Source organism: Mercenaria mercenaria, chromosome 6, assembly GCF_021730395.1.
Source record: "Mercenaria mercenaria strain notata chromosome 6, MADL_Memer_1, whole genome shotgun sequence".
NCBI classification, from domain to species: Eukaryota; Metazoa; Mollusca; class Bivalvia; order Venerida; family Veneridae; genus Mercenaria; species Mercenaria mercenaria.
Genome location: NC_069366.1, coordinates 63,235,807 through 63,730,680, shown reverse-complemented (window position 1 = coordinate 63,730,680; position 494,874 = coordinate 63,235,807). Strand labels below are relative to the sequence as shown.

At 35.1% G+C, this 494,874-nt stretch overlaps 13 protein-coding genes across 45 annotated transcripts; 6 read left to right on the top strand and 7 right to left on the bottom strand.

Moving 5' to 3' along the window:
- Positions 1-15,399: 15,399 nt before the first annotated feature.
- On the top strand, positions 15,400-33,210 carry LOC128546167 (uncharacterized protein CXorf38 homolog). 3 transcript variants are annotated; one of them, XM_053546148.1, is made up of 7 exons: positions 15,400-16,184; positions 16,666-17,258; positions 18,914-19,072; positions 19,365-19,637; positions 19,819-19,909; positions 30,473-30,703; positions 32,184-33,210. In XM_053546148.1, the coding sequence occupies exons 2-6, from the start codon at positions 16,716-16,718 to the stop codon at positions 30,478-30,480; spliced, it is 1,074 nt and encodes a 357-aa protein (XP_053402123.1). In that variant the 5' UTR covers positions 15,400-16,184; positions 16,666-16,715; the 3' UTR covers positions 30,481-30,703; positions 32,184-33,210. The 3 variants fall into 3 exon arrangements, with proteins under 3 accessions (XP_053402123.1, XP_053402122.1, XP_053402124.1); XM_053546147.1 differs by having other exon boundaries at positions 30,473-30,796; XM_053546149.1 differs by lacking the exon at positions 15,400-16,184 and having other exon boundaries at positions 17,117-17,411; positions 30,473-30,796.
- Positions 33,211-50,141: 16,931 nt separating this feature from the next.
- LOC128557801 (uncharacterized) lies at positions 50,142-66,905 on the top strand. The gene is made up of 2 exons (XM_053546146.1): positions 50,142-50,227; positions 62,971-66,905. The coding sequence occupies exon 2, from the start codon at positions 63,490-63,492 to the stop codon at positions 65,548-65,550; it is 2,061 nt and encodes a 686-aa protein (XP_053402121.1). The 5' UTR covers positions 50,142-50,227; positions 62,971-63,489; the 3' UTR covers positions 65,551-66,905.
- Positions 66,906-71,573: 4,668 nt separating this feature from the next.
- LOC123548595 (PRELI domain containing protein 3B-like) lies at positions 71,574-89,535 on the bottom strand. Its single transcript, XM_053546155.1, has 6 exons — positions 89,375-89,535; positions 88,396-88,564; positions 85,656-85,742; positions 82,634-82,704; positions 80,879-80,981; positions 71,574-76,068 (listed from the first exon to the last, which is right to left on the bottom strand). The coding sequence occupies exons 1-6, from the start codon at positions 89,404-89,406 to the stop codon at positions 75,958-75,960; spliced, it is 573 nt and encodes a 190-aa protein (XP_053402130.1). The 5' UTR covers positions 89,407-89,535; the 3' UTR covers positions 71,574-75,957.
- Positions 89,536-99,195: 9,660 nt separating this feature from the next.
- Positions 99,196-230,295, top strand: LOC123548596 (hydrocephalus-inducing protein homolog). Of its 24 annotated transcripts, none has more exons than XM_053546126.1 (98): positions 99,223-99,321; positions 103,242-103,312; positions 107,470-107,620; positions 108,261-108,386; positions 111,206-111,253; positions 112,925-113,044; positions 113,435-113,569; positions 114,436-114,635; positions 115,187-115,513; positions 117,265-117,391; positions 117,881-118,380; positions 118,757-118,824; positions 119,090-119,426; positions 119,651-119,834; positions 120,397-120,513; positions 120,993-121,145; positions 124,160-124,263; positions 125,190-125,324; positions 125,642-125,786; positions 126,151-126,263; positions 126,648-126,798; positions 127,064-127,201; positions 127,485-127,613; positions 128,177-128,322; positions 128,821-129,055; positions 130,461-130,607; positions 131,880-132,077; positions 132,549-132,758; positions 133,409-133,546; positions 133,948-134,271; positions 135,057-135,074; positions 137,457-137,492; positions 141,883-142,082; positions 142,584-142,857; positions 143,087-143,281; positions 143,923-143,946; positions 148,477-148,623; positions 149,119-149,358; positions 149,745-149,847; positions 150,168-150,266; positions 151,139-151,297; positions 151,801-151,959; positions 156,045-156,290; positions 158,574-158,665; positions 160,910-161,050; positions 161,456-161,639; positions 162,302-162,443; positions 165,971-166,003; positions 170,857-170,937; positions 171,253-171,483; positions 172,313-172,441; positions 172,987-173,147; positions 174,342-174,410; positions 176,564-176,614; positions 177,336-177,395; positions 178,701-178,780; positions 179,188-179,379; positions 179,967-180,118; positions 180,628-180,900; positions 182,826-182,870; positions 185,357-185,539; positions 185,903-186,022; positions 186,864-187,023; positions 187,612-187,784; positions 188,260-188,461; positions 188,858-188,957; positions 190,334-190,433; positions 190,805-191,056; positions 191,576-191,743; positions 193,339-193,395; positions 199,644-199,688; positions 201,150-201,239; positions 205,596-205,724; positions 209,509-209,644; positions 211,210-211,380; positions 211,832-212,086; positions 212,563-212,796; positions 213,310-213,400; positions 213,724-213,990; positions 214,666-214,937; positions 215,576-215,862; positions 216,342-216,608; positions 216,970-217,194; positions 217,683-217,821; positions 218,298-218,463; positions 218,798-218,945; positions 219,208-219,415; positions 219,870-220,091; positions 220,640-220,809; positions 221,501-221,699; positions 223,770-224,039; positions 224,176-224,345; positions 224,927-225,062; positions 225,576-226,039; positions 226,455-226,605; positions 227,129-227,359; positions 227,789-228,013; positions 228,939-230,295. In XM_053546126.1, exons 2-98 carry the CDS (start codon positions 103,263-103,265, stop codon positions 229,422-229,424), a joined length of 16,341 nt encoding a protein of 5,446 aa, XP_053402101.1. In that variant the 5' UTR covers positions 99,223-99,321; positions 103,242-103,262; the 3' UTR covers positions 229,425-230,295. The 24 variants fall into 24 exon arrangements, with proteins under 24 accessions (XP_053402099.1, XP_053402101.1, XP_053402090.1 ...); XM_053546115.1 differs by having other exon boundaries at positions 158,511-158,665; XM_053546116.1 differs by lacking the exon at positions 174,342-174,410 and adding an exon at positions 176,108-176,164 and having other exon boundaries at positions 158,508-158,665.
- Positions 230,296-236,906: 6,611 nt separating this feature from the next.
- LOC123548598 (short transient receptor potential channel 4-associated protein-like) lies at positions 236,907-307,684 on the bottom strand. 5 transcript variants are annotated; one of them, XM_053546112.1, is made up of 25 exons: positions 307,530-307,684; positions 289,046-289,165; positions 286,748-286,861; positions 286,175-286,235; positions 285,251-285,315; positions 284,705-284,864; positions 284,057-284,167; positions 282,963-283,088; positions 281,015-281,137; positions 280,211-280,344; positions 279,117-279,196; positions 277,867-277,927; positions 277,131-277,189; positions 275,506-275,561; positions 275,037-275,082; positions 274,400-274,483; positions 273,821-273,911; positions 273,007-273,147; positions 272,049-272,160; positions 268,187-268,207; positions 266,503-266,612; positions 265,777-265,992; positions 243,464-243,608; positions 239,763-239,973; positions 236,907-239,282 (listed from the first exon to the last, which is right to left on the bottom strand). In XM_053546112.1, exons 1-24 carry the CDS (start codon positions 307,629-307,631, stop codon positions 239,774-239,776), a joined length of 2,538 nt encoding a protein of 845 aa, XP_053402087.1. In that variant the 5' UTR covers positions 307,632-307,684; the 3' UTR covers positions 236,907-239,282; positions 239,763-239,773. The 5 variants fall into 5 exon arrangements, with proteins under 5 accessions (XP_053402087.1, XP_053402085.1, XP_053402088.1 ...); XM_053546110.1 differs by having other exon boundaries at positions 236,907-239,973; XM_053546113.1 differs by lacking the exon at positions 268,187-268,207 and having other exon boundaries at positions 236,907-239,973.
- Positions 307,685-307,775: 91 nt separating this feature from the next.
- On the top strand, positions 307,776-313,861 carry LOC123550041 (uncharacterized). Its single transcript, XM_045338479.2, has one exon. It carries the CDS (start codon positions 308,298-308,300, stop codon positions 310,011-310,013), a length of 1,716 nt encoding a protein of 571 aa, XP_045194414.1. The 5' UTR covers positions 307,776-308,297; the 3' UTR covers positions 310,014-313,861.
- A 17,725-nt stretch (positions 313,862-331,586) lies between these two features.
- Positions 331,587-338,873, top strand: LOC123548599 (uncharacterized). 2 transcript variants are annotated; one of them, XM_045336019.2, is made up of 3 exons: positions 331,587-331,740; positions 337,077-337,219; positions 337,779-338,873. In XM_045336019.2, exons 1-3 carry the CDS (start codon positions 331,635-331,637, stop codon positions 337,938-337,940), a joined length of 411 nt encoding a protein of 136 aa, XP_045191954.2. In that variant the 5' UTR covers positions 331,587-331,634; the 3' UTR covers positions 337,941-338,873. The 2 variants fall into 2 exon arrangements, 1 of the variants encoding a protein (XP_045191954.2); XR_008371397.1 differs by having other exon boundaries at positions 331,598-331,740; positions 336,015-337,219.
- Positions 338,874-339,930: 1,057 nt separating this feature from the next.
- On the bottom strand, positions 339,931-344,521 carry LOC128557800 (derlin-1-like). Its single transcript, XM_053546109.1, has 3 exons — positions 344,120-344,521; positions 342,353-342,466; positions 339,931-341,371 (listed from the first exon to the last, which is right to left on the bottom strand). Exons 1-3 carry the CDS (start codon positions 344,188-344,190, stop codon positions 341,239-341,241), a joined length of 318 nt encoding a protein of 105 aa, XP_053402084.1. The 5' UTR covers positions 344,191-344,521; the 3' UTR covers positions 339,931-341,238.
- Positions 344,522-362,310: 17,789 nt separating this feature from the next.
- On the bottom strand, positions 362,311-367,794 carry LOC123550043 (derlin-1-like). Its single transcript, XM_053546108.1, has 3 exons — positions 367,497-367,794; positions 364,659-364,770; positions 362,311-363,498 (listed from the first exon to the last, which is right to left on the bottom strand). Exons 1-3 carry the CDS (start codon positions 367,653-367,655, stop codon positions 363,410-363,412), a joined length of 360 nt encoding a protein of 119 aa, XP_053402083.1. The 5' UTR covers positions 367,656-367,794; the 3' UTR covers positions 362,311-363,409.
- Positions 367,795-370,800: 3,006 nt separating this feature from the next.
- LOC123550044 (probable E3 ubiquitin-protein ligase MID2) lies at positions 370,801-373,867 on the bottom strand. Its single transcript, XM_053546856.1, has 3 exons — positions 373,329-373,867; positions 372,049-372,682; positions 370,801-370,836 (listed from the first exon to the last, which is right to left on the bottom strand). The coding sequence occupies exons 1-3, from the start codon at positions 373,673-373,675 to the stop codon at positions 370,801-370,803; spliced, it is 1,017 nt and encodes a 338-aa protein (XP_053402831.1). The 5' UTR covers positions 373,676-373,867.
- A 14,515-nt stretch (positions 373,868-388,382) lies between these two features.
- Positions 388,383-418,048, bottom strand: LOC128557799 (derlin-1-like). The gene is made up of 8 exons (XM_053546107.1): positions 417,758-418,048; positions 401,498-401,609; positions 401,065-401,129; positions 399,594-399,620; positions 399,191-399,286; positions 398,711-398,763; positions 396,261-396,371; positions 388,383-392,753 (listed from the first exon to the last, which is right to left on the bottom strand). Exons 1-8 carry the CDS (start codon positions 417,914-417,916, stop codon positions 392,612-392,614), a joined length of 765 nt encoding a protein of 254 aa, XP_053402082.1. The 5' UTR covers positions 417,917-418,048; the 3' UTR covers positions 388,383-392,611.
- A 205-nt stretch (positions 418,049-418,253) lies between these two features.
- On the top strand, positions 418,254-461,449 carry LOC128557798 (TBC1 domain family member 31-like). Its single transcript, XM_053546106.1, has 24 exons — positions 418,254-418,511; positions 427,808-427,960; positions 428,886-429,001; positions 431,346-431,524; positions 432,004-432,152; positions 433,112-433,271; positions 436,218-436,418; positions 437,295-437,471; positions 438,532-438,611; positions 439,424-439,570; positions 441,610-441,743; positions 442,521-442,654; positions 451,956-452,135; positions 452,527-452,706; positions 452,865-452,917; positions 453,348-453,500; positions 454,442-454,577; positions 455,083-455,175; positions 455,632-455,772; positions 456,802-456,918; positions 457,341-457,418; positions 458,048-458,204; positions 459,668-459,772; positions 460,257-461,449. Exons 1-24 carry the CDS (start codon positions 418,435-418,437, stop codon positions 460,391-460,393), a joined length of 3,237 nt encoding a protein of 1,078 aa, XP_053402081.1. The 5' UTR covers positions 418,254-418,434; the 3' UTR covers positions 460,394-461,449.
- Positions 461,450-468,058: 6,609 nt separating this feature from the next.
- LOC128557797 (mRNA cap guanine-N7 methyltransferase-like) lies at positions 468,059-491,415 on the bottom strand. Of its 3 annotated transcripts, none has more exons than XM_053546104.1 (10): positions 491,362-491,415; positions 483,407-483,619; positions 480,387-480,518; positions 478,160-478,275; positions 474,103-474,284; positions 473,261-473,431; positions 472,737-472,854; positions 470,673-470,807; positions 469,774-469,807; positions 468,059-469,049 (listed from the first exon to the last, which is right to left on the bottom strand). In XM_053546104.1, the coding sequence occupies exons 2-10, from the start codon at positions 483,585-483,587 to the stop codon at positions 468,901-468,903; spliced, it is 1,218 nt and encodes a 405-aa protein (XP_053402079.1). In that variant the 5' UTR covers positions 483,588-483,619; positions 491,362-491,415; the 3' UTR covers positions 468,059-468,900. The 3 variants fall into 3 exon arrangements, with proteins under 3 accessions (XP_053402079.1, XP_053402080.1, XP_053402078.1); XM_053546105.1 differs by lacking the exon at positions 491,362-491,415 and adding an exon at positions 490,668-490,805; XM_053546103.1 differs by lacking the exon at positions 491,362-491,415 and adding an exon at positions 484,213-485,417.
- Between the last annotated feature and the right edge of the window lie 3,459 nt (positions 491,416-494,874).

Sequence of the window (494,874 nt, the reverse complement as noted above, 5' to 3'; positions counted from 1 at the left end):
ACATGATGATTTCTATAGAGCAATTGTAAGTGAATACATTTATACAATTTATATTTAGAAATACGATGAGTTCTTACTGTTCCTTTTCTAAAACGTGCATACGTTTACTTTTCCTATAAATATATGTATGCCTCTGTACGACTGCTCAATGCAGAACGCTACTTTTCACAGCCTTGCGCTATTAACATAAAAACAACATGAGTATGGTTATATAAACAAAATGTTAGAAGGAAACTTTTATAAATGATAATTATTTTTAATATATAAATTGCCTTTTTTTTTCTTTTTTTTTCTTTTTTGAAAACAATCTGAGATTTTTGACATATTTATGCAGTAACATTTGAATGTAAACAACAAAATTTCTAGATCTAAGCGACCAGATAATAATAATAAAAAATCCAGATCTTAAATGATCAGACATGATATTTGTACAATAATGCAAAAAAAAAAAACTGATTCCAGATCGTAATGATCAGATATAATGCACTGTATACCTAAAATATTTTGATTATAAAAACAAGTACTGTTTCATATTAGACAGCATTGTATTTTTTCTTTAAAATAAGTATTTTCTGTAAGCAAGTATACGGAATATTTAGACTTAACATAAATATAAATAGATAATGATATGAAACCGTTTTTTTTTTCGTAGGAATAATCAACAAATTAAAAAATATCCAGATGTTATTGATCAGATTTATAGCCAATTTACTTATAACATTTGCAGAATAAAACAAAATGAGCAATTTTTTTTCTCAAAATAATAATATGGAATGGGAACAAAACAACCTGACTTTCAGTCCCAGTATGCCTCCTGGCGGCAGGCATCCGGGAAGCCTGTAGTCCAATCCCAGAGGCTGGGGTCCCCACGCTCCTCGTCGGTAATCGTCTTCAGGTCACTGGTCGTTGTGTCTGCATACAGTGCGTCGAAGACTGATTCCAGGACGATTTTTTCTGACGACACCCGTCATAGCCTTTCCAGGGCCATGACTGAGTGGAGATCCGCCGCTAAGTAACACTGTTGTTGTAGAACCGCCATCTTTATAAATGCTTTCGTGGCCCTGGCCAAAAACAGGTTTGCTGTAAGATCGTCCTTTAGCTCCTCTAGGGACTGTTGTAGTGCTTTACCAAAATAGTCTATGACATGCCTCCGTTGTAAGGTTTCCAAAGGATGATCACTTAGATTCAGCGATCCACGTTTGTCGGTTTTATTAACAATCTGGAGAATATTATTCCGAGTTTGATATGTCAAGTACTCTACAATATAATTTAGGAAGAATTTGAAAATGACAGCCTTCATCATGATGAATTAAATTGTGAGATATCCAAATAGAACAGGATGCTTAAGAATGGAAAGGGCCGACTGTAGAATTCTATGAGCTTTTATAGTTAATTTGTTGGTCCACATATGGGGAAACGTCAAGCTTCAAAAGGTGTAGTTTTTCTGTTGTCAGGTTACACTTGCTTGTACACATATGAGGAAATTCTGTAATTCAAAATGGTCTTCCGGATAATGTTTCATAAAGTTTGTACAAAATTTTCATTTTCACATCTATGAAATCTTCTTAATTGATGTTTTAATTTTGATTTTCCGGGTAGAAAGATAGGTCTTCCATAAGAAGGTTACACAAATTGTCATTACTGTTTGATGTGATATCATTATGCAGTTATTTTACTTTAGGCTGTGCTGATTGTTCTTGCAGGTAGATGATATTGATATATTCGTCAATCTGTTGGGACGTGAGGGTACAATCTACTGAGAAGCGACCCGGGAGCTACATCTTTGTTTCCCGTTTGCTGATTGGCTAGCGTGTGTCCATTTATCTGGAAAGTTGTGACGTATTGGTCATTTTCGCTTGACTTCAGGCTGGCGTAACGTGGCGGTGAAATAGATGTTTTATTTTGCTTGCTTTCATTCTTTCGAGTACATTGTCTAAATTTAAAGTAAAATACCACCACAGAAAGGATACTTATAATGGATATCCCAATCAAGATGTAATACCAAAGAGGCCAACCCTGCTGGACATCATCAAGTTGCATACGACGTAAGTGATTTAATTTTTCGATCGGTTGATCCATGGGTATTTCTTTAATATGCTCTAGTTGTTTTGACATGGCAGTTTTTAAGTCTTTGTTAAAGTTTTTATGAACGGGTGACCATATTTTGATATTTGTTATATTCGGAAAGTAGGAAAGGTCGTTGTTGATTTTTATGTTCTTTTGACTGTACTTAGAAAACCATGCATTTAAGGATAGGTGTTCATTATAAGCTCTGCAGTTCATTTCTAATGTTATAAAACCCATAGGAGGTGTAACCACTTATTCGGATTTTTGTTTTCCTAATGCATATCAGATAACAACAACTCTTAGATGTATATTTATTGCAATAACCCAGTGACCTTTATATAAGTATTTAGCGAATGGTAATTTTGTATTTGGCTTTACAATGGTTTTACAAAAGCTTGATATTTTCATCTCGTTTTTTTGTAAACAGAGCTAAAGGGCAGCGCTGGGATAAGGAAATTTGATACATAGGTGAACGAATCTCGCAGAATTTTTGTACCGGGCCGCTACATTTTTCTAATTCAACCGGTGTTAGGGTAGCAAATTTTGTTCTTTCGGTATTTATCATTAATGCAGTTGTAGTGAAATCATATTTTATAATAAGGTATTTCAAAATTATGAATTTTGTAGACATTTAATTTACCATCTAAATCCAAAAGGGGTATATGAACGATTATTGCAATTTGATTATCGTAGAGGAAAGTGTCACACTTTAGAATTTTGTAAAAATCCCATAAATTAGAATCAGCGGGGAGGATGTAAGACGGGGTACCTGGGTCATTATTTCATTTAACAAAGCTCTGAGATTTGCGGGTGTAATGGTAGAGGGAGATAACCTTGATAGAGATAACATATTTAATTGTCTTTCAAAATGTTCTAAGTAAAACTGCGCATGGCGAGACAGACCTTTAACCTCATCAATGATTAATTTTAAGTTATTATACATAAGAGCGTACCCTTGCAAGTCATCAATTTGTTTTTCAAGTTTTCCCGCCATACGATTTAATTTTTCATCAACTTTTCCCAGAGCTGTAATAATAATATTGATAGATTGTCGGTTTTGTGAAATATCATGCCTAGTTATATTTAATATGGACAAATTCGATTCTAAAACATGTAGGATAGATTTTTGGGTATTCTCTAACCGTTTAACCTTGTGTTTTAAAGCTGAAACATCGGAATCTCTAGCAGTGCCGAAAACAAATTGAAATAATCCGGATAGCGGAAGTAATGACCTTTCCTTACGAGTATGAAGGGGCTTGAAACCTATGTAACTTTCTAAAATTGATGCGTAGCTTTGATGAACTGTATTTCATTCTTTAAATTTCCTAGGGAGTCTAAAAATATAGAGCTAGCTGAATCAACTTTGCAGTTATAGGACAAGGGTAGAGAGGGAAATTCTCCTAGATTGCTAAGATGATGCATGTATTTAATATTAACCCCCAAGTCAATAAAATGGACATTAACACTCAGCAGTGGGGCTATAAATTACAACAGTGGTCAAATCTGGACAATGTGTGAAATCATAAGAAGGAATGTGTAAAACAAAAACATTGAGATACCATACAGTATAAAATGTCATAGCTCATGAATTTGAAACAACTCTGTTCAAGCATCAGTGAAATCATTAAAAAAATCAAAGTTATTATGATATACATGAAACAAAAAACTTGTGAATTAAAATACATTTAATATGTAAACTAAACAATTGGAAGTAGACATACAGAAAAGTACTTTAGTTTAAAACTTGTCATAAAGATTCAAGTGTAACTCAGATACTAAATCAGTTATTTTTGAGCTCCGAAATTACGAAAATAAGGGAACATACATAGTACTTTAATACATAACTGTAATTACTTAAACATGTTAGTTTTTGTTATAAGTGTGCACAGTTGTTTTACAAACTGATTTAACATTAGAACACATAAAAGGAAGTGTCTAGGGGTACGGACCTCCTTATTTTTTTTAGAGATTCATGGTTATTTACATCTTAAATTTTTTTGAATAAGAGTAAACCAGTGTTCAATTAAAACTTGGCTCTAAATGGTTGACAGAACCCAGCGTTCACCCGATTGTTTACCTTCTAAATAACCGGGGAACTCCAAATGAATACACTGTTCCATGCCAATTATAAACTGTTGATGGCATATTAAAGAGTGAATCTAATGCTCGAATGAATTATATTTAAAATTTAGCAGAAGAACAAGAGCTGTCAAATGCCCCCCGAAGTAGGCCCAAGAATGCCACAGTTGTATGCGCAAAAAAAACACATATCATTTTGTGACCTTGACCTTGACCTAAGAGGCCTGGGTCATAAGCATGACACATCTTCTCAATATGGTTAACATTTGTGTCAAACTATATTCAAATCCTTTGATAAATGGTAGAGTTATGGACCAGACAAGAAACACCTTTGACTTCTAAGTGTGACCTTGACCTTGGAGCTAGGGGTCTGGCTCTTGCTCTTGACACATTGTCTCATTATTTGGAACATTTATGCCAAGTAATTTCAAAATCCCTTAATGAATGGCAGAGTTATGCTCCGGACACGAAACAAACCCTGTTAATCTTGGACTTCTAAGTGTGACCTTGACCTTTGAGCCACGCGTCTGGGTCTTGCGCATGACACCTCGTCTCATTATGCTAAACATTTAAGTCAGGTTGTCTCAAAATCCCTTCATGGATGGCAGAGTTATGGACCGGACACGAAATAGACCATGTTAACTTTTGACCTCTAAGTGTGACCTTGACCTTGGAGCTAGGGGTCTGGGATCTTGCGCATGACATGTCGTCTCATTATGGTGAACATTTATGCCAAGTTATTTGAAAATCCCTTCATGAATGGAAGAGTTACAGCCCGGACATGAATTTACCGGACGTACAAAAAGACGCACGGACGGACGGACAGTGCGATTTTAATATGCCCACCTTCGGGGGCATAAAAAACCAGAGCTGTCGGATGACAAGGCGCTAGACTAATCAAAGAATTGATGGAAGCATGGGGTCAAAATATTACCACAGATTTTTAGACACTGGCCTTCCAATCCTGAGGTCGGGGGTTCGATCCTCGGCAGCTACTCGGGAATTTTCAGAAACGCTTTTCAGTGTTTCCCACCCAACTAGAGGTGTAGAGGTCAGGAACCCAGGCAATCCTTGCGTGTATCAGTGCTATACACTGGGCACGTTAAAGAACCAGACTGTCTATTCGCAACGAGCTAGGCTGGACAAGCCTGTATCTGATTTCTATTCTCTCTGTCATGGGGGCTTTGTCTCACTCTGTCCCTCTGGTCAGATCGCTCTCTGTCTGTACTGGTAGAGGATGAATTATGCGCCCTGTGTGGCTGCATTTGAACTATGTAAAGCGCCTTTGAACGTGAAATTGATCATGAAAAGGGCGCTATATAAATCTGGTATAATAATAATAATAATAATAACATAAAAGATAGATAAGACAAACATTGTTCCTGTATTTTACTTTGGAGTATTGCACTATAAAGGTAATGTCTGACCATGATGGTAAGCAAGTGTTCAAACTTTCAAAGCCATATATCAAACAGTTTAGACAAAATATGGAATGGTATCAGAGACTTAACTAATTTCTATGTCAGAAAAAGGGCTAAACTGAGCTAAAGTCCTTATCCTATTTATGAAGTCATGCCTACATATGCAGACTATGATTGTAAACGAGTGGTCAAAGTTTTAAAGCCATATGACAGTTTAGGTAAAATATGGACTATAATGAAAACTTTAACTGTTTTCAAATTCCAGAAAGTGCCATAATTCAGGCAAAATAGTTGAGTTTTGTACTCTTGCCTATAGATTGAAATCATGATGATAAATAAGTGTTAAAAGTTTCAAAGCCACATGTCAAATAGTTTTGACAAAATGCTGACTTCTACGAAAAACTGAACTGATTTTCAAGTTAAAAAGGGCCATAATTCAGCCAAAATATTTGTCAGAGTTATGTACTCTTGCCTACAGATGGAAATCATGATGATAAGCATGTGTTCAAAGTTTAAAAGCCATATGTCAAATAGTTTTAACAAAACACGGACTTGTACAAAAACTAAGATTGGGTCACAAATGTGGTCTCTAGAGCGTTCACAAGCTTTTCCTTTGATCTGACCTACTTACCTAGTTTTTCACCCCACATGACCCAGTTTCAAACTTGACCTAGAAATCATCAAGACTAACATTCTGACAAAGTTTCATAAAGATTGGATCACAAATGTGGCCTCTAGAGTGTTCACAAGGCAAATGTTGACGCACGACGGACACAGACGGACGCCGGACAATGACCGTTCACAATAGCTCACCTTTGTGCTCTGGTGAGCTAAAAAATCACTATTATACTGCCCATGCATTCCCTTTCCAGTGTTTTAATCTGCAGCATCGACGATTTAAACTACAGAAAGTTTACTCAATGCGCCAAAACATACCATTTTGTATTTAGAAATTAACTAAGAATGTAAAATGTTTCCAGGGGAGCATGCCTCCTAACTCCTTACACTTCCATTTTGGCCAAGCTACACTTACAGGGGTGTACTTTCTTTGAGGTACAGTAGTTGCCCCGGGGCCTACACTTCATTAGGAAAAGTTTTAAAGTCCTGATATACACCAAAACATGCACAATTTTGTATCAATAATGTAAGAATTCTACAGGGAGCATGCTCCCAAACCATCCTAGGACTGTGGCTTACACTTCCATTTTGGTCTAGTACCCTCCTGAATTATGAATTTCGCCAGAATGCACCATATTTTGCATTTAGAATGTAAAAATCTTCCGGGGGGAGCATGACTGCCCCCTCCCCAACCAAACATCCTAGAACAGTGGCTTACACTTCCATTTTGGCCCTGCTACGTACTTGACACTGGTGTACTTTCTATAAGGTACAGTAGTTGCCCTGGTAAACACTTTATGAAAAAGTTTAAAGGTCCAGATACACACCAAAAACGCACCATTTTGCATCTATAATGTGCAATTTTTCCCGACCCCGCTAAGACAATGGCCTACACTTCCATTTTGTGGCCTAGCTAAACCCCGGAATTATTAATTTTGTTAAAATACACCATTTTGCATCTAATTTGTGCAATTTTTACGTGAGAGCATGCCCCAGAATCCCCAAGACAGTGGCATACACTTCCATTTTAGCCTAGCAACGCCTCTGAATTATGAATTTCACCAAAACGCATCATGTTTTATCTAGAATGTATTTTTTCCGGGGAAACATCCCCCATCCCCTTAAAACAGTGACTTATACTTCCAATATGGTCCAGCTACGCCTTTGACAATGGTCTACTTTCTAAATTGTACAATAGCTTCACCGGGTCTATACTTCATTTTTGAAAAATTAAAAACATAAAAGTCCTGATATAATCCAAAATGCAACATTTTGCATCTAAAATGTGAAAATTTTCTGTGGGTGCATGCCATACCCTCCTTGGACAGTGGCCTACAATTCCATTTTAGCCTAACTACACCCCTGAATTATAAATTTCAAGCTTTAGGTCTTGTGAATCAAAGTTGCATTCATATTATAGTATTATAAAATATTGCCATTTACAATGTAAATTTTATTTTATCACAAGTTACAATATAAAATGATTACAATGTTTATTCTTAATTTCATTATGTAAAACAGTTTCAATAAAGATTTTAATAAAACACATCTCAAAATAAAACAACTATTGAGTAATCACGTTCATTCGTCTTGTGAGACACAAAATTTTACATTGACTAAAGTTTTACAATTATTAAACATGTTCTAAAATTCTCAAACCACCATTAGAACAGGTTCCAAGCTTATCAGATGGTCAGTGCCATTAATTCACATTATCTGATTCTTAATGGGACCTCATGCTGACATGATAACAAGCCTGAAAGTTCCAAATCAAAATTGATTCTCCAGCTACCCCTTGTCCTATAACTGTTTGCGATTGTTTTTCTTGGTCGTATTAATACCAATCAACGAATAAGTGTCAATTATCTGAGTGGAAATATTTTTAGCCGAATTGCTGTCTGTTTCTAATTTATCTAAAGCTTTTTGAAAGATAGAGACATCCATAATTAATGCAATTTTCCATTGTGATTTTGTGGTAGTAACTTCATTAACTTTTTCAAAAATAACATTTTCGTGTACTTCTAAAGTACTTATAATGCCAATTAGGCAAAGCAAAATAGCACACCTAATGGCTGTGTGTCTGAAAATATGACAAAATACACTTTTATAAATAGACTGTCTTTAAAACAGCATTTCTATCCTGATCGAAACAGAATAAAATATCTAAAATTGAAAAACAAAAATAATCTTTGCATTAATGTATAAGGCACTGGCATAACGTATCAAAGTAATATATATACACACATAAGACAGACGATATTATATTTACACAAAATTTGAAGCCTTTATGGGGTTTATCAACATCATAATATAGCGCTAACTGAATCAGGGTAATGTAGTTATCATGTATCAATACTAAGAGTCGTAGCTAATAAAGCTTGTTTCAGAAATAGCTAAAATATCTTTTGCATTAGGCTTTGCATAAGATTATTGTTGCTTTCTAAAATCAGTTGTAGGCATTTCTGTTTTTCTTGTTCTTGAGTAACACCGTCGGGGCGACTTTATTCGTATTTCCACTAGTTCTTTGTTCAGGTACAGGAGCCGTGCTACATAAGTTAATAGGCTCTACTGTCTTAATCATATCAATTTTCATATCACTTTGATTTTCTATTTCAGACTCATTTGACAAGGGTTCTGTTCCCATGTCGTCTGTCTCCATGGACTGAGAAGACTGAAAATCAGCCGATTCAGAATGGGACAATTCGTTAAGGTAATCTAGATGTTCAGATTGATTTTCTACACCATTTGGTGAAGGAACATTTTTAGTGATTTTAGTGAAGCTTGTTGCTTGTTCATTCTCAGAATAACTTTCAGACTCAACTTGGTCTTTGCTCTGGCTTCTTAAATGTTTTCTTAATTGTGCTAATGGAATGTTCTCTTCGGCTGAAGAGTTTTCTCTCTGAAGTTTGACTCTATTTGCCTGATCATGTACCTTAACAGCTTTATTTGTGATTTCAACATCAGATTCATCGTAACTGCTTGACGAATCATCTGGTGGCACTACAAAGTTCGCCCTTCTCTTTGGGTAACCTTGGGGAGCTTTTCGCTCTGGCCATTCTTCTATGTTGGCATGCCTTATCTGATCGGCATGGACCTGGAGGACACGATTATCAAGCTGGCTTTTAATCAGGTATGTTACTGGACCTTTTTGTTCTATTATTCTGAAATGTTATTTCCAACGGTCTTCAAGTTTGTTTTTTCTTTGATAGTTCTTATAATAGACTGCATCATTGACCTCAAACTTGATGTCCTTAGCCTTCTTATCTATCTGTGCCTTATGTGTCCTCTTTGACCTCTTTATATGTTTGTAAACTAAAAGGAATGACCTATGCTGTTCTTGAAGAACAATCTTATGATAGTCTTCGCCATGATATTTTGCCCTAGGCTTTAACAGATTATCATTAGGTAGGATAGGATCTCGGTTATAGACAAGATAGAATGGTGTAAACTTTGAGCTTGAGGACACGTTGTGTCTTATGCCTGCTAAAGACATATTGAAGTGGACATCCCATTCACGAGTATTGCCTTGAATTCTCTTAGCTAATATGTCATGTAGGACTCTGTGCAATCTTTCTTGTTTAGCATTGCTCTCAGGATGATATGCAGTACAAGAAGTACAAGATACATTGTCTATATTTAATTCTTTCAGGGTTTCCGTAAAGGCTGAGCTTGTAAACTCCGACCCTCGGTCATGGATAATCTGAAGAGGACACCCATATCCGATAAATTTCATTCAAAAGTAAGTCTATTATAGTATTTGTACTTTTGTCAGGGGTTGCAAAAGCTACGGGAAAGCCACTGAACATATCAACGAAACAAACAATGTAGCGATTTCCACTAAGTGTTTTCTCATAAGGATCACATACATCTGTTGATACAATTGACCATGGAAATGGGGCAATATTTGTTTCTCGCAGAGGGGCCTTGACCTTTGGCAGGTTCCTTGTTTGACACTCAACACAAATAGATACATAGGCGTATAGATCTTTAAACATGTTTGGCCAAAAATACTTTGTTTTGATAGTTACAAACATTCTCTGAGTTCCCGGATGTGAATCTTTATGATATTCATTTATGACTAATGCTTTCAAATGACTTGGAACATACAGTCTTATCAAAGGCTCTTCATCTGGATTTGAAATGTAGTACAAGACTTGACCAACTTCTAAAAACTTTTTGCATTCGGACTTCTTTGGATCACCATGCTTAAGTTGCATCTTAATCTGCACAATTGCTGGATCTTTATCTTGCTCAAGTTTCATATCTAGTTCTGCGAATTCTGCAACAGGTTCTACGAAAGAATCCTGCTTTTCATATTCCTTATTAGCCACTTGTTTTGGATCAATATCATTAGAATTAATGACATTATTACTTTTGTTTGTATCTACACTTTTGCTAGCAAGTTTGTATGTATTATTATGTATTTCGGGTTCGAACTCTGTCTCAGTCTCAGTTTGTATACTTTCAGATTCTGGCGGTCTAGAGAAGAAATCAGCGATGACATTGTTTTTGCCTGGAAGATATTTGATTTTACAGTTGTAACTGCTTATAGACAATGCCCATAATTGAATTTTCTTGTTATTTATTTGTGAATGTAATAAAGTGCCCAGAGGACGGTGATCTGTAAATATTGTGAATTCTGCATCCCTTAAAAACATGTCAATTTTTTGTAAGGCGTAGAAGACAGAAAAGCTTTCCTTTTCTATTACTGACCATTTCCTTTGAGATTCACTAAGCTTATGAGACAAGAAAAATATAGATCTTTCTTTATTTTCATCAGATTCTTTTGAGTCACAACTCTGAGTTAAGCACGCGGCCACATGATGGTTACTCGCGTCGGTATACAAATTATATGGTTTGTTTATGTCAGGGTAGGCTAATAAGGGAATGGCAGTTAACCTTTCTTTCATAGTATCAAAGCTCTTTTGACATTCTTCTGACCAAATAAAGGGTACATTTTTTCTTGTTAAATTTATGAGAGGCTCAGCTATCTCTGAGAACGAATTAATGAACCGTCTGTAAAATCACGTCATTCCTAAAATTGTACGCATATCTCTAACACATTTTTGAACCGGAAGTGACCTAATTGCTTTAACTTTATCAGGGTTTGGTCTGATACCATCTTCACTTATGACAAAACCTAAGTATTCAGTTTTTGGCTGCATGAACTGACATTTTTTCAACTTAAGTTTAAGTTTATGCTCTCTTAACCTTTGAAATATAATGTCTAAGTGGCGTTTATGTTCTTCGAATGTTTTACTAAAGACCAGACAATCGTCCAAGTACGCGACAGCAAAATCTAGACCATCTAAGACTTTAGACATTAGTTCCTGGAACACCCCAGGGGGATTAACTAATCCGAAGCACATGACGTTAAATTCGAATAGACCTCTGAAGGTGGTAAATGCAGTCTTTTCTTTATCTTTTTCATCAATTGGTATTTGCCAAAATCCGGAGCGACAATCTAGGGTGGTAAAGTACTTTGCTTCGCCTAATAGGGCCAATATATCATCGATATGAGGGAGGGGGTAGGCTGTTTGTTTAATTTTTTCATTTATACGCCTAAAATCGACACAGAAGCGACGACTATTGTCGTTTTTCTTTTTAACCAGTACAACAGGACTTGCATAAGGGCTATGAGACGGTCGTATTATGTTGGCACGCAACATTTCATCAATGGCATCGCTCATGACCTTTCTGTCATTTAATGGAACTCTGTAAGGCCTTTGTTTTATTGGTTCATGCTCATAAGTGGGAATTTTCATGGTAACTGTATCTGTCTGTGACAGTTCTGAATCATTATTTGCAAAAACATCTCTATTGTCTTTAACTAATTTTTCCATATAGGAAATGTGCTCTGTTGGTGCTATTATCTCGCTGGTATCAATGGGCGAATATTCTGTATTTTTATCTTTTGACAGTTTTTGAGCAGTAGTTACTGCAGCTATGCATTTTTCGTCAATTTGTTCTACCTTTGCAACAGCACAACCCTTTTTTAACCTAATTGTCCTATTTGTAGAATTAACTATCATGACAGGAAATGTTCGATGCCTTCGTAATTTTATGACAGAATTTGCTACCATAAGGCCAGGTTTAGTACTTAAATACCCTGTTTCAACGCTCCTCAACTCGTATGTTTTAAAAATTTTAAGCTTATTTCTCCTTTGAAAGTAACCATTACATATCTGGGTAGTCTGTGGTTTAATTATGACATCCTCCTTTAATCTAGCAACTGAAGCAATGTGAATATCTTCCTGTAATGAGACATAAGTATTTCGTACCCTCAGGCATCCAAGGTCAAAATATATCCGTACACCATTTTGAGTTAACCAGTCACGTCCTAAAATTGCTTTTCTGTTCATATTTGAAACTACATAAAATTTATGTTCCATTCGTGTTCCCCCTATTTTGAATTTTAAATTAACATAACCTTCAAAATTTAGCGAATCTCCATTTACAGACTGTAAAGAAATTCTATGATTTTTGTATAAGATAGGCCTTTGATTTAACTGATTATATGTTGTAGACTTATGAGCGAAACTTCTGCCCCTGAATCAACTAATGTCCTAATTTTTATTCTACCTATTTTTATTGTACAAGAATTTGGATTTCCAGCTAGCGCTATAAAAAATGTTGATAACCCGTTGTTCCTATCATTGGCTTCTTTATGACAGGAACGTTCTAGTTTAAAGGCTTAAAATTGTTTGTCCTGTATCTTGGTGCACTCCTACATTCGTTTTTAAAATGACCAAATTTACCACAATTCCAACAATCAATTTGCTTTTTCCAATCATTATTTGTTTCTGGCCTGTTTTGTTGATATTTTTGTGCGTTAACTCCTTGGGACCGAAATGCGACTATAGGCGTTATATTTTCTACCTCCGTAGCGTCGATATCCGACTATACGCGCGTTATCAGGACTCCCCAGGACGGCGATTGACGAGTATAGTCGCGGCACCGAGATCATGCTGATTGTGACATGTACTTGTTAATTTTTGATAATCCTGGCAAAAGCAAAATTATTTTGCATACTGGGTATTATTTTTTATCATTAGTACTAATTAGTTCCCTTGTTAAAATAAGTGTTTGCCATTATGCGGCCATGTAAAGACGAAATTCGCTGTGTTTCGTTCATACTGTATTTCAGAGGAGTAAAATAATGCCGTCTGCCAAAAATCTTTCTTAAAATAAAAAAAAATATTCATTATCATGCAGCTTCTGACATATCAGTTCCGTCCGATGATGATTCAGACGAAGAAATTCCATTATCAGTTAAATGAATGGTCGGAAAATGTTAAGTTTTAGAAGGCTGAATTATTCGTACACTTACATCGAATACGATACAAACTGAAAAACATGAACACAACAAAACATATTTTATAAAATACAAAAACAACGTGACTACATGAATATATGATTGTAAATTTAATAATCTTTCAAAGGTAAATGTATATATTACAACTTAACTGTCATATCGCGTGTCACAAAACGTTTGTGTACATGTATGTATACATCAAAATTAAACAAAGGCATGATCGATATTCACACAAAAACGGGTGTCAAGTTTAAGTATGCTTTTGTACAAAGTCTTTGTTAATATTGTATTTCTATTTAATGGAGTTCAATGTCTTTACATGCGAAAAAGTAAGCGAACCAGAAACATTCAAATATTTTCAACGCAGTAGGTTTGTTAAAATTGTGAATACTTCGAAGTGAAAATATTTTTCTATTTGGATATAGGTTACGGATGAAATAGGATATAAAAATATTTTTTGAAACTTCGAAGGTTTTGTAACTTTATTTTAATTTATTTTAATCACCAATGATTCCCTGCATGATTTCAATTGACTGCATGCGCGTGAGATTGTGATAAGATCAGAAAATGTTCTTCGACGTTAGGTGGTAATTCTTATCTCGCCGCAGCAGATATATTAAGATATCGGCCTCAGGGAGTTAATTGTTGCTTTGTTTTCTGAGGCTACTGCATGGATTTGTTTTTGTCTTGTCCTACATTCCCCGATATTATGGCCTAGTTTTCGACAAAACTGACATTGTTTCTTTGGTCTAACATGTCCTACTTCCACTGGAACATGGCTATCTGAATTATGAGAATTGCAACTTGAATTCCCAAACATTAGATTAAATCGAGTTCTTAAATTTTGCTCATTGGTGGCCGAATTTATGGCAGCCTATAATGTGGCCGGGTTGTCCCGCATAACTTTCATTTTAAGGAAATTTTCGGATAATCCGTCTACAAAATGACCAATACGTTGCCTTTCTATGACCTCTAAATTTGCTTGTTCCCGATTATGACCTTCAAAAGCATCTTCTGCTAATGCCATTAATCTTTCTACATAAGCATAGACATTTTCGCCAGACTTTTGTTTAAAGTTTCGTAATAAATAGGAAGCATGCTGAGCATCAAGAATTTCAGAGAACCTAGTTGAAATAGCAGTTTTAAGTGCTTCCCAAGTACATCCGCGATTGTCATTTAAAAACCTATATATAAAATCTGATACAGGCCCTGTGGCTGTTTGATAACATACCATTTTCTTTCGTTCATCATTTAACCCAGTAAGAAGAGCATATTTTTCTATAGATTTTATCCAAGACCTATATTCTTTAGAATTTCCATCAAATTTTGGTACAACTTGACATACACCCTGAGTGTCTACTGCGGTGGAAACATTTTTTAATTCAGTAGCCAAAACTTGAAAAACTTGCTGAATTTCAGCTTCTGCCATTTTGTTAAATTTTGTCTAGCGAGCAAAATAAATGTACTATTCACTAACCTTTCTTCGTCGTGCCGTATAGTGGTGTTTCTTCGTCGATGTGGCCGGGCAATCTCCAAGGTTCGAATCCTGGTCACGGCACCAAAATAGAATTGTAGAGTAACACAAATATAAGTTTAAAGTTTCAATATCAATTTATTTCATGAAGTATACAGTTCAACATATATATAATTTTTAACCATACATATAAATAACTGACATAAGGTATAAGTAGCCTTCGGCCTATCTAGCTATCTCTCCCGACTCTATCTTATTTTACATCTCAAAACATACGCTTATATATGGAGGAGAGATACTAGACACGCTTGTGCAAGGCACCAAAATAGAATTGTAGAGTAACACAAATATAAGTTTAAAGTTTCAATTTCAATTTATTTCATGAAGTATACAGTTCAACATATATATAATTTTTAACCATACATATAAATAACTGACAGAATGTATAAGTAACCTTCAGCCTATCTAGCTATCTCTCCCGACTCAATCTAATTTTACATCTCAAAACATACGCTTATATGCAGGAGAGATACTAGACACGCTTGTGCAATACAACTTTATTTCCTCGTGCATTTCCGAGTTAAGTCTGGGTATATTTGTTTCTTTCCGTAAATATATTGAATAATAAATATGATATGACCTTGTGGCATATAATATATTGACATAATTGACAGGCGTATTAAACTTTTAGGGAAAACTTTAAACATTTAACATACTTAAATTAATAAGAGAATTTCAAATTTAAACATATTAAAAGTATTTCAATAATATCAAAATCCCTAATATAAATGAAATCCAAAACTCCTTAAAACTTTTATATACTTAAGAAAACCCCATAATGCTACAAAAATTTACAAATGTTATTAACGAGGTTGCTAAACAGTTGTTTAGATGGATGACCGTTTCCATTTTGTCCGACTTCCGTTACCTCAGGTTAGATTTTAGACCCGGTCGTCTACACGGAGCTAGGAAATCGATTTAAGCATATATTTTACATAATAATTACTCGTATAACTGCTTGGTTCTGTAAACATCAGAAATAACCAGTTGAATATATTAAATGCCTTTAAAGTGCATCTACCTATTTTATTGAAACAAAAATACGTTTCAGGGCCACAATACGAAACTTGCCCCTGCCACTTAAACATTAAAGATAACGAGTGTAAGCATGTCAGCTACCATTTTGAAACTGATTCGCTAAAGTGGGGAGGTAAGAAATTGAAATAAACTATAACTGATTCAATGACGCTTTATATGTCAATTTTATCTGTATCAATAAATAATAAGATGTATGTACTTTTTCATTCGATATTGGTATATTTAACTAGATAAATTGATAAATAATAGTTATAACTAAATAATGTAATTCAATGGATAATAGTTATGACTAAATAATGTAATTTAGTACACGTATATGGCGACAGGCAAAACTGTTAAAATCGTTCAACAAGAAACGGTTTCATGTTTACAATGTGCTTTTTAAATTCGATGAAACGAATCCGTATTAATTACGACTAATACAAAAGTTTTTATGGTTATGTCCTCCTACTTTCGTTTTTGTCTAACTATTTCTTTATTTATGTTAAATTAACTCTTTACACATATGTAAAATTATTATAGGCAGATAAAATCAACATATTATCCAAATCTGAAAAGGAATAAAACATTAAATCTCTTACTTTATTGTTTAGAGATATTCTCCGAATACGAAAGTTGGATTAAAGGAAGTAATATATGTGAAATGAGTAACCAAGAAGATTTGGAGAAAAAGAAATACAGAAACTGGGTGAGAGGTGGACTGGCGTTTAAATATCTTAAAGAAGGTATCAAAGAATTTGCTAATGATGTGGTTCAAGAAGAACACAAGAGAATTATTCAGGATGTCATATCCGGACGCAGCTGTAACCAATGCGAAATTAAAAACCTGCAACCATTGCATACATATAAGAAAGATCATGCAGGCAGAAAGAAATGTCCCAGTGGCAAAAACAGCTGTAACTCTCTTTATACAAATCAACAACGATGTCCTGTAAACGTATGCGACGCTATTATGGAAGATATTCTAAAAAATCACGCATCGACACCGCCTTCACCAAACTGGAATAATACAGATATACAGAAGTGGTGTTCAGCTCCGTGGGAGATCGCAAAATGTTTCATCAATGCGCCAGGATATTCTAACAAGTCTACGGCTGACGATATTGACACTTCAGGGTTACTACATGTTTTTATCAACAACTTGAGTCACAGAACACATTTGTCTGACGACGATATATTCGTAAAGGTTCTATAGCGTTATTCGCTGCTAATGGATAATTTTGATCATGGCATTGCTTTAAGAACCTAAGTATGCTTTAGATTTAAAGCTTAATCAGATACTCTGCGACTGGACATGAGCAGCCGTGTTGACTACACGCCCTGGAATGATATATTTCTGGTATTCAAATTATTATACTTACAGGCACTAAACAACACACCACATTTGATTTAGATGGTTCTTTAAGTTATGCAGAAGTTGCCAATGATAATAAGAAAATTGTAGCTGTCATGCCATTTTTATACCGTTGGAAGTAGATTGAGCCATGCTTGGCAGGAATTTATCGTTTTTATTCTTAAGCCGGATTCATTTCACTTCCGTTTGTTGAAAAAAACTAGCATTAGAACTACCTTGTTTTTTTTATTGTCACCAGCAACATCTGATTTTTTAAAGAAGCACTTAAGGTAGTAGAAGTGTAATAGCAATGATTACAAAATAGCATTTGCTCGGTATATTCTTAAAGATGACCGTGTTTCGCACTGTTTTGTAATTTTTTAATAACATTTACCGTGCCGTTTTTTCAAAATTTTGTATAACTTACAATAATAATAATTTCCAGATTTTATTTACAGTATCTCCTCTAGCTCAAGTAGAGACAAATTTCAAAGTGATGACCAATATACAAAACGTTTGCAGAGAACTCATTTTACCATTTGTTTTAATAAAAGAATCATCAAACTACTGGTAAACAATTATAAAACACAACATAAAAATATGAATATCATTTTATCTAGGGTTCCTCAAGTAAATGGACTTAATGATACAGAATTCTAACTTCAACATTGAAAAAATAAGGTCGAATCCTGTCTTTCTGTTTTGAATTTTGCTTACTTCATTCAAAAATGACATTGGGGCAGACGTAAAACCTATCTACATTTCTTCCACAATATGTAATCTAACGAGTGAAAGCAAAATAGAGAACTTTTACCACATGTAACTCAATATTTTTAAAGATGTGTAACTCTACCCCTTCTGTTTAAGTAGTAAATTCACTTTGAACAGCAAGAAATCGCTTATCAAATTATTTTTTTTTCCCATTTTTGTACAATAAATCAATCATAGATGTTGAAAGAAGTAAAAACTTACCAGAAAAAAAACACGGAAAATAATAGAAAAAAAAGTTGGTCCTAGTAGGGCTTGAATCTACGTCCCCGTGAGAATTGCAGTAAAAGTGGGTTTATGTTAGGAATTGAATACTCTTCAAAAAGGAGGTACTCTATTACACCTCTACTACCTTAAAATATTTGTGACTATCTACTCAACGAATTCAAATCACGGCGGGTAGTGAATATGGCGGCTACGTTTCAAACCGCGAGTACCTGCGAGCTTAATCATGACTTAAGTCTCATGACCTGTTGATTTATTACGTGTCTTTCATGATCATGAGTATCATTTCACAACCCGATCATTTTGTTCATGTTCCAGCGTGATTATGATTCTAGTATTCCTGTTGTTTTTACGTCCTTCTTCTGACACGAATTTCATGTTCTCACTGAAAATTATCATCCTCGGCTAAATATCAAGTTAGGAATGATACTTTGACTTACTAAATTTTTCACTATTGACTGCAAAGTTTAGCATATTGAGTGACATGACCATATAGCAATGTTGTTTTTTTTTAGACTCTACACAGAAGAAATGAATTATTCCATTCACCGAACTATGAGATGGAAGACTCTAAGCTAGATGAATGTATAGATGAAATTGTAGCAATTCTTGAGAACGAAAAAGAATTGAAAGCAAGACATGATGCTCAAGACGCAGTCTTAAAACTAAAACAGGTATTGTGTTCAAACTATTGTCATATGATATAATGACTTAAACGAAAAAAAACCAACTCATGATCTTTTACTGTTTTACACAATGTACTCATATTTAAAAGAAGTGGGACTTTTTTTTAAAAGCAGCCAGACAATATGGTTTCTTGAATTGTTGCATGTATTGGTGTACGTTTCTAATTTAAATTCTTCACATTCAGTTGGTGATAAATACGATATTACAACTATCATTTTTGACAGTCTTCAAAGTCATGTAACATCATTGCCGTAATAAACAAAATAATTCTGCTGTCAGTTGAAGCAAGAGAACTTTATCATTACCACGCACAACGAGACCGAGGTATGCAGAGATGCTCTAGCCTCCATAACCTACAAATCAGATGAGCTGGAACAAAAGATTCAAAATGCTAAAGTCGACATTGATAAGAAACAAGCAGAAGCCACTGAAGCAGTAGGTGATGAGGCAAAGAAAGTTTTACGAGACGCTTTGGGAGAATCAGACAATCAGAATGAGACACTGTATGAAAGAGTTAGGCAACTTGAATCAGAGCGTTCGAATACAAGACAAGTAATTGCTTTTATAGTTCGTAATATTAGTGTACAATAATGCGTAAATGTTATTATTTGTGAGTCATTGTATTGACTCGTATTTAACTGAATACGGTTGGTTTTATCGCCGTAAATAGTTACATCATAATTAATGTATTCGCAACGCACCATGTGTATCTGCCACGTTGTCTTTTTTTCAGCGGATTACGTTCCTGGAGAGTAAAATAGACACGCTGGATACCATAAACCAAAGTCACAAAGCAAATTCAGACTACATTGAAGAAAAACAAGGTAATCATGTTAAGTATGCAGAAAAATGTAGAATTGTTTGACAAAGGTATTATGTTTTTCCTTTTAAAAAAGGCCTACAATGATCAGAAAGCAATTAAAATGACTGCATGAATTACAAGGTAAATTTTATACTATTATATACTGAATATACAGAAGCTGTGGTAATTTTGTCCTTTCAATGGTTGAAACGAGAATTTTCTGACTAAAAACTGTATTTTTCAAGCGGTGCAACGGTTAAATTGTTGGACTCAAGCGATCCGTCTTAATAGAGCTTAATGATGCAGACAGTTGTAACTGTAAAGAATCTAATCAATCGGCCATATCATAAGCGATAATTTGAAGACTTTTGATGATAAAAGAGTCAGAATTCCTTTCTAATAGAATTCCCTCGTCTATTAACTTTGAAAAAAGTCTTTCTGCAATAATTCAGTCTATTGATGACTATATTAAAAACTGGTGTCGGAACCTTAACAATTAAACCCTTATTACCTCCTAAACCCGAGTTTTTATTCCGAAGTTTAAAGGAAGCTTTATTCAAGGTACACACGAATTTGGTTTTACTCCTGCAGACAAAGCTGCAAGTATTATTATCATATGACGCATTTACAACACAGGCATATTGCAAAATGAACTGAAACATACAATAACTTACTAGTTATCGTTAATAGATGCGATCAAAAATAACAAAAGGCATGTAAATCAATGTATAAATTTCAGTATTGCACTTGACGACAGTCAGAGGAAGCTCCCTACCCTTTAGTGGATCCTCAAACTTCACAAAACTCCATTAAAGCTCGATTCATTGCAAATTCAACCTTATGCACTACCAGAAAGCATTGCTCTACTTTTGATTTCCTCACTTACTTCAATAAAAGTCCACGTACAGAAGTATTGCTCCAAGGTATATGAGAATTTGGATGTTAATCTGTTTGGGTCCATCAAGAACTATGGAGATGTTGTCAAAAAGCTAAAAAACAAACACTTCAAATGTTCGAGTCTATGGGTATTTTTCTTTTCCAAAATCTGTATTTTTTTTCTCTCTAGAATAAAACGGAAAATTATTTTAAAAGAAAAATATCACTTTAAATGATCGGCTAAAACAAGATCAGATAGGGAAAGTTTGTCTCACTTTTGGTCAAAATAAAATGCCAAGAATCCTTTAAAAAAGGTGTTTGTTATATGTGAGAAATAATATTCCAAAGGGTTTTAGCTTGCGATTGAATATTTAAAAAAGTTGCAGCTGTTCAGTCCTCTGAAGGTAGCTGATCTACGGACACTACTACTAAAAGCATAACGGTGCTGTATTTTCAATGAATACAACACAATTGCAAAAACTGTTCTACCCAATTGCACACAGAAACATCTCTGAACACATTCAGTAATAAGTATCTGCTCTGTTTCAATGCAATATTTGATCCCATGACACAAGAACGAAGGATATTTAAAGCTTAACATTTACTTAATTGGTTCAAATTTAATTAATCCCCCGCCACAAGTGGTGGGGGGTTATAGGAATGGTCTCCTTCCGTCCGTTCTTCCGTCTGTCCGTAACACTTCCGTGTCCGCTCGATATTTCCTAAACCCCTTGAAGGATTTTCATGAAACTTGGGTCAAATGATCACCTCATCAAGACGATGTGCAGAACCCATAAACCAGCATTGTCGGCTCAAGGTCAAAGGTTTGAGCCTTCCATTTTGTGTCCGCTCTATATCTCCTAAACCCCTTGAAGGAATTTTATAAAACTTTGGTCAGATGATCACCTTATCAAGACAACGTGCAGAACCTGTGAGTCAGCCATGCCGGCTCAAGGTCAATGTCACAACTTAGGGAGAAAGCTTTGAGCCTTCTATTTTGTGTCCGCGCTCTATATCTCCTAAACCCCTTGAAGGATTTTCATCAAACTTGGGTCAAATGATCACCTCATCAAGGCAATGTGCAGAGCTTATGAGTCAGCCATGCCGGCTCAAGGTCAAGGTCACAACTGAAGGTCAAAGGTTTGAACCTTTTATTTTGTGTCTGCTCTGTAACTCCTAATTCCCTTGAAGGTTTCATATAAAACTTGGGTCAAATGATGACCTCATCAAGGCAATTTGCACAACTCATGAGTCAGCCATGCTGGCTCAAGGTCAAGGTCACAACTCAAGGTCAAAGGTTTTAGCCTTCCATTTCGTGTCCGCTCTCTATCTCCTAAACCCCTTGAAGGATTTTCATCAAACTTGGGTCAAATGATCACCTCATCAAGGCGATGTGCAGAACTTATGAGTCAGCCATGCCGGCTCAAGGTCAAGCTCACAGCTGAAGGTCAAAGGTTTGAGCCTTTCATTTTGTGTTGGCTCTGTAACTCCTAATTCCCTTGAAGGTTTCATATAAAACTTGGGTCAAATGATGACCTCATCAAGACGATTTGCAGAACTCATGAGTCAGCCATGCTGGCTCAAGGTCAAGGTCACAACTCAAGGTCAAAGGTTTTAGCCTTCCATTTCGTGTCCGCTCTCTATCTCCAAAACCCCTTGAAGGATTTTCATCAAACTTAGTTCAAATGATCACCTCATTAAGAACTCATGAAACAGCCATGTTAACTCAAGGTCAAGGTCACAACTCAGGGTCAAAGATTTGAGCTCTGTATCTCCTAAACCCCTTGAAAAATTTTTTTATGAAACTTGGGTCAAATGATCACCTTATCAAGACGTTGCGCAGAATTCATGAGTCAGCCATGTCAGTTCAAGGTCCAGGTCACAGCTAAAGGTCAAGGGTTTACCCTTTCACTATCCATAGCAGTGGCGGGGATTTAGCTGTCTTTCAGACTGCCTTGTTGCTTTTGCAATTCAACTGGAAAGAACCAATAAAATACATAAATCACAAAACTTGTTTAAGGTGACAAGAAAATACCAGTTTCTAGATGTCTTAAAATCTTAGTTTTAGAAATATGACAAATTCTGTTTGAGTGTCAAATTATCTACGGACACTACGAAATATGTTATATATATATATATATACGCCAATTATGACTTCGGCTACATATGATATGTTAACTAAAATTATTAACTTTTTTGTATTCTACAATGCACTAAGTTCTGTTAATCATAAATGCTTTTCATGACAAATATTATATGTTTTGAAGTTTAAACATTGAGATTGAAGAAAAAACAATTTTAGGTACTACTTACGACAATTTCTTTTGATTTTGAACTCTTTTGGTTAACCTTGCAACTTATTGACATGTAAATGCCTTTTCTAGGACCTAAAGGTAATATCTGAAACAAAATCTGAACAACAAAATAGTCAAATAACTATTGATAAATATTTAAAACAACAGTCCGAAAGATCTACGGACACTATCACAATATGTTATGGTGCGTATGTGTAGGTTGGCAGCCCTTATAAATAGTGGTTTTGCCACTGTATTCATGAGTCACACATCAAGCTGTAATATATCAAGTACCATTCTTAAATTTCAGTTTCCAGATGTTGGGACAACTGCAGTGAAAAGTTCTATCTGTATTGTTTAGTTTCTCTTTGTGTAGAAAGTGCAAATTATTTTTAAAATTCTAACTATATCTATATTTCAAGTTACTCCCTCTGTAGGATGTTGAAGAAAATGAAATACCCATTGTTGATTTCAGTTTCCTTGAATACAGACCATGACCTTTCTTCCTTAATAATGCAGGTTCTAAGTCTGTTCAAGATATCATTTTTCTTTGTATCCATACAGAGGCTACTTTACCAAATGTTGTGTTTACTAAGGATGTATTCAACCTTACTTTCACTTTATTTTTGTTTTCTATTAAAACTGATACCTTTAAAATATATAAGAATCACTGCCTTAGGACTAGGGTAAATAATTATGTTCTAGTAAATTTGGATATAGAAATTTTGTTACAAGCATGATACATTTTAAATGTTTTACAAGGATGTAGATACATTTTTAAAAAAGTGTTGACAACGAATACAGACTTAATGGAACTGTTAATTCTGAATGAAATACTGTATGTAATATTGTCGGATTGTGATAATGCTTTGTGCAAGAGTGTGGTTGTGCTCAAATTAAATACAAATATTTATACAATGTACTTCATTTAAAAGCGACTTGTGGCTACATTTAATTGGAATGTTTTAACAACATATTTCTGTATGCTAGTTCATTTATTTTATTATATACAATTTGATGTTGTGTGATTCATGGACACAGTGGTAAAAGCTTGTTATAAGGGCTGCCAACCTACACAGTGTCATATAAAAAGCAGGTCTTTCTTTTAGCACCAATATCTCTCAAATAAACATGAAAAATACTTTATCTTGAACATATGTAAGCTTAAGCCTAAGATTGTAGTATCCGTAGATCACTAAACCCTGAAACAAAAATGAACTGCAAGAGATTTCTTTTGCAATAATATGTTTCAAACATAAAAACAAGTCCTTTTGAAAACACTTGATGTCATTTTTTTTAAGTTTTGAAGTATATATTAACATGTAAGAAGCAAATGATGCATTAATGCTGATTTATTTAAATGTTAAGCAGAATATATAAGTCTTAGATGCTAAATATGATATATTTATTTGAAAACAATAAAACATATATGAGAACAACATTTTCTGACTCTTATTTGCAAAATTACTAGACTTCAAAAATATGATCTACGGACACTACGATTTACGAACAAATTTGAACCGGTCGCCATTAAAAATGCAGAAAGCTAAGGTTTCAAGCTCTACTATTTTCATTCATTGCCAGAATCTATCACAGAAAACAGTAGAAAGATATCAACAGCTCGCACATTTGTATAGAAAAACATGCTTTAAAATGCTATCTACGGACACTACCAAACGGTGTACTTCGATTATTAGTTCCTCAAGCTTAACTAGAGTTTTGGCAAGTAATTGTTTGTATCCGTTGCAAGGACACATAATCACTGGTGTCATAAATAATGAATATAAACATGATTTGTCAAAGATATTGCTTTAACATTTTCACAAACTCTCCAAATGTAATACCTGAAAAAGCATAACAATGACAACATTTCCCGAAAAGATGCTACCCATGAAAATATTAAATATGGCAATGAATGGCATCAACAAAATGTTACCCGATATGTATAATTATACACTGGTTACCTTAAAATTGGTTTCTTTTCACATACTTCTTTACCACACATGTTCAGTTTTTGGCTTGTTTAAAATGACACAGCACAACATAAATAATTGGCCCTTTTAGCTTACTTTATGCATAATATTTTTAAAACGGTGAGCCGAAACCTAATAGTGTTATACATGCTAAGAAAGCTGGAAACAAGCTCTAAACAATGCCACTCATTATATTATATTTACTTCTTATTGTAAAGAGATGCAAGAGTATAACATCGGCTCATTCTACTTACCCTACCTGATCTTGTTTTAGCCGGATGCCTTATATTGAAAAGAGTTTTTCTCTTATCGTGGAGATTTGAATAGACCAGTTCTTATAAACTATCGAACGTGCATCACGTGAACATTGATATTTGTTAATCTATAAGAGAATAGAGATCTATCTTCATACAACGAAAAATGTTATTTTATGAAAAATAGAAATACATGAATGAAGTTCTCCTCTTAACTTTAGACATTTAGCGCTTCAAACCCAATAAATAAAATCAATCACACAGAAACATGTTTTTCACACATATTTACTTAATAGGTAAATTTTGTGATTGTAACTTGGTAACTGTCAACTGCATGAGATCAAGGTGACACTACATAAAAGTTCGACACTTACTGTCAGGTTTTCAGAGGATTTTTCATGTGTATTATTCCTTTCTTGTCATGAAATGCCGTCCGGTTTTCACAAATCAGAGTATGAGTTGTTTTTTTATATGAATGTACAAGAGAAAAACTTGGGAATTTAAAAATCGTTCGAATTGCATAGGATTCTGGTTTTTGGAGGGTCTTGTTTTCAGATTTTTTATCGTAATTCAGCCATTTAGATGCAATTAGCAGTCGTTGTAAACACATAAAGATCAAGAGAGCCAGTTGCCAGTTCACAAGTCAGTTGAATAACCAACTGCCTATTGGAATATTCTGGTTTTCAGTTTAAAATGATAAACTCATTCAATTTAACCATTGTTTTGTTCATGAATAGTTATGTTCAACCATTACTCTTTACTTGCTAATTTCAAAAATGAACTGGCCCGTCATTCTCAATTTGAGTAGTTAGGGTCATATCTATAGCACAAATTTTCCTTAAAATTCTGTATCTTTATAAACCGCCATTTTGGGGTCGGTGTGGTCAATTTTTGAAATCAGTCGGGCGTGGAGTTAACGGTGTGTTTACATATCTATCCTGTTGTAGAAGCTAACCTTAATAGGTTATAACACACTAAATAGCCACCACTATATATTCTATATAAAATGACAAGTTTTCACAATGCTGCAATACACACCTAGACCCATTTTAAATTTCTTTAACTTACATTTTCTTGTAGAGCAACATTTATACTGTAAAAATATCCAAAGAAAAGTAGGGGTCATGTTTGATGCAAGAAAAATATTTCTGGTCAAACGGACACACCGTAATTTTTACACTGAAATGACAATCACAATTTAGGGTAGGGGTGTATGAATAAATTTCACATGTTAAATCAGTTTGGAGTCTTTTTTCAACATGCAAATGCTACCAGCATGTCAAGTATAGACATGCAATATGATTTCAACCAATATATAGCAATGATTTCAAGGAAAAATCCTTCTTACAGCAAAAAAAAACTGAGAACTATTTGAATCCGCCATTATGCGACTACCATTTTTTCATAGGTGCTCAGGCTATTTAGTGGCTGTATGCCTATAGGCAGCGGCATCCCGGTGTGTTGTCGAGAAACAGCAGAGAGTTTGAGATTTCAACCTTCGCCTTCCCCTTCAACGTCTCTCATATTTATTTTATGCTAACTAATGAAATACTGTATTCTATCGGTTAAATATTTTCATATTTCATCACTCACACTGTGAAAATATGAAATCTATATTTTCACACTGTGAGAGATATAGCTCCGCCCTCTCATACATTGTGTATGAATTTTAAATTATTTTCTTAAAACAGGATGAAAATTGTAGTCGTACTTTGTTCTTTATAGTATATTTCTCGATTCAAATTATTTTACTTAATGAGAATTTCATAACGTTATGCAGCAAAAAATAAAATAAAATGGAACTTTATGTTGTGAGCGTCTTTATAACGTCACAACACGTCTGACGTCATGTCTGTTTACGCGCGTCTGTTTCCCGCGCTTAGATTAAAATTTGTTGCAAAATGCACATTTCAGCGTAATTGAGCATAAAATAAAAAGAAAATTTGTTTGTTTTTCGTGAATATGGAATATATCCTACCTCGAAGTGAGAAAATGTTTGAAATTTTCTCACTTCTCAGTGAGATATAGGCCTATTCCATATTCACTCAAAACAAACAAATATCCTCTATATATTTAACAAATAATCAAGGCCTTCGAGTGGTTTATCGTCTAGTTTACCACTGTTCAGAGTTCAGATGCGTACGAATTGAACCACGAGGGCGTTAGCCCGAGTGGTTAAATACTGAAGCATCTGAACGACGAACCGTGGTAAATCAGACGATAAATCACAAGAAGGCCTTGATTATTTTCATTCTGACATGCTCATTGACATATTTTAATAAATATTATGCTGGACTTCATTTACCCGAGGAGTAATGTATCGGACGTCATGCGGCAATTTGACGTCATAATTGACGTCATAATGCTCTCTTACCGGTCCGCGCGCGTCAACCGTTGTTTATCGCAGAATATACAGAGCTTGAATTCCTTCTTTGTTTAACTGGAAATCAAATCGAGTCATGTTAGAATGTAGGGATAACGCATGTTTTTTCGTGTTATAACGTCTGCAGAATCCCGAGGGATTGGTTGGTGCCCGAGCCCGTAGGGCGAGGGTACCAACGTATCCCGAGGGATTCTGAAGATGTTATAACACGAAAATAACATGCGCTAACGCTATTCTAGCATAAAACGCGAAAAAACGAATAAATGAATACAATATCCCTCAACGTCATTAAATTTCCATGAAATGCGCGGGAATATCCGAGTTGTTTTTTCACGTTGACGTCATTTCCATTTGAATTATCCGTTTTGGGGCCGTAATACGTTTACGTTCTGCAACGGAACGCGCATATATAAAAAGGTGTTATAACAGCACGTGAGCGCGAGAATCTCTCTGTTAACACACGTTTTCTCTCCTGTTAAAACACCCCCAAAAAGTGACAAGAACAGCAGTTTTATGCTAGAATGTAGGGATAACGCATGTTTTTTCGTGTTATAACGTCTGCAGAATCCCGAGGGATTGGTTGGTGCCCGAGCCCGTAGGGCGAGGGTACCAACGTATCCCGAGGGATTCTGCAGACGTTATAACACGAAATGAACATGCGCTAACGCTATTCTAGCATAAAACGCGGAAAAATACTAATAAATGAATACATCCTACCTCAACGTCATTAAATTTCCATGAAATGCGCGGGAATGTCTGAGTTGTTTTTTACGTTGACGTCATTTTGTTTTGAATTATCCGTTTTGGGGCCGAATGACGTTTACGCTTTGCCACGGAACTCGCATATATAAAAAGGTGTTATAACAGCACGCGAGCGCGAGAATCTCTCTGTTAACACACGTTTTCTCTCCTGTTAAAACACCCCCTAAATGTGACAAGAACAGCAGTTTTATGCTAGAATTGGGGTAAAACGTCACCGATATGCGTGTATTTTATTTATATCAGACGTTGCTACTAAAGTTTTCCATGTTATATCGAGTACGCCTAAGACTTCTCTTTATTTTTTACTATGTGAAATAAATAGAGGATATTTGTTTGTTTTGAGTGAATATGGAATATTTATTTTATGCTAACTAATGAAATACTGTATTCTATCAGTTAAATATTTTCATATTTCATCACTCACACTGTGAAAATATGAAATCTATATTTTCACACTGTGAGAGATATAGCTCCACCCCCTCATTACTTTGTGTATGAATTTTAAATTATTTGCTTAAAACAGGATGAAAATTGTAGTCGCACTTTGTTCTTTATAGTTTATTTCTCGATTCAAGTTATTTTACTTAAAGAGAATTTCATAACGATATGCAGCAAAAATTAAAATAAAATGGAACTTTTTGTTGTATGCGTCTTTATAACGTCACAGCACGTCTGACGTCATGTCTGTTTACGCGCGTCTGTTTCCCGCGCTGAGATTAAAAATAGTTGCAAAATGCAAATCTCAACGTAATTGAGCATAAAAATAAAAAGAAAATTTGTTTGTTTTCGTGAATATGGAATATATCTCACCTCGAAGTGAGAAAATGTTCACATGTTCACTTGCGCTACGCACTCGTGAAAATATTTGAAATTTTCTCACTTCTCAGTGAGATATATTCCATATTCACCCAAAACAAACAAATATCCTCTATATCTCACTGAGAAGTGAGAAAATTTCAAATATTTTCACGAGTGCGTAGCGCAAGTGAACATGTGAACATTTTCTCACTTCGATATATTCCATATTCACGAAAAACAAACAAATTTTCTTTTTATTTTATGCTCGATTACCACGGGTGGTAAACGCGCAATACAATTCCCGCCGGGAATACGCTTAAAATGAGTTGCGCAACGTCCGGTGCTGGTGTTGTGCATAAAAAAAAGACGAAATTGAGGTATGTGAAGTTATGTTTTTGCTTAGTATGAGACAAGAATAAATTTTCTCGACAAAAGCAAAATGCTATTCGTCACAAATATGATAATACATCATATGTGTAAAATATTTGGTTTGTAAATTATGATTCGGCTTTATTATCACGAAAACTCGCCTAATAAATTCAAATTTATCAGAAAGTAACCTAGTATTCTCTATATCTTTATTAGAATGTTAAAACTCTAATGACGGAAGGTCAAAGTTACAGCGTCTTTTACAGATCATAGCCGTTTCTGATTGGTCTGTTGTTTCTTGCATCCGATTGATAGAGTATTCTATCGTCAACATCTATTTATAGACACACCAATTCAAACATGCTCTATCGGAAACGCCTTTATAAAAAATGTTACCTTTTTGGTCGTTGTATTAACTACTCTGATCTTTCTCGTGGGTTTATTGTTGCACCCTGACAGCCCAAAGTCAAAGGTACAGGTTTTTGTAAGCATAACGCGTTTTTTCGCATTGTTTTACTTCATCGGGTTTAATCGAACATGTTCTGATAGCGTGAAACAATACGCCACTATTGAAAAATAAACCGCATTCTTAATAGAATTACCTGGAAGCAAGTGTGACTTTGACGTTTCAGTCTGTAAATTGCATAACTATAACAATCACCTCTAAATACTGATTTTTTGCGCCAAATGTTATAAATATGTATGCATTTACAGAAATCTTTCAGAATGGACAAGAGAAACGATTAAATCATTAGCGCGGGGCGACACATTTTTTGTTATAGTGAATGCTTACACAAATTTATAATGCACAAACAAAACTTATACTCGACAAGAAAAGTTAAATATTTAACCACTAATGACGACAATTATTTTCAGAACTCTAGATTGGAAGCACTGTCGACTTAAAGGAAAGACTTTCGTGCGTAGGACCTTTTGTTCGAATAAAGGAAACTGGGGAATTGTGCTTTTTGACTACGTGCGCTACCGATATTGATTATGATGGAGCTGAAGCTTTCCTACCTGCCTTAGGTAACACAGTATCGGGCGAAACCGCATTCAGACATGAACCAAAGATATGTGGCAAGGTTATAGCAACTACACCTAAAGGTATTCCTGTAGCCCTTGTAAAGATTGCAAACGAATGCATACCAACAAAAAGCAAATTCAGATCTTTTACAGACGAGGATCTGGCACGTGCAGGTTTGTTCAGGACCTTTTCAGTCATGATAAACGAAACAAAGGTGACGAAATAAGGGTCTACCAGATTTGTTTTAAATGCGATGCATGTGAACAATATCTTCGGTAATTCTAGGAAAAACACAATTTTAGACTTTATTACTTTTAAACTGTTATGCTCCGTTTTCAAGCATTCTCCTTCATTTGGTAGCAGCATTTGTTTTCTTTTTTTGGGGAGCATAGTGGGGATGAACAATAAATCTTATCATAACCTTTGCTTTCATGAGAATATTCAATTTATCAACATTTTCCACATGCCTTACGTAAGCAACATAAACACAAGCATAGTAAGGAAACTTACCAACTAATGAGAGTAATAGAGCAGCCAGCAGTCCAGTGGTTACACTGTTTTAACTACGAAACCAGGAGCTGTGAAATCGGGCCCCGCTCCTCCACTAAAGATGATTTTTTTCCAGCATCATCAAAAGCACGGGAAAGTCCAATCTGGCATGCAAAATAATTGTAGTATTATTAATAATGATAATCTCTTAAATTTTTAGAAACGTATTATCTGGACAAAATACTGTTGAGATAGGTATTTTTTGTTAGGAAGCTTTTTCACGTTAAAGGATTATTTGCTTACAGTATGGGGAATCTTTCAAAATATCTGCCACACTTAATTTACACATTATACATTTTTTTACTGTGATAAAACAATTGAGTAAAACAAGAACTGGATTTTAAGATAGTCCTTAGGAATGAAGCCGTGTTCATTACCATAGCAGCGGCTGATAAAACAGGCCATGTACGAAAATTCAGCATTAAAACGATTTTCAAAGAATACGCCTGAATAATTTGCAGGAAAACTTGAAATACGGTATAATTACACCGGTACATATAATACATATTAAACATATTGGATATTTCAATCTAAACTGTTGAGCGCACGTTCAAAATTACACAACTGGCACGTGCATAAGTATTACTTTTCCTTCTAATAATTGATAAAAGCGATATTTGATAGCTTCGTTGCAATTTATTTCAACATTACTACATTTTATTGGAGCATCTTGAAATGAAATAAAAGAACACCTTTATTTCGGTGTGATCTGCAAAAAAAATATATTGATCTACATGTGAAGTCAAATAAACTGGTAAAGCGTTCAACGTACGTCATTCTTACATGTATTGCTTGGTATTGAATGAGACTTCCTTCCTTCACACAACAACCAGCTTGTAAGAAGAGGGCATTTTTGTTAAAGGTGAAATTCCTTTAACATTTCAAATGATAGATACATTTTAATTTCTATTAATTGCATTTTGAAAAATGGGCTAAAGAAACGTTCGTAATAAGCATCATCATCTTTAATCAGAACTATTTACGTGTAACGCACCGTTTTCTCATTTTCAGCTCAGCTGAACTCAAGAATCTCCAGGTGAAAATACCGACCAAATAGTTCTTGACATGTGCAAAAAACTTGATGTTGACATTAACATCAATGAAATTGACAGATCCCACCGGGCAGGGAAACGTAGTGACACCGGAACCCCAAGACCCATCATAGTAAAATTTGTGTCGTACAGATCTCGCCAGCGTCTTCTTAAGGCTCGTACAGGATTGAAATCACACGGGCTAAATGGCATATACATCAATGAAGATCTCACTAAGCAACGTAACTTTGCTTTCTATACTGCCCGACTTCTAGTAAGAAATAACAAAATCGATAGCTGCTGGACTTTCGACGGTATGATATTTGTAAAGGACAAGCACCAAAACGTACATCGTGTCACATGTAGTGAGGATCTGGTCAGATTCGAACATTGACTTTTTGTTAGTGTACAAGAGTGTCCTAATTATAAGTGCAAACTGTACTGATAAGTTTTGTCACAGTCACTGAGATCACGTTATATAACAATAGTACAGTTATCCTACTATTTATAGCTATGGTCATTATTATATTGTGTTTCACATGCATTGTATTGTGACTAAATCTCATCAATTTTCGTGCAAGGCGAAATATGCTATATCGTAGTTTTTTTGGGTTTTTTGGTTGTTGTTTTTTTTATTAATACCGATAGTTTTTTTGTTTTTTTTTGTGAACTATTAACATACAATACCGTAAAATATGCATTATTGTCTGTAAGTTTGTGTTTTTTTGTATATATTTTTCCTGTACTCCTGTTCTCTATGTGAACATTTGAGGATCAAATGATCAAAAATTTGACTACTTTTAATTCACAATTACCAGAACTTAACGTGTAATGTATAAATTTCATTAACATTATCCAGTTTGGTAAGAAATTCCATACATTCGCTGTAACGATTACTTGATCACAAACCTTATCTGCAAGCGTTGTTAAATGCCACTTAATATCCATACAACTCACTTTTGTCACTTATGATTTTTGTTTTGTTTTTTTTTTCGTTACAAAATTAAGACTGTAAGTTCGCAGTTACAGACCTCAAGTATCTCCACTTGCAGTATTTTTCGCAGTTATTCACTATAATAGGTTCAAACTCAGTACAAGTTACATTCTTACAAAGTTCATCTTTGTAACTTGAAATAGTAGGTTTCTGATCTGACTAAAGCTGATCTAACGAAATTGAGAACGCTTAATGTTTATATTTGATTTCATTATCTATTTTATTTATCATCAGCGATTGTTCGATTGTCAAAGTAGAAAATATTCAGTTCAGGATCACGGACCCTTTTAAGCAGTACCTACGACTGAGCTAACGGCTATCTGATACATTACGACATAGATTGTAATACAAAGTCATCTAGAGTTATGCAGAGTTGTAAGCTAGCTTGATGCTAGTGAAGGCTCAACGAGCAATGATAGTCGTTTCAATCTATGCGTACGTATAGAGATGTACTAGTCATTGCGTTATCATGTATTGTAATATGTCTTTAATTTTGTGTTCCGCATGGATTGTATTGTGATTAAAACCTTTCAATTTTCGTGTAAGGCGAAATATGCTATTGTAGTTTTGTTTTTATTAAAACCGATAGTTTTTCGTGAACTATTAACATACACATACTGTAAAATATGCATTATCGTCTGTATGTTTGTTTGTGTTTTGTATGTTTTTTTGTTTGTTTGTTTTTTCTCTAGTATTCCTGTTCTTTAAGAGAACATTTAAGGATCTGGTGGTCATAATTTGGACTACTTTTATTCATAAATATCAGAACTTAACGTGTTATGTATAAATTTCATTTATATTATCCATCTGCCAAATATATTTGGTTCGCAAAGTATATATCATTACACAATTAAGACTTGGTCACAAGTTTCAAGCAGACTTCAGTACTTTCTAGAAATTTCTTCACTTTCGTCAAAGTATTTTTTTTTGTTGGCAATAGTTATATCTCATTAAAATATTTAGGTTTTTAATAATATCTAGGTTACAAAAAGTTACATTCTTTGTAACTTGGAAAAATAGCACATTTATCCTGCTTATTTATAGTTCGCATGCATTGTACTCTGACTAAAGTCTCATCAATTTTCGTGTAAGGCGAAACATGCTATATCGTAGTGTTTTTTTTCTGTTGTTTTTTATTATTAATACCGATAGTTTTTCGTGAACTGTTAACATTTACATACTGTAAAATATGCATTATCGTCTGCAAGTTTGTTTGTGTTTTAGTATATTCATTTTTTTCCAGTATTCCTGTTCTTTATGGTCATAAATTGGATTTCTTTTGTCAAAGTATTTTTGTTCGCAACAGTTATATTTCATTATAAAATTAAGATTTCAATCTCTAGGTTACAAAAAGTTACATTTTCTGTAACTTAGAAAACTATATTGGTACCTTAAAATTGTGATCTTATAGCTAACCCCGCGAGTCAATGTATGTTGTGTTATGTGGTTCAGTCCGTTTTTCAAAAAAGTTTTATTATTCTCAAATGTTTATCGTACTCTCTTTTCTGTACTTGACTTTTGTAAAAAAAAATGTTCTTGCTTGCAAAATTTTTATATTTCACTACAAAATCATAGTTTTTAGCAACTGATGCACTACAATAGGTTAATATTTTTTGAAACTCGGGGAAAAACAGTAAAAATGTTGTTTTACAGCGTATCCCAAGAGGCCAGGTCTACTGTTTTTCTCTCATGGCTAAGTCTGTATCAATGTTTTTCTTCTTTTTCCTTTTATCATCAGATGCTAATTGTATGAAACTGTATTTCTTAGTAATCTCCACACTTGTGTCAAAATAAATTTTGTTCGCTTAAAATTATATTTCTTTACAAAACAAGGTTCATATAAATACTAGATTACAAAAATTAATATCCATTGTTATTCTAAAAACTACTTGTACCCCATATTGTTGACTAACGGCACATTTCACAAGACCATATGTTGTGTATGTTTCTGTTATGGCACATCTTGTTTAAAGATGTTTTCTTTTTTATCTTTAATTGTTACTTATTATAGAACACTATATAAGCTTTACTTCCTATTTAGAATTTCACTTTTGTCATTTTATTTTAGTATTGTTCACAAAAAGTATACTTCATCAGAAGTTAAAACTTCAATAATTACTAGATTACATAAAGTAATATTCTCTGTAACTCCAAAAAATGGCGTAAGGCTTAAACTACGAGGTCATGTATGGTATGTCTTCTTTTATTTTTTTTTTTTGTGGCTCATTCTGCAGTTTCAAGCCGATTTCTTTTTTATTATCAACGTTAATCATATGATCTAACAGAACAGGAGCAATACTTTCTATTCACTACTTTTACTTCATAACTAAAACTTAAACATCATAAAACACCATACATTATAGACCTGGAGCGGCTGAATTTCACACCATATCCTTAATTTATACAAAATTAATCCTATTCCTTAAAATATCAGTCAACTGCATTGATTCCAGTATAATCTATCTTCCTTCTCTACAAATATGATTTTACTTTTCTCTTGTTTTTTGTTTTGGTTTCTTTTCTCCTTTGTTTTGACAACAACTCAGTATTGTTTTGTATTGTACTACCTGTTGATATGTTATCCTAAAGTTTTTACCAGGACTTTCTCTTTCATGGTGGCTTTCCTATTGTTTCTTCTGCTGTGTTCTGCAGTAACGTAATTATGAAACGTAAGTCATCTACCACCATGAGAGGAATTTATCTGCCTGTTAAATTCAGATTTCTTTTTCTGGTATGGTTATTGTTTTATTCTTGCTGTGATAGTTATCTGCCATTTGCTATAATTTCGGATCTTTTCTTCTCCTATACAACATTACACAACCTTAAGGTTCAGTTGAACAGTCGCAGATACCCAGTCAGCCAAAAGCAGATTAAAAACATATATTTCTCATCCTTGCTCTTTGGCTCTATTGCTATACTGTTTATATCCGTCCAAATTTGGAATATTCATTCACTTATACTTTTATCAGGTGATGTACATCTAAACCCAGGACCTGGATCGAATGATTCCATATCGTCATCATCCTCACTATCGACCTTTACGGAGCATATTGATCTCTCCAAACACATCTCCTTTATCCACTTAAATGTTCAAAGTATAGCTTTAAAATTAGATTCCCTTTATACAGAGCTAAAGAACTTCGATATCTTAGCTTTTTCAGAAACATGGTTACATAGAGATTTTCCTAACGACGAATTAATTTTGGAGTCTTTTTCACTTCCTGAGAGAAAGGACCGAGCAGACGGATATGGAGGCGTTATTCTTTATGTAAAACAGTATCTATACTATAGAAGAAGGCGTGATCTTGAAATCAACGGTGTGGAATGTCTTTGGATTGAAATAGTAGTTTCTAACAAACATATTCTTTTCGGTACATTTTATAGGCCACCAAATACTGATGCCTTTCAACACTCTTTGATATTAGACTCTATTCATCTTGCTTTTGATACAGGTATTGAAAACATCATTATTGCCGGTGACTTTAATCTTAACATAGCCAACCAGGTTTCTAAGAAAAAAGTCAGTAGTATATGTGACCAGTTCTCCTTGACGCAGTTAATTGATACACCTACACATTTCACTGAGACATCATCCTCAATCATTGATCTAATTTTTACCTCAAATAAAAACTTAATACACATAAGTGGCGTTGGTGACCCTTTTCTTCCTCAAAACGTTAGATACCACTGCCCAGTTTATGGATTTTTAAACCTTAAAAAGGCAAAATTTCCACCATTTTACCGCCACGTTTGGATATTCGATAAGGGTAACTACGACAGACTTAGGCAAATAACATCAACATTTGACTGGGACTCTCTCAAACATGAGGATATTGATAAGTACACGGAAAACATTGCAAATGAAATTATTGAGAATGCCAAAATATGTATCCCGAACAGAAAAGTACTGATCAGAGTGGGTGAACCGTCTTGGTTCACGAATGAAATCAGATTACTAATTAGGAAACGTAAACGTTACTATAGAAAGTCAAGACAAAGAAACACTCCGTATCACTGGGAAAAATTTCGAAACCTCCGCAATCTTATAGTTAACAAAATCCGTGTTGCAAAGAGTCAACAGTTGGATCTTCTTTCTAAAAAGTTAAAATCAGAATCTCAAACCAACAAAACTTGGTGGTCTTGTTTGAAATCTTTCATAAAACCATATTCCTCCTCCTCTATTCCTCCCTTGTCATATGATGATAAAATTATTGAAGATATGCCTGGTAAAGCCAACTTGTTCAATGACTTTTTTGTTGGTCAAACACGTATAGATGAGAACTCAGCACCCCCGCTGCCACACCCACAATCTGTTGATCACGACCTCCTTGTTAGTATTACTATTTCCCCAGATGAAGTAATATCTGTTTTACAATCTCTTCAACTAGGTAAAGCTGCAGGCCCTGATAGTATAAATAATCGTATCCTTCGTGAGCTTTCTCTAGAAATATCCGGCCCCTTGTGTGACCTCTTTAATTACTCATTGCGTATTTCTACAGTTCCAAACAGTTGGAAAAACGCTAATGTTACACCTATTTTTAAGTCTGGAGACCCCTCTCTTGTAAATAACTACCGTCCTATTTCTCTCATAAGTACTGTCAATAAAGTGTTTGAAAAAATCGTGTTCAAACATACTTTCAATTTTCTTCATGAACATAACATCCTCTCTCCCCTGCAGTCTGGTTTTGTTCCGGGTGACTGTACAGTAAACCAACTTACATATATCCACAATTTATTTTCACAAGCTATTGATTCTGGTAAAGAGATAAGGGCTATATTTTGTGACATAAGTAAGGCATTCGACCGTGTTTGGCACAACGGTCTCATTTATAAACTTAAGTCTATTGGAATCTCTGTGTCCTTATTATCCTGGTATTCCTCATATCTGCATAATAGGAAACAAAGTGTTATACTTCCTGGCTGTAAATCATCTCAAAAAGTAATCACTGCAGGGGTTCCCCAAGGATCAATCCTTGGCCCCCTTTTACTTTTAATCTACATCAATGACATAGTCCTAGATATTCAAGCTCATATAAGGTTATTTGCAGATGATACGAGCCTTTCAATTGTAGTTGAAAATCCAAATACTGCTTCTGCTATCTTAAATTCAGATCTTAATAAAATTTCAAACTGGGCATCAAGGTGGCTAGTGAACTTTAACCCTTCTAAAACTGAGTCGTTATTGATATCCCGCAAACAAAATAGAGTCTATCATCCTCCACTATTAATGCAGGGTCAGCAAATAAACGAAGTCCATAATCATAAACATTTAGGTATTTTTCTATCAAATGATCTTAGGTGGACTACACAAATTGAGTACATAACAAAGAAAGCCTGGCTGCGAATAAATGTCATGAAAAAGTTAAAATTTCAGCTAGACAGAAATTCTCTTGAGGTAATCTACAAATCATTCATTAGACCTATTCTTGAATATGGTGACGTACTTTTTGACAATTGCACTCAAAATGAAAAACAGGAACTTGAAAAAATTCAGCATGAAGCAGCAAGAATAGTAACTGGAACAACGAAACTCGTTTCTATTGACAAACTTTTATCTGAAGTTGGCTGGGAAACCCTTGCAAACAGAAGGAAAAAACATAAGTTAGTGCTGTTTTATAAAATGAAAAATAACCTCACACCGTCCTATCTTTCAGACCTTGTTCCATCTAATGTAGGAAGAGACCACAGATACCCTCTTAGAAATGCTGAAAATATTAAGACTATGTCCACACATACTGCATTTTATTACAATTCCTTCCTTCCATCAGTCATACGGGACTTCAACGCTCTTCCAGACGAAATACGTAATGCTTGTTCTCTAGCATCCTTTAAGCGTATGTTAAATAATGACATTCCTACTGTTCCAAAGTACTTTCTGACAGGAGTAAGAAAATCTCAGATACTTCATACAAGGCTACGTACGCAATGCAGCTCTCTATCTTCTGAGCTCTATGCTAAAAACATTATTCAGTCTCCAAATTGTGACTGCGGGGATGTAGAAACGCCTTATCACTATTTTTTCATATGCCCGAGGTATTCTCACTTAAGAATACAATTGTTCAATATCATATCCCAGTTTTGTACTCCAACATTAAATGTTATCTTACAAGGTAGTCCTGCCCTATCAGATGATTCCAACGTAGAAATATTTACTGCTGTTCAGTGTTACATTGTTAAATCCAAACGATTTTGATCTACAAGAAGTAAACATATCAGAAATAGCTTACATGAAAAATAGCATATCAAACCCTTTTAACTGTGTTAAGTGATAGTAACTCCATCATGTAATTGCCTCTAGTATTGTTGTCAATTTCTTACTATTTCTGTTCCTTTTTCTTTCTTTTTTATACCAGTATCTCCTACTACGGATAACTTTATAAATAGTAACTTTACACCTGTGTAATGTTCTTTAGTAAACGTTTGTAATTTTTTCCATGCATTTGAAGGTTTCTATTGCCATGAACTATATATGCACATTGTTGTAAAAGGGAGAGGACAACCTTAAGCTTATAAAGCTTCCTGTCCAATCCTTTATTGTATATTTGTAATCATGTTGTAAATATTGCAAAATAAAATATGTTTAAACCAAGATGAGCTACAGGTATAGGTCGATGGTCCGTCGACTTTCGTCCGACGTCAAAATATTAACTTAAATATCTTCTCCTCTGAAACTACTTGTCGGATTTACTACAAACTACGTCAGTAGTTTTTTGGCATAGACCTCCATTAAGTTCTTTCAAATGGTTCACCTTGGCCCATTTTAGGCTCCACCAGAGCTAAGAATAGAAACGAAAATCTTCATACGACATTAAATCTCACGAACAGCTAGATAGATCTTCTTCATCAGTCTTGGTTTATAAAATAATCATAATGTTACATACAAACTTTGTTAAAGTGGGGGCAATTGGCCTTTTTTAGGGGCCGCTAGAGCTAAAATAGAAATACCGTTAGACAACTTCTCAGATGAACAGATGGATGGATCATCATCAGCCTTGGTTTATAGGATCATTACAAGGTCCTTTCCCAATTTTGTTCAAATGGGGTTTCTTGTTCCCTTTTATTGTCCGCTAGAGCTTAAAATGAAAATATCTTTAATCGACTTTTTCTCATAAACCACTTGGTGGATCTTTATATAACTTGCTATGTAGCTATAAGGTATTTGTTCAAATGGAGACATTTGGCCCTTTTTAGAGGCCACTAGAGCTAAAAGTAGAAATGTCTTTAAATGACATCTTTCCATCAACTGCTCGATAGGTGTTAATGCGGTCAGGTTCGTACCCGCTTGGGTCGAATGCTTAGATGTACGAATCCTTTAAGACGAACGTTATTATCGCCCTTTGGTTATTTGACGCCTTTTGTAACGTCCATTCTACGTTTTCGAGGGATAAAGAAAAGAAAGCCAATTTCGTTAATTCAGTAGAGTTTTCCATAGGGGCAAAGAGTTTTCAAGTGAGCATAGTGAGCATTGTGATTGTCAGCATAGTGAGCATCGTTACGTCTGAACACTACTGATCTAATAAACGTTGAACTGCTTCCAGTGTATAACCTTGCCTTTGTTATTCCATCCGGCCAGGCTGCGCGTCATTCTTTCGTCCCATAAGAAAAGACGACTGGTGGCCACAATAGGTATTCATCAAAATTGGTTTGTAGCATCGTTATAAGGTCCTCTTCCAACTTTGTTTATTGGGAGCAGTTTTAGAGACTGCAAGAGCTAAGAATAGAATGTAAAAACTTTAATTGCCTGCTTTTCATAAAACGCTTGATGAATCTTCATCAAACTTTGTCTGAGGCATCATCATAATATTTTCTTCCAATTTTATTCAATTTTTATTTTTTATTTTATTTAAGACATACCTTTAAACGCATTCTTTTCATGAACCACTCGATTGATTTTTCATCAAACTTGGTTTATAATGTCATCATACGGTCTCCTTCCTATTTTGTATATGGGGACGTTTGGTATTATGTGGGGTCACTAGAGCTAAAATAAAAAAGAAAGAAATACATTGAAGGACTTTTTGTCAAGTTATCTTGAACAGCTTCATCAACTCGGTTTAAAGCATCACTGTAAGGTTCTCTCCGTTTTCAATTTTTGGAGTATGCACTTTTAACGAGTAGAGCCGATAGAGTAAAACACGCACAAACAATTTTAAATGACATCTTCTCATGAAACACCAGCTGGATCTTCATCAAACTTAGTATATTGCGTCATTGTAAGGTCCTCTCCTAATTTTGTTCAAAGGGGGGGATTGTACCCTTTTAGGTGTAAGTAGAAAAAAGTCTTTCATGAACCGTTTGATGGATCTTCATCAAACTTGGTCTATAGCGTCATTGTAAGGTATTTCCCAAACTTTTCAAATGATTCTGCTTTGTCCCTTTTATAGGAAACTAAAACTAAAAATAGGAAACAAATTATTACTTCTTATCCTGAGGTTTGTTCAAATGGTAACGCATTTTGGACCGTCACAGGAAAATATAGAAAAACCTTTAAATAACTTTTATTTTAACTTCTTAAAGAATGTTCACCAAACTTGGTCAGAAGCAGATAGTCAAGGACCTCTAAAGGTGAGCGACTTGGGCCCTTTTGGGCATCTTGTCATTATTATTTCTTATGTTAAGACGTAGTGTCAAAACACAGACAACATGTGTTTTTGCATAAATAAGCATACATTAAAGTCTTTAGTAACATATTCATCAATTCGTTCTTTAATCCTTATGTTTGATATATTGTTAATTAGACATGTACAACACCAAAACATTTTTTATGGAAAACGTTCTCGTCGATGTAATCTAGGGAACTTGGAAAGATATGATGTTCAGAGATATTCCGCTTGAACAATCTAACGGTCAAGGCAGGTTAGCGTCATAGGGCCACTTATTGTGAACCTCTTGTTTCGTTTCAATTTCAAAATGGGTTGTTTTCGGGTTTCACATTTTGGGGAAATATAGATATTTCTTCAGTGCAAGGTATTTGACATTGAATTCTTCAATATAAACAGGGTGTTTTTTTCATCGATATTACTCAGGTAGAAATGGTGGTTTTGTCTCACTCCCATCCTAAGTAGCACACCTTTCGAACTTTTAGTCCTTGCAAGTTTGTGCTAAAAAACTAATTAATATCATAGATACTTTTAATTTACAGTAGTAAAAAAAAACAATCTGACTAAAGTACAGCTCGCACATAGGATCTTAAGACGTGCTATTGGTAGCCTCGTTTTGACGACCCTTACGATAGCCAATCAGAGCCTACTTAGAACATTTTCTAAGCGAAAGTAGAAATGAAAAAAAAATCTATATTTAGCCTGTGTTTTTCATATTTACAATTCTTATGGCGACCACATCGCGACTACGCCTTCGTGTTTTGAGGGAAATCATATGTCATATAGACTTGGTCGCGTAGGGTGTCAGACAGCCGGTGAGCTCAGTCGGTAGGGCACTCATCCTGCAAGCGAGAGGACCTGGGTTCGAGCCCCGTACTGAATGCACATTTTTCTCACCTTTCAACACTGACAGAAAACAAAAAGCAGTGGAACTGTAAATCATCTACAGAATTAAAACGATTTACATCTACCAAGAACGGTAGGATACCCTGTTTGTCTGCTCAATTTACACGAAAGGCAAATCTATCACATCATTTAATCGAGTGGGTATAAGTGTAGAATGTGGCCGCCCACGTTTACTTTATTAAAGCGACGAAAAAGACAAGCTTGTACATCCGTAGCAAGAATATAGCAGCCCTTACATATGTTTGTGTTAGCTTGTTAGTTCTGTTGCTAACCCAGTGCAGAATATGTTCATGAATTGTAAATGTACATACTCGGAATTAAGTTATCTTGACTCCAGATAATCAAGTTGTCCGGATGCAGGTCCTGAATGACTCTTGCATGATCATCACAAAATAATTTTTATCTGTAATATTATCTTTAACATTAGATCTGCAAATCATATTTAATAGATTTTATTGATTTTTTGTTGTTGTTATTTTTTACAGAATTAGGGAGGATCGCGAGAAGATGACAGGGTATGTGAAAAATGTAGTGCCAAATTATCTTCCAGATGATTTTCAGCAAATGTTACGAGTCTCGAGAGACACTTATTTTAAATTGGTTAGTTACTTGTCAAGATTAGAAGAATTCATCCAAGACATTCAAACAGAGGGCGGTCACAGATTCCGTTAGAAAATAGTCTTTTAATGTTATTGTGGTACTTTGGTAGTCAAGAATCAACTTCAAATAAAATAAAATATAGTCTACATTTTACAGATACCAAGAGAAAGTACTGAACTATTTTTGTGCTTAGCAATGTATCCGTTTTATTGTTTGGCCTAGAAATGATTAACGAAATGAAGTTATAAGAAACTTTCAGACTAAGTAAGGCTTTCCTGGTGCGATTGGTGCTGTCGACGGGCCGCATATTCCCATTACACATCCTAAAGATAGACAGGCAAAGTAAATTAATAGACTCTTCCACTTGTTAAATACTACATATTAACTCTGTATTCGACAATTAAAATATTGCTGCAAGATGCAGCAAATAGATGGTCGCACGGCCCAAAAAACAAAGTGTTTGACCCATATTCAAACTTGACCTAGATTTTATTAAGGCAATAATTCTGACCAAATTTCATGAAGACCAATTGAAAAATACTGTCTCTATCACATACACAAGGTTTTTCTTTGATTTGACCTATGACCTACATTTTGGCCCCAGATGACCCATATTCAAACTCGACCTAGATTTTATCAAGGCAATCACTCTGCCTTAATTTTATGAAGATAAATTGAAAAATACAGCCTCTATGCATACACAGGCTTTTCTTTGATTTGACATAATGTCCTAGTTTTTGACCCCAGATAAACCATTTTCGAACTTGGCCTAGATTTCATCAAGATAATCATTCTGACAAAATTTCATGAAGATCAGTTGAAAAATAAAGCCTCTATCGCATACACAAGCTAAATGTTGACAGACGACAGACGCCGGACATTGAGTGATCACAAGAGCTAAAAAAACAAAGAGTACAAATATGCCCCCAAGAGTAAACAAAATAGTGGGGAATAAATTGATTTCAAGGTAAATACAGTATTACAGCAATATAAGTAAATAAAATGCACTTTCATATTTTACCTGTAGATCTTCTATAAAAAAAACTGGAAAAAGTTAACTTCACAACGCGACAGTTTGCACAGCCAGACCAGGATTCGCACCTGGAACCTCCCCAAAACACAAATTATCATACGGTATGTAATTTCCTCAATTTTGGGCTGCTCTGCCAATTGAGCTATCTGGCCAGTGGTACTGCAATATCCTAGCAATATCACTTAAGATAAATGTTCGATTCCTGTTTTTTAAAGCTGAAAGGGAGCATGAAAATGTGAAAAAAATGGTAATGGGGATATTAGTAATCATTCAAGTTTTCTACCAAGTCAACTCTGTATATAAGCTGATTTACCACCTTTTTTTCTATTGAGCCTGCTGAAATTCTCTCAAAAATATTAATTAGAATCCTCTTTTAATATTTAAAACAAGCATTGTCACAAATAAAAACAAATTAGGTTAGAAAAAAGGTTTGTTTTCGGTATCCCGACCTACCCTAAATTTTTGGCCGGACCCTAATTCGTTTTCATTGCCTTGGAGAAGTTTTTTTTTTTAATTTAATGTTTTAACAAAAAGTTGAACAAGAGCTGTCACAGGAGACAGCGCGCTCGACTATTTCGATGCTGGATAGTGAAACTGGGCACATCTGAGGAAACTAGAGCTGTCACTGGAGTGTTTAATGACACCAATTGTGGACGAAGATATTGCACAATAGCCTGAGTCTATGTCAAAAATATCAACTTAAAGTAATAAGAGAGGTAAAGATAAAATGTATCAAAACACTATATAAGTATATCCTAAGCAAAAAGGGGCATAATTCATTCAATATTGGTGCCAGAGTTATGCACCTTGTGTCATATGGTGTGAGTGATGATGTTGAACAACTATTTTAAGTTTGAATCAAATCCTTCAGTAATAACAGAGACAGAGTGAAAGTGCATCAAAATTTGAACCTAAAATTCTAAGTAAAAAGGGGAAATAATTAATAAAATATTGGTGCCAGAGTTATGCGCCTCGCGTCATATGGTGTGGGTGATGATGTTGAACAACTATTTTAAGTTTGAATCAAATCCATTCAGTAATAATAGAGACAGAGTGAAAGTGCATCAAAACTTTAACCTAAAATTCTAAGTAAAAAGGGGAAATAATTCATGAAAAATTGGTCGCAGAGTTATGCACCTTGTGTCATATGATAAGGGTAATGATGTTGAACAATTGTTTAAGTTTGAATCAGATCCATTCAGTAATAACAGAGATAGAGTGAAAGTGCATAAAACTTTAACCTGAAATTCTAAGTAAAAAGGGGAATAATTCATGAAATATTGTGCCAGAGTTATGCATCATGTGTCATATGATGTGGGAGATGATGCTGAACAACTATTTTAAGTTTGAATCAAATCCATTCAGTAATAACAGAGGTAGAGTGAAAGTGCACCAAAACTTTAACCTGAAATTCTAAGTAAAAAGGGGGAATAATTCATGAAAAAATTGTGCCAGAATTATGCATCTTGTGTCATATGATGTGGTTGATGATGTTGAACAACTATTTAAAGTTTGAATCAAATCCATTCAGTAATTACAGAGATAGAGTGAAAGTGCATCAAAACTTTAACCTGAAAATCTAAGTGAAAAGGGAGGATAATTCTTGAAATATTGGTGCCAGAGTCATGGCCCTTATGTCAGATGATGTGGATGATGATGAGGAATAAGTATTTAAAGTTTGAATCAAATCCATCAAGTAATTACAGAGATAAGTTGAAAAAAAGAGAAAGTGTAAAAAAAACTTTAACCAAGCTAGGGACGCGGAAAGACGCCGACGCCGACGCCAGGTCGACTAGGATAGCTCTCCTTATACTTCGTATAGTCGAGCTAAAAACTGCACTTTTTATGTTTTAAACATGGTCAATGATGTTAAAAATCAACTTACTCGGGGAAAAATCAGCAGGGGCTAAGGGTGTAACGATATATCGAAATTCATTTTATCATGATACATCAATTTGGCGATACGCATATCGTATCATAGGTCTGTTATTTCGAAATTCATTTTATCATGATACGTCAGTTTGGCGATAGGCGTATCGAATCATAGGTCTGTTTCACAATACAGAAACGATAAGTGAAAACTAGAAATATTGAATGATATCTTTCATACAATCAGTGTTAAAGATAGTAACTAAAGAAATGTATCATTTATTACAGTTTCTTAAAATTTCAAGTACTTTCCAATCGCATTGCAGATTTTTTTTCGGCGACGCCGTCTAAATTCGTTTTCGTTACCTATGCCACGTGACTTCAGTTTGCAAATCAAACTACTTGATAACGCATTATAGATATTTATCAAAATGGAAGATTTATGCAACACTCTGCCTGATTGGACGAGAGTGTCAATTTCTTTCACTCTGTTGATTGTGCTACGCTGAGTGAAATGTAGACAAAGCGTTTATCCTAAACGACGCTGTTCACAGTTTTAAAGCTAACTTTGGCTCAGTATATTTAGCAAGAATATTGATATATCTCAAAATGATAAGTAAGTTTAATAAATATGATAAAAACCTGTTCAAATACCAACATATATCAAATTAAAGAAAGAGCTGAATACGGTCTGCGTATCACATGAATAAGGGTGTGATAAGAGTCTTTTATGTAGATAAGTGCTTTTTAAAAGATTTTCTTTGTTACAATTGTCGTTTGTATATGAAAAGGTTTCTTGCTTTTTTGACTTATTCAGATTGCATATTAAAATGAGTACTTGCCTTTTGTTTGCTTTGATATATTTGTTATAAATTATTTAACTGATTTATTATATATGAATATTTTTCTTTAGTATGGTATGCAAATATTGAACTCAGTTGAAATCTGTTTTATTATATATATGCTATATAATGACTGAATCTCATTACACTGAAATGAAGGTACGCGCTGCATACAGTTTATCTATGTGATATGACTACGGTCAAACTTTGCTTATGAAACAGATATATTGAAATAATTACAATTGTATGTTTTGCTTGACCTTCACACTTTTATTGGTGTGACGTCATTGTCCAAAGATTCATGAATAGCGAATATGCATTTGTTAAAGCGGGATCAGTTGGCCTATTGTAGAAATAAATAAAAACAATAAATAAAAAAAATCCTTTAATTGATTTTTTCTCATGTATTCTAATCAAACTTGATTTGTAACATCTTTATTAGGCCCGCAGCCAACTTTGTTCAGCTGGGACATTTAACCCCTTTTAGGGGCTGCTAGAGCTAAAACTAGAAATGCCTTTATACAGCGTCTCATGAACAGCTTGGTGGATCTTTATCATACTTAGTCTGGAGCATCATTATACAGTTCTCTTCCAAATTTATTTATATAGGAACTTGGGCCCTATTAGGGACCACTATAGCTAAATGTAGATATGCCTTTCTTCATTCTTCGCATTAACCACTAAAATGTAATGGATTTTTATCAAACTCGATGTGTAACAATATCGTAAGGTCTCCTGCTATTTTGTTACAAATGGGGATAGGGACCAATTTAGCTAAAAATATAAACACGTTTAATGACCTCTTCTCATGAACCGCTTCATGAATCTTCATCAATCTACTGCTGTAATTATTCGTCTAAGGATAAACGAAACAAAATTGCAACCCTACGAAACCTTTGCGAAAAATTAAAAGAGAACCATTTAAATTGTTAAAATGCGGTGTTTAGTTTTGCAATTTGAAAAATGTTAGATGAAAGATGAATGTTAGATGAAAAATTCATAAACTTCTTTCCTTATTATAATTCGCCGACCATCATTTTTAAAGATATTTCTTGTTTAGTTTTACAATAAATATTTCAAAAGAAGGAAAGAAATATTTATCTATGTAAACATTTTATAAATAAATACTTTGAATGAATATATTAAGATAGGCAATAATTTTAGAACATATTACATTACACGCCATGTCCGACCGCAAATGATCAATTTGTTTGTTTTTTTCACAAATGAGTTGGAAACAGTACAGATTTCTCACGTGTATATATTGAAACTGCAATTATCTTTATATAACTTGCACATGTATACATCAAGAAATGATAATTAAGTTTTGATACGGAATAAGAATTCATGACGACTTCGATGAAGGTCAGCGACGCTATGGTATGTAGGATACTTTCACAACTGCATTTTGACTGGTTTTGTTAACCGAAGTATAAATTTAACTTTATTTGATGCTGATATTTTGAAACAAATAATATAATATTGTGCGCTTTCCTAGCATGATCTTGATAAGGGGTGACGAATTTGTACAAGTATATTTTATATTTTCTTATGCAGTTTACAAACGTGTTTTAAGATATGCATGCATGCTCATTGATGTGTGGCAGTGAATATCGTTTATGGTGCATCAGTTTAATTGTATGACTCTGTTAAGAAATACTGCATTGTGGGCTTTAGGCAAGATTAAATTCCGCCATTTTATGTTTCTGGTATGTGGAGTCTTCCATTATCATAAATGGCTCTGGATAGTTGTCAATGTTAAGTCAGTAACTGGTGAAGTTCAGCAGACGATACGAACAACAATAGAGTTGATTAATAACATATATTTTAATATGACTAACAATGCTGTTGACGTCACATTGATGTGATATTTAGCGCCATGTATACATCTAAAATAGCGCTTTCAAATTTAATCAAATGTTTTTCTTAATAGCATGTTTGAAACGAAACGTTACATTGAACAACTGTCTTGATTAATTTACATATATATTAAGTTGGTTATTCGCTTTGCAGAATAATTCGCCATCTTTTGCGCCCAAACTGAACTGAACTCTTCCGTAAGTCGTATTATCATTTCCGGTCCTTGCGTGCATAAACAGAGGAGCGTGACGACCTAACAGTTGGCGCCATGCATGCGTCAGCTGTCATTTTTGATCTAAATTTTACAGTAAGATTTGTATTGGAATCGAAATAATTTATAGCAAAACGATACTTTAACACTATTTATACACGATGGGTGGTTATACGTCGTTCGAAATAATTCATTCGGACTGCACCCTCGTGAAATTATTACGCCCGGGGTATAACCGCCCATCGTGTATAAATATTGTTAAAGCGTCGTTTTGCTATTAATTATTTCTTAAATATTATGATCTTACAGAAAATTCAGATAAACTCCTGTCAAGCTAGCTGTCCTCACGTAAACAACAAATTAGGATTAAACCTTGAGTGCTTATGTTGTATTTCAATGCAATTTCTTGATTCAATAGCTGATAATTTTATGTAATGGCTTCAAATACTCATAAATAAGTTTTATTCCTATCAAAATGTCACAAAGAATAATTCATTTTATATTAATTTTCTTGAAATTCGAACAGTTTGTGACTAAGGGTCATATTTCGTTGAAAAATGTAAATGTGTATTTTAGTGAAATAAGCTCATGAACTTCAGATATGTTTATAAGAAAATGTTTTAAATTATTTAATAAACGTTTACAATGCGGATTATCCATTTAATTAACATTTTTCGAAATATTAAAATGAAAAGCGAATTAAAACTTAAACTTTAAGCACACATCTGTACTTCAGTTCTTTTAACCTGGGCGACCATGATAACTTATGCAGGCTGAACACCATTAAATCCGGCTGTTCTTTATTTTATATACAATCCACTAACTTTAAAACGGTTTTTCGACATTTTCTAGCATATCAGATTTTCAGAGACTTATATTCCCATAAAGAACTATATCGCTACTTTAGAAAAACAAAAACAAAAGGGGGTGTTAACTTTTATATAAGAAAACTACAGTTCGTTAAATACAACCCGCTGAATTTACTCCTTTTCGCTTCTTTCAATTTCTCTTTTCAAAACATTAGATTCTTACGCCGCCATTTTTTACACAGAATGCGATAGGAACATGCCGATTTCGACGGAATGCAAAGTGATACATACTGAAACGTGGTAGGGTAAACGTAAACACGTAACTGTTGAGAAAATATTAAGGCACTAGGAATATTTGGTAGTGATCAGCCTGCAACGAATATAGCCTATTGTCTGTTTCCTAAACATCTACTGTTATACTGAATTGACACATTCATGCACAAAACTGACCGGTTGTATATTGAATACATGCAGTGGTGTAGCTGGCCTCAAAATGTTTGGAATACATTGGCGTAGCTGGTATTGTTAAGCTGTAGCGGAGAGGTGTTGGGAACTGACTAGGGCACTGTGGGTCAAGGGGTGCCTGGTTTTAGCATTTTATGACACATTTGGGCACGTTCTAGATGCATCGTTTTCTTTTTTCAAGGTCCCATAATATTGCATTTTTGGTGTGTTTAGTTTTTCAGTTTCCTTAATCATCTAGCTGTAGGCTAAGGCCTGCTGTGTTTCAGTCATAGCGGCTACGCCACAGAGTCATGCAAATTTTGCCTATATTTTTTAATGCCTAGCAAATATTTAAATGTGCTTTCTGTTACTTCAATATAAAAAAAAGAATAAAACAACATAATAATACATTTAGTAAAGAAATACCGTCTGGTCCAATATATCAATGGAACTTCAATAGTTGGTATCAACATTTATATGGATATTCTTTGGGCGTCAGTGTTAGTTCTTTGGAGGTCGTTACTAGTTTTTCGGTCGGCTTCGGAATAAATTTCAGAAGTGTGGGCGAATTTGTGTAAATTCTAAGGGCGTCAGTGATAGTTCTCGGGGCATCAGTGTTGGTTCTGGAGGCACCAGGGTATTTCAGCCCTCGTACGCCTCCGTTCTTAGTCAGCCTAGTTCACCACTTAACGGCCCGGCCACTGTTTCACCTGCTCCTAAAGCACGGAATATCGTTGTTAAATTTACGTATTTGAAGGACAGAGAAACCGCCTCGGTAGCCTAGTGGTAGATCATCCGCTTTGAGTGCGGGAGGTCGTGGGATCGATCCCCGCCCGCGTCATGCCAAAGACGTAAAAAAATGGTACTAGCAGCTTCCTCGCTTGGCGCTCAGCATTAAGGGGATAGTGCTAGGACTGGTCAGCCCGGTGTCAGTATAATGTGACTGGGAGGGGTATCATGCCACGTGTCTACGGCGTGATATTCCAGTGAGGCAGCACTATAAAGTTGGGCATTGTGCTCACTGAAACAAGTAGACACCGTCGTTTATATGACTAAAAAATTGTTGAAAAAGACGTTAAACCCGAACACACACACACACACACACACACACACACGCATACACACACACGCACACACACACACACAAGGACAGAGAAAGAATTCCTCGTGCTAAATCCACGCTCACAGTTTTGTTTTAGCTCACCTGAGCTAAAGGCTAAGAGTGAACTATTGTGATCGCTCACCGTCCGGCGTCCGTCGTTCGTCCGTCCACACTTTCCTTTAAATAACATCTCCTCCTAAACCACCAAGTCAGTTTTAATGAAACTTTACAGAGATGATCCTTGGATGATCTTTAAAGATTGTTCAAAGAATTGAATTCCATACAGAACTATGTTTTAAAAATCTTCTTCTCCAAAACGACAAGGCCTAGGGCAAATTATCCCCCTAAGGTGAAATATGGCCCCGTCCCAGGGGGGTCACATGATTTATATAGACTTGTATTGAGAAAAAATTTGAAAATCTTCTTGTCCAAAACTCTAAGGCCTGAGGCTTTGATATTTAGTATGTAGCATCATCTAGTAGACCTCTACCAAGATTGTTCAAATTATCCTCCTAGGATATAATATGGTCCCGCACTTGGGGTCACATTATTTCTATAGACTTATATAGGGAAAAACTTTGAAAATCTTCTTGTCAAAAACATAAGGGCCTAAGGCTTTAATATTTGGTACGTAGCATCATTTAGTGGGCCTCTACAAATATTGTTCAAATGATCCCCCTAGGGTGAAATATGGCTCCGCCCAAGGGTATTGGAGTCACATGGTTTATATAGACTTGTATAGGAAAAAAAATAAAAATTTTCTTGTCTGAAACCAAAATACATAGGCTTTTGATATTTGGAATGTAGCATTGCCCTGTGATTCTCTACCAAGATTGTTCAAATTATTACCCTGGGGTGATTAGAGGCCCTGCCACGGGGTCCCTATTTTTACATAGACATATGCAGGAAAAAACTTTAAAATGTTTCTTGTCTGAAATTATTAGGCATAGGCTTTTGATATTTGGTATGTTGCATTGCCTAGTGGTCCTCTACCAAGATTATTCAAATTATGCCCCCGAGTTGAAAAGAGGCCCCACCCAGGTGGTCCCAAGTTTTTACATAGTCATTCAAATTATGCCCCTGGGTTGAAAGAGGCCCTACCCTGGGGTTTCAAGTTTTACATAGACTTGCATAGGAAAAACTTTTAAAAAATTCTTGTCTGAGAGTTCAAGGCCTATGCCTTTGATATTTTGTATGTATCATTGCCTCGTTGATCTCTAACAAGATTGTTTGAATTATGCCCCTGGGGTGAAAAGAGGCCCGCCCCAGGGATCACTTGATGTATGAGTTATATAGCAAAAAATACTTCAAAAATTATCAGATCATATTTCCTAGAATGTTTAATTATATTTACCTGATGACCCCAAGTGATAAGGGGTCACCCAACTGTGACATTGACCTACTGACCTACTTTCTTGTTTTTTAAGATACATTCTTTAAATTTGGATGACATGTACAGTTTTTGCACACCAATATTAATACTGACTTTCAGTGACCATGAATATGACCTAATGAACTACTTTCTTGTTCTAGAAGCTTTCTGGCAATCTCATTTACCGACGGATTGAATGACTAGCAAATTGAGGTACTGATAACTAATAGATCTAACTATTCTGAATGAGCGGCCAAAAGACAATGTGTATATTCAAAAGTAGATATATTTTCTTGGAATTGTCAAGACGTTATTTCAGTGCGACCAACCAGGTTTATGCTCGGCTTTTTCATTAAATGACAATGATTTAATCGGCGTGAAGTTGGCAGTACAGCAGTAGGAGCAGTTAACTGCTGTAACTGCTGGCAGTAGCAGCAGTTAACTGCTCCTACTGCCAGCAGTTACAACAGTTAACTGCTGCTACTGCCAGCAGTTACAGCAGTTTATTGCCTGTCGCAGTTAACTACCACTAGTTACAGCAGTTGATCGTGTTTACTAACACCAGTTAACTGCTACTACTGCCAGCAATTATAACAGTTAATAAAGCTGTATTACCAGATGATTAGAATGGCATAAGGTAATTATTTTGTCAGTGTCCTACATATAATACTGCCAGCAGTTAAATTGTGTTATTAAAATCAGTTTTACAAGTTTCCTTCAGATGTGTAATAGGCCGTAAAACCTGCCCTTCTCGCTTATACATTTGTCCGTACCGTTTAAAGATCATTGAAGCGTTCTTAATCTATTTCTATCATGAATTATCTGCCCTTGAAACTGACTTTCAAGGGCAGAAAATTCAGGATCAAGCCTGGATACCTATGATTTTAATACATATTTTTGTTCTAAACTTGATTCTCAGTAAGTATACAAAGTTTAAAGAAATTCTGCCCGTAGGAAAATTTTTGCCCTATCAAGGAAATTGTCCCATTTACCCTTAAATTCTCCTATAAACTATGTAATACCAGCAGTTAAATGGTTTAAAAGTCTCTCCCGTCGTGACTTTTTATTTAATTCTAAACCGCGATGCATGATGATACGATGACGAAAACGCGATGGCGCGATGGCACGATGGTGAAACAACGATGGTACGATGATGAAAACGCGATGGCACGATGATTAAATCGCGATGGTACGATGGTGAAATGTCGATGTAATATCGCGTTTTCATCATCGTACCATTGCGTTTTCACCATCGCACCATCGTGCCATCGTGTTGTCATCATCGTACCATCGTGGTTTCATCATCGTACCATCACGTTTTCACCATTGTGCCATCGCGTTATCATCATCGTACCATCGTGGTTTCACCATCGTACCATCGCGTTTTCACCATCGTACCATCGCCTTCCGGCTGGAAATGCGTAGTCCCGTGCACTTGTACTTTTGTCAACAATAGATGAATGTATCTCAATGTATTTTGTGAGAAGAAATTTACCATTTAGATTCTGCTGTTTTGCAATATGTTTTACAAAATGTTCAGTGCTCAGTTCATTAAAACTGTGTAAAACCTTCAAGGCCACGTCCTTTGTATTTTATGTATGCATGAAAGTAAATAAAAAGCTGGGTGTAATAGTCACATGACATTATTCAAACTCAGCCTATTCTTGTTAGGATGTAGAAGTTATATAGTGCAATGTGAAAATTAAATTGTATCAAGCCTGTATTTCACTGACACATAAACTGTACCACTGCGCATGACCACCGGAAGGCGATGGTACGATGGTGAAAATGCGATGGTATGATGGTGAAAACGCGATGACACGATGGTGAAAACGCGATGGTACGATGGTGATAATGCGATGGTACGATGATGAAAACGCGATGGCACGATGGCGAAAACGCAATGGTACGATGATGAAAACGCGATGGTACGATGATACGATGGTGAAAACGCGATGGTACGATGATACGATGGTGTAAACGCGATGTTTTGATGATGAAAACGCGATATTACATCGACATTTCACCATCGCGTTTTCGTCATCGTACCATCGTACATCGCGATTTAGGATTCAATAAAATGTCAAGATTGTCCAAACGGTACACCGTAATGAGAGCATGTCACTTCCAGCAGTGAAATGACCAATGAAAGCAGTTTTAGAGTTTTCTGTGTGTTACTGGCAGCAGTCAAATGGTTTATAAGACCAGTATACCAGTTTTTTTACATGTAACTTCCAGCGATTAAATGTTTACAAGGCTCCTCTTACTGCTAGCAGTAAAATGTTTATGACAGCAAAAAGCAAGGCTCCTGTTACGGCAAACGAGAGGAGTTTACCAGTTTCGAATATATTTCTGGTGTATTTACTGCTAAAAGAAAACCACTCAAGCGGCATTCAGCCCCGAGTTCCTAAAAACAAGAGTTATCCTTGGAAACACCGCCCCACCTCGACCCGGGTTTCTCCCAAACAAGAGTTTTCCCGGAATGGCGGCCACCCGTGCCTGGTGGGGGACAACCCTCTCTACAATGGCCACCCGGTCCGATCCAAAACTCAAGGTCTGGGGCGGAGCTGGGGGCGCCCAAACTGAAGAAAATGAAAAATTCCGAAAATGACCTAAAACCAACTTTGAGACCCGCTCACGAGTAAACAAGAGTTTTCCCGGAATAGCCACTATGCTGGCCACCCATAGACCGTCACCCTCTACAACGGCCACCCGGTCTCAACCCAAACTCAAGATCCCATAGGGACCTCCTATTAACTGCTGGAACGATTTTAGGCCACCCCCGCCTCACACCTCGACCCGGGTTTCTCCCAAACAAGAGTTTTCCCGGAATGGCGGCCACCCGTGCCTGGTGGGGGACAACCCTCTCTACAATGGCCACCCGGTCCGATCCAAAACTCAAGGTCTGGGGCGGAGCTGGCGACCCCCAAACTTTTCGCTTTTACCAAATCTCTATGATGCGATAGTACTGCCTCGGTAACGTTCGCCTCTAGAGCGTGAGGTCGTGTGTTCGATCCCTGGCCGCGTCATACCAAAGACATAAAAAATGGTACTAGCAGCTTCCTCGCTTTGCGGTCAGCATTAAGAGGATAGTGCTAGGTCTGGTCAGCCCGGTGTCAGTATAATGTGACTGGGTGGGATATCATGCCACGTGTCTGAGGCAGCACTATTGTGCTCACTGCTACAAGCAGACACCGTCGTTTATATGACTGAAGAAATGTTGAAAAAGACGTTAAACCGAAACACACACACACGCACACATGATGCGATAGATGGCGTCCTAAAACCTAGTTTAGTGTCTTTACGGAGCCAGGAAATTCGATTCCACAGCAAGCAACTGTTTGTTAATATTTATTCCTATCTTCACGTCAATAATCTTAAAATATATCTCATTGAATATATATGCCTATAAAATACACGTACTCATTTTATTTAGAAAACGTGCCCGGGCCAAATACGAAACCATAATTGAACATACATGTAACTATCTAGAAAAGCGCGCGTTTTTCTACTTTCATTTTCATAACGAGCAAATCAAGGGAATTAATTACATCAAACTTGTTAAAACTACTTTACCATAGGCGTAGGAGCAAGGAAGTGTGTGTGTGTGTGGGGGGGGGGGGGGGGGGGTAGGTAGCGCACCCTCTCTCCAATTTTGTGCTTTAAATAACAGTACAAAAAGGAAACATTTAGATGCACTGAATGTACTAATATAGGGATTTACTTGATGTGATGTATATTGCAAAGAAAGTGAATGTTTTTATTTACACAAAATACCTGATGTCAGCAACACCATCAAACTAGTGTAACAGCTTATTAACTGCTGTAACTGCTGGCAGTAGGAGCAGTTAACTGCTGTAACTGCTGGCAGTAGCAGCAGTTAACTGCTCCTACTGCTGCTACTGCTGTACTGCCAACTTCACGCCGATAATGATTTAAGTAAAACGCTAGATATGTAAATTAATGGTATTTCGATGTGACAAGTTCGAAGAGGGTTTTTTGCGTCTTTCAGTTTGGATACATAACTTTTCCGCGAAATGCGCACAAAAATTGACTAGTTTTCATGGCGAGTTTCAGAACATTTGATTTTATAATTTTATAAATTAAATGCATTTTTACAATTGTTTATGTGTGTATTAAATTATTAAAATGCATCTTTAGACCTCTGTAGCAGCATATCGTCTATACGAGTAATTAATGTGACCAACCTCAATTTCGTGACGCCATCTTGGTTGTTCATGTCAAGTTACCTTAAGGTATAGGTCCATGTTTCGGAGAAAAAAGTACGAACGTCATCAAATCATAGAAAGAAAGCATTGTTTTACATGAAATTATAACAGCATATAAAACATTTATATTATTGTACAAAACCATTGTCAATTTATTCATATATGTATTGAATTCCGGAAAGGGACTACATGAAGGTGCCACAGTTCTGGACAGTCCAGCGCCTTTGAAAACTCACCATCTTTAAAAAGCTGTTACATGTCTTCGTTTTGATGCATTTGCAACATCGTGCGAGTGTTTAAACTTTACATAACTAGGTAAAACATCGTTTTGACAATTGTTTACATTTATTTCTTTACAAATGGCAGTCTTATTTAAAGGGGGACAACTCATTCAGAATATTTTAAGTATCCAACTCCGTGGGACAGAATAGTTAAACATGTATTGGACAGATAAGATGTGTGTCAAGATGCTGTTCATTCGCTAAAAAAATCTGTTGTTTTGTGATATACTGCTAAACCTTAATCTATAGTATAATGCGGAAGAAATAAAATGCTAAAGTGTAGTTAGTGCAACTGAGTATGAATTTAGTATGAATTAAATTCTACATGACTGTCGTTCCGTGTAGAAAATTTGTGAAAGTAATACAGTCTAACCTGTACTAACGGTCACCTCCGATCAGCGGTCATTTTATGACGCCCCCGTTGTATAATTTTAACTTCAATATGTTAACATAGTCTGTTTGTTGTCCGCTCCGTAATGTTGCTATTCATCTAGGGATTTTGAAATCGTTTGGCACAAATGTTCCCGGAATTGAGACGACGTGTCATATGCAAGAGCACAGGTTTAGGGCATTTGTTCCATGTCCGGTCCATAAATCTGCAATTCATCAAGAGATTTAAAAGTCTTGTCACAAATGTTCTCAGTAATAAGACGACGTGTAATGGTCAATGTCATAGAGGTCTGTTTTGAATCCGGTCAATACCACTGCAATCCATCAAGGGATTTTGAGATAATTTGACATAAATATTCTCCATAATTAGACAACGTGGCATGTGCAAGATCCAGACCGTAAGGCCAAGATCAAATGCTAAAATGGTCTGTTTCTTGTCCGGTCCAAAATTTTGCCTTTCATTTAGGGATTTTGAAATTATTTGGCACAACTGTTCCCTATAACGACAAAATTTGTCATGTGCGAGACCAAACTCCTAGCGCCGATCTTGTGACAAGACCATTATCTATTCATTTCTCGACGGAATTTTTGAATCGTATCACCCACGAAGAAATTCTTTCTTCGATAGCCTCTTTTATTGTCAAAAAAGACATAAATACTATTCAAATCACAGAAAGTGAGTGTATCATAACACTGAGTTCGGAGCATGTCAAAAACAAGGTCATTCTTCATGGATTACGTATTCAAAACCGTTATATATACATAACAAATGTTGACAAAATTATCACCAGTGTTACAGTTAAAGATGCACCTTACGAAATGCCTGACGAAGAATCGAGGTACCTAAAACGTTTAAATTGTGTTCCTTTGTTACCTCATGTAACGGATATCGGTGGATTACAGTAAGCTTATTCGCTGATAATAATAGAACTAAATGTAAATATTGTGGTGTCACGAGTCATCCGTATTTCAAATCTGAGCGAAGATCAAGTATGCAACCAACCGAAAATCGACAAAAGAAACTGTGTCACAACTGTAAAGGTGGTGATCATTTAAATAAAGACTGTCCGTTCGACATCATCTGCAGATACTCTCAAAAAGGACACTCTCAAAATGAATGTCCTAATGAGAGGTACGGAGAATATGCCTCTGAAATAACTGAAGGTCAGAAGGAAAACGAACTTGAACTCGAAGAAGGGGCCGTTCGCAGGTCTCTTGACAAAATGCCTGTGATAGAAGCCTGTCCATGGGACTCGGAATATACTTGGACTCAGATTAAAGGAGGTTCCAAAACTCAGAAACACATAGATACTTCTGCATCCGCGCTCGAAAACTCAGCAACGGATGAGACACCAAAATCCCCGTCCATATTGGATAAGCCACTTAACTTTATGGAGAATATTGCACTAAGGCAAACACGGGAAAGGAAACATTTTTGATAATTGGTGATTCAGACACAACGAGAATTCATATAAGAGAAGAAAACATTCAAAATAAATTGTGAAAATGTCATAGAGTCGGTCATTTCCCTTAAAGACAGTTCTGTAAATGGATTGATAATTACATGTCTAGAAATGATGAAAACAATGTTGTGCACAAAGCAAAAGGTGCACTTATCAATGCCAGAAAAAAATGGCCGAAGTGTCCGGTTGCTTTCTCCAGCATTATACCGAATATGGGAAACGGCGCTCCAGTCAAGCGCGTCAACTCGGACGCAAAATATGCTAATCAAAATGTTCTTCAATATTGTAGAAGTAATGGTTTTCATTATTTGGACAATGATAAAATTTTCTTGAAAAACAACAAAGTACTACATTCCCTATATGATGCTAGAGATCCGACGGGAATACACACGAGGGTGCGGAACAACTGTACGTTAATATGATTATATAGAGATGGTACCTAAAAAATCAAATTCATCTTTACAGATTTTTTTTCAGAGTGAAATGATAGCTAAGTGCACCAATTTTCTAAATATATTTATGATTTTCCTCTTCTCCATGTAAAAATAGAAATATTTGATAGTTAAAAAATGACTTTTTCAAAATATCTGAAGCAAAATGGACAACTCTTGTATTGACCGTTTTTCAATGATCTTAGGAATTCCCCAATTATAGTCTATATCAAAAGTTTCCACACTATATAAATTCAATAGAATATAGTGTAAGTTTAGCCTACTTTCAACACTTTGAAAGAGCCTATACTGGACTTCCTTTTGTCTTTTGATAAAGTCAAATTCCAAGACTAGCCAAGAGTCTAAAACGCTTGAAAAAATTATGAGTGAAAGAGAATGACATACTCTTTATTATAAGCTTACCAAAACCATACCAAAAATTTACCTGAAAGAAGTTATTAAAGATTTTATAATGTAAACAAACCCCTACACCACTTTACCATCAATATTTTCCACTCATGAATGCACTCAATTCAGGTGATAATTGTTGATATAATTGTAAATGAGAGGCCCCAACAAAACCCTTTTTTTAAGTTGTGTAAACAGTTTAAGTTGTAAATTAATGTTGATATCTGAAGTTACCCGCTTACTTTGTTAAAAACAATAAATAAAACACCTTATAGCTTGTTTAAGGTAGTTGACCTGTATCGAAAATCATCAAATAAAGTAAACTCCATATGCTTTTTCAGCATTTATTCGTTTTTCAAGGAAAGCAATGATCGTGATAGTTCCATCCAGAGAATGTTGAATTGCTTAAAATACATTACATAGAGTCATTACCTATCAACTACCTTCAAATGTTATAATTACAACCACTACCTTAAAACATTGTAATTATATTCGATGACAATGATTTTTTGTGTTACATTATTTGTAGCAAAGTACTCCTGAACAGTAAAGAGAAACTCTTCAAAATGACTATAGCATAAAAATCACTTTCAAAATGATTCATTGAAATGATAAATATACGCAATCTAGCTACTTTTTTACACAAAAGTGATACCAATTTAACTTTTTTTGTTATTTCTCATTGTTGGATATATAAATTTTACATTTTTAATATATAAATTTTGTGTAAACCAATGTATCACTATTGAGAACAATAAATAACTGTGACTAAAAGATCAGAACTTAATAACGTTTCTTAATTTCGTAATTTCGGCTCGGTGAATATAACATTTTGAGGGTTGATAAATCTTGATATCAACCTATGAAAAAGTCAATAATTGTTTTATTACATGAATAAATGTAAAGTCAGTCTTGTTATTACAAGTGTAACTTTGATAAAGAAATAAGGAATACATTTAGACCAAATAAGGTTGATATTGGTTTTCCAAGCACCTACTTCGATCTATTTTTTCTAAAGTAACATGATCTGTTTAAAAGATATTTGGGATTGGCGTGGCCTGAGATATAAAAGCCCCTTAAGAGCTTCCGTAGTAATAACTTTTTGTACCCCCGACAACAAAGTTGTAAGGGGGGGGGGGGGGGGGGGGGTGTATACTAGTTTCAGGTTGTCTGTCTGTCCGTCCGTCTGTCCGTAGACACAATCTTGTGCGCACCATCTCTCCTCAACCCCTTGACACAGTTTAATGAAACTTCACACAAGTGAACAGTAACAACAGTAGTTGTGCATGGGGCATGTTAGGTTCTTTCAACAACAAAAATTGCAGAGTTGCGGGACTTTGTTTTTTGTTACTATACTATATACATAGACACAATTTTGTGCGCACCATCTCTCCTCATCTCCTTGACACACTTTAATGAAACTTCACACAAGTGATCAGTAACAACAGTAGTTGTGCATGGAGCATGTTAGGTTCTTTCAGAAAACAAAAATTGCAGAGTTACGGGACTTTGTTTTTTGTTACTATACTATATACATAGGAACAATTTTGCGCGCACCGTCTCTCCTCATCCCCTTGACACAATTTAATGAAACTTCACACAAGTGAACAGTAACAACAGTAGTTGTGCATGGGGCATGTTCGGTTCTTTCAGAAAAAAAATTTGCAGAGTTACGGGACTTTGCTTTTTGTTACTGTACTATATACATAGACACAATTTTGTGCGCACCATCTCTCCTCGTCCCCTTGACACAATTTAATGAAACTTCATGCAAGTGATCAGTAGCAATAGTAGTTGTGCATGGGGCATGTTTGGTTATTTCAGAAAAAGAATTTATAGAGTAACGGGACTTTGTTTTTTGTTACTGTACTATATACATAGACACAATCTTGTGCACACCATTTCTCCTCATCCCCTTGACACAATTTAATGAAACTTCACACAAGTGATCAGTAACAACAGTAGTTGTGCATGGGCATGTTAGGTTCTTTCAACAACAAAAATTGCAGAGTTATGGGACTTTGTTTCTTGTTAACATGCTATGTACATACAGTCTACATATGTAATCTTGTGCGCGCCTAATCTTCCGAACCCTTGCACACAATTTAATGAAACTTCACACAAGTGATCAGTAACAACCCTAGTTGTGCATGGTGCATGTTACGTTCTTTTAGATAAATATTCTGCATAGCTATGGGACTTTGTTTTTTGTTACTATACTGTATGTATACAGTCTATATACATACAGTCCACATAATTTTGCAATCTTATGTGCGTCAAATTGCAATGTACTGTGTCAGTGCATGTGGGGGGTACTTTCATCACCTTTAGTGATAGCTCTAGTTATTTTTGCGGTAACGACGTGTAAGCGATAACTTACAGTGTGTATTTATCTATTAATGAATTAATTGATGAATTCGTGAAATATATATAGTGTAACCTGGTATTATATCCAGATAAAGGAGACAAAAATACAAAAACTATAAGTACTTGTAGAAATATATTGCTAAAAGAACACAAACTTCCTTGCTACACAATACGTGCTCTCTAATGGTATCCGTCAAGGTCAAACTGTACATAAAGATATTCATTTTCTCGTCAAATATGGCTTTTTTTCCTTTAAATTATGTTCACAGCATAACTTCATTTTTCCACTACAGAGAAATTGTATTATTTTTCATCTCACAGTATAAACATTCATAATTCATTTATGGCTATCATTCGACGAAGGTAAAAGCCATGTTTCTGAAAAAACAACAGGATATCCATTTTTTAAACGAAAATCAGGATAATTTCTGAAAAAAGTGACCGACTTTACATGGGAAACCATATTTTTTCATATACATGTATGTAACTTTATTTGACTTTTTTATTTAAGTTTTGTTTGCCTAGATTAACCTTTTACTCTGCGTTTCCTTTTCAGTACTTAAAGAAAAGTTGATGGAATTATACCAGAATCATTACGTGAGCACATTGATTCACCCCTTAAATTACAAAATAACAATATAAATGTAAAAAAACTTTATGTTCCTCCGGAAATGGTAGTGGAAGTGAAAATAGACAGAAGTGCACCAAACCCGGTAGAAAATTTACAGAACAAACTAAATACCAAAACTTTGACGGGATATCGAGAAATACTACAAACCAATGGTCAAAAGCACAAACAAATCTACATTGTGGGTGATGTTGGGACAGGAAAAAGCATTTTTTGCAAAATGATTGGTGTTCAGCGATAACAGAGGAAAGACCTATTACTGCTGATAACGACAAATTGAAAGACCATCACAAGTCTGCAGTAAGTGAAAAGAATGTCGACCCTGTCAGTGATAAGGATTACACCCTTGTCAGTGACAAAGAGTCCGTCCCAGTCAGCTACAAATATGTCGACACTTTCAGCAACAAGGATGACGATATAACTGCAGATAGTGAAAACATCAACGAAATGAAAAACTTTTCTTTTCTTTTCTTTGTGCCTTTACAGAGAATGTCACGACAAAGCGACATTACTGAAATGATCAAAGCGACTGCAACAATAGTTAATCTTGCATCAACTGACCTAATAGATAGAATATTTCAGCAAAAATCGGAACGTTGTCTTATTGTGGCAAATGGCTTGGATGAATGGACTCCATCGAGGACTAAATCTGTTTTACAACATGTCAGTTATGGTTTAACAAAAAGAGACGGTGCAAAACACGCAACTGTAGTAACATTTTCTCGACCGTCAGCTAAAGGAGTTCTCAACATGAAGTGTTCGGAATGTGATCAAAAAGTAGAATTGTTAGGAATAAAAAGTGGATCTGTTATATGTTTTATTGACAAATACCTGTCAAAATTCAGCAACACAGATCTATCTTATTTGGCATTCATGGAAAATATGAAATTGCCGAAACTTGAACATCTAGAGAAAACACCCCTGCTTTTGCAACAACTTGTATGGTTATATGGCTTCGGTTATGAAATTGGAAAATCAGTCAGCGGTACATACAGCCATCTTGTAAATATCATGCTTGGTTGCTCACAGAACAAAGAAGAGGGAAAAGATTTGGAACAAGGTGAAATTGGCGTACTAAAACAAGACAGACAACAGCTTACCAGACTATTATGTAGATTTCCAAAATGTGAAGCGAAAAAGCATATTATACTTTCGCTGGCTAGCGTTGCATTTGAAGCTTTGACTTCAAAAACTACATCAAACACATTCGGTCGACCCTATATCGAAACACGTGGTGTGCCAGAAGACGCAATAACTTTACTCATTAAGTTTGGTATTCTGACTGAAGAGAATTGTTTTGATCCAACATATGACACTACTAGGTTGGAATTCATCCAACTATCTTATCTTGAATTTTTCGCAGCTGTACATGTGTCTAGTCAGTATAACAAAGATCAGTGCTCAATACATCAAGTGACTGTTTTGGAAGACCTATTTCGAAATTGTAAATCAGCTGCCGACATACTGCAGTTATCAAACGTTCTTAAAATGATGTGTGGATTATCTCCATACATAACATCAGAATTGTTAAAAATAATTTCAGATATTATATCCAGAGATGAAAGTATGATAACAATTAGAAACCCTTTAAAACTGAATGTGTGGTGCAGTCCAAGCCAGGAACTTGAACAGATTCAGCGTCTTATGATCGACTGTCTATCAGAGGGAGATTCCGATGATCAACCAATGATCAGTCTTTGTGACGTTATCATAGACGAAGATACAGAGAATTCCTTTCTACAAAGAATAATACCGGAGAATGGGTTATTTCTTTATGCTAATAAGATTTCTGGTGGAAAAGTAATTAGGTGGTTAGTACGACTGAAACGTCTACAATATCTGTACATTGATTCTACGCGGTTATCTCATAATGAGATGGTGTTGTTATTTTCATTTATACAAGAAACACCTTTAAGGCGTCTTTCATTGTTCAAAGTATTTTGCACCCAGCTTTTATATTGTGAAGACCATGCCATTGATCTTTCTAAACATGATCAACTTCAGGTATTTGAGCTCATAAAATGTCACCGGGTGGTAATTCCTAAAATTAATGCAAAACATCTTGAGATATTACGGTTGGGTTCATCCTTGGAATTAGATACTGTTCTTTTGTTATATGGCAGCCAATATCCGGAACTTTACAGTGATCTTAATTATTTTCTTAGATTTACATACAACAAACAAATGGATACTGTGCTACATACCTTACATCAATTACGGAGACTCAGATTAGAGGAGACAGATATTGACACCAATGCTCTCACTGTTACACCTGAGATGAAAAACCTTGAACACATTGAACTGCAAGGAGTCATAATGAGTCTGGAAACATGGCGCACATTTGTTGATAGTCTGCTAACTCTTCACCAATCTGTATCTATAGATGTACAGGGTACGAATGTGTGTAGTGAAATAGACGACGATAAAGGAAACTATGTAAGACAGAATAAAATGTTTGAAATGATAGAAGATAAAAGGGAGGATTTCAAATTAAGAACAAAGAAATAATTGTAACTAGCTCAGCATTGTTGAGAACTGAAAGTGAACATATTACATTGTTCATGTCGGAAAGTAAAACCATTATAATAATTCTGACTGAAAGTGAAAACTTTACATTATTTCTGTTGGAATGTGAAAACATTACTGTATCTTGCTGGAAGTGTAAAGACAAATTTTCTTTTAAAAAGACAATTTTATTTATCAATATACATCAGATGTTCAAAATTCATTAATTTCTTTACAGTAGTGTCATATAAAATTTGTGTGATTTTAGGATGATGTGATTGATACTTGTGCACTAATCTTCTGAAAGTTGAATAAAATGGAGAGACTAAATAATCATAATAAATTTATAAGTTCTATAAATTATGTGCTGTCACGATTTCATTGTTTAGTTATCATACGTTTAAGTCTTTAAGTGTTATATTAATCTAAGTTTGTCGTATCACCGTTTTCCTCATTCATCATAATCTATTCTAGGATTTCTACTTTTTTCATAACATTGATTAGTTTCATTTACAGAAAAGTATCTCAGCAAGTAAGTGGCAACTTCTCAGCATTTGTAAGAGGTGGGAAAATATCTTCTAAAGCCACACACAGTGCTTGAGACGTATCATATGGCATTTTTCTGCCGTAAGATGCCACCGTATAATCGATTGATATTTATTTTAATTATCATAACTATGCGACCTATACTAAACAGTCGGCGGAGTAAAATATAATTTACATTCAGATCATTATCAGTGCTTTCATCATCATTCATCATCAACAACAGCTTCAACGTCATTTATTATCAGCAACAGCTTCATCATCATTAATTATCAGCAACAGCATCATCATCTTTCATTATCAGAACAGTAACACCATTCATCATCATCATCATCATCGGTCATTATCATTTTTCATCACCGTCATTTATTATCATTCATCTTGATATTTCAATAATCAACACTCGTCACCAACATTCAATATAATCATCATTTTTCATCATCATTACTAATCATCAATCTTCATCAGCATTTGTCATCATCATTGATCACTATTTTCGTCATCGTCATTCTTCATCATTATTTATAATTATCGTTCATCATTCAGTCATCATCATGATTTTTCATCAGCCCTCCTGCTCCTCCTCATCATTATTCATCACCTTCATCTCAGTTTTACTCATTCATCACTGTTATTCATTATCGTCATCATAATTCATAATTATCATTATCATTAATCAGTATTTACCATCGCCGTCAATCATCATCAGCAACGTTCTTCCTCATCATTATCATTCATAATCATTAGTCATCATCATTTTACATCATCCTCGTCATTATTCATGACAATAATTATCGACGTCATCATCATCAAACATCGTGATTAATCATTTATCATCAGAATCCTTTACAGTGTAAGGCAGAGAACTACAAGCCCGCCCGCTTAGCTCAGTAGGTAAGAGCGTTGGTCTACGGATCGCGGGGTCGTGAGTTCGATCCTCGGGCGGGGTGTATGTTCTCCGTGACTATTTGATAAACGACATTGTGTCTGACATCATTAGTCCTCCACCTCTGATTCATGTGGGGAAGTTGGCAGTTACTTGCGGAGAACAGGTTTGTACTGGTACAGAATCCAGGAAAACTGGTTAGGTTAACTGCCCGCCGTTACATAACTGAAATACTGTTGAAAAATGGCGTTAAACCCAAAACAAACAAACAAAGAGAACTACAAGTGTCAATGCATGTATAAAATATTGATGCATTTGAATAAAAAGTAATAGCGTCAAATAATAAAACTCTTGTTGATTAATACGCCATAGAATATGATCTGATATCCACATGCAGTAAATCATATTGACCGACTTCCTACATTTAAATATGATATGATATTATACGGCTCACCGGTCAATTACTGTATGATTCCTTTCCGAGTTTATCTATGCAACTGTCCAGCTTCAATGGTGATTTAAGATATTTCAAGCAACTAAACAGAACCGCCGACCTTCCGCAAGCCAGATGTTTTTGTGGTTGATGTTGGGTTAAGCGTCATCCGACAAAAATATAGGTCCAGTCATTGATAGTTGGGGAAGACCTACAGGTACCCCTTCGAGCAATATTTCAGGCATGGTGAGTCTCTGGATAAAATGGCCGACATTCTAACATGCAAGAATTCTACATCCCAAGCGAGATATCGAACCCACAGCAGTGGGGACATTTAATTCGAATTCAGCGACTTTGCTCACAAAACGACTCAAGAAGGTTCTATTACTAAGGTAATTTGAAGTTCGCAACGTTAGCCCTCGGCCGTGGAGGGTCAGGTTTCATTCATATCAAATCAGTAGTTAAACAAGTTCTAAAAATGAACCTTACAACTACTCGCACAATGTTTGGGTGAACATTTTAGCCGAGTTTGGTATAATACGTACAATCGACATTGAGAATTACCTAAATAAGTGTCAGATATTTGGTAAAAAATAAGGAGAGCGCTATTATTTATTGTTACAGTTATTTTGCAAGTAGATGATATTTAAGCATTTTTTTATCCTCTGGTAACTTTCATAATATTCAAATGTTAATGATTCTTTAAACAATTTAATTTTCACAAGTGTGGACGAGCCGCTTTAAGGGCCATAACAACACCAAAACTCATTCTCTGTTCTTAATCTTAGTATTTCATCTCCCAAAAGTAAGCGGTTTAAACCCAGTAGTCTTTTAAGAAGTTAAAACGATTCAGAGAATCGGCACAAATTTACATACTATGCGTCTCTTACAAAATTTATAGGGAATTTAAGTAGTTATACCATAAGAGCAGGCTTGACTAACTTTCTAAACAGCCTAATGGATAAATAAAGAAGAGAAACGAATATATCTCCCCATACAGAGCAACATAAATACGAAAACCAAAACGAGGCTGCTGTTGAAACAAAGGGACGTTGATGGCCCTAAGCTGCTCACGGTAGGAGGCCATTGACTAGGTATTGCTTCTGACCTAGTTTGGTTTATATCCATGGCACAGTTTCATTAAAAGTGATTCAAAGTTGTTGTTTTTCCTTCCCTTTTATTTTGCCATGTATTTCTCAAAATGCGAAACCATTTTAACAAATTTGGGAGAGGCCCAATGAAGTATGCTATAATTTGAGTTTGTCCATCAGAAGAAGGTGTTTAAAAGTTTTTCTGGTTTTAAGTCTGCTGTGAATACCATAGACCAAGTTTGGTAATGACCCACGTGACCTACAGTGTATTATGAGATTTATTTTTGAAAAAAGAAGGGAAAAATGACGAAATGATGGCATTAAACTTCATGTGAAGAACGAATCAAAAATTAAGATAAAATTTAATTTAAAAAAACCTTGTGATAAATCAAATGTTGAACTTTGGTAATATTTTTGCACCTAAGGTTTCTTATTTTTAGTAATTTTGTTATTAAGTAAAATGTGTACATGCCCTTCTTATTTCTGTATAGAAAATCTGACCGCTATCGATTAGTGGCCGGAGGAATATTCTTCGGTATGACTTTTTCCCTAAAAGGTGTTAAGCGGAAATATTTCAACAAAAAAGGATTGAAAATTTTAACCTTACACAGGTTTTCAGAATAGGTGACTATGGGAAAATTCGCAGTTTCTTGAACAAATTGTGTTCTACACTGTAGCGTATAATATTTGTAGCTATAATATGGTGAAATAAAAAGGTCTGTGTGCTCATTTGTTAGATATTTTTTCATGCACTTTACATGCTGTTTTAGAGAGGTTTTTATTGGAATAATTTAACATGTCACTCGTTTTAATATCATATTTTATCTTAAGAATGATAGTAAAGTTGCGGTTTTAATAAATTTACTTACTGGTTGCCATTAGTTCATAAAACGATTTTTAAATCCAGGCTTTATTATACTTTATCCGTATAAAGTCACACTAGCCTAAATAATTTCCCTATATATTCCATATAAAATTGAAAATTTCCGAAGAGCTGCCTCACATAGCTAAACCCATTTCAGAGAACAAATCCTTACCTCATTTGAAAGCATTTTGATAAAACTGGCTTTAATAAAGAAAAAAAGAAAGGGTTATGGATCTTCTAGAGAGATTTCTCTTGTCATCTTTGCTTAGTGTAAAATCACATCTAAATCACACTGCTGTGACCTAGTAGTACTAATCCTAATAATGCTGTCTTTTCCTTTACCAAATATAATATGCTCTCGCCTTGTCAAAATACATCCGCAATGAAATTAAACCAAAAGAGCTAATTTAGACTTCTGTTGACCGAAGGTATTGACCACGGGCAATCATCCTATGAAATTTAATGCCTGTAGGCCAAAACGTTCTACAGTTATCGATCCTCTTTCTGTATCATGGTAGCTGTGAACTTGACCTTCTGACTCTAAAACGATAGAGATCATCTACCGACCACAAGAAATCATCCTAGAAGTTTGACGCCAAAATTTTCTTCAGGTATCGATCGGAAACCGTTTTCAGTCTCACGGTCACTGTGACCTTGACCTTTGATCCCTAAAATTTAAGGCCCTCTAATGACTAGACGCAAGCATCGTACGCAGTTTGACGTCTTTAGACCTTGGCGTTCTTCAATTATCAATCGCAAACAGACTGTCCGACTACTATAATTAAGCCTCTCCGTTGGGGGTATAAAATTAATGTTCAATAATAATTATCCTCTTTCACGCAACTAGACCAGATGGCTCCCATGCTGGTTCCTTAAGAATAGTCGGCTACAAATAGCGTAACGCCACTACTTCCGATTAATCAAACATGAAAAACTACTTTAAATGCGAATGACCACTTTTGTAGACAAACACTGTACAGTGATCAATCCAGTAGTGTTAAACATTCACAAAATCTGGTACAGATACTGTTGTATTTGAACAAACTTTGTACAGCAATATATAACAAACGTTTACCTAAACCTATGACGTAACTGACTCTGTGTTTTGTATTCAAGGCCGACTAAAGTAATACAAGAGGCACAAATGGGCCTAAATCGCTCCTGAAGAAAACATTATCCATCTGGCCATACTTCTAACTAGGTATAGTGACAACCATTTAAGCCGTTTATTAAAACAAAAGTTATATGGAGTTACAAAGTTTCTTTTTCTGTATTTTGCTGCCAAGCACCAAAATTGCATGAAGATCAGGCGAAATTATTCAAAGGTATTTCTATTTTAACTCTAATGGCCCCTAACAGAGCTGAAGTGCTTCCATTTGTACAAATTTGCAAAGGTCCATGACAGTACCTTCAGAGAAGATGCCAAGTAAAAATATTGACGCAGCACAACGATGGACGCCGGACTATCCACCATTACTAATAACTCACCCTGGACAATGATCAGGTGAGCTAACAAATGGACTTAAGCAATCTATTATATTTGTGAAGATCCATAAAGTGGTTCATAAGCAGTTGTTTTATAAAAGATTTTGCTACTTTTTTTTGGTGTAGCAGCCTCGTAAAAAGGGTCTAAGGTGGACTTTTTAAACTAACTTGAGAGAGGTATATTTCAAGATTCCACAGCCTAAGTTCGACGTTATTTTGATGTGGTTTCAGAGATGTTGATGCAGGGCAGTGGATGTAGAACTATTTACCTGAATAAATGATAGCTTACCCTGAACAAAACTGAAATTAGTTAAGGGAGGAATTGTCCCCAAATCCCCATTCATCTCACAGTGAAAGGGATATTTACTGTGTGACTACAGCGCACAGTAATAGTATGGAAGATGGGCAAACTGAAATGTCAAAGTAGGCGAGGAAAACAATATGCACGACATATAAACTCAACATTTGACATTGGATATATTGCCTACTTGACATTTAATCTCAGCGTATGATCCTAACCTTCAATTGACGAGACTGAAAGTTGTGTTCAGCTCCTCATTTTACATGAAATGGCATTAGAAATACTTTAAAGGAAGTAAAAAGATCTGATCACATCCGGTATCAGCCAACCTTGCAATGTGAAAGTTGCACCCCCACAACATAATGAGACTTGCACATTTCAAAAGCATCTCAATTTTTAGATGATGAATAAGAAAGACGCAATTTAAAGAAAAATAATTTATTTCATATGAATATGTGCAACATGATTTACTGTGACAGATAAATTGCATCAGTTGCTTCAACAAAAATCAAGACAAAAGAAACAAACAAATGAATTGTTTTGTTCAGATTGTGACACTCGACTATTTTTCTCATACAGTGAAATATGGTTTGTACTGTCACAATTCCGATTTAAGGAAAGCCCGTAAAACTTGTAATCACTATGAAATGACTGTAATATCACTAAAGTCCTTCAAAAATACGAGTTTGACCTAAGCATTGTTCATTTCCTAGCTGGTAGATTTAAGACAATAAGTTAAACATGCACAGTTTTTAAATTTCAACTGTTTTTTTATTCATTCATTCACCTGTTTTAATGACATCTGGGCCAAAGAATGTGCACGTAATTTTATTTAGTCCAAAATCATTTGTATGTCAATCAATAAGAAAAGACAGATCTTACATTAATTGAAGAAGTACAAGATAATTTATCATGAAACCAGATTTATAGGTTATAAAGTTAAAAGGAGAATTGCAGGTCCGTTAATTCAGATTCAATACGGTTCTTATAGCAGCATATATGACAAATGTCCCTTCTAGTTTAGAGATTTTCATTGCTGGAAAATTAACAGAAACAAGCAGCTAACACCTGACAGCGTTTTGGGTTCTGTGTTTTCTGAATTAGATCATAATAAGTTAAAGTTCCAATACAATAAATAACCCCCAAATTAATAAGCACTATTGAAGGAAAAAGGGGAAAATGGACGGGCAGAAAATGAATTAATAAGTTTCAAGGTCCTAGGTGAAAAATTTGTGCAGATATTGAGCGGAAACAATTTTCAATGTTCAGGTCTTTGTGACCTTGACCTTTGACACAATGACCCTGAAATCAATAGGGGTCATGTACACATCAAGACTAACATACCTATGAAGTTTCAAGGTCCAAGGTGAAAATACTTGTCCAGATATTGAGTGGTTAAAATATTCAGATCCCTCTGACCTTGACCTTTGACCCAGTGATCCCGAAATCAATAAGTAATGTGCGCATCAAGTCCAACATACCTATGAAGTTACAAGGTCATAGGTGAAATATTTGTCCAGATATTGAGTGGAAACCATTTCCAATATTCAGATCCCTCTGACCTTGACCTTTGACCCAGTGATCCCGAAATCAATAAGTCATGTGCGCATCAAGTCCAACATACCTGTGAAGTTTCAAGGTCCTAGATGGAATACTTGTCCAGATATTGAGTGAACAAAGAAGTCTGAACGACAGCTAAATCCCCCGCCACTGCTATGGATAGTGAAAGCGTAAACCTTTGACCTTTAGCTGTGACCTTAACCTTGAACTGACATGGCTGACTCATGAACTGTGCACAACGTCTTGATGAGATGATCATTTAACCAAAGTTTCATAAAATTCCTTCAAGGGGTTTAGGAGATACAGAGCTCAAACCTTTTACCTTGAGTTGTGACCTTGACCTTGAGTTGACATGGCTGACTCTTGAGTTCTTGATGAGGTGATCATTTGACCCAAGTTTGATGAAAATCCTTCAAGGGGTTTTGGAGATACAGAGTGGACACAAAATGGAAGGCTCAAACCTTTGACCCTAAGTAATGACCTTGACCTTGAGCCGGCATGGCTGACTTGTAAGTTCTGCACATCATTTTGATGAGGTGATCATTTGACCCAAGTTTTATAAAATTCCTTAAGGGATACAGGGTTGACACAAAATGGAAGGCTCAGACCTTTGACCTTGAGTTGTGACCTTGACCTTGAGCCAGCACGGCTGACTCATAATTTCTGCACATCGCATTGATGAGGTGATCATTTGACCCAAGTTTCAAATGAATCTAAGGGAATTAGGAGATACAGAGCAGACACAAAATGGAAGGCCCAAACCTTTGACCTAGAGTTGTGACCTTGACCTTGAGCCAGCATGGCTGACTCATGAGTTCTGCACATTGCCTTGACAAGGTGATCATTTGACTTGTTTTATAAAATTCCTTGAAGGTGTTTAGGAGATAATGAGCGGACACAAAATGGAAGGCTCAAACCTTTGACCTTGAGTTGTGACCTTGACCTTGAGCGGACAAGGCTGACTCATGGGTTGCACATCGTCTTGATGAGGTGATCATTTGACCCAAGTTTTATAAAATTCCTTCAAGGGGTTTAGGAGATATAGAGCGGACACAAAATGGAAGGATCAAACCTTTGACCTTGAGTTGTGACCTTGACCTTGAGTTGACAAGGCTGACTCATGGGTTCTGCACATTGTCTTGATGAGGTGATCATTTGACCCAAGTTTCATGAAAATCCTTCAAGGGGTTTAGGAAATATGCAGCGGACACGAAAGTGTTACGGACAGACGGATGGACGGAGACCATTCCTATAACCCCCCACCACTTGTGGCGGGGGTTTAACAAATAGGTTACCATGAGACTTATTATTTTCATCCATCCGCCCGCCTGCCAAACCTAATCTGCAAGCCGGATTATTCTTCGAAAGCCAGGCCAAAGAGCACTTTCTATTGTTAAAAAAAATGTATTTCTTTATAACTGACTTTGTCTTTAAAGTGTAAACTGAACTAAACAAAAATCAAGCAAAAACGTACAAACATACAATGTACACATGAACAAAAAATATCTTAAATATAACTTGTGGCAATGTGATCTACATTAAACGAAATTACACAGAAAATAGTTTACTGTTGTCTACTGGATTTCATCAAACAATAATTTCTAAATTTATATATCCAGATCAGTCTTTGCTTTAATCTTATTTCAGTACAGCAACTGAATAATCTATTATTGTTTGTCTTGTGTATTTGTCCAGCCCTTAATTCATCGGCATTTAAAATCAGAATCTAGTCAGTAAATATTTTACTTTCCATGGCTTTGTACCATTCATGCCACTAAATATATATTAAAAACATGTCTCATTACAAACTATGTCAGCTTAACAAAGTTTATGTCTAAATTTGAGACTTAAAAATATTTATGAATACAGACACTAGTTTAGCGCAAGGTCTAAACAAGAGTTACTGTCTATTCAATAAACAAGTGGTCTAATGCCGAGGTATTAAGAACAATTTTAGAACACTACAATACAAATTCTAATATCTTAACTTCTTGAAAATGACCAGTACCCTGAAAAGCCATTACAGGTTATTTGGATAAAATATTTTTTTGGAAAAGACTAATGCAGTCAAAATCAAAGACTTTATACAATAAGAGGTGCCAAATGAGAGAATTGTTATGCACATCTCTACTGTGCATGAAACAGTTAACAACTGTGTTATTCCCTTTAGGACATGTTTTATAATGTATATATTCACCTGACCAAACAAACCTCTCTAGAAATGTGAACAATTTGGTACATACCGGTTTATCTGGTACCTCTCTTGTTGGGAAGTTACCACACACATTACATTAACCTTAACAAGCACAGACTATTTTCATGTTGTCTATATAAAGTTTTCATTCTAAAAACCTCTGAAATAAAGTTTAACCATTCAAGTTTGTTGTTAAAATAACAAAATTAAATTAAATGAACATAGCAACAGCAAGCAGATAGAAGAGGGAAGATTTACTATGGCAACAATAAAGAATTTTTTTGAAAATCGATAATAATGAATACACAACTCGTGTATAAACTAAAATGATTAAAATGGAAATTTCACAATAAAGTAAAAACATTAAAACATATCACAGTCATAATATGGTTGTGTTTTCAGCAATCTGTTCAATTAAACACCTGTGTCTAAAGCCCCCATGCGTATATTGTCAAGCAATTAAATACCTGAGACTAAAGCTCTGTTAAATGTGGTAATACAGCTGTGCAAAGGTTGTTTAAAAAAATTTGTTTCAGTCTTTTGTGTGCAGATCTATAATTTTAACACTGTTTCAATTTTTCAAAATAGTGTAGACTTGAAAAATGCCAAGTCAGACTTTTTAAAAATCTCAGCTCTGCTCCAAAATAATGTTTTTTGGTGTTTTTTCAAATTGTTGTTACAAACACATTGCAAATGAATGACATGAATTTATGGTTTGTATTGGTTAGTAAGGCACTAATAAAATACATGTTAGAAAATGCATAAAATGTTAATCTCTATACTTGAGCATCTATGAAACATCAATATTATATGAAATGTCAACACTCAAAGTAAATTAAGTCTTCAATTAGCCTTAACTTTTTCTTAAAGATGCAAATCTAAAGAGTATTCAAAGTTAATGTAAACACCCAGTGTTTATAGAGCGTTGTTATGGCTCTGGCAGAGACAGCAGTTGTAGACCGCTCCATAGAATCAGATCTTGGTCAATCTCTTGCAGATTGCAGATGATTGGAGCATGATTTATAATTGGAAGATCCTAGATTCTTTTGTCATCATATATCGAAATTTAGGTTTATAGATTCCATGGCATGTTTAGCTTCTTTTTGCAGCTCTACTGTTTCCAGTTTTATTGTGTTTATAACATGGTCCATGGCTTCTCTCCCCTGAAAAGTGAATAAAACCTGTTTAATTAACAGAAGTTATACAGCAGTATTTCAGTTATACAACAGTGGTGATTTAAAACAAGCTTTTGGATTCTGTACCAGTGCTGGCTTGTTATCAACAAGTAAATGGCAACTTCTCCTTGCAACCTAGAGGTATGTAGGACAAATTACTTCAGAAATTAAACAAAGATACTCTGTCAAATTGTGCTCTACTCACTGGGACCAAACTATTCTTAGTATTGTAATTTACCAACTAAGATTCAAGTAAATCTTTCTTTCAGACACGTTTGACTGGCAGGGGACTAATAATGTTACCTAAGAAGTTTGGCTAAATTCTAACCACATGTTGCTTAAAGATACGAAATATATATCAGAATTGTACAACAGTATACTTATGTTGAACAATCAAAGGGCAATAACTGGGTGAAGAATCATCTGATGGGAACATGAAGACAATATTGCGCATCTCCTCTTAATAGTGGAGCTTCCTTCGAAGTCTGGTTAAATTTTAACCATTGGTGGATGACAAGAATTGTACTTTAGTATATACTAATTATAAATTATAAATATATCAAAATGTTGAAAAATCGAAGGGCAATAATTCTTTCAAAAATTCTCCACCAGAACATGGGTAGTATGCACACCTCCTCTTGATAGTAAAGCATCCAATAAAGCGGTTGCCCAGAAATACTGTGGACAAGAACTGGGGATGGATGGAGGTTGAAGTGGTGACTGTATAAATGCTTTCCCTTCGGGGAGCATAATAAATGAATAAATTAAAATAAAGTGCACAGCATGAACTAAAGTCAGAAAAAATCATCAGACATGAAAGTCTGCAAATATGCTCATGTCCACATTCTGCAGATCATGCTTTACCTCAAATCACTCTTATGGCTATGCCTTTTTTTCTAGAAATTTGAGCTATTTGTGTGAAATCACATTGAAACTAGAGATGCTTTTGAGAAAAGCACATGTCTCCCACAATTGCCCAATGACAAATGACTACAGTCGACATCGTACTTGCGACCACCTCTATTAAGCGATTTTTGTATTAAACGACCGGTCAAAATCCCTCCCGAATGTTTTCAGTACATAAATTCATTCCATTAAACGACTTTTTTGTTAAACGACTAGCGACCACATTAATGTAGTCCCGACAGGTAAAATATTTGACAAAAGTATCTATTAAGCGACCGGTTACCAAAATTCTACCGGACATTTCTTCATCTGTATAATTAGCGAGTACATTTTTCACGAGACTGAATGCAATTAACCTTTGTATCAGTCGAACTGACAAACAATCTAGCCATAATTTTCACGTTTTATGGACTTGGAAAAGTGTTCACAATGTTAAAACAGAATTTGAAACCATTAACAGTTAAAACTAGAAAATGCTTTTGTAAAAAAGCGCATGTCTCCCCCAATGCAAAGTCCTATAGGCAAGAAGTCAATAGCGGTCAGGAGCGAAAGTCAAAGAGACACTGATGGTTGGCTGCAATAGGGATCATCTACTTGGCATGTCCAGTCAACCCGCTAAATTTCAACACTCGTGGCCTAGTGGTTCTCAAGTCACTGTTCAGGCTCCTGTGACCTTGACCTTTGATCAAGTGACCTCAAAATAAAAAGGGGTCATCTACTCTGCATGTCCAATCATCCTATTAAGTTTCAACATTGTAGGTCAAGTGGTTCTCAAGTTATTTCAAAAAAATGATTTTACATGAACAGGCCACTGTGACCTTGACCTTTGATAGACTGACCCCAAAATCAATAGGGGTCATCTACTCTGCATGTTCAATCATCCTATGAAGTTTCAACATTCTGGGTCAAGTGGTTCTCAAGTTATTGATCGGAACTAGTTATCAATGTTCAGGCCCCTGTGACCTTGACCTTTAACGGAGTGACCCCAAAAACAATAAGGGTCACCGTATTTTGGTGCGTATAGGTCGCACTTTTTCTAACCATTTTGCTGCCTGAAAAAGTTCCTGCGACCTATACGACAGTTCATTGCCAGCAGTTTTTTTTTTCGGGCCAATTTTCTGACCGTAGCTCTCGCAAAATTACGTGCATCTGTTACGAACGAACAAAATGGATAAAAAAATATCAATATCGGCGGCTTTTCAACCAATAGCGATAACTTTCAATTAAATATATCGTAAATAACCCATACAGACTATTAAAATTACGAATGACTTTAATTCAAAGATGTTTTTGCAGTCTGAATTACGTTTGTTCCTACTTTCGTTTTAGTGGACGCCATTGACATGTACACCGGGTTGGATAAAATCCGGACAGATCCGTCCTCCATTCCAAACATTGTTTATACTAATTCTTAGCGTATTAAAAAACTTGAAAGATAATTTTTTACTTTTGATTTTTAGATAAAAGAAAAAATCCAAAAAGAGATATTTTGTTAATCTTTTTACTCAGAATCAAAAGAACGCGGTAAATTACATGACACGGAAAGGTGTTATAATTGCTGTGCAAACAATTCACACTTAAACTTGCATGATAACAGAATGTAAACGCAAACCGTCTGCTGCCAATTAGTGTCAAAAAGCCGCTTTTCTTTGATGTAGTCTGTTACCGATACTACTGTTGGTACGAAACGGTTGGGAACGAAAATACACTGTCCGATTTCCACCAATCAGGTTCTGATAATAATTCAGTCCGCGGCATCAATATGGCCGCCGCCATAACTTTTGTGCCCGTAAATATTAAATATTGCTGGGGGAAAAATCCGAAATTTAACTGCAACTAATACGCTAGAAGTTAAATTTTCCGACCATTTCCAGAGCAAAAATTAGATGCGAACTATACATTACCGCGACCTATACACACCAAAATACGTGACCTTGACCTTTAACGGAGTGACCCCAAAAACAATAAGGGTCATTTACTCTGCATGAACAATCATCATATGAAGTTTCAACATTCTGGGTCGAGAGGTTCTCAAGTTATTGATCGGAAATGGTTTTCCATGTTCAGGCCCCTGTGGGCTTGACCTTTAACAGAGTGACCCTAAAATCGTTAGGGTTCATCTACTCTGCATGACCAATCATCCTATGAAGTTTCATCATTCTGGGTCAAGTGGTTCTCAAGTAACTGACCGGAAATGGTTTTCAATGTTCGGGCCCCTGTGACCTTGACCTTTCACAGAGTGACTCCAAAATCGTTAGGGGTCATCTACTCTTTATGACCAATCATCCTATTAAGTTTCAACATTCTGGGTCAAGTGGTTCTCAAGTTACTGACCGGAAACGGTTTTCAATGTTCAGGCCCCTGTGACCTTGACCTTTAATGGAGTGACCCCAAAATCGATAGGGGTCATCTACTTTGCATGCACAATCATCCTATGAAGTTTCAACATTCTGGGTCAAGTGGTTCTCTAGTTATTGATCGGAAATGGTTTTCCATGTTCAGGTCCCTGTGACCTTGACCTTTGATGGAGTGACCCCAAAATAAATAGGGGTCATCTACTCTTCATGACCAATCATCCTATAAAGTTTCAACAGTCTGGGTCAAGTGGTTCTCTGGTTATTGATCGGAAATGGTTTTCAATGTTCAGGCCCCTGTGACCTTGACCTTTGACGGAGTGACCCCAAAATCAATATGGGTCATCTACTCTTCATGGCCAATCATCATATGAAGTTTCAACATTCTGGGTCAAGTGGTTCTCTAGTTATTGATCGGAAATGGTTTTTAATGTTCAGGCCCCTGTGACCTTGACCTTTGACGGAGTGACCCCAAAATCAATAGGGGTCATCTACTCTTCATGGCCAATCATCCTATGAAGTTTCAACATTCTGGGTCAAGTGGTTCTCTAGTTATTGATCGGAAATGGTTTTTAATGTTCAGGCCCCTGTGACCTTGACCTTTGACGGAGTGACCCCAAAAAAAATAGGGGTCGTCTACTCAAGCAGCCCTACAACCCTATGAAGTTTGAAGGTTCTAGGTCAAATGGTTCTCCAGTTATTGCTCGGAAATGAAGTGTGACGTACGGACGGACGGAAGGACGGATGGACGGACGGACGGACGGACAGGGCAAAAACAATATGTCTCCTGGGGAGACATAATAACTTTTCTTTTCATCTGACTGAAATTCATAAAGAGACCATTCCATTAAGAGACCACTTCTTAGCAGTCCCTTGGGTGGTCTCTTAATACAATGTCGACTGTAGTTTCTCTGGATGGTCTAGACGAATGGATCCAATCAGTAATTCAAGGGCCATAATTCAAAAGTGCCTAAGCGGATTTAGCTAGTTATCAAACTTGGCCGAGGTCTTATGGTCAAACACATTTTGTTCAAGTTTGGTAAAGATCCGATGAGAAATGTTCGACTTAAGAGTGCAGACAAGCTTTGTGACAGTGCTGCCCAATGAAAAATGACTAGTTTCTCTGGATGGTCTAGATGAATGGATCCAATCAGTAATTCAAGGGCCATAATTCAAAACTGCCTAAGCGGATTTGGCTAGTTATCGAACTTGGCCGAGGTCTTATGGTCAAACACATTTTGTTCAAGTTTGGTGAAGATCCGATGAGAAATGTTCGACTTAGAGTGCGGACAAGCTTTGTGACAGACAGACACTAAGACTGGAGTAAATCAATATGTCTCCCACACCACTGTGTGGTGGGAGACATAACTACTAGCCAAGTTTCTAACAATATTTGAAAGAACATTCCTGTTTAATTTGGCTGGATGGTTTCAAAAATACTGTGAGAAAAAAAGTGTGGACAAGTTACAGACATACACATGGACAGAGAATGATCACAATAGCTTTGCTACCGTATTCAAATTTTCACATGTACTCACCTTAGAAGCATTCTTTGATATATGATCACAGACAAAAGATTCAATGTAGCTGCCTAGTGGGACACCTTTAACGTTGATAACAGCTTCTTGCTTCAAACATGTCCTGAAATAGTCAGTTCAAACATGCCCTTAACAGGAGCTCTGCCAAGCGGGGCAATATATGCCCTAAGAGTCATATCAGAGGATGGGAGCAAAATTTAAAGAACTTGACTGTTGAAATAATCAGTTCAAACATGTTCTGATATGGTATGTTCAAACATGTCCTGATGTGGTCAGTTCAAACATGCCCTGATATGGTCAGTCCAAACATGTCCTAATATTTAAGAAATAATTTATAGCAAAAGAGTGCTTTAACACTATTTATGCATGATGGGTGGTAATATGTCGGGCGTAATAATTTCACGAGGGCACAGCCCTCGTAAAATTATTTGAACAACGTATCACCACCCAAGTGTATAAATAGTGTTAAAACACATTTGTGCTATAAATTATTTCGATTCTAATATGCCCTTAATCTAAAGCAGTAGATAAAATATAGAAGTGCTCTTCCTTGGTTGCAACGAAAACTTTGACGTTCACCGCATGTTAATGTGACGTCATTCTAGCGTAAGAGTGTTTTAACAGAGGCAAACATATTAGAATGTTAATTCAAACATGGCCTAGAATAGTCAGTTCAAACATGTCCAGATATGGTCAGTTCAAACATGTCCTAATATTGGTAATTCAAACATGGCCTGGAATAGTCAGTTCAAACACGTTTTGAAATAATCAGTTCAAACATGTCCTTATATGGTCACTTCAAACATGTCCTAATATAGTCAATTCAAGAATGGCCTGGAATAGTCCGTTCAAACATGTTTTGAAGAAGTTAGTTCAAACATGTCCTGAATTAGTCAGTTCAAACATCTTTTAAATAATCAGTTCAAACATGTCCTGAAATGGTCAGTTCAAACATGTCCTGAAATAGTCAGTTCAAATATGTTTTGAAATAATCAGTTCAAACATGGCCTGAAATAGTCAGTTCAAACATGCCCTGAAATGGTCAGTTCAAACATGTCCAGGAATACGCAGGATCAAACGACTTACAGTGACAATTTTAATAACTTTTAATAAGAGTACATTTACATTTTTAACAAAGTCATCATACAGGAAAAAACATAAAGAATTCTTAGATTGATAGCCAAAGTGTTCCTTAATTACTAAACAGATATCATTTTCAGTCTTAAGGTCTCTGTGACCTTGACCTTTGACCAACTGATATCAAAAACTACAAAGCATTCTTTTGTAACTGAGCAAAAACCATCTTCAATTTTAAGCAACTGTGACCTTTACTTTTGACCTACTGACCTCCCGACCCACCCCCACCCCCCAAAAACAAAATAAAACAATTGCAGTCATCTACTGAGCACAGGTCTGCTATCATCCTATAAGTTTGAGCAGTGTGACACCAAGCATTCTCTGCTTATTAGTAAGAAAAAGAATGATTTACCTACTGACATACAGACCAGCCAACCATTAGCAAACAATAAACTTCTTCCAAGCTGGCATAATAAATATCATTTAAATTTGATAGTCTAGAAACAATATTTTCACGGCTTAAATACCACAAAATTCCAGATTGTTTCATCTTGTTTCATATTTTTATCCCGACTGAGCTTTGTGAAAAGCACTCCTATTGATCAAGTTACAAAATGGTGCTCATAAACAACCAATCAGCATAGGTGTTTTAAATATTTAATAATAAAGGAAACTTACTTGTTTTTATCTTCAGGATGTGGAGAGTAAACAAGTTTCTCATCTATGGTTATTTTACTGCAAAATGTCAACTAAAAAGAAAAGAGAAAGGTTCGAGAATTTGGAAATGGAATTTTTACATAATTAGCTGATTAAAGTTGCATTACATTATATATAAACAGGGTTATTATAACAGTAGCTTGTTCTAAAGAAATCCCATTATGACAAATCATACAGAAAATAAAGGCCCTCTGGAGACAACAAACTTTATTTGACAAGGTGACCTAATTTTTCAGCTAACATAACCAAGATTTAAACTTGATTTCATGAAGATAAACATTTGACAGAACTTCAAGAAGTTGAAAAAATAGCCACATAATGACCTAGTTTTTGACCTCTTATAAAAGTTTTCAACTTCACCTACATTTCATAACTAGATGCCCATGTGCAACATGTCGAGCTCGCCTTTTGACCCGTAACTGTAACCTTGACCTTTGAGATAGGAACCTGGGGTTTGCACAGGACACTCTGTCTCAATGATGTTAACATTCATGCCAATTATAAACAAGATTGCTCCATGCATGTCAAAGTTATGGTCTGGACAAACAGATCCTGACAGATGGACGCACACACGCTTGGATCCACATACACCAAACTGCCATTGTGACAACTAAGTTGAGCTCACTGCCAGCGGGTCTTACAAAAACCAACATTCTGACATTATTTTCAGGTAGAAGACTTACTGACTTAGTTTTTGACTTTATATACTTCTCAAATTCTAAACAGGAAAACATTATGACTTAGTTTCATCAAGCATGACATATAATTGCAAGCAACTGAGGAATTGCTGACAACAAGTTAACATAAGATTGTCATAGGGCAGTCAAATTAGTTCATCATGAGCATTTTGCACTCAAAAATATATATTCCAGATCAGCTATATTATATCATTTTATTTAATGAATAGAAAGTCAAACTATAAATAGAAAACATCCAGCCGGTTTCGCCATTCTAATCAATCTCCTGTTCTTTCTATAAGAACAATAAATAGATATAGAGCTGATTTGGTACACTCATCAAGCATGTTTTTGCCATTTTACGTATTCGCATTTTTTGACAGATCTGTACCAGCCCAAACCCGTTCTCCTCAAGTAACTGTTAACTTCTCTACATGAATCAGAGGAGGATGATGAATGATTTCAGAGACAGAATGTCTTCGATAAAAAACGACATGGTGAACATATGCTTAAGCATAGATTGAACTGACAACTCTGCAATCTGCTGGTCTTCACTCTTTCAATTAAGCTAAGTGGGCAGGCATTTCATATTTAAATCAATTCGAGATAAATAATAACAGGGCTGGACACTAACACTGGTCCGCTGGTCCGAGGCCAGTGAAAAGCAACAAGGACCAGTGAAATATTTGGAGGACCAGTAACTGTTTCATTTAAAATTTTAGTGGAAACTGCTCTTCGGACCAGTGGCCCAAAATGGTTAGTGTCTAGCCCTGAATAAAACCTCTTTCAGAAATATTAATGCTCTTACTGACATGCAGTAACACTACTACCGGTATTACATTTTTTTTTCTGTACAAAGTCATGAATACATTTTTAATTGTTTATAAGACTACACAATTTCAAGATTGTCATGTTTGTCCGAAGTCGCTCCAGGGGTTTTCCCATCCTTTTATAGCAGACCCTACATGTATATACAGACATCTTTCCCTAAAAATTCTTTAAAATCACACATTTTTCCAGTTAACGAAGTTAAAGACCATTAAGATGTTTTCCAGATATGGAAATTTTTACACTTGCGACAAAATAGGTCTGACAGCAGAACTGGCCATGACCTTGGGATGAAACTGTCAGAAGTTTTGGAAATGAAAATTTGGATATTTCAAAAATAATTGCATTGTATTTGGTTTCTTTGTAAATGGGTACACGTTCTCCTATGAAAGGCATTTAATAAATGTGGATTAAAGGCAAACTACATATTTATACGCATTTTGTCTTCTTGTTTACAAAATACCACGTGCTTATTATGTTTACACAATTTGGTGATGTCAGAACTCTTGCGTGAACTAGCAGCGCATGTAAATGACAAAGGCATGAATATATAAGAAGGCACGAAGATATAGGAATTGAGGATACAATCTATTTTGAATTTTTGATTTAAATTTCAGTTTTTTAAACATAACATGAGCTAGAGCTGCTTTTGAGAAAAGCGCATGTCTACCACAATTATTTAATCATCTGAATAGTAAGTTTGTCTTATATACTGTTTACTCACAGAAAATATACCTTTGATAATTTTTGAATAAGTTTTTGAGTAAGCATATATGGAGTAAGCTGTCTATCAGCAAGTTTTGGTGTAAGCGGTCAATCAGTAATTCAAGGGTCATAATTCTAGTGTGCCTGGGCCGATTAGGCTAATTATCAAACTTGGCCAAGGACTTATTGGCAAACACATTTTGTTCAAGTTTGGTGAAGATCGGATGAGAAATGTTCGACTTAAAGAGTGCAGACAAGATTTGTTTCAGATGATTTATTTATTTTATTTTGTTGGGTTTAACGTCGCACCGACACAATTTTAGGTCATATGGCGACTTTCCAGCTTTAATGGTGGAGGAAGACCCCAGGTGCCCCTCCATACATAATATCATCACGAGCGGGCACCTGGGTAGAACCACCGACCTTCCGTAAGCCAGCTGGATGGCTTCCTCACGTGAAGAATTCTACGCCTCAAATGAGGTTTCGAACCCACATCGATGAGGGGCAAATGGTTTGAAGTCAACGACTCTAACCACTTGACCACGGAGGCCCCACTGTTTCAGATGAATGGACACACAAAGACAGACAGGAGTAAATCAATATGTCTTCAACCACACAGAGGTGTGGGAGACATAATTAAGCAAAAACAGATAATCATGTATTAAACAAAATGTATACAATAGTGACTTTGACAGTGACCAAAATAACAATATAAGAAAATGAAAAGAAAATACAAGGGAAATATTGAAATCACTATAAAAGTTACAACATACATTGCGGGTTTTTAATTCCATGGTTTTGTTCCTGGGATCAACTGCGGAATGTTCACTAGCATGCCCTACTCCATCAGACCCTATAATCTGTGATAAGAAAATAAAATATACAGAAATAACTTTAAATGTCAAAATTAAGATACTGTACAGTAAAAAGAGGGCCAAAATGGCCATTATACTCTCACCTCAGTAAAACAAAACTTCCACAGCAATGTATGACAACACATTTCTCTGAAAGCAAAGCATTAAGCTCAGGCCAGTCAGGGTCTATCATCTATCATTCAAACAGACAAATAGCATGTAACCAGTCATCAAGAATTGCTCGACTGTAATACACTATAATATTTTAATTTTGATATTTCCAGTTTCCTGGCTTTCAAGAAGCTAACCAGATAAGCAAGAAAATGCATAAAATTTAGTATATGGAGATTTCTCCATAATTTGACCTAATTGACTAGTTTATGACTACAGATGATCTAATTTCAAAACTGCAACAGATTTTATCAAGACTTTCAGACCATTTTTCATGTGGTTCAGTCAAAATAAAAAGTTTCTATAGTGTTAACAAGGTTTTTCTATGGCTAAGTTTTGATCCCAATGACCAAATTCTGAACATTTAGATTTCATAAAGAGAAATGCTGCAACCAAGTTTCAAGTATATAAAATAGGAAAATATGTCCTTCCCAGTGTTGGTAAGTTTTTTCTATGATTTGATAGTCAACAAAAGTGACCTAGTTTCTAAACCCAAAAAGATATTCTGACTAAATCTCATAATGAACTATCAAGAAATGACGATGAAGCTTGCTAATGGCAATATAGAATAAAGTGATTTACTGTAATTTATTAAAGAGCTTCAACTTCGGCGTTTTGTTGCTGTGATCCAAATATAGTTATGTTTGATCTTGTGGACATACTGTTCATTCTTTTACAAAGACAGCCCAATAAATGAACTCCCTAATGCCTTACCAATATGAAAATCTAACTAATTCTAGGGGCAATAACTCGACAATCTTATTCTTACCAAGTATCAAACCATATCAAGATCATTTTACTATAAATTTTGTTTAAGTATCATGAATATTGCTCAAGAAATAGGGTCTTCAATATTTTAACAATAAAACTGTTGACAGACAAATGAGTACGGTAGAAGAGTGATCACTACTACCAACCCTCAAGAGCATTGAGCTCATGCAGGACAAATGGTAAGTATAGGCAAGAGAAAATGTAAATGAAAAAAACAAAAAACATTTATAGTGCAATTTATGAAAATTCAACATGCACAAAGTTAAGCTCAAAGCAGACTGATCAGTTTATGCAATTCTTACTGACTAATAAATATCAATGCCAAAGTTCTTTCAAGATTTCCCATCGTTGATGGTTAGAGCCTTTTTATTCTTCTTAAGTAATATGCTTCCAAATGAACATTAAAGAACAGGTAGGAACTGATATTAGATTCAAGAACTACAAAACAGTATTATTAAAATAAATATTTTATTCTTGCATGCCAGACAGGATTTTTCCCATGTTTCTGGCAGTGCTAGAAACTTGTCTTACACCTCTGTGATCTCAGGCTTTAACTTGAAGTTTCGGATGACTCACATGCTCATTTCTTCTATTCTTTGAAGAATACAGTCAGTATGCAAGAAAAAGAATCCTGTCACTGGTTGAAAGCATGGATGGAAATATCTGGCTCTCAGCTAACAGTAAACTGTTGAACAGTAAGACTCTGTAGAGCAATGTTACCACCTAAACATTTACCTTTGAAACCAGAAATTTCAATCTAAACCTTCAACCAGTGAAAGATTCTTATCATATACATGTATGTATATGACATAAGGTACTCTAACCAACAGCTAAATGTTCATTTTTTTAGATTTAAGTAGAGACAAATGTTTAGAACTGAGAGATTTCTACACATAACTATTATTAACATAAGAGTTGTTTTAATAATTTTATAGATATAAATTTCTTACACCTCACTTAAACACTTGTAGTTTCTTTCTATTGTTAATATTAATGAAATCAGTCTTTCAATTTAAAATTGAAATAAATGTGGATGCACGCATCTTATAAAACAATAAATCTTTCAATGTTTTTTGAATCACACACATTATAGTAACTCGAGTTTAACTGATCAGTCTCCTAGCAAAGAAAAACATATATGGCTCACTTTACACGATTTACTCACATTGCGAGATTTGATACGCATGTAGCAAGCACTAGGATCAACAAGTGATACCTCACTGGCAAATACAAGGCCAGTTGTACCTAAAATCTGCAAATTTCAACAGTTTCTTTAAAAGTATCTTTATGTGACCTTAACCGTAATACTATCAAATTATGATTTCATAAATGTACACAATTTTTGAGAAATATTCCTATTTTCTTAAAATGATTCTAAGCAAATTAAGAAACATTTCTATATGGACAGATTATGACATCTGTCCTGCTGTCACTGTGATCAGGCTGGAAAAGATCTTAATCCTCACGTCCAGTATTTCGGGAGCAGGGAGTTCAGGAGTTGCATTAGTTTTTTTGTGCTTAAGGATTAATACAATTGTTTAAATTTTCCTTTTTTTTTTGTAGGTATTTCTTTAATCATTTACAACTTTTTTAAAGTAATAACTTAAGGCTTTTCTATGGACAATCCAGCACATGCCAGGATTTGAATCAACCCATTACGTAAGATTAGGAAGAATTAAAACCATATGTGTTCAAGTGCTTTCCATGATTAAATTACCTTGGTTGCCCAGTCTGGAATACCCCATCTTGTACTCAGCAACCGATGACTTCTCAATACACCTTTGCTATCAATTTGTCTGTCTACCACATCAATACCTTCCACGGCTTGATTAAATTTGTTTGGGTATTTTCTCCATTGAGCTCTTACTACTAGTTCCCAAGGATTTCTGAAAAAAAGATACCATTTTGCTCTTTCTGCTGAGATTAAAAAAGAAACATCAGTAAGTAAGTAACGACCTTATTTATAGTGGATGACATATTTGGCAGAGCCAATTTACAATATGGTCCACTGTATAAATATGTACAAGTACAATAAACATGATTGTAAACAATAATGAGAGAATCAGTAACTTCTGTGAAGAGACAAATCATCCTATCTGATGAGAATGTGATAATCTATCTATCTATCTATTTTTTGTTTTACTGCCCAGTGATAGTCGGAAATCGACGGTTGGGTGAAAGATGTAGATGTAGATCTATATAATAATGACATCTTCTCTCTATAGTGTTACAGACATGGTGTGCATGTCGACTTGTTAGTTTTCTAAAAGACTGATCAATGCAACATCAGCAAAACGAAGTGTGATTAGAAACGAACAAGCATAATGAACAACATTTTCTTCAAATAGTGTTTTTCCAGAACCTTTCTTTTGGGTCTCTCCACAGTTTAAGTAAATTATTGATCTTCTGTCAAAGTTACATCAGATTGGAGTGTAGGTCACTATCTATAACGTTTTGTATAAACAGTCTGCAGCGAAATATCGATCTGTCTTCTAAGAAAATGCTGTTGTAAAAGACTTAAAATGACACGTCACCTTCACAATAAGGGTACACTTTATGTAACAGAATACCATTGCTGTGGAAATTTGGTGTCACGTTGTAAACCGTGTGACATCCAACAGTCATGTTTGAAGACGTTTTTTCTCAAATCACTGACGTACATTATAAATTTTAATTCATATTCGAAATGTACTTACTCAAATATATGTTCTGAACTCCAAATTTTCATGGTTTTACAGAATGATCTCTCAGGTTTTGGTGAAAAACTTGTCTACTTCCCGGTTACCCTGTCACGTTCGCGACGACCTTAGGTAAAAAGGAAGTGCCTTTTAACAACGTCTACTGTGTGCAGTGGCGTTCAAAAGGATCCAAAAAACAAATTGTTCTGTTGTTTATTTTCTTTCAAGAAATCTAGCTAATAACATTCAGTTAGATAAAAATCGACTAAGCGTATCTTAAAGTGTCTAAATTATTGTGATTTAACGAGAGAAATGGCTGATTCTCTTAATTTTGTGTAATTTTGTCTTACGCAACAATTTAAGGACTACTTTTATATCTGGTACCATATCTCTACCGCCGTCATTTGAACGAAGGAACCAGTTTAATGTAACCGCCTTTCTGATTGGTTCGTTCCTTTGGTCACAGTCTACTAATTGTTTTATTTGTGCGTGCGTGTGTGTGTGTGTGTGTGTGGGGGGGGGGGGGGGGGGAATAATAAATGCCTCCGCTACTGTTTTTCTAGGCTGAACACCACTAAATCCAGCTGTTCTTTATTTCATATAAAATCTACTCACTTCATAACGGTTTTTCGACATTTTCTAGCATATCAGATTTTCAGAGACTTATATTCCCATAAAGAACTATATCGCTACTTTAGAAAAACAAAAACAAAAGGGGGTGTTAACTTTTATATAAGAAAACTACAGTTCGTTAAATACAACCCGCTGAATTTACTACTTTTCGCTTCTTTCAATTTCTCTTTTCGTGACATTAAATTCTTACGCCGCCATTTTTATCTAGCATGCGATAGAACATGCCGATTTCAGTAGAATGCAAAGTGATACATACTGAAACGCGGTAGGGTAAAAGTAAGCACGTTGCTGCCGAGAAAATGCACTAGGAAAGGAAAAAAGATTAGTACTATTTATATTTGGACTACTTGTGACTAGACCTGCGGAGGCTTACATTCTATTTGGTAGTGATCAGCCTATAAATGTATAAAATAAGACTAACAATTTATACAGTGCTAAAGTGCTTTAGAGTAATTTTGGCCCAAACCCATTTGTATATATGACATATTTGATGTATGTGATTGTTGTTTGTGTTTCTGTATATATTTACAATAAAATATGATTAAACTAAACTAAGAGTAAGCGGATAGATTGACCATTATTGCATTTAGACACAGATTATTTTACAAATTTCCTTCTCATTCTTGACAGGCAAAGTGACATATATGTTACAAATATTTGCTTATTGTATTATTTTGCACATGTCATCGCTATCCGTTAAATCAGTATACGTATGCAAAATATACATTAGTGAATGAAAAGTTTTTGATAGAAATTTAATATGTCGAACGTTTCTGAAAAGAGTACACATTAATATGAAATTAGGCTCTGCTTATCTAACGGGAAAACCTGCTCATACGGATTCTTTCTTCTTTCTGCATATATTTTTATTTTATATATCTTCAGTTTTGACAGTACTAAGCCTGACAAATTTGCTCTTGTTATGAAAATTATGAACAAAGGCAAATGTTTTAAAATGTTTGGTTTAAATGAACGAGAGCTAATAATTCTTCAAACGTGTCAAGAGACTGACGATGGAAAACAGTGTTCATGAGTTAAAGATAATAGTGATATTCGGGTGCTCAGAATCTAGTCCCAAAGTGTACTGGTATTTACATACAAGCTAATATTTAAAACTGTCCAGTATACCCGCTTTGGTACATACCTACACTCGGTGTTTTTCACCTCAACGATCATGTCTTTGCTGTAAATTTGTTTCTCTTATACAAATTTCTGAATCCGGGAATGCAAAGTTTCTTTTCAGTTCATGTGTTACAGATAGTTGTTTTTTTTTTAAAGTACACATTAATCCTGCGTAACATCATGCTCAACCTCATGACATCAGCGCATTGGGATGATGTTGGTGCAACATCAAGTCAGACGTGACATTATTCATGCTTCATAGCAAACTTAGAATTTTCTTTTAAAACTTATCTTTTTGAAGAGAAAATGGACATCACAATTAATAGGAATCCGATATGAAATTAGCCTATTAGGTGTTGTCTGAATGACAGAGTTCTCTTGATAAATCAGCATCAATGCCCTATAAAAAATAAGAAGTTGTGTTATCGTAAATGGATGAAAATACCTGGTATTACAGATTCTTTTTTATGAAGTTTAATGTTCTATTAAGTTATTAACAACATTGTTTGCTTTAACGAAAATCCATAATTATTGAATGTAATATCAGTTTGTTATGATTTTTAGACTACATTAAAATTAAAACTCAGTTTGACAAAATTTATATTCTAAATAAAAAGAAGTACGTCTACTACAGCACAAAGATTAGGAGAATTAATCATAACTAAAATATTGCCGCTATACGGTTAACCATATCAATTATGATAACAGAAACCAGTTAAATAGAAAATTTTCTCTTTTCGGGTGAATATAGTGAAAATAGTGATTTAAATTTTTAATGTAGATATTTCATGTTCTTCTAATAAACTTTTGTAGTATAGATACCGGAACTTACATAATCATGTTATCATAAACACAGACTATTGCAATTCTTTTAAATGTCATTATTGTCAAATGACACTCTTTAAGAACAATTTTTGTCCCACTAATTACCTATGGTAAACCTCTTGTATGGTAGAATGACAAACAATCATTTACATGTAAAAATCTATTTCAAATTCGTTGTAAGAAGTTCTTGACCAGAATTTTATCCAGAACACAAGCACTGTTGGTCGAAATTCAAGAAATCCAATTTAGTTAGCAAACTCCTAACAGACTGGGGCCTTTTTGAATGTGATTAAAGGTAATTTCTTAGCTCTATACTGATCTAAGTTTGGGCCTCTCAAGTTAATAGCCAACATTTCGTTCCAAGTGTAACTTTAGTTCTATAAATTAATTGATTTTTGAGAAAGTAGTTGCTATGTACGTGAAAGACTGTGGAAGGGAAGGAAGAAAAGAAACATGTACTTATTCTCTTTGAATTTGAATCCCAAAACTTTTGTTCAAAATTTACAGGCAGAACATTGGTTAACTATGCACATTAATGATTTCTGCACAAATATTTGCAAGATTTGTGATAAATATAAATAAAAAAGTAAAACTGGACCAAAGCAAAACAAAAAAATGAAATGGAAACGAAAAAAAGCCTCCAGCGGGGTTCGAACTCCCGACTTCGCGCATATAAAGCATGTAGGCTAATCATTGGACCACGTGGCTTGGGTCTGAAAGTGGTGATAAAATTGTATATAAATAAATTTACTTACGGCGGCGTATCTAGATTCGTTTTACATTGATATTTTTGTAATTACTGATTTTTCTACATTAAAGAAAAATAAACTGGCGAGGTTTTGTCATTAAAACAGTACTACCTTACAATATTATTCAATATTGGAAACAATAAGCGGGACGCTTGGATCAACAATGAAGAAACCCGAATGACACCGATTCCATTAATACCGCGAATTTTCAACTCGTTAGAATACGATAGAATAAGATTAATTTGTTTTCTTTTTCACATACATTGTATCTATAACGGTAATGCGGTGCCGGTAGGTCTGCTTATGATTTTTCATAAGCAACTTTATTTTTATAGAATTTCGTTCTGAAAATTATTCACTGCGAACACCGCGGCAGCAGTTCCGGGAATTATGGGTAGAAACAACAACAAAAAAACGGTGAAGGTATAGAACATATTCCCAAGTCGAACGGTGTATGGGTTTACTTTGACATATATACACGTACACATTATCTATAGACGGAAAAACCTTCGGTTTTCCCGTATTATTCTGATATATAGCAAAAAGTCTAGGGTTTTATATTTAGATGTGTAAAATAAACATGTTTATATGTTTCATTACACGTAGAACTTTGTCGAGTAGTTTATTAATGCATAGATTTTTTAATACTAAAATGCTGCTTGTAGTGTAATAATTCTGTTAAATGATCAATAAGGTGAAAAATAAATATATTTGTTCTCAGTGCAATAAGTCATGCCTTGTATTACTTGCTCTAATGCATTAAGTCATATACATCGTTACATAAATATTTTTTTATATAAATTAACCCCACTTGAATCGGGTATTATTCACAGACGCGCAGTTAGTGCAAATTAAAAGATTATACAAAAATATTTACGGTAAGGCATCAAAGTGAGAAAAATATCTGCGATTTTTTTTAAAGTATTACATAAATCATACAAAAAAAATGCATCTTGTCGCAATTATTGTATTTTGTCATACTGCCGTCTCTAGAACCTCGATGTATAGCCAGAAGAGCTGCAGTCACTGTAGGTTAAAGTTCACCAATTATTTCCCTATATGCAAATATTTAATTTAAACGGTCTGCCTCAGTATACATATATCTTAAATTCGAATCATATACATCTTCTCTCATTTTGACGATCAAATTCAATGTTGCTAGTTATATTTTCTGATCCTTTTGGATCACGGAGTCCATTCAATACATATGTAATAGAGCTCCGCTAAAGCCGGTGCTAGGGGGATTGAGACTGCTGCACATTCCATTACCTCTCACGAACAGACTCAATCAAACAGATCTACTATTATTCTGCATGGTTGTATTCTATGCTCCCAGAGGATCTTTTAAGATTTTATCAATTAGAGAATAAAGTCAAAATTTCAGCAGGGTTAATACATGTAATACAGACCAACCAAGGAAAATTTTCAGGACTTTTTAAAGATTTCCCCCTTACATTTTCAACTGTTTTCATGGATTAATAATCTTGAGGAACCGCCAACGGTACAAGATTCTACATTTAGATTATTCTCAGCCGACGAAACGCTTCCAATATGTCTTTCACATTTTCTGTGTGACTTTACTCCAGTCTCAGCCATGTTTCCAATGTTAAATTGTTTTAACACAATTTACACTCAGTTCAACAATAAATGTCTATTAGCCTCCATGTTATATTGACCATGGTACAAATGTATTTGTAATGTATTTCACCATTAAAATTTAAGGACACCAGATTTAAAAGGTTTTTCATCGTTAGTTCAAGCATTTAATAAAGATTGCAAAACTTCACTGAAAAGGAACTTTACTCGTTTTCAAGAGCTGTAAAGCACTTTTAAAAGTCAGGAATAAAATCAAGCACTTTCCAGGACGCTTTTATTTGTTTCAGGACGTATTAAAACTGTGTGCAACCTGTTCGTGTTGTGAGTTTTTTTGTTTCTTTGTTTTTTGTTTTTTTTTTCATCTTTGAAGACAAATCGTCAAGAGCAATACAATGCAAACAGTTTTGCTAAATTTTCTTCCAAACATTCTTTTTGACTAACAAATGCTTATTTAACTAAGTCTAACCCTACAACCTGTTTACAGGTCCTGATTTCCAACTTATGTCCATTTGAAATAAAATCTATAAAAAGATCCTTTGGAAGCAGAGAATGCAACCAAGAAGAATAATAGCAGACTCGGTTTGATCGAGTCTGTTCATGAGAGGTACCTCTCACGCCACCTAGCACTGGCTTAAGCGGAACTCTATTACACATATGTTGAATGGACTCCATGATCCCAAAGGACCAGAAAATATAACAACACTGAATCCAAGTACGGGGAGACTTTTTACAGCCGCCACACGGCACTTAAAGATTGCTGTTGTGATAGTTAATAAAATCTATAAAAAGATCCTTTGGAAGCAAAGAATGCAACCAAGAAGAATAATAGCAGACTTGGTTTGATTGAGTCTGTTCATGGCATAGTTATATAAATACATGTATAATATGAGTGGTTATTTAGATAACATCTTGCTTTGATGTTGACATATTATTCATTCCGAAGCAAATAAGAACGACGGTCTTCTTAAAGGACAAGAAAAGCCTGACAATAAGTTAATTTTATCCGAAAGTCATCCTCAAGCCTTTCACAACGCTGAAGGAAATTTTAAAATCGGACAACTATTGAAAAAGATATGACAGTTTGAAATTTAAGAAAATTCTGATCACGGAGGCAGCCATTTTGTGTGTTTATGACGTCATTTACACACTGTTGAATTCTTTATTTAGCAAATAACCTTTTATATAGATTAATTTTATATATGTTTCTTGAGTATAAGATGTAAAACATGGTAATTTCTTTCATTATAGCTGGAAAAATAGATAAATTATTTTACAGAAATAAGTAAATACAGTTCAAGTATGTGTCTAAAAAATTAATAAATTCGCCATTTTGTTTCTGTTGCCATGGAAACAAAATGGTCGCCATTTTGATCAAATATTTAAATGCTCAAAACTTTCTCATTTTTAAGTCGATTTTGAAAATTCTTTCACTTTTTTAAATGATTCAAGGAATCCAAGCAGATATAATTAATATCAAAACAACATTGCCTTTCCCTTTAATCAAGCACCTATATTGACATTTTTAACAGAACACTACTTAGCCATTCTGCTTCGAAATGATACTAGTAATAGGCTAAAGCCGTGTTTGGCATAGAAATGAATTACTGCACACTTCTCTATCATTGCATGACTGTACACACTAGCTGATACATTGTCATTATTACAGTTCTTGTATATGTTAGAGGCCACCAAAAATTCCCCCACATATCCATATTAAAACATTCCGACGAGTACTGACTTCACAATTCTGATTCATTATGCAGAGAACTGTAATACTGATTATCACTGTTTTAAGATGAACTTGGCAATACAAATTAAAAGTGGGTATAAACGATGCATAATAAATAATAATTTCACGACCTTCCAGCTGTTTAAAGCGAAACAAACAGCCAGAATCAATGTTTTACATCAAATGTTCATCTGTCGTAAAGGGCATCATGTATTTTGACTTCAGCATTTAAAAAACTCCTCTGCGGTAAAATTTATCATACGTGTCAATACCCGAGTCTCTTTGGAGGGCCAGACCGTCGGTATAGAAGCACAGTCCCAGTAAACAAAAGACATCATTTTTTGTTTTTAAGACGTCTTTCTGAGACGTCTTTATGACATATTTTTTGTTGTTTCTAGAAAGGTGCGTTCACGTCTTTTTGAAGACGTATTACGTCTTTTTACTTCTTTTTGGTTGTTTTAGAAAGATGCGATCACGTCTTTAAGAGACGTCTTTATGCAGATTTTAAAAAGTTAATGATGTTATACATCTTTTGGCAAGTTTAGCCATTAATTTTGCGCTTGCCACGGATTGACCGTGGCGCCCGGCTCACATACACAGGTATCGACAACGCAGAACAAGGGAACCAATAATGCATATGTGTAACACGAAAACTTATGCATAAATGGCTCCCCTGTTCTGCGTTGTCAATAATTGTGCATGCGAGCCGGGTGCCACGGAAAATTCCAACGGAAATATGATAAGGCCAGCGCAAAATCTTTATCTGTATCTGTATATGGTAGGTGTAGGACCAGTTGCAGTATTTGACACTGGGGCAGCCGCTAGTAATATTGGACTTGAAGCCCTGTACTGTCTTTGCACACACTATATGGTCTTCCAGGTTGTTCTAATCCTGCGGCGTCTTAAAATCAAGACATATAATTGATGTATCACTTCACTGAGACATTGTTCATGGGCTCCATATCGGTCCGACGTGGGCAAATACTAACAAAATGGGACCCAGATGGGACTATTCTGGGAAACGTGTTCTCTTTTGAGAACAAAGAAAACGTCGAAACATTCGAAGAAAACATAAAATAACGAATTTCTATGCTAGTGACGCCACTTATAAACTTAAAATGAATGCATTGGTATATCACATCGCTGAGTTCTTGTATATGGGTCCAATGTGGACAAATTCTTACAATATGGGACCCAGATGGGGCTCTTCTTGGAAACATGTTTCTTCTGAGACCAAAGAAAATGTACAAATATTTGAAGAAAGCTTAAAAAATGAATTTCTATACTGGTGACACCACTTATAAACTTAAAATGAATACGTTTGTAATTCACATCGCTTAGACATTGTATATGGGTCCCATATGGGTCCAGTGTGGGCAGATACTTACAACATTGGTCCCGTATGGTACATTTGCCCAGATATAGCCCATATAGGCTTGCGTGCTGGGATGGAGGTAATGCTGGCACCAGACCCTCAGCCACTTAGAATAAGAAGATCAACCGGTTTGACTCTAGGCGCTGCTGTAGTGTCGGAAGTTCCAGTGTACTCAGCATCCTTGTTACACAGCAAAACAACGGCTAAAGATGAAAATAACGAAGAAATTTGCTGTTATTATATATATGGATGAAAAGATTTTAAAGGACTGATTCGATTTACACCAATAGCATGTGTGTTTGTGTCGGATAAAATTACATAAAGTTGTCCGGAACAAGGTCACTGTATGTAACAATAAGGAGAAATTTTGAATCTTGAGTACATGTATATTTAGGCCTGGTAGTATATTAGGGTATTTTAAAATGCCACCAGAAACTAAGGAAACATGTTGATGTTCGTTAATTATGTCTTTGTGATGGTAATATGCAGATAATTTCTGTCCTGTCAAAGGTAGATTACTATCTAAACAGACTAGAAATAATGACTGTACACAGTTCTGGGTAGAGCAAATGAATTAAGAATTGTACAATTAAAAACTTAAGATAAAAGTAAGGTTACGTAAGAAGATGGTTAACATTTTTAAAGACATACATTTTTGTTTAAGTACAGATAGTTAAATAGGAAAGATCGTGTTTGTATACAAATCCGTTGTATTTTCTATTTTTAGAACTGATAAGACAGCAATCGGGTGGACAGGCGCCGAACGTCCATGTTTTTTGTTGTTGTTTCTTTTTTGTTAACAGTGATGTTTTTCTAACAGTCTAAACTTTCTTAAAACGCAAAGATATCAATAACTTCCAAAATGACTGCTTGCCATTATCAAAGATGATTAACTTTTTTATCAAGGGAAAAGATATAAAACAAGCAATTTATTGATTTACTTTTAAATATTATTTTGAAGTAAAATGGATTTATTATGAACGCTTAACTCACAGTGTTTTTCTAAAAGTTTTGAACATCATTACGCTGCTCTTAAAATTATATGTCATTTCAAACGGTTATAGGAGAGATCGTGTTTGTATACAACTCCGTTGTATTTTCTATCTTTAGAACTGATAAGACAAAGATCGGGTGGGCAGACGCCGAGCGTCCATGTTTTTTTTTTTTGTTTTTTTTTGTAAACAGTGATGTTTTTCTAACGGCTTAAACTTTCTTAAATCACAAATGATATTAATAAATTTTTGATCAATGGAAAGGACATAAAACAAGTAATCTATTGATTACTTTTAAGTATTATTTTGAAATAAAATGGGTTAAATGCTAACAGGTCTGTTGTTACCTACATCAAGAGTACTATTCTTTTTATACAAATGTTAGACCCTGGCAAATTTCATTTCATCAGGAACAGAATTTTCAACAATTGACATATTGATAATAAAAGTAACAGGTAACTTTACAATATAAACTATATAAAAATATTTGTTTTGCCAACCACCAGATAAACAGGTGTTAATGCGTGACGTTACGGCGATCTATCCTATTCATTTAGAAAAGATATTTGAATACGAAAATATGAAAATTGTCGGTGTTTCAAAACTTTTTGAATTTTGAAAATCCGTTAATGAGCGAAAAAGTTATTAAGAATTAAAAATTCCGATCCAATACACAAACATTTGTTTTGCCCACACCACCAGATAAACAGTTGCTGTAATTTAAACACTTTAGCGGTGTACAGCCTAAATGTATTAGTGATGTACAGCCTGAATGCGATATTTGTCGTTTCAGCCAATCATAACTAGTTTTACATAACGTTTAGCGGAGGGATTGTTATGGTTACAACAGCGCCAATATGGCGACTAAAAACACAGCGGCGTAGTGGATGTTATTTTAATTAGAGATATTATATATTTTCCAGGCTGAATCAAGAGCATAAAAGGTAAATTTGAAACTTACTGCATCAATTGTCATTTTTCATTACTCATTTTACAGTATCACAATTACATTTACATAGATTTTCAGAATATCAGAAACAGCAGTTTTTTTCGAGGCCCATAGCCAAGGCATTATCGGTCTATAATCGGGTCGAAGAACATATACTTTAATTGGTATTCCACATAGTGAGAAAGCTTGTGAAAGGCGGTGAAAGAATGTCATTACTGTCGCATACATTATCGTTATTCAAGCCACAGGTGAAATTAACGTCAAATACACTGCGAGGCCATTCCCAGAAGTTCCTGTTACCATTTACCAGAACACTGACATACCAGTTCTCCTTCTTTCCCAATGGAATATGTCTCTGGAACACTCTACCACAGGCAGTTGTCGACAGCCCCTCCCTAGACATCTTCAGGTCCAGGTTGCAGGCAGTCCAGCTCCGATAGATGACCGTAGCATTTTTAACAGCACTGTAATATAGATGTTTTTAACTAGCACAGGACGTTCTTGTTCCACCCATGTATATAACACGGTACGACAATATGCCAGAGAGCAGTTATGTACCTAACTGGAAGAAGAAGAAGAAGAACCCCATGCGGGAACGTAGACGTTTTGCGCTTCAAAATCAAGAATAGAAAGAGTATAGTGATAAAAGATTTAGAGTGGAAGAAACTAAAAATAAATTCAGTGATTTAAAAAGGTTAAAACTTGAATTTGCAGGATAACTAGGGCAAGACATGTTCTAGGCTGCAAACTGCAGCACTGAACTGCTCTAGGGTAGGGAGGTGGGAGACACTGGGGGAAAATGGTTCCAGTGGTGTAACACTGTTCTCAGAAAATAAGGTTGCAGTAATTAACCCATAACTTAGGGAATGGCCATAGCAGACACAACGGGTCATTCGGGTCAGGTAATCTACGATTGGGATAGCAACCAGATCATGACGAATCTTAATATGAAATTAGGTACTACCTAAAAAGCAGAGCTCCCATGAAAAATCACCAGTGCCCGTTAAAAATTAAAGGAGTGGTGCTGGAATTATCTGGAATTATGGATTCGTTTAGGAAGCTTATGTTCTTTAGATCTATCAAAATTATTAATGACAATTCATGATTTCTGAATGCATGTTTTAGACTGCATCAAGATTAATTCTCGACATGTGAAAACTCCACAAATATTTTGTATATAATCAAAACTGCACCAAGATAAAGAAAAAACGTATTTGAATAATTTCTGTTATTCTTATTATAACGTACTGCATCAACAATTTTACATAACTTATTATCATACTGGAAACCAGTCACAAAATGATAACTGCTTCAAATTGAAAAGCTTGAACTTTGAAAATTTCAAACCTAACAGAATCTCATTAGGCCAATAGCCAAAGGAATTCTGTGTCTTTGCGTGTGAATGTTAGGCAATGAGGACTTAATGTAAAACGTTAATGTTCCAATTCCAAAGATAATAGAAATTAGAATTTACGTAATCCTGGAAATGACTATTGTAATTCTTTTAAATGTCATTATTGTCAAATATTGGTTCTTTTTGGAAGGAAGAATGTGTCCCACTTTCAGTCAAAAATACTGCTATAACTGACGCCTGGTATGAGAAAATTACAATCATTTACATGACTGTACAAAGCTTGTTTTAAACCCAAAAGTGGTTAATCTTTTAGCACTATAGAAAAGGGATGGTAGTAAGAACCTTTTTGATGTTTGTTGATAATTCATCGCCAATTTTTTTTTTTTTAAGAGCATTATTTGCTTTTCACAGTTTAATGCCTGTATATTTTGATCCTAAAGCTTTTCTTTTTTTTTTTAAGTTATGTCTACTGACTACTACACAGGCACTTAAGTGGAACCTGACATCAAAACTAAACACATGTTGAATTTCACATGAATGACTTTAGTTATTCAATTTTTTCAAAACTCAAAAAAGTGAAATGAAAAAAAAATCAAAATTAAAAAAAAAAATCTGGTCCAGGTGAGATTCGAACTCACGACCTCTGGATTACAACGCGAATTCGCTAACCATTACACCATCGTGGAGTTATGACGTCATATGACAAACATAAGTATATATAATACAGTTCAGTAATGGCAGCGTGACGAAACTCGTTTCAAAATGAAAATATTGTGTTTTATTTCTTTTTTTCTTCGCAGAAAATGTATTTTGCACTTATTTCTTATTGTCAAACGCTCATTTGCATTTTTATTCAATATTCAATGCAGTAAGCGAGACGCTTTTGTCAACCGTAAACAGTAAGCGTCTACTGACGTGTTTACTGATTAATTACTATGTGCATAGTGTACTTGAAAAAATCCGAGCAACACCGATTCCAAAAAGTACCACGGATTTTCAACTTGATAGTATACACAGTTAGATCTCTCTGTTCATTTTCTTTTTCATACTTCTAACCGTAATGCGACGCTGTCGGCGCCGCTTTGCGGCGCCGGAAGCTCTGCTATAAAAGTATGATAACCTAGAGTCTATATGCCTTAAATCCAGTTGACGAAGGTTTAGGGAGTGTAGCATATCTGTAACACTGGAAGTACGGCCATAGTCGGTCTTCATCCAATGGGTGGCTCGCCTTTGGACGCTTTCAATTTGGTCAATTTGAATTCGGGTGTGGGGTGACCATACCTCGGAGGCATATTCGAGCTGGGGTTGGACTAGAGTCTGGTAAGCAGTGGTCTTAATGGGTTAGGATTTGGCCTTAATGTTTCTTCGTAATTAATTATACTGTCTAGGATACAGTACTGTATGGGTCCATGAGCCTGCAGTGATAGTAGGTGTATAGGCCACTTGAAACAGCCTTGCTGTTGGGTTAACCCTTTAGCAACATGGTAAGTATGTTCGCCTATGGATCATGAGGTCAAGGGTTCAAGCCCCGGTAGGGACCTTGGTAATTTCTCTCCCAGGGTTCACTTTAAGGAATTGCCTGTCCAGTAACTGGACCTCTAGACCCGTACTGTTATGTACTGTGTTGCAAATGTATATAATTGCTGGGGAAAGATATAATTTGTTGTCATATAGTTGCTTCTATTATGTATTTTTAAAAAAAAAATGTTTTGTAAACAGCTCTCACTCAGGTTGGAGACATTCAATAAGAAATTTTATGATGATTTGGTGATTTCCGTAACTTCCTGTTAATTTCGCAGTTAAATAAATTCAACATAGTAATTTTTATGAATTTGACTCAAGTCTATGTCTAAGATACTTAAGGAAAGCATAAGTTTATTATTTTGATCCTTGAGTCACAAGAAAAGCACAAAATTGATAAAGATTTTATTACTATGCACAATGGCTAATTACTATTAATAATTATTTTAATTTGCAATTGTGTTTTTTTGTGATTCAAGGATTATCAAATCCTTCTGTTTCCGGTCACTTGCACAATTTTCCCCTCCTAACAGGCCCTGCAACCATTCCCCTCCAAAAAAACAAAAAAAATGCTGGCCTTAATGTTGGATTGATCGTTTAAAGTTTAGTGATATGGAGGGTTCAGGAGATGTGGGATTCAAACCCAGGCAGGTCTTGGACCTCAGGGTTTTCTCCGTCGGATTTACTTTAATGCTAATGGCCATGTTTGCACTCTTAGACAACCTGAAAATACTGTCATTTGAGTTTTTCTTCAAATTTTATCTTATTAATTTTGCATAAAAATTGAACCAAATATCTAAAATGTGAACCTCTCCCAGTAAATAAACTTTAATCTGAGAAGAGCTCTTTAGTATGGACAGGTTTTATCTCAAGCAAAATATTGCTTGCTTCCATTTACATGTTTGTAAGTTTTGCAAGTTTTAATCCACTGCTATGTCTATAAAGTGCTGAATATGTGCTAAATGTAAAAGCATTTTATTATTGTTTATTGTTAGGATGGTATGTTCCTATAATGTTGATTGAAGTTTATTGTTTTTCAGAAATCAACGGCATTGTTAAAAATGTCAGCAAGCAGACGCCGCTTGCATAAATCAAGTAGCAGAATGTCAGCGTACGTTCATAATCATGCATGCGCTTTTTGCTTCAAAAAGTCTTTTTTTATTTTTACTTTGTAACTGCATCTAAACTCCTGCTCCTGTATTGGTTTGAAAACTCTTACTTAATTTAGCTGATAATTAAAATTTTACTTACTCTCCAGAATGTATAAATTACTTTCAGTATATTGTACCATGTGTACACTTAATTTGTATAATTTCACAATTAGAATAAAGCGAAGCTTTGATTGTTTAAATATACAGGAGCAGTATACAGAGGATGATGCCAGTTCATCTTTTGTTTTAACCTACTTCTTTATTTATCTACAGTTTACTTTGTAACTTATTCTCATACTTTGCAGTATTTAAAAACATCCAGCTTTATACAATAACATTACTGTATATCATGAAAGATTAATGAAAGCATGGGTTAGATTGCTAGCTTTACATTTCCTGGTGTAAGTAGGTATCAGACGGCATGAAAACTTATTCTGGTAGCAGATGGAGGCAATATATAATAGAGAGCAAAATTTCCCAGTGCTTTTAGCATAAATATTAACATCAGGCTTTCCATAAATACATGTATCAACACTACAAAAAAACCCCACTAAATTAGACCTCAGTGATCAGATATCTAGATTTGTAGACTTTATATTGCATCAATTTCAGTTAAAAGTAAAAATAGTGCATATCAAAGTTTTGAATAAATTTGCATGTTTTCGTGACTCAGAAATTTCTGACAATATTGTACGTGTAAGCAAGATCTATATTATGATTCTGTCCCCATTTAATAATTGTCATACAATCCACTTTCACTATTATTACTTTCAATAAAATTTATAATGGTCTACATACATTTTCAGATTATTTTTTTTTTTACTGCATGTAATTTCATTTTGAAACAATATCCAGTTCTTAATTTTCTGATTTGATTGATTCATCCATGTTTCATGATTTTTATATTGTTTTATTCATCTTTGCATACTTTTTAATTTATCAAGAATTGTTCTTAGTTTTCACATACATTTTATTTGACATTAGTTTTTAATGTTCACATACATTTTATTCATCAGATTCTATGGTTTCTTAATTTTTTGCATAAATTATATCCATCCATGGTTCTTAATTTTCATGTTAATCTTTGAATTATTTCATTCATCCATGGTTCTTAATTTTCATATTACTTTTAATTCTTTGATTCAGCCATGGTTCATCATTTTCATATTTATTTTAACTATTTCATTCATCCATTTTCATATTAATTTCAGTTATTTTATTCATCTATTCATAGTACTTAATTTTCATATTAATTTTAATTATTTAATTCAGCCATGGTTCATCATTTTCATATTTATTTTAACTTTTTCATTCATCCTCCATGGTTCGGTCTTAATTTTCATTATGCATTTTAATTTATTTCCTTCAGCCATGGTTCTTCATTTCATATTCATTCATTCATTCATTTGTTCCTTCATTCATTCATTCATTCATTCAGAGTTCTTAATTTTTGCTTACATGTCCACCCTTGGTTTGTTACAGACACTGGTAACTATATTTAAAACAATGTGCAACACCATGCCTTGAACAAACTTTTGTATAGTTATTGTAGTTTTAAAAAACCTCTTAGAATCGTAGAATGTTGAAAATAGTAAAACAGCATGTTTTTAGACTGTTTCTAAACAGGTTATTTCTAGAAGTGTGAAAATGTGAATTGTTGCCAAGCTCCAGATACTGTGATAATAAAAGGTTATAGTTTTATCTTTATATACACATAGAATTTAAGACAGCCCTCTCCCCATCAATGTACCAGCATGCATGACAATGCTTTCTGAATATGGTGGCTGATTTATGCAAGTTTAGAGCAGTTCTGTCACACGTCATTGACAGAATGGTTTCTTTCAGTTTTTTTTTTTTCATTTTGTCATGGTCTTGTTCTTTTACTCTTGCTACAATAGCATTATGAATGACAAGAGAACACTTTTAGAGTGCCAATATTGGCATGAGCATAAATATTATTCTGTTGTACTACATTTCTTGCTCTGTCTCTGTGGTGGAGTGACCTGATGTAACTTGCAGATATCAGTCTCTATAGTTGTTACATAAACAGCTAGATTATCATTGCTATGTAGCTGCTTAAATTCCTTGTATAAGTACATTTTGTATAAATGAATAACTTTTCATGAAAAAAAAATAATATTGAATCTTGCTGGAAGTGAAACTGGTGCTATATGCAATTAAAATGTATTGCTTGGAATTAAATAAAAATGGCCATGAATACATCAGTGCATTGTAACAATATTGAAATATATCAAAATGCAGTATTTGAACAGAGGTTTCTGCTTATATAGGAGAGGTTTTTGTTAATCAAGTCTTTATACAGAGGACCTTCCTCCTCACAGTTATCATTAGGCTGTAATAGAATAATTGCTTGATTTATAATCATCCAAGCTGCCCCCCAATTTTTCATGCCACCCCAACCCTTTATTTTCTGGAGAAAAAGGGGTTTGGTCTTTTTAAAAAAAAAGAAAATTAAGATAATAGCTATATTTCAGTGTTTGTTGTCTTGTTATTTCTACACTTAATTGACAAATCTGCTGTTTTTAATTTTTAAGTTTATCATTTTTTTGAGAAGGCAAACGGTATAATGCAGCATATTCCTGAGCATGGTGTAATAGCCCTTTATTTAAGTTGCATGGAAAAAAAAGGTATTTGTAATACAGTCAAACTTGTGCTAGCGACCACCTGCATAAATAGCGACCACCTGTCGACAACAAAAGGTCTTTGGTCCCCCCCCCCCCCCGCCCATAGAAAAATGCCCATAAAAGGGCCGTGAATAGCGACCACCTGGTGACCGCGACCAGCCTTATTGATTCCCAAGAGACATATTTGCCCCCCAGTAACGACAAAGCTGGACCGTTCCGGGATGAAAATATTTGAAATCCGCCAAATTTTCACGACTTTTGCATTATAGCAAACACAATAATTACTGCTTGACTGAAAATTTGCAAGTTTGCACCTGCAGAATTAATACACAGAACATAAAGAAAGCAAGAAGCTTTTTATCAGCATGATAATGGCTAACTGAGAAGTGACCCTTCCCCCTGTATAAAGACCACCTGTTCCGAAGAGTGGTCTTTGTTCACAGGTTTGACTGTATTACCTGTTTTGTATAAGGTGTTGTTGTTTCTGTGATAAAAATGGTTACTGTTGTATTTTAACACTTTTTAGTTTTATACATGTTAAATTGTAAAACCATGTCTTTTCTCAAAAAGTAAGGGTCTTTACTAGAAACTAACAACAATTACTACTAGTAAGCTTTTTTAACTTTCCTTGTAAATGTAAAATAGTCATTTTTTTTAGAGAGACAATAAAAATCCCCTTGATCAAAATCCCCTCCACTGAAAAATGACAGGGTGTTACAAAATCCCCTTCATACTTTTGCAGGGGGTATTATAATCCCCTCTGTGATTTTTACTTCTTTCCTCAAGTTCAAATACAACTATATGCAACTTAAAAGTCTACTGCATAAAGCACGTAAATACAATGCCTTTAGCAAACATAAAATAATTTGGAGCACTGATATCTATATATCTATAATGTTAATCACAGAGGGGATTATGATACCTCCTGCAAATGTGCGAAGGGGATTTTGTAACACCCAGTCATTTTTCAGTGGAGGGGATTTTGATCAAGGGGATTTTGATATACACTCACCATGTACTGTTAGCTTTCTTGAAAAAATTATCTTTTTATATTTAATTTTTTAAGAAGGTGATTTTATGTTATGTAAATGTTACTGTTTTACATGTTCTGTTGAATAGTGTGTATAAGCTGTTATTAAAAAACAAAAAAACATTTAAGATCATATTGTGTAGGAAAACATGTCAAGTCTGTGTAAGAATTTGTGCATCCGCAAGATATACCCCTGAATAAATGTTCTGAATTCTGCAAAAGGGGGCATTTAATTAGTTTTACTTATTCTTGACATGACTAAAAAAAGTTTTTTTGTTATGGCAGAAAAGGGGTTGGTATGTCAATGAGGGGGAATATAATATTATATGTGTCTGAAAAATCAAAACTCAGTTTACTTTTTAATGGGTGCAGTTGCTTCTAACTTAAAGTTACGATTAGTCTATAAACTGTCTTCTGATTTGTTTCTCTTTAATTTTTGTAGTAGCAGTATGCCATTGGGTCCATTTGGTGAGGTTGTTGGTACAACCGGAACTTTGGAGGCCCTTGGAATTGATGGCAATGCATACAAGAGCAAGGTCATTGCTCCACGGAATCCGAAATTACTAAAACAAGGAGAAGATGAAGGATTCAAGGTTTGTTTTATGATACAGTCGTCTTCCAAAATTTCCAAGAAGAAATTGTTTTTTGAATTATATGGAAAAAAAATGAGAGAGAGGAAATTACTCAAGATAAATTAAAACTTGCATTTCTTTTCCCGTGAAATTTCCTTTACCATTTTAGGATTAATCTAATTTACACAAAGGAAGAATCATTTACACATGACTATATTTATACCTTTCTGTTTATTAAAATTCAGACTTAAATTTACACAGTTGATGAAAATGAGTACCTTTCTTCAGTTTTGAATGTTCATGCAGTCTTCTGTTTTCTGATATAAAAAGGCTTAAAAAGGCTTCTGAGTTTTCAGAAAAGAATGATGTCATTACCGGTATATCAAAATATTGAAACAAAAGCACTTGTAGCTTTCTCAACATTTTTTCGTTTTTTTATACGACATTGTTAAAAATTGCAAACAGATTCAATAAGTTCCAAAAGGGTACAGTTTTTTCAAGTCCAGATCAACAGAGTTTGGAACCCAGCCTAAAAGCATTACCATTTCATTGGTTGCTTCTAAGCATAGATTTAAAATTGACCAATGGCAAGGCAGCATTCCAAGATTGGTCTCCAAACCTAAGAATAAGGACATGATTTTGAATGCTTTTTTAATTACAGATGACACCAAGCAAGTACATGTTTGACATGCAGATGAATACAGAGCAAAAGTTGGCGAACACACACACAATGAAAGTTCCGAGAAAAATTGAACTCCTTGACATGGCTGATACAAGTCTTCAAAAGGTATAATAGCATTTTCTACATTTAATTTTGAAAAATACGCTCTTCTAAGTGACGTCATTTTAAAAATGTTTCTTTTGCTTTTTATTTTACTAACACATGATTACTAACTCATTTTTTGAGAAAACGTTATGTTGTTCCAGTGATGGCATTTAATAACTTAAGAATTAATAAACTACCTCTTTAAAATCATCTCCAAAATGAATGTCTCTAAACTTTGTTTATACCAGTAAGTTCGTATTTTCATATTATAAAATAAGTGTGTAACTTTTTAACATATTGGTTGAAATGATTTGGGTTTTTTTCATGTTGTACAGAAAGTTGTTTCAAGATGACACACCTGGCTGCTAAACTTGCTTGATTTTTTTTCAGCTGTTCGTACTTAGTGAAAATAAAATGAAAACTTAGTGAAATTATAATTTTTAAAATTAATTTGTCTGCTTTGCGTGTTTTCAGAATACTAATAAAACTGATTTTAGGACAGTTATGTATACATCCTTGGAACTTGCTTTTGCTAAACTTTTTTCTCTGGTCATGTTACCTTTTTTAAGGACTGTACAGCTATGTGTATGTAAATAAAGACCTAAATTTAAAGTTGTGTACACTTGAAATAGGAGTTAAAGTAGTGTACACTTTAAGTAGGAGTTAAAGTAGTGTACACTTGAAATAGGAGTTAAAGTAGTGTACACTTGAAGTAGGAGTTAAAATAGTGTACACTTAAAATAGCAGTTAAAGTAGTGCACACTTGAAGTAGGAGTTAAAGTAGTGTACACTTGAAATAGGAGTTAAAGTAGTGTACACTTGAAATAGCAGTTAAAGTAGTGCTCATTTGAAATATTTTTTAAACTATATGGAGTTTTATATAGAAAAGGCAGTGCACATGCAAAAGGATTTAAAGACGTACTGTTTCGATAACATGAGTTTATATGTGTAAAATGTACCAAGTGTGAATTGTCAGTTTAGTGCTATAATGGATAAGCTGCATTGACATAAAGGAGCAGTTACCTAGTTTTTGTGCTGAGGTGATGATATCTTTAAAGTAGGGTTTAAAGCAGTTGACATTTGAAAGGCGGGAAATTTCATACGTTTAAAGCAGCTCCAAATGTTATATATTTAAAGCAATACACATTTGAAAGACCTGAATTTTATAGAGAGGTAAGTATATCAGGGCATGCACAATATATATCCCTGCAACATGTGAATATTATATTTGTTAATATTTTTAGGATAAGTTTGTAAAATATCAACTCTGAGATTAGGATTTATTGTTCAAAGATGTTAAGTTCTGATTAAGCCAGTGGATTACAGTATCAGTATGAATTAATGTAAAGTTTTTTAATTTTATAGGTTTGAAATTTGGTGGTTTTGGCCAAATCAGCTTTTTTTAGGGATATAAATTTATAGATTTTAACTTCATAAGGTAAAATGAGTGGAAAGTTTATTTGTTTGCTGAAATATAATTTAATGGATTGAAACAACCACGAAATTCACAAAAATTAGTTCCCCACGAAAAAACAATGATTTCATAGAATGATAATTATATTTTGCTGTATTTTTTTTTCTGGTTATTTCCATTTTGTAGCCTTAATACTATACTATTTTTTAAGGTTTGTCAAAGTTCATAAGTTAATGTTATGTTATATTTGGCATTGAAAATAGTCTGGCTTACAGTGATACATTATAATGTAGGATTTTTTTAAATTGAAATATATATATATATACAATATTTCTGTCTAATTTTTTTTTTCTGTGTTTTTTATTTGTCATGGTTATACCCAAAGATAATAAATGTATAGAAGAATCTGAACTGTATCAAATATTTGTGAAGCAGAAAATGGTTTTTATTAATTTAAAAGAGTTTATTACCCCTACCATAATTTCCCCAGCTTTGTAAAGAGTGTTGTATTATACAGTATAATGTAAATAAGTCCCACATAATGGATAATATGAACCCAATTGTTAATGTATTTGCTAGAAATTTATCCTCTACGAGAAACCTAGCATGTTTGTTTACCTTCCAGTTGAGATATATTATATTATGATACATACCAGTACTCGTTTATATACTCTATGAAGGAAGTGGATCCAGAATGATAATCGACAAATTATCTATTCTCCGTATGCAGTTTCGGCATTTTCCAGTTCTTACTGAAAGCTGCGTGTGTATTAAGCTAATTTATGACGGAAGAATACGAATTGCCAAAGAAGAGTGCCTTATAAATCACATGGAATTACGGGTCCATAACCTTAAGTTGTAAGGAAACCATAAGACATAATTTTAAGCATCAGTATTTTTTTCTGTATTGAAAATGTAAATTTCATAAAAGGTGTTTGACATTAGTGGCATCATTAATTCATGGTTATATATCACTTCCATAATTTTCAATTTTACTCAGAAAAAAGGAGTGTAAGACTATTGTTAATATATTTTTTTTTTATACAGTTAACTTTGACGATTTAACAATTTAAAGTAAAAAAAATGGTAGAGTTATTTTCAGTGTGTAAGATGTAGAATGGCAAAAATAAATGAATACACTAATACTGCCCTAGGTTATAAATCTGAGCTTGGAGAGCAGTGTAATTATTTCATTGGCCAGTTGCAAGACTGAGCTCAGAATCAGCCAATCAGATGATGGAATTTTGAGACTGGTTTCAAAAACTAAGTTTTATAACTTTTGACCCACTCTTAATAGTTTATACAGCCTCATGAAAACAGCAGAAACTTGTTTTATAGTACCATTAAAGACTTTACCCCCAAAATGATAGCCAGGCAAGATAACTTCTAGTATGTGAAGAACATTTACAAATATTTTTTTATTCAGAGATGGTCACTTTGTTATGGGGAACCAGCAGAATCTGTAATCGCACTGGTAACCAACCAAAGAATTGTTACATTTCCTGTTGAGTTAGAAAAGTTGTCCTTTGGGGACACCACTGTAGTTCATTGTTACTTTTAGCTTGAAAAAATATAGATGTTTGAGCCTAGTTTAATAACTTTAAATAATACTCTCTTTTACATGAAGATGTTTATTAGTCACTGGTACTGTTTACTTTCTGTATTCATCGTGAATTGTTAGAAAACTCTACAATAATCTTAAACAACCTTATTGCTTCTAACAAAAGAAAACAAATATAAATACACAGGGGGACACCAAGACTTTATAAAGAGAAATAAATTTTCATGCTAAGAAATTTCATAGCTATCGGTATATTGATAGTCAGCTTTGGTCTTTATTTTTGATATTCCTTAAAGCCTCAGACCTATGTAATTCCATCTTTTACAAAATACAGTACACCACAGTGAAATTGTGATCATCTTTGCTATCCCCAGTACTGTAGATATAAGTCTATATTTGACAAATTACAGTACACCACAGTGATAATATTTGCTATCCCCAGTACTGCATTTGCAATTCCATCTGTGACAATGTACAGTACACCACAGTGAAACAGTGATAATATTTGCTATCCCCAGTACTGCATAAATTATGCAATTCCATCTGTGACAGTGTACAGTACAGCACAGTGAAACAGTGATGTTCGTTACTATCCCCAGTATAGTAGATAAGGAGATTATAGTTTTAACATTATTTTTTGTTAGGTCTGTAAAAACTAACATGAAAGTAGAAATTAATTACTTAAAGACAATGCTACTGGTTGAATTCTACCCTAGTAGTTGAACATGATTCCCTCAAGTCTAGAGACAAAATGCAAGAGACTTCCATGGTTGATAGTCCTATTGGCCTAGCATTTCCAGCCAATTATTATTTAATACACAACAGTGATTGTCTTTTAATTTATAGTTTACTCAAGAATATAAATTTTTGTACAGTATGCATTGAACTTTGCATACTAAAAAACCTATCTACCTTTTGTTAAAGTCTCCCTAGCAGTGAATTGGGGCTTTTATGCATGCTTTTTCCATGAACAATTAGAACAGTGTGGGTTTACCAGTACCTTAAAAATGTTGGTTATAGTTAGAAAGGAGAGTGATATTGCATGCTGTATGTAGTATAAAGTTCTAAGGTTATTTTTTTGTTACAGTTATTGTTGCAGTTTTGTGATATATTTATCAGATAGAAACTTGATGTAATAAATTTTGTTTTCAAATTGTATTACCGGTATATGATTTATCAGTTTTTATTTGAAGAATTTTCTTTAAAATAGTCTTATTCTGCACCTTTATAAAGAAAAATAAAGAACTTACTTTTTTACCAACAGATATAGATCTCTTAGTATCTATATTATTTATATATTGATAAATAATTTGTACTTACCTAGAGAATGAGAAAAATTTTAACAATAATTTTGTTCTTTCTTTAAAACTTCACATTTAAAGAGCTTCTACTGAAATCATAGATTTTGTCCTCTGATTCAAGAATTTTTTCCATAGGAACATAAAGCCATGGAATAATTTTTCATAAAAATTGCAAAGAAAAAAGTTTAGAGTGTCTTAATGTATTTGAAAGAAATAGTTATATCCTTTTAACAAATATGTTGTAATGAAGTTTATGACACTTACTTGTTTTTTATTTTTCCAGTTTTCTCAAGTGAATATTGACGAGCCGATGTTTCAACCCTTTCCGTCAGAAATCTACTTTCAAAAGTTTGAACCATTTGAGACTTATGAGGTTCCACTAGTCCTCAGAAATAATGATAGGGTAAAGTTGTCTAAGTTGTATATTTAGAACTATATTCTCATGTATAATATATTCGTTCAACAAGTATTTTCTGCCAACTCAGAAATGAAGTGTGGTTAAACTTAAATCAGAGTTATAAAACTTCAGATTTACATGTAGTGAACAACTTGATTAAACTTCTTGGACATTGTTAACAAACTGTACGACCATGCATCGGGGCAGCTAGTGTACACTTAGGCTTACACGTACATGTCCTGAAGTCTTAACCCCTCTAATGGGAGAGTTTTTGTCAGTTATGCCAACTTACGGAAGTTTCTTTGTTATTTTGATGAACAGATGAGTAAATCTTAAGAGTGTGTTACATGTATTTGAATACAAAACTCATTTTAGTCATTACATATCTATTTGTAGGTGCCTCGCTTGGTGAAAGTAACACAGGCAGATTCCCCATACTTTAAAATCATCAGCCCACATGATGTTGGACACAAAGTTGGCCCAGGGCTCCCAACAACATTCAGACTTCAGTTTACCCCAGATGAAATCAAGGTTTGTCACATTTAACCATAGAATGGTCTGTTTAATGGAAATTGGTTTACAACTGAATATAGTCACATAGTCATTAAAAAGATAATAAGATGTAAAGAACACTTTTTGAACTATATGAAATATAGAATGAAAAAGTCACATTTCCACTTTGACAATATTTTGAACACTTTTGATAGACAGGATGTCTGTTTTCTTCAGAATTTTAGAGATAGCTTGTTTGATGAGTTAAATACAAAGTTTTGAATGGCATTGTTAAACACTGTTAAACATTTACTGGTGAAAGAAGTCTATCTGCTTCTTTATATGCACTTACACCTCTTTTGCTCTCATCCTACAAATAAGATCAATAATTTCAATTGTATTCATTGAGATTTGAACCTTGACTTTGACAAAAAAATACTGAAATATAGTATAATCATTGTTAGTGATGTCTCAGAAGAGAATAATAACCAGGTATACCTACTAAAGCTACTTCAGTCAAACTTGCCCTAGGCAGCCAGCCAAGAGAGTGGCACAGTCTGGCTGCTTAAAACAAGTTGAAAATAGGACACATAATCAGTTTGGAAAGTTAGCTGACTGGCCAACAATAATTTGCTATATTTCTTTGTACAAGAATAAAACTTCCAGTTTAACTGTGCTTTTTTCTCGACAGAAGTTACACTTTATGTGAATTCTGTTACAATATAATTCAGACGGTTTTGTGTCTTTATGGTTTTTGCCTTTTCAACAGACATAATTATTAAAGGCTTGATGCTGAATGGCTGCATGTCCTTTATTTCATTTAAGTTACAACCATTTTGCACAAAGCCTTCAAATTATAGTAAACCTTTTTCCTTGTAAACATCATCTTTCCTTTTTTGTTTCAGGACTATATGCATGAACTAGTTTGTATCACAGAGAGAGAAAAGTTCATAGTACCTGTCAGAGCTATTGGAGCTCGTGCCGTACTCGACTTCCCTGACGAGATTAATTTCCCAATTGGACCAGTGAAATACTCTAACACAAAAACCTTGTTGATAAGAAATATTGGCAACAGAGAGGCCAAATTTACAATGAAATGTGAAAAGTGAGTATTTTAATTTTGATACGCGGAGTGAAATACCATAGATCAGATAATATGCACACTAGTTTGACTTTTATCTAATGTTTACAAACAGTACAACTGGCACATTCAGGGCAGTGATGACTATTAAGCAGCATTGTCTACAGAACTATACCAGATACAAACAGAACTTCTTCAGTAACGCAGTTGACTGTGTCTGTCATCTTTCAAATTGCCAAATTAAAAGTGAAAATAAAAGTACACAGTCTATGTATATTATTGCTCTATATACATGTAAAGTATATTAACAGATCTCAAGATATTGATGAGTAATGAGGTATCAAAATAAATACTTCAGAGTTTATGTTTTGTATGAGAATAGATCATTAATAAATTTGTCAAATGGTTCTTAATATTCCTGCTTATTTTTGTCCAGGAGGATATCAGTCCATTCAAATGCTTACAAGTTATGTCTGCCTTTATTAGAGTTTGCTTAATGATACCTACCCAGTAAATGTTTTCATCATATTTATCTCAGAATTGCACATTTTAATGAAATGACAATTTTGTTTCAGGCCATTTTCAGTTTCACCAGAAATTGGAACTCTAGCTGTAAATGACAGCATGCAAGTTACAGTTGAATTTATTCCCGACAAAGTCGGCGACCACAAGCAAGTTCTTGTTGTACATTACGACTCAGGAGAGGATATTAACATCAGTTTGTATGGAGCAGCTCAAGATGCGAATGTGCGACTGGACAAAAATTCTTTACGTATTGAAAACACGTTTATTTCGATGGCCAATCAGAGGACAGTTACTATTAGCAACAGGACTGACGTGCTGGCTCGGTTCAGGTGGACCCAGTTTGCAACAAAAGAGGAAGAAGACCAACAAAAATATAAGTAAGAATAGAATTTTTGTTGTTGTATTTTAAATGCAATATTATTTCTTATATAATAATTGGTTAAAAGGTGGAAATGTGGTGATCATTCTGTTTTTCTGTGGAGGATTTGTAGAATTTTTGTGGCAGGTTAGACTGAAAATAAGTGGTTGATGAAAGTACCGGTAATAACTTATTGAGTTCAGTACTGACCCTCTACAAAAATATGTAAATATGGGGACTCGGCTAATGCCCCACTTTTTAGCTCATCTGATTTTTTGAAAAAAAATGATGAGTTATTGTCATCACTTGAGCGGTTGTCGGCGTCGGCGTCGGCGTCTGCGTCGGCGTTGCCTGGTTAAGTTTTATGTTTAGGTCAGCTTTTCTCCTAAACTATCAAAGCTATTGCTTTGAAACTTGGAATACTTGTTCACCATCATAAGCTGACCCTGTATAGCAAGAAACATAACTCCATCTTGCTTTTTGCAAGATTTATGGCCCCTTTTGTACTTAGAAAATATCAGATTTCTTGGTTAAGTTTTATGTTTAGGTCAACTTTTCTCCTAAACTATCAAAGCTATTGCTTTGAAACTTGGAATACTTGTTCACCATCATAAGCAGACCCTGTACATCAAGAAACATAACTCCATCTTGCTTTTTGCAAGATTTATTGCCCCTTTTGGACTTAGAAAATCAGTTTTCTTGGTAAGTTTTATGTTTAGGTCAGCTTTTATCCTAAACTATCAAAGCTATTGCTTTAAAACTTGCAACACTTGTTCACCATCATAAGTTGACCCTGTATAGCAAGAAACATAACTCCGTCCTGCTTTTTGCAAGATTTATGGCCCCTTTTGGACTTAGAAAATATCAGATTTCTTGGTTAAGTTTTATGTTTAGGTCAACTTTTTCTCTTAAACTATCAAAGCTATTGCTTTGAAACTTGCAACACTTGTTCACCATCATAAGCTGACCCTGTACAGCAAGCAACATAACTCCATCCTGCTTTTTGCAATAATTATTGCCCCTTTTGGACTTAGAAAATCATTTTCTTGGTTGAGTATTATGTTTAAGTCAACTTTTCTCATAAACTATCAAAGCTATTGCTTTAAAACTTGCAAGAGTTTTTCACCATCATAACTGGACACTGTACATCAAGAAACATAACTCTATCCTGCTTTTTGCAAGAATGATGGCCCTTTTTAGACTTAGAAAATCATGGGTAGGACAATATTTCTATTACACAAAAAAAATCAGATGAGCGTCAGCACCCGCAAGGCGGTGCTCTTGTTTTTTTTCATACTGACCCCACATGTGTCCATGTAGGGTCAGTAACAAACCTTACATGTATTGTCAATTTGTCAAAAAGAATTAGTTCTGTTTGCATGCTGAGAAGTTGATAATCTCAGTCTTCAGCTGTACATATGGAAAAACGAAATGAAGTCAATTAGCAAAAGTGAAATTAAACAGGTTTTGTTGTTTTGTGGCAATATTTATAACTCTTTTCACAGATTTTTGCTTGGCTGAAAAATAGATCTGGCATTAAGTTGTACGAAGTTGTACTACCTGAATTTTTAAAATTTGATTTCTGTTGGAAGAATAAAAAACGTCTATATCCATTATGTCTTTGTTGTGAATTTTCACACAGAAATAACACATCTGAAATACCTGAACTCTAGTTGAAATGCCCGTAACCTTAGTTTTTCAGTACCTCTCTCCATTTAGTAATTAGTTCTTTGGCCTTTATCTTTCATATGAATGTCTTGTTTATTTCAGAATCACTGCCTCTCTAGAAGAAGAGGAAAAGACAGACTCTGACAGATTCCTAGAAGAATGTATACAAGATCCCACTCTTCGAGACAAACTCTCAATCCTCGGCAGAACTTTCAAAAACAGAAAACAGGTAACATCCATTTCTATCTTTATAACAGCTTTATATGGATGTTCATTGTCTAAATGATTTTAATTTCTTAATTTATTTCCTTATTTAATATGCTACAGAAATGAGATATATAAATGTGACTTTGACCTAATTGTTTTATCTCTCACCTTTGACTTTGTATTACTTGCCCTTCACTGCCATGGGTTTGAAATCTTCTTTTGTGTGTAGAATTCTCATTCAACTGGCTTACAGAATAGAGGTGATTCTATCCAGATACACACCTGTGCTTGAAATGATGCCAAGAAGGGTACATGTTGTCTTCCTCCACTAGCAGTGGCTTGGAAGTCACAACATGACCTTATGATTATGTTGGCATGACTTTAAACCAAACGAAATAAACTTCCATGATGACTTCCCTTCAAAATGTTTGAAATAATTGCACACAAACAAACATACTCTGTGAGATTCAACAAATTTTTGTTATAATATTTTGTATTTTTATTATTTTAGCTTATACAAAATGATGAGATGCTGTTTAATGATGATGTAGTAAAGATCGAACCCTCTGAGGGTGACATTTGGCCTAACTCTAGTGTTGAAGTAAACATCATTTTCAAACCAAGGGAGGCAAAGAGCTACAGCAGGACTGCTTTCTGTGATGTAACAGGCAGAGAGAGTCGTCTCCCTTTAAGAATTAAAGGAGATGGTATAGGACCAAAAGTTCAGTTCTCGATAGAAACCCTGGATATGGGAAATATTTTCATTGGATCAAAACATTATTATGAAATTGTAATGGCGAATAAAGGAGATATTGATGCCATATATAGCGTGATACCAAACCAGTCCGTGTTTGGACCATGTTTCCAGTTTAATCCAGCAGAGGGCATTGTGATGCCAGGTGGACACCAGGCCATTCAAGTTTCATTCAAGAGTCCATACCTCGGAGATTTTGAGGAAGAATTCTCTTTCCAAGTTGATGGCCAGCCCGATTTGCTAAAAGTTCTATTTACGTAAGTTTCAGTATTCATATGTATGTCTTTAATGAAACAATGTACAGCAGTTGTATTCAGTCTCCATTTAATTATGTTACCCTCCAAAAAACAAAATGTTTGGACAAATATTCAGATACCAGGTGTTTTGCTAAGAAAATTAAAAAAAAACCCTATTTTGTGCAAAGTAATGGTAAGAAACCACTTGCTTGTTGCTAGATGAATGAAAATGTGACCATATGATGGTTAATTAATAAAAAAAAAACATTGTTACAAAGTAATTGAGATCAGTTGTTTCTAAGTGAATGATAAATAGATTATTTGTAGCATAAGATAAATGGAAAATTGACCACTTGCTAAGGCTACATTTATGAAAAAGAAGCTGCTTATATTTCAGTGGATCCGTGATTGGGCCAACCTTCCAGTTTGATGTACCGCGACTCAAATTTGGATCTGTATCATTTGGTATGTTTTGGCTTCCTTACATTGTTATAATTTAAATTTCATACGAAGGGAAAAGAGAGGTGTTGTATGAATTCACAAAATTAAATTTGAAACAAACTTAAGTTTCAGTTTATGTTACCATAGAATTTGAAATACAAGGATCCCCACTGAAAAATGGAAACCATGAAATGTTATGTTAACAAAACAATGTCATAGAATGTATTTTTGTCAAAAGAGTTTTTGAAGGTTTTTACAAAGAGTTAAAGGGAATGTGTCTGTCTTACAGGTTTTTTGAATACCAAGAGTTGTACACTGACAAACACGTCTTTGGTTCCAATGAAGTTCCATCTCAGGGTCCCTGGTGACGGGGTCACAGACAGTGTTTGTGGGACTAGTGATCTAGATAGTGCCCGCAGTGAAATGGCTTCCCCATCTTTGGCTTTAGGAGCAGGACCACCAAGGGAGTTTGAGATTATTCCATCATCAGGAAGTATTCCACCACAGAGTGAAATCAAAGTGACTGTGAACTTTATTTCAAATACAATCAAGAAATATGAAATGAATTTGGTGGTTGATGTAGACAGTGTAGGTGAAGAGATTGTTTCACTGCCAATTACTGCCAAGTAAGTCAGAGTTTTGCTATTTTGTTTGTACAGTTAAACTTTTATTAGCAGCAATCTCTTATAGCTATAGCATATACCATTAAAGAAATTTTTGATTCTTGTTAGACTTCTAGTTTGATTAACATTTTTAAGAAAAATATGAATGGATAAAAAATTAAGGAGGATAAAATAATATTGTAATATGTTGCTATTTATAATTGTATGTAATGTATTTTACCCTTCAGATGTGTAGTACCACTTATCACAGTGTTGAGCCCGATACTGGACTACGGACGATGTTTCCTAAGACATCCGTATGAACATAGTATCAAGCTTCACAATGACTCAGATCTCCCAGCCAAATATGAACTGGTTCAACAGGTCATTGCCATGGATACACCAATTACTTACAAGAGTCCTCAACCAAAGGTAAAATAACACTATTCAGACCTATATATAGATTATATGTAAACTTAAGTTTATCATCTTGAATTAATTTTTGACTTTGCAATACAGCCAGATTTTTCAGTTGTTATTTTATTTATGTGTTGTGTACTTAAGATGTACTGTAAATTGCATGATTTTTACTAAAATGGCTATTTCCTGGGGGTATGAATTCATGAACTTTATATTTTCTGTATAAATTGAGTGGGAATTTATGTGTTTGTTTCAATTAAATCAAAATTAGTTCCCAGCAAATAAATAAAGATTTCACAGTATGAAATGAAGCATTTTAAGAACAGCTCAGCTTCTCTTAAAGACACTTCTAAAGAAAAAAAATACCACCATTAAAATATTTTCTTTCCAACTAGACAAGTTTCTTAGTTAATTGACAACTCTTGGCAACACTTTCGTACAACAACAGATTTCTTTCTTTCTGGCAGTATTCACTTTAAAAAAGGTATTTAATAATTGTAACTAGCAAAATTTGAAATTTTGCATTATAGAGTGTCAGTTGTAATTTTGAAATGAATTTCTATAAATTTTACAGGGAATTGTCGATCCTCACTCTGTATTGGACGTTCCCCTGATTATTGAGGCCCAGGCTTTGGAGGAACAAGACGTTGTAGCACATGTTTCTATATTTGGAAGCCCTGATCCTCCAATGGTATGTACCAAGTTAACACTTGTCAAGAAACATGATTCGATAAATTTCATTATTAAGTTAATCGAGTCAAGTCAAAAAGTAGATATTCTGAAAAACATACTTGACCATTGAAATGTAATTTAACAAGCAGTTTATGAAAGACTGAAATGAAATAACAAAAGTAAGATTAAAGTAACAGAGTATGAGAACTAAGATTTGTAATTTTAATGAAATGGAGAATACTGATACAACTTTTGCCATTAGAATTTATGAGTGAAAATATCAAACTGCTATTGTTTGATTCTTTGATTTCTCTTTTAATTCAAGACAATGTGATTATATCATTCTAGAGAACTTTAAGGGTGGTTTTAGGAACTATTTAAATTGTCAAAATATCTTCATAATTTTTTATTTATCGTTCTTAAAACGTTAACTGCTCAAAAATATTAACTGGCTGATTTCAACAGATGTCTAAAACTATTATCATATGTGTTTTACAGCCTGTACACATTGCCTGTATTGGAGAGGGACCAGTTGTGCATGTGATGCCACTGGACCTGGACTGGAATGTGATCCCTGTGCTACAAGACAAACCCAAAAAGATCTTGCTATCCAATGAATCTCTCATCCCAGCCAGATTCACTGCACACATGGTGAAATAGTGCTTTCTTCTTTATGTCTTACTATTGTAGTATTTTTAACTTGACTTATTCAAGAATAAGGATGGCTATTGAACTCGCTGTTGTATGTTGACCTTTGTAAGGGACAGACATCTGATAGTTTAGGACCTGGTATCCTAGGGGTCAGGGTTAGGGTCACTTAGGGTCACTGTAGTCAAATATTGTATTAGTGTTTGTTAATGTTTTCATTGTATCTTCATAACTACTGCCACATCTCAGATAGTTTCTTAGATTCCCTCCTACTCTTCTGAACTCAACCTACCCAACTCCTATCCCCCCCCCCCCCCCCCCCATCACCACCACCATTCTACATACACCACACCTTCCAAAAAATGTTACAATTTTTCATGGTTGTTTCTAATATTGTTTCTTAGATTCCCTCATAGGCTCAAGCCTGCCGCTTGTCTCTGCATCTCCAATCCATCCTCTAAAAAGAATACTTTTTAAATACAATTTTTAGCTCGACTATTCGAAGAATAGTCTAGCTATTCTACTCACCCTGACGTTGGCATCGGCGTCGGCGTCACACCTTGGTTAAGTTTTTGCATGCAAGTACATACAGCCATCAATTAAAGGCATATAGCTTTGAAACTTATTTTTACCTTTTCTAGGTCAATTACCAACTTCTCTGGGTCAAGTCCCATAACTCTGACATGTATTTTGAGCAAATTATGCCCCCTTTTGGACTTAGAAAATTTTGGTTAAAGTTTTACATGCAAGTTACTATCTCCAAAACTGATGCAGATATTGATTTGAAACTTCACATGTGTCTTCGGGGTTATAAAACTAGTTGATAGCAGCAAGTCCCATAACTCTGACTTTCATTTTGGCCAAATTATGCCCCCTTTTGGACTTAGAAAATTCTGGTTAAAGTTTTGCGTGCAAATACATACAGCTATTTCTAAAAGGCATATAGATTTGAAACATATTTTTTCTTTTTCTAGATCAATTACCAACCTCACTGGGTCAAGTCCCATAACTCTGACATGTTTTTTGAGCAAATTATGCCCCCTTTTAGACTTAGAAAATTTTGGTTAAAGTTTTACATGCAAGTTATTATCTCCAAAACTAATGCAGATATTGATTTGAAACTTCACATGTGTCTTTGGGGTTATAAGACTAGTTGATAGCAGCAAGTCCCATAACTCTGACCTTCATTTTGGCCAAATTATGTCCCCTTTTGGACTTAGCAAATTCTGGTTAAAGTTTTGCGTGCAAGTACATACAGCTATTACTAAAAGGCATATAGATTTGAAACTTATTTTTTCTTTTTCTAGATCAATTACTAACCTCACTTGATCAAGTCCCATAACTCTGACATGTATTTTGGGCAAATTATGCCCCCTTTTAGACTTTGAAAATTCTGGTTAAAGTTTTACATGCAAGTTTCTATCTCCAAAACTATTGCAGATATTGAATTGAAACTTCACATGTGCCTTCGAGGTTATAAAACTAGTTAAGAGCAGCAAGTCCCATAACTGATATGCATTTTGGTCAAATTATTCCCCCATTTGAACTTAAAACTCTTTTGATATTTAACCTTTTTGGGTAATATTTTCCTGCTTCTGGGACAATATTTCGAATAGTCGAGCTTGGCTGTCTTATGGACAGCTCTTGTTATTTTCACATTTCTCACATTTACTTGATATATCTTATAAAGTAATGTCTTTGTAACCATCTTCTAATAGTTGAGCATGCTGTCCTTATTACAGCTCTGTTTTTTTGTGTTATTATTATATTGATGTGCTTTTATATATCTTCTTCAACAGATAGCAGCAATAAATCTTAAGGTTTGTAGTCTGTTTAGAACTGTTATGATTTTATTTTTTCAAGTTGTCAGCATTCGACTATTTTTAAAAAAAAATACAGTTTTCCAAATGTTTACCCAAATTAAATTCTCTGTGTCTGTTTCTCTATTGACTTGAAAAAGAAATTTCCTTTCAGTTTGCACATTTATTACCACATTTCTAGCTATGCTAGAAATAAAAGATACCCCTTCAGAATTTTAAGAGAGTAAGATGAGGTGACCTCACATGACAAGTCTGGCTTGAGATGCTGGACTTTTGAAAATGTTCAAATAATCATGCAAGCTTGTGCTGTCACACATTTGTCAGAATCAGATTCTGCATTACACAAGTTTTGCACAAAAAATTTCTAGACCATTGCTTTTAAAATTCACACATGTCTTTTGTCTCATTGGATGACCTCACAGGATAAGCTGTTTTGTATAACATATGCCCCTTTTAAACTTAGGTTGAAGTTTTGCATGTAAGAATGTCAAAAGTACATACATGTAATTGTAGCTTATATTTTTTTCAAAATTATGCACAAAGATATTTGAGAAAGTACTGTAAACATGTAAGCAGGTATTTTAGAAACTACTCGACAAAATGCTTTCAAACTCGTCATAAGTCTTTGGTATCTTGAAATGATCTCACAGAGCAGGTTTCATAATTCTGTCTTAAGATTTGATGAAATATTGCCCTTTTTGTGATTGAAATTTTATGAAAGTTCCTCAGAAACACCATGACCCAATGTGTTTGAACTTTACATCCATCTTTAGCAACATAAAATCACACATGGCAGGTTTCATAACTCCGACTTACTTTTTGGCAAAGTATGTCTCTTTTTTCATGGTGAAATTTTGGCTGATGGTTTGCGTTTAGCAGGTTTCTGTTACATTGATTGCTTTCGAAGTAATCATTCTGAGCCAGGTTCAATATCTCTAACCTACAGTTTAATACATAATGTCCCTTTTACAACTTTGGTAGGGTTTGTGTATGTAAGCTGGTATCGTGTGGACAAGTTTCAAAGCTTGAGCACTTTTCTCTGTAGACTATTACAGTTTATAGCTAACTTGAAAAACAACTAGTACTACAGTTATAGTTAATAATAATAATAGCTCTTTCGCAATGATTTATTTTTGTTAGAAAAGGGAAAATGTTTAATTGTACATTATGTTGTATATATATATTATGTATGTTTAGGTAAGACCGAAGTCAGTATATCGTGTGGAACCAGCTGACGGGGAGATACCACCTGAGAAGAGTATAGAGATCACTGTGGCAGCATGTCCTGATGACTGTGTCAGGTATGTCTATATCAAAGCAGTCACTTATTGTTATAATGAGCATACAAAACATGAACTGTAACATATATCTCACAGTTGACTCAATGCAGTAAACTACAAATTAATCAGTCTAAAAGCTTCAAGTTTGAACAAGGCAAATTTGCATAGATATTGTAATTGAAAGCTCATATTTATTTAAGCTGGGAATAAACCAATAAAACTTCATGATATAAGATTTCCATGCAATTTCCTTAGAACTTCAGTTTAAATCTTTTCATTTATTTATTGTGTTCATAAAATGTGATTGACTATCATTTTTATCGAGCCTTATTGGGGTGAGCTTGATATAGTGTCCACTTCCGGTGGTTGGTGTATGTGCGTGTGTGCATCCATCCGATTTTGTCAGGACCATAACTTTGACATGCATGGACCAATCTTGTTTATATTTGGCATGAATGTTTACCTCAATGAGAAGGCATGTTATGTGCAAATCCCATGCTCCCCATCTCAAAGGTCAAGGTCATAGTAGGAGGTCAAAGGTCAAAATGAAGTTTGTCCAGATCATTTCTTCTTCATGCATGGTGGGATTTTGATGTAACTTTGCATGAATGCTCACCATTGTAAAACAGAGTGTCATGCACAAGAACCAGGTCCCTTGGTCTAAGGTTAAGGTCACACTTGACAGCTGGTGGGCTCGGCATTCTGCCCGTGGGCATACTTGTATAACTTTGAGATTGTTTATTACATGAGTGTATAGTGAAACATAGCTAGCTTATACTCATTTATTATGTTTGATTGTGAGGAGGTTGCAATTTTTACCTAAGTGGGACTTGATCCGATGACCTTCGGGTTGAGCACCCAGCACCTTAGCAGATAGTCCACCACTCCCCTACATTATATAGATAAGTTCACTGTCAGATATAATTTAAGTTAAATTTTATTTGTAGATTCCACGACAAACTACAGATCAATTTCCTTGAGAGTCAGGTACGACAAATACCACTGGTTTGTTATGGACAGGGGACAACAATAGTCTCTGACCCACCACTCACTCCACATCTAGATCTTGGACCAAACTTCAGGTAAGCACTATTGTCTTTACATTCCTTCAATTTGAATGGGTAGTTGTTTACATTATCATTAAATCAAGGGACAAATGCAAAAGAAGTCAAAGTTTTTCTTTATCCATATGCACTTAGGCTTCTTTCGCATTCATCTCCGAAATATGCTTTGTTTAGACTTTGTTTCAACCCAGAAATTAAGAGACTGGCATCTGTGTACTATAAAATTATAGGTGTTTTTAGTGTCAGGTTTTTCAATCAATAAAAAAACCTCAGACTGATACAAGAATTTATTTAACAAACACAAGAGTTAATATTAATATCTTTCTTTACCTCAGCAACCGGCCATACTGCAAAGTGTTCCATCTAACAAACAAAGGGAGACGACACCAACAGTTGGTTTGGAGTATGGATGGATTCTCTCCCATTGCTAAAGCAAAGAAAGAAATGCAGAATTACAATCCACTAGATATGAAGTTCAGGGTAAGTTGGTCTAGATTAACTTAATCCTATAACGTGACTCCTGAATATTTACATCAAGTTTTCTTACCTTTTCAGTAACAAAAGTTTCTTTTCAAGAATATTTCAAATTTTCCTAAAGTATACCTGACTGTTTTAATTTACTGTTTTAATTTACTGTTTTTGTTATTTTTCAAAAAATAACTCCTTCCAAAACCTCTGATTTCAATTTAAACAGAAACATTTACGGCTTAGTAATACACCATTAAAGTGTAAACATCGCATAATAAGACCATTGCGAATTTTTGCATAATTTTGGTCACACTAAAATGATACATGATACTAGTAAATTGATATTTCAGTATATTTGTAACACTTGATTTTACAGAACCAGCCACCACCCGCACCACCAGCCAGCCCCGTATTTAAAGTGACACCTAACAGGTTCGATCTTCCACCAGGAACCAGTATTGACCTAAAACTGGAGGGATTTGTTGCAAGGTAAACTATTCACATTGACTGGATATAAAACTATTTTTTGCTAGAACAAGTGGAGTTTTTGATTCTACTCTGGTTTCTCCCTTTATCTGAAATGATGCCGAGTTGGGCACCTATGATTCTGCTGTACTCTCAGAACTGTGAAATTGCCATATGACCAAATATGTGTTTGCATGACAGATACAATGGCACAAAAACACTCATCTTAGTAGACTAAGGGCTGCAATTATTTCTTTTCAATATCATTTTTATTTGGCTTCAGAATTATGAAAACTGACAGCATTTAAAGAAGTAATGTTTGTAACTTCGATTACCAAGTATAACTCGTTGTTTAATGATGTTATAACAGGAGACATAACTCTCAGACAATTCTTATTTTTTGCACAGTCCACAGTTTGTTAAAGAACGACTGCTATGTCATGCCATTATTGGACGTCAAGGTGGGAAGGAACTGATCATGAAGATTGATGTCTCCAGTGATTTTATAAGTCCACTCCTCGAATTCTCAACAAAGAGTGTCTACTTTAGGGTGGATAAGGTTGGTACTGCATTTTTCAATTGTCTTCAAAGATTTTATAAGTAGGCTGCAAGCTGGTTTTGAAACTGGCCTTTATTTGCGCTTTCTTTGATTTTTTTCTCTTTTTTTTTTCATTTTGTCAATAGCCTTGAATCTTGTATCATAATAATATATCGTCCATTTTCCCATGTTGTTAATACAGCAATATCGAAACAGTGACAGCTCTACTGAAGACAGTTTACCCTATGAAAACAAATAAAAATCTCATTGTTTTCTTTGTTTTCAGCAACCTGAGGATACATTAGAGGTTCAGACTCGGGAACTGGTAATCAGTAACGTGTCCAGTCTGCCCCTGACCACTGCACTAAAACTGAACCAACCATTCCAGATACTGCTTGAAGATGGATCTGAAGTCTCAGAAACTGTGAGTTATGTCAGAGTTCTTTTTAGGACAATATCTTTTTTAGAATATTTGTCACCAAAAGATTTATGTGGAAACCAAACAATATAATGTTGTTCTACTTTTTGAAAATAATCTGTGAGGTTTGAACAGTTTTCTTCCTGATCTGTATGTTCATAAATAACAGTATTGGCTGCAAAAGAAGGCACAAGTTATGATGAATAAAAAAAAGTGAATAATAACACATACTAGACAAAACATGCATTTATTTATTATTATATATATATATATTTTCTGTTGTGTACAGGAAGTGCACTTAGAAGTTGGTAAGACATATACCCTGAAGATTCGGTTTGACCCGGCATACAAAGAAGATCTTCATATTCGCACCATAGATGAGGTTCTCCACATCACATACAAGGAACATCCTCATATTGTATGTTGTTTTATTTTAGTTTTTAGTTCCATTTTTATTTCATTAATATTTTAGTTAAGGTAATTTATATTTCATCTGGGTTTTGGACTTGAAGCATATTCAGTCTCATCCTGGGAGAAACTTGGTTCTTAAAGGCAGCATGGTAATCATTTTGCAATTCAACATTTCGTGGAGGATAAAGAGAACTTACTTACAAGAAATCACAGCTAGCTTTACTTTTTTATTGTGAGACTTCTTCTGCATGTTTGGTCCCATAAAACACAAAAACAAGTTTTCCAAAAAAAACAACAACAAAAAACAGACTGCATTCTGCACATGATTTTCTCACAAATGAAGTAAGGATCACAGAAAAAACAGCAGAGGCTTTCAGTTACTTTCTCTTCTTTTACTGATACTGTAGTTGAATACTGAAATAGCATTCTGTTATGAACTGTTTCACAAATCTTGCCTGCTCAACTCAAATGCTTTTATCTTCTCTTGTGCATTCGTTGCTATATTGGTCTTTTCCTAACTTATGATATTTAGTTTCATATTAAAGTTATGTGATTTTCATGTTTTTTCAGGACTACATTGCCTTGCGAGGTGAGGTGTATTTCCCGAACTTGGAATTTGAGAAGTCGGTGATGGATTTCGGTTGTATTTTGAATGACACAGAGGTTACAAGATATGTCAACATTACCAATAACAGTCCAATGGTTGTAAAATACAGGTTATATTTGCTTTTGATACTTTTATGGTTTATCATTTATGGTAGATGTTTTTTTAGCTAAACTCATTACTGAAAAAATCTATGAGGTATTGTTGTCACTGGATCGTAAGCTTTGGTTAAGATTTTTGTCCACTTTTTCCCAAAAACTATAAGAGCCATAGCTTTGAAACATTATGCACTTGTTTATCACCATGAAATGAGGAAGTAGGTCAAGAACCATAACCCTAACTTGCATTTTGTCAGAATTATAGCCGTTCTTGTACATAGTAAATTGAATATCTTGGTTAAAATTTTTATAGTCTTTATGACTTGAACTCTTAATATAAAAAAAAATAGAAGAGTTTTTTTTTTAACATGTTCTGTTAGATATCGTACATTTTCCACTGACTATATCTGTTATATAAAACTGTCATTAATTGGGTTATATACAAAAATAAATGAACTTTTTCCTTGCCTTCATCATGAACCTTGCAATGTAGAATATTTCCCTGTTTTCAGATGGTCATTCCTGATTGGTGATGAAGAAAATAAACCAGTTACTGTGATAAATCACCCAGTAAAGCCTCCCAGTCCTGTCATTGAAGAAGTTGTTGTAGAGGAAGAGGAGGAGATTCAGCAAGAGGCCACGCCCCCTCCAGTGGAGGTGGAGCAACAGGTGGAAGTGATTATTCAAGAAGCTACAGAGATAAAAGATGAGGAAACAGAAAAATCTGAAGTCGAACCCACCAAGGAGGTAATATATAACATTCCTTTTTCATCTTAAGAAGGACTTCTCCAATTCTTGAATGATGTTCTGTAATTGGAATCAATCTAATAAAGATGTGGTCCTCAGGTCTTAATGAGCTTTAAATTTCATAATGGATTTGAACACTCACACTGCCTGTACCAGGATATTTACACATCCTGAATAATTCAGTACACTAATCTCCCCAGTACAGATTTTAAGCTCTGCACCCTCAGTGGGATACACAGAAGCTCTCAGTCAAAGTTCTGAAATAACAATGGCGCGTGCTTTAATATCAGGAATATTCCTTGGGACCTATTTATTTAATTATGTACAAATTTCGCTGTATTGATAAAACAAAATTTCATTCTATGTATTTGAATATAACATATTTTCTTATACTTTGTGTATTCCATTGAATTTCCATTAATTTATGTCAGTTGTAATTTAGAGGCAGTCATAATCTAATGATCAGTCGCAAGAATATGTTTTTGCAACAGACAGATCTAGACTTTCTAATCCATTTTTATTTAGGATTTTTATGCCCCCGAAGGGAGGCATATAGTTTTTTAACCGTCTGTCTGTCTGTCGGTCTGTCCGCAATTTTCGTGTCCGGTCCATATCTTTGTCATCGATGGATGGATTTTCAAATAACTTGGCATGAATGTGTAACACAGTAAGACGACGTGCAGTGCGCAAGAACCAGGTCCGTAGCTCAAAGGTCAAGGTCACACTTAGACGTTAAAGGATAGTGCATTGATGGGCGTGTCCGGTCCATATCTTTGTCATCGATAGATGGATTTTCAAATAACTTGGCATGAATGTGTACCACAGTAAGACGACGTGCAGTGCGCAAGACCCAGGTCCGTAGCTCAAAGGTCAAGGTCACACTTAGACGTTAAAGAAAGTGCATTGATGGGCGTGTCCGGTCCATATCTTTGTTATCGATGGATGGATTTTCAAATAACTTGGCATGAATGTGTATCACAGTAAGACGACGTGCAATGCGCAAGACCCAGGTCCGTAGCTCAAAGGTCAAGGTCACACTTAGACGTTAAAGATCATTTTTCATGATAGTGCATTGATGAGCATGTCTGGTCCATATCTTTGTCATTCATGCATGGATTTTAAAATAACTATGCATGAATGTGTGACACAGTAAGACGATGTGTCGCGCGCAAGACCCAGCTCCGTAGGTCAAAGGTCCTAAACTCTAACATCGGCCATAACTATTCATTCAAAGTGCCATCGGGGGCATGTGTCATCCTACGGAGACAGCTCTTGTTCAAATATTTGTAGTGTTTATAAAAACATTGTGTAAACTGTTCCCTTTTCACTTCACATGGTTTGATATGTTACTAAATATTCACAGGAATTTTCACTTCTGTCCAATTAATCTATTTTTATCCTAAAGGAAGGGGAGATAATTGACACAACAGGAACACTGTCACCAGTTAAGTCCCCTGAAACCACAAAGGAAGCAGATGATAACAAAAGTGTAGACCAGAAGACTGGTACACCAAATGTCTCTGAAATGCCTTCAGAGGATGTGCCAGAAAAGGTGTATATCCATGTCTCCAGTCTAACTAATTCTTCTCTATTTCTTTCTGCTTCTCTTAGATAGAAACTGCACTATCAGCATTATCTAACCTATTTCATTTTATCATTTTAGCTGTGTCACATGTTCACTCTATGCTCACCTCAACTTGTTTGTATTTTAGTTCTGTCACACCTTAGCTTTGTTTGTTCTTACCAACAAAAACCACACTGTCATTACTTAGCTGGTAGTTTTAGGATTGTTATACCTTGATCAGTTTTGCGTTACCTAACTTTTAGTACTGTCACACCCATAATTTTTAGTACTGTCTCACCTTAGTTTTGTTTGTTTTCCTTAGTCATCACTTTTGTGAAAAATATTGTATTATCTTACCTTTTTTAACTGACATGCCTTGTGGTGTATTTCACTTCTGATAAATGAAATTTGAAAGTATTAATACCAGTATTTAATTTAGTAATTTAAAAATACTAAATCTAAAGTCAGTGTTCAGATATTAAATGCACTAGTATTGTCAGTAAAATATATAGCAAAAGTCCGACTTTGTTAGTTACACAGTAAAAATTTGATGTAAATTGGTGTTGAATAAAACTTTTATATTGTTATATGAGCCGTGCCATGGGAAAACCAACATAGTGGCTTTGCGACCAGCATGGATCCAGACCAGCCTGCGCATCCGCGCAGTCTGGTCAGGATCCATGCTGTTCGCTAACAGTTTCTTCTATTCCAATAGGCTTTAAAAGCGAACAGCATGGAGCCTGACCAGACTGCGCGGATGCGCAGGCTGGTCTGGATCCATGCTGGTCGCAAACCCACTATGTTGGTTTTCTCATGGCACGGCTCATATGTATCCTGGGGGCATGTCCCTTTCCTTTTCTGTTGTAATTTTCTGCACAGCCATATCATCACTGTTCACAGTTGGAGCATTCTGTAGTCTAGATCTAAAGATTCCGCTACTTTATATCGCTTGTGTTTCTGTATTTTCTGTCTTCTGAACTTTGTAACTTTTTCATCAGAACTTGTATGTACATGTTGATTTTATGTTCCATTTCAATTTATTATATCTGTTTTATTGAAAATAATAAAATATATATGAAGATATATATTAGTGGCAGAAAATAGCATGTTAGTATTAACATATAAGTATTTTGCTTGCTTAGTTTTTTGTTAAGATAGAAAATAATAATTTCGACTTCAAATCTATTTTCAAGAATGTTTCAGTTTTTTTTTCCTTTTAGGAATTATTTGCAATGGTGGTTATTTTGATTTTATCTCCAGGGTCAGTTAGAACAAGAAGGTACATATGAGGATGAAAGTAAGAAGGCTGAGGGTGCTGACACAACAGGGATGAGGCTCAGCTTGGATTCTCTGGATGGAGAAGATTTTGACGAGGACCCCCTGAAGACTAATCGAGCCCTGGCTGCTCTCCTGGAATCAGAAAGAGGCCAGGAGGCCACTCCTCTTGGTGTAGAAGAGGTAAACGCAGTTTTCTGTTACCAGCACCCAATATATGAAAAAATGGTGTTGCCTATTGCACCAAAAATTGCATGAGTTATTTGTCTGAATATCAGTCTTTTGCTAAATGTTTTTATGTCTCCCTTGTGCTCCCTTGTGAAGAGTTGATTAGTATCACATTAAGACCCTTATTTGATCCCAAGCCATCTTCATGACTCAGATTTGTATTTTCATGCACTATTGAACTGGAAGTAGAAAATGTCTCTTTAACTTCAATAGACTTTGGATTTATTTGTTGAAACAATTCACTTTTATACATTATCTGTTGTCCAAGAAACCAGTATGAATACAGAGATAAGATCAATGGATTTTATTTCTTGGTTTGGTCCATGCAACCATAAAATTCACATAAGTAACTTGCAGATAATTATTTTACAGGATACAGTTTTCCTGTTTAAAGGACTACAAATTCAAATTCATATTCTGCTTCAGGTTTTTGATATTCTGCCACTGTATGGAACATTAGAGCCCGGCGACACTGAGCAGGTTACCATGACGTTCTACGGTCATGCCGACATCTGGGGACAAGCAAAGGCTATCTGTGAAGTGGAGGGAGGACCCACATACGAGCTCACTCTGAAAGGAGAAGCCTCATTGGTCAGTTACAGATTTGACTGCAAGGAGATTCATTATGGAAAACAGGTACAGTGTAGGTTTCTTATTATAGTACTATATGGTCTGCACTTTGCAGTCATTTTTGTTTCTTACACTGTTCAGTATTTTAACTTTTTTATGTTTTAATATTGAATGAATTTTTTGTGTATTACTTGCATTCCACAGGTCAGAAACCTCATTTTGATATGACATATAAAACTATGAACTTTAGCACTTTAAGATAATTAATTGTTATCAGCTTTTATGAGAAATGTTAAGAATCTCAAACTTATTAATGCAATGCTGCATTTTATGAATACTAATGAAAACTTAATGTCATGTCTTCAAATTGGATCTCTCCCTGACATTTATTGGTCAATACTTTTGATATATCATTTATACACACTTAGAAACAATACAGCTTAGATAAATTTGGGCATTTAACAAAACAGTTGGAATATTTTGTGAAGCAAAATCTTACGAAATAAATGTAAACAAACTGCATTTAGGTATTTCAGAATATATTTAGATTTAAAGAAATACTGTAGCAGTGGAACGTTTTCAACAGACCCAACTGTCAATCATATTTCCCAGATAGACAAGATCTTCTAAGCTGACTTTTTTTTCTGATATGATAGAGGTTTTGCGGTATCTTTCAGGTGTACTGTTTCTCATTATATAAGATTTTGTATTTTCAGATGTATGATCATGTAGCTACAACAGAAATAACGTTGGTGAACACTGGTAAAGTTGGCTTTGAGTTCTGCTGTCTGAATCTTGATCCTGCCCTTGCCAAGAAGCCCAAGCCTGGCGTACCAATCATGGTCCCTCATGCAGTAAGTTATGGCTTATTCTTTTGTTCTTCATGTAAGAAATATTGGCATACTTTATAAAGAATCATTTTTAATGAATGTAAACTATGAATCCAATTTCTAACAAGCAAATTGATTGCTGATGGTTATACATTACACCACCTCAGAACAGAAAATACCTATATATAGAGGCAGGTAACATCTTTCTCTCTCTTCACCTGTGATTTTGATAGTTGTTTCTTAGAAATAAATATTAGTTTGTGGTTGAATGGTTTTGACTGTTTTTGTCCCTACTTAACAGGAAAGGTCTTGTATATGTGAGAATTAGATATAGATAGGAATGCAGATTTTGATAGAACAAAAATCCAGTTTGATGTTAGATTTTAGGCCCTTTTGTCAAATGACTGTTTGATTTGAATTTTCAGGGTTATATCGAGCCAATGAGTGAACAGAAATTAACCATCAAGTATCTACCAGGAGTTCCAGAAAAGTTCAACAAATGTTTCCGTGTACAAGTGGCACACTTTGAGCCAGATTTGATCACAATACATGGAGAAGGTGTTTTCCCACGGATTTCTCTCGATCTACCTAGAGTTTCAGATGATAAATACACAACACTTGTAAAACAAGCTAAAGAGAATGTTTATAAAAGGACAATGGAAAGTTTTGATCCCAAAGGTAGCCCCAGTATTTCCCACCCACTGGGTCAGCACCTGGCCACAGAAAACTTGCTTGTTGCTCAGTCACAGGTAGGGAGTTTACTTCTCATGTTTAGGCCATTCTTAAAAAAAAGTTTGCTGTGCAAGGACCTGAGTGCATATTGGTGTGTAGTTTCGTTTTTACCGAAAGTAAAAAATACCTACATACCTTGAAACTTCTAGATTTCTTAGTCAGAGCAGAGCAAACAGATTTTTAAGAATGGCCTTATTTTGATATTTTTTTAAAACATTTTCCAGTTTTTATGTACCATTGCATTTGAGTCTATTAACATATGGTAAATGAATACTTGTATATATATACCAAATGTGTTTTTGAAATGGTTGGTTTTAGATGTGATTTATAAACAGTTTCTCATTTCAGTAATAATCTCCTCTCTGTTTACTATGTCTGCTTGTTTACTGTTTTACATATCTTTTACAATTTCTGGAAGAAAAATTAATACCTTAATGGGTAGTGGCAAGTAACATTTTGTATGTTCTCTGCATTTTAGTTGTTAATAAATATAAGGTAGTATAGTAGTTATGCTGGCTCTATTTAGTATTCAGAGTTAAAAATTCACCCAGTTCAGAAATTTAAGAGCAATTTTTAAAAGATATTTTCCAGAAGATGGATTACATGCTCCAGAAATCCCTGCTGCCTTGTACATTTTGTGGAAAAAATGCCTTAGAATCAAAGACAAGTTTTCTTTGGCCTTAGACGTGGAATATTGGTCTTACAAAAATTCAGTTTTTAAGACAATTCTTTTTCTTACATAAAGTAGATGAGAAAATAGACTAGCATATGTACTCAAGATTTTTAATTTTATAAACCTTAGGGCACACATCAGGATTTGGTAAGTGCATTATTAGTTGGGTGTTGGCTAATCTGCAATTCTAATAGTTGCTGTTTGAGAAATATGTTTATTTTGTTGCATTATGTAAATATTTCTGTTTTTCCAATTTTGTGAAAATTTAGTTTTTAAAAATATGTCATGTGTAAAACAGTCATTTAGATTGAAATCAAAGTCCCTATTTATTTGTATTACCATATAACCCCATACAAAAATGGATATACCAGTACCCTATAAATAGTGACATGTGTTGAAAGTTTCCATATTCTGAGAGAAATTGTGGTTTCGGAAATAGAAAGATTAATAAAGATGCTTTTTGATAAGCAGTTAAGAATTGTGAAAAGGTATTTTCTAAGGGAGGGATACATTAACATGAAATACTATGCTTCTTATTTCTTATTGTCATTTTGAATTTTAAAAATTTTATTCTGTGTTGTGAACTTTGTGTAAAATTTTTAAAATACTTTGCAAGTTGAAACTAAAGAAGATATATGGAAACTTTGGCTGTTTGTCATAGGAATCACAACCCAGTTAATGTGTTCAAATTCTGTTGTACCCTTTAACAAACACCTTGCCCATGACTAAACATCCCAGATTTCACAAATAAAAGTCCTACCCGAGTATGCTAACCAGATTTTAATACTTAACAGAGTTAATTATCACAAACGTTTCACATATGTTTTATAATTATGTGATATTTTAATGAAGTGAAAAATATGGGAATAATTTTGGTTTAATTAATAATTACAGTTGATAAGTTTCTGTTATTATTTTTGAAAGGATAAAATTTGTACATTTGTTATAACTCCCTTTTCAAAGTAATGTTTATGGCTTTGCTATTCACCTGGTTGTGATTTTTATTTAAAAAGGAAAAAAAATTGAGTTTGGAAACCAGTCTCTGGATGCAGCTGTCTCATTTGACAATTTCAGTATTTAGATCAGAATCAACCAATCAAATGCTATAGTTTGATGACTGGTCTCTAGACTTTTTGAACCTTGGGTCATAATTATCAAGGTTTTTATTCTGAAATTTATATTTGAAATGCTTGTTTCATTTTTTTCTCTGTGATTTTTAAATGATGGCAAATTATAACAAACTTTGCATGAATGTGAATTGGGGAGATAAAGACAGCTCTGCAAAATTTCATTAGTATAGCTGTGCAACATGCAACTTATTTTCCAGTCTAAGATCTAAGTTTCGGGCTTTAAACATTGACGAATATGGGCCCTAGTTATGTTTTGGACCTAGTTATTAAATATTTAGTATATTGTGTAAAAAAATTGTACCTAGACATGTGTAGGAACATTTTTTAGAGAAGAAAAAGTCACTTTTTCCTTTCTGCTTCATCCTAGTAGAATCATTTTGCTTGCCTATTGTCAGTGATAGATTCTTGTCAACACCAGATTTTAAATTTTCACCTGTAGCTACATCACTGTATAAATATTGCTTCTGTTGTTCACTATGTGAAAGATAATTTCAGTTTTACTGAAGGGACGTATTATGTTATGACGCCGGTGTCCATCTGTAAGTCCGTCCATCCGTAAGCAATTTCGTGTCTGCTCTGTTACTCTTGAACTCCTTGAAAGATTTCAAAGAAACTTGACACAAATGTTCACCACATCAAGATGACATGCAGAGCGCATGTTTTGGATGGCTCGCCTCAAGGTCAAGGTCACACTTAGGGGTCAAAGGTCATATGACTTTGTTTCGTGTCCACTCCATAACACCAGATTTTAAATTTTTTCACCTGTAGCTACATCACTGTATAAATATTGCTTCTGTTGTTCACTATGTGAAAGATAACTTCAGTTTTACATGATAAACAAACAGGTGTTGTTTTTTTATACGCCTGAAGGGACGTATTATGTTATGACGCCAGTGTCCGCCTGTAAGTCCGTCCGTCCGTTAGCAATTTTGTGTCCGCTCTGTAACTCTTGAACTCCTTGAAGGATTTCAAAGAAACTTGACACAAATGTTCACCACATCGATATGACTTGTAGAGCGCATGTTTCGGATGGCTCGCTTAAAGGTCAAGGTCACACTTAGGGGTCAAAGGTTATACCTTCGAGCGTATATTGCTCCGCATTGCATTGCACTTGTTTTGTTATTTCATGCCTTTTTCAAGCTTTTATTCACTCACACAATGTTATGCTGAATGTGCAATGTCCTGCTCAATTTCGTGATGCTATAATGTTTATTGTTGGAGAAAGTTAAATATGTTTGCTTTTACATTTTAACGTTGCATTGGTGTATATCTAATGTTGTAAATGGGTTTATCAGGTGATCTATTGTTATATTTTAGAAATCTACTGTAAAGCATGAAATAATTTAATTTGAGTTGCCATTTTGATTTGTGCTGTAACATGTTTGATAATTTTTGTAAGATGAAAAAGAGACTAGAGACATCTGACAAGAAAAAAGTATGCTACGTGCACAAAGTGTTTGTTTTTTTCTCTTCAACATTGAAGACCACTGTTACAGTAATGTTGTGATGCACTCACATTTTTAGCTCACTTGAGCTATGTTCAGGATGAGCTGTTAGTATAGGTTGATGGTACCTCTGTCGTCCATCATCCTGTGTTAATATTTTTACTTATACATCTCCTCTCAAACCATGTGGTGGAAACTATGAAACCTGGCTTTGATGGACCCCTACCAAATGTGTTCAAAGAATTCCATTCCATTGCAAGCAAAAGGAAAAATTTTGAAAATCTTCTTCTCAAAAACTGCAAGGTCTAGGGCTTAGATATTTAGTTTGTAGCATTATCTAGTGGTCCTCTACCAAACTTGTTCAAATCTTGCTCCAAAGATTCAGTTGTTTTACATTTACTTTATAAACAAAACTGGAAAAATACTCTTGTCTAAAACCTCAATAGATAAAGCTTAGGTATTTAGCATGTAGCATGATAAAGTGGTCCTCTAACAAGTTTGTTCCTATCATGCCCCTCAGATTAAGAAATCTTCTTGTCTTAAACTGTAATGCCCTGAGCTTAGGTATTTGGGAAATAGCAAGCCCCTGTGGTCAGAATTTGCCCAGCCCAAGGGTTCGATTGTTTAACATGGATTTATATAGGAAAAATTATAAAAATCTTCTTCTCCAAACCCATAAGCCCTTGAGATTAGATATTTGGCATGTAGTTTTGTGTAGCAGTCCTTTTCAAAGCTTGTTCAAATCATATCTGTGGGGTTAAAATTGTCCCCATCCAGCAGTCACTTATTTTACTATATATAAGAAAAACTTTAAAAATCTTCTAGTTTGAAGCTGACAGACCGAGAGCTTAGACATGTGGTATGTAGCATAGTCTAAAGGTCCTTTGTGAAGTTTGTTCAAACCATTCCCCTTTGGGCAAAATTTGCTCCTCCCATGGGGGTCACCTGTTTTATATAATCTTGTATAAGACAAATTTTAATAATCTTTAAGATATTTGACATAGCATTTTGTCAATAAATCATGTACTCATTTGAGTCAGGTGAGCGATACAGGTCCATTATGGTCCTCTTGTTTTTTTTGCTTTGGTACAAGCAATGCTTTTTAAATATATTGACATCCCAGAAATAAATTGTATTACTTGCAGCCTTTTATGAAGTTTTGTACATTTTCGGAAACTATGTTCAAGGAGCTGTAACCTAAACTTAAAATCATGCATGTGTTACCCTGTTTACTGGGAATTTTTTACTGACCGAAATGATAGCCCTTACAGAAGAAAAAGGCCTGCTGCGTACTCTTGCTGTGTACATACAGCGTATATGATGCGTACATGATGTGTACTGAAATCAATAGTACGCAGGATATACACCGCACATACACCGATAGTACGTTTGTAGTACACTTTTGACATGCAAATGAGCTCTGCCGCGTACTACTTGCTGCGTACATGCTGTGGACTACATAGTACACAAGATGTACGCTGGAGGAATTTAGTATGCGAGAAATAGTACGCAGCATGTATGCGGCACATACACTTTTCACATGCAAATGAGCCTGCGGTGTACTACCCCTGCGGCGTACATGCTGTGTACTCCTGCGGCGTACATGCTGTGTACTCCTGGCCCGAGTCCTGCGGCGTACATGCTGTGTACTCCTGCTGCATACATGCTGTGTACTCTTGTGGCGAAACTGCTGTGATAATGTAAATTCCTTACCCCACCAACTTTCGTATGCAAATGCTGATCATTTGGACAGAAAAAAACAGAAAAAAGATAAGTGACATGCATCAATACGTATTTACCCTTACCAAAATAATGTAGATTATGTTATCAAATAAATTAGTATGCTTTTCTCCATCCACTTTTCAATGAAATAAATAAATTTTTGTAGCATGTAATTTGGTAAACATTTGAAGAAAATGGCGTAACTGCATCAAGGGGAAACAACTTTAATGCAACTAAATATAAGTGTTATGATTTATTATAGAGGATGTGTGCGTAGTATGTATTTATTTTGATTAAAATCCATCTGAGAACAATCTAGGACTGGAATTATATAAGCATTTATACACTTTTACGTCCGTAAAAAGTAGCGCACCAAAAAATTTTGGATTGATTTTTTCCAATGGGGCAAGCGCAATTAGCCAAAAACGTTCTGAAAATATACGAGCGGCAAATCCGATAAACAACTTTTTAATTTGGTGAGGCCTTAATGAGTTAACATAATGAGCATTAAAGCCTTTATAAAACATGATAGAGTGGTGTTTTGCTTAAGAGTATTCAAATAACAGTGAGAGCTATTAATTCTTCTCATTCGGGCGCTGTTGAGGCATTATCTTGGTAATTATTTCATGTATTACAAAATGTAATGCAACGAAGTTCAAATAAGGCTTTTCAATTATCCAAGTTAGAAAGCTCCAGGATTAATTCAAAATGAAAAAGAATATATTTTTACACTGCATGCAAGGTGCAGCTCAGAAATCACTTAGATGTAAGCTTCACAAATGAACATTGCAAATAGTTTGGCAAATTTTTATTGTTCAGAATACCGGTAATCTGAACTATTCTATGCTATTAAGATAAAAGTTACTCGGAAATCAAGTTCTTGCTTCCAAAAAAAAAAAATGTACAAATCCTTCCTGCATGAAGTCCCTCCTGCGTATATGAAGTTTACTTCAGACTTTAACTTATAAAAAAAAACTAAGTATAAATGCCAAAAGAAATTGTACAAGTCTTTCCCGCGTATATGAAGTGTACTGCACAAATTTCAAAGTACCTGCGGTGTACATGCAGTGTACTATTTTCTTGTACAAGTCCCTCCTGCGTACATGCAGTGTACTCCTTAAATTTTCAGAGTCTGTGCTGTGTACTTGAAGTGTACTAGTGACCTCCTGCGTACATGCTGTGTACTGGTCGAAATAGTACACGGCATGTACGCGGCATGCGATGTATGTAAAATGTACTCCTCTGGCGTACTACTGTGTTCACGGCATATACACAGCAAATACGCAGCATGTACGCCACAGAGGCTTGCTTCTGTAAGGGAGGTCATATCTGCTTATATGTGGTATTTGAAACAGCAGTATTTTTGTAAATCAGGTCATAAGTTAAGAATTCAACATTTCATTATATTTACATTTGCCCTATTCTTTTCCATTGAAATTTATGACATTCATTTTGTATGAACAAGAAAAGGAACAGCGCCAAAGTTATAACAATGCTGCTTAGTGATAATGGGTAGCTGCTTTGACGACGTCCGCGTATAGTCAAGGAGAACGTTCCTTTGTTCTGTCTGGTGAACATAATGGCCGGGAAGCTTTTTTAAATGTTAAATGTTGATTTTTTTAGGCCCACATGGAAGATTGGGAAACCAAATGTGTAGCCCCATTTAATAAAGTTTTTACTTTCTTACTTACTAATGCAACAAATTAATATGTGCAATTTTTTACATAACATAGTTTATGTCAAATGGAAAGGAAATATAATGTAAATTTATATGAGAAATGAATTTTTTTTTTCTGAGTTCATGCGAAATGAACGACAGAATAGGATCAGCAAATTAAACATGATCACTAGCGCGATTCATTGAATTGATCCTGTTTTGTCGTTCATTTTGCATGAACTCTGAAAAAAAATCATTTCTTAATTAAACCATTGTAAAAAGGTGTATGTGCCGAACTTGCTGAAATATTTAAAAGCATTAAATTTTGCTGTGAGGTTGCAGTGTGCTTTGGAACAGCTTTAGTTTGAAAACTGTGAAACGAAACAAACTGTTTTTTGTTCTTCAATTTTCTCAAATTAATTGTTATGTTTTGCATTTACAACAATTTCTTTCTGGGATGCTGTTATCTAAGTTGCATGGAGATTCACAGAATAAGAGAAAAACATTGACACATGCATATACAAGCACCTGGCATTGGAGTTTGAAACACAAGTTTTAAATCAAGTTCAAGTTAATTTTTTTTCTTGTTGCACCTTTTGTAATATTTGTTACGAGTGTTGCCATGTGTGAATTTGGTGATGAGTTCTATAAAAATCATATGTAATCATTTTGTCCAATATTTTGTTTCCATGTAGTTTCCTCTTGAGTTTTAATTACATTTTTATCAAATTTGGTAGGAATGATCAGTATCAGATCTAGATGGTAGGAATTTCTGTTTGATAAATGTTTAGAAGCGCTTTAGGACATTGAATTTTCAATGTTAACATTTGTGAATACATGTGTAACTCCTCATATGGTTATCAGATTTTTAGATTTGGATCAGACTTGGTAGAAACAATAAGTGTGTAGTTGCACTGCTTGCATTTATCACAATTTGAAAAGATTACACAGTTTCAGTTTTATTGAGAGCAGTTGTATATTCAATATTTTTGACATTTCAGGGTGAACTGTGTGTGATGCCATCGGAACTAGACGTACAGTTGGAAGTCGAAAGACTCGCGGTGAGAAATGTTGCTCACGAGATCCAGCAACAAGAGTTTGCCGTACACGAGTCATACGATACAGAACCACCTAACAGTATCGAGAGCAGAGAAACACAGACAACCGCAGACTCTAAAGGAGGTCGCAAAAAGAAAAACAAGTATGTATATTGCATCAGTCATTCTAAATTCTCATTCCCACCACTACTTTAGATCTACATATTTCTGAGAGGGAGGCACAAATTTAAAGAGGACATCATTCCCTTCATACTACCTGTGAACAGATAGTACCTGGCTCAGAAAATCCAGTTTCATTTCTGCTTTAAACTGTTGCAATGTATTTTGAACTGCTATTAAAGACCCCTTGCAAAGAACAAATTCTTTAGGGCTCTCCAAAGCAAGGTCATTTTATTCAGGTTTTTTTCTATAAGCATTTCCTTTGAAAAAATGAATGTGCAAGAAAAGATACATTTTTGATAAGTCTGTACATATATATTTTGCAGCTAAGTTAAAATAGACCACGGTAGCTATTTAATCTTGATGAAAGATTTGGTGCATTTACTTTTAGATTTCTTACATGCTAGAGATGTAGGGATTTGTAAGATATCTAAGGGGTAGGAAAGGTATTCATTTTATTTTAATTTAATTTAATTCAATTTCAGGCCAAGATTACCAGAATACCTTCTAGACTTTGGTTATGTTGTGCTGGGAACTGTCCGCACACATATCGTAAAGGCAACCAACACTGGATACTTTCCTGCCTCTTTCCAAGTGGAGCGCAACGACTTCCATCACCATGGTTTCCATGTAGAACTTGATCGTGTCCGCAATCTTCCAGGTTCACCAGATTACGAGTCTGTTGACTTTGTTGTCAGCTTTGATCCAAGGGGAGCTAACTTACCACTAGGTCCAGTTGAGAGTTTTGTGCCTGTTAACGTAAGTAATATTTTACTAAAACAATTTCTGTCAGTTTTTAATGAGAATCCTTTTTTTAATTTTCAGCCTTTTTAACAGTTCAAAAATATACATTTTTTTGTAATTCAAAAAACTGCGTTCAGGGTTGAATTAAGGTGATGGTCAAGGATGTTGTATAATATTTTTATTACTGTCTAAGCCCCTATGTCTTTAAGTGTAGTCTGTATTTTTTTTTTACTGAATTTCACAGATTTTGAACGGCCCAATGGTGATGATGCATCTTAAAGCCAATGTGACAATGCCTGACATGCAGATTTCTGACGACACGCTAGATTTTGGTGAGGTGAGGTGTGGAGAATGTCGTGTTGTCATTGTACAACTGCACAACTACCAGCATGTGAAATGTGACTGGAACTCACTGCCATCAGAGAAAGATAGAAATAAGGTAAAAACATTAGAGTATCCACATCAGTGTTTGTTTTTCAGGATGGTTAAAGAATAGTTCCAAAAATGATTATAATTGAGCCGTGCCATGGGAAAACCAACATAGTGGGTTTGCGACCAGTATGGATCCAGACCAGCCTGCGCATCCGCGCAGTCTGGTCAGGATCCATGCTGTTCGCTTTTAAAGCCTATTGGAATTGGAGAAACTGTTAGCGAACAGCATGAATCCTGACCAGACTGCGTGGATGCGGCACGGCTCATATACTCTTAGTTCTAAAGTTATGTCTGTCAATTTGTGTGAAAAAACCTTTATGAAGCAATGACAGACTTTGGTCATTGAAAGGGAGCTACCTTGTCCAGTGTTAAAACATCTAAATTTTCTGAATAAATTATTTTTGTTTTGTCCAAATCCATTGTAATAAAGAAATACACAATAATTTTTTTTCGGCATTTTACTTGAACTTTGTTGATATTTTATAATAAAAAGTTTAAATAAGAAGACAAACTGCTATGTACTAGACAAACTAATATGAACTAGACAAACTGCCATGTACTAAGTATTTCAGCTTTATTCAGACTTCATCATGTAAATGTAATTTGTAAGAATCAATATTACACAGAAATGTTTTTCCTTAATTTCAGAGGTCAAATTTTATTCTCGGCAAGGTTAGCATTTACTGTAACAATATGACTTTTTATATGCTCGAAGGGACGTATTATATTATGACGCCGGTGTCCGTCCGTTAGCAATTTCGTGTCCGCTCTGTAACTCTTGAACCCCTTGAAAGAGAAAGAAACATGACACAAATGTTCACCACATCATGCAGAGCGTATGTTTCAGCTGGCCCGCTTCAAGGTCAAGGTCGCACTTAGGGGTCAGAGGTCATACTTTTGGGCGTATATTGCTCCGCATTGCGGTGCTCTTGTTATGTTCACTTTGAGCTATTCAAAAGTCACTTTTCTTCCTCTGTTTTACATTTTGCAGCTGTGTTAAATTTCAGTTTATCAAATGGTTGACTTTCAATTTCATTTTACGTATTATGTTTTTTGTTTTGCTTTTCTGTAAACTTCACGCTATATTATTTCTGGTACTTTTGTTCTTCATATATTTCTTTTCATGTCATTGGTTTGTGCACAGATTTAAAAAAAAGCACCATTGGAAATGACATAGAAATTATTTTTTGTTTTGATTTGATACCAAGACTGTATCAACCAGAAAGTAAAATTATATCTATTCAATAATGTGAAATGTGTAATAAAAATATGTTTTTGTTATAGATTTGCATAGTGTAAATTGGATATTTCTTCTGTTGACTACGTATTTTAATTTGAAAATATCCATTTTTGCTTGATAAAGAATACATGACTTGAAGCTGTTTATATGCTTTGACATTATGCTGGTTCACTGCTGTCTTAAATTCGTGCTTGACACATTTTGTGAATTCTGTGGAAAAAACATAATTTCGTAGGCATGAAATTCTGTAGTTTTGACAGCTACTCCTTTAGGATATGAATTTTGAATTTTCAACTTTTGAAAATAGAATTAATAGGATTTTTTTTTTTTTTGGTTTGAATAAAACTTTGTGGATTGTTGTAAGCTCAAAATTCATGAAAATAGACCATTTCACGGCAAACGTCTAAGCATTGGAAAAGTCATTATCGGTAGACGCATTCTAAGCGAGAATTCTCGAGACGCAACGAGATTTGAAAAACTGGGGGCTCTTCAGTTATTTATCGATTTTTGCAACAAAGTTTTCTGATGCATAAATCGGTGAAAAAGGGTTTTCACTTCACAAAAAAACCCAATTGGGTCAGGCAACAAGTTATTTCAAATGATCGGTATTTAAGTCCTTCCCACAATATTTAACATTCATCTTTTTAAATGAACATTTTAAACCATTGTTAACAAATACGTGCAATTCAGATTTTAAAATAATTCCAGTTTTGAAACTTCAAATACAAATGACTCTTAAAAATAGTCTTTGTCTCATTCATCCAGTCAAAAATTACCCCCGCCCGGAATGAATAACACACTGGTTGGATCGTTCGCCCGTCAGTCGAGCGATCACATGTTTGGTGTCTGGTACGGCCACTCTATCCGTAAGTATTATTTATCAATGGGACAAGTTTAAGTTACTGTGGAAATAGTTCAGTGCTTGCAAAAAAAAAAAAAAAAAAAAAAAAAAAATAAATAAATAACATGTTGAAGAAAACGGGTGTATAACCCTAAACAAACAATAATTATTCCCTTATAAGTTGGTCGAAATATGCACAATCAAAACGACAAGAAGTTAATGTCAGACGTAAAAATTTGCGGACATGAAATAAATAGATTATTGTACTTATCCATTTATGTCCATTATTTGTGTTGGGTTTACGCCGTTTCTCAACAACCTTGTCACGGCGGTTTGCTTACACAACTACTCTCCGTAAGAATTTACATCTTTCCCACTTCATGCAGTGCTGTAGGAAGTCGGGCCCGAACTAACATCTCCAGATTCCGGAGAAAACTGCATTTAGTTATTTATGAAACAGCTGAAACGGGCTTAAACTTAATACGAAAAAATAAAAACAACAACACAAAAAAAAAACACTATCTAATAACGCTACAAGCCGTAATATAAAGGCTGCAAATAAATTAATAAATTCCAAAAACAGACAATATGAACTTGGTTGGAAAATGCGGGAAAAAGACATGTTTAATGTTCCTTTAACTTCCTAATTTTCTTAGCACTGTAGCGTGAAAATGAGCCCGGTAGTCAAGGAGTTTTGTTATCTTATTCTATTCAAAAATATCTCGGGGATCATTTTCAGAAAATTTATAAAAATCTATGGAGGAGAGAACGAGCAGTAAAATGTTTAATAAAAAGTATCATTTTTTCATTACGCTTTTTTGGTGTGTGTAACATGCATTCAGGCATACAAGTGTGACTATAAAAATCGGAAAGAAATCGGAGAATTGCTAACAAAATTGAAGTACGCTTAAAATGAAATTTTTGTTGTTGTTTGTATTTTTCCCTAAATCTCGCGTAAAAAGGATGGAAGGGGAAAATTGAAGACAATACAGCGAAAACAAAGTCGGAGACCCCGCATTTTATCTCTCATTTTTCAGTAAAATAAATTTGTATGAGTTTAGTTGTTTTTTTTTAATTCTATGGAATGGTTTTTACACATTACTTAGTCATTCCGTTCAAAAATAATAATTTCGTAGAAAGATTTTGGCATGGTCTTTGCATGAAGTAAGAATTCCTTCGGCGAATAGTCTGAGTACATATTTGAAACTTACATTACCGTATAGGTTTCAACGGTCCTGTTATAATAAATGAAATAAATTTCTTTTTGATTGAAATGGGCGCCCGAAACTAAATTAATCGCTGTAAAAACAGCAACGTTAAAACTATTTAGGCTCAAACGTGATTTTTTTTCGACGCCATTTGCGTAAAAAGTGTGCATTTGACCTTTTCAATAATTGTACATCGGGTGAAGATCAGCTTTTGCTATTAATTAAACAAGTTATTAAGGACGCAACTTGTGTTTGGAATTCCCGCTCATTACACCTGTCAATAATTTACAGACGCAGCGATTGGTCAGCTATCGTAAGACATTTAAGTAATGCGTTCAGTTATACAGACTATTTGATTGTTTAGTTTCAACGTAGTTCGATCCAAAAATGAAGAAAACTGTCTCAAACTTAACACGCTGTACATAACCTATCTATCTATCTATCTCTTAGCCCCCAGTTTTTGTCTTATCGTTTAATCACGTTAATTCACGGATTAACGGTAATCAGTTTGCGCATGCGCATATACTTCGTGAAATGGTCTATTGGTCCTCCAGTTATGAATCAATTCACAGTATTAGAGAAAGATATAACAGCATCTTCATTTTACTGAAACAATAATAAAATTGGTGACAGATCTCCAACTTTAAAAATATATTGTGCTGCACCAGTTTCGTTTCACTTTTAAAGTGAGGAAGTTGCTTGATTCAAGTAATGAAACCAGTAAGTGTAATTTACAGCTATTACACATTTAAACTGACTTAAAACAAAAATTAATTGTGAGGTTTTAAAAATAAAAAAAATAAAAAACATTTTTAATGTCTGTTATTTTTTACTTCTTACCTTGTGTGTATATATGTACTGGTCATGGAATTGTACACTGAAATTACGCTTGACTGCTTGGTATGTTTCAAGAAATACAGCATCTTGAAATAATACAGTGCGACCTCTTGAGAGGCAAACACCACTTGGAAACTTAAAATGAGCCGCGCCATGAGAAAACCAACATAGTGGGTGTGTGACCAGCATGGATCCAGACCAGCCTGCGCATCCGCGCAGTCTGGTCAGGCTCCATGCTGTTCGCTTTTAAAGCCTATTGGAATTGGAGAAACTGTTAGCGAACAGCATGGATCCTGACCAGACTGCGCGGATGCGCAGGCTGGTCTGGATCCATGCTGGTCGCAAAGCCACTATGTTGGTTTTCTCATGGCACGGCTCAAATGTGTTTTTTGTTTAGGGATTGCTCTTGTGAGATAAATTTATTAATATTTTGTCAAATTCAAAAGAAAATGTCAGCCTTGGTATGGTGGTATTTGCTTCTTAGAGTGGTGTCATTAAGGAGAGGTGTTGTTATCAAGAGGTGTCATTAAGGAGAGGTGTTGTTATCAAGAGGTGTCATTAAGGAGAGGTGTTGTTATCAAGAGGTTACACTGTACTAAAGGTTTTTTACTTATTAAACCAGTATATCAGTTTTTCACTTTTATTATTGTTTTACATTTGAACTCTTTTAACAAAGTATAGAATAGTACTATGCAACTTAAATAAATTTGTATAAAATGTAAAATTCTCCCAAATATCATATTTTTGTTTTCTATTTCCAAGTCAGCAGTACATCAATGACAACTGTTGTGTTGTGTTAATCATATTGAAATTTTTATTTCATCCCAAATTTATTATTGGAAATTTATTCCAAATTATTATATTCAGGGGAAATTTACCCCATAAATTTATCCCCAGATTTCATGATTAAAATTCATCCCCAAATTTCATAATGGAAGTTTTTACCCTGATTAGAACTTCATTGGCAAATTTCATGTTGGAAATTAATCCTCAGATTTCATCATAAATATTTATCCCTTTGTTTAATGATGAAAATCATTATTACAGCAGTTACTAACATAACATTATTTTTACAGGGTGACAAGCATGTTCCTATGCATCTGAGAAGAAAGAGCAAGGCAGATAAGTCCAAACCTCGCCATTTTGAGATAATGCCACCAACAGGGACTCTTATGCCAGGACAGAGACTCAACGTGCAAGTCAAGTTTATGCCAAGCGAAGAGGTACACATTTCCTACTAAACATGTGATCATAGTTAGGGGCTGTTGGTTAACTTCCAAGAGATCATTTCACAAATATGTATAGTTATTTGCTAGAACTGGTTAATCTCAGCAATTTTTTAGAGTCTAAGTATTCTGATACCAGGTATGAGTTACCATTGCTGACTGATTAAGGTTAAATCACATGACTCTCTAACATTTGGCTCAAGATAATGAGCTTAGAATTAACCAATCATAGACTGGAGTCTTAGGCTTGTCCCAGTGTTGAAACTTTTCTCCAAACCCTGGGTTAATAGTTATGGAACTTTGGAGACAGTTCACTGAACTCAAGAAGCCTAATTGTTGTTTTCCTTAGCACAATTTTGAAATAATCTGTAAACCATGACCTTTGCTATCTGCATAACTTCAGACTCAAAATATTACAAAATAATTCTGACATGACAGAGATTTTGATCATATATTATAATTGCTTTTCATAGCTATTGTTGTTTGTTTTAGAAATTCTACGAGCAGCGTATCCCGATCAGGATCGCACAGAGCAGCCAGAGGATATTGTTGCTTTGTAGAGGTCAAGGGTCAGAACCTCGTCTTGATTTTGATTTGAACATGATGCAGTTTGGACCAATTCTGCCTCATAGTGTTGGTGATGAAAAAGAGGTTATTGTGAAAAACCCATGCGCTTTTCCAATAGAGGTCTACAACCTTGAGTTTGACTCTCAGTACCTGGAGGAAGAAAAGGTAAATGCACAAGAAAGCATTTAAAATTATTGTTTAATATATTTTGGGAGCATAGAATATAGCAATAGTTTTATTTTATTGCAATTATTGAATAGAAACACTGTAAGATTCCTGACTCAGAAACCAAGTGTTACAAATTTGCTATCATTGAAATCAAGACAATATCTCATGTGGATACTTTACACCATGTACATAAAAGAACTAAATCAGAAATGCAGTCCCCTGGAATTGGAGCATGTTATTTATCTTAAACTATTCTGCAAAACCTAATATGCCTAACATTGTGGGTGGAAAGAACTTTGCTTATGTTTATGGCTAACTTCCGGCAGCATTATGTATCATTATATGCTTAAACCTTTAAAAACTTCCCTTCATACATTTTTCAGATGCTTCGATTAATGAAAGGGTATGATGAATATAACACAATACTGCTCCCACCCCGACCTCCAGGGGAGAAACTGCCACCAGAACTACTCGAGTATTACGAAGGTAAGAACTGAATGAGAATGAACTTGTAATTTCAGAAATTGACTGTAAAAAATGATTAATTTCAGGGTATCATATCAGTAATACTTTATTATAGTAAATTACTGAAATACGTATAAGTGTAAAGTTTCAGAACAGATATCCTTTGAGACCTTATTTTATGCAATACCAACATCCTAGAAGACCACTTACGTACTCATAACATAATTTCAGTCAACAAAAATTTAACAATTTACAACCCCTGTATTATTCAGCTGATATATGTTATTATCGGTCTTAGAAAAAGAAGCAGAACTGCTACTAAAGTCTGACTTTGATTATAGAGCAAATGTTGAAACTTGAAGAGAGTGAGAAAGCTCGACGTGAAGCTGAAGAACAAGAAGAATCTGCTAGAAGAGAGGCCGAGGATAGAGATAGAGAAGGTAGTGTTAGAGTTAACTCCCTTTCATTTTGTTATTTATTAGTATTTATCTCCCTTTGAGTTACATATGAGGACTTCCACATGGAACTATAAATAGGGCGGACTATGGGAATCAAAGTTTCAGCTGAACATCGGCGGGTCAAACTATAGTGAGACTATGCTCTGATGCATGGTTCAAACTGTAGTCACTAAGTTCCCAGAAGTCAATGGAGCACAGAAACCTAACTATACCAGTAAGATTTTTCAAAGCTGATTCAGTGGATTTGATTGGATATCTGGCTTGTTTTTAATATGCACGTTCCAGCTGACCAAAATTTGTTACAGACCAGACTAAAGCATAGCTTAGAGAGAAAGGCCTCTTTTTATGTTAGTGGATGTGTCCCATCAAAATACTTATATGTGATAAACAGGATAGCGATAGAGAGAATGATATTATGGTTAAAATGCACATGGAATAACTTTTTGTAGTTTTTATACCTGAAAGTACTATAAAGTGGAGTATTTTATTGTTCTTGGACATAATTTGTAAGTTGAAATATCCATTGTATTTGTTTCAGGTACAAAACATTTGATGGATAATTTAAGAAACATTGATATTTGCAATGTTACAGTGCTGTGTCAGAGCATAAAGTAATAGAAGTAATAGAAGTAAATATAAAAAATAATCATTGAAAAGTTAATGTATGCATTGCCTACAGCGTAACCTCTCCAGAGAGGACACCATATAGAGGTTTTTACTCTATAGAGGTTTATTTACTAAGAATTCAATTCAATGGGACAGAAAATGTCTTTGTAGAGAGGTGTTTCACTTTGCTGAGGTGTCATTTAAAGCAGGTTGTACTGTACATAAAAATGATGAATTTCAATCAACAGAAAATGGTGAGGAAGGTAAAGATAAAGAGGATGGTTCAGACAAGACAGACGTTGCTCATACACAAGACGGTACAATCACTGCAAGATCAAGAGCCGAATCTCTCGCTGACACTACCAATGGTCTCGATGATGCCAAATCTAAACATGAATCTGAAGATGGTAAATATTGTTTGACATTGAAATTCTCTTAAATTCAACCAAAATAAACTCTTGTGACAGTCAGTTATACTTCAGTCTCAAAAGATAGTTTGGATGTTACTGCTAGTTTTGAATGTTACTTCTAGTTTCAAATGCTACTTCTAGTTTGGATATTATTTCTATTTTGGATTTTACTTCTATTTTCAAATTGGATGTCACTTCTATAGGATATAGAGTGGTTGCTCAGTGTTTTGTGGAACGACAGTTACTGTCCCCTACATGTCACAAGTTGATAGACGGAAATGACTTTTACCTCTTATTCCTGTTGGAAAATGGTTATATACTTTCAGAGAATAAAGTAATTCATATAAGAAAATGTTTTTCTGTTAATAGAGAGCAAGTTAATTCAGATGAGGAATCCAGTAACACTGTTATTGTGAAGTTATTGCAATTTCATAGCTTGAACACTGTTAGAAAAATTTCATTCAGTCCATATATTAATGTATATAAATTGCCTTAAACAGGAAAAGATACATCCAGCAGTGTAGGTGTAGGGGAGATGGAGATCACACCAGTGTCTAAGGCTGTAGCAAGACATCTAGGAATTGACCTCTCAGATGAGGGCAAGGCAGCTCGTAACAGACGTGGTATCGCTTGCATTGTTAACGGAGCCCCACTTTCAGGTATGTTTCTTTCTGTAAACTAGCTAGAAAGTTATAAAACTATGGTTGGAAATAAGACTCAAGTCTTGAGCATTTGATTGGCTATTTCTGAGGTAATTTTGAAATTGACCAATGATAGTAATTATTCACAGACTGGTATTCAATCTTAGTGTAACCCTTATCATGCTGGGAATAACTGATTCTATCTTTGCGATGAGTGCAGACCAAGATCCATGCAGTCTGATCATGGTCTGCACTGTTTTCTATTCAGTCAGTAAATTTTCAGTGAACACCCCTTCTAATAATAAATGATATTGCCCAAATTGAATGACGGACCAGTCTATTTTAGAAATTCAGCAGGCTAAGCGTTAAAACTTTAGAACCAGTACTGTCAGTCACCCTTTCCTGTAAATTGTTTGTACTTTTAGAGCTATGAACAAAGCTGATATTTAACCAACATCTTAAAAGTCCTTTTTAGCTAACATGTCACAAAGTGACAATGTGAGCTTTTGTGATCGCGCAGCGTCCGTCGTCCATCCTTGCGTCCATAAACTTTTGCTTGTGACCACTCTAGAGGTAACATTTTTCATGGGATCTTTATGAAAGTTGGTCAGAATGTTTATCTTGATGATATCTAGGCCAAGTTCGAAACTGGGTCAACTGCGATCAAAAACTAGGTCAGTAGGTCTAAAAATAGAAAAACCTTGTGACCTCTCTAGAGGCCATACTTTTCAATGGATCTTCATGAAAATAAGTGAGAATGTTAACCTTGATGATATCTAGGTCAAGTTCGAAACTGGGTTACGTGCCATCAAAATCTAGGTCAGTAGGTCAAATGATAAAAAAACCTTGTGACCTCTCTAGAGGCTATATTTTTCATGGGATCTGTATGAAAGTTGGTTAGAATGTTCATCTTGATGATATCTAGGTCAAGTTCGAAACTGGGTCAACTGCGGTCAAAAACTAGGTCAGTAGGTCTAAAAATAGAAAAACCTTGTGACCTCTCTAGAGGCCATACTTGTGAATGGATCTTCATGAAAATTAGTCAGAATGTTCACCTTGATGATATCTAGGTCAGGTTCGAAACTGGGTCATGTGCTTCAAAAACTAGGTCAGTAGTTCAAATGATAGAAAAACCTTGTGACCTCTCTAGAGGCTATATTGTTACGGAACCGACGTCTCCAGTTATTATCAGGGATGGCACGGAAACGTTAGCTCTATAACGTTTATAGGGATAGGAATTACTTCGTATTTAGCATAATCACTTTTAGTGGATATGTGAATTTAGTGGTGTGCAACCTTTTAATAAGCCAATTTTATAATAAACACCAATGGCATAGATCTACTAGATCCTTTGACAGACGATGATATATGCAACAGTTATATAGGTAACGGTTTATCACTGGGCCTTGTATAACACCATTGTATATGACTGTAATGGCTCTTTCAACTGATATATTACATGGATGCTGTATTACCACTGACCACTTTTAATGGTCTATAACCTTGCACAAGAGCAGAATTATAACCACAGGAAATACACATTGAAACTTTATCAACTTTAATAAATAGCAAAACTCTGTGTAGACCTAATATAAGAACAAATGATTACATTATATTTATGAACATTTGCTGAATAAATTCTTTATAAGAATCACGTCTTGTTCTCTTTTACGTAATGAACACTGATTTTATTTTGCCCTTGGTAGACTGAGATGATCAGTTTCAACGATCGCTATCGAGATGAACGCAAAGGAGATATACTTTCAACACCGAACTTCTGCATAAAGAGAGCGGCCGATTTCTAATAATATATTTGCTATAATACACACTGTTCTCTATATAATACTTGCGGGTGCGGAATTAAAGGTGCGGAATCAAGTCTGCGGAATCAAGTCTGCGGATGTTTACACTGGAAGTCGTTGCTACGGAATATTTTTGGCTGCGGAGGCAGCGGATACAAACTCCATTAATAATAACTGTAATGTCTGCGGAGTATTGGTATGCGGAATTGATGCCTTTAATTTAACCTATGGGATCAACCCAACAAATCAGAAAGCCGCCGACTGAGTTCGAACGCTAAATATATAGATAAATGCGTAGGGATTCCGTTCTTTCTAAGGGATGCGGACTATTTAGAAGATGCAGAGTCTGTGACCAATCACAAGAGAGTACGGATTACTGTCAGCCAATCAGATACTCAGAAGTCACTGCGGACGTCACACACATCTAAAGTTGATGAATACACCGAAATCAAATGTTCCGTACCTTGATTTTCAATTCAAAACTATACGATTAATAGAGAAGCAATCAATATAGGAGTTACACAGTCAAGAGGGTGTCCATCTAGAGATCAGGATAGATATGTATTAGAGTTCTCGCACCTTTATTTATTATTTGCACGGCTATGAAATCTACCGATAGAATTCTATCATCTCCGTAGTCAAATTGTCAACACAAAAGATTATTCAGTTCATGTGTAAGTTTTAGGTATCTCCAGCGGTAATATTCATATTGGAAAGATACTTTGAATCCTGATAGTTATTCTCGATAATAGTTTGCTGCTGATTTCTACGCGAATGACACAATATTGGTAAAAGTAACACATTTTCGCGGGTACATATTTCTGTAAAGTAGTTGTAAACATCAAGTGATTTTGCATTTGTGTCGGCCTCTATACTTCCAGACTATAACAATATTTTTCATTGGATCTGTATGAAAGTTGGTTAGAATGTTTATCTTGATGATTTCTAGGACAAGTTCGAAACTGGGTCAACTGCGGTCAAAAACTAGGTCAGTAGGTCTAAAAATAGAAAAACCTTGTGACCTCTCTAGAGGCCATACTTGTGAATGAATCTTCATGAAAATTGGTCAGAATGTTCACCTTGATGATATCTAGGTCAAATTCGAAACTGGGTCACATGCCATCAATAACTAGGTCAGTAGGTCAAATAACAAAAAAACCTTGTGACCTCTCTAGAGACCATATTTTTCAGGGATCTGTATGAAAATTGGTTAGAATTTTTATCTTGATGATATCTAGGTCAAGTTTGAAACTGAATCAACTGCGGTCAAAAACTAGGTAAGTAGGTCTAAAAATAGAAAAACCTTGTGACCTCTCTACTTTTCAATGGATCTTCATGAAAATAAGTGAGAATGTTCACCTTGATGATATCTAGTTCAAGTTCGAAACTGGGTCACGTGTTATCAATAACTAGGTCAGTAGTTCAAATAATAAAAAAACCTTGTGACCTCTCTAGACGCCATATTTTTTATGGGATCTGTATGAAAGTTGGTTAGAATTTTTATCTTGATGATATCTAGGTCAAGTTTGAAACTGGATCAACTGCCGTCAAAAACTAGGTCAGTAGGTCTAAAAATAGAAAAACCTTGTGACCTCTCTACTTTTCAATGGATCTTCATGAAAATAAGTGAGAATGTTCACCTTGATGATATCTAGTTCAAGTTCGAAACTGGGTCACGTGTTGTCAATAACTAGGTCAGTAGGTCAAATAATAAAAAAACCTTGTGACCTCTCTAGACGCCATATTTTTTATGGGATCTGTATGAAAGTTGGTCTGAATGTTCATCTTGATGATATCTAGATCAAGTTCGAAACTGGATCAACTGCGGTCAAAAACTAGGTCAGAAGGCCTAAAAATAGAAAAACCTTGTGACCTCTCTAGAGGCCATACTTTTAAATGGATCTTCATGAAAATTGGTCAGAATGTTCACCTTGATGATATCTAGGTCAAGTTTGAAACTGGGTCACATGCCATCAATAACTAGGTCAGTAGGTCAAATAATAAAAAAACCTTGTGACCTCTCTAGAGGCCATATTGTTCAATGGATCTTCATGAAAATTGGTTAGAATTTTTATCTTGATGATATCTAGGTCAGATTCAACACTGGGTCACATGAGCTCAAAAACTAGGTCACAATGTCAAATAATAGAAAAAAACGACATCATACTCTGTTTAAAACTGGGTCATGTGGGGACAGGTGAGCGATTCAGGACCATCATGGTCCTCTTGTTTTAGAATTTCTCCATGGACTATGTACTTCCTGAAGGATTGTTTCTAACATAAACTTTACTTTAATTATAGGAAAGACAGCCACAGCTATAACGCTTGCTAAACAGTATGAAGCTGCATTGTTAAGTATAGATAATGTCGTACTTGATGCCATCTCCAACGGTAACACGAGTTCCGGTCTCAAGGCACGTGAAATGTGTGCTGAGGCTGCACGTAAACGTATGGAAGAGATTCGTGCATTGGAAGGAGATGATGGAGAGAAGAAAGTAGCAGGAGGTTTGAGCGTGGAGGCAGTGGCAGCTCATACACAAGGTGCAAGTAAGTATAGCTTCAAAATCTGTTTTTAACTGCAAAGTCTTAATATTCTGGAGGAGAGAATAGAATTCTGATGGTTTTCTCATCCATTCAGTATGCTAATCAAGGATAGGGTTAAATATTATTCATGATCTTTTTAAATTTTGAGATGCTAATTGTAAGGTATAGAGTTAAAACCTAAAGTAAGGAAAACAAAGGAGCTATGCCTTGGCACACCAAGATATGGCAAGCACTACCACCCCTGACATATCCTAGTATCACTCTGATGACTAAGAATATATTGTATTAATTTAAAATATTAAATGAATACTTTTCTTGATGGGTAGAAAATGTGCTAGACACTTTAACATAATTTTATGAACTGTTTTTTGCTAAAATACAAGCAAGCATGAAAATTGATAGGTCTGCATGAACTGAAATGATAATGCTTTTATAACATAACAAGTGATACAGCAGATGCTATATGCTTATATGACCAGCCATAAGAGCTTTGAACTTTGTATTTTTAAAGTATATTAATTTGCAAACTTCAGCCTTTGCTTATTTTCATTAAAACTAAAATTCAGTGAAAAGATTGCAGTATGAAATGCTAATTGCTCAGTTGCTAGATAAGATTTTTACAGAATGTAAAAGGAAACAAGAGATGATTTGGAGCGGAGTTTAACCACCTGAAGGGGTTATAAAGTTTTGCATGTTGATAGGTGCTTAATGTATTAAACAGGGTCTAAAGGTTACAAAAATGAGTTTTGAAACCAGTCTCGGAATGAGGTCTTACCATTGGTCAATTTCAAACATGTGCTTGGAAACAGCCAATCAGATGCTGGTGTTTCTGGACTGGTCTTCAAAAGATAGTTTTATAACCTTGGTCCCAGGCATAGTTTTTCACTTACACTGACTGTTGTTACCTTAACACTGCATGATCAAGAATGCAACGTTTCGTTAGTCAGATTTTATTCAGCTGGATACTAATTTTGTGACATGCAATTTGCTTTTGTTTGAAGGAGCTTGCTTAGTGTTGAAATACACAGAATTGTTTGCCAAGATTGCCAAGAAGTATATCAAAAACTTGTAGAACAAAGTCGAAAATAATTTGATTATGTTTTTATGCTTATAAAAATAGATGTTTCATGTTTCTTAACACTGACTGTATAATATGTCTTTATACGAAACCATTTCCAACAATACAAAAAGAATATTTTTCACTTTTGACCTTAAATTTGTTCGCAGTAAAATTAAAATTTAATTGTCTAATGAAAATTTATCAAATTTGGAGGTCATTTGTCAGCATGTAGATGTATTAGAAACATACAGAGTACAATCTTGTTAGAAAATTTATATAAATATTTGATATTCCTGAGATTTCTATATATTATCACCTTATTAACAGATGTAAAATCTTTGTTAGAATAGTCATGTTGAACCAGCCACTAGGCTGTCACATTTTACTAGCTTGGATACTTAAAGGGAAAGGCTTTTGAACCAGCCTTTATGCTATTACATTTTTCTAGTTTGGTTAGTAAAGGAACAGCTTTTGAACCAACCTATATGCTATTACATTTCTCTATAATAAACTTGTGTACTAAGTGAAGAGCTTTTTAACCAGCCTATATGCAATTACATTTCTGTAGCTTGGTTAAAAATTACTAATGGCTGAACTTTTTAAGCTAAAACAGGTCCTTGATGCATTTGTTTAATTTATGAGAAATTCACGGGTAGACAAGAAAGTGTTTACATTTAATCAAGTATTGTCGAAAAGTGTTTCTTCTAAAACAACCCCTGCTAACAGCTAGTCAAACCTGAATATTCTATGAACCGTAAGGAACATAAATCAGCCATACAGAAATAATGATTATTCCCCTTTTCCTATACCTTTCTAATCATCAATGTTCTTTGCTTCCTTTAAAATTGTTCTCTCCATGTGATTTCCTTAATTATTGTTGGACATGGGATTTGCGTGTAAGCAGTGCTTAATTTTACTGTCTTCAAAAGTGGCTTTCACATTGCAAATTATAAGAAATGGTATTTTCACAATTTTCATTACTTAGTACTGATTATGTAAGCATTAGGAAAAAGAGATCTATAAGACAATCATTTGGAAACGTAGAATGCATAGAAGCAAAAATCACTGCTTTTCATAGTAGATTTTAACTGCTATTGAAGACTGTATGTGTGTTGTGTGACTGACCTCTGTGTACATGTGTTTGACCTTTGTGACCCCAGCAGGTGGAGTGAATGTAAGCGCCGCCCACTCCATGGTGAGCAATCGTAAAACAAGTACAATTACAGATGTGAAGGGACTGAAAGACAAACATGGCAGCGTTCTTGGCGGGAAGACCAACATCAACACGTCCTCAATTGAAGGGGGCACAGGAAGTCAGGTAACTACCCACTCTTCTTGTTGCATTTTTAAATCATGTATATGTTTATAATTCTATAGAGAAAGAAAAACAAATCAATGATTTTGTGTATTCTTTTATTTGGAATCGAACCAAAATTGTGAAGGCCAGTATTTAATACCATATTGCAGAGTTTTAAAAAAAATCTAAATGATCTCTGGTTTGCAGCCATTTTAAAATATGTGTGGTTGGATCAAAATAGAGAAAGAAAAAATACACAAACACTTTTGTTATGTCTCCCACCGCATAGTGGTGTGGGAGACATATTGATTTACTCCTGTCTGTGTGTTTGTCTGTCTGTCACTCTGTTACAAAGCTCGTCCGCACTCTAAGTCAAACATTTCTCATTCGATCTTACCAAACTTGAACAAAGTGTGTTTGCTGATAAGTCCTTGGCTAAGTTCGATAACCAGCCAAATCGGCCCAGGCAATTTGGAATTATGGCCCTTGAAACTTGTTTGATAATCAAAGCACTGAAAGTCTGGTAAGGCAGTTGAGGTCTTGATGCATGGTTGGCTCATATACTACTATTCAGATGATTAGGCAGTCATGGGAGACATGTGCTTTTCTCAAAAGCAGCTCTAGTTTGTACTCTTTTGTATTGAAATAGAAAGTTAGTTGTGAAGAACATGTATAATTGTTGTGTTGTTCTATCATAATGAATAATAAGTGGTAGCTTTTGTTGTTGTCTTCGTAATTGAGCCGTGCCATGAGAAAACCAACATAGTGGCTTTGCGACCAGCATGGATCCAGACCAGCCTGCGCATCCACGCAGACTGGTCAGGATCCATGCTGTTCGCTAACTGTTTCTCTTACTGCAATAGGCTTTGAAAGCGAACAGCATGGATCCTGACCAGAATGCGCAGATGCGCAGGCTGGTCTGGATCCATGCTGGTCGCAAAGCCACTATGTTAATTTTCCCATGGCGTGGCACATATATATGTTCAATGTATAAAGGTTTTCCTGGCAGTATCTAAATGGTTGTTAAAGTGTGTTGTAGTAAGTGTAATTTCTTATGTAGTTGAATAAACAACAAATTAGAATGCTTTAAAAGAAATTAAAAAAAAGACTTATGAACACGTGGCCTTGTAACAGAACACACCACCTTAATATTGTTGGCTGGTTATTTAGCAAGGAAGCAAGTCACAGTTGTCTACGGAACCTGCTAGAAGTGGAGGAAGAAAAGCTACTCTTGTTGATTTCACAATTCCCAATTTGGAAAAGGTTTAAGAAGTGAAAGTAGAAACTGGAATTGTAGATGTTTAACATCTCTCATTATATTTACAAGGTGCTAAGGGAGTGGGTTGGGGGCATTGGAGAGGTCAGGTGTCTGTTGTTCTGCAGAATCATTTAATTTTATTTTTGGAGGGAAATAAAAGATTTTGTAACAATTCGAGAATGCTGAAATCACATACAGAGGTTGGGAGAAAATGCAGATTGTTGTTGTGGGTTCATTATCTTAATTGACCACATATTGATCTTTCAGATTGTGAATACCTGCTTGTGTAACCCTTAATACAATAAAAATTAATGTTGTCCTGAGAACAAATCGACACTGGTTTTATTTCAAAATATTTAAATCTGTCCAATACAACAAGGTGTGGTTATCATCCATTTGAATTATGATCTCAAGAGTATAATTTGCACCTTATCAAATATACTGAGTGGAAAAACATTTATTGAAAAAAATTTTCAGTTGGTAGATCAAAAGTAATTGTAGTGTTCCTCTGATTAGTTTGATGTTTCATGTACATTTTAGTTCTTTAGCATCTGAAACTTGTGCCTGTTTTGCCATTTTTATGCACAGTATAAATGAAATCTCGGACTGTCTATGTTTGCTCATTTGTTTTGTTCTTCAATTTAAGTTATGAGTTATCTCCTGTTTTGAACTTTTATTCTCTTCTTAAGTTTTAGTCAAACATTTGTCTAAATTCTTTTATCTTCAATTTCTTTTCCAATGCTTATTATCAAGTAAAATTCTGCCCAGTAGTGCTTATTTCTCCTTTACAAGATGAAAATTAAAACGATTTGAATAATCTTGATTTGATTGTTTGAAAGTATTCTATGACATAGAAAGTCATTACTGCACATGTATTTAATACTAAGAGTCAGTGTGAGTATAATTATGAGGTAATGAAAATCATATTAATGTTTGCTACTCTAGATAGTAAGTACCTTGACGGTATTTTGAAATAACTACTTAAAAATGTTTTTGTATATATACAGGTACCAAGCAGTCCTCCCCCACTGGCAGCCCCTATAGCTCGCAGACTGAGCGTGAGCGCTAGCGTAGCTGGAGAAGAAGGCCTGATGAGCTGCGTATTACCTGAAGAACTTCTTGTTGAAATTCTTGCTGAACGTTTACAGGTACGCCTATTGAATAAACTCATTGGCCATCATTTTATTTTATATGAAGAAATATTGTGAAAACTTTAGTATAGATAATACAAAAAAAGGGTGAAAGCAAAGGGGTGTAGATGTTTTTTCATGTAAAACTGTTTATGAAATGTTACAAACATTTCTCACAGTTTGAAACAAAAGCTTATTTTTAAGGATTATACATAAAGGCCACCAGTACATAAAACTAAATGAAAACCAGTTCATGTGACAAATGCAGTAGACATTATCTACATATTTGTGGCATAAGAACATGAAATGGTACTCTGTTTCAAGGAAATCTAGTAGTTTTTATTGAAAAATTAGTATAATTTTTTCATGAAAAATGCATAAAGATATTTCTGTATCTTAATGTCAAAATCTTGTTGTCTTTAGTTGAATGACTGTCACCGAGGAGTTGTGTTTGATGGGTTGGAGACCCTGTTTGCTCAGAATCAGCACACAGCAGCATCCGCAGTCCTCAAGGCTCTCAACAACAGAAGATTTATCTATTTTATCACTCTCAAACTGGACTACAACCATCTAAAGGAACAAGAAAAGAAAGACAAAGAGGAAAAAGGTAGACTTTATCTATTACACACTGTATTATACTCATCCATATCTGGCCCGCCCGCTTAGCTCAGTAGGTAAGAGCGTTGGTCTACGGATCGGGGGGTCGCGAGTTCGATCCTCGGGCGGGGCGTATGTTCTCCGTGACTATTTGATAAACGACATTGTGTCTGAAATCATTAGTCCTCCACCTCTGATAATTCATGTGGGGAAGTTGGCAGTTACTTGCAGAGAACAGGTTTGTACTGGTACAGAATCCAGGAACACTGGTTAGGTTAACTGCCCGCCGTTACATGACTGAAATACTGTTGAAAAACGGCGTTAAACCCACAACAAACAAACAAACATCCATATCTGTCATAAGATAGTTATGTACTCATACATAGGTCTGTCAAAGGAAAGTCATTTAGTGTAATATATTTACTCATTCATAGGGCTGTCTGGGTCATAAGATATTTAGTCAGTATTGTGTATACCCGGTATACTCATTGCTAGGTCTGTCTTGGGGATAAGATGGTAAACCAGTATTAGGTATATACTCATTCATAGGTCTGTCTTGGGCATAAGACGGTGAGCCAATATTATGTATATTATCACTCGTAGGTCTGTCTCAGGCAGACAAGGAGTCACATATTAGTAAATAAATGAATATATTGAATTTATAACTTTCAGAGCGTCAGGATAGAGAAAGAGAGGAAGAAGAACGTAGACGATTAGAGGAAATGTCAGAAGATGAATATGATGCTCTTACAGAAAAAGAAAAAGCTGAGGTCGATAGGAAACGACTGGAAATTAAGAAAGAGAGAATTAGGAAGTAAGAAATTCAGATTTTGACAATTGCTTTTGATAGTTATACAATCAAATTGTTCTTGAAAAATTCATTTATGAAATTATGGAACCTAAGTGCCTAGTATTTGAAGTAGTATTTCTAAGGTAAATTTTCACAAAGTATGTTTATATTATAGTAAGTCATGAAAGTAGTAGTTTTGTTTATTTTAAAAAACTGATTGTCGTATAACCGCATGTTTTAGCCTCGGGTTTAAATTATGCATGGCAGAGCTTAGCTGCATTTATCTGCTTCACGTATAACTGTGCCTAAAAAGTAGAATAGAATTTTCATGTCATCATATGTATTATATGTGTAGTACTGTTACATATATATATTCAGTTTAACTATGGGAATCAAAACAAGTGGGAATTTCAAATGATTTTTTCTGTTCTAACTCATTTTTTTCTACCCATAGTAGATGCACGGCATAAGCATGATTGATAATTATCTTTACTACATGTTTATCAATCAACATACGTGTTTACATTCATTGACAGATTCAGAGTAGGTGAAGGCAGCACACACTGCCTCTAAAATCCATCAGGCATACATATAGGGTGGCCTTAAAATGAAAATCTCTACCATTTTGGAAGAATTTTTTTCAGTGTGATTCTCTCACCAGCTGCAAAATACTTGCACTAGTATAATATTTCTTAAGTTGGACTCCAAAGACATTGACACCATGTAAATTATTTGAACATTTACAGAATAAATAAAAAAGTTGATGCCAATATTAGGACATCTGAGAAACTAAATATTTGCACTCATGTTTTGGCAAGAGTTCATCATTTGAGTGTATATCTGAATCAAATTTTTTGAAGATCATATTCAGATATCTTTGAGGGGAGCCCACCCCTGCTATCTGAAAATTTGCATCTACCCCTGATTACTGGAATTTCAGGAGTCTGTTTAACAGAAAGTAACTTTAGATGAGTAGGTTATTTGCTGATTTCTGTCCCAACATGTATTATGGTAATATATTAATTATGTATAGTGCATGGTGTTTCAATGCTGTATAAAATAATTACTTTGAAAAATCTTTGTAGAAAAATTGAGAGAGAATTAGATTTAATTGCAAGGTAAATGTTGATATTGTACCACATCATTCCATTGTTGAAGGGACACACCTGCTTCTGAAAAAAGAAGAAAAAAAAAACACCTTTCATTTTTTTTTTCAAATATTTGGTGTTGTGTTTTATTGATAATAAATACACTGTTAGTTGCTTGTTGAGATGTCTTAACTGAAGATCTATGAAAGAAAACAAGATCTGAAACCCTCATAGAGTGAAATCTTGCAAAATCAGAAAACCAAATGAGATCTCAATCATCAATGAGGACCTATAAGATAAAAAAGACCTGAAACTCCCATAAGAAGAGGGGCCTCCGTGGCCGAGTGGTTAGAGTCGTTGACTTCAAACCATTTGCCCCTCATCGATGTGGGTTCGAAACCTCATTTGGGGCGTAGAATTCTTCACGTGAGGAAGCCATCCAGCTGGCTTACGGAAGGTCGGTGGTTCTACCCAGGTGCCCGCTTGTGATGAAATTATGCACGGAGGGGCACCTGGGGTCTTCCTCCACCATTAAAGCTGGAAAGTCGCCATATGACCTAAAATTGTGTCGGTGCGAAGTTAAACCCAACAAAAATAAACTCCCATAAGAAGATAGAATGAAATCTCACTAAACCAGAATGAGATCTCATCTTTTGATGAAGATTCTTTCTTCCAACATTACTTTCTTAGTGTCTAGGCTTTTAATTAATGGATCAGGGTCACTTCACTAGAAAACAGCCAGTTATGAAGGTTATGTCGTTTATAAAAAAAAAATGAAATTTCCATGGTTAGTCGATAAAAATTTCAAGTCAGTTTGCATTACGCTAATTTCAGCGCAGAGGAGTAAGTATTTAGGTCGATTGACAAACAATTTTTATTCTGTTGAACCTTAGTGAACAGTTTTGTTGTTGTTATTTCAGTTCTAACTTCTTTGATAGAGGATTTGATTATCATAAAAAAGTTATTATAACAATGATTATTTCAAATTTTGGTTAAACGTCTTGTAGAAATCACTGCAACCCTTCCAAATTTGCTGTATAAAAATGTTAATAATGATCAGAGAAAAAAACTATATTTTGATTTGATTCTGATTTTCTCAATGCTAAAATTTTGAATAATTTATAATAATTTATCCTCCCATTCTGTTGTCAGTTGTTCCATTTCACATTCCCCACTCTTTGTTCTTTTAGTTAAAACATTTTATGTTTTGTTGTTGCTCAAGGAGAAATTCTGCAGCTGATTTTTTATTAGTTTCTTTATTTATTAGTTGAATAGTGTTTTAAGTGATTTGTTAATTTCTTGCAGCCAGAACATGTGAGTAGATAGGAACAGTCTGGAGTTTTTCAGAAATATTTTGGTAACATAGCAAAATAGGTTAATAATATCATAACAATACAGTATTAAAAAATATTGCAAAGAAATATAAGTATCTTTAAATAGAAAGAAGAGTCTCCTAAATTAATTTGGATAATATTTATTCAGATCGGTCATGTATTTTGCGTATTTAAGTTTTATGTGTTACCAAAATATTTGCATTAAATTTTATTGTTGGAGTTTTAAAAAAAAGATGTTTTTTTTGTGATAGTTAGCAATAATAAGCAACAGTTTGGGATTTACCATTTGACGAGAGTAGGGGAGGCTGGGGGAGGCAAAGTTGAAACATTTCTTTGTTGTTGTTTTCAGAAAAGAGTTGACATGACTAAATAACATGCAACTAATTCAAAATAAAGCTTTACTAAACATGACTTTATCCTGGCTTTTAACTGACTTACTTTGTAGCAGATATTTTGGTCAGACTTATCAAAGTGGCCCCACTTGCCCAGTCAACTCAGTCGGTAGAGCACAAGAGGACCCATTTCCGTGGTCGTCTCTGTCAGTAGAGTGCAAGGGTAACCGCACAAGACACTGCTTTGAATCTAGTGGTCATATTACTAAGCTTGAATTACCTAAAGCTGTCAGTCTCTTGCATTGAACAAGTCAGTATTGGTACAAAATACGGGTAAACTGCTGTTAAGTGACCATTGTTACAAAATCAATCTGCTTTTGAAAATTGGGGAAGAAATCAACTTGCATGTGGCAAGGGGAAATGGGATTATGCAGTGTAGATAGGAACTTTATCTCCGAATAGGGAAGGGGGAGGGGGCATCAAGGACTCAGTTTGTACACATATTTTGTTTGCATAATTTGTATTTTGCAACCAGATATCAATTTAGAATCTCTTGGCAAAAACATTTATTTTGTAATTTCAATGGTAAGCTGTTGTGACACCTGACGTCCTCCACCCCCAATCTCAAATGGTACCTTCCTGTTGAATATTTATGTATGTTTTATAAGTGTTGTTTTCATTGTCAGCAAGGACTGAAAAAAAATTATGCGGCTATAAATTTTGCTTACTCATTGTGAACAAAACATGTCTAAATTTCACAGATAAGGAGATATAAAGTGTCTGTATTAAAATTTCAGAATTTACGGTTCGGCCACAAGTTATAGACGAAAGTAAAATGTGTTTTTTTACTGTAGTGCCATAATGCTTGCTTATTTTAATGAGTTTTGGCTCCGATAATAAATAGCAAGCTTGTGTAAACAATTCTGATCTGGTCAGCATTGGTCCTGTGATGTGTGAAACACTCCTAAAAGGACGTGCTTCCTGATTTTTGTCAAAGTTTTGGGATTTTGAAAGTTCTTACAGTTGCTAGTTTGAAAAAGTAAATATGATTGTGTAAAAATGCTAATTCCCCTTACAGAAGCAAGCCTCTGTGGCGTACATGCTGCGTATTTGCTGTGTATATGCCGCGAACACAGTAGTACGCCAGAGGAGTACATTTTACATACACTGCATGCCGCGTACATGCCGCGTACTATTTCGATGAGTACACAGCATGTACGCAGGAGGTCACTAGTACACTTCAAGTACGCAGCACAGACTCTGAAAATTTAAGGAGTACACTGCATGTACGCAGGAGGGACTTGTACAAGAAAATAGTACACTGCATGTACACCGCAGATACTTCGAAATTTATAACACTTATATTTAGTTGCATTAAAGTTGTTTCCCCTTGATGCAGTTACGCCATTTTCTTCAGATGTTTACCAAATTACATGCTACAAAAACTGATTTATTTCATTGAAAAGTGGATGAAGAAAAGCATACTAATTTATTTGATAACATCAATCTACATTATTTTGGTAAGGGTAAATACTTATTGATGCATGTCACTTATCTTTTTTCTGTTTTTTTCCTGTCCAAATGATCAGCATTTGCATAAGAAAGTTGGTGGGGTAAGGAATTTACATTATCACAGCAGTTTCGCCACAAGAGTACACAGCATGTATGCAGCAGGAGTACACAGCATGTACGCCGCAGGACTCGGGCCAGGAGTACACAGAATGTACGCCGCAGGAGTACACAGCATGTACGCCGCAGGAGTACACAGCATGTACGCCGCAGGGGTAGTACACCGCAGGCTCATTTGCATGTGAAAAGTGTATGTGCCGCGTACATGCTGCGTACTATTTCCCGCATACTAAATTCCTCCAGCGTACATCCTGTGTACTATGTAGTCCACAGCATGTACGCAGCAAGTAGTACACGGCAGAGCTCATTTGCATGTCAAAAGTGTACTACAAACGTACTATCGGTGTATGTGCGGTGTATATCCTGCGTACTATTTAAAGCCCTTGATTTCAGTACACATCATGTACGCATCATATACGCTGTATGTACACAGCAAGAGTACGCAGCAGGCCTTTTTCTTCTGTAAGGGTCATTAAATTAAAAAAGTGTAGTAAGTAAATATGTAGGAAAGTTTTTTACTGCATCAGTCACACCGTAACATTTTGATGTAAAATTCAGTATTAGGTGAAAACTCCATTTTTAGTGTAAGGTGGAATATTCCATATTCAGTAGAGGGTGGAATACTCCATATTCAGTGGAGGGTGGGGAACTCCATATTAAGTAGAAGGGTGGAATACTCAATATTCAGTACAAGATGGAATACTCCAAATTGAGTACAGTATGGAATACTCCATATTCAGAACTAGGTGGAATACTCAGTACAGTATGGAATACTCCATACTCAGTACAGTATTGAATACTCCATATTCAGTACAAGGTGGAATACTCCATATTCAGAACTAGGTGGAATACTCCATATTCAGTATAGGGTGGAATGGATTCAAACACTTATTAGATTATCACCCATGTTTGGTAGGGGCACATACAGCAAAGAATGTCTGAAATTCTATTATTTTTAGAGTTATGGCCCTTTATTGATTAAGAACTGACCCTTAATGAACAGACTGGTGTGTAAAATAGGGGTTTCGGGATGAAGCAACAAAATTCTAGTTTCACACATCTCAAGGAGCATATTTCATAATACATTGTACTTCATAGCTTTTTTTAAACTGACACAGAAAAAAAAACTGATTAATAGAAAAATGTGTAACCTATTATTTCAAATAACATCAACATAACATCAGTGTCTCGTGCTTTATCATTGACACTTTGTTACCGAAACTTGAATTGAAATTATCACAATTTCTTTCCCATTTATGTTGAATTTTTCAGTAATATTTGTCTATGTTGACAGATCACTAAAATTGAATGCATTTTATTGTGATATTGAAGTGTAATTTAATGCAAAAATAATATAAAAACTATTTTTCGGAATGTGCTTGCTTTCAGTGTCTGGCTGTTGTTGTCGTTTTAATATATGTTAACATATGCTAATGTAATATTGATTGTATAATGATATATATTTTTAATATGTTTAATATGTATGGGTTATTGTATGATAACTTGTACTGGCTCATATATTATTACTTGTACAGCTGAATATATGGTTACTTATGATTGTTATGCATAGAATTAACTCGCTGATAATATCCATGTATTATGTAATGATTATATATTTACATTGATATATTCGACATTGCTGTGTAAACAGTGACTTCAAATGTATTAGAGTGATATTTCCAGAAAATATCTTCATTAGTATACCTCTTTTGGAAATCTTGAAATATGAGAAGAAACTACATGTTCAAAATTTGGATAGGGACCAGTCTACTGATCTTCCCTTTGGGATAATGGGTCTGGGATCCCTTTGAGGGATAATGGAAAGTCAACTTAAGGTACAAAGTTTGATGCCACCTGATAAAAAATATGGGGGGCGGGGTCCTATATTGGAGGAGTTGTTGTTTTTAATTCCTTTCTTGAAGTATATCTCCAAAACTATTTAATAGAGCTTGAAATCAATATGTATGTACATATAAATATTCACCATCATACTACTTCCACCAGGGTAGGTCAACATCATACTTGGAGTCAAATTTGGGCAGTCCATTGTTCTGCTCTGTATCAGAGAATTGCCCGGAGGTATTTATCACCTTTAGAGATCTCTGTATTTGGTTTTTGGAACAAGGGGTATCATGGAAGGTTGATAAAGTGCAAAGAGAACTGTTCTTGAAATAAGTTTGGAAGAAGCAGGTATTTAAGTGGATTACGAGGCAGTGAAAGAGAATTCATGGGGAAAGATTTAGTGGAAAATATGGTATGCAGCTTTACCATAGTGCAAGAAAATATACTGGGAAAGGTTTAGGGGAAATACAGGTTTTAACAATGAAATAGGTGGTCATTGTCAAAGGACAAAGACTTCCAAGGGGAGAACATGTGGATCTTTTCTGGATCAGCCAAATAATAATTTCCAGAATGGGCTTTCAAAGTGAAGTGAGAAAAGTTAGAAATAAATTTGAATTTTTTTAAATCTTATATTTGACTGACCATATATTTGACTGACTATAACATAATGTAAATCTGATAATGGTATTCTCAGTTAGCTTTGAAAAGACAGTACACAGGCCATACATCAGAGGATGTTTAGAATTTTGAATAGATGCATTTATTAGTCTACAGAGTTTCAACGAATAGAACTGATAGTACTGACAAACCTATATTAAGTAGCCAGCCTCACTCAGGGCGTTGAACTCTTCATGTGAGGAAGCCATCCAGCTGGCTTACAGAAGGTCGGTGGTTCTACCCAGGTGCCCGCTCGTGATGAGATACTGCACGGAGGGGCACCTGGGGTCTTCCTCCACCATTAAAGCTGGAAAGTCGCCATATGACCTATCGTGTGTCAGTGCGACGTTAAATCAAAAAAAAAAAAGTGGCTGTTTAAGACATGTAGAAATTAGGACAGAGTGAGTCTGGGAATTAAGCTTTGTGACTGCTAAGACATGTCACTGCTTTGTTTAGGTGACTATAAAGGCAGGTTTAACTGTAATCACATTTTTCAAAATTTAAAATTAGATACTGAAAGATAAAGATTTTATGAAAACTTCATTGTTCAGTCCTTTCTTACATGAAAATCAGCTCTCCATATTTTGTCTACTAAAAGGAAAACATTATTCAAGACACAGAATGAATTTTGAAGTGTGTTACGTTTCCATCATTTTTAAGTAATGCAATGATCAGGAATGCTTTAAAACCACAATCCACAGTTTGTTGTAATATATCACTTTTTACCTGTCAAATTTGATTTTACATATTCCTGTTTTTAAATTTTATTTCATTGGCATTAGACTTAGGTTATTCTTACATTCTAGATTGGAAAATATGTTTCTTAGGACTGACATATTAGCTATTAAAACAGAAATTTTAAAATAAATGTATTCTTAATGTCTAGCAATTTTTATCATAATTAATATTTGCTGGTAGTTCTTTGCATGAAACATAACTTAGTTATTCTTTAACATTCCTTATTCAGTTTTAAATATAGATAGACAGATATATTCATATCTAGTATGTAGACAAGCCTAGGAATATTACCAAACAAAGAATAGAGACCAGTCTTGGAAAGCAGCCTTGTCATTGGTCAGTTTCAAGTTATGTGACCAGAATCGAACAATCAAATGCTTGAGATTTCAGACTGGTCTCCTAATGCAGTGTGATAACCTTAGGCCTGTTTACAATATGCACATAAAATAAGACCTGGCAAATTATAAATATATTGGGCACAGTCTATGCGAACAAGTAGTGAAGATATAACAGGTATTTGACTGAAATTTAGACTTAACCTTCAAAATGATATCGTCTGATTGTTCCATAGATATTAATAAATTCTATACTAAAAATTCTTATACAGTCAAAGGCTTTACAAAGATTAAGCAATTTAGATAGATTTTAAAGGATGCTTTTGTTAATTGAAAGTTCGGCAATTTTTAGTCTAATTCTAAATTTCAGACTGCCATTGTAACATGATTTATAAAATGTTTTCAGGAAAGGCAAATTCAGAAGTTGGAAATATTTGTATAAGAAATTGTTAGATATACATGTAATGTTTTGTGTTTTTCAGAGAGAAAGAGGCCAAAGAAGAAGAAGAGAGACTGAGAAGAGAGAAGGAAGAAGAAGAACAAAGACTGAGAGAGGAAGAAAGGTATGATATGAGTATTGAATGATTGGATGTAAGTCAAATATTTGTAGACAGTATCTTGTTTTATTGTTTGCCTTTTGTTTGAATGCTGATAAGTTGATAAGTGCGCAGATTCAAATAAACTTGGTGTAACTGGATTTTGTCAAAAATCATGCAAACATTTGGAGGAGTTGTCATTTACTTCCAGAGAAAAGAAGTACTTATATGATAATTTGGAAAAATAAACTGATGGCTGTTGCCTAAATGAAAAAAAACTTTAAAATATATGCTTAAGCCTAAAGAAGACAAATTAACAAACAACTTGTTTGAATATTTTAGAAAAGGAAAGAAGGGCAAGAAAGCAGCTAAGGATGTGAAGGACGATCCAGGCAAAGATGGTAAGAAAAGTCAGGCTGCTGGAAAAGGTGTTTCCGCTAGTCAGGAGAAAGTCAAGATTGGTGGGAAACATGATATAGACCACACTGTAAGCAAAACAGGATCAAACACAGAGAGACCCGAGTCACATCAGACTGAAAAAAGTGACAGTCAAACAGCCGCAGATGCTGATAAGTAAGTAGTGTTAGTTCTAAAATGGCATATTCCCAGTTTCTTACTAAAATGGCAAAAGCTCAAAATAATGTTTAAAGTTGCATATGGTATAAACTTGTTTAGTTAAAAAAAATTCCAGTTAAAAATCAAATGTATTACAACTTTGGCTAGCAGAAAATTGGAGTTACTACCCAGCTGTCAGCCCGTAGCTGAAATAAAGCTGGGAGGAAAATCAGGAGTCTTTCTTCTAGGACTGGCCCCAATTTCACGAAAAAACTTAAATAATTACTTAGTTAAGTCTGTTATTCTAAAATCATGCTAATGCTTAAGCTATTGTTATTTAATGCTGATTTTTTTCTATACTAGTGTATTTATAGCTAAATTAAACTATTGTTAGTAGTATTTGTCTGCAGTACTTATTTCAGTCACACAAATATGATATTTCTATTTGAGCACGATATAACGAACTTAAGTATTTGCTTAAGTATATTTCTTATTTCTATACTTCATTTTCTATGAAATTCAGAATTGTAGTGTTTTGATCTATGAAATAGTCATATACGGTTCTGAAGTAGATGAAAAAGTCAACATTGAAAATGCATAAAGGGCAAAAACAAGTATCTAAAATAACAGACTTAGTTAAGCAATTATTTAAGTTTTTTGTGAAATTGTTGAAAAAGATGCTTAACCTAAACAGACATACACACTTCTACTGAAAGTTGAAGGGAACAAAATCTTCAATATTCTTACTTAAATTCACAGTAATAAAATTACATGGAGATAAGATGGTTGTCATGTTGGATCAGATACAGTCAAACTTGTGATAAAAACAACAAATTTGTCATTTCAGGAAAGGAAAGAAGGGCAAGGATGGGAAAGAGAAGGGTAAAGGAGAAAAGGGGAAAGACGGGGAAGCAGGCCCGGCTGAAGAAGTTCCAAGAGACCCCATTAAAGAGGCTGAACTCTTGTTGATGCAGAGGTAAGCTTAGTTTTTAGTACTTCATTTTAGTTCAATTGTATATACTAAGTTATTTTAGCTTCACTGTGATGAAAGTTTGAATCTTATTTGAAGCCCTTATGAGCTTGCTTCTGGGAAAAACCAGTATTGGTGTCATATGAGAAGAATTGGTCATGACCCCGGTAGGGCTCAATCCCACAGCTTTTGGTTTGAGCAGTCAAAACTCAAACCACTAGACCACCTCTCCCCTTAAAGAGTTGAGCTTTAATTTGTGATAGCTTCACAGCAAGTTATGCTAATTGGTATAATGTGAAAATTAGTGTGAATGAAAAAGTTCATTTCATTTGAACTGTGTGTGATTTGCTTTTGTCTCTTTACTCCAATTAAAGTGCACATTGCAGATAGAATACCATGATTAAACAGACAGGATGATTTAAATTTCCTGCAAAAAAATATACAAAGGCTCAAAACTATATTGGTTTATTTGAAACTTGTCCATTTGAAAACCAGCATTAATATGATACTCTTGTGATGCTTTAATTACTTGGAACACATTGTCTCTTTAGATTCCGCACATTTGAAGTAAGTCAGAAAGAGATTACAGAACTTGTAGAATATTGGGACCGCCTCACACTAGGACTCAAAAGACCCCGAACACCATCAGAAAGATCAGATGAAGATGGTCAGCACCAGCACCCACCATCTGGCAAGAAGGGGAAAGGCAAAGGTGAGGCTCAAATTTTTTTAATTATTTAACCTAATGAACAATAATATTATTAGACTCCATATTTATTTATTTATTTACCTACTTTTTTATTTATACTATGTTTCTAGCTTTTGTGTGCAATGAATTTATAATAGTTGTTTGATTTAGTTGTCTGTTGCAGTTGAATTTTGCAAAACACCTGTTGTCTTTTTTTTATTTTTTTATTTTTTTGGTCATTATGATTGAATTAATTAATATCATGAAGAATCACTGTATCACGTGTTTGATGTATAGGATTGATATAAAGCCATCACATAACTTTGGTGTTACATTAGTATGATAAAGTTTTGATTTTGGCATTGTTTTATGTTTAGAAGACATTGGTTGAATTGACTTTGATTATTTTAGGAACCGAAAAGGAAAAAAACAAAAAAACTTGATAGTTCAGTAGGAAAAGTTAACATATGATAAAAAGATTATTACATTTGTGTCTGTCAACATTGAATTTATTAAACTTGTTGAATAAAATTGATAAAATGCTCAGCATATCCTTGCATTGTCTGTATATACATTTTTAACAGTAGTTGCATGTGTTTTGCTTGTTTATTTTATTTATAACATTTATTACAATCTTAGGATATATTTGTATTGTGTAACTATGGTGATGGGTAAATGAGCAGTTTGAGATAATTACTTCATAAGCAAAGCAGCTTTAGCTTTCACATAGATCTAACATGTACATTTGTTGCTGCTGATAAAAAAAACTGTAGAAATTCGTCCTTGTATAATAATTAGCGCTTTAGCGGAAATGTGCTGAAAAGAAAGTAATTAACTTGTCTTTAAATGATAAAATGAGCCAAGCCATTAGAAAACCAACATAGTGGCTTTGCAACCAGCATGGATCCAGACCAGCCTGCGCATCCACCAGTCTGGTCAGGATCCATGCTGTTCACTTTCAAAGCCTATTGCAATTAGAGAAACAGTTAGCAAACAGCATGGATCCTGACCAGACTGCGTGGATGCGCAGGCTGGTCTGGAGCTTTGCTGTTCGCAAAGCCACTATGTTGGTTTTCCAATGGCTAGGCTCAAATTAATTCTTCAGAACTTATAAAAAGTGAATTTTTAGCACTGTCTGAATAAGTGACTTTTAAGCATTGTGACTGATCTCTTTCCTCAATATTTCCAACACGGACTGTATATATATTACCTCTGTAGCTGACATAAGCTCCGATGTTCTGAGGGAAAAGGTTAACCGTAGATACTCACTACAGCCTCAGTCTACTGGTAAAATAAGATTCTTTTCTCTTTCCTCACATTTCTGGCCAGAGTATTCTGAATTAGTATTTCGAGGGTTGAAGGAAAACTGTTGTTAATATGAAAATTAACATCATCTTGCAACAGTTTTCATCCAAACTCTCAGGTTGTCTGTACCTTCCTAGCTTTGTCTATATTAATACAAATCAAACCAGAAAATGGATGCTTTATTTCTAAAAGACTTCCTAGCCAATATTCTAATCATTGTGTATGCATTTTCTGCATCGGTTTTCTTTAAGTAAGAACAGTGATGTCAGTTTTTTTCTATCATTGATCCAACAAATATTCTTGTGGCATAGTCTTGGGGTTTTTTTTGTGGTAGGGTTGGGGAGAGGGGGCATAATTGTGGGATAATTTATATTGTTATCATTAGTACTTTATAAAAGTTCTGAGTTGTTTTCTGAACCTGCTTAATTATTAAAACGTTTGATGAAAATTGGCTCACTTTATCTTGTAACAAACCTGACAGAATTTACTATTAGATGTGATCAGATTTTTTTTCCACATGCAGTATATGTTAACTGAAATGATGTGCTTTTTTTATCTTATTTTTCTTTTCTGTCTGTCCGCCTTCCTTCATAAATTCAAGCAAATCTTTAATTCTTCACAAATCTTTGAAAAGGAAAATATTAAAGAAGTTTGTGTTCATCTATAATTAATTTTGTTATTCATACCAGATAAAATTGTTAGTTTTGACAGGATGGAGACTTTTTCTTCTAATTGTTTTCTGTACTTTCACTTAACTGTGTGTTTCATTCAGAAGAACTAGATCAAGGTAAAGAATATGTTAAGCATTGTGGGTAAAAATGTAGATGATTGTGGGTTAAAATATTAAATATTGTGTGTAAAAATGTTAATCATTGTAGGTAAAAACTGTTAAGCATGATTAAAAAAAAAAGTCATTGTCGGTAATAATGTTAAGAAATGTGGATAAAAATGTTAGGCATTGTGGGTAAAATTGTTAAGCATTGTAGGTGAAATGTTTTTTATTTTTAATAGTGATGTTAAAAGTTGTCAGTAATTATTATATTTTTAAGCATTGTGGGTAATCTTGTTAGGAGTTGTGTGTTTTTTGCTGACTTGAAAGTTTTAAAGTTATTGTCTGTTACTTGAAAACATTCAGAGTGGACATGTAGCACCTTTGTATGAGGTATAAGTACAAGTAGTATTGTAAGGAATATACATATCCTTATTACATGTCCGTATGTCCAGTCAATGCAGCAGAAAGACTGCACAATACTACCAAATTCCCACCTTAAATGAAACATATTCTCTATGATAATATGTTTGAAGACATTACGTCTTAAGTCATTGCTCCTCCACCCCTGATTTATGCAAGGAAGTTAAGTACTTGTGAAGAAGTTGTACAGGAATACTGCTGAGGTTTACTTACTCTCAACACTTTGCTAAAATTATTTGAGTTAATTTATCATTTTTTGTCTTTTACAGGAAAAATGTCCTCACTGAAACTTAAATCTGAATTACTTTTTTTGGGAAAATTAATTGCTTATATGGAAATTTATCCACTCTTAATTAGACTCTTTCTTAATTTTGCAAAATTGTTGTCAAGCGAAATGTTCTCATATTTCAGCAGTGAAATATTGAACAAACAAAACAGCTTTTATGTTTGCATTATCTTATTTTCTTCTGTTTTTTTTTAATTGCAGACAAACCAGCTAAAGTAGACTCTAATAAAGCTCTCTTTGCTATTGCTGAATTATCTGGTATTTCTTCTTTCTCTTTTTCCTTTTCTATTTTTTCATGTTCTGTCATTTTATAATCACTTTCATGGCTATCTTTTACTATTCTGGGTGATTGTAGGCTACAACCAATTTCTTTTATGCATTTCTTCTATGAGCTTTATTAACTCACTTCTTAACGAAACAATATACTAGTATTAAATGAATCACAAATTTCTCATTTTCACTTCTGATATATATTTATTTTTTTGTAATGCAATGTTGTTTTTATTTGCTACAAAAGAGCTAAATTGCTCAGTTTTGTTTTTATGTTGTGTTTGTAAATCTACTTTTTGCCAGTAGGTAATGTATACTGATAACATATGTGTTCTGTTAATTTGTATGTACATATAATGTGTATGTATATGTGTTTTGACACTGTAGAGGATTTATCCACAAGTTCAATGGGTCATCGTCGCCGGCATTCTGAATATGGTAATTGTAAATTATCATAGTTAAGGTGATAACGTGATAACTTTTTTGAGCATAATGGAGTTGTCTTAATCGAATTGCTTTACTTTAAAGATTTGACCATGTAACCTATGGAATGCATTTTTTTCATTGGTTCATACAGTATGCATAATTTTTTTTGTTATTAAGTCAGCAGAAGGCTTTCCTATTTCTGGCTTTTTATAATGAAATGTATTTCTTATGAAGTTACATATGCTCAGAAAAGTTTGTTTAACCAAATCTTGGGAACCAAGCTCTGAGATTATAAACTGAACATGAGAACCAGTCTCAAAATGCAGCCTTGTCATTGGTCAGTTTCAGAATTGTTCTCAGAAACTACCAATCTGATGTTAGAATTTTGAGAATGGTCTCCAAACTTACTGTTATAGCCTCAGAATGATTATGTATGGTTCCAGTCTACATGAATCTGGGCATAGTTATGTGATGGGTCTACAGTCATGCATGGCTTTTTGATGTTTTTTTTCCATTAAGTGATACACTAGGCATACCTCTGTTTTGCTTGCTTTTATATCAGAGCTTGATTTGGAAAAGGATACTTTTATTGTAGAGATCGATTATTGATACAAATTTCTTTCTATAGATGTCTTAATAACTTCTGCCTTTTATTAAAACTTTTGTAGTCAGCTATTTTTATGTCTTTTTTTATGTTTTAACTTTTTTTGCTGATGTTTGTGTTTGTTTGTAGAAAGTACCGCCCCTGCATGTGAGACAAGTGTCCCTGCAATAACAGTTCCTTCTTTACCCGGTATCTCATTCTTTCTTTCTTCTTACTTTCTCTTTCTATCATTTCATTAATCTTGACTAAATAATCTTCTTGTATTGTGGGAAAAATGGACTGTAAATCATACTTGTAAGCTGTTTAAAACAATCACAGCTAATTTGCTGCAGTCTGTCTAAAGCGAACATCGTTGGTTGCTGCAACCTGTCTTAAACCTGTCTTAAGTGAGCACCACTGGGTTGCTGCAGTCTGTCTAAAGCGAACATCGTTGGTTGCTGCAACCTGTCTTAAACCTGTCTTAAGAGAGCACCACTGGGTTGCTGCAGTCTGTCTAAAGCAAACATCGTTGGTTGCTGCAACCTGTCTTAAGTGAACACCACTGGGTTGCTTAGAATTTTATCAAACGGTAAAAAAAGTCTTTGGCCTTTGAAGAGAGGTGCTTGCTGTTAAGAGGTGTCATTAAACAAAGGTTATACTGTACATTGATGGCATTAAGCTAAACTTAACCATACTAGAATATTTTTTTTTAGTTTTGTGCTTTATGTTAAAACATGACATTTCCCTTTGTTTCTTTATAAGGCTGTAGAATCATGTGGAAATTAACAATTAAAGATATTTTTTTCTCTATAGTTTCTTTGGAACAATTAAAGATATTTTTTTCTCTATAGTTTCTTTGGAACAATTAAAGATATTTTTTTCTCTATAGTTTCTTTGGAACAACTAAAGATTATTTTTCTCTATAGTTTCTTTGGAACAATTAAAGATAAGATATTTTTTCTCTATAGTTTCTTTGGAACAATTAAAGATATTTTTTCTCTATAGTTTCTTTGGAACAACTAAAGATTATTTTTCTCTATAGTTTCTTTGGAACAACTAAAGATTTTTTTTCTCTATAGTTTCTTTGGAACAACTAAAGATTATTTTTCTCTATAGTTTCTTTGGTAAAACAGCTTCAGTAGAAATATTCATCTTTACAAATAAACATAGTAGCATACTTCTACTGCTAGACCCTGTTTGATTTCCACCCCATAATTGGCAAACAATAAATGCATGAATTTGAGAAATTAAGACTGAAATGCAGATTAACTATATGAAATAAGTCTGTCAGTTGGATGGTCTTATGAAAATTTGTATCAGTAATAAACTGAAGATAGATGGTAACCGTTGAACATCAGAATTCAGTTCTCAAATGGTTAAAATGTTGCGTAATAAATTATAAAGGTAATGCACCTTGGTATAGATGTGGAAATTGATGAAATAGACTTCAAGGTACAGTCAGCCTTTACTGATGTGTTTTGCTATTTAATATGAACAACATCTTTCATTTTACAGACAAGCATGACAAAGAAAAGGCAGAGAAAGAAAGACAAAAGCAGATAGAAAAAGAAAATGCTGAGAGATTGGCAAGAGAGGTAACAGTTTCATATATAAATTAACATATAGTTATACAGGTACTCAGGGACAAAATTTAACTTTTATATTTAGGCATGTAGGGGTTGCAATATCTCTACCTAGTTGTTTGTTTCAGTGTAAAATAAAGATATATTTCAGCACTGATATGCAGCATTTTCATGAGTGGTTCAGTCTGTACTGGAGTTTGTATTTTTACAAGAATTTCTGATTGTTTGTAATTTGGATTCCTCCCCATTCAAGAGTAGTTGTAAACCAGTAAAATTATACTAATGATATTTTCATCTTGAGAATATAGGGATGGAATCCAGTGTTTATGTATGTAACAGACTTACCAAGCTAGAATCATTACTGTTCAGTCATGACGCGTCTCAGGGAAGATGATTTATGTAAGATATATTTGTTACAGGCGGCTGAAGCAGCTAAAGCAGCAGCTGCAGCTCAGGCAGCCGAGGGTGAGGATGGCGAGACCGTTGATGGTTCTCAGGAGAAAGAAGAAGATGTGATTGGTGTTCCACACATCATTATAGATGTACATGAGAGGTCAGCAACACCCAGTCAGAAAGTCCTGACCTCTGGCAGGCTGCCAACTGTAGAAGAGGTACTTTCTTTAAACAATCTTGTCAGTAACTAAAATCTTCCTCAAATTGACCATTATATTTAGTGGTTTTTATGCAATTTACAGATTTTTTTATAATGGAAGAAACGCCATAAGATCAACAAAATAGTTACTTAATTTTGTGTCTGGCCACATAATGGTTTTGGAAACATATTGATTCACTCTTTTCTGTGTGTGCATGTGTGTCTGTGTGTCTGTCCGTCACAAATCTTGTCTGCACACTAAGTCAAACATTTCTCATCCGATCTTACCAAACTTGTACAAATTGTGTTTGCCAATAAGTCCTCAGCCAGGTTCGATAACTAACCAAATTGGCCCAGGCACTTTGGAATTGCGGCCCTTGAAACTTGTTTTTGATAATCAAAGTACTGAAAGTCTGATAAGGCAGTTGAGGTCTTGGTGCATGGTTGATTTATATACTACTATTCAGATGATTAGGCAGTTGTGGGAGACATGCGCTTTTCTCAAAAGCAGCTCTAGTTTTAAAAGTAATTGATTTACAAATCCTTATGCCGCAATGTGGTTATTTTTTAAAAGGTCATTAAATTTTAACATTTTCTTGTGTTCAGGTTCTTGATGGCCTGGGTCTCGGACCTAAGGGACCACCAATCCCTCCACCAGCAAACTTCAGTGTTGTACCGTACCCAGTAAAGAGACGTGCTCCAGGAGTATCAGAGTTTGGCGGCAGATATGTCTTTATTGCATCTTCTCCTGATGATCCGTATGTACTCTTACTGACTTTATCAAACAAATTGTTATATTAGTTTCTCACGTATTTAAAAAAATATTTTTTTATTAAGTTGTTTGTTGTTGAATTATATTTCAGTTAAACCTTTTGTAAAAAATGAAAAGAGTATGTATGTTAATTGATTAATTGAGAAATTAAATCATTGTAGATGTAGCCTGACTTTAACTTGCTTCTGTATGGAAAGAATGGCAGTAAAATTTCTAAATTATCTGACAATTTGTAATTATTAGTACCTCCAATTCAAACTTACAGTGCAGTGCTTTCAAAGATACTGACTATAGACACAAAAATGGTCAAACAATTAGTATTTACAATAGTTGACTGACCAGTGGTACAGTACATGCCTGACATAACATTATTCTTTGAAGGTACAGTATTGATTTTTATTGTGTCATCATGACAGAGGGGGTTCATATGTAAACATGCTTTTGTTCAATTCATTTGGCATGATTTCATATATATGCATGTTTTTTTTTTATCAGGAATATTGGAATGATTGAGACAAAGGAGTCGGAGCAGGAGGAAGAGAAATCGGTGACCCCAGACAAGGGCAAGGATGATCATCCGACCCCTACTAAAGGCAAAGGTGGCAAAGACAAAAAAGAGGACTCGAAAAAAGATGCCGGAAAAGATAAGGAGAGAAAGAAAAGTGCAGAAAGGAAAACAACATCTAAGGGTTCACGTAGAAATTCTATTGTCCCACCCTCACCACCACCAGGACAGACCACGCCTATCTCAGATGGTGATGCTCTAAGGTATGTTTTAATTACCTCGGATACTTGAAGATCTTCTTTTTTTTTGGAGGGACACCTAGGAGCTTTGAATAAAATAAGATTGCAGTGCAAACTTTTTTGGTTTTAGTTATTAATAGCTTATGCTTCCACTTGTTGATAAAAAAAGCACTGACTAAAAATGGATTTTGCTTTTAATTTGCAGTCTGGTTCAATAGATTTTGATTTGCTTGTTTGGTGTATGTTACTTTTTGTTTTTTATCTAAAAATGAAACTATTTAATAGCAGCACATTTTTAGAAGAAAATAGAACAACACAATGATTCTGTGATTTAATACTTTGAAGGTTTTGCTATTCTCACTGATATAAATGAAAAAATCAATGTAACTTGTAGACTTAGAGTTTTATATTTTTAGCTCATCTGAATTTTGGAAAAAAAAAAGATGAGTTATTGTCATCACTTGATTGGCGTCGGCATCTGCATCGGCGTCGGCATTGTCTGGTTTAGTTTTATATTTAGGTCAGCTTTTCTCCTAAACTATCAAAGCTATTGCTTTGAAACCTGCAACACATGTTTACCATTATTAGCTGACTCTGTAAACAAGATACATAACTCCATCTTGCTTTTTGCAAGAATTATAGCCCCTTTTGGACTTGGAAAATATCAGAATTCTTGGTTTAGTTTTATGTTTAGGTCAGCTTTTCTCCTAAACTATCAAAGCTATTGCTTTCAAACTTACAAATACTTGTTCACCACCAAAAGCTGACTCTGTACAGCAAGAAACATAATGCCATCTTGCTTTTTGCAAGAATTATGGGCCCCTTTTGGACTTAGGAAATCAGATTTCTTGGTTAAGTTTAAAATTTGTGTTAAGGTCAGCTTTTCTCCTAAACTATCAAAGCTATTGCTTTAAAACTTGCAACCCTTGTTTACCATCAAAAGCTGACTCTGTACAGCAAGATACATAACTCCATCTTGCTTTTTGCAAGAATTATAGTCCCTTTTGGACTTGGAAAATATCAGATTTCTTGGTTAAGTTTTGTGTTTAGGTCAGTTTTTCTCCTAAACCATCAAAGCTATTGCTTTAAAACTTGCAACACTTGTTCACCATCAGAAGCTGACTCTGTACAGCAAGAAATATAACTCCATCTAGCTTTTTGCAAGAACAATGGGCCCTTTTGGACTTAGAAAATATCAGATATCATGGTTAAGTTTTGCATTTAGTTCAACTTCTCTCATTTACAGTCAGTGCTATTGGTTTGAAACTTGGAGCAGTTATTTGCCATTAAAAGCTGACTCTGCACAGCAAGTCCCATAACTCTACATCAGTTTTTGCAAGAATTATGGCCCCTTTTGGACTTAGAAAATCATGAGCAGGACAATAATTCTTTTATACAGAGACAAAAAAAATCAGATGAGCGTCTGCACCCACAAGGCAGTGCTCTTGTTTATTTCTTTATTACCTGCTAGCCATTTCCTAAATGTAAACACCCAATGCATGCAATATTTTGCCTTGTTAACTTTTACCCTCAAACTTTAGAATAATAAACCTTTTACCTTGATAGCAATGCATGTTATAATTAGATATTAAATAATCATAGTCTGAACATAATTATAGTCACACCTTGTGAAAATAAAAATGTATATAGTAAGAAAATTTAAGCATTGCTCTGTTCCAAGACAATTTTGTCTTGCAAATAAAGAAAAAGCTGAAGTTTATTTGTTATGTTTTGATGGTTAACGTATATTTGGATGGTAGGAAAATGGATATATTTGAATAACAATAAAGGTTTTATATGTGAAAATAAAAAGAAAATGTTTACTAACCACCCAAAAATACAGAGAATTTTAGAAGTTCTTTAGTTGTTTGCATTAACAGCTGTTTGGATCTGTTACGTCTGAGTGGGTAGTGTGTTCCAATTTTTGTGGATTTTAATGTGATTTACAGCACGGTGGGTGATCTGTCGTCATTAACAGAAAATAAAACTGCAAAGTAAGTACAAGTTACAGGGTGTGCACAAAAGTCATTCTATCTAGAGTTTGCAGGCCATCAACCAGTTCCTCTATTTTCCTATATCTTTGAAAGATTTCAGTTTTTTTTACTTCCTAATTCTAGTTCTGCATGTATTTTGAATAATTTTCCCAACCTTTATGAACATCTTACTATAGGTTATCTAATAGTGAAAATGGTGGATCTTCTTAATTACTTCATGTCGGTTTGACAAAATATTTAGGGAATGTCTGCTATGATTACTGCTTAGTAAAATTAAAACTGATATTGACTCTTAAGTCTGAATGCAGCAAAAATGCAATTTCTAGTCAATACAGTCAATAGAGTAGATGTTGTTTTTTTTTTAAAAAAAGGCTTTTTGTGCAACCATTTCCTATATTTTTGTTGATGTCTCCCAATATTTTTGATGAAAATTCTTACATTTCTATCATTTTGTTGAAATTCCTACATTCTTCTTTTAGTAATTTGTGTAAAATGTCCTGTATTTTTCTTATATATCATGAAAATTCCTATGTTTCTTCCTACATTTTTTTGAAAAAGATGGTTGATGGCCAGAGTATGTTTCTGAGAGCTTGCTAGTTCATGTGCTTTTTATGTTGTTCTGAAATACTGTACTTTTCAGAGAGTTCATATTTCCAGTTACTATACTTTGGGACTTTCGGTATAGCAAATTTCACCAAAACCAGGGTGCCATGTTTTTATTTTTGAAGTTATATTCCTTTTAGACATTTTCATTTAGAAAATTTATGAAATAGTTTATTTCCTACAAAATCATGTATGAAACAAAAAACTGTTTAACTGCAAGTTTGTTTGATCGATTAAAATTTGATAAAGATTAAAATTTGATAACAAGTAAGGTCTCTTCAGTCACCCAAAGTATGGTATGAAGTTTTTTGTTGTTTTTCGCTAAGTATTAAAGAAGTTGTCATGTATTATTCAAAGCTTTTAGAATTAGTAAGGTCAGCTAGAAACCTCAGCAGCTACAATGAAAAAATATATCGTTGAATGGTTTTTGCAAGCACACTGTTATGGAGGTGGACTGAGTTAGCCCCCCCTGAAATAACAATTGGTGAACTGTAATAACTAACCTAAGAATAATAGGTTAATCAATGTAAATGTGGATATGTTTTAATCTTTTTCACAAATAATTGCTATAGTCTTTCATATTAACCTAACTGCCCACTCTAACCAGTTTAAAAAAGAAAACTTAAAATAGTTTCTTAATACAGTAGTAAAAGACCAATGAACTGCCATATTTTACTGTAAGGGTAAGGTAATTTATTACATTGTACAGGAGACTCTGGTCATGTTTCGGGGGAGGGGATGGGGGAGAAATTGCTAAAGTCATAACTAACATATAATGGTATTTAGATAAAAGTTTCTTTAGTTACATATATAGTCATTCTTAGAGCATGTGGGCAAAGAAGGCAGTTTAAATTTTAAAAAATGATGTTATTAAATATTAGGTCAAATTGTGTTGACTCAAATTGAAGGAGATCCTACTCCACAGAGTTCTAAAAGCACCATAATATCAGCTTAGAGTACCTGACACAGAGGTCTTTGGTTTGAATTCCACTGAGAGTGAAATGTAATCAAGGTCTTCTTTCTCCATTTTCAAGAATGAATATTGGTCAAAATTCCAGGAAGCTGCCATCAAGTTTAGTTAATAGTGTAAAAATGTTTATGGTTTTTACATGACAGTTTGATTTTAATTCCTACGTGATATGGATATATAATTCGATAGAAGAAAAAGAGGGGCTATTTATTCAGACCAAATGACTTCTGTATGCAAGACAGGTACCATTAAAAACAACATGATCTTCTTTTGTGAACAGTGGCTGTTTATACTCTAATGTATTTCATATTTTTAGTATTTTAATATATATAATCCCTTACTTTTAGTAATACACTTAAGTTACAAACCTATACACATATAATACTCTTGCAGTATACCTTCTTTTATCCTTATCTAATGCTTGCAATATGTATACATAGAATTTCTATACAAGTGTGTTTCTCCCTTTTTGAGTTTTTTTGCAGCAAGATCCTTACCAGCCGTCAATATTCTGAATCTCAGATTAAAAGTTTTTTATAACTTTAATTTTTTGGAAATATGCATTTTAAATAATATAAACAGAATCTGTTCACTTTTCATAGTGAGCAAAAAGGTCAGTTACAATCCAATGTCAAGGATTAGAATCCATTGTAAAAATATCTTACCAAAAATCTAGTTCCATTAAAAAGTGTAATTTAGTGCTTCAGTGGATATTTGTTGTAAAAAATAAGCATAACTTGAAGAATAAGCTATACAAATAACAAAGACAGTAGTAATGACTTGCTTAGGTAACATTTTTTTCTCTGAGGGAGAAGAAAATGAGAGCACTTCAACAGGGAAATTTGCCTCCTGACTTGAAATTTCATAAATGAGAAAGCTTTGTAAGTAGTGCAAAATTGTCCTTGTTTTACAGACTGACAATTTTCCGATGGATAATTCCTGCCCATGGAGATATTACACTGAGACTCCGTTTCCAGTCTGAGGAACTTGGCCAGTTTGATCAGACTCTCAACTTTGAAATTGTGGGAACCAGACGACGGTACCAGCTCTACTGCAGAGGAATATGTGCCTTCCCCACAATCAGCAGGGAACCAAGGTATGACAAAAAGACAGATTCAGCAATATGTTGATTCAGTAAAGCATGTCTTAACTTTCAGAATGTAAAACTGAAAGTCAAATGCGCACAATTTATTTGGCAAACTGGCATAACAAAAAGACTAACAAAAATAATGAACAGATTTCTGTTTCTCATTTAGACCTGGCCTTCTCTATTTGATGTTTTAAAGTTTTGACAGATAAGGGATATGTGGATTAACAGATTGTAAATTGTAAATGTTATTGAAGTTGGTAGATTTGAGGTCTGTGATGTTAAAAGTTTCTCAACTATAATAGCTTTGATGGAGCATAAAAATTGCTTAAATGTTTTATTTCTCTGAATATGTCATTTGAATATTTACAGAATCGTTTTTGCCCACCGTAAGAAGAGTAAGAAGCTTGATGAGATTGTACACAAGAAGTACATCCTGACATCAGAGACATTTGAGTTTGGTCCACTCCTCGTCGGTAGAAACAGAGACAGGTAACTTTATACTTAATGGTTTATTCTTTGACTGGGTGGTTACAGTTCTAGGCTTAGTCATTCACCCGTCTCTCCTTGATGGATTTGAGTCCTACTCGTTGTAGAATTCTTCTTACATTATGACTTGCAGGAGGTTAGTGTCACCTCCTTGTGCCTGAAATAATGCTAGAAGGACACCTCGGATCTTCTGTGATTATTAGGGAATTACATTGTGTAAATAAGAAAATCAATGAAAATGTAGGGCTCATCTTTTTCCATATATAAAAATCAAATTTAAGCAAAATATATTCAAAACTAAGATCTGACTTAAGGTATAGGATCCCTAATAACAGTTGGAAAATTTCCACATGATTGCATATTCTCCGTTTGACATTTGGCATTCTCTTGGATGAACGGAAAGCCAGAAGCTTGTATGTGATACAGTATCATCTGAAGAATGCCAAAACATCGTATAAGAATATGTTATTTCATTGAAATTATTGATCACTATTACAAGTCCTCCTTAAAACATTCTGTGAAAAAAAAAGTTTGTTTAAAGACATTCATTGCACTTGACATTAAATGATAATTTAATGAATTTACTTAAGATAAGGAACTTTTATATACAGCTAACAACTTGATATCTCATATTCTAAGGATCAAGCTTTTTACTTTGAAATAACGGTTTAACTATTAAATATTACTTAAAATGATATTTTGTACGAATGTTTTCGGGAAAAGGCTTGAAATTGTTTTTGAGACAGCTGGAATTTGAGAAAAATATGTTCTAGATTCTGAGTTTCATTTGTACTTAGTGTTGTAATAGAAAATTACTGTAACTATAAAATATTTCATTTTCCAGGTATAAGGAGGGAAGATTTCCAGAGCATATGGAAACGTTGACAATAAAGAATACATCACCACTTGATGCTGATATCAGTTTCTGTTACCTACATGACAGTAAGGGTGAAACATTCCTCCTCGATCCACCGACCATGATGCTGAAACCTGGTGACCAGTCCGTATGTAATCATATATGATCTTAATATTGTTAACTTAGTAATTTTTAGTGTTAGATAGCATTGATATATTCACATTTGTTGAATTGATTCTTGTAACTCTCTAAGTAAAATGCCCTATTACTTAAGATCTTTAGGGAATGAGGAAAGAACTTGGGTTATCCAGGGATTTAAATAATCCAAACATAAAGATATATAAAAAATAGTTGGATACCACATGAATTACTGGAGAGAACACACATGCTTCAGTCATTGATTTTCATGCAAGCAGTTTTTCACTGTACACTTACATATATCATGAAGTTTCCTCAGGCTACTGTCGGGAATACAAATGTACAGATATCAACACTTACTTGAATATGAACATTGCTAAGTACAAAATTTGTCACAGCATTAAGGGGATCCGTGAACATTGATGTCTTGTACTTTATTACTTATTTGTTCAGAAAAAAAAAGCATACCTGTATTATGAAAACAATTCATTTGGATGTGTATGTTTCTTTTCAATAGCCTTTTTTAAGTCTTTGTGTTCTTTAACGAGGAAATAGCATTGCATTACCAAAATAATACATTTCCCTATTTACTTTTAAGGATTTGAATATTTGGGCATACCCGATGGTCCCGAACCACTACGAGGATTCTATTGTGTGTTGTATAAGGGAGAATCCAGAACCTGTGGTATTCAAAGTTTGTTGTGATGCTTTCCGTCCAGAACTTGACCTCGATAGGAAACAGCTGCACTTTGACAGAGTACTACTCCACAGGTAGGTGGTTAGATATTCTTTTCACAAACTATGCGGATTTTCTATATTTTTGTGGCTGAATGGCTATTTAAATTTAGTGAGCTACAAAATTATCCTTTCTGCATTTGACTTTTGTAGTATGATCTAAATTATGAATAAATCCTGTGTGTTTTGTAGACAACAGATATGAAAATGGATATGAAGATTAGCATGCACATGGCATATTGGCTAACATCATGATAAATATTGAGTTTCTTAAGAAAGAAAAAAATGTTATGGCATCACATTTGAAAGCGGATGGTCATAAGCTATGACAATACTAGAAATGATATGGTGGAAGTACTTCAGTTGTTAACCTTTTAGTTTCTTCTTTATAAAAACATCCCATTTTCTTAGTTCCTAGTGAAAATTGAGGTTGAGGAAGCACCAAGCTCATTGTAATAGTGTACAGAGTTCATTTGATCTTTTGTATACTGGGTGTAATATATATTTACAGGAAAGACACAAAGACGATTTACTTAAGGAATAGCACACAGATCCCAGTGCACTGGAAACTGAGTGGACTGGACATGCTGGGCGAGGATTTCACAGTGGCAGCTGATAGTGGTATTGTAGAGCCCAAGTCTGAGTATGCACTGAATGCCTACTTCAGGGCCATGAAACCAGTCAACTCTATGAAGAAGATGATCAGACTTGAAGTAAGTGTGCTGTAGTCTTACTAAAACTAAAATAACCTGCTGGTTCATTTAGGGACTTTGTGGTTGAGTAGTTCAGTTAATTGACTGAATTAGTTGCCCCTCACCACTGTGGACTCAAAAACTCAATTTGGGTGAGAATTCTTTCATGTGAGGAAGTTGGTTTATGGAATATTAGTGACTACCTAGATGTCTGACCGTGCCTGAAGTAACGCCCAGAGGAGCATATGATCTTCCTCAACTATCAGAAAATTGAAAGTCACAATTTGACCTATAATTGTGCCAGTGTGACTTAAAATCAACAATAGCAACTGCTGGTACATATAGTTGAATTAGACCTGATGAATTTTATTCTTCAAACTTGCAACTATTCTCAAACACATATTTATTTATATTTAGATATCTGATGCAGAAGAAACCATGGGAGTGATAAGAACAGAACCAATACAGGTGATTGCAGAAGCATATGATGTTGCTGTGGATATAGCATTCCCTAAAGGTAAGACATGGTTTATAGCTAGAGGAAATAGAAAAGAGGCTTTAAGCAATGTTCTGTTACTCATTGGTTGGGAGGAAGAGGTGTGGGTTGGGAATGACTTATTGCAATGTAATTTATTCTTCAGAAAAGAATAAAAAAGCTGAGGATTAGACAAAAAGTTCAGTTTTACATTCTCTTAATAAAAGTTAATGAAGCAAAATCTTGTCATCAGGTCAAAAATTATGTATAAAATGATGTTAGTAATATAGCTGTATGTTCTGTGCTTGGGAAGTAGATTTGTATCTCCTTTAACTTTTATTTGTTTAATTTCAAGTGTGAGTTTCACTTTTACTTAAAATGGCAGATTTTGTTTCATTGTGAATATTTGCACTTATGCGTTGTAAAGATACAAAGAATTTTTCAGACCAGCTTGTATCTATTGGAGATGATGTTGAAGGTAGCCCCATATTGTGTCACCAAAGTTTGCTTACTGTACATCACAGAATAATGTTGTTATTACATATTAAGATACATTAAATCTTAATGAAATTTGTACAATAGGAAAAAAATCATATGAATTGATGTAGTATTTAACATTAGAATATGTGGCATGTGTTTACACCAGTTTCTCATGTTGTCCAATTTATCTTACTATTTTTGAGGTGAGATGCATGGTAGGAAAAATGCGTGTATATAAAAAACATAATAAAACAGGAATTAGCAGCATTTGACAATATTTCTAATAAACAGAAGTAAGGCCAAAAAAAATTAATGTTTAGTTTCTCAGGCCCCGCCGCATATGATTTTGACCCGCCGCATCTAAAATTTTTATCAAAGAAAAACTGAAGTAATTCGCGAAAAGAGAAAATTCAACAAAAATTGAGGACAAAAGAAGGAAAATATGTGAATACTTACGAATAAGTCGTCAAGAATGGTTCCTTTGTTCATCAATGTTTTTTAAGTGTGTTAAATATGGATGTACATCATTGGATTTCATATAAAACGGGCAATGTCGTTAATAAAAAAGAAAATAAAAATTAAAAAAAATCCGCACTGCCTCATTAAATTTTGCAAAAAGTGGCCTGAGAAACTAAACATTAATTTTTTTTGGCCTAAATGTGACTTTGCTACTGGCAAAAGGATTATGAAAGACAGACATCAAACAAAAAATATGCAGATTTGTTTATAGTTCAATTTTATAAAACGGCAGCTGTTTTTAGCACTGTTACATAGACATTCTTTTAAATTCAATTTAAAACAGATATTAAAACTTCCTCATTTTTATATACTATTGATGAAAACTTGAGGAAATCATTTGTCTCTTTTAAGCTGTACCTAAGTACATAGTGAGTCTATTTGTTACATCACTTTTTTATAATCACCACACACTATTTCAGGAACTGATGGTGGCCTTGACTTTAGTACTATCAAGGTCATGGATGAGGTCAAACAGACATGTACACTGAAAAACAAAGGCAAATATGACATCCAGTTCAAGTAAGTGTCCCCTTTTTGTAATCACCAACAACTGTATGAAAATGGCTACTATAAATTTAAGGGACATGCTTCTAGATGAACATCAAATCTTTTTCAGTTATCTGGTTGAAATGGTGTAATTATTGTTTTCACCTTTTATTTGCAACTGGGACTTTCTTGAAATCAATGTCTTAAACGTTTTTCATGTGAGAAGGTTTCTCAGAAATCTAAACCAAATGTTTCAAATTCTATACATGTCATCAGAACCATGAGAACTGAGATGACCTCATAAGACATCTTACCTAACTGTGGCTTACATTTTGTCAAAAGTACCTATGCCTCTTTGTAACAAAATTTGGTCAAGTTTCTCATTGTTTTTCATTGATTTTCAGCTTCCTTTTTGAAAACTGTGATCCGTCAAATCCAAACGTAACAAGCCTTTTCTCGGTGATTCCGTCAAAGGGTGTTCTTTGCCCACAGGACAGACAGACTGCTGTGCAAGTCATCTTTAAATCCAATAAAGAAGTTACAGTCAAGGACCAGCCAATATTGAAATGTCAAGTCATAGAACCAAACATCGCAGAAGAGGGAGAGCTGATTGCTAGTATACCGGTCAAAGTCTCAGTGAAAGCTGTTTTCAATAAGTAAGTATTTATCTATATAGAGTTTAAGCATTATAAATATTCTTGGTATAGGTAGTTTTACATCTTTGGATGAAAAAATCTATTACAGTGTCATTTTAATTTGTAAGTCTGTAGGCTCAATTTTAAGATATTTACACATAATTAAAGAATATCAAAATTATTTAACACAAAAGTTGTCATTTCTTTGTGTCATGAATACATTTGTTTATGCTCAAATCAAGTCTCAGTATAGGTTATCAAAATAAAAGACATTAAGTCATGATTTCCAGTGTTACAGATTTGTACATATCTTCTGATGTTGAAGTTATCATGTTTTGGAAATTGTCACTTTGATAATTTCTTGCTGATAAATTTTTGACTTGTCATCTGATTTATAGTTTTTCAGCACAAGCACACAATATCATACTAGATGTTTTATTTTGAAGTGGTTAGCAGGAACATGTTTTGGCTTTCACCTTTAACTTATACACACTAAGTACAATTCTTACTGTTTGTTATTCATTTTTTCTTCTTTTAAAGGTACAACATTTTGCCAATGAGTGACATCAACTTTGGTTCACTGTTAGTAAACAGCAAGAAAACACGAACATTTATCATTGAGAACAAGGGAGAATTTGATTTTAAGTATCAGATATCTAAAATGGTGAAGGAACCCGCGCAACAGCCTGGTGCCCGCTCAACAAGACCGTAAGTTTTGTAAAGTACTTTGTGACGTCGTACAAACTTGTTTTTCATTGACTGACATACATGTTAAAATTAAGTCACAAAGAAAGAAAAATGTCCTCTGTTCCCAGATTGATCATTTTCAATAAGATGTTCTTATTAAACTATTTGCCAGGCAATTATTAAAACTTAGTGTCCATAACATGACTTTCATTTTATTGGCTCTCTGAAAGAGTTACCTTTCAATATGTATCACTCAAAATTGACTTTAAATTACTTATTGTCAGCTGCTTCCCTCGGAATTTGCCATTATAAAGAACAATTTTGCTTCAAATATATACCCGAGTTTGCTTTTGGTATTGAAAACAAGGAGTAAAAAAAACCACTGCATTATCTTTTCTGAAAGTAAAGAATGAAAACCTACCTTGACTCAAACTCATCCAAAGTAGTGCTTCGGAATATTTGGATCAATTCAGTTTATAGTTCAGATAGCAGAATCCAGATCTAACATTGCCCCAGTAATCACAAAAAAATAAATGTAAAATTAATTTTTAGACCTCCATGTACGACTTTTTATTCAATATATGATTCGAACTTAAAATTGGTATTATATTATAGAACTGTACTAACATTTTATGTTGTGGTGGATGTAATCAGAATATTGTCACTACCTTTAGCTTTTGTCACCCAATTTTATGTTTGTGTATTTTGCCTGAAAGTTACGATGTATGCAGTGTTTAAAGAATGACCATTTATGTCTTGCCTGTGAATGTAATTCCTAGATTGTGTATAGATACTCACATTTTTTTACACAATCTTGTTTTATACAAAAGTTCACTTTTCACTTAAGTTTTATTAGTACATGAGGTATTGAGTGAGTGAGTGAGTGAGTGAGTGAGTGAGTGAGTGAGTGAGTGAGTGAGTGTTAAAGTAAGAGTGTTTTATGCATTGCCAAGTCAGCTCTGTGTCAGTTTCTGTCCTTGTTTCCAGTAACGAAAAAAAATATAAATATACTACTGGTAGTCTATGCAAAGGCTTATGCAATCCATCTTTGGAATCCTTGCTTCCATGTTATAAAACTTAGTTTGAAGACCAGTCTAAAACCTGGAGCATCTGATTGATTGTTTCTGAGCACTATATTGAAATTAACCCATGACAAAGCTGCATTGCTGAGACTGGTCTGCAAATATTCTATAACCAAGTTGAGGTGTTATCTGGAAGAGATAAGCAATGAGCAATTACTCATTCTCATATATTCTTGTTTGCAATGTCCCGGTCCTGAGCTGGGTTTCAAGACTTGTATTGGCCAAGTTCAAGTTCGAGTTCAAAATGAGTTAATCAGTTGCTGAGGGTTTTAGACTCTGGTCTCGTAACTTGGTTTTGTAAGAAAGGTCACAAAAGCACTAAATTGCTGCGCACAAAAGTCAGTTTTTATTAAAAAATTAACCAATTCTTTGTGTTTAGCTGAAATCGTTAAATTTGACTATTGTCTTCAAAATTCTGAATGTTCTTTTCTGTCACCACTTTCTTATCCCTTCTCCAATATGTGTTTCTTATCTCTTCACATTTTCTCTTGTAATTGTCTTTTCTTCGCACTGTATGTCTTGTCTCTTTTCTAGTTCTGAAGCCTCAAGTTATAGTAGATTGATGCCTTTACGGGGCACCAGTAAAATGATGTAAGTTGTCTACAGCTAGGGATGTCACAGTTAATAATTATAGCACTGGGTTAATCCTGAGCATTTTCCTTCAAGGACTATTCTGTTGTCTGTTGCAACTAAAATTCAAATGAACTCAGTACTAGTTCAAATTATAGTGCAACCCACACATTATTGCATTGATCAAACTATGGTTACTAGTTCACGAAATTCAATTGAGGGGCACCAGTTTTTATGCCCCCAAAGGGAGGCATATAGTTTTTGAACTGTCTGTCGGTCTGTCAGTCTGTCCGCAATTTTCGTGTCCGGTCCATATCTTTGTCATCGATGGATGGATTTTCAAATAACTTGGCATGAATGTGTACCACAGTCAAGGGGGGTATTCGATCTACTCTTTACCCCCGAAACAAAATGGCGGCCAAAACTGAAAATGTGAGTTTTTCTTACTTTTTATCTTTTTGAAGGATTTCTAGACCATTACACATGGCTATCAACCTGCTCCACTGTTTTCTCTATATATCAGTACCTTTAACTTCGGAAACAGTGCTGTAATTTGTCTGGAATGCTGGTCATGGGATTTGAATCGATGGAAAATCCTCCGTTAAACACGGGATAAGGAATAGTGCGATTAGCAAAAATGGTCTTTTTTCCTAATTATTCAAACAGCTGTGAGCTATTTTTTTATTAGAAGTAAAATATCAATATATATTTCCTTCATGGTTAGTCTGGAGCCGATTAAAAGTCGTAATTTTAAATTACACAGTTTTTTGTCTGATGGTAAGGAACAGTGTACGAAAATAAGAGGATAAGGTGCAGTTCACAATTCTTCAAGCGACTTTTTCCTTCGCTCTTTTCAGAGATAATCAAGTAAAATTCTGTTAAAATAATATTTTGGTATCATTTATAACTATCTCTTGCTCAATGTAGTGAGATTTAAAAGGTATCCGCCTGTCTATCAGACACGTGATGTACTGAAAGCCAAAAGTTTAGCAAGTATTTAATATAGTATCCCTTGCTCTGTAAATTTCTTTTTGGTATAGGAGGGTTTACGCTATGTGCTTTTACATTTGTGTTTTGACAAGTGGTGCTTATGCTTCTAATGTTTTTGGAGTTCCCACTATGTGTTAAAGCATACATGTTAATTTCAGGGGTGAAAGCAGTATCATAAAATACGTTTATCAACACATCTAGTTCCATAAGCTTTATAAATAAACGAATCTAAATCTTACTATTATGATTTGAAAACACTACTGCTGACATCTTTTTATGAAAAGGACTACACCTTATTTTCCAGATTCTAAAAAAATTTCTCCTAATGGTATATAATAATTCAAACATTTTAAAAGCTTTTTTGGGGAAGTAATTCACCCAAAATTACTAATAAGGCGTATATAGGTCGTAAAAAGTCTGAAAAAAAATAATTTTGAGGTATACAAGTGAGGTGTTTTCATTTCCAAAATAAAACATACCTAGATTAAACACACAAAAAACAAAAAACAACCATGAAAATTTTCTCTGAAGAAAGTTATGATACATTAAAAAACATCACCACTTTTTCCTTGAGGGTTTTCAAAATACATACGTAACTACACCAGTGTTTAAAAAACAAACTGTTTTCGGGAACAGTTGCGCGGTTGACTGTGTCGGTATGTTTAGTAGAATAGCTGAAAATATACCAGCATTTTAGCTACATACTCATTATACAAACTGCATTTATTTTTTCCGGCTTCATATATCAAACTAACAAGATGAATTGAAATCAAATTTTATTTAAACATTCAGAGTGAACTAAAGCAGGTTTTTTCTTTTTTTCTATGTAATTTAAACGTAATACAAACAATAGTTTTGTCTGAAGGAAAAGTCCTGGAATATTTACAGTCATTCTAACAACTTTGAGAACATTCTATCATATTTTCATCATACATAACACAAAATCGATGAGTATGCTCAAGGTAACGTATGTACCAGTTAAGTAAATTATGCATATACAATGTATTTACCGATACCACTTTTCGTTAATTTAATAAAATCTTTTATATGCCCTTTGAATATGTTTCGATCACATTAAATTTTGTATTACTGTTTATGGGCAATAGTGTATTCTCATTTGAATTCAGTCATCTATGATACTGCCCTGAAATTTATGTACGTCCTAAATTTCTAGTATATTGGTCCAAAACTATAATAAAGGAAATGTTTTAAGATGTTTAATCACTATCAAGGCAGTTATGCATATCATGTGAATTGCAGAAAAGAAGAATCAATATCGCGACAACAAATAGCTTTTTTTCAAAGCAAATACATACGTTACTGCACAATTACACTGGCATGTAACCTCCTGCTGTACAAAAGTAAGAATATGCGTTATGTAATCGTCAAAATTCTACGAAAGGATATAAAATCCATCCTGTACGACTGAATCGAAGCATTAGTATTGATGTAAATGAATTACAGATCAAATGGAACTTGAATTACATTGTCAAATCAACTTTGGGGATAAATAATGGCACCCGGTTTGAACATAATACGAAAATACTTTCCTATCTATTCATATCCTGTAATTATATTCCGAGCATGATATTCAAATAATTGTATTACTACATTACGAATGCCACCAAAAAAAGAAATGTTTTTTATTTGAAATTATACATACGTTACTATTGGATACGTATGTATCACTCGTAAACACTGTATCTTTACTTTTATATACATTAATATACATGTAATGATTTTATTTGAAAATAATAAACATATTCTATATTTAAAAAATATTAGATATGAAAATTTATTACGATGTGATATTATTCTCTTATCATATCTATAGCATACAATTCTCAAAACTGAATTTGTTTACAATGTGTACGTGATATAAGGTTATCAAAATTAAAAGTTGGCGACCTAAAAAGCTTGTAAACATGAAACCCTGCGTCACTGTTGATGTATGCTGACGTAGGAGTTAGTTTTAAATATTTCAGTAACGTATGTATCGATCACGTATGTATCATTTCCTTCTTTGATGCTCATAAAGAATATTCATTGATAGATATTTGTTGCCTAAAGGGTAATCAGCTATCAGATATGACAATGAACTTCGTCTTTAAGAGCATTAAAAAATGAATTAAATTAAATTTGATATTTCTACAATACGGTAACGGATGTATCAATCTGTTATATACGCTTTTAGGTAAGGTTTTCCACGCTGATATGGTATAAAATGTAACCCGAATTAACAGCATGAATGAGCAAGCATAATAGTTATATAATTTACAAACAGACATGTGTGAATGTTTATTCCACCCAGAAACGGCAAAAACATTATCATATTCTTTGGCATTATTTTAAATGATGACTGATACCAAAGGAGTCAGGAAAAATTTGTATCTATGTTTGATTATAAAATAACTTCCTATGTTACTTCATAAAAATATGTGATTTCATTGACTACTGATGAATTTTAACTACAAGAACGTTCATTAAACATAAAAATGAGCTGGCGACAGTAGCGTATGTATTGTTTACGGTAGTTTGAAGCTTCATAAAGTACTAACAGACAAAGGTAACAGTCAAAGATTCGGTATAAAAATCAAACAAGCTTAGTGCTATATGACATGGAGATGAATTACTCTTCTATTGATTTGTGAATAAGATAGTAAACAGTAACATACACATGCGCCTCACTAGTGATTTTGGGTGAATAATTCCTTTTGCATTTTTAAATGAAGACTGAATCCCAGTCCCCATATTTATAGCCATGTTTATGAAAATGTTTACATTTTTCACTTTTTTCATGCAGGCTGATAACGAGACATCCTACTTGGAAGTCTTTCAAGTGAGATTGGATTATCGTATGTTTTAGCATACAGAATAGAGCATTGTCCTGTCCAGAATGCCTGGTTTATATATTTCAAAAGCACGACAACCAGATACTTTGCGGAAATATCATTCATTTTACACATGGAAATGCACAGCAACTGAAAATTGCTACTAGTATTATACTACACGAATTACAGTAAGATGATCAGAGTTTCACTTTAAATATGCAAATGAGATTGTGAAATAAAAAGCAACGGTTCTTGGCCGTCATGAATAATCATAAAAGTCTACCAAGAGACCTAACCGATTTGTAATTTCCAGAAGAATCGTTGTTGTTTATATTTCGTGAAAAGCTTCTGAAGTAGAAATCAAACTTTTGTAGTATATATATCTTCTGAAGAGGAAATTGGTTGCTTTGTATATTTAACCAATGGAAAATTCGGTTACATTTGCTCCCGACCTATTTATATTTGAATGGCCAAATATAAGTTCCTATAAAATGTTTGATTGGCCAAATATCTAGGTCAAAAGTGATATAAGACACCACGTAGAACAGAGAACAACAGTTTTGTTTAATCGACAATCACTGAAAAGTCAAGTGTGCTTACCTACTGACATATCTTGTCTGGTAATATGTTCATTCGGGGATTATGTTACTGTTCTACTCCTCAATCCGACCCCTTCAATTATTACATGGTAGAGAAATGTAAACTGGTTATCTCAGAAACGATGAAAGAAAACTGTAAAATCCGTTTGAAAAAATTGCACTGCACCTTATCCTCTGATTTTCGCACACTGTTCCTTACCATCGGACAAAAATTGTGTTTTTTTGAAAATACGAACTGTGATCTGCACAAAATGAACAGTATTAGATAAGTATGTGGAAATATTCCTTCCAATCAGAAAAATAGCTTACAACCTGCGGTATATTAGGAAAAAAGACCATTTTTGCTAATCGCACTATTCCTTATCCCGTGTTTAACGGAGGATTTTCCATCGATTCGAATCTCATGACCAGCATTCCAGACAAATTACAGCTTTGTTTCCAAAGTGAAAGGTAGCGGTTGATAGAGAAAACAGTGGAGGAGGTTGATAGACATGTGTTATTGTCTAGATATCCTTGAAAAAGAAAAAAAGTAAGAAAAACTCACATTTTCAGTTTTGGCCGCCATTTTGTTTCGGTGGTAAGGAGTAGATCGAATACCCCCCCTTGACAGTAAGACGATGTGTCGCACGCAAGACCCAGGTCCGTAGCTCAAAGATCAAGGTCACACTTAGACGTTAAATGATAGTGCAATGATGGGCATGTCCGGTCCATATCTTTGTCATCGATGGATGGATTTTCAAATAACTTGGCATGAATGTATACCACAGTAAGACGACATGTCGCGTGCAAAACCCAGGTCCGTAGCTCAAAGGTCAAGGTCACACTTAGACGTTAAAGGATAGTGCATTGATGGGCGTGTCCGGTCCATATCTTTGTCATCGATGGATGGATTTTCAAATAACTTGGCATGAATGTGTACCACAGTAAGATGACGTGTCGCACGCAAGACCTAGGTCAGTAGCTCAAAGGTCAAGGTCACACTTAGACAGTGCATTGATGGGTGTGTCCGGTCCATATCTTTGTCGTCGATGGATGGATTTTCAAATAACTTGGCATGAATGTGTACCACAGTAAGACGACGTGTCGCACGCAAGACCCAGGTCCATAGCTCAAAGGTCAAGGTCACACTTAGACATTAAAGGTCATTTTTCATGATAGTGCATTGATGGGCGTGTCCCGTCCATATCATTGTCATTCATGCATGGATTTTAAAATAACTACGCATGAATGTGTGACACAGTAAGACGACGTGTCGCGCGCAAGACCCAGCTCCGTAGGTCAAAGGTCCTAAACTCTAACATTGGCCATAACTATTCATTCAAAGTGCCATTGGGGGCATGTGTCATCCTATGGAGACAGCTCTTGTTCTCCCTGTACTTTTATTTAATTCAGTTTTTGTGGAAGTTAGTATCTAATCATATCACAATATACATTGGAAATGTTTAGTACAAGGATAATTGTACAGATTTGACTGATATGTATATTGTATTGATTATTTGACAAATATTTCTTTCCCAGCAAATGATTTATACTGCTAATGGAACCATGACTGACTGATTTACTCAAAGTAACTGTGACATCCCTTCTATAAAACTCATGCATATATTGTTCACATTACCCATAATACTTTTTTGAATGTTGAAGACCTGACTGTCAGTGTCTTAAATTGTTAAAGAAAACTTTCTTGAATTCTTTTAATTATGAAAATATACTTTACATTATATGTAAACGTCCTTCAATTTTTCTTCATTTCCTGTATATTTGTTTTTTTTCTTACATTCTTTTCTGTTCTTCTTTTACTTCTTTCCTTTTTGATTTGTTCTTCTCTCTATCCACCTATCATTTCTAGAGATTCCTATGCCCATATCCCTGGAATGCAAGACTGGAACCGTGTGTAAGTTTAACTACTTTATCAGATATTAGCTGGTAATATTTTGGATGAAAAAAGTTTAAAAAGATATATGGGAGAGATAGATCTTGATTAAAGTTAGTCATGAGGATAAAAATGTATTAGAATTTACATCCATATCTTGCTTCCTGTTTCTTTTTGTCTTCAACTTAAATATCAGTATTATAGACACCTTGTATTAAGACATAAGTACTTGTATCGTATATATTTGTTTTTTTACATTCACTTGTTTTGAGTGTTCTACTTTCTATGGTGGCACAGAAGGGACATGGAAGTTGGATCTTCTTCAACGTGCATACGGTATAAATCCCATCTCAGCTGCGTGCATCCGCATAAGCTATAATCTGTGAACATGACTGTATGTCACGTGTAGAAACAGACACCATAGTTTTGTGCTGAGGCAACGTTAAATGTATGCTCGGGCTAAAGAGATTTGATCTGCCATGTACCTTCTGGGTCATTGTAATTTTCTCATTTAAGTAACTATATAAATACTTTTTTATAAGTTTTCTCTGCTCTTTGCATACTTTTCAAATTATGAAGTGATATACTTAGCACACATTTCTTATGCAAGGCTTGATTGTATAATCAGAGAAGCTGTGTTAAAATGTTACCTTTCTGTATGATATGAGCCGTGCCATGAGAAAACCAACATAGTGGGTGTGCGACCAGCATGGATCCAGACCAGCCTGCGCATCCGCGCAGTCTGGTCAGGATCCATGCTGTTCGCTAACAGTTTCTCCAATTCCAATAGGCTTTAAAAGCGAACAGCATGGAGCCTGACCAGACTGCGCGGATGCGCAGGCTGGTCTGGATCCATGCTGGTCGCAAACCCACTATGTTGGTTTTCCCATGGCACGGCTCATATATATTTTTGTGTGGCATACAAGCTTAATAAGTTATATTTGTTAATTGTTGCCTCCAAGGTTTAGAGGGAATTAGCTTATACCTTAAAGCCACAAAATTGCACATTTTCTGGAAAAAGATGAGAATTTTCAGTATGATAATGTGTCTTTTACTACTTCTTCAATTCTGTTGTACCAATGATAATAAATCAAGATGGATTAAAAAGTCTATTTTTCTTTAATAAGGCACAGATATGCCCACAGCTGTGCAAAATAAAAGAGAACTTCTGCAAATTTATTTATTTCGTTCACTGTTACTGCCAAGAAATGAGGTTTTGGAATTTGATTTGATTATGTGAATACCAGAGATAAATGGACAGCACTTATGAAATATTAGATGTAGCATTGAAATTTGAAATTTGGTGACTGCGGTGCAAAGGCCTATGTATTAATGTATTTTGAATCTCTATGTAACAAAAAAAAATTGTGCTTCACTTGTCAATATCAACTGTTTGTTCACATCTTTTTCCATTCATAACAATGCACACATTCTTTCCCTGTACCTTATGTAGGCAAAAACATTTCTATTCCTAAAATACAGGCCTGTAAAAGGAGATAAGCGTACAAAGTCTCGTGATGGGTCTAGCTCAGGCAGGTCAGTTGCCAAACCAAAGAAAACTGATTCGACCAGGTTTGTATCCGAACAATGGTGCACTTATTTTTGTTGGAAACTGACAAAAGTTTTTGTAGTGAAGACTTAAAGTGGTAGCAATGTTGTTTTGCTCCGTAACATTCATTTTACTGTGAAGTCGGAAATGTCTGTGCTATATATTTTTTTTTTTCGTGAAAAGTTTAGTTGAAGATTTTATATAGATTAGGACTGCCATGATTCGAGAGTTTTGAACTCATTATATTTGGTGAAGTAAAAGACAGATTAAGTAGGAGAACATTTAATCAACATGTGAGTGAAGCACTTACCCAAGATACAGCAACTTGACCTGAGCTTTTGCTCTGGTTTGAAGCTCTTTCAGCATACTTTTCAGTTGTTGTTTTTTTCATCCATCTATCATCAAGAGAAAAGTTTTTCAGTAATTGAATAATTTTTTTAGCTCATCTGATTTTTTGAAAAAAAATGATGAGTTATTGTCATCACTTGAGCGGTTGTCGGCGTCGGCGTCGGCGTCTGCGTCGGCGTTGCCTGGTTAAGTTTTATGTTTAGGTCAGCTTTTCTCCTAAACTATCAAAGCTATTGCTTTGAAACTTGGAATACTTGTTCACCATCATAAGCTGACCCTGTATAGCAAGAAACATAACTCCATCTTGCTTTTTGCAAGATTTTTGGCCCCTTTTGTACTTAGAAAATATCAGATTTCTTGGTTAAGTTTTATGTTTAGGTCAACTTTTCTCCTAAACTATCAAGCTATTGCTTTGAAACTTGGAATACTTGTTCACCATCATAAGCTGACCCTGTACATCAAGAAACATAACTCCATCTTGCTTTTTGCAAGATTTATTGCCCCTTTTGGACTTAGAAAATCAGTTTTCTTGGTTAAGTTTTATGTTTAGGTCAGCTTTTATCCTAAACTATCAAAGCTATTGCTTTGAAACTTGCAACACTTGTTCACCATCATAAGTTGACCCTGTATAGCAAGAAACATAACTCCGTCCTGCTTTTTGCAAGATTTATGGCCCCTTTTGGACTTAGAAAATATCAGATTTCTTGGTTAAGTTTTATGTTTAGGTCAACTTTTTCTCTTAAACTATCAAAGCTATTGCTTTGAAACTTGCAACACTTGTTCACCATCATAAGCTGACCCTGTACAGCAAGCAACATAACTCCATCCTGCTTTTTGCAATAATTATTGCCCCTTTTGGACTTAGAAAATCATTTTCTTGGTTGAGTATTATGTTTAAGTCAACTTTTCTCATAAACTATCAAAGCTATTGCTTTAAAACTGCAACAGTTTTTCACCATCATAAGTGGACACTGTACATCAAGAAACATAACTCTATCCTGCTTTTTGCAAGAATGATGGCCCTTTTTAGACTTAGAAAATCATGGGTAGGACAATATTTCTATTACACAAAAAAAATCAGATGAGCGTCAGCACCCGCAAGGCGGTGCTCTTGTTTTTCATTAAGAATACTTGAAATATTATAAAAATATAATCATTGAAAATTTTATGGAAGAATTTCATATGTTTTCCAAGTCACAAAAAAATCACAAACTTGTAGTCCTTTCAACAAGTGAATAAATCTCTTTAAAATTATTTGGAATCGTAAAAAGATACTGAATCTTATGTAGGACATTATTATGTTAATGGTATCAATTATCAAAAGTTGCAAATTTTTGTTTTTTTGTGTTTAAGATAAATCCTTCTTGAGCATATATTTTAGGTTGTTAATGCTGTAAAATGTCACACATTATGAAAAGGAAATGTTTATGCCACAGTCCTTTCCCAGTTCACAGTAAACAAGCTTTCATTATTCTAATATCATTTTTTGAACTGAAATATTTGCATAATTTTCCCATTTTCACCCTCAGTTTTATCGAAAACTTTTTTATGGCTAATCTTTTTTTTTCAGTTCAAATCCCATATTACTAACATTTTTCATCAGTTTTATAACATTTTAAAAAAAAATAAGTTGAAAAAATTAGCATTATCACTAATATATGTTGGCGGTAGAGTGATCTATGAAATTTTCATTTGTCAGCTTTCTAGATTTTTAGCAAGATTCCCATGTATTGAAATACTATACAAACTTCTTTTCTCTAATGGGAATATGATACTCTGGTTGAATGTCTGCATGCTAGATTTTTTCCTCTATATCTTAAATGAGTGTGACACAGTATGCTTTATCTGCCATTATTTGTCAACCGTAGATTCATATTGGAAAGTTTGTCAACTACGAGTCTTTGCGTAGAACAAGCAAGTACTGGTAAAGAACCCAGGAACAAGAGTAAGATTAACTAACAACTGATGCTAAAGAGCTGTTGAAAAAAGTCATAAAATCCCAAAATAAACAAACTATACATATCCATCATGGACTTAGTGTTGCTAGTTAATTGTTTTGGACATTTTTATGCCCCTGGTGTCGAAGACCAAGGAGGTATATAGTGTTTGAACTGTCTGTCCATCCATCTGTCAGTCCATCACCCTTCCTTATATACCCTGGTACACAACTTATCCTTCAGTTTTCATCCAGTTGAATTGAAACTTGTTATACATCATCAACATAGAGTGGACATACATATTTTACTGGCACTTCTAGGTTCACTTATTTTTTCTGGAGTTATAGCCTTTCTTTGGACTTGGAAATATTACAACTACATTAATGTACTCCACTCCAACAGTTTCCCTCATACTAAATGAAACTTGGTATGCATCATCAACATGAGGTAAACATGCATATATATTTTTGAGACTTTCATGTCCAGCTATTCTTTTCTTAAGTAATGGCCCTTTTTCAGACTTTGAAATATTACAACTAAATCAGAATATATTTTATACTGAACTCCTCCTGCAGTTTCCATTCATCATTGAGTTCACATGTGCATATTGTCCAGACTTCTACATTTGGTTGTTTTTTTCAGTTACGGTCCTTTTTGGGATTATGAAATGATAGAAATGAGATTTTCTATAGTTTCTGTGAAACTTGTTACACATGGTTTGTATGAAGTGGACATGCATATATTTTTAGGACTTCCATATCCAGTTATTTTTTCTGGAGTTTATTGGACTTTGCGATATGATATTGTGAAGACTTCCATGTCCAATTATTTTTTTCTGGACTTGTGGCCTATTTTTAGACTTTGAACTATTACAACAACATCAGGACTTTGTGTACTCAACTCTCAACTTTCCTACAGTTTACATCATCAGCATCAAATTGGCATGCACATTTTTTCAGAAGTTTTGTATTCATATTTTTGCAACAATGCTCCTTTTTCAATTTATATATTCTGTCAAGCATTTTCAGGGGCATGTGTCATGTTGACATTTTTTGCGGATAGATTTAACTATTTGTTGTTGTTTATGCTAGATGTGTGGTTATTCAGTGTTTGTAATGTTCTGTTAATCAAAATTTTATTGTTATTATGGAAAGATTGTTTAGTAACATATTTCAAAAGTGGCCTTTGTCTTAGAAGTGTCAGATTTCAACGCAGTCTTTGTCAAACAGGAGTATTATGTAATCTAGTCATAATTATGTCAGTGAACGAAAAAGATTTTTTCAACTTTAGAAATTTAATCTGGCTGCTTTGTTTGTTGTTTTTTTTTTTTTTACTAGCTTAGTATACCAGTAAATTAGATACATACTCAGTTGTGAGTCTCTACTAACATTGGGTTTGCTTTGCTTGTACTAACCATGCATGCTGCTAGCAGTGTTTGATTCATATTTTCAGTGACAGTTATATTACCACTTTTTTTTCCAGAAATCAAAATTTAATGAACCTTTAGGTCATATAGCTGTCTATGTATGTCATTGGATCTCAAGCTTTGACTGTAGGACATTTTTGAACATTTATGATGTCCTTGAATATTTAGATTAATGTCCAAATTTGTATTTTTCATAGGAAATTCCTGGTTCATAATCGATATATTGTTTAAGGTATATATTTATATGCTACAACATTCTAAAAGGTTGATTACAATCTGACATCAAATGAAGTATAAATGTCTTAAGTCCCATAATTGCTGGAATTCACTGTTTTAAAATACCACATAGCAGTACAAGCAAAAATCACTTTTATTTCTATGAAAGGTTCAGTAATATTTTCATCAGTTATCTAAACAAGAAATTTGGAGAAAAGACTGTCACTGAAGATGTGAATCAAACATTATAGGCTACAAGGTTATAAAGGTGATTTTGAAGACCAGACTAATTATACAATCTTGCCATTGGTAGTTTTCAAAACTGTACCGACAAACAGCCAATCAGATGCAGGTGTTTCTGGACTGGTCTCCAAAGTTATATTTATGACCTTTATCACTGCTGTACTTCCTATACTAACCATATAGACTGTTTCTTTGCTTGCTGTGTATAGTGAACAATCCCCTAGTGTCATACAGAAACCAAGCATGATCGGTACGCCAGGAAAGTTTGGAAGGGATCAGCCCAATGCTGGTATTAATAGTGCCATGCGTGGAAAATTTAATATGTTCCAACCTAACAGGTAACGGTCGTTTACGAATTGCAGGTCCACTATTATCAATGCTTTAAAAATATATAACTTAAACTTCTATATACATTATGGCATGAAATAAACCCAGATTTTATTGACTCTTTTTAAGCTGTATTATATTAAGTATACGGAGAGCTGTCCAACTCAGACTTGTGCTGACATCTTGTATCTTGTATCCAAATCTAGTTAAATTTTGATGCACTTCCACTGTATTCTTGTAATTATTCATTTGATTTGCTTCAATTTTAAAATAGGCGTTTCTCAACACCACCCACATCATTATGTTGCCCCCACCCACTGGGGGAGACATTGTTTTTGCCCTGTCTGTCCTTCTGTCTATCCATCCATCACACTTTATTTTCGATCAATAACTGGAGAACCATTTGACCTAGAACCTTCAAACTTAATAGGATGGCAGGAATTATGGAGTAGACGACCCCAATTTTGGGTAAATTCCATCAGAGGTCAAGGTCACAGGAGCCTGAACATAGAAAACCGTTTCCGATTAATAACTTGAGAACCACTTGACCAATAATGTTGAAACTTGATAAGATGATTGGACTAGCAAAGTCGATGACTCCTAATTATTTTGGGGTCCCTGCATTAAAGGTCAAGGTCACAGTGGCCAATATGGCAATTCATTTCCTGTCAGTAACTTCAGAACTATTTGAACCTTCAAACTTCATAGGGTGATAGGACTTATAGAGTAGATGACCCCTATTGTTTTTAGGGTCACTCCTTCAAAGGTCAAGGTCACAGGGGCCATCTGTCAGTCACACTTCATTTTTGATCAATAACTGGAGAACCATTTGACTTAGAACCTTCAAACTTCATGTTTGGTACTTCATATGGTGATAGGGCTAACAGATTAGATGACCCCTGTTAGTTTTGGGGTTAGTTTGCGTGTGTGTCCATCCTGATTTGTTTGTCTGGACCATAACTTTGACATGCATGGAGCAATCTTGTTTCTATTTGGCATGAATGTTAACCTCAGTGAAACAGGATGTTATGCGCAAACCTCAGGTTCCTATCTTAAAGGTCAAGGTCTCTGATCTTGACAGATTGTCCGAACCATAACTTTGACATGCATAGAGCAATCTTGTTTATTTTTGGCTTTAATGTTAACCTCAGTGAGACTGAGTATCATGCACAAACTCCAGGTTCCTATCTCAGAGGTCAAGGTCAGTTGGAAGTTGAAGATTATGGTCAGATCTTGACAGCTGGCGGGCTTGACATTTTGCCCCTGGGCACCTAGTTGTTATTTGTAAGCAAATTTGATTTAGACTTAAAATAGTTGTTTGTCATCATCACACTCATCATATGACACAAAGGACCATAACTCTTGTCACCTATATTTCTTGAATTATCCTCCTACGTTTGTACTTGAGAGTTCTGAGGCACTTTCAATCTATCACTTAATGTGTTTAATTCAAACTTAGAACATTTGTTCCGTATCATCACTTTATCATAGAACACAAGGTCCATAACTCTGACACCAAATTCTTATGAACTACAGTACAATCGTGATCCTACGAAAAGCCAAGGGACCGGCCGTTTTTTTCGTAATATCGCATTTTCGTTCGAGCGCAGTATAGGAAATTTCGTTATACAGCACCTTAATATTTACACATCGTAACCAGTGGCATTTAAACATGTGATTTTCGTATCGGAGAACATGTATACCAATTTTATATGTACATCTGGGTTTTCTACAAATCTTATTCGAATTTGAACTCAGATGGTATCAAGAACTTTAAATTGTTTTTTTTTTCACCTTTTTTCACTGTACATAAAAAATATACAGGGTACATTGTTGCACGAGAACAAAAATCGCAATTGCCTATTCCGATTCAACTACCATACACTGAAATTTTCGGAATAATAAAACGACAATTTACAGACGATCAGGACTTAGATTTTTTTAAATTTTCTTTATACAGTGACTGTTCGAGACGTATAGATATCGAAGTAAGTGTGGCTGGTATGCCATCCGATCTGATAGTTATAGGAGAAAAAATTAACCAGTAAATTGTGTCATAGTGTACAGTGTATATATTTCGAAATTAATTTAAGTTTCTTCACTTTAATTACTGTTTACGCCCAGCTAATTGATAGTGACACTTTCCACTCTTAAGCGTTTTTCACGCCGTTATGGAAGGTGTGAAAACTTAGACGATACAGGTATTCGTAAAATCGCAACTAAAACAAGTTGAAAACAGGCTTTAAGGGCATAACAATACATTCGTAAGAGCGCATTTTTCGTAAAATTGCATTTTCGTAAAACCGCGACTTTGTAACATAAAAATATGAAGGAAAGCAGCCGGGACCACAACACCTTTTCGTAGTATACCGGTATTTCGTTAAATTGCGATTCGTAGCACCGCGAATGCACTGTATTCGATTTTATTCTAGTAAGAGTTTTGAGGTGATTACACTCTGTCTTTTTTATCACCTATATCACATAACAGATTAGATTCAGACTTGAAACATTTGTTCCACATCATCACTAGATCAAATGACACAATGTCCAACATCAGTATTTCATGAAATTTGCCCCCTTTTTATTATATGCCCAAAGGGGCGTATTATGTTATAAATAACACCAGTGTCTCCCTGCCTTTCTGTCCGTTAGCAATTTCATGTCTGCTCTGTAACTCTTGAACCCCTTGAAGGATTTCAAAGAAACTTGACAAATGTTCACCGGATCAAGACAACATGCAGAGCGCATGTTTTGGATGGCTCACTTTAAGGTCAAGGTCACACTTAGGGGTCAAAGGTCATATGAATTTGTTTTGTGTTCGGTCTCTAACTCTTGAACTGCTTGAAGGATTTTAAAGAAACTTTGCACAAATGTTCACCACATCAAGACGATGTGCAGAGCGCATGTTTTGTATGGCTCACTTCAAGGTCAAAGTCTTACTTAGAATTTAAGGTCATACATTCGGGCCTATTTTGCTCCACATCTGGGAGCACTTGTTTTAATATAAAATATGAATTTTTGATGCACTTTCATACTATGTACTTAAAAATGGATTTGATGCAAACTTAAAACAGCTGTTCCACATCATCACCACATCATATATTACATGGTCTTTTTTCACTAATTAGTATCCAAATAGCTGAGCAAGCTCTGACAGCTTGTGTTTGAATAGTGATAGTAGACCATAAAAGGCTCTGCAAAACTTCAGCAGAAAAAAAAAGTAAATAAATGAGCCACGCCATGAGAAAACCAACATAGTGCATTTGCCACCAGCATGGATCCAGACCATAATAAATACAGTAATAGGACTTCTAAAATTCAAATGTATAATTGTCTGAACTGGTATAATTATTTTACCAAAACAGAGGATTATTCCTCTTTTCATACTCGTACATTTTCTGTCCAAGATGACAATTTCCATACTGAATTTACCTTTCCTGACTGCAACCTATGTATAACAAATATGCAGTACTCTCTACAGGTCTTTGTTTTGCCGAAGTTTAATTTTGGAAACTTAAATTGATTTCTTTATCTAGAAAAGTTTACAATGATATACAGTGTAATGATAGTTACTTTAAGCATCAGAATTTAACATGATTGATTAATCAGAATAAGTTTTCTGAAAAAGTCATTTTTACTAATTATGTTATGTTATTAAAACTGCATATGAATACATGGACTTCTTTATTTGGTGAAAATGAATGATTTAGCACTTTCTTCAGGATTTTCAGTGTGAAAAAATAGCAAAATTTGTTCTAGAAGTCTGTGAAATGATGAGCCCTGTTTGATTTTCAGACAAGAGATGGGTGGACAGTCCAAGTTACAGCTTGGAGCATTTACCATATTCCCAGCATTTGGCATCATTCTACCAAACGGCCATCAAACCATCACAGTCGACTGTGTGGCAGAGTCTCAAGGAAGATTTGATGAGGTATTCTTGTTATTTTATGATCAATTTGAATAAATATGCACATATTTCAGGCAGTTTTTCAGTCCAGATTCAGTATAGAAAATGGTAGTTTCAGTCGAAGCTATGATAAAGAGGACCTGTAAATAGAGACTACCTGTGAACAGAGTTCACCTGTGAACAAATGCTACCTGTGAATAGGGACAAACTGTGAACATTGACCACTTCAATATAAAGACTTCAATTTTTCATTTCCAACTTTAACTCTTGTAGTTTATCTTAAACCTGTGAATAAAGACCCCTGCACATAAAGGATACTGTTTTTTGCATTCCTAAGCATGGTCTTTATTAACAGGTTTGACTGTACTTACAGGGAGTATGTTAGCTGTGACACAAAAGCCAAGAAAACTGTTGAATTTTTATGCCCCCACTATGGGGGGGGGGGGGCATATAGATTTGCCCTTGTCCGTCCGTCCTTCCGAAAATGTTGTGTCGTGCCTAGCTCCAAAAGTATTTGACGTAGAGTCACAAAACTTTACAGGAATGTTGGTCAGCATGTGTAGTTGTGCACTTGGGGTTTCCTGTCCAAATTCGTTCAGTCTTGTGGGAGTTATGGCCCCTGACTTTGTAAAAATTGGTCATTTTAGTGTTGTGTCGCGCCTAGCTCCAAAAATATTTGACATAGAGTCACCAAAGTTTACAGGAATGTTGGTCAGCATGTGTAGTTGTGCACCTGGGGTTTCGCGTCCGGATTCATTTAGTCATATAGGAGTTATGGCCCCTTACTTAGTAAAAAATTGGTCATTTTAATGTTGTGTCGCGCGTAGCTCCAAAAGTATTTGACCTAGAGTCACCAAAGTTTACAGGAATGTTGGTCAGCATGTGCAGTTGTGCACCTGAGGTTTCGCGTCCTGATTCATTCAGTCATGTAGGAGTTATGGCCCCTGACTTAGTTAAAAATTGGTCATTTTAATGTTGTGTTGCGCGTAGCTCCACGTATTTGACCTAGAGTCACCAAAGTTTACAGGAATGTTGGTCAGCATGTGCAGTTGTGCACCTGGGGTTTCGCGTCCGGATTCATTCATTATTGTAGGAGTTATGGCCCCTGACCTAGGAAAAAATTGTCATTTTAATGTTTTGTCGCGCGTATTGTTTTCCCAAAGTTGATATGTGTTCTTTGTCATGTAGTGGGGGCATCTGTGTCCCATGGACACATTTCTAGTTTTAACTCCTTTTGCCAATCTTTGATATCATTGCAAAACAGCATTTAACAGACAAACACAGGAAAGTAGATACAATAGAACCACTCTGTAACAGAACCTCAGAGAAACGGAAATCCATGTAAACTGAACTCTTATCTTGGTTCAAAATGAGTTGCATGATTGAAAGTAAATCCTCTTAAACTTGAACCTTTTGGAACTTTTTTGCTTGGCCAGGATTTGCTGCTCTTAGAGGGCTTCCACTGTACAATGAACCAGTATTTCAGTGTACTTGTTGAACATCATATTAATATCAGTATAGTTTCATTTTAAAAGTTACAGCCTGGATTTAATTAAAACTTTTCAATGTGTTATATATCTAACTTGCAGGAATTGAGTATAGATATAGCCGACCGTGACCCTACAGACCATCCAGGTGGGATCTCTTACAAGTTGCTGGCTGAGGCTTGCATACCATCCATTAATGTTGATGACCTTGGTGCGATCTTTGAGGAACACCGTGTCTGCAAGAACCTGAGCGTCTGGCAACACTCGAACTCTGTAAGTGAAGCAAACTGATTGCAAAGTAAATTTGTGGTCTGTAATACTTAGTATGTTTCACATCTACAGGATTTAAATGCATTTTCTTGGTTGTGTGTGCATAATGTTTCTAAACATCTACTAAGTAAACAGTGTCTTGGAACTAAAGTCAAAATTGTTAGAAACCTGTAATAGAGTAAGTTCTACAAAAATGCTGAATGCTAAGACCAAATATTAAACAAAAACACAAACTTAAGCATTAATATTCTTTGATGATTGGCAATACCCAGGTATCAACCTAGATACATTGTATTTCTGAAATAATGCAAGGAGTGGCATTTAGAGTCTTGCCTAACATGCGAAATAATTAGCATTTTAAATTTGGCCATTGATCTTTGTGTGCATTTATACCTGAGAAAATATACAAATTGGGCAATTCATGAAAAGCAGAGTTACTTCCCTTTTCTTGCAGCTTGAGAGTAGTGGAGTTTATGCAGAAGATGAGAAGAAATTTGTCTTCAACAATGTAATAGTTGGACGTAAAGCTGTTGCTAGATTCAAGATCTCTAACAACCAGAAGGTTCCATGTGATGTTGTATTCACTGTTAAACCACTAGGAGCCAAGAGTCGCCAACAGGATATCTTTGAGGTGGAGCCAGCACGGGCTCAGATCATGAACCACAGTTACGTGTACGCTACTGTGACCTTTACACCTCCTTCCATGCAGGTGTGTAATATTGGATATTAAGGGATATAAAATTATCAAATTGTCACTGTAGTGGGATATGCTTGGCAGTTTAGTTATAGTTAAACTGGTCCAAGAATTGAAACACCATTTCCTGAGCTTTGAAAAGTTCAGATGTTTCTAACTTCTCTGCGGAAAAGGTCATTTAGGGGAGGGAACATAACTTATTTAGGTTTACACTTAGTAACATGAATATTTCTATACATGTAAAAACAAGTTTGCTTTGTAAGTTGAAATTAAGGGGTCTTTTATACATATAAATGAAAATATAGGCATGATATTTGCATAACTTGGTTCCGGAGATATGCTGGGAGGTAAATGCAGCATAAGTATTGTCATATTTGTATGGGGTACTCACAGTTACCTACCATCATCCATATCTGTAACTGGGAAATAAAAGATAAAATGATTGATAGAAAGTATTCTTTTATTTATATTGATTCCTATATATTTGACAGAGTTTCAGTGCTCTGTTTGAGGCTGTAATTGATGGACTGTCACCGAACCAGGCTCGCGGAAAGACACTCACATTTGAAGTAGCGGGTGACGGCAACCTACCAAGAATCTCCATTACTAAACCTACTGTAAGAAACAAGAGAGGACAACCATTGCTCTTGTTCAAGAAAAATCTTGTAGGTAGAACAGAGTCCCTGCCCTTAGTTCTGCTTAATGATGGAACACTGCCAAGTAAGGTAGGTACAGACAGATGCATAGCATCTTTTATATTTTTGTACATATTATGATATAATGCTAAAAGCAAGGATTTTTCTAAGTTGTCGAGATAATGTTTTACTGAAGTATCTATGATTAGATTTACATGCCTCCTCAGCTGAGTAGTTAACATTGCTGATTTGAATGACTTTCCTTAGTACCATTTTAAGTTTGAATCTGTGCTGTTGGATTTCAGGTAAGGAAGTCATACAGCCAAATTATTGAACGTCTGTGTCTGCCAAGGTGTCTGAAGGGGCACATGGAAGTCATCTATCAATTAAATTGTATGTGAATTGTGTTAAAAGCAAAACAAACAGAAAAGATTGCCCCAGCGGGGTAGGGACACCTGGGTCTACCTCAGCCATGAAAAGCTAGAAAGTAGCCATGTGACCTGTAACTGTATTGATGTCGAACCCAACAAAATAAATAGATAAAGAAATTATCCATGTAATAAGTATAGAATATAGACATTCAGCATTATATGTTTATTTCAGGTTGACATAGACCTCATAGATCCTGACAGAGTGTTCAAACTTGTTCCTGCAGCAGATACAAATGCCATCATGGCTGACGATGACGATGAAGGTAATTAAAATAAAATAGTAAACAGAATTTCAGGACATTTAGATGATAGCAGTGTGAAGTTAGAAATAGTACATACTTCATAAATGTATAACCAGTCAAAATATGAATTTGCACTACCATTAAGAAGCTTTTATTATTTTTTTTTTTTTTTAAGAAATACCTGTTCCACATACATATTTTGTTTTTACATTTAGCCAAGTAAAATACATTCATTGAGGATTTTCTTTATCTAAAGTTAGTATCAAATGATAAAACAGTTGGCAAAAGGTAAATATAGCATATATTTAAAACATTTGTTGTAATTTTTTTTTTTTTTGTATCAGATGCTTCAAGAAGGCCTCACACTGCCTCGGTCAATGTAAATGTTGGTGAGACTGTTGCGTTTAAAGTCAATTTCTGCCCAACAACAATCCAGCGGTCCCAGGCTCACGTGCGTGTGTCAGTTATCGACAACCAATACGAGGACTCTGTCATACAGCTTGTTGGTGAGGGATATGAAGACGAGATCTCACTGGACAAGATCAACAGTGTAGATGTACCCATTGACCCAGAGAGTGAGGAAGGAAACATGGCTGAAGATGATGTTTCAGGTAATTAAGTAGCCCATATCATATGAGCCGCTCCATGAGAAAACCAACATAGTGGGTTGGCGACTAGCATGGATCCAGACCAGCATGCGCATCCGCGCAGTCTGGTCAGGATCCATGCTGTTCGCTAACAGTTTCTCTAATTGCAATAGGCTTTGAAAGCGAACAGCATGGATCCTGACCAGACTGCGTGGATGCGCAGGCTGGTCTGGATCCATGCTGGTCGCAAACACACTATGTTGGTTTTCTCATGGCGCTGCTCAATTATGAATAAATGCAAGTAAAAACAAGTCTTAAGTCAGTTCATGTTATTTCACATTACAATAGAAAACAACAAAAAAAACATGCTTTTTGCAGGATAAAAACATATTTCTTCAATTCTGGTTATCAGTTCAGTTTGAATTTAAGAATAAAATTAAAGATTGTAATATAAAATTTTAACATGCCAAGATGTGATAGAGAGTTAAAGACAAGAGATCTTAGAACTTCTTTCTGATTCAGTGGAGAAACAAACAACGTGGTGAATATTTGCTACTTTTTTTATGATTATCAATTCGTAAGTGTTAAACAGAAGAATTTAACAACCTTGTAAGGACTGTGCATTCCCAGTATAATCAGTATTTTGTGTTGTAGCATAAATACACCAATGTTCATGTCATATTTTCGTCATTTTTAAAGCTGCAAAACCAAATCTGATACGTTTTGGTGACTGTTTCATCAATGAACCTCGCACATTGAGCTTCTCAATGACCAACCATTCCAAGACAGACGCGATCCGCTTCCAGTGGCCGGATCATCCACAGCTGAAGTTCTCGCCAACTGTAGGTCATCTCCATACCAACAGTAGTAAAGATTTCACCGTGACCTTCAAGTCAGACCAGCCAAAGACACTTCAAGAGTCTGCAGTGCCATGTAAGGTGACCAAGATTACCTTCAGCAAACAAGGACAGGTAAACTTTCAAATTGATTTCTCTCAGTTTGTTTGTTTGTTTTGGGTTTAACGCCGTTTTTCAACAGTATTTCAGTCATGTAACGGCGGGCAGTTAACCTAACCAGTGTTCCTGGATTCTGTACCAGTACAAACCTGTTCTCCGCAAGTAACTGCCAACTTCCCCACATGAATCAGAGGTGGAGGACTAATGATTTCAGGCACAATGTCGTTTATCAAATAGTCACAGAGAACATACGCCCCGCCCGAGGATCGAACTCACGACCCCGCGATCCGTAGACCGACGCTCTACCTACTGAGCTATGATTTCTCTCAGACCTTAATTTATTCGAACAGATTCAAAAGCACGTAAATTAAAGAAAAAAGTCGCTTGATATATTGTAAACAAAGCAAAGATAAAACACATGAAATAAGGGCTTTGCATGATATTTGTCTAGTCAGTTATTGTAAGTTTTAAGAGATATAAGCGACATTGAATAAAAATATTGCATATACCGGTAATTCATTTTTGCCAGTAAGGGATAAACCTGAGATATTTGCTAATAACATGAAAAAGACAGCCCCTTTAAATGATACATGAATTATTTAAAAAAAAAAGCTAATTATATATTTCATTCCACAGTTTATTCTTTATTTCAGATGGCAGACTGGGATGATCGTATTCGCACTGTTAAATGGGTAGATGTCCCCTCGTCACCCGCAGAAGGCAGCACTGCTGGTACCAAGACTGCCACCACAGCAACTCCACGCCCTGCAAAGAGAAAGGTGGTGGAGACAGAGCCGGAACCTCCGCACACCGAAGTGGCAGACTCTGCACGTAACGTTGAGCTTCTGGTCAGTGCCGTGGCTGAATACAGTAAATACAAATGTAAACTGGACAGTATCAACTTCAGGGAAACTCTCATGTTCCAGACCAGAGTTTATGAGTAAGTTGAAGATTTTTTAGATAATCTAAATGAGTAACTGCCTTCTTTCATACTCTGAAAAATTAGTTTCCTTAACTTTCATTTCTGTAAATGTAGTGTGAGAGTATAATTAAACCTGTGTGTTACAGAGCACCTTTGAACAGAGACCACCAGGATGTAAAGACTACAAGTTTTTATTTCAAAATTGCACATTTTAAGTTTATTCCAACTTGTGAATAAACAACACCTGTACATGAGGAACACTTTGTTGTCTTTCTCTACAGGTTTGATTGTGATGTTGTCAAAAAGTAAATAGAATAGAATTTAAAGAGGTTGGGGTGGTGAATCTTGGTAATCCAGGTGCATATTCCAGAAATAATTTCCAAAGGGAAGATGGGGGTCTTCTTTTACCATAACACTCTAAACTCACCAAATGACATATGCCTTGCAGATGTGACTTAAAACAGCAACAAAAATATAATCTATTTTGTTTGTTACAGGTTCACAATGAGCAATAAAGGTTCTGTACAGCTCGACTATAGTTGGCAGGTGGTAATGGAGAACTTCACTCCAACCATACAACGTGCTGTGACCTTCATCTCTGAGGGTGACAGGCCCGAGTCTCGTGTAGATGTTGTTGATACACAGTATATTCCATTTACCATTGAACCAGAGTATGGTACCATAATGGCTGGAAAGAAACAAACATTCTCCCTCAAGTTCACTCCCTTGGATGCTAACGATTACGAAGGCAGATTAGTCTGCACGTAAGTTGTAATCCCAATTTGTAACATACAAAATTCTATACACAAATCTTTCTTTGATGGTTGTAGGCATTTCATTATTTAAATAGTACTTTAAGTTATACCAAGTCTTGTTAGGATTTTACTTTCCTTTTATATTTGACGAAATTTTAAGGTTTCAGATTAAAAATAGCAATTGTAATGCCGGTATTGGAATTTCAAATCTTGCAGAGAATTGAACTAAGATAACTGAAAAGAGTGAATATTTTAAATATACCAAGTCTAGGGAAAAGAAATATTGACTGATGATGTTTAGCTTAACAAATTTTGCTGTGGAGAAAATTCTAAATCTATGGTATTTTCTGTTTCATTTTCCATCTTACAGAATTCCCAATTTGGAGAAGAACTCTCAAGGTCCAGTGCTAGGTATCAAGGGTAAAAGTTTGATGCCATATTGTCACTTTGAGCTGGAAGACTCCGATTACATCACAAATGCCCGACGTAACCCGGAGATGAGAGGTCCAGGTGGTGCACCTCCAGGAACAACGTTAGACCCCAATACCAGAGTGATAGAGTTTGAAACAACTGGAGTGTCTGTGAAATGTACAAAGTAAGTCAACAAATACAAAGAAACTGTTCACTTTCAAGAGTTTAATGTTTAAAATTAAAAAAGTAAAAAAAAAGAGAAAAAACTGGTATTCTTTTTAAACATGTTGCTTAAAATATTTAAAAGTGAAAACACAAGAGTGGTCAATGATACTAATAGTTACTCAGAGGGAGTCTGAAAATCACTTTTTAGATAATTTTTTATCCTATATTATGCACTAATTTTCTATATTTATATATTCAGGTACACATAGATGGTCTGTTAAATGTAAAATATACTTATTTCTTGACCGATTGTTTTTCATTTCATGTATTTGCATAGTAAGTAACTTCTTACCAGTGATACATTCAGACTTTTTCCCACCTTTGCTGTAAATGGACTTCTCTAAGGACACCTTTCCATTTAAAAGTTTTTGTATACTTCTTGATTTTGCCACAGAAAAAAGTACAGTATAAAATATACTCTATATGTATAAATTATCTGACTTTCAGATCGTTTGGTATTGTGAACCCAACTAGTCAGGTATATAGTTACCAATGGATATGTGAGGATGAGGTGGACCCAAAGAAACCCTCAGCATTCCTTTGTGTGCAACCTAAAGGACAGATAAGGAGCGGAAAGAAAGCAACAGTAAGTTTATGTTAACAAATATAGTTAAATACAGTGTAATCTCTGTTAAAGATACCTCAGATGGCAAATACCTGCTATAAAGGTATAATAATATTTCTCTCCAAGTAGACCATTATCTATACAGAGAGCAAACTTCAGTCTTTTATGCATGGTTTCTGTACAATGATTGCCCAGTTCTAATTTAGTGCGTACAGTGAAACCTGTCTATAGTGGACAACCCTTTGAATACGGAAATATATTTGTTGTATAGAGGTTGCTGCTTTTGACAGGTTAATTTAAGAATTTTATTTCATGGGAAACAACATATTTATCTTTGTTGAGAGGTGTTTTGCTCTTGTGACCTGGTGTTAACACAGGTTATACTCTAGTTGAATTCTATATCTTTGTTTAAGTAGTGTAGACTCAGAGTTGTCAGCATAATGTGACATCAAAGGTTTATTAAATCAGTTGTTCACTAGCTGTTTTCTGTGTTTTAGGTAACATTTGAGTACAGTGCGACACAGCTGGACATCATGGAGTCATTCTGGAGATTTACTATACCTGAACAGAACATCAACATTCCGTTCCTGCTTGTAGGTCAGGCTAAGGAACCAGACATCATCATGGACAGATCACACATGAACTTCAAGGCTCTCCTTATAGGTAATTTCTGATAATAGAAATGAATTACTGTGACATCATTTATTATTGTAGGCTTGCAATTTCCTGGTTTTGGTGAAAATAGGTGTTTCTTATGGATAAAATTTTGCTCCTTTAGAAGAAAATGATTTTAGTTGGAGAAGAACAGCAAAGATACTCCAGTTGCAAAAGTTTCCATGTTTTTTTTAACATGTCAGGTGTAGAACATATACATGCAGAATGTAGGACCCTTACGCAAAAAAAAATAGTCATTGTGAGCCATTGGTAATGTAATACCACTGGCCCCTGTGTTCATTCTGTAAAACATATCTATATAAAATCTATGTTATTGCTTTAGGTCATGAAGCCAAGGAGACTGTTTGGCTGATAAATAATGAGAACCAATCATTCCACTTCAATTTTGATGAAGACTCCACCCACTCAGCTGGTTACTCCGCCCACTTGTTTGTTGAGCCAATGGCTGGACAGTTGCCTCCAAAGTCAAAGTAAGACTCTTCAACAAAAAGTATATATTTGTCAGATCAATGCTACATTATGATTTTCTTCTGTAAATATCTGCTGTATAGTATAAAAATTTATATTTTACAATTTCATCATCATAAGAAATTAAAATGTTTGTCTAAGGCTCCAGGTACTCAAGTACTTTAAGTTGAACACCACAATGGTAAGATGTCTTAACTTTTGAATTTTAATATCATTTTTCATACATTTTCACCGACTTTATTTTGTTTTCTTTCTGTTTCACAGGATTCCAGTTGATTTATACTTTACACCAAACTCAGACAAAGAGGTTAATTTTAACCTGACATGTAATGTTCGACGTAAAACTCTACCTGTCACACTGAATGTGAAAGCAGAGGGGTATTCCATGGATTGTACCTTGCTGTGTGAGGATTCCCTCGGTAACAGAGTAGAATTATCACCTGATGGTCTCAGTCAAATCAACTTTGGTGAGGTAAGCCAAAGGAGAAATCTTGATCTGTTTTTTCTTTGATCAAATAAAGGAGGAGAAATAAACAACAGTAACTGAGATAGACCTGAAACAGTCTTAGTTTTATTATTTTCAATGATTCTTGTTTGTAAATTTTCACATTAATGATGGTTCATGTCATGGATCAACTGTGAGGCTTCTTTGTTGGATAAGTGGTTAAGAGCACCTGCTTTGAATCACTTCCCTTGACTGCTGAGAGTTGAGCCCCTCTGAGGGTTATATTTACCAGTGTAGAAGCCGTACCTGAAATGATATCTGAATGGACAGCTAGAGACTCTTACAAGTTCAAAAGTTGAACTATGACCTTTGTCATATAAAGCATCACAAAAAATATAAATTTTGTGAACCTGTATTTTTTTCTTAAGTTAACTGCTGTTTGTTGTTTACATTTTGATATTATAATGCTTTAATGTTTCAGGTTGAAGTGAATGAGCAACAAATTCGTAACCTGTTCATACTGAATTCTGGCAAGTTCAACTTTGACTTTAACTGGGAGTTAAACATGGCCACCAAACGTAAAGACATGGTCTCAATGACACCAATGTCAGGTGGTGTAAACCATGGAGAAAGGAAGAAGTGTATTCTGTCTTTCTGTCCATCTTCAAGAATGACACTGAGAGACTCAGAGCTTGCTCTCAAGGTCAGATTCCATACATAAACTTTTAGAATTTAGATCAGACATAGTGTAGACTGTAATGATTTAGATTGGTTACTGACAGTATCTAATTGGAAGTTCAATTGTCTTGAATGGCACTTGTTATAGTAAGGAACGTAAACCTTTTCTATTGAAAATCAGTAGCTGTTCAAATGAGCCGAGTCATGAGAAAACCAACATAGTGGGTTTGCGACCAGCATGGATCCAGACCAGCCTGCGCATCCGCGCAGTCTGGTCAGGATCCATGCTGTTCGCTAACAGTTTCTCCAATTCCAATAGGCTTTAAAAGCGAACACCATGGAGCCTGACCAGACTGCGCAGGCTGGTCTGGATCCATGCTGGTCGCAAACCCACTATGTTGATTTTCTCATGGCACGGCTCAAATCTGTTTTAACAGGGTTTTCTTTTTACATGTAACTTACATTAACAAATTTGAACAAAATTTCTTTTACAATTAATGCATGGTATATTCTATTGTTTAATTAGATTGTGTCTTTTTGTGTAAACTAAGATTATGATAATCTCAATTTCAGATTTCCCATGGACCATCATTCCATATTGCACTGAATGGTCTGGGTGTGAGCCCAGGACTGCACTTCTCCTTCCTGACAGCCAACTTTGGTAGCTGCTTCATCTACCGTGCTGGCATGCCCTCTCATACCAAGGTGCTCAAACTCACAAACAAGGACAAAAAAGAAATTAGGTATGTCCTCTGTCCAAATTCAGTAACTAACTGTATGCATACTCATTACCTTTTGTTTGAATAAAAGCTAGGCAGTTGGAAATTTTTGTTCACTTTGTTTGCATCAGTGGGGAAATTTTCAGACTACCTTTTTAGGAGCTGTGAATTATATTCATTGATTTCAAAAACAATGAATAAATATCTAAGGTTATCAATCTGACACCTATGCTGCATGAGGGAAAGTTGAGAGTTACAAGTGGAGAATTAGTAGGTATGAATTGAAAAGCAAAAATTGCTCATGTAAATTCACTGGCCACCTTTCATAACTGAAGTGACGTCTTAAAACACATTAAGACCGGACATAAAAGTTTATGTTGATATTTGTTGCAGTTTTTGGAAGGCATGAAAAAAAACTGTGGGTTAACATATACATCAGGGTTCATTATAAGTGCCAAATATTCAGAGGCCTTAAGTTTGTTTAGGAAGCATTGATACTGCAGAAATTAAGCTAAGCTTTAGGCTTCTGTAGGAGTTATACATACCTGCAAAGTTTCATTAATATTTAAGTTTCAGAAAAATGGGACTAAAAGAAGTTCAGCATTTATGGTTAGAATGTTGATGAATAAGAGTGCTGTATGTCTGCAAGAATTTCTGTATATATCCATTAAATCTGTCTGTTATATCATTGTCGTGATTTTTGTTCTGTTTACAGTGTTGATTGTTTATACACTCCAACAAATCACCTACACCACACGTTTGAAGCATGTGTGATCCAGCCTGGACAGTCGGTCGATGTAGCATTCACATTTTATCCAAGAGAAGCCAAGAAGTACAAGGAAATTGTCACATTTGAAATCAACGGTCTCTCAAAACAGGACATTGAAATCATGGGACAGGGCACAGAGATGAAGGTAGACATTACTCAAAACTAAACACCTGTACATGTAATACAAAAAGTAGAGATTTAAGGCAGTTGACCCCTATTGACAATTGGTAAATTCTGTGTAATTACGTATTCTTGTTGGCATTCTTTAAATGTTGCTAATAATGAGCACATAACTTTTCCGTATTACTCTAAGAATGCTGAAATTGATTGTGGAAAATACACATATCAGCCGTGCCATGGGAAAACCAACATAGTGGCTTTGCGACCAGCATGGATCCAGACCAGCCTGCGCATCCGCGCAGTCTGGTCAGGATCCATGCTGTTCGCTTTCAAAGCCTATTGGAATTAGAGAATCTGTTAGCGAACAGCATGGATCCTGACCAGACTGCGCGGATGCGCAGGCTGGTCTGGATCCATGCTGGTCGCAAAGCCACTATGTTGGTTTTCTCATGGCACGGCTCAGTTATGAATAAAAATTGCCAAATGTCATGATAGGCAGGGCTTCGGAAATTTGCCGGTTTGTCGGTTTTGGACCGATTTTTGACTTTTCAGACCGATTCGTGAAGTGAAAAAACGAAAAAAATCGGTCCCGTAAAAATTGAGAAAAGTATAAATTTCGGTCTGATATCTCAATACACGATCACCTGCCAAGTAGGAAATTGTTGGTCGCACCTTCAGATAATCAATAAACGTGTCAATTGGTCCGATTGTCACTCTGATAATCGGTCCGTAATTAGCGCGTGACGCAATCAGTGCTCGCGCGGCACATCCTTTAATGTTTGCAGACAGCCGACTGCGGTGTATTAAACATTTTTGACTGGTTTCCTAACGTTTCTGACTGGATCCAAATCTTTTCGACGGGGATCCACTTCTTTTATTTAGAATCCGACGGATGGTTTATTTCAAAAGGCTGTTTGATCACGGTAACAAACAAATGGTCGCTGCATTTAATCAAAGAGCTGTAATAATAATTGTACATTATAGGTCTTTGATTTAATGAGACATCACACGGAAAACCGATAAAAATAATTTTTATAATTACTTGATTTGAAAAAATTACATGATTCATTTGTTGGGGCTCCAGTTGAAACAAATGCAGAAAATCGTCTTTGCAACCCAACTGTACAAAAAAGAAAAAAATGGACGGGCAACCACGAATGATAAAGAAAACCGGAGTGGCACTGTTTATCAAATCGGTCTTTTAAAAAACGTTTCAAAATGAAATTTTGTTTACATCAGAAGAGAACATATAACTTTATAAAATGTAGTTGCTTATTGAAGTACAACGTAAGTGAAATGAAATATCCGTGGCCAACCCGCGTGACGTTTTGGTACTATACATGCGGGAAATTCGATCTCAGCGTTCAAATAACGTACACATTCGGTCCGCGGCAGAGTATTTTTTAAATACTGAGGCTGTTTAGCAGAGAATATGTGTCGTGTAACTCACTTTGACGCATTGTATTTTATAGAATTCCGTCAAAGAATGAGGAAACATCACAAAGTATCTGCCGTGTATACGGTATCGAAGTCACGTGCGTTGGCTTTTACACTAGTTACGCACACGGTGTCAATGCCTCGTATTATCTCGGAAAAACATCGAAATTTAAACAAAGTAACGATCACACATAACACTGAATAACTGTCTTCATTGTATGGTAACGCGCGGTGACTGGTAACTCAGTTTTAATGCATGACATGCTTATTTCTTTACCCTATCACGTTTTACAAAATATGTAATATTGGGAATGCGGTGGGTGGGGTAGCGCAGATGTCAGGATTTTCGTTTCGGACCGATTGAGTTATCAAAATTTCCGGAGCCCTGATGATAGGTATTACTTTTATGCTTTTAGTGCATATTAGCATAATGAATTTAGGAAATCAGGGAATGTCAGCAGCTTTTGAAAAATAATTTGTATCTTTTTGAACTTCGAGCTTGCGTATTCTCAAACAGTTCTGAAAAATATAGTTTTTTAAATAATTTAACACACAAAAAGGTTTCTGTTTCAATTTATTGAAAATTTCAAAGAGAAATGTCCGCTCTATTTAGATATCAAAACCACCTACTCATTTATAAAGTATAAATTCCATCCAGATTGAAGTAGCTGATCCAAAACACAAGATGTTGAACCTAGGTGCCCAGGTAGTTGGCAAGGTTGTGAAACGTTATATCCCAATAATCAACAACAGCCCAGCAGCTATCACCTTCACGCTGGCCTTGACCCCTACAACCCCAGCACTGCAACAACCCGGGGTGCTGTCAATTTCACCTACACATCAGATCACACTAGAAGGCAAGGGCGGGACTTGTAAGGTGGAGGTTATCTTCAAACCCACAGGCAGGATACCTCAGTTCATGGAAGAGGTAAGACATTTGGGTGTTAGTGAGGTATTACAGTATAGCATTACAACCATACTTACCTGCATTCATGTGGAATTTTAATTTTTAATTTTTTGTACATTGTTGCAACAATCTACATTTAATGATTTGATTATTTCAGGTATTATTAGAGTGTGCAGGTCTGTCCCAGCCCCTGTTTGTGATGCAAGGTTCATGTCTCGGCATGGAGATCTCGCTTGATACTGTAGCTATACCATTCGGTGCTGTAGTTCAGCGCAGTCAGACCTCTAGGAAGATTGTCATGGCTAACACAGGAGACATGAATGCTAAGTAAGTACCAGGAGTATCATACAGACTTTGATTACACAGAGAAACACTGTTTGCTTGAGCATCAGCAGCACCGAGACTTTAACAGTTCATGTAGTTTTTCTTTGGATCGTTTGAACCCCTTGATAACTCAGATATTTGGTCATCCCTGAATCTGTGTTTTACAGTATTTGTCACTGAAATAAAAAGTGCTCATAAAATCAATTTTGGAACGACAGGAAGTGACAGACTGTTATCATAGATAGACATAAAATAAAAAAAATTCAGAGTCATTGTTGATTCATTGTATCAAAAGTAATTGTTTTTATACTCTATATCTTATAGAAACTGTACTTTTTGCATATTAACAGTTGATTATGAAACTGCCATTTTATTATATACTGATATATAAAAACAGTTATATAATACCGGTAGTTTTATGGTGGACCCCTGATATGTTTACATTTGACAGTTAATTTAGAGATAAGAAATAATTCAAAAAGGCTTTATCAAATAAATTAGAATTCATCCTCAAACTATATATAAATTTATGGTTGTGATCTAGTGTTTAGAGAAAAAACTAATGAAATTTCTTTTCATTTCAGATTCTGTTGGGATATAAACAGTTTCAAACCAGATTTCTCAATATACCCAGTGGAGGGATACATCACTCCAGGCATGGAAGTCACATTTGAAGTATTCTTCCACCCACAAGAAATAAACCAGGATATTAGATACGATGTAAGCTTATATTAAAATCATTTAGACTTGGAAAATAATTTTGAGAAAGTTCACAAAACTGATGTTAATGATGCTCAAAATTTGTTTTCAAGTGTCAAAGATATAAAGTTGAGTTTAGATACCAGACACCTCTGCATTCTTACTATTGGACAGCTTCAAAAAAGAAACCAGAATTAATCAGATGCTAGATCTTTGAGACTGGTTTCAACACTCAGTTTTACAACTTTAGACCTTGATTTCTGATCAGTGTGGGTACCTTGGATTAGGTTTTTGAAGTGACTGTTGTCAAACTTTTCTCCTGGCAGGATTTGAACCCATGACCTCTTGGGCAGTTAAGTACCCTGGTACAACAATATCCATCTTATTTCTTTCTTTCATCTATATGAAAGTGGGAAATAGCACAAAATGATGTTTGATGTATGTATTAAACCATACAATATTTGATCATTGTTTAAGCACTTTCCTGTTTAATACTTGGTATATCCTTTTGAGTATGACACATATTTGTTTTAGAAACTGAGATGTTTCCTGGAAGGTGGTCCACATAAGCCAGTGACCTTGACATTGACTGGAACCTGTATTGGTAACCCACCAGTGCGTGAAGGTCAACATTTCTCAACTAATGTGAGAGTCAAGGACACTAAAAACTTGACCATTCCAAACCGTAGCAACCAGACATGGCATTTGAAACCCATCATTGAGGGTGAACAATGGAGTGGACCGGTATCCTTCGTCGTAGAACCACAGCAGACAAAACAATATGAGCTAACATACTTCCCACTCACCATGACCTCGGAGGGGAAAAAACACCAAGGTTCCATCTTTTTCCCGCTGCCAGACGGAACTGGTCTCATGTTTAACCTCGTTGGTACAGCAGAAGCTCCAAGACCCAGTGGCAAGGTTCAGCGGGATATACCAAGCAAAACTTGGTACAATGAAATGCTACCGGTACAAAACTGGCTCAAGAAACCACAGAGGTTAGTATCAAGCTTTAATCACCTGCATCAAACTTCAAAAGTGTGATGTTCTATAGACAATTCAGTGTAATTATGGATTTTTAGGCTACACTCAAAAGGTTGAAAGCATTCCAGGCCTGAAAAAAACCTGGCCAAAGTGTAGATTTGTTATGTACTTTCTTGCAGCAAGATGCATAATGAACATATTACTCAAAATATTGAAAAACTATGTTTTTTTATTGTGAGAGTCTGCAAGGTACTTCCTGAAAGCCGAAATTTAGAAGCAAAAAAAGAATTGAAATATAAAGTTCTAAAGGAGAGATAAACCAAAAATTATACCCGGGATGGATGATTTGATTAAATTTTTCACAGAATCTGATGGTATGAAAATAATGTTGACAGTATAAATCTCACACATTTCGAAATTATATTTTAGGTTTCGAGTGAAGGTAGAGCCTATGAGACAGGAGAAGTTTGATACAGGTACCCAGATCAAGTCTATGGACTATATTGATGTACCAGCAAGCAGTAAGAAAGACTACAAACTATCATTCTATGCCTACAAGGAAAGCATTACATCAATGAAGGTAAATATTGCATTTGATAACTTGTATTTTATAGAGTTTTATCCATTCAGTGGGACAGTTTATGGCTTTAACGTATATTGGATCTCTTCTTAACCAAACAGCCTCAGGGACAAAATGAAAATGTCTGAGGATTTTCTGAAAAGAAAGTGTCCTTAAGTAACAGAGCAAGACAGTTGTTAGATTGGATGGGTATCAAGATATTCAGTTTTAGATGGGTTGCACTGAATTTAAAATGGTTTTATGACCTTTCAAGACATGTTTAGAAGTGTTTTGAGACAATCTAGTCCCATCAGAAAAGTTGATTTAATAGTAGAGGTATATGTGAGAATAAGTTCTTTCCATGATGTTTGCATTTTACAGCAGTATTTAATTGGCATCGCAGTATAACTCAAGATATAACTAGTTGCAAAAAACTTTTTAACAGAGATGAAAAATACAATTTCCATTAACAGAAAAAAATGTTTGCATTGTTATATATACATATTATGAGAGAATTTACTAAACTGTATTTTTGGCATTGTAGGTAACATTTATCAATGAGCCATCTGGAGAATATCAATACTATGAAGTGACCTTCAAGGCAACACGACCTGGTGTAATCTCCACTATTGACCTTGTGACCCCTGTCAGACAGAGCGTCCATCATAAAATCAAGCTGGACAACCCGTTGCCACAAGCGGTCATCTTTACTGCATCCTGTAATGTACCAGAAGTCCTCATGCCCAGCACACTCAATGTACCACCTAACTCAAGTGTAAGTGGTTCATATTACCGGTACTCTTTGTTACGATGTTGTGGTCTTAGAAAGAGATTTTAACAAAGGTTGTCCGTGTTACAGTGTATAAAAAAAGTTCTTTAAACAGCGTTTGTTAGCTGTAGTGAAGGTTGCACATTATCTCTTATGAACAGACTTTATCAAACAGAATCTGCTTAATTTTACGTCTCAGTTTCTATGCATTTGAAGAAAAGATGTAATATTACCTCACTTGACAACCTCTCCGATGAGTAAAAACCTCTCTATGAAGACATAATTTTCCTTCCCATTATGCAGTATGCTTAGTGAGTTACTGGCAACCAGACAGAATAAACTGAGCTTCTGCACTTATAGATGAATGGCTATGTAGTGGAGAACCCAGTAGTTGAGAGGTTTTTTTTATATAACCAGACTATGACCTTCTTTCAGGCTGACTTTACCTTGGAATACCAACCTTTGAGAGTTGGAGAGAGCACTGCAAGATTGGAGTTCAGCAACAATGAACTTGGCTTCTACTACTACGACCTCAACTTAAAGGCCACCTCAGCCGGGCCAGAGAGGGCACTATACTTCAGGACTTGCCTGGGTCAGAGCCAGGTCCAAGTGGCAAAGTTCTTGAACTTTGCAAAACAAAAGACTGACTACACATGCAAGGTATGTAATGGTCAAATATACAGATAACTGAATTTACATTTACTTGTTTGTGAAAGATCTATTGCCATTTTCTTGAAATATTGTTTTGGTAGTACATTTAGCAAGGTGTTTTTAGTGGAAAGGTTACTTATATCAATAGGACCTTGTGTGATTTCTCAGTATCTACACTATTTATTTCAACATGCTTCCACTTGTTTGGTTTAACCTTTACCCTGCTATATTGCGAAGTGGACTGGTCCATCATTTAATTTAGGCAATAGCATTTATTATTCAAAGGGGTGTTCACTCAAGAGTTACTAACTGAATAGCGGACAGTGCAGACTATGATCAGCCTGTGGATGTGCAGGCTGATCTTGGTCTGCACTGGTCACAAAGGCAACAAGAGCTGTCTCCATAGGATGACACATGCCCCCGATGGCACTTTGAATGAATAGTTATGGCCGATGTTAGAGTTTAGGACCTTTGACCTACGGACCTGGGTCTTGCGCGCGACACATCGTCTTACTGTGGTACACATTCATGCCCAATAATTTTAAAATCCATGCATGAATGACAAAGATATGGACCGGACACGCCCATCAATGCACCATCATGAAATATGACCTTTAACGTCTAAGTGTGACCATGACCTTTGAGCTACGGACCTGGGTCTTGCGCAAGACATGTCTTCTTACTGTGATACACATTCATGCCAAGTTATTTGAAAATCCATCCATGGATGACAAAGATATGGACCGGACACGAAAATTGCGGACAGACTGACAGAATGACAGACGGTTCAAAAACTATATGCCTCCCTTCGGGGGCATAAAAACACCAGTTAAGATTAAAAGCTTATATTTGTAGCTAACTTTAAATAAAGATTTAGTTTTTGTTATAGCTTCATAACATCTCTGAAGGTTATGTTTTCTTTATCACATTTCAGGTTGATAATGGAGATTTCCATGTTGACAAGACAGTAGCAGCAGCCCCAGGCTCCACTGGCGGGACAGAAGTTGGTCTTGATGTCTCATTTGAACCATCACGCCTGGGTGAACAGAGAGCTTTGTTGGTAGTGAGCTCTCCAGTTGGTGGCGAGTACAGCTTCCCACTCTTTGGTACATGTATCGCGCCAAAACCGCAGGGACCGTTCATTATTAAGTCTGGATCAACAACAACTATAACATTTAGAAACGTCTTCAGTAGCACAACCGCATTTACTTTCCAAGTTGACAATCCTATGTTCCATCTTGTGAAAACAAGTGAAAATATTCGGTCTCGTAAAGATCACAGAATTTCTGTAGGATTTGACGGAAACGATGTTGGATCGAAAGCAGCTGTTATGGGAAAACTTATCGTTACATGTCCAAGATCAGCTGGCGGAAATTCTAATGTACAGTGGGTGTATTATCTTAAAGGTGTTACTCAGTAAATCGGAACTTTGGCTATATCTTTTGAAAATATGAAAAAATTATTCTGACATATACTTTCAAAATAACTGAAAACGTTGTGTTTAGAAAAATGACAAGTTGTGACTCTTAAAATGTGCTATTACGTATTTTGTATAAAATAAAATATGAACTGTTTGTAATTATGTTTGTTGCACTTTTCTGATCAATTCGGCTTTATAGTTTATAACTGATGTAAGTTTGTAAATTTATATAGAATCACATACAGTACAACTTGGCAATTAAGTTACTGCCACTAAAATATGAATGAAAGAGAATATTACTTGTAACTGCCTTTACAAGTCCAATATCCCAGCATGTCTGCAATGATTGTGTATTAATTTTATAGCATTCTGACATGAATCTTTTCTTATTTTATACTAAAGAATAGAATAAGTATATTGTGCATAGTGCAGCTGTGACTATTGTAGTATCACATTGTTTCAGAAGTTCTGAATTTCTTATTCATTGTTGTCTATGATTGATTAAGGCCTGTTTGAAACAAATATATTTTGTCTGTTGAATTGTATTCCGTCCAAGTGTTTATATACGTCAATATAGTAAAAACGCTACAGTACACGACTGCTGTTGGAAAGTCCATCCTAACTTTAAATATTTATTAAGTACAGTATTTCCAAGATGATTATTATTTATACGATAACATTCCATAATTTACAAATGTATTTATTACCAGTTTTGTTGTTATACAAATATTGTCTAGATATTATGTCGAGAGATATATTAATGATGCTAAAAACTGCTGTGATATTTTTATCAATTTTCTATGTAAAACAGTATGGTTGCTGTCTGGTCTTATACTATTATGAACTTCACATTAAATCATTTTCTGTGAAATTTTGCTTTCTTGTTATTTACTTAAGGAATAATATATAAGCCGTGCCATGAGAAAACCAACATAGTGGCTTTGCGACCAGCATGGATCCAGACCAGCCTGCGCATCCGCGCAGTCTGGTCAGGATCCATGCTGTTCGCTAACAGTTTCTCCAATTCTAATAGGCTTTAAAAGCGAACGGCATAGAGCCTGACCAGACTGCGCAGATGCGCAGGCTGGTCTGGATCCATGCTGGTCGCAAACCCACTATGTTGATTTTCTCATGGCGCGGCTCATTATTATAACAGAACAATGTCTTAATATATTTAAACACTTAGATTTGGTCATCTGCCTGCAGAATAATTTCTCTAGTGTATAGCCCATATGAGTTATTCTACTTGTCATATAACCAATTCTGAGTGTTGAAATATACAAGAGGGTCATGATGACCCTGAATCACTCACCTCAGGTGAGTCACCTGAGTAATATGAGCCACATGTTTAAAATGTCAAACTGATGCTAAAATATTACAAAGTAGGTCAGTAGGTCATATTTATGGTCACTGAAAGTTTTAAGACCGGAATGCAAAACTGTACATGTCATCCAAATTCCAAGGCTGTATCTTAAAAAACAAGGAAGTAGGTCACGGTCACAGTCAGGTGACCCCTAATCACTTTGGGTCATCAAGTAATTGTATAAAAACAGTCTAGGAAATATGATCTGATAATTTTTGAAGTAACTCGTATAGCAAGTGACTCCCAGGACTCGAGAATATAACTCATATAGCAAGTGACTCCCAGGCCGGGGCCTCTTCACCCAGGGGAATAATTTGAATAATCTTGTTAGAGATCCACTAGGTAGAGACTTACCCTAAGCCTTCTTTACACAAGGGAAACAATCCTTTTATAAAGTGAAATTGTTGAGTGAACACCGTTTGTTAATCCTAATCCTGCCCATGTTATATCAGTGCAAAGGAAAAGTAACCTATCTATGGTAAATGCTATGTATGATTATACAGTTATGCATCTAACAGTCTTGAAATTGATTTTTTCGATTTTCTCGTATTATACGCCCATTTGAAAAACGGGACGTATTATGGGAACGCCCCTGGCGGGCGGATGGGCGGGCGGCATCCACAGACTGTCCGGAGCATATCTTCTACATGCATGGGGGGATTTCGATGAAACTTGGCACAGTTGTTCACCATCATGAGACGGAGTGTCAAGCGCAATAACCAGGTCCCTAGGTCTAAGGTCAAGGTCACAGAGGTCAAAGGTCAAATTCAAGAATGACTTTGTCCGGAGCATATCTTCTTCATGCATGGAGGGATTTTGATGAAAGTTGGCACAATTGTTCATCATCATGAGGCGGAGTGTCATGCACAAGAACCAGGTCCCTAGGTCTAAGGTCAAGGTCACACTTAGAGGTCAAAGGATACAAGAATGAAAACTTTGTCCGGAGCATTTCTTCTTCATGCATAGAGGGATTTTGATATAACTTGTCACAAATGTTCACCACCATGAGGTGGAGTGTCATGCGCAAGAACCAGGTCCCTAGGTCTAAGGTCAAGGTCACACTTAGAGGTCAAAGGCTACAAGAATGAAAACCTTGTCCGGAGCATTTCTTCTTCATGCATGGAGGGATTTTGATACAACTTGGCACAAATGTTCACCACCACGAGACGAAGTGTCAAGCACAAGAACCAGGTCCCTAGGTCTAAGGTCAACATCACACTTAGAGGCCAAAGGTCAGATACAAGAATGACTTTGTCCGAAGCATTTCTTCTTCATGCATGGAGGGATTTTGATGTAACTTGGCACAATTATACACCATCATGAGAGAAAGTGTCATGCGCAGTTCCTCTCTTTAGAATTACTTCCCTTTGTTGTTACTATAAATAGCTTATATTGTAACTTCTTCATTACTAGTCGTAGGGAAAAATCGAGACAACTTTTCTGTAGTACAACATGCATGCTACATCCAATTTCGAGGTGTATTTTGACCAATCTCAACCTGGTAAAGATTTTTGTGTGGACTTACAATTTTTTTTTGGATTTTTTTTTTTTTTAAAGATTAACTTCCCTTACTTGTTACTATAAATAACTTATATTGTAACTTTTTTATAATTAACCATAGGGAAAAACCAAGACCACTTTTCTGTGGTACAACATAGATGTTACTTTCAAATTTTAGGTGTATTTTAAGGTCTCTCTACCTGGTAAGGAGTTTTTTGTGGACTTAGAAAAACAAAAGACACAATGATTACTAAACAACACAAAATTAAAATTCATTTGCAATATAGCACCTAGAGTAAAGAAATTTGCTGTGACGGGTGTATATTGTGACATTCTGGCACTCTTGTATCTAGATATTTTTCCCATACTTTGACGCAGATATATGGGTAGTTGAGATTGTTCTCTTTCCAGCAGTAGCCTTTTCAACATATTTCACCTTGTGAAATTCTTTGGGTTTAGACTTTTTAAAAAAAATCATCTGTTGACAAATTTCACCACAAAAAATGTCCAACTTTCCCCAGGGCAATCAATTATTTGATCTTTACATAGTTTTGTATTCAGGTTGCTAATCCATGTGGCAAGTATGCATGCTTTTTTCATGATTAGAGGTAAAAAGTGCATAGTTTGCATGAGGTTCTAGGTCAATAGTCACCTAAGCCTATCATAAAGTCTTTGCGGAGTTGTCTCCATTTTTTCCAAATATTTCATCTGGGATCATTTTTTTCAGCTCAAATAACTCTTTTTCAGGAAATGATATTTTAATGATTTTTCAGTCCTTGTATTTTGATGCAGTTAACTAGACATATATTTAATACAGATAGCTCCTACTTGAAGTTTGTATTTTCTGTTACAATGCCTACACTAGGCAATGCTTCATACCAAACATCAAAGGCCTAGGTCTTGAACTTTCAGACAAGATGATTTTTTCCCTATATAAGTCTATGTTAAATTTGGGACTCCCAGGGCAGGGCCTCTTTTCACCCCATGGGCATAATTTGAACAATTTTGGTAGAGGACCACAAGGCAATGCAACATACCAAATCAAAAGCCTAGGCCTTGCAGTTTCAAGCAAGAAGATTTTTAAAGTTTTTTCCTATATAAGTCTATCTTAAACTTGAAACCCCAAGGGCAGGGCCTCTTTTCACCCCAGGGTTATAATTTGAACAACTTTGGAAGAGGACTTCAAGGCAATACTACATACCAAATATCAAAGGCCTAGGTCTTGTGGTTTTAGACAAGAAGAGTTTTAAAGTTTTTTCCTATATAAGTCTATGTAAAGCTTGGGACCCCCAGGGTGGGGCCTCTTTTCACCCCAGGGGCACAATTTGAACAATTTTCATAGAGGACCATTAGATGATGTCACATGCCAAATATCAAGGCTTTATGCCTTGTTGTTTTGGACAAGAAGAGTTTTAAAGTTTTTCCTTTCAGTTGCCATGGCAACCACAGTTCTGCAAGGAATTCAATTCTTTGAATAATTTTGAAAGGGGACCATCCAAGGATCATTCCTGTGAAGTCTGATGTAATTCTGTCCAGTGGTTTTCAAGATTTTTTTTTTAAAAATGTTGACGAACGGACGACACACGATGCAAAACGGACATTATGCGGTCACAAAAGCTCACCATGAGCCTTTAGCTCAGGTGAGCCAATAAAACATGTTTCTGCTATATTGTGATTTTAATGTCTTTCATTTTGAAAAAAATGGACGAAATAGGGAAGCTGTTTTTTGGAGCATGTATTGCACAAATAGTATGTGATGCTAACATTACTGTATTTTGATAAACATTGTTGAATAGGATTCACATCCCTGAGAATAATGTAAAGAGTGCAAAGTATCTCTAATGAATTATTCTCTGCCCCTAATAATTGACCAAAAATGAGAATTAAGTGTAACACCATTTTGAAACGTCTTTTATTCAAAATACGGTAGGACTCCTTAGACATAAAATTCTACATTGACTTGATGTAAATATTGTTCTGTTTTAATAGCAAAAGGGTCATGATGACCCTGGATCACTCACCTGAGTAATATGAGCTACATGTTTCAAATGTAAAACTGATGCTAAAATATTAAGAAAGTCAGTAGGTCACATTCATGGTCAATGAAATTCAGTTTTACGGTAAGTGTGCAAAACTGTGTATGTCATCCAAATTTAAAGGCTGTATCTTAAAAAAAAAACAAGAAAGTAGGTCAGCAGGTCAAGGTCACAGTCAAGTGACATCATATTACTTGGGATCATCAGGTAATTATAATTAAACAGTCTTGGAAATAGGATCAGATAATTATTTAAGTATTTTTCCTATATAACTCATATAATAACTAAATGACCCTGGGACCCAGGGACATAATTTTAACAATTTTGGTACAGCACTACTAAGCAATGCATCACACCAAATATCAAAAGCCTAGGTTGTGTGGTTTTAGACAAGAAGATTTTGAAAGTTTCTTTTCCTATATAAGTCTATATAATACTTGGGACCCCCAGGGCAGGGCCTCTTTTCACCCCAGGGGTACATTTGAACAATCTTGGTTGAGAACCATAAGACAATTCTACAAACCAAATATGAAAGGCTTAAGTCTTGTGGTTTGAGACAAGAAGATTTTTAACATTTTTCTCCAATATAAGTCTATGTAAAACTTGGGACCCCCGGGGCAGGGCCATATTTGACCCTAGGGGGATAATTTAAACAATCTTTGTAGAGGACCACTAGATGTTGCTACATACCAAATATCAAAGCCCCTAGGCCGTGTGGTTTTGTACAAGAAGATATTCAAAGTTTTCCCTATATAAGTCCATATAAACCATGTGACCCCCAGGGCGGGGCCAAATTTAACTCTAGGGGGTTAATTTGAACAAAGTTGGTAGAGGACCACTAGATGATGCTACAAACCAGATATCAAAGTCCTAGGCCCTGTGGTTTTAGACAAGAAGATTTTTAAAGTTTTTCATTTCGGTTGCCATGGCAACCAGAGTTCTGCATGGAATTCAATTCTTTGAACAATTTTGAAAGGAGGCCACCCAAGGATCATTCCTGTTAAGTTTGGTGTTGTTCTGCTCAGTGGTTTTCAAGAAGATTTTTTTAGAAAATGTTGACGGGCACAAGACGCACGACGGACATTGAGCGGTCACAAAAGCTCACCATGAGCCTGTGGCTCAGGTGAGCTAAAAATAAATGGGCTTTTTCACATTCAAATATTCACAAATCTAGACTTGAATACTGAAACTGCACAAACTGTCCTTTGTACAAACTGTCATGGCTTTTGTCTTAGAGGATGCTAGTGTTTAAAAATTCTTTACCACTATTAACTCATTCTCTTAAGATACAATCAACTTCCCCACATGATTAAGTGGAGTAGGTTGAAACATGTGCTCTTTGTATTAAACTAACTGGGAAAGCTTTTCTGAATTGGAAGTAAGACAGTGGTCCAGAGGTAAACTACTTGAAATGTCAGACCCCACACCACACACACACGCACACACACCCTGGGCATTTCTAAAATGCTGTTCATAGTAATTCCTACTTCTTCAGTACTGATTTTACTCCCATGAGGAGTCGGGAAGTTGTCTATCGGTGCTGGGCATGATAAAGATCAAGTATGTATTCTACAAAAGAGCTAAAAATTGTTGAAAAAGACGTTAAACAGAACACACACAAACACAAAAGAGCTTGGCTATGTTAGCCAGACAATCTATATCTAAATTTCTCTCTGTTCTGTAGGGTAGGGACTTGCTAGAAATTTACTATGATTATCACACCTTAAAAATCTAAAATGTTACTGATCAAATATTACAAAAGCCATCATGCGAGTTGCAGCTAGGCAGTAGGTGTTATACATCTTATTTAAAGATAACATTTTTAGGGCTGAATTGATATAAAAGCAAAATATATTCACTTGTTCAGATTTATTCACTAGCAGCTGTCCTTGGTTGCCTAATTGTTAACTAACCATATCACACAACAATTACAAAGTCAAAACTGAAATATATCCCTGATTCAGTACACTGTTTATGCTCAGTTTAGGGTCACACAGACACAATTATGTCATATGGCGACTTTTCCAACTTTTTATGGAGATGGAAGACCCCTGGTGTGCCTTGTGGGCACTATTTCACCACTGGATGTGTTTGGGAGAACCTAAGTAGAACCACCTACCAACCTCAAACCAGCTGGATGGTTAATTCTACACCCCAAGTTGAGGGGCAAGTGATTTGGAGTCACAGGCTCTTAACCACTCAGCAAACATGCATACAAAATTTTATCAACTTTCATCTAACAATATTTTTGAACTTTTCATTTACAGATATTGTCAATGGACGGACTGACAACCAACAGTAACTGATCACAAAAGATGACCTTAGCATGATGTACTCTGATAAGCTAATTAAACCATTACAAATACAATGTATTACCAAATCTATAGAAATCAAAGCCTGATGTCTGATGGTTGCCGGTTTTTTGGTAGATTTATTTTCTGTTTAAATGTCAGTTTATGAATATACATGAATGAGAAACAAATAAAAATTTAATGTGCCTCATATCTAAGATGAACTCTGCCTGTCCCAGCTTGTGATGTAACCATGGGCTGGAATACCTTATCATTGGATAGATCTTATATAATCTGAATGATCAGTGTGAGCAGATACAGGCTGAATATGAACTGCTTGTTCCTTGATAATTCATCCGCATTGTTCATGAATGGGACTATTTTGTGTAGCACATGAACATCCTTTGGATGTGATTCGGAATAAAATAAAGATGCTATGATTGTCAGAAATACACTTTAACTTTGGTAGCGGGATAAACCCGCAACCAAAAACACAGACATATTAACTAAGATACTTTCTGTAAAAAAAATCAACTCACTTTCTATTCTATAGCTCCCGAGATTGTTTAAAAACTGAAATATGGTTATACATACGAGCTACAAAGAGAAATTTTTTGGATCCAGGGCACAAAACTGAAATTTGTTAACACTATTACTGTTTTGACAAAAGGTTACAAGAGTCATTCAATATATAACACGGCTATTGCTATCATGTCGTAACTGACTGATACATTTTATTATGTGTAAATACAAAAATTTGTAAATCCTTCCTGAACACATTTTATTTTCCTTATTGGATCTGCGTAAAGTTTTGGTAACTAATTTCTTACAGTGTTTTTTAATGTAAAAGATGCTTGCTTCCAAACTGAAGTCAAAATGTCAAAAAATCTTAGAATTTTACACAGTAAGAAGCTTTTCTACGGGCTAAACATTTTAGAGACAACATATAATTGTGTTCCTTTATCTAAAGAGAGTCTGAAATTCACTGAATCACTCTGCTTTCATATTTAAACTAAAAACTGCTTACACAATTATGATTTAAAACCTAACAAGAGGACCATGATGGTCCTGAATCGCTCACCTATCCCCACATGACCTAGTGTTGAACTGAGTACGACGTCGTTATTTCTATTATTTGACATAGTGACCTAGTTTTTGAGCACATGTGACATAGATATCATCAAGATAAAAAATTCTGACCAATTTTCATGAAGATCCATTGAAAAATATGACCTCTAGAGAGGTCACAAGGTTTTTCTATAATTTGACCTAATGACCTAGTTTTTGAAGGCACGTGACCCACTTCTGAATCTGACCCAGATATCATCAAGGTGAACATTCTCACCAATTTTCATGAAGATCTCATGAAAAATATGGCCTCTAGAGAGGTCACAAGGTTTTTATATTTTTCGACCTACTGACCTAGTTTTTGACCGCACGTGACCCAGTTTCGAACTTGACCTAGATATCATCAAGAGGAACATTCTGATCAATTTTCATGAAGATCCATTGAGAAACATGGCCTCTAGAGACGTCACAAGGTTTTTCTATTTTTAGACCTACTGACCTAGTTTTTGACCGCATGTAACCCAGTTTCAAACCTGACCTAGATATCATCTAGGTGACCATTCTCACCAATTTTCATGAAGATCCATTGAGAAATATGGCCTCTAGAGAGGTCACAAGGTTTTTCTATTTTTAGACCTACTGACCTAGTTTTTGACCGCACGTGACCCAGTTTCGAACCTGACCTAGATATCATCAAGGTGAACATTCTGACCAATTTTCATGAAGATCCATTGAGAAATATGGCCTCTAAAGAGATCACAAGGTTTTTCTATTTTTAGACCTACTGACCTAGTTTTTGACCCCACATGATCCAGTTTCGAACTTGACCTAGATATAATCAAGGTGAACATTCTGACCAATTTTCATGAAGATCCATTGAGAAATATGGCCTCTAGAGAGGTCACAAGGTTTTTCTATTTTTAGACCTACTGACCTAGTTTTTGACCCCAGGTGACCCAGTTTCGAACTTGACCTAGATATCATCAAGGTGAACATTCTGACCAATTTTCATGAAGATCTCATGAAAAATATGGCCTCTAGAGAGGTCACAAGGTTTTTCTATTTTTAGACCTACTGACCTAGTTTTTGACCGCACGTGACCCAGTTTCGAACTTGACCTAGATATCATCAAGATGAACATTCTGACCAACTTTCATAAAGATTCCATGAAAAATGTGACCTCTAGAGTGGTCACAAGCAAAAGTTTACGCACGCACGAACACACGCACGGACGGACGGACGGACGGACGGACGACGGACGACGGACGCCACGCGATCACAAAAGCTCACCTTGTCACTTTGTGACAGGTGAGCTAAAAACTGTTTAAAGTAACACTGCAAAAATTAGTAGGTAGTATATGTAGGTCTGTTTACATCAGAAAAGTTATTGTTAAATAGGTCAGAAACTCATACTTACTTAACAGATAGACAATATAAGTGCATAAGAGATGGAATTGATAAATTTAAGAGAACATTTGCATTTATTTCCCTTTAAAATGTTTCTAGGCTGGCTGAATACTTTCCAGATCTGACGAGTATCTGGAGACCAGCTGTTAATAATGTATCACATGCTCCAACTACTACTGCAACACACAATATACAGGCTGTCTAGCATACCCCGACAAAAAATTAGGGCTAATTTTAGGGCAATCTGTACAAAAAAATAGGGCTAAAATTAGGAATTTGGTACAATTTTAAGGAAATTTTAGGGCTAAATTTAGGAATTTTCAAATCAAAATACAGACTTTAAAGACCATGTAATGTGCTTACCTTTATGTGATTGACATAAGAGTAACTCAGAAATAGTGCTTTATTTACAGAAAAGACGTCTCCTAGCTTTCCACTGTTTTGAACTGTGCTAAATTGTTTTTTTCTGAATTAGAAGAACTTTTAAACAACATTTAAAACATTTTCTCTTTTTGATCATTGCAAAAAAGTTAAAAAATTAGGAATCTTTGTGAAAAAATAGGGCCTTTTTAGGAATTTCCTTTGATTTTTAAAAAAAAATAGGAATTTTAGCCAAATTGAAAAAAAATAGGAAAAAGTAGGAATTTTAGGGACGCTAAACAGCCTGAATATAGTAAACACAAATCAAGTTTCTTCCTCTTCCTCATCGTCAAATGATAACAAACTGGAATTTTTCACCTCCTTTGATGAAGATTTCTTCTTTTTCTTTTCATCTTTCTGTTTTTTACTACTAGACACATTCAATTCATTTACAGTATCACCTTGTCTTTTTGTTGGTTTCTTGAATGTGATTTTCCCATCTGAAGGTTCTGATTCTTCACAATCTGTAACATAAATAATTTCTGAAACTGTTGAATCATCTGGGCATGAAATTGTGTGTGTTATAACAAAAATGGTTATTTCAAAGTGACTTAAATCCATTTGTGGATTTCCAAGTTTAAATGTGAAACATGCAGGAATTTTCTTTTTTCACTGGGATTCAATTTTCATGGACTGAAAAAAAAGGCTTTATTTAACAACAAGTCGCAGAGCAATGCTAAATAAATGTACAATTCAAAAGCAAAAGACTGCACTTCTAATGACCTCAAAGGCTGAGCAGCTCAACTGGCCATGCTTGACCTACCTTGAGACACTATATGTTTATTTAATTTACAAGCATGAAACTCTGTGTTTTGGGCAAAACAGTATTTTCATGGATATATGGATTTCAAATTTTAGATGTAGAAAACAGCTGCAGATAAACTAGAATTGTGTCTGTAGGACATGGATGCCCCCACATACTGTGCCATCCTCTAAATAGCAAAGTTTTTAGTACAGACCATCTCTACATGAAGGATGTTCAACTAAAAGTTTGAAACAAATTATATTCAGATAAGGTTGTGTATCTGAGCAACTTGAATCCACTCCTTCAAAAAGCCCTTTGGTGAAATTAAGAAAGGTCCATAATTCTAGAAAAAATAGCCATAAAAAAGTCCATTATTTATGGTCAACTTCACATCCAGGTCCGTCATCTGTGAAAGTTTCAAGCATATCCTTTCAATAGTGTTTGAGGAGTTGGAAAGACAAGTTTTTTATCTATATTCTATATAGGAAAACTATCAAAGGGCCATTACTGTGGTAATAATAGTCGCAGCAAAAGATCATCTGCACACCGAGCTTGTTCATCTGTGTGATAATTTGAAGCAGAATACTCAAATACTGTGAGAGGAGTGGGGCACACAAGATTTCTGGATATACAGACGGACATACGGACAGCAGCAACGCTACATGTATATGCACCCCACCCCCCCATAAATGTGGGGGCATAAACCCATATGCCCCCATAATTGCATGTTGGAGGTAACTGGATGTATAATTTTCAGTCTCCAGTATGCTGTAACCTTGAACTTTGCCTTGATGACTCCAAAAACATTAGGGAACATCAACTGACCCTATGAATTTTGATGGCAGTAGACTTTAGCATCTGTATAGGTCAAATGGACACAGTGAACTTAACCTTCAACCCACTGACCAAGAATAAATGATTCATCTACCGATCATGGGCTATAACTGAAGACCAAATCATTTTAAAATTATTGCTCGAAAATTATCATCAGTCTTGATGTCACAGTGACCTTGACCTTTAACTCACCTACCCACAATACAATACAGATCATCTACAGATTGCAAAACAATACAGATCATCAACAGATTGCAGGCAATCTTCCTCTGAAGTTGACCCATGTTAAGGTCACAACCAGTTAAATAGTTTTCCCTATATATTCTATATAAAACTGACATTTTTTAAAGAGCTACCAAACATAGCTAGACCCATTTCAGAGAACAAATCCTTACCTCATTTTAAAGAGTTATGATAAAAGTGATATAAAATGAAGAGAAAAGTAGGGGTCATGTATCTTCTAACAGAGATTTCTCTGGTCACATTTGCTTACTGTAAACTGACATCAAAATCACACAGCTGTGACCTGGAAGTACTACTCATACTACAATTGAGATTCACTTCACCAAATACAACCTGCTCTCACATTTTTCCTACCAAAATGTCACAAATACATCCACAATGAAATTTAAACAGAAACTAGCTTTAATTTAGACCTCTGTTGCCATGCCAAGTGAAAAATTAAGTGTTCAAATACCTGGCAGCCATTACGCGACTAGACCAGATGGCTCCCACGTTGGTTCCTTTAGTTTAGTTAGGCCTATAAGAAAAACTGTTTTTCTGTAATAGTCTCAATTTCATTTGTATAGTACCAGTAACATATCTGCATGAAAAATACCAAGTTTCAGCTTGATTAGATCAGTTTTCAAGCTTAAATGGCATTTTCAGTAACGCCGGTCCCTGCGCCAATTTTCCTTCAAAACTGATGTCGCGACATATTTTTTTAACCAGTTCTTCTAGCCAGAGCTGGTTTTTGCCCTATTTCATAAATTTTCACTATGATTTGCATGCAAATTACACACTGACACTTTGAAATATACCAAATGTCTCCTCTAAAAGGTATATATAGGCAAAATTTAGAGTGTAAATGTGCATTTAAAAAAAAAAATACACCCAAAACTGTGAAAATGTGATTTTTTTTGGTTTGTATCAATTTTTGCAGCAAAATTTCAATGAAATGCTCATTTTTTACCAAAATCTGACCAAACTAGTCCATTTATATCAATATCTGGACAAATCTCAATTTTTGCCCACATTTTCTTATAGGTCACAACCAGTTAAATAGTTTTCCCTAAATATTCTATATAAAACTGACATTTTTTAAAGAGCTACCAAACATAGTTAGACCCATTTCAGAGCACAAATCCTTACCTCATTTTAAAGAGTTATGATAAAACTGATATAAAATGAAGAGAAAAGTAGGGGTCATGTATCTTCTAACAGAGATTTCTCTGGTCACATTTGCTTACTGTAAACTGACATCAAAATCACACTGCTGTGACCTGGAAGTACTACTCATACTACAATTGAGATTCACTTCACCAAATACAACCTGCTCTCCCATTTTTCCTACCAAAATGTCACAAATACATCCACGATGAAATTTAAACAGAAACTAGCTTCAATTTAGACCTCTGTTGCCATGCCAAGTAAAAAATTAGTGTTCAAATACCTGGCAGCCATTACACGACTAGACCAGATGGCTCCCACGCTGGTTCCTTTAGTTTAGTTAGGCCTTAAGCAATCTACAGTTACTGACTACAAACTGTTTCCAGCCTCAAGGTCACTTTGACTTTTGACATAAAAACTCATCACAGGCAATGGTCCTATTTTTACCACTTTAAGTCCAAACTCCTACAGTTACTGATTAGTGACCATTTCAGTTTCAATGTCATTATGACCTTGACTTTCAACCCTATAAACCCTAAAACAAAATGGGTCATCTACTGACTACTGGCAATAATCCGATGAAGTTTGAACACTGTAGGTCATAGCATTCTCTAGTTATTGATTAGAAAACAAATTGTCTTACCAATAAAGATACAATCATATCGAAAGTATTGTTAAAAGAAATACTGATGACATTGCCTTGGTGTGCCTAAGCACATTAGTATCTACCCTAGTGAAACTGATGTCAAAATAATATTAGTGTTCCACCATCACAGAACAATCTAGAAAGATATGACTCCAAAGCAAGCAACACTTTATAATTTAACAATGTTAAAGAAGACAAAATAGTTAACATTATGAGTTATTGTATAATTTTCCATTTGGTATGGAAAAACCATAGAATGATGCTTTGAATGTATACAAGAGCGCTAATTTCCGCACACTTTAGACAAGCCCATCAGTAAGTTTGAGAACTAGAACCTTACCATAATCCTGAGTGACTGTTTTCTCATCTTTCAAAGCAAGTTCTGCCTCCTCAGGAGTGAGATCACCTTCCTTGAGAACAACTATTGTAGGTTTCTCATCCTCATTGTCTGACCTATCCTCATCTTCATACTTTAACTCTTCTCTCTGAAAATTAGAAACACTCACTTTGTTGTATATCTGCACTGCAGATTAGATAATTTAGTTTGCAATTCTATAGACAATAGACATGTTCAAGTTGTTAAGAATTCACACTCTGGTTATTCTTTAGGAGATAATGCTGGTTATAGTCCCTAAGTATTTCATTTGTTTGCAACACTGTTCATGAATATCAGCTGAAATAAATCTATTCTGAGCATTACAAAATGGAACCATGTATACATATACATGTATATAGATGCACCCCCAGGTTTGGAGAATGCTTTTTTTTGAAATTAAGAAAAAATTTAAACCTATGTTAGAACAAGAATGCCATGATGGCCCTGTATCACTCACCTGAGTACCAATGCTCTAAATGATATGATCAAGTTTTGACATAGAGCACATAGGCATACACATTAAATATCATCAGGATAAACATTTTCTTGTAACAGTCCCTTTTGACCTAGTCAGGGCCAATTTCCATACCAACTTTGAGGGTTCTAGGCTCAAATGCTGCATTTTTGTACTAGCATGACTATTCCTTACCCTGGAAGACTTAAATAACATTTAAAACCAATCTCATTAGATGCTGCTGAGATATATTCGTTTACATAAAATAAAGGGAGGTAATTTGTCATAAATTCAGTCAAAAGTTATCTACACTGAAAGGAACCAAGATCTTATGGTGATACAAGTTGTGTGCAAGTTTGGATAAAATAAAATCATAAATGAAGCTGCTATTGTGCAGACAAGGTCAAAATAGCTAATTCTGGCCCTTTCTGGGGCCATAACTCTGAAACCCATAACGGAATCTGGCCAGTTCAAGAACGGAAACGAGATCTTATGGTGATACAAGTTGTGTGCAAGTTTGGTTTAAATAAAATCTTAAATAAAGCTGCTATTGTGCAGACAAGGTCAAAATAGCTAATTTTGGCCCTTTCAGTGGGGCACACAAGATTTCAGGACATACAGACGGACATACGGACAGCAGCAACGCTACATGTATATGCCCCCCCCCCCCCCCAAGTTTGCAAGTTTGGTTAAAATAAAATCATAAATGAAACCACTATCGTGCAGACAAGAAATTGCTGACGGACGGATGGACGGACGGACTGACGATGGATGATCACAAAAGCTCACCTTGTCACTATGTGTCAGGTGAGCTAAAAAGAAGCAAAAAACCTCTGTAAACAAACTCCTGCCTTTTGTGAAGTCCAACTTTTGCCACAGTCACTAATGTGTCATTTTGTTTCAGGCAGATATTACGGAATGTCACAGGAGGTAACTAGAGTCAAGTTGGGACAACATACATTTTATGCTGAAAAAAAACTACCAAGCTACCCACAACAAATTACTTAAGAGAGCCACCATTTGATCAAATATAAGACAAAACGTTACAATGACCATACTACAGTGAAACATTGATGAAGATCCATCAAGCAGTTCATGAGAACAATTTGTTCATAGGTGTTTCTATTTTAAGCTCTAATGCTCCCTAAAAGGGTCTAAATGCCACAAACAGAAAAAATTGGAGAAGGCCTTATAATGATGCCACAGACCAAGTTTAATGAAGATTCATCAAGCAAGCAGTTCATGGAAGAAGTTGCTGAAAGGTTTTTCTATATTTACCTCAAAAGGCAAAGTAACCCGACTTGAATTAAATTCAGAAAGGACCTTACAATGATTCAACTTTGGTGAAGATCCATCAGATCGTTCACAAGAAGTAGTTTAAACCTTTTTCTCCTTTTACCTCTAGAGACTCCTAAAATGGGTCAAGAGCCCCCATTTGAACAAATTTCAGAGAGGACCTAACAGTGATGCTAAGACAAAGTTTGATGAAGATCCATCAATTGGTTCATAAGCAGAAATTGTTTACACCTTTTTCTCTGTTTACTGCTAGCGGCCCCTAACAGGGGCTAACTGGCAGGGGCTAACTGGCCCCTTCTGAAAAAATTTGAGAGAGGACCTTATAATGAGGCTACATACAAAATTTTAGAAAGATCCATCAAGCTGTCCAATGAGAAGTTGTTTAAAGATATTTGTATCCTTAATAGCTCTAGCAATTGACCATTTGAATAAATTTGAGGGAGGACTTTACAGTGATGCTACAGACCAAGTTTGATGAAGATACCATAAAGTGGTTCATGACAGAAAGTTGTTTAAAAAAAATTCTAATTAAACTTAAGCAGTCCCTAAATGGGGCCTCCAATTGACCAAATTTGAAAGAGGACTTTGCCAGGATGCTACAGACCAATTTTGATCATTAAAATGATTAAACTATTAAGAAATATAGATTAAATTATATCAAATTAAACAAGAGCCATGTTAGACATGGCTAATCCCCCCGCCGGGTATATTATAATTGAAGGCTAAAGTTCCTGGCAAGTTAGTGTCTGAAAGTATTAATTTTGGACAGTTGGCTATGATGTTTTTCTATATGGCATCTGTAAAAAGAAGGAATGGAAAGCTAACAGGGAACAAGAGTGCCAGAATGTCACAATATATGCCCGTCGCAGCAAATTTCTTTACTCTAGCAGCTGTATTTGCAAATGGAATGTTAATTTTGTGGTTGTTTAGTAATCATTGTAAGTCTTTTGGGTTTTTTTAAGTTCACAAAAAAAACTCCTTACCAGGTAAAGATACCTTATATATAATAAAATACACCTAAAATTGGAGAGAAACATCTATGTTGTACCACAGAAAAGTGGTCTTGTTTTTTCCCTACGGTCAATTATAAAAATGTTACAATATAAGTTATTTATAGTAACAACTAAGGGAAGTTAATCTTAAAAAAAAAAAAAAAAAAAAAAAAAATTGCAAGTCCACACAAAAATCTTTATCAGGTAGAGATTGGTCAAAATACACCTCAAAATTGGATTTAGCATGCACGTTGTACTACAGAAAAGTGATCTTGATTTTTCCCTACAACTAGTAATGAAAAAGTTACAATAAAAGCTATTTAAAGTAACAACAAAGGGAAGTAATTCTAAAGAAGGGAACTGCGCATGACACTTTGTCTCATGATGGTGTATAAGTGTGCCAACTTACATCAAAATCCCTCCATGCATGAAGAAGAAATGCTTTGGACAAAGTCATTCTTGTATCTGACCTTTGGCCTCTAAGTGTGACCTTGACCTTAGACCTAGTGACCTGGATCTTGTGTATGACACTCCTTCTCATGGTGGTGAACATTTGCCAAGATATATCAAAATCCCTCCATGCATGAAGAAGATATGCTCCGGACAATTTTTTTTAAGAAAATATGATAAAGGGGAATAACTAAAAAAATAAGCAAGATAGAGTTATTGTTCTTGCACACTGCACTTCCTCCCAATGTGTTCTATCAGTGTATGAAGTTTGAAGAAAATCCCTTCAGTACTTTTGGGATTATGCTCCGGACAAAATGTTTTAAGAAAATATGATAAAGGGGAATAACTCAAAAAATAGGCAAGGTACAGTTATTGTTCTTGCACACTACACTTCCTCCTAATGTGTTCTATCAGTGTAAGAAGTTTGAAGTAAATCCCTCCAGTAATTTTGGAGTTATGCTCCGGACAAAAATTTTTAAGAAAATATGATAAAGGGGAATAACTAAAAAAATAGGCAAGGTAGAGTTATTGTTCTTGCACACTGCACTTCCTCCCAATGTGTTCTATCAGTGTATGAAGTTTGAAGAAAATCCCTCCAGTACTTTTGGAGTTATGCTCCGGACAAAGATCGTTGCGGATGGACGGACGGACGGAGAGCATTTCTAATATCCCCTTCACCTTTGGCGGGGGGATAAATTAAATAATATTACAGAATGGTAAAATGGGCACATTGTTAACCCTTACTATGCTGGACACGATTGGTTTTGCCTCTGCGACCAGTGTAGATCATGATCAGCCTGCACATCCGTGGCTGCAGTATGATCATGATCTGCACTGTTCGCTATTCAGTCAGTATCTTTTTTGGTATGCAGTCCTTTTAACAGTTAATGGTACTGTCCAAACTGGAAGATGGACAAGTTCATTCTAAAAATTTAGTAGGGTAAGGGTTAAGAGCAGCAATTACAAATATAATACTATATTAAACTTATATGAGTATAGTTACTGTTAAAGACTAGCATAAAGTACTTGTGAAAATTACAGGTCCAGAGTATGATAGGGATTTGCGAAAGAATTCTATGCGTGGTTTGGGACAGCCAGGTTAGCATTATCTCTGGATCTAAGTTCAAGCTCACATGAATTTTGCAGGTACTGAAATTTAGAGTTTAGATACTGGGGGCAAATGTTATGTAGGGACCAGAACAGCCTTTTTATAATGAATTCGGTCAGGAAAGGTCATCCATTTGAGTTCTGTAAAGAGTTCAGCTGATGGTGCATTGAAATCCTTATCAATAATTCTTGCTGCTCGTTTTTGAAATTATGATTAAGTTTTTCTATAAGGTCATCACTACAGTTGCCCCAGATTGTACAACAGTAGTCTAGATGGGGTAGGATGTATGCATTAAAGTAAAGGATTTACTGTTGTTCCTCAGTTATTTACGTTTTGGAAGAAAATGTAATTAATAACGGATTTTTTTAGTGTTCCTTAGTTATTTATGTTTCAGAAGAAAATATAAACAATCGAGGTAAACACACACTGGTATCTGTGAAACATAAAGTTTCAAGTTTTAGATGAATATTGGTGAAATCACATTTGGTATTTCATTTGCAACAATAACCCATAGTATCTGGGGGAAATGAGGTCTGTACTCATAGACAATCCCTAACTGTAAAAATCAGACACTAGAAGTATGGATCCATACCCTGAAACATACAAATTACATTTATTTCTGCATACCAAAACAATTCACCTCAAATGTAATTTATGCAGTCTTCATACACTTGATCTGTAAATCTTTGCACAATGTAAAGCGCCTTTTATTCATTTTATTTATTTTGTTGGGTTTAACATTCCGCCGACACAATTATAAAATGATTGAAGAAACATCTGCCTCCCCTTAGATTTGGAAATCCATAATGTCGTACAAGATGACCCTATATTTATGCATAGATAAGTTGTGTTTTCGCTTTTTACAACTTACCCCAACGTTCAACCTAATACTCGGAAAATCTGCCAATCAGCAGAAGATCTATCTTGATCTTGCACAATTTCTACAGCAGTATTGTGTTGGAAAGATCCTGCTGAATAAATGACATTTTTATCTTAAAACATGTCTCGACCTGATTTATCAAAAATTAGTACAGTGTTTTTTTTCTAGCCAATTTGGGGCTGAAATAGGGCCTCAGTCCCAATGGAAAATAGTATGTTTTTTTCCCAATTTCATGGCTAAAATTCCAAAAGTTAATTATATTTTCTTTTTTTTTCAACTTTTTCAAACAAGACTAAAACTATAAACATTTGAAACACAGACAGATTGCTAAATTAATGCATAATGATAAATTATGGCCATTTTCTCTCTTAAATGTGACATTTTAACATTGGATATTAGTTTTAACAATTCCCAAATTAGGCATTTTCCAACGCATTATTCCCAGTTGTAAAGGCCCAGGCCCCATTCTCAAACTGGTGGGAAAAAAACTGTACTAACGAGATTTTAAAATAATGATATCATGCAGTATATGTTTTAGTATTCTATTTTCTTTCCTGGCTCAGTTCAATTTCAACAAGAATACATGACAAAAGATATTTAATGAACAGAAATGAAAAAAAAAAAATCCTACATTTTGTGTCAAAAAAAATTTCGACCAGCACAATTCTTGTTGGCCGGACGGAAGAAAATATAACTTAGGCCCTGGTCCGGCAGATATTCATTTTAATGTAACTTAAGTGTAACAAATGTCGGCGGCCAATAGATCGCTATTTATTTAATACTTAGATTAGACCCCCTCCCCCCTCGGGGCCTCCGTTGCCGAGTGGTTAAAGTCGCTGACTTCAAATCACTTGCCCCTCATCCATGTGGGTTTGAGCCTCACGCTGGGCGTTGAATTCTTAATGTGAGGAAGCCTTCCAGCTGACTAGCAGAAGATCGGTAGTTCTACCCAGGTGCCCGCTCGTGCTGAAATAATGCACGGTGGGGCACCTTGGGTCTTTCTCCACCATCAAAGCTGGAAAGACGCCATAAGACCTAAAATTGTGTCTGTGCGACGTTAAACCCAATCCCCCCCCAAAAAAAGACCCCCTACCCTCCACCATAATTATATAATTACAAAAACATTAATTGTTGTGGTCCCTTCCCAAAATGCTTCATACGGGTCTGCATATAAGTATTAAAGGGTTGATAATCCGCCCAAATAAATTTGCAAAATATGTACCACTCAGTGATGGACTGTTATAGGACTCTCAATAGTCCGAGACTGAAGGGATAAAAAGTCCGTCTTTCAATGGTTGTCACTGGTAAGGTTGTCACTGTGATCGTAAGGGTGTCTTAATTTTCGATTTTTAATTTTAAAGGGGGTGCTTTTAATGCATTTCATGGAGAAAGATTTGTTGATCCTTTCATCGTTTTTTGGGGGAAAGGGTATGTTAACTATGTTTCAAGTGTCGGTAATTAATATTTTCATAATTTGATAATTTATTTAAATGTTTAATACATGGTTCTACACTTCAAAAACCTTTCACAAAAGGCCAGTATGACACATCAGATGACCATTTTACCTGGCATCCACTTCCCGCGAGTTACACTGTTAAGTGATTTTACGCCGTTGCAGTGCAATGATTCTACACAGTGCGCTTGTGTTTACCTGTGGTCGGCCATTTTCCAAGATGTAGTACACACGTGTTAAACCTTGGCATATTTTTAACTGCCATAGTTTGAAATTTTCCCAAGCAATCTCGGTAATATATACATCATTGGAAAGAAAAAATCACAGGCTTTCTATGTATGTATTTCTTTTTTTGATCCGTCGCTTTATTCTAAAAGAATTCCCGCCCAACAGATTCCATTGGGTGTTATGTACGCAAAGAAGAGGACAGTGCTACCACATTCTTTTCCTTTTCTAGTTTGTACTCGGAGGAAGGATATCGACCAGTCAAAAAATAAAACGATATTCGACACTCGAGTCCAATTATTTAGACTATCATGTATCAACTCAATGGAATGAATACAAGCATGTAACTAACCATTTTGTGACAATGAAGATAAAAAATTTCGAAATCATTTAAGCATTATGGTATCAACTCTACGGAAATTTTATGAATGCGAGTCTGTAACTAACCATTTTGTGACAATGTAGAGCTGATTCCCCTGGGTGTTAAAGCAGGAGATTGCCAATATTTCATTAAAAATTACCTTAGAGTCAATTGTTGGACCCTCTTTGTATCCCGTCTTCTGCTTAAATGCTTTAATAAAGGCCGGCTCCTCATTTTTGACATAAGAAACCTTGTTAGACATTTTTCGTTAGCAAATGGAGAATGTGAAAGTAAGGGAGGTAACTGTGCTATGCGGGACAATGGAGAATGTGAAAGTAAGGGATGTAACTGTGTTATGCGGGAACAGAACTATTGTTTTTATCTAGAACGAGTACTGTTCTACAGCCTGGTGTCCTTGGCAGAAATATTTAATAAATAAAGTAGAAATGGTCCAAAGGTCAACTGCCCGATATGTAACAGTCTCACAGGCATTATCAATACTCACAACAACAAAGTAGAAACCATGCCTCCCTGATCATGTCCAACCTTGTAGCAGTGGATAACAATCACCTCTCCCCTACTAGAAATCTGAATTACTTAATCCCACATTCTAAGACCAACTACCATGCTACATCCTGCTTCCTAAGGTACCATGCTGCATCCTTCTTCCCAAGGACCACCAGGCTACTTCCGACTTCCAAGTCAAAAAGTCGGAAGTAATTTAAGAAGTGTGGAAGTTGGAAATCAGAAGTCGAAAGTCAGGAAGTTGGAAGTTAGAGGAAGGAAGTTAGAAGAAGGAAGTAAGAAGTCAAGAAGTCGAAAGTAAGAAGTGTGGAAGTTGGAAATCAGAAGTCGAAAGTCAGAAAGTTGGAAGTCAGAATGTGGAAGTTAGAAGTCAGAAGTGCGGAAGTTAGAAGTAGGAAGTAGGAAGTCAAGAAGTTGGAAGTGAGAAGTGCAAAAGTTAGAAGTCAGAAGTGGGAAGTACGGAAATCAATTGTCCCTCCAGGGCTTCCATAGACACCCGACCATGTCAGAAATCTACATCTGTAACACTAAATAACGTCCTTAATGACAATGTCATTTATGCTGCAATTGGCTTAAATCCTAAAACGCCGAATGAGTTATGACGAAAACATATATGATATAAGGCGGAGTCATACTGCATAAATTTCTTGCAGACCAAGGACAGAGCCATTATTAGGACTGCAGGATTTTGTATTCCTTTTGGAGTCATTTCCCGTCTGCTTATTACAAGTGCAGTTCCAATTTACACGCATTTAATAGAATCAATTTACATTAAGCATTAAAAGTAAAATGTGACTCTGAAGGGTGTTTTCAATTTTCATTTTCAACGTAAAATAAAAAATAAGATACGACATTAAACAAATAGGTTTAGCCAGTTTATTTTGTTTCAGGTTCGATCCATGCACTTCCGTTACAATGTCAGTGGCAATGATGTTTTTGTGTTCCTACCTCATGACAATTAGAAACGGCATTCTGTGTTATTGACATTGGCAGAATCATGCTGGCATTAATTTTGATGGCACTTCATCCTGTGCCAGACCCTCTTAAGACTTATTCAATTAAAAGGGTCGATATCGTGCAAATACAAAATGATAGATAATAAACATAATAATAGCATACAGTTGACTGCTATAAGTTCATGGTAGTATAGTATATGTTTAGTTTTTGTATCCGTGAAACTGGCTTTCAGTTTTATATATTCATTCTCACTAATAGCCGACATGCACCTTGCCCAGACGCAAGGCAGTATTGAGAGATAGATAGATCTATTTGACTTTAATATGCAAGTTATTTAAAATACATTGATATGCTTACGTTTGAAGGTTCGAGAAAGACGGCAGACAGCAAAGAAGTCATCATTTATGATAACGTGGAAGTCTTTTTGCAGAGAAAGTGCCACTTTCGGCACGAGATAAAGTCCGTATCCCGGACGAACTCCCAGCTTACGACATTTTGCCGAGCATAGCATTTTATGACGAAAACTCCCAACTGCCTGTGGCGGGATTCGAACACGGGTCGCTCGGGTGCTAATCCAATGCTCTTACTACTTAGGTTTAAGGAGTCGACTCGTGCAGGCTGTAACAGCATGAAGTACGATGTTTTATTTTAATGGCTTAGGTGTATCCATCTTATTACGATTTAATAGCATTTGTTAAATGCAAGGTCTATAATATAGCAATATTCATGGATCATTAGATAGTAGTTGATGTTAATGCATATAATGTTTGTGAAGTTCTGGAGGGAATAGAATTTTTGTTACACACTGTACACAGTTGCTTGATAGATATAATAACTACATATTTTTATGAGCATAATATTCCACGAAAGGATTGTCGTAACAACCGTACGTAAAATGCTCTGTACACTGCTTGTACCGTTTGCGATGTTTTTTACGAGTGTGTCAGCGAGTGGTGCATTCGAATACGTTGGAACAAATATCAATGGGCAATATCTGGCAAATACAGCTTCGATAGGTATTTTAGGATGTGCAAGAGAATGCTTGACAACAGAGTCTCAGGTTCAAGGCTGCAAAGCATTGAGCTTCAATTTCGAGGAAAACGCTTGCAAACTAGATATCTAATGCTGTCGTTGAACAAAAGTTCAGCAGACGACAATATGCATAAGTGGCAGACATTTAAATTGACGTCTTGTGTAGATGGATGGCTATCATGGAACTATTCGTGTTACAAAATATACACGGAGATAGCTAACTGGACAGACGCTACGCAGCACTGTAGAAATGTTGGGACCCATTTAACAGCTCTAGAAACAGCAGAGGAATCGCATTTCATCTGGGCTACAGTGGCGCAAGGACAGACTGGGAACGTGTTTCTCAGCGGACGAGATATCGAGACAGAAAATATATGGCGGTGGGAGGACGGGGATGACGACGACATCCAGAACGATATTCTTATGCCGTTGTGTAACTTGAGTAGCAGCTGGAAAGATGGCGAGCCGAATAATATGCGAGAGGAAGACTGTCTCATTCTAGAGGTCGAAGGAAAGTGGAATGACGATATGTGTGGAAAAGAGTTTCCTTTTATTTGTGAGTATCATTTGTAACTTTTAGCCATTTTGTAAAATGGCTTTTTTATGTAGAAACCGGTTTTTTGTTGAAACAACTACTAAATTGTAGTTATTCTGCGATAACTAGAAAGATTCTACTAAGAAGTCAAAAGAGTAAAATATAACTTTACTACACTTAACTTTCATCTGTTAACTATTTGCACATACAATTCTTAAATGTTTGCTAGTTTTTGGATTTAATATAATTTTGAAGAAGTATTTGAGTTACACCGTGGTAAGTTAACGTCTTCCTTACCAGTATTAACCTGTTCTCCACAAGTAATTGCTAACATTCTAGCATGAATCAAGTAGAGAATGAATGGCTTAAGACAAACTGACCTCGATCAATCATCACGGAGAAAATACGCTTCGCAAGGGATTCGAACATAGCACCTCCAACCATGAAGTCTTGAAGTATCTACACACTGAACTAACAAGGCAGGCATTGCTGTTATAAATTCTTGACTCGCACTAATAAAGATTATAATAAACTAAAAACAATGTAAAATTTATGCATTTTTATTTACATACCCATGTATTGTAGAACACTTTATGACAAATTCAGGATAAAATTTTCATGTATCAAATATATTACAGTAACAACAACATGATAATAGTCAATTTTCAACATGATAATACAACACGATAATACAGCATTTACTGCAAGCAGCTTGCAAAATTTATACTATAAATTAACATCATATAAAATTCCACCACGTACATAAGACAGTCATACCAATCTATCTAGAACAGGCTTTCTCAACTGATTTTTCTTTACAAATTTGATAAACAACTAGTGAATGAGGAAACAGCAGAGAGGTAAATATTCAAAATGCATATTATTGGTAAAAATATGTTAAAATCCATTAAACATTGTAATAAACATCTGCTAAATATTTTCAAATACTTAACGTTTATTGTCCATTTATGTATACTGGTAAACTTACAATGTTTTTACTTCAAAAGCAAGATTGAAGTGGTTTAGCTGTTTTTTTTTTGTTTTGTTGGGTTTCACTTTAAGCCAGCACAGCAGCCTAATAAGTCATATGGCGACTTCTCAGCTTTTGATAGTGGAGGAAGACCCAAGGTGCCCCTCCAGTCATCATCAGTCTGGCACCTGGGTAGAGCCACCAACCTCCCATAAGCCAGCTGGACAGCTTCCTCACAAAGAGAATTATACACCCACAGTGAGGCTTGAACCCACATCAGTATTGGGCAAGTGATTTAAAGTCAGCGACCTTACCCACTCGGCCATGACGGCCATATCAATCAAAATGTACAAAGAAAAGGTCATTATACTATTCTTTCATTCACAAGCATTTGAAATCTCTACCTCTCGTATTTTATATAAAATCACATATTTACTGGCTCACTTACTTTCTCAGTGCCAAACCTATCGAAGACTGAAAAATTTATAACAAGATAAATCACCAATATCTAATGGCAGTCTTGAATATATCTATTTATGTAAACACCTGAAGACTTGAAATCATTTTTTATTAAAAGAAAACAAACTAAATTTTCTCCCTCAAAACGAAAATATAACCACCTCCCTCCCCCCTGTGACTACTCGGAGTCTTCACAGGGGAAGAGAAAAATTGTAATAAAATGCTAGAATATGGAAGTCTACTGCCTTGCACTAACTTTATGGTCATAAAAATGGAGTTCTAATAAAGTGTTATCACTAGAATAAATATCCATCAACTTTTCAAATCTGAAACATACACACTAAATTTTTTATCTCTTTAAACTCCAAGTGACTAAATTGCTGATTGAACACATGAAACTACTAATAATTGTAAACGTTTCTGTAATTATGAGACTGATTTTCTAATTTCAAACTTGAAACACTGATGAATATCAGCCCTTGGGCAACACTCATCACTGTCTAAAATTTTCAGTTACTTTCTCTAGGTAGTGTATTCACATGCTGAGATGACATTAGTTGCAGAATGAAGTCGTGCAAAGTTTCCTTGCAACCTAAACATTTTTGACGATGATAAGATAATAAGTTTCAGACTTGAAACGTTGAGGAATATCAGCCAAGAATCAAAGTGAATAAAGTTGTATAACATTATTTGGACATTTTCAAAGGATTTCAACAAATGAATATCATACCAGTATAAACTATATTACACTAGGACAATACACTCCTCATTTAAACAGCATCCATACATCCACAGATTAAATCTGCTATCATGATATATTGTATGAACTCTTCACCAATCATATCTTATTTCTGGTTACCCAATCACATACCATTTCCAGTCATCCACCAATCAGACACTATTTTTAGTCAAGCACCATTCACACAACCATTCGGGATATCCATATATCATTTTTGGCCATATACCAGTTTCCATCATCCATATAATTAGGGCCACTTACACAACATTGTAATTAAACCACACAATCTGGACCATTAAGGCAACATCATTCTCATTAACACAAAATATTGTCTGTTTCTACAACCCTTTTCTCATCCACACAAGTTTTGGACACTTGCACATTTTTGCTAATTCACAAACTCTTATCTAAAATACTCTTAAATTGGTTCATTTACTGATATCTCAAGACACAACTATGGTAACTGAAACCACACTAAATATCCACAAAATTTCGGACAGATCATAAATCTTTTGTTAAACTTATTCATACAATACTTTGGACCTTTCACACAATCATTTAAGGATAACATGGTGTAATAGCCATATTTCATATATTGTAACTGGATGGTAATACTTAAATGAAATTGGGTCACTTTAAAGACATTCAAAATTAAGAAGTTTTCACCGAGAGATTTTTCAAATTTTATCATTTTTTGGGGAGATAATCAGTATTGAAGTTAACACTGATGCCTATGGGAAATATATAATTTCTTTGATTATGAGAATCTGAACTTTAGTTTCCAGAAAATTTTGCCATAGAAAGCTGCATTATATGATTCTGATACAAATATCAAAAAGAAATCTAAAATTCCCCATAGGAAAAAGGAGAAAATCATTTTTTTTCTAGTTTTCAGGGGAGATAACTTGTGAAAAACCAAAATAATCTGGGGAGGTAATCTACAGGAAATTTTTGAGAACTTCTGTCACTATATAACTTGTCAATATGCACCTTATTTCTATCGTTTGACATTTTCAAATAATAAATTATCAAGTTGTATGTACGCTTTTGATGAAATTGAGGCCTATTACACCATGTTATCCTTAACAACTTTTCTTATGTAAAAAAACTAAAACATACAATGAAATTCTCAATCACAATGTAAAATCTCACATTGTCCATCATGACGATATACCGGTATATCAAAAGTAGATACATGTACAGTGTAACTTCAGAAAACCACACATCCCCTGGACTGGAAGAAAAGTCCTTTTTTTTTTTTAAAGTTTCTGGTATCTGGAAGTACGAAGTGTTTTGGACAAATACAACTGCATACTTTAAGCCATTTTCTGCGATTTAGATCAAGTTAATTTTTATTTTTTTTTGGATTTAACGTCGCACCGACACATGATAGGTCATATGGCGACTTTCCAGCTTTAATGGTGGAGGAAGACCCCAGGTGCCCCTCCATGCATTATTTCATCACGAGCGGGCACCTGGGTAGAACCACTGACCTTCCGTAAGCCAGCTGGATGGCTTCCTCACATGAAGAATTCAACGCCCCGAGTGAAGCTCGAACCCACATCAATGAGAGCAAGTGATTTGAAGTCAGCGACCTTAACCACTCGGCCACGGAGGCCCCAGATCAAGTTAAGACTCCTAAATTATTTTAATTCTGTCTTGAAGGGACAGTTCAGTTTTACCGTGTTTTTACATTCGCTTATTCATTTTAGATACGGAAATGATGAAGATTTCATAAAATACAGTGATTTTAAAAGGTTTACTCAATTTCTTTACATACTAACATCCAGCTTTGAAGTTTGAGAAACTGTTTGACCAATTACGAAATCAAACCATTGTCCGAAGATAAATCTTCATGCTGACTAATTAATTTTTTAATTAAATTCTCGCTTTTAATGATACTGCAATTAGAATTAAAAGTCCTTGAAGATGTTTGATGTAAACATCAAAATTGAAACTGCTAATCATTTCTTTAATGAAAGATCATTACTCAATTATCAAGATTTTCGGCGGTGTTTGATCCTTAGATTGACAGGTTGTTATTCTAAAGCAAGTAAAAACAAGAGCACCGCCTTGCGGGTGCTGACGCTCATCTGACTTTTTTTTTGTATAATAGAAAAATTGTCCTACCCATGATTTTCTAAGTCCAAAAAGGGCCATTATTCTTGCAAAAAGCAGGAAGGAGTTATGTTTCTTGATGTACATAGTCAGCTTATGATGGTAAACAACTGTTGCAAGTTTCAAAGCAATAGCTTGAATAGTTTAGGAGAAAAGCTGACCTAAACATAAAACTTAACCAATAAATCTGATATTTTTTAAGTCTAAAAGGGGCCATAAGTCTTGCAAAAAGCATGACAGAGTTATGTTTCTTGCTGTACATGGTCAGCTTATGATGGTGAACAAGTGTTGCAAGTTTTAAAGCAATAGCTTTGATAGTTTATGAGAAAGGCAGACTTAAACATATTACTCAACCAAGAAAACTGATTTTCTAAGTCCAAAAGAGGCAATAATTCTTGAAATAGGCTGGATGGAGTTATGTTTCTAAACGTACAGGGTCAGCTTATGATGGTGAACAAGTGTTGCAAGTTTCAAAGCAATAGCTTTGATAGTTTAAGAGAAAAAGTTGACCTAAACATAAAACTTAACCAAGAAATCTGATATTTTCTAAGTCCAAAAGGGGCCATAAATCTTGCAAAAAGCAGGATGGAGTTATGTTTCTTGCTGTACAGGGTCAGCTTATGATGGTGAACAAGTGTTGCAAGTTTTAAAGCAATAGCTTTGATAGTTTAGGAGAAAAGCTGACCTAAACATAAACATAAAACTTAACCAAGAAATCTGATTTCCTTAGTCCAAAAGGGGCAATATTTCTTGCAAAAAGCAGGATGGAGTTATGATGGTGAACAAGTGTTGCAAGTTTCAAAGCAATAGCTTTGATAGTTTAAAAGAGCTAACCTAAACATAAAACTTAACCAGGTATCGACTACATATTTATTTATTTATTTGGGTTTTACGGCGCACCAACACAGTATAGGTCATATGGCGCCAAACAGGACTACAAATTTTGGTTTCACATCTCATTTACATCGAAATAAAAACATGAGGTATGGAATCAAAATTTGCATACCTGCTGGAATCACAGAGTTACAGCAAAACCAAGTGTTAAGACCCTATTAGTCACCTCTTACGATCCTGCAAGGGTAAGACAGTGGTTCAAATTCTTTTCATACACAGATCGTCCCAGAACCACATGGGTCACGCCGACGCTGATCAAGTGATGACAGTAACTCATCATTTTTTTCTCTCAAAAAATCAGACGAGCTAAAAAATCAGTCACCGCTAATTGGTAAACAGTGGAATCACAGATGAAATTTTCCAGATGCACAGATTTGCATTCAAACAATTATCTATTTGTTTGTGTTGTGCGGTTTTTGGAAGTAAAATTGTATTGAAATAAAACATTTTTTTTTCGAAAATATCATTCAGTGTTCAGAATTTGGAAGTTCTAGTCTTTAGGAGTATGGTATATATAGAAAATAGGCGAAAAATCGAGACCAAGAAAATCGTCTGATTTTCAGAAGTTTCCTGTTTTTGGAAGGTTTGGTATTCAGAAGTTCCACTGTATATCAAATTTGCCATTAACATTTATTTGCTGAAACACTGATTTGCCAAAAAAATTTCTCTAAATTTTGTATCTTAATCACTGGGATTTATAACATCTGTATTTGCATTATTATTACATCTAATTATATTCATCCATTTTAAGAACAAATCTTAATTTAAACCGAGATTCTATTATAATGCCACAAACAAACTTATTCTTCAGATTATGTAAATAAAAAAATATGAATTTACAAAAGAAACTGAAAGTTTACATAGAATGAGCATAACTTTAGTTGAAGAAAAAGAAATTTGAATGATAATCATTGATAAAATGTATTCACAAGTGAGCACACAAGCAACATATATAAATGCATATATATATATATGTACACACTGCGAGCACTATGGAAACTAAATGTACACACTGCGAGCATTATGGAAACTAAATATGCATAAAACTGAGACGTTTGGAAAATTAATTTTACTCCATGGCCAGTTATATTTCATTCATGATTTTTTGGTAATAAATTATATACAATATGTACATGTTTTCTATATACAAACTATATACATAAATGATCAAACTATATACTTGTGTAATGAGACAAAAAGACGTGTAAGTTCTAAAAATAGCACAGTATAGGCCATGTAATAATATTGCATGGTTATTTCCAATTCCTTGTATGTTCTCAAATGAACTAACAGTAAATTAAATATAAAATAACTATTGTCAGCTTCACAAAGTTACACAAATTAAATGTAAAAAGGTAATAAAACAGAACTACTACTGCCATATTCATCAATGTTTAAAGTCTGAAACTTCAAGATTGTCTAATCCTGCAAAGTTTCCTTGATTTTCATTTATTTGGCAACGCCAGAGCAAAATGAAACAAGAACAATACCTGCGGGTGCCATCGCTTGTCTGCAAGTGCTGGACAGTAATAACAGAGTTATAGTTATTGGCCTTCCTACTAAAAGCTATAGAAAGTATTCAAGAAAAGTGAACTTTAAACAAAAAATAGCCAAGAAATACTGATTTTCTAAGTACAAAAATGGCCATTAATCATGACAAAATGCAGGCTAGCGTCATGGTTTTTGGTCTACTTACTCATCTAATGTTGATAAACAAGTGTCCAAACTTTCAAAGCTGTAACTCTTATAGTTTTTTTTGGAAAAGTGGACCTAAACAAAAATCTTAACCAAGAAAATCAAATTTTCTGAGAACATAAAGGGCTATAATTCTGACAAAATGCATATTAGAGTCATGGTTCTAGGCCTACATTGTCATCTAATAATGATAAACAAGTGTGCAAAGTTTCAAAGTTATAGCTCTAATAGATTTTGAGAAAAGGCAAAACTAAACAAACAATTTTAACCAACGCCAACGATCAAGTGAGGAAGATACCTCATAGATTTTTTTTTCAAAACTCAGATGAGTTAATTAAGCAATTTAAAATCTAAGTTTCAGATTTCAAATATTGTTGAATACCAGCCACGATTCTGATTGCAAGTCTACCTACAAGAACTATTCTATACAATACTCCTTGCTCATTATTTTTACAATGAAGAGCTACATGTATTTATTTGTTTGGGAGTAAAATCCAAGTACCTTATACCAAGTGAATACCAGATGAAATATTTCAACAAGTGAAAATAAAAAACCTGGTGTTCATATGGGAATCATATTTGGATGTAATGTGTAAAACAAATTATTTTTCTTTTCAACAGTTTCCACCAAATTTCATCCATTTTACCTACACATTGTTATGACAACACAAATTTTATACTGGAAAAACTTAAATATGCGTAACTTTTTTTTTTTTAAATATAGATTTAGAGAAAATGTGGCACAATTTATATTCATTAAAATATTAAGTATTAACATGTGTTTGTACAAAATTCTATGAAAGAAGTGTTTTACTGACTGAAAAATTTATGAAATATGTAACTTCTAAATCTAAATTCATTTTTCATATTAGTATCATTTATCATGTAAATGTCTTTCATTATAAATCTCACATTAACATGTATGTAACTTTTGTATTTAAAAATTAGACCAACTAGAGATAAATGCAAAAAATAGTACATCACATCTTTGATTTAAACAAACATCAATCTTTTTATCTTAATTCCATACTGAAATATACAAGAAAATGGCACTTCATTTAATACTACAAGATAATTTTGTCATGTTTACTGTACAACAAAGACAAACTTTAACCATATACATGTACCAGAGTCCTTGATCACTCACCCGAGTCAGTTGACCTATGTGTGCACAATGTAGTGGAGCCACTTGAGCAAATCCAAAATGTACATGCAAGGACACTACTAATCATATTTGATAAGGACCCATCAAATGGTTCACAAGAAAAAAGTCATTTGTATAAAAACTTTAATGTGAGTACTCCCCTACACTTAGTCTTACAGCTCAGCCTAGCTCGAATGTGCTTAACTTTTTACAAAACTTTAAATCATATATAATATGAAACCAATTATTTTCAATTAATCACACCAATCCCCTTGTAAGAGATGCACAAAGCAAGACAAAACTGTTGCACAATAAACACCTGATATAATTTATTATCAACACAGCTTTTAGACAAACTAAAAACATTAAAATAGCACTTTTCATTTAACAGAAAAAAAATCAAATAAAAACTACATTTATTTGCATACCATCACAGACCTGTTCAACAGGTGCACTTTTAAATCAAAGACAATGACCAGTTTCAGAATCATCTGACTAAAGAACAAAAAAATAATTACAAAAATCAAACCGCCAGTATGAAACAAGGCCAGTGCAAATAATCAGGACACGATTTTGGACAGGCAATCAGAAAAAAATTCCCTCAGTAGAAAAAAATCACATATCTCATTTTGTATGCGAAGTTATATCTAGAATATTAATTAAGTTATATTCAGAGCATCAGTAATGTGCTAATCAAGTAATAAGACAGGGTTTCAACATTAAACACATGAAAATACAAACATAAATGTTAATGATCTATTTTAAAATGGTAAAGTTAATAAGAATTCAGGGAATACTGTTGTTGTTACCTACATAATACAACAGGGTTTTAATTCACACATGCAACCATATATTACAGGTTTTACAATTTCATAAGAAAGGTGTTGGAAATCGAGAAGCTAGCTTAGACAAAAACAATACATTTATCTTGACAATGCACTGTGACAAGGCCTTATAATAAGAGCATGACTATCAAGAGAAAATTGATTTACTCATTTCTTCAATACCCATGCACTAGAGTATCATTTCAAACACTGATACACTGCAAAGTTTTCAATTTAACAATACAAAATTATTTTCACAACATAATAATGTGGCAGTAGTTGCAAAGTTCACATTTTTTTGGAGAAAAAAATGCATCTTTAATACTTATTGCATTATATACTGCAGACTGGGTAACATTTGTAATGGTTTTATCTTAAATAGTGAATGTTCACAACTATTCTGAGTGACTTTGTTTGATTTCGTTGGGTTTAACATCACACCGACACAATTTAGTTCATATGGCGACTTTCCAGCTTTTGATGGTGGAGGAAGACGCCAGGTGCCCCTTCTTGCATTAATTCATATCACGGGCAGGCACTGAAGTAGAGCCACCAAACTACCGTAAGCCAGCTAGATGGCTTCCTGACATGAACAGTTCAATGCCCCTAGAAGCTCAAACCCACATTGGTGAATGGCAAGTGATCTGAAGTCAGCAACCTTAACCACTTGCCTATAGCGCCCTCCCCCCACCCCACTCCCTGCTTCTTACCATGAAATTATTAAATACAGCCAATGCTAAAAATAACCCATTCTATAGTAGTATAAATTTCTTTTGAAAGACACAGTACATGCACCCTACAAATCAAGCTATAAGGGAAATCCCTTTTACTCCCAATGCAGCAGAATTACCGAAACTTGTAAAGAAGCCTATCTGTTGACTGGTATGTCTAAATTAGCAAATCTTTATTTTCAGGATATATCACAGGTACATTCTACAGTTCTTCAATCCTTCCACAATAATATTCCAATACTGACTGAGGGAGTCCTGTTTTTATAAGTGCAGAATACTAAAGTAATCATATATTAATCACAATCACATTAACTAAGCAAAATGTAATCAATTACATTTTCAAATTACAGTCTAAGAACACTGCTCAAAACATGCCTAGTCTGCATTTTCACCTAATATTGAGCATCATGTCTTTTTACACACACAGAAACTGACAACCAAAGAGAGTTGTTTTTTCTGGATATTTTGTTAATATGAATGCCATTCATTGAATGAACACTGTTTGGCAAATAGGCTTATTACAAAATCTATAATACAAGTAATGCAACAAAAGATATTTCGCAACTTAAATATTTTCACTACAGTGCTTAAAGCATGCATGATATCCTTTATACCACATCCCTTTTTGACTAAAACAGTACTGAAATTTCCACTGAAGAAATTTTCCAATCACTGTTGTTATAACCTTCTATCGAACTGCCTTTTTTCTCCTCCTCCATTGAAACACTGATGTGTCATGCATAGTGGAAATAAGTTCCTGTGACCTTTACATATTTACAAAGCACTGACCAAATTAAATTAATTAGCACAATAACTTATCCTGTCAAGGTACTGAAACACAATAACTTATCCCATCAAGGTATTGAACCAAGCATTTCATGCTGGGACACATCTATACATATTCTTTTTCAATCCTATACAGTTTTCAATCCAGTGAAAATTCATGCTATGTACACAGAATGTTTAATTTATACACTAAATAGTCCGTTCACAGGGCGGGCGTACACAATAATGTACAATAGCACATTCGTTATCCTGGTCATCAGAAACCAGCGTAGCTACAGTCTGTTTCCAGTAGTCAAAACTTATTCTCGAACTCTGAAATAAAGAAATTTGTAACATACTTATTTTGTTATTGTACAAACTACAAAGCTGTATTTTCAAAAGAGACAGGCAACCATTGAACTCAAAATTGTGCAACTTCTCTAGGGTGAACACCTCTTGGAAGACGTTGTGTGGACACCTCTTGGAAGACGTTGGGTGGACACCTCTTGGAAGACGTTAAGCGGACACCTCTTGGAAGACGTTTGGCGGACACCTCTTGGAAAACGTTAGGCGGACACCTCTTGGAAGACGTTGCCATGGTTCTGTTCTTCTAAGTTTAATTTTTTTTCGTAAAAGCGTAATTGATAGAGGCTGTACTGTAATTATCACCTGAATGAATTGCTGTTTTCACTTTTTATACATATATAATATATTCTACAGACGTTTTTTCTGAACTTCAAGGAAGAAAATTTTCAAAAATATGTTGTTTTTTTTTTTGTGGTTTTACATCACACTGACTTTAATGCAAGAGGAAGACACCAGTTGCCCCTCATGACATTACTTCACGAAAGCCAGGCTCCTGGTGCCTTCAGGATCAGCCAGGCTCCTGCTCCCTCGGGATCAGCCAGGCTACTGGTGCCCTCAGAATCAGCCAGGCTCCGGTTGCCTTCAGGGAACAGCCAGGCTCCTGGTGCCCTCAGAATCAGCCAGGCTCCTGGTGCCTTCAGGGAACAGCCAGGCTCCTGGTGCCCTCAGGATTAGCCAGGCTCCTGGTCCCTCGGGATCAGCCAGGCTCCTGGTGCCCTCAGAATAAGCCAGGCTCCTGGTGCCTTCAGGGAACAGCCAGGCTCCTGGTGCCCTCAGGATCAGCCAGGCTCCTGCTCCCTCGGGATCAGCCAGGCTACTGGTGCCCTCAGAATCAGCCAGGCTCCGGATGCCTTCAGGGAACAGCCAGGCTCCTGGTGCCCTCAGAATCAGCCAGGCTCCTGGTGCCTTCAGGGAACAGCCAGGCTCCTGGTGCCCTCAGGATTAGCCAGGCTCCTGGTCCCTCGGGATCAGCCAGGCTCCTGGTGCCCTCAGAATAAGCCAGGCTCCTGGTGCCTTCAGGGAACAGCCAGGCTCCTGGTGCCCTCAGGATCAGCCAGGCTCCTGGTGCCCTCAGGAACAGCCAGGCTCCTGGTGCCCTCAGGATCAGCCAGGCTCTTGGTGCCTTCAGGATCAGCCAGGCTCCTAGGTAGAAACCATTTACCTCTCATAAGTTAGGAAGGTAGCTTCTTCATACAACCACCAGAGTATGACTTGAATTCACAGGTGAGGGGACCAGTGATTAAAAGTCTGTGACCCTTACCACTTAGAAAGGGAGGCCACACAAAGAAGTGAAAAAGTTGTACCTTTTCTAAGGCACTGCAGTCCTTGTCTTTGTGCAGGTAATGGTCTTGCCAGAAGAGTAACAGATCTCGGAAATTTGTCATGAACTGTACCGAACCATTCACCTCCAACATGCCTTCCTTTTCATCCTTCAATGCCTGTAGGTATCTTCCTAACTGATGTTTTCTGTTGGCAAACATAAGGAACACCAGCGTCGTGTTGAGACAGCTTACATTCTCCTATTTAAGAATACACAAATAATACATAAGAGGATATCAATTGTTTTCACAATTCAAGTCATATGGCATCTTTTCCAGCTTTTGGTAGAAGACCAAACAGACCTTCCCTAGGCCAGATGCATGACATTCAAACCCATAACAGTGAGGGGCTAGTAATTAAATGTCAGCGACCTTACCACTCAGCCATGGAGTACAGTTTGGATACATTACAGAATTCTAATATGCAAATGCTTTCTAAGACATCATGAAAGTTTAACAATATTCACCATGAAATAAAATCAGAATTGAAATTTTAGCTTTTTTTGGGCGACGAAATAGCTTAATTCAAAATGGCAAATACCCTAATGAAATTGTTTTTTGGCAACAAATTAAAAATGGTACTTTGAAAATTTACACTGTTCATATTACAACTGAATGTTGTATAATAACAATAGTATTGTCTTGTACTTAAAGAGAAATCAAGAAAACACCTTGTTACGGAAATTTCAGATCAATCAGTTAATACAATACCTGTGTCAGGTTCTGAACATCAATGATTGTGATAAGTTTATACAGGTAGTCAAGTTGTCGGCTGAAGTCTCCGATATACATCAATAATCGACTGTCCTTGCGTACATAATCTACAACAGAAAAAACAATATTGCTCTCATCCTACTCAAGTATATAAATCATGGCATATAAATTGTACCAAACATTTTAAAGATATCCCATGTTCATAGTTTGTTCTTCCATACTAACTTTTAAGTGTACAAAATCCTCATAAAATGAATTTAACTTTACAAAATATACACACATTTCTTGTAGTAGTACATTCACAATTATATTTCATGTATAACTGTCATTTGTGAAAAAACTTTCGGTATTTTAAGCAGAAGTACATATTTATACTGTGTATATCTATACAAACCTAACACACTGTACTTATTGTTTTTACACACATGTTAATATTATGTTTACATAGATACTATGAAGTAATTGTTCATTTGTTCAAATATGACTTTGGGTCTAATATAACTTTAAAGTTTCAACAAAAAGGATGAGGCTAGAAACATTTTTCAGCATAGGACACATTAAGGGCTATTGTAGTTATTGTAGTTTTTTTTTTGTATAAACTGTCCAAAAGAACGAACACACATTAATATTATGCTGCATATTGTTTTACTACATATTATTGTTCGATATCTTTCTAATCTGCCTTTATTGTATATATACTGAGTGAAGACTGTACTTTCATGCCATGAGAAAGTACACAAAAACAACATAAAGTCAAACATGGGGTCATATGGAGATAGAATATATATAACCTACAAAATTATATCCAACGTATTAATTTTTTTTTCACATCCCTGCTTAGAAATATATCAAAATGAACATTTACACATTTTAACTTTATATAGGTTTAACACCTTATACAGCCTTATAACAGTCTATAGTTTTGGAAGGTAAACACAGTGGATGAGATTTCATCAAGGGTATGCGTCAAGAGTAATATCTTTTCATGATAATAAGCGATCTGTATGTTTACTGTGAAACCATTTAATTTTTATGGACATATTTGTTGGTTTCAGCAAAAATGGCTATTCTGTAGGGACATAAATCTGTTGATTTCAAACTTTTAAAGATTAAATAAACAGAACACTTCCATATTCGCCAGATTTCATTTTGTGGATTGACATTTGACAACAAAATCCAAGAAAATTAGTCCCCCACACATATCAATGATTTCACAGTACTCCCTATAGTTATGTGTAAAAATCTTATCATCTGGTTAACATTTGCAACAACAAAAATCAGACAGTATATCTGCTTAAAACAACTGAAATATTGTCTAAAATCGTACAGAATTCATCACCTCAGCATAAAAAACTGGTTAACTGTACTTGTATTACAAAGCTGTTAACCATTTCTGCACTGAGGGGACAAAATATCCAGTGCAATAACCAGTGAAAATTGCCTAACATCCTGTCACCAAATAAGGTCAGGTTAACACAGCATAGTGCGATACAACCACTTTACACCAATCAACCACCTTACTTGAATGAGCTACCAACTGCGATTAAACTATACAGTGTATGTAAGGATTTTTCTAACTGTGATAACATTGTAAATAGCAGAGGTAACAAATATGGAAGTTAAGAAAGTTAAAGTTTTAATAAGGTGGAAGTATAACTATAACAAGAACAAATATATTTACCAGTGTTGTTTTTTGTCGGACCTACAACCACACAAAAAACATGTTTTGATGCATAAATGTTATTTTGCATTTTGAAATATTTTCTTATTTTCAGGCTTTCAACTGCCCTGTTAAATTAGGCAAGACAAAGTTTTTGAAAAAGTTTGCTTTCTCGCACACAAAAATATGATAAAAGTAGAATAATTATGGCCATTTTAATGTATACCCTTGCACACACTATAAAAAAATAATTTTCAATGACCTATGCTTGTTTTTTCCATGTAAAATAATGAAAAACAATATAGATGGGTGCTATATTCAAGGCTCTATATTCAAACTGCTGATAATGCAAAGAAATGCAGGACGAACAGTGTGTGTCAAGCCTTTACTGACGCCGAATTTCATGTCATTACTTTTATCAGATAACGGCATTCATCATTACGTTTACAAGGGAATTTATACCAAACAAGTTGCATCATCAAATATGGAATATATTGTATCCAATACAGAAATATATTACAGTCATTTGGTGCAAATGCGCATTGCTGATTAGTAAAGAAAAATAAAATACGTGCAAAATAACTTAAGATATTGCAATGTACAGGTATAGATATCTGCACAGAACTGTTCTGTTTTAAATTCTAATTCTGAACATACACTGATCTATCTGCAGCAAAACATACAAAGTAATGATCATGATGCTTGACTTACAAGTGTTATAAAACTGAATGATATAAAAAGACCATTTATCACACACAAGCATTTTAAATTGACTTAAGTAGGGAAATACTATAATGCTATTTATAAAGTTGAGCTCCTCAGTAAAAAGTAGGAAAAACAGGGTCTAGTTGAAAGCCTGTAATCATGAAACATACAGTTATAACAGATTTTGCTAAACCAAAATCAGACTAAAACAAAATATGATGTTTCATCTTCACATAAGCAGTAAATTATACCAATATCAGTAATTTAAACACAAGTTTTCATGAATTTAGTGAAAATACATCTGTCGCGGCTATTTCTGATTTCATAGTATATTGAACAACACTAGTAAGCAATGACCGACTTAAAGCCAAATACTGCAGTGCTGAGAAATATATCAAATCTAGCCAAGAGTTATCTGAGGACAGAAACATTAGCCTATTTGAAAGCCTTGTCACATATCAGTAAAATGAATTAAACTGAAGATATAACTTCCTCCAAAAGACGAGCTTAAACTCTTTTATCACCCAACAAATGTTTAGGAAAGTCTGAAAGTACATTTTCCACTGTCAAATGCAGCATCAATATGTTTTTCTACTTGTAACGTGGTAACACCTGTGTCAAAGTCCTTCATATGGTAAACCACTATTACAGAATTTCTAACACATCTACTGACAAAAGTCTCCAGTTGCTAAGTATCATATCTTCACTAAGCTCCTCAATCTTGCCTGAATGAATGGGTATGGTATAACATTCTTATCATTTAGTGGTTCAAAGTGAGGTTCAAAGCATTGCAAGGTAAAGATGGACCGATATAAAGACATGAACTCTTATCTGCAAGGTTATGACTAAATATACAACATCCTGAACTTGTTTTCATCGCAGAAACGATAAAAATCTGTTCAAGTCATAGTACAACTTGGTAGGTAACTGTGAAACAGGTCAAATTGGCAATTTAGAACTTTCCTTTAACTTCCCACTACAGTCTTTTCAGCGAACAATAAAACAAACATTACAAAGAATGCATGTGTAACATGTCAAATGCTTCTTAAGTATAAAAGTCCCTTAACAAGAGATGGTATGGTTATAAAAAGCATCCTTTCATAAGATGTGTTCGAGGTTTTTCAGCAAACGGAAGGTTATTCTATCTTGCCAGTATTTCTTGTCCTACAGTAAACATTTAACAAGTATGTATTTATCAACACTCAATGATAGAAATTTAGATTAAAATGTCCTTTTTAAACATAAATAATGAACAATTTTACTGAAAATGGGAGAAATATAAAAATCATACAATTGTATAAAAATATTTTTATAAAAGAATGTGTACAATCATGAGTAAAATGCATAAACAAGAGGGCCATGTTGGCCCTATATCGCTCACCTGTTATCATTGCACTTGAGGACAAGAAGGTCCTCAGAAAAGATATCTCAGTCCAAAGGACAGGAACAACAAAGGGAAGAAATTTAACAAAAAAGAAAAAAAATTCTTACAAGGTATAGATGTCAAAATACACCCAAAAATTGGAGGTATCATCCATGTTGTACCACAGAAAAGTGGTCTCGGTTTTTCCCTACGGCCAATAATAAAAAAGTTACTAAAAATAAGCTATTTATAGTAACGTAAAAGGGAAGTAATAAAAAAAATATATTGTAAGTGAACAAAAGAAGGATCTGCCAAATAAATCTGCTGACATAAATGAAATTTCAGATCAGTATCTTCATTAGTTACGGAAATATACCCATTTTAATTTGAAATAAAGGGAGGTAATTTGACATAAAATCAGTCCACAGTTATCTACCCTGATTGTCTCAGTCCAACTAATAACAATAATGAAATTTCAAATAAGTCCTATAAGTACTTACTGATATAAATCCATTTTGATTACAATCAGGGGAGGTAATCAGATATAAAATAACTCTGGAACCTATGATTGGATCTGATTTGTCATGGAATCCAAAATTTATTGTTGTTGAAGGTATTTTGGAAGTTTGTATCAAATAAAACCATAAATGAAGTCTCTGTATGGCTGCAAAAGCCAAAATAGCCGATTTTGGACCTTTAAGGGGCCATAACTCTGGAACCCATGAAGGAATCTGGCCAGTTCAAGAAAGGAAGCAAGATCTTGTGGTGATACAAGTTGTGTGCAAGTTTGGTTAAAATAAAATCATAAAAGAAGCTGCTATTGTGCAGACAAGGTCAAAATAGCTAATTCTGGCCCTTTCAGGGGCCATAACTCTGGAACCCATTAAGGGATCTGGCCGGTTCAAGAAAAGAACCGAGATCTTATGGTGACACAAGTTTTGTGCAAGTTTGATTAAATTCAAATCATAAATGAAGCTGCTATTGTGCAGACAATGTCAAAATAGCTAATTCTGGTCCTTTCAGGGGCCATAACTCTGGAACCCATAATGGAATCTGGCCAGTTCAAGAAAGGAACCAAGATCTTATGGTGATACAAGTTGTGTGCAAGTCTGGTTAAAATAAAATCATAAATGAAGGTGCTATTGTGCAGACAAGGTCAAAATAGATAATTTTGGCCCTTTCAGGGGCCATAACTCTGGAACCCATAATGGAATCTGGCCAGTTCAAGAAAGGAAGCAAGATCTTATGGTGATACAAGTTTTGTGCCAGTTTGGTAAAAATCAAATCATAAATAAAGCTGCTATTGTGCAGACAAGGTCAAAATAGCTAATTTTGGCCCTTTCAGGGGCCATAACTCTAGAACCCATGATTGGATCTGGCCAGTTCAAGAAAGGAACCGTGACCTTATGGTGATACAAGTTGTGTGCAAGTTTGGTTAAAATAAAATCATAAATGAAACCACTATCGTGCAGACAAGAAATTGTTGACGCACGGACTGACGACGGACAACGGACGACGGGTGATCACAAAAGCTCACCATGTCACTATGTGACAGGTGAGCTAAAAACCAAACATTGTTTGCTTCTGAATACCTAAGAATACTTGTGCCATTAATCCTAGTTTTCAATTCTTTCTACAACTAAACATGTTTACTTCAGTTATTTTTCAAAACCTTTCCCCACCCTACGTCCCAAAACCGAGAAAAAAATAAGTGCATTCTTCAGTCCAATTTCTTACTTAAGAGCATTGGTAATTACAGCCCCAGCAACTGACCATCAAGTAGAGAAGTTGTAACTATGACAACCAGATACCTACCACTGATAGCTTCATCCTCTGCCCGAAAATGCTCCAGTGATAAAATAAGACTGCGGATAAACATGTTGGAATCTACCAGATTTCTGTTGACGGTTGTGATGAATTTGTCAAACTGAAATTAAGAACACGTTTCTGTGAATGCAACCTCTGACCAAATTTAAACACAATCAGGCGGCCAGTAGTAAGCATTGTTTCAACTTTGTCTCATGTACATTTTGACTCTCTAAAGGGAGTTGCCTCTAGATGTACTTCAAAATATCAAACATTTTCAGATACACGTATATAGAAATTTCTTCTGAACACCAAAACTTGCAAATCATTATTACTAAAGTCTGTATATTTCGCATAATCTGTACAAAAAAAAAAATTAAAAATCCTACCATTTTAAATTACAATATTACTGCACGACCATCACTTTTAATACAGCTGTATACATTTCATATGTCTAGATAAATACTGCCTAAATCTTCCTTTGTTTTTACTTTTTTGTTTGCCACCATTAACAAATAGATTTTTTCCTTCAATTTCTATATATCTCATTTTAATCTGGAGGCATGCCCCTTTAATAGCTACAGGTTATTAAGGTTTAAATTGTGTTTCCATTTTTTGAAGGTTTAAAGTCATACTTAGCCGAGAATAATATTTATATGGGAAGTTTCTGCTTTTAGGACAGACAGACTCCATTATATCAAATATATCAGGCAAAGATGGTGATTCTGTAAAAAGCAGTGCAGGATTTCTTTCATAAAGCACATTTTTTTCAGCTGTGGGAAGGAATTCTTCAACTTTATACTAATTTCACAAGTTACAGGCAATTTTTACAAAAAATTCTGTTTTTCAGTATAAGAACATGCATCTCACAATTCTGTCCATTACTCATGCAACCTGTTAGGACGCTTGTGTTTTAATAAAGATAGCCATCCTAACATAAGGTGATGAGCTCATACAAAAAACTGACCTTTTCTGACGTAGTAAGAATATTGTCGAATGTTCTGAAAGCCTCGATGTTGAATTTGACTAGTTCACCGAGCAGGTCAAAACTGCTCTGTAAGATCTCCTTGTGCCGAATCTCATGTTCCACTATGTTGGAAGCCACATGCTGAAATTATAAAGTAACAGTCCATTCCAGAGATTCATAAGTTAAATTACACAAAGTAGTATCTTGTTACATAAAATAACAAAAATATCCTGTGAAATTATCAAATTTGTGGTTTTAGCAAAAACATTAATTTAGTGGGGACATGGATTAGTGGATTTCAACTTCTGAAGATAAAATGAATGGAATCTTTTTTGTTCATAGAGATTCAATTCTGAAAATTTGTATTCCTTGATTATCAAAAATTTCACATCAGCAAGATTCAAAATTAGGAAGGTTATGCACCTGAAAATAGGGAGAAAATACTTAATAGTACGAAATAAAACAAGGCAATGTCCTAAAAAGCAGTAGCTAGTAATTCCTTTATTAAATGTAGACTGTATTACCTATTCACAGTGTTTTTGAATAAAATTATTTTTCAATGAATTTGTATTTTGAAAGAACATTTTTAATTGGACTTGACATACAAGATCAAAACAAAATACTTTTTCAAAGCAAAGCCCCGGCAGTAAAGCAATTTGACAAGAACTGACCCACATCAAGCAGGCTTAAATTGATATATTCTATAAAGAAGTCACCTGCTTCTAGTGAACTATAAATAAAATGACAATATATTCCATAAAGAATTTACCTGCTTCAAGCAGACTATAAATTATATATTCTATTAAGGATTTACCTGAAGAAGTCCCCTTCTCATGAGGAACACCTGATCACAGTATGATGTGTTACCTCTCAGGTAACTTTCTACAGCTCTCGCCAACCAAAACCTACAAGTCAAAACAAACTTGTATATCAGACTTCTTTGCATTGTATCACTGTAGATAATTTCATAAAATACCACAGGTACTGTACTTCATTATTTAGAGACAGATATACATAGATTACAAATTTTATCAATCAGTTCTAATGAATTTTGCCCAAGGGTCATCTAAAGGGATACTCTAGGTATGTAATAATTCTGGAAGATTAGGTATGACCAGTTTGGGAATCCTGACAATGTTATCATGTTAAGCTGCAGTAGATATAATACACTTTCAATATGCCAGTCAATGATTTTCCTTAAATCTGCTCACAACTGTTTACTTTGTAAATACTTATGGTCATGAAAGGAGTTGTGCTCATATATCAAATGTAAAATGTAAACACAAAACAAATGTACAACAACATTTCTTTCACAAGAAGTTTGACCAATTCTAAAGACAATGCATTAAAGTGTTATCAGAATGAGACATCAGAGAGGCAGGGGACAAGATACCTGAATGTGGAAGTAGTTGGTTCCTTCTTCATCACTTCTACAATCTTTGTTAACAGACCTTTGTTTCCTCTACACATTAATTGTCTGAAATAAAAGTTTTGTTATGGTTAGAGTGAAACCAACACAATTTAGGTCAAAATGGAGACTTTGGATGATGGAGGAAGACCCCTCTGGGCATTGTTTAATGCATGGGTGGCGCCAGGGTGGAAACACTGACCTTATGGAAACCAGCTGGATGATTCCTTACATGAAAGAATTCTACACTCGAAGTGAGCCTTCGAACCAACGTCAACTTGAGGCAAGTGACTGGAAGTCTGCGACTTCACAATGACACAATTTTGGTCATGTGGTGATCTTTTCCAGCTTTGATGGAGACCCCAGATGACCCTCCTTGCATTATTTCATCACTGGTGGGCGTGGGTGTAGAACCATCAAACTTCCGTAAAAAAGCCTCTCTTTACAAATAGTATAGCCTTACCTATGTCCATTTGTTAAAATTTAATTTTGTTAATTACTACATATGGCACTGACATAAGACTTCAATACCTGAGTACATACAGATAAGAGCAAATCTATTTTGAAGGCACACAAAAAGATACTCTGTTTCAACTTTTATGTTGTAAGAAATGAATGTTACCTGTTAACATTGTCTAGATTTGGCAGTTGTAGTGACCCAGCTTTGGCTAAAATAAAAACACGCAAATATTGACAAACATAATTAATTCTGCATGTACATCATCAACATGAAACTCAGTCTACTACCCCATTTCTATCCATCTTTCAAGATGTTTGTATATGCTAAACAGACATTTATTAATTTTAATAATTATCTTTCTTTTCTTTTTTTGTGATGGTTTTTGAGTAACACCAACATAATGGCAACATTTCAGCTTGTGATGGTGGAGGAAGACCCAAAGTGCCCCTTTGATCATTCTCTTAGGTGCAGGTGGGCCATAATACCTTTAGAAGATTCTCTTAACACCTAGTAAGTTTAGGTTCACCATGTGTGATATCTTGTAGAACAGAAACTAGTTGGATTTAGTATTTTATTAAAGATTCAGATTATGTTAAAAACCAACCTTTAGTTATATGATCTATTCACTTACCATTTATTCGTTTCACTTCACTAAGTTCACTCTTTGACAACAGTAAATGTTTGTAGCTGAAAAAAAAGAAGAAATTATATATTACATTCTGGTGTGCCACAAAACGACGTATCTGTAATTTCATCAAAATTACAACATATCACCTGATTCTTTGAGAAGTAGTATACTCAATGATTTTTTTTACCTAATATTCAACGAAAGCACCACAATGTGGAGCAATATATGCTCGAAGGTATGACCTTTGACCCCCAAAGTGTGACCTTGACCTTGTAGCTAGCCATCCAGAACATGCGCTCTGCACATTCTGTCGATGCAGTGAACATTTGCGACAAGTTTCTTTGAAATCATCCAAGGGGTTCAAGTGTTACAGAGCAATAACCTTTGACCCCCGAGTGTGACCCTGACCTAGAAGTGAGACATCAAGAACATGCATTCTGCAGGTCGTCTCGATGTGGTGAACATTTGTGCCAAGTTTCTTTACAATCCTTCAAGCCGTTCAATGGTTACAGAGCGGAAATGAAACAAACTCAAAACTATTGACCCCTAAGTTTGACCTTGACCTTGAAGCGAGCCATCCAGAACATGAGCTCCGCATGTTGTCCCGATGTGGTGAACATTTGTGTCAAATTTCTTTGAAATCCTTCAAGGGGTTTAAGAGTTACAGAGCGGACATGAAATTAATAACAAACGGACAGACACCAGGGGTATAATATAACATGTATAAACAACAGCTGTCAGTTGACAGTGCACTCGACTATTCTCAGTGCTTGAGTAAGCTATGAGTAAAACTTTAACATTACAATAAGCATATTCTAAGTCGAAAAGGGGCCATAATTCAGTCAAAATGCTTGATAGAGTTGCCTCCTCCTTTGTACAGACTGGGGTCATGATGGTAAACAAGTATGCAAAATATGAAAGCAATATCTCAATAGACTTTGAAAATATTGGGGTGGTACGCAAACTTTAACATTACAATAAGCATATTCTAAGTTGAAAAGGGACCATAATTCAGTCAAAATGCTTGATAGAGTTGCCTCCTCCTTTTTATAGACTGGGGTCATAATGGTAAACGAGTATGCAAAATATCAAAGCAATATCTCAATGGACTTTGAAAATATTTGGGGTGGTACGCAAACTTTAACATTCGTGTGACGCTGACGCTAACGCTCACGCCGGGCAAGTAGGATAGCTCCCCTATTCTTCGAATAGTCGAGCTAAAAAAGCATCTCTTGAATTACTACAGAAAGAGACAAATGGTAGTGGGTTGGTGCTGGCAAACCATAAGAAGCATACTGCTACATTGATTTAAAATATCTTTCAGTCTTAGATTCTTATCCAAAACAGTATGTTTAAAAAATTCATCCCACCAGCTATTTTATAAGTCAAATATATTAGAACATATTCCTGGTGTCCAAACTTTTATATCTGGATACTTAATATACTCAACTCAAGATTCAATCAATATCTAACTGTAAACATTAAGTTGAAACATAATTCTCAAATGTTTATGCAAATTGTGTATAATTAAAGCCATTGGAATATGACAGGCCACACTTCTTTTGTGGTGGATCAAAAAGGACATCAAACATAGATCTTAAAATCTTCAATTTGGCTATAGTACTTACTCTGAATGATCACAGAAGCTATGGACTAATCGTAGGAACTGAATCTTCAAGGCAACCTCCTGCAATTATCCAATATAAATACAGTTAAACAGGCAACAAAATGTTAAACGTAAAATCCTGAGCTCTCTCAATACAAGAGCACAATCAGAGAACAAAAGATTTCTGACACAGAATTAGAAAATTTTTATTACAGATTTCTGGCCCAAAACTGACAAAACAGAAAGAAGGGCGCTTTCTTTAAACACTATTGCCGAGCAATTAAAGCCTCAAAAAGAGGCATCTATCAGTCAGCTTTCATGAAAAATTCCTTGTACTTTGAAAGTTAACAAAGGATCTATCTTTTGTAACTGATAGATGGAAAGAGAGACAGATGAAAAAACAGATGAAGACAAAATAACATGATCTGAATATTTTTCTTATTTCTTTCATTCATAAAAAGTATGTACTTTTGAATTTATGACAGAATCTATATTTGCGACAGATGGGATGAATGGGAAGACAAAAAATAAAATAAAATTATGTACATGTTCTCCACACTGACTTCTACATATTCACCATTTTTTCTTGAAAAAATCTGTGCTTTTTAACTTTTTGCTGATTCCACTTTTTTGTCATTTTTTTTTTTTGGCTAATAAAAGTTGAACATTCTAAAAAATCTTGACTAAAGTAACAGGATTGAACACTAGAAAAATTGTCCACAATAACAAAGGTGGTCCTTCCTGAGAGTTCTACTTACTGGACTACATTCACAGGCTGCATTATGTCCTCTCATCCTATGTCTATTTGTGTATCTACCTCTGCAATACAAAACACAGAACTTTATACATTTGTCATAAAAAATCAGTATAAAATATGTAAACTCAATACAACATGATAAAATGAGCCAAATAAAGCTCACTTCAATCAAACAATGTGTAATTTATTGGCAAATACATGGTGTTTTGTGCAACTGCAGATTTTGGTAGCCACCTCGGTGGCCATCTTGGATTTCTTGGAGGGCACCATGATTTGAAACTATAAATGAAATGAGCCTTGGCAAAGATAAAGAAAACCTATTTTCATTCAAACTTCACAACTTTCTGAATGTTGTTCAGATTTAAGTAATATATTGTAACAAGAGGGTCATGATGACCCTAGATCGCTCACCACAGTAATATGAGCTACATGCTTCAAATGCCAAACTGATGATTTTTAGAAAATTTTTGGAAGATTTTCCTATGTGGGCGGGGTCATGATTTAAAATTTTTTGTAGAGGTCCACTAGGCAATGCTACATGTCAAATATCTAAGCTCTAGGCCTTCTGGTTCATTTTTTAGAATTTTTTTGAAGATTTTCCTATGTAAAATCAAGTGACCCCTGGGGCGGGGTCAATTTTGACCCCGGGGTCATGATTTGAACAACTTTAGTAGAGGTCCACTAGGCAATGCTACATGTCAAATATCTAAGCTCTAGGGCTTCTGGTTCTTGAGAAGAAGATTTTTTAAGATTTTCCAATGTAAAATCAAGTGACCCCTGGGGCGGGGTCAAAATTGACCCGGGGGTCATGATTTGAACAAATTTGGTAGAGGTCCATTAGGCAATGCTTCACACCAAATATCTAAGCTCTAGGGCTTCTGGTTCTTGAGCAGAAGATTTTTAAAGTTTTTCCTTTCTGTTGCCATGGCAACCAGAGTTCTGCACGGAATTCAATTCTTTGAACAATTTTTGTTTGGATGAAATTGGCCTAGCGGTTTATGAGGAGATGTCATTTAAAGTAAAAGTTTACGGACGATGGAGGCCGGACAACCGACGACGGACACCGGACGGTGACTGATCAGAATAGCTCACCCTGAGCCTTTGGCTCTGGTGAGCTAAAAATAATTACCACACTGAGACATATTTTTATGGAATTCAATGTTGCATCTGTCCATGAAATCACAGTGAAACTACTGACTCAAGCACCCAGGCTAACTTGAGCAATTCATGACATTAAAGAAATATACTTACACTTGACATTTCCATATAAATTGGTCAAACAATTCACTGAGCCCTGGGGCAAGCTTTAACTCTGCTAACTTTCGTTGTACCTGAAACAAGGCAATTATTTCATTTAATTCTGCAGGTGTATCTGGTATTACCTTAACATCATCTTGTTAGGAAAATGCCATTTTTGAACTCAACAATATATCTTTATATAAAAATTAAGATTCTACAACAGTAACACTGTCAGTCTGATTTATAAACAAATATGAATATTGTATACAAACTGATATATTCAGCATTTTCAAGAAGTGAGTCACGTTACATCCCAGCACGTGATATTTTCAAAAGCTGCTGAAACAACTTGCTTTTTTCTATTAACATGTATCCATCCCTTATGACTAACAGTATAAAAATCAATCCTACAATATACAGTGGAACAAACTGGGACAGTTTCCTGTACTACATACAAGGCTGGAGACATACCCATCATGCCGATATCAACGTGATCCAAGTTGTTGTTGAAAGAAAAAATCCTGCTTGCTAATATACTACTAAGTATAGTATGATAATGTACTAATTCAAATCAACACCTATAACATAGCTTCCCTCACAGTGTGCTGTTTTTTGCTATGTTTACCTAGCAAAATCAGACTTTCCTCATGTACAGCTTTCATTCTCTAAACAAGGTTTCTTTTCTTCTTGGTACTTTGTAAGTTTTTCAGTAACAGACACAATACAGCTCACATCAATAATGGTGAAGGAAGACCTCAGGTGCCCCTTCATACAGTATATCAGGGAAGGGGCTGACACCAAAATAGAACTATTAACATTCCACAAGTCAGCATTTATACTATGGTTCACATATCTTTTAGCTACCTAGCACATCTCTGCACAAAGAATAATGTATTCCTAGCAAAAGGAAACTTAAGCCTTACACAACTTCTACTCCTGGTACCTTTTATTCTATTTAACCTTGCTACTAGTACTAAATACAACTTCTACTCTTTCAAAATATATATATAACATACTTCCTGTTAAAAGAATCAACTCCTTTTTTTCCAAGAAGAACAGACCTCGTTTTTAAATAACTTCCACTCCTTATTGCAGCTATCACTAACCTTTTTTCTGTGTTTTCCAAGCAAGAACAGACCTAGTACGTAAACAACTTCTACTCTTTGTACAAGCTCCTCTGTTATTGTTAGACCTTGTTGTTTCTGCATAGGACTCTCTGCTGTAGTTGGTGCAGTTATACCTATAGGTAGATTTGGTCAAATTTCAGAACTTTACAAAATAAAATTTATTTTAGCTCCATATCAATGCACTGCAGGATTGTATAAGGTAACTATTATTATACATTCCTTTCAATAATTATTGTAACTAAATGTCTACAGCTTCTGGATTAAAAGTACAGTTGAGACTCAATATCTCGAATTCCAAGGGATCAAGCGTTTTACTTCGAGATAACCGAAATTCAACTTAAAATCATATTTTGTGCAAGTGTTTCCAGGACAGGCCTTGAAATTTTGCGATACGCAGGTTTAAGATATTAATTTTAACTGTTCCATTAGATGTGCACGTCAGTTAAGCTAACCAGTGTTCCTCAATTCTTTACCAGTATTAACCTGTTTTCCGCAAATAAATGAGGACTACACCACATGAATTGCAAGACGAGGACAACAGTTACTGATCTCTGGCATATACTGTTTGTCAATGATAACTGTTTGGAAATATTATATTCAACCTCTTGAGCTAATTGAGCAGGTGGCCACTAATCTCAAATAAACACACTGTTAAAATTAAAGGTAAGCATTATAGTTCACCCCATTAATGCAAAAAGGTACAAAGTGCTGATAAATAAAGAATGTTATGGTATCTTTTTGCATTAGCCCCTTGATACGAGCAAGGTACCAACTAGCACATACCTCCAATAAAATCTTCCATTTCGTCATCTAGAGGATTGTCATACGGTTCCTCTGCCATCTGGTTCTCAATCCATTCCATCCAACAATCTAACTCACTTACCATACCCGGGAACCGTGGAGTATCTATGAAGGAAGATTTAGCAAATCAAACATCAGTTTTAAGGCAGTTAAGCAATCATTTACTTATTTTCAACATATTTATATACCTGGCATAAGACCGTAAGATCCAATATTTTCACTGGGCTAAATTTTCCTGAATTTCACCACTGGATTAAAATTAAGTTAATCATAAATGTATCAAATTAACTAATTTTACTTCATCTTCTTCATCATAACACTATCTCAGTTATGTTTAAAGAAAATCTAACACTAAAATAATTATTTAGAACAAGAGGGTCATAAAGGCCCTGTATCGCTCACCTGACCTATTGACCTAAAGATCATCAAGAGTTTCATTAAGATATGGTCATAAATGTGGCCTCTAGATTGTTAACAAGCTTTTCCTTTGATTTGACCTGGTGACCTAGTGTTTGATCCCACCTGACCCAGATTTGAACTTGACCTAAAGATCGTCAAATTTAACATTCTTACTAAGTTTCATGAAGATTATCAAGGTTAACATTCTGACCAAATTTCATGAAGATACAGTCATAAATGTGGCCTCTAGATTGTTAATAAGCTTTTTCTTTGATTTGACCTGGTGACCTAGTGTTTGATCCCACCTGACCCAGATTTGAACTGGACCTAAAGATCGTCAAATTTAACATTCTTACTAAGTTTCATGAAGATACAGTCATAAATGTGGCCTCTAGAGTGTTAACAAGCTTTTCCTTTGATCTGACCTGGTGACCTAGATTTTGATCCCACCTGACCCAGATTTGAACACGACCTATAGATCATCAAGATTAACATTCTGACCAAGTTTCATTAAGATATGGTCATAAATGTGGCCTCTAGTGTTAACTAGCTTTTCCTCCGATTTGACCTGGTGACCTAGTTTTTGACCCTACATGACCCAGATTCAAACTGGACTTTGAGATCATCATGAGTAACATTCTGACCAAGTTTCATGAAGATACAGTCATAAATGTGGCCTCTACAGTGTTAACAAGCTTTTCCTTTGATTTGACCTGGTGACCTAGTTTTTGACCCCAGATGACCCAATATCAAACTCGTCCAAGATTTTATTGAGGGTAACATTCTGACCAAGTTTCATTAAGATTGGGCCAAAAATGTGACCTCTAGAGTGTTAACAAGCTTTTCCTTTGATTTGACCTGGTGACCTAGTTTTTGACCCCAGATGACCCAATATCGAACTCGTCCAAGATTTTATTGAGGGTAACATTCTAACCAAGTTATATTAAGATTAGGCCAAAATTGTGACCTCTAGAGTGTTAACAGTCAAATTATTGACGACGGACGACTGACAACGGACACAGGGCAATCACAAAAGCTCACCTTGAGCACTTCGCGCTCAGGTGAGCTAAAAAAGGAAAATAAAATGGATAGGTATAATTTATAATCGATATGCTTTTTTTCACATAAAACATGCAAAAACAGAAAGCCCTTCATTTGTATTGAAGTCTCAAGCTCTTAATTCTATTTTTTGTTGGATTTTAAGAAACACATACACCCGACACACCAGCATTAATAATGAAGAAGACCCTAGGCTGCACCTCGAGACAGTATTTCAGGCAAAGACAGGTATCTAAGTAGTCTCACTGATCATCTACAAGCCAGCTAATGATGATCCAGGTGAGAGTCATACAAGTGAGAGGCAAGAGTTTCTTATTCAGTACATGTACCTTTAACCACAAGCAATTGGTGGTTTTGGACATTACTACAGACATTCTTAAAGTCACTTATGAACAAAGACAATCTGCAAACAGACATTATTTTATTTTCCCAAAAGATAGTTTTGATAGATATAACTTAACCATATACTTACAAGCTTTGGACACAGCCAGATTGACAAGTCTAGGTAAGAGTTCTGGTATAGCCAACAACAATTCCTGGTTTATGTCTCGTACATTTACAAACCCTTTACTTCTTTTCTGTTTATTCTGTGCAAATACTGCAATGCAATTATATACATTTGAAATGTGTTGCAATTATTTTCAACTACTTTCAGTTGGATTTAAAGTCACACAAACAAATTTGGGCCAAGGTGCCACTTTTCTAGTTTTTATGGTGGAAGAAAGAGCCAGTGTCCATCCAGACATTACCTCAAATACAGACGGGCACTAGGGTAGAACCACTGCTGTCACAAGCCTACTGGATGGATTTCTCAAATGAAAAACCTAAGAGCTCAAAAAAGGAGATGAGTGGCATGCAATTCAAAGTCACTCCATCACATAGGCCTTTTAAAATGCAACCAAAAACTTCTCTAAGAATCTTGATTAAGCTCTGCAACAATATTTTAGGCATTGCTCAACACCTGGGTAGAACCACTAAGAAAATCAAAGTTAGCCGTCTGTAACTCTGTGTCACAGTGAAAGTTCTGCTAGGTTTTGCCGTTGTTGGAAACAGAAAATCACAGGGGCATGCTCTGGCCAGTCTGACATATCTTGACCCATGAGTAACGCTCTCCCTCAAGATCCACTACTTTAGTCATCAATTACAAGGAACTTTTGTATTATTTTGATCTAATGCTTCTTTACATTATACCAAATGCTACTGCTGATTTATATTTTGATATTTTTAAACTTCTTTCTTATTCAAATGTACTAATGCATATATCAGCTTTAACACTGTGTCTATAATACTACTATGACTATATATCCCTTCTTTATTATTACCGTAGTATTCCCTGAAGAAGGCATGTAGCTGAAACGTTGGAATGTAAGTAAATTGTAAATTGACTGTGTGTTTGGTTTTTTATCCACTACATAAATTACGCTCTAATTTCTCCAATTAGCAGATAGATAATACCGCCCTAACAAAATTTAGCTCCTACATCAAGGGTGATAATAATTGTTAATTAATTCACGGCACTATGTAGTAAGTATAACTGTCAATCTTGTAACAATGAAAACCACTTACATGATGATTTGTTGTCATATATATCGAGGTCTGAGATTGCTACTGCGAGAATTCTACAAAAGTTGGCAAGCTGATCATCCTTTAGACACTGTATCAATGTTTGTATATTATCTGAAAAGAAACAGAAGAACGCTATACTTGTTCTTTTCCACATACATAAAGGCAGTTTCTTTTCCTTTATACAGGGGACCTGCTATGAGGCACTCATTTGTATTATGGCTAAAACAGTTGGTAAGTTGGTGTCACCTAAGTAACATTTCTGTTAAATTATTTCCAAATCACACCAATGGTATAACAGAAGATCATGTGAGCAGATATTTATATTTTTAAGTCCAGTGGCCATGTTTTACTTAAAATGTTATAATTTGAACAAGCTTGGTAGACTGTCACAAAATATGTGAAATTATTTCGAAATCCAGCCAGCAGTTTATTGGCAGATGCTGCATGATGATTTTTTTTTATCTTTTTGCTCTGGTAGCCATGTTTTTTGACAAATCAAAATGATGTGAATAGTTTTGAAAAAGGATCACCAAAGACATATCAAAGAAATTATTATATATATCAAACTTGAATTGTGGGCAACTTAACTCATCGGTCCTACAGATTTTTTTCCGGGTCCTTAATGATACAAACATATGTAATACTTACTAATTTTGTTCAGATCTAGGAGTATTTTCTTTGACTGTAACATGTCTTCTATTAACTGGCAGGCTATAATGAAAGTTTTCTGGTGTGCTAACAACGTGAACATATAGCTGAGGACATCTTCCTGCTCCATCAAGTATGTGGTCACCTGTTCTCCAACAGTCTGAAATACATCTTACTACATGACCTTTTATAGAGAAATTTAAATGCTCAATGTTTCTACTTTCAGGCTCATGTTAATCTTAATCAGTGCATTTGTCAGAGCATGTTACATACAGAATTGTCTGTAGACTGAAAGTTAAGCTTTTATAAGAGGTAAATCAAAATCTGAAAACTAAGGCCATAATTTCTCTTCTTAATCTTTGTAACACATAATTCTTTAAATTTTCTATGAAAAATTTTAATATTCACTTAAACAAAAAATAATATAATGGGGCCAGTAATAAAAGGAGAAAACCTCTAACACATTGTCAACCTTTCAAATGCTTTTGCTGAGTACAGATATATATCATGAAGAAAAAGAAAACTATATAAGGATTAGAGACTTACAGTTGGTGTCATTTTGGTGAGAATTTCTAGCACCATAGCTTTGATTCTTAGGTCTTTATCTGATTCTGTAAAATAAACAGTTAACATCAAAATCTGTAAAAACACTGATGAGGGGTGTATAAACAGTAGATACTGTCACTAATTGCAGAACTTAAATAAAGGGCAGGGATTTCCCCTGTAACAGCGGTCTGAAGTTTGCTGGAATGCAGGAGAGCTTCTGGAACTGGATTCTCTTTTGAATCTTGCACCATCCTACAACTTAAGTTTTCAGCATTCTTTTGAAGGAGTCCTTCATGTGGGTTAAAGGTGATTAAGACTAAGGCTCCCACATTCACATATTTAAACAAGTCTGTGTTGTGTTTGACTGGTTAACATTTATAAAATTTCTAAACAATCACCATTCCAATCATCAGTCTTTCTCTGCTCATAAAACTGATCAAAATAAGTGTTTTCTGCCTAATTATGATATCAGATGTCTCTTTTTTTGGTAAAAAGTAAGCCCTAAAGTCTTGTTTGATAAGTGATAAAGTCTTTTATCAAGACGGAACTTACCATGTAAGACGCCTTTATACAGTGCTAAATTTCATTGATTTAAAACAAATTGTTCCATTTTGCAATGGAATCATATCAAACAGTGAAAAAACGTAACAATGAAAAGTAAAAACAGCCTGAACTTGCAAAAACATTACAAATACTTACCTTTGATATTTTTCCTACACATATAATTTGAGAAAAAAATGCATTTTCGACTGAGGGCCCCTGCTATAGAAGGGGAAAAGCCAGCCAGAGTCATGACTGAAGACATTTATAACTGCCATTTAAACAGCATTGTTTCCTGTTTGAAAGATCGTGTCAACAGAATTTTGTGGAAGCCTTAGTGAAGACACAAACAAGCTGTTAGAAAATTATTATATATTGATTTACCTCGTCTGTATTTTGTGAATGGAGGAAAGAGGGAGGGAAACATCAAAATTCTGACAAGCACCTGAAACAAACAGAAAAAGTTTGAAAGAATATGTACAGTAATAATAAATGTTAACTTATTGTCATTTCACAAAACCATATAAATACTACCAACTAATTTGTTTACCCACTTTATTGCAACATAAACAAGCTTTAATATTCATGTAGGCTTGTTCATCTTTCTTTTTGAAATTTGTGATCGCACTGTCTCCTATTTGTTGCAACAGGAAACCAAAAGTAGTCATTACCAACAGTATTAAATGTCTAACAGACAAACCATGGACGTTACTAGAGATACATTGTTAGTAACTTACTATTTGCAAAATGTCATGTGCTCGATAATCATCTACAAATGTCCTATCATTACTTTTCCCATGTTTTGTTTTTGTTTATCTTCTCAGACCTACTGCATTATAAGCATTTATAAAATCAATACTTAAGTCTTCACAGCTGCATATAACAATTTTATTCTACAACTGACGTGACAAAACTGTGGAATATCAATTTTCATCATACATAAACACTGTAACTTACATCTACTCCACCATTTTTATACAAGCTGACTGCGTATTTATTCTGTTCATCATCAGCCCCAGATTCATCTTGACCTCGTCGCGACTCAAAGTTCATCAATTTTCCAAGGATCACCTGAAACCAATCACAAGCATTCATAATACAAGGGAATCCCTCTTATACATGTTTAATGAACCTCTGAAAAACAGGACCCTATCCCACACCCTTCCAAACTGAACAATCATTTTGGTCTGGAATAAGTTTCTTGTATTAAATATAACCCCGCCAAACTAAAAAATCTGTCAAAACTGAGCTTTTACTTTTGTTCATGCAGCTGTTTAAGTCTTGATGGTTTTACTGGATAAAAAATTCTACTTTAATCAATAGGCTCCATGCTTATAAAGCTGACTTCTTCAAACTCAGGCAGCTGATTTTGAGCTCCAACAAGAAATGGACCATTCTGAGACTAGTCTCAAAACTCACAAGTTCTATATGAATAGTAACAACATTTGAACAGATTTTGGAGAGGACCTCAAAATGAAGGTAGACATCAATTTTGATGAAGATCAATAAAATGGTCTTAGGCATAAGAATTCTACTTTTAGCTACACCTGTACTTGAAAGGGGCCCAAAGTGCCCCAATTTGAAGAAACTTTGGTTAGGACCTTATGATGGCCCAAGTTTCATGAAAATCTAAAAAGTGATTCATGGGAAGTATTTTCACTTTCAGCTCCAGCTGCCCCCAAGAGCCCAAGCACCCCCATTTGAATCAAGACAGTGGACTAGCCACCTTTACGAACAGCTCACCCTGAAACTTGGTTCAGGTGAGTACACATCTGTTCACCTCATTAATAACTGAGATTCTTTTCTTATAAAAAAAGAAATATTAAAGAAAACTGATATATATATATACCACTATGTGGACAGTCAAGTATTGAACTTTGAACAAGAGCTGTCTCCATAGGATGACACATGCCCCCGATGGCACTTTAAATGAATAGTTATGGCCGATGTTCGAGTTTAGGACCTTTGACCTACGGAGCTGGGTCTTGCGCGCGACACGTCGTCTTACTGTGTCACACATTTATGCGTAGTTATTTTAAAATCCATGCATGAATGACAAAGATATGGACCGGACACGCCCATCAATGCACTATCATGAAAAAAGACCTTTAACATCTAAGTGTGACCTTGACCTTTGAGCTACGGACCTGGGTCTTGCGCATGACACGTCGTCTTACTGTGGTACACATTCATGCCAAGTTATTTGAAAATCCATCCATCGATGACAAAGATATGGACCAGACACACCCATCAATGCACTATCCCTAAATGTCTAAGTGTGACCTTGACCTTTGAGATACGGACCTGGGTCTTGCACACGACACGTCGTCTTACTGTGGTACACATTCATGCCAAGTTATTTGAAAATCCATCCATCGATGACAAAGATATGGACCGAACACGCCCATCAATGCACTATCCCTTAATGTCTAAGTGTGACCTTGACCTTTGAGCTACAGACCTGGGTCTTGCGCGCGACACGTCGTCTTACTGTGGTACACATTCATGCCAAGTTATTTGAAAATCCATCCATCGATGACAAAGATATGGACCGGACAGGAAAAATGCGGACAGACCGACAGACCGACGGTTCAAAAACTATATGCCTCCCTTCGGGGGCATAAAAAGAAGTGTCAGCACCAGGTTTGTTGTCTCATTGTTGCTGACATATACAGACGCATGTCCTTTTTTTACACACAGGTACAATGTAACTACCAATCGCTAAAGTGACATTGCATCAAAACTACAACTTACCAAAATTTAGTTCTAGTAGTAAATTACTGTAATTGCACTCTGTGTAAACTGTGATAAAATGCTGACTTTTATGAGCACTCCTGGTGGGTACGGGATTGTTCAGTACATAAAATACCATTATTTATCATTATCATCATCATTTCTATTTCTTTTTAAAATTTATTTTTTTCACAAAGCATGTTGCTAACAGAACATTTTTAATGAGTTTTAGTTGAAATTCACGCATTTCTTAAATTAAACTTAATTCAATTGTTTTAGTAATTTCCATGTTTTCAAGGACAAGCATCAAATTCAAGGACATTTAGCAGTTTATGCAAACCATGTAAAATAGGGGGAAAATCGGGTTGCAATGTGACACATATGTTATACTTTAGAAGAAAATGACCGAAAGTTAATTGTATTGTGTTTTAAATGGTATGGTTAGAAAACATGTACTTTTTTGAGAGGGAAATGCGGCCGAATGTCAGCACACCCCCCCCCCCCCGCAAAACAACTGCTTACCTTCAAGTCTTGAAAAAACTGTTCTTTATCACAATCAGGGTCGAGGCTTCCTTCGTCCAGTTTGGTAACTGTGAGTGGTATATCATTATCACTGACACTCTCTAGAACATGCTTCGGTACCTGAAAACAGAAAAAATACTCTCTAGAACATACTCTGGTACCTGACAGGCTGGCCTCTAAGTTTCAGACTGCTGCAAGAATATGGCAGTAAGGAGTCTAAGCTTCTTACAAAGTCTGAGAGTTAATTCATATCCCTGGAAACCTGAAACAATTGAAATACAAGGCAATATACTGAACACATCGATACTGGGGGGGGGTAAGGTATGAGTGGTTTTACATTTTCTTAAAACAGGGTCGCTCAAAAGCTCTACCAAGCTTATGTTCATTGTTTCACTAAGCAACGGTAAATAAGATTTTTTCTGGCAAATACAGCAAATGATCCCAACCAGTGTTCGCGTTTACGGTGTATAGGTATCTTAATACACAATAAAAATGGTTTTACGCAAATTTTTCAAGGCCATTGTGTACATGGGACTCGAATTAAACAAGAGCACCGCCTTGCGGGTGCTGACGCTCATCTGATTTTTTTTGTATAATAGAAATATTGTCCTACCCATGATTTTCTAAGTCTAAAAAGGGCCATCATTCTTGCAAAAAGCAGGATAGAGTTATGTTTCTTGATGTACAGTGTCCACTTATGATGGTGAAAAACTGTTGCAAGTGTTAAAGCAATAGCTTTGATAGTTTATGAGAAAAGTATACTTAAACATAATACTCAACCAAGAAAATGATTTTCTAAGTCCAAAAGCAGGCCTCGACCTTAACTTTTTTCAGCAGTTGCCAGCAGGTCCACCAACTGCTAAAATCTAGTAGACCTGCTCAGACTTTAGTGGACCTCCAATTCTATCACATAAATTTTGATGTTGTAGACGTCATAACTTCATATGACTCAAAGCAACAGGACTTATTTCTAAAATAATTAAAAATGGAAGAGTGTAGCAATCTGTTATCCCGAAAAAATAATTATTTTGAAAAGTGTCCCAAAATATGGACACAATAATCATCATCCTCCCGACCCGTGTTGAAAGTGAAAAAAGAAAACATCAACAATTAATTATCGGTAATTATTCTGATGATAAACTAAGTAATTGGCCTTGTTTTCATCTTCAATTAACACCCTCTCAAAGAGCTAAAAGAAGTGTGTCGGTTATTGTGGCATCTGAAGAGGAGATCAAAGCGGTATAGTGTCCCCGAGATTGTCATGGTATTACGTCATGTTTTCGCGCCATGTGATACATCACTGTCTAATCGTACTTTCTCGATTCCTTTAACTGTTGAGAAGAAATCAGTAAAAAAGTTTTTTCTTTAATTTTTTAAAAGCGAATGTGCAATATCCCGAATAAACTGACATGTAAATGTGTCAAACGGTGAACGATGATAGTGGATGTCCTACCTCTGTGACCTATTTGCCCTCAAGAAATTTACATTATTGTTTGAGAACTTCTGAAGAATATCTAACAAAGTGTTGTGTCAAAAAATACATGTACAAAGAATCATTTAAAACTTATTAAAAACCGCAACGACATCATACTGCTTTATTTTAAAACCACAAATTTCTATTTACGTTCATTAGGTCACGTAACCTATTCTGCCGTGCTAACAGAAATCTGTTTGCCAAAAATCGTTTTACTCCATGTATTTAAATTGCTGCCGCTTTTTCATTATTTAAGATTTTTTAATTGTGTTTTTTTGTACTTTTTGGTCAAAAGTCTGAATTTTATTACGATAGTATGTACCGTTTATTTACTTTGTGAAAGAAATAAATAATCAAGATCGCGCTGTTTGAAATTTTACAGAACATTATATGAAAATTTGATCGTTTTTAAAGAATTTTGCCTACATTCCTGTCGATATCTTATTAAAATTGTTATAGAATTCAAACTGTATTAGTTCTCAAGCGGTGTTGAAAATTTAAAGCAATTATATTAAAAAATGAATGCACTACGCGCGTTTTTTGTGTCAAAAGTAACCGCGATGTAAATTAGACATTACGATAGGGCGCACGTGCTTGTGGAATGGAAAATTACCAGCATGACGTTTTGATATTTTCACGATTCGCGGGTAAATTCCAGTCAATCCAGGTAATTTTGCCTGATGTAATTTCTCAATTTGGTAAATACCACGTAAAAACCACTCGCCCGATCGGTGGAGTAGTCCATTCGTGCTCTCCTGACTTTAACTCGCCAATGCTTATAACGGTAGAATGCCGTACTTAAGGCAAAATCAACTTTCGTTTTGTGAATTCGCCGATATGGGTACGATTCCCCCCCCCCCCCTATTTGTTTACTTTTCAGGGTTTTATTTTATTTGCAGACCGTGACTGAAAATTGGTTGACCGTCGGTCTACCCAACTTTTGATAGTTAGTGGACCTGCCGATATTTTGGTTGCGTCGGTCCAACGGTCCACCGCTAAGGTCGAGGCCTGAAAAGGGGCAATAATTATTGCAAAAAGCAGGATGGAGTTATGTTGCTTGCTGTACAGGGTCAGCTTATGATGGTGAACAAGTGTTGCAAGTTTCAAAGCAATAGCTTTGATAGTTTAAGAGAAAAAGTTCACCTAAACATAAAACTTAACCAAGAAATCTGATATTTTCTAAGTCCAAAAGGGGCAATAATTCTTGCAAAAAGCAAGATGGAGTTATGTTTCTTGATGTACAGGGTCTGCTTATGATGGTAAACAAGTATGCCAAGTTTCAAAGCAATAGCTTTGATAGTTTAGGAGAAAAGTTGACCTAAACATAAAACTTAACCAAGAAATCTGATATTTTCTAAGTACAAAAGGGGCCATAAATCTTGCAAAAAGCAAGATGGAGTTATGTTTCTTGCTATACAGGGTCAGCTTATCATGGTGAACAAGTATTCCAAGTTTCAAAGCAATAGCTTTGATAGTTTAGGAGAAAAGCTGACCTAAACATAAAACTTAACCAAGAAAACTGATTTTCTAAGTCCAAAAGGGGCAATAATTCTTGCAAAAAGCAAGATAGAGTTATGTTTCTTGATGTACAGGGTCTGTTTATGATGGTGAACAAGTATTCCAAGTTTCAAAGCAATAGCTTTGATAGTTTAGGAGAAAAGCTGACCTAAACATAAAACTTAACCAAGAAAACTGATTTTCTAAGTCCAAAAGGGGCAATAATTCTTGCAAAAAGCAAGATAGAGTTATGTTTCTTGATGTACAGGGTCTGTTTATGATGGTGAACAAGTATTCCAAGTTTCAAAGCAATAGCTTTGATAGTTTAGGAGAAAAGTTGACCTAAACATAAAACTTAACCAAGAAATCTGATATTTTCTAAGTACAAAAGGGGCCACAAATCTTGCAAAAAGCAAGATGGAGTTATGTTTCTTGCTATACAGGGTCAGCTTATGATGGTGAACAAGTATTCCAAGTTTCAAAGCAATAGCTTTGATAGTTTAGGAGAAAAGCTGACCTAAACATAAAACTTAACCAGGCAACGCCGACGCCGACAACCGCTCAAGTGATGACAATAACTCATCATTTTTTTTCAAAAAATCAGATGAGCTAAAAATGGAACTAAACGTTGTGAGTTTAAAGTCAACAAATACTAATCACAACATCAGAACCCAATTTCATTTTCAGCAGCAATATTTTCTAAAAATAACACAGAATGACATAGCCTGTTGTCATTCAGACTGATTTAGCCGGATCAAGATCTCTACTTATTGATGTAAATTATATGGAAACAGTCTGGTTTGAAAACAGCTGACTCATGCATTGCAAACCGTAAGTAAGATGGAATCTCCAGTGATCACGAACACTGGTTTTAATTTTTAAAGCAGGGCTTGAGCTAGGGGATTGAAATTCAAGTTGCCCGATTTTTTTTATTCACACTCCACTAATTATCCACTACCGGCCTATTGACACTTTGCTCGAATACACATGGCATAATTTAAGCTCCGCCTCCAGATAAAGAGATAATGGTCTCTGACACCTTTGTTTTGATAAACTAAACAGTAGGGATTGATATTACATTAACTTACACATTCTTCTTTGACTTTTCAAAAGTCATCTTTGACTTACCTTCAATAATTTCCTTAGATCCACATTTACTCAGAACTTTAGAAACGTAACTGAAATACACATAAATTTCTGACAACCGCAGCAGAAACTGGGTTGACAACTTTTTCTTTTGATATTTGCCCACACTAGCCGATCAAAAGGAACATGTTTACTCTGTGTGATGTCACTGCTGCTGATGTCGTGATGACATGTATTTAACTCAGTTCTAGTGCAACACACATTTGTTAGTTAAAAAGGGACTGACAAATGCTTTTATTGGTTTTAGTGTTTTGACTGCACATAGCACTGGGAGCTTGATTTAATTTTTGCTGAGCCAATTTTAGAATATGAAATTATCACACTTTTTTGAAATTGTATTCATAGATCTAATTAAAGGGTGACTGGTTTGGGCAGTGATTTAGTGGAGCAGCTTAGTGTGAAAATCTAAGGAAATACTTCACTTGATGATACAAGTATGAAATTTACACTAAATATTCATCATATGGCCCAAATTCAAAAATGATCGAGGGCCATCTAAAAATCATCCATTTTCAAGATGGCCTCCAAATTTCAAAATGGCTGCCAGAATTGAGGCATTTTTCATATAATCAGGATCTGTAAGTTTCTAAAATATCATATTTGTTGGGATGTAACATGTTTTTCCCTATCAATTTGTTCCCATAAGCTGAAAGTTTTATTTTTAATGTTGCCTTTTCCAAATATCGACCCATTTAAGAAGGTCGCCATCTTTAAAATGACCGCCAGACTTTTAGATAACGTTCTTATCACGGCCAAGCATGGCAGGAATGGAATGTTTGTGAGTCTTCTACTTTCAGTGCTATAACCATCGACTATTGATTAAATCCTGGTCCCAGATAAACCTGAAAGCATATTATTATGATATTGGCCTGAAATAAGCTAATATGGTTTATATGGACGTCTCTTCTTTTCAATCCCTTCTCTGTTCTATCCTTTATTTCTTGCTTTGTTTCACTGAGAAACAATCTCAAAATCATGACAATACTGAACCATTGCTTATCAGCTGAAACAAAATCTTTAATCAAATGATATGTTTAATGATTATATAGAATGAACTACAAACACTACAAGGGCACACTTATATAGTTCATAATGTCATATTACTCAGCATGGGGTTCAGTGACAACTTCAATACGTATATGTATATAAAAAAAAACAAGTCGTATCCCATACAGCAAAATGTTAAAATATATATTGAAGGCGGTAAAAGGATAGTCCCTTGGCCTTCAAATTATAATAGTACATACTTTGTATTAACAGATACCAAATTTGAATATATCATTGTAAGTTTAAGTATCTGTGCTTTTGTTTATGTTCTATTTCAAACTCTTGATAATGTCGAAAAGAGTTTAATAGAAGACCTCCTAAACTATGGAATAGCTTTCTTAGATGCGTTGAAAATAAAACTAAACTAATTAGTTTTCGTGCGGATAAAGCAAGACGTATCACTAATGGTGATGAATACCCCCAGATATCAGCTTATTGTCAGAGGAGCAGGGTTATTGAAAATATGATACATTGCTTTGTATATTGTACAGGGAGAAAATGTACAAAGACGCACAAAAAATGGTGTGCAAAACTGTATAAGATCTCCATACTTCACTGCTGTACCTTAAAAAGAAGAAAGTAGGTCAAGATCAAGGTCACTGAAAATCAGTTTTGAAATGTTTGTTCAAAACTGTACAAGTGGTTCGAATTTTATGGCAATATCTTAAAAAAAGAAGAAATTAAGTCAGTAGGTCAAGGTCATGGACAAGGGACCATGTAATTTGCTTTTTAATCTTGTCTTTTGGCAGTTTCTGTGATATGAAGGCTCCATAACCACAAATCAAATCAAGCCTGCAATATTTTCGTTTATGTCGTGTTTGGAGACCTATGGGTTTCCACTTTTTTATTTTATTATATCACCAAGGGTCATCAACTAGTTATACTTAACATATAAAGTATGTTAAAAAATCCAATGTAACTTTGTTCGTATTTGAAACAAATAAAGGGCAACAACTTAGTCAAAAATCATTCAAATGGAACGTATTTGCACATGCATAACTACACTTGGTATCAATGATAATAGTAATAACAAGGTGTGATAAAAGTCTGGCATACAATGACTGATAAGTAGCGCGGACATTTTTTTCCATATACATATATAGAAAAAATAAAGGGTATAACTATGTGAAAAATAATTCAAATGGAACATGCTTTGCACATGTACAACTTGACTTGGTACGAATGATAACTGCAAGGTTTAAAAGTTAAAAATGATAAAAGTCTCGCATATGATGACCGAGAAATAGCGCGGACAAAAGTTTTCCATATACATATAAAGAAAGAAAAATAAAGGGCCATAACTAAGTGAAAAATCATCCAAATGGAACCCGCTTCGCACATGCGCAACTTGGCTTTGTACTGATAATAATTACAAGGTTTGATTGAAAACTGGCAAATAATTGCTGAGAAATAGCGCATACAAATTCCGTATACAGACGGACGGACTGGAATCCAGAATAGCCCCTAGATATCTCGGGGTATAATGATAACTGTGCAAACCAATAAAATGATCATAGCAACAAAAGGTGCTGATATTGTTTGCAATTTATATATAAACAGAAATGCGCTTGCTCCACGTAATCACGAAGAAGCCGATAATCGTATCTTTGTTCATGCAAAGCATGCCTCATTGACAGAAACCGAACAATTACAATTATTAGTTAGTTTTTGCTACGGCAGTGTATTGATGTTTTGTGACTTGCTTACTTGGTCCTCACTCAGAGGCATTGCCATTGTTTCTTGCTTTTACCTGTTGCGACACTGTTTCTGCATTTGTCGACATGGGCAAGAAATCTGCATGGCAGAAATGGAATGTTTGTGAAACAGCTATAGTTCAAAGTATTCCATAGTCTCAGTGTTGCCAAATACACAATAACTGAGTAGGAAATGGATACATTAGAAAAAAAATTTAGTTATATTGTATGCTCGATCAAGCACGACATGCAAGATGAATGAAGCTCGACTTGATTTGTTTGCCCGGAAACAAAGAGCGTATAATGCGATTCCACCAACAAAAAGTGCTCTGAAACAATTCATCAAGCGAGCAATTTTTCAGGCAGGCCATGTCTGGGGTAAAGCAACTGTTACCATACAGCAACTGCCGCCTCTGTCAAACTGGGGATGGCTGAAGCAGAAGAATGTGTGGGTCCCTTATCGGATGGAATTGTCGGTTATATCTGAATGCTCCCAGGTCCTTCAAAGGTGTGGCTGCAAAAAGACTTCCTGTACTGCCACCACTTAGATCTGTTATGCACAGCAATTTGATGTTGCAACTGTTAAGAAAATGACTAAATGCAGTATATGCATATTTTTTTTTGTTTCGTCTAGAACACGATTTCCGATGTGTATAGTTTCATGGGTATAGTAAATCAACAGAAATAGTTTCTTAAGGTTTGCCTTATAAGAAAATGTTGCTCTTGACTGTGCAAGTGCTCACGCTGTATCCCCTCGTGGTTTATAAGACGCATTTTCTAACGATGTTAATTTATTGCATTGAATGTAATCTGAGTGTAATGTATATAAAACTTATTTTGGTTGGTGTGCTCCAGATTTTATCATTGTTCCAAAACAAAACTGCAAGTTATAAAAACTTAAGTGTTGAGATGTCTAAGCCATGAGCTTAGTTATAAAAAAAAATTGATTACAAATTAAAAGAATATCAATACTACAGATTGATATTCTGTTCTAAACTGAAACGAAAGTGTATAAATAAAACCAAGGAGCTGCGTTCAGTAAACGTTTGATGCCCCCAGTGACATCCTTGTCGGTAGATTTTGCACCTAAGTCCAAAATGAGGTCAAGGTCAAACTGAGGTCAGGGGATGTTTGAAGATGGGGAATGGTCACAGTTTACATCTGTATTTGTATTAATTCATTCTTGTAAGGGGTATTGATGCTAGACGAAAAGGTCCCATTTGGTTAACCAAGAGATGGGCCATGTAAAGCAACCTAAGTCCAAAATGAGGTCAAGGTCAAGGTCAAACTTAGGTCAGGTGATGTCTAAAGATGAGGAATGGTCACAGGTTACATCTATATTAGTATCAAATCATTCTAGTAAGGGGAATTGATGCAAGATGAAACGGTCCCATTTGGTTAACCTCGTGTGGACGAACGGACGGACGAACGAACAAACGAACGGACGGACGGACAGGACAATCACTATATGTCTCCGGCATCAGTAGATGCTGGGGGCATAAAATTGCTATCGTTTTAATGTATTACATGCTTGCCTCAAATAAAGTACTGAAAAGTAAATACAAAATGGCGGCCATTTTGTTTTCGCGGCGGCCATCTTGAAAACGACATTATTTCAAGTGGCCCTTGATCTTATGTTAAAGCGCATGCCAGGTAGTTACTGTCTTGTAAATTTGATGCTTGTATCATCAACTGAAGTATTTTTGCAATATCCTGCTCCACTAATTAGGAAGTTTTTAAGACTGGAAAAAATACTTAACAGGGCTCCAGATAATTTTTTTGGGCCTGTGAGTATTTACTCATCATAATTTTTGTGAATGACTAAAATGGTAAAATCAGAAATTGACTACGAGTAATTTTACTCTTGAAAATCTAAAGATGTAGTGTTATTTCTAGAGCGACGCAGCGGGGCGCCCCGCCCTGCCCTATTTTACTGCCGCCACGCTGCCCTTAAAATGTGCCCTCTTGCCTTTGATCTTCTGCTAAATCCTGCCAGTTTCCCTGTTGACGTGCCTGGGCGATTTTTTGATCAGCAAATTACGTCAAGGCAAGTGCACACAGGTAATGAGAATCAATAAAGTGTTAAACCTAATTGATAAAGAGTATGGATCCTGTGAAATGTCAAAAAGGCGTTCGTAAGCGGCCAGCTGATTACAGAGCACGTGAAAAATGCCCTAGATTTCTTTGTGCAAAATTAAGATAGACCGTTGTTTAGTATAATAACAAGTATATATCAATGTAGTTTGATTCTACTGTAATTTAAACTAGAAAATGCACAAATTTTAATGAATATCGAAAGTAAAAGTAAGTTTAGAATGTCCGTTCACGAGTCTTATTACTCCCGATGTCGTATGCAATTTTTCCATATTTCCTTCAAAAAAGCTGACAGTTGGTTTATTTTTATGATAAGAAACATCAAAATTTGAGAAACTATCTCTGGTTTGCCCTAGTGGGTCATGTAATCTGAGTAAAAACTACTTTCAGACAACATTCCAGTGAAAGTGTACCAGTATCCGGATAGTATATTTTGGATATGCGTTTTAGTAAACTTTAACCTGACTGTAATAGCACTTTTCTGTTAATGAAATATTGATGAAAGACCTGATCAATACAACATGACTTTTGATAAGTATTAATTTGCAAACAGGCCTTTAACTATGTTGTTTACAACATGATCTTCGTTTAAGATTAAGCTTATATCAAGGCCCTCCACTGTTTCATATTCATTATGAATAAGTTGACATTCTTGGTGAATTTTTTTAAAAGAAAGGCTTGAATGGTTTAACCTAAACTATAAAGTATTAAAGTAAAAATCCTTTGTAAACTTTGTTACTGGTTTTGCAGGGCCCACACTGGGCTGAAAAAAGTTGGAGCCACCTTTTTTCTCGGAAACGGTGGAGAGGGTGCTGGAGAGGTTTCCCTTCCCGCGGCGCGTTGAAATTTTTTGTTACTTCCCATAAGCAAATGGTGATATTCTAGCTATATAGGGGGACTTTCGAATGAAAGTGGGTATACCTCTAAAGCAAGTTTTGTATTTTAAAACGTTGTTGGATGTTTGAAGCAACCTGTCTGAAATATTTTTCCATTACAGCTTCTTTTTGTTGTGGGCTTATTATGTAAATGCATGGCCCGGGGGCTGTGTTTTTGGTGCTCTGTGCTTCCGAGAAATCTACCCTGATACAGGATTACATTTCAAATCCATATCTAACTTTTAAAGACATTCAAAAAACTTGGCAAACACCTTTACTAATTACTTACTAAGATCACAGACACGGGTCCAGAGTATTTTTTTTTTTTTTTTTTGATTAATATAAAAAACAACCTTTTTTTCACACAAATAGCTGTCTATATGTTAGTCAAATGAAAAAAAAAATGATGACAAAAATCCGGTCACAGTGTCGTGTATGATATTGGGACCGGATTTTTTGTCATCATTTTTTTTTTCATTTGACTAACATATAAAAAGTATATTTGTGTGAAAATAAAGGATTTTTATATTTAACAAAAAAATACACTGGACCCGTGCCTGTGACTAAGATACTGTCTGACGGTGGCGACAACGTTAAAAAATTCATCAAACCATTCATTATTTTGCCGATTTATTTATTAATTATTTGATCCATGGAAATTAAATGCATCAATCATTTAATCTGCCGTAATGACAACAAAACAAAAAGATTATTTTAACCCGATAATCGGTTGCTAATTGATTGCAAATTGCATCTTCTCGCGTGTCAAGATGTTTATTACACATTGTGTAAAGTAAACGCAGACTGGGTAGTACTATCCCGAAATAAGTTAATTTTATAAGGTAAAATTATCGGAACCAGTCAACTGTTTTTTTTTTAACATAATTTCTCGGAGGTTACGATTTAGAACGTCTGAAACAAAATGGCGGTCCAAATTACGAACATTTTTTTCATTTTCGCCACTCGCGATTTTTCTTCGCCACTTTTATCGCAGATTCGCCAAATGGCTCGAGTGGCGAACGACAGCGTGGGCCCTGGTTTTGGGAAGATTTACCACTTTATTCTGTGACTTAAGTGTGCAATAAAGATAAATGGAATAGATATATAAGAAATTAACTGTAGACATCTAGAAATGCAACTACTGCAATGGTAACTTTCAAGTCTAAAAGAGCACCCTGCCTCTTTCGGACAGCACCCAGCACCTTTTTGGCAGCACCTTGCCCTTTTTGAGCTCTAGAAATAACACTAAGATGTGAAAAAACAAGAGCTGTCCATAAGACAGCCAAGCTCGACTATTCGAAATATTGTCACAGAAGCTGGAAATTATTACCCAAAATGTTAAATATCAAAAGAGTTTTAAGTTCAAAAGGGGACATATCAGAGTTATGGGACTTGATGCTATCAACTAGTTTTATAACCCCGAAGAAACATGTTAAGTTTCAATTCAATATCTGCATTAGTTTTGGGGATAGTAACTTGCATGTAAAACTTTAACCAGAATTTTCTAAGTCCAAAAGGGGGCATAATTTGCTCAAAATACATGTTAAGAGTTATGGAACTTGACCCAGTGAGGTAGGTAATTGATCTAGAAAAAGAATAAATAAGTTCCAAATCTATATGCCTTTTAGTAATAGCTGTATGTACTTGCACGCAAAACTTTAACCAGAATTTTCTAAGTCCAAAAGGGGGCATAATTTGGCCAAAATACATGCCAGAGTTATGGGACTTGACCCAGTGAGGTAGGTAATTGATCTAGAAAAAGAAAAAATAAGTTTCAAGTCTATATGCCTTTTAGTAATAGCTGTATGTACTTGCACGCAAAACTTTAACCAGAATTTTCTAAGTCCAAAAGGGGGCATAATTTGGCCAAAATACATGCCGGAGTTATGGGACTTGACCCAGTGAGGTAGGTAATTGATCTAGAAAAAGAAAAAATAAGTTTCAAATCTATATGCCTTTTAGTAATAGCTGTATGTACTTGCACGCAAAACTTTAACCAGAATTTTCTAAGTCCAAAAGGGGGCATAATTTGGCCAAAATGAAGGTCAGAGTTATGGGACTTGGTGCTATCAACTAGTTTTATAACCCCGAAGACACATGTGAAGTTTCAATTCAATATCTGCATTAGTTTTGGAGATAGTAACTTGCATGTAAAACTTTAACCAGAATTTTCTAAGTCCAAAAGGGGGCATAATTTGCTCAAAATACATGTTAGAGTTATGGAACTTGACCCAGTGAGGTTGGTAATTGACCTAGAAAAAGAATAAATAAGTTTCAAAGCTATATGCCTTTAAATGATAGCTGTATGTACTTGCATGCAAAAACTTAACCAAGGTGTGACGCCGACGCCGACGCCAGGGTGAGTAGAATAGCTAGACTATTCTTCGAATAGTCGAGCTAAAAAACAACAGAAATTAGTGTTATAACCAGTGTTCCCAGAAACCCCAAAATGGCAGTTTTTCACCCCCAGAAAGAATGGTACTTTGCACCCACAGTTTTGGAGCTGTTATATATCTCTTAGTGAAGGGGTGTAAAAGTCCAAGAAAAAACCCCCAACTTTAAATACCAGTGGGAACACTGATAACATAAACGCTTCAATAAGTTTACACGCTGACATGAGCACATTGCGAGATCTCCAGTTGCCATTCTGTGTATTGTTTACTTCTTTGATAAAATGAACACAACCAAAATATTATACTAAGAGTCTTTAAGAGTACATACTATAGAAGAAAAACGTATAACATGTACTGTATATACCAGAGATAGTCCAACTAATTTGACGTGATCCTAGGAAATATTGAGATATTTTTTTTCATATGGGCAATATCCCCATTCGCGTCAAATACTCAAATGACCAAAATAGTTGAAGCAACTTCTGATGAAATTTTCATCGCTGCCGACGCTTTACATGCTATAGGTTTAAATGTCGATTATTTCACGAATTGGCCATAAATTAAAATATAACTTACATGTATCGAAAGGGGATTCAATTCCTCATCAATCTATGTTAAAATTATCAATTATATAAATCATATTATTATATATTAAATTAAACCTTTGTTTTAATCAACGTTTACCGTGTGTTTACACTAGTACTAGTTTACATGCCATATAAAACCAATAACTTAACATGACTGTGTACTGTGATTTAACTTCCATTATTTTGGTCCTTCAAAGTTTAGACATTTAGATTGCCCATCACAAATATAAAACAATCTGAACGTCAAATTATTTTGACTAATACCCGAGACAACACGGCCATTCGAAGGCTTTAACCAAACAATTTACCTTACCTTTACCTTTGCGGGATCCAACTTAAAACTCAGATGCAATGATTGCCAATGATGTAACAGAAATTTTCGATTTTTGAATAAAAGGTCAAAACAAATATGATCCCTGTTTCTTGTATTCTCAGGGTTTCTCATATTCTCGTTATTTGCCTTCAAGTTGTCAAATAATTTACAACAAAGCGCAATTGCGACCGCGTAGCTCGCCTTACGGCAATGTGTAGGTGTAGGCGAATATAACAAAGGTGTGCCGAATGGGGCAAAGTGATGTAGCTGAAAAATTTTCCTCTCGTCTGGGCGCCGCCATTTTGTTCTACTTACGTCAAAGTCGGGAAAATTGTTTTTGTTTTTTTTTTAATTTTATATTTGAGTTACAGTCTCTATGTTCATTAGGTGTCTTTATTTTTAAAAAAGTTATGTTACGGAAATAATTTCAATTTTGCTTTTATTTTACAAAGTGCGTGTCCGTAGAGGACAGGTGCTCACAGGAAATGCTTTGTTGGCAGTGAATACAGAACTTCATTTGATTGCTGAGTATTATCCATCACTCAAAAATAATGCAAGAAAGATTTCCAGTTGGTAGAAAAAAATATGATTTTCTTTTAAAAGATCAAGCATTGGCCAGAAAAAGGGATAAAATGTCATAAATAAGCATAAAGCCATAAGAACGCCACAAACAGGTAATGGACTGTGACTCAATGCAGACTTGGAGCGCCGGTATAAATTACAGTCTCCGGTACATACCGGATTAACTAAATTTGAACGAAAATATCTTAAATGTATATATTTTGTAACCATGGTGATACTAACCCTAACCTTTAGTCAGCATTTTATGCATATTGTACACTAAATGCACGCGGACATGCAAAAATATGCATATTTTTGCCGTGCGCTAGAACTGATAATCACTTTCAGGCATGCGCAGAAGACTGCTCCAAGTCTGCAATGAGTTACACACCGGCTTTCCATAAATTTTGCAACGTATGATATTCACTGTTACAGGTATAATCAGGGGTTCCACTAGACCTGAAAACCCAAGAGTCCCAGGACCCTTGGGCCCAAATTTTGAAGGGTCCTTTTCCAAAATACAGGAGTCCTGTCCCAACACGTCCATATAATTGACTATATTTTTTTTAGTTATACCAGGAAGGTCTAATACGTATCAGTTGTTCCAGGAGATCTTTACCTAAGAAAACAATAAATCCAAGATCATGTTACAGCATAATAAAAATGTCAGTTTCAGGTCATATATTGTAAACTAATATTTATCAAAATTTATGTTATTTTGATTAGGTTTTTCTTCTATGTTTCATTTAATTTTTAATAACAGAACAGTGCTGTAACAATATAAAAAATGTATCCAAAATGTACTATCCGGATACTGTTACACTTTTGGAATGTCACCGGAAAGTAGTTTTTGCTCAGTTTACTTGGCAAACTAAGCTGAATCAGATATAGTTCCTTAAATAATTATGCTACTTATCATTAAAAACTGCATTGAAAGTCAGTTTTTTTCAAGGAATTTTGGAAATATGCTAATGACATCGGGTGTAATTAGACTCGTTAACGGACATTCTAATCTTATTTTTGCTTTCAAAATTCATCAAAATTTGTGAAGTTTCTTGTTGAAATTACGGTATGATCACTAAGCAATGGTCTAATTTAAGGTTTGCATGAATAAATCTTGCAGGGCACTTTTCACATGCTCGGTAATCAGCTGCTTACGATAATTTAATAATTGGCGCCTTTTTTGACTGTCCACAGGATCAATTAATTTCAACACTTCATTGATTCTTGTTACCTATGTGTACTCGCCGTGACGTAACTTGCTGATAAAAAAAACCAGCGAGGCATGTCTACAGGAGAAAGGGCGGGATTTAGCAGAATATCAAAGACAGGCGGGCATGACCGCGAGTGTTTATTTTGGAATACACGTGTCTATCGTGGAAATAGTTTTACTGAAGGAAATGAATGATAAGAGAAAGGATTATCAAAGGAAAATGCCTCCGGGTCCCGAAGGACGCACAGGCAAGTATCATGCCGGATCCTTTGAGCGTCTTCTGAAAATCTCCTGGGTCCGGACCCGGGGTCCCGGGTCAAATGGAACCCCTGTATAATGACACTAATTTTTTGTTTCTTTACAAGTGAATAGGTTCTCGGAATTGTTTTAAGAAGTGAATAGTTTCTTTGCCGTTTAAGCTACGCTCGCTCAGAGGCTTTGCCATTTTTTATATTATTTGTTATTTTCTAGACAGGAATGGTACAAAACCGACACTGAAAATTTCAAGTGATTTGAATGCATATTGACGAAACTATCAGCATTTTACTCAATTTTCGAAAAAAATCCTTATTTTTTTCTGGTGGTGTTAGCAAATTTGCCATAAATTATTGAATATGCAATTAATTGTAATTTTTCTTGATGTATATACTACAGAATATATCTTTTTATAACACAATGGTTATTTTAATGTTTTAAATTCTACAACTTATTTGTGATGAAAAGTCAAATCTAAATCCACAGGAATACGAGAAACTCTTGGTCCTTTTCTGCGGGTGAGGGTGGTATCAAATACAGTAACAAAATAATTAAATGGGATAATTTCAGTAATAGGGAGGTCAGACTATTTTTTTAAAGTCGGAAAATACACAAGTATTATACCTCGTTGGAAAGGCATTGGAATAAGAAACACAATGGTACATATTTCATTAAAATCTGACAAATGATAAAAAAATTATGAACATTTCAATTTTTTATAATTCTGTCCCTTTCTGCCGACATAAAAAGTGTCATTTGTATGACTAAAAAAGATAAATTTATAGCTTAATTGCATTCTAAACAATAACATACCACTTACATGAACAACTATTAAAATAATATACAAATAATAAAACAAGAGGGACAAGATGGCCCTAGCCTAGGTCGATCACCTGAGAACAAACCATAAATCACCATAACAGCGTAAACATGTTTGACCAATTGATTTCATGGAAAAAATATTCTGACCAATTATCATTAAAAATTGGAGCAAACATCTTGAGTATGAATAAGTATTTTCTTTGATTTGACCTAGTGACCTAGTTTTTGACCCCGTATGATCCATATTCGTATTTAGCCAGATTTTATCAAGGCCATCATTCTGACCTAATTTCATGAAGATCAATTGAAAAATACAGCCTCTATCGCATACACAAGCTAAATGTTGACAGAAGACAGACGAACGCCAGACATCGAGCGATCAGAAACAAACACCTGAGCATTGCTTAGGTGAGCTAAAAAAAAAAAAATTACCTTTTTATTTCAATGTTTTATACAAGAATTCAGTATGTGCTTTATTCAGCTACTTGAAAGATGGACATTTACTGTATTGAATTAAATAAGAAATATACATATCAATCTTGAGATGAAAATGTTAGTAAAAATAATTCAACGTTCTTGAAAGATTGTTTATATTTGTGACAGGCAATCTAAACGTCAAAACCTTGAATGACCAAATTAATAGAACATAAATCACAATTCTAAGCCATGTAAAGTTACCAGTTTTATCGCTTGTATAGACAAGGTAAATGTTAATCACTAGAGAATTTGTAATTTTGGATATTATTTGATATTTTTTACATAAATTAATCAGGAATTGAATTTTGTTTCGATACATGTAAGTTTTCTTTGAATTTATGACCAATATGTGAAATAATCGGCATTTAATTTAAACCAGTAGCATGTCAAGCGTCGGCAGCGATGAAAATTTTACCGGAAATTGCTTCAACTATTTTTGTCTTTTGACTGGACACGAATGGCGATTTTGCCCATATGAAAAAAGAGAAGAAAAACATGTCAATATTTCCTAGGATCGCGCCAATTTAGTTGGACTAATGAAAATTCATAATGCAAATATTAAAATTATAATTCATCTTACTGTAAATGGAATAACATTTTGTGAGTCAATGGTGTGAGTTGAAAGTTCTCAGAGTTACAGTCAAGGACAAAGGTTTGAAATATGAAGCCCTCTGATTCACAAACACGAACAAGTATCACAACCAGGCACTGTCATAGGAGTGAATTCTAAACTCTGGTAGCCTTGCACAGCTGTATAATATTGTTAAGACATCTGTACTGAATTTTGTGCTAAGATAAAGAACAAATAAGTGATTGGAAATAATAAAATTCATATGCAAAACAGCAGGGACATAAATACATTATTTTTGAAAACAGTAATATTCACGGTGTAAAGTACGTCCTTTGTAAAATTTACTATTTATATTATGTAAAAGTTACAATGAAAGCCTAAATTTATTAAATTTAACAACTTTCAGTGTTTTGTTTACATCGCGAAAACAGATTACGATGTCACAAAAAATCACTTCCGGTTATCGCGGGAACGTATATGCCAACTTTAAACTTCTTGCGCCAGCTTGCGCCTCACCTAAATCGGACAAAACAAGCATTTTTATCGACTTAAGGCGTTAAATCATTACTTATTTTTTTTCTAGACTTTTCTATTCACTATTTCCTTGCTTTTCAAGCTGATCAAAATAAGGCAATTTTGACCGCATACTGTGTTTTTTCTGTTGTTTTTTTTTTTATTTAAAAAAAACTTCTGACAGAGGGCGCTTCCTTCTCCAACAAGTGCGCGTGATCAGATTCAGAATCCAATCAAAACTAAGAATTTGACAGCTTTTCCAAGAAACCCACCGTCACAGTAACTTCCAAAATGGCGGCGCATAATAACGGTGTTGCAACAAATAAGTCAATATTTAAACGTTACTACCTATATTGAAATATATTGATTTAAATCAACTTTTAGCGCTAACTGTTAATTTGATATCTAATATGTATATCTAAACATCAATTTCTTCTATAGTAACTTTGTAAAGAGCTTTTACCGACATTTGAAAACACCTATCATTTACATGAAGTCAGATAGTAAATACATTAATAAGTCATACGCTGACCTCTCTATCAGTAACATTTTATGACTCCATCTATAAGACAAGTGAATTTTCTACAAAATAACACCCAAATGCTGTTTATGAAATGGTTAATCTGTTACTGGGAATAAAAGCAACCCCTTAGGCCCCCGAGAATATGAGAAAATAGGAGACATCAAAACACTGCTGCAGAGAAATGATACACAATGAAACATATTCAGTATGCAACTTTGGGATTCTCCAGGCTTCACAGAGCTATTCGCGAGTTTAAAATGGACCCATGTGTGTGCTTCAACTAAAACACCAACTATTTACCGTGTTTACGTTTGTCTTAATACACTGTTTCTATCATACCCCACCCACTATATTTTAATGAGCTATGAAAATATCACCGAAAAAGAAATAAAATATTTTTATCAATCGGCACAAAAATTAAGAATATACCTGGCTAAGGCGTTTGTATCCGTTTCCAGAATATTGCCAGTGCTCATGTGAAAGGAAAACAGAGCTCTTATTTGGAGCATTCCGAGGTTTTGTACGGAACATTTTTTTCTTTCTCGGCGGTAATATTTTTTCTGCGCACCTAGTTAGCGCATTCTCACATATCCGCTTACATCTAATACAAAAACTTTTGATTTCTTCTTGCAGGTAAATTATTGAAATTCTTATTTGTAATAATTTCCTGTATTCCTGGAGGATACCGATTTGAAATAACGTCCGGTTTATTTTAAACAAATGATTAATTTTTATTTGTTTAAGCGATATGTATGCTACTTCCGATCGTCTGCCGGAAGTTTTCGATCTACTGTTGCTACTGGCGAAGTGACGCTTTGGCTGATGGTCAGTGCGCGTTCAAAATAGTTGAATGAAAGAGAAAGTAAAACAAGACAGTAAACGGAAGTAATATTTATATAAATGATAATCTACTTTTATAAACGCACAAGTAATCTAAAGTGGCATTAACGTTTAACATTGCTACTCTACAGTCACGAAACGATAAAAGTCGATATACTACCTGTGATCACACAGAAAGACAAAATATTGGATATATTGGGATTTATTGCTCTTCTGTGTACTTTTGTGGATTATTACTTGCGTTATAATATAAATGTTACGTGTATGTAAGTTGTAACCAGCAATGAAACTAAAAAACTTTTTATCAAAATTATCTGTTTGGGAAGTAACTTATTAAGTAGACTGTGTTTGTGGAAAATGTGTGAAACAGACCACAGTTTAGACGACAGGGAAGTAACAAATTGTTTGATAGATCTCAGTGAAGTAGCTAAATATGTCACTGACAATAAATCAAAGGTTTCTAGAACCGCTATAAATGATTGGTCTGATGAAGGTATAGGATGGAAGAAATCTTATGAAAATGCTTTAAAAACAAATAATACTAACAATGTGAAAAAGAAACGAAATGTAGAGAGGTCTTTAACAGATCTTACTTATGGAAGTGGTTACTCGAACCAAAACCAGGGAGACGATTATTGGTCAAATAGCTCGACATTGCTGGAACATAAACCGGCAGTTAGATGTATTGGAGACGATTTGGAAACGTTTCCAATTCCACCATGGAAGTCCAATATAGAACAAGGTACATGCAGATATATACATGACAATGGTAGTTATAGGACATTAAAATTTATGTATGACGATAGAAAAGACTGGTACACTATGAGAAAGAAACGGCCAGAAAAAGTGTCAACTACCTGGCATCACACTTGTAAAAGAATGCAAAGAGAAATGAAGAGGCAGCTAAAGAAAGAGCTCGCCACTGCTGAACGAGAACGCGATAGAAATGTTAATTCAAAAAGCAGTCAGAGTAGTGTTATAGAAAGTGCTGAGCCCTCCGCGAGTGGGGAAGACACAGACACTCGGGCGACAACAAGCAGAAGTCTGATATCTGTTGATGAAAAGTTAGAAGAACGAAGTAGTCATCAACAACTTGAATTGTTCGTCGGCAGGGAACCTCTAAACAAAAATAAAGATGTTGCTGGGTCTGATCCTAAGCTTCCTAGTAACGAATATCACAGCAAGCACATTCATAGGAAAGAAACTCGCGTGAGAAGTACGCACTCAGACGGTGCTGTTAATCAAACAAGAAAAATGAAAACTATTCATGAATCAGAACCTGTTACACCAGTACCTCATTATTCTATACCTTCAGGTAGCCAGATGATAAAGTCTGCAAGTGATTTATTCATTGAAAATTTCTCTACAAGAATAAGTGCATTAGAGGACGAAATAAAGAAAGATTCGAAATGGTTACGCAAAAATGAAAATGAACTGACCAAAATACAAAGTAATCGCACTAAATATCGAGAAGTAAGTCGTTCTAATTTCAAAGAAGGCGGGACGGCTAGTATAACTCCGCGTGGTCCAGTGAGAACAGAACACCTTACTAGTGATATTTTTAGTGTCAAACCAATGGCTCACAAAGAACTGAGACCACTGGAAAAAATAAAAAGTGGTAATAAGACAAGTAATATTGGCCAAAACGGCGATTACATACAAAATGAGAAATATGGCAATACTCCAAACAGAAATAATTACAATAGTTTTACAAACGGCAATAACTTCTATTCAGATTTTGATAGAGGAACTAGCTATAAAGCTGCCGACGATATCTCCAACCAGGGTTTATTTAATACACTCACAGGTACAAAAATCAATACACAAAACAATAAAAAGACATCAAAAGGATTCTCAACGCCATCGACAATCACACTTTGTGATAACAGCTCAAATAGTGGAAATACTAGTCAACATGTTAACGACAAATCGGGAGATTCATACAGGTCAATACCAATTGTGATCGAAAAGAAACCAGACAAACGGGGAACGCTGCAAAACATTCCAGCGTTGCTGCCAGAAATATCAGGGAAGCGATTAGAACCCACAAGTGTTCCCCACAGGTTATTGTAATAATTTGACAGACTACTGTTATTTGGTAATGATTTATTTAGTCGCTTTATCGTCTCACATTTTCGGTACTGCTTGAATGATCCCATTCTCACCCATCAGAGGTTCGCCAAAATCCCGAGGGAGCCATGGTATACCTCTGGCATGGAATGATCCAAAACAACAAATAACCTTTCGACAGAATTGTCAGGATAGTCAAAAGCTTTTGTTTATAGTAACATAATAAGTGTAGAGCGAGACAAGAAATAGGTATGTAGATTTTTTTAAAGGATAAAAGATCTATATAATCAATGGATATTTATTAAAATCACGTAAATATTTGTATCAGTAAAACGCTTGGTTAAATTACATGGTGAATTTTGAGCATGTAAAAACAAATTTGTACTAAGAAAATCATTTCACTCTACACGTACTAGAGCTATGTTTTAAGAACATTCGACAGAAAGTGTATTTATCTTTGTTAAAATTTTATAACGCTTTATGAAATTTGGTAAGTATATATATATATATAAACAAAGTTTTTATTTCAATATCTAAACAGATAAAACAAAACTGATCATGGGTATACTTTATGACAGCAAAAAAAGAGATACGTCACTAAAAGGAAAAGATGTCTTTCCCATCAATATTTTTAAACAAGACTTAAACGCCCGCGTGCTATTGGTGGCGCTTTGAGGAGGCTGCGTTTCTTTGAACGTGGCTATACCTGTTGAATATTCATCCTTGTTCTTTTTACAGGTAGGAAACTATGTTAAAGGAATTCGAAAAAAAGTTATTGATTTCAGTCTGAAGATTTTTATGCCCCCGAAGGGAGGCATATAGTTTTTGAACCGTCTGTCGGTCTGTCAGTCTGTCGGTCTGTTCGCAATTTTCGTGTCCGGTCCATATCTTTGTCATCGATGGATGGATTTTCAAATAACTTGGCATGAATGTGTACCACAGTAAGACGACGTGTCGCGCGCAAGACCCAGGTCCGTAGCTCAAAGGTCAAGGTCACACTTAGACGTTAAAGGTCATTTTTCATGATGTGCATTCGTGTCCGGTCCATATCTTTGTCATCCATGGATGGATTTTCAAATAACTTGGCATGAATGTGTACCACAGTAAGACGACGTGTCGCGTGCAAGACCCAGGTCCGTAGCTCAAAGGTCAAGGTCACACTTAGACGTTAAAGGTCATTTTTCATGATAGTGCATTCGTGTCCGGTGCATATCTTTGTCATTCATGCATGGATTTTAAAATTATTGGGCATGAATGTGTACCACAGTAAGACGACGTGTCGCGCGCAAGACCCAGGTCCGTAGGTCAAAGGTCCTAAACTCTAACATCGGCCATAACTATTCATTCAAAGTGCCAAGGGGGGCATGTGTCATCCTATGGAGACAGCTCTTGTTTTTGTATGGATAAGGGGTATAACACCTGTCACTACACATACAAGGACATAAAATGAATTTAAGACAGATAAACGGTTCCGTCAACCAGAGAATACTGTATAAAATACAGTAAAGCTTTTAGATACAGAGGTTCAAAATGATGAAGGCTTACACATTTTTCCCCTTTAGTGACTTTTATGTTTTTGTAGATTAATTTTGTTTTATCTGTTTAGAGATTTAAATAAATCTTTTTGTATATGTTTATATACTTTCCAAATGTATAGTAAAGACATTCACGTTTCGATTCCTATTTTATTAGCGAATAAAATTTCAGGTAGCGAAACGCCATAATAAGATAGAAATTGCTCACAATTGGTGTGTTCTCTTAAGCAACCAAACTTTAACTGCCGTCTTCATATTTTGTTGATCAACAATTTTTACATATGCTCAGAATTATTTACATACAGTTTGATATCGAAACTTATTGGCAATGTTGTAACATTGGCAATGTATCACCCAAAGGAGATTCATATGCTAAACCTGTCGTGGATGGTGTGGTTGAAAACCTTTTTAAAAGTTGACTGTGTACATTAATTTAAGAACACATTCATTGTAATCGGTGCCAGTTCATTCTATTTTCCAAATCAAAACGAATATTATATAATTTGAAACTGTTAAACACACGTTCAGTCTCTAAATTCGATAATACTTCAAAGAAAACTTCGTATGAATAATTAATACACCGCCTGTTACATCTGCGATGTTCTGTGTAAACCTGAACTCTTATTGGAGTCTTACTTTGGTCTTGTATTGGTGCTATAGTGAGTTGACTAAATATTAGACTGGTTGACCAAGTGCTATAGTTAGTTAACTGAAAAATAGACTGGTAGACCAGGTGTTGCTGTTAATTGTCTAAATAGTAGGCTGGATGAACAGATGATACTATTAGTTAATTAGTCAGAATAACTTTTTTTAAGTCCAATTACCCTTGTTTCGTCAACACTGCTCAGGACTGTATTCAGTGGTTTGACAGTTCTTTGCCGCTGTGAATCTATGTTTTTGTTATCTACTAGTATATTCAAGCAAATTTTGAAAATATTAATTATTTGACGAAAATCATTCAGGAATAATATTCCATTGCATGCAACATTTTAAAAAAACAAATGAAGAGTACATGTACTAGTTACACACAATATTTCAGGTAATTCCAAATAGTTTTTTTATTATACTAATGCATTTTAGCGGTTTATACTGGTTTACTGTATATGTTTTCTTGTCTCATCATAAGTATTTATTGGATGTACATGTTGCTCAATGACTTGAAAACCCGTTTATATAAGGACATATACTAGTATCGTTAAAAATGCGATTTAAAATGGATTTGTTAAATATTTAAATGTGTAAAGTTGATGTTTCACAATTATATTTAAGAAGTGTACTTGAACAAAATATATTAAGCGTCTTTTTAAATTATATACATTGTATATGCAAGGTCATAACTTGGATTTATTTTAAACTTATTGTATATATCGATTTACCAACAGTGCTGAAATTTAAGTCATTAAAACCACTTTAAACCCTTCAGGTTAATCATGTATCAATTTATAGATTTTTATTTTTATGTTTGATAATTAGATTCAAAAACCATAATAATGCGTAAGGTATTTAACCTACAAATGCCACGACCAGGTGAAGACATTTGACGACGTCTGAATTTTAACAGGATAAAAAAAAACATTTATATTTGTAATATTATACTTTGTTTTTTTTTTGTATGAAACAGCGGTGTTTCCATCGGTCAAAGTCATGCCAAAGTTTTAGTATCCAACATGCATTACTGATACCCTAATTGCATCGTTAGTTACACATGAAAAGTGAAAATTGAGGCCTTACATCTCCAGGATATAACTGTATGTAGTTTTTGTTTTATTTACAATGATGCCTAACACTGGAAAGACTTATTAACTTGGTACGTGAACAATTCATTACATATTATTTTACGTGTAATTTCTGCTACAAGTTTATCTCGTAAATACCTACATATAGGAAATGTGGGTTAGTTATTGACACTCATTTCGTAACTGTCTTAATGTGTTTAATACCATGCACAGTAAGTGGTCGTCGACAAAGAGTTTCGGGGGTTTTTGAACAAGTGGGTTGGCCTAAACACCGACATTGTTAAATAGATATCATTTAATGAATATTGGCATAACTGATATGATCTCATTCTGTGTGATTTTTAACACTGTGACCAATCAGTATATACATGTAAACTGGAAACCTGAAAGGTCTAAACATGAGAGAGAGAGGTGTTATGACCAATTACACACGTCGTATAACATAAAACGTTTAAAATAAATAAATTTATTTGAAATAATGTCTGTAGTAGCTATATATTATGTTAAATATTTTCTTAGAAATGTCTATTTTTATGTATCACTGCAATACTGCAATATATTAAAAACTTTAAAAAAGTTATTGTAATTTTGTGTTTTCTCCATGTTAAGGCATCTAGTTCACCGAATGAAAATGTAAATTGCCATTTAACTAAGCTACGCGTAGAAATACATTAAACTTCGCACAGACCACAGACAGCGTACACTACATCTAGCTGGCTTACGGAAGGTCGGTGGTTCTACCCAGGTGCCCGCTCGTGATGAAATAATGCACGGAGGGGCACCTGGGGTCTTCCTCCACCATTAAAGCTGGAAAGTCGCCATATGACCTATCATGTGTCGGTGCGACGTTAAATCCCCCCCCCCCCCCCCAAAAAAAAAAACAAAAACAAAAACAAAAAACATCTTAATGTATGACGTGCCATGTTCACAACAATTATATAAGTGAGTACGGGTACGCTCTCCTTGGGAACCTAATTTTCAACATTAGATCCCAAGTTTTTTTCTCAAATCAATGCCATGACTGAAAATGAATAAGAAATTCTTACGAAATCAGTTTCTTTATATCATGGAACGGTCCTTGCTGAAAATGGATCGACGCTTTACATGGAGGACGAAATCATGCAAGAAACCAGCTGGTCAACAACAAGATCACGGTACAGGTTATACCTTTGACATGTATATTTAGAAATCGAATTTAAAATGGAGCGATACGTGATTTGTTTTCTTTTTAATTTATTTCTTGATATTCTGCCATCTCCAAAATTTAGGTTTGCTGTTTATTGTCATGTCCAACGTAGATTGATTTTTGCAACATTTGAAAAGGGTGTGTAAGAGCCTACTTCAAAAAAGTACCAGCCATGATTAATTATCAAATGTAATAAGTACATGATCTTTATCACTTAATCGTATTGATTTTGTAACTCAAGGGCAGATTAGGAACTTTTGTTATTTAGTTATTTACGATTTGACCTGTATTGATAAATTGAAAGAACGCCGTTATTTGATATTAGAATTACATAATTGCTTTTCAACAAAACGGAACTAAGTTGACAAAGTACATGTTTCATATCTGCTCTTTATTGATAAGAAAGAAAACGTGCATAAGAATTAATGTTATTTTGTGCGTTTCTAGACGGGTATAAAGTACATTGGGACATCTTGCAGGCTGAGAATCGTGCTATCGATTCTAAAATTATTTGCAAGAAGTCCCAAGGTGGTCCATGCACCCGCCCAAACACACAAAAATAACATTCATCAAAGTTATTTTTACATTGTTTACAGTTTTTCTTGCAAAAAAAGTTGTTTTCTTATTAAGAGTATTGGAAAAAACAAAATTACTGTTACGCTATCGATATTTCAAAAGCAAAGAGATAAGAAAAATCTCTGCGTTACGTTGTAATTCGCTCATAAAATTATTTCCAAGCTTACAATGAAATAAAAAGTATATGAAGTATATACCATTGTATTTTTCATAATTTAGAATGTATTAAGAGAGAAGCTGTTTTATTTAATCAGTGTTGATGATCAAGTGGAAGTAAACGTTATGTTGGCATACCATAAACACCAGAATGACATTCCAAAAATGCTTTAATATACCAATGGCTAGCCGTTTCAATTTTTCAGCTAACATTTTTTCCGTGTTGTGTAGCATGTTTGTTGGTGTACATTTGTGGTGTCCATTTCTTAATGCTTTTGGTGATGTATTGTATGAAGTAAGACACCTTGTTCATAGAATATTTAGTAAAATACCTGTTGTAAATGCAGGTTATTTAAGTATAATTAGATGAGATGTGTTGTTTTCTGGCTTTATTCAATGCTTTCTGGAGCTCTACACTTACCTTGCATTGTTTAATTTACCTGCATACCTGAAGAAATATAGGCTTAGAGTCTATTAAATAAATGAACAATACAGAATAGAAGAATATCAAAATAATAACTGCCTTACAAATATTTTCATTTTGAATTTACTGACAATTTATATGGCTTTAAAGTAACGAGTAATTTTGGCATAAATTAATATGTACTTGTTAGATTTTTTAATCAACCCGTCTGTAATATTTTTCCATTACAGTCTCTTTTTGTTGTGGGCCTACTTTGCAAATGCGTGTGAGGCTGTGTTTTTTGGTGCTCTGTGCTTCCGAGAAATCTACCCTTACCTATTATCTTTTGGTTCAGATGTGTATAATTATATTTTGCTACTGTTCACCTTTAAGTTGATCAGATCGATCACATGTAGATTTATTTATATTGTATATATAAGTTTTAAAGGAAAAGAGGAATACTTGCCGAATGCAAAAGAACAATATCGTAAATATTTAAGATAATTATAGAATAACTATCCACATAATTCTATTGATTTTGTAATACTGCGAAAGATGTTTGTAATTTTGTTATCAAAAGCTTTTAACAGTTTCCGTATTGAAGAGTTGGCAGAGCATTGTTTTAAAAAATGTTATTACATGCACGACCTTTCAATTAACTGAACAGCGTTTAGCCAATTTAATAGTAATTATCATTTATGCATAAATAAAAAATCAAATACATGTACATATTGGAATCTAAAGTAGAGAGGGTTAAGAAAATTGTAATTGTAAACATCAGATGATCTTTATAATATTCTGATATACAAAATAGTAACCTATTAGCCTATACATAGTTTTTTGTCAGTGCACCAATAGATCAATTGTGCAGAAAATTGTTTGATTTGTCGCTCGTGTAAGCCGGTTTAAGGCATATACACACTGCGCAAAATGTTAGGATCTTCGCCTTATCTTATAATCAACAAGGGCACTTCAGATATTTGCGATAAAATATTTCGGGTATGTTTTGTATTTCGTCATTGCTCCAGTTTAAAGTAGAGACATTTTATCGTCGTATTTATAAGAGATATCTATAGGTGGTATATAGCATTATTTTTATGTGACATGCAGTCGTTTTTCAAAACATGTTGAGTCTTAATAAAATTGTTTGTAAAAAATTGATAACGAGAACAAGTGACTATAGAGTATCAAAAATCGTTTATCTATATGGCTTAAAATGCCTATATTTCATAAGTAATATGATATAATGTTTACTGCTGAAATCTTGTTATATTGTGAGAACAGGTGTATGGTATGCCAACCTCACACTTACAGCATTATTTACAACGTAACAAACACTTTTGAACAAGTTTTAAGAACTACAGCATATGCATAACATAGGGTTGGTAAAATTTAACCTTTATCTGTTTTTCTGTTATCCAGTATACACACACTATATTATTATATTACTTTGCATTATACAATATTTGATACATTTGTATATCTAATTTATAATGATAAAAAGGAAAGGAATTTTAAACATTACGAAGTTTTAAATGAACGATCCGACTAGTAGGTACTTGTAGGGAATGGAACGCATGTTGTACGCTTTGAATTGCTCCGTTACCCTGTACAAATAAAAATTCCATTCTGACTTTACTGACAGTTATGCAGGCTTAAAGATGTTCTATCATATTTAGGCAATATATGAGCCACACCGTAAGAAAACCAACATAGTGGCTTTGCGACCAGCATGGATCCAAGCCAGCCTGCGCATCCGTGCAGTCTGGTCTGGATCCATGCTGGTCGCAAAGCCAATATGTTGGTTTTCTCATGGTGCGGCTCATATATTTTTTGGTAATTTAAGGAACAAAAACATTCATTGCATACAGTTAGATCCCTCTTAGATTTTTTTCATGGTATTTATAAAATTTTGTAATTACCCCATTCCCCTCCCTCCGTTTGATATAAAATGAATTAAAATGCTAAAAATCCTTTCGATTTCCATATAATTCATAGTTTTACGCCATTGTGATATCTAAACAACATGAAGAAAAAGGCAAGCTTAAAATTGTGTGTAGCCTTGGAATTCATTTTTTTCCAAACTATCTTGGTTTCACAGATAGGTAAAGTGTGGTAATAATACTTTTACAAACTTGCATTTCTTATGAATTTCGGCTAAATCTGTATCTTTGACAAATATAGTAAAAAAAAAACACTTATATTTATACCTTTCCCTAGGTTTAGTATGTTTATATTCGGTTGAGCAACCAGGATAGGAAATCAAATTTTAAAAGATACCTCATGTGAAAGTCTAATATAAATTAAACAATTATTGAACATAAATAAGTGTAATTGACCAGATGTTAATGTTTTGAACAAACCCATTACTTGACTAAATATGATTAAACACTTAATAACTAACTCAGATTTGTATATTATTTTACCAATGTTTACGTTGGAGATGCTATGATGATTTATCTTGTTCAGGTTAATAAAGTATATGTGTTCTTCTGTTCTGTTCTGTTAATAGGCTAGGGCTGTTATGTGGCTGGATCAGGCTTGGTATGTTGCAATTCACCTTTTCCTCTTTTCATTTAGAATTAATTCCTTATTAAAAAAATATTTAGGATAATTATGATATTAATATGCGCATAATGAGTTTATAATTTTGTTTACGTCTCTAGGCAAGATAATTTTGTCATTAAAAGCTTTTAACTATTTCTATATTGGTGAGTAGTAGAGAGACTTGTTTCCAATTTTCAATTATGATAAAAGAAACCTGTTATTCAATATTATGATAACGTATGGCCTATCAATAAAGAAAACAACCATGAAGCGGAGGAATCATTGAATACTAGTAAATTAAAACACCTATTCTATTATACATACTTGTTATTCATGCCCAAAAATGTAAACAACAAAGCCCCGGATGTTATTCAGTAGAAATATTTTATGTCATCTATATGTAATATTAAGTTTGATGACCCCTTTACTTATAATTTAGAATAGGTAAATTTGTAACATTATACTAAATTATCTCCATTTCTGATCAAGAAGTATTACCATATAGGTATAAGATTGGATCGGCTGCCTCCGTCATAGGCTTTCAAGTTTCTTTATGAAACAATTTTTTTAACAAACTTAGACTATAAACATATAGATGAAACACAATAATTTGATTTTATCCCGTTATTTTGTATTCCAGTCACAAAAACGTAAGTTCACTTTCACTGGCATGATCTTCTTTAAATATTATGATACATTGTATTTGTAAAAGCAAATTACCGATTTTTCACTATACTTTTGCAGAGGCTTAATACATTTCACGCCAAATCTCGAGTAGATTTTCATATATACAAAATTGTAACCTTTCGTATAATTTGATGTAGTATTCTAAATACACCAATAGGTCAAATGTTTAGAAAATTATTTGATTTGACGCTCCTGTAAGACAGTTTAAGACCTATTCACACTGCACACAATGTCACAAGCATCGTGGTATCTTATCATTAACAAAGACAGTAAGATATTTTCAATAACAAGATACTTCATAAGTTAAGTCTGTTAAAATGTATTCAAAACTTAAGCTTCGTCACTGCTCTGAAAATTAATCATTTTTATGATCGACTTTGTACACTATATTTACAAAGCTAATGTGCTTCAAGTACCTCGCTATATACTCTTTGGGTGGATTTTTAAGTGTCACATCTGTTGTATACCTTTCAGAACGTGAAGACAGCCGGGTTTAAATAAATATTTGGGTGTTGTTTTGGTTTCAAGATGATGCTTGTCTGTGTTGGCTTTCTTCAGTTTTTTTTCCTTTTGTCCTATCACCAGATACATGTATCCACATCAGTTTGAATTAATAACAAATATATTCTGGGCTTAAAAGTACTATGAACTGGATATACTAGAGAACAGAGAACTAATGTTTTAAGTAAGACGCAGTAGATGCTTATTTGTGCTGCAGCACTGCAGTAAACTGCAAAAATATTGGATTTGAGACTTTCTGCTTGCTGTGTACATTTTCCATTATTTTCACGAAACAAACAGTGCATCGAACCCTGAGACGGCTTTCCTTTATTCTTCTGACGACATAGTTTCTTAAACCTAAACCAGGAATTTATATCGTAGACCATACCTGGAATTCATTGCCAAGACCGTACGTACCATTTCCCCCTAACACTCCAACCCTTTTGTCTACCCCGTAATTGTTGGATTTTTGAAGCAACCCGTCTACTATATTTTTTCCGTAACATGCTCTGTGCTTCCGGGAAATCTGCAGAAAACTGTTGTAAATGGTTCAAAATTTTATTGTCGATAAGCACTCGGTTTAATCGAATTGCTCGTTTGTTTATATGCTCTTAAAGAGGCGATAGAGGCTATTCTATATGGCAACTGGTTCAGTGATACTACTACAAAGACGGAATGTTTGACACCATACAAGATTTTATTGTTTTCTGATATTTTCTGTTTCACAAATTTGATTGACAATATGTGACAGGCCACACGTAGATCGAGTTTTGCAACTCTAAATTAGAAAGTTTTAAAAAGGTCCAAATTAAAAAAAAGAACTATTACCGTAGTCAATAGTAATTGTGTCCGATTCATATTTTTCGTATTTAAGCTATTTCTTTATTGACAAGCACATAAAGTAGTTGAGACAAAAATGTGATCAACTTTCAATTATTCAAAAGCTATCCGCATTACTTATGACTCAGAACGAAACTGACAACTTAATAATACACTTTATGCAAAAGTAATGAGAAAATGAATATTATATGACTTTTTTATGTAATATATGCTGCATTTCATTTCATTCTACAAACACATTTGTTTTTACCTGCACTGAAAATCAAATAAGTCCTGGCATGATCCTTTTGACGCAAACCAGCAGACTAATAGTAGCCTATGAAATGCGCAGCAGCCTAGTACATGTTTTAGTGGAACAATGAACAGAAATTATGACAACACACGGGCCGCGTACGGCGAGACATATCGGAGCCGCCATGCACATCCATGTATTATATTTATAAAAGGTAAATTAAAGTTGAGTGTCTGTTTATTATAGTGTCACCCCTACTTAAAGGTCTAGCCTTGTCGGCTTATTAGACACCTACATACGTTTAACAACATTACTTCCCTATACCTGTTTTTAATACCAATCCAGTACCAACAGGCAATCGGTGCCCATTATTTCACTATTTCGCGGTTCATCAACAGGTCTCTCTTCGCTAACAATACCCGCCACTGATATGCCTCGGCATCTCAGTTGTGGTGCAGATGCTTAATCCAGCAGGCCACCACAGCTTCCTTTGTTGAATCATTCTATGGCTTCAATTGCTCATTGGCAAAGCGTCCGCTTTGAGTGCGTGAGGTTCGTTCGATTCCCGGCCGCGTCATACCAAAGACGTGAAAATGGTACTGATATCTTTCTTGCTTGACACTCGGTATAGGGTGGTTATCCGTTACTGGATACCATGTTTGTCGCACACGAGCTTTATCTGTTGATCATATGCAACGTTAAATAACAACATTTTAATTTTCGATGAAATTCGTTGACCTCTAAAATGGAGTTATTCAGTCCTCATTTCGTCGTGTTTGTTTGTAACGCAAGTCACGTCGTCATTTGCCGCGGACAGCACGCGCTGCGACTAAGGGAAGTTAGAACATAAGGTATACCATCAGCCACCATAAATATGCGCAATGAATCTTTTAAATATTTATTACATATTGCATTTAAGGTTCAATGACATTAAAACTTCAGTTTAAAATGCAAGTCCTTCCTTAAACAGTTTCTTTAAAGCCTGGATTGAAATGTTTAAATTTTAAGGGTCATGTCTGGTACGTATATAAAGTTTGCTGAACTCCTACTTCTCTATGATACGATTTACAAAGTGAAAATTTGTAAAAAATATACTTAAACAAATTTGCTTAACTTTCCCCTTTTTAATAATGAATAATACATCCATATAGGCGTAAGAACGATTCGAGTACTACCTTCATTGGCTTTAAAAGTTCTTTGCAAATAATCATTTTGGCAGGCTAAGCACTCTTAACAAGAAAGATTTATTTAATTGTATGTACATCGGATCTAAAGTAATATTCTTTTTTATAAGATTGGAACTTGTAGAAGAAAGGGCTTAGCAGACTTTATTTACTCAAGGTCTAAAATCATATTCTGGCACACAAAATTGGACTCTTGTTAAAATATTTGTAAATACACCGATAGATCAATTGTGTCGGGGTTTATTTATATTGCACAAGTTTATGAGCTTCATCAACAGGGCTACTTCAGATTTTTACGGCAGTAAATTAAAATGATCTTTTATTCTACATTTAAACTACTTCAAAGTTGAACATAAAACATTTGATGATTGTATTTATACAAACCATAGGTCTTATTGAATATTCATCCTTGCTTTCCCCCTTCCCTTCCCCCAACCCCTACCCACCCCGGGTTTCTCTACCAAATCCCCACCCTCATATCTTACATATATACATGTAATTGAAATATACTTGTTGTTGGATTTTGAAGGAACCAGTCTGCTATATTTATCCACTACAGTTTCTATTTCTGGCGGACCTACCTTGCAATGTATGACTCTGGCTGCGTTTGTTGTGCTCTATGCATCCGGGAAGTCTAACCTTATACATTTGGTTAAGATTTCGTTTAAATAATGTGAAAGCTTATAGAAGAGATATTATAGAATTTAATACTGGAATAATGCACGGAGGGGCTCCTGGGCTCTTCCTCCACCACCAAAGCTGAAAAGTCGCCACATGACTTGTAGTTGTGTCGGTGCGACGTTGATCCAAACAAAATAAATAGAATAAACGAAACTTAAGAACTAAAATTTAGGCAAAAGTGCCAACCAGTTAAAAAGATTTTAGATAATTACAACATTCAATATGTTCCGAATTTAAATCACTTGATCTTATTGATTTTGTAACTCCTTAATTCTCAAGTGCAGATTAAAAGCTAATGTTATTTAATACTTTAATTATGTCTGTAACAGGTTAAAGAGCCTTGTTTCCAACTCGTAATTTGATATTAATTACAGCTGCGTATTACTTTTACATAAATCATATACATGTACCTGTTATTTGTAAACGGAACTGCATTGACAACTTAATGTATCTGTTATGCATAAATAATCGTTTGTAATATTGTAATAAAGTACAGACTTCTACAGGCTAAAGGCTGTATCTTATAACTTGCTATCCAATAGCATTTCGTCCAATAAACCATTTTCAGCCCGGGCAGCCATATACATATCTGTCGGCCTTTATGTAACGCAATAGGCGGAGGATACGGAAATACCCGATGTTCCACGATTGTTCCCCATAGACAATAAATGCTTTTGAAGCAGCATAGAATACAACAAAGCAACTCGGTTTGGCTGAGTCTGTTCACGAGAGGTAACGAACACCCCTCATATACCCTAGCACCCGCTTAATTTGAACTCTAGTATCCACAAAAAAAGAATGAACTCCGTAATCAGAGAACCAGCAAATATAACAGTGTTTGAACCTACAAAAAGTGAGGGGCAAATGAAACCAGCGAGAAAACCACTCGGCCAGGGAGGCCCTAGGTCATAGATCACAACTGGCCTATGTAAAGTTTACTGACATTGTACCTTATTATCATTTAGAATGTGTAAATTTGTACCAATGTACTTAAACAAATTTGCTTAAGAGTTCTTTTTAATTATAAATAATACAATATAGATTTAAGAATTGTTAGCCCGCCAAGTTCACCGGGTTTTAAAGTTGTCTGCAAACAAAAAAATATAAGTACTTTGTGATAAGGGGAAGACTAGTTCAATACTACTAAGCGGTTTTAGTATATTGTATATAGACCAGATCTAAAATAATTCTCCTTTAGACAAAACTGGAACTGTCATAGCTTAAGGTAACACAAATTGTAAATACACCGATAGATCAATTGTGCAGAAAACTGAACGATCAGATAGTTCATTGCACAGAATCATATCTTATAATCAACAGCAGGGCCAATCCAGATATTTGCGATAACTGAATATTTCAACCATTAATGAATGTATATTTTGTATGCTTCGTCACTGATTATAATGTAGTTTAGACCCCTCTTTTTATGTAATACTATTTAGAATTCGGCGGAATACTTCAATGAACTTGGCGTATAACTAATTAGGAGTGTTTAAATATAATTATTACAATATAGTTCTGTTATACATTATTTCGTTTCTTATATCTTTTAAATTAATATGTAAAATAGCAGTGGATGAAATAAGGAAGCACTATTTATTAGCGCACGTATTACACCAAGTAGTATATGTAGACTTGACGTCAATATGGCCGTTTTTGCCTCATCTCATAGGTACCTACTGCCATCGTCCAGTGTCCGTCGTCGTCAACTATATGATTATTAAACATTCTAAATCTCATTATTTTGACCCGATCTTAACGAAACTTTGTCGAATGTTACACGCAATGAAATTTCAGAAAAAAATGTTACTGTGCCATATAGGGCATCTAGGGGACAAAAACTAGGCCACGCCAGTTAATAGGAAAACCTTATTAATTAATACTTGCAGAGCTAAAGGTAAGAAAAGTTTCTTGTTTAATGCGGGTAGTCGACGAAAGTCACCATCTGGAATGGACGGAACAATTTATTTTTCAGGCGAGCCCACGGCAGACATAATATATATCTCCCCAGCATCCTGTCTAGGTTAATATTGCTGGAAACAGTAGACATTTAAGAAAATCACCCAGCACTGAACACTAGTCGGAATCACCCCTGGCCTCTGGCATTGTGGTCCAGCCTGCTAACCACTGCGCCACTGACTCCATACCTCATTTTCATAAAACTTTGTCACAATATTTGCCCTTATGAAATCTAGGTCAAGTTTGAAACTGGGATATTGAAGTTCCAGAAACAAGGTCACAATATCATATCATAGAAAAACCTTGTTGACACTCAAGATGCAACATTGGCTACCGGATCATCATTAATTTTGTTAGAATGCTTGTCTCCAAGAAATCAATAAGTTACCTGAGCTATGATAACGTTTGCCTGTATGAAATCTAGGTCAACTTCGAAAATGGAATGTCTAGGTTAAAAATTAGGTCATAATGTTAAAGACCTTTTAACACTCGAAATGCCTCTTTTTCTACCTGATGTTCATGAGACTTGGTCAGAATGTTTGTCTGCTTAAAATCTAGGATGAATTTGTTACAGACCACTTGGTTAAACACTATGTCATTAGGTCAAAGCATTGAAAAACTTAAACGCATGTCTCTGTGAAATCGTTGCCAAATTAGATTTGTGTTACAATATCCAAGATCAAATACTTTTTGAGATACATGCGACACATAGTTTAAAACGCTCCTTTCTATGCATATTCTTGACTAAGTCAAGGGCCATAACTCTGGCCTGGCTTGTGAAATCCCAATTAAAACTTAAAATATAAAACTTCACAAGCTATTAACAATCCAATACATTTACATGAAATAGAATCTGTAAAATGATCCGTTGGAAACATGTAATGCAGCCAAGCAAGGTCATAGCAGACTCGATCGATCGAGTCTGTTCATGAGAGGTAATGGAAAAGGCAATGCCCCTAACGCCCCTTGCATTGGCCTACGCGGAATTCGTCTACATAGAAACTAAACATACTCCTTGATCTCAAAGAACCAGAAAACATATTGAAGAAATTAAACATCCGACAAAATTATTAAGGTGTGTTCTGTCGAATTTTTGTTTTCATCAACAAGTATGATAAATTCAATGCGGAACGGGTCATTGTATCAAATGTTGGTTCTGCTGAAACATCAAAACTCCTTTTTAGCCAATGCTTTCGCAACTGGCTATAGCTCTAAATCAACTACCAAGTTTCAACCTCGCGTCGTTTGAGCCAGGTGACCGCATCACACAAATATTCTTGACATGTTAAAAGTAGTCCCATATCTATTTTTTATATTCTTGGTATTGTGTGAGTGTGTGAGCAAGTGAGGACTACTGTTTAATAATTATGAACTTTATATTCACATTCAAAATAATCGAAATCACTCCGCTCTAGGGTTAAGGTTAGGGTTTAAGGTTAGGGTCAGGGTTGAAATTGGCTCAACCCTCGGGCAAGCTTAGTTTTACATATAGTTGTATAGGGAAAACCTTTCAAAATCTTCTTGACTGGAATCATAATGCACGGAGCTTAGATGTTAAGCATGTAGCATTGTCTAGCGGACCTCTATCAACATTGTTCAAATTATGACCGGTCTATGCACAATGAAATGTTGATTCTTCAGGCGTATCGGTTGAAATATCACTAAATAAGCATTATCACCCTTGTTATCCAGACAATACGAAATGATGTGATAATTCCAAAATGCTACAAAATGACTGATGAACACTTCTGAAAATTTCATGTTTTTCGGTAAGTTGCTGTGGCTTGATAAGAGATTTTAACCAACAGATGTTGCAGAAAGAACGAATGGTGATTTGTTTCCATGGAATTCAAACTATTTCACTTTATTTTTGTGAATACAATACACAATATGTTAAATAGTTTACAAAATCCATGTAAGTTTAGTTTGAAAATTCATAAAAAATATTTAGAATTGTTTTTATACCTGTAATTCACTGTATATACAGCTTTACCATTTCACTATCTGTCATAGTTTAGAGTAAGTTGTTTACGTTTGCCGATTTTATGTCAAAACCATTTATATTGATCCTTGTGTGAAAAATGGATAATAGCCGAAAATGACCGTGGATAATGCCCTAGATGTGTTGTCTTTGAAAGTGGATAACAGCCGTCATTGACTTCTTTCATTTACATACCATTACACATTGACCAGTTTTGTGTGTGTGGACATGTTTTGGTGAATGAGTTTGTAACAACATGATGATATGAACTTGTTATCGATTTTTAGCTCGACTATTCAAAGAATAGTAGAGCTATTGGACTCACCTATGCTTGGGTGTCCGCGTCCCGATTTGGTTAAGGTTTTGTATGTAAGCTGGTATCTCAGTAACCACTTATGGGAATGGATTGAAACTTCACACACTTAATCACTGTGATAAACTGACCTACATTGCACAGGTTCCTTCATAACTCTACTTTGCTTCTTTTTTACAAAATAATGTCTCTTTTTCGACTTAGAAATTCTTGGTTAAGGCTTTGTATGTAAGCTGGTATCTCAGTTCTCACTAATGGGAATGGATCGAAACTCCACACACTTGTTCACTGTCATGATTTGACATGCACTGTGCAGGTCCCATAACTCTACTTTGCATTTTTCAAAATTATGCCCCTTTTTCAACTTAGCAGTTTTTGGTTTTAAGTTTTTGTATGTAAGCTGGTATTTCAGTATCCACTAATGGGAAAGGATTGAAACTTCACACACTCAGTCATGAGTATCAGTCATGAGCTGATAAGCACTGTGAAGGTTCCATAACCCTTTTTCCAGGCTTTCAAGTAGTCCTACTTTTTCCTACATTTCCTACTTTTAAGGTCTGTTCCTACTTTTTTCCTACTTTTTTTGAAAAAAACTCCTACTATTCCTACTTTTTTATCTAAAGAAGAAAAAATATGTTAACAAATGTTGTTAGTCTATTTGTATAATGAATTTTGTTACATAATGAAAGGACTGATGATGTACTGGTGAGACTCTAGAGACCTTTGATATGCTGCTGGTGACCTCTTCATTATGTGAATTGAATACTGCCCTTGATATTGGAGCATAAGAGGTTGCAGGTAGCTATGTATAATGGGATCTCAGAACATCATGGAAATAGAAAAACCTTGTATATTGTGCTGCTGTGTAATTGTGAGTAAATATACAAGAATCGGGCCCAGATCCAGGGCTGGAAAGAGGGTGCCAATGCCCCAACCCCTCCCAGTTTGCTGAGAAGTGACCTATACTCATCAAGGTTGCACCCAACTATTTTGGCCAAGGATTAATATTTTCTCAAAATTTAGACACAAAAGTGCACCAGAAGCCTCCATTTCATACCTATATTTCAAAAATTTCCAGGGGGGAGAACACACTGGCCCCCCAAAAATTAGGAAAATTCCCTCCCAGTACCTCAAAATTAAAACCAAAAATGCAACAGAGCTTATCATTTCATACTTGTATTTCAAAATTTTCCAGGGGGAGAGCACCCTGACCCCCATAGAATGACTGGGATACCTCCTCTTATACCTAGAAATAAAGACCAAGAACTGCACTCAGAGCTCACCATTTTATACCTGTATTGCAAAATTTCCAGTGGGAGAGCCCTCTGACCCTCCTAGAATGACTGGGATACCTCCTCCCATACCTCAAAATTTAGACCAAAAATTGCATCCAGAGCCCATTATTTCATACCTGTGTTTCAAAATTTTCCAGGGTGACAGCCCCCTGACCCCCCCCCCCCCCCCCCACACACACACACACACACCACCAAAATTAGGAAAATACCCCTCCCAGTACCTCAAAATTAAGACCAAAAATGCAACAGAGCTTATCATTTCATACCTGTGTTTCAAAATTTTCCAGGGTGACAGCCCCCTGACCCCCCTAAAATGACTGGTATACCTCTCGCCATACTTAAAAATTTAAAACAAAAGTGCACCCAAGAGTCCACCATTTCATACCTGTATTTCAAAATTTTCCATGGGGAGAGCCCTCTCACCCCCTAAAATGACTGGGATGCCTCTTCCATACCTAAAAATGAAGACCAAAAAAATGCACCCAAAGCCCACCATTTCATTCCTGTGTTTCAAAATTTTCCAGGGATAGAGCCCCCTGACCCCCCTAAAATGACTGAGATACCTCTTCCCATACCTAAAATTGAAGACCAAAAATGCACCAAGAGCCCCCATTTCATACCTGTATTTCAATATTTTCCAGGGGACAACCCCCTGACCCCCACCCTCACCCCTAAAAGGAGGGGAGTACCCCTCCAGTAATTCAGAACTTGGACATTACATCAAAAACATTCAGGGAGAGACCCACTCTTCACTCCCCAACTTGTACAGAGGCCCCCTCCTAAACATACCCCTCTTTGCGCTATGCACTTCGCCAGTGAGGTGCGCCGGTGATGCTTTTATTCTAAAACTGGCGAGTTCGTTCTCATAAGTTCCTACTACAGTATTTATCATCAGATTCTTCCTTTTTTCCTACTTTTATCCTACTTTTTTATATCAGAGGCTCCTACCTTTTTCCTACTTTTTCATCAAAGGTCACTTGAAAGCCTGTTTTCCCATTTTTACAAAATTATGCCCCTTTTTTGACATTTGTATTCATTCAGTTGGCAAGGCTGTTGAATAGTCGAGCGTTGCTGCTGTCCTCCGACAGCAACCTAATAAGTAGAGCATATGAAACCCACCACTCACGAGTAAACAAGAGTTTTCCCGGGGTAGCCGCTATGATGGCCCCCCATACACCATCACCCTCTACAACGGCCACACAATTACAGAGGTAGTCCGAATGATGACTTTGGATAGAGACCTGATAAAGAATGCCGAAAAGATATTGCCATATATTGGCGTTTGTTTCAGTGCTGGTGGGGGTACCCGGCAGTCAACCTATACAGATCTTTGGCTCCATTAGAAATGGCTTTTGGAGTTTGGTTGGAGGTTATCTTCAACCTACCAAGATCTACGAGACGTATAATACTGTCTTCAAAAATGTCCAGGATTTTCAACCCCACAAAACATACCACAGATTTTGAACAGCAGCCAAAATACCATGGTTATTATAGCCCAAGGAACAAAGCAAAAAAAAAAGATCTAAATTACAACTCATAACACCAACTTAATGTATTGAACTTACAGAAGAAGAGGGAAGGCGATATTGAACAAATATTAAGTTAATTTACGTAGATCTTATCCTATACACTGGGACCAACTCCTTATATTTTAGTATAGAAATGCATGTGAGTCTTGTATTGCAGATGAAATTTTGGTAGACATTCTAAGGGGGACAACTTTGTATGCAAAAGTTAACAAGTGTACTAAATTATTAAGTACAATATCAAACTATTATCAGTTAAGGGATTAAGAGGATGTACTTCTATGAATTCACAGCAGTATTCAACATATTCCAGCAAAACTGACCTGTTAAAGTGCCATTATTTTCACGCTCTTAAAATGCTAACAGACCTCTAGTATACTTAATTTCTAAATATGGGTGTACCCACTCCCCCTGTGGAATCTCAGCACATTTAGATTTAGGTGTTAAATTTACATGTTCTGGCTTGTTTAATTTTTTACCAAAAACTAGCAGAAAAGATACAGGCGTGTAAGCTTCAGAACATTCTGACAGCGGACTTGAGTTCTAAAACAGAATTTTACAAAGATATAGACATTAACCTTTTTGATAAAATGTACTAACCATGTGTATAAAACATTACCTTTGGCATGCTACAGCCATTAGTAACCACATTTTAAGAGTATACTTCTTCAATATACAACAATCGGTACCTTTAGAACAGCATATGCAAAATTAAAAGTACAATATTGGCTATTATCCTCATAACATTTCGGGCTTTATCTTCGAAATTTCTATGAACACTTGGGTCAGTATCCATCGACTACATATGCTTATATATTTGTCAATGTGGGTTATTCGATCTAAAATAAAAAGTTTTGAACATGTTCATATCATTGTTTATATAATAACTCAATAATACAAAGTAATATTCATTACCGAAAGTCCATTAAATGAGGTTGACAACGCTTTGAATCGCCAAACTCATTCTCAAAAGCAAAATGTACACATTGTTTGGGGCTCTCTATACTGAACAATATGTCCCATATGCAAATTGTTTAGTGCAAATGGTACTGCTTCTAAACTATGTTGAATCAGTTATAATACTTTAAGCAATCAGAATGAGTAATAAGAAAATATTGACCAAAACAATGTCCATACCAAGTTTGACATTTCCTCCAGTTTGTAGCATTTTGGAATTATCACATCATTTCGTATTATCCGGATAACAAGGGTGATTATGTATTAGTCTTTTTAGGGCTTTGTTTTTATGTGATGTAAACCAAGGTATTCGACTATGTCTTGTCTGCTTGAAACACCTCCAACCTCAAAAAGAGATATTCACTCTACACATGTAATGTTAAATGCCAAAAATCTGCAGAAATAATGTAAAATGAAGTATTCAAGTCAAAATTAGATTGAAATGTGATTTTTTTTATAAATGTTGGCCTTTTCAATTACAGGTGTGCCAATTTAAATGGGTTTTTTGGACCTAGAAAAAAACCCAAACATTTTAACCTCTGTAATGTCAGAAAATGGTCAAAATTAATTGACTTTATTTCTATTTCTTATGGAATGAATTATTTTTCTGCTTCCAAGCAAAACTCAATGCAGATAATTTTAACTTTTGCGCAAAAATACAATAAAGTCACGATAGGGTCTAAATCTGGGCATGTAAATTGACAGGAGGTACCTTAGTAAAATTTCATATCTTAGTAAAAACTGAATATTTCCTGGCAAAACTTTGTAAATATTTGGTATTGGATCGTGTTCAACAATAAAACTTTAAATAAGAAATTTTCTTCTTCAGGTCAGAGGCCATCATTTTTATACAATACTGGGAATAAGAACTCGTATAGAGCTACTTGGGAATAAGTTAATCAAAATAAAAAAAAAATCCACGAGTGATTTATTTTTTAATTGAGCATTTTTAGTGCGTTTTGAGTATTTTGTTACACATTTAAACAATATTTCCTACAATTTATGACTGAAAAAAAACTTCTTTAAACATTTTTCTCCTGCCATGTAAACTATATAAACAAGGGGCCATACCATTCACAAGAAAAAGACTCAAATAGCGTAACACTTTTCATATGTTTTTTTCATGCATTATTTTGAGATAGTTCTTGAAAAACATATGATTACATAAAGATGTTTCGATTTATGGAATGCCGTGTTAAATTGAAGTCAACTGGAAAACAGTTGATGGTTTCTAACCTTTAATCGAACAAACGAAATGACGTCGTCTATACCACGTCGTCTCCATGTCCGCGACGTCACACAGCCTCCTGGTAACACTTCAAACACGGCATGGGAAACTGTTCCAGTAAACCGGATCTACAGAGGCCTGACACTGATATTGACGTGACAGAGAATGACTGGGAAAGTCTTAGCCTTGACAGGGAAGCAGAAGATGGTATGACAGTTTGAATCAAATATTTACATATAGACCACTTCAGGAATCTGGCGAGGTTATGCATTTTCCCCCAAATGAATTACTTAGGCCACACCAAACTGATGTCTTGTTCTTCGGATTTTTTTCAAAAATATTTGGGGCGAGCGAGCGAAAAAAAATTTTTTTTTCAAATCATCATTTATTTTTGATGCGAGCGAAGAGCGATGAAATAAAACAAAGTAATTATCGCTTGTGTCATGTTTAACACCAAATAAAGTGTATTTCCATCTATATTGTATGACAAGCCGAAACAATCTTAATTTTGGTTCAGCAAAAATGTGTACAAAATAACCTTATCAGCTGATGTTCAAACAACAGTTTCGGAGAAAAGACTCTTCACTGAAATGGGGTTTGGACGTAGTAAGTTAGGAGTCCAAAAATACATTTATTACCGGATATTTTATTGTGTTCCTCAGTGTAAAAGGCTCATGTGGCTATATTAGTGGCTGAATGTTTGTCCCATACATACTTTCAATGGGTCTTCTTTATTAGTATACTTAAGTGGACATAAGAATATTGCCAGGAGTTTCATGTTTGATAATTATCTTTTAAGTTAGGGTACCTGGTTAGAACTTTATTCAAACTAATTTGACTTGATCCTCGGAATATTGAGATAAGCTTTTCATATGCGCAATATCTCCACTCGGTTAGGTTGCCCGACAGAAATATAAAACAATCATTAATGTGACCGTCAAATTATTTGGACTAGTTTGAATTTTTTATCACGTGTTTGCATTTGCAGGGGACATCAATCATTATACATTGAAAATGCAGTTTGTTTTAAACATAATTACTAACAATTGTGATATTACTTATTTTTTTCTTCTCTGACCCCCAATACTTCAAAGGAAAAGACTCTCAATACTTCAAAGAAAAAAATGTTTTTACAAGCTGATACTCACTTTTGCTCTTCCATTTCGCCATTTCTTTGGTGTCTTTCCTTTTTATTAATTGTGGTATTTTTCTGGCAGTCCCACATGAATTTGATCGTTGTCCAATTATAATATACAGACAACAGATCTCGTACATGACGTTGCGTATGTTGGCGAACATCGGAAATTTTTTTAGTTTCGATCACTTTAATGTTTCATGAAATTCGTTTTAGAAATACGGTTGTTTATCTTCTTATATCACAAGAAAGGCAAAACAATCTCCCTGTTAGTAAATATGATCGCATTTACGTTTAACAATTAGTAAAAATTTAATTCAACATAGAATCATAGAAAACAACACAAAAACGTCATGTAAGATGTAACAGAATTCACCAATGCGCATTATTTAACGGCTTGGTAAATTCATAAAATTATTTTTTTTCCTTCAAATAAGATGACTCGGTGACGTGACATTAACAGTATTTGACGTCATTGCAGTCATTTACTGTTCAATACTTCCTGTAACAAACAGGAAGCAAAAGACAGATCCAACTTAAAACGTAAGATTTACGGTCTTTCCTCGACAGGATTTGTTAAAATTTCTGTATTTTCTTTAACTATTGTATGCTTTCTATAATATTTATTTTGACAAAAAGTACCTAAATTCTACTTTTGAATTAGTAAGTTTTTGTCGTATTTTGACTTCGATAATGGCGTTTAATATATGTTTACTTTAATCTAGCCGCAATGTCGCACGTGTCAAAAAATGCAAAAAATAAAATTACGAAGTTGTTACGTGCCGAAATATTCAAAGAAATATGTATTTGTTTACAAAACAGCGACTACAGTCTGAAAGTACATACAATTGTTTGCAAATTGATATGCAAAAGTCTTACGTTGAATATGAATTAAATTTAACACATGAAAATTGCAAAATCTAGCCGAGATGTCACAGCCCTGACATTAATGTAACGTCGACGTTACGTTTGAAAACTAAATAATGTATATGTATTACAACTGTATCTGAACACCGCAATATAATTCACTGTCTGATAAATAATTTGATTGAATAAATATTATATGTACATCTATATCAAATATTTCCTTAAATATCGAAACGACATGATTTATGAAAACTGTAGTCCAACCACCCCAAATAATCCCTGTAACGTCTAAACGGCTAAAAACGACGATAACGTCAGTTACACTAATGTACGCCAACAATGAGCGTAACGTCACATGTGATACGCCAGATTTTTCAACATCTGGACAGCGTTGTTAGTGAACGTCATTTTTCGTAGTTTTACTTGATTATTCCCAATGTTGAGCTTTAGCTGCTGTAATTTCTACTCGGCTCCAATTCATTTACAATACTTGTTATCACTACCAACTTATTCCAAAGATTATTGTCTGTTAACTAGTATATTTTTTTCTAATTTAATTTTACACAATTTCATTCATGCAGGCTGCCATTTTTCATGCGTCTGCTCACTTTGATGAAACAAAACCACTACCATACAGTTAAACTTGTATTGACAGTAGCAAATATGGACGGTCGCGGGTAAAATGAAAATAAAAGTACTGAAAATGACTTATTTTTATTTCGTTTTGTCAAAAAATAGGGTCTGCGCTCCCGTAAACTAGAAAATTAAAAAATGCTGGCCTAAATTACAAGCTAGGTGCGTTTAAACTTCGGAATTTCCAGCTTTTTTTTTTCGTTCCAACTGATTTCGACCCAGCGCAAAAAATACGCCAGGTGCGGGCGGTCAAAAAAAAATTAATTTTTTTTTTCATTTCCCGTCAAATTGGTGCGGGAAATCCGACGAACAGGTAATCAATTTGGTGTGGCCTTAGTAGCTTCATCGCTTAATGATAACAAAACTATGATGGTATTACTACTATTACTGAATGTTACTAGTACTACTACTAATCTTAGGAAAGGTAACATACAAAGTGCATATAATGAAAAACATGACATTCAACAACAGGAAAATAGTGACCGTTTCTCTGTAAATACATGTGGTCTTTTTATCATACCTATCTAGTGGGAAAAAAATGCTCAGTTTGTATCTCAGGCGATTATTTGGTACAGAATTTTTCACTGCACTTTTCTGCCATTGTTGGTCATAAAATGTCTAAAAATAGTTTTGATTTCATTTATTCTTGGATCTACATGAAACTTCCAGAATATATTAGTCTGTGTTCAGACCCTGTGTTTAGTTCACGAGGCTATTCAAATTTTGATTATTCATGTCCCTTGTCTTCTCTGTGAAAAAGCGGTTTCAGCAGATAATCAGAGCCAAGAATGATGAAGTCAGAATATATAACAGAATTATAAAAAAATATCTAGTCGGTAGACAGACTAAGAATACATTAGTATGCATGCAATGATATAAAAATGTAATTCTTATTTTAAAGACAGAATTCTGAAGAGAAAAAAGTGTTGTTTTTTGAAATATTCATACTAAGAAAAACACTTTTCTATGAAAATAAATGTGTTCGCATATGGCAATGTTAGATCTCCAAATGCGGTAGTAGGAACTATTAAAAAAAAAAAGAAATACTTAAATTTATGTATAAATTTAGAAGTCATTGTTTTTTCAAGAGTTCTTACTACCACCTTAGTATATCTGGCTATTCTATTATAAAGAAGAAATTCACGATTTTCTTACGGCTTTTGTGGATCAAACAGTAGTTTTTACCATAATACCTGTATTTAGAAATTCGCAGATTAGTTACTTGAATAATTTATTCCAAAATTTTAATCAACAGAATTTCCCAAGTTTTATGGCAGTTCTCTATGGGTAAAAGTGCAACCGAAACATTTCGCGTATATTTGAGTACAAATTTCGAAAGCATACTTGTGTAATCGTAAATCACCCAGTTTTATCGCTTTGATTAAAATGGCATTCATTTCTTATCTGCAGTACGGGTAGATTCGATAAGATTTGAGAAAATTCTATTTTCGCTTTCCTGTGTTATTTAACAAACAACAAAAGAGGAATTAACTTGCAAGAAAAATAAAATGTTAAAACTTACATAATACAACAAAATATGATCATAAGTTATAGCATCTTATATACTTTACAACATTTGTATATCAAAACATAAGACGGTTGGTCTTTATATTCTATTTACTGAAGTTAAAACTGTTTTATAACAATTTAATTCTTTGATAATGGAGTTTCTTATTCCATTTTGGAGGATCCTACAGATAAAGTAATATTGTGGAATATAAAAGAACTACAGCATTCGGATAATTTTTTTTCTGTTATTTCGTTGCTTGAAATTTGGCAAAATAGGTAAGATTTTTAGAAATACACTAAGTTTAGAAATATGATGTTATCTTTATTTCCATTTCAGCAGTGGTTTCAATGCCAGGAAAGTTAAATAGGGTGTCGTTTTAGGAAAGGTTGCCTCGTACAAGATACATGTTGTTCATCTAATAATTGTTTTAACATTTAAAACCTTATTAGTAAGCGAAAGATTGAAATTCGCGGATATTACCGCGCACGGAAACTTACTTATCTTGACTTCATTCAACTCCATGCAGCGTTTTCTTTGAACGGACATTTATTGTGAACAGTCATTGCACCGACCAATATATTTTAGGATTTGAATAAGCTGTTACTTTCACCTTTATGATTACTTCTTTTAGGCCTACTCTTTTTTGTGAGGTTATTTCTCTAAGCGAGTTTTGTGTATAGTAGTGTTCTTTTTTCAAGGGAGTGTAAATCTACCGTTGCACAAGGTCCATACTTCAATCTACCGGTGCACATGGTTCGTACTGCAATCTACTGGTGCATTTGATTCGAACTATAATCTACCGGTGCACATGGTCTACCGGCACATAGTTCGGAATGCAATCTATCGTTGCACATGGTCTACAGTTGCACATGGTTCGTTCCGAAATCTACCGTAGCACATGGTTCGTACTGCAATCTACTGGTGCACATGGTTCGTTTTACAAGTTCGTAAAGCTATCAACACTGATTTATATAGCGCATCGCTATCAGAATACCTTTTTACTAATTCAAAATTGTGCGAAGTTGGCAGTGTGTTGTGTTTTGGGGGTTGTCAAAAGTGATTTCATTAAATACGCTATGTACATCAAATAAAAGACGTATTTGAAAATAGTCTGATTTCAAAGTTAAGTTAAAGGTATTAAGTTATCCCGACTTATTGTTGTTTTAATGTTACATGTGTGGGTCACATCTGTTTCACTTTTTTTCTCTTTCTTAGTTGTTTATTGTAATGCTATGCAGATGGGTTTTGACAGAAGGGCACATTGACACTTAGTACATGTAGGATGCTCTGAATAAAATTTCGGGTTTCTCAAATTGGAGATTGTACAGAGTGTATCAAGCGCCTGGAATAACGGAAGATACTGATGTTTTTCACTTACCTTTATTTATATGATCCGAGGTACGACAGCTAGTACGGGCAGCAGAAGCAGCACGAGTAGCACTGGACAGACGGGTGAAAATGACATCGTCTCATCTAGACAAAGCATTACCGAACAATATAATGAAACCATGGAAACGCAAAATGATAGCACCAACAGAAAAGTAATATAAACTTGTCAACATATTCAAGCATCATCGTTTTATTACATGACGTCAGAAATTTGAAAGTTTGTTTTCTCTAGTTTTGACTTAATTAAGCCAAGCGAAAATTTAGACCATCTATATATCTATATAAAGAGCTGTGCTACTGTCTGGTCTAGACTTCAACACCTAATGAAATTCTGCAGAGCTATAGTCACAACTTGTAAAAAAAACAATTATGAAAAATTATTTCTGATGTCATACAATAAATCACGTATTGAATGGCTTGCCGTACAGTAGTCAAAGGTATTTGCCCGAAGCCCTTCGCAAGCCGTACACTTATTCATATTCGCATTTGAACCTCGGTTCCTAGGAACCTAGTTTTGACTATTGATCGGTAAGCCGTTCAGTAAATGTCCAATATGGACCGGCGATTATTGGAGGATACATGTAGTAACGTATTATGTATAATGTAGTATGAATTAAACTGGTACGCAATGCTCAGTAAATAAACAAATATAATGCTGGAAATGAAAATAAAAATTATACTTGTGGTATTATGGATTCTATTTTCTTTCAGGTTAGATTTCACATTGAAACACCCGAGAAAAACGTGCTAAGGGAAATATTCAGTGAAGAATCACTACTAGAAAAGAGAAGGAAGAGCTTCAGTGCCGACATGAGAATATTCGCAGTTATGTTTGAAGAGTCTAAGATAACAAACAAAGAGGGGAAGACTTGACAATGCATATTCCTTACAAGCGAATGTCACAATCATGTACATACATACGCCTTTTGTCGACGATTCCAAAGTTAATACAGAACCTCTGTTTGAATCAGACTTCACGTACATCTGATTGTTAACAAAACAATAGTTATGCTCATTTTCTAATATACCGGATAAAGGGGGCTAACTTCAGACCTCATCATTTTCTTGATTTAAGTAATTTTAATGTGTATATATTTTTCTGAGCCTCAAAATATTATTCTATAGCATTATTTTGTTCTTCTTCTTCTTCTCGTTCGCGACTACACTGTCAGACTCCAATTCCAGACGCAAATGTCACAAAATGTCATTTTTGACCAAAAATGGAGTTAGCACCTTTTACCTTTGAACCTTCGATATACAATATATCTAAAACGTTTCTTTTCAAACCGACAATTTGCAATAAATAACAGACAAAAAAAAAACACGTCCAAGGTAGTCTTTGATGGTCAACCTCTACGTGTGTATAAGTATAGCTTGCCACAATCTCTGAGTGATATCAATTTTGTGGATTGTTTGCCGCTACCGAAATGCTTGGTAAAAGTAATTTGAATCTTCTTTCGTTTACCCCTTGTATCGAGCAAATAAAGACCCTATCGATCTCTCTAATCAGCCGAAAATCAATCTACAGTTCAACTTGCCAGACGATTCTATTATTGCACTGTATATTTCTAATGAGAATACAGCATCCCACTATTATAATATTCTTATTGTGGTTAGCAAGGTTTAAATAATTTGTTAAAATGTGAATATTTCCGTCCATCATTAATTTATCAGAGGTCATATATAATACAAGGCAAACTGTGAAATGTTTTCTTTTTTTTTTGTTTGTTTTTATTTTCCTTTTTAGAATAATGACAAAGAAATGGATATTGTGTGGCAACTACATGTAGCAAACATTTGGCCTCGCGAAAATATATGATTTTACAGTAAGAGTCGCATGAATATGCGCTTTATACTTAAGCCTATACACAAACAAGTAAAATGCTTCTTGTATTTGAGCATCTTCTGTATCTAGCACCATTCTCTATTAATACTAGTATATGAAATGACTAATACACGCGTCTCCCATATAGGACACATTTGGTGACAATAATTAAACTTACATATACAGACAATGATTTGGTAAAGGCCTATTGCATTCTGTTAAAAGTCTTACGCGTAATTTTACTTTTATACAAGAATTTGAAGTATAATTCACAACAAATATACAATTAAATAACCCACAAATATTTTCAAATTCCATTAATATAAAAGCGAAATATTTTACGCAATTAATGACTTGACATGACGTGTATAATTAAGAAATAATGTATAGGAAAACCGTGATTTAACGTTATTAATTCACAGAAAGCGGTTATACGTCCGCGGAATAATTTTACGAGGGCGCAGGCCGAGTGAATTATTCTAGCGACGTATAACCGGTCATGAGTGTATCAATTTAGGTAAAAAACGATTTTGCTATACATTATTTCGATTCTAATATAAAATATAGTAGTGCTGTTTCTTGGTCTCAACAAAAACATTGACGTCATCGCACGTTAACGTGACGTTATTTTAGCGTAAGCGTGTTTGAAAGAAATATTTTTTATCTTTAAAATGGGTTTCCGTAACAGTTTCAGAAAATAAATGTTTGTCTAAAAATGAAGAACACACTGAACAACTTCTGAATACTTTACAACAAAAAGGATAACTAAGAATTTTTGATATTCAAAATAAATAAAATACAAACTAAAGACCTTTTAACATTTTCCCTTTCTCGTAACCGATAAGGCGCTGTGCATTCTTAATTAAGAAAATACACCGACAGTTCTTTTTAATTGGGTCCACATGACACATCAGCTGGAAATTTTGTGCCAAGTAAAATTAAATATCCCTTGATGGACATGGTTTAATTCAAACAATGTTTACAATATATACAGTACAAAAGATATATGTATGTATAAAAGGATCAGAGCCGAAGACAATAGCTTATGGATAATTATCCTACTGATGCATGGTTGACAGACAGGAAAAAAACCCTGTTGAAATTTGATTTTCAAGAGTTACCTTGACTTTATGCTACAGTAGGTCCTAGGTTTTGCGCACGACATATCGTCTTATTATGGGAAACATTTTTTGCAAAGTAGTACAAAACTCCATAAATGGATGGCAGAGTTAAGGAACAGACATAAACGTGCGGAGGGAGGGAATGATGGTAAGACAGAAAGACGGACGGAATGACGGACGGAAAAGCACAATCTATAGCCCATTCAAGACGAACTTGTGATTATTTCCTCTTTATCTTGGTGTCTGTCCCTCTCTTACTCTATAGTCTTTTATATTATGCATTTATTACAGATGACTGAACACATTAGGTCTAATAGATACTAAGAGACATTATCAAAAATCACAAACATTTTGCGCGGTTGTTTTGGGAGTGTGTGGGTGTAGCGGCGTGGGTAAATGTGCCGGTGATGGAATAGTAATGGGATGGGATACTAACAGATACGGTATCAAGAAATACAAGAAAATATATAAAAATGATAGGGGGTGAGGTGGGGTGGGGGTTGGTAAAGTGCGGGTGGCGAAATAGGAAGACATTATCAAGAAATACAAGAAACTATATATTTAAAAAAAAAAAAAAGAGTAGGTTGCGTGGTTTGGGGTTGGGGTAATGTAAGTGTCTGTGGGGGTGGTGACAGGATAAGAAGATACACAAGAATGTAATTTTATTTGGTGGGGGCGGGGAAGGGGTAGGATGAAAGTTGGAGTAGTGTGGGACGAGTGGGTGAGTGATGCGGGTGGGGAATGGGCAGGCGACGGAAAAGCCAATATCAAGAAACATAAGAAATTAAAATTGTGATTGGGGTTGGTCTGCTTAATGGGAAAATGAGCGCAAAGTTGTATGAACAGTATTTCTATGTTTTCCCTTTCACATGAAAGCAGATAATAGCAAAATATATTCAAGAGATACCAACTTGCTGACAATCGCGAACTGAATTTTGTTGAAAAAAAAATGCAAAGTACAAAAAGAGGCATAATTTCATCTAATGAAGCAAGAATTATGAAACCTATGTTATTCAGTTGATATATCTTTAAGAAAGTTTGTATGAAGTTTCATCCAGTCGTGAGATAGGAGCTTGCCGAGTATCGTTAACGAGGTGTCTACACACGACGCCGACGCCGGAGAATTGCATTAAGTCTGGGGACAAGCGGATTTGAGTATTTAGACGAAAGTCTGGAAAATTGTCCAAGTTGTTTTCCCAAAATTCTAAATTTTATGAAAGTGTATCTAGTTTCCTCCAAGAATATGGCCACGGCCGCCCCACCTGTGTTCATCCTGGTCATCACTTGAGCGTCGTAGACTGGCTGGGGCTTGTCCAAACCATGCCATCCTTTCTCTTCGGTTTGGGAAATATTTGTAACTGAAATAATGATGATAAGTAATGTATAAATGTAATCTTTTAGTGAAATAAACTTCAGGTCATCGAAAGTTATCTAATATAAAAAATGATACTCGAGTTCGAGAATTTATACATCTATGGTAATACCCCATACAGAGCTATCGTTCTTTCACTTCCGCTTCATAAGTGAGGTCACGAACGACTACTCTGTAATATCATTCTTTATGGGGTGTCGGAATTCCAAAAAATAAAATTTTCAAATATTTAAGTAGCTATACACATTCACAAATTTGAATTCGAACTCTCAAACATGTAGGTTTAGTAAATTAAGTGTAGCAAGCATCTGTATCAAATTTTCTGACAACTTTGAATCTCAACCTCTTTAATGGGTTTTCTTTTTGTTTTATTTATTTAGTTGTCAATGGTTTCGCTAATGGCCGGAGGGTGGGGACTTTCCCCCTGATATAATGCTATGGTAAGTTTGTAGCGATAAAAAGCATCAACAGATACACTAACATATACAATAATGTTTCATTTTTGGTTCTTATATCCTAAAACTTTGAAAACACAGGAGTAAAATCAACGATACTTTTCTGATATAACTTGGTCCCCACATATACAGCTACATTTTTTAAATGAAATCTAAGAAAAATCATCAGAATATTTCCCCTTTCTGCTTCCTTGAGAAAGACAGGTCCCAAATGTATAAAACTTAATTAGGAGACCAGTCTCAAAACTTGCTGTCTATACGTGGCAGTTATGCTTCATTGTGTCTGAAAGGGGGAATGGACCGTAATTAAACTTACACTGACTAACTGAGTCTCAAATCCCCCAACACCTCATTATTAAAATCTGAAATAACCATGGTAAATCAGCATTCTGAGGCTTGTCTCTAAATTCAAATTTATACCCCTTGACCCTGATGTCTTAAGAGGTAGTATAAGTCAAGACACAATAGGGCATTTAAACCTGCAACATTTATACTGTGAAAAAGGAAATTACAGAATTCGTGGCGCGTAGAGCAGTCTCACTCCTCCGAAGTCCAGTGGATATTTGAACATGAGGAAGAAATACACATGGCCAACTATGACACCACTTAGCGCTATCACGGGACTCCTGAAATAATGTGTCAGGGAAACGTGTCATTTTATAGTTTTATGTAAATCATCGAACATCTGTTTTTATTAAATAAACTGTAAAAATAATTATAGTGAATAATAAAAGGTTTGAAATATTGGTAAATGATAGAAATAAACAAATTATAATTTTAAAGGAGATTGTATTGATTTTTAAAGCAACCCCAAAAGTGTTGCGACCTAAATGCGCTATCACACTTAGTAAATGCTCCTGGAGGTCGCCATAATTTGTCTAGTTAATACAACGGCTTTAAAGTAGATCTGCATGTTTGAAACAAATATTGTTCTACAATGTAGAACTTTATTATTAAACCATATTTTTTCAAAGCATCGGATTCAGCAAATATTAAAGATTGGACCGTGTGTCTGATATTTTGTAAGATTGATCCTCCGGTCAATTTTATAATGGGTTTCTATGGGGGAAAATAACATTTTTTTTGTGACATTTTGGCGAATAGAAAAAGTTCCATGATGTAGAGTTTAATGAAACTTTTCATTCAGTCATTTGACAAAATAGAATGTATAGATCCTTCAGCTTATTTTGTCCGAATTCGCCAAATATCAACTGGAGTCCTTAATTGCAGCTATTTTTGTTACTATATTGAATTTACTACAACAAACCCATCCATTATCAAAATCAACTTTGAGAAAGACAGTTGCATGGCCTGTATAACACTGAATACACGTGATATGACAGATATATTACCGGTATAACGGCTACTAGGCATTATTCTAGGTTTTCCGGATAAATAGGCACAAGACCACAGTTATTTGCCCTTGGTTGACCACAATACGGAAGTGGTTACGCGGAAAATAGTTCCTCTGTTTGATGGTGAATATTGGTGAATTTTTGAGTGAAAGACCTGCAATAAATGGCATGATTTAATAGAGGAGATATGAAATAGTAGGTACATGTACAATTTGACAGAATGAAAATGTCAGAATATGCATAACATGACTTTTTGATAAGGCCTGTTTTGCCTGTTTGCGGCCATCTAGAGAGTATTCTTCATACGCATGTGATTTGGTTCAAAATGGTGGAAAAAAGAGCCGGTCAACCCAATGTTTACTGTGGCTGGAATTTTTTCTCTTGGATAGTTCTGTTGAGTTCAGGTATTTTTATAGGGGTTGGAATGCATGCAAAATTGCTATAGTGTCCAGTGCCTATATAGAACATATAGTAAAAATAACTGTGGTCTTAGGCCAGATAACTGACGTTACGCAATCACGTCTGATTAATCAAACGTGCAGAACTGGCTTAAAGAACTGATTACACGGAATAGGAAATGACTACCCAGTGTAACATGTGTAGTCCAAAATGTAGTTCTATGCTCTTGATGAAATCTGGTATAATGAATCGTATATGAGGATATGGCAGTTATATTTTAGGCTTAGTTTTATTGCGTATTGTACTGAGAAAAGATCTAGACCCTATTCGTTGTGAATTTTCAGGTTATAATTTATTCATTGAGAAAATGTCTACATACGCGTAATTGCTAAACGGCAATTTTCATGGGAGCATTTTCAGAGGGTGAAACATTGAGATGTTATGTTATATATAAGAAAAAGAATCTGTTCTGAAAAAAAAAAAACAAACAAAAAAAAAAAAAACAAAAAAAAACTGCCTACTTACCTATGATCAACAATAATGTCGAATGTTACATATATCCATGGCAAGCACATTGCCTGTGAATGAATAAACATGAGAACCCCTGTAATTTAACTTTTACAATGATTATAAAAAAGGGAGAAGCCCTCACAAAATAGTAAGATATCTTGAGTACTGCTTATTCTGATCAGTGCTTGTCCTCGGCTGGTGGAATAGAGACTGACGCAGCAACTCACACTGTGCCTCAATAACTACATGATCAGCCTCAATAATTATTGCATAGTCAAATCTTGATTCTAACACGACCAGCAAATAACCTACATACATGTAGAGCAAAATCTATCTCGGGTTATTCTGCAATAAACCACTCGCGTGCAATGACGTCATCCAATTCAGGTGCGTAGCACGGTCGTAAAAAGTAGTTACCACTTTTTCTAACACTGTTGATATTAGTATGTCGTGTTAAGTAGTTACCACTTTTTCTAACACTGTTGATATTAGTATGTCGTTCTTATGCGAAACAATATATCACTCAGGCCTACGGCCTTCGTGATATATTCTTACGCATAAGAACTCAAAACTCGGGTTATTCTACGATAAACCACGTTTGGGAACTTATTATTTCTAATTTTTGATCATGCCAACAATTAACATATGGTAATAAGTCACAACAACAATCTACGTGTGGCAATAAGTCAAGCCAATTATTTTCATTTGGAAAAATGTCAAGCCAACAATTTGCATGTGGCCAAAAGTCACGCCAACAATTTGTATATGGCAATAAGTCACGGTAGCCATTTAAATGTGGCAAAAAGTCATGCCAACTCATTTAATATAGAAAAAAGTCACATGCATTTGACAATAAGTCGCGTCAACCATTTACATATGGCAAAAAGTCACGCCAACAATTAACATGTGGCAATAATTCACGCCAACCATTTACATGTGACAAAAAGTCACATCAACAATTTACATTAAGTCACGCCAATCATTCACATATGGCAAAATTCATGCCAACAATTTATATATGGCAATAATAGGTGGGGGTCAGACTACGTCTACCATGTACCCCACACCCTTGAGACTTTTTTCATAGGTACCACATTGTTTGGCAGGACCAGCTCTTTCAAACCAAAATATGTTCCCATAAAAAAGCTCTTTTGAACAACATATGATTTCATTGTTTCCATGGCAATCGTTCATTTTTGGAAATGAAACATATGTGATAATAAATCTTCGTCAGTTTTGGTAATGAAATGGTATTAAATTGGAGCTGAGTTATTTGCCTTTTATAAGCAGTATTATTCTTTTTTCAATTTACTAATTTGCATATTCATAAATATTAATGAGAAGGTTACAAAGTGACAATTTTTTTTTTAAAAAAATCTAAGTTGTCAGTCTATTTAACTAACTGTACCAAAAGCTTTGATCCGCTGTGAAAGCCTCTCGATGTTTTCTAAAATATTATTTTGTTACTCTGAATAGTAAATATTTTTTACTCACAAATAGTCACGCTTAGCTAATTTGCATAAAATGAACATGTGCCACAACCAACGTCTCAGGAAACGAGATATCACTAAAACTGAATGAAATGGTATGCTCAGTTGTTATCAACAATATAACGATTATGTGAACTATATTCTTTGGAAATATCTTGTACTGACAACAACAGTATAGGAGTATTCTGTTGTCAAGTTATTAAATACTCTTATTATATACGTTACTATAAATAGTAACAAAAAAGCCGTGTAAAACGGTCATAATGGCCTCTGTTGACGAATCCATAATGGTGCAGTGCGCCTCACGCACCATAATCATAATGGCCCTGGGTAACCGGAACGTCAGCGCGTTCTGATGTTGACGTCATGTAGCAACGTTATTATGGCGATTGAAAGGGCGCTGAATCAATTTCAGATCAATTGTCAAATATTGATGGCATTGTTGATAAAAAGCAAGACAAATAATGCTTTTAAATTTTTGGAAAATATGTGAAATGAAAATACCAAGATAAATATGAAGCGAACGTATATTATGAATAAAAAGGTCAATAAACGGCCGGTTGTGCCTTCTGGCCATAATGGCACAACCCAGTCGTATATTAACCTCTTATTACAAAACAGTCTTGTTTCATACTCCTCACGCAATACGATTTGTTTCGTAACGGCGCTTTAAAACACGTTACTACTGTATTTTGTTGTATTTGAAATATGTAGGAAAACATTGAAATCATTGTTATCAGTAAAGAGAAATCAATTATTTGTTCAAACTTTTAGAACATAGTGATATTAATAAAATATTCACTTTTGAACAACATCACTAAACAAAAACTAACAAGCAAGAAGAGATAAACAATAGTTCCATTTCCGAATCCATTTTCCGAATAAATGACGTTACGCCATCACTTCCGGTTTATCGAACGTGCAGAGCTACCTTAAGATGTGACTTACGATACTTCACTTAATGTCACCTACTGTAGCATATTTGCTCACTTGTTGGTTAGCTGTTGTGAATAAGGTGTTTCTCTAAAACCTATATTTTATAAAATGGAAAGCAATTAACAAAGGAGAAGAAAAAGAAAAAAAACCATCGATTTCCGTTTAATGAATAACATTTAAATAAACGTTGATTCTTCAGCAATTGTATCATTTGCTCGAAAGTCTCTTACTACAGTTTGGAATTTTGACAAACAGAGGCCATGCCTTCTTCATAGCCTTTGATACTTAATTTAAATGATATTCAATCTTTATTTATTACGGTTGATACAAAGTTTCTGTTAGTGCGTCTCTTAATGTTCCAGTATATCTAGGAATACTTCACTACATAGTACAGTTTAGTCATTGTCTTTACAACTTCAAATATCAAAATAATAATTAGTGCTGTCATGCTTTTAAATGTTTCAAAATGATTGCAATAGTCTTTTTCATTTCGTATCTATCAAACATATTCCTTATATCTTTTTTTATTCCTAAAAGATCAGAGTTTCGACAACCTGGCAATAGTTTTAAATCTGAAGGTCTTACTTTACATACTTGTTTATATATTTTTTGGTTTAACACCGCTTTGCAACAGAAATTCAGTCATGTTAACATTAACATAACCAGTGTTCATACCAGTACTAATCAGCTCTCCAAAAGTATGTGCTAACTTCTCAATTTAAAAAGAGGTGGAGGTCGAATGACTTCAGACACAATGGATACCGGGTATTTATCTCAAGACACCATGGTGGATAACCTGGTTGGTTTTTGTATATTTCCCACTACATTGTATTTCCTATTACTACTTTTGAAATGAAAAATAACACTTTTTACAAAACTTGCTTTTCACTCACAGGAATGCCTGCATGTACAAAATTTATGATCATATGACTGAACAAGTAATACTGCGTGTTTTATTCAACTTCATCTACTATATTAGTTACATAGAATTTGTAGTATATATTTTAGGCAATTTCTGAGTTAACAGAAGAAAAATATCTGAAAAGTTACCCCAAACAGTTTAGATAAAGCAATATGTTGGTATATCTAATTGATTGAAAAATTCATTTTATAACATTCTCGTTAATATTCATGAATATGCAAATGACTTAATTAACATAAAATATTGTTAATAAAAGGCCAGTTTCTCGACTTATTTTTGAGTACATTTTTGTTATCTTATCACTTAAACTAACCAAGATATGATACGGTTGTCCTTTCTAAAAAAGAACGATTGCCATGAAAACAGTAAAATCATATATAGTTCAAAAGAGTTTTTCCATGGGAACATTTTTTGTTTTGAAAAGGTTGGTCCTGCTTAACAATCTGGTGCATGATAGACATTTCTGGTCCCTGTACTGGAAGTTAAGCCATTGGTGGATGAGGACCAAGTTGGCCGTTCAGACATTATCAAAGGCCTCCTAACATTACCGCAAGCTCGGGCAGCCATTGAAATTCTGTCAGCTGGGTGGCATCTTTACACGACACAGCTCTTACTATACGTCCTTTGTGGGGTTTCAAATCCGAACTCGTGGAAAGTAAGTGTTTCAAAGTGATTCAAAGCCAGCGACCTTAATCACTCACGTAAGGAGGCCTTATATGGTCAAATCAGAACTTTTCTCGTAAAAAATATATTTGAAATTAAAAATCATTTACACAGTATAAAATATTACGGATACATAATTGTGAAATCAGAAAATTCTTACCTTAAACCTTGTGCCAAGCCAGAATTCTATAATCTCATCTCTGTTGATCTGGCACCAGACATATAGCACGCTCAAAATCATTTGTTCCATCAATACCTAAAATGGTTGGTTTTTTTGTACAGTCTAACTGAACAGTAAGATGTACAATATATTCCAATAACAATAAGGACTTGAAAATTTAAGTATAAGAAAATTCTGCTTTATTTACACAAACTTTTACTACTATACGAGACTATCATATATCAAAGGCTATAGACATAATTTATAAACTGCATTTGAAAGAGAAAAAATTGAGCTCAGCCCTCACAGAATCATCTTTCTAAACATTTATCTACAACTGATATCTAATAAGGGGTATTTTTTAAATTTTAAAGATTTTGACATTACGCATGGAAGTGAAATGATTTTTTGTTTGTTTACGATTAATGTTTAATAATGAAAGCGCTTTTTATATGTCCAATCTTTCGACATTACATCTGAAAGTGTACTCCTTAAAAAAATAGAAATGCAAAAATGAAATGAAAAATAATTTCATACCACACAGAGATCAACACAATATCCAGCTATTATGTATATCGTTGATATTACACCCTTAAAAATTGAAATACATAAAAAAGAAAGGAAAGGTTACTACTCACCTTAAAACCAAAACAGCAAAGCGCATACATCTTGTTTGGTTAAGTTTTGAAATGTTCTTAACAATATAATATCACTGAATCTAGAGAAAAATTCTCAAGATTTGTACAAAAGCAGAAAATTTGCTATTTCAAAATTGAACATTTACAATAATTTATGATACATGCACAGAATTCTAAAGAGAGACATCACAGCTGGCTTAAATTAGTTCGGCAGAGGACTAAATAGTGATCATTTTTGTCAAATTATTTAAAACATTCGGACTAGAATGTCAAAGAAGAACATTTCTAAGGTTTTCCATATAACCTATATAGAGAAAAACTAGCCATCTCCTTGATTGTCATGTTAACATAGCTTATGAAATTCGCTAAAGGGTCACCCAAGCTCAAGGGGCATTTCAGTAGAATTATTTACAAATCTGGCAAGCGGTTTCAGAGGAGATTTTTAAAGTTTTATATAACATACGACTACCTGCATAAATTTCACACCAAAAAAACAACATACGCTATATGTAATTCATTTTATGTCAATAATCGTTTCATTACACAAATATTTCCAATACATTTCGTTTCTTTTTTTTGTTTTGTTATATTTTCATTTCTTACGCATCGGATATGCTCATAAAATAACTGAAAAGATTTTGACTCTGGGAATTAAAATATAACAAACTAACAAAGTGCTCTACGGTGTTCCGTTGGGGCCATCGCAGTTTCGCGTTGTCGCCCTAGGGGCGAAATCGCGAAAACGCGATACTTTCACACGAAAACACGAAGCTATAAAGCGAAAACACGAAACAAAAATATCGCGTTTTCGCGCTCTTAATATCGTATTTTCGCGTTTTCGCCCTCGATTTGCCATCGTCTTTTCGTGTTTTCGCCTTCGTGGTAAGTAGGGCGAAAACGCGAAAACACGATATTGATCGCGCGAAAACGCGATATTTTTGCTTCGTGTTTTCGTGTGAAAGTATCGCGTTTTCGCGTTTTCGCGCAAAGGCGAAAACGCGAAAACACGATATTTTTATATCGTAATTTCGTCTTCCGGTTTGACTTGCGCAAACGCTTGAAAGACAATTCTAGAGACCGTAAATTCCACCCCGATACATTTCAACCCAAACTTACGGTGTTCCTTGGCCATTTCGACCCTTCCTTTGCCATTTTGGTCCCTTTTTCTTTTACATTTTTACACTACTGGTAGAAATAAAATAACCACCCAAATCGCAGTAATTATTAATAAGTTTTATTTTAAAAAAAAAAATGTAAATAGCACGTAGGTTTGAGTTTCGTGATCAGTTGAGAATAAGGCCAGTGTCTTAAAATGCTCTCTCTGTATTTTATCAATACATTGGGTGTCGTTTTGTGTGTCGTTTGTCTGTCAGTCTATGTATCTGTCTTTGTGTCTGCCTGTCTGTCTATTTATATACTTATGTATGTTTGTATGGCATTTACTATAGATGGAGTCTGCGGTAGTTTGTCCTTGAAATGAACAAATACCCTGTGACAACTAGCGGGAGCTAAAAGTAGCAAATTTAGGTTGTGACAAATGTTGCATGACGATATGCCATGTGCAAGTCTTTAATAAAATTCCGTGGAGCATTATTTGACCAGAGAAGTTCCATATAAGGAAAGTTAAAAAAACATCATGGCAAAAATTGGTAAAAGCGTGTATATATATTTGTATATCTTATGTGATTACTTTTTTAGTGAAAACACATTTGAAATATGACTAATTGTTTTATTGTTCCCATTTTATTGACCTTCTCGGACTTTTCAAAAAGTGACCGAAAAGAATGTGAACGTGATTTTAAAATAAACATGTATTAAATTTCATTTTATTCATTATTTATTTGGTTGTTGTTTTATTCATTTTTATTGACGTAGTCCCAGCTAGTTCAATCCATTGCTAATCAATTATAAGTTTTAGACACATTTTCAATTACAAGACAATGCCTGGGTACCGTTGTAAAATTGCATTTTTTGTTTTTTTTTTTATATAAATAAGTGCCTTTAATTCAGTTAAAAGGTATGGGTATATGCAAATGAACAATTTTAAGCACTGTTCTATATAACCTTGTTCTGCACAATTTTATTACCGGAAGTTATAAAGTAACTTCCTTGTTCTGAATAACATAAAATATAGCCTAGACCGGTGATATATGATTAAAAATCTATGTATGAATTATTGGTGTTATGTGTATAATAACTGTAATTGTCACTCTCTATGTAACAGTGTAAATGTTAAGATGTTGACAAATGAAATGATTCCAATTATGTTTTAAAATCTGACGTAAATTTAGTCGTATATTTCATAACATTTAAAAAAAATCACATAGAAATATACATTTAAGTTGGCCATATATTCCAATTTATATATCATTAATTCCAAACGTTGATAAGAAGTTTTAATAAAATCTACAATGTAGAAAGTTTTATCATTTCAAAAATGTTATATTTTTTTCAGCTACAAGTACTATCGAATATCTGTAGTTTTGCTTTCTATATACATACTTAATGTTTTCTCTGAAAAGGTCATATGTCCTACTGAATAGCGCATCTTTATAAATGCTTCTTCTATGTTAAAATAAAAATGTTTGGCTATAAATACATATGCGCTTGTTTCATACCAAATAAATGGCACATAATATTATATCCCTGACTGGAAATGTGGATCTATTGTCTGTACAAAAAAGAACCTCCCAAATACCCTAAGATCGCGTCAAATTTGTTAGACTATCCTAATGAACGACTTTAATGTCCAAAGATGAAATTTTTAAAGGGACCGCACATTCTAACATGACTCGATCTGATTTAAGAAATAATTTATAGCAAATGAGTGTATTTATGCACGATGGGCGTACGTCTGGCGTAATAATTTCACGAGGGCCCACCGAGTGTAAAAATAGTGTTAAAATACGGCTTTGGCATGAACTATTTCGATGCTAATATGCCTTTAATATAAAACACTAGATAAAATATAGTAGCGCTCTTTAAACCATTGACGTCATCGTACGTTAACGTGACATCATTCTAGCGTAAGAGTGTTTCATCCGTATGTTGAGTGATTAACACAGCGAGCACCTGCGTATTATATATAGATCATCGAGGCGTGTCTGCACTTTTAGCTCATAACTATACTGCGGTGTCCCAGAAAGATCCGTTTTTATCAATCAGATGTTCGTCAAAATCCCGTGTCGCACAATAATTTAAAATATTGATATAAAGCGTTTAGCTTGTATAAAATTCTTTGCATATTTACGTCTAATTTTTATTCAGATATTTTCGATTTTTGATTTAATACGTTTATTGAGATCACTTCTTTCTTAATATTTTTTTTTCTTTTGTTTTATTATATTGTTTTTATAGTCACGTACTGTCTGCGCTGTTCATCATTGTTTCTTTTTTTAACAAATTTATTTCTAGTTTTTTCACACGCTCGCTAAGATTTTCTTAAATTTTGATAGAAAAGTCACAAACTAGTTTCGCCGTGAATGGCTCATCAGTGTGGTTAAATATATAGCAACAATAAATACATTAGAAATTTACATATATATTTTCTTGTATGTAGGTGTTACTAAACTGAAAACTATTTGTCTTTTATCATGAAGATTTTTATTATTATCTATTTTATTTGCTAAAAGTTGCTGATATTGGTAACTTTTTGTATCATCCCATTTTATAAATCTTTTGTCGTAGTTTATTGTCCCTTCTCAAGGGAAGGAACAGTTATGGTGAACATGTCTCAATTGACTGAGCAGGAAATGGATACGAGGGTATCATCAAAGACATCTGAATTCTAGTAGGGCGCCGCCATCTTAGACTCATGCATATTCATTACCAAAAAAAAAAAAATAATTATTAAGAAAGAAGTGATTAATAAAATTATTTCTGGTATATATATATTCACTTTTAAATATTTCTAGTTGCCAATCTTTATATTGGATTGAAAAGTTCAAGAGGGCATCTCGGTAGAAGAATCAAACAACAAAATCGTCGTGTATATAACATCAAACAACGAAATGTTGCTTGTACCAAAATATTTTTGAAATGGGATATTTTAGAAGTTAAAACTCTTAAATTACTGTATAAATTTATGTATATGTGCAAATCAATTAACATCCCGTAAAGTGTACGTTTTGTACAGAAATTACATTTTCACGCACGGCTACGATTTTTTGTCACTATAAACTGGCACTGTACCTTCGATATTTTTTAACAAACAACGATAAACATATAATACCGAAAGCTGAGTGAAGATAAATTATATGGCTACCGACTGGACGTTATCGTTTGAAAATTTGTATATCATAAACACACTTACTACAGCAAAATGTTTCCTCTGTTAGGTCAAAAAGTAAACAAATAACGCCATATTGAACTGCAAACAGCATTTTTCTCGCCTAAAAAGCAGGAAAATGCAAAATACGTCCACTCCCTGATCCAATTAACGGAGGGCCATTTCAAATATACCAAGGTCATTATCACACCCTATAAACGACTGTATTCCCTCTTCCTCTTGCGAGTGATCAAAACAATAAACTTACAGCTAAAAGCTGAAAAACAGCATTTTAAAGTGACTGATTTGCTTTGAATGTATGTATATTTACATTTTATTGGAAGCTAAACATGATTTGCTTCTGTATATAATGTGTTTCTGATGACAGGTAGAATTATAGCAAAAAACTCGATCGATGACTGATTTTGTCCAGAAATTGTACACTGTCGGCGTCAAAAGTACTTATTTTCTTGCTTGAAGAATGACCTACATGTAAATTCCACTGTTCCATGGATAAAGAAACAATACTAGTTTAGTGAAATACAATAAATCATTTATAAATTAATCCAATTTGTTTATAACCGTAAATGAAAGAAGATTCGGTGTTATTTCCTGACTGTATGCACGCTTGCTTAATTTCTGTACAAGTGCTTGCGAGTTTGGTAAAAAGACTGTATGCCTCTTTGTGAGTGACTTCTTTACAAAATATCGGCGTTTCCTATGCTCCTTTAGTATTTCTTAATATTTAGAACCCGCAACCAATGTTTGAAGGAGGGTGGTATAAAGCAATCATCTTGTGGTCTGTCAGTTCAGTCTATTTGTATATGTGTCCTCATATATTTGGTCGTGCAATTACTTCAACGCTATTGCACCTACCTATCTCAAAGTTTACATACAAACACCGGCCATATGGAGTTAATGTCTATCTTATTATTTTCCTTTTTTCTTTTTAAAGTGACAAATGTGAAACATGGTCTGTTTTTCATGTCAGTGACATAACTTCTTTGTTCATTAAGTGATTTTGAAATAACTTGTCACAAATGTTCGCCATCAAAAGACCGTAATGCGACGATGTGTCGCATACAGGACTATATTTTCTAGAATTTCAAACCATTGAAACCAATATATAATCGCAACTGCAATTAATAAGGTGTGAAGATATGAACAGTAAATGGGGTGATTTGGAGTGAAACGGCGCCAGATCGAATCCATTAATTCTTTGTAGATCGCTTTCATGACACCGTCACACAGTAAACAGCTCTGTTTTAGTTTTGTCTTTTTATTTGCCATAAACACATGCACATTAACATGAAACTTGTCTTACTTTACTGAAAATACATTCTGCGAATGACATAAGTCCCCATTTTACAAGCAAAAGTGCCATTAGAGAAAAAAATGAGAGTTTATTACCTCACCTGAGCAAGTAGTGCTCAAAATGAGCTTTTATGTGCGATATTAAAATATCGTGTTTTCGTATTTTCGCCTTCGCGGTCAGCAGGGCGAAAACGCGAAAACGCGATACTTTCACACGAAAACACGAAGTAAAAATATCGCGTTTTCGCGCTATCAATATCGTGTTTTCGCGTTTTCGCCCTACTAACCACGAAGGCGAAAACACGAAAAGACGATGTTAGATCAAGGGCGATAACGCGAAAACACGATATTAACAACGCGAAAACGCGATATTTTTTCTTCGTGTTTTCGTGTGAAAGTATCGCGTTTTCGCGTAAAAATATGGCGTTTTCGCGATTTCGCCCCTAGGACGACAACGCGAAACTGCGATGGCCCCAACGGAACACCGTAGTGCTCTGTGTATCGTATAGTACATTGTGTTAGCAACTACATCATAACAAAAGAAATATTTAACTTGTAAGTTAAACGAGGGCTGCAAATATTATATCACTGAATTGATAATACAAACTTTTGGGTCAAACCTCATAATATAAAATGGTAACAGGAGCTCTACATAGCGGGACAATAAACGCCTGACATTTAAGAAGGAGGTCCAGCACCACGACGAGGACGTAGCCATATATCAATCATAAGCATAGAATTTATTTTAAACATCAACGTTAAACTCAAAATAGGAAATAATATCACTTGTCAAATAAGTGTTCATAGTGAGTAGTAGTGTATGGCGTGTCAAATGTTGCTAAATTATATATGTATGTTATTTTTATTGTATGTTTGTTATTGTTTTTCAATGTCGTGTCATTCATATTCTAAATTTTGCTACTGTTATTGTATATGTCATTATTCTTATTGTATGTTCGATATTCTTATGGTAAAAAATATTATTGTTATTCTATATTTCGGTTGTTGTTATTGTCTCTTTGATATTGTTATTCAATGTCGTGTCATTCATATTCTAAGTCTTAACATTGTTATTCTATATGACGTAATTCGTATTGTATGTTCAATATTCTTATGGTAAATGTCATTATTGTTGTTCAATATTTCTCACGCTAGGGAAGATAACTCTAGGAGAACCATGGAATGGAGTATATTTCGCGGAATGGACTTTACTTCTGCGAAACGGACAATTATTTCTTGAAATCCTGACATCGTTATTTTCGTAAATAGACACGACATATAAGAAGTCATCCTTCATGCTGGACACTTTAATAATATCTATCTAATATTTCATAGTCGTAGGAGCCGGGGCTGTATCTTGTATCAAAACACCCCTATGTTGGTAAAAAAGCCCCCCATTTAGCTTAAAATTTGCCCCCACCCTTGCCCGGTTATTGTATCTCTGATATCGTTATTCAATATCGTGTCATTCATATTCTAACTCTTCCCTTGTTCATGAGAAGGAACACTTATGGTGAACATGTCACACTTGACTGAGCAGATAATGGATACAAGGGTATCATCAAAAGGCATCCGAATTCCAGCAGGGCGCCGCCATTTTGTACTCATGCATATTCATTACAAATAGCCTCTTTGCCAATGTGTTTTTACGCATCATTAAGTCAATCTTAAGTGAAATACAACTACGTAATAACAGACCTACAAAAAAAACAAACAATAATATAGTTTAAACTATCGTACTCCTAAATCTAACATGTCATAATGTAGAATCGAGATTAACTAAATGAATATTCATTATCTAAAAATAGACTCCTGCCCAAAAATATCGACTGCTATTATTCTTCTCGGTTGCATTCGTCAATTGCTTCCATGGTTCTTTTTTACGATTTTATTTCATACCAACTTTATTATTTTGACATTTTAAGTATTACCATCACAACATTCTGTATTGATAAAGTAATTCGAGATTTTTCGCTTGTCTGTTAATGCTATTGCACGAGACGTACCGTCACCGGATTACAACATTTCAATTACTTCCCTTGTCTTTATCCAGAACTGTTTAATGCATTTTTTTCACTTTATTGACCTATCAAATATTTCGAACTTTGTAATTTCATGCCTTTTGATTAACTGTTTTGTAAGATTCAAGCTTTGAACTTTTTGTACGAATTTTTTCAGTTCCATTAGTTTGTTGGTGCCGACTTACATAAAAGCCTTTTTTCTTCTGGCAGTCATTCTGTAACTGAAAATTTCCATCATGCGATGCAATTACGAGCATGTTGCAGCAATTTTCCGCCATTTTACTGCTATACAGAAAGATGCCACTAGGACAGTTGCCGACAATGGTTCCCGAAATTTTGATAGTGTGATGGTCTTTATTATTTATTATCCGCTGATAATATTTAGGTAGAATCGCTCATCTAAAGGTGTTTGATTATTATTTTAAGTTAAATAATTGTTTGTGTGAAATAACTTTAAATATTCTTAAATAGATAAGATTGCACGTAAACTAACAAAACACATAGAGCGGGTGTAGGTAATCCCGAACAGGGGGGTAATTCCGAACACATTTTTCCAATGACATTTTTGTATTCTTGAAAGGCACCAATCTAATCCACGGCGTCACATACAGGATAACAAGGAATTCCATATCATATTGCAACGAATGCAAAGTTTTGTCGCGCACCTTTTCAAAATAACAGACAAGAATTTATACGACCGCTTGCATGCATGTCGTTCTTATCGGTTTTCGTGTTTTGATGCAAGTAGTATGTAAGGATCTAAAAGTATTGGTTTTTACCGCTGACAATGTTTTGATGGAATTCTTACATCACAAGTGTCACGTGGGAAGGGAGTTAACTGCATTTCTCATTATGGAAAACGTTGAAAGATCAAAGAAGCCGTTCGGAATTAGACACACTTGTTAATTAATGTGTGGCTAATTCCAAACAATCAATGTATGAGGAACAGTTTATCCAAAATAAGTATATATAAAGACTTATAATATATTTGAAGCAAATAACTAGAGTTGAATTATAAATAGATAAAAAGTAGATAAATAAATATATATATAAAAAAAGATACAGTAACAAATAAATAAATCTACTACTTTGTAAAATGAGTTCAACTTCCTTTCATTCATATTGGCTCGTTTTAAACATGTGCAATATGATCCGACTCTGGTAGAGGAGGCGGCGACTCATGTAGCAATAGCATGAGCTTGTCAAGAGTTGCAAGCAAATTTTGGGTGCCAAGACAACCCTGCAAGACAAGGTCCACGTTACTGCTATGCATGTGAAAAACCCTACATGCACCAATTGTGGATACAGATTTCACACTAAATGTTTGGCAGATGAATTATTGGGCTATACAGACAAACTTCTGTTTGAATGCAAATACTATTAATTTAAACACAGATTCTAAGACATTTTTAACACTGCAAACTGCATCATGTATAAGGGTGTTAATACCATATTAAATGTTTCGGACATTAATCATGTAGAAAGTTGTCACACATGTTGTGCTGTGCTTCTGAAAATTTAGGTTTAGATACAGATGCTCTGTAAATTCCAGTTATATGTTTCGTTTTATAAAGTTTCTTTGTTAAAAATGCAAGTATACTACTGTAAAGAATGTCTGTGTTTATCATTGTAAACAAACAAACGTTCTGTTCTTAAGAAGTTGGAACTGTTCGGAATTAGCCCCTCTGTTGTTCGGAATTACCCGCTCTGTTCGGAAATAAACGTCCAATAGGTAATATCCTCAATACACTATACTGACAATATCTGTATACTTATATAGTTCGGAATTATACACGCTAAATCAGCTGGAATCACTCTATAAACAAGTTGTTTTTAAATGGCAATATAAGTGGGTATTTCCGAACATTCAACATTATTGCTTAACTGTTCGGAAATACCCACACCCGCTCTAGTTCATTATTGTTTTATTAAAGATCCCTTAAAAAGAATATTTAATATGCTCTAGAAGGAACCTTTTGGTAAGCTAAATCTTGTGGAAGTCATTATTGTTGTTCAGTATCTGATGATTCTATTAACAAAACGTGTCATTGATATTCTATGTTACGTGATTGTATTTCGTGGGCTGAGCGCGATACTATTGTAACTGTATATAAATAAAGAACAAGATACAATAGTTTCGCGCTCAGCCCTTGATTTGTATATCGTCGCTGTGCTACTTATATCAAAATGATGTAATTATTTCCCATATTTTGTAATAAGGCTTTTCATTGGCTCGTCATAAACGACAGTAGGCCATGTTTCCACCGAGAAAATGAGAACACATATTCTCTTACTTTTGCGGTTTGATCAGTACCAGATTGTCAAGAATGTTTATCTTTGCTGATTTTGTTTTCTTGGCCGGTTTGATGCATGTCCCAAGAGAAGCCAAGTTTTCTTTTAATTCTATTTCAGTAACAATGACCAAGGTGACTTGACTTGACCCCAGCCAAAGGAATGGTAAGAACCCAAAGTATGAACCCAATACCTCTTAGGGTTCAAAGGTTTATTAAAAAGATAAGAATTGTAGATTACTTCTATTTTGTGAAAAAATGACATTGACCTTTGAGGTATGGGTCCGGGTTGCGCATGATAAGTCGTCTGATTATGGGGAACGTCTGTGCCAGGTAATATTAAAATCCTTTGATGAATGACAGAGTTATGGACCGGGCACAAAACTGCATTAAAGAAAAGCCCATTTTACCTATGACCTCCAAGTGTGACCTTGACCTTTGAAGTAGGGGTCGGGGTTTTGCGCATGACACGTCGTCTGATTATGAAACATCTCTTTCAAGTAATATTAAAACTCCCTTTATGAATGACAGAGTTATTGGCGGGACATGAAATTGCATAAAAAAGCCGTGTTTACATTTGACCTGCAAGTTTGACCATGACCTTTGAGCTAGGGGTCCATGATTTGCGCATGACTCGTTGTCTGATTATGGGGAACCTCAGTGCCAGGTAATATTAAAATCCCTTGATGAATGACAGAGTTATGGACCGGAAACGAAATTGCGAAAAAACGCCCAGTTTACCTTTTACCAGTGTGATCTTTATCAATGAGTTTGGGGTCCGGGTTTGCGCAAGACATGTCGTCTGATTTTGGTGAATATTTGTGCAAAGTAGTATCAAAATCCGTTGATGAATGATACAGTTATGGACTGGACACGAAATTGCTGACGGACGGAATGACGGATACAATAACAATAACGAAATATAGAATAACACTAATTTTACTATAAAAATATCGTAGATACGATAAGAATAACGACATATATAATAACAATGGTAAGACTTGAATATGAATGACATGATGCATTAAAAGGTATACCCCTGACAAAAAAAAAATGACATAAAATCTTTGACCTCTTCAGTGTGATCTTGACCTCTCAATTAGGGGCCTAAGCATTGCACTCTTATTATTTGTGAATGCGTGTGCCAAGTTACTTGAAAAGCTATCTATGTATAGAAATACATAGTTCTAGACCGGACAATAAAAATGAAGTAAGATCTTTGACCTTTCAGTGTGACCTTTGAGCTATGGGTCTAGGTCATACATGCCGCATATCATCAAGTTATTACGAATATAAAGATCTTACATGTCTGTCTATGTAAGGCGGGGTTTTCCCTATCCGAGGGACAGTGTGGAATGAAAAATTCGAGCGTTAGCGAGGGTTTTTATCAAAACTGTCCCTTGGGTTGGGAAAAAAGCTGTCTTACACAGCTTGAAATTAACTCAGCAGTTTCCAACACAGATTTCCACTAAAACCACATAAAGAAAACCTGCCAGTCACCTGGTGGTCATGTTTTAACATAACAGAATAACCTGAAAGAATTTGGTAGAGCGTTACCAAAGGAACATTTATGTAAAATTATTTGAAAATACGCCAAGTATTTCCAAAAGAGATCATTTTCTAAAGTTTTCTCCGCTACCGTCCATGAACAGGCTCAAGCAAACCGATCCTGCAACATTTTTATTTTTGTCGTGTTGAGTGAACTGGAGATTCTTTGTTTCAATTTTATTATCACAGCAGTGTTGTTTGTGTCGTGTGGTGGCCGTACAACAGTCTCTCCGTACATTCAGTCAGAGCTGTTGTATTTTCATCTTTTCAGATCGTTCAGAACGACGTTTTCTTAGTAGTATTGTTTAGTTTTTCAGCTTGAACATTTCGTCTTGGGTGGTTCCAATGCACCCGCTTATTGTATAATCACCCCTTTGATATGGTGCCTAGTTTTTAATTCTGTCTTTTGACGTTTTCTGTGATATGCAGGCTCCGTTACCTCAGATCCCCTCTCTAAATTCCAGGTTGTTTAGTTCTGCTCATCGTGTTCTCGTTCAGGGCCAACGCATTATTTTAACTAGGGAAAATACGCCATTTTTCATGGAATTGCACACTATTGCATCATTGTAGGTTCCATGTACACCGCTGCGGATGTCTCTAATTTGTTTTTGTACTTGTGATAAGGGCCAAATGTTGAGTGTTGGTCAACCTGGGGTTAGAGGCCGAGGACGGTAGCATCATTTCCACTATCATCTATGACCAGACTCAATCAAACCAGGCCGGTAATATTTTCATATTTGTCGCGATGAGCGAACTGTGGAGCTTCGACTTTTTATTTATTCTATACAGAGAAAATTAGCCCCGACCCCAAGGCGATTCGAATGAATTTAATAGACAGTCACCCAAGAAACATTTATGTGAAATCGTTTTGATTTGGGCCGTTGTATCCTTTTGGCCCGTGACAACCCGAATTCTGCAGTATGAAAGGGGACCCACCAAAGGAACATTCCTGTAAAGTTTGGTTGAAAGATAACCGGCAGGACAATCGTTTTCTAACCAAGTTACTGAAAAAAAAAATCGACATGAATAGGAGGTAACGGACAATTTACTTTACATAATTATCATCAATAAAATAATTACCGAGAAGATGCTCACCATCCAAGATTAAACTAACAACTCCCTTCCTATTGTGCTAACACGGTCAGCTATCAGAAAGGTTTATGACTAATGGACAGACACAAAGAAAATCACAAAATCACCTTTGCTTGAGTTATCAAATGTTTCAGTTACTAGCCAGAATTTAAGAATATAATTGAGCTTCTTCCCGCCGGAAAGACAGGCAGAAGTAACAAGAAATATCTTTAAAAATGATGGTCGGCGAATTGTAATAAGGAAAGAAGTTTATGAATTTTTCATCTAACATTCATCTTTCATCTAACATTTGTCAAATTGCAAAACTAAACACCGCACTTTAACAATTTAAATGGTTCTCTTTTAATTTTTCGCAAAGGTTTCGTAGGGTTGCAATTTTTTTCGTTTATCCTTAGACGAATAATTACAGCAGTAGTTTGATGAAGATTCATGAAGTGGTTCATGAGAAGAGGTCATTAAACGTGTTTATATTTTAGCTAAATTGGTCCCTATCCCCATTTGTAACAAAATAGCAGGAGACCTTACGATATTGTTACACATCGAGTTTGATAAAAATCCATTACATTTTAGTGGTTAATGAGAAGAAAGGCATATCTACTTTTAGCTATAGTGGTCCCTAATAGGGCCCAAGTTCCTATATAAATAAATTTGGAAGAGGACCTTATAATGATGCTCCAGACCAAGTATGACAAAGATCCACCAAGCTGTTCATGAGACGCTGTATAAAGGCATTTCTAGTTTTAGCTCAAGCAGCCCCTAAAAGCCGGGGTCAAATGTCCCAGCTGAACAAAGTTGGCTGCGGGCCTCATAAAGATGCTACAAATCAAGTTTGATTAGAATACATGAGAAAAAATCAAAGGATTTTTTTAGTTATTATTTTTATTTATTTCTAAAATAGGCCAACTGATCCCGCTTTAACAAATAGCATATTCGCTATTCATGAATCTTTGGACAATGACGTCACACCTATAAAAAAGTGAAGGTCAAGCAAAACATACAATTGTAATTATTTCAATATTTCTGTTTCATAAGCAAAGTTTGACCATAGTCATATCACATAGATAAACTGTATGCAGCGTACCTTCATTTCAGTGTAATGAGATTCAGTCATTATATAGCATATATATAATAAAACAGATTTCAACTGAGTTCAATATTTGCATACCATACTAAAGAAAAATATTCAATAAATCAGTTAAATAATTTATAACAAATATATTAAAGCAAACAAGTACTCATTTTAATATGCAATCTGAATAAGTCACAAAAGCAAGAAACCTTTTCATATACAGACGACAATTGTAGCAAGGAAAATCTTTTAAAAAGCACTTCTCTACATAAAAGACTCTTATCACACCCTTATTCATGTGATACGCAGACCGTATTCAGCTCTTTCTTTAATTTGATATATGTTGGTATTTGAACAGGTTTTTATCATATTTATTAAACTTACTTATCATTTTGAGATATATCAATATTCTTGCTAAATATACTGAGCCAAAGTTAGCTTTAAAACTGTGAACAGCGTCGTTTAGGATAAACGCTTTGTTTACATTTCACTCAGCGTAGCACAATCAACAGAGTGAAAGAAATTGACACTCTCGTCCAATCAGGCAGAGTGTAGAATAAATCTTCCATTTTGATAAACTATCTATAATGCGTTATCAAGTAGTTTGATTTGCAAACTGAAGTCACGTGGCATAGGTAACGAAAACGAATTTAGACGGCGTCGCCGAAAAAAAAAACATTCATCTGATTAATTTCATATTTCTTATGTTTAACAGTTGTGTATATACGCGGACTCCACGAAAGGAATCGGAATGTGCTCCAGGTGAAAATTACGCATCCGAATTCGCCAAATCAAGCGTTTCCATTCTATGTATGGGTGTGTTGCTTGTTGCAGACTAAAAAACAGAAAACCCTGGAACCAGTAATGACTACAATTAGACACACATCCGCGATTCTATTTGAATTTTTTGAAGGATACAACAAGGCAGAGCCAGTTAAACAGCAACATAAACACATACTCTGCTGGTCTCCCATCAAATATACCTGAAACAGAAAATGTGCCTGCTATAATGTATCATAAGAGGGGCATGATGACCCTAGATCGCTCACAGCTTGTTTGAACGATATCGGCCAAGACGTTACGCTCACGCAAAGCAAATATCTGTACAAATTTTTGCAATTTTACCAGCGTTTCATAACAAAAAATATTTTTTTCTATTACATGTATATACATACAGGAAACACTTTTTACATAGAGAAAAGTGACTATACAGTCTGGTGGCTACAGCTATATAGAATTATTTTGAAACAGGACTAGCTGTTTCAGAAGAGAAGATTTTTAAAAGAAGGTTTTCCCATTTTACCATATCAAAATGTCATGAAGGAATTTGTGTGAGGTTCACCCAACGAACATTGCTGTGAAATCATTTTGAACTTAGGTCAGCGGTTTCAGAGAAGATGTTTTCAAATGTTTCTGCCACGGTCAACAGAATTTTGGTCTGATGACCTAGATTTTTGAAGAAGTCTGAAAGAGAGACACCCAAGGAAAATTGGCTCAGTGGTTAAGAAGGAGGTGTTCTTTAAAGAAATTTTGGACGACAGACGGACGGACGACGGACATCCAACTGTCCTTAAAGCTCACCATGAGCACTTCGTGAACAGGTGAGCTAAAAAGTTATTAATCAATTTTATTCACCATTACAGCATAATAGCTTAATTTGGTCAAAATCGCTCCCACTCACACAAAGTAAATTAACGATGCACTAGGTTAAATATCGTCCATTATATGAACATAGCTTTTCAAAATACCGTTAGATGCCATTGAAAAGTAAAACCTTTAAACTTCCGAGTTTAGACTGCGAACTTTATAACTGTTTTTTTTTTCTTTGTAGTAGTGTATATAATGCTAGGAGCCATTAACAGAAGTTTACATCCGATAAATGTCCTGTGCGCATGTATGTTCAACGGCAGTAATATTAATATAATAGTTTTCAGGTTATTCATAAATAGAAACTATTTATGATAATGAAACTTACGAATTCTTTTTGGATGCCGTAGGCTCGGCGAGTTACTGTATACATTGTGGATCAAATATACAAGTTTTTTTTTATTTAGCAAGTAGTAAACAAGTACTTGTTAAAAATGCAAGTAAAAGTTCTAGCAAAATTTGGCTTCTCCCTTAGCTTGCCAAGTGTCATTCTTACCAGTTTCAAGTCTTGTGGAATATGAATACAGGAGATAGAGGTTCACGAGGTACTTGAATCCCGTGCTTGGAGTTATTCGATAATACAGTACTGAAGTCACCAATCTCCATATCTGTAACAAAGAAATTATTTATATAGAAATAAATTTTAATGAGGAAAATGAGTCCCTTTGGGCAAGAAATTGGGTAATACAGCACTGGAGTCATCAATCTCCATTTCTGTAATTGAGGAAATAGAGGTTTATGAGGTAAATTGATATCTTTGGCCCAGCTATAGAATAATTCTGCACTGATGTCACCAATCTCCATTTCTGTTGTAGAAAAAATTATTATTATACCAGAATTATACTGAAGTACATTTTAATGAGGTATGACCCAGAAATTTAATAATACAGCAATGTAGTCACGAATTTCGTCATCTGTAATAGACTGTAGAGGAATGTTACAGTGCTGAAGTCCCTAATCTCCATATCTGTAATAGAGGAAATAGAATCATACGAGTTGAATGAATCCCTTTGGTCCAGCTATTGGTTAAAATGGCACTGAAGTCACAACATTTTCGTGAACTGTACCAAAAAGGACAAAGAAAATGTATATTGACAGTATCCACGTCGACCCTCTAGAACTTTTATTATCTAATTTTAAGCATCCAGGTCAGGTTCGCACATATTTTCGTCTGAACGACCATTTTCAAATACAACTTTATATCTTTTTTCCTTCCCAGCCCGTCCGCTTAGCTCAATAGGGAGAGCGCAGTTCTACGAAACACGGGGTCGTAAGTTCAATCCCCTTGTGAGGCGTATGTTCTCCGTGACGCTTTGATAATGACATTATGTCTGAAATCATTTGCCCTCCACCTTTGATTCATGTGGGGAAGTTGGCAGTTACTTGCGGAGAACAGGTTTGTTCTAATGCAGACAAGAAACACTGGTTAGGTTAACTGCACGCCATTAAATAAGTGCAATAGTGTTGGAAAACACCGTTATTAAACCCAAAACAAACTTTTTCTTGCTCATCGTTGAACGATTGTTAAAATAAAGTCAGATCAACGTGCCCACGTAGATACAGACACACAGAAAGACGTACAAGGGAAATTTTGAAATGAAACATACGTTTGGTTATATGTAATGGATTTTCGTTCTAAAAGATGTCTAGCAGATTAATAGCACAGTGGAAGAGTCATAAAACATTGCATTAATGCGATCGATTGCCTTTTATTAAATATTTTACAGACTGCAGCGTTCAATGAGCGGGTCTGATTAACACGGCTTGCAAAAAAATGATTTCTGCAGAATGTAGATTGTGAATGCCCGTTTGTCAGAAGCGACTACCAGAATTTACATTTTGCATTAATCTTCCCGGAATACAGATTATATACTTTCAAAGTTTCCGTTTGTTCACTGTTTATTCATAGCATCAGGTTGTATTGATGGTCCGCTTAGATTTTAAGAAAATGGTATAGAATAATTAAACTCTCCGTTGTTATTTTAGACGTACATTAATGAACATTCTTACACGTTTTGAAAAATATGTCATTAATCCTCTAGTGCCCAGCGCAGCATATCTGCTATACAAAAATATTTTATCCGTAAGATATTAGAATCTAGTTCCATTTAAAATCAATGATCAGCGTGGTGTGTTCACAACATAGGACTTAATACTTATATAAAGGATTCTAACATGACCCGATTTGTTTTCTTATTAAGCAAAGAAGGCTGAAAACTGTGTGTTATTATTAATTCTAACACGATCCGATTCATTTTCCTATTAAACAAAGAAGGCAGAACACATTGAATTATTATACAACAAATCACTGTTGTGACGTCATAATTATTACGTCATGGCGTCTAACAGCATAGCGTCGCGCTGGAAAAGAAACCGATTGAAAACGGGCAAATATTTAATGAATGGCGTCAAGGATGTAATTAAAAAATCCTTGGTAACGTGTTAGAATCGAAATAATATATCTCATTTAGTGATTTGCTCTTGAATAAATCATTGTTTGTCGTTCAGATGCGTATTATTATATCACGAGGGCTGCGCCCTCGTGATATAATTCCTTCGCATCTGAACTCCAAACAATGATTTATTCAACGACAAATCACTGGATGAGATAATATTATTTCTTAAACAATTCATTTTTCTGACGTCACAATTATTACGTCATGGCCATAGACGGCATAGATCTAGATACCGGCAAAGACGTACATAATTATTATTGATAACGTGTTAGAATCGAAATAATATAGATCTAGATCAGGGGTGCACTGACTGCGTACGGTCTGGGTCAGTCTACTGGATAATCGCCTCAACCCGGAAGTCTGCTGGAGTTATCCCCTTTTCAGAAAGTTTATCTTTGGGCATCGTCCTAATCTACGTTGTTATTGACAGTATATCTGCTTACATATCATATATAATTGGTAAGCGCTCCCAGACCTTATAGTTATGTACCAAATACAACAGGCATTATTTCGATATGAACAATAGTTCTCAATCAAGTAGCTTAAGAAATAAAAATCCGTCAAAGACTAATTTTTATAATGCGCAAATTATTTTTGAGTTCTTTCAAATTTTAAAAGTGCAAATTATTGGGGAATTTTGTTTTAGCATTATAGTTCTTTAACAGTTTTAAGAAACATTATTATCAGTTTTAAGAAACATTATTTCTTGTAAAGTCTATTTCTAATAGCATGTTATCTAAATGAAAACACATCACCCATGTGATAAATTTTTAACACTTAAGATAATTTAAGTCTTTCGAAGAAGAGCCAAGTCACGATTTAAGTCGAGAGTTCTCCGACTTGGTTAAGTAACAGTGACAGAACTATGTTTCACTTACCTGTAATTTGTAAATAACAGGTTCGAACAACAAAATTTGATTATTAAAATCCAGGAAATTAAATCTTGCAGCAAGCGGAATGATCACTGACCCAGTGAACCAGTATTTGGATATTTGTGGAATTCCTCGGTACCAGTCACCAATATCATTAGATGGCATCTTTCACAATTATTTAGTAAACAAAAATCGATCAATGTTAATAGACGTCCGCTTCAGCAACATAAGAAAGTATTCCTTTGGCGTCGCCTCTCCTAAATTATGCAAATTTACGATGAAATCAGCTTTTTATTTCGGTAAACCGGAGTGAGCTTTTTTCCGCGGAAAGGGCTTAACATAATCGGAAAGGGCTGTCATTCCTGTGACTGATATTTCATTTAGCAATGAAAAGGTAAAAAACAATTATGAAATTTTAAACAAACAGATGAATAAAAACTTAAAAAGACAAAATATTTTTTTTTAAAAGGCTTAGCGTAATCGGAAAGGACCTGTCATGTGTTTATAATTTCAATCTTTTTTAATTAGTTCTTATTTTTATCTAGCAGTCAAAGAAGGAAATTAGAGATGGTTTTTTTTATCAATTTGCTATTTCTAGACAAATTATAAGACACAGTAAGTCAGTGCGTAAAACGCGTTAAAGAGCTTAGCATGATCTTACACTTGAAATCATGAATAATAATTGTCATGAAAGTTAGTCCAAATTTGGCAGAAATAATTCTAGTGCGTGGCAGAATCCTGGAACCATTTCTTATCTTTACAAATGCACATTTATCATGCCGCCTGGTTATTAAAAAAAATAAAAAAATAAAAACCCTTCGCTTGTAGTACATATTTTAAGACTGTGTTTGAATGACTTAAGTAAAATTCAGTAAAATGTTTTCACAGGTTATGATAAGGGAAGCTTTGCCGAATGAGGTGGTATTTTAATGCGTTTTTTTTTTCATGCCTTTCTTTTCTAAACACGATTATGATGATTCATTGCCAGTAAGTATATCCCATACGATTTTGCATGGGTACACAGTGCACAATTAGTTCTCTTGGGAATACCAATTAAATGTCGGAAAGCAGCATTTCCAAACTTGACAAAAATGTTGTCCAATACAATGGAGAGGGTCTTCTGTCTCCTTTTAGATTTTATTTCCTACGACATTAATTTTTTTTGGAAACATACAACACAGCTATGCAAAATAATTAATCTGTGAGAAGTAATGAAATGTACCCCCTCCCGCCTCACCAGCCTCAGTTTAAGTGGAATTCATTGAGAAATATTGAAAGGACACCACATGAACACATTGTAAAGATAATACTATCATATTGAACAAACAACTTTATTCACCTATAAAACTAAGATTGAATATCAGTTACGTTCATAAATGAAAACGCGTTTAAACCCATATATCAACCCCTGCTTGTTCTCCCTCAGGTGTACCGACACTTTATATGGAGCTCAAACTAATCAACCAATACACGATATTAAAAATTGCATATTTTACCGGGTGCACGGTGCAATTGCGGTTTTACGGGCATCGTAGGTGGCTACGGGCTACGGCGTATGTGTTCACATTATATACGAGCATCGTGCCATTTTATGTTCAGACTTTCGGGGGAAGCCGGGAGAAATCCGTATGGACACTGAACGGAGATTATACGGAAAACGTGCAATTTCAGTGCAGTTGTCGTGCAGTCTCCGCAAGCTTCCCAAAGAATTCGTACTAATATATATAACAACCTGAAAAATGTTTTGCCTCTATCAAGACCGCCGCACGGCAATGGTGCGGCCGCTGTAAGGTTGCCGCGCAATGATTCTCAGTATCTGTGCGGTTTCGCGGGTACTGCACGAGCAGCAAGCGGCAACCTTGCGGCAGCTGTGCGAGGGACGCGCGAAGGTCCCACGAGTCTACAATCTCCTTATGATTTCTTTTGGGCACCATGTCCATGGAAAATCATGTGTTTGCTGCAAGATCAGAGCGCGGCCTTCTAACGATGACCGTGCGGGAATTGTGCAATGCCACCTACGATATGTCTACCGGCTACGGGCTTCCGAGTTTGTTTTTTTCAAATTTGTATAACTTTTTGCTAAACAAAATCGTAGAGGCTGTGGAGTCCGTGAATCCGTACGAAAATCGCACTGCCGCCTCCTGCCTCCACACGGAAGCCGCACGGAAAAGAGGATACGGGCAGTCCATGGGCTCCGCAGACGCATCGCAGGCCAAAAAATAAATATTTGAATAATAATACGGAACGAACTGTAATAAATTTTAATAAACACCAACAATTTTACTACACTTAAGGTCCCAAACACTGGAAGAGCCTCAACAGCCAGCATTTGTATTAACAACCAACATTTCAATTATATGAAATATATTATAATGGGAATGGGAAAAGGGGGGAGGGGAAAGGGTAAGTAAAAAGGGGCATAAAAATGAGGTCAGGAGCATACAGGGTCCACTTTGTCACATCCATCCTGTGTAGTATTTTGCTGCATTTCCTTTACGTTCACTTGCTGATTGCCGACAACATTCATCCGAATCCAGATCCTTCTGACTTTAAAAACTTCCTCCTCAGAGATGATGATGAAGAAGAAGAATCTTTATTATGCAATAAATCAAACAAGATCCATCAGCATATCTTCAATATATATACAAACTTCCTTATATTTATAATTGTTAGGTAATTACTGAAACTGAAATCAAATATATTCTTGTAAAATAGTGCTCGACTGGATTCATTCATGTGTTCTAATCCTGTATGTAAATGTCCCTTAGACGCTGTTTTAGAACATTAAGAAAGATTTTTGTGTCTCCTACACTCTGAGCAAGCCAAACATGATAGAATCCTAATTTTGATAACAAAAATTTCACCTTGGAGACCCAGTTTATTTTGCGAGGATTTAGATCTATACAATTTTACATAGAAATATATATTTGTTTTGTATATTTAACCTGGTCACAATTGCTAATTTTCAACCAATACTTTATAATATTATAATGTCTATCTGTTACTAAGTTGTATCTACCTGTTTCCGCATACTAGTATGTTATAACTCTTCATACCACTCTCTATAGAAAATACCTTTGAAATAGTTCTTAGTTTAGATTAGTGCCATATAATTTGGTGAATATAACTTCTGTTCCTTTTTTTAATTATCTTTAATCGTTTTCTTTCGTAATAATACATCATTGAGTATTATTTGACGCCTTTCGTGTAAAGATTACATTCAAATGTAAAAGATTCTCCCACCTTGTCGATTACGTTTTCAATAAGAAATGTCCATGCTCTTTTATTACTGAACTTTTATATATTTAATCTAACCAGATTTTATTGCATTCAATAGTGTAAGTTCCTGAAACCAACAACATTTATCACAACAACTCGCTCATCCCCACCTTGTCATACTTAAGTGTAAATCTCACTTTTCATTTTGTCTGGTCTATCATTCAATGTAAATAACATTATTTGTGTCGTTCAGCTAACATTTATTTGTTACTTATTCATCTTGTTCATCTATTTCAGATTATATACAAGAAGTTCGTTTGAATATTTACAAGAGACCAAGAGTCTGGACGTTTTCCTATCAAAGCAAACTCCTAATGGTTCCCATATCCCGCCAGCTTCGCTCAATATAACTTCCATCCTATTATTCTCTGGAGTAATCTGATGGACGGTATTACTGTCATTCCCACATATAAACACGTGACCTCTACCATCTGTACACAGTCTACCAGGATATTTCAGTGTTTTGTCACTGAATGTGGTGACAATATTGCCAGTAAAAGCAAGCATAGTAAGTGAATCACTGCCGAACGTTGTAACAAATATATGCTGGTCGTCGTCGCTGATTGTGATATACTCTGGTACAGATGATAATTGCCCCGGAGAACGTGATGCCCGGCTTTGTTATACACTTCTATACAACCTGCAGACGAATTAGCGTCCTCACAACACACATATAGTTTATCATCAACGTAGGCTATTCCATTGCAGTAGCTACCGGTACTGAATGATCTCGTCAATGACAGGCTTCTTCCCACAGAAACAATTTGTATTTTCATTATAAACGACAGTGACACAGCAATCTCATCAGACCCCACAGCGCACACACTTTGAAGACAAAAATTTGAAACATTTGTTGGCTTTACGGAATCAATGAGTTTATATGACGGATCAAGTCTTTTCAGTTTCAAATTATAATCGTCAGTGATAAGAATATTTCCATCTGGTAACTGACACATGTCTCTTATAAAACACGGGTTAGAGTCAGATTTTTCATGCACGTTATATCTTCCAAGTAGTTGTGTCTGATAATGATCAAGGTCATCAGGCCCCGTGTTCACAAAACATTTTTCGATCTCAGCTGAGTTTTGAGTTTGAAATTAAATCAGTTTTGACGAAAACTTCAACTTAAATTCCTAAATGAGACGACTCATCAATATGAAAATAAGACACTTTAAAATAATTATTATAAAATTTTGGGTTAAACATGCTATTTAGATATAAATGAGAAATTAAGTTTCATTATCAAACTCAGCTGAGACTGAAAGTGTTTTGTGAACACGGGGCCAGAAGTTACTGTATCAGCTTGTTTTGTTTGAGAAACAGGAGATTTTTTCGGAACGACCACTCGAGTTTTTGAGGATGCAGACGCAAGTCGTGTTTTGGAAAATGTCCCTAACGTGTCTATGGTGCTAAGAAAGACTTCGATTTCACGATGTATGATAAATTTGATAGACTCTTCTCGTTCAGATTTTAAAATATGCTGAACATTCTCCATATTATCATGAACGAAATTCTTGCCATTTTTAACTTGAACGAAAAGTTCACATTCATTATCTCCCTTGAATCGCTCCATTTGTTTAAGAATGTTTTTGGCCTTTGTTTTTGTTGTACGAAGGAATTTCATATCTTGGTCAATAATTGTAGTGATACGCTTCTCTCTCAAATCTAGTTCATCAAGACTTTTCCGTTCCAAAGTATCAAAGTATTTGTTCACTTTCTTTCGAAAATTTGCAATAGTTTGCTTAATATTATCTTTCTCCTTGGCTATACACAAAATGTCGGCTGAACGATTTGCAAGCACGCTGTTAACGTCTGATAGGAACGTTTTTGCTTCTTTCTTGATATTTTGGAATTCTTTGCTCAACAGCACACCTTTAGCGGCTTCAGGTAAATTCTGCGTTTTAGTACACGTGCTGTAATAGATACTTGATTAAATAAAAACAATAAAGATATCCATATTCTTATTTCTAATTTGAAATACTACAGACACACAATTAAATGCCAATTACCGTATCTTGTTTTTGTATTTAACTCCTTAAAAGTTAGTATTTATTGTGTTTAACACGAGAAAAATTACAAAACGTTTATGCAATCAATATGTCAAATCTGAAATAGGATATCATAATCATTACGAGCTATTAAAGGCGGCGATCTTTAGAAGTCGAGCGTGCTTTTAAATCAAACCTACAAATATACCAAGGTAATAATGTACTGATTTCAAGATAGCGTACATCATTAACATAGTTCCTATACTTGTTCAGAGGCCGAGTGGTTATGTCGCTGATTTCTAATCGGCAATGTGGGTTCGAGCCTCACTCGGGGCGTAGAATTCTTCATGTGAGGAGGCCATCCAGCTGGTTTACAGAAGGTCGGTGGTTCTACCAAGGGGGCCGCCCGTGATGAAATAATGCAGAGGGGCACCTGGGGTTTTCCTAGAAAGTCGCTATAATGACCTATAATTGTATCGGCGCGACGTTAAACCCAAACAAATCATTTAGTTCAAATAACGACTGCATTGCAATGTCTTTTAAGATATAACTTAGAAAGTAGTAAGTCTACCTGTGATCAAGGGCCTTGCAAACACTGCAACACACAACATCGTGGTCTTCACAGAAGATATTGATTAATTCTCCGGGATGTTTCAAACATCGCTTTGTTGGGAATGACTTCAGTGCAGGCTGACTCAGCGTCGTAAACTGGCTTTGATCCAACAGTTTATGTTTCGAGTTAAGCGGAAACCTGTTGTGTGTCCTGACACAAGAGTCACACATGTAGACAAAACATTCTTCACAGTATTTAGCAGCGTCCACGCGTTTCCCTTCCTTCTCACAAAGTGAGCATGCAAAGTCAGAAAACGTTTCGTGTCCGCCCTCTAACTTTCCAGATAAATTACCAGCGGTCGCCATTTTGTTTATGTCCTGAGTCGTTTTATCTAATTGTCTAAAGTTTTCCGTATGCTTAAAGTGTAAAATAATATAAGATCTAAGAAGAAAAATCTGTAAATCAGTATTCAGAAATAAGTCTTAAATAAACTTAAGCATAAGACACATGTTCCGATGATTAGATTATTATAAAACAGAGTGTTTTTACTTCCTGGATACCGGGTAGTTACCTTACAAACAAATGTTCACGGGCGGGGCTTTATGTAAACCAACACCTTGGATAAAAACATGTTTGCAAATGTCCCTGCATGGAATATGTTTAAATTAAGGAATGTAGTAAGACTTTCACAAGATTATGGTATGACTTATCCCCGATTTACATTTGATATATGCCAATTAAAGATGTAATTATGTAGAATATTAAACAGTTATTGTATTAGGATGAGGTGAATATCCAAGTTTATTACATGAGTACCTATAAAGTAACAAATTTATGCTGAAAATGCTCCTGTTTTCGCATTGCGTCATGCATCATCACATCATCACATTAGCCCCGGGGCCATCATCGATAATGGCCCTGACGTTAGCGCGGGAAATTAACGTCCGTAAAAAGAAATGACGTCACATGTGCTATTGACATTTCATGGAGGTAAAACAGCGAATATTTCAGTTTTAGCTTTATCTTCTTCAGCGTAACATCGTCTATTCTTCGCGATGTAACTTATTTTCAACCCCAAATTATGCTATAAGCAACATAGTACAACTATCAAGGCATTTGATGTTATACAGTATATAGTCTCTTAAACATATAGTAACTGAAAAGCTGGAAGTTATTATGCCAGTAGATGCCAGTACCAATAAAAATGACACACAAAACTTTTCATACTATATTATAGGTAAACATGTAATAAACAGGTAAATACATGGGAGCGCTCTCCCATTTATTAACCTATACTTAGGCCAGAATTCGTTGATTTTTCGTTACTCAGACCCGGCGACCCTATTTTTCGTCATTTTCGACAAAAAAAAAATGAATAAATATCAAAATTATTTTCGGGCGACGATCGATACATAGGGGGCTTTATAGATAGAATCACTGCTGATTTATTGAAATATAGTCACGTAATTGCGTTAGCATATCGCTAATTATGTGAGAAATACGGGATGAACGATATTTTACACTAAAGGGGAACAATTTATCAATTGCGATTGACAATAGAGGATAATACGAATCTGAATTACCTCCCTTTAATAGCAAAATACTTATTTTTTGCTTATTTTATGGTGTTCCGTTGATTTTGAGTGAGTTCAATGACATTTTTCGTTAGATTGTGTTAACACGTTCACATAAATGCATGGTACTTTCCATGTAATGCATTATTTTCTTTTACAGAAACTGAAGAAGGCATTAAAAATAGTGGTCATTTGAGAATTTTCCTACTTCTTTGCATTGTTTTCGGGACTACATGAAGATTTATGTGTCAGTTTTTTGCCAGTCGGGTAAAAAGTAAATTACTTATTGTGGAATTACACTTTTAATATGTACTGCACGTCATATTTTCTAACACAGGCTGTAGAATGCAGCATCAGCAGTCAAATTCCTGCAATTTCTGGACGTACGGTGTTTATTTCGACTTCTCCCCGGGTTCAGTGTAATGTACATATAAATTTCAATTAATTAATTTTTCTTTATTTTACCACTTATTGCTATATAATCGTTCAGTTTTGATTACACTCTTGCATCCCAATGTTGTCTGATAGGCGCATAAGGTGCATACACGCGATTTTGGTGGTGGGTTGGGTAAGAAATAGACCCACCGTCGACAGAAATATCAGCGTATTCATGAAATATACATGCAAGCAATAAGACGAGACATTTATTAATACGCATTCCTCATTTGAACCATATGGGTAAAATAATAGGAGTATGGTGGTTGATATATCATGTTTTTCTTGATTCAAGTCAAATATCATCTCTATCTCAGAACACAGGCAGGTCCCGCCGCAAAAATTTTGTCAGCGATTTTCAGCATATGGGTATCCGAGTGAAAAGGTAATCATATTTCAGTTCGTAAATGTCTATGTTATCATTTTGACCAATGTTTTGTTCATATAAAAAAGAAAGAATATCTCTTTAACGGCACCCTGAATTGCTATATTGTCATGCCACGTGGGTGGCTGTAAACAGAGAAATACACGTTGAATGTGTTTTATTTGCAAATTAATGCCTCTTTTAAAACTTTTAAAACATAAAACGCGTCTTCACATATATTTTTCATGAAATATTATCATAAATATGGGAATACTTTTGGTACTGATGTGACAGAGAGGTACTTTTCCGTCCCAGAAAGCTATATCGGTGCGTAGATACTATTCTGTGCATATTTATCTGATTTTGACTGAATTTCAAGCCTATACATGCACAATTGTGAATAATGTAAGCAAAAACTGGAACAAGATAACTCTGCATCAATCGGGAAATCAAGAAATGAATCTTATTTGGCAAAAATATTTAAAATAGCGTTCTTTTTTATAAAAAAAAGCCCAGTGAATGTCTGGAATGATACAGCTGGACCTTGATCTTTTTCATTCTCATACATTTTGTGTTAATTTGTATAAAATTTAGACAACTCTGTATTTGAAACAGTCGCTAATATCATTTTTACTTTATTTGCAGTTCTATTTTCGAAAAATGAAAAAAGTAACTCTTTCAAAGGTTTATTTGAACAGTAGATAGGGGGCTTTATAGATAGAATCACTGCTGATTTATTGAAGTATAGTCACGTAATTGCGTTAGCATATCGCTAATTATGTGAGAAATACGGAATGAACGATATTTTACACTAAAGGGGAACAATTTATCAATTGCGATTGACAATAGAGGATAATACGAATCTGAATTACCTCCCTTTAATAGCAAAATACTTATTTTTTGCTTATTTTTATGGTGTTCCGTTGATTTTGAGTGACTTCAATGACATTTTTCGTTAGACTGTGTTAACACGTTGACATAAATGCATGGTACTTTCCTTGTAATACATTTTTTCTTCTACAGAAACTGAAGAAGGCATTAAAAATAGTGGTCATTTGAGAATTTTCCTACTTCTTTGCATTATTTTCGGGACTACATGAAGACTTATGTGTCAGTTTTTTGCCAGTCGGGTAAAAAGTAAATTACTTATTGTGGAATTACACTTTTAACATGTACTGCACGTCATATTTTCTAACACAGGCTGTAGAATGGAGCATCAGCAGTCAAATTCCTGCAATTTCTGGACGTACGGTGCTTATTTCGACTGCTCCCCTGGTTCTGTGTAATGTACATATAAATTTCAATTAATTAATTTTTCTTTATTTTACCATTTATTGCTATATAATCGTTCAGTTTTGATTACACTCTTGCATCCCAATGTTGTCTGATAGGCGCATAAGGTGCATACACGCGATTTTGGTGGTGGGTTGGGTAAGAAATAGACCCACCGTCGACAGAAATATCAGCGTATTCATGAAATATACATGCAAGCAATAAGACGAGACATTTATTAATACGCATTCCTCATTTGAACCATATGGGTAAAATAATAGGAGTATGGTGGTTGATATATCATGTTTTTCTTGATTCAAGTCAAATATTATCTCTATCTCAGAACACAGGCAGGTCCCGCCGCCAAATTTTTGTCAGCGATTTTCAGCATATGGGTATCCGAGTGAAAAGGTAATCATATTTCAGTTCGTAAATGTCTATTTTATCATTTTGACCAATATTTTGATCATATAAAAAAGAAAGAACATCTCTTTAGGTCAGAGGGAAGTAACCAACGAGGCCTCTTATTGGTTGAAAAAAGTATATGGTATTCTGCGGTATATATCTACTATGTAAAGTGATCTCCCATTGGTGCAAAATATGTTGCATGTGTTTGAAAGCTATCTTATTTCATAAAATAAAACTGTAATTCATGATTACTGGCTAAAAAAATATGAAATGATGCATTTTGTTTGAGAAATATGCATGTTCTATCAGTAGGGCATTTTTATGAAAATTAAAAAGAAATCATTGCCGGACTATGGGTAATCGAGTTCAAAGAGAAAAAAGTGCCCAAAAGTGATGGTCAACATATACATTTCCCGCAGTTTTTCGATAGTCCTTGGATAGTACTTTCAACCCGAGTAGGTGGCATCAAAAGTTTATATGTTAGGAAAGTCCCATGACCGGAAACATTACAATGTGGGCCTATGGAAATTTAGTTGTTTCCCTACGACCATATATGAACTGCATAGGCGCTTAACTTACTGGGAATATAAAGTGCATAGACGCTTAACTTACTGGAAATGATGTACTAATTTTTTGATATCAAGAAATGATCAGTTTCTGATATCAAGAAATCGAATTCCTGATATCAAGAAATCGATGTTTTTGATATCAAATATTCATTTCCTGGTATCAAAAATTCGATTTTTTGATATCAAAAAATAGACAGCATTTCTTGATATCAAAAAATGAATTCCTGATATCAAAATTCTTGATATCAAGAAATCGAATTTTTGATATCAAGAAATCATTTCCTGATATCAAAAAATGCCTAGAAAATAGTAAAACGGCGTCCCATAGGGTATAAGGTAACGTCTGTGCGTTTTGATTGGTCAGTCATGTAAACAAACACAGGAAGAGATTATTTTTTCAAAATTGATATTTTTCACTGCATTTACAGTATTTTATTATACATTTTGACAAAATTTGCTACATTTTATGTGTATTGAAAAAAAGTTTTATAAAACGAATTTCTCCCGCCATGTCAATGATGTAAACAGGGGGTAATCTCATTCACACGAAAATTACTTAAATAAAGTATCACTATTCATATGTATTTCGTCCGATATTTTGGAAGAACTAAGATAGTTCTTGAAAAACTTGTAATTAGATATACATGTTTCAATGTATGGAAGGCCGTACACGCCATAATGTTACAATGTAAGTCTATGGGAAAACAATTGGTGGTCTCTAATCTACAATTAAATGGAACTATTTTCATTACTACTAACTTGCAATATATATTACATGTTAAAAAGAAATAAAAATATTAACATATATCACTTACGACTACTTATATTGTGAAATGCCTAATATAGATGAATCAACTTTTCTGAAATACAGTATTTATATAATGATCGACAATGCAATACATATTTATTAGTGTTATAATGCCTGACTGAAAAAATGGTAAAATAATATACGCTGTATTTCAGAAAAGTGGATTATATTATTTTTCTTGGCCAGCACCCTACCGTATATAACAAGTTTAATTATTTTCCGATACCTGTCCTGAGCTCTGATGGCATCATATGGACTTGTAATTAGCTTAAATGTAAATGCAAGTCATCTACGAACATATTCATATATATATGGTATAGGTAGGTACCTGGGGTGTAGAGACTCGAACAAGGGTCAGTATCTAACAAAGTGTCATTATCAACTGAAATTCAGTATAAATTACATGATAATAATTAAAAAAAAGGACAGGTATCAGAAAATGATCAAACTTGTTATATGCGGTAGGGTGCTGGCCAAGACTAAGCTGGTCCGACCCGAGAAACCGTGAGAATTGCTCCAATGGTGTCACTGGACTCAGTGAAGGTAGTGCTTGGGTGTTCAGGACTGTCTTGACTGCTCTGACAATTTCATATTTTGGAAATATTACCGGCATTTGACCTTGACCCCTAGCCGACCGGATTCGAACCTGACGTGGCCTCTTTTCTCTAGGTACTGGCTTGCCCTTTGCAACAAGGTATTATTTATTAAAATCGGACATCAGGTTATGAAGATATGGCTCCTCAGACAAGGACCATCCCTCTAATATATGAAGAAGTATGCATATTTTCACGAAAAATGATACATTTTGAGACGGTCCTTCGACGAAACCGTCGGCGGTAAAATTATACAAGTTACATATCCGTTTAGACAATGTTTGAATTTAATTTATAAAAGTTATTTCATTAAAATATCTTGTGTTTGCAACATTCTACCATTATTTGAAGTTAATGAAAAACATGGACATTTTACGTACGGAAAAGTACGGAAATACAGCTTTTTATCTTACCATTTCACCGGCAGACGGGCGACATTCGAAACGACATTATGAAAATGTTGCTTCGTATTGTCGAGTGTCACTTCGCGTGTCGTATATCGTTTGGAATTGTCGCACGTCGACCCTCACCCAAACCCGCGACACGCGACATACGATACGACATTTGAAAAATGTCGCATCGCGTTGTCGAGCGTCGTTTGTGATTATCGCATGCCGTTTGATAATGTCGCCGTCGCGTTTGCAAGGTCGACACACGACAACGCGAAGTGACATCGCGACATTACGAAGTGACATAGCGACAATGGGATACGACGCTCGACAACGCGAAGTGACATCGCGATATATCGTGCTTTTGAAGGTGACATTTCAAAGTGGATATCGCGACATTGTCGTTTGGGATTGTCGCCGTCGTTTGCGATTGTCGGGTGTCACTTCGTAATGTCGCTATGTCACTTCGCGTTGTCGTGTGTCGACCCCACAATCGCGACGACGACATTATAAATGGCCCCAACAGGATTCCGTAGATAACGCTTTCATTCATTTCCGTTACAGAGTTGTCCCTTTATGTTTTACACCGGACATACCGAAAATTTGTTTTTATATTACTGTTTATGAAATTTCAAACATGCATGGGAAAACGCAGGGTCTGTAAGTTTTAGCCATAGTGTTATATAGAGCGATGAATTTTTTTCAACTATACTAAATATATGCCTTGCGAGGGAAGTTAGGCCAGATTTTTTTGATTTTTTGGTTCTCGGGAGATTTTTGCCAGGATCTTGGGTAGGAGGAGAAAAAAAATAAGAGTTAAAATCCTCGAGTCGAGATAAAAAAAATAATAAAAGCACGAAAATAGCATTTTTTTTATTTTGTAAGTGCCACAAATATCAGCACATTCTTTAAGAAACATTCTTTTTTAACAGTTTCTGCTCGCTTCTCTTCATATTTATTTTCTACAGTTTTATTTTTCCTTTTTTTGTTTTGGTTAAGTTTTAGAGCATTTCTAGTGATGGCCTGCTTCATCTAAGTTGGGGGTTTGTTACTCAATTTTCTGCTACTCCAAGAAAATAGATCCCCTGCTACTCTACTAACCTACCTGAGAAACACACCATAACAGTGTAAACATGTTTGACCTAGGGATTTCATGGAAACAAATATTCTGGCCATTTTTCATTAGAATTAGACCAAAAATCAAAATGTGGTCTCTAGAGTTTAAACAAGTATTTTATTTGATATGAGTTTATAGTTATAGTAATAGTATATATATAGTTTTTGATGCCAGATGACCCATATTCAAATTTGACTTAGATTTCATCAAGGCAATTATTCTGACCAAATTTTATGAAGATCAACTGAAAAATACAGCTTCTATCGCATACACAGGGTTTTTCTTTGAGTTGACCAAGTGACCTACTTTTTGACCACAGATGACCCATATTCAAACTTGACCTAGATTTCATCAAGGCAATCATACTGACCATATTTCATGAAGATCAATTGAAAAATACAGCCTCTATCGCAAACACAAGGTTTTTTCTTTGATTTGACCTAGTTTTTGACCCCAGATGACCCATCATCTAACCTGACCTAGATTTCATCAATGCAACCATTCTGACCATATTTCATGAAGATCAATTGAAAACTAGAGCTGCTTTTGAGACAACTTGTCTGAGGTCTTATGGTCAAACACAATCAAACTTGCACACAACTTGTATGGGCATAATATCTCGGTTCATATCGAAAACTGGCGAGATCCAATCATGGGTTCCAGAGTTATGGCCCCTTAAAGGGCCAAAACTTGCCATTTTTGACTTGTGAACACGATAGAGACCACATTTTGCGATCAACTTTAACAAACTTGCACACAAATTTTATTGGCATAGTATCTTGGTTCCTTTCGAAAACTGGCCAGATCCCATCATGGATTGCAGAGTTATGGCCCTTAAAGAGCCACAATTTGCTATTTTTGGCTTGTGAACATGATAGAGACCACATTTGCAATCAACTTTGATCAAACTTGCACACAACTTGTACTGGCATAATATCTCAGTTCCTTTTGAAAACTGGCCAGATTGCATTATGGGTTGCAGAGTTATGGCCCCTTAAAGGGCAAAAAGTTGCTATTTTTGGCTTGTGATCACGATAGAGACAATAGTTTGCAATCAACTATAATCAAACTTGCACGCAACTTGTATTGGCATAATATCTCGGTTTCTTTCGAAAACTGGCCAGCTCCTATCATGGATTCCAGAGTTATGGCCCCTTAAAAGACCAAAATTTGCTATTTTGGCTTTTGTAGCCATATAAAGACTTCATTAATAGTTTGATTTGATACAAACTTGCAAAATATCTTCAACAACAATATATCTTGTATTCCATGATGAATCTGTCAGATCCAATCATAGGTTCTGGAATTACGGCCCCTGATTGACCCCTGAAAGAGCCAAAATTTGGTAATTTTTATCTTGTGAACACGAGAGAAGTGACATTTGGTCAAATCAAAGGAAAAGCTAATTAACATTCTAGAGGTCACATTTATGGCCGTATCTTAAAAATACTTAGTCAGAATGTTAATCTTGATGATTTTTAGGACAACTTTAAATCTGGGTCAGATGGGGCCAAAAACTAGGTCACCAGGTCAAATCAAAGGAAAAGCTTGTTATCACTGTATAAGCCACATTTATGACTGTATCTTAATGAAACTTGGTCAGAATGTTAATCTTGATGATCTTTAAGTCAAGTTTAAATCTGGATTAGGTGGGGTCAAACACTAGGTCACCAGGTCAAATCAAAGGAAAAGCTTGTTAACAATCTAGAGGCCACATTTATGACTGTATCTTCATGAAACTTGGTCAGAATGTTAACCTTGATAATCTTTAGGTCAGTTTCGAATCTGTGTCATGTGGGGTTAAACACTAGGTCACCAGGTCAAATCAAAGGAAAAGCTAGTTAACACTAGAGGTCACATTTATGACCATATCTTAATGAAACTTGGTCAGAATGTTAATCTTGATGATCTTTAGGTCAATAGGTCAGGTGAGCGATACAGGGCCTTCATGGCCCTCTTGTTTAAACATTTCTATTAGGTATCTAATACCTTAAGGGTGTTATGTTTGGTAAACATGGTCCAAAAGGACCTAATAATACTGAATCCAAGTACAAGGAGACTTTTAACAACCGTCACGTGGCATTTAAAGACTTTTTGTGATAGTAAATAAAAATTTTAAGATGATCTTTTGGAAGCATAAGAACACAACAAAATAATAGCTGACTTGATTTGATCGTGTCTGTTCATTAGATGCAGTGAAATGTAAAACTGCCCTCACGCCCCTAGCACTAGCTTAAACAATGTTCTGTTTTAGTTAAATTGAACGGCGGATTACTTAAAATCTGAATCTAAAAGCATGATGAAATGTTTGAAAATATGACCTGCACACAATTTGAGGCAGTAGTGTTACAAGAATCACATTCTGTATGTCTTTATTAAGATATGAGTTACGATATTTTCACTTTAATGTTACCTAATATAGTATATTTGATCTCTTGATGGTTAGCTGTTATGAATAATGTGTTGCTTTATAACATATTATTTATAAAATTGAAAGCAACTGACAAAAGAAGAACATAGGCTATCCAAAAATCACGTTATTTTTTTATGAATGACATTTGATTACGTAGATTACACTTTGATTCTGAAGCAATTTGTATCATTTTATAATAAATGTTCTCAAGTCTGTTGTTACAGGTTGGACTTTTGACAAAGACATGTCATGCCTTTATCATAGCCTTTGATACCTGATTTAATTCATATTCAAACTCTGTTTGTTATGATTGGTGCATACAATGTAGTTTGTCGTAGTGTTTCTCTAAATGATCCAGTATATCCATGAATATTCCACAACATAGTACAATTTAGTCTTGAAATATTGAAAAATATTTTGTACATACTGTCATTCTTGTAAACGTTTCAAAATGACTGCAATAGTCTTCTTTATTTCATATCTTTCAAATTTAATATATTGGTATCACTAAAAGATAACAGTTGTCAACATGGTATAAGTTTTAAATCTAAAGTTCTTACTTTAAATACCTATATATTTTCTTTTGTTTAAGCACCGCTTTGCAACAGAAATTGAGTCATGTAATGTGAGCAGTTAATTAATTTAATTAACCTAACCAGTGTCCCTGAATTCTGTACCAGAACTAAAGTTCTCTACAAGTAAGTGCTTAGTTCTCAATATTAAACAGGTTGAAGTCGAATGACTTCAGGCATGATGTTTTATCAAGCCGTCATGGAGAACAAAGTCCTCATCCAGATATCAGACACATTTATTTATTTATTTGGGTTTTACGGCGCACCAACACAGTATAGGTTTTATGGCGCCAAACAGGACTACAAATTTTGGTTCCACATCTCATTTACATCGAAATAAAACATGAGGTATGAAATCAAAAATTGCACACCTGCTACTGCAAAACCAAGTGTTAAGACCCTATTAGTCGCCTCTTACGATCATGCAAGGGTAAGGCCGTGGTTCCAATAATTATTCTTTTCATACACAGATCGTCCCAGAATCAGACCCAAGACCCTATGATTCCTCCTATTGAGCTAACCGGGTTTGTTTTATATATGTCCTTATAACGCTACTATTTCTAAAATTCAAAACATACTTTTTATAAAACTTGATTTTTCACAGGAATGACTGCGAATATCAGCTATATAAGATATGATCATATGAATGCACATTTTGATAGTATTGTATTTTATTGAAATTCCATCTAAAATAATAGTTACATGGATAGTGCAATATATATTTTAGGCAATTAAATAACAGAAGTAAATATCTTAAAATTACCACTAACAGTTTAAATAAATCAGATTGTGTTAATTATGGCTTCAATTTCTTCTTAAATATCTTTTTTAAAAACAATGGTAGTGGTAACGTATTTAAGGTGTGTTACTGTAAAAAAGATCTCGCTGTCTGACAAATAAAGAAGCATATTGTATTCGTATAGTACAAAATAACTAATATTAATTATGTTTCTAGAATATTTTCTAAATATTTGATGCAATAAAACAAGGTTGTTGAAATGGTAACGTGACATGTGTAATGTATGTTACATTATTATTCCTCCTTCAGTTAAGTGTTTACTCTATGTCTGCGAACAATATAAATCACACGAAGTTGCTGTGTCATTAACTAACAATTAATTATATCATTTATTCAGTTTAAGTGGTCTCAGATTTTTATTTCTTGTTTGTGGTAATGGTTAATTTTATACAAATTAGCTAAGCATACCTAGTTTGGAGTAAAAAAAAATACCATAGAGTCACAAAATACTATTCTAGAAAACACTGAGAGACTTTAAGACCATATCAAAACTGTTTGGTACATTTAAATTGATTTATAACTTAGACAAGAGCACCGCCTTGCGGATGCAGACGCTCATCTGATTGTTTTTGTCTTTGTATATTGTCCTACCGTGATTTTCTTAGTCCAAAAAGGGCCATAATTCTTGCAAAAAAGCAATGTAGAGTTATAGTACTTGTTGTACATAGTCATATTTTAATGGCGAATAACTACTCCAAGATTTAAAGCAATAGCTTTGACTGTTAAGGAGAATAAATTGACCTAAACATAAAATTTTACCAAGAAATCTAATACTTTCTAAGTCCAAAAGGGGCCTAAGTCTTGCAAAAAAAAAAAAAAAAAAAAAAAAAAAAAAAAAACAAGATGGAATTTTGTTTCTTGCTCTACAGAGTCAACTTATGATGGTGAACAAGTGTTGCAAGTTTCAAAGCAATAGCTGTGATAGTTTAGGAGAAAAGTTGACCTAAACATAAAACTTAACCAAGGAATCTGATATTTTTTAAGTTATGTTTCTTGCTGCACAGAGTCAGCTATTGATTGTGAACAAGTGTTGCAAGTTTTAAAGCAATATCTTTTGATAGTTTAGGGAAAAGTTGACCTAAACATAAAACTTAACCAGACAACGCCAACGCCAACGCCAACGCCGATCAAGTGATGACAATAACTCATCTTTTTTCCCCCCAAAATATCAGATGAGCTAAAATGGTATTAACAAAATGTTGTCATTTTGTAACATTCTCATTAATATATATATGAATATGCAAATTACTTAACATAAAAATGCTGTTATTAAAAGGAAAATGTTTCAGCTCCATTTTGACACAATTTTTATTGTTTTATCACCAAAAGTGAGCAAGATTATAAGATTCTTTCACTGGTTGTAGGTGCAGATGGGAATTTCCAGTCTCGAGGGTAACTGTTTAGGCAGTTACGAGGCTCCAGCCGAGTGACCGCGTAAACAGTTACCAGAGAGTCGAATATATGAAATCAACGTAAGAGTTCCGGTTTTGTTTTATCATCTGCAATGAAACGTTATGTTATTTCCTTAAAATAACGTTTTTTGAATCGAGAAATATGTTATAAGGAACAAAGTGGAACTATCAAGGTATTTAATTTTTATCCCGTTTTACGAAAAACATTATTATTACTACACACTTCTGTACATATGTAGTTCGTTATACGTCATTTACAGCACAAGAGTCATCTTACACCCCGTGGTGTAAGATGGAGTTTTCCAGCACCGGTGAAATCAATCAGAAATCCCCGTCTGGTATGCAAGAAAATTTTTAATGACTGATTATTATCTATATGGTTGTCATACTTTCAAAAAATGATTGATGCCATAGACACAGTGAACACATATAAAGTCCAAAAGACCTTTTTCATGGGAACATTTTTTATTTTGAAAGAATTGGTCCTGCCGAACAATTTGTTACCTATAAAAAAGTCTAGAGGATGCATGGTAGACGTTTTTGGCCCCCGTACTATGATAGTTCCAGGTGGTTTAGAGTTGTCATTAGTTACTAATCTAGTTGATCTTTTTTAACACTTTCTAATTTCTGGATATCTGATACGTGAAATGGATCCTAAACTTAAGAGCTATATTCCAATTGAGGTCTTACTAAGGTCTTGTATACTGTTGCTTTTATCTCAAAAATCTTAAAGTGTGGCTGACTTAAATAGTTATCTGCTAATATGAGATGGTCAAGAAAGACAGACAGGGGCCTACGATGAAGAGAGTAATTAGTCAGGACTGCCTGCTTAGATTTTGTACTGTGCATAATGTTGCACTTGTCAACATTGAAAGACATCCTCCATTTCCTCTTCCACTCCTCCAATCTATTTAAATCGTAGTATCTGAGTGTCTGTGACTGAACGAATCTCACGATATACAATGCAATCATCAGCAAAAAGTCTGACACTAGAACGTACAGAGGTAGGGAGATCATTTATGAAGAGAAGAAATAGAAGAGGCCCTAGAACTGAACCCTGGGGAACTCCAGAGTCTACAGTAGCCTCTGAAGAAGCTGCCCCCTCTACTTGTACTTTCTGGGATCTAATGCTTTAATCCATAGAAGTGAATTCACCCGGATACCAAAATACTCTAGTTTATGGAGAAGTCTTCTATGATCCACGTCCAAAGCCTTGCTAAAATCCATTTTTGCAACGCCGCCTTATTAATTTTGTTTAACAGATCAAGTGAGTTAATGTAAAAAAAAATATCAGCTTGGTTTCGCATGACCTACTAAGATATTGTGCTAGAGTGTTTCTGACCACTATGTGCTCGAGTAATTTGCATGCAATAAAGGTCAAGGACACAGGACGGCAATTACTTGCTTTGAATTTCACCTTTCTTGAAAACTAGGGTCGCAACCAGTCCGGCTGTCAAAAGCACCAAGGAAGCCTGTTACAAAGCCATTACGTGTCCTCAAGTAGAGTATGCACTATCTGGGACCTCCATAGTATTGTTTTTATTTGGTTTTACGTCGCACCGACACAATTATAGGTCCTATGGCGACATTCCAGCTTTGATGGTGGAGAAAGACCCTATGTGCCTCTATGAATACTATTCAAGGGCGGGCACCTGGGTAGAACCACCAACCTTCGGTTAGCCAGCTGGATGACTTCCTCTCATGAATTCAGCGCCACGAGTGAATCTTGAACCAACATCAGTGAGGGGCAAGTGTAAGAAGTCAGCGACCTTAACCACTCAGCCACACCTCCATAACCAACATCCACGAAGATGAAGCTGTTCAATGCATAGCTGCTAGATTTGTTTCTAAAAGAAGCAGCGCGACCAGCAAGGTCATCACACTCAAATGGGAAAGCCTTCAACTGCGTCGGAAACAGGAAAAAGGCAGTGATGATGTACAGGATCACACAATACCTATTTCACCAACTGCCTACGTCCAACCTCGAGCTGCCAGAGGACCATCACCATACAGGAATATAATTTCCCTCCCACCATACAACTCTTGGAATCAACTACCTCAGAACCAAATCACCGCACCCATCTTCACGTAGAGTTCTACAAAGACAGTTGGCAGACTGCCTCTTTTATCCTGTTCTTGAATAGCACATAGTACCCTACCTTATATGTTCATAGTTTTCCTATCAGTTTGAGTATACTATATTAGGGGTTCTGCACTGTATTTAGAAGAAGAACCAGGAAACTATGGTACATCTCTGGTATACGAGAATGTAAAATATGAATATTGTCAAACCATCACTAAATCATCAGCATTCAAAAATTAAAGAACACAAGACAAAGTCTTCACATATCTTTTTCTTTTTTTATTTTCTCTTCAGAACGAATTATGTTAAAGGAGCATAATTTCATCATAAATATGCATATAGTTTGAAAATATTGAAACTATACAAAGAAGGAATGATATGATACAATTGTTTGTTGTTGTAAAGTTTTCTCTGTTTTCTCTGTTTATGTCACTAACATTGCCTCAATTTCAGTTTTTGCAAAAGTATATTTCAACAAAACAAGAACACATTATTTCATCCTAGTAAAACTATAAAACACTAAGGAACAATTTTATCCCACAGAACAATTATGTTTAGTTTAAAATTATGATAAAAATATTCTTTACATTAATGTCAGTTAACATAATTTTACCAAAATAGCAGTGATGCTCCGAGTCAGGGTGTATTCTTCAAGTTTTCCTAAAGTTCGTTTTCGTAACAGTCAAGAAATTGTTTTAACTCTTGGCCCGCTGCAGGCGAATTTAACAGCCTTTGCAAACAGCTTGGAACCAGATCAGACGCCGATTAAATCGGCGTCTGATCAGGTTCCAAGCTGTTTGCTACTCTGACAATATTTCTTCCAATTTTGGAGCAAACTGAATGAACTTTACAATTTTAGCAGACGACATTTCCAGCAGACGACAATTTATCTAGCATGCTAAAGGTTAAAGTATCAAAATACTGGAGTCACAGCTTGCAAGCTAACCAAACACTCCTCAAATTATTTTTTTTTCTTTGGTTGGATTTAACATCGCACTGACACATGATAGGTCATATGGCGACCCTCAAATTAAAAAACATTCTTTCAGGAAAGAGTTCTGCATACTTGTGCATTATGGTGCATGCACACAAACAATGAAAGCTTCAGTCTGGAACTGTCAGCATCATATGTATCTTGCATTACTCTCCATCACATACATATTAAGCTGTTGCAGGAGAAAGCACACTCGACTATTTTGATGCTTGATCATGAAATATGGCTTATCAGAGAAATCTAGTTATATCCCTGGAGTGATTAATACCCCGATGTGGATGATGGTGTTGGACAACAGTTTGAGTAAAATCCATTTTAGATAGGGTGAAAGTGCATCAAAATTTCAACCAGAATTTCTATGCATTAAAGAGACATAACTCTTGGAATATTTCTCCTGCATTTATGTACATTTTGTCACATGATGCAGGTGATGATATAAAAACAACTATCTTAAGTTTTAGTCAAATCCATTTTGAAATAACCGCAACAGATTGAAAGCATCAAATCTGAAATTCTCAAAAAATGGGGATAAATCATGAAACATAGGTGCCAGCATTATGGACAGTGTCTCATATGATGTGGGTGGTAATGTGTTGAAAAACTATTCTAAGTTTGAAACAAATCCATCAAGAAATAGTAGCGATAAAGTGAAATGCATCAAACCAAGCTGTGGAAGTAGTGGAGGCCATGGTGAGTACGACAGCATTCCATACACTTCATATAGCTGAGCTAAAAATGACTAACATTTCCAGTGGGAGTTGCGCTAATGGGTAACTGGTGGCAAAAATAAATAAATGTATAAGCATACTGACTTGAAATGGTTAATGCATATTTCATTAAGCTTAAAGTATTTATTTCATTTTTATTAAAGAATTTTAAAAATAATTCACAACAGATTTACAATCTAACAAAACACAAATATTTACAAATTTCGAATAATATCTAAAAATAAAATATTTCATTTTGTCTTTATCCACATACAATTAACAACTTAGCATGTCTTAAATAAAGTAAATCTAGTATCATAACTATATTACTGATATAAATGATTTTTCTCCTCTTAAAATGGGGTTTCTAAACAGTTTTGAAAATGAATATTTGACTAGAAAATGACGAACACTAAAAATAAAACCATCATACAACTATCAAATTCTTATTTTAACATTTTCCCTGTTTTATTTCTTATATGATGCATGTCTGCACTCTTTACAGTCTAATGTCAGATTCCAGAACCAAGTAAGTTTTCAAAGCTTCAAATATATCTTTTAGATTAAACTTCTATAATTCCTTATCAGGCAACTGATATAATGAATGTATTTTGTGACACTTGACAAATTGGTGAAAAACTTGCCCTCAATGGTTGCCTCAACCTTTACCCTGCTGAATTTCTAAAATGGACTGGTCCACTCTATAATTTGGGCAGCACCACTTATTATTCAATGGGGTGTTCACTGAAAGTTTACTGACTGAATAGCGAACAGTGCAGATTATGATCAACCTGCACTGGTCATAAAGGCAAAATCTCTTGCCGCCAGGAGGCTAAATGCTAAAGTAAAGAAAAATGCAACTCAATTATTCCCTTCACCAGAAAAATGATAATGGATTTCCAATGTAAAACTATGTGGCATTGTGATAATGACACAATCAATAGATATGAACTGCATACCTGCAAACATTTTAGGTTTTTACATTTATTGCTTGTGGTGACTTTGTAGCTTTTGGTGGAGAAAGACTCCCAAGGGATCCTCCTAGCGCTATTTCAGCCTTAAGTGTACACCTCGGAGAATTATTTCAGCCACTTGTGTGCACCTTCATGTATTATTATAGCAACAAGCATAGAAAATCTAAGACTGATGTGAACACCAAACCAGCAGAGTTTCTGTAACATTCAGTTTGTAATTAACAATTAACATATCTTACATATTCTTGCAGACTTTGTCTGTCTAGATGTCTGTCTATTACTCTATTACATTTTCATCTATTATGCAAACACTGACAAGATGATCAAACACAACTTTTCTGTACAGTTACAATGAGAAATGAGTAAACAAATATTTTTCATGCGCAGATGTAAATACAAGGTGATGACATAAACTTCATATGAAATATAACATCACATCATTTTTTTTTCCATTCTTATCAGATATCATCTGTAGCAAGATAAGGCACTAGTAACTTTTGCCTTTCTATCAGGTAAGTCTTAAAACTCATGCAATTAGATGGAATTATGCAAATTTCATTTTAAAGCACATCTACAAAGCCAGTTCTGTTTTAACACTAAAAACTGAGGACGCATCACAACCTGAAGATATTCAAGGCACTCACTTGGATAAAGTAGCAGCTGCCAATACTGAATTTCAGTCAGGTTGATAGATAAAACGTCTACTATTTCTCTATAACTTATTCTTTAGAAATATCTGTTTTCATTGATACAAAAAATGTGAAAGAGCCTCTTGTTCACTAATTAGATCCGCTGTTTACAGTGAATTGGTGTCTTTAATCAGCTTCACCCTGTCTGCTGTCTTGAAAGACACATGGGTTTATTCTGTTTAACAGCAAACAAGTGGATTCAAATAGTTTAGTCAAAAGTCTGGACAATTTGTCCAAATCTTGTCCCCCAAAAAATCAAATTTCATATAATAGTACAGTGAAACACCGCTCGCTCGAGGTCGCAAGGGGATGAGCAAAATGCTCGAGTTATCCATGGTTTCCAGCGACCCAAACATTGACCAACATACGAAGAAAATTGAAGTTTGTTTTACCAATTGTCATCGAGACCATTTGCAGAGGAAACGGTGATGCGTAATAATAACACACTCGTGACATTTTCAAAAAACGTATTACAAACGTTATTTATGATAGACCGTAAATGGCACATGTGAAGAAACAGCCAAGACATTTTATTTTATTTTTTTAAATTTTTTTTATTTGACTATACTGTAATCGAATTCGCAATTTTCTTCTCCAAATTAAGATCTCATAATTATCGTCTCAATTTTATGAAAAGGCTATCTTATTTCCTTTATTTGCATGCAAACAACTGTTGATTAAAATATTAAGATCTCATAATTATCTTCTCGATCCCGCAGAAAAAAAATAATAATAACAATTTTGATCAATACAATTTTTCTTCCACCTTTCATCAATAAATAATCTCATTATCAGATCAAATATACCGACAAACAAACATTTAAGAAAGTCGGGGAATAGACCATGCAATTCTCACGGCGTGCGAAAATTTTAAATTAACCGATACATTCTGACCGCCGAAGGTGTGAAAAATTTTGACACCTCTGCTCGAGTTTGCCATAAGCAACAAAGAGTAAATTAATACACAGGGACCAGGTGTCATGCTCGAGCGATTGAGTTATTGATGCTCAACCCAGCCATGGTAATTTCACATAGAAAATAGAAGGAAATCGGCCGGGACTGCATGAATTGCTCGAGCGAGCCCGGGGCTCGAGTCATCGATGCTCGAGCGAGCGGTGTTTCATTGTATCTAGTTTCCTCCAAGAACTTGACCACCTCTGCCCCATCTATGTCTTCCTGGGTCATTATCTTCATTATCTGGGCGTCTTCGACTGGCAGGGGCTTGTCCAAACCCTGACACCCCTCCTCTTCTGTTTGGGAAATATTTGTAACTGTAATGAATAAGAAAAGAAATTTGCAAATGTAATCTTTCAGTGAAATAAACCTTCTAGTAGGCTGGCAAAAAGTTACCTCCCATAAAAAGTAATACTTGAGGCGATCTTTGATCAAAGTATAGCGATGTCAAGATTTTATTCATCTACAGATACAGTTTATCCTTTATGTCGATAGGCAAATAGGGCATCAAACTTTAGAACATTAAAATTTTCATACACTTTCATTAAAAACATTCAAAATGTACTTGTAAAACCTAAAATTAGAGTTTTAAACATGTGGATTTAGAAAGTTAGATGTCGCAAACAACTGTATTAAATTTTCTGACAACTTTCAACATATGCCTATTTCTATGTATAGGGGTTTTTAACATGTAGGCATCAATGTACACATCTTGAAATCTCAACACCCTAATGATTGCAGTTTGTTAGTTTTGTTAGGCTTCATTTATTTTGGATGTACTGAAACTTTGTTGAGGCAGAGGTCATTCCCAAATGAACTAACACATACAGTACTGTTTATTTTTTGTTCTTATATCCTGAATTTTTGGAAAAAAGAGAGATAATTCAAATGTTAGAATTCAAAAAATAATTTGGTCCTACATTGTAACATGCACAATTAAAATTTACTCTTTCAGAAAGCTTGAAGATATCAGAATATTACCCCAGTCTGCTTCCTAGAGGAAGACTGGGTCTAAGGTAACAAGAGCCATGTTATACATGGCTAATCCCCCCGCCAGGTATATTATAATTGAAGGCTAAAGTTCCTGGCAAGTTAGTGTCTGAAAGTATTAATTTTGGGGAAAGCTTGGAAGAACCGTTTAGTTGTGGTCCGCATCAGGGGTTTTAAGATGTGGAAGATTTATTTATTTATTTATGTTTTACGGCGCACCAACACAGTATAGGTTATATGGCGCCAAACAGGACTACAAATTTTGGTTCCACATCTCATTTACATGGAAATAAAAACATGAGCTATGGAATCAAAATTTGCATACCTGCTGGAATTACAGAGTTACTGCAAAACCAATTGTTAAGACCCCATTAGTCGCCTCTTACGATCATGCAAGGGTAAGGCAGTAGTTCCAATTCTTTTCATACACAGATTGTCCCAGAACAACATGGGGCAAGATGTGGAAGAAAGAATAAGTCAGTAGTGAGGTGGTTTACTGCTAAATTTTATCAATTTTCATGAACAGTATAGCTATGATGTTTTTCTATATGGCTACTGTAAAAAGAAGGAATGGAAAGCTAACAGGGAACAAGAGTGCCAGAATGTCACAATATATGCCCGTCAAAGCAAATTTCTTTACTCTAGCAGCTGTATTTGCAAATGGAATGTTAATTCTGTGGTTGTTTAGTAATCATTGTAAGTCTTTTACTTTTTAAAGTCCACAAAAAAAACTCCTTACGAGGTAGAGATACCTTATATATAATAAAATACACCTAAAATTGGAGAGTAATATCTATGTTGTACCACAGAAAAGTGGTCTTGTTTTTTCCCCAGGGTCAGTTATAAAAATGTTACAATATAAGTTATTTATAGTAACAACTAAGGGAAGTTAATTTTTAACAAAAAAAAAAAACAAAAAAAAATTGCAAGTCCACCAAAAATCTTTATCAGGTAGAGATTGGTCAAAATACACCTCAAAATTGGATTTAGCACGCTTGTTGTACTACAGAAAAGTGGTCTTGATTTTTCCCTACAACTAGTAATGAAAAAGTTACAATAAAAGCTATTCAAAGTAACAATAAAGGGAAGTAATTCTGAAGAAGGGAACTGCGCATGACACTTCGTCTCATGATGGTGTATAATTGTGCCAAGTTACATCAAAATCCCTCCATGCATGAAGAAGAAATGCTTCGGACAAAGTCATTCTTGTATCTGACCTTTGGCCTCTAAGTGTGACCTTGACCTTAAGCCTAGTGACCTAAATCTTGCACATGACACTCCGTCTTGTGGTGGTGAACATCTGTGCCAAGCTATATCAAAATCCCTCTATGCATGAAGAAGAAATGCTCCGATCAAGGTTTTTATTCTTGTATCCTTTGACCTCTAAGTGTGACCTTGACCTTCGATCTAGGGACCTGGTTCTTGCGCACAACACTCCGCCTCGTGGTGGTAAACATTTGTGCCAAGATATACCAAAATCCCTCTATGCATGAAGAAGATATGCTCCGGACAAATTTTTTAAAGAAAATAAGATAAAGGGGAATAACTCAAAAAATAGGCAAGGTAGAGTTATTGTTCTTGCACACTGCACTTCCTCCCAATGTGTTCTATCAGTGTATGAACTTTGAAGAAAATCCCTCCAGTACTTTTGGGGTTATGCTCCAGACAAAATGTTTTAAGAAAATATGATAAAGGGGAATAACTCAAAAAATAGGCAAGGTAGAGTTATTGTTCTTGCACACTGCACTTCCTCCCAATGTGTTCTATCAGTGTATGAAGTTTGAAGAAAATCCCTCCAGTACTTTTGGAGTTATGCTCCGGACAAATTTTTTTAAAGAAAATATGATAAAGGGGAATAACTCAAAAAATAGGCAAGGTAGAGTTATTGTCCTTGCACACTGCACTTCCTCCCAATGTGTTCTATCAGTGTATGAAGTTTGAAGAAAATCCCTCCAGTACTTTTGGAGTTATGCTCCGGACAAAGATCGTTGCGGACGCACGGACGGACGGGCGGACGCACGGACGGACAGACGGAGAGCATTTCCAATATCCCTTTCGCCTTTGGCGGGGGGATAAATAAAACTGAATTAGGAGACCAGTCGCAAAACTAGAGCATTCGACTGGTTGATTCCAATCCATCCTGAAATTGACCAATGGCAGGGCAGCATTCTGTGACTGGTCCCCAAATTCAGTTTTATAACCTTGGACTATGAGGTCTTAAGAGGTGATGCAGTCATGACATAATAGGAGGTATGAACCCATAACCTTGATATTACCAAGTTAACCCAGTTAACGGGACATGACTGTGGATGAACATCAAAATTTCAACGTTTTTTGAAACAGAACAAAACTGATTCTAACTAATAAATAATAAAGCAGTACTGTTTAAGTAGATATTTTAATGTCATTATGTGTAAGATATAAAGCACAGATAAATTCCTTCTAAGTTATATTATAATTTCAGTAGCATTACTAATGCTTTTTGAGTTTTCTAAAAAAATTATGGACCAAGAGTGTTTCTTTAAATGAAATATTCTTAAATTGTATGGAATTACATATGTAACCATTTTCCAAAATTTGAAAATTTTGACATAAATCTGAATGCATGCAGCTCTTCACCTTTAGCCTGCTGGCGGCGAGTTATGCTGATTTGCGACCAGTGCAGACCAAGAGTGCAGACCAAGATCAGCCTGCACATCCGTGCAGGCTAATCATGGTCTGCACTGTTCCCTATTCAGTCAGTTAATTTTCAGTGAACACCGTTTTGAATAATAAATGGTATTGGAACAAGTTCATTTTAGAAATTTAGCAGGGTAAAGGTGAAAGGAACTTACAGAATTTGTGGTGTGTTGAGCAGTCTCACTCCTCCGAAGTCCTGTGGATATTTGAACATTAGGAAGAAATACAAATGGCCAACTACGATTCCAAGAAGCTCTAGCAGGCCCCTGAAATAATGTATAGGGACTACAGTCATGTAAGTCAATGTATATATTCATGTATATAGCAACACAAATTAAAATCAACAAAGATGATAATAACATGCCCCCTAAAAATGCTTGATGAAATAATATTATTAAGCCCCAAAAAGGGACATAACTAAACAAGAGGGCCATGAAGGCCCTGTATCGCTCACCAGACCTACTGACCTAAAGATCATCAAGATTAACATTCTGACCAAGTTTCATCAAGATATGGTCAAAAATGAGGCCCCTAGAGTGTTAACTAGCTTTTCCTTTGATTTGACCTGGTAACCTAGTTTTTGACCTCACATGACCCAGATTCGTACTTGACCTAAAGATTATCAAAGTTAACATTCTGACCAAGTTTCATGAAGATACAGTCATAAATATGGCCTCTATAGTGTTAACAAGCTTTTCCTTTGATTTGACCTGGTGACCTAGGTTTTGACCCCCACCTGACCCAGATTCGAACTTGACCTAAAGATCATCAAGATTTAACATTCTGACTAAGTTTCATGAAAATAAAGTCATAAATGTGGCCTCTAGAATGTTAACAAGCTTTTCCTTTGATTTGACCTGGTGACCTAGTTTTTGACCCTACATGACCCAGATTCAAACTGGACGTAAAGATCATCAAGACTAATATTCTGACCAAGTTTCATGAAGATACAGTCATAAATGTGGCCTCTACCGTGTTAACAAGTTTTTCCTTTGATTTGATCCGGTGACCTAGTTTTTGAACCCAGATAGACCAATATCGAACTCGTCCAAGATTTTATTGAGGGTAACATTCAAGTTTCATTAAGATTGGGCCAAATTGTGACCTCTAAGACTGTTAACAAGCTTTTCCTTTGGTTTGACCTGGTGACCTAGTTTTTTAACCCAGATGACCCAATATCGAATTCGTCCAAGATTTTATTAAGGGTGACATTCTGACCAAATTTCATTAAGATTGGACCAAAATTGTGACTTCCAGAGTGTTAACAAACTTTTCCTTTGATCTGACCTGGTGACCTAGTTTTTGACCCCTGATGACTCAATATCGAACTCATCCAAGACTTTATTGAGGGTAACATTCTGACCAAGTTTCATTAAGATTGGGCCAATATTGTGACCTCTAGAGTGTTAACAGTCAAATTGTTGACGACGACGGACGACGGACACAGGGCAATCACAAAAGCTCATCTTGGCACTTTGTGACATGTGAGCTAACAATCTAAATCGTGCTCAGGTGAGCTAAAAATACATGGACAAGAAACTCCAGATGAAATTGGCATGTCTACTTGATGGCACTGATGTATACCAAAGTTCCATTTCAGTTGGACGGAAACTGTAGGAGTTGAAAGCACGATGTTCTAATGAAGCTGTAATTTTCAAAGTCCAGACAAGAGTGTATGACTGGCACAATATACAGCTATCATTGCAATTTTCTATTGACCTTTATAACACTCCGCTTACTGCGCAGACAAACTGTCAACTTTCTCAATTCAGACTTATTCAAGGGTCATAACTCTGCAGATATACATCCAAAGCTGGTTATCACACTGGATCTAGATTTTATAGAGAAAACATTCTATGTAAGTATGACTTAGATTAAAGAAATGACACTTTAGTAATTTAGAGGACAATGTCAATTTTCATAATTTTGATTAATTCAAGGGTCATAACTAATCCAATGTGGCTATCGAAAATGGCCAAGGTTTTACATACAGATACAAATTCTGTTTAAAACTGGTTTAATTCCAAGACAATCTAGTAGACACTAAATTTTTGCAATTTTCAGTTCAGGGGCCATAACTCTGCAGTTACTAGGACTATTTGGCTGGTTATTGAATTTGGCCAAGATATTAAGCTCATAAACATGCTGTTTAAGTTTGGTGAACACTACATAAGAACCGCTTAAGTTATTCAGCAGAAACTGTCAATTTTTGTAAATTTTAGCAATCCATAGGACTGGGACTATCTGGCTGCTTATCAAACTTGGACCAGATATTTTACCCATGAAGAAAGCAGACGCTGTCAACTTTTGCAATTTTGAGTAAATTGGGACGATCCAAATGGTTATCAAACTTAGCCGAGATATTATGTCCATAAACAATCTGACTAAGTTTGGTGAACACTGGATAAGAACTGCTGAAGTTAGAGAGCAGACAACTTTTTACTTAACATTTCAGTGTGATACTAGTACCAGTAAGAAGAGCTCTTAAAGTGATAGGTTTACAGCCTTCAAACTTAAAGTGTAAATACCCACTTGTCCAAAAAGGTACAGCAATAGGAATATTATCATATTTCACCAATATTTATAGAGAAACAACTGATCTTACCCTCCTCCAACAATCATGTTGAATGCTAATAACACCCATGGTAGGTACATTGCCTGTGGATGTAAGATAAACATGAAAACTCAATACATGTTTAGCTTTTAAGATAATCATAAAAAGAAATCCTCAGAAATAATATGATAGCTATTCTTTATGGCTCCTCAACTTCAAACCAGTGCTTTCCCCTTGGTAAGGGGCAAAACATACTCAGCTACTCTCCTCAGTCGATTCTAAACCTCAATCTCTCTCACTCAGTACTGACTATGCCTGCACAACTGAATGCTCAAATCAGATGTTACTTTACAATTCCACTTTTCAGATGTTACTTTACAATTCCACTTTTATGTTTAAAGTTAAAGAGGCAATTATAGGCACAAAGCACAGAACTTGCATAAAGAGCAATCAAAGCATAGATTTAGCATGCAGTTTATAGCTTGTTCATACCTCGTAAATATTTATGGATAAAATCAGAAAAATTCTTACCTTAAACCTTGTGCCAAACCAGAATGACACAACCATATCTTTGTTAAGCTGGCACCAGACATATAATACACTTAAAATCATTGGATCCATCAGTATCTGAAATGGTGAAATTTCCTGCACTTCGGTAAAAAAAATCACACATACATTTTGTTTTCTTTTCTGTACAGTGTAACTAAATATGAAGATAACAACAAATAAGTACTTGCAATGTAAACTTCAGCAAAATTTCTGTTATATTATACTAAACTTTTGCCTCATCTTCACTGAATTGTTAAAAAAAAATTATTTCCAATTTAACATCTAATAATTAAAGTGCTATTACATTTCAAAAATATTTACATATATCTTGAGGTGTCCTCTTTTAAATTTAAAACAGAAGAACGAAATAAATTTTATTACTTACCATAAGATCAGCAAAAAAACCAATTATCTTGTATGTGGTTAAGAAGCGAACAATAGATAAGTTTTAAAATCTTTCTATACCATATAACAGATACCAATGAACCTATTGGAAACAACAAATTTGTTCAAAAGTAAAAAATCTACTATTTTAAGGTAGTTCCGCATGTTTGCATCAAAATTTTTTCTATAATGTAGAATTTGATTTAACCTTGATTTTTCAAAGCCCCAATATATTCTAAAATAATTCAGCCAATAAAATGAGTAGGGTCGTGTGCTTGATTTTTTTGTAAGACTGATTTGAATTTTTTTTTTTATCTCAAGCAAGTTTTCATAATGGGAGTCTATGGGAAATTAACCATTTTGATTGAAAAACTTCTACAACGTAAATTTTGATGAAACTTCTCACACTCACAGTTGCATATTTTATTGCCCAGAATGAATGATGGACCAGTCCATTTTGGAAATTAAGCTTCTTGAGTTTAAAATGTAAAGCATGATAGTTTCTTCTGATTTCGTTGGGCAAAGTAGAAATATTGTCTTACGGAATTAAGGAAATACAGTTCAGGTAAGTATTTAGTAACAGATTAAATCTGCCACTTTGTTTAATGTTGCCATGGAAACAAAATGGCAAATTACAATGCTCATACCTTAAAAAAAAGCCGCGTTTGAAAATTCTTTCGCTGCCTTAAATGATACAAAAAAAAAAAGCACCGCAATGCAGAGCAATATAAGTCTGAAGGTATGACCTTTGACCCCTAAGTGTGACCTTGACCTTAAAGCGAGCCATCAGAAACATGCGCTCTGCACATCATCTTGATGTGGTGAACATTTGTGCCAAGTTTCTTTAAAATTCTTCAAGCAGTTCAAGAGTTATAGAGCGGACACGAAACATAGTCATATGACCTTTGACCCCTAAGTGTGACCTTGACCTTGAAGCGAGCAATCCAGAATATGCGCTCTGCATGTTGTCTCAATGTGGTGAACATTTGTGTCGAGTCTTTGAAATCCTTCAAGGGGTTCAAGTATGACCTTTGACCCCTAAGTGTGACCTTGACCTTGAAGCGACCCATCTAAAACATGCGCTCTGCAAGTCGTCTTGATGTGATGAACATTCGTGCCAAGTTTCATTAAAATCCTTCAAGCAGTTCAAGAGTTAAAGCGGACACAAAACAAAGTCATGACCTTTGACCCCCAAGTGTGACCTTGAAGCGGGCCATCCATGCGCTCTGCACATCGTCTTGATGTGGTGAACATTTGTGTCAAGTTTCTTCTAATCCTTCAAGGGGTTCAAGAGTTATAGAGCGGACACGAAATTGCTAACGGACGGACAGCGGCGTCATAACATAATACGTCCCTTCAGGCGTATAAAAACCTAGCAGACTTAAATAACACTAGAACAACATGGCCTTTCCCCTTAATACTTCACTTTATAGCATAGATACACAAGATTCTGATGAAATTTTGAAGGATACAACAAGGCAGAGCCAGTTAAACAGCAACATAAACACATACTCTGCTGGCTTCCCATCAAATACACCTGTAGTAGAAAATATATACATGCACTATTATTATCCAAAGTCATGAATTCTCTTTATTCACCATTACAGCGTTACAATTTCAGAGCTTTATAATAATGGTGAATAATGACTGTAATGGTGAATAAAGAGAAAAATTATTCTGTCAGAACTCAAACAAAATTGAGAGTGTATAATAACCAGCTATTTCTTTAAAATTCTTAATCAGTTTAATAATAAGAATATTCTCATCTAATAAGTTCTATAACTCTTTCTCAAGATCAAATAAGGACTTAAGAAATTATGATTCAGTAGGTGAAACATCATTCAGTATATGAAAATGAGATGCTATTCAAAAGTAAAACCTTAGCTTGCCATGGGACATTCTTACCTGTTTCAAGTCTTGTGGAATAGGAATATAGGAAATAGAGGTTAATAAGGTAATGGAATCCTTTTGGTCCAGCTATTGGATAATAAAGCACTGAAGTCACCAATCTCCATATCTGCAGAGGAAATACAAGTTAATAAAATAATGGAATCCGTAACACGTGTAGCATCAAAAATGATGGAGAACATTTTGGTTTCAAACATAATGGATCATCTTGATTCCAACAACCTCCTGACACCTTTTCAACATGGCTTTGCTCGAAACATTCATGCTAAACGCGAAATGCAACTTCTCTCTTTTACACAAGAGATCTTTGATAACCTTGATGCTGGTAAGCAAACTGATTTAATTGTTATGGATTTTTCTAAAGCATTTGATAAAGTAGACCACCAGCTTCTTATTTACAAAGTGATGAATCTTGGTGTCAATAGGAATGTGGTATTTTGGATTAAATCATTTCTTTTAAATAGAACCTAAATAATTGTAGTTGAGGGACATCAATCTCAATCAGTGCCACACTAGTCACAGGGCTTTTAATCAGGAAATTGGGAAGAGGCCCTGGCCTTTCAAATTGGGAAATTCATACGCGATAATTGCTCATTTTGGGAAAAGAGCATTTTACTGAAGCAGAGTCTTTTTCCTTCTGCAAAAGAAGTATGTAACAGAGGACACAATTTGGTGGTTTCCTAATCATAAATGAGCTCACTGCTTCCTATTTGTGAAGTATAATTGCCAAAAAAACAAACAAAAACAAAAAAAATTTTTTTTTTTTTTTACATTTTGGGAAGTTCCTCTGCCACAGTTGGAAAAAAATGACCTTATTTTCAATTGGGAAGTGGCCGAATAGGACAGATTGTGTTTGTATACAAATCCCTTGTATTTTCTATTTTTAGAACTGATAAGACAAATATCGGGTGGGCAGATGCAGAGCGTCCATGTTTTTTTGTAAACAGTGATGTTTTTCTAACGGCTTAAACTTTTTTAAAACATAAAATTAATGATATCAATATTTTTTTTTTATCAATGGAAAGGATATAAAACAAGCAGTTTATTGATTACTTTTACTTATCATTTTGAAATAAAATGGATTTATTATGAACGCTTAACTTACAGAGTTTTTTCTAAAAGTTTGGAGCATCGCTACGCCGCTATTAAAATCATATGTCATTTAAAATGGTTATTGTACCCCCCGACAACAAAGTTGTAAGGTGGGGTATACTGGTTTCAGGTTGTCTGTCTGTCTGTCTGTCCGTCTGTCCGTAGACGCAATCTTGTGCGCACCATCTCTTCTTATCCCCTTGACAGAATTTAATGAAACTTCGCACAAGTGATCAGTACCAAAAGTAGTTGTGCATGGGGCATGTTAGGTTCTTTTAGAAAAAAAATTTGCAGAGTTATGGGACTTTGTTTTTTTGTTACTATACTATATACATAGACACAATCTTGTGCGCACCATGTCTCCTCATCCCCTTGACACAATTTAATGAAACTTCACACAAGAGATCAGTACCAACAGTAGTTGTGCATGGGGCATGTTAGGTTCTTTTAGAAAATTTTTTTGCAGAGTTATGGGACTTTGTTTTTTTGTTACTATACTATATACATAAACACAATCTTGTGCGCACCATCTCTCCTCATCCCCTTGACACAATTTAATGAAACTTCACACAAGTGATCAGTAACAACAGTAGTTGTGCATGGGGCAGGTTAGGTTTCTTCAGCGACAAAAATTGCAGAGTTATGGGACTTTGTTTCTTGTTAACATACTATGTACATACAGTCTGCATATGCAATCTTGTGCGTGCCTAATCTACCAAACCCTTACACACAATTTAATGAAACTTCACACAAGTGATCAGTACCAACCCTAGTTGTGCATGGTGCATGTTACATTCTTTTAGATAAATATTCTGCATAGTTATGGGACTTTGTTTTTTGTTACTATACTGTATACATACAGTCTATATACATACAGTCCACATAATTATGCAATCTTGTGTGCGACAAATTGCAATGTACTGTGTCAGTGCATGAGGGGGGTACATTCATCACCTTTAGTGATAGCTCTAGTTCATTTTAAAAAGATATTTAAATGAGAAAATATGAAAATCGAAAGCATTTCAAAACTTTTTGAATTTTTAAAATCCATAAATGAGCGAGAAAGTTATTAAAAATTAAAAATTCCGACCCCAAACACAAACGATGTAAAAACATTTGTTTTGCCAACCACCAGATAAACAGGTGTTAATGCGTGTCGTCACGGCGATCTCTCCTATATCAGCCTCTGTTATATAAGGATGAAAAGCCGATGATACAGTTGTATACTTAACCACTGGCACCAGATCAGAAAGAAAATCCCTCCGTACGTGTTATACCCTACCCCTAGGTATTCTATAAGAACCATGGTCGTGAATGGGAAAATATACTAACCCGTTTCAATCGCGCATTTCATACCTAAAACACGCAGTGGGGTAAATGTGTACTATGGATATCAAACAAGTGGTAATTTATCTTCCATTGTGTACCGGTCACATTTTTTCAATACATCTTATCTTAGAAAAACAATGCGTAGTTTATAGTAATTTCAACATTACACAAAAAACTTGCTTGAACTTCCCTGGTGAAGTTCCGTTCTAAATTACAAACCATTCTGATTGGCTGTTGTAAAAATGTATGTCAATCGTCATTTTACTACACGTGTTTGCTAAAATGTGAAAATGAATAAAATATACAGAACAGATGCTGACCAATGTACGATTTCAAATTAAAGATCATATACAAGATGAATTTCATTCATCATTTCGAGTTTTAGTGTAAAATTGTGATTTTTTTAAAATCTGTTTTTGTTTGTTTACGTTTCGCCGAACATGTGCGTACTGCCGTGACCTCTAGACCGGATGTTCATTAGGGAAGTTCAAGCAAGTTTTTCTGTAACGTTGACGAAAGCATAAAATATGTTGATAATCTCAGCAATATGGAATATTGGGACAATGTGACTGGTGCACGATGGAAGATAAATTATCGCTTGTTCAATATACTAGGTACCCATTCACCGAACTGCGCGTTTAAGATGAGAAATGTACGATTGAAACGGGTTAGTGCACTTTCCCGTTCATGACCATGGTTCTTGTTTGTTTGTTTGTTTGTTTGTTTTGGGTTTAACGCCGTTTTTCAACAGTATTTCAGTCATGTAACAGCGGGCAGTTAACCTAACCAGTGTTCCTGGGTTCTGTACCAGAACAAACCTGTTCTCAGCAAGTAACTGCCAACTTCCCCACATGAATTATCAGAGGTGGAGGACTAATGATTTCAGACACAATGTCGTTTATCAAATAGTCACGGAGAACATATGGTTCTTATAGAATACCTAGGGGTAGGGTATAACACGTACGGAGGGATTTTCTTTCTGATCTGGTGCCAGTGAACTTAACCATTGATAACCAATCAGACTCTGAAAAACTACAGAATGACTTAAGAATCTAAAGTTAAGAAATTTGGAAATCTGGGAAGATAATTGGTCAATGAAGTTTAGCCGTTAGCCGTGACAAAAGCGAGATCATTAGAATTACCAAAAAGAGAAAACCTGCCATTTACCCCTACAAACTTCAAAACATTGAATTACAAGAGCTGTCACTAATGGTGACAAATGCCCCCGCAGCACCTTGACCTTTGACCTGGTGACCCCAAAGTCAGTAGGGGTGGTGTACTCAGTAAGTACTGTCAGCATGTGAAGATTGAAGGTCCTGGGTGAAGTGGTTCGCGACTGAAGTGCCTTCATGCAAAAAGTTAACGTTGGCCCCTGTGACCGTGACCTTTGACCTGGTGACCCCAAAGTCATTAGGGGTGGTGTACCCAGTAAGTACTATCAGCTAGTGAAGTCTGAAGGTCCTGGGTGCAGTGGTTCGCGAGTAAAGTGCCTTCATGCAAAAAGTTAATGTTGGCCCCTGTGACCTTGACCTTTGACCTGGTGACCCCAAAGTCAGTAGGGGTGGTGTACTCATTAAGTACTATCAGCAGGTGAAGTTTGAAGGTTCTGGGTGCAGTGGTTCGCAAGTAAAGAGCCTTCATGCAAAAAGTTAACGTTGGCCCCTGTGACCTTGATCTTTGACCTGGTGACCCAAAGGCAATAGGGGTGGTGTACTCAATAAGTACTATCAGCAAGTGGTCTGAAGATCCTGGGTGCAGTGGTTCGCGAGTACAGTGCCTTCATGCAAAAAGTTAACGTTGGCCCCTGTGACCTTGACCTTTGACCTGGTGACCCCAAAGTCAGTAGGGGTGGTGTACTCAAAAAGTACTACCAGCATGTGAAGTTTGAAGGTCCTTGGTGCAGTGGTTCGCGAGTAAAGTGCCTTCATGCAAAAAGTTAACGTTGTGACGAGCGAACGAACTAACCAACTAATGAACGAACGAACGGACGGACAGTTGAAAACTAATATGCCTCCCTTCGGGGGCATAAAAAGTAACAAAAATGCAAAATACCTTGAATTAACTTTCAGTGATGACTTTACTTGGAAAAAGTGTAACATCAAAAGTGGGTAATACCCTTAGATTTATAAAAAGAAATGTACATAATAGTAACAAAGGTATAAAAGAAAAAGCAAACAAGACCTATGTGAGACCCCTTTTGGAATACAGTAGCACAGTATGGTACCCGTGACAAAAAACTCTTACACATGATATAGAAAGAGTGCAAAGAGCTGCAGCTAGATATGTCATGAATGACTACTTATACCAGAGTAGTGTCACAGCAAATTCCAATGCTTACCTTGCTAAACTGGCCAACTTTAGAACAATGTAGAATAAATGCTTCACTGATCATGCTGTACAAGTTGAAGATCTCTAATAGCATTGTCATGGCAGACCACAACCACCTAACACTATCTAGAAACAGTAACTTCTTTGTTCCATTCTCATTAACACAGTTTGACATCAACCATTTCTTCCCTCGCACAATCAGATATTGGAATGAACTCCCATACATTACACCATCAAGACTAGACTAATGCAAGTCTTCAATGCTTCACTAACAGCATACCTGCTTGTATGTTCTAACACAATCATCTTGTTTTTACTTTTAACTAGGGATGGCAACGAATAGCAATTTTGGTATTCGAATATTCGGTCAGCCTTCCGAACGAATATTCGAATATTCGGTCATCAAATGATAAACAAATCGACTCAAAACTTTGTGAATTTATCGTACCCTTAGCAGCGATCTGCATTAATTCTACTTTCGTTTACAACGGAAGTAATCTAGACATTGACGAATTAAGACTGACTTATCGTTCTCATCGCTTGTTCATCTTTTTGAATATAAAATATTTGTTATTTGCCTCCATTTACATATAATCTATATAGGTTGTACTTATTTTTACATGTTTTTACAGGGATGTAGCCCTCCCGTAAGTAAGGTTCTCTCCACACATATTACACGTAGCCGACTTATTATCCGATGATCGCGTGAAATACTTTAAACAGACAGGCGGCATTGCTTGCATTTTGACAGTAGATTCACGTAATAGCATGAACAATATTTTCGATTAAACGGGGTGTAAAATTAAGACTGTGAGGGTGGGGGATGTCTTATAAACATATATTTTGCTTAACTTTACCCTCTGTCTGAATATTGAGTAGATTCTACTATTTTTTCCATACGAAATGCATTTACTATCAAGAGGAATCTGTTTTACATAAAAATAATATTTATCACATTTGACTTGTTTACACCACTTTTCGGCATTTTTCTTTACTGAAATACATCTTGAATCGACTTTGATTGAAATCCGAGTCATTAGTATAAGTGCTTTCTGATGATTTTTAATTATATGCGGTTCGCACTTACTGAAAACAAGGCGATTTGTAACGGGTTTACATCAGCTGGGGACTAATAAAATTTCTAAAGGTAAGCTTTTAGTGGTATTAACTACAGGGTATGATGTCATCACCATAGCGATGTACAATATCGGCACACTAATATACAAAGTGACACGTCTGACAGCGACGGAAGCCATTTTTTGTGCGTATTTACCATGTTTACAATGAAAACGAATGTTGGTAAACTAGATAAACGAACATACTGGTTCTTGCATTTGGTTTTTATTTATTTCTTATGATTTTATATTTTTTTCCGAATATTCGAATAGTGAAACAGTATTCGAATATTCGTGTCATGAACGAATATTCGAATATTCGTTGCCATCCCTACTTTTAACTATATTTAACACCCTCGTATCATAGAAATATTTTACTAATGACCCCCGACGTTCCAGTCATAATCAAAGTTGATTGTTGGAAGAAACACAGTTGAAGTTGAAGTCTGGTCCAGCTATTGGATAATACAGCACTGGTCACTAATCTCAATATTTGTAACAGCAAGCCTAAGAAGTGCACTTTAAACAGGGATATAAACTAGAATATGCTTTTGTAAAAAAGCGCATGTCTCCCCCAATGCATAGTCATATATGCAAGAAGTCATTAGGAGACAAGAGCAAAAGTCAAAGAAACACTGATGGTTGGCTGCAATAGGGATCACCTACTTGGCATGTCCAATCATCCCACTAAGTTTTTCTATCTGCTGCGACCTTGACTTAAACGGAGTGTCCCCAAAATCAATAGGGGTCATCTCCTCTGCATGACCAATCATCCTATGCATTTTCAACATTCTGGGTCAAGTGGTTCTCAAGTTACTGAACGGAATTTGTTTCCCATGTTCAGGCCCATGTGACCTTGACCTTTGATCAAGTGACCCCAAAATCAATAAGGGTAATCTAGTCTGCATGTCCAATCATCCTATGAAGTTTCAACATTCTGGGTCAAGTGGTTCTCAAGTTACTGACCGGAAATGGTTTTCCATGTTCAGCCCCCTGTGACCTTGACCTTTAAAAGAGTGACCCTAAAATAAATAGGGGTCATCTCCTCTGCATGACCAATCATCCTATGAAGTTTCAACATTCTGGGTCAGGTGGTTCTCAAGTTACTGACCGGAAACGGTTTTCCATGTTCAGACCCCTGTGACTTTGAACTTTAACTGAGTGACCTCAAAATCAATAGGGGTCATCTACTCTGCATGTCCAATCTTTTTTTTTTAAATACCCTGTTGTATGTAAAAGTGCAGAGTGCATGCCCGTTTCATAGCTAAAAGTGTAAAGTTTGCTGGAATGTTATTATTCTAATCGTGATTGTTTTGAAATGCAAGTATCTAAGTTACGCCATCACTTCAAGTTTTTCAAACGTTCAGAACTACCTTAACACCTTTCAGTCTAAGCATCGACTGTAAAAGTGATTAATCATAATCATCACCTTTTCAAATACCCCTTTTATAATAATAAATTCAATAAGTGTTAAAGTAACATGGTATCGTGATTGACAGGTATATTTTGCAATTGGCACGAATATTATAATTAAAGGAAGAAAACCAGCCAGACTTGTGTCGATATAAATTTATTAAAATGGATACAATGACTTAGTTACAACTACTTTAATATGACATCTAACAAAAGTATAAAGTACCGACGGATTAACATGTTTATTACAGTGAAAGTAATCTTTACTTGCTTCATTATATGTTTCTGTCGCTTATCCATTTAATTGATTAACAGTTATGCCTCTTTCTTGTAATTCCGAGCCTTCTTATTGATCAGAGCCTTTGGAAAATTTGCACTTGCAGCTATTTCTAGCCTGGCTCCCTGGCTGCATGGTTATCTTTTATATTAATATTGTAAACATTTTATAAGAAACTTTTAAACCTCTAAAATAGCACAGTTTTATCTGATGGCTGAACCATACCTATGTTCGGAGCCAGGGGCAATAAAAAAAGTCAATGTAGAAACAACCTTCTGGAGTTATTTCCCTCTTAATGAAGAAAACTGATATACGTAAATAAGAACAAACATAGGGACGGGAGCCAGTCTAAGCTATTTCCTGTTTCTAAATTTTATGCATGTTGTGGCAACTCATATGACAGTTAAACAAGAATAAAAAGAAAATAGTATTACTCACAGTAAAATAGAAATATACACAACAGAAAATTTTGGCACAAAATTTGCTTATCTAAAATCACTGGGGTAATATATAACCTTCTTATAGGAAATAGAAACAACTTATTGTAAAACTATTTTGTCTGAAAAACACAATTATATATCTGTTCTTAATTTCAAAAAATAACTTTATCAAAAAAAAAAGCCTTAGTTTTTGAGAGCTAGTACAAAAGATCACAAGTCTCGGTTTAACAAGAAAGCATCTGGCTGTTTCAGAGGGTGAGGGTCATCATGTGAAAGCCTGGGTTATTCATTGACAACAATCCTTAGAATTTTTGTTCATGTGGATTTTTTATGTTTAGATGTTGGAGTAAAAAACTATAGCAAAAACTTTTATAAAACTTAATTCTGTTACTGACAAGAACTGAAATAACGGGTAAGGGGCTCAGAATAACGGGAAAAGGGCATAATAATATGTGCTTCTTCTTATCGTTCGCGACTACACTGTCAGACCAGTAGCCTCGATGAAACTTGTGGTTTGCCGCAGATCCTCAATGCCTCCATACAATTTCTGGTGGATTGAGGTATCTATCATCCAAGTCGCAGCTCGCTCCTGGTCATGCCTTTTACATCTCTGAAGTATATGCTCAGCAGTCTGATCTTCTTCACCACATGGTCAAGTTGGCGATGATGTCAGTCTGTATTTCTTGTACATGTGAGCATTGAGCTTGTTGTGCCCTGAGCGGAGCCTGACCATCATCACTTGTTCAGACCGATCAAGGAGATGAAAAGCATCTTCCTCCATCCTTGGTCTCGTTAGTGCCTTGATGATGGTGACTTTCTCCTTGTAACTCACAGGTTCTGTTGGTTGTTCTGACTGAGCTCCTAGCTTAGCTGGTTTGTCTGCCTCTTCATTGCCTGCAAGTCCACAATGGGATGGAATCCAATGAAGTGCTACTTTGCAGGTTATACTCAGGCTCTGCATTCTCCTGGCTAGCTGCGGAGCTTTATTGTTGATCAGAGCTTCCATGACAGACAGTGCATCTGTGAGAAAGACGACATGTGGCTGTAGTGGCATGTTCTTCCTTACACCATAACACCAGATTGTCAGCGTAGAGAGCAGCCTTAACTCCTTTCGGTAGTTCAGACACCAGATCATTGATGAAAAGCAAGAAGAGTGTAGGGGATAAGACTCCGCCTTGTGGGACAGCATGACGCACAATAATATATGCTGTTTTGTGACTTTCTTTTATTCTTATTATAAATATGTAACACTGTATTTACCGCATCGGTTATTTTCAAAATTTTTACTTTACAAGTTAATTTATCTTTAATTTTAAAGATTATCCCACCTTTCCCCTGTATAATACTCAAATTGTTTTAACAATTTAATTATATTTAGTTAATATCCACGGCGCGAAGTGCCGGGGATGAAAATCCCTGAGATGGTAACGTCCGTATATAGTTATTCGTCTTTGTTGTCTGCAATTAGTTTTTTATACTGAGGCAGTTTTTTTCCGATGTTTTCCGGTTCCGGTTTATGTACACACCACAGACTGGTTGTCTGCATGAACACCCGAGCACCCCGAATCAGTCACAGAAATTCGTAAACCGCGCCAACATGATTCTTTTACTTCTTTTTCGTAATAAAAACTGTATATGCAACCGAAAAACCCTTTTAAAACAGTAAGGAAGTGTAAAGGTCGTCAAGTTTCTGCGTGGATGCAAACAAACAAAAAAATTCCTAAAGCCAGTGCGAGAACTGTTTAGAGTGAAGTTTCACTTTCTTTTGAGTGTTGAATATTTTTTTGTAAGCGGATATATAAAAGATAAATCCCCATGCTAGGCGGTGCCTTAATTCATATTAAAGGACTTCAAAGTAAAAAGAGTGTGGACGAAATGAAAAAAATATATACAGGGGGGACGAAATGACCAAAAACGGTGACGAGTTGACCAAATATTTCTAGTGGGGGGGACGAATTGACCAAATTTGGGGGATAAAATGACCAAAATGGGGACGAGTTGACGGGTAGGCCTAAAGTGCGAAAAGAAGGTAACCGTTATTTTCGTCAAAATAAGATTTTTTTACGAAAATAAGCCACATATTTTTTATTATATATCTAATTAAAATTTATTTTATATCATTATATAGAGACGATCATTTGACACTTATAAAACAAAACTAAACCATTTTAGTCGAACAATTAGGAAATTATTAGCGATTTTAATTAACATGAGTGAAAAATCGCTTGCGAAAATAACTTTTTATGTGCGAAAATAAGCTATATTTTATTTATTTATTACCTAAATGAACTTTAGTTTATATCATCATAAAGATACGATCATTAGACACTAATAAAGCAAAATTAAGTGATTTTAGTCCAATATTTAGGAAATAATTAGCGATTTTAATTAACTCTTTTTTTTTACATGCGTCAAAATCGCTTGCGAAAATAACTTTTTATATGCGAAAATAAGCTATATTTTATTTATTTTTTATCTAATTAAACTTTAATTTATATCATTATAATTAGACAATCATTAGACACTTATGAAGCAAAAATAAGTGATTTTAGTCCGATAATTAGGAAATAATTAGCGATTTTTAATCAAAATCGCTTGCGAAAATAACTTTTTATGTGCGAAAATAAGCTATACTATATTTCATTTATTTAATATCTAAATGAATTTAATTTGTATCATTATAAAGATACGATCATTAGACACTAATAAAGCAAAATTAAGTGATTTTAGTCCAATACTTAGCGATTTTAATTATTAACATGCGTCAAAATCGCTTGCGAAAATAACTTTTTATATGCGAAAATAAGCTATATTTTATTTATTTTTTATCTACCGTATTTTACCTAAGTCTTGGAACACCCTTAAAATCTGGAAAAATAATTATTTTTCTTGTCCCTAATTTTTCGGACATGTATTTTCTCAGCATATTTTTCATCCCTAAGTGTTGGGACTATGGTTGTTACTGATTCAAGATGTAAGTCAAATACCCTTATTATACATTGTATGGTGTTGTATCGATCAAAGTGTCAAATGTAAGAACCAAAGACTATTTTTTTAACATTTTCGTGTCCTGTTTTTACTTGATAATCTTTTGACAGTAAAGTGTTTTTTTACCATACCAGTTAAGTGTTGTATATTTTTTTTTACTGCAGCCAGGAAGTCCGTTTTCGGTTAGTTAGTTATTTTTATTTACCACTGACTGGAATTTACCCGCGAATCGTACAGCTATCAAAACGCCATGCCGGTAATTTTCCATTCCATGAGCACGTGCGACCTATTGTAATGTCTAACTTACAACGCCGTTACTTTTGTTTATTGACACGTATACAAAAAACGCGCGTCACACATTTATTTTTTGATTTTATCGCTTCAGATTTTCAACATAGATTGAGAAGTAATATAATTTGATTTCTATAACGATTTTAACAAGAGCTGTCTCCATAGGATGACATATGCCCCCGATGGCACTTTGAATGAGTAGTTATGGCCGATGTTAGAGTTTAGGACCTTTGACCTACGGAGCTGGGTCTTAGGCATGTCACGTCGTCTTACTGTGTCACACATTCATGCGTAGTTATTTTAAAATCCATGCATGAATGACAAAGATATGGACCGGACACGCCCATCAATGCACTATCATGAAAAATGACCTTTAACGTCTAAGTGTGACCTTGACCTTTGAGCTACGGACCTGGGTCTTGCGCGCGACACGTCGTCTTACTGTGGTACACATTCATGCCAAGTTATTTGAAAATCCATCCATGGTTGACAAAGATATGGACCGGACACGCCCATCAATGCACTATCCTTTAAAGTCTAAGTGTGACCTTGACCTTTGAGCTACGGACCTGGGTCTTGCGCGCGACAGGTCGTCTTACTGTGGTACACATTCATGCCAAGTTATTTGAAAATCTATCCATCGATGACAAAGATATGGACCGGACACGCCCATCAATGCACTATCCTTTAATGTCTAAGTGTGACCTTGACCTTTGAGCTACGGACCTGGGTCTTGCGTGCCACACGTCATCTTACTCTGGTACACATTCATGCCAAGTTATTTGAAAATCCATCCATCGATGACAAAGATATGGACCGGACACGCCCATCAATGCACTATCCTTTAATGTCTAAGTGTGACCTTGACCTTTGAGCTACGGACCTGGGTCTTGCGCGCGACACATGGTCTTACTGTGGTACACATTCATGCCAAGTTATTTGAAAATCCATCCATTGATGACAAAAATATGGACCGGACACGAAAATTGCGGACAGACTGACAGACCGACAGACGGACAGACCGACAGACGGTTCAAAAACTATATGCCTCCCTTCGGGGGCATAAAAAGGTATTGACAGAAATGTAGGGAATTTTCATAAAATTACTTGTAAAATTTCAAACAGCGCGATCCTAAATACTTATTTCTTTCTAAAAGTAAATAAATGATGCAAACTATAGGCATAAAATTCAGACTTTTGACCAGAAAGTGCAAAAAAACAGAATAGAAAAATCTTAAATAATGAAAAAGCGGCAGCAATTTAAAAATATGAAGTAAAACGATTTTTGACAAACAGATTTTTGTCACGTGACCTCGTGAACGAAAATAGAAAATCGGGACGCGGTTTAAAAAAAACAAAAACAATGATGTTGTTGCCTTTTTTAATAAGTTTTGAATGAATCTGTGTGCATGTACATGTATTTTTTGACACGACACTTTATAATAAGATATTCTTCTCAAACCGTTTTGAAATTTCCTTGAGGGCAAGTAGGTCACAGAGGTAAGATATCAGCTAATATAGTTTGACACGTTTACTTGTCAGTTTATACGGGATATTGCACATTCACTTCACAAATTAAAAAGAAGCTTTTTTCATTGATTTTCACAACACTAGATATACTTCTCAGCTCTTTAAAGAACCGAGGCGGTACGACCAAACAGTGATGTACATCTTGGCGCGAAAACATGACGTAATGCCATGAAAATCTCGGGGAAACTATACCGCTTTGATCTCCACTTGTAATGTCATGATACCGACACACTTTTAGCTCTTTGAGGGGGTGTTAATTGATGACGAAGACAAGGCCAATTACTTTGTTTATCAACAGAAAAATTACCGATAATCGTTAAACGTTTATTTTTTCGCTTTCAACACGGGTGGGTGGGGGATGTTACCCAATGACCGAGAATTGTATCCATATTTTTGGGACATTTTTCAAAATAATTATTTTTTGGGAAATAAGTCTTGGGACAGTGAAAAAAATAATTATTTTATGCTGTCCCAAGACTTAGGGTAAATACGGTAATTCAACTTGAATTTATATCATTATACAGATACGATCATAAGACACTTATGAAGCGAAAATTAATGATTTTAGTCCAACAATCTTATGAAATAATTAGCGAAATTTATTAACATACCTCAAATCGTAACGAAAATAACTTTTTATATGCGAAAATAAGTTACTTAAATTTGGTAGACTAATGATAAGATAGAGATCGATTGTATGAAGAAAGAAATATTTTCATAAGTCGTACTTTTCTTTGAAGTATATACACCAAAGCGTTACCCGATGCCAGCACAATCGCTTAATTGATTGTTAATTGCAATGCGCATTGCAGATAATATACACGTGCTTTATATAAACAAGCAATTAATCAAGGTGTGATAATCCAATCAAAAGTGATATGTTGTTTGTAGTAGCAATTAAAGGGAACAATGGAGAGAAATATTATTATATACCATATTATTTCAAAGAGACATAAATCATTATTTTATATGATATAACTATTTTTCTATGTATTTTACGGAAATTTCAGCAAAAAAAGTAATTCTTATTCCCGTTTATTAAAATGGGAAACATGCATCTCTCTGCAATATAAATAAATATATATAACGTTTTCCTGTTTATGATTGTAAATATTAACATCATAAACTACTTTGAATAACATTACAAATATTTATATTTGAATGAAACCCATTGAAATGAGATGCATGTATCATTCATAAAAAAAAATAATAAAAAGAGATTTAAAATATGTAACTTTATTAAAGTTATTTTAGTAGTTAAAATCCCAGTAATCTAATACATAATTCCCGTTATTTCCGTTAATAATTCCGGTTATTCTCACTAAAAGATAAAAATGATTGATTTTTCACATAGAGGCATTAACTGTTATAGTCTTTAAGAAAGTAAAAGAAGATATCTAAAAAAAAGTTTAAACGATATGGCTTATTTTCGCAATTATTACTGCTATTATCGTAATTGAAATCAGCGCGGCTGACACATAAATGCTTACTATTTCGTTGTTATAAGATTCAAATTAATCCTTTTCCGTATGGGGGCATGTATTGTTATAGTCTTTAAGAAAGTTAAAGAAAAATATCTAAAAAATAAACTGATATAAAAGAAATAGCTTATTTTCGCATTTATTTCGGTTATTTTCGTAAGTAAAATCAGCGCTGTTGGCATATATAAATGAAGATTATTTCTTTATTATTGGATAACAAGAGTGCCAGAATGTCACAATATACGCCCGTCGCAGCAAATTTCTTTACTCTAGCACCTGCATTTGCAGATGTAATTTTAATTTTGTGGTTGTTTAGTAATCATTGTAATTCTTTTGTTTTTCTAAGTCCACAAAAAAACTCCTTACCAGGTAGAGATACCTTAACCCTTACCATGCTAAATTTCTATTATGGACTGGTCCATCATCCAATTTGGGCAGTACCATTTATCATTTGACGGGGTGTTTACTAAAAATTTACTGACTGAATAGCGAACAGTGCAGACCATGATCAGACTGCACAGATGTGCAGGCTGATCTTGGTCTGCACTGGTCGCAAAGGCAGAATCACTTGCCGCCAGCAGGCTAAGGGTTAAAATACACCTAAAATTAGAAAGTAACAACCATGTTGTACCACAGAAAAGTGGTCTTGGTTTTTCCCTACAGTCAATTATAAAAAAGTTACAATATAAGTTATTTATAGTAACAACTAAGGGAAGTTAATCTTAAAAAAAAAAAAAAAAAATTTCCAAAAAAAAAAATTGTAAGTCCACACAAAAATCCTTACCAGGTAGAAATTGGTCAAAATACACCTCAAAATTGGATGTAACATGCATGTTGTACTACAGAAAAGTGGTCTCGATTTTTCCCTACGTCTAGTAATGAAAAAGTTACAATATAAGCTATTTATAGTAACAACAAAGGGAAGTAATTCTAAAGAAGGGAACTGCGCATGACACTTCGTCTCCTGATGGTGTATAATTGTGCCAAGTTACATCAAAATCCCTCTATGCATGAAGAAGAAATGCTTCGGACAGTCATTCTTGTATCTGACCTTTGGCCTCTAAGTGTGACCTTGACCTTAGACCTAGGGACATGGTTCTTGCGTATGACACTCCGTCTTGTGGTGGTGAACATTTGTGCCAAGTTATATCAAAATTCCTCCATGCATGAAGAAGAAATGCTCCGGACAAAGTTTTCATTCTTGTATCATTTGACCTCTAAGTGTGGCCTTGACCTTAGACCTAGGGACCTGGTTCTTGCGCATGACTCTCCGTCTCATGATGATAAACAATTGTGCCAACTTTCATCAAAATCCCTCTATGCATGAAGAAGATATGCTCCGGACAAAGTTTTCATTCTTTATCCTTTGACCTCTAAGTGTGACCTTGACCTTAGACCTAGGGACCTGGTTCTTGTGCATGACACTCCGTCTCATGATGATAAACAACTGTGCCAAGTTTCATCAAAATCCCTCTATGCATGAAGAAGATATGATCTGGACAAGGTCTGTGGACGCCGTTGGCCCACCCGCCAGGGGCGTTCCCATAATACGTCCCGTTTTTGAAACGGGCGTATAAAATAACTCATTTTTCGTATGGAGGAATGTGCTAATATAGTCTTTAAGAAATTAAAAAAAGAATTTAGAAAAAAGAACTGATATAGAATATATGCCTTATTTTCGCATTTATTACGGTTATTTTCGTAAGTAAAATCAGCGCGGTTTGCATATAAATGATGATTATTTCTTTATTATTAGATAAAAATCGCTCATTTTTCATATGGAAGCATATACTAATATAGGCTTTAAGAAACCAGAATTTAAAGAAATAAAAAATATATGGCTTATTTTCGTAAAAAAGTCTTATTTTTGCGAAAATAACCTTATTTTCGTACTTTAGGCCTACCGCGAGTTGATGTAGATAGCGCATTATTTCATATAATTAAATTCATTTCCAAAAGTAGGATTAACGTACCTGGAACTTGTAAATAACAGGTTCGAACAACAGAATCAGATACATCGGATTCAGCAGACCAAATCTTGCAGCAATCGGAACAATCACTGATCCAGTGAACCAGTATTTCGTTATCTGAGGAATTCCTCGGTACCAGTCACCAATATCATTGGATGCCATCTTTCAAAATTATTACTTAAACAAATATCAACCAATGTCAATCAATATGCGCTTGAATCACAAACAAAATGAAAATTATTTTCTTGACGTGGCCATTCCAAAATTTTGCTAAGTTCACCGGAAATAAACACGAATTCGGGATCAAACGTTTGAGCTTTTGGCGAAAATTAGATATTTTATTTTAAAGGATTTAACTTTTGAAATAAATATTTGATAGGGATTTTATAGTAGAAATTTCAGATATTTTAGTTTAATTTTCATGTGCGACATCAATAACATTGTATCATCTAATAAAGCATAAGATAAATTATATTGCAAATGATATTTCGCCGAATATAAATCGCTTTTATTTACACGCGCCAAATCCAAACATGTCGGTGCGAAGCAAAACAAATAGCTGTCAAATAACATTTTAAATAAATCTCACTGATCTACACAAGCTTTGTCATTGCTTTTACATGTGAGTTGTATAGAAACAATAACAGAGAGTTGTCACTTCCAGATATCGACGCTGAAGGATGCAGAATTTGGATGTGTGCGGCAAAACTTCTGGGAAAGTTTGGCACAGAAAGCCAACTCCGTCAACAGATAATGGGTCAGTGCATTGTTATAACTCGGTGATAATTTGATAATAGTTTGCATTAAAATACAGAATGAATACATAGTACAAATCTTATTCAGTCTGGGTCAAGTGTACTAGACATATCAAATTTCCAGGGGACACTATTGTGAGGTAGTCAAAATAATACGACGTTTAGATTGTTTGCTAGCAAGACATTTCGACCCCAAGACATTTCAACCCCAAGAGACAGTTCTACCCCAAGACATTTCAACCCCAACTCCTTGGACATTTCGACCCCATTCAATGATATGCCTGAAAACATCTAAGAATGCCGTCATTATTATAATTTAGCTTTAATCTATAGATAATTGAGCAATTTCAAAATGTAATAATGCTTAATTACCAATTTTATTTAAAATGTTAAAATACGGTTATTTTCGCGAAAATAAGATTTTTTTTACAAAAATGAGCCATAGATCTATTGTAGCGTGCACGGTCTAGCTCAGTATATTAAATATAATTTAATTTTCCTATAGGAAGTGTCTAGGGGTACGGATCCGTACCTCTAGAATCTGATTCTAGAGGTACGGATCCGTACCTCTAGACAAGACTGTTAGGGGTTTTCTAGGGGTACGGACCTCCTTTTTCTAGAGATTTAGGGTTATGTATATCTTAAATTTTGTTGAAAATGAAATAACAACTAAGTCTTAACCAGTCTTCACTTAAAACTTGGATCTAATTGGTTTACAAATACCAGCGTTCGTCCGATTGTTTACCTTCTCTTTCAAAAGCTAAATAACCGAGGAACTCCAAATGAATACACTGTTCTGTGCCGATAGGAATTAGTTTGTTGTCAAATAAACTGTTGATAACAGCTAGATTAATGAATGAATCTATCCCTTAAATGAATTCTATTTGAAATTCAGCAAATAAATAAATAAATTAGGCATAATAATATGCACCAATCTATTTTGTTATTTAACAATGTACATTGTTGTATAATGATAATCGGCACGGAACTGATTGTTTAATAATCAATTAAGCGACATAAAGTAAAGGAAACTGTTTGTGAAAACGTCCCATGTATCTCGTAACGGCTACCAAATGTGTGAAAAACATAAATACACTAAGGGCTAATTATCAATTAAAAATAAGTTTTTCCCCAACATACTTAAAAGTATTTTGTTTAATCTTTATATCTTTTTTTCTGCCAGTTCGAAACTTCGTGATTTATTTGGTGTTCCTCGATTATTTACGTTCCGAAAGAAAATGTAACAAATCGGATGAATGTTGTTATCCGTAAACCATTTAGATCCAAGTTTAAGGTGAATTCTGATGAAATGTTATTTGTTATTTCATTTTCAATAAAATTTGAAATGTAAATGACCCTTAATCTCTAGAAAAACGGAGGTCCGTACCCCTAGAAAACCCCTAACAGGCTTGTCTAGAGGTACGGATCCGTACCTCTAGAATCAGATTCTAGAGGTACGGATCCGTACCCCTAGACACTTCCTTTCCTATAGGCTTCCTTGCCGAATGACTGGAAAATAAATGATTCTTAAAATGATTGGTGAAATATAAAATAATTAATGCTAATCATTCTATCTCAATTTAACTGATGACGAGCACTCAAAATTAGTGGATGGGATCTTGTAGTATGGCGATTCACAACAAACAATGCCTGAGGTGAATACCATACATTAAGATTTTACCTAAATACCACCAGATGTCAAGTTCCTATCATCGTGGAACTTAAACAAAACGCAATGTTTTGAGTAAGAACTCAGACTATGACAGGAGGTCAAGAACCCAATAGTATTTAGTAATATTTTATAATGTTTATTTTTCAACGAAGTTATTCTCTCGGTAGCTTGGCAGAATCTGATCACTTCGTGATGTTGCCCTGGTATTTATAACCTTTTTCCCAACTGTAATTAATGAGCGCTCAATGATAATGACAAAATCAAGCTCCTTAGTACAATGATCATCTAAGTGCGTAATTTGACTAATCATTGTATATTTTCCATTATTAACGCCTTAAATATTGGTTTTATAGTAGTAGTAGATAGAACTTTCTCTCTTCTATGTATTCATGAAAGATTAATGTTTACTAAATTTAGTCTACTGAATTATGACGACTCATCGGTGGGTCGAAAACGTGGCGCGAATATCTTAGGTACGAATCTTTAGGTATGTGACTACTAAATCAAATCAACATAGGTATCTCGCCACACTATTTGTCTAAATTTCTTTATTTTCTAAAATTCTTTTTTTTAATTTCTTAAAGTCTATATTAGTACATGCCTTCATATGAAAAAATGAGTGATTTTTATCTCACAATACCGAAATAATCATCATTTATAAATTATTAAAATAATGGGATTTATGTATCAACCGCGTTTATTACGTAAATAATTTATGAACAAATCGTTCTGATTATCTATCTTAAAATAACCTTCATATAACATATTTTCATACTTGGTGTTTATTTATATGTTCAAATCATCTTAAAGACTATTTTAGTACACGGCTATATTAAAAAAAAAAGAAAAGATTTTTAAATCATGGGCCGATTTCGCCGATTTTAATTATGAAAATAACTTTAATAAAGTCACATCTTTAATACCTCTTTATTTATTTATTTATCTTTATTTGACTTTTTTTTCGAAAGATATATGCATCTCATTTCTATGGGATTCAACCAAATATAAATAATTATAATGTAACTCACAGGGTCCACGCTTCTAGGCGACGTGAGCGAAGTGGTCGCTTTTTTTCTGATGACTTCGCTCTGTTTGTACAGAAAAGCGAAAAACAAGTCGCCCTAAAATCTGGCGCCCGAGGCAGTTATCATACATGTATATATCACATCTATCAGCTTCTAATCAGCTTGTAAAAACATTACATAATCAATAAGCGAAACTTCTCCCGTTACGGGTTGTGAACTTCACGTGTCAACAAAGTATGCTCTGCCTATCACCGAATATCGTTAGGATGATTTTAATTGGTCGAAAACTTTGGAAACACCAATCAAACGAGGCGAAACAAAATTGCCTTTAATTGATTTTGTGCATCACGGATAAAAAGTGTGTGCATCACGTGTGAAAACAAACAACTAAAAACTGTCAAAAGTAGGGTAAATAAAAACAAAAGCACAAGTATGTCGCCGCAAGAGTCAGTAGCTGATTATAGGATGATAGCCCATCGCAAATAGACCGATAGGGCCTAAAGAAAAGCTCTGAATAATAACCAGAGTTGTTCGCAATGTATGGTTATAATTGCGGCTGCCAGACGTAAATATTCTCGTGTTATACATAAATTAAATTGAAATTCAGACATGTATTTAATTTCAATCAGTCACAATCAATTTTAGATAAGAACACATTAGCTTTTATCTTTTTGTTAAAGTTTTTTGAAAACGAAAGTAGGCTGTCAGAATGTCTGCTCGCGGTGACAACTTGCCGGTATTTCATGGACATTTTTCTTAATTTTCTTCAATAAAAGGTATTGTCATTGTAGACTTTGATATTAGATACTGTCCAGTGCCGCTAAATTTTCTTTCCATCATCACAATTTGTCAAATATATTCTTTAGACTCGAGAATTGGGCAATGCTTATGAGTGTACCAGTATCCGGACATAAAATTTTGGATATCCGGATTTTGACCAGCTGGGGTTTGAAACTGGGGTGTGCATGGATAAGAATTAAAAAATAATTTTCTATTGTTAGTTTTGACTGGTGGAAGGAAGATGAGCCCGGAAAATCGCACTGTGTTATATGTAGACTGGCAAAATTTGATAATGCAATGCAAGGGGTCATGACATATGAGCCGAACAGCAAATAACACTACACATGCCTGTTATAATACTGATGGTGATTTAGTATTATTTATGAATGTTTCAAACTACTGCATAAATACATGCTCACTGTGTGTGTTTGTATTTGATACTTGGCATTTTGTACTTATTTATAAGTAAAATATGTGTTGTTTTGAAATGTTATTCCTTTGTGCTGTACCATCAAAACTGTAATATATACGGTTTAATTAATGACTGTTTTGACCCGCAGCCTCACTTCTCCCTGTTCTGAGAAAACGTCTCCCTATTTTCACTGAAGGGAGAAGTCACTTCTCCCAATTTTTCTGGGCTAGCTTGAACCCTGACTCAAAGAAGTTTAAGATGTCATCATCTTCATTATATTGATATTTAAAATCATAATCAGAAACACGTAATCTTTTGATTTGATTATCACACCTTGATTAATTGTTTGTTGATAAACAGCAGGTGTGCATTTATCTGCAGTGCGCATTGCAATTAACAAGCGATTGTGGTGACATCGGATATTTATAAACATGTGTCAACATTATCTTTAATTTGGGCGAAAATGTAAAGAAAACAATAGGAAATTAAACAACATATTGCTTATTTTCGCATTTAATGTTATTTTCGTACGCGATTTTGATGCACACATAAAGTATTTGCTTTACAGAATATGATTTTTGTTATTTACAAACTACTCTTTTCTTTTCTATGTACAACATTGCTTCCAGTTGTAAAATATCAAACACGAAATCCCCGTTTCTGCAAAATGTAAGAATATGTGAGTACTGTTCTGTTAAAAACGGGGAAAAAATTATTATCATATTTCATATCTGTAAAGAAAATGTGACAGCCGTATTACTTTTTTCTATATTAAATATTTTAGCAAATACACGTGATTTAATGTATGATTTTAAAAGTATGATTTAAGCAACTTCAAGCGATTTCGGTCACACATTAAACCGGAATCCACCTAAAAAACTGGGATACGCCGGAATACATTTTCCATAACCGGGATACACCTGTATTTTGTAAGTTAAAGGTATTTTTGAAGTTTTTTTAAAATAATTCAATCATATATATATCATAAATGAATAAAATACGAATGGAAAATAAAATGCGTTCACGCAAAATGACTTATACGAGACTGAAATTCGGCGACCGCGCGGGAAATTTCCATTACCGAAATACACCCTTTTTTTATTAATAAATGGTATTTTTGTAGGGTTTTATTGCAGAAATCATTCGTGTATAATATAAATAATAAGTTTCAGAAGGATAAATAAAATTCTTTAAGCAAAACGATTTTATAAGAGATTGAAATTCGGCAACCACGCGGGAAATTGCCATAACTGAAATACACCCGTATTTCTTCAACAAATGGTATTTTTTGAAGTGATTTATGACTGAATTCAAACATATAGATCATAAATTATTATTTTTCAAAAGGAAATTAAAATACTTTTGCGCGTTACGTCTTGTACATGATTGAAAATCGGCGTGCACACTGGAAATTTGTACATTCGGAATTTCCATGTCCTAAAATATTCTAATGTACACAGGTATTTCTTTAATAAATCGTATTTTTAGGGTTTATGATAGAATTCAATCATATCTCAAATAAATAATTAATTTACAAAAGGAAAATAAAATGCACAAAACGTTTTTATACGAAGTTGAAAATTTGTTGAGCGCACGGGAAATTTGCGCACTCGTGGATGAACCACAATCACCATAATTTTGTTAGCTTTTAAATTAAATAAAAGCTTATCATATTTAACTGCACTTACCTTGTTAGACATTGTTTGTCACATGTCATTTGTGTGTGCTTACAAATATACTGATTAATTGATATAATCAATAGGTGTGATAATCCAATCAAACTCTATCAGGACTAATCAAAGGACATTATTCGTGCTTTGGCAATAAATGCGGTAAACGTTTTTATATTCATATATAAACATGATATAATTCTTTTAAAAACTGCTTTTTCATAATATATTTTCTTCTTAGATTATCAAAATAACATGAAGAAATAACTCAATTAGTTCTAATAATAAACATACGGCCGATCCTTTCCGACCAGCGCGGTTTATTCACTGACATGTATTTAAAAATAGAATATTTATATAGATCTATATATTCATATTTTCTAAAATATGTAAAATGGAAGAAATATAAAATGAAAACATACAACTATTTCTGAGGGGTCGAAATGTCTTTGGGGTCGAATTGTCCAAGAAAATTAAATTTTGGGGTTGAAATGTCTTAGGGTCGAAACATCCAAGATTCGATTGTTAGCTCACCAGAGCACAAAGTGCTCAGGGTGAGCTATTGTGATCGCTCACCGTCCGGCGTCCGTCCGTCCGTCCGTCCGTCCGTCCGTCGTCCGTCCGTCCGTCGTCCGTCCGTCCGTCCACACTTTCCTTTAAACAACATCTCCTCCTAAACCAACAGGCCAATTTTGATGAAACTTCACAGGGATGTTCCTTGGATGGTCTTCTCTAAAAATTGTTCAAAGAATTGAATTCCATGCAGAACTCTGGTTGCCATGGCAACCGAAAGGAAAAACTTTAAAAATCTTCTTCTCAAAAACCAGAAGCCCTAGAGCTTAGATATTTGGTGTGAAGCATTGCCTAGTGGACCTCTACCAAATTTGTTCAAATCATGACCCCGGGGTCAAAATTGACCCCGCCCCAGGGGTCACTTGATTTTACATAGAAAAATCTTAAAAAATCTTCTTCTCGAAAACCAGAAGCCCTAGACCTTAGATATTTGACATGTAGCATTGCCTAATGGACCTCTACTAAAGTTATTCAAATCATGACCCCGGGTCAAAATTGACCCCGCCCCAGGGGTCACTTGATTTTACATAGGAAAATCTTCAAAAAAATTCTAAAAATAAAGCAGAAGGCCTAGATCTTAGATATTTCACATGTAGCATTGCCTAGTGGACCTCTACAAAATTTGTTCAAATCAGACCCCCGGGGTCAAAATTGACCCCGCCCCAGGGGTCACTTGATTTTACATAGGAAAACCTTAAAAAATCTTCTTCTCAAAAAGCAGAAGCCCTAGAGCTTAGATATTTGACATGTAGCATTGCCTAGTGGACCTCTACTAAAGTTGTTCAAATCATGACCCCGCCCTAGGGGTCGCTTGATTTTACATATGAAAATCTTCAAAAATTTTCTTAAAATAAACCAGAAGGCCTAGAGCTTAGATATTTCACATGTAGCATTGCCTAGTGGACCTCTACAATATTTATTCAAATCATGACCCCAGGGTCAAAATTGACCCCGCCCCAGGGGTCACTTGATTTTACATAGGAAAATCTTCAAAAAATTTCTAAAAATAAACCAGAAGGCCTAGGTCTTAGGTATTTGACATGTAGCATTGCGTAGTAGACCTCTACAAAATTTCTTCAAATCATGACCCCCGGGATCAAATTGGCCCCGCCCCATGGGGTTACTTGATTGTACATAGAAAAATCTTCAATATTTTCTAAAAATAAACCAGAAGGCCGAGAGCTTAGATATTCGACATGTAGCATTGCCTAGTGGACCTCTACAAAATTTGTTCAAATCTTGACCCCCTCAGGGTCAAATTGACCCAGCCCCAGGGGTTACTTTATTGTACATAGGGAAATCTTCATAAATTTGCTTAAAATAAACCAGAAGGCCTAGATCTTAGATATTCGATGTGTAACATTGCCTAGTCGACTTCTACAAACTTTGTTCAAATCATGACCCCCGGGGTAAAATTGGCCCCGCCCCAGGGGTTACTTGATTGTACATCGGAAAATTTTCCAAAAAATTTCTAAAAATCATCAGTTTGACATTTGAAACATATTACGCTGGTGAGCGATCCAGGGTCATCATGACCCTCTTGTTTTATATTTGTGTCATGGCAGTCGAAACGTCAAAACTTCGAAGGACTAAAATAATGGAGGATAAATCACAGTATACAGTCGTGTAAAGTTATTGGTTTTATCGCTTGCGCATAGACTGTACACGCGTAAACATTGATCGTGTAAAGCACATATATCGGTTTAAATCACCAGAAAATTCGTAATTTTGGAAATTATTTTATAACTTTTACATAAATCAATGACGAATTGATTCCCCTTTCGATACATGTAAGTTTTGTAATCGGCATTTAAACCTATAGCATGTAAAGCGTCGGCAGCGATGAAAATTTCATCAGAAATTTCTTCCATGATTATGGGTATGGTATATCATGTTTACCAATTACCAGGTCTAACACTGCCTGGATTGAGAGACGTTATCTCGATTATAACATTGCCTCTCACTCTCACTCGGAAGACACCATGTTTTCAATCGAAATACTCAAATTCTGAAGGTTCCTAATCCTCGTATCAAAATTGATATGTATATATATATATAATCATCTCGAAGCTTCGAAAAGTGATTGGATGTAGTTTGGTGTTAAATTATGTCTCTTACCCCCCCCCCCCCCCCCCCCCCCCACACACACACACACACACTGGGGGAGACATAGTGATTTTGCCCTTGCCATCCGTCCCTCACACATCATTTCCGATCAATGACTGGAGAACTATTTGACCTAGAACCTTCAAACTTCATAGGATGATAGAGCTTATGGAGTAGATGACCCATCTTGTTTTTCGGGTCACTCCATCAAAGGTCAAGGTCACAGGGGCCTGAACATGGAAAAATGTTTCCGATCAATAACTTGAGAACCACTTGACCCAGAATGTTGAAATTTCATAAGATGATAGGACATGCAGAGTAGATGACCCCTATTGATTTTGGAGTCACTCAATCAAAGGTCAAGGTCAAAGGGGCCTGAACATGGAAAACCATTTCCGATCAATAACTTGTGAACCATTTGACCAAGAACGTTGAAACTTCACGGGATGATTGGACATGCTGAGTAGATGATCCCTATTGCAATTCAGTCACTCAGCCAACCATCAATGTCTCTGACTTTTGCTCCTGTCCCTTATTGACTTCTTGCCTATTACTTCTATGCTTTGGGGGAGACATTTGCTTTTCTACAAAAGCATCTTCTAGTTAATTTTGTAATTTTAAGGTTTGTACTTTCTGGGAGACAATTTATCAGTATATCCGGTACTTTGAATAAAGTATACATTTGCAATATTTATGTACGTAAGTGGTATTCTTATGCACATAGAGGCACATAGTTCTACTGTGCTAATGAAAGTAGAATAGATATGGCTATAGTTGCTAAATAAATAAAGATAAATAAATAATACATCTCAAATCTTATATTGTATAGGAGGCGTTACATAATACTACCGTGGTTTCGTTTCCCATTGGGGGTGATCTTTTCTGAAGTTTTTCTTTTAAATTAAGAACATTGTCATTAAAAAGAAAATGTTATATTAGATTTTCCACTCCTACTCCTAACAGGCTGTGTCACCATTTCCCCAAAACTGAAAAAATCATTGTTTTTGTGGTCATGTTATTAGGATACATGTTTGATGTCAACCTTGATTTTTATTTTCAGGTTGATGGTGAATATAAGCCACACATCGGCTTGTACTATCTCGAAGGGCCGTACTGTACGGTTTATGCATTCAGCATTTGACAGCACCGGAGAGAATTTCCTGGCTGGTGATCATCAAGGGAATGTCTTTATGTTTGATCTTGCCAAAAACAGGTAAGAGTTATTCAGTTTTCATGCTTCAGCTCAGTGAGCTCACCATAATTGCCACAAGTGTTGCAACTTTCATGTAAATATGTTTTCACTTTTGTTCTATATATGTCTGATAATTTTTCTCGTGTGGAGCAGAAATACTGCCTTCTGTAAAACACATTACTCTCTGTTTCAAAAAAAATGGTTCATCATGTTTATTTTAATAACAAAATGCCTCCTCTATTAAATAAAATACATTGAACAGTTTCTTTGTAAGGGAGGCCATTGAAGTGAATAGATAATTTTGTGGATTTTTCTCAAAATTATTTAGTTATTAATTGATAAATTCAATATCAAAATGGAAGAAATATGGTACCTGGTGGCATAGTTAAAAAAAATCAAGTCAGAATTTTTATTATATTGTGATATTTGAATAAAAGGTATGATGGATTACAACAACTTGTTATATACCTGGTACCTTATTATAAATAGTCGCATAGGACAGAATCCTGTAACCCAGGCCATAAACTGCATACAGGCAAAGTTACTAGTTGATGTGTGACATCATTGTAGGACGTCTATGGATTTGTTATATCATTTTAAACATCATTTTACTATGTGTCATAATGTAAAATAGTTTGTTAACATTGATATTTTACATAATTAAATGATAGAGTTCTCGTTATTGCAGATAGGTATATAATCATTCAATGGCAGTGACATGCCTTGTGTGGATACTAGCATTCCTATGCCTGTATTTGCACTCATGCAAGTACAGAATGATGTAGTTATGCTAATAACCACTTAAGGCACATTGTTACTGTGTAGTAATTGTATAATCCATTTATTTAGATGATTTTAATATTCTTAGTGTTTTCAAGGTGTTTAAATGTGTGTTCAATTTTGTGTTCAGATGTTAAAATGTTATTTTTATAATTTTAACATGTAGGTTTTCACTTGTACAGAAGTGTGGATACCCATGCACAGCCATCGCATTTTGTTTGAGGAAGAAGTCAGAATTCCTTATTGGCCTCTCTGATTATTCACTCAAATGTTTTGACACAGGTAGGACCTCTGCAACACGTTTCTGCGGAATTTATTCACCAATAATATGTAGGTTTTTTTCTTCAAAAATTAGATTTGAGATATTACTTTAACATATATATGAGTCAGACCTTTTAATATTAATATTATATTTATAAAAGCAATATCTTCTTGCCCACATGCATTGACGAGGTTAAATGTCAGGCTAGGATGTAGGGGATTATCCATTATTATACGCCCGAAGGGATGTATTATGTTACGACGCTGGTGTCCGTCTGTCCGTCTGTTTGTTAGCAATCTCGTGTCCGCTCTGTAACTCTTGAACCCCTTGAAGGATTTCAAGGAAACTTTACACACTGAGACGATGTGCAGAGCGCATGTTTTGGATGTCTCGCTTCAAGGTCAAGGTCACACTTAGGAGTCAAAGGTCATATCAGTTTGTTTCGTGTCCGCTCTGTAACTCTGAACCCCTTGAAGGATTCAAAGAAACTTGACACAATGTTCCACCACCCCCCAAGACGACGTGCAGAGCGCATGTTCCGGATGACTTGCTTCAAGGTCAAGGTCACACTTGGGGGTCAAACGTCATATCAGTTTGTTTCGTGTCTGCTCTGTAACTCTTGAACTGCTCGAAGGATTTCAAAGAAACTTGGCAGAAATGTTCACCACATTGTAACGATGTGCAGAGAGCATGTTCCGTATGTCTCGCTTCAAGGTCAAGGTCACACTTAAGGGTCAAAGGTCATATATGACTTTGCTTTGTGTATATTGCTCTGCATTGCAGTGCTCTTGTTTTTATTTGGCAGATCTCTTTTTTGTACTTACAATAATTTTTTTTTGAATTACTTCCCTTTTATGTTACTATAAATAGCTTTTTTTGAAACTTTTTTATTATTGGCTGTAGGGAAAAACCGAGACCACTTTTCTGTGGTACAACATGGGTGGTACCTCCATTTTTAGCTCATCTGATTTTTTGAAAAAAAATGATGAGTTATTGTCATCACTTGAGCGGTTGTCGGCGTCGGTGTCGGCGTCGGCGTCTGCGTCGGCGTTGCCTGGTTAAGTTTTATGTTTAGGTCAGCTTTTCTCCTAAACTATCAAAGCTATTGCTTTGAAACTTGGAATACTTGTTCACCATCATAAGCTGACCCTGTTATGCAAGAAACATAACTCCATCTTGCTTTTGCAAGATTTTTGGCCCCTTTTGTACTTAGAAAATATCAGATTTCTTGGTTAAGTTTTATGTTTAGGTCAACTTTTCTCCTAAACTATCAAAGCTATTGCTTTGAAACTTGGAATACTTGTTCACCATCATAAGCAGACCCTGTACATCAAGAAACATAACTCCATCTTGCTTTTTGCAAGATTTATTGCCCCTTTTGGACTTAGAAAATCAGTTTTCTTGGTTAAGTTTTATGTTTAGGTCAGCTTTTATCCTAAACTATCAAAGCTATTGCTTTAAAACTTGCAACACTTGTTCACCTCATAAGTTGACCCTGTACAGCAAGAAACATAACTCCGTCCTGCTTTTTGCAAGATTTATGGCCCCTTTTGGACTTAGAAATATCAGATTTCTTGGTTAAGTTTATGTTTAGGTCAACTTTTTCTCTTAAACTATCAAAGCTATTGCTTTGAAACTTGCAACACTTGTTTACCATCATAAGCTGACCCTGTACAGCAAGCAACATAACTCCATCCTGCTTTTTGCAATAATTATTGCCCCTTTTGGACTTAGAAAATCATTTTCTTGGTTGAGTATTATGTTTAAGTCAACTTTTCTCATAATCTATCAAAGCTATTGCTTTAAAACTTGCAACAGTTTTTCACCATCATAAGTGGACACTGTACATCAAGAAACAATTCTATCCTGCTTTTTGCAAGAATGATGGCCCTTTTTAGACTTAGAAAATCATGGGTAGGACAATATTTCTATTGCACAAAAAAAATCAGATGAGCGTCAGCACCCGCAAGGCGGTGCTCTTGTTTAGGTGTATTTTTACATACCTGTACCTGATAAGGATTTTTTTTGTAGACTTTGAATATTTTTTTAGAGGACTGAGATTTGTTTTTTGAAGTTTTCCTTTTGTTGTTCCAGTCCTTTGGGACTACAACAGTCAAGTTCTTAAAGTTTTGCTCCCATCCTATGATGTAAGCCTTCAGGCGTATATTGCCCCGCTTGGTGGCGCTCTTGTATTTAGCTGGTTTGGCGTATTATGGATAGAATTTCATGCAGCTGTTATGTAACTGAATTAACATTGAAAAAATGGTGTTAAACCCAAATCAGACAAACAACAGGGGCATATACTGCTTAATTATATATGTACATAAAATTATCATTCCTTAATTTTACAAACTGATTCTACAGATACCAAGGAGATGGTTGCATGGATGAAAGGTCATGAATCAGCAATACATAGTATATCTGTACATGCCTCGGGACGTTACGCACTGACCACCTCAGCAGATAATGCCCAACTCTGGGACCTAGATACATTCCAGAGAAAAAGAAAACTGTCAATAAAGGAAGATGTAGGCATTGTACAGGTATGTTTATTATGTAATGACATAGAAACTTCTTCCAGGAGGGTTAGTAAGACAGAAGAGCCAGGAATTCCTCAGCAATTTGAGGACCTGTCTACCTGAAGGCAATTTGCCACAAATCTTGAAGAAAACAGAAGAAAAAAATGCAATTTGTACTTTCTTGTTCAAACGAATGATTGAATAACCTGGAAAAGTTTGTTGTTTATACTGGAATAAGTAATCAAAGAAATGAGAGATTCAATAAACATTACTGTAGATTAGGTAATGTTTGTGTAGGCTTTCCTTAGCAATTTCATGGTTAGCAGCGTTATTCCTGGCATTCACAATTTGTGAAGCATGACTGTTTTGTTGTAGCTTATGATGCCGATTAATGCTGAATGATATTTTGAATGTTCGCAAATATTAGCAAAAATAAAACTGTCGCGAATATTACCTAATCTATAGCAGCTTGAAGTAATTTCAATACATGCATACTATTATAGGTATTTTTCCTGCCTCTGAGTAACACTATAATCACTGGATTCCGGGATGATACAATATTTGCATGGGAGTCAGATACGCTCAGCTGTAAGTTCCAGCTACCAACACCACCCGGCAAGTCACCACATTACAAAGCCTTTGCAGCTACCAGGTCTGTAAACCTTAATGATATTTAATACAACTATAGAATGCTTTGGCCTACAGTATTTAAACATCATTATAGGGTGATTGCATAAGTTCAGTAGATGATTCTAATTGCTTTTGGGTTCACTAACAATGGCTTTCAGAGTAAAAGAAGGTTCTGCGAGATAACTAAAGAAGACTTTGGCTTACAAATGCCAGTCGTAATAGATGATTGCTTGTGGTCAAAATATGGCCCCTGTTGGTTTTAGGGTCATGAGGTCAAAAATCAAGGTCACAGTGACCTTTAGAGACTGAGTCTCTGCTTACTGACTAAAGAACACCGGCCTGCAGTTGGCAAACTTCATGTAATTGTATGTGGTTATTAGATCCCAATGGTTTTTGGGTCAGGAGGTCAAAGGTTAAGGTCACAATGACCTTGAGACCAAAAATAGCTTCAGTAACTAAAAGAGCTCATTGGCATGCATTTGTCATACTTAATATGATACTTGCATGTGGTCAATAGATGACCCCTATTAGATAAGGAGTCAGTAGACTAAAGGTCAAGATTACAGCATGCGAAATTACATAACCAGTTGCCTCTGCTGTGCCATCATTTGGGCATATGTGTTTTACAAACAGCTCTTGTTTGATTTATAAAACAGCATGGCTGTCAGAGTTAAGAATAGAAAAAAATCTTAAAATGCCGTCTACTTAACCACAAGTCTGATTTTAAAATAATTTCATAAAAATGTTCTTTTGGTAAACATCTACGTGAATTGTTTAGAGCACTCTTTGATATAAAAAAATGGCTGCCAGGGGTGAGTCTAGTTTTCCCTATATAGCTGTATGGAAAACTTTGAAAATCTTTTCATCTGAATCTGAAGCCATTTTTCAAAGTCATTTGGCAGAAATGTTTCTTGTACCTGTTTAGAGCTGTGAAACTTGTTGTAAATTGTTTAGAGCTGTGAAACTTGTTGTAAATTTCAGGGATGGTAGAATACTGGCTGCGGGAGGACGATCTAGATTTATACATCTTTGGGCACTTGACACTAGAAAACTGCTGAGAATTGTTGAAATGCCAGAAAAAGTCACTTCTGTAAAACAAGTTCTCTTCCTTCCTGAAAACTTTGATGGCGGAGCTAGTCAGGTTTATTATGTTACTTTTCATATTTTATTTTCAGCATTCCAAACCTCAAACCTTTGTTTGTTTCTTTTTAGCTCACCTGAGCCAAAGACTCGTGGTGAGCTTTTGTGACCGCTTGATGTCCTTTGTATGTTGTGTGTCCGTCAACAATTTCTAAATAAATCTCCTTGAAAACCACTGGGCAGAATTACACCAAACTTCACAGGAATGATCCTTGGGTGGCCCCCTTTCAAAATTGTTCAAAGAATTTGATTCCATGCAGAATTCTGGTTGCCATTGCAACCGAAAGGAAAAACTTTAAAAATCTTCTTGTCCAAAACCGCAAGGTGTAGAGCTTTGATATTTGGCATGTGACATGTGAAAAGAGGCCCTGCCCAAGGGGGTCTGAAATTTTACATGGACTTGTATAGGAAAAATATGTAAAAATCTTGCTTGAATCTGCAAGTCTAGGCTTTTGATATTTGGTATGTTGCATTGCCTTGTGGTCCTCTACCAAAATTGTTCAAATTATACCTCTGGGGTGAAAAGAGGCCCTGTCCTGGGGGTCCAACATTTAACATAGACTTATATAGGGAAAAAAAATCTTCTTGTCTGAAAGTTCAAGGCCTAGACCTTTGATATTTGGTATGTAGCATTGCCTAGTGGATCTCTAACTAGATTGTTCAAATTATGCCTCTGTGGTGAAAAGAGGCCCCGCCCTATGTGTCACTTGTTATATAGGAATAAATAGTTAAAAAATAATCAGATCATATTTCCTAGGCTGTTTAATTATAATTACCTGATTACCCCAAGGGATTAGGGGTCACTTGACTATGACCTTGACCTTCTTTCTTGTTTTTAGCTCACCTGAGCCAAAGGCTCATGGTGAGCTTTTGTGACCGCTCAATGTCCGTCGTGTGTCGTATGACGTGTGTCGTGCATCCGTCAACATTTACTAAATAAATCTTCTTCTTGAAAACCACTAGGCATAATTACACCAAACTTCACAGGAATGATCCTTGGGTGGCCCCCTTTCAAAATTGTTCAAAGAATTTGATTCCATGCAGAACTCTGGTTGCCATGGCAACCAAAAAGAAAAACTTTAAAAATCTTCTTGTCCAAAACCGCAAGGCATAGAGCCTTGATATTTGGCATGTGACATTATCTAATGGTCTTCTATGAAGATTGTTCAAATTGTGCCCCTGGAGTGAAAAGAGGCCCCGCCCCGGGGGTCCCAAGTTTACATAGACTTGTATAGGAAAAAACTAACTTTGAAAATCTTCTTGTCTGAAACTGCAAGACCTAGGCCATTGATATTTGGTATAAAGCATTGCCATGTGGTCCTCTATCAAGACTTTTCAAATTACGCCCCTGGGGTAAATAGAGGCCCTGCCTCGGGGCGGGGGTCTTAAGTTTTTTACATAGACTTATATAGGAAAAAACTTTAAAAATCTTCTTGCCTGAAACTGCAAAGCCTAGGCTTTTGATATGTTTCATTGCCTTGTGGTCCTCTACCAAAATTGTTCAAATTATGCCCCTGGGGTGAAAAGAGGCCCTGCCCTGGGGGTCCCAAATTTAACATAGACTTATATAGGGAAAAAAATAAAATCTTCTTTTCTGAAAGTTTAAGGCCTTTGATATTTGGTAGGTAGCATTGCCTAGTGGATCTCTAGCAAGATTATACAAATTATGCCCCTGGGGTGAAAAGAGGCCCCGCCCTGGGGGTCACTTGTTATACGAGTTATATAGGAATAAATACTTGAAAAATTATCATATCATATTTCCTAGACTGTTTAATTATAATTACCTGATGACCGTAAGTGATTAGGAGTCACTTGACTGTGACCTTGACCTACTGACCTACTTTCTTGTTTTTTAAGATACAGCCTTGAAATTTGGATGACATGTACAGTTTTGCACACCAATCTGAAAACTGACATTCAGTGACAATGAATTTGACCTACTGACCAACTTTCTAATATTTTTGCATCAGTTTGCCATTTGAAAGATGTAGCTCATATTACTCAGGTAAGCGATTCAGGGTCATCATGACCCTCTTGTTTAAGGTACAGCCTTGAAATTTGGATGACATGTACAGTTTTGCACACCGATCTTAAAACTGACTTTCAGTGACCATGAATTTGACCTACTGACCTACTTTCTAATATTTTAGCATCAGTTTGCCATTTTAAACTGTGGTTCATATTACTCAGGTGAGCAATTCATGGTCATCATGAACCTCTTGTTTATAGGTTTTTCAACAGTATTTCATGAACTGTGAAGTCATTTATATTTGTGGGAAGCTAATATTTGTGGATTGCTTGGTTGAATCAATCTTCAGAATTAAATTTCAGTATACGTCTAGAATTCCCCAACATTTTATTTTCAAAAGATCTATTCTTTAATTATGATACTTTTAAAAGTGTTGCCCTGAATAACAACAATTTGCAGATTTGATATTTCTATAGATGTAATGACTAGAAACTTGACTTTGTGATATATATTTGGTGCACAAGTAGGCTATATTTTAGCTCTTTTTTCACCTCACAGTTTTCTCCCATCTTTGGTCATCAGTTGAAGAAGCTATCCATCTAGCTTAGAGGTCAGTAGTTCTTCTCAGAGTCGTTAAGTAATGCCCAAAAAGGGTACCATGGATCTTCCAATACCATTTAAGCTTAGCATATGAATGGATTTTTGTTGGTATTTCTGTAAATCCAAACATGTGGAAGCCATCAATCAGGTCTATGGATGTTGATGGTTCTATCCAGGCGCCCACCTATGACAAAATACTGCCCGGAGGGGCATCATTAGGTCTTCTGCTATCATCAAAAGCTTGAAAAGTCACAAAATGACCTGATTTGTGTTTATTATTCCAAACCTAATAAAAAAAAAAAGAAAAGAAAAAAATACAACATGTAGACAAAAATCAACAAGGATGTTTTGTGTACTAAGTTTTGGTCTTCCATTTAGGTTCTAGGTGTGTTGTGTCAGGATGGAATAGCAAGATTTATCAACATACACTCATGTAAATTATTGTTTGATATGGGAGAAATATCTAACAAAATCAACAACATCTCCATCAGTCCCAACGGCCGGTACGTTGTCACAGTGAATGAGGATGGAACCATGGGAATTTATAACCTTCAGACATTGAGTGCCGAGATAAATAAGGTAACAATAAAATTACTGTTCAGCGTTGTTGATAATGGTTGTTAAATAGGTCTTGAATTTTAAACTCAAGAAATATGCACAAGTTGTGTCATGGAAATTGTGCACAGCTTTAAACTATAATTTCGTGAAAGAAGGTTTGCATATTTATAAGTGTAGAGCTAATAATATTTTATCAAATTATACATACAAAAGTGATATAAATTTGTTCTTTAGATTGAGTAAACTTGAGAAAAAAAGCAGCCATAAATGAAATGTTAATGCAACAACACAATAAAATGACACATAGATGACATCACACTCCTACATAATTACTCATGTCTCTTGTATCTTTGTGTGTAGTGATTGAAAAGAAGTGTGTAAAATGTTGTATTATCAATGCTTATTTATCTTAAAGCTTCTAATAAATACCATGTATTTCCTTTGTAAAGCTCTGGGGGCATTGGGGCTTTACATGTTTCAAAAGTGGCATGTTTATGAAGCTCCAAAAAATGGGCTATTTGTACAAGTAAAATGCAACATATAATTCAAGAATTTTAACAATTGTAGCACAACAGTACTGTTGGTAATTCACTTATTGTCTGAATAAACTTGAACAGAAATATGTATATATTTGGAAAATTGGGTGTGGTTTATTAGGGTGAGGGAGTTGATTTTAATATATGATTAAAATGTTTCAAAGCTGATGTCAAACTTTGAATAGTGTAAACAATTCTAAAGGTGGGCCAGAGGTTCTTTCAGAGAACTGAGGTAGACCTCTGGTATGAGAGAATATTATGTGAATAAACTCTAATGATATGATCCCTTTTTGATATGATCAGTCAGATGAGAATATTTCTATGGTAGCTTTGTTATATAGAATATTGTTGATCATTTCAGCCACCAGCACCTCTAGTTAAAGTAGTCACCAACAACAAATTGTCTGATACGGTCTCTACTGATAAATCATACACATCAGCATCAAGTAAGGGCTCAAGAAAAGGACGCCGCCCACTCTCAGCCCCAGCTAGAGGGAAAGAAAATAGGTCAAGGCCACAGGAGGATGACACTGGTGAGGTAAGGGACTTACAGATGTCACAAAATAGGCCATAGTGAATAAATTTTGTGTGTACAACTTCTTGAAGGAATGGATTCAGAGTTGCGCAGATGCACAACCTTATCTGAATACAATTTGCTTCAAACTTTAAGTCGGACATCCTTCATGTGAAGATGCTCTGTACTAAAATCTTAGCTATTTAGAGGATGGCACAGTGTGTGGGCATCTGTATCCAATGGACAAAATTGTAAAAATAAATAGTCAGTTTGCATATTGAAATCTTTATCAGAATGATTCAAGCTGCTTGTTTTTGAAATTAGTTGTTAAGAAGTTCAATATTGCAGTTTCCCCAAATAGTACAACACTACTACTGTAACAACAGTAGTCTAAATAAGGAAGAATGTATGCATTGGTAAAACATTTTTCTTGAATGCACATTTAAAAACTGCTTTATTCTCGTAAGAAAGTAAAGCATTTTTACTGATAATGTGATAATCAAGACAGAGAAACGTGTCTGAATCTGATTATCCCTAATATTTTATTTAGGTCATAAAGAAAATGGCACTGACGCAGTCGAAAAAATTGTTTTCATATATTATATAGGTTTTTAGACATGAGAGAAAACGCATTGCCATAATAACATGAACTCAGTGACATATTCATTCTAAGCTTTCATTAGAAAGCTAAAGCATGTTCTAATAGAATTATCAACTATGCATACTTCTACAGATAAGAGTAAAACTGAAATAAACTGAAAATTGCTTAACATCCATATTTTCCTTCTTTTTTCAATTTAATTATCTTGAGGGTGACCAATTAAATTCTCAGACACTTAAATTCAGTCAGAGACTGAGCTCAAAAAGAAGTTGCAATACCTTGGAACTTGAACCGTTTGCAACTTTGTCTACAAATACTGGACTCCGGTATTCAGAATTATGACAGTTGTCTGTTAGTTAAAGACAAACATTAGGGGACAGTAAGTGATTGTTTAGAATAGACAACATTTTTCAGTTATTTGTTGTGCAAAGAACTAACTTAAGATGTAATGATCAAATCATATTTAAAATTTTATGTTTATAGAGGGAGTTACCAGAGGGCCTCAACATGGAAAGATTACAGGCTATACTGAAAGGCTACTATGAATATCCAGCCAAATATAGGTAACAGAGCTGTGTTAAAATGGTTAAGGTGTTGGTCTCTCATCTGGGAGGTCATTGGTTCAAACCACTCGTAATATTACCACTGCACACCCTCTCATATTGAGAATAGAACTTTGTTTCAAATTATCTTTATTAATAAGCTTTCACTGTAATCGAGCATTGATTAATTGGTAAAACTAACAGGTGTTTTATATGTTATACTAGATGACGAGTTGTTTCAACATGGTTTTAGGCTTATGTTAGGCATTAACAAAAATTGAATATTGCATAGTATTTGTGTATTTATTGAGCTTTCCTGCTAAAAACATGTGAGCAAGTTAGTTAGCTGAATGGACCTAAGTTGAGCAGTTTTTATCTGATGTTCACCAAACTTTGTCAGAATGTTTATATCATGGCTTGTTTTGATTATTATGTGGCATGTCCCATCAGGTCTGGAGTTATGACCCTTGAGTTACTCAAAATTGTGAAAATTGACAGTGTCTGCTCTCTAATTGTAGCTCTTATCTAGTGTTCATGAAATTTGTTTAAAATTGTTAATGGGCATAATATCTGGGCCAAGTTTGAGTCCACTTAATAATTTAAGCAGTTTTTATCCATGTCCACCAAATTTAGTATTTTTATGGGCATAATGTCTTGGACAAGTTTGATAACTGGTCCATCTTAGTCTTAGGTACACTTATTTATAAAGTGAACACTTTACAGCATAGCATAACAAACACATCGTGTTCTCTGTAAAACTTTCCTTTAAGAGTTCTACCTATTTGAAACCAGTTTCTGCAACAGGCATTTATTCTGACTGACAAAATTTTCAGGATGTTTATATGGCGGTCTATATTACGGTTGCCAGAGAACCATGCTGCCTATGCCGCCTTGGTTGACAAAGGTACACATCCAACATTTGAGAAGTTAAATGAAGAATATCCAATCAAAAGTCGACGTCTGCTCAGGATACTACAAAGGTATTACATTGTAAATATTTGTACTTCCGTTATTTGAATATTTTATCCTGACAGATGTGTGATCCAAATATCCGAAATACACTGTATATATTTATGGCATTTTGAAATAATTTCATTATAAGACATGCAGGCTGATCTTGGTCTGCACTGGTCACAAAGGCAGATTTACTTGCAGCCATCAGGCTAAAGGTTAAGAATAGTGAAGAGCTATTCTGCTGACCTGTCTCAGCTTCACACCTTGGTTAAAGTTTTGTTTTCAAGTTCTAATCTCAGTAATTGTTTCCTGTATTGGATTGAAACTTCAGCAGGGCTTACTAGTCATCAGAGTTACTGAAATAATCAAGTTAGATAACTTTTGGTTGAATTTAATGCCTAGTATGCCTCTTTTTAAACTTGGGGTCTCTATGGCTTAGTGGTGAAGGTCGTTGACTTCAAATCACCCCATCCAAGGTGGGTTAACGCTTCACCTGGGGCATTGAATTCTTACTGTGAGGAAGCCCAGAAAGTCATTTGTTTTACCCAGGTGCCCACCCATGTTGTAATAATGAAACGGAGGGGCACCTGGGGTCTTCCTCCACCACCAAAGCTGGAAAGTCACCATATGACCTATAATTGTGTCAATGTGATGTTAAAGCCAACAAAGCAAAACTAACTTTTTCAACTTAGAAAATTTGGTTAAAGTTTTGTGTGCAACTGTCAAGACGTATCTCAGTAACTACTTTATGTATTGGATTAAAACACAATGCTTCACAGTCATAAAACCTACTGAAATAACCAAGTTAAATCACTTTTATTAGATTTTATGTAAAAATATAACACTCTTTTACTTAGAAACTTAGGTTAAAGTTTTGTGTGTGGCTGCCCAGCTATATCACAGTAACAGTTAAACTCCACACGAGACATCCTTTTCATACTTACACACCCAAGTTTGAGAACTCGTGTGAAATGCATTTAGATTATGGCTGTTATTTGAGTTAAAAATTGCCATAATAAAAGTCTAATTTGCAATGCCAAGTTATGGCCCTTGTATTAACTGAGGATGCTGCATAGTCAAGAGTGCAGTCTTATAGATTTTTTTAAGATAATCCTCATAATCCAAGACATAGCTATCTTTTGAAATCTATAAAACAAAACTGAAAAAATAGGTCGTCCGCATGATTTTGAAGATTTTTTTTTAAATTATAATTCTATTTAAAATTGCAAATAGATTTTTCAGACATAAAATATTGAGAAGAACTGTTTTTATATGCCTGTCTCTGAAAGAGCGGGGCCTATTATGTGAACACCCATGGAGGATGGACGGGTCTGGTTGGCGTCCAAAGCATGTCAGCTCTCTAAGTCGAACAGTTTTCATCCAATCTTCACCAAACTTGCTTACAATGTTTGTGGGCATGATATTTAATATCTCGGCCAAGTTTGATAACCAGCCAAATCACCCTAGGCAGTCTTGGATTATGGCCCTTGAATTTCTCGAAAAACTGTGAATTTAGCCTTGTCTGCTCTCTGAGTGGAACGGTTTTTATCCGATCTTCACCAAACTTGCTGACAATGTTTGTGGGCATAATATTTACACCAAGTTTGATAACCAGCCAAATCGGCACTCTTGGATTATGGCCCTTGAATTACTCGAAAACTGCGAATGTAGCTATTTAGAAGGGCTTATTTTCTGACACCCTGCCATCATGGTATAGATCTCATGCTTTTATTTTTTCTGAATCATTCTATCTCAGGTCTGATGAATTTTTCTGGGGAAAAAAATGCTAAAAAATTAACTGTGGAAATTGTCTTCAAGACAGTCTGTTGATAGATTAAAGAACAAGGACAGTGGCTACATTTAAAGAATAAATACACTCAAACAGCATTGTTTTTGTACAATTTACAAACAAAAAATTCTTTGCCCTTATTTTCATTATACAGCTTAGTATGTATGTAACACCAAAGGGAGTACAGTATTCTGTATTGATGGTAAAAATATAAACCATTTCAATAATTGTGTAATGTACTTTTTGATGGCTATTTCTTAACATTTCTGTTTTTAGAATACTGTCAGCTTTGGCAAACTGGTCACCGATATTTGGTGAAACACAGTATCTACCAGTGCTAGCCTTTCCATTTGTGAAACTGTTCCAGAATAACCACCTTGTCTGCTTTGAGATTATTGCCAGTATACTCGGTAAGATCTAACAAAATGTTTTATCTTCTTTGTAAAAAAAATATCAAACTTCCAGAGTTTCATAGTTTGGGGAGATTTTTTTTGTAAGCATTTTGGAAGCTTTGTTTGGAGAAAATTGAAGGTTAGACAATACCAATTGTGTTCCCATAGACTTCCATTATAACATTATGGCATGTAAGGCCTTCCATAAATCTAAACATGTATATCCAATCACATTTTTTTCAAGAACTATCTTAGTTCCACCAAAATATCAGACGAAAAAAACATATGAATAGTGATGCTTTATTTCAGTAAATTTCGTGTGAATGAGTTGACCTCTATTTTCATCGTTATCATGGCGGGAGAAATTCATTTGATGAAAATGTAGCAAATTTTGTCAAAATGTATAATGAAATATTGTAAATTTTTATGCAGTAAAAATATTCCATTTTGAAAAAAATTATCACTTCTTGGGTTTGTTTACATGACTGCCCAATCAGAATGCACAGACGCTTCCTTATTCCCAGGTATACACTTACCTCATTCCCAGTAAGTTCCCTGTACTTACTTGAATTGGTGGTCTCTGACCTGAAATAGTATTCCAAAGCTACAGGTGTGAAATCCTGTCTGGTTGTAAAGTTTTCTCACCTTAAAATAATAAATTGATTTTTTGCATTCAAACAGTGTTCAGTTACACAACTGTGTGACAACTTGACTGTGTTAAAAGTATTAAAATATTGTTCCTTTTACCTTCAGCTTCTTAAAACAACAGTATAGAACTTTTTTCTGTAATTTCAGTGAACTACTCACAGCATTGGTTTGAGTATTTCCCAAACCCGCCCATCAATATCCTTGGAATGATAGAAAATGTAATTGGACACCATGATAGATATCTGCTTCAACATTTTGTAAAATACAATGTCACTTCACAGGTTCGTTTTGCCAGTTATTTTAAAAGAAATATTTTTGTTACCATCCTGGTGTCTTCCCCTGGCTTCAAAAATGTAACAATGAATAATAGTATGTATTTGCCATAATTATTTTCAAAATGCAATGCCACTTCACAGGTAAGTAAGTTTACTAATTAGCATTTTCGTTGAGTATGTTCCCATCACACTCCCAGCATCTGTCTTTAAAAATTTAACAGGGAATTTTGAAATATATTTGCCTCAATGTTTTGTAAAATATGCCACCTATTTTGACAGGTTAGTAATCTAATTTATTAAAGGTCTACTACTAACGCCATGCCCAAACAAGTATTATATGAAAACCAGTGTTTGATTGAGACTTCAAATTTTACTGGAAAATTGGTCCACTGCATCGGGTCAGACCAAATAGTCAAGAATATGTTCAAGAAAAACCAACAAATAAACTAAAACCTTTTGCCTTTTTCAAACCAAGTGTTTTCTGATTGCTTATGGACTCGTGGCACATCTTCGGATTTTTTTGGAATGAGGCTATAATTTTAAATAGATGCAAAAAATATTATATGCCCCAACAACAACGTGATGTTTACAAACAAAGCATAGGGAATTCAACATTTTTGTAACTGGGAATTCAACATTTTTGTAACTGGTCAAAATGTAAATATTTCTTGCTTGCATACCAATTACAAATTAGGTCAATGGTAAAAAATATTATGTTCATCAGATCTTTTGCCGTGTGGGTTAGAAACTCATGGCAGTTAATTTTCTTTTTTCTTTTTGCATAAAAAAGATTGAATGTCCTTCTTTTTCACAATGACAGAGAAATATCTCCGGCTGATATGGCAGCTGAGAAAAGTTATGTGATATTAGTTAAATGCATGTGCTAAACACATACATAACTGCCTCGGTAGCCTAGTGGTAGAGCGTCGCCTTTGAGTGCGGGAGGTAGTGGGTTCGATCCCTGGCCGTGTCATACCAAAAATGTAAAAAATGGTACTAGTAGCTTCCTCGCTTGGCACTCAGCATTATGAGGATAGTACTAGGACTGGTCAGCCTGGTGTCTGTATAATGTGACTGGGTGGGTAATCATGTCGCATGTCTATGGTGTGATATTCAAGTGAGGCAGCATTATAAAGTTGGACATTGTGTCCACTGCTACAAGTATACACCGTCGTTTATATGACTGAAAAATTGTTCTAAAAGCCGTTAAACCCAAACACACACACAAACACAAACACATAAATAGTAAGAGAATAATGAACATATGTTTTATAAAGACATATATGCACATAGAAACCATCAAATAGAGAACAGAATTAAATACAGATAGGAAAAACAAAACAAAAGGAAATTAAAAAAAATTATGAAAAATATCATAACAAGGACTCTAACTCATACAAATTGATTTGATAATCTGCTATAAGTATCTGTGTTCTACCAGACTAAGCTATTTGCAATATACTTATTGGACAGTTAGAATAAAACAAAAACTAATACTTACTTGTCAAGTATTGCACAAGCAATATAAATTGTTATTATATCTGTTATAATGAAATGGATGCATCCACATGTTTACACAGGAATCATGTTATCATGGAGAATTAGACTAAGTATGTCATTTAAACGGATATTTGTTTGAATTAATTCTAAAATCACATGAGCCCAAAGAATTTCTGACCGATTAATGAAAAGTGATAAACACGAAAGTAGGACAAAAGTCCACCTTTGTCAGTCTAAGAAAATACAAAAAAAAAAAAGATTTGTTTCTCTGCACATGTTATAACTTCAAAGGAATATTGCACAGCTATTGTAATGTTTTAGGAGTATATTTCAAAATGTGTAGTCTTTTATAAGATTTGTGTTTTTATGCCACCATCTACTGATGCGGGAGGCATATAGTGATTGTCCTGTCCGTCTGTTAGTTCGTCCGTCTATACGAGGTTAACCAAATGGGACCGTTTCGTCTAGCATCAATACTCCTTAGTAGAATGACTTGATACTAATGCAGATGTAACCTGTAACCATTCTTCATCTTCAGACATCACCTGACCTCAGTTTGACCTTGACCTCATTTTGGACTTGGGTTGCTTTATATGGGCCACCTCTTGGTTAACCAAATGGGACTGTTTCGTCTAGCATCAGTACTGCTTACCAGAACGAATTGATACTAATACAGGTGTAACCTATGACCATTCCTCATCTTCAAACATCACCTGACCTCAGTTTGACCATGACCTCATTTTGAACTTAGGTTGCTTTATATGGGCCATCTCTTGGTTAACCAAATGGGACTGTTTCGTCTAGCATCAATACCGCTTACAAGAATGAATCGATACTAACACAGATGTAACCTGTGACCATTTCTCATCTTCAAACATCACTTGACCTCAGTTTGACCATGACCTCGTTTTGGACTTAGGTTGCTTTGTATCGACAAGGATGCCACTTGGGGCATCAAGCATTTATTGAACGAAGCTCCTTATTTTTATTTGTGTTTATTTTAATAGCACCTTTAACATTTTCATTAGGTAGTTCCTGTCCCATGCATTATTTATCTGTAGTTGGCCAGTAGTAAATATTGGATCATAATCACATTATAGTGTATATTGATATTTAATGATCATTAAATTGGACTATTGTTCCCAAGAGTTGCCTTCCTTAACTTAATAATAAACTGAGAAAATGGACAGTGTTGGCTCATTAACTTCAAGAATTTCAACAATCAATCACTTTGGCACTTTTGTGTGTGGTAGACGTTACAGTTGCGATAATGTTAGTAGTTTCAGAGTTCCTCCACAACTTAAACTGGAAAGTCTCTGAGTGACCTGAACCTTGACTTTGATTTTGCTGTATCAGAAAAAAAATGAAAACAAATTCACAGTCATTTTTCTGTATAAATATTCTGTAAATTCTTTTGTTTAAACTGATTCAATTATAACTTCATACAGAAATTGTAATACAAGTTTGTAAATTAAATATTACCTCCTATTACCTATCTTGTTTGCACAACTAGGATAAATTTGCCATCGGTTCATTAGGAAGGTACACACTACCGGTATTTCAAAACTTTTGGTTAAGATTATTGAAATATCTCATTATCTATCAAATGCAAACGTAAAACTAGAAATTATATTGAAATCAAATGAAATAGTGTACTGTTTGAACTTTTATATCAAAGGGGAGTAATTACAAAATTTCATAAAAAATTATTAAAACTTAAGTTTCTAATAGGGATCTAACTGGTTGTGACGGGTCTTTTTGTTCATTAAATAAATCTCTAACAAAATATACTAAAAATGAAAAATGAAATGTCATAAAATGCTTCTTAAATGTGATTGACCACCTTCAATGCAAAATGACCAAATTAAAGTTCAGACAATTTATTCTATACCAAATGTTCCTGATGGTGATATAAGCAAATTGGATGTTGTAAAGCATCCAAGATTCTTCTTAAACAGCAGACAAACAAAATGAAAATTCTACATGAGGTCAGTTGTTTATATGTTTGTGTCTGTACTCTAAACTCTTACAGATTAACTTTAATACTCCACAATGTTTTTTTACAGCAACTGCCTTTCCAGGGTTTACTATGTTTTTTTATTGAGATATAAGACAATACAATTAGTGTATATTGAAAGAACTCCAAGGCTGGTAATAGGTACTTTTTCATTTTTTTATGCCCCCACTTTTGGGGGGGGGGGAGGATATAGATTTGCCCTTGTCAGTCCGTCCTCCGTTCGTCCTTCTGAGAATGTTGTGTCGCGCGTAGCTCAAAAAGTATTTGACGTAGAGTCACAAAACTTTACAGGAATGTTGGTCAGCATGTGTAGTAGTGCACGTAGGGTTTCGTGTCCGGATTCGTTCAGTCATGTAGGAGTTATGGCCCCTGACTTTGTAAAAACTGGTCATTTTAATGTTGTGTTGCGCCTAGCACCAAAAGTATTTGACCTAGAGTCACAAAACTTTACAGGAATGTTGGTCAGCATGTGTAGTTGTCCACCTGGGGTTTCGTGTCCAGATTCATTCAGTTGTGTAGGAGTTATGGTCCCTGACTTAGTTAAAAATTGATCATTTTAATGTTGGGTCGCGTAGCTCCAAACGTATTTGACCTAGAGCCACCAAAGTTTACAGGAATGTTGGTCAGCATGTGCAGTTGTGCACCTGGGGTTTCGCGTCTGGATTCATTCAGTCATGTAGGAGTTATGGCCCCTGACTTAGTTAAAAATTGGTCATTTTAATGTTGTGTTGTGCATAGCTCCAAAAGTATTTGACCTAGAGTCACCAAAGTTTAAAGGAATGTTGGTCAGCATTTGCAGTTGTGCACCTGGGGTTTCGCATCTGGATTCATTCAGTATTGTAGGAGTTATGGCCCCTGACCTAGGAAAAAATTTGTGTCCTTTGTCATGTAGTGGGGGCATCTGTGTCCCATGGACACATTTCTAGTTTTTTTAAATATTCTGATTAGCTTAGAATTTATCCTCAAAGAGTTATTTTGATGCCATTTTAAACTTTTTGTGAACGGATTGTTATAAAACTTAGTTAGCATAAAAGCAATATTTCCATGCAAACAGAAGTAAAAAAATTGAAATTATGTTTCCTCACAAAGTTTTATTTTTGTCATAAATTTAACATTATCAATGGTACACTAAGATAATTATAAAAGATCATAATACCATTTTCTGTAGTTTTATTGGATACATATATGTAAGTTGTTCTTTTCAATAATATTGAATATTTATAACTTGATGTATTATTTCTGTTATTAGATTAGATTTTTTTTTTTTGCAATTGTGATTTTTGAACAGAATGACATTTTGACATTATTCAACATCAGTTAACTTTCAAACAGTTTGCACTGGCTTGTACCTGTGGCACTTAGTTCACAACTTGAGTAAATTGATATTTGACACCATTAATACATTTAGCTACAATTGATTGGTCAATCAGTGACTTAATTGGTAATCATTGATTCTGATTGGCTGTTAGCCATGGAGTGATTGAACTTGCTGGAAAATTTGCTGTTTGTTAGCTGTGAGTGAGATAAATAGAGACATTTTTATTGGTAACCAATGTTTTTACAGTTAAAATGATTGTGGTATCATGGGAAATGTTTGAATTAATGTATTGGGAGAGTAATTAGGTATTATTGGAAAATAATCTCTGCATAATTTGTGAACCAATATCAGTCCTGTGACATCTATCTGTGGGAATTTTATGACATTTTAGTGTGGGAAGTTTCACACATACAGACTGATACATATATAACTCTGCATTCTGCATAATTGTCATTTATTAGAAAAAAAAACATTACAGCGTATAAACAGCTTGAGCTGAGAGGATCAATTTTTGGAGATCTTACATAAACATTTTTCATTTTGGAATAATTATTAAAAAATAATGGCAGCAATTTTGCAGACAGCATCTTCAAATGTGGATATGCCTGATAGAGACTTTAGAAAATTACAGTCAAACCCGATGTTTAGTGCACTTAGGGCAACTTTAATCAGTGATGTGGAAAAAACGTCGAATATTCCAATGACTTTGATAAAAGTTAAGGATGAGAAAGTGGAGCAGGAGTCGAGCCTTGATCCAGCTATTGTGGCAGTCCAGGAAGCTAACTTGCAGTCAGACTTTCAGCAAATTTTGCCATCTGGAAATCAGAAAGTGATAGAATTGCAGACATTCTATAATCAGCAGTGTTCAGTGATTGAGAACAGCCGTAACGAAGCTATTCAGCAGTTGAAGGACAATAATATGCTTAGCGTTTCTCAGTACCAACAAGAAACACGTCGTATCCACACACATCATGATGAGCAGAGAATGCATCTTACTAACCGGGTCACAGCAAGCTTGCAGTTGTTGAAGATCAGCTTGCCGTCATCAATTGAGGTGTCAAGTTCGAAATCTAAAAGTCGTCAACTGAATAGTAGAGCTGTTGAGGTTATGACAGAATGGTACGATCGTCACATTGATAATCCTTACCCGACTGACGAGGAAAAATTAGCATTGGCAGATTTAGGTGGACTTTCTATGTCGCAAGTGAAGGCATGGTTTGCAAATAAGCGAAATAGAACAAATAATACGAAACCTAAGAAGCAGAAAATGCAGGTGGAGAAGAAGTTGTTGAATATTTGTACAGAACTCTCCGCTGGGAGGCAAGGAAGCACGCCAAGATTTTATGGGCAAATCATCTCACAGTTGTCGGACATTGTAAATTGTTCACAAGTGTTCAGTCACCCAAATAGAAATATCTCGGATGCATACAATTCTAGCGGAGATGAACTAGAGAATATGTATAATGAATAGACTTGTAAATTAGTGCAAATTTCAAGTATTAATTGAACTCGAGTTACATGTGAAATTAAGTTCTATTGTAAAATAAGAACTTTATGCTTCAAAACGAAATTTATTTTCAAAAACTTACTGCGACTTTAATTTTAAGTAACTGTTGAAAAGTCGGATGCTTTCATGAAGTCAGACATTTTGTCAATAGTTTTCAGAATAGGACTCGCATATTTTTTTTCCTGATAAAATTTATTTAGAGTTATGTAAAATATGTACATATTTGTGCGTTTAAACAGATCTAGTGCTATAACTTGTTAAAATTCTTATTCATATTTTATTGTAATTATGTGTATAATGTATTTCATTTATATATAATTTTACTTGACCATATAAGAAAACCTTTGTTCATTTGTAAATATTTATATATGAAAACAATTATAATACTTTTCATTGTATATATTAAAATGGTCTTAAAGCAAACACTTCTTTTTTCATATAAATAATTTGACTACCAGTAGTTAAAAAAACTATCCATAAGTGTAAACAGATGTGTTATAGCTCACCTGAGCACAAAGTGCTCACGGTGAGAAATTGTGATCACGCTATGTCTGCCGCGTGTCCGTCAGTCATCAATAGTTGTGTTTAAACGACATCTCCTACAAAACCACTCTATGGATTTGATGAAACTTGGTTTGAATTTTCCGTGGATGGTCATCTACCAGAGTTGTTAAAACGGTTCTGCCTGGTTGCACATGGTGGCTAGCTTAGCTGAAAATAGAAAAATCTTCAAACAACATGTCCTCATAAACAGATAGTCTGATTTTGAAATAATTTCATACAAATTGTCACCCTGTACCAAGAATGTTCATATTATACCGATTCGTCAAAAAACATGGCCACCAGGGGTCGTGGTCACTTTTCCCTACATATATGTAGTGGAAATTTAGAAAATCTTCTTGTGTGAAAATGCTGGCTTCATTTTAAAATAATTTTATACAAATGGTCCTTGTGTGACCCTCTACCAAGATAGTTCAGATTATTTTGATTTGTCAATAAAGATGGCTGCCAGAAGGTATGGTCACTTTTCCCTATATGAATATATTGGAAACTTTAAAAATCTTCTTGTGTGAAACTGCTAGCCCAATTTTAGAACAATTTGACACAGATGGTCCTTGTGTGACCCTATACCAAGATTGTTAAAATTATTCTGATTCCTCAAAAAAGGACATGGTCACTTTCTGAATTTATTGGAAACTTTAAAATTCTTCTTGTATGAAACTGTTGCCCAATTTGAAAATCATTTCAGGTAAATGGCCCTTGTGTGACCCTCTACCAAGATTGTTCAAATTATTGTAATTTGTCAAAAAGCATGGCTGGCAGTGGGTGTGACCATTTTTTATGTAGTGGAAACTTTAAAAAATCTTCATGTTTGTCGTATCACATCATTCCCACAATGTCTTACCCCACCCCTACCCTCTCACCCATCCGCACCTCAATACAAACTGACCTTGTACCTGCTTGTATATACAGTAAAGTTACTCTGTTTAGACCACTCGGAGGGCTGGTAAAATGTGGTCTTATTATCGAGTCAGTATTATTATTGAGACCCTACACAATAATGCTCAGGTGAGGCTTTTAAATGCATAAAATACCAATTGGCAATGCTCTGGAGAATGTTGAGTAGTTATATTAGACTGTTAATGAATGTTTGTCAGGTAGCAAATGACAAAGTGTATAATAAATAACTAATTAAGGTACAGGATCTAGTTTAAGACAATCATGTAATTCAGTTGTTACCATTGCAAACACAGTGTACATTGAATAAAATGTACACTGTATTTGCAACGATAATGTAAAGAATTCGCTCAAAACATAATTTAATTGCTTACCCATAAAAAAATCGGGCACAATTACCACTTGCTGCAATTCCAATTATCTACTAATTTGTACATGTGCCGAATCAATACATCAAACAGTTTCATTTCATAGCTTCAAGGTAATAAAGAATCACTAATGGCACATGAAATAAACAGTCAAATTATCATTACTCAGTCACTGTAAATGTAACAGTCTTTGTATAACTGCTAATTAGTTGACACGCACAAATTGTTAAGCGGTCGCATTAAAGAAACCTAAAACAACACAGTTTGCCAGTAAAAGGTGGTTCACCTACCTTCTTAATATTTTGGCATCAGTTTGCCATTTGAAACATGTGGCTCATATTACTCAGGTGAGCAATCCAGGGTCATCATGACCCGCTTGTTACTTAAAAGGAACTCCTATAGTTTTTTATGCGCATCTTTCTGCGCAGCCGACACTTTCTATGGAAAACTGAACTGAAGTCAACATTTGTTGAAACATGTGACAGACAATCTTAAATATGAGGAATGAGCTGAAGTGATTCAGAAACTTTAAACTCAGTACTTGCATTCTCATTTGTTTATGGATTTTAAAATGCACCAGCAATATTGGTTATATGGTGTCTTTGTAGCTTTTTTGAGAGAATTTTACCATATTCTAGAGTAAAACTGCATCGGGCAAGTGAGACATTAGCAACCAGCCTGTCACAAAGTCCCCCACTAATACATTCAACTATGCTTGCTCAAACTCATCCTATCCTCAACTCTTCCTCATTTTGCTGAAATTCAGTGTTAAGTCCTGGGTTAAATGTTTATAATTTTGTCTTTCCAAATTTGGGATGAAAGACGGTGTTTATGATTCTGACTTCTTTTTTCTTTCTTTTTTCGCTCTGTGAAAATTTACTCCTCTGAAGGATTTCCAAGTATGTTGGCATAAACGTTTGCCATAACAAGACAAAAAGTGCTACATAAATTTCAGTCATGTCATGCCAAGTCTTACAGTGAGAACAAATGTCAAATAGGCAATAAGTTATCCATTTAAAACTGCAAAACTGAGGATTACTGTACATTTCTCGAACAAATTTCTGTGGCCCATGTTTTTTTAGGTGTAATTAAAAAAATTCTTCTTGCCTAATCTTGTTCCTATTTAATTTCCATTTCAGATATATGCCTGGCCCCTTCTAGAGACACTGTTTTCTGAGGTGCTGACGAGGGAAGAATGGATGATGTTGTTTGACAACGTGTTCAGTAACCACCCATCCTTCTTGTTGATGGTAGTTGCAGCTTACGCCATGTGCGCACGGGGACCACTCATGCAGTGTGTTGAACTTGATGATTTCAAAGTAAGTTGTGTCAAGTATTGTGAAAGGAATTGTCAGTTTATCTTTAAATGAGTTTATTTGAGTAATATTTTAAGTAAAAAGGGACAAAATATGTTTCAAGGTTCAATTTAACAAAAACCGCTAATAAAAGTTTACAAGCTCTAATCTCTATCATGTGTTGTAAGGAAGCTATTTTCAAATCTCCACTATACTAGATTTCTTGAAGAATGTTTATTTATCATCAGTACTTGAATCTTGTTCCATATAACAGCATTTTCGGGTTGAAAAATAGATGCTTATATGTACATGTATCAGGCTTGTGAGCTGTAAGGTCAAAGGTAATGTTTAGTGTCAACTTCATATCTCTTTACCACCTTGGAGGATTTTCAGATCTGCATTGTTTTACTTTCAGTATTTTTTCCATCATCGTAATGCAGTAGATATGAAGCAAGTCCTGAAAGAGGCTTACAGGATAAATAATGCCACACCAGAGTCGATCCACCCCAGAAAGACACTAGAAGAGTATAAGCCACTTACCAAAGGACAGTACCCTGTGTTTAACAAATATCCCAAGTTTATTGTTGATTATCAGGTAAGATTTGTCTGTTTTCTTATTTCTCTCTTGAATGTTGTCTGTCCTTACAAACAAATGTAATTTTCCGTTATTTCCGTTATTTCATCTTTATATTTTAAATCTGTAAAAAATCATCCTTGTAAAATCAAATTGTTTGACTTTTTGTCATCATACAGGTACAAGAGAGAGAAAGAATACGACTTGAAGAGTTAGACTATCTCAGACAAAGGTAGGTTTCAAATTTCAGTTTGGTTTGTTACTCAGTCACTAGTATATGGGGACTGGTGCATCAGTCAGTTGGTCTCTGTCAGTAACACCTTTCAGGTGGCATATCTCTTAGACCGTGCAATTAATTTTCGAATAAATATACATGTATGTTTATCATCATAATACAGATTCATTTACCCCAAGGTCATTAGGTCCAAGGCCAAGATCACTATTTGGAGAAAATTTGCTTTTTTATATTTCCACTTCATACACCAAGCATCAATTTGTTTTACCTCATCAAGATGTGCAAGATGAGCATTAAAATTGATAGAGCAACATTTAAAAGAAAAAAGAAATTGTTTATACTGTATTTTAAACAAATACGTGCATAGATTGAGGATTTGTTAATAATGTTAATTGTATAAATTGTCTTTTGCTATTGATCAATACAGGCAGGTATCCATGGATATGGAGCGAGAAACTCAGAAACGGCAACAAGAAGAGGAGGCCTGGTACCGGCAACAGAAACTGCTGCTTGAAGCCGAGGATAAACGTCGGAAAATGATACATGACGAGGAGCAGAAACTGACAGATCAAAGAAAAAGGTAAAACCTTTATTAAATACATGATTACAAGAAAATGTGAAGTAAATGGAAATGCTTTTGTCAAATGATATATTAAATCAGCATGTTTAATAACATAGAAGGATGAATGAAATTTGTTTTGGCATAAGCAGCTTGAATTGAGAGCTTGTGAAAGAAAAGGTCAGTAACAGTACACATTCTCATATGAAATCATATTTGAAATATATTTCATACGAAAATTACTTGCCTTCTAATTTCACTTTAGATCCAGACAAAAAGTCCTTAAAGTAGTAGGCACAAATATGTACCTGTGATGGTTCTAGGTATTGTATCAGGCACAGATAGGTACCTGTGATGGTTGTAGGTATTGTATCAGGCACAGATAGGTACCTGTGATGGTTGTAGGTATTGTATCAGGCACAGATAGGTACCTGTGATGGTTCTCGGTATTGTATCAGGCACAGATAGGTACCTGTGATGGTTCTCGGTATTGTATCAGGCACAGATATGTACCTGTGATGGTTCTCGGTATTGTATCAGGCACAGATAGGTACCTGTGATGGTTCTAGGTATTGTATCAGGCACGAATATGTACCTGTGATGGTTCTAGGTATTGTATCAGGCACAGATAGGTACCTGTGATGGTTCTAGGTATTGTATCAGGCACAGATAGGTACCTGTGATGGTTCTAGGTATTGTATCAGGCACAGATAGGTACCTGTGATGGTTCTAGGTATTGTATCAGGCACAAATATGTACCTGTGATGGCTGGCTGATCTTTGATACTTGCTATAATAGTTTTTGTCCTGTAATTGCATTGGACACTTGGTGTGATTTGTCCAAACATCTTGAGTTCCAAGTCTGCATTCTTACCCATTTTGCCGTAGTAAATATAAGCAAGCAAGATTTTATACAATATCGGTGGAATGAAACTAAAATTTCTAATATTTTATTGTGTGTAGGTTAAATGCAATGAACCGAGAAGTAAAGTTTAAGGAGTTACAGTTATTGGATGCTGCAAGACGGAAGTTTCTTCACTTCCAAAAATCTCAACGTGAAGCTGAACTGAAAAGATTGGACGACGAGGTTCAAAGAAAGGTCAGATCTTTGTGTAAAGCAAAATTGCCTGTATAACTTAGATACATGTGGGAAGTAATCAACGTTCACAACCATTTGTTAAACAAACTTGTTGTCTCAGACACATCAAGAATGCAGCGGTGTGAAATGTTCACAGATATATTTATTTTCTCCCTATTTTCGTGAAAAGTTATGTTATTCTACTTTTACAGGCAAAGGGAAGGCGCCATAGTTATGCTACTTAGCAATAACATGCCTCTGTTTTGACATCGGCATTTAGATGCTCACATTTATTTCATGAAAAATAAATTGCAGTACATAATGTAAATGGTAGAATAATTGTCAACTTTTTGAGGAAAAGGCACTGTCATTCATCGGCTACATTGTGTGGAGGTTATTCATTTTTTAGAATAATAATGTACTATGCATGTAAAAGGCTCTTATGAATAAATTGTTTGGTAATTATAACTGAAATATTATTAAAACATTGTGTGATTTTGTGTAAAACTGTAAACTGATATTTCAGGCATTATTACGTGACCAGGAGACAGAGGCGGCCATTGAAGAAGCAGAGATACGCAACATGGAACTACAATTGAAAAAGAAAATGTTTGAACAGGTATAGCATTCAGTTAACATTTAAAGGTGTTTCACAATCTTTATGATGTATGTAAAAACTCAGTTTTGTGTTTTTGCATGTTAAGTGAATTTAATGAAAGGATTAAGGTAAAGTCTTAAGTATCTGAGCTGAAATATCCGGTTCAGTCAGACCGAAGAGGTGCAGTCCTAGCACTTAAAAAGTTTTTGATATAATGTGAACTTGCGTATTTTCACACTGTAATAAGATAGTCTGCAAAGACAGTCATCAAACTTCATTAGCTGTGCTTGATAAAATATTTGTACAGGAACACAGAATTAGCAAATAAATTCTCATACAAATATTTATGGTGTGCAGTAGATTTAAAGTTACGTATTTCTGGAGCAGATCATATTTATTGCAGCTTATTTCAGTTTTTGAGGTGACATGTATTTTATTTTTGATTTTGATTTATTAAATGCTCTATACATTGGCTAGGAATTGTTCCGAGAATATGCCACATCATCACATCATCTTCGCACAGAGCAGGATATGCACCGTAAACAAGCGGAACTTGAAGATAGAATACAACAGAGATTGAAAGATGCAGAGCGAGAAAGAGAAATGGAAGCTCGCAAGGTCAGATTACTGTTGATTTTTTTGCTTTATTTTTTCGAAGAATAGGTAAAGCTATTGTACTCGTCCATTCCTGATTGTAAAGTTTTTGTGATCCACATCACTGTTGTGCCCTTTTTAGGGCTTAGCAATTTTTGGTTAAGATTTTTATTGTAACCTGGTATACTTAAGAAAAATTGTTGCCCCTGTTGTACTTACTTTAATGTCATTATAATTATGTCTCCTGCCACACAGTGGTGTGGGAGACATTTTTATCTACCCCTGTCTGTGTGTGTATCTGTCACAAAGCTTGTCCTCACTCTTAGTCGAAAACATTTCTCATCTGATCTTCACCAAACTTGAACAAAATGTGTTTGCCAATAAGTGCTTGGACAAGTTCAATAACTAGCCTAATCAGCCCAGGCACTTTGTATATGGCTCCTTTTGGTGTCAAAAATGCGCTTGCACTCTAGTGGTATAGGAGTCTTTTTGGGGTCCTTTATGTGCATTGCTCTAAGTAAACAGTATATAATTCTGACTTCCTATTTAGATTATTAGGCAGTTATGGGAGACATGCGCTTTTCTCAAAAGCAGCTCTAGTTATTTATTCATTTAACTTTGTCTAGGGACAAGGCTTTTGAATATTTGAGCATTGCTGTCCTCCCAACAGCTCTTGATAAAAGATTTAATCTATACTTCTAATGCATTGGTCAAATAGAAAGTGTTGTCTCTTTTTAACCTTCTTCATATTTGTAGTGATAAAAATTTGCTGTTTGTCCTTTATACTGCAAAAGCATTATTACTTACATGGAAACTTTTCTATGCTTACTTTGATCAACACACTTAAAATCCCACCAAATAAACTTTCAGCTAATTCTATGTCTATGAATTCATGTCCAACATATAATATTCATTTTTGCTGAAACTGTAAACTTTTATACCAGTGACCTTAAACAGTTTCACAGTATTTCCTTCAGTATTATATTTTACGATAATAAAACTAAAAATTTTTTAAAATCTTTGTTTAAAATAATGAAAATGGAAATATTACAGACAATGGAGGAGAACCTAGCTCGAGCGTCACAGAAGAACATAGATGTATGGGCGGGGAATGAAATGGAGTACAGACATAGACTGGAAGATCTTCAACGTGAGGTCAAAACAGTACAAGTAAGTTCATCCCTTCTAGTTAATAGTAAGGTAGAAGTTTCAAACCTGTACAGGTTTACCAACACTGGTGCAGGATTCAGTAAGTGACCCAGATCTTTAGACATGCATGCACATGTTTATAGAAACATTAATATAACCTAATTTTGCTGGTCAATACTGTGTACATTTAGGTGTAACGAGCATCTTGATTAATTTGTCACACAACTTTTTAGTAGATGGTATGTGTATTGGAATATCCAGCATGTACATTTTGTACTTTGGTCCCAATCTCTCTAGTTCCCTGCACCTAGTCATTTATGCTGAAAACCTGTTTCCTGTGCACAGACCTATTTACTTGAAAATATTTTAAAAGGTCGCTGAGAATACATGTACTGCTAGATATCTTTAGAAGTCAGTTTACATGAGTATGTTTCATATTTTAGTTGACAAGAATCAATGCAGAGAACCGTGGCCTGGAACAGGAGGTCCATAACTTGATGAGAAAATGCCAGGATAGAAGAGTGAGTTTCGATTATATATTGAAGTAATTGTGTTAATCTGTGAGATGGGCACCCATGATATTTGTTATAAAATAAAAGAAAGAACATTTTCTATATAAGTAACTTTAAGGGTAGCTAACTCATGCTATATTACAGAATTGTCCAACAAAATTGCAGCAGAAAGTATTTAATTCTCAAGGTCATCTATGTCATAACAAAAAGATGTTTTTCTGCAAGTTGTAGGTGTACAGGTACATTGTATTATAAGTACTGAACTGGGCTTTATAATCTTGTTCCAAATCGTCTGATGTAGTGGTTCAGTGGTAACACGCTGGACTAAGAAAGAGATGTTCTAAGTTCAAGCCACCTCTCCTCTAAGCAGAAATTACTAACATTCAGATCAGATTACATTGCACTATCATTCCACTTGAATGATTACCTTTCTTCTGGAAGAGGGTGACTATAAATAAAATCTCTTCTGCTGGTAAATTTGGAAAGTTGCAATATGTCCTTAGTTCTTCATAATTATGAAATGTTCTATATTTCTCATATAAAATGTTCTATATTTCTCATATTCTCATATAAAATGTTTTATATTTCTCAAATAAAATGTTCTATATTTCTCATATAAAATGCTCTATATTTCTCAGTTGGAGGAGCATGCTAATGGTGAAGAAGAACGCGATACTCAGCGTAAACTTTCAGACGAGGCCAATGCTCGGAGACTGGACTTTGTTGCGGAGGAGGCGGAGCTAGCTCAGGCACATGGCAGAGATCTGACAGAGGATGCTATAGATAGTACCTACAGTATGTACTTAGTTTACAGATTTTAAGGAAATTATTTTTAGCTCACCTGAGCAATCGCTCAATGTCCGGCGTCCGTCTGTCGTCTGTCCGTCAACATTTAGCTTGTGTATGCGATAGAGGCTGTATTTTTCAACTGATCTTCATGAAATTTTGTCAGAATGATTACCTTGATGAAATCTAGGCCGATTTCGAAAATGGGTCATCTGGTGTCAAAAACTAGGTCAGGTCAAAGAAAAACCTTGTGTATGCGATAGAGGCTGTATTTTTCAATTTATCTTCAAGAATTTTGGTCAGAATGAATACCTTGATGAAATCTAGGCCGAGTTTGAAAATGGGTCATCCGGGGTCAAAAACTAGGTCACTAGGTCAAATCAAAGAAAAACCTTGTGTATGCGATAGAGGTTGTATTTTTCAATTGATCTTCATGAATTTTTGTCATAATGATTACCTTGATGAAATCTAGGCCGAGTTCGAAATTGGGTCATCTGGGGTCAAAAACTAGGTCACTAGGTCAAATCAAGGAAAAACCTTGTGTATGTGATGGAGGCTGTATTTTTCAATTGATCTTCATGAATTTTGGTCAGAATGATTACCTTGGTGAAATCTAGGCCAAGTTCGAAAATAGGTCATCCGGGGTCAAAAACTAGGTCACTAGGTCAAATCAAAGAAAAACTTTGTGTATGCGATAGAGGCTGTAGTTTTCAACTGATCTTAATGAAATTTGGTCAGAATGATAACCTTGATAAAATCTAGGCCAAATTTGATCACAAAAATAAGTAATTCTTAAATTATGTTATATGTAGTATAAACTGATCTTTCCTTATATAACTGTTAACACACTGAAATAAATACGAAGTCCTCTCAAAATTTGTAAAGATGTTGTTTTATTGGCTAGAAAGAAAACTGAAGAATTCTTGTAAACATTATTCTTGTTAATTGTGAGTTTTATTTTTATTTCATGTGCTTTCTCTGTCACTAGTTCAAAACTCCAACAAAAAAGGCAAGTTTATACCGGTACATGTATGTTTTTACATGGTAAATCCAGCTGCATTGCTGCTTTCACTTTTCACTTCACAAATTCAACTTTTCTCAAATGCACAAAATAGGGCAAATTAGAGTAAATTTCCTGCAATAAAGTTTTGCACAAACTGAAAGTGTGTTACAGTACAGTAACAATATTTTAAGAGGATTTTAAGATACTTTTGAAATGATTTTCAGGATACACATTTCCACTGGAACATTACAAATATTTAAAATCAACTTTTATTTCTTGATGTTGTACATCTTGTATCAAAATATGTTAATGATTATATTCAAATGTTTTCACCCAAAGTGAATGAGAAGCTTTTAAAGAAAACTCCTAAAATTCTTAATTCCTTTTAAGTTCATTGAGATGTGATCATCCCAGATATTTATACATATGTTAAATAACGTTATATATTGTTTGTTTCCACAACTTCCAGGATCACGATTAGGTCAGTCATATCTAGAAGGAACAACAAGATCAGAATTGTTGAAATCATTTGAATCACTGTCAACAGCAGATACTGATTCCATGGCCTCTTCAAGTAAGTTGATTCATGAACTTGCCAACTTTATAAATAGCTTCTTCAAATGAGTTTTGGTAAGCTGCTAAAGTTTTTCTTATCATTTCCCATCATTGTAGTCCTTTTGCAAAATATCTTCTATTTCTTTGCAGTAACGTAGATTTGTTATGTTTTATGTGAACCTTTAGAATGTTTGATATTGTGCAGGTCACTATCGGAAAGTTTTCAGGGTTTGAAAACAATGGATGAGCTTTGAGTCATGCCAAGCAAGAACAGACGTTTGCCAAGCAGTGCTTTATGACCAGTTAGGTTTAAAGCATCTGATTGATTGTCTTTTTACCACAGTCTTTAAATTGCAAGTTTGCATAAGAGACTGGTCTTCAGGTTTTGGAGACAGTTCTTCAAGAAATCAAAGACGGGTTTCAAGCTTTTTCTTCTTAAAGACTTACAATAAAGCCATTAAAATTATATTAGATTAAAATCTAGAACCTATTTGATCTTCCAGTTTCCCTAGAGACAAAGCGACGAGGATTTGATGAAAGAGAAATTAGTTTGCTAAATGAAGTAAGAAGATTACGACAAAAGTTAGCCACAGAAAGTCGATCTCGGAAACCACCTCCTCTTGTCAGCTGCGACGCTTAGTTCTTGTATAAATGACCTATTTAAATAATTGTTAGATTGACTTAAAATACAAAGTATAGTTTATGGAATGTAATATACCTTGTCAGTTTAGCCAAAAAATTGGATAGTTTAAAGGGATGTATATATGAAAGATTTTGTACATGTGATAGAAGTATGTACAATTAGTGACATTATTCTGTGATAACTGTGATAAAATGTTCGATTGAAATGTTGTATATTGAAATATATTGGTACCTACCATACAGGTGTATACTTCTGTGTTAGTCTGGACAAACACGTTGACTTTGAACTTGTATTATAATCTGTGTAATTTTTTTTGTGTAAAAGGACAATTAGCGTCCATTTTGTGTTGGTAATATTAATTACACATTCTGTGCAGTCCACTTTCCTAAGAATCTCTATATTGTATAAGTATTATACAAAATTTCAATGTGTCATGAAACACGGTGCTTGTACTTTTGAGAAGCCAGTGATGTATGGTAAAAGAACCAAAGTTATCAGAAACCGTTATCTTTGTTTACTCAAAATATACCATTTTGTTAGAACAGTTTAATGTTGGTATATTGGTTATACTTTCTATATGTTTACAGAAGTAACAGAAAATGATAGTACTTGTCTGTAATTCGAGTCAGTAGAGTATGGTTTTGATTGAAATACGGTGGGTGACTTCTGTAGTTATGTGGAAATCTAGATCAATTAAAAAAATGTTCATCTATGGTAATAAAACTTCATCATAGAAAATTCTTGTTAATACTGTAGTTGCCACATTTACTACCTGATCTACATGAAACCATGTTAGAATGTTTGACGTATTGAAATATAGTTAAAACTGGAAGCTGGATCATCTGGAAAAAACTAAGTAAGCTGGTATATATTTCATGTGTTACGATGGCATCAACTGTACATGGTTAACTTCACTAGATTATTGGATCATGTCAATATTATATGTTTTTATACTGCACTTTGTCTACAGGCATTTATTTCAATAGATTTTCATATGTATGTACAATGCTAGAAAACTTAAAATGTCCAAATAAAAATCAAGTAAAGAGTTTACATATTTGTTTGTCATTGTATAAACAAATATTGTACCTGGTTCAGTAGGTTCTGTCTGGCTCAGATTTACAGTGTAGCATGTTCCTGGTGTTAAATTTACTCTATCAGTATATAAACAATTGACCATTGCAGTAAGTGTATTCAGATACTGTATAAAATCAGAAAAACTTGAGATATGTTTTGCTAACATTAGACTTACTATTTCCTAGAATATATTCTTCCCCAAACTCTGAGAAAATTTACAGCATGTTAAAGCTTGCAAAATTCAGATAATTTTAGTCACAAGAAATTATTCAGTAATACAGTGGTCCTTTTACAAACCAGTTCTCACAGCTGAGATTTATTTTGAAAGTTTTTATCTAGCAGTTTTAGCTCGACTATACAAAGTATATGGAGAGCAACCCTTCTCGACTTGTCAGCGTCCTTCCCCGTTCGCACCTTGGTTAAAGTTTTGATGCACATGGTCTTTATCTCTGTAATCCTTCAAACTAAGAATAGTTATTCCTCATTATCACACACATGGTATGTTGCAAGGGTTGTAAAGATATTTCATGAACTATCAGAATTTCGGGATTCTGGTGCACTTTCAACTCTTCTCTCAGTTATTACAAAATGGTTTTGATGACTTACCAGCAAATAGTTGTTCCACATCACCAACATTATATAACATAACTATGGTCTATTAACTCTGACACCAATTTTTTTATGAAATTCGTCCCCGTTTTACTAAAAAGTTTAGGGTTAGTTTTGATGCATTTTCACTACATTTCTGTTATTACAGATCGGATTTGATTAAAATAAAATTTGTTCCACATCGCCCTTATCATTTTGACACAAGGGACATATCGCTAGCACCAACGTATTGTGAACTGTCTCCCCTTTTACCTGAAATTTTAAGTTTTGATGCACTTTCACTCTACCTGTATTATTACCAGATTTGATTCAAACTTCTAATAGTTGTACCGCATAATCAACATACGACACAAGGGCTGTAACTCTTGCATCAATATTTCATGAAGTATGCCCCCTTCCTAGAATTTCAGTTAATGTTGGTGCACTTTCACTATCTCTTTTGATATTATTTAATGAATTTAATTCAAACTTAAAGGTTATTCAACATCAACATCCTCATCGTATGACACAAGGTCCATGACTGATCCAAATATTCCTGGAATTAAGTCTCCTTACTTAGTACATATACAATTTTTATGCCTTTTCACCACTTCTTTGTTGTTACTAAATGCATTTCATTCAAACTTTAAATGGTTGTTCCACATCATCACTTTTGTCATATGCTCTCGCCAATATGTTACGAGTTATGCCCCCTTTTTACCTAGAATTTCAGGTTCTAGTTGTGATGCACTTTTGTCCTATCTGTTATCAAATACATTTGATTCAAACTTAAAAACGTTTTTCCATATTAGTAGCCCCATGATACAACACATGATCAGTTAGTTTTGCAGAAATTTTTCATGCATTATAGCCCTTTTGTACTTCGTTAATGTTTTGATACTCTATATCTCTACCTGTTATTACTATAAATTATACATTTGACATGGACCTAAGCTATTGTCCATTATCTTCATCCACATAGAAGTCATTGAACACTGCAGTGACAGCTTCAGCTTCCTCCGATGTGTCAGATTTTACTCTCCAGCATAGAAATTACTAAGTAGAGCATACTGTCTCCTTTGACAGCTCTTGTTGTACAAACAAAATGAATTTGTGCAAAAAGATAGATGTTAGTCTATTGGAAAATTTTAAATACCTCGATACACATGTAAAACAAATATGAGGCAAGACTGACTTGACCACTGAAATGCTTTGTTACAATTTTGTAACCTTCAATAAAATTTTAATTCACTGCACTGACAACCAAATTTAGATCAGAACCATGAGGTTGGTGGTTGTACTCAGTTCTGCTATACTGCCTCAAGGGGGCACTTTTAATGTATTCATCCATACCACTGAGATAGTACTCTTTTTTTTTTCCAAAACAGGTATGGAGTTTAAAATCTTTGAAATGCATGCAAATGTCCATATATTTCTCAAAAATAGTGTATTTATAATACTTGAACCAAAAGTGAGTAATCTTGAGCTTTAATAGTCATATGAAAAGGAAAATTTGTGGTCAAAGAACTGTAACATGTCCTGGACATGTAGAGCAGAATCATCCAAGGGACATTATATATTATATGGATACTGCCTATTTAGGTGTACTTGAATTTCATTTTACATTCAACAGTGACTGGTAGTAGAACCCAGGACCTCTCACACCTAAGGCAGGCACTACTACTTTGCTAGAACAGCAGGGTCTGTTGCTAGGCAGTGTAAATACACCTGTATTCTCTACCCAACTACATTACATGTACTGGAACAATTTTACGATAATGACTTGTTATAAGTTTCCCAGATTATTGGTGTATTGAATTTTTCAGCTAGGAGGAATTTTTTTACATACAAAAAATATAATCTAATTTTTCCAACATTTGCAAAATTTCTCATGATTTTATGCTCCCCACGACTCCATTTACTAGGAGGGGGCATATAGTAACTGCAGCATCTATCCAATTGTTCATTCTGCGTTTGAGTCCAGTCTGTAACTTTGTCATTCATGGATGGATTTCAAACAGTCTTGGCACAATTGATCAGTTTATCATGACAATGTGTCACTTGCAAGAACCATAAATCTACTGATATTACTTCTTGAATTTTCTTCTTTTATAAAATGCCCATCCAGATTTCCAGTCAGGTCTGTATAACTTCATTCATGGAGATCTCCAAAAAAATCTTGATATTCAGCACATGACGATGTGTCAAGTGCAAAAACCATAAATCTAGCATTCTTCCTTTTTCAAGTTATCTGCCTTTATGAATGTTTTTGTCCAGAGCACATCTCTAAAGCTACTCTAGGGAATGTATGCAAATTGCACACAATGATAGAGGACATTTAGAGGAAGTGCAATATACATAAAGCATTATCTACCCATCTTAGAGTTGCCCTTGTCAGTGCGTCAAAATCTGTGTCATGCATATCTCAAAAAGTATTTGACCCAGTCAACAAACCTCAGAGGACTCGGGACAGGAAATTGTGCATATGATGTTTTAAACTGGATCTCACACAGCAAAACCAGTTATGGCCATTGACTTAGTCCAAAATATGCATAACAAGAGTGCCAGAATGTCACAATATACGCCCGTCACAGCAAATTTCTTTACTCTAGCTGCTGTTTTGCAAATGAGTTTTAACTTTGTGGTTGTTTAGTAATCACACAAAAAAAATTCCTTACCAGGTAGAGAGACCTTAAAATACACCTAAAATTTGAAAGTAACATCTATGTTGTACCACAGAAAGTGGTCTTGGTTTTTCCCTAAGGTCAATTTTAAAAAAGTTACAATATAAGTTATTTATAGTAACAACTAAGGGAAGTTAATCTTAAAAAACCCCCAAAAAACAAGAGCTGTCTCCATAGGATGACACATGCCCCCAATGGCACTTTGAATGAATAGTTATGGCCGATGTTAGAGTTTAGGACCTTTGACCTACGGAGCTGGGTCTTGCGCGCGACACTTCGTCTTACTGTGTCACACATTCATGCGTAGTTATTTTAAAATCCATGCATGAATGACAATGATATGGACCGGACACGCCCATCAATGCACTATCATGGAAAATGACCTTTAATGTCCAAGTGTGACCTTGACCTTTGAGCTACGGACCTGGGTCTTGCGTGCGACACGTCGTCTTACTGTGGTACACATTCATGCCAAGTTATTTGAAAATCCATCCATCGATGACAAAGATATGGACCGGACACGCCCATCAATGCACTATCCTTTAACGTCTAAGTGTGACCTTGACCTTTGAGCTACGGACCTGGGTCTTGCGCGTGACACGTCGTCTTACTGTGGTACACATTCATGCCAAGTTATTTGAAAATCCATCCATCGATGACAAAGATATGGACCGTACACGCCCATCAATGGACTATCATTTAACGTCTAAGTGTGACCTTGACCTTTGAGCTACGGACCTGGGTCTTGCGCGCGACACATCGTCTTACTGTGGTACACATTCATGCCAAGTTATTTGAAAATCCATCCATCGATGACAAAGATATGGACCGTACACGCCCATCAATGGACTATCATTTAACGTCTAAGTGTGACCTTGACCTTTGAGCTACGGACCTGGGTCTTGCGCGCGACACATCGTCTTACTGTGGTACACATTCATGCCAAGTTATTTGAAAATCCATCTATCGATGACAAAGATATGGACCGAACACGCCCATCAATGCACTATCTTTTAACGTCTAAGTGTGACCTTGACCTTTGAGTTACGGACCTGGGTCTTGCGCGCGACACGTCGTCTTACTGTGGTACACGTTCAAGCCAAGTTATTTGAAAATCCATCCATCGATGACAAAGATATGGACCGGACACGCCCATCAATGCACTATCCTTCAACGTCTGTGACCTTGACCTTTGAGCTACGGACCTGGGTCTTGCGCGCGACACGTCGTCTTACTGTGGTACACATTCATGCCAAGTTATTTGAAAATCCATCCATCGATGACAAAGATATGGACCGGACACGAAAATTGCGGACAGACTGACAGATGGACAGACGGTTCATAAACTATATGCCTCCCTTTGGGGGCATAAAAAAAGTCCACACAAAAATCTTTACCAGGTAGAGATTGGTCAAAATACACCTCAAAATTGGATGTAACATGCATGTTGTACTACAGAAAAGTGGTCTCGATTTTTCCCTACGACTAGTAATGAAGAAGTTACAATATAAGCTATTTATAGTAACAACAAAGGGAAGTAATTCTAAAGAAAAGAACTGTGCATGACACTTCCTCTCATGATGGTGTATAATTGTGCCAAGTTACATCAAAATCCCTCCATGCATGAAGAAGAAATGCTTCGGACAAAGTCATTCTTGTATCTGACCTTTGGCCTCTAAGTGTGACCTTGACCTTAGACCTAGGGATATGGTTCTTGCGCATGACACTTTGTCTCGTGGTGGTATACATTTGTGCCAAGTTATATCAAAATCCCTCTATGCATGAAGAAGAAATGCTCCGGACAAGGTTTTCATTCTTGTATTCTTTGACCTCTAAGTGTGACCTTGACCTTAGACCTAGGGACCTGGTTCTTGCGCATGACACTCCGCCTCATGATGGTGAACATTTGTGACAAGTTATATCAAAATCCCTCTATGCATGAAGAAAGAATGCTCCGGACAAAGTTTTCATTCTTGTATCCTTTGACCTCTATGTGTGACCTTGACCTTAGACCTAGGGACCTGGTTCTTGCGCATGACACTCCGCCTCATGGTGGTGAACATTTGTGACAAGTTATATCAAAATCCCTCTATGCATGAAGAAGAAATGCTCCGGACAAAGTTTTCATTCTTGTATCCTTTGACCTCTAAGTGTGACCTTGACCTTAGACCTAGGGACCTGGTTCTTGAGCATGACACTCCATCTCATGATGGTGAACAACTGTGCCAAGTTTCATCAAAATCCCTCTATGCATGTAGAAGATATGCTCCGGACAAAGTCATTCTTGAATTTGACCTTTAACCTCTAAGTGTGACCTTGACCTTAGACCTAGGGACCTGGTTCTTGCGCATGACACTCCGTCTCATGATGGTGAACAACTGTGCCAAGTTTCATCAAAATCCCTCCATGCATGTAGAAGACATGCCCCGGACAAAGTCTTTGGACGCCACCCGCCCATCCGCCTGCCAGGGGCGTTCCCATAATACGTCCCGTTTTTCAAACGGGCGTATAAAAAGGGCACCAAGTTTGTGTTGCATTTTGGGACAAGACAGGTACTCCTTTGGAGACTATGTATCCAGCTTGTGTCCATGTTAAGAAAGATCAAGGTGAAGATAATTTTCATTCAGTTACACATGAAGTATGGACCCTTTCCACTTACTTTAACTGTGAACCAAATAATTCTTTCTACGCTTACATGTTCTTACTAATAGAGCAATTCATTATATTATACTATAACAGATTTATACAGCACCATTTTCATGATAAACATGTTCAAAGAAGCTTTACATAGCGCAAAGGCAGCCAATCCGGGAGCAAAATTCATCCTCTACTGGAAGACACGGACTGATCTGACAAGAGGGACAGAGCAAGACAAAAGCTCACCAGAGAGAGAAATCCTTTTAGATACAGGCCTGTCTGGCTAACTTAGCCTAGCTCTTTGTGAATAGACATTCTGGTTCTTTAACATGCTCATTGTATAGTCCTAATACACACGAAGCCATCTTTCCTGGGAAGAACCAGTACTGGCCTCTTAATTAGGTGGGAGACACTAAGAGCATCTCAGAAATTTCCAATGCTTGGACCGAGATACCTCGGACCTATATATTGAGTCAAGCATGTTACCACTACACTGCCATGCCACCTGTTCTACAGAATAGAAAACCTCACCAGGCAATATATTGTCCATAGAATCTTTAAACTATAGTAAATGTACATTTGTTTTCAGCTGGGATCAAAGTGGATTTATATGAAAAGCTATTTAAAACTGACAACATATTTTCAATGTTAAGGAACAAGTAAATGCAATAAAACATACTTAACATAATAATTTTATTCTTGTTGACTTTAAGTACACAGAACATTAATCAAAATAAAACATTCTTACATTAAAACTTGACATTTACCTGATAACGTATTGCAATTTTAATTTAGTCTGAATATTAATTTTCAATGAAGTAATGCAAAACCCAGAGTTGAAGGGTATTTAGTTGACTGGCAACCAGTCTCAAAATCGGCTGTTTTTGACCCCTATGTTTAAATTATCAACCAATGGCAAGACTGCATTTTGTCTCCTTGATCAATTTTTACAACCTTGACTTAAGTTCAAGAGCACAGCTCTTCACTGATAGTAAGAATTCTGTCCATAAAAAGGGCACTTTCACCTGGGACTATAGTATGAACTAGTTACCATATTTGGACTATGTAGGTGAAACAGGAAGCACACAATAACGAGAATTCTAATCAAGTCCTCTGATATATATTAACTGGTGCACTATGACTTCTGTGTTCCACTGAATTTCAGGTACTAGTCACCACAGTTTGATCCACACAACAGTTTGTGGCTAGCGCTGTTGTTCAAAACCAGTCAAGTTCATTTAATTCTTTGCTACCTAGGCTTCACAAACAGTCCCAAAAGAAATTGCCCAAATGTACACAATGTAATTCAATGTATTTTAATCTGCACATCACTTGACAGATGCTCCAAAATCTCCAAACCAATCCCATTTAACTGTTGAGTTAAGTCCACCTGTGTTATCTGCAGAAGTTATTCAGCATTCCTTTAAAAGCTGAAATGTTCTGTAGAAGCTATCCAGTACTAGCACCATTTTTTTTCCCAATGTGATGTTCAAAATTGCAGTCACTACTTAGTTACTGCTAGGTGTTCTTACTAACTTTCGGAGGGTCAGTATGTGACGCCTCTTCTGCTGGGCGTTTACGAGAACTATCTGTTGTTGTGGCACACGTCCATTCTTCACCTGTCTCGAGATCTCGAACCTTTTGGAACATGAACACACAGTATATGGCTGAAAAAAGAAAGGATATATCTAACACACATACAATGTACAGTAACAATGTATTTTATTTATTTTGTTGGGTTTAACGTCACACCGACACAATTTTAGGTCATATGGCGACTTTCCAGCTTTGATGGTGGAGGAAGACTCCAGATGCCCCTCCGTTCATTATTTCATCACGAGTGGGTACCTGGGTAGAACCATCGACCTTCCGTAAGCCAGCTAGATAGCTTCCTCACATAAAGAATTCAATGCCAGAACCCACATTGATGAGGGGAAAGTGATTTGGTGTCAGCTACCTTAACCACTCGGCCACGGAGGCCCCACAGTAACAATCTAATAATTTCCTTATCATGAAAAATAAAAATTTTGAGAAACTTAAAGATATCAGCTTTTGTCATATTAGCCTAACATGAAATATTTGTGTACACTTAAGATTATCTATAGCTTTCAATGGAAAAACAATTCTTGAAAAGGGCATTATTTTTCTGTCAGAGTAGGAAAGTACAATGGAACATCCTTGCTCGTGCACCCAATCCAAGTGATCCCTACCAGTTTTCTTATATTTTTTATGTTTCGATCTTTCAAAACCATGGATAACTTGAGAATTTAGCTCATCCCTCTTCCTTCTTCATAAGATAGCTGTTTGACTGTAGTTTAAAGTCTTGTATACCAATACCAAAAATTTGATTTTACTGAAAATTCATTATTTTAGTAGAGAAAATCAACTTACTGACAGCCTCCCATTCTGCCTTCGATAATGTACCCTGTAAATAAGCAGACAGTCACTTTATAACAAAAACAATCTACTTTCATAATTCTTAGATCTTTAAGACAAAATTTGATCCAAAACAGCTTGCCAAATATCAACAACAGTTACTGTAGACTCTGTACTATTGGCAATGGTTTTATTTTTGCTATAATTTGTTTATAATGCCACTCATGACTTCAAACTTTTTGTCAATATTAATCTGTATTATGTCCTAAAACATTAACATTTCACAAATTCTTAACACCACAAATAAGACTGCTAACCCTGAAAATCGCTAAATAAAACCTTTGCCAAAATCACCCACCCTCAATAACCATAGTGTTCAATGGCAATATCTTGATCAAAAGAGATCTCACAACTGTATACCAATAACAATATAATAACCATAGTAATGATAATTTCATCTGTAGAATGTAACACAGACAAAACTGCACTTTTAAAACTGAGAGCATGTGTTAATTTTCAGTGGGTCCTTAGACAAAGATTTGTAAATATTTTGGTTCATTATAAGTCTATGATCTCAGGTTGCTTTGTTTTAGTTCGTAAACAGATCTCCAATCTCCTTACAGCTATTTGACTGAAAACATTTCAGATCTCAATGCCAAAATAGGATCCTGAATAAATCGCAACTTTCTATGTAAACATTTGGTTCATAACATTTGTTTGTTTGTTTTGGGTTTAACGCCATTTTTCAACAGTATGTCAGTCATGTAACGGCTGGCAGTTAACCTATCCAGTGTTCCTGGATTCTATACAAGTACAAACCTGTATTCCGCAAGTAACTGCCAACTTCCCCATATAAATTATGCCAGTAACACAGTATCAACTAAAATTTTGCTATAATAAAACAGACTACTAACCACAGTGATGGGTCTATTGCTTCGTTGTGAATCCCGAGTCTGAGATTTCTGTAAGTCCTCCACAAATGATTTTACATGATCATAATCACCATCCTCGAGTCCCATCACCTTGCCACCTTCCTCTGGGGGATATGACTGTTATAAAATATAAACATGTCTGTTTTATCACAAGATCATATTCACAGTCTTCCAGTCTGACCAACTTGTCACCTTCCTCTGGGGGATTTGACTGTTACAAGAAGAGGGCAATGAAGGCCCTGTATCACTCAACTGACCTTTTTCTTAACGCAGATGACCAAGTCTCAATTTGACCAAGATTTCTATAAAATAGAACATTCTGACCATGTTAAATGTTAATTGGGTACAAGTTATTCTATGCTCTGACTTAGGTTTTGACCCTTGACACAGTATTGAACTTTACCAAGACTTTTTAAGACACATTCTGACAAGATCCCATGCAGATCAGGAATAAAATGTGTCCTCTAGCATATAAACAATTTTTGTATGATTTGGCTTAGTGACTATGCTTCCCAGTCAATCCATGCCTAACCTAGATTTCTTACAGACAAACAGTGTGACTAAGTTTCATGAAGACCATGTAGAAAATGTGATATCAAGAGTTGTAACAAGGTTTTCTATGATTCGCCTTAATGACCTATGTTTTTACCTGTCCAAAGATGACAAAGTTTGTATACTGACCTAGATTTCGTAAAAACAATATTCTGAACAAGTTTCATACAGATCAAGTATGGCAAGTGATTTGAAGTCAGCGACCTTAATCACTCAGTCATGGAGGCCCCCTCTGATTTAACCTTGTGATCTAGTTTTTGACTCGACTGATCAAGATTTGAATTTGACTTTGATTTGATAAAAACAAACATTCTAAGTTTTAAAATGATAATTTAGAAAAAATAGCCTCTGAAGTATTAAAAAAGTTTTTCTATAATAAAACAACCGGCCTAGTTTTTGACCCAAGATGACCCAGTTTTGTACTTGACCCAGACTTTATGTAGATAAACATTTCGACCAGCTGATATATAGATCAGGTTGAAAACATGACCTTTAGATTGTTAATGTGTTTTTTCATTTGACCTAGTGACCTAATTCTTGATCCAAGATGACCCAGATTTGTCCACGACTAGATCTGATCAACAAAAGCATTCTATTTAAGTTTAATAAATATCAAGCAGAAAATATGGCCTCAGGTCTTTTTTTTATGATTCAGACATTTTGAACTCCAAAATTTTATTGCCTGACCAAGTTTCATGAAGGTTAGGTCAAAATTTTGACCTCTACTATTAACAGTAAAATTGCTGAACTATAGATGTGAAATACAACAGCTCACCTTGAGCATTTCGTGCTAAGGTGAGCCAAAGATATGAAAATTTACATCCTATGAAATCCCTCCTACCAGGGGACAAAAATCTGTGACTGTTACCTTTTTATTTGGTTTACTGAAGAGACCACAGTATCAACAAAAATAGTCCCCTATGAATATTAATTTTTGAGTACAGGATGCAGTAAAATCAATTATATCAGTGGAGGACTAATTTTTGTGGTGTTCACTGTTGCATCAATCCATAAAATTTAATCCCAACAAACCTATAAAATTCCCATTCATTTTATCTTCAAAAGTTGATATCTGCAAATTAATTTATTAATTTATATCCTTAGGAAAGAGCCATTTTGGCCAAGACCATAAGATTTTATGCTCATGAACTGAAACAATTTCAAAGCAATCTGATAACCACATGAATTCAGTGACAAATACATTACGTTGAAATCATTTCCTTTTGTGTGCATGAAGTTTCGTGGCAAAAACAGCTATTTCATTGGGATACAAATTTGTGGACTTTGACATCTGAACATACAATGAATGGGAATTTAATTGGTTTGTCACGATTTTTTGTGGATTGAAAAAAAAACAACACGAATTCCATGAAAATTTGTCCCCCATGTATATTACCCGGTAATGGTATCACAGTAAATTATTTACACATATATAAATAGTTCAATGTAATGAGCCAATTACAATGTAGTCAAATAGGAAAACCAGGTACAAACCTCTAATGCTTGCATTCTGCCAAGGAGATTCTTATGTTCCCGATCTTCTACCTGTTTGTTGAAAAACTCAGCAAATGGTGTTTTATATACCAGTTTCATACCATGTTTTTCTGCCATTCTGCAAAGTAATAAATAAATAATTTTCACATATTCATGTTCAATTGATACCTGAACATGAGTTGAAACTCCATTTTGTTTTGTCGAGTTTAAGTCCCTAAACACAATTTAGGTCATCTGGTAATTTCAAGCTTCAATGATGGAAGATTTTTAACAGTATTTAGTTCACAGTTGGGCACCTTGGTAGGAACCTTCCGTAAGGCAACCTTCATTTTTTTTAAATTTGTAAAATTATAAGGGTACTGCTAATACAGAGAAGTGGCTTATTGTCCAGAAAATATTGTATGATACAATTATTACATGAACCTATATTTCGTAACAAAAATCTGGCTCTATTTTTCTTAATTTCTAATGTAACATTTTTCTGTAAAGTAACACAACTCAAAATATAATACTTAATATCTTACTTTTCAAGTACTGGAAAGAAAACTAGAAATTCTGGGCAGTCCACAACACCCTCGAGATGGAAATTGTACTTGCAACCAAATAATGGCAAGTTGGTTTTATCATCGAGGTCAAAGGTCACACGATATACTTCATTGCCGAATGACATATCCTTGGAGTCTCTCAATCTTCGACTGAAAGAAGGGAAGAGTGGAATAAGATATTCATTATCATTAAAGCAAAAGGTTCACAGATGCTCGGTAAAATGTAAAATCTAGTGCGAGTTATACACATATTAATTTGGCATGGGAGTCTCTTGAAACTGATGACCCATTTCTAGAAAAGTCCACTTTAAATACTGCAGAATAATCAATTTTCATGGGTGACTAATTTTCATGGATTTCGTAATCCAGGAAATTATATCTCAATGAACATATAAAATTGCTTTTCATTTTATCATCAAAAGTTGAAATCCCTGATATAACATTCCCGCAAAATAGCAGTTTTGGTCAAAACCACAAACTTTTGTGCCCATGAAATTAAGTGATCTCACAATAGTGCATATTAATGCTAAAATACCAGAAAGCCTTTGTAACAATTTGAATAATCCACCTTGTGGCTGACTCTCAAGACGCAATACCAAATAACAAAAGGAGAAGTGGTCAAGGGAGAAGGTGTCAGCCACTCAATCCAGGAATTGTGGGTTTGAGCCCCACTGGGGTCACGCCCATGACTTCTCATATGACACCAATACTGATTTTTCCAGGAAGCGGACTCGAGAGTAGTTCCAATAAGTTTGAAGCTTTCATCACAATCAAGCTAAAAAAATTATTAGAATAAACTAAATAACAAGACAAAATCTTACACAAGTTCCTGTGAGTTTGGCGTTGTTCCAATGAAGAAACCTCCAAGTTTGAGAGACTCGACAGCATTCTGTAACATCATTTCCGCTTGTGTTAGACTCTCGAAGCAATAGTGGAATGAAAACTGACAGCTGCAGATGTCAAACGTAACATCTCTATCTTTATACTTATCCTTTAATCTGGCCTGTAAAATACAAGTTTGATTCTTGCAGATATATGTATCTGATAAGCTAATGGTTCACACTTGTCAAGTTGTGGTAAAAAATTTAGCATCAAAAATCAAAAATAACTTAACAAAAATTGTATATCTGACACCAATGTTCAAACAGTTTGTTAAGCAAGAGCTGTCCGTAAGACAGCCAATGCTCGATTATTCGAACTGATGTCCCAGAAGCAGGAATATTACCCTAAATGTTAAAATATCCTTAGAATTTCAATGCAGTATCTGCATTAGTTTAGGAGATAGTAACTTGCATGCAAAACTTTAACCAGAAGTTTTAAGTTCAATAGGGAACAGAATCGCAGTATCTGCATTAGTTTTGGAGATAGTAACTTGCATGCAAAACTTTAACCAGAAGTTTTAAGTTCAAAAGGGAACATAATCTGGCAAAAATGCATGTCAGAGTTATGGGAATTGATTCTATCACCTAGTTTTATAACCCTAAAGACACATGTGACGTTTCAATTCAATATCTACATTTGTTTTGGAGAAACTTGCATGCAAATCTATAACCAGGAATTCTTAAGTCCAAAAGGGGGCATAATTTACCCAAAATACATGTCAGAGTTATGGGACTTCACCAAGTGAGGTTGGAAATTGACCTAGAAAAAAAAAAGGTTTCTAAGCCATATGCCTTTAAGTAATAGCTATAATTATTATGGTGTACTTGCAGGCAAAACTTTAAACTGGATTTTCTAAGTCCAAAAGCGGGCATAATTTGGCCAAAATACATGTCATAGTTGGTAATTGACCTAGAAAAATAAGAAATAAGTTTCAAAGCTATATGCCTTAGAGTATAGGGTTAGAATTTAACCATTTTCTTCACTGGCAAATTTTTGCAAGTGCAAAAAACTTCAACTCGCAATTTATCAACTTTAGTTGCAATTTGTTTGCCTTTAAATGATAGCCATATGTACTTGCATGCATGGTGTGATGCCAGTGCTGACACCAACGCCAGGGTGAGTAGAATAGCTAGATTATTCTTCAAATAGTCAAGCTAAAAAATAAATTTCGAAGCTATATGCCTTAAAATGATAGCCATATGTACTTGCATGCAAAACTATAACCACAGTGTGACGCCAGCATTGATGCCTGGGTGAGTAAAATAGCTAGACTGTTCTTCAAATAGTCAAGCTAAAAATGTATATCTGATACTGAGATTAGATGGTTTGATATGAAATGTATATCTGATGTCAAGAATGCAATATAAAATGTATATATCTGATACAGAGATTAAAAGAATTTTTTTTTTTTTAAATGTATGTACAATGGGGATTTTGTTCCATCATATGAAAAGTGTCTGAATAAATTGTTTTTATAAATACTTTATAATGACACCTTGTATAAATTCCCTGGATAAAACAAAAAGGCCACTTGTAATAAATTCAAATTTTAATCATTTTTGAGATCACTTAATTGTAACCTTGCGAACAGTTTTAATGTGAACAAGTTTTTTTTAACCACAAACAGCCTTTTTTATGGCTGAAGTTATTTATCCCCGGAGGCCTCAACAGTCATAATTAGGCTGATGTCCCAAAATGTAACAGATGTAACTAGCACATACTGAAGTGAGATTAAGTGGTCCAGTTGTAACACTGTCTACCAAACTAGGTGTATGAGTTTGAGCCCCTACTTCTCCAACTAAAATTACTAACCTAACATTGGGATAAGAGTCCCGTGTTTTGGTGCTTTACATCTGGCACATGAAAGAATCTGGGATGCTTCTTGAATTGGTGCATTTTATGTATCTTGCACTACTGCCCAACTAGTCTACTTGGGAAGTTGCCCATATGGATTACTGGTGGCAACTATAAGTAAGCTTTTAAACAAACACTGGTTTATCAATTTTCTGCTCTAATTGTTAAAGACATAATTATGCCTTAATTTCATATCTGAAAATATGAACATTTACTACACAGTACCCATGTAAAGATAAACATATCTGTGTATATAAACAGTACTGTGTGTTAGATATAAGATACTATATACTAATTAATAAATGTTAAAGTAAAAACATTGTGAATAAGTAATGCCACTAGTAACAAAATAATGGTGTCTGAGATATGGCATGAAATTGTGATTGTAGTTCCCGACATACAGATAGTTTATAATATAACAAGCAAACTTAAATTCATTTGAAGAGGACTTTTCAGGTTTTTATTGATATATAGAATCTATATCTAGAATGATATAATAAAGTGAAAAATGTGCATGGTATATCTTTAAGTCATAATTTATTAATGATCTTCAGGGCTATTGAAAAATGAAGGCCCAGAGAAGTCTTAAACTTAAATTCAAATTTAAAATTTGAAGGCTGCTGCAAAATAAGTTGAAACATGAAAAGGTGTACAATCATACGCAGTTTCTGATAAAAACTCAATTTAAGATCTGCTTGACTGAAAATTATACAGGAAAAGTATTACTTGCTATCTAAAGCATGAGTTGTCCGTAAGACAGCACGCTCAACTTTTCTCAGTGCTTGACTCTTAATTAGAGCTTTGCCAGTAAAAAGGGGCATAACTCTGTCAAAATTCAAATCAGAGTTATATTGGATTGTTTCTCCTGGTGTAGCCTTTGATCATAGTAAATAATTATTTTAAGTTTCAAGACAATAGCTTTGACAGTAACAGAGATATTAGACATTATATAAAACTTAAACAAAATAATTCTAAGTAAAAAAGGGGCATAACTCTATCAGAATTCAAATCAGAGTTTAAGGGATTGTTTCTTCTGGTGTCGACTTTGATAGTAAATGACTATTTTAAGCTTCAAGTCAAAAGCTTTGTTAGTAACAGATATAACTGACTTTTAATTATCTAAATATTCCAAACCACTTCCTAGATATGGTTCCGGACAGCCAGATGGTGGCTGCCAAAACTGTATCCCTCCACCAAAGGCGGGGGATAACTAGAGACATGGAAAACCCATGAAAACTAGGTTTTTCAAACATTTTCTTTTCTTAGTAACATTAACTTTGACCTAACAGTGACCTTGACCCTAGTTGCCAACTTTTTAGTGACCCCAAATACAATCAAAAGCTAGTTCTTCATAATAAGCTTGCTGTACACTAAGTTTGGTGACAGTATGTCAATTGTAACTCAAACAAAAACCAGAAACCACCTTTTTGATGATTCCAGCCAAAAATAATTAAAATCAATTTTTAGCAACTGTGACCTGGACCTTGACCCTTAGCATCTAAATGGTTCTCTTCTAAAACAAAAAGGAAAAAAAGGAAAGAAAAAAAGGTAGGTGCTCAGCGGGATTTTTTATCAAAAACTTTAACCAAAAAATTCTATATTAAAAAGGGGCATAACTCCGTCAAAATTCAAGAATTATGGGGACTGGTTCTCCTTATGTAGACTTTGATAGTAAATAACTATTTTAAGTTTCAAGTCGATAGCTTGGATAGTAACAGTGATATTTGACTTTATCAAAAACTTTAACCAACGCTGATGCTGGTGCAAGTATAATAGCTCTACTTTTTCTTCAAAAGGTCAAGCTAAAAACTAAAAACAAGGCAATTCAGTAGGACAACAGAATGTCTGTTTAGTCAAGATGATGCTATACATAAGCAACAGTTTATACAGGTTAAACTGTATACCAGACTTACTGCGGTGTAACGTTGGTGACTGAGGCCTTTTATGTATGTGGTGGCAGATATTTATTTGATTAAATTATTGTCTCCAAGGAAACAACCTCTGAACAACAAGTAAACTGTAGTCTTCAAACCCAAGTTGTTTAAAGTTTGCCAGGAGTAATTTAAACCTGATTCTTAATATAGAAAATCAGCATTTTTTAACTTTGTTACATATTTAACCAATAGAAACTGAAGAACATACCTTGGAACAATCTGCTGTGATAAATTCCGCAGAGAAAACTCTGTCTTTAAATCTTTTTCTGTCGACCATATCTCTGTAACGATTTTCAGACTGCTCTACAGAAGTTCCTGCAATATCTGAAAAGTTAGAAATAAAATATTTTATTCCACAAACATATCATTTAACAGTTTCAACATCAAAATTATTTTGTAGATGGAACTGCCACTACACTTATTACATAATAAGAATAACTAGAACTGTCACAGGAGTGACTCATACCCCCACCATACGGTCTTGTCACAGAAGAATGGCAACCATAAGAAATCTTAAAAATACTTAGTCTTTGGAGTACTTCATCCTGGGCTTCCACATGTAAGTAATACTAGTATAATACTAGTATAGTAATACTAGTAAATATATTTAATCTCTAATATTAGAGATACACTAAAAGTGAATACAAAAAAGTGTCTTACCGACCCATGTTACCACAGAAAAATGTATTTACTTTTTACATAGGACTTATAATAAAAAAGTTAGAAAAATTCCTAAAATATTGAAAATCTAAAAATAGGATTTCTAAAAATAGACTAATTCCTGGAATAAGGTGAAGAAACTCCATACAAAAGTTAAAAAAAGGTTACTTCCCTTTGGCTCTAAGCCAATCAGAATGAGATATAGTGAAAATACATCAAAATTAACCTTAAATTCTAGGTAAAAGGGGACACAATTCAAGAAAAATTAGTGTCAGAGTTATGCACCTTGTGTCACATGATGTGGGTGATGAGGTGGAACATCTATTTTAAGTCTGAATCAAATCCATTCAGTACTAACTGAGATATAGTGAAAATACATAAAAATTAACCTTAAATTCTAAGTAAAAAGGGGCATAATTCATGAAAAATTGGTGTCAGAGTTATGCACCTTGTGTCACATGATGTGGGTGATGAGGTGGAACATCTATTTTAAGTTTGAATCAAATCCATTTTGAAATAACTGAGACATAGTGAAAATACATCAAAATCAACCTTAAATTTAAAGTAAAAGGGGACATAATTCATAAAAAATTTATGTCAGAGTTAAGCACCTTATGTCACATGATGTAGGTGGTGTGGTGGAACAACTATTTTAAGTTTGAATCAAATCCATTTAGTAATAACTGAGATATAGTGAAAATACAACAAAATTAACCTTAAATTCTAAGTAAAAGGGGACATAATTCATGAAAACTTGGTGTCAGAGTTATGCACCTTGTGTCACATGATGTGGGCACATGATGTGGGTGATGAGGTGGAACATCTATTTTAAGTTTGAATCAAATCCATTCAGTAGTAACTGAGATATAGTGAAAATACATCAAAATCAACCTTAAATTCTAAGTAAAAAGGGGCATAATTCATAAAAAAATTGGTGTCAGAGTTATGCACCTTATGTCACATGATGTGGGTGATGAGGTGGAACATCTATTTTAAGTTTGAATCAAATCCATTTAGTAATAACTGAGATAGAGTGAAATACAGCAAAATTAACCCTAAATTCTAAGTAAAAGGGGACATAATTCATGAAAACTTGGTGTCAAGAGTTATGCACCTTGTGTCACATGATGTGGGTGATAAGGTGGAACATGTATTTTAAGTTTGAATCAAATCCATTTGGTAATAACTGAGATAATAGATTTCGGGACGCGACAAAACTGACTCCTATATACCCCCCTCAAACATGTTTGGTGGGGGTATAATTATTATTCATTTAACCCTTGTGCTTACAAAAAAGATATCGACTGAATGGCGAATAGTGCAGATCATATTCTACACTGGTCGCAAAGGCAGAATCAGTCATGTCCAGCATGATAAGGGTAAAGTCATATGACAACTTTTCCAATGGTCAAAATTTCTATCCCCATGAAAGAGCAATTTTGTCCAAAACAACGAAAAATTGCACTGACAAAATTTTAAGATTACACAGTAGCAGTCTACCCTTTCTTTTATATTCAACTGATCTATATTAAGAATGTGTCAATTCTGGGGAAAAAAAGTCCTTAGATTACTGTGAAATTGGTGAATTTCATGGTGGCTATTTCAAGGGGACATTAATTCATGGCCTTTTATGTGCAAGATAAAAACTGGGAATTTTATTTTTCCCCTGGTATAAAATGAAATTTTTGAATACTGATGCTACCATGAAAATGATTCCCTATACACATATCTAAGATTTCAAAGTGTTTAGACTATACAAGTCAGCAACATTATACCTGCACAGACAATACTTTTTATATTTCCCCTTTTCCATTTGAGTAGATCGCCTCCCTTTCCCGAACACAGGTCCAGCACTGCAATATCTCGGTCATGTCCCCGCTCTTGCTTTAAACGCTGCAACGTTTCAGCTGAAATATTCAAATGTTACTTTACTTTTAATTTCAATTACAGAAACTTTCTGAAATACACAATTTAATAAAATTATTAATGCATTACATAAAATTGTGAATGCAGTTCTACATAGTCAATTTAAATACATCTGATGAGGGTTTTCTACATATAAAGTTAATATCATCTTTAATAAAATATTTTATAGGAGCATAGTATATTTTTAATGTCAGATCTGATGACCACATTTTCATGTGTTTGATTAACTTATATAAATAATATAATAACATAATTAAACACCCAAGTGGTTAAATAATGAAGCATCAGAACGATGAACTGTGGTAAATTAGATGATAAATCACAAGGTCTCGATTGTTTTCATTCTAACATGCTCATTGACATATTTTAATAAATATTATGCTGGACTTCATTTACCAGAGGAGAAATGTATCGGACTTTATGCGGTAATATGATATCATAATTGAGATCATAATGCTCTCTTAACGGTCCGCGCATCAACCGCTGTTTTTCGCAGAATATACAGAGCTTGATTCCCTTCTTTGTTTAACTGAAAATCAAATCAAGCCATGTTAGAATTCTTAATTAAGTTTGTGTTTTCATTTTGTGGCCTTAATATTACAATGACACAATTTATAGGTCATATGGTGACTTTCCAGCTTATTGTATAATTTTAGGCATGGGTGGGCACCTGGGTAAAACCACCGACCTTCTGTAAGCTAGAAGAATGGCTTCTTCAGCAACCTTAACCATTCCACCACAGAAGCCTCTTGCTTTATTTAATAAAACATACAAAATTATGATAAACATTCTGCTAAAGGACTGTCTAATAAATTAATCAAAAGATTCATAACACATTTTAATTTAATATAAATAACTTTACCACTAATTTTTTAAGTCTAAATTTGATTGAAATTGCGATGTCCTGAATACTGACAACAAAGACGCTTATTCAATCATAAAAAGAAATCTAAATGTACAAGTACTTATACCAAAACTGCATCACAATCTGTTAAGGTAGCTAAGTACTTAACAAGCATTGCACCACAATCTGTTAATGTAGTCAAGTACTTATACAAGGACTGCACCACAATCTGTTAAGGTAGTCAAGTACTTATACAAGCTTATACAAGCATTGCACCACAATCTGTTAAGGTAGTAAAGTACTTATACAAGCTTATACAAGCATTGCACAACAATCTGTTAAGGTAGTGAAGTACTTGTACAAGCATTGCACCACAATCTGTTAAGGTAGTGAAGTACTTGTACAAGCACTGCACCACAATCTGTTAAGGTAGTCAAGTACTTGTACAAGCACTGCACAACAATCTATTAAGGAAGTGAAGTACTTATACAAGCACTGCACCACAATCTATTAAGGTAGTGACGTACTTACACAAGCACTGCACCACAATCTGTTAAGGTAGTGAAGTACTTATACAAGCACTGCACCACAATCTGTTAAGGTAGTGAAGTACTTATACAAGCACTGCATCACAATCTGTTAAGGTAGGTAGTGAAGTACTTATACAAGCACTGCACCAAAACCTGTTAAGGTAGTAAGTACTTATACAAGCACTGCATCACAATCTGTTAAGGTAGTGAAGTACTTATACAAGCACTGCACTGCATCACAACCTGTTAAGGTAGTGAAGTACTTATACAAGCACTGCACTGCATCACAATCTGTTAAGGTAGTGAAGTACTTATATAAGGACTGCACCACAATCTGTTAAGGTAGTGAAGTACTTATACAAGGACTGCACCACAATCTGTTAAGGTAGTCAAGTACTTATACAAGCACTGCATCACAATCTGTTAAGGTAGTGAAGTACTTATACAAGGACTGCACCACAATCTGTTAAGGTAGTAAAGTACTTATACAAGCACTGCACCACAATCTGCTAAGGTAGTGAAGTACTTATACAAGCACTGCATCACAATCTGTTAAGGCAGGTAGTGAAGTACTTATACAAGCACTGCACCAAAACCTGTTACGGTAGTAAGTACTTATACAAGCACTGCATCACAATCTGTTAAGGTAATGAAGTACTTATACAAGCACTGCACTGCATCACAAACTGTTAAGGTAGTGAAGTACTTATACAAGGACTGGACCACAATCTGTTAAGGTAGTGAAGTACTTATACAAGGACTGCACCACAATCTGTTAAGGTAGTGAAGTACTTATACAAGCACTGCACTGCATCACAACCTGTTAATGTAGTGAAGTACTTATACACAGGCACTGCACTGCATCACAACCTGTTAAGGTAGTGAAGTACTTATACAAGGACTGCACCACAATCTGTTAAGGTAGTGAAGTACTTATACAAGCACTGCACTGCATCACAACCTGTTAAGGTAGTGAAGTACTTATACAAGGACCGCATCACAATCTATTATGGTAGTGAACCTATAATGACATATGACAAATTCATGTTCTCTGTATGCTATTTTGACATCATCCAGTTTTTAACTTTTACCCTGCTATATTTCTAAAATGGACTGTTCCATCATTCAATCTGGGCAGTATCATTTACTACTCAAAGGGATGTTCACTGAAATTATCGTGACTGAATAGTGAACTGTGCTGACCATCATCTTGGTCTGTGCTGGTAGCAAGGGACATATCACTTGCCGCCAGCAGGCTAAACGTGAAGGAGCATGTTATGCTATATTTGCATCCAACGAATGGTAAATTGCTTAACAAGAATACATAATCACACAGACATTGCTACACAGTACTAACTTACCATATACTTCTCACTTACTACACACTACTAACACTACTAACTTACCATATACTTCTAACTTACTACAAACTACTAACTTACCACAAACTTCTAACTTACTACACACTCTAACTTATCACACATTATTAACTTACCAATGACAACACTTTTGATCCAGTTGTTAAAATTTCTCATATAGAAGATTCTACTCTCTGTGCGCACATCTCTCCCTGCCTCTTGTAACTCATTGTAATGCTTAGCAACCAACTGACCTTGACCTTCAGTGTCCTGTTGACCTTGAGACTCATTTCTAACATCAGACTGAGGCTGTGACATTTTCCCCTGTGGCTGATATATCTAAGTTATGCCTGTAAGTATAAGGAATCATGTTAGTTTGTTTACACTTTAGTATTTTTACATGGCTTAAAAGTCTCAGCCTATAAGCAGTTTTAAGCAACTACTCTAACTTTCTAGTCTAACTTTTGAACAGTGAGTTAGACCCATTTTAAAATCAACTGTGATACTAACGAAAAACAATTTTGATTTCTACTGGTAAATTTTACAAGTTACTGAAATCCATAAATATTACATCCGTTTATTTACCTTTTCCGAGGCTGAAAAAAAAAAACACGTGTGAAATTTATATACAAGTTATGTATGGACTTAAAGCTATGCTCGTATTAGGTAAATAAGTAGAACTGACTTTATTGTCAAATAGGGCCATAATGCTGCAAAGAACAACATGCTCATGTAACTGGCCTTGGTATGAGAAATATTTATTACAACTGCATGTTTCAAGTCTTCTTGAAGATTGCCTGATTTTAAAGATAGTTTTTACTTGTTTTAGTTCAGATCTCCTTAGGAAGTCTTAGAGAAATTTCAACATGACCTTGTTTAGGAGAGCTCCTGCAGTAATCATTCAACAACTTTCAAAGTGATAGCTCCTTGCTACAATGATTACCTTCACTGCTACATCAGCTACCATCACCTTGATAAGCTCCTTACTACACTGAATACCTTCACTGTAATTAGCTCTTAACTACATTTACTGCCTTCACTGTGATCAGAGTCCTACAGAAATTTGCTACAGGTTCCTCATTAAACTCCTGCTGGAGCATCTAGCTACCATCTAGGATCTGATAATCTACAACATCAACAATGTAGATTTAATATTTCCAGTAAAAATTCTGCTGCCATACTACATTGTATCTTCACTACTTAGTGAGTTAGTCTATGTTCTCAGACATTGCCCGTGAGGAACCTGTGAAGACCATCAGTGTAAACTGGTTAAAAGGTAACTTTAGGTACAAGGGAATAGCAGGAAGCTGGAAATGATTGTCTTTTATTCAAAACAGCAGCAGACAAAAACTAGAAGATCCTTTTGTAAAAAAGCGCATGTCTCCCCCAATGCATAGTTGTATAGGCAAGAAGTCAAAAGGGGACAAGAGCGAAAGTCAAACAGAAACTGATGGTTGGCTGCAATACGGATCATCTACTTGGCATGTCCAGTCATCCCACTAAGTTTCAACATTATGGGCCTAGTGGTTCTCAAGTTATTATTCAGGCTCCTGTGACCTTGACCTTTCTTCAAGTGACCCAATATAATCATTTGGGGTCATTTACTCTGCATGTCCAATCATCCTATAAAGTTGCAACATTCTGGGTCAAGTGGTTCTCAAGTTATTGATCGGAAACTGTTTTCCATGTTCAGGCCCCTTTAACCTTGACCTTTAACAGAGTGACCCCAAAATCAGACCAATCATCCTATGAAGTTTCAACATTCTGGGTCAAGTGGTTCTCAAGTTACTGATCGGAAATGGTTTTCAATTTTCAGGCCCCTGTGACCTTGACCTTTGACAGAGTGACCCCAAAATCAATAGGGGTCGGCTACTCCAGCAGCCCTACCAATCTATGAAGTTTGAAGGTTCTAGGTCAAATGGTTCTCCAGTTACTGATCGGAAATGAAGTGTGACGTACGGACGGATGGACAGACAGGGCAAAAATAATATGTCTCCCCCAGTGGAGGGGGAGACATAAATATATACAGATGCAGATGCATACATGCCAAGATGTCAAGTCTCCCGGATCATCCGTGAGACTCATATGGCAATCAATAATTTCTCCTGGAAATCAAGAATTCCAAAATTATGGTATCATGTATCACACTAAATTGCTAATAACACACTGTGACTAATTTATCACTGTATGGACAAAAGTTTAACAAGGTGTTGCACTGATGACTTTCTGCATATCCATATGCCTGTTGCTATTTTTGGATTGTGTTATTGGTGAGTGGTGATGTTTACATAAATATGATAAAGGCAGACGTTTGTTTATGGATGATTTAGTTTAGGGATACAATTAAATAGATAAAGAGCCAACCTTTACTGGAGTAATCGGGATCATTACCATATTGCACTCAAAACCCTTTATAACACTGTTCGATATACTGTGGTATTCAGTATAACACTGTACACTCTTGGCTCCCAAATTTTCCAAGACCAAAAAACAAAAATCCGCGCTTGCAGCGTAATTTATTTTGATCATAACCAGTTATAAAACTATCAATCCCGCACGATAACTCAAACGATAACATGTTTGATAATTATGATTTTTCTACATTAAAACATTTCAATACAGAACATATTTTTGTATAACATTACAGTATGCACTTATCTTCTATCATTGATAACCTTCTGAGTTCAACAATGCATGAGAACCATAACAATCAAACAATATTACAAACAGGCTGTCATTTAAATTATCATGTGGAAGTAGTACATGTGTATCTTAACACCTTTTCCATGACAACTGTGACAAAAATCAATAATTGCAGTGTATATGCATATCAGATCCCTCTCTATTCAGGCACAGGACACTCCTTGTGGTTAACAATGAACTCCAAGGTCAGTGAGCTCTGAAAATCAAAATTTTGATCCTAAACACATTTTTATGCATAAAAAAACATATGAACCACGGAATGACGTAGCTATATACCATTGCTTTTTTATTGTTACATTTGTTTTATCAGTTGACACAAGTCCAAACGAACAGGGAGGGATCCGTTTTCTCATTTTCCACAGAGAGGGATCCGATATGCATATACATCTTGATAATTGTCTGCTAGCTTACTTGTTTGTATAACGCCTTTGTTAAACTTTGAATACATACAGGCATGTGTCAGTTAGGCAATCAGGACCGTGTCAAAATTAGATTGTTGGCATAACACGTGTGTAACATTGGTCAGTCAACTATTAAACCGTTTAAGTTTGCACAAATTAAGTGAACGATATGAAAATTAGAGTTAAATAAAAAGCATGCCCATTTTTGTAATAAAATGCAGTCGTTTTTCATAATCATCCCATTCATACATTGGAACTAACAAAGAATAAATTACTGAGACTGTTTATTTTATCCATTTTGACTATCTTAACAGTCTTTCAAACTGTCCGCGTTTTTTCTCATTTATCTATTCCATGTGTTTAAAAACCCCGTGCTTTTGCATTGATTGTAATTTTCAAGACCGCGTGCTTCTCACACAGTTTACATTGATTGTAATTTTCCTGATCACGCGCTTCTCACACAGTTTACATGTTTACTTCTAGGATTCAGAATTTCAACTTTCTTTTAGAATCATGACGAAATGGGAAGCTGACACAGCGTTATAATCTTTTTTTCATATTCTCCAGTAGCATGGTGTGCCCCCCACTGGTACATTTGTCACAAATAAGGGGAAATAATTCAAATGTTTGCCGTCTTAATTGGGTATAGCCTAAACAAACATTTTATGAAAAGGATTCATTATTCTAGGCCATATACTTTTTGAGCTATGAGCATCACAAACAAAAAATCTACTATTTTGGCTATTTCAAGGGCCATAACTCTGTAATAAGCGCTAAGATTCTCAAGAAGAATGCCAAGTGTGCAAGGTAACATTATGATAAAGACTCTAGCAAGGTTTCATGAATTTACATCAAATACTTTTTCAGCTAGGCACATAATTAGGTGAAAATGTGCATTTTTTACTATTTCAGGGGCCATAACTTCAAAAACAGGGAAAGGAGCCAGCCAAAAAATAAGAGGTGTGCAAGTTTACATCATGATAAAGACTCATGCAAGTTTCCATCCATTTATATCATATACGTTTTGAGTTAGGTGCATCACAAGGTGAAAATGTGCATTTCTGACTATTTCAGGGGCCATAAAAAATAGGAGGTGCGCAAGTTCATATCATGATTAAAACTCATGCAAGGTTAAATCAATTTATATTAAATACTTTTTCAGTGAGGCGCGTCACAAGATGAAAATGTGCATTTCTGACTATTTCAGGGGCCATAACTCTGAATATAGGGGGCAGAGGCTGACAAAAAATAGGAGGTGCGCAAGTTCATATCATGATAAAGACTCATGCAAGGTTAAATCAATTTATATTGAATACTTTTTCAGTGAGGCGCATCACGAGGTGAAAATGTGCATTTTTGACTATTTCAGGGGTCATAACTCTGGAGCTGGCTATAAGGGGCTGACTCAGATGAAAACTAGAAAATGCTTTTGTAAAAATGCGCATGTCTCCCCCAATGCAAAGTCCTATAGGCAAGAAGTCAATAGGGGTCAGGAGCGAAAGTCAAAGAGACACTGATGGTTGGCTGCAATAGGGATCATCTACTTGGCATGTCCAGTCATCCCGCTAAATTTCAACACTCTTGGCCTAGTGTTTCGTTCTCAAGTCACTGTTCAGGCTCCTGTGACCTTGACCTTTGATCAAGTGACCTCAAAATAAATAGGGGTCATCTACTCTGCATGTCCAATCATCCTATTAAGTTTCAACATTGTAGGTCAAGTGGTTCTCAAGTTATTTCCAAAAAATGATTTTACATGAACAGGCCACTGTGACCTTGACCTTTAATTGACTGACCCCAAAATCAATAGGGGTCATCTACTCTGCATGTTCAATCATCCTATGAAGTTTCAACATTCTGGGTCAAGTGGTTCTCAAGTTATTGATCGGAACTGGTTATCAATGTTCAGGCCCCTGTAACCTTGACCTTTAAAACAATAGGGGTCATTTACTCTGCATGAACAATCATCCTATGAAGTTTCAACATTCTGGGTCGAGAGGTTCTCAAGTTATTGATTGGAAATGGTTTTCAGTGTTCAGGCCCCTGTGGCCTTGACCTTTAACAGAGTGACCCCAAAATCGTTAGGGGTCATCTACTCTGCATGACCAATCATCCTATGAAGTTTCATCATTCTGGGTCAAGTGGTTCTCAAGTTACTGACCGGAAATGGTTTTCAATGTTCAGGCCCCTGTGACCTTGACCTTTCACAGAGTGACCCCAAAATTGTTAGGGGTCATCTACTCTGCATGACCAATCATCCTATTAAGTTTCAACATTCTGGGTCAAGTGATTCTCAAGTTACTGACCGGAAATGGTTTTCAATGTTCAGGCCCCTGTGACCTTGACCTTTCTTCAAGTGACCCCAAAATCGATAGGGGTCATCTACTTTGCATGTACAATCATCCTATGAAGTTTCAACATTCTGGGTCAAGTGGTTCTCTAGTTATTGATTGGAAATGGTTTTCCATGTTCAGGCCCCTGTGACCTTGACCTTTGATGGAGTGACCCCAAAATCAATAGGGGTCATCTACTCTTCATGACCAATCATCCTATGAAGTTTCAACATTCTGAGTCAAGTGGTTCTCTAGTTATTGATCGGAAATGGTTTTCAATGTTCAGGCCCCTGTGACCTTGACCTTTGACGGAGTGACCCCAAAATCAATAGGGGTCATCTACTCTTCATGACCAATCATCCTATGAAGTTTCAACATTCTGGGTCAAGTGGTTCTCTAGTTATTGATCGGAAATGGTTTTCAATGTTCAGGCCCCTGTGACCTTGACCTTTGACGGAGTGACCCCAAAATCAATAGGGGTCATTTACTCTTCATGACCAATAATCCTATGAAGTTTCAACATTCTGGGTCAAGTGGTTCTCTAGTTATTGATCGGAAATGGTTTTCAATGTTCAGGCCCCTGTGACCTTGACCTTTGACGTAGTGACCCCAAAATCAATAGGGGTCATCTACTCTTCATGACCAATCATCCTATGAAGTTTCAACATTCTGGGTCAAGTGGTTCTCTAGTTATTGACCGGAAATGGTTTCCAATGTTCAGGCCCCTGTGACCTTGACCTTTGACGGAGTGACCCCAAAATCAATAGGGGTCATCTACTCTTCATGACCAATCATCCTATGAAGTTTCAACATTCTGGGTCAAGTGGTTCTCTAGTTATTGACCGGAAATGGTTTTCAATGTTCAGGCCCCTGTGACCTTGACCTTTGACGGAGTGACCCCAAAATGAATAGGGGTTGTCTACTCCAGCAGCCCTACAACCTTATAAAGTTTGACGGTTCTAGGTCAAATGGTTCTCCAGTTATTGCTCAGAAATGAAGTGTGACGTACGGACGGACAGGGCAAAAACAATATGTCTCCTGGGGGAGACATAAATAGAAGGTGCGCAAGTTCATATCATAATAAAGACTCATGCAAGGTTTCATGTATCTACATCAAACACTTTTTGAGCTAGGCATCTCACAAGGTGAAAATGTGCATTTCTGACTATTTCAGGGGCCATAACTCTGGAAATAGGGAGCAGAGAGAGACAAAAAAATAGGAGGTGCAGGGCTTTCCATCCTTATATAACAGAGGCCTATAAAATGCCTCTTCCCAATCCAAAAATATACTATTTTTTCCCAACTGTGGCAGAGATATTTCCCAAAATGCAAGGTAAGATTTCCCAAAATCATGCAACAGATGGTTAAGATTGTGTTTACATTTTAGTATTTCCAGAGGAAGTGTCTGTCTGTTATCGATTTTTTGTCGCACAATAGCCTAACAGCGCACAGAACAATGTGTGACACATTGCCAGTCTAATACGTTATAATCCATGGCCTGGATTTTATTCCATGCTTCAGGGGAGATAAATTTGCTTCGTCTTTCGATGTTTACTTCCGGTTGATAATTTTTCCCAAAATGGACAATTATCGCGCATAAATTTCCCAATTTGAAAGGCCAAGGCCTCTTCCCAATTTCCTGATGAAAAGCCCTGAGGTGCGCAAGTTCATATCATGATGAACACTCATGCAAGGTTCATCAATTTGTATCAAATACTTTTTGAGCTAGGCGCGTCACAAACTTCGGATGGACGTACGCACGGACAAGACCAAATCTATATGCCTTCACAAAACCAATAACGACCTTTTCTGCGGTGAAATTAGATTTAGGTAAAAACACGATTGGGCAATATATTTACACGATGAAATCGTAAAACAAAATAAAACTGAATCATTTTATGGTTTAAACATAACAGTAAAACACGTTAATAAAGCGTAAACACTATATGTTTCAGTTTGGCTACCTCGCTGTATTTACATGTCCACCATATACACTCAGTACACGCTGACAGTGCGGTTGGTCGTTATCGATCACGTGACATGAATCTGAGCCATGTAAAATTTGTGTAAACTTTAGGGTGTGTTGTTTAAAACAGTGACAAACTCGTGCTTTGCCGTTTATTCACATAAACATCAATTGAACTGAAGGAAAAAATCGATATTCTTTCCAGTTATCTTAAAATTTTACTAATTTTTTGTTTTTAATAGTTAGAATGCGATTTAAAAATCGCCGCCTCTCTGCCCAGAAATCGTCGCAGAAGGCTCAACATAGAAAAGGTACTTTCTATGATGTAGGTGGAGGAAAGATATTGACCTATGCACAATATCGTGGCTCACATACAATTAGTTGGACTAATTAATCTTCTAGCTCTTCTGTGATTTTTGTATTTTCAGTGACAAACGAATGTGCTGATACATAATTAACAGACATTGAAAGTGCATTTTAATGTTGATTCAGGGGTAATAAACGTTGCACTTATTGATAATATTAGAAGTTTAAAAAAGGAATGTCCGACTCTCATTACACTTTATGAAACCAATAAACGTACATTCGGATTGGGTGTCAACTTCAAAACTGGACATGAATCAATGAAATATACATAATTTAAGTTAAATATATCATTATATCCGCACAATCATCAGTATTTACTTCTCTACCTTTTATTTTGCCCAATTCTCGTTAATTTTAACTTCCTCTCTTCCGGCACCGGGTTAGGATAAAGTCTGACAACAAATTTGTACCGTTCATTCCGTGTTTGTACGCCACGTCCTGCCTATAATCGTCGGGTTGATTTACTCACTGTAGCCTGTGGTTATTTATATAGTATGTAAAAATAAACTGTCCATTTTCCTTCTATATAAATGCCATACCATAATGCTACATAATCCTAAACGGTACAGGGGTAGGTGCCTAATATGGACCAAAATGTGCACCCCTGCACAAACTTGTGTGTTCATTTGTAACCCACTATATACCGTTGGTTACCAGTGTTACATACTCTATGACTTCGGTTACTTACTCTTCAACATTCCAGTGTCAGTGTTCTCACACTCGGGGTGTATATTTTGTGCCATATCTAGTCAGTGCTTGGGTCCCAGCTCTTTCTAACATACATAAATGACCTCCCACAAAAGATATAGTCTAAAGTGCGTCTGTTTGCAGATGGCACTGAAATATATGTCATTTACTTCTGTCAAACAATCAGAAATATCAGAAAAAAGAGGGAGTTGGACTGGGATATTGAATTCAATCTCGGTATGACTAAACATCAAACATGAGTCATGTCTATCTACCTACAAGTATCTCTTTATACTGTCTCACACCTCTCGCGAGTATTGGGCATGGCTGCATACTGAACATGCCGCAACAAAATGACTGTATTGCCTGGGAGATTTGTGTTTGTGGACTGAAATGAAAACACGGAACATGGGTTAGTATAACCAGCTGCTGCTAAATCCTTTACACATTGAAATGAAGGAGTTCTCATTTCAAATATGTTATTGAATAGGGAATTATAATGCAAAGTAGATTTTTCTACCAAACAAAAATAGTACCGACTTAATATTTACATTAAAGATTAATATGATTTACAGCGTTTTCATCTTTTATATAAGATATATATATTTTGTTTAATCAAATTACCCATTTAACTGTTAGCGCTAATAAGATTTTAACACCTTTCTTATTCAGACACATGTGGTACGTGCGTGTTGGGGGTCAAATTTGTTACCGGTAATCATTTAATTGATAGTGCTAATTGCAAGGATTATAACAGCTTTTTTAATCGCAGTTGATTGAGAAACCGCTGCCCTGGCAGTTAACTTTGATTAAAAACAAGAGGGCTATGAAGGCCCTGTATCGCTCACCTGACCTATTTACCTAAAGATCATCAAGATTAACATTCTGACCAAGTTTCATTAAGATATGGTCATAAATGTGGCCTCTAAAGTGTTAACTAGCTATTCCTTTGATTTGACACCATGACCTAGTTTTTGACCTGAAATGATCCAAATTCGAACTTGACCTAAAGATCATCAAGTTAAACATTCTGACTAAGTTTCATGAAGATACAGTCTTAAATGTGGCCTTTAGAGTGTTAACAAGCTTTTCCTTTGATATGACCTAGTGACCTAGTTTTTGACCCCACCTGACCCAAATTTAAACTTGACCTAAAGATCATCAAGATTAACATTCTGACCAAGTTTCATTAAGATATGGTCATAAATGTGGCCTCTAAAGTGTTAACTAACTTTTCCTTTGATTTGACCCGGTGACCTAGTTTTTGACCCAACATGACCCAGTTTTGAACCTGTCCTAAAAATCATCAAGTTTAACATTCTGACTAAGTTTCATGAAGATACATTTATAAATATGGCCTCTAGAGTGTTAACAAGCTTTTCCTTTGATTTGACCTAGTGACCTAGTTTTTGACCTCACCTAACCCAGATTTGAGCTTGAGCTACAGATCATCCAGATTAACATTTTGACCAAGTTTCATTAAGATATGGTCATAAATGTGGCCTCTACAGTGTTAACTAGCTTTTCCTTTGATTTGATCTGGTGACCTAGTTTTTAATCCTACATGATCCAGATTCAAACTGAACCTTAAGATCATCAATATTAACATTCTGACCAAGTTTCATGAAGATACAGTCATAAATGCGGCCTCTACAGTGTTAAAAAGCTTTTCCTTTGATTTGACCTGGTGACCTAGTTTTTGACCCAAGGTAACCCAATATCAAACTTTTCCAGGATTTTATTATGGGTAACATTCTGACCAAGTTTCATTAAGATTGGATCAAAAATGTGACCTCTAGTATGTTAACAAGTTTTTCCATTTTTTTGACCTGGTGACCTAGTTTTTGACCCCAGATAACCCAATATCAAACTCGTCCAAGATTTTATTGAGGGTAACATTCTGACAAAGTTTCATTAAGATTGGGCCAAAATTGTGACCTCTAGAGTGTTAACAAGATTTTCCTTTGATTTGACCTGGTGACCTAGTTTTTGACTCCAGATGACCCAATATCAAACTCGTCCAAGATTTTTTTTAGGCTAACATTCTGACAAAGTTTCATTAAGATTGGGCCAAAAATGTGACCTCCAGAGTGTTAACAGTCAAATTGTTGACGACGGACGGACGGCGGACACAGGGCGATCACTAAAGCTCACCTTTGAGCACTTCGTGCTCAGGTGAGCTAATAATGCCAAGTGGCTCATTTGACGTAGTTATTCACATTATGTTAGTTTATTTTTTTAAATTAATGAATAAATTGCAGTCGCTCAGTTAAATGGTAAGTATGTATTTCGTGTTAGTTATGAATCTTCCTGTCTTCCAATTCTGGAAATTAATATATCAATCTTTCAAAATTTTTGTCATCAATCCATCAAAATGTTAAGTTGTCCACATCACAAAAAGCAAGCATCCTTTTCCCTCACAATACTACTGCATATTACACAACTCATGAGCATGGTATCAGAGGCTGCACTCTTTACTGGATTCGTTCTTTTTTAAAAGTCAGAACCAAGCTTGTTCTCATGGGCGAGAAATCTGTTTAAGTTTCTGTGACATCTGGTCTGTCCTGACCGGGCCTCTCCTCTTTCTTCTATACATAATGACTTACTGGATCATGAAATATCCCAGCTTCATCCATTTGCTCATGACAGCTGTCTATCTTACTATCAATAACACAACTGATTGCAGTAAGTTACAACTTGGTCTTGACACCCTACAGAAATGGGTAAGTAAATGGGAAATTTATTTCAACCCAAGTAAATGTCAGGTTCTTAACATCTCAAGAAACAATCATACAGTACAGTATGATTATATATTGCATGGCCAGATCCTTAAAACCATAACAAATGCAAAATACCTTGGTGTAGTTCTGTCAAAGACCTCTCCTTAAAACACTTATAATAATCTGCACAATATCAAACAGAACACTTGGTTTTATAAACATATAACATCCAAACAAACAAGAGGGCCATGATGGTCCTATATCGCTCACCTGAGTACCACTGCCTTTAACAAGTTTTGACATAGATCACATAGGCATACACTTTAAATATCATCAGGATAAATATTTTGTTGTAACTGTCCCTTTTGACAATCTCCATACTAAGTTTGAGGGTCCTAGGCTCAAATGCTGAATTTTTGTACTAGCATGAAT

Bases quoted from the DNA above. Each gene is read 5' to 3' on its own strand.
- LOC128546167 (XM_053546148.1), top strand. From the start codon at position 16,716: ATGAGTAACCAAGAAGATTTGGAGAAAAAGAAATACAGAAACTGGGTG. The intron at 17,259-18,913 runs GTTCTATAGCGT...GTTTTTTTTTAG, and splicing joins ACGACGATATATTCGTAAAG to ACTCTACACAGAAGAAATGA. The intron at 19,073-19,364 runs GTATTGTGTTCA...TTCTGCTGTCAG, and splicing joins CAGTCTTAAAACTAAAACAG to TTGAAGCAAGAGAACTTTAT.
- LOC128557801 (XM_053546146.1), top strand. From the start codon at position 63,490: ATGAAAAACTTTTCTTTTCTTTTCTTTGTGCCTTTACAGAGAATGTCA.
- LOC123548595 (XM_053546155.1), bottom strand. From the start codon at position 89,406: ATGAAAATTTGGAGTTCAGAACATATATTTGA. The intron at 88,565-89,374 runs GTAAGTACATTT...TCTTTTTTTCAG, and splicing joins AGTTCAGAACATATATTTGA to AAATCCTTGGGAACTAGTAG. The intron at 85,743-88,395 runs GTAATTTAATCA...TTCTTATCACAG, and splicing joins TTCCAGACTGGGCAACCAAG to ATTATAGGGTCTGATGGAGT.
- LOC123548596 (XM_053546114.1), top strand. From the start codon at position 103,263: ATGTCAGCAAGCAGACGCCGCTTGCATAAATCAAGTAGCAGAATGTCA. The intron at 114,636-115,186 runs GTGAGTATTTTA...ATTTTGTTTCAG, and splicing joins TTTACAATGAAATGTGAAAA to GCCATTTTCAGTTTCACCAG. The intron at 126,264-126,647 runs GTAAACTATTCA...TTTTTTGCACAG, and splicing joins CTGGAGGGATTTGTTGCAAG to TCCACAGTTTGTTAAAGAAC.
- LOC123548598 (XM_053546110.1), bottom strand. From the start codon at position 307,631: ATGTTCCGTACAAAACCTCGGAATGCTCCAAATAAGAGCTCTGTTTTC. The intron at 289,166-307,529 runs GTATATTCTTAA...TTCTGTTTTCAG, and splicing joins GATACAAACGCCTTAGCCAG to GTACCGAAGCATGTTCTAGA. The intron at 275,083-275,505 runs GTAAGTGAATAG...TTTTTATTTTAG, and splicing joins TGAAGTGAAACGAATAAATG to CCAAAGCTGGGTCACTACAA.
- LOC123550041 (XM_045338479.2), top strand. From the start codon at position 308,298: ATGTGTGAAACAGACCACAGTTTAGACGACAGGGAAGTAACAAATTGT.
- LOC123548599 (XM_045336019.2), top strand. From the start codon at position 331,635: ATGGGAAACTGTTCCAGTAAACCGGATCTACAGAGGCCTGACACTGAT. The intron at 331,741-337,076 runs GTATGACAGTTT...ATATGATCCGAG, and splicing joins TGACAGGGAAGCAGAAGATG to GTACGACAGCTAGTACGGGC. The intron at 337,220-337,778 runs GTAATATAAACT...ATTTTCTTTCAG, and splicing joins ATGATAGCACCAACAGAAAA to GTTAGATTTCACATTGAAAC.
- LOC128557800 (XM_053546109.1), bottom strand. From the start codon at position 344,190: ATGTTTATTCATTCACAGGCAATGTGCTTGCCATGGATATATGTAACA. The intron at 342,467-344,119 runs GTAAGTAGGCAG...ACATTATTTCAG, and splicing joins GACATTATTGTTGATCATAG to GAGTCCCGTGATAGCGCTAA. The intron at 341,372-342,352 runs GTAATTTCCTTT...TCATTATTTCAG, and splicing joins CTCTACGCGCCACGAATTCT to TTACAAATATTTCCCAAACC.
- LOC123550043 (XM_053546108.1), bottom strand. From the start codon at position 367,655: ATGCCATCTAATGATATTGGTGACTGGTACCGAGGAATTCCACAAATA. The intron at 364,771-367,496 runs GTAAGTGAAACA...TCTTTGTTACAG, and splicing joins CTGTTATTTACAAATTACAG to ATATGGAGATTGGTGACTTC. The intron at 363,499-364,658 runs GTAAGAATGACA...TTTCTGTTTCAG, and splicing joins TTCCACAAGACTTGAAACTG to GTATATTTGATGGGAGACCA.
- LOC123550044 (XM_053546856.1), bottom strand. From the start codon at position 373,675: ATGGCGACCGCTGGTAATTTATCTGGAAAGTTAGAGGGCGGACACGAA. The intron at 372,683-373,328 runs GTAGACTTACTA...TATCTATTACAG, and splicing joins TGCAAGGCCCTTGATCACAG to CACGTGTACTAAAACGCAGA. The intron at 370,837-372,048 runs GTGTTCACAAAA...TGTTGGTTTCAG, and splicing joins ATACAGTAACTTCTGGCCCC to GAACTTACACTATTGAATGC.
- LOC128557799 (XM_053546107.1), bottom strand. From the start codon at position 417,916: ATGGCATCCAATGATATTGGTGACTGGTACCGAGGAATTCCTCAGATA. The intron at 398,764-399,190 runs GTAAGAATTTTT...TTACATCCACAG, and splicing joins GGTTTGGCACAAGGTTTAAG to GCAATGTACCTACCATGGGT. The intron at 392,754-396,260 runs GTAAGTTCCTTT...TATTCATTACAG, and splicing joins CTCAACACACCACAAATTCT to TTACAAATATTTCCCAAACA.
- LOC128557798 (XM_053546106.1), top strand. From the start codon at position 418,435: ATGCAGAATTTGGATGTGTGCGGCAAAACTTCTGGGAAAGTTTGGCAC. The intron at 429,002-431,345 runs GTAGGACCTCTG...CTGATTCTACAG, and splicing joins ACTCAAATGTTTTGACACAG to ATACCAAGGAGATGGTTGCA. The intron at 442,655-451,955 runs GTTCGTTTTGCC...TTTCCATTTCAG, and splicing joins AATACAATGTCACTTCACAG to ATATATGCCTGGCCCCTTCT.
- LOC128557797 (XM_053546104.1), bottom strand. From the start codon at position 483,587: ATGTCACAGCCTCAGTCTGATGTTAGAAATGAGTCTCAAGGTCAACAG. The intron at 478,276-480,386 runs GTATAATGTTGC...CTAACTTTTCAG, and splicing joins AAAAAGTATTGTCTGTGCAG to ATATTGCAGGAACTTCTGTA. The intron at 472,855-473,260 runs GTAAGATATTAA...ATTACTTTGCAG, and splicing joins TTCTTTCCAGTACTTGAAAA to AATGGCAGAAAAACATGGTA.